At 38.6% G+C, this 576,716-nt stretch overlaps 1 protein-coding gene and 1 long non-coding RNA gene across 4 annotated transcripts; both read left to right on the forward strand.

The window, feature by feature from the left end:
* Positions 1-34,736: 34,736 nt before the first annotated feature.
* On the forward strand, positions 34,737-386,339 carry LOC134533336 (glutamate receptor-interacting protein 1). The gene is made up of 13 exons (XM_063370854.1): positions 34,737-34,816; positions 108,668-108,739; positions 118,608-118,749; positions 147,851-148,013; positions 173,631-173,927; positions 200,486-200,646; positions 213,428-213,538; positions 216,649-216,774; positions 265,674-265,829; positions 270,059-270,195; positions 297,646-297,795; positions 319,785-319,919; positions 386,082-386,339. The coding sequence occupies exons 3-13, from the start codon at positions 118,644-118,646 to the stop codon at positions 386,193-386,195; spliced, it is 1,656 nt and encodes a 551-aa protein (XP_063226924.1). The 5' UTR covers positions 34,737-34,816; positions 108,668-108,739; positions 118,608-118,643; the 3' UTR covers positions 386,196-386,339.
* Positions 386,340-480,879: 94,540 nt separating this feature from the next.
* LOC134533337 (uncharacterized) lies at positions 480,880-491,306 on the forward strand. Of its 3 annotated transcripts, none has more exons than XR_010075310.1 (5): positions 480,880-486,273; positions 488,096-488,302; positions 488,922-489,115; positions 489,712-489,797; positions 490,903-491,306. It is a non-coding gene; the product is annotated as an uncharacterized LOC134533337 (long non-coding RNA). The 3 variants fall into 3 exon arrangements; XR_010075311.1 differs by lacking the exon at positions 490,903-491,306 and having other exon boundaries at positions 480,880-482,117; positions 482,160-486,273; positions 489,712-490,417; XR_010075309.1 differs by lacking the exon at positions 490,903-491,306 and having other exon boundaries at positions 489,712-490,417.
* Positions 491,307-576,716: the final 85,410 nt, after the last annotated feature.

Genomic DNA, 576,716 nt, shown 5'->3' on the forward strand with positions numbered 1-576,716 from the left:
ATCGAACCCTGTCTGCAACAGTCCAAATCAAAACTGATTAGAACTGGTATACAGGCAGTCTATGGGGCAGAAAATGCCCGGAAAACAAATTTAAAGGGAAAAAGGAGGGTTCGCGAATTATCACTCACCAAAACAGAGGAGTTGCCCAGCACGCTGCAGTAGTGGAGTCAGCCAGGCTCGGGAGCTCGCGAGTTGCGCGGCAGGACGCGGATGATTTCTTCATAATAATAAATTTCAAAGAGAAAAATTTCTAAGGCAAATAACTAAACTATGCAGACAGACTAATCTACTAAAATGGACTTGAGGGATAGCATCCCTTATACAAGGCGACTACATATTCGTTAACGGTCGGATGAAATCTACCCGATTCGCCGATACTCGAAGGAGGTCTGTCTGCAGCCGCGACGCGAGTTGATCTGTGTGTCGCAGCAGTCCGCGTTTCGTAATTAAAAGAGCCGCCGGCGCTAACAGGTGGAAAGGGGGGGTGTCTGGGCCGCCGAAAAATACCGAACTTGCCCGAATACGGGCGAAAAAAAAAACTCTAGCAGGAGTCTTGAAGTTGGCCACACTGGGCGACCGTAGAGAACTCAATCGGAGGAGGCTGAGTTAAAAAGAATCGACTCGCGCCTGGCGTCCATATAACTCAAGGGAGAGCGGTGCTGCTCTCTGGTGCCTTAGAGGGTAGGCAAGCGGAGAAGTTCGCGACTTAGTCGCTAGGTAGTGTTTGCTGTCAGTTCTGGCGCCTTCGTTTTTGCGCGGCAGACCTAGAGAACGGTCACCGGTCCCCAGGGGGTTACGACCGGTCATTGGTCTTACTTGGAACTGAGAAGGGGGGAGGTGGGGGTAAAATGCAACGTTGGTGGGAAACTACGCCCCGTCGTGGCTACAGAGGGGCGAATATAACACTACGACGTGATGAAAAAGGCGAATCTCAGCTCGTCTCTGCGAACTGGTCGCCTGCAAGCTACAGGCTTGCTTAGGCAGTTAGGGTCACGAAGGGAAATAATATTACAGGCTTGCGGCGTGACTGAAGGCGGGGGAAATGGTAAGCGGTCTGCCAGTCAGTGATTAGGCCAGCAGAATATCCGATACGCCGATGGGAAAGGGGCTTCAGGGCACTGAGACAAAGTTTAACTCAGAGGAGTACACCGGATTAACATATTAAAATTACACTATAGTAGGGCAAATAAAATTTCTACACAAAAATTTAAAATCATAATAAAAATTTAAAATATATTGTGTCGAATTTACAAATTAACGGCACATACTCCCCCCCTGAAAGGCGGAGTCAGGGTGGCCCACTTGAGCCACCATGGACCTGGGTTCCAGAAACTTACCCTGTACCAGGATCTACTGTAGTAAACTACTTACATATAAAAAAAATATCTTGATCAAATCGAAGGTATATTATAATTAATTAATTAACACTTAACGATGAATGAAGTAATGAGGAAAGTTGATCTCAGAGGTTGGGAATGGTGTCACGTGACAAAACTCTAAAGCTGGGCGCTGTGAGGCGGGCCGAAAAGCACTGAGGCCAAAACAAGGGAAATGCGTCCCTGAGCACTCAGTGATTTATGGGGATTGGAACCCCTGTATATGGGTATGGTAACCCGTAACTTACAAAATATATTTGGGAATGGAACCCCTGTACAATTGTCTTTCCATAAAAAGCCGAAGGCATTGGGACTTTGCCCTGTACAATCAGGCCATGGAGAAGACGGTCAAATTTGCTGCTTCCCCGAAGGTAAAACAGATCCTCAGTCCCAGAGTGACACAGGGCCTAAGGGTAAGATTCCCTTGGCGGGTTTTTAAATTATTGGGGGTTGGAACCCTAAAAGATCAACAATCCGTATGAATGAATGAATTTAAAAAAATTAAATATTCGACAAATTTAGAAATTTTAGCGCATACCACTCTGATGTTCAATATAACTAACTAATATTTATTATTTAAAAGTTTTCTGCAAACAAAACAATAAATTAACGACTCTTCGCCCTCAAATTTAAATTATTTAAAGAAAGGTAAAATGCAATAAACCAACAATTATCAACCAAAAGGGTTATAAATTATCATGGAGCGGTTAGATCTTCCATGACTGCTGATAGGTTTCACACTGCCTGAGAGGGGGGTTTGAACATAGGCCGTCCAAAGGTGAGTGCTGGGGATCTAACCCAGTAACACTCTATGGTCATAGGATTTTTCTCCTAGAGGACCGAGTCTCGGCTCGTTGGCTCGTAGGACCCTTCTTTTGCGCTGCTCGTTGGCTAGCTTGACCTAGCTCCTATTTTAGAAAAACACATAAAAGAAACCAGTTTGCCGTCTGGAAGTCACGTAGCTCTTACTTAAATAAACCATATCATCGATAGCGATGTAAAAGAAATACTGCTTTAGGTGTAGAATGCAAAGGAAACAAAAAAAAATGGCTGGATGTGACAGCTTCTGTGCTCAGAATCTATGTACGTCGCTGTACATCACATTTACGTGCAAGGGAAAATAAAGAAATAAACATGTACAAGTATTAACGAAAAATCAGAACAAAAAACACTACAAACATTATTCTTGCTTAATTTACGAATTATGATTATTAAAAAAATTGAACTTAATCAAAAATTAAATATATTAAATCGTCGAACAAGATTCATGAAGATTCCAAAAAAAATATCAGAGAGGTATTTCTGAGTAAAAAAAAACATTAAAACTATTTACGTCAAGTAGCTTGTTAAAGACTGACATACTTATGTAAAAAAAAATTAAAAATAAAATATCTTAAATTACCTTGAATGTGCTAGCCTAGAAACGGATGTGTAAACATACACAAATTAATTTAATGGACCTCTCGTTGGAGGTTGAAAGGAATTCACCACTCTCGGTGATTAATATAAACATTACAATGAGGCTAGTCGCCTCGTAGGTACTTAATTTCGGGAAATACGTATTTTGATATGCTTGATTATATTATTATTATTTTATTACTATATTATGTTTTCAAGTATTATTAATTTAATAATGTAAGACGTGAAATTCTTATAAGGCAAAAGTCTTTCAGTATAGTTTGAAATCATTATTATGATGGGGGGGAGGCCTTGATATGTAAATTAAAATCTATATTTAAATATTATGTGCGTGTTTATTAGTAATGGCGTTAGTAGCCTAAAAAATACTCTTAACTTATAGTTATTTGTTCATATGTAAATTTAATAATTAAATTTAAACACATTTAGCTGACTACTGCGGGACAACAGTGGAAAACTATAAACTTATTTGACTCTCAGTCATAAAGTAACTACGGCGGGCGGAGATAAACAGAGCCCGGCGTCACGACAAAGACGTCAGCTGTGGTCACCCCTCGAAGATAAGTGGGCGGCAGAGGCCGCTCGTTGAAGGAGGGGGGGGGAGGGGGGAAACAAACATGACAGCTCCCATGTGGCTGTCGGGAAAAGGATGTGAGCGGAACAGTTGCTCACGTAAAAATTTGCTATGGTCCAGGATTAATTGGACAAACACAAAAAAAAAATATACGTCGCGGACATTCGTCTCGCGCTACTAGGAAAGTAAAGTTTGGACACCCCTACGAAGGTCGTACAGAGCGCACGGGGCGCTGAACTGAAGACGAAACCACGAACGTGCGCCGTGAGAGATAAGCAGCCTGTAGGGACGGGGGAGGGGTGTCTATGTCTGCGCCGTGGCAGGGACAACAGCTGTGGCCTGCTGTAAGACGTCTCGCACGCTACGCGCTAGCCTAAGTCCGCACGAGAATTTAAAACTCAATATAAATTTTAAAAATTTAATTCATTATAACTAGGGGGTGTACCAGCGATCAGTTTACAATATCATTACAAAATTGTTTTTATCAAAAATTAATTAAAAAAAATTTTTTGTACTTTTATTTTTAGTTTAGGTATGCTTATATTTTTCAGGTATGCCTATAGATCAAGGTAACCACGCTCTGCTACCAAGTTGTAACACCCCTCGTGCCTCAAAATAGAATTATTTGGAATTAATTAAAAGAGCCTTGGAAACAAGCTGGAAAAAAAAATACGTTAAATGAAATGATTTACCAGAGGCGACACGAGGTGGGAACAAACACAATTTAGGAACTTCCTGTAACAAGCAAAGGGGAAGTTGGGGGATCGTTATAATCAATAAAATAAAAACTACACGATTAACTTGATCTATAGTTTCCCTGTTTTATTTGCCCTGATGAATATCATGTTTCAATTATTTTAACATACCTACAAAAGATTTAACAATTTTCCAAGATTAACAAAAGGAACAAATTGGGGCTGGCCAGCGCTTACTTAAACTAATTTACATTCTTAGTTTGAAATATAAACATTTGCATTATGAGTGGATGGATCCGATGATTATATTCTTAATTAGTTCTATTCGTTTTACATTTTCTTGAGAAAAACACTGGTCGCTGGTGGGTTGGTCATCCGGTTGAGATAGTTCGTCGCTAGGTAAAGGGGAAATGTTGAAATTACATTACCACCCGGGGTCTTCAAACAATCACGTCGGGTAGTAGAAGCGTTTCTTCGAATGTGACCCATGGAACAGAAAAGGGGGGGGGGGGGGTGGTCACGAGATGAGACCAATCAATCTCTCCCCGTCATCGAACCCTGTCTGCAACAGTCCAAATCAAAACTGATTAGAACTGGTATACAGGCAGTCTATGGGGCAGAAAATGCCCGGAAAACAAATTTAAAGGGAAAAAGTAGGGTTCGCGAATTATCACTCACCAAAACAGAGGAGTTGCCCAGCACGCTGCAGTAGTGGAGTCAGCCAGGCTCGGGAGCTCGCGAGTTGCGCGGCAGGACGCGGATGATTTCTTCATAATAATAAATTTCAAAGAGAAAAATTTCTAAGGCAAATAACTAAACTATGCAGACAGACTAATCTACTAAAATGGACTTGAGGGATAGCATCCCTTATACAAGGCGACTACATATTCGTTAACGGTCGGATGAAATCTACCCGATTCGCCGATACTCGAAGGAGGTCTGTCTGCAGCCGCGACGCGAGTTGATCTCTGTGTCGCAGCAGTCCGCGTTTCGTAATTAAAAGAGCCGCCGGCGCTAACAGGTCAAAGGGGGGGTGTCTGGGCCGCCGAAAAATACCGAACTTGCCCGAATACGGGCGAAAAAAAAACTCTAGCAGGAGTCTTGAAGTTGGCCACACTGGGCAACCGTAGAGAACTCTATCGGAGGAGGCTGAGTTAAAAAGAATCGACTCGCGCCTGGCGTCCATATAACTCAAGGGAGAGCGGTGCTGCTCTCTGGTGCCTTAGAGGGTAGGCAAGCGGAGAAGTTCGCGACTTAGTCGCTAGGTAGTGTTTGCTGTCAGTTCTGGCGCCTTCATTTTTGCGCGGCAGACCTAGAGAACGGTCATCGGTCCCCAGGGGGTTACGACCGGTCATTGGTCTTACTTGGAACTGAGAAGGGGGGGAGGTGGGGGTAAAATGCAACGTTGGTGGGAAACTACGCCCCGTCGTGTCTACAGAGGGGCGAATATAACACTACGACGTGATGAAAAAGGCGAATCTCAGCTCGTCTCTGCGAACTGGTCGCCTGCAAGCTACAGGCTTGCTTAGGCAGTTAGGGTCACGAAGGGAAATAATATTACAGGCTTGCGGCGTGACTGAAGGCGGGGGAAATGGTAAGCGGTCTGCCAGTCAGTGATTAGGCCAGCAGAATATCCGATACGCCGATGGGAAAGGGGCTTCAGGGCACTGAGACAAAGTTTAACTCAGAGGAGTACACCGGATTAACATATTAAAATTACACTATAGTAGGGCAAATAAAATTTCTACACAAAAATTTAAAATCATAATAAAAATTTAAAATATACTGTGTCGAATTTACAAATTAACGGCACATACTCCCCCCCTGAAAGGCGGAGTCAGGGTGGCCCACTTGAGCCACCAAAGACCTGGGTTCCAGAAACTTACCCTGTACCAGGATCTACTGTAGTAAACTACTTACATATAAAAAAAATATCTTGATCAAATCGAAGGTATATTATAATTAATTAATTAACACTTAACGATGAATGAAGTAATGAGGAAAGTTGATCTCAGAGGTTGGGAATGGTGTCACGTGACAAAACTCTAAAGCTGGGCGCTGTGAGGCGGGCCGAAAAGCACTGAGGCCAAAACAAGGGAAATGCGTCCCTGAGCACTCAGTGATATATGGGATTGGAACCCCTGTATATGGGTATGGTAACCCGTAACTTACAAAATATATTTGGGAATGGAACCCCTGTACAATTGTCTTTCCATAAAAAGCCGAAGGCATTGGGACTTTGCCCTGTACAATCAGGCCATGGAGAAGACGGTCAAATTTGCTGCTTCCCCGAAGGTAAAACAGATCCTCAGTCCCAGAGTGACACAGGGCCTAAGGGTAAGATTCCCTTGGCGGGTTTTTAAATTATTGGGGGTTGGAACCCTAAAAGATCAACAATCCGTATGAATGAATGAATTTAAAAAAATTAAATATTCGACAAATTTAGAAATTTTAGCGCATACCACTCTGATGTTCAATATAACTAACTAATATTTATTATTTAAAAGTTTTCTGCAAACAAAACAATAAATTAACGACTCTTCGCCCTCAAATTTAAATTATTTAAAGAAAGGTAAAATGCAATAAACCAACAATTATCAACCAAAAGGGTTATAAATTATCATGGAGCGGTTAGATCTTCCATGACTGCTGATAGGTTTCACACTGCCTGAGAGGGGGGTTTGAACATAGGCCGTCCAAAGGTGAGTGCTGGGGATCTAACCCAGTAACACTCTATGGTCATAGGATTTTTCTCCTAGAGGACCGAGTCTCGGCTCGTTGGCTCGTAGGACCCTTCTTTTGCGCTGCTCGTTGGCTAGCTTGACCTAGCTCCTATTTTAGAAAAACACATAAAAGAAACCAGTTTGCCGTCTGGAAGTCACGTAGCTCTTACTTAAATAAACCATATCATCGATAGTGATGTAAAAGAAATACTGCTTTGGGTGTAGAATGCAAAGGAAACAAAAAAAAATGGCTGGATGTGACAGCTTCTGTGCTCAGAATCTATGTACGTCGCTGTACATCACATTTACGTGCAAGGGAAAATAAAGAAATAAACATGTACAAGTATTAACGAAAAATCAGAACAAAAAACACTACAAACATTATTCTTGCTTAATTTACGAATTATGATTATTAAAAAAATTGAACTTAATCAAAAATTAAATATATTAAATCGTCGAACAAGATTCATGAAGATTCAAAAAAAATATCAGAGAGGTATTTCTGAGTAAAAAAAAACATTAAAACTATTTACGTCAAGTAGCTTGTTAAAGACTGACATACTTATGTAAAAAAAATTAAAAATAAAATATCTTAAATTACCTCGAATGTGCTAGCCTAGAAACGGATGTGTAAACATACACAAATTAATTTAATGGACCTCTCGTTGGAGGTTGAAAGGATTTCACCACTCTCGGTGATTAATATAAACATTACAATGAGGCTAGTCGCCTCGTAGGTACTTAATTTCGGGAAATTCGTATTTTGATATGCTTGATTATATTATTATTATTTTATTACTATATTATGTTTTCAAGTATTATTAATTTAATAATGTAAGACGTGAAATTCTTATTAGGCAAAAGTCTTTCAGTATAGTTTGAAATCATTATTATGATGGGGGGGAGGCCTTGATATGTAAATTAAAATCTATATTTAAATATTATGTGCGTGTTTATTAGTAATGGCGTTAGTAGCCTAAAAAATACTCTTAACTTATAGTTATTTGTTCATATGTAAATTTAATAATTAAATTTAAACACATTTAGCTGACTACTGCGGGACAACAGTGGAAAACTATAAACTTATTTGACTCTCAGTCATAAAGTAACTACGGCGGGCGGAGATAAACAGAGCCCGGCGTCACGACAAAGACGTCAGCTGTGGTCACCCCTCGAAGATAAGTGGGCGGCAGAGGCCGCTCGAAGAAGGAGGGGGGGGGGGGGAAACAAACATGACAGCTCCCATGTGGCTGTCGGGAAAAGGATGTGAGCGGAACAGTTGCTCACGTAAAAATTTGCTATGGTCCAGGATTAATTGGACAAACACAAAAAAAAATATACGTCGCGGACATTCGTCTCGCGCTACTAGGAAAGTAAGGTTTGGACACCCCTACGAAGGTCGTACAGAGCGCACGGGGCGCTGAACTGAAGACGAAACCACGAACGTGCGCCGTGAGAGATAAGCAGCCTGTAGTGACGGGGGAGGGGTGTCTGTGTCTGCGCCGCGGCAGGGACAACAGCTGTGGCCTGCTGTAAGACGTCTCGCACGCTACGCGCTAGCCTAAGTCCGCACGGGAATTTAAAACTCAATATAAATTTTAAAAATTTAATTCATTATAACTAGGGGGTGTACCAGCGATCAGTTTACAATATCATTACAAAATTGTTTTTATCAAAAATTAATTAAAAAAAAATTTTTTTACTTTTATTTTTAGTTTAGGTATGCTTATATTTTTCAGGTATGCCTATAGATCAAGTTAACCACGCTCTGCTACCAAGTTGTAACACCCCTCGTGCCTCAAAATAGAATTATTTGGAATTAATTAAAAGAGCCTTGGAAACAAGCTGGAAAAAAAAATACGTTAAATGAAATGATTTACCAGAGGCGACACGAGGTGGGAACAAACACAATTTAGGAACTTCCTGTAACAAGCAAAGGGGAAGTTGGGGGATCGTTATAATCAATAAAATAAAAACTACACGATTAACTTGATCTATAGTTTCCCTGTTTTATTTGCCCTGATGAATATCATGTTTCAATTATTTTAACATACCTACAAAAGATTTAACAATTTTCCAAGATTAACAAAAGGAACACGAAATTGGGGCTGGCCAGCGCTTACTTAAACTAATTTACATTCTTAGTTTGAAATATAAACATTTGCATTATGAGTGGATGGATCCGATGATTATATTCTTAATTAGTTCTATTCGTTTTACATTTTCTTGAGAAAAACACTGGTCGCTGGTGGGTTGGTATTCCGGTTGAGATAGTTCGTCGCTAGGTAAAGGGGAAATGTTGAAATTACATTACCACCCGGGGTCTTCAAACAATCACGTCGGGTAGTAGAAGCGTTTCTTCGAATATGACCCACGGAACAGAAAAGGGGGGGGGGGGGTGGTCACGAGATGAGACCAATAAATCTCTCCCCGTCATCGAACCCTGTCTGCAACAGTCCAAATCAAAACTGATTAGAACTGGTATACAGGCAGTCTATGGGGCAGAAAATGCCCGGAAAACAAATTTAAAAGGTTAAAGGAGGGTTCACGAATTATCACTCACCAAAACAGGGGAGTTGCCCAGCACGCTGCAGTCGTGGAGTCAGCCAGGCTCGGGAGCTCGCGAGTTGCGCGGCAGGACGCGGATGATTTCTTCATAATAATAAATTTCAAAGAGAAAAATTTCTAAGGCAAATAACTAAACTATGCAGACAGACTAATCTACTAAAATGGACTTGAGGGATAGCATCCCTTATACAAGGCGACTACATATTCGTTAACGGTCGGATGAAATCTACCCGATTCGCCGATACTCGAAGGAGGTCTGTCTGCAGCCGCGACGCGAGTTGATCTGTGTGTCGCAGCAGTCCGCGTTTCGTAATTAAAAGAGCCGCCGGCGCTAACAGGTCAAAGGGGGGGTGTCTGGGCCGCCGAAAAATACCGAACTTGCCCGAATACGGGCGAAAAAAAAACTCTAGCAGGAGTCTTGAAGTTGGCCACACTGGGCAACCGTAGAGAACTCTATCGGAGGAGGCTGAGTTAAAAAGAATCGACTCGCGCCTGGCGTCCATATAACTCAAGGGAGAGCGGTGCTGCTCTCTGGTGCCTTAGAGGGTAGGCAAGCGGAGAAGTTCGCGACTTAGTCGCTAGGTAGTGTTTGCTGTCAGTTCTGGCGCCTTCATTTTTGCGCGGCAGACCTAGAGAACGGTCACCGGTCCCCAGGGGGTTACGACCGGTCATTGGTCTTACTTGGAACTGAGAAGGGGGGGAAGTGGGGGTAAAATGCAACTTTGGTGGGAAACTACGCCCCGTCGTGGCTACAGAGGGGCGAATATAACACTACGACGTGATGAAAAAGGCGAATCTCAGCTCGTCTCTGCGAACTGGTCGCCTGCAAGCTACAGGCTTGCTTAGGCAGTTAGGGTCACGAAGGGAAATAATATTACAGGCTTGAGGCGTGACTGAAGGTGGGGGAAATGGTAAGCGGTCTGCCAGTCAGTGATTAGGCCAGCAGAATATCCGATACGCCGATGGGAAAGGGGCTTCAGGGCACTGAGACAAAGTTTAACTCAGAGGAGTACACCGGATTAACATATTAAAATTACACTATAAAAGGGCAAATAAAATTTCTACACAAAAATTTAAAATCATAATAAAAATTTAAAATATATTGTGTCGAATTTACAAATTAACGGCACAAGGATTCTTGATGCATTTGCTCCGCTCATGTCTTCGTGCATCATGGGAAAATGCGAACGACGTATCACAGTAGCTGCAAGGATACCGCGGTGATGAAGACGAACCTTTCAGACTCGATCCAGATACTGACGTTGCCGCCGACGTACCATTTCCAGGCATGCTCTTATGCACATCGATGCATCGTTGTTGCACCGATACCTTTACTTTCTGCCGCGCAACAGGTCATTTGCTTGTCTCCAAGTGTTGCTGCAAATTAGTATTTCTTGTAAATTGCTTGCGACACTTAATACAGCCAAACAGTTTTCGATAAGGGTTCTTAGCACATTCTCTCTTCTCATGTCTGCGAGCATTTGAGGTGATAGTAAATGATGCGTCACAGTATTTGCACTGACGCAATGTACGCTCTTCATTAGTTGAAGAATCCATTGCTGATGATGAAACTTCGGATGAAGGTGGTATCACATCTGTTGAAATCTCCTCCAATGTTGACGTCGTCGTTGCCAACGGGATCTGCTCCTTCTCCATCGTAGCTGTCGTCAAGGTTCCCGTAGTCGACGGTACAACCTCCATCGAGTTCGACGTTAAAGACGGTAAAGATGCCATCGAGGCCTCAAGAACAGCTAATTGACATGACTTATGCCCCAGAAGAAACAAACTTGGTGACCCATACACCGCCGACGTCAGTAACAAACTGAGCGTCCTGCTGTCTAGGACTCGCTTATATACATGCACCGTATGGAATGATACGCTAATCAAATCAAGAACCATTTACAATAATACTAGAGTCAAATCTACAAATTAAAAAAGATCATTTGATCGAAAAAAAATTCGATCTCTCCAATATACGCCAGGCTCCAAGAGCTACAATTCACGTCATCAGATCCATCTACATTTTGCTCCTATGCTTCAATTGACCATTAGCTGCAAGTGATGCAACAGCTCCATCAGCTTCAACATGTAATGTACGCAATGTACGCGCAATAAAAGCAATTTACACGCAATAAATGTAATGATTACACAGTACACACAGGAAACAGAATGTACACACAGTACACACACACAGAAAACGGAACGTACACACAGTACACACAGGAAACGGAATGTACACACAGTACACACAGAAAACGGAACATACACACAGTACACACAGGAAACTAAACAGACACACAGTACACACAGGAAACGGAACATACACACAGTACACACAGGAAACTGAACGTACACACAGTACACACAGGAAACGGAACGTACACACAGTACACACAGGAAACTAAACATACACACAGTACACACAGGAAACGGAACGTACACACAGTACACACAGGAAACGGAACATACACACAGTACACACAGGAAACGGAACGTACACACAGTACACACAGGAAACGGAACGTACACACAGTACACACAGAAAACGGAACGTACACACAGTACACACAGAAAACGGAACGTACACACAGTACACACAGGAAACGGAACGTACACACAGTACACACAGGAAACGGAACGTACACACAGTACACACAGGAAACGTAATGATCGCACACATACAGTAGCGGAAACACACACAGGCTTAGTTGGAAATCAGAATACAAGAAATAAAAACATTAAATTTTTTAATTTACAATATTTAATTACTTCTCAACATTACACAAATACAAGTAAAAGAAGCCATTATTGTATGAAGCCAGCTTTCCTCAGTTCTTTGAGTATGAAGGATATTTCTTTGATGCACGGATAGTTTCCTGCACAAGGCTAGCCATGTAGAAGTCTTAGCCGGTCAACCAATAGGTTTGGATCTTTCCATGATGTGTAATCAATCTCTTCTACCACCATCTTACTTGCTTGTTTATTATAAATACTTTTAATATCACAATCGTCCCAGTGATCATAATAAGCATTATCAGATTTATTTTTATAACACGACGTTTCCATCTTTTCGGTCTCAGGACATCGCCACATTCTTCGATCTTGTCAGTTCTAGGTGCTTCATCACAGTCTATGCCTTTGTCAACAGCCTCAGAGTCACTGTAACAATCACTGTAGAAGACATCCTCTTCACCCAGATTACCGTATGAATTCGCTATCGATGATGTCGAAGTGTCTTCATAGTCTTCATGCTTCCTTTTTAGGAGTCCATCATTTTTAAAAAGAATGGAGGATCTACTAAATATAGGCTTGAATGTATTCTCACTTTTCACGGTGTTGATACTTCCATTAATTTCAGTCTTCCCGAAGCCATTAGCATCCTTCAATTTATGTTCTTCCTCACGATCGGGTGAGCTAATACCATCACGCTCAGGACAAGGAAAATTATTGTCATAATGCAGATCACTCTTCTTTAGTCTGGTGGATCCATCGGTGTCCTCTATGCCGTAAGTAGTCTTGACTTTACATGTTCTACCATGTCTTTTTAAGCTGTCAATTCGTGTTAACAACCTGCTACAACGATTACAGCTTAACATGTTGCGTAGTGGGTTTCTAGCACAATCATTCATCTCATGACGTCTAGCATTCCTTCTCATGACAAAATCCTTGCCACAGTATCTACAGCAGCTTCCTTCCGATTCAGCTATAGATAACAAACCACGATCCATGGTAGCTTCTGTGACTAATGTTAGATACAAACTGTCAGTTTTCTCCAATTGGAACCATTTCTTAAATAGAGTTTTTGAAATATTTCATCAACGAGAGTTAAGTTATCTAATGCAAAGCAAATTGATGCAAGTAGTTCTGGCTGTCGTCAACAGATGGCGCCACGTGTTGCTTGCAGGTAAATAATATATATTTCATTAATGTGGGATGCGGAACGCTCACTATCGATCGCAAATGGAGGTTGGCTTCGATAGTATCCAAGGAGAAAAAAGTTCGTCCTTCCTGCTAGTGCTTCTCAAATTTCTCACGGTCCGCCATCTTGGATTACGACGTCACGGCGGCCATCTTGGATGGGTGTGACCTTGACCTTTGACCGAAACCGCAGGAATTATCGCAAGCACACGGATTAACCATCAAAATATTGATAAGAATAATCAGGAGCACACGGAGAAAACCATCATAATATTGGCAAGAATAATCAGGAGCACACGGAGAAAACCATCATAATATTGGCAAGAATAATCAGGAGCACACGGAGAAAACCGCCACAAGTTTTCTTTGATATCATTAAAATACAAAAAAAATTAATAAAAAATCAAAAATAAAAACGAAAAAAAATCCAAACATTTTGGCTTGTACTAGAACTCTATCTTTGCTCAACAATGAGAAGTTCACAAGCTAGCAGACATTTGTAATTTTCTTGATGATATCAGACAGAACATAATCAATCAGCTTACTGATGACGTAGCAACAAACGGACCTTTGAAATATAACTTGTGGTTGGACTGTATATATGGAAAGCCATATCCGTTTGATGACAAAGAGAAGACGTGTGCATTCAAGACATCGGCAGCAGTAATTTACAGTTCGGACGATGTGAAGCAAACTGTTAAACACGGTATCCAGAAACTTTGTCAAGAAGAGTAGGACTATGTCAGTAAAGGTTCTGGTTGGTCTCTGTCTAGTATAAGCCGATTGGAGCTAAGAATTAGTCATTTCACACCGATGCAGAACTAATGATTATAAGATTGCTGGCTTTTGCAACTAATCCTGTAGTAGAATATAAATTATGTAATAAATATTATGTTTGTAAAAGACCTGGTGGTGTTTAATTCCTTGAACCTGACACTTTTCTGATATTTAAATTAAATTTTTTTTTTAGCTTCGTTCAGAGATCGAACCAAGGACTGGAATCGGTCAAATCAATATGTTACTTAATGAGTGAATTATTTAATGAATTTTAAATTGTTTTCATTAAAATCGGATAATAAATACAAATATCTAAGATTACGGTCGTACTGTCTTATAGGATGATGCCTGATTTGGAAACTATGCTTCTTTTAGGACTTTGATCATTATTTATTAAAATTATTATTTTTTACATAAAATCAAATGTTTTACATCGTCTAGAGATCGAACCAAGTACGTGAATCGATCGCATCAATCAGTATATTTATTGCCAATTTATTTAACGAATTTAGAAATTTTTCCCGCATTTCTAGCATTGAAATTATGGATTTTCAAGATGGCGGCCAATTTTCAAGATGGCGGGCACCTTAGTAATAAATGATTACTGCACTCTAGCGGGTAAGAATTAAACTAACATGTCATCAGCGCACTCTCGCCGACGAAAACAAGATGGTGGTCTCCGGCAACGAAGACAAGATGGCGGACATGATGTCATACTAGGTGACGATATATATGCTTTGAAAAAAAGTGGTGGGAGTCAGTCTGCCTGCATCCACCATTGGGGAAGGATTGGATGCCATTTTTATTTTTTTGCCCTCACCGGGTTCGAACCGAGGACTCCGAGCTTCGTGTCGTAAAAGTATAATTTTTTAATGTTTTTTATTAAAATTTTATTAAATGGATTTTTTAATAAATTTTAAAATTTTTTTCATTAAAATCGGATAGTAAATGAAGATTTTAAAGATGGCGACCGTAACGAAAATTGCAACGGTGACGTCTTTATTCAAAATGACATATTCCATGATGACGTCAGAGGCTTATCAGAGGCTGTAGACATGGATGCTTAAGCCTCTATATGGACATTTCTAGCCGCTGGGATTTTTAAGGACTAAAAACGGGAAATTTTCCCTCGAAACGGGAATTTTTCCCTCGAAAAGAGAAATTTTTAATTTGTGGAATTTTTTGAGAATTTTTGGCGGAATTTGTTTTACAGAAATGTAAATTTTGACGAATTTTGAGGAATTTTGGGCAATTTTTGCCCATTTTTGGCGAATTTTGAGGGTCAAAGGTCAAGGTCAAACTTGTCCCGTTACGCTATGTCCCGTTACACTCCTCCAAGATGGCCGCCGTGACGTCACAATCCAAGATGGTGGAAAACACCACAGACACCACAGCCTGAAGCCTGTGCCAGTTCCGGCTAACCTATACTACTATTTACTTTGTTGTTATGAAAATATATAAATAACAATATTGAACTGTCAGCATACACATTAATATAAAACAATTAAAATATGATTACAATCACCAAAACAAACAATAAAGAAATGTTAAAATACAATTAAAATTAGTTCCTGAATTAAAACAGAAAAACAAATGTGGCTTGGTGAGTTCCGCTTTAGAAATTGGGTTTCTAAGACCAGAAACTAAAATGCCATATTAAGGCTACACCAAATTTATATTTTGAGAAAATTTACATTTCCTTATATATATAAATCTTAATAATCTGTATGTTTTATAGATTTTTGACACTATAAATAAAGAATCCAAAGCTTATTTAGCTATAGAATATTTTTTTCTTAACGACAATTCCCCTGGGAGGATGAGACATAATATAATATATTTTGATTCAGATGTAAGTAAAATTAAAAAAGGAAATTATTTTTAATGTAATAAAGAAAAAAAAATTAGATAACATTTTTGATTGTTAATAGCAGCAAATTGAAAGTAAAAACCTGATAAAAAAACCTAATATTAATCATAATGAAAAGGCCTATATTGTAATAATACTGTTAATTTTTTTTATGTAAAAAGCAGTGCATTTAAGACATTAAACCATATTGGTAACATATTAAAAGTGCTGGAGCCCAGATTTTTGAAATTTTTGAATTTGTTACCTCTTCATTAGAAATTTTTGAATTATCGGAATAATGAATTTCAACACATTATTTGACGAGTTGCCGAGTAAATCCGAACAATAAATAGTTTTAATGGCAAAGATGATTAATTTTTGTATATTGATGCCTAGTCCAACTAGTTTCAACAAGTACAAAAAAATTTTTTTGTAGTCCTAGCAGAAAAAAAGAGAAGGCAAGGAAAACCTACACTGATAAAGTAAATTATTATTTTACAATTTCAATTTCTTATCCCAGTTGAATAAAACACGAATATATTTTATATAAGTCAGAATATATAAATGATAATAAGTTTGAAGTCAACACAAAATAACAGAAATAATTAGTTTATAACATTTAAAATTAAATACCTGTGATTTTCCTTATTACTGTAATACTAGTCGAGTGCCAGTTTTCTTTAAAATATTATTACATTTACCTTTTTATTTATTTAGGTTTATTATATCTTATTTACAAGTAAAGAATATTTCATTAATAAAGGTTTTTTAATTTTTATTTGTATACTTATAAATTACTTTCTAGCATGTGTTCTTAAAAATGAAACTAAAACTTTTAAAAAATTATATTTATACCTAGGTTTTATAACTGACTAAGCGAGACTTGCCTGTATTTTGAGCTTGAGGATGTGGCTTTCAACAATGCCAAGACTCTACTATTGCAAGTTAGCAGACGATACTATTTATAGGAGCGGAGATTTCTATGTAATTGCAGTAATAAAAAAACCAGTGTCTAAAGGTTATGGCACAAATAGCATTGAGATAAATGATAAAGGTCGTAAAAACAAGTAAAAAACGTACTAGCGGTCACTATTCTCCGAAACCAAGTTTTACCCGTACGCTTAATTTTTCTGTTTCCTAACTCATTTTCCTAAAAAAGCTGGGCATTTTGACTGAATATTGACGAATGTTTTGACTAAATATTGACGAATTCGCAAACAAAAGAACCAGCACTCGAATCCTGGGTCGAGCCAGCCTGATTTTTACATCCAGAAAATCATGAGTTGCTTTTACTTTTTGCTATGTTCCTTTGTTTCCCTTAAATAATCCTGCATTAACTTCGTCGCGTGTGGAAAAATCTGAATAAATTGTTTTTGGGGAGATGGAAGGCTATTATTTGTAATAATAACTACAATTGCTTCAATAGTAAAATAGTTTTAATGGCTAAAACTGAAATCATATAGCTTCTCATAACTAAATACTAACATGCATGCTTTTGTTTAAATATTCGGCTCTTCTCAATATTATTATTCTTAACACAATTATTCAGTCGTCATTATGGGCATATGCTTATATGTGTTTTTATTCATTATTACTTATCTTTTCCCTTAATTTTCTAGCCATTGCCGTTGGTTTTTATTACATTCTTAAGATCTAAATTGGCTTACAGGAAATACAATTTTTAAAATATTAACAAACATGTTTCATATTTAAATTTACAGGCATGTAGGTTATAAGTTAGTTATAATCTAATGAATAAGTGCCTTGCTACAGCAGAGCACTCTATTAGTGCTCATTTTATATGCTCCTATTCTTGAATACGTCACTTGTATGACTCAAACTAAAAGAAGAATAAACAATATTTTTAGTTTAAAACCTGCACATAACACCACAACAAAAATTGTTATAACCAAGGTACCTGAAATAAAATATAAATCAAGGATTCCCATTTTGAATTTAGTCGGTTTGAAAGTTCTTTAAACGCATGTATTTAACCAGACATGCCTTTTCAGTATGATAGCAAAGATGCCAACAAAAGTTCTGTATTTTAATCTGAAAGTGAATTTGGCATTAACAAAGTAGTAGCTATTTTCAGGAGACAAATCATCAAAAATATAATAATCATTCCAATGAGGCGAAGGAAGAATAATAAAACAAACTAATTTAAAAAAAATCCCTTTGAGGTACAAATGAAAAATTCCTGTAGAATGCGCGTGCCAATTTTCGCGGCCTTTGCCTCGCCGTCACAGTACTGCGCGAACTGATAGACAGAATAACTTATTTTATAATATAGGTAAACAAATTATATAATAAACTAACTTAAAACCCGCGGGTTCTAAATCGAAATTTTTGAGTTTTTGTTAAAATTTTACCATTGTAAAAATATATGTGATTATTTCAAAACATTTTTAATAAATAGATTCAATAAAATTATAAAGAGGAAAAAGTATTAAGTTAATAAAAAAAAAATTTAAAAATTATATTTTTTAAAGTGGATATGCCTAGGACTTTTTAATATTTAGTATAGAACAAATATCTGATTTTAAATTTCGGTTTCAATTCATTAGGTAGACGATAAAAAAAAATTTTTTTTAACACATACAAATTTCATTTTAACAATGTTTATGCTATCGTTTACACTTACACTTTTTTACTATGATTGAAGCTAAGATTGAATAATTAAATTCTTTCACCGTATTACTAATCATTCCCATTATTTAAGAATATTTGATACAATCACAACTTTATTTGAAATAATGAGTACATTGGTATATAAAGTTTATTATCAAACGCAAAAGTCGATTTTTAGTTTCCTTAATACAACTTAAATTAAATACTAATTTTTTTTACCCTTATTCTATGTCCCTACACGAAAGAAATTGAAAAATTTCGTTACTAACAAAATATGACAATATACCTTAAGCAAACAATACCCAAACTCATACAGTTTGCTTTTTTTTTTGACCACAAAAGTAAATACCAAAATTTTTATAGTAAACTTATATTTATATTAAGTTAAAATTTAACTTTCAAATACTGAGATAACTGTTATCATAATTATTTTAATCTTTGTAAGTAATATTAATTCCTGGTATAAATTTAAATGTGATATTTCGGAGAACGTTAAAGAAGAGAAGTTTGCTGAAGGTATGTTTAGTTCTTATTTACAATATCTTAAATTAGGTTTCATTTATTGATACGGTTATTATTTTTAATGTTAAAACTTTAATTATAATATTTATATTTAAAAAATTAGAACCTCAGCAAATGATAAAAAATTATTTGGTAGATTTTGCATGTTTATAAGTCATACCACATAACTTACTTTTTTTTTTATTAGCTTCAGAGATAGGAAATTTATAGAAAAAAAAATTGATCAACCCTTTCCCCTTATTCCTGTCGCATTTGGAAAAAGAGTAAAGGTTAAAAATGATATTAATCAGAATTTTGTACAGTATTCTTGCAAATTTTTTTACCTTCGTCTTAATTTTATTGGATATGTGGTATATAACTATAGCAAATAATGTGCCTGTGTTGGACTGTTTTCCGGTTGAATATCGAAAAATGGTAAAATAACCCTTTTTACATTACTTATGCCAAAATTTTACATTAAGTATTGTTTGCTAAGGATATATGAATATTTTTATGATAAAACAAACTTACTCCTTTTTGAAAAAGGTAATCGGTAAAGCATAAAAAATGTAATTTGTAATTCTATAGTTAATTGTTAACCCTAAGATCTGCTATATTCTGAAAAAGAAACTTGTTTTGTGTGAAGCCTACAGAACCCTGACACCTAGCCGCCTCGCCGAGGTGAGGGTGATGATCTGGCCACCGGCTAGCACTGCGTGGAGACCTAGGACTATCAGGTGTTGCGTCACCTCTGCCTTCAGGCGGTTAGCGCAGACACTGGCTAAATACTCCCAGGTGTCTAAGCCCCCCAGGAAGCTATTTTCATAACAAACACACAATAAAAGACCTCTTTCGCTGAATGCTTCTCTAATACCATGACTCACACAGAAACATCCTCCCGAGAAGAGACCCGTGCACCTAATCGATTGTCACGCGGGCTACAATCGACTCCGTGGTGGCGTCCGTTCGCTCGCCGCACTCCGCTGCACTCTCGCGCACTAGGGGCGTTGTTTGCTTATAAGTGCACACGCCCCGGGAGGCGACCTATGCGGAGTGTCGTCACTCATTCACACCCCCTAGGGACGAAAACCTTTCATAAGTTCATCTGTTTATTGTTTTTACCATAAATTTACATTCTATTTAATTAGTTTCAGGGATAAGATTTTTTAAAATAAATAAAAACTTTTCCCCCCATTAAGAGACAATTTGTCAAGTTTGTTAATGAGCAAAATCTGAAAAAAAGGGGTATAAATGGGGAAGGTTTTTTTTAAAAAAAACTGAAAAATCGCTCTCCCATAATATGGAAAACATCGCATCCGTTTGAATGTTTTATAACTCATAGGAGTAAAACCATAACATTTTTTTCTGAATCATGTTATGATACGACTCACCATAATTACAAGGGGTTAAAGAAATAAGGGTTGGCAGAAAAAAAAACTGTTATAAGGCACAATATCGAATTTTTATAAATTACATATTAAATTTATAGTTTACATCTAAAAAAATTGTTTGAAACAAGTTTTGATTAGACGAATATTTTCGCAAAGAGTGGAATAAATAAAAGTTAAATTTAAAAAAAATTATAACTCCCTTATTAGCTTTACTATTAAATACGTTCAAATTGATTGTAAATTTTATAAATTTAATTTAAAATATTAGTCTCAAACAATTTTTGATAATTCAAACCGTTACTGCAAAGGGTGGTAGTAAGAAGGCTATAAAAAAAACTAAATGTCAGTACTTTTTTAAATACATTTTCTTTCATTTTCATTATAATTAATTAAAAAACGCTTAAAATTTATCCAAAAACAGTGCAACCTAATTTTTATGTTCCTGGGATTAACGAATTATCGTAACTAACGTTTTTTTACTTGTATTGTAATTTTCCCTATAATATTAATGCATTATTTTCCCGTTTTATGCGAAAGCATTTCTCGCATATTACGTTGCAACAGCGCTGCATTTAATAGCAAACTTACCAGAAAAGCTTATACTAAACATAAATAAAACTTGAAAGTGAATAGTGTGAGGTTAATGTATCAAACGTTCCTGTGTTTGGTCAAATGCTACTTTGTTCGCTGTTTGTAAACAACCAACTTTTTTTTATGCCACGGTAAACCATACAGCCATGAACCAAAACATTGGTGCCGTGACAACAAAATCAAGTTCAGTTTTATATCTCTCTCTTTTTAACATCAATGTATTATGCATGAAATAAATGGTAAATATTTTTTTAACGTAAGCAGTAGATTACTGGGCCATTTTTGAAATAATTTTATGCAATTAACCATATTCATGAAAATAAGCGTCTTCGTGCATTTTCGGCAATTATCGTTTACATTTGAAATATTATTGAAACGGCAGTTCGCAGCACTGAATTTCCAAACATTTCAATGGAAACCACTGACCTTTTTACTTCTAGACGTAAACAATCTTTTGAAAGACTTTTTTTTGTTAAATATAATTGTTTCCAATAAACATCTGAAATAAATTAAATGTTAAATACGTGATTATACACACACAAAGTCCAAAAAAAAAAAAGGGAGAAAATATCAAAATAATAAGTGGACATTTTGTGTAGCTTCAAAATGCAGATCTCTTACTCAAGAACTGGAAAGTTTATGTTCAGCTTTTAATAGGCCTAATCATGAAGTATCGGAAGACTGAATGGATTAATTTTTTTACAGTGTGAATTATTATTTTTTTTACATATATAAATAACATAAGCATTCCTGACATTTTATTTAGTGTGATATATTTGCTTCTTATTGTTTCTATCATAGTGAGATAGTAAAAATTTTTTTTTAACAATTTCCTTTTTTTTTGCGTTTTTCCGGTTTTTACATATTTTTTTTCCGGTCTCTTGAAATATGTAAAAACAGGGTTCTGCTGTATCAGTAATGTAGGTAAGAAAACATTGTCTCTGGCTTGCCGGTGCCGGATATCCAAGTTTGGTAAGATCGGTTTTTGGAGCGAAGCTTATTATAATATTTAAAATATCTCATGGCCTGGAATTCGTTAATTAATTTTATTTTCAGTAAACTATTTCCTTATTCATTCAAATTAATTTAATAAAAAATGTCATAAGTTCTATTTATGATTACATATTTTATTAACAAAAACAACAGCCGATCTCCTTCCCACGAACTTCACATGAATGACACTTGTTCAACACGCATACGTGAAGTGTTGATCTTTTAGTCAATTAATTACACTATATATGTACTTACTCAAATATTGAAAATTGATGCATGTCTAATATTTATGTAAACAGTGTTTTGTTTCGTGTAATTAAGTTTTTTTTTCTTTTACAGCCAAGGTAGATTTGTCTCCGGATATATCCATGAATTATGATGTTGGGAGATATGTATGTCATCCTCCAAACAATGATAAGGAAAAACTAAGAGCATTAAAAGAACCTTGGATTCCACCGGATACATTAAAGTTTCCAGTCACTGGTAAAAAGAATCGGTCCTTTCAACGTCCTTTCAACGTAATTGGATTGCCAAATATTCGTGGCTTGTTTATTCAAATATCATGCAGGGAGCACTTTGCAAAGTATGGCAACTAAGTTACAAAATATGGGTTTGCATAAATGTGTTCGTCCTCCCTCAAAGAGACTTATCAATTCCGCCGCTGGAAGTGCCACGAGTCGCCTAGCACAGTGCCTACAGATGCACGACGTATATTCAACTTTATGTTTCTCCTAGTTTATCTGCCACTTTTATCCTTTCTGCACATTCCACACACTCTTATTTTACTTTCGCACTCATTTTACTTGTCTCCCTTATTCTCTTTCTCTCCCTCCACTAGCAGAGCAACATTTTGGAGGAGAAGTTTATGCCTTTTCAGCCTCGACTGGCCACCAATAAGTTGGGCTTACTTCAAATTGTTTGCGATCTATCCTAAATACATTATTTAAATTTTTAATTGGAGTGCAATATTGGTCATTTTCTGTGAAAGAAGATGAACAATTTATAAAAAAATTTATAATCAAGAAACTAAGAGAGTTTTTTAACAACATTTCCCTTCATAAATTTTTATAGACGTACTTTTTGCAAAGTATTTTTTTCTATAGCCACTAAAGTGTAAAGTGGAGTATAAATATTATTTCTTTAAAAATAAAAATTATTAGTAGGCTAGTCGTTTCATTGTTGGGTATAAATAGGTTGTATATTGAATTATATTTGAATTGTCTAGTACTATATGTATTTTATAATTAAACTATTTTTTATGATATATTTTGTCAGAATTTGTAGAGTGTGCTTAAATTATCAGAACTTCAAGTGACCGATATTTATGTTTTATTATTTTCGTTACCACGCTTAAAAATATTAATATCAGTTTAGGTCATATAACATTCGAAAGAAAATTTTTTAAGTGTTGATATCCATTTCTTATTTTTATTGCAGATAACATTCGGAAGAATATTTTTTAAGTGTTGATATACATTTCTTATTTTTATTGCTTGTAACCTTTTGGCACTACAAAGATAACTGCGATAGTTGACGGATGTCTACCAATATTTAAAAGCCTTGTGTCTAATCCGTAGCTGCAGTTTTACGACAGAGACTGCGGTGCTTACAACATAGTTATAAGCAAACACATCTCATTATAAACAGGCAAGTCTCGTTTTATAATTAATCACTAAGTTAAACCAAGTCAAAATTTATAATTTTTATTTAATTAATATAATTTCTTTATGTTTGGGCAGATTAATAGTAATATTTTGATAGTTCATAATTACATAATATATATTATTGTTCCGTCTTAGTTAATAGAAATAAATTAAAATACGATTAAATATTTCACTTTAAACACTAAGCTTTCTGTATTTTTGTACCGAGAAAAACTACAATTTAATTTAATTTATCCTCTTTTTTCCCCACCCCTTCTTGATGCCGTCAGTCTAGTTTTGAAAAAAAATTAAATTATTTAATTTAACATAAGTTTACAGAATTTTAGAAAGGTACATAATCACATTTTTATCCATAAAAAGCTCAGCGATTTAAAAATGTGCCTCATAAATTTATCTCGCTTAACGACTCTAACAATATTAAAGTATAAATTCTGAGGTATGGATTAGGAAACGAAAATATTTTTTTCGTGTCACTGATGTAAACAGATATGCCTAAAATATTTTTTTAAAGTCATTTATGTTGATTAATTTTCACAATTTAATCAGTATAAATGCTTTAAATATAAATACATAATTTGCATTTCCGGAAGTTAGAATAATGTCCACCATCTTTGAAATATTTATTTACTGACCTAGAAATTAAGGAAAAATTCCAACATTCACAGAAAAAATCACACAATACTTTACATATTGAATCGATACTTGGTTCAATCTCTGAACGAAGTTAAAATTAAAATTTAATTAAAATACCAGAAAAGTGTCATGTTCAACGAATTAAACACCTCAAGTTCTTTTACAAATTTAATATTTCTTACATTATTTCTATTCTACTACAGGTTCACTCACGAAAGCTAGCAATCTTATAAACATTTAGCGCTGCATAGACGTGAAATGACTAATTTTTAGTTACAATCGGTTTATACTAAACCGAGACCAACCAAAAACTTTACCGACATATACATCCTCTTCTTGACAGAGTTTCTGGATACCGTGTTTAACAGTTTGCTTCACATCGTCAGAACTGTAAATTACTGCAGCCGATGTCTTGAATGCACACTCTTTACTTTGTCATCGAATGGATATGTCTTTCTTATATACAGTTCAACCACAATTTATATTTCAAAGGTCCGTTTGTTGCTACATCATCAGTAAGCTGATTGATTATGTTCTGTCTGATATCGTCAAGAAAATTACAAATGTCTTTCGACTCACTAAGCGTATTTAGAAAATAGTAGTCATTCAATGTTCAACGAAATGCAGACTGCGCCAAGTAGAAGCCATTATTATTCACCTGTACAGCACCGACCACAGTCTTAGGTTTAGTTCCATGTCCAGATGCCATAGCAAATAGCAATATGTTGCTGCGTATCTGTTTTTTGCTTGTACACTTTCGTGCTTCCAATCTAAAGCGAGGAGTCGAAATTTTGGCAGATATTTCAGCAGTAGGCGCACGGACTTCACCTTTACAGTTTTTCGCATGTCATCGTAAATTATTAATTCGAGTAAACCATTCATGACACTAATCGCAGAGAAACTTCATGTGATATGGATTCTTCGTACATTTACTTCTCTCATGTCTCCGTACATCATGAGCAAATGCGAACGTCATATCACAGTAGCTGCAAGGATACCGGGGTGATGAGGACGAGCCTTTCAGGCCCGATCCAGATACTGACGTTGCCGCAGTTGCACCATCTCCAGGCATACTCTTATGAACATCAATACATCGTTGCTGTATAGAAACCTTTACTTTCTGCCAAACAGCAAGACCTATGCATATTTTCATGTGCGTTTTCATATTATCTTGCCTTGCAAATTGCTTGTGACATTTCTCACAGCCAAACATTTTGCGAGGAGGGTTCTTAGCACATTCTCTCTTCTCGTGTCGTCGAGCATTGCTGTTGTTTGAGAAAATCTTGTCGCAGTAACAGCACCGATGTTCATTAGTTGATGACAAATCATCACCCATTGAAGTCTCCATCGATGGCGGACCAGCGTTCGTCGAGTTTTCCTGTGCAGCCAGCACTACCGGCATTGAAGTCTCTTCTGCTGGCGATACCATGACTATTGAAGTCTCCCCTAATGTTGAGGTTGCCAATGGGATCTGCTCCATAACCATCGCCGCTGACGTCAGGGTTCCTGTAGACGATGGTACAACATCCATCGAATGCGACGTTAAAGACGGTAAAGATGCCACCGAGTTCACAAGAACAGGTAATTATGCGACTTATGCACCAGAAGAAACAAACAAGGTGATCCTTACACCGTCGATGTCAGTAACAAACTGAACGACCTGCTGTCTAGGACTCGCTTATATACATGCACCGTTAGGAATAATACGCTAGTAAAATCAAGAACCATTTACTATAATACTAGAGTAAAAACAAAATTAAAAATAGAAGCTAATTCAACGAAAAAGGCAGCACATTTTGGAAGCACCATCAACAAAAAGGCAGCACATTTTGGAAGCACCATCAACAATAAGGCAGCACATTTTGGAACCCCATCATCAAAAAGGCAGCACATTTGGAAGCATAATTAAAAAGGCAGCACATTTGAAAGTACATTGAACAAAAAGGAAGCACATTTCGGAAACACCGTCAATCCAAAGGAAGTACATTCTACAAAACGAAAGCTCATTTAACGAAAAGGAGGTACATTCTCACGTACATTCAACATGGTAGGATGCGATCGTCAATGTTAAATTATAATGTTTCCATCAGTCTATGAATCCATCAGTTTTTAGTTCCATAAGTCATTGGCTACAATACGCATTGGCTCCATCAGCTCCAACCGCTCCAAATCCTCAAAAGCTCCAACAGCTCCAAATGCTCCAACAGCACCAAATGCTTCAAATGCTCCAAAAGCTCCAAATGCTCCAAATGCTCCAAAAGCTCCAAATGCTCCAAATGCTCCAAATGCTTCAATGCTTCAAAAGCGCCAAATGCTCCAAATGCTCCAACAGCTTCAAATGTGCCAATAGCTCCAACAGCTCCAAATGCTTGTATGCTTATATGCTTGTATGCATCCACTAGCGAAAACGTTCCATGTGTTACAACTGATTGTCTTCAACACGCCGTATAATCAGGACTGCGATCATAGACATTAAATAATTTACTAATACCTTTAAGACTTGTTAGTCCCTTAATATAAGTGCTTAACAGAAAACGACATTTTGAAAAAAATTGAAAAATATAAATTAATTCGCACATTTGATTCTTTTTAACAAGCTTTTATTAGCTTCATACATATGTATGTTAGTATGTAACGGAAACTTTGAACATGATTTTGACCCCCTTCGAAACGTCGGATTAACTCGAAATTTGGCATACTTATCAAGGACCGATGAAAATAATATTTTAAACAGTTAGATCCGTTATCCTTACTAGGATAATCAGGATTAGCGATTTTTTGTTTACCTAAAACTGGTACCTAGTGTCTTTGCGCCAAGACCAAGGCGCGCCGATCACCTGTTTCTCGGATAAGTTACTGACTTAAAATAAACATCAACGTCTTCCCAATTTTATTGAAAATCATTGATTTTCATAGTAGGATATTAAAAATATTGTGTGCTATAGTTCTTCAACACGCTATATCGAATATATATTTTAAAAGCAGCCAATATTTACTCAAACTCACTTTAATAGTAAATTGATGTAATTAAGAAAACCCAACTAAAAAATGAAAAACAAATAATAGTTAAAAAACTAAAAAACGCTCTTTTATAGAAAATCAGAAACAAAATGTAAATTGTTAAATAATTTAAAAAAATAAAAAACACGCTTTTATAGAAAATCCAACAAAAAATTAAAAATAAATAATAGTTAAAAAAACTAAAAATACACGCTTTTATAGAAAAACCAACAAAAAAATAGAAAATATTTTTAATATATTTGAATTTAGAATAGTGTAAATAAGAAAAATATATATTTTATTGTAAAAAAAGCGTGGGGTGCATTGTGTCAATAGTTATAAATATTTTATGAACAGATATTAGTAAAAGGATTATCATTTTGATAATATCTTAAAAAGCACCCCACGTTTTTTTACAATAAAATAAATTATTTTTTCTTAATTTCACTATTCTTAATTCCATCTTAATAAACTTTTTGTTCTATTTTTTTAAGTTGAATTTTCTATAAAAGCGTGTTTTTTTTTTTAATTATAATTTATTTGCTCATGCGTTCCTTCCTGAGCCGCGCGACTAAAGAAAATCATAATTTGTGTTGTCAGGTTTGGGAAGAAAAACTAACAAAGAAAATGTTTGAGGCGATAGGTAAAGAGAAACAATTGGCAATTGAATGTGGTGACATTGATGAAGGTTATCCTTTAATAACTGTCGTCGTCAATGGTGGAAGGCCAAAACGATCGTATGGCCATGGATTCTCTTCCAATTGTGGGATGGTAAGCTTAGTCGATTTAGTTTAGGTTTGAACCCGCTCGCTGATTAGTTCAAATGTATATTATGGCTGACTGAAAGGTTTGTAGTAATTATATTTATGGCTTCTAGGGATCATGTCCTACGTAACAATTCTTTAAATTAATGACTGTGAATTTTCTGCGAAATATTTAAGCAGTACTTATCCGAAATTAAAATTTTGCAGCCACTTTAAAAAAAATTGTTTCCTATTTTAGTTGAATATCCCATGGCTATTTGAAACCAAAATATATACAGTACTATATGTACTATTTAGTGAAAATTCCATGGATTGGAATAACTAAAACCTAGTAAAATCAAAATTCTTAATTGTTATGCAAAGTCAGTGAACATAGAAGTTCAGTAAATTTTTGTCTGTGACGGAGACCGGTGAAAAATATAATTGTACAAATGGATTTAAATGTTCTGCCCGTTTTCATGAATTTAGAATGCAATGGCCAAGTTAAAAATTTGGTAAATAATATGACTGAAAGAGTAAAATTTTAATCATATCAACCATTGCATATACCTATACCTGTTTAAGTAAATTTCTCCTCACATGGATCACCGTTGAAAAAATATAGATTTTTTAAATTTTTATATATATATAAAAAAATTAATTTAACTTGGAAAATATTGTCCGAAAAGCTAAGTAAATGTACATTATAAATCTGGTGATTATCACTGTAGCTATAGATTACATATTTTAAACTTCCTTTCTTTATTTATAGTAAAATCCGTTTATTTAACAGCATAAAGTTTTTTTCTCCTTACGAAAATTTTTGTAATTCATTAACTTTTTGAAAATATAAAATGTATTTCCTAGAACGCCATACAACATGCACGGATTTTTTCGCTATACATTCTCAAATGTAGAATTTTTCGTAGCAGCTGAATTTAAGTTATACTCATGTGTTTGCTCACTCTCCTTTCTAACATGCAAAAGACTAAGCTCATATATTTATAGAACTCTAAGAGTATATTTTCAAGTCAACATGTTTGTGTCGTTAAATAAAATATATATAGAAAAGAAAAAAGTGTCATTGAAATATTGCATGATACATAAATACAATTTCGTACATAATACAAATTTTTTACATGATAGTTTTGAGATAAATTTAATTTCACAAAGGATAATTTTGAAGTACATTTGTTCATCCAGACGTCATAGTGACCGATGGCATATAAAAAATACTTGTGGTGTAGATATTTGTGGAGATTATTTAGACTTATTATTTATTTAAAAGAACAATGTTTAGAACAACATTATTAAGTTTCTTTGTTTACAGTCATGCATAATTGGCCAAAAAACAAATAAAGCCTTCTACTTGGGCATCAAAAACAAATTCTGCTACAAATGTGTAGTTGGCAATGGGACAGAGGAGATGGATAAACATGAATGCTATATCAATTATTCTGGTCCTGCTACATAAATGGAACAGTGTGTAATTATTGAAGGGCTTAACCATTTAATTAAATCTCATGGAGTGTGGGCGAAGATTCTGGTTGGTGATGGCGATCCAAGCGTTTACGCTCGTGTCCGTGAGAGGGATACATTCTATTGGAAAGTCACGAAGCTAGAATGTGTAAGAATATATATCTACAGCCTCCAAAGAGCCTCTGACGACATCTTGGATTGTGATGTAACTGTTTAATTTTTAGTTACGCTCCACCATCTTGAATTTCAGTATTTTCTATGCTAGAAAATCAGGAAACAATTTTAAAATTATAAAAAATTTCATTAAATAAAAATAATTCTACCATATTTGATTCCAGAGCATAGCACATTTCATTACGGCCACCATTTTGAAAATGTGTAATTATTTTCTTAGAAGATCGTGAAATTTTTTTAAATTGATTGAAAATTTAAGTTATCATTATTTATTTAATTGTAATTAAAAACATTATTGCAATTTTCGTTAAAAAAATTATAATTTTTAATGCTAGGAAATCGGGAAAAATTGAAAAATTTATAAAATATTTATAGAAATTTATAGAAATTACTCCTCCATTTTGGGTTACGACGTCACGTCCGCCATCTTGAAAAAAGGTAATTTTTATCAGATTTCAATGAGAAAATTTTCAAAATTTATAAAAAAAAATAATTAAAGAAATATTATTCAAAACACGGAATTAAGTCCTTGGTTCGAACCCGGCGAGAGTAAAAAAGAAGTCGACATATCCTTCCTCCTTGGAAGCCACCGACAGAATGACCTTCCACCACTAATGCCGAAGTAGGCTATATATCGACAGAAACTATGACCTCACATACGTCATATTGTTTCAGCTTGCTAGAGGTTACCATCTCGTTTTCGTTTTCTACAAAGCACTACCACCAAATAACTCTAATTTTTGTGCACTAGAACTTTGACCTCAACCTTGACCTTGGACCTTGACATTGACCTTTAACCTTGAAATTTAGATTTTACCATGAAATTTTACATTTCCTCGTCCTATAAACTTAATATTTGTCTTTGAAATAGTACTTTGACCTTGACTTTCAAAATTGACCTTCACCATGACCTTGAACTTGAAAATTGACATTGACATTGACCTTGAACTTAACATTGTCCTTGAACGTTATACTTCATCTTGAACTTTGACCCTGACCTTTAACCATGACTTTAACCTTTGTCCTTGACCTCGAACTTTAACCATGACCTGGTCTTTGACCTTGTTTATAGTATTTTACCTTGACCTTAACTTTGACCCTGGTAAAAATCTTGCATCCGCCATTTTTTTTTCAGTACTCGTTACCAGGAGCGCTAGATAACACACATGATTGGCTATATGACATCGCCGCCATTTTGTTTTCAATACTTGTTGCTGGAAGCGATAAGTGTCATGTAGTACACATGTCATTAAATAGAGTGGTATAGAATTGGGCCCGTTTGTTTAGTGAATTCGTGTCACTGTGTGGCCATAACTTTAAGCAGTATATTAATATCTTTTTTTAGTTTATGGTACGCATTTTTGTATTGGAGGACGAAACTGCGTAAATTTAAAGTTGCTAAATAGTATGCTTTACAGTGGATACATCGAAATTTTACTTCAAGCATAATGGATTAATAGTTATGACTCTTGATTTATTAAACAGCAAATACTCTGTCGCATTTATTTGTGCACACGGTCGAGGCTCCACGGCAAGCTAGTAGTGAAGTTCGTCGTGTTGGTTAATATACATATTTTTCTACGCAGCAAGACTATTTATCGTTAATCTAGTTGAAGTGATACACTTAATTATGAACCTATAACGTCCATGTTATTCCTCCGTATGGTTCATGACAGAGACTATAGGTATTTGGACGTATCAGGTTTTCGAAACAATTTTTTTTATTTAGAATATGCGTGACCAGCGAAGTGGAAGAAGCTATATGTAAGTCGGCGGGCCGCGAGCAGTGAGGCCGCGCGCGTCTGTAGCCTTTCATTAAACTGTATGAAGCCCATTCACTTTTTACATGCTTTATATTAGCTTCACCTGTATGTTTGTCTGTCCGTCTGTAACTCTGTCTGTCCGTCTGTAACTCTTTCGACTAAGAGTGAGTGACTCATCACAGTAAAATGTCCCACCCATTTCATTACGTTCGTTAGCCGAGCGGTCTAAGGCGCGCGACTTCTGTGACGTCAGCTTTCGGATTCAAAGATCGTGGGTTTTACTCCCGGCCACGCCGAAAAAAAAATGTTTTTTTTTTTTTTCCCCGGTAAATTCTAATATTATATCCATACATCTTACTGCAAATGATTCGTTGAGACTTTACCATTTCTTTGTGACGTTGCAACTCCAAATAGTTATCTCAGATGGTAATAGGTATTGTCGGTAAATCATTTCCCTATGATAGTTATACATAAATATAGTTTAAAAAACTAAAAAAACATGCTTTTAAAGAATATCAAACTAAAAAGTTAAAAATAAATATAGTTTAAAAAACTAAAGAAACATGCTTTTAAAGAATATCAAACTAAAAAGTTAAAAATAAATATAGTTAAAAAAACTAAAGAAACATGCTTTTAAAGATTATCAAACTAAAAAGTAAAAAATAATTTTAAAATTAAATTTATGACAATAGTATATAAGCAATACTAGTATAAATGAGAAAAAAGCATGGGGCGCTTAATATTCAAAAAATATGGCACAAAGCGCTTCAAGCTTTTTTCTCATTTATACTAGTATTGCTTATATACTATTGTCATAAATTTAATTTTAAACTTATTTTTTACTTTTTAGTTTGATAATCTTTAAAAGCATGTTTCTTTAGTTTTTTTAACTATATTTATTTCTGGTGTGTGTTGAGAAACTTTGCAATATCCACTTTAAATATTGAAGACAGTACAAGCGATGCATTACTCTGAGACCAATAGCGGCTTCAGGATGACTTTTCGGGAGGGGCTATCGCATAAAGAAAGGTTGTAGTTACAAAAACTGAAAGTGGTCAGATATTGGCCTTGTAATATTATTTACAAATTACAGGTTTCAAATACAGAACATTAGTATCTCCTTGAAAATTTTGATGAGATAAAAGTTTAACATATGAAATTAAATATTTAAGTAAACATAAATATACACTAATTAATAAAATTGGTCTCGGGAGGGGCTATCACCCCCACCGCCCCCCTTCTGGAGCCGCGCTTGTCTGAGACGTAAATGCATTCGAAAGATTTAACGAATTGTAGTCAGTGCATATTATGATTAGCACTTGTTAACTACAAGAAGAGACCTTTTTGCATATTTTCGCCCTTATATTTTAAAGTCTTTTAATAAATTTATTGTGCGGCGTTAAAAATAAAGACAGCTTCCTAATTAAGTATACACATATTTACATTAAATCGGTGGCGAAATTCATTTCAGTATATTTTTGTATACACTTGTATTCTTCCAATTATACTTTTGAGATATTTTTATTTAAATGTGAAAAGTAAAGCGCCGCACCTGTGTTTTCGTACCATGTGCGTCTCTGCCTGAGGACGGGAGCAGATAGCAGTTCCCGAAACGTCACTTGTTTCTGTTTTGGAAAATTATTGTGTTATTTTCGTCTTTTCGTTTTGTCGTGTTTTTGTCTCGTTTCAACTGTTGTACTGAATTTTTTTTTTGGGTTCAATATTTTTGTGCTGTCCTTATTTGTGGAGGTTTTTACGTTCTCTTCTGTTTTCGAAAAACTATTGTGTTTGTTTCGTCTTTTCGTTTTGTTGTGTTTTTGTCTCGTTTCAACTGTTGTGCTAAATTATTTTGGGTTCAATATTTTTGTGCTGTCATCATTCGTGGGTTTTTTTTCGTTCTGTTAGTCCATTTTTCTTTGTTTTTCTTTGTTTGTTGACCATATTCCTGTTATGTAATATTATGTGGTGTTTATATCCTATTGACAACAGCAATTTTTTGCTTAATTTGTGTTTTTGTTTTTGTCTTTTGGGTTTTTTGTAGTATTCTTCTACAGACATACATGAGCTTATCAATGGCGTATGTCCAAAAGCTTACATCAAGTCAGGCAAATACTCACCCACACTATTGTGTACTTATCATGATTATTTTAAATTTTTGGGCAATTTTACGCTGCAGCGTACTATTAAAGTTCAAACCTAACTTTAATTTTAAATGTTGTTGTTATCTATTGTTTACCCAACTCGAATTCATGCATATTCCATTGAATGTAGGCAGCTGTTTATATATTGCAATAAAAGAGATGTTTCATAAAGTTCTTTTTGGTACTTAATAATTAACGCCACCGCAGTTACAGATTTGGCGGTTTATAAGATTAACTACATTAAAACAACTTTCAAACGTTGTGGTCGGTTGGTTGGATTAGTATAGCTACATTAAAAATATTATAAAATATTTCTTATGGCTGCTTAGGAATTACGAATTTATGATGTAGCTATCCTAACCTAATCAACCGTTCACATTATTTCACATTTTTTTATCCTGATCACACTGTCTTAAATTACATCTCCAATACTGACGTTTACCAAAATAAAGTTTCATGTCATGGGAACTGGTACATTTTCGTTTCTTTGGTAATATATTTTGCTCTTGAAAAAAAGGTTGTTTTCTGTAAATTCGGTTTATGGACGATAATTTTAATTAAAAATGTCATAAGAAAACATTGATGAAAAATTGCATACTTTTTAATTTTCAAATATTATTTACAGTTTTTGCAAATTTAATTTAAATAATTTGTTTAAATATAATCACGAACAATTTGTTAAAAATCCCGCCTTCACCTATTTGATATTATATAAGATTTTTTCGCACGGTGGTTGGCCGGTTCTTGCACGCTTGGCTCAGGCGGAACGTGATAATGAGTCATGCCTTTTCGTGCGTGCAGCCGGCGTTCATCTATTTATAAGACGTTATCACGCGAACAATTAAGTTGCATCTTGTTCTGTTTTTTTGGCAATTCACAAATACGCAATTTCGTGGCACTAAAAATGGCGTCAAAGAGCAGAAAACAAGGCGCGTGCGAACAACAAGATTGCTCTTTGTTGGCGCATTGGCGCAACTTCTGCTGCGGTGGTGTTCATACGTAAGTACCTTCTCTCTACTATAGTTTGTTGAAATGCTTGAGGCGTGTAAGCCACGCTCGCGCCTCGAGACTGACAGCGCCGCTGCTGCTCCGAGCTGAAGACGCGAGGCAGCAGTCGTGCGCGCGACTGTACCTCGCCGGAATTAGCCGGCGGCGCGCAGTAGACACGCGGCAGTCGACACGCCCAGACCGCTCCTGGCGCCTCGCTTCTCTCGTGAGTACACCGCCGCCTCGCTCACTAGCTCCCTCGTCGAGTCAGGCTCGCCTTTTGCCGCTCCGTGAGTACACTCTCACCGAGATATGCATGTGCACTCTCGTCTCAGTACACTCGCACCTCGCTACCACTGGCACACAGACCCTCTCTTCGTGAGTTCACTGTCACCAGTGTCACCGCGGTCTACTGATGCGCTCTCGCCTCCCTCGATGGTTAACTATCGCTCTAAATGTACACTCTCAACCTCAACCAGTGCGCACACTCGCCTCGCTCCATCGTTACACGTACCCGCCGCGTTACCACTTTCGCCACATTCTGTATGTACACAATCGCCCCGCGCTCTGTGTCATTATTTCCACGACGCTCCATTAGTGCACTCTGTGGAATTTCATGTCTGTGTGCGATTATAATTTCCTCTTTCTCTGTGTGAGTTCACTGAACCTCGCTCACTTGGCTGTGTGAATACTGAAACAGCAGGTAGTAGTTGAGACAGTTTGACTTAAACAGCTGATGCAGTGCTTCAAGGACCAGGTGTCTCCGACGAAACACCCTTGTGAGTGACAAGTGTCAGAGTGCTTGTAATTAATGATAAATACGCCATATCGTGTCATGCGGTAATTTAATGGTTCATGGTCTCTGTATAGACAAAATTCGAATATAAAAGTTTAAAGACATGACCCACATGCTCATTAAAATAAAACAAGTTTTTAAAATGCGATAAACCTTAATAGGTAAATAGATTTTAGGATAAAGATGTTTAAACAAATATCAGAAAATAAAAGTTAAATTAATTTATGTACGAAAACTTTACATAATGATCATCGTAGTGCCAATATTTACGATTATGTTAAAACCCGCATCACTATATATCCTGTGGTCATCAAGGCAGCTAAGAAATTACTCCAGCTGTTCATATTTTACTTATCCAAGTTGACCCTCTGTTTGTCTCACCAGTCGCTCACTTTAAATCAGCATACTAACTGCATGATGAAACCTGAGTTTCATATAAAGTTATACGTAAACATAAATGTTAAGTTTAACAATAACTGCAGTTCAAAACTCACACTAGTTTCCTGTGGCGGCTAAAGGCATTACTAAGACAACTGAAATACAGTTCTAGTCGTGTGGGGACAGATGTCACTGTTTGGAAGCGAATATACTTCCTCATATAAACCCAAAAAAAATTATTATAAATAAATTACATTACCATAATCATACCAAATAAATATTAATCATACTAGTGGCTATCTTCTTTACATAAAGTAATTTAATATGTTTCCATTTTACTTTGAATTACATTGTATATAAACGTACCCAGGGGAAAAATTCCGTCCCCACAATAACGGTAGTTACCCGGGTCTTCTTTTTATAAAATATGTTTGGTGTGTATGCATGCAAAGTTGTAATTATGAGTATCCTAGAATAAAAACTATGATATTAGGACATCATACCATGAAATGTGTTTTAAAATACTAATATTTTCATCGCTGAATAAATACCCAAATACATAACATTCTTCTATATTTAAAATAAAAATACAAATAAGAAACAAAAATACATATGATATTAGGTGTAAATTTATATTAATGTAAACAAATTGGAATGATTCATCCAATTGAATTTGTTTTTTGTCACTCCAAGAGAAAATTTCTAAACTTCGAACGGCTACAATGACATTGTTTTGCTATACAGAATTAGTCTGAATTTGACCGACGAATTTTGGATGCAGCTTCATCACGACAAAATAAATTGGAAAAATATACGGTTTATGGTACAAAATGTTTACCTAAGGAGGTATGTATTTGTCTCTGTAGGAGCTGAACCAGATATTTATTCTCAATAATAAAAATATATTTAAGGTGTAACACTGAGCGTCTGAATTATGTTCAATGAACGGACTTTTAACACTAACGCGAATTTTGTCCTTTAGTAAAATCAACTCATTGAAATAATTTACAATAACACATTTGTTTTCTATATGATTTTGTTAAGTGTTGCAACCCCGAATTATTTGGATTGAATAATTATGCTACAGCGGTAAATTTAGCGAGAGCTGTAGAACTTCATTCAGTTAAATTCAATCAGACGCTTAGTGCTCTAACTTAAATACTTTCTTAATCATTTGTATTATATTGGTTCTTGAGCCGCATATTCAAAGACAGATAACAGCTTTGGGATAAATGATTTTAACCTGCTAATAACCATGCATTGTGAACGTTTCATAGGCACCATACTCTCAAGAATAAGGTAGATAAGCTCCTCATCAATTAACTGAGTTATGAATGTTTCACTATGGGTCAAATACAAAATATACTCGGTCAACTCTGTAATACGTTCACCGTGTCATTGAAGAATAAATATTTGTTGCCATATTTCCTCATTTGCGCTTTTTGAACAAAAATATTTCGAAATGTGTTTTTTTTATTTGGGTCAGAAAAAAACTGAACGAATTGTTTTTTTTGCCATGTAAATTGGGTTTTTGGTACATTAAATAGTCAGAAATACATTTTTCTGATGATGATAATAAGTAAAAATAGTATTGTTAATAATCTTTAAGTAGTATGTAAATGGGGCTCCGAGATCAGGCGCCAGGCGGTGGTGCTTGTTGCCGACTCCGCCATCTTGGATTGTGACGTCACGGCGGCCATCTTGGATTGTTGTGACCTTGACCTTTGACCTTGACCTTGAATTTGATCCTCAAAATCCGCCAAAATTGGGCAAAATTTGCCCCAAAATTCCTCAAAAATGCCAAAATTTCCATTTCTGTGGAAAAAAGTTCCGCCAAAAAATTTCAAAAAATTCCACAAATTAAAAATTTCTCATTTCGAGGGAAAAATTTCCCGTTTCGAGGGAAAAATTCCCGTTTTTAGTCCTTAAAAATCCCAGCGGCTGAAAATTCCTAAAACTGGCTTAAGCATCCTTAACTCAAGCCTCAGTTAAGCCATTTCTAGGAATAAGGATACCATGACCGCCATCTTGGATTATGTCGCCACCGTTGCAATTTTAGTTACGGTCGCCATCTTTAAAATCTTCATTTACTATCCGATTTTAATGAATTTTTTTTAAAAAATTATAAAAAAATTCAAATAATAAAATTTTAATAAAAAATATTTAAAAAGCATACATTAACGACACGGAGCTCGGAGTCCGCGGTTCGAACCCGGTGGGTGCAAAAAAAATTAAAAATGACGACAGATCCTTCCCCCTAGGTGGCTGCTGGCAGACTGACCCCCACCACTTTTACCAATGCACATATACCATCAGGTAGTATGACGTCATGTCCGCCATCTTGTCTTCGATGCTGGAAGCCAACATCATTGTATCGTCGGCTAGAGTGCGCTGACACCATGCTAGTTTAATTCTTACCCACTAGAGTGCAGTAATCATTTATTACTGTGACACCCGCCATCTTGTCATTTGGCCGCCATCTTGAAAATCCGTAATTATTTAGCTAGAAATTCGGGAAAAAATCCAAAATTCATTAAATAAATCACTCATAATTTACATATTGATTCGATCGATTCCCGTCCTCGGTTCGATACCCGATCGTTGCAATAATGTTTAATCTTATGTAAAAAAAATAATTTAAATAAACCATGTTCAACATTCGTAAAGAGACTCTAAATCCTCTACGACCACCATCCTATCAGACATCAAGACCACCATATTGGAAATGTGTAATTTTAATGCTAGAGATCCGGGAAAAAGTTCAGAAATCATTAAATAAATTTCCGATCAATATACTGATTAATTAGATCGACTAAGGTCCTTGGTACGATCTAGGATGATGCAAAAAAAATTAAATATAACATCAATTTAACATAAAAGTAACAGGTTCGAGGAATTAAACACCGCAAGTTCTTTTACAAACATAATATTTATTACATAATTTCTATTCTACTACAGGATCACTTACGAAAGACAGCAATCTTATAAACATTTAGTTCCGCAGCGGTGTGAAATGACTAATTCTTAGCTCCAATCGGTTTATACTAGACAGAGTCCAGCCAGAACCTTTACAGACATAGTCCACCTCTTCTTGACAGAGTTTCTGGATACCGTTTTTAACAGTTTGCTTCACATCGTTAGAACTGTAAATTACTGCAGCCGATGTCTTGAATGCACACTTCTTCACTTTGTCATCGAACGGATATGGCTTTCCATATATACAGTCCAACCACAAGTTATATTTCAAAGGTCCGTTTGTTGCTACATCATCAGTAAGCTGATTGATTATCTTCTGTCTGATATCGTCAAGAAAATTACAACTGTCCTTCGACTCACCGAACGTATTTAGATAATAGTAGTCTTTCAACGTTCCACGAAATGCAGACTGCGCCAAGTAGAAGCCATTTCGTTCACTTGTAATGCTCCGAACACAGTCTTAGGTTTAGTTCCATGTTCAGACGTCATAACAATCGGTTGCTGGGCATCTGTTTTTTTGGTTGTACACTTTCGTGTCTCCAATCTTAAGCGAGGAGTCGAAATGTCGGCAGGTAGTTCAGCAGTAGGAGCACAGACTCCACCTTTACATTTTTTCGCATGATGTCGCAAACTATCGATTCGAGTAAACCATTCATGACAATCATCACATCGAAACTTTATACGAGAAGGATTCTTTTTGCATTTGCTCCGCTCATGTCTTCGTGCATCATGGAAAAATGCGAACGACGTATCACAGTAGCTGCAAGGATACCGTGCTGATGTAGACGAACCTTTCAGACCCGATCCAGATATGGACGTTGCAACAGTAGTACCATTTCCAGGCATACTCTTATGAACATCGATGCATCGCTGTTGCACCGAAACCTTTACTTTCTGCCGCACAGCAGGACCTTTACATGCCTTCATGTGCGTTTTCATATTATCTTTTCTGGCAAACTGCTTATGACATTTCTCACAAACAAACATTTTACGATATAGGTTCTTGACGACATTCGCTCCTCTCGTGTCGCCGAGCATTGCTGTTGTTTGAGAAAATCTTGTCGCAGTAACAGCACCGATGTTCGCTAGTTGTCAAATCAGCATCCATTGAAGTCTCCATCGAGGTCGTATCGTCGATCGTCGTGGTTTCCTGCACATCCAGCTCAGTAGTTATTAAGCTATCTTCTGCTGGTGGTATCACATCTATTGAAATCTCCTCCAATGTTGACGTCGTCGTCGTTGCCAACGAGATCTGCTCCACCATTGTCGTCGCTTACGTCAAGGTTCCCGTAGACGATGGTACAACATCCATCGAGTTCGACGTTAAAGTCGGTAAAGATGCCATCGAGTTCTCAAGAACAGGTAATTACGCGACTTATGCACCAGATGAAATAATCTAGGTGATCCTTACACCGTCGACGACAGTAACAAACTGACCGACCTACTGTCTAGGACTCGCTTATATACATGCACCGGATGGAATAATACGCTAGTCAAATCAAGAATCATTTACAATAATACTAGAGTCAAAACAACATAAAAAATAGAAGGACCAACAACGAAAAGGCAGCACATTCGGAAGCACTGACAACGAAAAGGTAGCACATTTGGAAGCACCGACAACGAAAAGGCAGCACATTTGGAAGCACCGACAACGAAAAGGCAGCACATTTGGAAGCACCGACAACGAAAAGGCAGCACATTTGGAAGCACCGACAACGAAAAGGCAGCACATTTGGAAGCACCGACAACGAAAAGGCAGCACCGACAACGAAAAGGCAGCACCGACAACGAAAAGGCAGCACCGACAACGAAAAGGCAGCACCGACAACGAAAAGGCAGCACATTTGGAAGCACCGACAACGAAAAGGCAGCACATTTGGAAGCACCGACAAAGAAAAGGCAGCACATATGGAAGCACCGACAAAGAAAAGGCAGCACATTTGGAAGCACCGACAAAGAAAAGGCAGCACCGACAACGAAAAGGCAGCACATTTGGAAGCACCGACAACGAAAAGGCCGCACCGCCAACGAAAAGGCAGCACATTTGGAAGCACCGACAACGAAAAGGCAGCACCGACAACGAAAAGGCAGCACCGACAACGAAAAGGCAGCACCGACAACGAAAAGGCAGCACATTTGGAAGCACCGACAACGAAAAGGCAGCACATTTGGAAGCACCGACAACGAAAAGGCAGCACATTTGGAAGCACCGACAAAGAAAAGGCAGCACATTTGGAAGCACCGACAAAGAAAAGGCAGCACCGACAACGAAAAGGCAGCACATTTGGAAGCACCGACAACGAAAAGGCCGCACCGCCAACGAAAAGGAAGCACATTTGGAAGCACCGACAACGAAAAGGTCGCACCGCCAACGAAAAGGAAGCACATTTGGAAGCACCGACAACGAAAAGGCAGCACCATCGACGAAAAGGAAGCACATTAATTTGTCATTGACTCCAATATTCATTGGCTCCAATATTGGAGCTAATGAATATTGGAGCCAATGAATATTGGAGTCAGTGACAAATTAATGTGCTTCCTTTTCGTCGATGGTGCTGCCTTTTCGTTGTCGGTGCTTCCAAATGTGCTTCCTTTACGTTGGCGGTGCGACCTTTCGTTGTCGGTGCTTCCAAATGTGCTTCCTTTTCGTTGGCGGTGCGGCCTTTTCGTTGTCGGTGCTTCCAAATGTGCTGCCTTTTCGTTGTCGGTGCTGCCTTTTCTTTGTCGGTGCTTCCAAATGTGCTGCCTTTTCTTTGTCGGTGCTTCCAAATGTGCTGCCTTTTCGTTGTCGGTGCTTCCAAATGTGCTGCCTTTTCGTTGTCGGTGCTTCCAAATGTGCTGCCTTTTCGTTGTCGGTGCTGCCTTTTCGTTGTCGGTGCTGCCTTTACGTTGTCGGTGCTTCCAAATGTGCTGCCTTTTCGTTGGGGGTGCGGCCTTTTCGTTTTCGGTGCTTCCAAATGTGCTGCCTTTTCGTTGTCGGTGCTGCCTTTTCTTTGTCGGTGCTTCCAAATGTGCTGCCTTTTCTTTGTCGGTGCTTCCAAATGTGCTGCCTTTTCGTTGTCGGTGCTTCCAAATGTGCTGCCTTTTCGTTGTCGGTGCTTCCAAATGTGCTGCCTTTTCGTTGTCGGTGCTGCCTTTTCGTTGTCGGTGCTGCCTTTTCGTTGTCGGTGCTGCCTTTTCGTTGTCGGTGCTGCCTTTTCGTTGTCGGTGCTGCCTTTTCGTTGTCGGTGCTGCCTTTTCGTTGTCGGTGCTTCCAAATGTGCTGCCTTTTCGTTGTCGGTGCTTCCAAATGTGCTGCCTTTTCGTTGTCGGTGCTTCCAAATGTGCTGCCTTTTCGTTGTCGGTGCTTCCAAATGTGCTGCCTTTTCGTTGTCGGTGCTTCCAAATGTGCTGCCTTTTCGTTGTTGGTGCTTCCGAATGTGCTGCCTTTTCGTTGTTGGTCCTTCTATTTTTTATGTTGTTTTGACTCTAGTATTATTGTAAATGATTCTTGATTTGACTAGCGTATTATTCCATCCGGTGCATGTATATAAGCGAGTCCTAGACAGTAGGTCGGTCAGTTTGTTACTGTCGTCGACGGTGTAAGGATCACCTAGATTATTTCATCTGGTGCATAAGTCGCGTAATTACCTGTTCTTGAGAACTCGATGGCATCTTTACCGACTTTAACGTCGAACTCGATGGATGTTGTACCATCGTCTACGGGAACCTTGACGTAAGCGACGACAATGGTGGAGCAGATCTCGTTGGCAACGACGACGACGTCAACATTGGAGGAGATTTCAATAGATGTGATACCACCAGCAGAAGATAGCTTAATAACTACTGAGCTGGATGTGCAGGAAACCACGACGATCGACGATATGACCTCGATGGAGACTTCAATGGATGCTGATTTGACAACTAGCGAACATCGGTGCTGTTACTGCGACAAGATTTTCTCAAACAACAGCAATGCTCGGCGACACGAGAGGAGCGAATGTGTCAAGAACCTATATCGTAAAATGTTTGTTTGTGAGAAATGTCATAAGCAGTTTGCCAGAAAAGATAATATGAAAACGCACATGAAGGCATGTAAAGGTCCTGCTGTGCGGCAGAAAGTAAAGGTTTCGGTGCAACAGCGATGCATCGATGTTCATAAGAGTATGCCTGGAAATGGTACTACTGTTGCAACGTCCATATCTGGATCGGGTCTGAAAGGTTCGTCTACATCAGCACGGTATCCTTGCAGCTACTGTGATACGTCGTTCGCATTTTTCCATGATGCACGAAGACATGAGCGGAGCAAATGCAAAAAGAATCCTTCTCGTATAAAGTTTCGATGTGATGATTGTCATGAATGGTTTACTCGAATCGATAGTTTGCGACATCATGCGAAAAAATGTAAAGGTGGAGTCTGTGCTCCTACTGCTGAACTACCTGCCGACATTTCGACTCCTCGCTTTAGATTGGAGACACGAAAGTGTACAACCAAAAAAACAGATGCCCAGCAACCGATTGTTATGACGTCTGAACATGGAACTAAACCTAAGACTGTGTTCGGAGCATTACAAGTGAACGAAATGGCTTCTACTTGGCGCAGTCTGCATTTCGTGGAACGTTGAAAGACTACTATTATCTAAATACGTTCGGTGAGTCGAAGGACAGTTGTAATTTTCTTGACGATATCAGACAGAAGATAATCAATCAGCTTACTGATGATGTAGCAACAAACGGACCTATGAAATATAACTTGTGGTTGGACTGTATATATGGAAAGCCATATCCGTTCGATGACAAAGTGAAGAAGTGTGCATTCAAGACATCGGCTGCAGTAATTTACAGTTCTAACGATGTGAAGCAAACTGTTAAAAACGGTATCCAGAAACTCTGTCAAGAAGAGGTGGACTATGTCTGTAAAGGTTCTGGCTGGACTCTGTCTAGTATAAACCGATTGGAGCTAAGAATTAGTCATTTCACACCGCTGCGGAACTAAATGATTATAAGATTGCTGGCTTTCGTAAGTGATCATGTAGTAGAATAGAAATATGTAATAAATATTATGTTTGTAAAAGAACTTGCGGTGTTTAATTCCTCGAACCTGTTACTTTTATGTTAAATTGATGTTATATTTAATTTTTTTTGCATCATCCTAGATCGTACCAAGGACCTTAGTCGATCTAATTAATCAGTATATTGATCGGAAATTTATTTAATGATTTCTGAACTTTTTCCCGGATCTCTAGCATTAAAATTACACATTTCCAATATGGTGGTCTTGATGTCTGATAGGATGGTGGTCGTAGAGGATTTAGAGTCTCTTTACGAATGTTGAACATGGTTTATTTAAATTATTTTTTTTACATAAGATTAAACATTATTGCAACGATCGGGTATCGAACCGAGGACGGGAATCGATCGAATCAATATGTAAATTAATGAGTGATTTATTTAATGAATTTTGGAACTTTTCCCGAATTTCTAGCTAAATAATTACGGATTTTCAAGATGGCGGCCAAATGACAAGATGGCGGTTGTCACAGTAATAAATGATTACTGCACTCTAGTGGGTAAGAATTAAACTAGCATGGTGTCAGCGCACTCTAGCCGACGATACAATGATGTTGGCTTCCAGCATCGAAGACAAGATGGCGGACATGACGTCATACTACCTGATGGTATATGTGCATTGGTAAAAGTGGTGGGGGTCAGTCTGCCAGCAGCCACCTAGGGGGGAAGATCTGTCGTCATTTTTAATTTTTTTTGCACCCACCGGGTTCGAACCGCGGACTCCGAGCTCCGTGTCGTTAATGTATGCTTTTTAAATATTTTTTATTAAAATTTTATTATTTGAATTTTTTTATAATTTTTTAAAAAAAATTCATTAAAATTGGATAGTAAATGAAGATTTTAAAGATGGCGACCGTAACTAAAATTGCAACGGTGGCGACATAATCCAAGATGGCGGTCATGGTATCCTTATTCCTAGAAATGGCTTAACTGAGGCTTGAGTTAAGGATGCTTAAGCCAGTTTTAGGAATTTTCAGCCGCTGGGATTTTTAAGGACTAAAAACGGGAATTTTTCCCTCGAAACGGGAAATTTTTCCCTCAAAATGAGAAATTTTTAATTTGTGGAATTTTTTGAAATTTTTTGGCGGAACTTTTTTCCACAGAAATGGAAATTTTGGCGATTTTTGAGGAATTTTGGGGCAAATTTTGCCCAATTTTGGCGGATTTTGAGGATCAAATTCAAGGTCAAGGTCAAAGGTCAAGGTCACAACCATCCAAGATGGCCGCCGTGACGTCACAATCCAAGATGGCGGAGTCGGCACCAAGCACCACCGCCTGGCGCCTGATCTCGGAGCCCCATTTACATACTACTTCTTTAAAACTCCTTGCATGAATTGAAATAACTTGTTGGATTCCACGTAAAATAAAAATGAGGCACGCTTTTGAAAATCTCACTTAATTAAGAAACAAAATACTAGGTATTACGCTATTCAGTGTCAGAAACGAAAATAACTCGGTCCGTGGACGGGGGAGAAAAAAAAAAGATAAGGTATAAGTAGTATAAGTAAAAATGTATCTGCTGGCCCTGGCTTCCGGCTGTGGATTGTGGTATGTCGACGCCAACTTGGATTGTGACGTGACTGTGGCCTTTTTGAATTCAAAATTCCTTTATAAATTCCTCAAAATTACTACAAATGACACAAAACTTCTATAAATTCCCTTAATTTGAGGAAACAATTCCCGTTTTAGGGATTTTTCCCGTTTTATTCCTCAAAAATTCAATACTTGGAAATTTTCAAAAGAAATTTTAGAAAGAACCCAAGCTCTCCAAATTTGCTTAAATTCCCCGACCTTAACTATAAACTTGAAATTTTTAATTTTTGACCAAAAATTTCAAAATAATATATAAAAAATTACTTACACAAAATTTTTTGTTACTTAATCTATTTCGGTTCTAGGTTGGAATCCCGGAAAAAATGAAACATATTTTATTAATAATATACCTTTAAGAATTTTCTTAAAAATTTTAAAAGTAATAAAAATTTCTTACTTCACACACACTTTATTTAAATATAGAATCGTAGTTATTTTCGTAACGGTCACCATCTTCAAAATCCGTAATTATTTACAGAAAAATTCGGAAAAATTTAAAAAATTCTTAAAAATATTTTATTAATCAAATTTTAATGAAATAGTATATAAAACACCGTTGCACATTTCGTTACGTTCATCATCTTGGATTCTAGGAAACATTGCAAATTTGTTACGTCCACCATCTTGGATGTGTATTAAGTTATCGTTGTTATTATTTTACGGCTACCATCTTAGATTCTAGATCGTAACAATTTTATTAACTACCCCACATTAAAATACGTATATTTTAGGCTATAAAACCGGGAAAAATTATAATACATAAGTAGTTAGGTAATGCCGATCCAAGCGCAGTGGATTATGGATTCAAATTAGGATCTGTGACCTTTCACCTCTTACATCACTTCCGGCCACCATCTTTTATTACGTCAATTCCGGCCGCCATCTTGGATTACGTCACTTCCGACGGCAATCTTGGATTATGTCATTTCCTGCCGCTATATTGGATTACGTCATTTCCAGCCGCCATCTTCGATTACATCATTTCCAGGAATTCCCGTCGTTTTGGATTACATCATCACTAATGCGGCTTGTGGATTCGGATTTAGGATTTTCACTTTAACATTACGCAATCGTCATTTTGTTTTCTAGAACTTTCTACCATTATGAATTATGACATCACCACCGAAAAGACCTATGGCTTGAGGCTTCGGATTTAGGATTTTAACATTATCAATCGTATTTTTTTCTAGCATTTCCGCCATCTTGGGTTCTAGATATTTCCTACCATATTATATTACATCACCATCTTAAATATAATTTTTATGCTATAAGTTATTTGGTAGCCATCTTGAATTATATATCTTTAACATTTATTACTGATTTTTATAGAAATTTAATTTGTACATTATATACAAGAGTAAACTACTGTTGTACGCATTTATATAATAGTTTCAAAGTTTCCTCCTAGGAAGCGCAAGTGTTGAACATAAGTCCGAATATTCCATTCAATACTTACGATAGTATCGACCTTAATAACAAAATTTATACTTTAAAGTATTTTAGGAAGCACCATGGATCAAGTAGCAAAGACGCTAACCTCTAGACTACCTGAAATTTTATGTATAAGAACATTATTGTATTCTATATTTGACTATTTACCATCCTTAGTCATACAAATAACTTTTAGAATATAAAACCTACATATATTAATTTCATGTATCGGTACCATGGAACTATAACTACGAAATAACATACAACATGTTTGAACAATCACCAATTTTATTTATAGAGTAAACCAAAATTATATATACATGTATATACATCAATCCAAATTATTATTTTCGAAGCATATTTATCTCGACGAATATCATCTTGGAGATATTCCAGTTCTTCTCGAAGACTCCTGAGTTCATGAAGCACTGCAGTTATGTCCATGCTCCATGTGTCTTGCATGGCTATTCTTTCCGCAGCAACTTCTTCCCGAAAGACTCGTACCTCTTCAATGACATTTTGAAGAGTCGGCTCCTCTTGGGCAGCAACACCCTCCTCCTCTTCTGTAGGTTCCTCGTGCATGTCAGGCGATCCAAGCGTGTACTCGCTCCATGGCACAGGCGAAAGTACATCGTCTTCATCCTACCAGCAGCTTCTAAATGTGTAAGTTTTAGTGGGTGATGGAAGTATTTGGTCCTCATTTAATGTTGAATCCATTTGCGATGGTTGCTGACCAATTATTGATGAAATTTTCATTTCGATGACTGCGTCGAATACAGCATTCAGTAATGACTCAGAACTGCAGCTCCATGCATCCATGTTGATGTCTATGAGCATAATGAAGGTAGTTGAGGATCGTCCGTCTCTATTTATACCCAAAAGATAATGCTCGCATCAGAAGTAAACATGTCTACTGATAAGACTAGTCAGAACAAGTCAAGACCAACAGCATCCTGTTAACTACTTATCTGTGATGTCAGTTATAGGTATTCACGAATCGTGGCTTTTGTAAAAACCAAGCCAACGCACTAGAACTTCATATCCTTTACGTTTTTAAACTTTTTCCACGAGATATTTATGTGGAAACTTCATAGGCCGGATTTCTTCTGCATAAAATACACCACGAATAGGATTTTCCGCCATATCTTCGAGTTAGTACATTCGCGGCTTATAATGACGAATCTTGATAACTTTATAAATTTCCGTACTCCAGTTTGATGTGTAGCATTTAACAAAGATTCCTTTTTGTTTGAATATTCTAACATAGGACCATACTCCTGCTTTTTTTTTTTGCGAGTATACAGTACTTTCTCATTTTTTAATACTGTCTGAAGCAATGAATTATCTATAACACCCACCGGCCTCATTTCGTAGTTCGATGCATTGTGTGATTATACATATTTACAAGTCTAGGTAATGACTTGATGGAAGCTTTTGTACATGCACCATTGCTATGCACATGTATGTCTGTAGAAGAAAACTACAAAAACACAAAAGACAAAAATACCAATTAAGCAAAAATTGCTGTTGTCAGGATATAAAAACCACACAATACTCCACAACAGGAATATGGTTAACAAACAAAGAAAAGTAAAGAAAAATGGACTAACAAAACAAAAAAACCCACAAATGATGACAACATAAAAATATTGAACTCAAAATAATTCAGCACAACAGTTGAAACGAGACAAAAACACGACAAAACGAAAATACAATAGTTTTACCAAAACAGAAACAAGCGACGTTTCGGGAACTGCTATCTGCTCCCGTCCTCAGGCAGAGACGCACATGGTACGGAAACACAGGTGCGACTCTCTTAATCAAAGGGATCCACATATTTTTTAATTCAATGCTCTGCTGGCTGAAAATATTTTTATTGCTAATAATGAAAGCTGATTCTTTGATTTTCCTTTTTATTTGATCGGGTTCCTGTATGAGTGGTGTGGAGTCTTCCCAGAGAATTTTATGGCTATTTTCCCATGTATGTTCAGCAAGTCTGGATTTTAGGGTTTCACCCTTCTTGAAGTTGATTTTGTATTCTTTGAGCTCTATCCACCCTTTTCGTTTTTTCGTGTTTTTGTCTCGTTTTGACTGTTGTGCTGAATTTTTTTGGGTTCAATTTTATTGTGCTGTCATCATTTGTGGGGGTATCTTTCGTTCTAGTCTGTTTGTGGAAAACTATTGTGTTTTTTCGTCTTTTCGTTTTGCTGTGTTTTTGTCTCGTTTCAACTGTTTTGCTGAATTTTTTGGGTTCGGTATTTTTGTGTTGTTGTCATCATTTGTGGGATTTTTTCGTTTTGTTAGTCCATTTTTCTTGGTTTTTCTTTGTTTATTGACCATATTCCTGTTGTGGAGTATTTTGTGGGGTTTATATCCTGACAACAGAAATTTTTTGCTTAATTGGTGTTTTTGTCATTTGTGTTTTTCGTAGTTTTCTTCTACAGACATACATGTGCATAGCAATGGCGTATGTCCAAAAGCATACATAAAGTCATGCACTCCCATTGCACAAATCTTTGATACGCCCCTCGCACCCTAAACTTATATTATTTTAATTTAATAAAAAAAAAGCCCAGGAAATGGCTGAGCGAAATTATAAAGAAAAATACAAGTATTAACAGAGGTGGCACGAGGTGGTGAACAAGACAATTTTATACTCTCTGCACACAAGCAACTTGGGAGCTAGTGGATCATTTAAATAGATATAGGTAAATGATAAATAAATAAACACTACATAAGTAATTTTGTTTATAGGTTTCCTGTTTTATTTAAATATAATTTAATAAATCAGTTTTCTCTTTGTTTTGGTTTCACAATAACATGGTATTAATAAGTTACAAAAGGGAGGGCCGGCCCGATATGATTAACACACGTTATACTATCTTGTTAACAACAAAAAAAAGACATTTTTTAGCAGGTTAGGTTCATCCACTCATTACTGTAACAATTTCACATTTTCTTAATTGATAAGTTCTCTATGGCCCTGCTCGCTGGTATTCGTTTAAATAATTTGTTTTGTTGGCAGTAGGGAGAAGTTATATGTTAAATATCACCCGGGGCTTTAAAGTTGGACATTTGGCCGAGGGGAAGCTCTTCGTAAAGAGACTCGAAGCTCAAGGTCCTGGACAACATGATGGGTGCAATTTCGGCACCCAAACGTTGGACCATGTCTGAAACACAAGCCAAATTCCAACGAATTAGACCTGCTTCCAGACAGTGAAAAACAGTCGGCGTAAAAAGGTCAGCAAACGGGAATTCGGGGAGGGAAAATAGACCTAAGTACTCACCAAACAGGGTGTAGCTCCTGGACTCAGGAAATGTCTCGCGCAGACTTCCGAAAGGCGCGGACCGAGAATTGCGCGGATGACACAGCAGAAATCATCATTTAGAAAGATAAATAACCGACCAACTTTAAACTAAAACATGACTTGTTTTCTAATTACTACTACTGACTGGCTACTACTGAATTTTCAAGCTGGGATCACATCCCTTAACCAGCTGACTACATTCCTTAATCGAGCGAGTTCATCATTGCCGCGAAAAAGCCTCTTAACAGAGGGGACGCCGAGATGACGCGGTAAGTAGCCGAAGTCAGAGTGCCGCGATGGCAAACAAAACTCCTAATTAAAACGGGTGGTTGGCCCAAGGGAAAAAGAGGGGGAAGGTTCAGCTCTGGGCCGAAATTTTCCGGAGGTGACCGAGTTGAATGCAAAAACACCTTCAGTTTTTTTGTGCCGAAGTGCGACCGCCGCGCTCACTACCAGCGGACACAGAAAGCTACATAGGATCGACTTTTACAGGATGCGAGGAGGAAGCATAGGGTCTTATGGCGCATCTGTGCTGCTCTCGGGCAGACTAAAGGGGAAGGAAAGAAGGAGGTTAGCAAAATCGCCACTAGGTGTCGCGGGCGTTAGCTCCACTCACTGGCACCAAGAGCAAACGTTACTATTTCTGCCGCTAGATGTCGTAGGTTGTCCATCTTTGTATATATTGTTTTATGGCAAGTCGTCCTTGAAGTTGAGCACTGCCTGGCGGGGTTCACGTCTGGCCAATGATCCTGGGCTAAATTCTGAGAATCAAAGTGGGTAGCAGTGGGGGAGAGGGGGTACAAAGAACGCAACCGGGCTGGGAACGAGCCTCCTAACGTGACTTTCTAGGAGTGAACCTAAGACGTATGCGTAATGGTAAGCGCTGTTCTACACTCGTCTCTGAGAAGAGGTAACAACTCGCCCAGAGCTGTTGTAGGCAAATTTAGTCATTCAGGGAAATAATGTTACAGGCCAGGAACGTGACTGTAAGTGGGAGAAATGTCAAACGGGCTGCCAACGATGTCTTGGACTACCAAAATATCAGATTGGTCCCTGAGAAAAGGTGCCTCGGATCACTGGCACAAAGTTTAACTAAGTAGAGTACACCAGCCTAACAATGTGTAAATCACCCTTTTGTATCCAAATTATACATAAAATAAAATTTCCAAAAATAATTTAAAATTATAATAAAAATTTAAAAAAACGTGCTGAAATACCCGATTTCTGGTACATCTTTCAAAGATTAAGTCTAGGTAATGTTCCTACGCATTTATAATTTCCCTGAGACGAAAATTCGCGCCATATTATTCCTTTCAAAGTCCGAATGAAATGTTCAATTATACTAGCTTTGAGGTTGCTATGAGTCGAGTAATGATTAATTTTATGTTTCTTCATTAGTGTACTGAAGCAAGAGTTGTAGAATTCTTTACCCAAGTCATTTTGTAAGTTCTTAGGAGATAGTCCATCTTGCAAAATTGTACTCATTTCTTTGGTCACATCAGCAGCATTCTTTGTTTTCACTGGTACAGCTCACGCATACTTGCTAAAGCAATCTATAACAGTTAACATATTCTTGAATCCTTTATTTTCACGTGAATACGGAATCATCTCGAAGAGGTTTGCTTGGAATAAATCTCATAAACGTAAAACAGTTACTTTGCATCGTGGATAGTAACGCCTGGCAGGCTAGTGCAATTCAGCAGCTATATCCAAGCGGCTCATTGTATGTAAACTGCTTCCTTCAGTTCTTCAAGTATGGAACTGATTTCGTGTGTGTGTGAATTATTTCATGATCTTTGAGAGGCAACTAGCATACGCAATCTGTCAACAAGTTAATTTACATCATCCCAATAAACATAATCTACATTATGACCATTTTCGATTTTTTTCTGTAGTCCTCTACCAGATGGAGCATTACCACCAACATTCGGGAAAAACTGTGAAATAATATCGAACTTAACATGGTTCTCATACTTATATGCATTACTCGAGGAATCATTATTCTTCAAATGACCATTCGTGATTTTTAATAGACGTTTATACTACTTCAATGCTTCCTGGGAATATGTGTTCGGTTCCAATTTGAATAACAATTCATAAAGACCGGTAGCTGCTTGTACAACTTCATTACCAACCTGTACTACATCATTAGGGAGGAAAACAATTTCATTTTTTCCCAAAAGCCATTTTTTTATTTTTTTTACACACACCATAAGTTGTATCATGATACTGAGATGAATAAAAAGACAAATAACCACAGACAGATTCACTCCGAGTGTTAGCCCTAACCTTCTAAGGTTTTAATTCGGAAAAGGAATATCATCATCAGAATCACTTTATTATAAACGTCTGTTTCTTTCTTTTTAGTATCTCATCAGTAGGTTCCCCCTTTACATCCATGGGTATTAACCATGGTTTTAAATTTTCTCGTCGTGAAATAATTGGTCTAAAAGCTTCTTCATTGACCATATCACGCTGTAGTCGAGCATGCTTAGCTAACATATATTTTGCACGCACACTCTGAATGTTATTGTGCAAATAATTTGCCACTTCAGCCATTATACTAAATGCAAAAACAAAAACTAAATCATTTATATATTCTTTTCGTGATGATGTTCTTTGTTTGATACTTTCCCGCTATCCGACAAGACAATAACTGGATCGTTGATGTAATTTTTCACCATATCTCCTAGTTTCACTGAGTGATGTACTATTGCTTTCTGTACTTTTTCCCATATTTCATCAGTATTACGACAAATATCCTTAAAGTATTGTTTATTTTACTAACCAGCTCGTCTTCTATAATTTTAAGTATATCATCTAGTAATGTAATTGTTTTTGAGGAAATGGCGTCGATTTCATTGCTTAAAGATGTAATAATAACTTCCTTCATGATGATTTCAAAGCTAATAAAGCTGCAATCTCCTAATCAACATATGCCATGTTAACTACATCTTCCACATGTTTCGGTCTACCCACAGTTTTTAAACGTTTCCCATCAGCACTGCAGTTACCATCATCTGTAGGTATTAGACAAGTCTCTACTGTTGTTTCAAGCCATTATGGCCAAATTTAGATATGATATAGCTCATTTCTCACTGATGTATTACTATGAACTGATCAAATCCGTGATGGTACCGTCCATTGACTACGACCAGAAAACCATGGTCTATACCCCAGCTCAAGGAACATACATCTTTAAATTTTTCAAACGTCATGTCAGTATTAACATGATTGGAATAGATATGTCGAAGATTCATATAATCCATTTTGAACAAAACAATCATGTTTGCATTATCTCGAATTAGCTGTTTTGGAATGCGGGAGTATGTTTGACATAGGTTAAAACAGTCAACATTAACATGCCTTCCCATACTAAAGTAATATTAAATACACTGCTGCTTTTCACAAACAACATCATCGAAAACAAAAACAGAACTAGGCAAGCCATTTTTAGGCTACACAACTTCATTATCACTATAAGGAAATTATTTTAAACCATCTATGGACTGCAGAACATTTGCTAGGTGTTGATATTTTGGTTGTTGTAAAGACTTTGAGTAAAGGTAAACATTTTAAAATCATAGTCCATTGGGATCCTCCAACAAACTTAGTAATACACATGTTTTCACACAATTGGAAGGTCCTGCAATAATGCAATGCACAGTTGATGGAAGCAAACAGCCATGGCGTGATTCGCGTGCTAGTACCTCATCATCAACACTTACATGTACCAGTAGTTTTATATCTTGCTGAACTACTTGTTTATCGCTATATTGAAAAGAAGATACATCGTTACAAATCAAATACAGTGTAATTGGAGGAAGAGGTGGAGGAGGAGGAGATGGAGGAGGTGGTGGAGGAGGTGTAGGATGAGATGTAAGAGAATTAGTACATAGGCGAGTATGTCTTTTCAGGTTGTAACTGCGAGTAAATGCATTTTGACAAATTTCGCATTTATACTGTGTGTGGGAAGGCTTCATTACATCCAGCAGGTAGCAGAATATAATTTAAGATGTTCACTATTCAACAGCCAAAACACAACTGACAACAACTACATTATATCACCGTGTGAATAAAGTCGTGACATATTCAGCATGGTTAAGCCGGTAACCTATATATTGCTAACACTTGTATTATGTTTAGATCAGTGTGTAGTTATGCCTCGTAGAGTAAAGATCAAATCTGGGTGTGAAATAGTGAATACGCTTATAAACTAATTACCATTCGAACTTCATATTCCTGGATATTAATTCTGTGGGCCAGGCACTAAATTAGTTTGGCACGGGGTGACAAAGGTATAAATAATTTGGATATAATGTGTAGAGAACACGATATAGCATATAGCACCAGTAATAACTTGGAATACAGGCACCGTGCAGATAATATCTTGAACGAAAAAGCAAAAAAAAAAAATTGAAATCGCCAGATACTAAATTCGGTGAAAAAGTGGCAGCTTGGAGAGTTTCTAAAGTAATGAAAACTAAATTTAAGCGCGGAATGGGTATACAATTTAACAAGCAGCGTAGTAAAAGAAGTACACGGAAAAGTAAGAAGACAGGAGGTTTTCTCCCACTAGTTCTTCCTGCTCTCGGAGCACTTGGCGGGCTTATTGGAGCAACCAGCGGTATTTTGCGTGCAGTAAACTCATCAAAGAATCAAAACAAACAACTGGCAGAGGCATTAAGGCATAACAAGAACATGGAAGCTATTACCATGGGAGCAAAAAAACGGGAAAATACTGTACCTAAGACAGTATCCTGTAGGAGGAGGTCGAAGGAAGAAAAGAAAAAGAGGAGATCTTAAAATGTCTACCAAACCGTCCACTTACACTAGATGATATAAACAAATTTGCACACAAATTAAATATACCCCATTTCCATAATGTACATATGCGTGATGAACTACCTCGCAAACCAAAGTTGGGAGAGAGAGCACAATTATTAACTTAGATAGTAAACATGGACACGGCACACATTGGGTGGCATACCGAAAGACCGGCAATGTGGCAGAATACTATGTCAGTTTCGGAAATCTTAGACCACCGATGGAATTACGCAAGTATCTTCGCGACACTATATTAAAATATAATTATGAAGCAGAGCAATCACCTAAGCAGTGGAATTGTTGTCACTTATGACTTCGATTTTGGTCTAAATAAAAGGATGTGTAATAAGTCAAAAACAATCAGTCATGACGATAACTCTTATCCTGTCGGGTAAAACCGCGGAGCTTCGATCTACTTATTTTCCTGCCTTGAATTTGGAAGGCTCATGGAGTATTGCATTTTTGATTTTCAACTTATTTCTCCATCCCGAATGTCGATAGCGCAAACTGTAAATTACGATACATGAAAAATAATGATGTTGTAAAAGGAATATCTGTACCCATTGGATCATACGAGATCGAGGATATCGCATCATACATGATCAAGCATTACTACTAGATTATGTAGAGTTTTATCTTCGTGGTAACCCAAACAATTTGAGAAGCGAGATGATGTGTAGCATTAATGTTGACTTTAGGAAGCGGGATACTCTAGCAGCAATGCTGGGGTTTGAAAATAAAATTTACGAAAGTGGTAAATTACATGTATCAACACTACCGATTAATATTCTTCCTGTAAATGTTATAAGAGTAAACTGCAATTTGGTTAGCAGATAATATCTAAATTGTAGACCGAATCATACGCTACACGAGTTTAGCCTGCTAGTATCTCCTGGGTTCAAAGTTGTAGAAGTGCCTAAAGCACTCATTTACTCACCGGTCATTGGGAAGAGCGTACAGGAAATTGTTGTCCGCATTATTGACCGGGATGATAAGATGATAAATTTTGGAGAGGAAGAAATCACATTGCGCTTACACTTGAAGAGATATGGGTTTTAATTTAATATGAAAAAACAATAAACTAACTCACACTACCAAACCTACAGTCAGTATAACACAAACCTTGAGCTTGTTAACACGCACTTACATTCGTTTCTTGAATCAACTCGGCTATAAAGTGATTAGGAATGGATACGGAAATCCTAAATGTGGAAGATGCAGTTAGTTACCAAGATATTATTACAAAGACCGAAATTCACTCGTACTTACCTTATCATTCTGGACCATATGCTCTGTAGTCGGATATACGAATTTCTGTACAAAACCAAGATATATATATACGGTACCTAGCAAATCTTTTTTACAATTTAGAGCCACACTTTAGAAAGATAATGGTGATGTTCCTACAACCACCAAGATCGTATGTAATGGTATTCTTCACATGATCAGTAAATTATCTTACAAATTAAATGGTATCGAGCTCGACTAAACGCGAGATGTGGGAATTACTTGTACTTAAAAAAATACTTATCGCTAACCCATAATCAACTACCCGCGGCTAAAATCGTCGGATGGGGAATATAACCAGATTACAAGTTGTCATTATATGCAGGCGGAAGATTTGAAATTTGCGTTCCTCTTGCAATAATGGTCGGATATGCCGAAGATTACAAGCTCATCATAATTAATGCTAAGCAGGAGTTGGTAATACTTTTAGCCAATACCCAGGAAAATGCACTTTTCGATACAAGCAACCATACAGAAAATGTAACTTTATCCATACACACTATCGAGTGGCTTCTTCCTCACGTTCAAGTGAATACGGCAGAACGCATTAGGCTTATGACATTTGTCGAGAAAGGTACAAATATCGACGCTCCTTTTCGTTCTTGGAGTTCGGAAACCTACCCTAATCTTACCCAGTCTCAAAACATAAATTGGAATGTAAAATCTAGTTTTGCTGCAGAAAAGCAGCGATACATTATGGTAGCATTTCAAAATGATATAAGAGCAGACCACTCTAGATTTAAACATGTCAAGATAAAAAATATGAAAGTTTTGTTAAAATCTGAAAGTTACCTATATCTGGATATGAATGCGGACTTTGAAAATGGAAGATATTTTCTCGCTTACCGCATGTATGCACAATATCAGCAATCGTATAATGGTCAATTACCATCCCCGATATTGGACCCAAATGAATTTAAAAATATTGCCCCTCTCTTTGTATTTGACGTGAATAGACAAGACGATCGTATTAATACTGGAGTTATTGACTGCAAAATATAAATTACTGCTGCTGAAAACATGCCCGCAAACACCCAAGCTTATGCTCTTACTATACACATAAACTCGCCACATATAATGTTCGGGAAATGAAGTTCAAATATTAGTGTAGGCACGAAAATAGTTCAGTATTGTTTCAGCCACCAACATATTCTTTAATATCCAAGGATTCATGTCACAAGTAGGATTTATCATCAAGGAAATATGCATAGCTTATGCTGATGGCAGCACTATCTCTCGCCAATTTATACCACCATTCCCTTTGCATCTCCTCGACCACAAAAGCAAATCTACAAACTGGTGGCTAACTAATCAGAACCATGGACTAACATGGCAAGATGAAGACATGGAATACTATAAATTTATAGCTTTATTAAGGAAAGAGTTAAACATGAAATTGATAGGGTCTTCTTCGTAGCCGGTCCAGAAGGGAAATGGTTAAGCATTTACTGTAAAGATAATGTAATAATTTGTGACTTGCAAACAGAGTACGAGTGCCCATCTTTGGTAAAATTAAATATTATGTACAAAAACAAACTAAGCTACAGTTGTAGCATGTGTGAGCAGGATTGGACTTGTCCCCGCCGAAACGCATTGTTGTTGCGTATGTGGACTTTGGATGAGTCATCGTCTGAATGATGTCATCGCATCACGTGGATGAGTTGGAAAAGGAGGAGGATGAGTAGGAGGAGAAGGAGGAGGATCGCAGCATAAATAATTGTCAGTTGCAGCTAAGCTTTCGTCGAGGAAGGTTGTTTAAAAATGTGCTCCGTGTTCAAGCCTGAAGATGTCAGCAACTACGGCGATGTCACCATCGGATATCACAGAGTACACTTCAAGCCACCTATGATGCCGGAAATGGTGGAAAACTGCGATGGCCTGGAGCACTGGATTAGCACTAATTATGAAGATTTTTTTAAGTGTTAAACCTGTGCCCTGCAATTTCAGAACCTGTCCTGTTTTCTATCTGAGTCTGAATAGCCAGCTTCCATCTACTATTGAGGATATTATTATGCAAGCTGATCAAGAGACAATTTATTAAGTACACAAATTCAGCACGATATCCTACAAGCTGTGTCAGCCATCCTGCAGGAGCAATCTACGATGGATAGTATATTGCGATGGGTACAAGCACACCACGCTGTTAAATCATGGTAAAACAACTTGGTCAACCATGTGTTCGTCATTTATATGTGCTGTATTCTTATCATCTCCATCATATCGGCAGCAATTCTGAATAAATACTGATAAGAAGCCAGATAGAGCATCAGTCTTCAGCCATGTATCAACCCGGCGTGATCGAAGAGAGTTCCTCACGACTGTTTCATCATCGGCCTTCAAGATTTCGATCCAATTATTCTGTTTCAAACATCGGAGGATGAAGATAGTGATCCTGAAGAGCAGATATTACATCTGCGCCTAGACCCAAGAATGGAAGATACTGCTCCACGCATCTTGTTTGAATTTGGTGCATTTAATTATGACATAGTGCACTTTAGTCTACATTGTGTGAAATATACTTTCAGCTTTAAAGATGAACAAGAAGATATTGTAATCACAACATATTTTTTAATGTGTCTTGATGGTATTCATTTTCGCCTCTGCTGGAATATTTTATCACCTTACAAAACAGTTAAATTGTTAGCAGAATTCAACTGTGAAGATGAAAACTGTGTTATAAATCTCTGTCGGCCAGATACATACATGCTGTGTGAACTTGAAGACTTGAAGATGCGAGCAGCAGCAGGAATAGGGGATCCGGAATTTCAAGAAACATGCAATGGCAAGCAGCATTGTAGAAGTGTTAGTAAAGCACCATTGAACATGCCTTCTGTTGATTGTTTGTGCTGAGTGTATAGAAAAACATTAATGTAAGATGCAAAGTTTTCTCCTGCAAATATTTTGGACATGCAAACAAGTATATAAATTAACAACATGGATTCATGCAAGTTTTATTCTTAGTGCTACCACCAACATAGAAGCATACTAGAAAAAAAATGGAATCCAGCAGCAACAGTGCAACGATTGAGGGTGAAGTAATATGTCGAAGCAGATGTAAGTGTATGCAGGCTCTGTGTTACTTCATTCGGCAGATCTTGCTACTACTTGCAGAAAGACTTAAGTAAATAAGTGAGGTCATGCATGTATATATAAGACATCACCAGGCCTTCAATCCACCATTCGGCTATGAACTATCGAAGAAGGAAAACAATGGCTACGTTTCATCCATCCAACCTCTACATTTCGCCAAAGCCTGGCCTGAGCAGAGGTACATACAGCTACTGGAATGGAGGAAGATTACGTACATACACGGAAGAATGTGATGGAAATTACCATTCGCTCTATGTACATGACCCAACATCTTTCGAACGCTGTCAGGAAATCATACACTGTTCGTTTGTATGGGCAGTGTTATGTTCACTACATGAGAGAAGAAACCAAGCTGCCTTCCCTGCCAGAAGAAGAAATAGCACATGTAAAACGAAATGACAAGCCGAGTTTGCATGCACCAGACTGCTCCATCAGCCAGCAAAGTCAATATTTTACATCGCATTTTGCTTCCACCAGCATTCCAGATTCCAGTTCATCTAAATGCAAAAATGAAGACAAGGACTTAAGAGTACTGCATTCGATGCCGGACATTTCATTTGATTGTGTTCAAATGTGTTTTCAACTAACTCCAGTAAATTATGTTACAAAGAAGAGTATTCCTTTGGATATAGACACTGAAATAATTACTTTGTGTGTCAAAAATGAACAGAAGAAAGTTCTTACAGATATGCTGAATTGATTATAAATTTCAATTGATTGTGTGTGCTTTTGTGAAAAAAAAAAAAAAAAAAGGAATTTTACGAACTGATTTTTTCTTTTATAAAATAAATCCCTATTGTGCAATAACTACTTTTTCCATTAATTTGAAAATATAAATAGTACTATTTATCTAGTGTGTAAAAATATTTTGTTTTGTACTTACAATAATACAATGTAAGAATAATTACATACATTACTTGAAATCCTAGTAAAAATAATCATGGTATAAACTTAATACATTGATATCAAAATAATTAAGGCATACGAAAATATATATTAACCAGAATCTGTTGAATAAATGGCAGCTTGGATATATTAATTAAATACTGAAAAATAATTTTTGTAGCAAGTACAAGTATCTATTCGGATAGTGCATAGGTAGCCTGTCACAACTGGTCTTTAGAAATGCAACATGTGGCACCAATTGGGTTTTTGTCAGCAAGCAAGCTAACCGACCTCCAGAGTCACCATAACATGTTGCAACTAGCCATCAGCGATGCGACATGCTGGCGCCCATAGATAAGCCCCATCCCACTGATGGGTATTTACCAGATGAGCAGGCCAGCTCTATGAGTCACTCTAAGTTGTTTGTTTCAACTACTCTTTATCAGTACCTAGTGGGTTTTTCCCAGATAAAAAGACAAGCAAACTGGCCAGCTTCTATGAGTCACCAGGGCTTGTTGCAACCAGCCATCATCGATGCGACATGCTGGCGCCTATCATGTCGGGGGAGTCTTGGTAAACAGATAAGAGATCTGGCCCTGACTACCTCGTGACCTTTGCTCAAGTTGGTAAGAGGATAATGATGTTATACACTCCCCACAGAGTTATCTCAGCCAATCAGATGTTTGGATTTGCTGCATGCGCATATATGGATTAGTGAGTCAACAACCGCTGCTGGGACTATAAAAGCAGGCGCGCAAGACCGAATCGTTCATTCGCTGTTCATCTGCCGACCTGACTACAAGTTCTTTGCTGCTCGTGTGCTTCTGCCCATCGACTTCGAGAGCTTGTGGATTAGTGTTCCCAGTGACTTCGAGTTTACATCATTGCTGCTTCTTCAGTTAAATGTGGGTTTCGTCTTGCTGTCCGACTATTCTGTTTATATATTTTTTCAGTTGAAAGTATTTTTTGTAACCAATAATATATATAAGAACATTGTATATTTAGTTTGGGTATTGTGTGTTTCTAGGTTTCCTCCTCGTCTCTTTCAACGTAGAGCTGTCATCGCACGTTCCGTTGGAAGTTTCCTGTTAAGAATTCCTACATCATCTCCATTTCCATCATCATCATCGACATGGACAGCAAGGCATCCGGAGTTGCTTCTTCTTCTGCTGCTTCTTCTTCTGGGGTAGTCCAATGCTTCCTATAGGGTTACAGTGTGGATTCTGTAATAAGGTGTTCACTAATCGTTCCAATGGTTTGCGACACGAGTGTCAGTGTCCCCACAACCCATATAGAGATGACCAACATATTGGCGAGAAGTGTGGGGTATCCATCACTCGTAAAGATGATTTGGCCAAGCATTTGAGGCCGTGTACTGGCGAAATTGGCCAAGCAGCAACTGTGAGCTGCAAATACTGCAACCAATCATTCACAGAGCTGCAGAATGCAAGGCGCCATGAGAATGGCGTAATTTCAATTCTGATCACCAGCTTTTAAAATGTAATAAGTGCGAGGAGATTACCAGAGCAAATAGTTTAGCCAGACTTACTGACAAATGTAATGGTCCAGTTCCTACACCAGCCAAGAGAAGACGGGAAGCTTCGCCTCAGCCTGATCTGTCGACTGCTCCTCAACCCAAAACATCTCGGCCAAAGATAGTAATAGGAGCAGGATCAGTCTCACAGTTTGGATTAATGGAGGCTGAGACCGCATTTCGAGGCAACTTGAAGACCATGGTAGCTGAAAATACATCGGAATGTGGCAAAGATATATGTACTTATCTAGAAGGCATGAAAGCAAACATAACTGACCAGATCAAACAAGAAATAGAAGAAAGTGGAGCCATCAAGTTCAATTATTGGTTGGATTGTTTTTATGGAAAGCCTGAGCCTCATGAAGACCAAGAAGACCAGTGGGCATTTAAGACTAAGAAAATCCCACTCTACACAACCAATGGAATCGAAGAAGCAGTCACAACTAGCATAGAGAAGATACGCCAGGAAGAAGAAGAGTACCAGGGCAAAGGAAGTGGCTGGATCCTCATTTCTGTACATCGTCTGCAGCTAAGGATCAGTAAGCTAAATCCACTCCGTGCTTCCAGCTACATTGACTTACCAGCCCCCATCAAGGCTAGGGAAGCCATCATCAACCCAAAGAATGAAGACCAACAATGCTTCAAGTGGGCTATGCTGGCTAGATTCGTCGAAGGAAAGGACCCACAGTGCATGAACCAGAGATATAAAGACTTGGAAAACAAATTTAATTTTAGTGGTCTTAAATTCCCCATGCCTCTTCGCCAAATTAACGTATTCGAGAGAAACATTCCTGGAGTGACAGTTAATGTGTATGGAATCAACGAGGACACAAAAAATCATACAGCTACGTGTAGCAAAAGAAGAGAAAAGTCATCACTTTGATCTCTTGTATATATCCGAAGACGATAATGCACATTATGCATATATCAAGAATTTGTTAAGACTGGTTGGACATCAGGTGACTGCTCATGGACATCAAATCCATATTTGCAAGCAGTGTTTCACCGTCTTCCATGTGTCTGGGCTCACAGGGCAGCAGTGTTTAGAAGAGCATAAAAAGTTCTGCAATTTGTATGCACATGTGAGAGTTGAAATGCCTCAGGCAGGAAGTGATGGCAAGCCTACAGTTCTTAAATTCTAAAACTACCATCATGCAGACAAAATGCCTATTGTTGTATATGCTGATTTTGAGACAATGATAAAACCAGTTCAATCATGTCAGCCAAATCCAGACAAGTCTTATACTTCCAAGTACCAGAAACATGAGGCCTGCAGCTATTGCTTGTATGTGCAAGTAGACAATAGAGTGATTCCTACTTGTAAAACATCGAGTCTTCCTTTAAAGCCAATTCTGTACAGAAGAGAGGATGCTGGTGAAACGTTCATGCAGGACATTATTGATGTTGGAGAGCAAGTCAAGGATATTTATTCCATGACTGAACCAATGCAACCACTTACACCACTGGAAATGCTTATTTTTCAGCTTGCAGATGTCTTTTGATACTGCTCCTCTACCTTCACCAAATGCAATAAAAGTTCACGACCACTGCCACTTCACTGGGAAGTATCTAGGGCCTTCATGCAATGAATGCAGCAAACTTCGTCGTCGTTCGAAGAAACTTTCAGTCCTCTTCCACAATCTTGGTTACGATGAGCATTTCATTGTTAATAACTTGGGTTATGACGACAAAAACATCTTCATTATTCCTAACAGTGAAGAAAAGCTAATCACCTTTTCCAAAAAACTCGATGACAGATTTTCCATACAGATCATAGATACTTTCATATTCATGTCCGCTAGTCTTGCTTCTCTAGCCGAAATCCTTCCTGCTTCTGGATTCCAAAACACTTCTAAATATTTCTCTTCTGAAGAACTAGAGCTGGTTACCAGAAAATTAATTTTTCCTTATGATTATATCACAGATCATCAAAAACTTGACGAGCCTCAGTTACTTTCAGTAGATTCTTTCCACAACAGGCTGACAAACTCTGATATAACCAAAGAAGATTATGAGCATGCACAAGCTGTGTGGCAGAAATTCAACTGTACATCGTTGGGGGAGTACAGCGATATTTATTTGAAGACTGGTGTACTCCTGCTATCCAAAATCTTCGAGAATTACCGAAGACTGTGCTTAAGTTATGTGATTGCTCCAGTATTTTCTTTCGATGCGATGTTGAACAAAACCAAAGTTGAACTTGAATTGATCATAGACTATGACACATATGTGTTTCTTGAGGCAGGAATAAGGGGAGGAGTAGCCCAATGTATAAAGCGCCACTGCAAGGCGAGTAATAAGAACATACAAGAAAATTATGATGAAAGCCAGCCATCAACATATTTAGAGTATGTAGATGCCAATAATCTATATGGTTGGGCAATGTCGCAACCTCTGCCCCTACATGACTTCAAGTGGTCTGAAACAGATATCGACATAATGGCTGTACACGATCAAGATTCCAGTGGCTACATTCTAGAGTGTGATATTGAATATCCTACAGAACTTCATGATTCTCACAAAGACTTGCCATTTTTACCAATTAATGAGGGTTCTCCTGGTTCCGGACAACCAAAACTGATGACGACTTTGGAAGACAAGAAGAAGTATATTATACATTATAGAACCCTCAAACAGGCAATGGAACATGTACTAAAAGTGACCAATGTTCATAGGGTGCTTTAGTTCAAGCAGGAAGCGTGGTTAAAACCTTTTATTGATATGAATACCGAGAAGAGAACTGCCTCAACCATCGATTTCGAAAAAGATTTCTACAAATTAATGGATAATGCCACATTCGGTAAACTTATGCAGAATATGAGAAAAAGACAGAAGATGGAGCTGATGTATAAGGAGAGACGACTTAAGAAACTGGTAACAAAGTCTGTATTCAAGGACAGAACTGTATAAACCGAAAATTTATCTCTGGTGAAGCTGGAAAATGGGAAAAAAATTACTATTTGACAAACCTATATATGCAGGATTTGCTGTGCTCGACTTGTCAAGGAGCTTGATGTTTAGATTCCGTTACGATATAATGAAGAAAAGATACAACGATAATATTGAATTGGCATTTATGGATATAGACTCTTTCATTTACGAGATAAAGAAAGCCGACTTCTACATGGACCTGGCCTAGTACCCTGAATTCATAGCTGAATTCAATACAAGTACGTACTCCCATACTCATCCATGCTACTACATCACTAACAAAAAGGTGGCGGGGAAATTTTAAGATGAGTGTGGGGTCAATGTAATGACTGAGTTCGTTGGGCTGAGAGTAAAAATGTATTACTACAAGTCTGCAGGAAAGGAGACTAAGAGGGCAAATGGAGTCCAGAAATGCGTCATTGTAAATATAGTAACATTTATTGATTACAAGGAAGTTCTAATAAAACAGAAGATCATGAGAGTGCATGTGAATAATATAAGATCACATCACCATGAAGTATATACTGAAACAACAAACAAACTGGCACTTTCCTGGATGGACGACAAAAGGATGATCATGGATGTTGGCATACACACGCTCCCATATGGATACAATGGATGATTATGATGGCACTGACAATAATAATGGTGATGACTCTGGCAATGAATACACTGGCAAATGATAATGGCACAACACAGAATGAAAAACTAATGTTTTACGTATCTTTGTTTCGCGCAGGAAATGTAATGGACCTCTTAGGTCTCTGGGAGGAACCATTACTTTTCCTGACCGGAATAATTATACGAAATGTAGTAGCAGATGTAACTGTAACCACTGGAGGTAGTATTGGGCATACTATTTTCTTTCTCTTCATTTTTATTTCTTCCTTCTATCTTTGCTGTCGTCTTTTTTGTTGCTTAATTTTGTTCATACATTTGTGAGAATATAGTGTCTGTGCATTGTATTCTGACATTTTATTTTGTTTGTTGTTTACTAATTTGGGAAGTTTTAAGTTTCGGCGTTGTAATGTAGCCTGCGCATATTTTAATTTACGACATCACTTTATGGGTGGTGTCTATAAGTCAAAATTTGCATTGACGGTTCCAAGCCCGTGTAAATGCAGAGGACAGCGCCTACCCGAAACAAAAGTTTAAGAATTTTAGTTCCAGTAATGCTACACTTTCGCCGGTGCCCTGGAGCGAGTACACGTTTGGATCGCCTGACATGCACAAGGAACCTGAAGAGGAACATTGAAGAGGCACGAGTCTTTCGGGAAGAAGTTGCTGCGGAAAAAATAGCCTTACAAGATGCATGGAGCATGGACATAACTGCAGTGCTTCGTGAACTCAGGAGTTTTCGAGAAGAACTGGAATATCTCCAAGATGATATTCGTCAAGATAAATATGCTTCGAAAATAATAATTTGGATTGATGTATATACATGTTTATATAATTTTAGTATACTCTTGAATTATAGCTTCTGGAGTGTACAATGATTTGCTGTAGGCAGTAATGGAAACCACGTTGGTGAACACTCTGAGATATTACTACACAATACTGTGAATTATACCCTGAATAAATATGAATATTTATATGTACTGCTGTGTTATGAATAGGTTTTTGCATTGATCTACTCCTTATTATGGTTGTTTCTGGGCGCCACTCTTATGAAGACCTTAACTTCGTTACCAAAATAGAACCAATATAGTGGAATATATAAGAGAAAAAAAAATATAACACTTCAAATCTAATATCTGTACAAGAGTGAAAACATGTAGAGTTAGGGTTGTTGTAAAACATCTACACTATGAAATAATAATGAAATAAAAATAGAATTAAACAAATAATCTTTAATAAAATAAATAAATATATTATTGGCTTGGCCAGTGGTATACTCTTATGTTTCTCAAAACAAACAGGAGATATGTTGCACACATGACAAATACAACAAAAGTTCATAAATTCAAATTATCATGTCTGTTGCCCTCACTCTTAGATCGAATTAAGTGAATCAAAATATAATTTATTATCGTTGTCATTTAATTTAAATTAGTGTACCTCGGCTGAATTCAGTGTGTAGGGAAGGTAGAACATCATGAGAACTCCGTCTCATTTCTCCTCTGGGTTAGAACTAGGAATGTGTAAAACAGAATAGTAATTGGCTTTAAAATATTTGTCTCTGCAGGGCTTTACTTAGCTCGACACAAAAATCAATGTTTATATACGTGTTTGGCAGGATCAAATTACGTATTTAACATGGAAAACGGTCTTTTCAATGTAGCAAATGAGTCGATTTTACTCACGTTAATATCACACCTAAATACACATCATGTAGGATGTGCTCTATATAAATCGCATATAATTATGTTTAGATGGCGATTAAAAACATCCCTTCAACTGGATGATCTATTTAGCTAGTTGAATTATCGGATTTTCAAGGGGATTGCAACCCAGGCTGTCTAGTCAACGCCGTAGTCATTCCAAACTTTTTTTTTCTTAACTTTCTTAAGGACGCTTAACTTAAGCAACTCAGCCTCTCATTGGCCGAGACACAAAGATCGTTGACGTTACTAACACATCAAAACAAAATACAGAAATTCAACAATACACCTTAAAATACTAAAATGTCTCAAATTTAAAATGTTAATTTTCAACAATGAAAATTCTCTTATACATATTACGTGCAAAAAGTTCAATTTGCTGTTTAAGTCATTAGTTCCCTAGAGGGGTCTTGTCAATTGACGCTTCAATGTCACTCGGGCTACGCCATAGAGTGTAGCACTCGTAGATAGGGGAAAGTGGTGAAATACCGCACAGGTGGGCAATACCGCACAGCCCCTTTTTTGTGTTAACTGTAGGCTGAGCGCCGCCTTGTACGTGGCACGCTCTAGCGGGAGAGTGGGTGAACTAAATAGTAAGAGACTATTTTGGTAGTAGCCGTATGAGTGTCGCGACCTGCTCCGAAAGTTTTTTTAACATTTCCTTCTTATTTTGTTGTTTCTTATTTAAGAGGTAAGTACTATTTATATTCAATTTAAGTTTAATTCATATAACTGGTTGGATTCGGCATTTTTTTACGGTAGTCTGCTAAATATATCGTTTGAATAACGAAATTTGTTTCTTGTTTAGAGGAGCTAAAATGGCGGAACACATCGTGGGGTATTACCGCACAAGTAGGGTGGGTAATGGCGTCCACTGTGCGGTATTGCACCTTTGTTGTGGTTTATGGCTAAATATAATTTTTAAATCTATTTTTCCAGATAGAAAACTAATTTATCATAAAGAATTCCGTTAAAATTTTAAACAGTCATTTATTTAAAATAGACTAACAGAAATCATGTGTAGGTGCAAAACATTATTTTTAACCAACTTTGTGTTGCCTGTCAATAAAGGTGAATAATAAAATACAATACATGAACCATATTTTTGCTTATTTTTCATATATTTATGCAGCAAATTTTTTGATAAATTTGGTGTATAAATATTGTCAAGACCCTTGTAAAACTACCTGGCATGGTTTTATAAGCCAATTTGGTCGGTTCTTTTAGGGCAACTGTAAGGATTTGTTTTCATGCAGTTGTATGTTATGATACAATGTTAAATAGTGGATATGACTCCTACAAGTATTCTTTTAAAACTGTTTCCACAGATGGCGAGGAAGGGAGTAAGAACCACAAATAGAGGGAAATGGACTGCAGAGAGTATGAAGGAAGCATTGAATGCCATGGAAATGGGTCAAGGGCTTAGGGAAGTAGCAAGATCTTTTGGGATTCCTGTATCCACTCTAAAAGATCGGTACAAATCTGGACACTCACATGAAGCTAGCTTAGGTAGAAACTCCGTCTTCTCAGCAGCCCAAGAAAAGGAACTAACCAATCATATAATAACGATGGCTAGAATGTTTCATGGAATCACGCCTGTAGATTTGCGCCGAATTGCTTTCGAATTCGCTGAGAAAAATTCTATCCGGAATGTTTTTAATGCAAGTTCTCGAACAGCTGGAAAAGACTGGCTTCGAGGGTTTCTTAAGCGAAATCCACAAGTCAGCCTTCGCAAGCCAGAAGCAACAAGTTTGAATAGAGTTATTGGGTTCAGTGAAGCTGCTGTAAATGAGTTTTCTTCAAACCTTGAAACAGTGATGACGAAACACAAATTTCAGGGGTCAAGAATATTCAATATGGATGAGACAGGAATATCTGTTGTTAAGACTCCAAGTAAAATTTTGGCGCCCAAAGGCCAAAAACAAGTTGGATCACTAACAAGCCTGGAAAGAGGCAAAACATAACTTTCTGCATGGCTATGAGTGCAAGTGGGTCATACATACCACCGATGTTTGTTTTCCCAAGAGTGAGGATGAGTCCATCTTTGAAGAAGGGAGGTCCTGAAGGGACAATATATGACTGCACTAAGAATGGGTGGATCAACGAAGATCTTTTCATTAAATGGCTGGAGAATTTTGAAGCACATGCGAAGCCAACAAAAGAAGACCCAGTGCTGTTGATCACCGATAACCATAACTCTCACAAGACATTAAATGCATTCAATTTTTGTCGAGATCATGGTATTGTTATGATAACGATTCCTCCTCACACCTTGCATCGTCTCCAACCTCTGGACTTAACATTCTTTGGTCCCTTAAATGCCTACAACAGAGAGTGCGACTTGTTTATTAAGGTAAATGCATTTAAAAGGATAAATGCAGACGATGTTGCAATGTTGTTCAACAAAGCATTTATGAGGGTTGCGACTATTGAGAAAGGAGTTTCTGGATTCTCTGCTGCAGGAATTTATCCCATGAATCTTGATAAATTCACAAAGGATGATTTTACATTCCCTACCACTCAGATAAGTTCCAGGCGTACGTCTGACCTTGTAACTGTTTCTGATAATGTCGCAGAAAGAAGTTAAGTCGAGAATAGTCATGATCATATGGTTAGGCCTACAGTCAGTGAAAACAAAAACATTCAGGAAGAAAATGTTGTGAATGAATCGAGTGAAAACGCTGAATGTTACCAGCAAACTGTCATTAGGCCTACTGAAAAGGATTTATCTACTGCTACAACTTCCATTAGGTTTTCTGATGTAAATCCCATTCCTTGTCTTAGACCTACAGTTGGACCTTCAGAGGCAACACCTAGGCATCGGTCTAGGCAGCATTCGGTAATTTTCACTGCAACTCCAACTAAAGTCGTGCTTGAAGAAGCTATGAAGAAAAAACAAGCAAAGAACATAAAAAAAAACTAAAATCTAAGAAAAGAGAAGCGAATCCTGACAGGCGTATGAGCACCAGCAATAAGAAATTGAAGCTTGAGAAGACAGTAAAGAAAAGTAAGAAAATAAGCAAATTTGGTCCAAAGAAGAAACTTTTTGACACCGCCAGTTCCGATGAAGCAAGTGATGCAGATTCTTTTGCACATTTATGCGATGACAATGATATTGACAATCTTGACCAATTATTTAACCAAATTGCAACTACGCCTGCACCTGATTCAAGTGACACGTGCATGTTTTATAGGGAGTTTGGCAGAAATAAGGAGTTGTGGTTCAGATGTGTTCGGGATGGGTACATGCTGACTGTAGCGCATCTGACACAGCAGAAAATTTTGTGTGTGACTTTTGCAAAGCTAATTGATTTGGTGGACTGTGAGAAGAAAACATAAAAAAATTTATAATTACTTATTATGTAGAAATAATTCTAATGTGCAATTTTGTGGCTTGATATACATGTCTTAGTTTTATATTGTTCCCAAAGGTCTAAATGTAATACAAAGTTTAAATGGAGTGTGTAATTTATGCTACATAGTCGGTAGTTAGTTAATGATGTGGTGCTTGTACATAATAATATGGTGTGCGACATTGCCCCATGGTGTGTGCGGTATTGCCCCATGGGGTGGGGAATACCGCACAATTGCATCATTTTGTTTTGTTGTAAAATGTAAATAAACTTATTAGTTTTTTGCAGATTATATTATAGAGATGCAAAAGGTATAGATCAAGGTTCGTATAATTAGTCAGCATATTTTAAAATAAATAATAAATTTCAATTTATAGCACTTATTCCTTAAGTGTGCGGTATTTCCCCACTTTCCCCTACGTCCAATCAACAAAAATAGAGCATAAAATGAAAACGTAAACAAATAATTATAATAATATAAAAATGTTATTTATAATAAAAACAATTCACTTTTTGTGCATGGGACAGTCATGTAAGATCACACTCTACAAATAAATTTGGTGATTGTTCAAAAATGTATATTATTTCGTAGTTCTAGTTCCTTGGTACCGATACATAAAATTAATATATGTAAGTTTTATATTCTAAAAGTTATTTGTATGACTAAGGATGGTAACTAGTCAAATATAGAATACAATAATGTTCTTATACATGAAATTTCAGGTATTCTAGAGGTTAGCATCTTTGCTACCTGATCCATGGTGCTTCCTAAAATACTTTAAAGTTAAAATTTTGTTATTAAGGTCGATACTATCGTAAGTATTGAATGGAATATTCGGACTTATGTTCAACACTAGCGCTTGCTAGGAGGAAACTTTGAAACTATTATATAAATGCGTACAACAGTAGTTTACTCTTGTATATAATGTACAAATTAAATTTCTATGAAAATCAGTAATAAATTTTAAAGACATATAATTCAAGATGGCTACCAAATCATTTATAGCATAAAAATAATATTTGAGATGGTGATGTAATATAATATGGTAGGAAATATCTAGAACCCAAGATGGCGGAAATGCTAGAAAAAAATACGATTGCATAATGTTAAAATCCTAAATCCGAAGCCTCAAGCCATAGGTCTTTTCGGTGGTGATGTCATAATTCATAATGGTAGAAAGTTCTAGAAAACAAAATGACGATTGCGTAATGTTAAAGTGAAAATCCTAAATCCGAATCCACAAGCCGCATTAGTGATGATGTAATCCAATATGACAGGAATTCCTGGAAATGATGTAATCCAAGATGGCGGTTGGAATAAACGTAATCCAATATGGCGGCAGGAAATGATGTAATCCACGATTGCAGTCGGATGTGACGTAATCCAAGATGGCGGCCGGAAGTGATGTAATCCAAGATGGCGGCTGGAAGTGACGCAATCCAAAATGGCGGCCGGAATTGACATCACAGGTCAAAAGTCACAGATCCGAATCGGAATCCTTAATCCACTGCGATCGGATCGTCATAACCTAACTACTTACATATATAAAAAATTTATAAAGATGTCGATGCAAACACTCCATCATTTTGGATAATGAATTCTTGAGCGCCATCTTGAAGATCCTTAATTATTTGACTAAAAAATGGATAAAAATTTTAAGATATATTAAAAATATATGATTCAAATTTTAATAAAACAATAATAAAACACGCACATCATGGAGTCCTTGATTTGAACCTGATGAGGGCAAAAAAAAAAAAAACGACTGACACTTCTTCCACTGAAGCCGCTGGCTGACTGCCCTCCCACCAATATTCAAATATCGCCAGCTAGTATGACATCACGTCCGGCATATTGTTTTCATCTGCTGGAGGCTGCCATCTTCTTTCGTCTACTAGTGTGCGCTATCGCTATGTCAGTTTAATTCTTACCTACTAGAGTGCAGTTGTTATGTACTTATTATTGTGGCGCCCGCCATCTCGAAATTTGAACGATTTCTTGGAAATTCGTAATTATTTAGCTATAAATTCAAAAAAAAATCCAAAATTCAAAAAATAATGTCTCATTCATCGACTTATCAATTAAATCGATATACGTCCTTAGTTCGATACTTGACCAATGCAAAAAATATACATTTTTAAGTAAAAAATATTAATTTCAAAAATATGGTTGAAAGTCCTAAAATAAGCAACATTTCTTTACTACCAGCCTCCAGTAAGTCGATGATGACATTTGACTGCTATATAGGAAATTCATATTTATTGACCTAGAAGCTCGGGAAAAGTTCCCAATAAAAGATAAATAAAATGACTCTTTAATTTACTAATTTATTCCATCAATAGCCTTCCTTGGTCGATTTTTGATTAGTGCAAAAAAATGTCATTAAATATCAATTGACAGGTCGAAAAACATTTTTTAAAATTACAATTTATAACATAATTTATGTTCTAATACAGGAACATTTGCTAAAGTTAGCAATCTTATAAACATTTAGTTCTGCATTGGCTTGAAATGACTAACTTTTAGCTCTATTCGGTTTACTGAAGACAGAGACCAGCCATATCCATGCCTACATATTCTCTTTCTTCGAAACGGAGTTTCTCGATAAGATGTTTAACAGACTGCTTCACATCGTCTGAATAGTAAATGGGAGTATTCACTGTCTTAAATTATCGGTTCTTCAATTTGTCCTTAAATGGATATGGTTTTCCATATAAACAGTCCTAACACAAGTTATATTTTAAAGTTCCGTATGTAGTAGTTTTCATCAGTAAGCTGATTGATAATGTTCTTCCTGATATCGTCAAGAAAAGAATAAATTTATCTCGACTCATTAAACGTATATAGATGCTACACGTCTTTCAACGTTCTAAGAAATACCGATTTCTCCCAGTGGAATCCGTTATCATTTACCTGTAAAAACACAAAGAACAGTCTTAGGCTTAGATTCATGTCCCGGCCTCATCGCATTCGTTTGCCAAAAATGAGTTTTTGTGCTTGTACGCTTACGAGTCTCCAATGTAAAGCGAGGAGAGGAAATGTCTTCAGGTAGTTAATCAGTACGCACACGGACTACAACTTAATTTTTTTTTGCATGTCGTCGCAAACTGTCAATACGTGTAAACCAAACATGGCACTAATCGCAGCGAAACATCATACGAAATGGATTCTTAATGCATTTACTCTGCTCATGTCTTCGTGCACCATGGGAAAAATCGAACGACATATCACAGTAGCTGCAAGGATGCCTAGTTGACGAAGACGAACCTTTCACACTCTAACCGGATACTGATGTTAGTAGTGTCCGGGCACTGGTACCAGCCAGAGTTACCTGGTGCCGACCGCCATCTTGGATTGTGACGTCACGACTGCCATTTTGGAATTACAAATTGTTCAAAATAACTCTTAATAACTCAGAATTCCGTAAAAAAATTATATTTCGTGGAACTAATTCCCGTTTTAAGGGAAAATTTCCCGTTTTATTCCTCAAAAAAAATAGGAATACGAAAACCTTCAAAAGACTTTTGCCTTAGAAAGAACACAACTTCCTTAAAAAGGCTTAAGACCCCTAGAATAAATCCGCGATTAGCTACTATTATCAGAACCTTGATCTTCATCTTGGCAATAATTTTATTTATTTTTTTAATTTTTGACAAAAATCTGGAATAAACTCCAAAAAAAATATAAAATTTATTTTCCTACTTCAAATGTTTAGTTATTTAATGGATTAAGGACAATGGTAGAATTCTAGGCTAGGGTGAAAATTTAATTATAAATAATGTATTAAAAATAATTCTTAAAAATAAAAAACATAAATAAAATAATTATTTTACATCATAAAAACCATGTTCAATTTTGTCCTAACTGCTGCAATCATCGTTAAACCTGCCAACTTGAAAATCCATTATTATTATGTTTTTAAAGGAAAAAAAATAATTTATAATAAAATCAACTTATAAAATTGCAAGAAAAAAATATTTATGAAATGCACTTATGTTCTCGGTTAGAACCCGGTGAGGGCAATGATAAAAAATGGCGATATATCATTCCTCCACGGACACCACCGACAGACTGAACTCCCACCACTTCTGCCTAAGTGCGTGAATATATATATATATAGTCAACTAGCATGATGTCATGTTTGCTAACTGGTTTTAGTTTGTTGGAGGCCTCCATCTTATTTTGGTCTGCTAGAGTGAACTGCAGCCATGTTAGTTTAATTTTTACCCGATAGAGTGCAGTAATAATTTGACGCCGCTCTCAGTGCTCCCTCTGAGAGCACAGGCCGTTATGTGTCCTCAACACCTGATCAGTGCCGCGCCCCGAACGCGCCCGCGCGCGCAACGTAGTGCAGTGCCCCGAACGGCGTGACGTCAGTCACGGCCTCCTACGTGTGCAAAGCGCCCGGCCGGGTGTGGCACTGCGCAAGGGTATTGTTTCTCAGGCATTTTATAATATAAACAAAAACTAAGAAATCTAAACCATTCAATAATTAATGTTAATTAAATCATCATATGTTACAAGGGTATAATTCACAAAACTGGCCGAAGTCATCTTCCCGCGCTCCGCAGTTTTCCCGCGGAATTTCCCCCCTCCCTGGCCCCTGCGGCCAGGGAGGTTAGTCAGTCGCCATCCAGCACTCGCCCGGGCCGGCAGCCCACGCACGGGGAGCCTTCAATTTTCGCGCCAACGCCATGTAACTGCAATAGGTAAATATAGTCCAAACGTTTTATATCAGCTCCCCGGTCGGCCCAAATCGGCCGTTAGCAACCTCGCGCGGTCTTTTAATAACATGTGTATCCCATCAGGGATTTTTATATTTTACGTAAGCAATTAGGTGGCCCGTCGTGGCACCTGCGCCTCACGCTTGTACGTCCCACCTCGGGACATATTTCTTTGCCCACGCAGGGCGGCACTGCGCCGAACGCGACCAAAACTTTCGGGCGAGTATTCACCTGGGACGTGCCACGGCCACGTGTGTGATAGCGCTCCAGATTCCACCGTGTCCGTACCCAGCTTAACGTGGCCTTCGCCACACCGCGGACTATCCGCTCATACATATTCTACTGTGCGGGACTAATCGCAGTAATTCAGTGTAACGTGTTTTAATAAGTAAATCCTTCGCCTGTGCGGAACTAACCACAGTAATTTAGTGTCATGTGTTTTCTTAATTAGTTTACGGGACCGATCGTCCACCCACTCCACGCCACGTCCGTATACTCTCGCAGAGACCCTAGCAGGTTCAGGTGCGCGGAGCTTAGGTCGACGATGAAGCGGCCAGTCACGTGAGCGTGTGACCTGTAGAGTGTGCGACGTAATAAATAACCAAAAGAACTCGTGTGTTTCATTAATAAGGCGTCCTGGGAGGCCATAACAGCCCGGGGGGCCCTTTGTCGCCGCGTCCCTGCCTACCGCCACGAGGCCAGGAACCCCCTCCCCCTTGAGATTCAAAATTAACCTACCAGCTTAAATTTACGTAAATTCAGATTAGGCAACGGGGACGGCGTCAAATTATTATAGTTACTGTGGTACCCGCCATCTTGACATTTGGCATTATCTTGGAAAAACGTAATTATTTAGCAATAAATTCGGAAAAAATTACAAAATGCATTAAGACAAATCACACACTAATTTACTGACAGATTTGATCTATATCGGGCCTCGGTTCGATCCCTTTGATGATGCAAAAAATTTATTTTCATATAAAAATAACAATTTCAATAAATTATGTTCAAAATCATAAAATAGGCTTTATTTCCTCATATCAGCCTCCAGTAAGCAATCATGAACACCATCTTGAAAATTTGTATTCAGTGACCAAGAATTTAGGGGAATAATTCCAAACATTTATAAAAAAACTCATGGATTTATTAATTGATTCGATCGATATCCGTCCAAGGTTTGATACTTGATCGATGCAAAAATATATTGATGTAAAAATTGAAATAAAAATAAATATGGTGAATAATCCTAAATGCAGCTTAGATTACTTGTCACCCAGGCCTCCAGTAAGCTGTTATGACTACCATCTTAAAAATCTTAATTAATTAGTAGTAAATTTGGTTCAACAAATACAATTTATAACATAATATATATTTTACTTAACACTTGCTAAAGTTAGTAATCTTATAAACATTTGGTTTTGTATCTGCTTGAACTGGCTAATTCTTAGCTCTAATTGGTTTACTGAAATCAGAGACCAGCCAGATCAATGCCTACATAGTCTTTTTCTTCTCAACAGAGTTTATCGATACTATGTTTAACAGACTGTTTCACATAGTCGGAATTCTAAATGGGAGTATTCACTGTCTTGTATGCACAATTGTTCACTTTGTTCTCAAACGGATAAGGTTTGCCATATACACAGTCCAACCACAAGGTATAATTCAATGTTTCGTATGTAGCTAAGATTTGCGATATACACAGTCCAACCACATGTTATAGTTCAATGTTTCGTACGTAGCTACCTCATCCGTAAGCTGATTTATAATATTCTGCCTGATATGGTCAAAAAAAGTACAAATGTCCTTAGTCTCACTAAACGAATTTAGATAATAGTAATCTTTCAACATTCCACGAAATGCAGAGTTCGCCAAGTGGAATCCGTTATAATTTACCTTTAATGCACGGTATAGTCTTCGAACTGGACGTTCGGTTGCTGAACATCGGTTTTTGTGCTTGTACGCATTGGAGAATGGCGTATAAAATAACATACTAGTTGTAAAATCAGTTATAAAATATTTATTTACATTTAAATTTGAACAATTTATGCGATTGTATATTATTTTGTTCATGCTTAAAAACATTTTGTCCACCTTAGGCGGGTAAAATGACATACGTGGTTGTAGACAAAATGGCATACCATATTTGCACTGGAAATAATTCTTGAGTTATTTCGCTATGCAGAGTTCACAAATAAATATCTTCGTCTGTTTTGACACATCTGCACATTCGACTGAAAGTGCACCAACAGTTTATAAAATACAGCTTTTGTCATCCAACCTGATTCCTGTGCAATACCCAGACTACCGGTTGGAGCTTTATCGTGATTTAGATAAATTAAGCACGGCGGGATAAAATGGCTAATTTGCATTCATGCAACAAACAACTGTCACATGAGATCCCTTCTCAGCACTAGTTAAAGCCCCAACCTGCTTACGCCCAATAGTAGCAAACACTTTTTGGGGTCTCTGAACTGTTGATAAAGCAGACTCATCGACGTTGTAGAGACTAGGCGGGGAAATGTTTTTGCTCTGAATTATGTCTTAGTAGGTGTTATAAACAGTCTACTTGCGGCTTGTTGAAAACTTGGGCTCTCGCAGCTGAAGTAGCTTCTGGTTATCTTAAATATATGTTCGGGTGTATGCGTCGAAATCCAGCCAACTATTCTTTGCCTGCCATTTTGATTTTATCATAAAAATTATTAGGAATATTATTCACGTCTGCAAATGGGTAGGCTTGTTCCAGAACTTCCTTCCGTGTAGATCCAAAAACCTCGTTTCCAGTAGCTTAATATGTTCAACCAGCTCTTGTTCCATCTCATATGTGAATACACATTTGTACCTACCCATGCCTAAACAATTAAATGCGCTTTTATCTTGTTAACAAGCCATGAAAGTCTAGAAAATATTAAGTTGGTAGATGCCCATACATTTTGTTGTTGGAGCTAAGACTTTATTTTGTTCCAGTGCATGTCTTCTAAGAGTCGATTTTGGTACATTAAAAACTTTTGAAGCCTTTAACCAGCCCATCACATTTTTTAACCACAACTTCAATAGCCTTTTCAATGGAGGATTTATACCAAACCTGTCGGTCTGTCTTTCTAGAATAGTTGCGAGGCATGTTGTTCTATTATCTGGAAAAAGAAAAGAAATAGGTGGGTCAAACTACATACTATGGCATTTCACCCGAACAAGAGGTATGCCATTTTGTCCGTTTTATAACCTGAATAATTTGAAAATAATTAAAAAAAATGGTATATTAATTTTCAGATTTCAACCCATTTTTGGAGTTATGTAGGAAATTTACATTGAACTTAAGTCAATAAAAAGAAATGAATGTGAACAATACTTACTTTTACAGAGAAAAACAAAATCTATCTGAGTAAAACTCGCGCTGCAAAAATCGGTTGCATGTATAAAAGCGAGTCCACAGACGGCGGGATTTTCAGTTTGTTACTGTCGTTGAAGGTGTAAGGATCACCTAGTTCGTCTCATCTGGTGCATAATTACCTGTCGCGTAATTACCTGTTCTTGCAAACTCGATGGCATCTTTACCGTCCTTAACGACTAACTCTATGGAAGTTGTACCATCGACTATGGGAACCCTGACGTCAGCGACGATGATGATGGAGCAGATCCCGTTGGCAACGTCGACGCCGACACTGGAGGAGACTTTAACAGTCGTGGTATCACCAGCGGAAGATAGCTTAATGACTTCAGTGCTGGCTGCAGAGGAAACCACGATGAATGACGTTTCGTCCTCGATTCAGACTCCAATGGGTGGTGATTCGTCAACAAATAACGAACATCGATGCCGTTACTGCGACAAGATTTTCTCCAACAACAGTTATGTTAGACGACACGAGAAGAGAACATTTGTTAAGAATATTTCTCGTAAAATGTTTGAATGTTAAAAGTGTGGCAAGTACTTTGCAAGGCATGATAATATGAAAACGCACATGAAGACATGTAAAGGGCCTTCTGCGCTACAGAAAGTAAAGATTTCAGTTCACCAACGATGCGATGCATCGATTTGCACAAGAGTACACCGGGAATTGGTACAACTTCAGTAACATTAGCATATGATACGGGTTCGTCGTCATCAATTAGGTATCCTTGCGGCTACTGCGATATGATGTTTGCAATTGCTCATGGTGAACGAAGACATGAGAGGAGTAAATCTACGAAGAATCCTTCTCCCATGAAGTTTTGCTGTGATGAGTGCCATGAATAGTTAACTCGATTTGATCAATTGTGTCGACATTCGAAAAACTGTAAATGTTAGGTCTGTGTGCCTACTGTTGAATTACCTGAAGAAATTTGACTCCTCGTCTTAGGTTAAAGACTCGTGAGTGTACAAGCAAAAGAACATATATGCAGCAACCAACTGCTATGACATCTCAACATGAAACTAAACCTAATACTGTGTTCTGTGCATTACAGGTGAATGATAATGGGTTCTACTTGGCGTAGTCTGCATTTCGTGTAACACTGAAAGACTACTATTTTCTAAATACTTTTAGTTAGTCGAAATACATTTATAATTTTCTTGACGATATCAGGCAGAACATAATCAATCAGTTTACTGATGATGTAGCAACAAATGGTATTTTAAAATATAAACTGTGGCTTCATTGTATATATGAAAAGTCATATCCGTTCGATGACAAAGTGAAGAAGTGTGTAAAGACATCTGTTGCTGTTATATATATTTCTGACGACGTTAAGCAAACTGTTAAACATGGTGTCCATAAACTCTGTCAAAAATAGGAAAACGTTGTCTATAAAGTTTCTGGTTGGTCTCTGTCTAGTATAAACCGATTGGCGCTTAGATTTATTCAATTCACGCCGATGCAGGACTTAATGTTTATAAAGTTGTTAACTTTTGCAAACATTTTTGTCGTAGAATATAAATCATGTATTAAAATTTATGTTTTTAAAAGAACTTGTGTTATTATAATTTCGCGAACCAGTCACTTTTGTGGTATTTTTAAAAAAATTACTTCATTTTCTGCATTTCCCAAGTATTTAACCAAGTATCGATTCAATAAGTAAATTAATGAGTGATTTGTTTGATGAATTTTGGGATCCATCCCGAATTTCTTATGAAATAGTTATGGATTTCCAATATGGCGTCCAAATCTCAAGATGGTGGTCGATATGTTATAATCGGCTTACTAGATGCTTGTAGAAGTAGAACTTAAGCCTTCTTTAGCATTTTGAAAATTATTTATTAATGAGTATACTTTTTACATACAATTAAATTTTTTTGCATCAACCATGAATCGAACCATGACAGGAACCGACCAAATCAATTAGTATATTGAGTGCATTTTTATTTAGTGAATTTTGGAATGTTTCCCGAATATCTAGATAAATAATTACACACTGCCAAGATGGTATCTTATTTAAAAGTGGCGGACGTCTGAGTAATAATAATTGATTACTGTACTCTATTCACTTAATTGGTTACGGAGCAAATATTATGTTGATCGATAAAAAAAGGTATACTTAATTATACACAACATACATTTATAAAAGTTAAATTAAAGATAAAATTAAAGTATGGGCATTTGGATTTAGAGAAAATATAGAAACTAGTATCTCGGTCCATTGCGGGGGGAAAAAAAGACAAATTCTTCTTTGACTTTTCAATCAAAAACGTAGACTACACGGACTTCATGCTTTGTTTAAACATCGAAACGAAATTGGAGAAACAATTAGAAAATTTTCATGTAGAAAATAGTACACTAGCAAATTGATTAGAATAATATTTCCTAGAGAAGTTCAGCTTCAGTTGCCTGAGCCAGTGCCTAGTAATTCGGGTCAGCCAGACAACGCTGACCAGACAGAGCGGAAAACTGTTCCAGCCTATCAGGACACGCCATTGTTATTAACGCAACCTCGCGCGATATGAGCAGAAAAAGTTGAGGTCAAGCCGATATTTTGTAATGCGGAAAGTGCCCAGATCGGCGATTTTTCAGAGTTTAATATGCTGTTATCTTCTCAAACTATTAACAATGTACGGAATTACTTAAGTCTTCCAATGATGACATTAGCTCGTCGTTGAGCTGTCCACAGTAAACATGTCTGTGACATTCAGGGCTGGATAGCAAGCCAATGAAATTTTCCCTGACATGCCATCTGTCAGTTAGTAGTACAGGTGTCTCACTGTCCTTGGCTGTAATAGTACAGAGTTGAAAATTGATAATCACTCCGAATTGTGGCAGAAAATATATTACAATTATAAGAGGTTTAGCGTATCCCTTTACTACCAATGCAGTCACGACCTTGGGCTTACCCAAGCCTTCTACTGTCATGAGTACTTGTTTGTTCACTACATAACTGGCACGTGATGTCACACCCATTATTTTTTGGGCTGGAACAGGCAATTTAGGTAGAGGCTTCCTATCTTGCTCTAACAGCTGAACCAAATCTTCATTTATACAAGTCACCTCGGCACCACTATCGATAAGTGCCAACACATCCATTCCACACACTCTCAATGTTACTTCAGGACAAACAGTTCTGAAATGTGGAGTCAAATCTTCCATGTTTTCACTGTACAAAAATTCCCTCTCACTGTCTCTCAACATGACAGTACATACCAATCTGTGGTAACTAACTTGGCTGTACACTGGATTCTTAACTGTTGGTACCCCTAGCCCTGGATAGAGAGTCTCGGTTCGGGACCTATCAACCTGGACTCTTCATAGTTTAACGGGCGGTTGCTGTCACGGCTGTCTTGCTGGGCAGGCGAACAGGCATTGTTTCTCCAAGTTCCACTGTTATTAGTATTTGACACAGCAGCCTGAAACTCTGCGGCTACTGGGTTCAGTGGTTCATTTCTGCCGAAATATCCCAGCTGTTTACTGGTTGGTGTAGTCAGCGCAGGCGGCGGAAACGAATAGTCAAGTCTCTTGCTACAGGAAGCTTGGTCCACCTGAAGGTTGCTAACATTGGTGTCCCTTCCAGCTGAAAATCTAGGATGTGGAGGTCGGCTGCCTTCGTAGCGACCTAGGTACTGCCTCTCATTACTTCCCATGTTCCGCCTGGAGTATTCGCACTCTTCGTCAGACTGTGCTCTTCTTTGTTTTTCTTTGTAGGTTTGCACAAACCTCTGGTTAGGTGAATTGGCTCTCTGGTATATAGGCACCCTTGAGTCACCTGGTCTGGATGCTTCCTTTTCTTCATCGCTATGATAGAGACGCTTTTTTGCCTACCATGTGTTCTTATAGGGATGCACTCCCCCGTTATTATTTCCCTTCCATTTCCTGAACTGATTCCTGGACAAGTTGTTAGGCTGATGGGTACTTGGCTGTCGCTCCCAGCTGAGGGTGTGCACAGTAGCTGGGCGGTCTTCTCTCTGCTTGTTTTCTCGACCTTGCCAGTAGCCGTGCACTGGCACTTGCTCGTGTCCCTGGGGCTGGTTCCTGTCAGTTTTTTTCCTGGCTGACTGGTTCTTATTGAGCCTTTGTAGCTTATCCATAGTTAGTAGATGCTCTCGGAATTCAGTCACATCCCTATAGGAATGTCCTGCTAACTGAATCTGATAACTGACAGGGAAATGGGTCAATATAGTGGCCACAAACTCATCGTCAGACATGCACAAGTATAGGTATCTTGTGCGCTCGTACATGTTAGAGATATGAGCCTCCAGTTATGCTCCTTTCCTAGGGTCATACCTTTCGATATGCAGTTGTGCCCTAATGTTTCCCTGTATTTTCAGACTCCAGAAATTTTGTCTGAACAAAGCCTTGAACTACTCGTAGGTGAGGGTGGTGGCACAGAGCATTTCCCACCAATAATAGGCCGTGCTCTTAAGGGCAGTGCTCAGGCACTTCAGCTTCTCTGAATCACTAAGGCTGAATGTTACGGCATATTCATCAAATTTATTTAAGAATCTGATGGGATTCTCATAAGATTTGCCCGAGTAGGTAGGCATGGCCTCTGACCAATGCATAGCGGGGTGGTGGACTAGAGCTGCTGCGTCTAGCTTCAAGGCATTTACTGTGTTATGGCCAGATGGGCGTTCTGGTGTAGACAGGCTTGTCGTAGCCAAGGGTGCACTAATCCCTTCACTGTGAGTTGGGTGAGTAGGTGCATGAAGTTGTTGTCTGGTAGGCACACCAGGGCTCAGCTGTGCTACTAGCCCTTCAAGTACCCTAACTCGATCTTGAACGTGTTGGTCGACAGCAGATGAGTGAGAGCTGGCAGTCCTCTCTGCCAATCTCAAAGCTTCCGTCTCAATGTTGTCTACACGGCTGTGTAGAGCTGCTGTGGAGACTTCTACTTGTTCCAATCTGTTACCTAGCTGTTGGGTCCTGTTGATGATCTCCTCCTTTAACTTAGCCTGGTTTGTGGAGTACTGTTGTCGCATTTCCTGCCGTTCCTGGGCAGCAGTGAACAGTAGCGAATTGGTGTTCGTCTCTAACTCTTCAATTCTGGCCTGAATCTGAGCCACTCGCTCGGTCAGCTGTTCAATAGCTTTGCTCTGCTCGGTAAACTGTGCCTCTAACCTAGACTGCAGGTCTTCTAAGCCGGAACTAACCTTGCAAAAATCAGCAGTCACCTTCTTTACTCGGTGGTCTACTTGTTCTACTCTGTGGTCTACTTGTTCTACTCGGCTGTCCACTCGGTCTACTTTTGTACCTAACAGAGCAAACAGATGTTGCAACAGCAATACTGTGATAGGTGTTGTATTAGCAGGCATGGGTTGTACACCTAAACTGGTATGGGTGAACATAGTAGCAGGAACAGGAACAACTAAAGCGGGTTGTGGTGTAATCTCGCTAGCCACTGACATTTCTGGAGCTACTGGCCTCTCTAACCCTTCAGCCATACTACTTAGGGATGCCAGCAAATTACATGCATCAGCTGTTGCAGGAGAAATAGGTTCAGCATGTGCTGTTACTGTTTCGCTATCGGAAGTCAGTACATTAGAGTCCTCGTGCTCCTCTGTTACATACTCTGCCCTGTTTCTCAAAAAATATGTCGGGTGTCTAGACATGGTAACAAAACTGCAGCTCGAAATTACACACAAAAAAAAAATTTTTAATACATAAAAGGCAGGTAGAAACTCTTATTTATCCCCACAGGTCGAACATAGGGCTGTTCTATTCTCCTCGGGCCCCACGTTGGTGCTACAGTTTCTGTAAGGAATTACCTCACTCAGGTGTGTGTGTGCAAAAACAGATGAAGAAATATATATAAATATAATAATATAACATATAGTGTTATGTTGTGTTTTGGTATCTCTACAGTTAGCTCTATGCCAAAGTATAGCTCTGCACCTAGCTCTATGTCGATCAGCTGATCGGTCGCTCCACTGAAACGTCCGTATTCTTATAATTATGGGCGCCACTCTTAGGTGTATAATGTCAGGTGTTTCTAAAGAATAGATAGGACAATACACATAAGAGAAAATTTATAAAAGTTTCAAGACAAATAGTTAGACTTTCGAAACAAGGATAATTGGGATCTATTAACATACATAATACATACAATAAAGTACAAACGTGATTTCTAGGTCGTATTTAATAAAAAAATAAATATTCAAATTAATAACTTGATATGTGGCAACTAAATATGTGTTTTACCATGCTCAGGAATTAGGTTGCACACATGAATACATATACAAAAGTCCGTTTTTATCCCGTTTGTAAAGTTCGTCGTTTTCAGATTAGATGCGGCGAAAAATGAATAAATTATCGTTTATACTTTCAAAGTTTTCTTCAATTAAAATGTACCGCGGCGTAGTTCATTATATGTGCCGGAAAAACACCGTGAGATCCTGTCCCATTTAACCTCTGGGTAAGGAATAGGATAGTGTATTCAGAGTAAAATTAATTAAAACACGTCTGTTTTTAGTATGTTGACGTAATTTCACGTATTAATCTAATGTTTTACATTTGTAGGGAAACAGAAATGACGATTTTTTTTATTCGTAGACACGGTCTTTGCGATGGAGGAAATTGAGTCATATATTAGCCTACTCCTTACTTTCACTCCTAAGATCGCATCAGTTCTGATGCGCCCTATAATAATTACATATAATTAATGTAAACGTCATTTGGAAACATCCTTTTTCTTGGATGACCTAAATAGCTTCGTCGAATATCGGATTATCAAGGGAACCAAAACCCCGGCGATTTTTACCGTGTCGCCACAATTTTTATTATCTCCCACGCGCTCTTAAGCTGAAACATTATTCAAAGTCCTGGTAACAAGCTATCTGTGCCAAACCATACACAATTGGAAAGAAGCTAGCTGAGGAATATTCAATGTAAATGAATTATGTAGCATACCTCAGAAAACGATGAAGTGGAGCTGTGGAAGGTGATGTAGCATTGGTGGTAGAAATCGTTTTGACAGCAAAACTCACACTCGAACTAACTCAAACTCTAAGATCACAATGAAGCTCTGACAGCAAATCCTTCTCTTTTATAGTGGCGGATCTGCTTTTTTTGATAGAACAACCAATAGGAACAGAGTATTTCTAATGAACCCACCAATAGGAATGAAATATGAGAAGGGACAGGAATGTATCGGCAGAGTAGCAGCATCATCTTCAGAAAAACCCAGCATGACTCATGTGCAGGACGTGTCAAGTCTGTGAGGAGTGGGTGTACAAATGTATTAGCCTAACCACTCGCGAGTCGGGGGTCCGAGTGCAACCACTAATGACCTGGCGATTAGAGAGATAAGATCATGAAGCACTGCCTGCATCGTGACTCATCACTCAAGAATGTCTGAGAGCACGACAGCAGCAGGCTCAAAGTTACATCATAACTGTCTCACGAACATGCTACAACAGGCTCGCTGATTCCCGACATTGTGGCACCAAGAGGTACTTATAGAACAGACAGCTGTGCTGCATGAAAATAATTTACATGGTAAAGGTTATGTGAGAAAATGAATAAAATAAATCGGGTAGGTTTAATTCATTTATTTAAAAGTCAGAACACAATACAGAACTAATATAACACTTTTAAAATAAAATAAAAATTATTCTCCATTAATAATAGCCAACAAACTTTTTAATGTTTTTTCATTTCATTGCGTACAATCAGGCGAATATCCTCAGTATGCAAGGTCGTTGGTTCGAAACCGAAAAAAGTACTTGTTTTCAAATTGTTTTTAGCAGGTCTGCGAGGATTCTTTTCTTTCTGGTACATTTTTCGCTTGTTTGAAGTTTGTTCTTTCGTGTTTTGAATACCCACTTCCGTCGACTCGTAGTTATGGAGTTTGTTGCAGGATTGTAGAACTGAATAGTAGCATATTCAAGCGAATGAAGAGATAATCTTTCCTGATTCTTGGCGAACACAACTACTTGATCGATAGAACTCGGTAGCACTGTTTCCTCCCTCATATAATAAACAGGGCACTGTCCGTAGACTTGACAGCTAACAATATTTTGACAATGTTCGAATGAAGTTAGGTCATCGCAACTCAAAGAATGAAATAGTCCGTCACACGTTTCCGTATAGCTTTTTTAATCACCACCATGACTCTTTGCTTGAAAAAAAATATTCAAGTAGTCGACGAATACATTCGCAGAAACCATGGTAGTGGTGATGACAGTTACAATCACAATTAATATCGGTAGAACTTGTTTCTGTGTTAGTTTCTCTAGATTTACATTCAATATTTAAAGGATCAATATTAAAAACAGGAAATATTGAAGAATCACAAGTTTTCGTTTCAAATATTTTTATTAGGTACATATTTCTCTCCATGCAAATAGCTTACATGGCAATAATCATTACATTGTTCAGAGAACACAACATATCCATCAGAACTATAAGGAATGGTTTTATAGCCCTATAATAAAATAACATATTCTTTGTCCTCACTGTAGCGAAAAATTGTATAAACTGAAACATTATTAGGTAAAACACATTATTTAAACCAGTTCATGAAGTTTCTTGAACCACCCACTACTGTGTGGTGTTGAAGGTATGTCTTCATCAGGCCCCAAATTGGTGTAACACTTGGTGCACAGCAGACAATCCACTATGTCCGAATCATTTTTTAAGTTGGTCGGTAAGTAGTTGAATACCCACTTTATTTGATTGGCTGCATACACCAGCAAAAATTCTTTAGGTAAGAAGAGTAGTTCTTCTGTCTTGTTGAGTTAAGTAAGCATACCACACCTCCAAAATGCTAGAATGGCAGACATTGTTTTTTCGTAGCACATTTTTTGTCACTGCACAATCAGGTTAGTCTGACACATCCATGGAACTGTAGGAACTGTAATCGTCCTCATCACTGGGAACAGCCCAGCTTGGTTTATCGCCAAACCACTCGTTCAAAGCTTTCGAGTTGCACTCTGCACACTGCAACCTCCTTTTACGTCGGTGACATCATGTAATTTATTTGCATACTTCGCAAAAAGGTATTCAAGTGACGGACCGCAAAACTCGCTTTGCAGGTCGACAATTTTAACACTGTCTACAGTACTTCGATCAATTTTCTGTAGCCATAATTTCTGCTGACGGTCGGCGACGTAGATTGTTCCACTTAGTAGTTCTTTCGTAGCGATGCCGATCTTGCGGAATGGAAGTTCCCCTTGGTGCCAACGAAGTCCGTGTTGGGTGCAGGCGAGCCGAATGTTGGTATTCTTACACCGTTGATGAAGCTAGTTCCAGTCGTATGGTGGCTTGAATTTTTTCACTGTAGTCACTCCATCTTTATTCGTAAATGCAAGTTCTTTAAGAACGAAACCATTTTGTAAGTTCAGTCCTTACACGTTACACATCATTCTGATACTGACTCATCTCCACTGCATTCGCTTCCTTATATAGCTTCGGAACTATTTGTTTTGACACCATTTCCATAGAAGCCATGTATTCATCCGCGAGCTTGTTTCAACTGGCTAAAAGTATTTTTTTTTTGAAGTTGTGCAAGCGAGGGGCAGCCTAACTTATTCTGAATATCTATTATGTTAATTTCTTGTCTGCAATACTTATTTAACAATTGTTTTTGTTCAAGGCCAGCCACATACACATTATCTATCAAAAGCTCATTAAGATACTTTTCAATTTCTTCGTCTGGAATATTACCATCGCCCCACCTAAGACCATGTAAATTCTTTGTAAGCCATTTGTTTGTAGACTTCGATTTTTGTCCAAGTCATTCCATGCAAATGGAGGTTTGAATATGCAGGTAATTGATTTTTCGTTGTCGTAAGTGACACTAAATTCTTCCACAACAACACCAAACTGGGACTGGAAGGCTTTACTGTAACAGTACATGTTCGCTCGAGTGCTAAACCCTGACTGGTATAATTACACTAATATTTTAACCATTTTATCCCTCGAGTTATAGGTAAATAAGCGATCGTGGATTATGAGAGCATAAGCTTTAGTATCTCTGGGAATATTTTCAGAGGATGCAATTTCAATCCTACAGTCAATTATATTTCAGTTAATACGATCGTCTTGGGCAGATACATCAAAAACGAGAACTGGTGCCATGCTCTTATAATTTTCCGGGTCGAGTATAGCCGAAGCTTTTCGTCCAAAATAAGCTTGTTGAAATCTTGAATACATTTGATACACCATGAGAAACAAACCGTTATTAAAATTAGTGTGTAAATCCAAGTAAGGGTTTGCTTGAGAATTGAGAAACACTTGAACATTTTTTATATTAACATGATCAAAGAGAGATTTATCGGCTGTAATTGTGTTTTGTCTTTCTTTCCGGAAACCTAATATGATGAAACGGGACCTCTCTGATCCAAACGTGGATTTTACGGTCCAGTTTATACTTTGTGACTGAGGCAAACAAGGATAGCTTTCCAACGATCATTATCTAAAAGCTATTTCAATGTCTATACCTTTCTCTACAAACTTTAGCAGTCTTATTCGCTCTTGTATTTTAATCTCCAAATGCGTTATATCCACTCAATTGTTTATAAAGATAAAATCATAATTTCCGGATTTCCTTCAGCTGCTAGTACAGCATTATTCCATGTGTTTGCAAGAGAAATTACTAGTTCTTGTTTTGAGTTGATTAAGATATGTTTGTAGTCGTCTGCGAATCCTAGTATTGTAGCTAGCGGTATGCAAATTTCAAATTTACCACGGTCGTACACAGATACTTAAAATATTTCTTCAATACCCCAACCGGCCATCTTCGCTACAGGTAATTCATTCCTCGTAAGATTTAAATAATTCTTAATAGTATATGCAATTCCGGGATCTCTAACAGAGTCTAGTTCGATTCCATTTAAGTTACATGATATTGTAGAAAATAAATGTTGAACACCATTTCGATTAATTCGTGTAGTTGTCGGGTGTTGACCATTATTCTTTAAAAGCACGCCTCTTATTCGTATGAAAGACTGACTCGGAAGAGTATACACGTCTTCATTCTTAATAGTTATTATAATTTCGGAAGATTGTAAGTACGGACCTGAAATATAAGGAGAGTAGCTATGTACTTCCGACTTTGTGATTGAATCATCAAAGCTAACTCCCTCATGTTTTATCTTTTAATCAAAACTTTTATTATAAGCAATGTCGTGGGTTTAACAAAAATTGTCAAGTATATTTATACCTTTATCTCACCGCCGATGCCTCTTAGCTAATTTCGTGCCCGGACCACAGTAGTTGTAACCAGGGATATGTAATTAAAATGGTAATTTGTTTATCAGATTATTTACCAGTCCACCACTAAGTTTAGACATACTCTCACAATTCATTGGTACTAACTGAGGGTAACATATAAATACAGCTACTTATAAAGCTAAGTAGTTCAGTTGTAAACAGAACGTTGAAGTAGTAACATCGGTAAGTCACTAGATTCAGAATGTACTTATTACTTGTGTAAATACTGCAGGAAAAGTTTCAGCTTAAAACAGAATGCTTCCCGTCATTAAAAAAAGAAAGTAGTATATAATACGGGCTACTAGATCAGGCTCCAGGTGCTGGATTGTGATTGTCGGTCCGCCATCTTGGATTGTGACATCACGGCGGCCATCTTTGATGAGCGTAACGGTACACAACATAACGGGACACAGCGTAACGGAACACAGCGTAACGGGACACGGCGTAATGGGACACATCGTAACAGGACAAGTAGTTCACGGTGGCCATTTTGGATCCGCCATCTTGGATCCTCCATTTTGGATGACGTCATTTGGTTTTCTCAAAATTTCCGATGTTGTGTTATCCGCCATTTTGAAGTATGACATCACCGTTGCAATTATCGTTATGGCCGCCAACTTTAACTTTTTATTTATTATCCGATTTTAATGAAATTTTTTTTGAAAATTATAAAAAAAATTAAATAATAACATTTTAATAAAAAATCTAAAAAAAAACATTTACGACACGGAGCTCGGAGTCCTCGGTTCGAACCCGGTGAGGACAAAAAAAATAAAAATGGCAACCGATCCTTCCCCCGTGGTGGGTGCTCGCAGACTGACCCCCACCAATTTTTCCAAAGCATATATATCGCCAGTGAGCATGACGTCATGTCCGCCATCTTGAAAATCCGTAATTTTAATGCTAGAGATTCGGGAAAAATTTAAAAATCATTTAAAAATTAATCAACCGAATTAAATAATAAAAATCCTTAAAACCACCGTTGCACATTTCGTGACTGCCACCATCTTGAAAATCCGTAATTTTATTGCTACAGATTCGAGAAAAATTCCAAAATTCATCAAAAAAATGTACTTATTAGAATACTGATCGATTAGTTCCATTCCTGTCCTTGGTTCGAAACCACTAAGAGCAAAAAATAAAAAAAACATCAGATCCTTCCTCTACAGAAGCCACCTACAGACGAACCTACCACCACCAATAACAAGGTACATATCGTCAAATAGTATGACATCATGTCCGCCATCTTGTCTTCGTGTGCTGGAGACCACCATCTTGTTTACATCTGCTAGAATGTGCTAATGACATGTTAGTATAATTTTCTAATCACCATACCTTTAACCTCGAATGTTGGCATTAAACTTTGACCTTGAAATTTGACCTTGACCTTGAAATTTTACATTGACCTTGAAATTTGGTGTTGACCTTGTACTTTGACCTTGAACTTGAAATTTGACCTTGACCTTGAAATTTGACCTTGACCCTGACCTTGACGACCATCATGGATCCAACATTTTGCATTCAATACATGCTACCAGGAGCTACCACATTCTAGTGGTCATTGCCACCATCTTGTTTTCGTCTGCTGGAGGACACCATCTTGTGTGTGTACAAGTCTTACCATCATGCTAGTTTTATTCTAACCCGCTAGAGTGCAGTAAAAATTTATTATTTTTGCTGTGACACCCGCCATCTTGAAATTTGAACGCTATCTTGAAATCATGTAATTATTTAGCTAGAAATTCGGGAAAAATTCCAAAATTAATTAAATACATCACTCATTAGTTTACATATTGATTCGATCCGCTCCTGTTCTTGGTTCGATACTCGATCGATGAAATAATGTTTAATTTTATGTAAAAAATAATAATTTCAATAAACCATGTTCAACATTCTTAAAGAGACTTTAAATCCTCTACTACCATCATCCTATCAGACATCAAGACCAACATTTTTAAAAATTCGTTATGATTAACCTAGAAATTCAGGAAAAACTTCATAATTCATTAAATAAATTTGCAAACAATATACTGATTTATTAGGTCGACTAAGGTCCTTGGCACGATCCTGTACAAAGCTAAAAGAAATTTATTTAAATACTTGAAAAGTGTAAGGTTCGAGAAATAAAACACCACAAAGTCTTTTACAAACATAATATTTATTACACAATTTCTATCGTACTACAGGATCACTTGCGAAAGCCAGGAATCTTATAAATATTTAGCCCTGCATAGATGTGCAACAACTACTTCTTAGCTCCAAATGCTCCAAATGCTCCAAATCCTCCAAATCCTCCAAATTCTTCAACAGCTCTAAATGCTCCAACAGCTCCAACAACTCCAAATGCTCCAACTGCCTTTTCTTTCAACAGCTCCAATGATATTGGGCTACAATGCTACGAGACTAAGAGACTACGAGGCTACAATGCTACGAGTCTAAAAGCATCTAGCTGGTTACGAGTTATACATGGCTGCGAGACTGCATGACTAAAAGACCGCATGGTTACAAAACTACATGTCTATGAAGCTACAAGGATACAAGTCTACTCGGCTCCAAAAGCTCCAACAGCTCCAACACACAATGTACGCAATGTACGCGCAATACATGCAATTTACACGCAATAAATCTAATGATTACACAGTACACACAGAAAACGAATGAAGAAATAGTACACACACAGGAAAAAAACGGAATGTACACACAGTACACACAGAAAACGGACCGTACACACAGTACACACTGGAAACGGAACGTACACACAGAAAACGGAACGTAAACACAGTACACACAGGAAACGGAACGTACACACAGGAATCGCAACGTAAACACAGAAAACGGAACGTACACACAGTATACACATGAAACGGAACGTACACACAGAAAATGTAACGTACACACAGTACACACAGGAAACGTAACGTACACACAGAAAACGAAACGTACACACAGAAAACGGAACGTACACACAGTATATACAGGAAACGGAACGTACACACAGAAAACGGAACGTACACACAGTACACACAGGAAACCGAACGTACGCACATACAGTAGCGGAAACACAGGCTTAGTTGGAAATCAGAATACAAGAAATAAAAACATTAAAATTTTACTTTCAATATTTCATTTATTTCTCAACATTACACAAATTTAAGTAAAAAAAAAGCCATTTTTTTATGAAGCCAGCTTTCCTCGGTTCTTTGAATATGAAGGATATTTCTTTGATGCACGAATAGTTTCCTGTACAAAGCGAGCCATGTACAAGTCTTAGCCGGTCAACCAGAATGTTTGGATATTTCCATGATGTGTAATCAATCTCTTCTACCACCATATTACATGCTTGTTTATTATACATACTTTTAATATCACAATCGTTACAGTGATCATAATAAGCATTATCAGATTTATTTATTATAACACGTCGTTTCCATCGTTTCGGTCTCAGGACACCGCCACATTCTTCGATCTTGTCAGCTTTAGGTGCTTCATCACAGTCTATGCCTTTGTCAACAGCCTCAGAGTTACTGTAGAAGACATCTTCTTCACCGAGATTACCGTATGAATTCGATATCGATGATGTCGAAGTGTCTTCATCGTCTTCTTGATTCCTTTTTAGGAGTCCATCATTTTTACAATTATTGGAGGATCTACTGAATATAGGCTTGAATGTATTCTCACTTATCGCGGTGTTGATACTTCTATTAGTTTCTGTCTTTCCGAAGCCATCAGAATCCTTCAATTTATGTTCTTCGTCACGATCGGGTGAGCTAATACCATCACGCTCAGGACAAGGAAAATTATTGTCGTAATGCAGATCATTCTTCTTTAGTCTAGTGGATCCATCGATGTCCTCTATGCCGTGCGTAGGCTTGGCTTTAAATGTTCTATCATGTCTGTTTAAGCTGTCAATTCGTGTTAACAACGTGCTACACCGATTACAGCTTAACATTTTGCGTAGTAGGTTTTTAGCACAATCATTCCTCTCATGACGTCTAGCATTCCTTTTCATGACAAAATCCTTGCCACAGTATCTACAGCAGATAACTAACCATGATCCATGGTAGCTTCTGTGACTAATGTTAGAAAGAAACTGACAGTTTTCCAATTGGAACCATTTTTTTAAATATACTTTTTTAAATATTTCATCAGCGAGAGTTAAGTTATCTAATGCAAAGCAAATTGATGCAAGTAGTTCTGCTTGTCAAAAACATATGTCGACACATTTTTTCTTGCAGGTAAATATTATTTATTTTATGTGGTATGCGGGATGCTCACTAATGATCGCAAAAGAAGGAAGGCTTCGATAGACATCAAGGAGAAGGAAGTTCGTCCTTCGTGATAGTGTTTCTCTTCCGTCTTATCAGATGTTTTTGGACTGAGTAATGTTTATTTTTTATTTTTTGAAATCCACTTTATAAAAAAAATATCAGTTCTGATTTAGTACCAGATATTAACAATTTATTTGCATCACAGGATAAAATGACATTACTCATTAGGTAAGATCAATTTCTCATCTGTAAAAAGAAGCACTCGGAGAAAACCACCATAATATTGACAAGAATAATCAGGAGCACACGAAAAAAACCACCATAATATTGACAAGAATAATCAATAGAACACGGAAAAAAACCACCATAACATTGACAAGATAATACGGAAGCACACGGAGAAAACCGCCTAAAGTTTTCTTTAATTACATAAAATTACAGAAAAAAATTATAAAAAAATAAAAATAAAAACGAAAAAATACAAAGGATTCTGCTAGCATGTGAACTTCTCATTTTTGTGAAAAGTTAGAGTTCTAGTACAAGACAGAATTCTTTGTATTTTTTAGTTTATTTTTATTAATTTTTTCTGTAATTTAATGTAATTAAAGATAACTTCAGGCGGTTTTCTCCGTGTGCTTCCGATTACTCTTGTCTAAGTTATGGTGGTTTTCTCCGTGTGCTACTGATTATTCTTGTCAATATTATGGTGGTTTTCTCTGTGTGCTCCTGATTATTCTTGTCAATATTAAGGTGGTTTTCTCCGAGTGCTTCTGGTTACAGATGAGAAATTGATCTCTGCATGAAGGACATTTTACCTAATGAGTTATGTCATTTTATCCTGTGATGCAAATAAATTGTTAATATCTGGTACTAAATCAGATCTAATATTTTTTATAAGGTGGATTTCAAAAAATAAAAAAAACATTACTCAGTCCAAAAATATCTGATAAGACGGAAGAGAAACACTATCACGAAGGATGAACTTCCTTCTCCTTGATGTCTATCGAAGCCTTTCTTCTTTTGCGATCATTAGTGAGCATCCGGCATACCAGAAAAAATAAATAATATTTACCTGCAAGCAAAAATATGACGACATATATTTTTGACAAGCAGAACTACTTGCATCAATTTGCTTTGCATTAGATAACGTAACTCTCACTGATGAAGTATTTAAAAAAGTATATTAAAAAAAATGGTTCCAATTGGAAAAATGTCAGTTTCTATCTAACATTAGTCACAGAAGCTACCATGGATCATGGTTAGTTATCTGCTGTAGATACTGTGGCAAGGATTTTGTCATGAGAAGGAATGCTAGACGTCATGAGAGGAATGATTGTGCTAAAAACCCACTACGCAAAATGTTAAGCTGTAATCGGTGTAGCACGTTGTTAACACGAATTGACAGCTTAAACAGACATGATAGAACATGTAAAGCCAAGCCTACTAACGGCATAGAGGACATCGATGGATCCACTAGACTAAAGAAGAATGATCTGCATTACGACAATAATTTTCCTTGTCCTGAGCGTGATGGTATTAGCTCACCCGATCGTGACGAAGAACATAAATTGAAGGATGCTAATGGCTTCGGGAAGACTGAAACTAAACGAAGTATCAACACCGTGAAAAGTGAGAATACATTCATTCAGTAGATCCTTCAATCTTTGTAAAAATGATGGACTCCTATAAAGGAAGGAAGAAGACGATGAAGACACTTCGACATCATCGATATCGAATTCATACGGTAATCTGGGTGAAGACGATGCCTTCTATGTTGATTGCTACAGTGACTCTGAGGCTGTTGACAAAGGCATAGACTGTGATGAAGCACCTAAAGCTGACAAGATCGAAGAATGTGGCGGTGTCCCGAGACCGAAACGATGGAAACGACGTGTTATAAAAAATAAATCTGATAATGCATATTATGATCACTGGGACGATTGTGATATTAAAAGTATGTATAATAAACAAGCAAGTATGATGGTGGTAGAAGAGATTGATTACACATCATGGAAACATCCAAACATATTGGTTGACCGGCTAAGACTTCTACATGGCTCGCTTTGTGCAGGAAACTAATCGTGCATCAAAGAAATATCCTTTATACTCATAGAACTGAGGAAAGCTGGCTACATACAATAATGGCTACTTTTACTTGTATTTGTGTAATGTTGAGAAATAAATGAAATATTGAAAGTAAAATTTTAATGTTTTTATTTCTTGTATTCTGATTTCCAACTAAGCCTGTGTTTCCGCTACTGTATGTGCGTACGTTCCGTTTCCTGTGTATACTGTGTATACGTTCCGTTTTCTGTGTGAACGTTCCGTTTTCTCTGTGTTCTGTAAAATACTTTGTGGTGTTTTATTTCTCGAACATTACACTTTTCTGGTATTTAAATTAAATTAATGTTTCGTCCAGGATCGTGCCAATGACATTAGTCGACCTTATTAATCAGTATATTGTTTGGAAATTTATTTAATGAATTTCAAACTTTTTCCTGAATTTCTAGGTTAATTATTACGAATTTTCCAAGATGTTGGACTTGATGTCTGATAGGATGATGGTAGTAGAGGTTTTAAAGTCTCTTTAAGAATGTTGAACATGGTTTATTGAAATTATTATTTTTTTACATAAAATTAAACATTATTTCATCGATCGAGTATCGAACCAAGGACAGGAGCGGATCAAATCAATATGTAAATTAATGAGTGATTTATTTAATTAATTTTGGAATTTTTCCCGAATTTATAGCTAAATAATTACATGATTTCAAGATGGCGTCCAAATTTCAAGATTGCGGGTGTCACAGCAAAAAATATATATATTATTACTGCACTCTAGCGGGTTAGATTAAAACTAGCATGATGGTAAGATGTGTACACACACACAAGATGGTGTCCTCCAGCAGACGAAATCAAGATGGTGGCAATGACCACTAGCATGTGGTAGCTCCTGGTAGCATGTACTGGATGCAAAATGTCGGATCCATGATGGTCGTCAATGTCAAGGTTAAGGTCAAAGTACAAGGTCAACGTCATATTTCAAGGTAATGTCAAATTTTAAGGTCAAGGTCAAATTTCAAGGTCAATATCAAATTTCAAAATCAAGGTCAAATTTCAAGGTCAAAGTTTAATGCCAACAGTCGAGGTTAAAGGTATGGTGACCAGAAAATTATACTTACATGTCATTAGCACATTCTAGCAGATGTTAACAAGATGGTGGTCTCCAGCACACGAAGACAAGATCGCGGACATGATGTCATACTATTTGATGATATATACCTTGTTATTGGTGGTGGTAGGTTCGTCTGTAGGTGGCTTCTGTGGAGGAAGGATCTAATGTTTTTTTTTATTTTTTTTGCTCTTAGTGGTTTCGATCCAAGGACAGGTATCGAACAAATCGATCAGAATTCTAATAAGTACATTTTTTTGATGAATTTTGGAATTTTTCTCGAATCTGTAGCATTAAATCTACGGATTTTCAAGATGGTGGCAGTCACGAAATGTGCAACGGGGGTTTTAAGGATTTTTATTATTTAATTTGGTTGATTAATTTTTTTAATGATTTTTAAAAAAATTCCCGAATCTCTAGCATTAAAATTACGGATTTTCAAGATGGCGGACATGACATCATGCTCACTGGCGATATATATGCTTTGAAAAAAGTGGTGGGGGTCAGTCTGCCCGCACCCACCAAAGGGGAAGGATCGGTCGCCATTTTTTTTTGCCCTCATCGGATTCGAACCGAGGACTCCGAGCTCTGTGTCGTAAATGTTTTTTTTTTTTTAATATTTTTTATTAAAATCCTATTATTTAATTTTTTTATAATTTTAAACTTTTTTCATTAAAATCGGATAGTAATTAAAAAGTTAAAGATGGCGGCTATAACGATAATTTATTGCAATGGTGACGTCATACTTCAAAATGGCGGATAACACAACGTCGGAAAGTTCGAGAAAACAAAATGACGTCATCCAAAATCACGGATCAAAGATGGCGGATTTTAAATGGCCGCCGTGATCTACTTTTCCCGTTATGCTGTGTCCCGTTACGTTCATACAAGATGGCTGCCTTGACGTCACAATCCAAGATAGCGGACCGTCTATCACAATCCAGCGCCTGGAGCCTGATCTAGTAGCCCCTATTATATACTACTAATGAATATTTATAAACTTATTCCTTCCACATGTTTCGGTGTCTTAAATTCTCTTGAGAATTCAAGAGATTTCGTAACTTGCAAAGGCACATCATTACTTGTAAGACTAGTACGGATAAGGAAAATATTTCAAACAATAATCCGCATATTTAAAAAAAAAACTCAGTCTATTTTAAATACAGATATGCATATTTCAAACATAAATCCACATATTTCAAACAAAAATGAAAATATTTCAAACAAAAATCAACCTATTTCAAACAAAATCATATATTTCAAGCAAAAATGCATATACTTTTGAATAATAATTCAAACACCGATCAAGTAATAACTAAATCTTTAGGTTGTGGTATGAAAATTATTTAACCTGATTTACTTTTACCTGTGAAAATATCAGAAGTTGACAAAAAATATAGTTCTCTAGAATGTAGACAGGGAAGCTTACTACTGAATACTGTAAGATGTATAATTGCAGGCCCCTCTGGTTGGGGGAAAACGTGTGTGCTCATGAGCTTGCTCGAGCATCCGAATGGTTTACGTTTTGAAAACATATACATTTACTCGAAATCCTTACAACAGCCTAAATATGTACAACTTGAATACATACTAAAATGTATTGATGGTATGGGATACTATCCTTTTAGCGATAATGATTCAATCATACCTCCTGAAGAAGCTAAACATAATTCTGTGTTTATCTTCGATGATGTTGCAAGTAAAATACAGGGTAATATTCAAAGATATATTCGATGGGCTGGCATTCATACGTGGATTGTATATACTTGTGTCAAACCTACTCAAGAATACCTAAAATATTTTACGGGATAATGCTTATGATATTATTTTATTCAAAATGGATGACCTAAATCTTAAACTTGCAAACGAAGACCATAATTCGAGCGATATGACATTTAACGAGTTTAAACTAATGTGTTCCATATGTTGGAAAGATATGTTCGGTTTTATATCGATATTCAAAGATTTTCCACTATATCATGGACGTTTCGGAAGGCAGTTGGATCAGTATATCGCTAGAGATGACTGACTCCATAAGTAAGTTCGGGCATAGTGCCTTGAAACTTGTGCGTGGAAAAAGTAATATTATAGAAGTGCGTGATGGGAACTTGTCGGCAAATGGAAATTTTTTACATAATCTAAGTCAGCCTATGCATTCTACAGATGCCAGCACAAAACAGTATGTGCAGGAAATAAACCCGCACACATTACAAGGCCTGAAACTAGTTGTGGACTCTATAAGAGAAAAACAAAATTAAAATTTTGAACGTTTATTTACTAACATAACAAATGTGTTTGATGAAATTGTAAACAATAAACTAAAAATTGTAATGGATGATGTTAATGAGAAAATTATGTATCTGAGTCATGATGAGAAATTTTTAGACATTGTGAACACATACGCGAATCTTTACTATAACAAAGTGAGGAAATTAAACTAGTTGTTGAAATTTTTTTTACTAATTTACATAAACAGTTCATGAGTGAAACGAATGCTCGCATGGATAGGTTGGAAGAATATATGGTTATTAAACCATTACAATAATCCAAAACATTACCTCAAAAAGGCCGAAAGCCGGTTTCACAAAGGTATATAAAGCGAGATGAATGATTTAAAGGTCATTTTAAAATCATGTCTGAATCAGCGAAAGAGCTGCATGACATAATGAAAAGTATTCGTGATAAGTATTTACTTGCAAGAAGGAAAATTTAGGCTGTGACATTGTCAACGATAGAATATTCGAACCAATAACTTCACGCCTAGATAATTTAAAACATTAATATATTTCTCCTACACTTGTTAAAAGCGAAAACGTTTCTCCTAAAGTTGAAGAAAAACTGCCTGTTAAAACCTACCGTAGAAAGCGTCGTATCATACATGTAAACGAAGAAGATGTTTCTGTTTCATATTTAGTACAGCATAAAAAATTGCGTTCATTAGAAGTTCAACCGGAAACTCTTGTTGCATCATACTTAACTTCATATACATTGTACAAAGGAGATCCTATTTATGGTGTTTTTAAAATGTAGTAAAAACTGGTATATGGGTAAATTGGAAGTACATATTTTACCCAACGTTAATATTCAAGTAGGAGGATTTACTACGACTAGGACACCTGTACTATATGATTTGTTATTTCTTAAAGATCCTTGGCGATATACTAACGAAGATTTAGATCGATATAATAAAATGTTAAAAACTACATAGGCTCATTACAAAAACATCTATTCGAAAACTAATACGTTTAAAGACGAGAATCATTTAAAATACGATGTCATATCTAAAATGTTTCCTGAAGTAGTTGCTGTGACAGGATCTGGGTTAGTTAGTAAATTTATTAATTATAAAAGGCTGTCATACATATACTGGAATGATCCTAGTGAGCATGTAGATCGGCTTCGCTTGCTGTTAGCTTCTGCTGAAGCAGGGAATACTTCGCATCAAAACTAAATAATTTCCTTACTTGAAGAACTGCAGGAAGAATGAGTCGACGAGCTATAGCAAAAGAGCTTCATAAGCCTGCAAGGGGTACTTTTCCTAGACGAAGTGTTCTGACATTAGGGCTTTTGGACTTATTTCAGGTGGATTTGGTTGAAATGATTCCTTATTCTAAAGTGAATAGCGGGTACAAGTATCTGCTTACTGTTATAGATGTTTATTCTAAACGTGCGTGGGCAGAACCTGTAAAAAGTAAAAACTCTAATGATGTGACTGTAGCCATCGAACATGTTTTTAAATTAAGTTCAACACCTTAGAACTTGCAGACTGATAGTGGGAAAGAATTTTACTATAGTGATTTACAGGCTCTAATGAAAAAAAATTGAATAAACCATTATTCTACCTTCACCGAGATAAAAATTGGTGTGGTCGAACGATTTAATCGTACTCTAAAGGAAGCCATGTGGAGGGAGTTCACAGCAAAAGGAAGTTATAAGTGGATTGATATGTTACCACCATTATTAAATGACTATAATAACAGAAAACATCGGACAATTGACGTTTTTACCTGTTAATGTAAAAGACAACTCGCTCCTGATAACTGTTTATTCTAATTCAAATAAAATAGATGTAAAAAACCAAAAGCACAAGTTGGGGATTTTGTACAAATTTCAAAATATAAACTGACTTTTCAAAAAGGATATACATCTAATTAGTCGACAGAAATATTTTGTGTTGTTAAAATACGTAATTACCATCCGAGATGTTACTACTTGGAAGGTTTACGAGGCTCGGCGATACGGGACGGATTCTACGAGGAAGAAATTCAGCCTAGCAAGTACTCCAACGATTATTTAGTAGGGAGAGTGTTAAGGCGAAAATATGAACTTTTATTTGTACAGTGGATAGGATTTGATAAATACGAAAACAGTTGGATCAAAACTACTGATATTGTATAAATTATAATATTGTACATTTTTATGTATTGTAATATAGTGTAAAAATTTATTTTAATAAATAAATGTCTTAAACTAAATTGTTTTTATTTATTCCTGTACTGCTTGAAAATGTCATGTTGTGCCTCGGCTAGGATGCCCGTCGAAGGTCCTTAGGAGGTTGGAGCGAGTGGCGACAGGCTCGGGCTATTAGGGTCGGGGTGGGCAGGGGTGTATGGGGTAGGTGCGTCACAGGTTGTACGTCAGGGGGAAGCGCGCGCTTGGACACGGTTGTCAAGGAGGGGAGTGGGGGGAAGGGATAGCATAAATACCGTAGACGGCTGGAAGCATGCTTCAATTTGTTGCAGGATACTGAAAAATATATATTTTTTAAATGCTATGTCTTTCTGTGAAAGCGACTTCGCGTATGGCTGGTCGAGTACAGAGGAGGGTGAAATAATCACCATCTCTAGTGACGGGGGGAGGACTACGGCGCCATACGCGAGGAGACTATCTCCACAACTGGTCGGGGATCGAGCGGTGTCGGCACCAAGGCCGTCGCTGGACGCGGGAGGATCAGTGGGGCTGGGCTCCTGAGCGGGACCGCTCGCCGCTGGACCTCTCGTCGACGTGGACGGTGCAGCAGGTTTTTGGGACGTGCGGACCACCACCACCACCCATCCCCATTAATGCTGTCCGGCATCAGTCTACTACAAGTCGGACTGTAGCACGCGGACCACCACCGCCCCTCATCCCGATTGTCGTTGGGCGGCAGACGCCTCCTGCGGATGGGACAGCTCCGTCGGCTTCACCACGCCTGGATGGGTGGCTGACGCCGCTGATGGAGCTTGCGGGTCACCGCACGCCACCGACATCAGCGGTGTCAACACCGCCGCCATCACCACTGCCTACACCCAGTTCGGCTGCACCCCCTACCCCACTGTCGCAGTGTGGGTGGGACACACCATCGGAGGGGGACCGCAGGCAAGTGTGTGGGTGTGCCGGGCTGGGCAGGAGACTACGAATGTTGGAAGAGGGCTTCAACCCTCGGTACGACAGCCTAGAGTATGTGCTCGGTGGGTTGAGTGTTGAGGTGCGGCTCCTGAACACGTTTTTACGTGGTCGATTTTGTGGCTGATGATGTAAATATTTTGAGTGGTTTTGTTGATTATGTCTTTTTTTTGTTGTTAATAAATGATCTTTTTTAATTTAGTTCTTTGAATTTATGTTTCAAGGTAACTGGCTATAGTTTCGAAGGTATTTTTACATGGAAGAGTTAGTGAGAATATGTACGCAAACATTAAAATATCTGCTTCCATGCAGCTTTAAAACACGAGTACGCAAACACGGACTTGTTAGGACTCTGAAAAATTTCTGGTCCGCTAAGATGGAGTAATAAATTTATTATTATTAAAAGCATCGCATCCACAACGATAGTATGGATGACATATATTTTAGTTAAATCCTATAAATTGTATGACTTTAAGAAAAAATGGTGGTCACAGCAATTAAATGACTGTGGATTTTGTGAATTTTTTGGTTTATTAGAGTCAGAACAACACTGGTAGAAAATATAAACTCGACCTTACATATACTAACATAATTTAGAAACCTACAACCGATAACGACATCCATCAGATGAAATCAAGATGACGGTCTCCACTAAACAAGATGGCTGCTTCCAGCAGACTATATTGGTATGATTTTTTTATTTTTATAATAAATTTATTTTTAAGATGACGAAGTAACGAAAATTGCAATGGGTAGTAGTATGGAGGTTGATGATGATGGCATCGTAACGAAAAGTGCAATGCACAGGAGTGAGGAGCTCGATGACCAAGTAATAAAGTTTTTAAATTAAAATTTTATTAATATTTTTTATAAATTTTTTAACCCTATTTTCTAAGTTAATATTTGAGGATTTTCAAGATGGTGGACGTGAGGTCATAATTCCGTGGAATGTTCTAGAAAACAAAATGTCACAATCCAAACTGGCCGCCGGCGTCAAAGGTCAAATTCAAATCCAAGATGGCCGCCAGAAGTGACGTCATCCAAGGTGGCCGCCGGAAGTGACGTCATCCAAGATGGCTGCCGCGGATACCCTAGATCCCGACCCCTCACCCTTGCCCCATAACATACTATAATTATCTACTCACACATCATCGAAAATAAACACGGAATTGGCTCTTGCTTCACTAGGAAACACCACATATACATTATCAATAAATAGAAACTACTCCAGGCCATCCACTGATTGTTGAACCATGGCCTTGCACAAATAATTCAGTAGTAGCAACGATTTGGATTGTAGGTACACGTTTTTGAACCTAAGAAAGATTAGTTCCTCTAATAAACTCAGTATTAACTATGTTTTGCCACAGTTGGACGGACCTGCCATTATGCAACGTACAGTAGAAGACAACAGTAAGCCATGACGCAAATAGTGTGCACAAGCTTCGTCGTCTCGTGTTATGCGCATTTTGTATAAAAAAAGCTTATTTATAGTTTTCGGCTCAGTTGCGCGTAATGTTTCGAAGAGGTATGAACAAAAAAAAACACATAGGTGCAGGACTCGAAAACTTGCTGATAAACAATCTGCCTATTGAGTAACACATTCCAGGCTACAGGTTCTGTGGCCCTGGCAATAAACTAACAAAGAAGGTTAGTTCGAGGCGACAAGTGCAAGCAGAAAGATATAGCCTATTCCCGAAGCAAAGATTGGGATTCTAGACACGCAGCCAGCGCGATACTAGTTAAAGGGCCCGAAGATATGAGTTAATCTTCGAACGCAGAACTAGGAGAAAAAAATCGTGGTTTGGGGTGTATCCAAAATTACGAAGGCAAAGACGAAATTAGAACTGGGCGCTCGTCGAGCTAGCTGTAACAAATAAAAGACTTATTCACGCAAAACCAAACGCAATACTGATGCAGGCGTGCAAAAATCCAAGCAAAAATTACAGACTCTTGACAAGAAGATTATTGAAGGATTTCTTCCTTTGTTTTTGCCTGCATTGGGTGCTTTCGGCAGCCTCATCGGTGCGACGAGCGGTAAAGTGCGGGCAGTCAACACTTCGAAGAATGAGCGCAAGCAGTTAAAAGAAGCACAACGACACAACGCCAGCATAGAAGCCATTGCCATGGGTAAAAAAAAACGGCGCAGGACTCTATTTGTAACATCACATATGTGCCATTGCAGCATTCAGCTGGGCGTACACTCGTTTTTGTTTAACTATTTGTGTGTTGTTTTTTTTGTTTCGGCAAACTGAACGCTGGTTTATTTTTTTTTAAGAATTTCTGTTATGGGGGTAATTTATTTGTAATTTTGTCTTCAAGTGAAGGTATGTTTTGTTCTAACCATTTGTATTGTATTTTATTATCACATAATTATTATCCAATTTAAGTGCATCAAGAATCAAAGAAAAGAACTCTGAACAAATTTAATTATTTTAAAGTTTAATTAATTATATTTTCGTCAAGGCAGTGTGCTATTCAGTTTTCGGAACTATTCTTTAAATTGTGCATTTGTAACTATGTTTGGCTAACTGTGTTATGCCATCTATGGTCACTTCCTTTTTCTTGGTGACCATCATGTGAAAAACTGTATTAATTTTCTGCTCTTTATTTATCCACCGCATCCATGCGGTAGTTTCAAGTTTGGGTAGCCGCCTATTGGGTGAGTTTTCGCAGATTTCTCTGGAAATCATGCTGGACATTTATTTTTAAATATTTCACCATGTAATTAGTCTTTTGAAATGTTTTTATAGCGGCCCACGAGTCATGGATCTGGAGTGCTTCCCTATGCCGGCCATGCTATGAACTACTTGTAACCCTTTGTTTGGAGTAGAGGATGTTCTCCTCTCTTTTCTGACGGCTACGGGATTCACTCACTCATGAATTCAGGAAAGTGATTCTTCGTTTTCATACTTCGCATGAAGCTTGTGTTCGGCAGTAAATGTGGACAACCTACCTAAATTCATTTTATAAATTTTTCATCGTTTGTTTTTATTTTGTTTTGCTAACATAAATTTATGAATTAAAGTAACGTTAATAATTTATTTATTGTCTTGGGGCCCCATATTTTTTCTTTTTTTAATTTAAGTAACAAATGTAACAAGTAACAAATGTAACAAGTGATATTCTATTTATTGTTTATGAAGATTTATAAATAACTAAGTAATACTGTAATACTCATAAAGTTTTTTTTATATCAAATATAACTGATGGTCTGAAAATGAGTTAGTTTCTATTTTTAAATATTACCCCCAAGTTAATCTAAAAGAAAATATATTCTCATGTCTCTATTGTAATTTATACTAATCCTTTGGTTAATACATAATAGCATAGTACAGCAAATGTAAACGATCCGACATATCTGAAACTTTCATGTGTTATAGTGTCCTTGGGTAACTTCCAATGCCACACATTGAGGTTATGTGGGATGCTATAGCAGATGAATACCTTTCAGTCAAAACTAAATATGTCACACATATTACGTCGAGGCATGAGAAAGAAACGTGTGTTTTAAAAATCTTAAGTTCTCTGCCGAAGCATCCGCTCACCAATGTAGATTTAATCAGGTATGCTCAAAAACTGAAAATACCAAATTTCCGAGACGTGTTTATGAAAAACACTTTACCTATCAAGCTAAGGAATCGTGAGCGTACCATTATTAATTAAGTGGCTGCGTCAGGTCGTGGCACGCACAGGTTGCGTAAATAAAGTTAGGGAAAATGGCCGATTATTGGTAATTTAAGACCACCGTCAGAACTTAGGCATGACCTGAGCCGTACCACTACATTGCTCTACTATTACGAAGCCAAACAGTCACCTAATCAAACAAATTCCGGAAATTTGTGCCTTCACTTTTTAACTAAAAAATCTGCTACTTAAAGACAGTGCAGTTTTGAAAGTTTATTAGTCATGTCGATAAAACTTACCTTGACAGGTCACGCATCAAAGCTGCGGGCGGTCCATTTCCCGCTCTTGGATTTAGCCGTGAATGGTGTATCGGACTTGTCGATTTTCAAACGTATAATGCCATTCCAAATATAGACGATGAAAATTGCAAGATCTACTTCCTGTAAAATGAGGGGAGCGCGTATGAAATACAGTTACTTGTTGGCTCGTACGAAATTGATGGCACTGCAAATTAGATCAGAGATAAGTTACCACAGGATTTATAGACTTTGAACTGAGTGAAAATCCAAACACCCAAAAAAGCATTCTTACATCCAGTGAAAATGTCGACATTACGAAACCGGGGACAATAGGTACGATGCTTGGATTCGAACCAAAGTTGTATTATACAGGAAGAACGTACGAATCTACGCGTGCTGTAAACATACTGCCTATGATTGTCATAAGAATAAACTATAGTTTGGCAAGTGGAACGTATCTCAACGGGAGACTAAGCAACATGGTGCATGAATTTTCGCCAATGGTCCCGCCCGGACGTAAACTGGTCGAAGTACCGCAAAGTATCATTTACGTTCTAGTCGTCGTGAAGTGCGCACATGAAGTCTTCGTCAGAATCGATGACCAGCGAGGAAGCTTGGAAAATTTTCAAGACGAAGAAGTTACATGACGTCTGCATTTGAAACGTTGGGCATAAAGTTTGTGACATAAAACAGTTGTCTAGGTATAAAATAAATCGCATTGATGTGAATAAGATCAGTTATCTACCATAAATCGATTCATTTACACCGGACAGCATAAAGTTTCCTCTTAGTATTGGACCAGTACCGAATTAATATTGAAAACTGAATCCTCAACGCGGAAGACCCAGTCATTTTTGATGTCAGCTCGGGCCGTACGCACTACCTTCAGAAGAACGCATTGCTCTACAGCTCCAGGATATCTGTACTTTACCTTCGCAGTCGTTTCTACGTATTAGAGGCCAGTGTTAGGACTTACATTCCTATATAACTCACGTTTTCCTTAATATCAGAAAATCACAGAAAGTAATATAATAAAATAAAAAAACAAATAAAAAATAACAAAGGATAAGTTTACAATGCTGACAGAATCTGTTTTTGTAATTTTTTTATTATTTTATTATTATTCCTTTTATATAAATTTATTATTTTATATATTTATATGTAAGTGTATTTATTAATGTTGAAATTTACTGCGTGTAAATTTGAATTAAAATAATTACAGAATAAAATTAATTTATTAATTTTTTAACATACTCTATTTTTTGTAATGCAAAAAAAAACGACAGGTAACAAGCAATTTTGTTATTAGGTTATGTCTGCAATACATATTTTGTCTCGTTTGTAGGTATTTTTTTTAACAATAATGCTGCTGGCAGTTTTTGCTAACATATTTTTTGTCTCTTTATGGTATGTGCATTCTTAAAAAATATATAACGGGAATTGGATTTTTTATGGCAATTAGATATTTATGGAAATTGGACATGCAAAGATATTGGATTTTGTATTTGTTTTTGCATAAGTGTTAAGCATATATATTGTGTGCGTGTGTGGTGAAGTTAGTTAACTGCTGGTACAGGTAATAACGTAGTATTAGAGCAAAATTGAAAGGAACTTGTTTTTTTAGTTATTATTTCTGTGAATAATTTTTTACTTCTCGAAATATAACTAATAGACCTCTGGGCATTTTATGGCCTTAATCTTACCTGACATATATCATTGAACACAACGGTGTCGATAATAAAAATTGAAATGTTAACCAATCATCCAAACTTGTGAATAAGCTTGTGACCTGGATGGACTGTTTCAGTAGGGTTCTGAAAACTTGGTAAGCAATTTTTCGTTCTAGTTACTCACACCTTCACATCTGCTTACTAAAAATAAATTTGGACACATGATAAAATGTATATTGGCAAGTGGCTTGTTATAAATATTTGCTGATTATAATTTTCAGAGTGTTGACTTTCACAGTATGGTACGTGGGTTTGACTTCTCTAGAATGTAAATGTACTAAAATATTTTTTTTTGGTTTGCAAGTTATAAATTCGTAGGATTATTTTTTTGCTTTTATTCCGCGTTTCGTACTTTGATCCGATTCCGTGAAGTACTTCCATGAGCTTGATTATGATTTAGGCCATGTTTTTTACGTAATGGCGTGATTGCTATTCTGCCGTGGCGTTCTATTGGCTTGCGAGTGTCACCCGCACTTTGAGGGTGTAATGTTCATTTGCAGGTAGGTTCCTGCAGACGTGTCTCGTTCGCCAGTCGCTGCCTCGAGCAACGAGAATTTTTAATTTTCTTTGAGGTAAGCGAACTTTTATTTCGGTACTTTGACTAGTCATATGTGAATAATTTTACTTTAATTCAAATGGAAGTTATGTTCCTATATTATCTAAGAAAAATAAAAAGTTGCTTTAATACCTGAGGTATGAATCGAACACATTGTTTTTACCCTATGAGTTACTAGCATTTGCCATGTGCCCAATCTTCTCTGACCCTCTTTTGCTTTGTGATAAAGATGAGACATGTTTGTTTTCAGAAAATATGGTTAAAAATTCTTGGGAAAAGAGCCCTTTGTAGAAAATACTAAGTGACGTATTCATTTTAGATGATCTGATAGTTTAATAAAATACGTAAAGAATCGAAAAGGTTTTTTTTTTGTTTAAAGTGTGAAAAAATTCATTCACAGAATTTATTTGTGTTTGGAACTGGTAGTTCACGACATATCTTTAAGAACACTACCTTGTCTACAATGAAAGACTATTGTGCTCAAGAAAATATTCTATATGAAGAAAGGAGGATAAGGTTCCTAAGATTAGATGAATTTTTATTTGTTGTTTTTCCTTTATAAATAGCTGATTAACTGTGTTTGGGATGTTGGGTTGAATGATTAAATAATATTACTGGAAACACAAGCTTTTACAGAAATTGAAAACAATATAGGTAGTATAATGTGAAACTCTCAAGATCGAAGATTGTGGTAATCCTCTGAAAAAAAGATATATAGAAACGATATGATAAAATAAACGATATTGAACGGCTCTTGGTAATATTGCTGATAGCAACGATGATTTTTACTTTGAGACTGTGATAGTGACATACCCTCGGAGATATTAAGAATATTAATAACACATATGTAAATAAGTTGGAAGCAGTCGCGCACAAGACACATTGTATATCAAGAGACCATCAGAATCATTGTTGAATAGGCTTTAACTTCTACATGGTTCACAAAATGCTGAAAAAATTTACATAATCACAAGAACATGTGCTTAGAAGTAAAGGGTTTATAGAAAAAAAACTATTTTGTTAGTAAAATTTATATTTTTTCATATGTAATAAATTTGACTTTTATTTAATATCAAAATTACACACGTACTTTAAAAATTCTGAAGCGTACAGTGTTCTTAGAGTATATAAAACGTTATCATACCTGGTTCTTCGAATTAACATGTAAAGTTTACATTTTAAATTTGATTTGGTGAAAGGTCGGTGAATGAAATGATGCGTGTTATCAAAGATTAGTGTAACTGTTTTGAATTAAAAGAATGTAAGTTAATGAAAATAGTATGACCAATAGGATTTTATTGTATGACATTGTTTGGATACTCCACTTCAATTAAATTAATTTAAACATTAACTTTGTAACACGATTAGTTACCTGCAAGTAGGTGCATTCCATGCCCCTTTCTTTTGCTTCCAAATAAACTTTGTTTTTTGAGCGTCCTTCATTTATGAATATTTTTTTGGCTAATGTATTATAGTACATCATTCTTGTTTAGACTAGCATATTATTTGACTGGTTGCAGGGATATCAGCGATTCCCAAGACGGCGGGAATTGTTGTTTGTTACTGGCTGCAGTTGTGTAAAGATCACCTAGTTTGTCTCTTCTGGCGCGTAAGTCTCATTATTACTTGTTCTGGTAAACTCGATGTCATCTTTACCGTCTTAAACGTCAAACTCGGTGCAAGTTGTACCATCATTTACGGGAACCCGGACGTCGCCGACGACCATGGGTACGCAGATCCCATTGGCATCGAGAATTCACCACTAGAGGAGACTTTTACTGAACTGGTACTACCAGCAGACCAGAGCTTAATGACTACAGTGCTGGCTGCAGAGGAAACTTCGATTATTAAATTCTCGACGTTGATAGAGACTTAAATGGTTGGAGATTCAACAACCACTATTGAGCATCGATGCCGATAGTCTGACAGGATTTTCTCAAACAACAGTAATGCTCGACGACACGAGAAGAGAGGATGTGCTAAGAATCTATCTCGCAAAATGTTTGACTGTCACCATTGTCGCAAGCAATTTAAAATATATGATAAGTTGAAAGAAAATTGAAGACATGCAAAGGTTATTTGAAGATACATAAAGTAAAGGCTTCGCTAAAATAGCGATTGATTGATTCACTTAAGAGAACACCAGGAATTGGTACAAATACAGCGAAATCAGTAACCGATACTATTGAAAGGTTTGTATTCATCAACTAGGCATCCTTACAGCTATTGTGATATGTCGTTCGCATTTTCCCAAGATGCTCGAAGATATGTACGGTGTAAATGCATTAAGAATCCATCTTGTATGAATTTTCATTTTAATGAGTGCCATGTTTGGTTTACACATATTGACATTTTGCGACGGCATACAAAAATGTAAAGGGGAAATCTGTGTGTCTACTGATGAATTAACTGGATACATTTCTAGTCCTCGCTTTATATTAGAGACCCATATGCGTACAAGCACCAAACCAGATGTTAAGCACCTAACGTGATGAAGCCTGTACACGAAACTTAGCCTCAGACTGTGCTCAATGCATTAAAGGTAAATGATAACGTGTTTCACTTGGCTAAATCTGAATTTTGTGAAAAGTTGAAATATTACTTTTATCTAAATACGTTTAGTGAGTCAAAATACATTTGTACATTTCTTGACAATATTAGGCAGAACATCATCAATCAGCTTACTGATGAAGTAACTGCATACGGACATTTAATAGAACTTGTGATGGGACTGTGTATATCGCCATTCATATCAGTTTGAGAATAAAGTGAAGAAGTGTTCATACAAGGCATTTAATACTACCATTTACAATTAAAACGATGTTAAGCAGTCTGTTAAACACAGTGTCGAAAGAACATTTCGGGAAGAAAAAGACTATGTAGGCAAAGGATCTATCTGGTCCCTGTCTTCAGTAAACCGATTGGAGCTAAGAATAAGTCAGTTCAAGCTAATGCAGAACAAAATATTAATAATATTTTTAACATTAGCAAGTGTTCCTGAAGTTGAATATAAATAATCGAATATATTTTATTTAATTTTATTTCCACTCTGACACATTTATGTTAAGTTGATGTGATATAAAATTAATTTTTTTTTTTTGCATTGACTAAGGATCGAACTAAGAATGGATATTGATCGAATAAATTAGTATATAAATGAGTGATTGTTTTAGTAAATTTTGGAATTTTTTCCGAAATTCTAGGTTAATTATAACAAATTTTCAAGATGACGGTCAATATTTCTACTGCTTGGTTGGCTAGGAAACTACGATGATGTTAAGACTTTAACTTATTTTTTTTAAATTTAATATTATTTTTTTTGCAACGATCAAGAATCGAACAAAGGGGAGGAATAGTTCGATTCAATCAGTAAGTATATTAATTGTAGATTTTTTAATGAATTATGACATTTTCCTGAATTTCTAGACAAATAATTATGGATTGTTAAGATGGCATCCCAATGTCCTGCGCCACAGTAATAATAAATAATTACTACACTCTAATGGGTAAAATTCAAACTAATATGGTGGTAGCGATCCAATTTAGGGTAAATAATTATCTGGGTGCAAAAAATATTTGCCCCTATCACCATTGATTTTAGAAAAAATGTATGTTAAAACAATAATTTCTTTTATTAAATCATTTAAACAATTTTAACTTTTTAAAGTTTATGGGGCGAAATACGAAACAAAAATAATTTAATCATTTTGGATGAAAAGCTCTGTGTCGTTAACACACTTAAATTACAAAAAATAATAAACGAAAACAGCCGTTGTACGAGTTACACTACAACTTCCTTGTTAACACTAGAACTACCAAGGGGGTCATTTTGACCCCTTACGATATTTATAAATGATGCCAAATCTATATATCTGATTCAAATTAACAGACCTTTCGTGACTTTTCCTAAAATTACGTTGTTAACAATTTTTGAACATCGATTTACTCAGGTTTTATGCAGAAACTATTTAATTACAATATTTTTGTCCAATTTTACCTAGAACAACCGACAGGGGTCAAACTGACCTCTGCAGAAAAGTATTCAGTTTGTGATTAATAAATGCCACATAAGTATATATTAGTAAATAAGTATTTTTAGTAATGTCTTGTTAAGAAAAAAATACTCTTTTTATGGATGAATAATGTGTCGAAAGGATATTTGGTGTGGATTATCTGCGAAGGAAACAATTGCTCTCTCAGTACATGGTCATGCAGCATCATTCCGTAGGGCCTGTGATATTTTTATCTGACTCCGCCTTTCCTCTCACTGGTGAGACATATTATATACAAAGATAATTATCATATCGTCTTACAGTGTGTTGCGGTTTTCTGACATTACAAAGCAATTAGTTATCTTCCTCTATCTACAGTTTCTGTGTTACTAGTTTCCAGTTACTCCTCCGCTTGAGATTTGTTATATTTTTTCATCAATTTTGGAGGACGGGTCGTGAAATGTTTTTGATTTTAGTCTGTTACATTTGCAGTGGAGAGAGAGTTGATTATTGTCTTAGGTAATTGTTTTTTGGTAATCTCTATGTCATTGTACAATCGTTCCAGTGTATGATGGATCGTCGCCAAAGACCAACTACAGATCAGGCACTCCGATATTTTCAAGACATTTGTGAAACAAACTCAGGCAGTGAAAATAGTGATAATGATTTGTCTAGTGGTGAAGAATATGTACCTCAGAACAGCGATAGTGACAGACATTCTGATGAAGAGGTGGAATCGGAAATCCTACAAGACGCCGATGTCCGTAAAACATCACGGGCTACTACTCCTTCAGTAACACAAGGAAAAAAGAACAGGTAGCTGAGCAGCAACCTTCTCAAATGGAAGTGGAAGATGTTGAATTCGCCCCACAAGATGATCATGCTCAGGTATTGTGTAGTAGTCAATGGGCTAACCGCAGTAGAAGTAGCAGTATGTGCAAAACAATTCAACGTGTGAAACCAACAAAGTGTTCTTCACTGAAAAAGATGCCACCTGAATCGGCGACTGTATTGAGAGGTACCGGGACAGAATCGTTACTCGTTCAAGGGATGCAGCCTGAAGGTTCTGTGCCGTGTGTACATGTAGGGCCTGCTGTCGGTCACATTGAGGTTTCTAGGGATGGAACAGAGTGGGAGGTGATTGACTTTGGGAACATCCTTCCTGGTAGACGGGGAGCTCAAAATGTAGTAAAAGAAAATAATGGTCCTACACTTCATGCTAAGCGACAGATCAAGAATAATTCTCCGCTAAGTGCGTGGAGACTGTTGCTGACTCTAGACATCCTTCTACATATCAAGACATCTACTGAGAATGAAGCCTGCAGAAAATTACATGATAATACATGGACCATCACACTCGTAGAACTTGAAGCTTTCATATCAATAATTTATGCTCGAGAAGCTTATGCAGCAAAAGGTCTGGAGCTATCTGCACTATGGTCAAGCATCTGGGGACCAACATTCTTTACGCAAACCATGTCGCGAAATAGATTTTGCGAAATAATGCGATTTCTCCGCTTTGATGATCGAGTTACACGTAGTGAACGTTTACGGACTGATAAGTATGCACTAGTGTCACATGTGTGGAATGGCTTTATACAAAATAGCATTGCATGCTACAAGCCTGGTATAAATATCACAGTGGATGAGCAGCTTTTCCCAACAAAAGCTAGGTGCCCATTCACGCAATACATGGCCAATAAGCCCGATAAATTTGGGATCAAATTCTGGCTGGCATCAGATGTCGACTCTAAATATCTAGTCAACGGGTTCCCGTATCTTGGAAAAGAAGATGACCGACCCCGTGATCAGCTACTGGGCACCTACGTAGTTCTACGCCTATTGGAACCATATTTGCTGAGCGGCAGAAATGTAACGACGGACAACTTCTTCACTTCTCTAGAACTCTGCCATGCACTGAAGGACAAGAAAACCAGTTTAGTCGGCACTGTAAATCGCTCTAGGAAGGAGGTGCCACCTACTGCTAAAAATTGCAAACAACAGTTGCATACAACATATGTGTACAGGAACAAGGACACAACTCTTACAGTGTATCAGGGGAAAGTCAGTAAAAATTTGATCCTCATGAGCTCACTCCATCCAAATGTGAGCATTGCTGACAATGAAAAGAAGACTCCTGAAACCATCCAATACTACAATGACACTAAATTTGGCGTTGATGTTCTGGACCAAATGGCGCGGAAATATTCTGTCAAATCAGGATGAAGATGTTGGCCGGTTCATGTTTTTTTCAATGTGTTATATTTGGCGTGTATCAATGCATGGATCCTGTACAAAGAAGTAACTGGAAGGAAAATCAAAAGAAGAAAATTTATCCTGGAGCTGTGCGAAGAGCTACGAGCGGCTTACCTGGCTAACAAGAATACCAAGCCACATATTGTTAGCAACGGCGATGAAGAAACAGAAAAATCGCGAAAGAAGTGTGGCAACTGCAGAAAGAACAAAACAATGGTAAATTGTGCTGCATGCAGAAAACCAGTGTGTGGAAAATGTGTTGGGAGTAAACGCCTCATCTGTGTAAAATGTAAATAGTATTTTATATGATATTAAGTTTTGCTGAAAATAGTAGTGTTATGGTTTTTTTTTACTGGTAATGTTTAGGCTGAATAATAACATTGCTATTACGTTTTTATTTAATGTTGTTGAACAATAGTATTGCCATTTTTGGTACAATAATGCATTGCTGCAGAAGGAAAAAAACAATGACTAGTGTCGCAGCAATGTATAAAAACATTGTGTGGTTATGATAGTACTAGGAGTAAACATTTCATGTGGCGAATTATATGTCATGTTAGTGACTGAACAATAGTGGTTATACTGTTCCTGCAGAAATAACACATAAAAAGAAAATATTGCAGGATGTACGAAACCTGGGTGTGGTTAATAAATTTCAAGTAAATATCACATATGTGTAAATGTATCCAGGATTTAGTACCTTGTCAAATTGTAGGTGAATAAAACCAGTGCATTAATTTGGTTTTGTAATTTTTTTAGATAAGAAATTCTTAAATCAGTACAATATTTCTTGGCTCTGCAATAAAGTTGTCACAACTATTTAGGAATTTATTATTTAAAGATAAAAATTAAAAAGAGTCAAATTGACCCCTCGTGGTAGTTCTAGATAGTCAGCTGGTGCCGGTAGTCCTAGTGTTAAGGCATTGGAAACTTTCAAAGTCCGTGATGGAAGAGAAAGACCGTGAGATAAATTACTGATTCAGACGTAACGGAGGTCACACCGAGCAGATAGAGTTGAAGTCTGGACAGTCAAAAGAAAGCCGCATTTTCGGCCACACGAGTCATGCTAAAATATGAAGTCAGCCTGAACATCTGCTTTCCGAAAGAGCAGGAAAATCCATTTTGCCCACACTTATACAAATCCAAAGTATTAATTATATAAACGGGAAATACCCCTGCACGATTATAATAGTAGTCATAAAGAGTAATAAACATCTATGTAATGACATAGAAAAAATAAGTATGTATCAAAAGAAAATCGTTTGTTTTTGTTATATAGTTAAAAAATATGAAAATAAGTTGTACCTTCAAACAATTAAAATAATTAAAGTATCAAAAACTATAATTTTAAAAATATTTTTAAAATACAACAAAATACCCATACAAATAAATTATGTTCACCCTTCAATTAACGAAAGTTACGTATGATCGAATCAAGTGGCCTAATCACGAAGGCTCTGATTCAAATTCTGTTCCATCAATCTTGATCTTTTACTCCAAGGTTTTTCTAAATGACACCGCGTATGACCTCCCTGACACGTTGGAACCGGCTGTCTGGCTAAATATTTACTGCATTCCCAGTAAAAATACTTGTGCAGTATTGTTCAGAAATTTAAGAGGAAAATAGCACCTCTATTACTTTTGTGTCAAGTAAATTTTTTTTTTAAATTTTTTTTTTAATTTTTGTCGTTAGTAATACCTAAAATGTGAAAAAGAAGTTGTAACAAGTGTACTCTGTGTCTGAACATTAAAAGTTATTTTTTCTCCAAATATTATGCTTTCGCACTCAAAGTTTTGACGTGTACTTTACATACTTAAGGTAGTATGTATGTTCTCAAGAAACTAAGTTTATCACTACTTTTAATAATAATATTTTATTTTAATATATAAATGACACTAATGCTACTACGAAGGAGAATGTCTTATGACGCAAAAACAAGAGAGATTTTAAAGTTAATTTAATAAAAATATTTTTATTTCGGTTTAACGTCTTGTCAACAGTGAGGTCATAAACACGGAAAAGTTATATTTAAAAAAAATTATATTAAGTCAAACAAAAAATTTAGGCCAATGTACATAGAGTTAAATAATATTATTTGTTATAATTAGTACACAAACAAAAAAAAACTGTTTTCACTAAAATAAATTTCAAGTTATCCATGAAAAACCGGAATCAACAAATGTCTCGAACGGATCTGGCTGGCAAACCATTACCTGATCTTCATCTAGCTATGTGTGGAACTGACAGCGCCACCTATACCGTGGGATACAAACTAAACGCGTAAGTTACTATTTCGCCACAAGAGTGCAGATCTGAATGCAGGGAGAGTACAAAAAATATTTTATCGCTACAGCCCATTCAAATTACTTACGCTTTCTCAACAAAAATTCTAAGTTGTGTGTTTCAGCGTTGCGTGTTTCTAAGTTACGTGTTTCTAATTATGATAGCTCTAAGTTGTGTGTTTCTAAGTTGTGATAGTTCTTAGTTATTACTTTCTAAGTTATGACATTTCAAAGTAGTGTGCTTCTACGTTGCGTGTTTCTTAGTTAAGCCTGTTCTAAGTTGTGACAGTTCTAAGTTGTGATAGTTCTAAGTTATGATTTTCTTAGTTGTGACAGTTCTAAGTTGTGATAGTTCTAAGTTATGATTTTCTTTGTTACGACATTTCTAAGTTATGACGTTTCAAAGTTGTGTTGTTTTAAGTTGCGTTTTTCTAAGTTATGTTTTTCTAAGTTATGACAGTTATATAATGCGTGTTTCTAAGTTGTGATGGTTCTAAGTTATGACTTTATAAGTTATGAAGTTTCTAAGTTGTATGTTTCTACATTGTGTGTTTCTAAGTTATGTGTTTCAAAGTTATGATCGTTATAACTTATTACAGTTCTAAGTTATGTGTATTTTTTGAGGTTTCTAAGTTATGACTGTTCTAAATTGTGTGTTTGTAAGTTATGTGTGGTTCCCCTCCATAAAATAATGGACAACAGTGTTTTTAAATAATATTTAAATACAATTTTATCATTTAATTTTTTATGAAATAAGAATTTTTCCCGAGTTTCTAATATATTTTTACCGATTTTCAATATGACAGGCATGAAGATATTTGCAACGGTAATGCAACACTTCAATATGGTGGTCATTGAAATCAGCGGCTTGAAGAGGCTTGTCCATTCGGAATTTAAGCCACTTTGAGGAATTCACAAGCCATTGGTATCTTTGAGGACTAAAACGGGAATTTTCCCTCGAAAAAGGGAAATTATTAGGAATTTTGGTAAATTTTGAGTCACTTTAGAGCAATTTTGAGGATAGTTCGACACAAAAATGGCTGCCGTGACGTCAGAGCAATCTGTAATTGCCCCATCCACAACCCACAGCCAGAAGCCAGGCGCCAGCTATACTTATCGGGTCTGGTAATCTAACAGGACATGCCTGGTTAATCGAGTGTCACGTGGACATGCCCTGTAAAGACATGGAACAACTTGCTTCATACTATTAGAAGGTTGTTGAAATCAAGTAACTCCAGTAAATAGTTTGAAGTAGAGTAGAAATGATAGAATAGATTGTTTGTAATGTTGTTGAACCTGTGACTTGTATGATGAATTGAAGTGATATGATCGAGCCGAGGGGGATGTTGGCAGGACTGGAGGAGCGGTTCGCCAGGTGGAGGGGACGGCATGTTCTCGCTGAGGCTGCCTCGCCTGAGGGTGCGCCACAAGCGACGCAGCTGCGGCTCAGCGCTGCAGCCCGGCGGCGGCGAGCAGGCCCTGGGCTCCAACTCGCGTGAGTCCTGCATACCTTCCCACACTATCAGTGCCACGCGACCTCACCAGTTACTTACTCGGCTGGAATCACCTTCATTTCTGGAGTTTCTAACATTTCATGTTGCTTTTAAAAATCTGTTTTGACGTGATAAAGTCTTATAAATCGATGAACGCCAGCTGCACGTACGAAATATTGTCACGTTCCACCTGAGCCGAGCGTGCAAGAACCGGCCAACCACCGTGCGAGAAAATCTTCTGTAATATCAAACATATTAAGGGGGGCTTTTTAACTCATTGTTCGTGATTATATTTAAAAAGTGAATTAAAATTAATTTGCTAAATCTGTAAATGGTATTTGAAAATAAAAATAATATGCAATTATTCATAAATATTGTTTATGACGTTATTATGTAAAATTATCGTCCGTAAACCAACTTTTCAGACAAAACCCATTTTAAAAAATTAAATGGTTTAGAAAAATATGTGTTTTCTACATATATTAAAACATTTGTACTGACATTACAAAGCATTCAAATTAATTTAATAAAAAAATTAATCTCTAGTAGTGTGTAATAGCCGGTCCAGAAACTGGCTTCTGGCTGTGGAGCCCGAGCCACCATCTTGGATTGTGACGTCGGCGGCCATCTTGGATGAGCGTAACGAGACACAGCGTAATGGGACAAGTATATCATGTTGGCCATCTTGGATGACCATTACCGTGAACTTTGACCTTGACCTTGACACCAGCGGCCATTTCTGATCCGCCATCTTGGATCCGCCATTTTGTATGACGTCATTTTTTTCTAGAACTTTCCGGCATTTTGTTTTCCGCCAATTTGAATTATGACGTCGCCGTTGCAATTTCCGTTATGCCCACCATCTTTAACTTTTTTATTTATTATATGATATTAATGAAACAAATTAAAAATTTATAAAAAATTGAAGTAATAAAATATTAATAAGTGTTTTTTTAAAAAAACAATCATTTACGACACGGAGCTTGGAGTCCTCGGTTCGAAACCGACGAGTGCAAAAAAAATTGGCGACCACTCCTTCCCTCACTGTGTCTGCAGGCAGACTGACCCCACCACTTTTTACCATGCTTATATATCAACAGGTAGTATGACATCATGCCCGCCATCTTGAAAATCCGTAATTTTTATGTTAGAAAATCGGGAAAAAATTTAAAAATCATTAAAAAAATTAATCTACTGAATTAAATAATAAAAGTCTCTAAAACACCGTTGCAATTTTCGTTAGGGCTACCATCGTGAAAATCTGTAATTTCAATGCTACAGATTCGGGAAAAATTCCAAAATTCATCAAAAAAATCGCTCGTTAAGGAAATTATTGATTCCTGTCCTTGGTTCTATCCCTGGGTTAAACAAAACAAATTTAAATTTAAAAAATATCACAAAAGTTACAGGTTTTAGAAAATAAAAAAACCGCAAGAACTTTTAAATTTATTTATTACATAAATTCTAACCTACGACAAGAACAAAAAAACACAGACAAAGTCTTGTGGATTTCTCAATTTCTGCATCTGCCACCCACGAATTAAAGCGGGAGGAAAGCCCCATCACTTGACGTTGGACCGTCAATTTCTTCGTTTTATAATCTTCTCCACCAAGTACGTATCGGGATACAACGTAGGCTGAATCTCTTCAGCATAGAAGCCGCCACAGATAGGTTTGTGGTCCAAATCTTCGAGGTAGTAAGTGCTAGGCTCTGATTCACGAACATGTGTCACACGGAAAAGTTCGGGACTCCAGTTCGCAGTGAAACCTTTCTCGAAAATACCTTTCTGCTTGGAGATTTGCACAATGTCACCGACATTAGCTTTAAGCTTTCGTGGATCTTTCTTCTTTGTGTTTGTAAACACTAATCAAAGCAGACGATTGTCCTTTACATCCTTTGGCTTCATTTTCGTGGTAGAATGTACCGTATGATTATACTTGCTTATTAGATTCGCAATATGTCAAGCCACTTGTAATTTCCGTTAGCCGTGAACTGTCTCCACATCTTGGAACCCAAAGTTCTGTTAAACCTTTCGACAATGGAGGCTTTAACGTAAATAAATGTAGAATAGTGTTTGATGTCATACTTCTTCATCAAGGCCTTGAAGGTTGCATTGTAGAATTCTTTCCCAAGGTCCGTTTGCAGGTGTGTCGGTACACGACCATCACACAAAATACTGTCCATCACCTTGGCTACTTCAGTTGCAGTCTTTAATTTGACAGGTTTAGCCCAAGCGAACTTGCTATAAACATCGATGACTGTCAACATGTACTTGAAACCTTTATTCAATCGTGAATACGGTATCATCTCAATAAGGTCTGCCTGGAATAAATCATCAAATCCAAAAACTATAACCTTGCGATGAAGGTATTTTCGTCTAGCAGGAGCATGAAGTTCGTGAGCGATTCCGGTTTGACTCATTGTATGTAGCCGGCTTCCCTCAGTTCTTCGAGTATAGAGACTATTTCGTTTATGTGCGAATAGTTTCCTACACTAAGCGAAGCATGTAGAATTCTAAGTCGATCAATTAATTCATTGGGGTCGTCCCAATATACATAGTCAAATATCTGATCACTTTCTAGCTTTTTTAAACCTTCACCATGTATTGTTAGTTCACTGAAGAGATTAGCGAGAATGTCAATTTTTTCATGATCTTCGTCTTTATATACACCACTATCTGGATCGTTATCGCGAAAATGTGCATTGGTTAGCTGTAGCAGTTTGTTGTATTCTTGTAAGTCTTTGTGAGAATATCCTCTAGGCTCCCTGCGAAACAGCAATTCGTACAGACCCAGAGTCCCACGGGTTTTGAACTCTTCTGGGCGCACGATATTTCCTGGTAGAAAGTCTATTTCTTTAACACCGAGGAACCACTTATTATGTTTTCTGTACACTCCGTAGGTCGTGACATTATTCCGACTCATAAACGATATAAGGTATGGCCAGACCATTGCATGAATTTGGTGTCCCTTTTTCGGTATTTTTTCTTGTGCATGGACTCTTCTTCTCGATCTGGTTCATACTTTCTCTTCTTTACAGTTGGCATTTCATCTTCAACTTCTGTCTTCACAATGATGGCTGGTTCATCTTTATTTTTAAGTTCGTCGAGTCGACTAGTGATCGGCTTAAATATCTCTTCATTTTCCATCTCACTTGCAAGTCTGGTTCGTCTAGCAAGTAGATATTTTTCACGAACAGACTGTATAGCTCGATGAAGGTCACTGGCCAGGTCTGACATTGTACTGGCTGAAAACATATTGCAAGTCCTCCTTTATACGTTTTTATTCGTTCGCAGAAACTTCTTTCCGAATTTGTTGTCAAGTGAGATAGTGTTGCTTACAGACTACTTTGTAAAGTCCTCAAATCGTCACGTCTTTGCACATTCGATACTTCGACCATGTCGAGAATTCGTGAATCTGAGAATTCCACATGCTGATCGATGGCAACGATTTACTCTATTATTTCATCTTTTGCGCGTTTTATTTCTTCGCCGAGTAGCAAAATGTATTTACGTATTCAAGCATCGTGGTTAACGGCGCATATCTGGGTACTTGGAGCTCGACTGCTAAGACCAAATTTAGAAATGCCACGATTCATGTTTGACGATAAACTAATCGAAACCTCGTCTGTACCTGCCCTTATATAGAGGCCAGTCCTTTACGATGACTATTAATCCATGCTCATCTTTCCAACACAAGGACCACATTTCTTTGAATTCCTGAAACATTATGTCGGTGTTTACATGGTCGTCGTAGGCGTGTCGTAAATTAAGTTCGTCCATGCGAAACAAACTTAAAACATTCGCATTATCTCGTAGGAGATGTTTTGGAATACGACTGTACGTCTGACACAGGTAAATGCAGTCTACCTTGGCGTGTATGTCCATAGAAAATACTCTTGTATAATACCTTGCTTCTCGCACATTACATCGTCGGAAAAAAAAACATGGAATTAGGCTTTGCTTCGTCGGTAGTCAGCACATCAGTATTATCATTAAACGGAAAATACTCGAGAGCATCCACCGATTGTAGAACAGTGGTCAAGCGCTGGTACTTTGGCTGTTGAAACGACTTGGAATAGAGGTAAACGTTCTCAAAACCGAAGGCCATTTTGCTCCTCTAATAAACTCAGTAGAACGCACGTTTTGCCGTAGTAGGACGGACCCGCCATTATGCATCATACGGCAGAAGCCAACAGTAATCCATGTCGTGACTCACGACCGCTAGTTTCATCGTCCTGCGTAATGCGCATGGACAAATATACTTCTTGCTTGACGACTTGCATTGTACTGACAAACATTCTATAAGAACAATCGTATTTATTGATTTTAGGTCAGTTGCACGCAATGTCTCGAAGAGATAGGAACAAAAAACACATCGGTGCAGGACTCTTAAACTCGCTGATAAACAATCTGCCATTCGAGCTACACATTCTTGGCTACAGATTCTGCGGCCCCGGCACTAAACTAGCGAAACTGTTAGCTTGAGGTGACGATGGCATTAATTCTCTCGACGAAAAGTGCAAGCAGCACGATATTGCATATTCATTAAGAATGATCTGGAATCCAGACACCGGGCCGACGAGATATTTGCACAGGAAGCTGAAGAAATAAGCGAATGGTCGAACGCGGGACTAGGAGAGAAAATCGCGGCCTGGGCCGTATCTATAATCATGAAGGCAAAGACCAAATTAGGAATGGGTGATCGTTTAACCAGCTCCACCAAGTCAAAGACTAACTCACGCAAGACTAAACGCAAACTGTAGCAGGCGTACAAAAAGCCAAGCAAAAATTACAGACTCTCGACAAGAAGATTATAAGAGGATTTCTTCCTTTGCTTTTGCCTGCATTGGTTGCTCTCGGTGGCCTCATCGGTGCAACGAGCGGTATAGTGCGGGCAGTCAACACTTTGAAGAATGAGTGCAAGCAGTTAAAAGAAGCACAACGACACAATGCCAGCATGGAAGCCATTGCCAAGGGTAAAAAAACGGCGCAGGAATGTACTTATGTCCTCACAAATCAGGCCTAGGCATGAGAAAGAAACAAATGAAAAAATCATAAGTTCTCTGCCGAAACGTCCGCTCACCAACGAAGATTTAATAAAGTTCGCATGCAAACTGAAAATACCAAATTTCCGCGGCGTGTTTATGCGAGACACTTTGCCCAGCAAACCAAAAACCAACCAACATGCCATAATTAATTTATACACGGCAGCAGGTCGCAGCAAGCTCTGGGTGGCGTACATAAAGTCTGGAAAAATGGCCCAGTACTACGATAGTTTTGGAAATTTACGGCCTCCGCCAGAACTTAGGCAGTACCTGGGCCGGACCACTACATTGTTCTACAATTATGAAACGGAACAGAAGTCTAATCAAACAAACTGCGGTCACTTGTGTCTTCGCTTTTTAACTAAAAAAATTTAGCTGACAAAAGCAATTACTACTTGAATGTTGTGCAGTGATGATATATTTTTAGTCATTTCGATAACATTTACCTTGACAGTCATGCATCTGAGCTTCGGGCTGTTCATTTTCCGCCTCTGGATTTAGACGGAGAATGGTGTATCGGACTCGTAGATTTTCAAACGTATAATGCCATACCGAATATCGACGAAGAAAATTGCAAGATCTGCTTCCTGAAAAGCGATGGGACCGCTCATGAAATACAGTTACTTGTTGGCTCTTACGAAATTGATGACATTGCAAATTACAACAGGGATATGTTACCACAGATTGTAGACTTTCAACTGCGTGGAAATCCAAACACTCAAAAAAGCATTCTAACATGCAGTGAAATTGTAGACTTTACGAAACCTGGGACCATAAGTTCTATGCTCGGATTCGAATCAAAACTGTATGATGCAGGAAGAACGTACGAATCTACACGCGCAGTAAACATTTTGCCTATGAATGTCATAAGAATAAACTGTAATTTGGCAAGTGGAACATATCTCAACGGAAGACTAAGCAACATGCTGCACGAGTTTTCGCTGATGGTCCTGCCAGGATATAAACTGGTGGAAGTACCGCATAGTATCATTCATGTTTCAGTCGTCATAAAGTGCACACACGAAGTCGTCATCAGAATCGTTGACCAGCGAGGACGATTGATGAATTTTCAAGACGAAGAAATTACATTACGTCTGCACTTGAAGCGATGGTCATAAAGTTAGTAAAACCGAACAGTTATAAAAGAAATCTCAATGGCGTGAACAAGAAAAGTTCTCTGCCAGACATCAGTGCATTAACTCCTGGCACCATAAAGTATCTTCTTAGTATTGGACAAGTGCCGAATAAATATGGATGACGAAATCCTCAACGTGGAAGATCCGGCAATTTTTGATGACACCATTACAAAAATGGAATTGCACGAGTACCAGCCTTTCCTGCTCGGACCGTACGCACTGCCATCAGAAGTACGCATTGCTGTACAGCACCAATATACTTGTATTTTACCTTCGGAGTCATTTCTACGTATAAGAGGCACGCTGACAAAAGTTTATGGTACGCATCCGACAACAACGTAAATATCCTGCAATGGTATTCTTCACCTAATCGAGCACATTACATATGTACTCAATGGCATTGAGGTAGACCAGACGAGAGATGTAGGCATAGCATCTGCTATGAAAATTTACCTTTCGCTCTCGCCAAATAAACAGTATGCTGCAAAGATTGCCGGTCGGGCTCTCGAGGTTGAATATAAGCTTCCACTTTATGCCGAAGGGAAGTTCGAGGTTTGTGTTCCTTTGTCCATGCTTCTTGGATTCGCTGAGGACTACAAGCATATAATCATTAATTCGTAACAAGAGCTCGTACTGTTTCTAGCCAACACACACATTAATGCATTTGTCGCCGCTGCAGAAAACCCTCAAGATGTGTCGCTACCACTACAGTCTATCGAGTGGATGCTGCCCCACATCCAAGTGAGCACGGTTGAACGAGACAAGATGTTGAAGAACATAGAAAATGGCAAGAACTTCGATGTGCCATTCCGATCCTGCAGCCTGGAAACTCATCCTGGCTTGCCTCATAGTCAACGTATCAATTGGATAGTAAAGTCCAGCTTCGCTACGGAAAAACCATGATACATCATCGTCAGGCTTCAGACCAGAAGACAGCTCAATGCAGGAGTAAGTCGCTTCTTATTTGATAACTGTAAAATACGTAATGTAAAAATATTTTTAAACAGCGAAAGTTATCCGTACGTTGATATGAACAGGTACTTTGAAAGTGGATGATTTGTTCTCGCATATCAAATGTATGCCAAGTTTTAGCAAGCTTGCTATGGGCGGAGACAGTCACCGATACTGAGTCCCGACAGTTTCAAGAACACGGCTCCATTAATGGTGTTTGACGTTTCCAAACAGGATGATCGATTAAATTCAAACATCATCGACTGTAGGATCTAGATAACGACTAGCGAAAATATTCCACCAAACACCTATGCTTTTTGTTTGATACTTCACGATCGGCTTGAATTGTACAATTGTTGAGACAAACTTCTGAAAATTTTTACTTAAAAAGTGATTCGTTTGCGATAATAATTCATTTACGACCGAGCATTGCTAGCGACAATATGTACTGCAACCTGCAAGGTTTCCAGAGCCAAAACGGCTTTGTTCTCAATGAAATTAGCTTCACCTCCGGAGAAAAGACTCGAACTCGCAGCTTCCGACCTCCGTATTCTTGGAAACTACTAGACGAAAAAAGTAAACCTATAATGAATGGTTATGTAAATACTATCACGGAATAGAGTGGGACGAAGGAAAAATCCCATACCACCAATTGAAAAACACACTGCAAGATTTACTAGTTCAAAACGAAACAATATACGTGCAGCCATGTGACAAGTTTGAACGGGTCTGTGCCTGTACAAACTCGCAGTTAATGCAGAAATGGCACACACAGTGTTAGTAGGAGCCTGCATGTATAAATGTCACACATCTGTTCGTGCCTTCAGTTGTCGTTCGACCTGCAAGAAGATGTTTACGTTTCATCCTGCTAACGTGTACGTGAGCGTACGACCTAGCTTCAGCAGTGTCGAGTACAGCTACTAGGAAGGTGGGTATCTACATACATATACAGAAACCTGTGATGGAGTCGCTCAGCATTGGTGCTTTGCGCACTTTCCTGTGTCCTACGAACCGACTCAGACACTATTCGATTGTTGCGAACCTGGAAACTGTGCCTTCTATCACATGAGTCCACACACAATCCTTCCTGCTAACATCGCTGAGGTAGTCGACTCGTCTGCACGTGCAACATCAAACATGAGCGTGTTGCAACCTGATGCGACCTGTGATGCTTCTATGCAGACGTCCAAATGACGTGCGTCTCATCGTCGAAGTTCAGGCAGTGAATCTGTCCCAACTAGCACTGCAGTAAAGCCCAGGCGCAGACGTGGTCACAGATGCCATCGACCATGTATCGCTAGAGATAACGACATCGCAGAAGATGACCAGTTGGCTACCTGTGTTCCTGATCCCGTGACCTGCGAACCAGTTGGAACCGGAGTCGACGAGGAAGTTCGTGCGGCATTAAAGACTCTGCTTGCGAAAATGCTTAATTCCTTAACATAACATGCATTTTTGTATTTTTTATAAATAATTGTGTAAAACTTGAACTTGTGTGTTTTTTAATTTCTATAATCTTTTGGTACCTAAAAAAAATTAATTTTAAATACAGACAATATTTTGACTCATGTAGTATTCTAGTAGACCGAGGGTATATAAGCGAGGTTCATACGAGTGGTCCCGCAGTTCACCTCTGGCCGCGGTGCAGTACGGACCTGCTCTCTTCAGATAGTTTCACGAGATTTAGTTACTGCTCCATTTTCGACCGGGATAGACTGTTTACCGTCAGCGGCGGGGACCTCGATTACAGCAACGATGATGGAGTCGGAGATTCCGATACCGGCTGCAGAGGAGACCACGACAGCGGAGAGCTCAATGGCTGTGGTGTCGACAGCTGCGGAGATCCCGATACCGGCTGCAGAGGAGACTTCAATTAATGAAGAGCATTCATTGCATCAGTGCAAATACTGTGGTGCATCATTTTCTATCACTTCAAGCGCGCGCAGACATGAAAGAAGCATTTGTCTGAATAATTTACTGAAACGAATACAATTTCAGTGCAATAAGTGCGGTAAACTAATTTCATGTCTCGATAGCTTACATCGTCACTATATAAAATGCTCCGAGACAGTTAAGTGCAAGTATAATGAACATGGTTATTGTTTTGACTCATGAGTTGAACCAGCTAATTAGAATATATAAGTGAGACCCTGGTGATATGAACTTCAGTCCGTATCTGGCTGCGGTGATGAACGGATCGTATAGTCAGACTTGACTATCGTATTAGACCAGTATCTAGCTATTCTTGAGAACTCGATGACATCATTACCAGTATCAACACCGACCTGGATCGAAGGTCTATTATCATCAGTGCAGAGCCCGATGACAACGACGTCTACAGCTTTACCTGCTCCCTCAGCACAGCAGGAGATTTCGACGTGTGCAACATCTTCCGCAGAGCAGACCTCAAATGCTTCAGAAGTTAACATGTCCGCAGTGTTACAATGGTTGTCAACAGTTCCAGTGTCATTGATGAAGGAAGGAGCATCCAACGGTGTTCCATCGCCCAACTGTTCATACTGTGAGAAGATCAAAAACTTGAAATTACATTATTTTGTAATACACAATCGTAGTAATAACTCTGAACGCATTAAATATCAGTTCAACAGGTGTTTAAGCAAGTTTATACACTATGGAGGTTTAAAACGTCACCTCAGGAAATGTGTTAGACTGGGTGTACATTCATCAGAATCAAGCTGTATATTTTGTAACAAATTATTAGCAACTATTCAAAGTGCAAAACAACATGAAATATATCACTGTCCTTTTAATGAAGTCGATAATTCGGCTTTGTGTGAAAATTGTGGTGTACCAATATGTCGACCTGATAGACTGAACAGATATTTCGAGTCATGTAAAGGGCTTAGTCCATACAATAAGAAGACTTTTTGAATCGAGAAATCCACAAGACTTTAGTACTTTGTCTGTGTTTTTTTGTACTTGTTGTAGGTTAGAATTTGTGTAATTTTTTTTTAAAGTACTTGCGGCGTTTTTTTAATTTTCTTAAACCTGTCACTTTTGTGGTATTTTTTAAAATTAAATTTGTTTTGTATCACCCAGGGATCGAACCAAGGACAGGAATCAATAATTTCCTTAACGAGCGAATTTTTTTATGAATTTTGGATTTTTCCCGAATCTGTAGCATTGAAATTATGGGTTTTCAAGATGGTAGCCGTAACGAAAAGTGCAACAGTGTTTTTAAAGATTTTTATTAGTTAATTTGGTTGATTAATTTTTTTAATGATTTCAAATTTTATTCCCGATTTTCTAACATAAAAATTATGGATTTTCAAATGGCGGGCATGACATCATACTACCTGTTGATATATTAGCATGGTAAAAAGTGGTGGGGGTCAGTCTGCCTGCAGCCACAGTGAGGGAAGGATTGGTCGCCATTTTTATTGTTTTTGCACTCGTCGGGTTCGAACCGAGGACTCCGAGCTCCGTGTCGTAAATAACTGGTTTTTTAAGAATTTTTATTAAAATTTTATTACTTGAATTTTTTTATAAATTTTAAAAAAAAATTCATTAAAAATGGATAATAAATAAAAATATTAAAGATGGCGGGCAAAACAGAAATTGCAACGGTGACATCATAATTCAAAATGGCGGAAAACAAACTGCCGGAAAGTTCGAGAAAAAAGTTATGTCATCAAAAATGGTGGATCCAAATGGCGGATCCAAAATGGCCACCGGGGTCAAGGTCTAGGTCAAAGGTCACGGTCATGGTCATCCAAGATGGCCACCGTTATATACTTGTCCCATTACGCTGTGTCTTGTTATGCTCATCCATGATGGCCGCAATGACGTTTCAATCCAAGATGGTGGCTCGGCTCCGGCTCCACAGCCAGAAGCCAGTTTCCGGACCGGCTATTACACACTGCTATCTCTACATGAAATAAATTATTCAAACCTTAATAATTTCAATGCACAAATATTTAATACAGGTATTCATTTTTTCTAGCAGACTATGGAGTAAATAAAGATAAAACAGCCGTAAGAAAAACTACTTTTTTAGCTTTCTATTAATACATCTATGAGCCATAATTGAAAGCTATTTGTGTGATATATATTAAATTGCCTATTTTGTTAGGTTCTCTCTAGGCTATATTATCTTGTTGCCTACCAGAATTATAGATGGTAATCATTGTTCAGCCATTGAGACAACAATGAGATAAAAGGATTTGTGAAGCACTAGTGGCCATATTGTTATATGGTAAAATGCATGTTGTAAGATGCAGGTATTTCAGGTTTTGGATGTTAAATAGGTAGTATAAATAAAGAAATCTGTGAAATGGTTTTTACCAATCACTTTGCTTTTAATTTTATAGAGAATATTAAAAAAATTTCATGATAAAAATTTGAATTATATATTCTGTTGTTTAATAAGTGATATTAAAAGAATATATATATATTTAATAAATTGATTGTTATTGATTTTATTCCATATATAGATGATCGGTTACGGTGACTTATCCCGGGCAGAGGGGAGGAGCAGGAGCGGTCCCCGAACAGGGGTCGCTGCCCAAGAGCAGGGGAAGATCGGCAAGAAGAGTCTAGCGACAGCAATGCTACCTTCCTGCAACTGGCCGCAATTCCCGCACCGCTTACGCTCGTTCCGGGGCCGGCGGCACGATCATATATGCCATCTGAAACTTCCAATTATCAAATATGGCCTCGTGGCTGAGCGCTCAGCGGCGCAATCATCTAAATGTAAGGTTGACGGTACGAATCCCGGCAGGTACGAACTTTTTTTTGTACTTGTAAAAATAAATACGATCACGTAACATTTCAAAAGTAATAAATATATTTGAAGAATGAATGCAAATAAAAGTATATTTATTAATTAAATTGTAATTTTCAGGTAAGGACATGATAACTAATGGTCAATTAGGTTAGGTTAGCTACATTATAAATACTTTAAAACTTTGTGGACGGTTTATTTGGTTAGGATAGCTACATTAAAGATACTGTGAAATCATGTAAACTGTTTCCTAGCGCTGGATAGCTACATATTAAAAAGTTATTTGCTAAGCAACCATAAAATGATTTTACAGTAATTTTAATGTAGCTATACTTACCTAATATAACCAACCATCCACTAAACAGTCTATGTGGCATTTTTATACTGGAGAGAAAAAACGTGCGCTTAAAAATAAAAAAAAACCAGGGGGTAGGCTAACTTCGGAAAGGATCGGCATTTGCGGCCAGCTGCAGGAAGGTACCATTGCTGTCGCTAGACTCTTGTGATCGGCAGAGGGGAGGAGCGGGAGCGGTCCCCAAGCAGGGGTCGCTGCCCAAGAGCAGGGAGAGATCAGGCAGAGGGGGGGGGGGATAGAGAGCTGGGAGCGGTCCCCGGGCAGGGGTCGCTGCCCAAGAGCAGGGAGAGGTAGGAAGGAGGAGCGGTCCTCCAGAGAGGTCGCTGCCTAAATAAAACTGCTCAAGTATTCTGTCACTTTTATTAACCCAGAAAAAACTGGGAAGCGCATTCTTGCCTGGCTTAGCTCAGCCAGAGTAAATATGCAATGTATGTACATATTCATCAGGGAGGGCACATCTGTACCCTTCCTGTGTATACATATTCGAATTACAATACTATTTACATTCACTTGTACAATTTAAAGGCTTCTTGATACAACACTGGGTATTTACATATTTGTCCTGAATTAGGCTGGGCAGGTAGACAAAGTTTCCTTAATTTACATTCCCCTTTGTCTGCCATCTAAGGGCGGGTGGCGAACTAACTTTCCTCCCCATAGATTATGTAGGATGGGTGGCGCACTTGGGGCTTGTGCTATCATACCAGCCGAGGCCAAACTGGTGGACATGACAATTCGCCCCCCTCCCTCTGTGGCCTTGGCTGGGATCGTTGCACATGCCAGGAGTCAGCACGCTGGGCTTCAGTCCCAGGGCTGGCTCCTCTACACTGGCCACTACACTTCGCGGAGGTTAGTCGGTAGCGGGCTGGTCTGCCCAGCCGTTCCCATGGTCGTAGGGGCCTGGAGGTAGTTGTCCTGGTAGAGAGGGGCTAGTAGGTTCCTGGGGTTCGGGGTTTTTGGACAGATCTGTTTTCCGTCTCCATGGCTGCAGGTGAATCCTGTTCTGGGGAAACCATATTCCTCGGTCTGGAAAAGGCTCTTTCTTCCAGTGGCATCTTGCCTTTGAGAGGGCGCCGCTCAGCGGCTGTCTCCATGACTGCATGGTCGATTTCCCCTTTGGGGTTCCTCCTTTCTGGCACCACTGAAAACCACTGCCCGAGTTATTTTGGCTTAGCTTGGTTGTGGCAGAGCGAAGGGAAGGAGTTTCTTGAGGTCTCTGGTCCCCTTGTGTCAACACAACCATAGGTTGGTCTCCGTGTTGTTCAGTGCAGATTCCAGGATTAGGGTTAACACCACTTTGATTAGGGGCATTCAGGTCACCCATTCCTTTGGTGCCCCAGTTAAGAGTCCGGCGGGACGTTCGTCCGAAGTGTATAGTTTGATCTTCAAAGTCCAATATCGCCTGCTGCTGCGTGAGCCAATCTTGGCCCAGCACAAGTTCTTCTCGAAGATCCTTTGCGACTAGACATGGGATCTCCATCTCCACATCGGCTATGCAGCATTGTACCACAGCATTGCCCAGTAAGGTCATGGTGGATCCCTGGGTGGCAAGCTGTGCCATTTGGGGTTGGGAAGTAATAGGGGTCCCTATTATCTGCACAACACTCTCGCGCTCATAATTAGTGGTGGCGGCTGAGTCGATAAGAGCCTGAATGGGCTGTGAGTCCAGTTGCACCTTGACTCTTGGCAGTTCTTGTTGTGGGTGGTGCTGTACGCACATAAGGCTCGGGGTCGGTCTACCTTCGAGCCGAGCATGGGAGTTGAGGTCTTCTACCTTCGGTGTAGGGGTAGGGCTCGTTGGCACCACTCTTTCCCTCCAGGGGTCTACTGTGTTGAGGCTGTTCCTTTCAGACTGTTTGCAGCGGAGCACTGGGCAGTCTTTGTGAAAGTGTTGTTCAGGGCAGTGCCAACACTTCGGCAACCTTTTGTTGGGGGTAGCATATTCTTGTACCAGGGTTGGTGGTGAACAAGGTTTACTTGTTACAGTGCCCCTAGTTTCGAGACAGTCTCGCTGCACGGCAGTGGCTCGAACCATAAGTTCGGATAAATTCTCGGGAGGCGGATGCCGTAGAAATGGCCGTAGGTTGGGCCGCACCAGCTCCAACAAGGTAGGAAGAAATTCATTTGGGTCTCTCCCTGGGTGTAGCCTCTTATAAAGTTTCATTTTCTGTAGTAAGAAACTTTCGACATCCTCTCCTTCCTTTTGTTTGGTACCATATAATTGGGCAGTAAGCTTTGCCAGTCTTGATTGGTTTCCAAAATGGTTCAGGAAGCCCCCTGTGAACTCTTCCCAGGTGTCATACAGCCCTTCATGGTTATTCCACCATCTAGAGGCTTCCCCAAGTAGTAATGGACCTATCTGGTCCACCCATTCGGTGGGGTGGATTGCATGCGCCCGTAGGGCTTGCTCCCATTGGTGGACAGATTGCACAGGGTCCTCATGATCCTGCCCTCTAAAGGGCCGAGGTACACTTGCAGATCCTGTACTTGAAGGTAAAGTGGTATTTACTCTACACTGGGCGCAGGTAAACGACATCCCAGCAAGGTCCAGTGGTGTATCTTCCCAGCCTAGACAGGCGAGATGGTAGTCGCGATGGCAGGCCTGGCAGGTGACGAAGACTAGGGCTGTCCGTGGGCAGTCTTGGGCGAAGCATCGGTGTGGTACAACTGACGTTGGCTTCTGGTCCTGCAATTGTTCTCGGCAGGTTTGGCATATGTGGATGAAGTCTTGGGGATCGATGTCTCGATTATTGTGTCCCAGACACTGCAAATGGAATAATGTCCTGCAACACACGCCGGGGGTTTGGGGTCCATCCTGGGTATGGCAATCTGGGGCAGCACACGGTGTAGTCTCCATTGCGGTATTTCTGTTGGGCGCCACCAGGTGTTGTCTTCACTCCTGGAAGTGGATGTTTGCTCCGGCTGTGCTGATAGCTCTCGTAGAGGCAGGGCGTGGTCCTCAGGTTATCCAAGCTGACTGGCCCCACGTTGGGCGCCAAATTGACATATCCCGGGCAGAGGGGAGGAGCAGGAGCGGTCCCCGAACAGGGGTCGCTGCCCAAGAGCAGGGGAAGATCGGCAGAGGGGAGGAGCGGGAGCGGTCCCCAAGCAGGGGTCGCTGCCCAAGAGCAGGGAGAGATCGGGCAGAGGGGGGGGGGACAGAGAGCTGGGAGTGGTCCCCGAGCAGGGGTCGCTGCCCAAGAGCAGGGAGAGGTAGGAAGGAGGAGCGGTCCTCCAGAGAGGTCGCTGCCTAAATAATACTGCTCAAGTATTCTGTCACTTTTATTAACCCAGAAAATACTGGGAATTGCATTCTTGCCTGGCTTAGCTCAGCCAGAGTAAATATGCAATGTATGTACATATTCATCAGGGAGGGCACATCTGTACCCTTCCTTTGTATACATATTCGAATTACAATACTATTTACATTCACTTGTACAATTTAAAGGCTTCTTGATACAACACTGGGTATTTACATATTTGTCCTGAATTAGGCTGGGCAGGTAGACAAAGTTTCCTTAATTTACATTCCCCTTTGTCTGCCATCTAGGGGCGGGTGGCGAACTAACTTTCCTCCCCATAGATTATGTAGGATGGGTGGCGCACTTGGGGCTTGTGCTATCATACCAGCCGAGTCCAAACTGGTGGATATGACAACGGACAACAATTTTCTGGCATTTACATTGATAGCAAAATTGAATTTGTAGCCTGTAAAAGTGTTGATAGTAATTTTCTCCGTCAACATGAAAAATAATTAAACGTGTCATAGAATTCAACAGATTCAAAGTGAGATCATTCCTGCTTTGAGAGTCGTGAACAATATATATTTATGCATATTGAAGCTACACTTTAATAAATGCTAAAATAGCATATATAGTTCGACTTTTCAAAACATCATGTGATAGGAGTGTTCCACATATTTTAATACTGTATTACTTACGTGTTTAATACCAATACTAGTGATCCGAAGTAAATACCTTTTGCAATACCAATTGTGTTAACCGTGCATTATAAAGTTTGTTTTCCCTGAGATCTTATTGAAAATTCAGCTATATCATTATAATAAGTGTTGCGCATAAGTTAATGGATATTAGACATAAATTACGTGCTATTTATATGGACAACATTAATTGAAAGGAGTAATGATTTACAAAATTTCGTGATATGGGGGGATTATTGGTACTAAAAGCATTATTTCGTTTTACCATTACAAATAATGTTTATTAGTCATTTATTACACTCAATCTCCCATGGTCTTCGTTATATTACCAAAAGGTATATTAATACTCAATAGAGATGTAAAATTATTGCACTCAAATATCGCACAACATATGTGTTATATATTTATCTTAGTTATGTTTACATTCGGAAATGGATGTTAACGGAAAATTACAGAAAGGCGACCAACTAGTGGGGCTTTCTAGAAGTATTTTTTTTACTCTGTGTGTATAAAATTATTCTTTAAAATGGAAACAAAGGCAGTGAGTATGTTTACAAGTTAGAGTCACCATAGAAACAGTGGCACAGACTCTGCACCTCCAAGTGATGTAGGATCAGTCGCATCGACATGCCACTCACCTCACGGTTCATACTTGATTCACCACCTCTTCTATCAAGTTTACGGCCACACAACATGCCTAGTGTCTGAATGTATAGTTACTGAGAGTTCGGTCTCTTGGCTCTAGGAATAACCGGAAGATCTGTTTGCTGCACTGACTGCAATGGTTTTCTTTCAAGGCGACACAGCATTGTGTGGTCTAGTGACTATGAAACAGAACATGTTTCAAGAACTAAAAAACTACTATACAAGAGACAAAAACTAGCCTACAAGAAGATATGCGAGAACAAAAATCATTACCTAGAAAATAGGCTTCAAGCATCAGACGCTCAACTACAACAGGACCTGCCGGATGTCAAAACTAGTGCGGCTTTAGTATCTGATTGAATTGCAGCACATGACGCCCACACTGAGGAGCAACTAAAAACCATGCATCACCAATGTCAGGAATCCGCACAGATACTGGAGACAGAGCTGGCCAGACGGCTTATCCAGATATATCAGGTGGCTGAACGAACTAAACAAAACCGAAGTGGCTCAAATCAACTACAAGTTACATATGGTCGTTGCAGGTCACCCTCTGGTTTAGGCTGTCCCAGTACTGGGAATCTGGGTACTGCGAATCACCCCCTTGTATGAGCGGTCCCATTGCTGTGCATCTGGGTACTTTGAGTCATATCCTTTTGAGGGTAGTCCCAGTGCTTGGTATCTGGTTACCTGGATCCTTCCCTACTATTGGCAGTCCCCGTGTAGGTTATCAGGTAAATTTGGTTCACCTCCTGGTAAAGTCAGTCCCTGTGCTTGGCGTTATTCGCTGCCGAGCATCCCCTTGTATGTTTAGTCCCAGAAAGGTGCTTCTGGTCACTTCATGTCACCTCCTTTGAGGGCATTCACAATACTGGGCATCTGTCATTGCATTTCACACTATGTGAATTCCAAACCCAATCATGGGTATCTGGTCGCTGCGGACCACCCTCTGGTAAGGGCAGTAATTATGCTGGGAATCTGGTCGCTGCTTGTCACACCCTGGTGTGAGTATTTTTAGTGCTTTGCATCTCTTCACTTTTGGTCACCTTCTGGTAAGGGCAGTACCAAGCTGAGGATCTGGTCACTGCATTTCACCTACTGGTATGAGCAGTCACAGTGCTGTGAATCAGGTCACTGTGGTCAATCCCTTGTAAGGGTAGTGCCAATGCTGGGCATCTTGTCGCTGCAAGTCACCCCTTGGTAAGGGCAGGCCCAATGCTGGGAATCTGGTCACCTCGAATCACCTGTTCCACTGGATTTCCTTGTGCTGATCATTGATCACTGGGTCACATCCTTCTAAGGTCAGTCCCAGTTCTAGGCATCTGGTCACTGCGAGTCGCCCTCTGGTAAGATCAGTCCCAGTGAAAGGGCATCTGGTCATTGTAGGTCACACACTAGACAGGGCAATTCCTATGCTCTGCATCTTTACGCTGTGTGTCACCCAATACTACGTGCAGTCCCAGTGTTGGGATTCTGGTACATGCGGGTCACCTTCTTGTACGGGCAATCCCAATATTGGGCATCTGGTCGCTGTTGTTCACCTCCTACTACGGCCAGCCCCAGTGCTGGGCATCTGATCGCTGTGGTTCACTCCCTTTTCAAAGCAGTATATTTGCTGGGAATATGATAATTTTGAGTCACCCTTGTGTAAGGGCAGTACTTTTCTGTGCTTTTAGTCCCTGTGGATAACCCCCTGTTAAGGTCAGTTCCCGTGCTTGGATTTATTTGCTGGTGAACACTTCCTGGCATGGGCAGTCCCAGTGCTGTGCATCTGGTCACATCATGTCACCCTCTGTTAGCGCAGTTCCGATTTGGGCCTCTGGTCACTGCGTGTCACCCCTTAGTACGGGCAAACCCAGTGCTGGGCATCTTGTCACTATGAGACACCTCTTGGTAAAGGCAGTCCAAGTGCCATGAATCTGGTCTCTGTGGGTAACTGGTTACTATGGGAAGTTCCTATTGCTAGGCATGTAGTCTCTGCGGGACACTCCTTGGTAAGGGCAATTTCTTTGCTACATTTGTAATGAATTGAGTAATTTTTTTTAGGGAGTATGATTAATTTACTCATCAAACGGTAATGGTAAAGGGATGTTTAAAACATATATATTTTATGTTTTAATTACTCTTAGTACAGTCCACGATTCTAACCAAGGATGGATATCCATCTAATAAATAATTACACCAGTATGTGATTTTTTTATTAAATTTAGAATTTTTAATCAATTAATTAGAAAAAAACTAGAGTATTATTAAAACAAAAAATGGCTGAATCCTAGATGGTGGAAAGATCAAGAAAATGAAAGGTGGTGTGGGTCAAGGTCATCAAAGAGGATGACTGCAGTAGAGGTCTATCCATGACGATGGCCGAATCCCGAATCCCGAGCCTGGAGCTTGTGTCTCATGATAAATGTGACTAACTACTGCCACACAGTAAATATTTAGATATTCTGCAGTCTTTGTTTGCATGTCTTCTTATGTAAAAGACATATATAACATTTTTATGCAAGCATGTTGTTAGTATTTAAATAAATCAAAATATGTGTGTTAAGAGTATTATTATTATTTTATAAAAAAAATTTAAGTAGTTTCTTGTAGCTACTAAAAGAACTTCAGTAAACATCTTAATTTCTGAAAACAGCACTACACATTGTCTTGGTTGGTTGAGATATATTATGGGAATCTAATGTGTTCTGGACCTTTTAAGGTAAAATGACCTTCCCCTTTATTAGTTTTTTTTTTCAATATCCCTTCATTGTTCTCGCCCATCCTCGACTAGTATCCTCTCTACACCTTCACTCCAGTAGTATGGTAGAGGGGCTCCGAGCCCAGGGTCCAAGGTGTAGTTGTGTCGGTGTCTGCTGCCTTGAGGACCTACATCATTGATGTCATCATGGTGGCTACCTTGGATGACTTTGACCTTGACCTTATCCGTTGAACTTGACCTTTACCTCTGACCTTGAAGTTTGACCATTGACCTTTGACTTTTAACTTTTATATTTATGTTTGACCTTAATTTAAACATTGACCCTGACCTTTGACCCCAGTCACTATCCCGGATTTCGTCAACTTGACACCGAGTGCCCCAATTCCCGAACATTGTAATTTTAGTTATTGTCACTATCTTGAATTGAAATAAGTCCGCCATCTTGGATCTCATTTCACAACTACTTATTTAGATTCTTAAGTCAGGTCCGCCAAATTTTCTTCTTCTGCTGGAGGCCGCCATCATGGATGATGTCACTGACGCCATTCTGTATTTTTTGTTCTGCTGGAGGCCACCATCTTAGATTCTATCATCCTTGTTTTTTTGGTGTTTGTTCCTAGAGTGCCAGCACCGCTCTGTCTCATGCACATAAGGTCGATGTTCCATTACCTACCAGTGCCTTTATGGTCCTTATCGACATACTAAATTTATATTTTTATGCCAATTACATTGGAAGCACTGTGGTTCAAACCACCACAGCTGAGATCTCTGAGTTGGAAAACAAATACCTTTAACCACACGGCCATCAAGACAATTATCAGACTGACAAATAAATAAGGTATATAAATATAACATACATATTCGGACTTATATTTTTTTAATTTGAAGAGATAATAAATATCGTTACATGTTCGAGTCAGAACCGCCATATTTATTTTTTCAATACATGCTAACAGGATCACAAGTTACCACACATCACCTGCTAAAGAGTTTTTTTTTTTTAGTAATCGTTACAAGGAGAGCTAGTGTCACATAGTACCCATGCAATCTGCTAGAGTTGGTTGCCTATATATTAGTTTAATTCTTAGTCGCTAGAGTGAATTATTTTTTATTATAAGACATGTTAATGTCACGATATCCACCATTTTGTCTGAGGTCTTGGCCGTCATTATGAAAATCTGTAATTATGTAGCTAGAAATTCTGAATATTTACCAAAATTTATTAAAAAATCACTTATTGATTCAATTAATTTCTGTCTACAGTACGATCACTGGAATATTCAAAAAGGTAATTTAAGGCGATTATATATTTATTTAATTAAATATGGCGAACAATACTAAAAGCAGCTTAGGTATCTAGTCCATCAGCTGCCAGTAGTCCGACGATGACAGTTTGGCTTTCATCTTGGAATTTCGTAATAATTAATGTAGAAATTTGTAAAAAAATCTAATAACCATCAAAAAATACTCTCTTAATGTAAGATTGATGGCATCGATTTACATCAGAGCCGAATATTCTACATAAGCATTGTAAGCAGTGCTTACAGTTTGAAAATGTCCTACATATGTGGTAATGCATTCCGAAGTAGCATCTATCAATGATAAATGCTTGAATAGCTATCACACAGCCTGTTATCATACCGCCTCATTGACTCCTCGCTGTTTGAAATTGTTAGACAGTTGACACCCCTCCCTAACCACACGTCATCCCTACAGGGTGGCTGAAGCCTGCCGAGCTGCCTACTCGCCCTTTTCCTTCTGCGGCAGCGCGACACCCCTCTGTAAGCACTTCTCCTCTTGAATACAGGCAGCTGTGAACTCTTATTGGCCAGACCGCCACCCCCTCCCTCGAATGTGCGTGCCAGAGGGAGGGTGGAGGTCCGCTCAGCTGGGCATCCCGTTACCATCCGCCTATAAGTTGACAACCCAGCCGTGCACGCTGTAAGCAGATTGTTTCCTGCTTGCAGCCACTATCAGCCGACTGGGAATTCAGACACCACTTCGCTTATCGAAGCGTGTAAAGGAGAAACTCTCCTCTACGACGATCTTAGCGCATGATTGGCCTGACAACAGCTTTCTGTTTCAATCATGTAACGTACAGCGATTATCAATAATTTAAAAGTGTTTAAAGTGCGAGATATTATAAACGCATCAGGAACAATGTTTAGAAAAATGTTTATTTTAATTGGTGTTAAAAATGCATTGAAAGGGTAGCACAATTTCAGCAATATCTTGAGAAACTACGTGACAGTTTCGATGATTTCTGGTGGAAAATTGAGGATCAATTTGGTAGCTTGACAGAAGATAGCCAGCCCAAAAAAAAAGACAATGGATAGACTTGTTACAGACGATTATATTTACAATCATAGAAATATTTAAAGAAAAAATAAGTCAAAGATTTGGTGATAATGGCACTCTCTTCTTCATTGGTTTGCTCAATTTCATTGAGTTTTCTGTTTATTCACGATCATTTCCCGAAAAACTATTCCAGTCCTTAAAATTTTCTTATGGACAATAATTCTATTTTGCCAGACTGAGAAGCGAACTTTCCGTGGTTTATTCTTCAAAAGAATTTCACAAGAACAGCATGGCCAAGTTACATAAATATTTGTACTTGAATGATTTGCACGAAACTCTTCCCGAAGCATGGAAACTTATTTGTTTGGTGTTGACGATTCCGACCACTAGTTCATCTGCAGAACGATCCTTCTCTGTCCTGAAGAGAATAAAAAGATATCTTCGTAACTCTCAAGGACATTCGCGGGTCCTAGCACTGTCTTTGTTATCAATTGAAAAAAAAAGGTATTGCAATAACTAACAAAAAGTAATTCGTTTTACAACGATGTGATCAACATGTTTCCGAAGCAGGGCCGTCGAATTCAGCTTATGTATAAGTAGTGACTGAACACTTGGGTAACATTTGGTATTTTTTATAATTTAAAACATTAGTACACAGCTTTCCTTTCATGACACAGAGAATTAAGTTCATGAGCGTCGTCCATCTTGGCGGAGCGAGTCACCACCAGTACCAGGCTCATAAAATCTGAGGGTGAGTTTACATCTACTAAGGCAGGGATTTACATCCACTCGTGATAAATTAGTATATAAACATTGTCAACTTTTTGCTAAAACAAAATTCTTTATTCCTTATGCACATTAGTTTTCTGAACTGTCTCCTAGTAGTAAGTTCGTAATGTTTTAGTAATTTAAGTTAAAATGGTTTAATGCATTGCTTACACATGCAATCAACCCACGCCTCGCCACTGATTTACATACCTTGACTAATTCTCTGTCAGTGATAAGAGTAACGGAAGCTTAAAATATAATTTAAATTCTGTTTCCCACTATCTTTCGTGGAGTTTATTAATCTTTCAATTTACGAAACAATACTTCATACAAAATAAATATCCGACGAAATAAATATGTTGTCGCTGTGCCTACAATGAAGTATAATTTTTCGATACTTAAAATACCTTCCAGCCATGTTATTTAAAAAAAATTAGGCGTATAGACCAAAACATCTCCAAATAAACGGGTATTTTTCGACGAAACTCAACCAACATTCTAAACAGGTCAGGCCCAATGTCATGTTTTTGCACCAGTTATCTCCATACCACGAGATCAAGCATGGCCTCACTACAGTCTTGTGGATGAACATTTAATATAAGAAGAACATTTTATAAAGAAAGAACATATTCGTGAAACAGGAAGCACATAATAATTAAGCACAAATTAATGAAAATGACAAACATTTGAAAGAAGATTCAACTATATATGATACGATTTCATCACAGGGATACGATCTCGTCACAGGGATATGATCTCATCACAGGGATATGGTCTCACAACAGGGATAAGATATTATCACAAGGAAAAGACCTCATCACGGGGATTCAATATCATCATCATCATCGCAGGGATACAGCACATTGATACGATCTGGTCACAGGGATACGATCTGGTCACAGAGGTATGGTCTCGTAGCAGGGGACAGGAAAACTATCTTGTTACAGGTATACTATCTGGTTACATGGATACAATCTTGTCGCTGAGATAAGGCACAGGGATACGATCTCGCCACAGGGATACGATTTGTTTACAGAGATACGATCCCATGGCAGGTATAATGCACAGAAATACAATATCATTGCAGGCATATGATCTCATCAGAGGGATATGACTTTATCACAGGAATACGACTGATCGAAAACGACTGGTCGGATACTACGAGTACTCAGTTATAAATCATTACGAGGAATAATTTTTTTTTTTTCGTTCTCTAAGTACATTTTCCTTTGTTTTTCTTTGTTTGTTGACCATATTCCTGTTTCGGAATATTTTGTGGTGTTCCTATCCTTGTTGACAACAGCAATTGTTTGCTTAATTTTGTGTGTTTTTCGTCTTTTTTGGGTATTTTTATTTATTTTATTTATTAGTTTTTCTTCAACAGAAAAAGTTCTTAGCAATGGCGTATGTCCAAAAACTTACATCAAGTCATGCACTCCCATTGCACAACTCTTTTAAAGATAACACGAGGAATAAAACAATAAATTTTGAAATCTTACCAATCGATTTATTTATCAATTTTATACACAAGCAGTAAATAAGTCATTATTGTGTGTAACAAGCTTCTCACAGTTGTTTGAGTATCAAGGCTACTTCGTTGAGGTGCGAGCAGTTTCCTGCCATAAGCGAAGTCACTAATATTCTCAGACGATCGATCATTATTTTATGATCTTTCCATGATGTGTAATCGATTTTTTTCTCCTGTCATCTTAATAGAGTGTTTGTTATTAATATTTTTAAGATCTCTGAAGTCTTCCGTTTTAGCACCAGCCTCGAATTCACTTTTATCATTGTTCCAGTTACCATCATAAGCTTAATCAGAAATATTAATTATCGTTTATATCGTTTTGCCTCAATGCATAATCATTGCCAGCTTAAAATTGGTCTTATTTGTTAATATTTTCTGTAAATCTCTTGTTGCTCCCATGGTTTCCAGAAGTATTATTTCATCCTTACCCTTGAGTAAAAGTTAATCCATCAGAGAATTCAGTAGGAAGATAAAATCATTCATGACTCATTTAAAAAAAAAACTTTTCATCATTTTCTTCCTGTAGTTGAGAACGAAACAAGCCGGTAACGAGACCAGATGCGAATAAGTCAATCAGGGCATGAAGTTAGGCCAAGAACGAGACTAGCTGTTAACGAGGTAAGAAGAAGCTCATGGTAAGCCAAGAACAAGTCCAGCCGAGAACAACTCAAACCAAGAACAAGTCAAGCCGAGAACAAGTCAAGCCGAGAACAAGTCAAGCCGAGAACAAGTCAAGCCGAGAACAAGTCAAGCCGAGAACAAGTCAAGCCGAGAACAAGTCAAGCTTAGAACAAGTCAAGCTCAGAAGAAGCTAAGCTCAGAAGAAGCTAAGTTTTGAACGAGGCCAGCTGAGAACGAGGCAAGCCGGGAGTGAGGCAAGCTGGGCACAATGCAAGAAGGTCACAATATCTATTAATATTATTTTTAAAAAAATCTTTCTGGTTTAAAATTCTAGACCGTGAACTTAATGGTCTAAGTTCATTTTTAAAATAACTTATTATGATTTTTAATAAAAAATTTATGTTTTATGTATATTCATTATTTAGGTGTTAAAGTTCACCTTATATGACAAATTACAAATGAGGTAGAGGTCCAGATCCAGCGGATGGAGTATTATCATTTGTATAACCATGTTAGAAGTCCTCAAAACCAGTTGTCCTGGTAGCCATGCAACCAGTGGTGCTTGAAAGCTGAGGATGATTAGTTTGAATCCATATACCTGCGAAAAAATTTCTTCGTCAAAAATATTTATGAACTTTCATTTGATTAGTATGCAAATTTTCCTCCATGGCCAGGGTTTAGGGTGTGGTGCTGTGTGTACGGCATCCATCTTGGATTGTGACGTCATGACGGCCATCTTGGAAAACCTTGACCTTTGACCTTCAAAATTGCCAAAATTAGCCAAAATTTACCCAAAGTTCGCCAAAATTCACAAAAGTTCCATTTAAAAAAAAAATCCAGCCAAAAATTCTCAAAAAATTTGACAAATCGAAAATTGGGATTTCGAAAAACCTGAACAGTGATTTTGCCTTAGAAATAACACAAATTCATAAAAACCTCCTTAAGCATCCATGTCTACAGCCTCCGATAAGCCGTTTCTAGGAATAAGGATGCCATGACCGCCATCTTGGATTATGACGTCACCGTTGCAGTTTCCGTTACGGCCTCCATTTTGAAAATCTTTATTTATTATCCGATTTGAATGAAAAATATTCAAGTTTTACAGAAAAGTTCAATTTAAAAAAAATAATAAATTTCTTTAAAAAACATAACTTACGCCATGGAGCTTGGAGTCCTCGGTTCAAAGACAGCGAGGACAAAAATAAAAAAAATTATTTAAGGTCCTACCTCCACAGAAGCCACCAGCAGACTGACCTCCCACCACCAATACCAAGGTATATATCGTCAGCTGGTATGACATCATGTCCGTCATCTTGTCTTCGTCCATCTCGTTTTCGTCTGCTAGAGTGCCCTAAAGCCATGTTAGTTTAAGTGTTACCCGCTAGAGTGCAGTAATCATTTATTATTACTGTGACACCCGCCAGCTTGACACTTGGGTGCCGTTTTGGAATTGTGTAATTATTTAGCTACAAATTCGGGAAAATATCCAAAATTCACCAAAAAAAATTACAATCCATTTAAAAATTGATTCGATCAGTTCCTGTCCTTGGTTAGATACTTGATCGATGCAATAATGTTTAATTTTATGTAAAAGTTAATAATTTCAGTAAATCATGTTCAAAATCCTAAAAAAGGCCTAAAATCCTCTACTACCAGCATTCCGTAAGCCATTATGACCGCCATCTTCGAAATTTGTATTTATTTGCCTATGAATTCGGCAAAAATTCCAAAAGTCACCGAAAAAATCACTTATTAATTTACATATTAAATCGATGGATTCCTGTCCTCGGTTAGATTCTTGACCAGTGGCAAGTGTTATTTAAATATAATAAATGTTATATTCGGTTTTCCATTAACTCTCGTGGAATTTATTAACCATTTACTCTACGAAAATCATCATAATACAATATACCTGTCCGACGAATTAAATACATTGTCGCATAACCTATCATATAAGTCTAGTTTATCAATATTTAGAATAATCTCTAAACCGTTCATGTACAAAGACATCCATACATATAGACCAAGCATTTTCGGACCGCGAGACCGGGTCATAAACAATGGCAGAAATATATACCAGTCTTATTCGAACCTCATGACCTTCCTCGATGTCAGTTAATTATTAAATTAAACGAACATAACATTTTTTACTCTTACAAGAACACCAAAAATCCCTGAAAAATTATTTATCATGACAAAGAGCTTTTGGACTAGTAAATATTCTGTGATACTACAGATTTGAATACGCACAATCAACAAAAATGAAGCATATTTGAAAGCACATGCAATGAAAAAGGAAGCACAATCATAGAAAAGGACGCACAATCGGAAGCACAATCATAGAAAAGGACGTACAATCGGAAGCACAATCATCGAAAAGGACACGCAATCGGAAGCACAATCATAGAACAGGACGCATAATTGGAAGCACAATCAACAAAAGGAGCACATTTGGAAGCAAAATCAACAAATGAAACACAATCGGAAGCACAATCAACATAATCACTTTTGACAAAAAGGAAGTACATTTGAAAGCACAATAAACGAAGAGGTAGCAGTATTACACGAGATCTCTGTCTTAGAAATCAGTTTACAAGAAATAAAACATACTTTTTTAAATCTAAATAATTCATTTATTATTCAATAATATACACATGGCAGTTAAACAAGTGATTTATTGTATGTAGCCAGCTTTCCGCAGTTATTTAAGTATGGGCGATACATCGTCAATGTGCGAGTAGTTTCCTCTACGAACAGATGCCACCAACAGTATCAGGCGATCAACTTATATGTTAGGATCTTCACATGACATATATAATCAATCTCTTCTGTTACGTTCATTTCATAAATAAGAAAATTTCCTTGTCGTGTTTACGAAATTCCTACTGTAAAATTTGCAGGTTCTTAAATAATTTAAATATAAGATAAGTAAAAGAGTTATTTTGACCAATATCTCATAAAAATAATTTCAAAGCGAAAATATCACTAAAATTTAAGTGGGATGTGTGCAGAAGTGAGGGCGTCACACATCACAACCACCTTACAATAGAAACTGAATGAGCAAACATCTGCATTTAATTTTGATTTTATTTTAGAATTTTTTAGTTAAATATTTTCTTAAGCAGGATATGACAACAAGTTTGAGTTATTTATTTTATTATTACGTATTTTAAAAGACGGCCAAGAAAAACTAACCACACTATTAATAATTAAGTATTTTATACATTGTGAAATCAATTTTACAGCTAGTTTAAAATTGAAAAAAAAAACTTCCTGGAAATGAATATGTTTTTTAGACTCAAAATGATTTTTATACAAAATATTAATGTTTTAATAATTTAAGTTTTGGGTGGGTCATGAGCCTACAATGCGACACACACGACGCTAACGAAGACAATGTATTCCTAAGTCAGAGGAACACTCGTTCTTCAACAGTCATAACACTATTAGATGTACCACGATATTATTATCCAAACAAATGACCAGCTCTTTGGAATAAGAGTATAAATTGATATTGCACGTGTTTTTCACTAGAAGCAAGAAATGTGATGCAAGCATTCGGTTTTCTGTGAAGTCTGTTCCTGCTAGGGGCCAGAGTGACGAATGAAAAGGTATTGAATGCAGCAGTTGTATAACACACATATGAAGAAAAACTTGTATAAAAACTTAATATCACAGTATTGCCGCAAATGTTTTACCACAGTTCTAAACCAATAGCTTTGGAAGTATTTGTGATAGTAGAGGAATTGAGGACTAGTGCCCACTGTCTATATCCGTTCCTGCTACTAGTGAAAGTCATTTAACAAAAAAACAATATCTAACTTATTCAGAAAACCTGTTTCAAACCAAGGAAATAATATAAACGAAACCATAGACAGATCTCTAAATTTAGAATACCATTTACAGATTACATATTATATATGTCATTAGAATTCAGCCTTTGAGTATTTAAGCTAATTTTGGGGGGAAACATTTTTATGCCAAAATATTATTAAAAAATATCCAATGAGACAATTTCACAATGTTTGTACCTATTCGTTTGATGTCACATTGACACTATGTTTCCTCAGATTTTTCTGTTTACTGCGTTAACAATTTCCAGCCCACTATTTTGTGTGAAATCAGGGATTTCCATAGTAATAGTGTCACTTGGATCATTAGTGCCCCTGTTGATTGGGATAGCCCAGCAACAATGTAATTCAAGCATGTACAGAAAAATTATTGCATGGATGTTCCGGGATTTGATCCCGAACATCATAGTGAGAAGATAATAATGCCTTTTGATAGCCATACAGGTTACCTGGGTTATAGTGTGTGCATAATAAAGACGAAAAATACATTTTAACTGCAATTGTTATTCCTTTAGCATGTGAAACATCTGATGGGGTGCTGAAAAAGGTCATCCAAGTGACACTTCAGCAAGAAGATGGTAGTTTTGGGTTCGCCTTTCGAGGTGGAGTACATGCCGACCCCAGATTTTCCCGGCCTTTCGTCGTCACATACGTTCGGCCGGGTGGACCTGCGGACAGGTAAGAACATAACTCACATTTATTTATTGTTTCGTTTATTAGCCATAGTGAATCATAACAAGGTCTAAAAAACATTACACAACAAAATGTCTACAAAGTTATCATTATTAAAAAAAATGTACGTAACTATAAAGACAATTTGTCATAAAGAACCAAAACATGACAATACACATAAATTTACTAAGTTTTAAAATAATAACACAATCATAATATTTTTTAAAATTTATGTCATTGATACTGCAATGTAATATGAGGGCATCGAAAAAGGATTAAAGTCTTTACATTGACTATTTAATCTAATAGACATTTATCATTAAAAAATTAGAAGCTTGTTTCAAAATTTTAGAAGTTTTAATAGTAGTATGTATTGGCCGGTCTTGAAATTGGCGCCGGCGTGTGGAGCCGGAGCCGAGCCACATATCTGATTCTGACGTCACGGAGACCATCTTGGATGAACGTAACGGGACACTGCGTAAAGGGACACTGCGTAACGAGACAAGTAGATCACGGCGGTCATCTAAGATCCGCCATATTTAAATCGAGTGCCCCACTCATTATGATAAAAATTTTCGTCACTGTAGCCATATTCATTTTTCTGTTCCGCTGGAGGCCGCCATCTTAGAAACCATCGACTTTGTTTCTGTTGTTTGTTCCTAGATAGCGACAGCATCGCTCTTGATTTTTTTCTGTTCCACTGGAGGCCACCATCTAGGATACCTTCGAGTTTGTTTCTGCTGTTTTTTCATAGAGATCGCCATTGTCGCTCTGTCAAATCACATAAGGTCAATGTTCCATTACCTACCAGAGCTATTATGGTCCTTATCGTCATATTAAATTTAATTTTTTATGCAAAATACATTGGAAGCGCTGTGATTCGAACCAGCTCAGCTCTGATCTCTAGGTTGGAAAACATACGCCTTTAACCGCTCGGCCATCGAGACATTTACCAGTCTGAGAATTAAATAAGATATATAAAAATATAACATGCATATCATGACTGAAAATTATTTTAAAATTTTAAGTAATAATAGCACTACCTGTTCGTGACAGAACCACCATCTTGTATTAAGTCGTAACTGTTGCAATTATCGTTACGCACGCAATCTTTAAAATCTGCAATTTTTATGTTAAAAAATCGGGAAAATTTTTAAATATCATAAAGAATTAAATAATTGAATTAAATAATAATAACAATCTTAAAAACCACTGTTGCCCTTATCGTTACGGTCGCCATCTTGGATTATATAAATATTACATGTTTCGTTATGCCCGCCATCTTAGTTGAGTACTATGTCATCGTTACACTTTATGTTACGACCGTCATAATGGATCCTATTAATATTGCAATTACTGTTATAGTCACCATCTTGAAATTTAGACGCCATCTTGGAAATATGTAATTTTTATGTTAAAAAAACCAGGAAAAAATCCAAAAATCATTAAAAAATAAACTTATTATAATTATGATTGATTAGATCGATTTCCATCCTTGGTTCAAAACCGCTAAGAGAAAAAAAAAATCAGATCCTTCCTCCACAGAAGCCACCTACAGACTGACCTACCTCCACCAATAAGAAGGTATTTACCATCAGCTTGTATGACGTCATGTCCGCCATCATGTCATCGTCCGCTGGAGACCACCATCTGGTTTTCGTCTGCTAGAGTGTGCAGGTGACATGTTAGTATAATTTTCTGTTCACCATACCTTTAACCTCGACTGTTGGCATTGAACTTTGTCATTGACCTTGAACTTTATCCTTGACCTTGACCTTAGACCTTGGCCTTGAACTTTTACCTTGACCTTGATCTTTGACTTTGACCTTGATGCCCATCATTGATCCGTCATTTTATGTTCAGTACATGCTACCAGGAGCTACCACCTGCTAGTGGTCATTGACACCATCATGATTTCGTCTGCTGGAGGACACCATATTGTGTGTACTCGTCTTAACATCATGCTAGTTTTATTCTAAACTGCTACAGTGCAGTAATAATTATAACTGAGGTGCCCGCCATCTTGAAATTTGGGCACCATCTTGAAATCATGTAATTATTTAGATAAAAATGCGGGAAAAATTCCAAAAGTCTCCGCATAAACCAATTATTAATATACATATTGAATCGATGGATTCTTGACCAGTGACAGTTGTAACTAATTAAAAAATAAATTTTAGGTTCTGTTTTCCATAACCTTTCGCGGAGTTTATTAATCATTAACTCTACGAAAAACAACTCAAGTCAATATACCTGACCAACGAATAAAATACAGTCCCGATTAGCCTAACATGAAAGTCAAATATTTCAAAAATCAGAATAACATATAAGCCTTTCATGTACAAAGCCACACATACAGGCCAATTGTCTTCGGACCGCAAGACCGGGTCATGCCAATATCAGATATATAGACCATGAACTCAGTACACACACGAAAATGGAATGTACACGCAGGAAAACGGAACGTACACACAGGAAAATGGAATGTACACACAGGAAAACGGAATATGCACACAGGAAAACAGAATTTACACACAGGAAAAAGGAATGTACACGCAGAAAAACGGAATGTACACACAGGAAAACAGAATTTACGCACAGGAATACGGAATGTACACGCATGAAAACGGAATGTACACACAGGAAAACGGAATTTACAAGCAGGAAAATGGAACGTACTCACAGGAAAACGGAATGTACACACAGGAAAACGAAACGTACACACAGGAAATGGAATGATCACACATACAATAGCGGAGACGCATACTTAATTGGAAATCAGAATACAAGAAATAAAACATACAATTTTTTAAATATAAATAATTTATTTATTTGTCAATAGTACACACATGGCAGTTAAACAAATTATTATAGTATGTAGCCATTTATCCGCAGTTCTTTAAGTATGGACGAGACTTCCTCGATATGCGAGTAGTTTCCTCTACGAACAGATGCCACCAACAGTCTTAGCCGGTCAACCAATATGTTTTGATCGTTCCATGATGTGTAATCAATCTCTTCTGTATCCATCTTCCTTGCACGTTTATAATAAATATTATGATTTCTGGTGTCTTCCGTTTTAACACCTCAGCGTAAATTTCATCATCGAGCCAGTGATCATCACAAGCTTGATCAGATTTATTTATTATAACACGTCGTTTCCATCGTTTCGGTCTCAGTACACCATCAGATGTTTCGATCTTGCCTGCTTTAGGTGCTTCAGCACAGTCTTCGATCTCGTCACCAGCTTCAGAGTCACTGTAGCAATCACCGTAGAAGGCATCGTCTTTACCCAGATTACCGTAAGAACTCTATATCGTGGATGTCGAAGTGTCTTCATCGTATTCATGCTTCCTTTTTAAGAGTCCATCATTTTTACAAAGTATGGAGGATCTACTGAATATAGGCTTGAATGTATTCTCACTTTTTACGGTGTTGATAATTCCATTAGTTTCAGTCTTCGCGAAGCCATCAGCATCCTTCTTCGTCAGGATCGGGTGAGCTAATACCATCACGCTCAGGACAAGGAAAATTATTGTCGTAATGCAGATCACTCTTATTTAGTCTAGTAGTTCCATCGAAGTCCTCTTTTCCGTAAGTGGGCTTTGCTTTACATGTTCTACCATGTCTTTTTAAGCTGTCAATTCGTGTTAATAACCTGCTACACCGATTAAAGCTTAACATTTTGCGTAGTGGGTTTTTAGCACAATCATTGTTCTCATGACGTCTAGCATTTCTTCTCATGACATAATCCTTGCCACAATATCTACAGCGGCTTCCTTCCGATTCAGCTGCAGATAACAAACCATGATCCATGGTAGCTTCTGTGAATAATGTTAGATACAAAATGACAGCTTTCTAATTGGATACATTACTTTAATAGATTTTTTTAATATTTCATCTGTGAGAGTTAAGTTATCTAATGCAAAACAAATTGATGCAAGTAGTTCCGCTTTTCAACATCAGATGTCGCCACGTGTTGCTTGCAGGTAAATAATATTTATTTCTGTTATGCGTGATGCGGAATGATAACTATCCATCGCATAAGAAGGAAATCTTCGCTAGACATCAAGGAGAAGGAAGTTCGTCCTTCGTGATAGTGTTTCTCGTCCGTCTTATCAGAAATATTTGGACTGAGTAATTTTTTTTTAAATCCACCTTATAAAAATAATGTCAGTTCTGATTTAGTACCAGAAATTAACAATTTAATTGCATCACAGTATAAAATGACATTACTCATTAGGTAAAAAGTCCTTCATGCGGAGATCAATTTCTCATCTGTAAGCAAAAGCACTCTGAGAAAACCATCATATGTCTAGTCAGGAACAATGAGAAGCACTTAAAGAGAACCACCATAATATTGACAAAAATAATCGGAAGCACACGGAGGAAACCACCATAATATTAACAAGAATAATCGGAAGCACATGGAGAAAACCACCATAATATTGACAAGAATAATCGGAAGCACACTGTAATATTGATAAGAATAATCAGGAATACACGGAGTAAACCACCATAATATTGACAAGAATAATCGGAAGCACATGGAGAAAACCACCATAATATTGACAAGAATAATCGGAAGCACACGGTAATATTGATAAGAATAATCAGGAATACACGGAGAAAACGACAATAATATTGACAAGAAAAATCGGACGCACACGGAGAAAACCACCATATGTTGACAAGAATAATAAGGAGCATACGGAGAAAACCACCATAATATTGACAAGAATAATCGGAAGCACACGGAGAAAACCGCCACAAGTTTTCTTTGATAACATGAAATTACAGAAAAAAATTACAAAAAAATTAAAAATAAAAACGAAAAAATACAAAAAATTCTGGCTTCTACTAGAACTCTAACTTTGCACAACAATAATAAGTTCACAAGCTAGCAGAAGGTTTTGTATTTTTTAGTTTTATTTTTATTTTTTATTTATTTTTTTCTGTAATTTCATATTATCAAAGAAAACATGTGGCGGTTTTTTCTGTGTTCTTCCGATTATTCTTGTCATTATTATGGTGGTTTTCTCCGTGTGCTTCCAATTATTCTTGTCAACATATGGTGGTTTTCTCCGTGTGCTTCCGATTATTCTTGTCAATATTATAGTGGTTTTCTCCGTGTATTCCTGATTATTTTTGTCAATATTACCGTGTGCTTCCGATTATTCTTGTCAATATTATGGTGGTTTTCTCCGTGTGCTTACGATTATTCTTGTCAATATTATAGTGGTTTCCTCCGGTGCTTCCGTTTATTCCTGTCAATATTATGGTGGTTCTCTTTTAGTGCTTCTCATTATTCCTGACTAGACATCTGATGGTTTTCTCAGAGTGCTTTTGCTTACAGATGAGAAATTGATTTCCGCATGAAGGACTTTTTACCTAATGAGTAATGTCATTTTATACTGTGATGCAAATTAATTGTTAATTTCTGGTACTAAAACAGAACTGACATTATTTTTATAAGGTGGATTTTAAAAAGAAATTACTCAGTCCAAATATATCTGATAAGACGGACGAGAAACACTATCACGAAGGACGAACTTCCTTCTCCTTGATGTCTAGCGAAGCCTTCCTTCTTATGCGATGGATAGTTATCATTCCGCATCACGCATAACAGAAATAAATATTATTTACCTGCAAGAAACACGTGGTGACATCTGATGTTGAAAAGCGGAACTACATGCATCAATATCTTTGCATTACATAACTTAACTTTCGCTGATGAAATATTTAAAAAATCTATTTAATAATTGATCCAATTGGAAAACTGTCATTTTGTATCTAACATTAGTCACAGAAGCTACCATTGATCATTGTTTGTTATCTGCAGCTGAATCGGAAGGAAGCCGCTGTAGATATTGTGGCAAGGATTTTGTCATGAGAAGGAATGATTGTGCTAAAAACCCACTACGCAAAATGTTAAGCTGTAATCGGTGTAGCAGGTTATTAACACGAATTGACAGCTTAAAAAGACATGGTAGAACATGTAAAGCAAAGCCCACTTACGGCAAAGAGGACTTCGATGGAACTACTAGACTAAAAAAGAGTGATCTGCATTACGACAATAATTTTCCTTGTCCTGAGCGTGATGGTATTAGCTCACCCGATCCTGACGAAGAAGGATGCTGATGGCTTCGCGAAGACTGAAACTAATGGAATTATCAACACCGTAAAAAGTGAGAATACATTCAAGCCTATATTCAGTAGATCCTCCATACTTTGTAAAAATGATGGACTCTTAAAAAGGAAGCATGAATACGATGAAGACACTTCGACATCCACGATATAGAGTTCTTACGGTAATCTGGGTAAAGACGATGCCTTCTACGGTGATTGCTACAGTGACTCTAAAGCTGGTGACGAGATCGAAGACTGTGCTGAAGCACCTAAAGCAGGCAAGATCGAAACATCTGATGGTGTACTGAGACCGAAACGATGGAAACGACGTGTTATAATAAATAAATCTGATCAAGCTTGTGATGATCACTGGCTCGATGATGAAATTTACGCTGAGGTGTTAAAACGGAAGACACCAGAAATCATAATATTTATTATAAACGTGCAAGGAAGATGGATACAGAAGAGATTGATTACACATCATGGAACGATCAAAACATATTGGTTGACCGGCTAAGACTGTTGGTGGCATCTGTTCGTAGAGGAAACTACTCGCATATCGAGGAAGTCTCGTCCATACTTAAAGAACTGCGGATAAATGGCTACATACTATAATAATTTGTTTAACTGCCATGTGTGTACTATTGACAAATAAATAAATTATTTATATTTAAAAAATTGTATGTTTTATTTCTTGTATTCTGATTTCCAATTAAGTATGCGTCTCCGCTATTGTATGTGTGATCATTCCATTTCCTGTGTGTACGTTTCGTTTTCCTGCGTGTACATTCCGTTTTCCTGTGAGTACGTTCCATTTTCCTGCTTGTACATTCCGTTTTCCTGTGTGTAAATTCCGTTTTCCTGTGTGTACATTCCGTTTTCCTGCGTTTACATTCCGTATTCCTGTGCGTAAATTCTGTTTTCCTGTGTGTACATTCCGTTTTTCTGCGTGTACATTCCTTTTTCCTGTGTGTAAATTCTGTTTTCCTGTGTGCATATTCCGTTTTCCTGTGTGTACATTCCATTTTCCTGTGTGTACGTTCCGTTTTCCTGCGTGTACATTCCATTTTCGTGTGTGTACTGAGTTCATGGTCTATATATCTGATATTGGCATGACCCGGTCTTGTGGTCCGAAGACAATTGGCCTGTATGTGTGGCTTTGTACATGAAAGGCTTATATGTTATTCTGATTTTTGAAATATTTGACTTTCATGTTAGGCTAATCGGGACTGTATTTTATTCGTTGGTCAGGTATATTGACTTGAGTTGTTTTTCGTAGAGTTAATGATTAATAAACTCCGCGAAAGGTTATGGAAAACATAACCTTAAATTTATCTAATAATAAGTTACCACTGTCAGTGGTCAATAATCTAACCGTTGACAAGAATCCATCGATTCAATTTGTATATTAATAATTGTATTTTTCGGGAACTTTTGGAATTTTTCCCGCATTTTTAGCTAAATAATTGCATGATTTTAAGATGGCGCCCAAATTTCAAGATGGCTGGTACCTCAGTAATAATAATTACTGCACTGTAGCAGTTTAGAATAAAACTAGCATGATGGTAAGACGAGTACACACAATATGGTGTCCTCCAATAGACGAAAACATGATGGTGGCAATGACCACTAGCAGGTGGTAGCTCCAGGTAGCATGTACTGAACATAAAATGACGGATCCATGATGGGCATCAAGGTCAAAGTCAAAGATCAAGGTCAAGGTAAAAGTTCAAGGTTAAGGTCTAAGGTAAAGGTCAAGGTCAAAGTTCAAAGTCAAGGTCAAAGTTTAAGGTCAAGGATAAAGTTCAAGGTCAATGACATAGTTCATGGTCAATGACAAAGTTCAATGCCAACAGTCGAGGTTAAAGGTATGGTGAACAGAAAATTATCCTAACATGTCGCCTGCACACTCTAGCAGACGAAAACCAGATGGTGGTCTCCAGCGGACGATGACAAGATGGCGGGCATGACGTCATACAAGCTGATGGTAAATACCTTGTTATTGGTGGAGGTAGGTCAGTCTGAAGGTGGCTTCTGTGGAGGAAGGATCTGATTTTTTTTTTCTTAGCAGTTTCGAACCAAGGATGGAAATCGTTCTAATCAATCATATTTCTAATAAGTTTATTTTTTAATGAATTTTGGATTTTTTCCCGATTTGCTAACATAAAAATTACATATTTCCAAGATGGCGTCTAATTTTCAAGATGGTGACTATAACGGTAATTGCAATATTAATAGGATCCAATATGACAGTCGTAACATAAAGTGTAACGATGACATAGTACTCAACCAAGATGGCAGGCATAACGAAACATGTAATATTTATATAATCCAAGATGGCGACCGTAACGATAAGGGCAACAGTGGTTTTTAAGATGTTTATTATTTAATTCAATTATTTAATTTTTTATGATATTTAAAAATTTTCCCGATTTTCTAACATAAAAATTGCAGATTTTAAAGATTGCGGGCGTAACGATAATTGCAACAGTTACGACTTAATACAAGATGGTGGTTCTGTCACGAACAGGTAGTGCTATTATTACTTAAAATTTTAAAATAATTTTCAGTCATGATATGCATGTTATATTTTTATATATCTTATTTAATTCTCAGACTGGTAATTGTCTCGATGGCCGAGCGGTTAAAGGTGTATGTTTTCCAACCTAGAGATCAGAGCTGAGCTGGTTCGAATCACAGCGCTTCCAATGTATTTTGAATAAAAAATTAAATTTAATATGACGATAAGGACCATAATAGCTCTGGTAGGTAATGGAACATCGACCTTATGTGGTTAGACAGAGCGACAATGGCGCTCTCTTTTAACAAACAGCAGAAACAAACTCGACGGTATCCAAGATGGCGGTCTCCAGTGGAACATAAAAAATCAAGAGAGCCAGTGGCACTATCTAGGAACAAACAACAGAAACAAAGTCGACGGTATCCAAGATGGTGGCCTCCAGCGAAACAGGTTTCGAGGATCTCTACTCCAACCTATTTTTGATAACCCAGCCTTCATATCCTATAAGGATGTCCAGGCTGGGGCCCCCCTGGGCATGGATGCAGATACACCGCATACGCAACCAGGAGGGCGTTAGAGCCATTAGCTATACACAGAGGCTGAGGCTACCCATCTTAGCTTATGCACCACCTCCAGCCCCCTACCCCACTCAGCTTACCAGCGAGTTGGATGCTCCCTTAGTCCTTTGGAGTTGTCATCACTTCTGGCTCCTACCCCAGTCGCCCGCATCACACTGGGACTCCTCAATCACCCAGCGAACCCGCGGGAAGGGTGGAGGCCTACCCAACCTCTCCAGCTGTCCAGGCTGGTAACCGGAGCTGTCCTCGTCGCTCACAACGTCAGCACGTCAAAGGGCTAGGGAACCCTGATACCTACCCCTAAAGCACTCGGGGCACCACTCCAAAGTACGAGTCCTTCCCAACAAGAATCCTGGGCCTTTGAGGAAACCTCAGCAGGACACCATTCAAACATGGTGGATTCTCCCCGTACTACTACTAACTTTTGGTCTACTCGGTAGACTGTTCGCCGTTAGCATGACCAGACCATCACGCTTCAGAGTGCAGCCACGGGGCGTCCTCGTCGCCTCGGAATACCCTCCGACCCGCCGTACCTCGGCCCGACGGGTTTACAGCCGGTTAAGGCCCGGATGCGACTACACTCGTCCGGCGACGACCGCCGTCTGCCCCAGCTAGAAAATGGCAACTACAGTGCCCGGGCAGGAGGCACCTGGGGGTCCTCCAGCGGAACAGAAAAAATCAATATGGCGACAGAGACGAAATTTCATCATAATGAGTGGGGCGCTCGATTTAAAGATGGCGGATCCAAAATGACCACCGTGATCTACTTGTCCCTTTACGCTGTGTCCCGTTACGCTCATCCAAGATGGCCGCCGTGACGTCAGAATCAGAGATGTGGCTCGGCTCCGGCTCCACGCGCCGGCGCCAGTTTCAGGACCAGCCAATACATACTACTTTTAATGTATTTTCCAGCGGTCTGCTCCACCGCCACACCCGGAACCCAGAGCTCGGAGCCCCTCTTCTACACCACCGTTATTTATCATATTGAAGCTATCTAAAACTAATATAGCCTATTTTATATTATATTCCATCGACGACATGAACACACAACTCAATCAAGGAATAATTCCACCGCCTGTATATACGTGTTTCAAAAACTATAGTCCCATATAAAAATTCCGGATCTAACTTATCAGTGAATTTTCACTTCTGGCGAGCGTAGAGGACACGAGCCCATGGTTTTTAAATTATTTATAATTTGATTGTCTGTTTAGGTTCCATATCGCAAAAGAATCAATCATATATCGGTTTCACTATAACAGAAGACAGGTTGAGGTGGTAAATTGTCTGTTTTCCATAGAAAATAGATTGCCGGAGGCATAGCAGCTGAATTGATCACAAATATTTTACAATATTAGAACAAAATTATTCAAATTTTAACTAAACCCATGAATTTAAACTTTTTTGGCTGTTATTTTCGAGACAAATATTTATCATAATTCCTTTAAATTTCGCTGGGAAAGTTTCTGGTCACTCAAACTCACTCCACAGCACTGTGACCTAGACATTGAACCCATCGCCATTTGACATGCTGATGATGTATTTAAAAATCATGCAATAATATGTGTATACAACTAATAAGTATACTGACCTCAAAGGATTTTCTATATTTTAGTTTATTTTGTTTTGTTAATTAAGTTCAGATTGGTTTTCAGTGACTGTACAATTAAAATAAAATAATAGTACGTAAATATAACTAATATTATGTTTATTTTTGTCATATCCAAGTTAAATTGTTAATTTTAAAATGCAAAATTAAATCTAATTATTTTGGGAAAATAATTTTTAAAATCTAAAATCTTACAGTTAAGTTAAGAGTAAAATTGTTTTCGTCTATGAAATTTTTGATGCTTAATTTGATTCTAGAGGAATTGTTAGTTATGTAAGTAATTTCATTAATTAGTTCTTTATAGTGGTCAATTTTTTTAACGATTTGTCTTTTACATTAAGACCAAAAATAAAACACATATAATACCAAACTTTTTTAGTTATGGATAGGTAGATAGGCTGTACCATAAACTATCAATTTTTTGGTAAAAAGTTTATATTTTACTAATAAAGGTAAGTTTTACTTTTTTATGAATTAAATTTTCACAAAAATATTGATTGGTGAGATTACAAAGTCCATTACTTCTGCCTTAAAAAAAGTTATGTCGTTTGTTGGCCAAAAACTTCCCAACACTTGTTTTATATTAAAAAGTTAGTGAAAATAACCAAATTCTATTTCATTTCTATCTCGTTATTTGATGTGTTACAATTAAATATTTTATATTAATATAATTTAATGGTTTTTATTAGAAAAAAAGGCATTATGTGTTTATTAACTATATTATAAAATTTATAAACATTTTTTAAAAACCTTAATTTAAAATTTTATTTCTTATGTTAATTCGTAAAGGGTGTAAGTAAATTAATATTATTCATTGTGTATTTATGGTGGTTTAAGCCTATTGTAAGACCTATAAGTCTACGATAATGTGTCTGGTTTATTTATGAATTGTATTAAGTAATAAACCCTTTAATATCTCCTCCCCTTCTCCTCTCCTAATTAGACCACTTTTTTTCTCCTCAAAATACAACGGAACGTCTAGCACTCTCTTCCTTCCACATTGGCATGCCTTTCCGCTCTCCCCACCTCCCCATTATAGTTTTGGTCCAGCACCCATCCGGGTGGCTGACTGCCCCTTCCCATTACAAACCCTTCCCTATCATAGTTCCGCAGGTTGGTGCTAGGTGCTACAAGAGCTGTCGGCTATTTCTAATGAGGTCTTGGATGATACAATATTTCGCTGGATAGTCGTTGGATTTTTTTAAAAATATTTTAAACACCTTTATAAAATCCTGAGTGCTGTGAGTTCGTTTCTAACCATGATCAGAGTTGGTGATCCCGACGTCCAACAGCAATCACGTTGGCCATTCAACAAAACGCATTATGGGAGGGTAGGTATTCAGTAATGAATAAAATATATTATATGAATATTAATTTTTTTCCTGGACTGTTATGTTCTATACTGGGAATGTTGTCAGTAGTTACAGGGATGCACACTGTTATGCCCTAGGGATAAAATGCTACAATTATAATATGCCATTCCGACCTCCCAATCTGCCCAACTATTCCCAAAATAATCCATTATTGTCGAATATGACATAATGAAAAGCACCGTAGTTCGAAATTCACACCTCCAACTTGATGGAAAATTTATATACATATATGTATATGTATTACATTCTACCAATAGAAAGCTGTTACTGCCAGAGCACAAAACTGTGGCCATCTTTAAGTCCAGAGTGGCCTACTGAAGTGTGACACATATTAAAGACATCAAATAAGCTACATGGAAGCACCATCATCAAAAAGAACTTCCTCACAATATTAATACCGGACGACATATTGCATTAATGAAAAGGCACTGTAGTAAATATTTACAGCGAAAGGGGTAGGGCGCTAGCATCGATAATCCGAAGGCATATAAATGTTAACATAATGCGCCACAGTCGACACAACAAATCATTTCATTTCATTCATTTTTTGCACGCATAATAACTAGCAATATTTCATGTATGAGCATACCATAATTTTATAGTTATTGGTACTTCAATCAGAACGTTGCCTTTTTTAGGAACAAAAAAATATGATAAAGAATCTGCGATTCTAAGAGAGCAAAAACTTTTATAAAGCCTACTATATTTTCTGGCCATCCCTCGTAGTTGTTTCAACTCCATGTTGACAACAATGAGACACAGGACAGACAGTATTGAAAATTTTTTAAAGCTTAATAGTATTAGTTAAATACATGAATTTACATAAATAAGTAAAATATTCGTTAAATAAAATCGTTAGTAGTATAGGAATGTATGTCCGAGGTCTGGGTCCTGGGTGTGGATTGAAGATTGTTTACATTCTGACGTCACGGCGGCTATCTTGGATGAGCGTAACGGGACACACCGTAATGGGACACAGCGTAATGGGACAAGTAGATCAAGGTGGCCATTTTGGATGACGTCATTTTGCTTTCTCGAACATTCCGAAGTTGTGTTTTCCGCCATATTGGATGATGACGTCACCGTTGAAATTTTCGTTACGGCAGCCATCTTTAAAATCTTTATTTCTTATCCGATTTTAATGAAAAATTTTTTATAATTTATAAAAAAAATTAATTTATAAATTTTAATAAATTATTTATAAAAAATGTACTTTTACGACACGGAGTTCGGAGTCCTCGGTTCGAACCCAGTGAGGGCAAAAAAATAAAAATGGCGACCGAACCTTCCCCCCGTGGTGGCTGCTGGCAGACTGACTCCCACCACTTTTTTTCAAAGCATATATATCACCAGTGAGCATAACGTCATGTCCGCTATCTTGAAAATACGTAATTTTAATGCTAGAGATTCGGGAAAAAATTTAAAAATCATAAAAAAAATTAATCAACCTAATTAATTAATAAAAAAATCCTTAAAACCACCGTTGCACTTTTCGTGACGGCCGCCATCTTGAAATCACCCACTGGAGATCCCTATCTTGTTATCGTCCGCTAGAGTGTGCTGATACCAGGTTAGTATAATTATCTGGTCACGACACCTTTGACCTTGACCTTGAAATTTGACCTTGACCTTGAACTTGAACATTGACCTTGAAATTAGACCTTGACCTTGAATTTTGACCTTGACCTTGAAATTTGACCTTGACATTGAAATTTTACCTTGACCTTGAAATTTTACCTTGGCCTTGAACTTTGACCTTGACATTGAACTTTGACCTTGAACTTGAAATTTGACTTTGTCCTTGTCGACCATCATGGATCCGACATCTTATGTTCAGTACATGCTACCAGGAGCTACCACCTGCTGGAGTACACCATCTTGTGTGTGTACCCGTATTAAAGATTACATTTCCATCTGGATAATTTTATTCTAACCTGCTACAGTGCAGTAATCATTTATTACCGAGGTGCCCCCGCCATCTTGAAATTTGGGCGCCATCTTTAAATCATGTAATAACCTAGCTAGAAAATCGGGAAAAAATCCAAAATTCATCAAAAAAATCACTCATTAACTTACATATTGATTCCATCCACTCCAGTCCTTGGTTCGATACTCGATCGATGCAATAATGTTTAATTTTATGAAAAAAATAATAATTTCAATAAACCACGTTTAACATTCTTAAGAGGCCACTCCAGTGTTTCAGGGGCACTACGCAACCCGCGTTAACCTCATAAGATTCAATACTATTTCCATTTTGCTTATAACTAATAAACTAATATAGATTTCTAAATGATGCTTGCTTGATATATAAGACAACGATGCTCTTATCAAAGCCCCTTTCTTCAAAAACGTGCTTAAATTATGGTTTTATACTAATCTTTACTAATATGCATAAGTGTAATGTCTAGGTTTGAACAATATTTTATGCACGTTTTTGAAGAAAGGGGCTTTAACAAGAGCATCGTTGTCTTACATATCAAGCAAGCATCATTTCGAAATCTATATTAGTTAATAAGTTATAAGCAAAATGAAAATAGCATTGAATCTTATGAGGTTAACGCGGGTTGCGTAGTGCCCCTGAAACACTGGAGTGGCCTCTTAAAGAGACTTTAAATCCTCTACTACCATCATCCTATCAGACATGAAGACCAATATCTTGGAATATTCGTAATAATTAACCAAGAAATTCAGGAAAAAATTAAAAATTCATTAAATAAATTTGCAAACAATATACTGATTCATTAGGCCGACTAAGGTCCTTGGCACGATCCTGGACGAAGCTAAAATAAATTTAATTTAAATACCAGAAAAGTGTAAGGTTCAAGAAATAAAAGACCACAAAGTCTTTTACAAACATAATATTTATTACACAATTTCTATCCTACTACAGGATCACTTGCGAAAGCCAGCAATCTTATAAACATTTAGCCCTGCATAGACGTGCAACGACTACTTCTTAGCTCCAACAGCTCCAAATGCTCCAACAGTTCAAAATGCTCCAACTGCCTTTTCTTTCAACAGCTCCAATGATATTGGGCTACAAAACTACGAGTCTAAGAGACTACGAGGCTACAAGGCTACGAGTCTAAAAGGATCTAGCTGGTTGCGAGTTATACATGGCTGCGAGACTGCATGACTAAAAGACCGCATGGCTACGAAACTACATGTCTATGAAGCTACATGGAAACAAGTCTATGCGGATCCAACACGCAATGTTCACACAGTACACGCAGGAAACTAAACGTACACGCAGTTCACACAGGAAACGGAACGTATACACACAGTTCACACAGGAAACGGAACGTACACAGAGTACACACAGGAAACGGAACGTACACTAAGTACACACAGGAAACGGGTCGTATACACACAGTACACACAGGAAACGGAACGTACATACAGTACACACAGGAAACGAAACGTACATACAGTACACACAGGAAACGGAACGTACACAGAGTACACACAGGAAACGGAACGTACACACAGTACACACAGGAAACGGAACGTACACACAGTACACACAGGAAACGGAACGTACACACAGGAAACGGAATGATCACACATACAGTAGCGGAAACACACAGGCTTAGTTGGAAATCAGAATACAAGAAATAAAAACATTAAATTTTTACTTTCAATATTTAATTACTTCTCAACACTACACAAATACAAGTAAAAGAAGCCATTATTGTATATAGCCAGCTTTCCTCAGTTCTTTGAGAATGAAGGATATTTCTTTGATGCACGAATAGTTTCCTGCACAAAGCGTACCATGTAGAAGTCTTAGCCGGTCAACCAATATGTTTGGATCTTTCCATGATGTGTAATCAATATCTTCTACCACAATCTTACTTACTTGTTTATTATAAATACTGTTAATATCACAATCGTCCCAGTGATCGTAATAAGCATTATCAGTTTTATAACATGACGTTTCCATCGCTTCGGTCTCAGGACATCGCCACATTCTTCGATCGTGTCAGCTCTAGGTGCTTTATCACAGTCTATGCCTTTGTCAACAGCCTTAGAGTCACTGTAACAATCACTGTAGGAGACATCCTCTTCACCCAGATTACCGTATGAATTCGCTATCGATGATGTCGAAGTGTCTTCATCGTCTTCATGCTTCCTTTTTAGGAGTCCATCATTTTTACAACGAATGGAGGACCTACTGAATATAGGCTTGAATGTATTCTCACTTTTCATGTTGTTGATACTTCCATTAGTTTCAGTCTTCCCGAAGCCATTAGCATCCTTCAATTTATTTTCTTCCTCACAATCGGGTGAGCTAATACCATCACGCTCAGGACAAGGAAAATTATTGTCGTAATACAGATCATTCTTCTTTAGCCTAGTGGATTCATTGGTGTCCTCTATGCCATAAGTAGTCTTGACTTTACATGTTCTACCATTTCTTTTAAGCTGTCAATTCGTGTTAACAAACTGCTACACCGATTACAGCTTAACATGTTGCGTAGTGGGTTTCTAGCACAATCATTGCTCTCATGAAAAAATCCTTGCCACAGTATCTACAGTGGCTTCCTTCCGATTCAGCTGCAGATAACAAACCATGATCCATGGTAGCTTCTGTGACTAATGTTGATACAAAGTATCAGTTTTCTCCAATTGGAACCATTTCTTAAATAGAATTTTTTAAATATTTCATCAGCGAGAGTTAAGTTATCTAATGCAAAGCAAATTGATGCAAGTAGTTCTGGCTGTCATCAACAGATGTCACCACGTGTTGCTTGCAGGAAAATAATATCTATTTCATTAATGCGGGATGCGGAATGCTCACTATCGATCGCAAAGGAAGGTTGGCTTTGCTAGACTTCAAGGAGAAGGAAGTTCGTCCTTCCTGTTAGTGCTTCTTAGATTTCTCAGTGATTATTATTATTCGACAGAGTAATGATTTTTTTTCCACCTGATAAAAATATTACAAATGATGATTAAGTAGCAGAAGTTCACTAATTAAATGCAACCTTGATAATTTGACATGCCTCATTAAGTAAAAAAATCCTTCATGCAGAGATTAATTGCTAATCAGTAACCAGAAGCACTCGGAGAAAACTATCAGATGTCTAGTCAAGAATAATCCGAAGCACCTAGAGAAAACCATCAAAATATTGTCGAGAATAATCAGGAGCACACGGAAAAAACCACCATAATATTGTCAAGAATAATCGGAAGCACACGGAGAAAACCCTTCAAAATATTGACAAGAATGATCAGGAGCACCCGGAGGAAACTACCATAATATTTTCAAGAATAATCGGAAGCACACGGAGAAAACCATCAAAATATTGACAATAATAATCAGGAGCACACGAAGAAAACCACCATAATATTGACAAGAATTATCAGGAGCACCCGGAGAAAACTACCATAATATTGACAAGAATAATCAGGAGCACACGGAGAAATCCACCATAATATTGTCAAGAATAAACGGGAGCACACGGAGAAAACCACCATAATATTGACAAGAATAATCAGAAGCACACGGAGAAAACCGCCACAAGTTTTCTTTGATATCATGTAATTACAAAAAAAAAATTATTAAATATTTGAAAAAAAAACGAAAAAAATTCAAAAACTGATTTTGGCTTGTACTAGAACTCTAACTTTGCACATCAAAGAGAAGTTCACAAGCTAGCAGAATGTTTTTTTTTTCTTTTTAATTTTTTATTAATTTTTTTTTGGTAATTTTATGATATCATAGAAAACTTTTGGTTGTTTTCTCCGTGTGCTTCCGATTATTCTTGTCAATATTATGGTGGTTTTCTCCGTGTGCTCCTGATTATTCTTGACAATATTTTGATGTTTTTTTCTGGGTGCTTCTGATTATTTCTTACTAGACATCTGAGGGTTTTCTCCGAGTGCTTCTGGTTACTGATGAGGAATTGATCTTTGCATTAAGGATTTTTTTTACTTACTGAAGCATGTCATATTTATTCAAGGTTGCATTTAATTAGTGAACTTCTGCTACTTAATCATCACTAGTAATATTTAATCAGGTGGAAATTTTAAAGAAAAATCATTACTCAGTCGAATAATAATAATCTTTGAGAAATCTAAGAAGCACTAACAGGAAGGACGAACTTCCTTCTCCTTGGAGTCTAGCGAAGCCAACCTTATTTTGCGATCGATAGTGAGCATTCCGCATCCCGCATTAATGAAATAGATATTATTTACCTGCAAGCAACACGTGGCGACATCTGTTGATGAGAGCCAGAACTACTTGCATCAATTTGCTTTGCATTAGATAACTTAACTCTCGCTGATGAAATATTTAAAAAATTCTATTTAAGAAATGGTTCCAATTGGAGAAAACTGATAGTTTGTATCTAACATAAGTCACAGAAGCTACCATGGATCATGGTTTGTTATCTGCAGCTGAATTGGAAGGAAGCCGCTGTAGATACTGTAGCAAGGATTTTGTCATGAGAAGAATTATTATGCTAGAAACCCACTACGCAACATGTTAAGCTGTAATCGTTGTAGCAGGTTGTTAACACGAATTGACAGCTTAAAAAGACATGGTAGAACATGTAACGGCATAGAGGACACCGATGGATCCACTAGACTAAAGAAGAGTGATCTGCATTACGACAATAATTTTCCTTGTCCTGAGCGTGATGGTATAAGCTCACCCGATCGTGAGGAAGAACATAAATTGAAGGATGCTAATGGCTGCGGGAAGACTGAAACTAATGGAAGTATCAACAACGTGAAAAGTGAGAATACATTCAACCCTATATTCAGTAGATCCTCCATTCTTTGTAAAAATGATGGACTCCTAAAAAGAAAGCATCAAGACGATGAAAACACTTTGACATCATCGATAGCAAATTCATACGGTAATCTGGTTAAGAGTATGTCTTCTACAGTGATTGTTATGTGCCGTGTATTAGGGATTTAGGCACGTTTTATTTAAAATTTTGTAATGTTAAATATTTTTGGAAATATTTTTTTTCTCTCATCTTATTTTCTTTACAGCCAGGCCCTCAGCCTTTGTTCTCAGAGACGAGCTGATTTTCTTTCCCAGCCTCATGCTAGGCTAGCATTCTGGCTAATATTTCTCCCGCCTCCAGGCACGTCGAGGGCCGGTAACTTTATTTCTTCGCGTGACCACTTTTGCCTAGAGCAGCTTGTGAAGCAGTGCTGAGCCCTGCTAACTCTGTCACGAATCGGTATAAGGTTCACTAGCAGCAAGACACGACAGGAGGATCCCGTGGGCCTTGCGTCCCACAGACCATGCATTTTTTGAAGCCATCCCCCTCCTGCTCACCCACCCTTTCTTCTCAGAAGTGAAGCTAGGAGCGACGACCGCACGGGTACGTTAACCGAAGTCAAGGCCATCTCAGGCTTGACAGCCGCAGTTACGATTCTGGACTTTAACGACATCTAGCGACGGCTGTGGTCACTAACGCCACTTGTGGGCGTCGGCAGCGCCGACACCAGCGCTCGCGCGGAGGTAACGTCAACCTCTCTCCCCCTTATGTCTCAAGCCGCTAGGTGGCACCTATGGTTACTCCATTACCCCCTAGCTTGACACTCGTCGGTTACTAGTCGATTTATTAGTACTTCTTCTCGCCACCAAAAGAAAGCGCCTCAGTCGCGCAGTCACTCCAGTAAGATCTAATTTTTTTTATGCCGGACACCTTCGGGTGGACTCGGTAATTTTCGGCTCAGAGCACACCCCCCCTCCCATTCTCTAGAGACCCTGCGCTTCTGGTGATATCCCGCAATGAACTTACTTCGGTGCGCGCCTCCTGACTGACTGGTACCATTAATATCTGCGATCTTCGGCGAATCATCGACATCGCAACGTATATTATGTAGTCTTCTCAGACTAGAGGGATGAAGTCCCTATCTAAAATTAATATTAACCTGTCAGTAGTTTAGTTGAAAGTAGAGAACCTTGGTTTTTTTTTTTTAAATTATAGATATACATAATTTTTTAACTCATGATGACTTCCGTGTCTACCGCGCATCGTGGTTCGGGTTTTCGGAGACGAGACGCCCTCTCCTGAGCGCCAGGACCAACACTCTGTTTTGGTAAGACTTGACGTCATCCCCCCCTTTAATTTTCCTTCTATTGGCCTTTTGCGCCATTTAAGTATACTGTCTGGAAACAGGTCTAATTCTTTCGAATTTGGACTTCTGTTTCAGACAGGGTTCCAAGTTTGGGGCAGCCAAAATCCTCTGCCAGGACCCACTGGAGTCGGTTCCTGAGCATAATCCACCATCTTTAGACCTACTACCTCTATCACCGTCTACCTACAGCCCCGGGTGATACCCGCATAATTCTATTATTCTATTCACGAACTCAAAAAAAAAATAGTGTAACCCAGTTAAGACAGCGGACAGTAAAAGCAAGTCGAGGATAAGACATTTATATTATGTTTTGCAAGGACTATATGTACAACCCTTAAAGTTACCAATGTTGATTTCATTAATGTTCTTAAGTATTGTTATTTTTGTAAAACATTCAGGGCCGGCCCGATAGTAAATAAGTTCAAAGAATATAATATAATAAGAGTAATTGTGAGGAATTTAAGTAAGATCACTTATCAATGAAAAACAGATGTTACTAAGGAAAATTTAATCCATAAAAAAAAGAAAGAACAATGTTTAATAAAATAAGGAAGTCTATAGATGTAACAGTTGTTTTTATTTACTTAATATATAATAACGATCCTTTTTCTCCCAAGTGTTCGTAGGGAGTCTCTAAATTTTCTTTATTTACTCCTAGTGTCGCCTCTGTTGTTGACTTTTATAGCTATCAATTAAGGCCCCAGCATTCAGAGTTTCCAAATCTTTTTATCTAATTACCTAATTATTCTTTAAGACACTTGGGGTATTACAGTTACAGTGACTCTGAGGCTGTTGACAAAGGCATATAATGTTATGAAGCACCTAGAGCTGACAAGATCGAAGAATGTGGCAATGTCCTGAGACCGAAGCGATGGAAACGTCGTGTTATAATAAATAAATCTGATAATGCTTATTATGATCACTGGGACGATTGTGATATTAAAAGTATTTATGATAAACAAGCAAGTAAGATGGTGGTAGAAGAGATTGATTACACATCATGGAAAGATCCAAACATATTGGTTGACCGGCTAAGACTTCTACATGGCTCGTTTTGTGCAGGAAATTATTCGTGCATCAAAGAAATATTCTTCATACTCAAAGAACTGAGAAAAGCTGGCTACATACAGTAATGGCTTCTTTTACTTGTATTTGTGTAATGTTGAGAAGTAATTAAATATTGAAAGTAAAAATTAAATTTGTTATGTCTTGTATTCTGATTTCGAAATAAGCCTGTGTGTTTCCGCTACTGTAAGTGTGATCATTCCGTTTCCTGTGTGTACTGTGTGTACGTTCTGTTTCCTGTGTGTACTGTGTGTACGTTCCGTTTCCTGTGTGTACGTTCCGTTTCATGTGTGTACTGTTTGTACGTTCTGTTTCCTGTGTGTACTGTGTGTATATGTTCCGTTTCCTGTGTGTACTGTGTGTACGTTCCGTTTCCTGTGTGTACTCTGTATACATTGCATGTTGGAGCCGAGTAGACTTGTATCCATGTAGATTCATAGACATGTAGTTTCGCAGCCATGCGGTCTTTTAGTCATGCAGTCTCGCAGCCATGTATAACTCGGAACCAGCTAGAACATTTTAGACTTGTAGCCTTGTAGCCTCGTAGTCTCTTAGACTCGTAGCGTTGTAGCCCAATATCATTGGAGCTGTTGAAAGCAAAGGCAATTGTAGGAGCTGTTGGAGCTGTTGGAGCATTTGGAGCATTTGGAGCTGTTGGAGCTAAGAAGTAGTCGTTTCACGTCTATGCAGTGCTAAATGTTTATAAGATTGCTGGATTTCGCAAGTGATCCTGTAGTAGGATAGAAATTGTGTAATAAATATTATGTTTGTAAAAGACTTTGTGGTGTTTTATTTCTCGAACCTTACACTTTCCTGGTATTTAAATTAAATTTATTTTAGCTTCGTCCAGGATCGTGCCAAGGACCTTAGTCGACATAATTAATCAGTATATTGTTTACAAATTTATTTAATAAATTTTTAACTTTTTCCTGAATTTCTTGGTTAATTATTACGAATATTCCAAGATGTTGGTCTTGATGTCTGATAGGATGATGGTAGTAGAGGATTTAAAGTCTCTTTAAGAATGTTGAATGTGGTTTATTGAAATTATTATTTTTTTCATAAAATTAAACATTATTGCATCGATCGATTATCGAACCAAGGACTGGAGCGGATCGAATCAATATTTAAGTTAATGAGTGATTTTTTTTGATGAATTTTGGATTTTTTCCCGAATTTATAGCTAAATTATTACATGATTTCCAAATGGCTCCCAAATTTCAAGATGGCGGGTCACATCGGTAATAAATATTAACTGCACTGTAGCGGGTTAGAATAAAATTATCCAGATGGAAATGTTCTCTATAATACGAGTACATACACAAGATGGTGTACTCCAGCAGGTGGTAGCTTCTGGTAGCATGTACTGAACATAAAATGTCGGAACCATGATGGTCGACAAGGACAAAGTCAAATTTCAAGGTCAAGGTCAAATTTCAAGGTCAAGGTCAAAGGTGTGGTGACCAGATAATTATACTAACATGGTATCAGCACACTCTAGTGGACGAAAACAAGATGGTGATCTCCAGCGGGTGATTTCAAGATGGCCACCGTCACGAAAAGTGCAATGGTTGTTTTAAGGATTTTTTTATTATTTAATTAGGTTGATTAATTTTTTTAATGATTTTTAAATTTTTTCCTGAATCTCTAGCATTAAAATTACGGATTTTCAAGATGGCGGACATGACGTCATGCTCACTGGCGATATATTTGCTTTGAAAAAAAGTGGTGGGAGTCAGTCTGCTAGCAGCCACAACGGGGGGAAGGTTCGGTTGCCATTTTTATTTTTTTTGCCCCCACCGGGTTCGAACCGAGGACGCCGAACTCCGTGTCGTAAATGTACATTTTTATAAATAATTTATTAAAATTTATTAAATGAATTTTTTTATAAATTTGTAAGTTTTTTTCTTTAAAATCGGATAATAAATAGAAAAGTTAAAGATGGCGACTGTAACGAAAATTGCAACAGTGACGTCATCATCCAATATGGCGGTAAACACAACGTCGGAATGTTCGAGAAAACAAAATGGCGGTCCAAAATTGCTGCTGTGATCTACTTGTCCTGTTACGCTGTGTCCCGTTACACTGTGTCCCGTTACACTGTGTCCCGTTACTCTCACCCAAGATGGCCACCGTGACGTCAGAATGTAAACAATCTTCAATCCACACCCAGGACCCAGACCTCGGACATACATTCCTATACTACTATCGTTAAATAATAATTATAAAATATATATTTTTTTTCTGTCCATCTCTCATACAAAACATAACCTCTACTTACGATTTGTGGATACATTTTTTTGTCAATAAACAATTTAATTGGTAACAGTTAATGTTTCACGCGTGACCGCGGTTCTCGTTGGCTAGTATAGAGTTGTTCCTCTCGCTTCCGGCAGATGGCGCGGTTGCTGGCACACGGCTAACCGTTAAAAAAACTCTTTTCTCGCGGTTGCGGGTATGAAACTGACGCGAAGAATAGATAGAAACCATCTTTGAAGCAGGTAATATCGTGTCAAAATTTGAGCTCAATCGGTGCAGAACTTTTTAAGTTTTTGAAGCTCACACAAACCAACTTAACATTTTTATATAGATAGGTTGCCTATAACCCAGACTACAATTTTAGTCTTTCCCGATAAATAAACATGCTATTACAAATAATTATAATTTAATTTTAAGAAACATAAAATTACAGCAAAAAAAAAAAAAGGAAACCTTATTATGCATCTCGTTTGTGCATGATAAGGAACACATCCTTAGGTGCACTATAACTACACATTTTAATCCAAAGTGGCAACTTTTTTGACTTCAATATGGATGGAGTGCTTAAGAGCTTTCTTGGTGCAGCTTAACAGGTAAAGCAGTTAAAAGAGTTAATCCTTGGGAATGTCGTGCTTAAAGCTATTTAACATGTGTGATTTATTTAATCCATATGGTGAGTGTTGTAGGGTATGGAAACTTTCCACGTGCACAATAATTTGTATGTAAAAAAACGAGTCCTGTTTAAAATATGGCTGATATGGATGCTTTCTACCAGCCACTTTTTGAAATTTAAACATGGCACCCTTAAGGAAATATTTTTAAATTTTAAGATGGCACTCCCTAGCGGAAAATCTTTGTGCTTTAACTTGTCACAATTAATGGCAACAGCTACTACTTTATATGGCTCTCTCTTCCAGAAAAAATTTAAAATTAAAGATGGCACCCTGTAGCAAACGACACTGCTACTATAGCAACCCAAAGGCGTAACATAATTTGAGACAATATATATTTGTTTATTTTCCTACTGACTTCCTAGCCGATTGGCTATTCTCTCCGCAATCTAACCTCAACATGATGTGCGCCCCTCGTTTCGGTCCCGTACCTCTGGAGGATTTTTGTATAAAATAACAATAAAAAAAATCCCCTCGCTTTTGGAAATAAAGATGGCCATTGGCAGCAGACGACAAACATAATTATGACATGGTGTGCCAAAACAACCAGGGTGTTCCATAAATACAAGATGTTTCTCACTTAGTTATAGTAGGTGTACATTAATTTTGTACCATGATTATCAGCATTTCGTATAAACGAGTCAGGTCTCTATTGCTCTCCGTACTCACTGGCGGTGCTTAATGTTAATTGCAGATGTGACAGCTGGTGCTTTATGTCACAGGGTACACATCCGTTGTAGTACCATTTGGCGGTAGTGGACGATGTGGAGCTGTGTGGTGACTTTGCAGGAGGTAGAGGCGTCGCTCAGTATTGAGTACAGGTGATAGTCCAGTGCCCTCGGTCACAGGAAACATCATTTGCATCACAAAGCTTCCATGGGCTTTAAAAACTAAATTAATGTAAAGTTGTTTTTAACTACACAAGGGTTGTAACAATATGAAGGAGAACATTGGGGAATATTAGGGTGGATGAGGTGGATCTGGATACTCTTAAATTGGGTTGCCTATGAGGTGAGAGAGGTGGAGTGGTGGATGGCAAGTGTGCATGATTGGATACACTTTGTGTGGGAAACATTTAACCCATAAACCCTACACCCCATGTTCATAAATGCATGTGGTATTTCACTTTAGATTTTCATCATATTCATACACAATATGCATAACCAAGTGTATTTTAAATTCTTTTCTAATTCAGCACATCAATACAACATCTATTCCTTGCCCAAGTGAAATAAAAACAGAAGCTGTTAACTGTTCGTGAAGAAGACTTGTGCGCTGCTCAGTGTCAATGGTTACATGTTGTTTGTTGAAGGGAGGGTACACTTCGTCCCGGAGACCTGCTGATGGCGGTGGATGGCATGCCACTCTCTGGAGCAACTCTGGAGGAGGCGCAGACACTGCTCAATGGCTCCGCCAGAACTGTGACCACGCTGGTCGTGCAGTACAACGTGAGCGTGCTTGCTGCGGTGCTGCAGGCTACAGGCCCGCTCTACGTGGAGGTTGAGCGACCTCTGAACCACGAGCTCGGAGTCAAGCTGCGGGTGGAGTCAGGCAGTTTGAGCGACACCATCGTCATAGAGTCGGTGCGGCCGGGCAGCACCGCAGACAGGTACCCCGTCCAGTTACTACTGTTTCCTTTTCCTTTATAAGTGGATGAGACTCATATTTTTATCTACTTGTTTATATGCAGTAATTTTAGTTATCTTTAAATGATCCTGTGAATAACTTTTTGAATTCCATAATCGTTTTATTTTAGGGCATCTTTATTCATAATTTGGACAGGCAGACAACTTTATCATTACGAAAATTGTGGATCCTTTTGTGAACACATTTTATGTAGGTACTTATATTTATTTTACTTTTATGATTATTAAGATTTTTGAATGAGAAAGCTATAACTGACAGCATTAAGGACTTTTGTGTAAGTTTCATGTGGATAAATAGGGGTATTAATATTTAATTCAGAACAATAAAATTGCTGCATACTCTCTAAGAAATTTGCATATAAAGTACCTTTATCAAAAATATAATTTTTTGACTTTAGCTGAGAATGTTTATATTTTCTATAATTAAATATTTTTTAAATTATTATATGAGTTATACATCAAAGGCTTTATTTAAAACCCTGATTATAGTTACATCTTTCATAGTGTTAAGTATGTGGTCCTGAGAGGACTGTTATACTCCACTGTATTGCACTCAACGATCCTTTAGATCTTTCTGACTGCCTGTCAAAACAAATTGTACATGATGTTTTAAAATATTGTAGTAAATGAAAACAAATATATTCATTCATTGGCCTTATATTAGGCTAGAAAAATCTATAATAAGAACATTGCAATGATTAGAAGTCTTTCTGGTCTGCTATTTTCGACAAACAATCCTTATTAAGGAATAGATGTTGCATTGATGTGCTGAATAAGAAAAACATTAAAAATACACTTGGTTATGCATATTGTGTACGAATATGATGACAATCTAAAGTGCAATATCACATGCCTTTAAAAACAGGGGAAATGTAGGGTTTATGGGCTCAATTTTTCCCACACAAAGTGTATCCAATCATGCACACTTGTTATCCACCACTCCACCTCTCTCTCCTCATAGGCAACCCACATTAAGAGTATTCAGCTCCACCTCATCTATTCCAACATTCTCCTTCACCTTGTTACAGCTGCTTTAAGGGGGGGGGGAACACATAACCATATACTCAGTAGTTACACAAGAGTGAAACATAAACAAAAGGAATTTAATTTCCATAATAGGAAGTAGAAAATGGATTGTATGTAAAGTAATAAATAAAAAAAGTAGTTTGCTTAAAGCTTACCCTTTTTTGTTAGTAATTGTTTCAATTATTTTATTTTGATATTTTCAGGAGTTTAGAATTACAAAGATCATAATAAATGGGGTGGGGGTTGTTTGGTTTACAGCCATTAGAAATTATCAATTACTAAAAGGTTGCAACTGGCACAAATTAAACAATCTTATTTGTACAAAAAAAATATAACATCAATGAATAATATAGTTGCTAGCCCAACAAATGCGGGATCATAAACAATTTGATTTAACAATATCTGATTGTTGACTGTTCACGGCCGGTGACTAGAAGCGGGGAGACTCGTGGAATTCATTCAAGAGGGAAAGGCATTAATGTAGTAGACTTCAGGGATGGACTTGAGCCGGAGAAAACCCTGCGCTCTTGCACTAATTCTTTCACTAATTCTTGCACTAATTATTGCACCCCAATGGAACCAAAAAATGTATCCAGTGGTCGAGAATAAAAAATTAGGCAAGAAGTTAGGGCAAAAAGTTAAATGGGGTGGCAACTTTAGCCAAAAGGGTTTTTGAATTTGCCACTGACCAGTCTGGGGTGGAATGAAGAGGCTCACTCCCTCGGAAGAGACAGCACGAGTGCTCGCGGTAGTCCGGCGCGAGACATGGCACGAGATTAGCCTAGTTACTAGTCCGAGCTTATGTCGTCTAGCCAACTAGGAAATAAAAAAGTAAAAAACTTAGGAAACACTCCCGAAATTAAGGGATCACAACCTATTAATTTAGTCACGGCGAGAACGCTGTCAGATAAAGTCGCGGGCAAAAAGCTCCGGCGAGATGCGACCGCGGTGACTGCAGGAGGACGAATCTCTCAATCTATAGGGATGCATGTAGTTAAAACTTGGGCCATAGGCCTGAGGCTTATGGAGTGAGGAAACTGGCCTTTGATTGGCTAGAAAAAGCGCGTGGAGGGCTCGCTCCACTGACCAAAAGAAAAAATAAAGAAGGTGGAAGGTAGCCTAACTAACGGTGATCACGCCCGCTCCGTCGGTGCGCCGGTGAACCATACTGGTGGTTAGTTCACCAAAGTCCCGCCAGGGGGCCAGTGTTAGCCAGGCCTTAAGGGACCAACTGGTGCGCGTTCTGTCAGGCAATAAGGGAACTAGGTAGAGGAGAGGTAGGGGCGGCTAGAATTCACTAAATGTAAGTGGTTGTAGTTTTCATCGCGAGGTGGTGATGGCAGGCATTTCACTAGCCAGTGAGAAGAGCTTGATTTAGGCTCGCCGGGAGCTGAGGTTAATGGCCCCAGTCAGTGGTCGGCTGTTGTTCGTGGAAAATAGGGAAGTGGGGATCTTCTGGCTCGTGAGAAAAGTCTTTGGTTGAGCACCGATATGTGCTTGACAGCCCTGGAACATTATAATGGGGCATGACTGGTGCTGCTAGTCTAAGCTGAGCTCTGGGGATTTGAATGCCCTGTTAGGATGCTTAGAAAAGAGCTCTCGGATTCGAAGTCGGACACTGTTACTAGTCGCGTTATTGGTCCAAGGTAGGGAGAAAAATGAGAGCTCATACTAGCATTGGTGAAATCACATTGGGGTATCAGTTGAGGCATTGATAAAATGTCGTGGGACTCTAGTAGGAATTATTTGATCAGGGTGAAAAATGAGTTAACAAAGTTTAACTTAGAGGATTTAGGTGAAAATAAAATTTGTGGCAAAACCTCCTTTACAACAATCTCCCCTTCTCCCTCACCCTTACTGTCACACACTGCCACAACCTCCAAATCACCTCACAATCCACTTAACTCTCCACCTCACCTGAACCTCGCTCTTCACCTCTACTTCACCCACCACCTCTCTCCTATATTTCTGCCCCAAATACCCCTCACCTCGTCAGCTGTGCTTGGCCATTTTGTTGTGTGTGTGCAATATCGAATCCAATGTTCACTGGTGGTCACCACTACTGCCGATTGCTGATGGCGATCACCTTGGATGACGTCACTGATGGTTTCAGAGTACGTTTATAAATCGAACCAAAGTCACTGCACATTATTTATTCATGGTTTCGTAAAAAACTGACTGTTGTGTGTTGGTTTAGAACTGCGAAGACAGTGGATGATCTCGAAGTTCAAAAGCAAATGTGAAAGGTATTTAGCAAAATGAAAATTGAGGTGAAGATATTAAAATAAGTTAAATAAAGAACAATCAAATATTCATAACATTTGTTAAATATACGTTGCTTGCCACCATTAAACACATATAGCAGCTAGGGATGAGCAAAATGGTTATTTTCCAATAGCAGTTATGACAGTTATCATTCCTATTGAATAGTTGGTTATTAGATGGTTAACACTATCACTTATTGGGCATTCAGTTCTGTATTAAATCATTTACTATTCCAATTGCAAACAGTGGTTAAATATCATTGCAGCCAACAATATTATGGCGTAATTACGTGTTTTTTTTTATTCAAAAGAAAAATACATTTCTTCATGGTAGCACATGCAATAATATATCATTTTATCCAGGCACCTTAATTATTTTTATAACAAAGAAATTTATACTTTCTCAATGAATGACACATTTTATTAAATTTAGCTCATATTCCGGTTAATGTGAACGTGCATAAGTTATATGTAGATTATTGACACACATATGAAACAACCTTATAATGTTAATGTGTGAAATCCAATTAATTACAAAATAATTAATATCTGCCACTTTCTGATAGTTGTATAATAACCGATAGTTGTTTAAAAAATCGAATGCATGCACAAAAGGTTTTATGTCGGTCGAGAGCAGGGAACTGTTTACGTTGATTGTGGAAAAAAAATTTATGTTGATTAAGAGCTCAGAACTGTTTCTGTCAATCGCGAGCATAGGACTCTGGTATAAACCGTTACTTTGAAAATGTGCAATTACTCGAAGAACTTAAAAACTGCTTAAATACTTGAAGAACTTAACAGGTGTTGAAAGATTATTTTAAAACCGAAAACCGTATGAAAGTAAATCACAGTTTAGAGAGTTTCGTTCAGAAATTAGTTATTGCTCTTTGAGAATCGATACTATCTAACGCAAGACCTGGTCTTTCGTTAAGGAAATGCATTATCGCGATACCTAAGAGCAGTGAAAGAGTTGAAATTGTAGTATATGCGCTCGCTCTGTTTGGCGATGTGCGCTACCCCACAGTTAAAAATTAGATAACCTATCTTTCTTCTATAACCGGATATCGGAGATCCAGCAATGTTATTGTTTCATAAGCGTTTTATATACCGATAATCGTCAACACCGCTCATCATTGATAAGAGCACGAAACCACAGAAAATTTAAATATATTATAACAGATCCGGTAAAATCATGGCTTAGGAACTGATTTTCGACAAGGAATTTTTTTAATTACTACTTTTAGTAGTGTGTAAATGGGGCTCTGAGGACAGGCTTCCAGGCTGTGGAGTCAGAGCCGGGTCAATGGCCGACCTATTTGACGCCTCGGCGGTCATTTTGGACTCAAAAATGACTCAAAATTCCTGAAAAATGACTTAATTTCCAAAAATTATCAGCTTTGCGGGGAAAATTCCTGTTTCGAAGGAAAATTTCCCGTATTTTTCCCTTCAAAATGTCAGCGGCTTGAAATGTTAATATTGAGACTTAATCATCCATATCTACAGCATATCTACGATACCGTTAAAATTACCGGAATGGCCGCCATGTTGTAAATCTTTGTGTATTAACCGAGATATAAGAAAAAAAATTATAACATATATAGATTATAAATTTTTTATAAAAATATTTAAAAAGAGCGTTGTACATTTCGTTACCGTTATTCACTCTAAATTCTATAAAAGTTGCATATTTCGTTACATCTGTCAATTAGGACATTTATGACAAAATAGTGGCGTATATCCTTACGGACACCATTCTAAATCAATGCAATTTTCGTTATGGTTGCCATAACGAATTTCCGTGATTTTTATGCTAGAAATATAGAAAAAAATTTAAATTCATAAAAAAATAAATAAATTTTATTAAAATGTTGTTAAAACCGCACTTATGTTACCGGTTCCAATCCGGCGAGAACCAAAATTATAAAGAAGACAGATCCTTCCTCCATGGAAGCCAACGCCAGACTGACCTCTCACCACAAAGGTCAAAGTATATTTATCGCCAGGTAGCATGTTGTTAATCGTACCTCTTGTTTTCAGTAATCGAAATCAGTTCGCTAGTGTCATGTAGTACACATGACATCTGATAAAGTGCATTACCAAAATATTAGTTTAATTTTTATCCAATAGAGTGAAGTTATCATTTATTATTACTGTAGGATCCGCCATATTGAAATGTGGCCGCCATATTGGAAATCTTTAATAATTAACCAAGAAATTCGGGAAAAAATTCAAAAGTCATCAAAAAATCATTCATTTATTTACTGATTGATTCGATTAGATCCTGTCCTTCTTTCGATATTCAAACAGTATTTTAAATAAATAATATAAGTTTCGAAAATAAAATACATCAAGATGTTTTACAAACATAATTTAATAACATAATTTCTATTCTAATACTGAGAGACTTGTGAAAGTAAGCAATCTAATAAACATTTAGAACAACATCGACACGAAATGACTAATTGTCAGCCAGCCAGCCAGACCCTTTACTGACATAATTTTCCTTTCTTGACAGATTTTCTGGACACAATGTTTAACAACTTCTTCACATCGTCAGAACTGTAAATTATAGCAGCAGCAGCAGCAGCAGCAGCAGCAGCAGCAGCCGAAGTCTTGAAAGCACTCTTCGTCAATTTGTCCTCGAACGAATACAGCTTACCATATACACAATCCAATCACAAGTTATATTTCAAAGAAGAGTTTGTTGCTACATCATCAGTAAGTTAATTTGATAATGTTCCGTCTAATATCGTCGAGAAAAGTACAAATGTATTTGGCTCCAACAGACTTAACTCCAAAGATCAATGCACCAAGCTTTAATTGTTCTAATTTTTCCAAGAGCTCCAATGTTTCAATGCTCCAATTGATACACTAAGCCAACAGCTCCAAGTGCTTCAAAGTTCGAACTACAGCAATAGCCATTGGCTCCCAAAAATGCTCCGATGCTCCAAAATTCCAACACATCCAAAAACTACAAAACTCAGAGTCTCCAATTGCTCCACAAGTTCTAACAGCTCCAATTTCTACAACTGCTCCAATGCTCCAATTCCTCCAACTACTCCAACTGCTCTAATTGGCTCCAACAGCTCGAAAGTTCCAACAGCTTCAATTGCTCCAAGTACTGCAACTGCTCCATCTACATTAAGTTCCAACTTATTTCAATTACATTTTTTGTTCGAGCTACGCTTGATTGCTGGAATGAATGAAAAATTAAAAAAACAGGTTCTGAGAGCTTATGAACTTTTTTTTTTTTTGTAATTTTTCCTTAATTTTATTTTATTTTTGCAATTTTCTAATATGAAGGAAAAAGTGCTTTAGTTTTCTCCGTCTGCTCCTGATAATTCCTGTGGATACTCAAAGCGCTTCTGGTCATTCCTGTGGTTTCTCCAAATGCTTCTGGTTATTTCTGAGGAGTCCATCTCTGCATAAATATTTTTTTTTACTTAATTAGACACGCAAATTTATTTTGAGTTACAATTAAATTTTCAATTTATGGTTCCAAATTATCACTAAAAAAGTATTTTATCAAGTAGAAATTAAACAAAAAAAATATTTATTACATAGTTAAAATATATGCTTTGATACATCTGAGAAGCACTAACATGCAAGACGAACTTCCTTCTCCTTGGTGTCTAGCGATGCCTACATTCTTGCGATCGTAAGTGAGCATGCCGCATTCCGCGTAAAATAAAAATAAAAATTTATCTACATGCAACGTGTGGCACCATCTATTGTTGAAAAGCAGAACTACAAGGAACAAGTTTTATGTATGAGATAAATAACTCACGCCGATAAAAAAATTAACAAATTCTATTTAAGTTATTAATTCAATTGAAAGATTTAAATTTGAATCTGTCAGTCGTTGAAGCTTACATGTATCATGGTTCTTTATCTGTACCTTTATCAAAACGACATTGCTGTAAATACTGCAGCAAGGAGTTTACCTTGAGAAAAAATGCTAAACGATATGAGAGAAACGAGTGTATTTTGGGCCATGGGCAAAAAACCATTCAGTTGCAGTTAGTATCAGAAACCCTTAGGTAGAAGGTTTTTTTTTGAATAGACCTTGCAAAACCTGTACAACTAAGGTGATTGAAGATAACAAAGACTGGGCTACAACGCCGGGGAATAGGAACGATGGCAAAATATTAGATGACTATAAGATTGCGTATAATGTAAAAATGCTATTGCTAAAAATTCTATCATATATCACAATAATAATTTGAAATATAAAACTAACGAAGAAAGTAGCAAATATATGAGAAATGAAAATATATTTACAATAAATTCTAGTCGTTTCCATGGAAATGCGAACAACGGAGAACGATCTGAAGCTGACAAGGACGAAGACTATGATGAAACATTTGAAGCTGACATGATTGAAGACTATGATGACACTTCTGAGGCTGACATGTTCGAGGACTGTGTTGACGTACCTGAAGCTCACAAGTTCGAAGACTGTGAAGAAGCAATGAGACCAAAACACTGGAAACGTGTTAAAATAGATTATTCTGACCAAGCTTGCGATGATCATAATGTCGTTGACGAAAGTGACCAAGAGGCTGGTGATAAAATGGAAAAGTCCAGAGATTTTAATAAAATTTATTATAAACATGCAAGTAAGATGACATCAAAAGAGATTAATTACGCATCATGGGAAAATCCTAACATATTGGTTGACAGTTAAGACTTCTACAAGCTTCGCTTTGTGCAGGTAACATTTTGTAAATCAAAGAAGTATCCATCATACTCAAAGAAATAAAAAAATACACTCTACTTATCATAATGACATATTTTATCTGCTTGTGTACATAAATGAAAAGTAAATAAATTATTTGTTTCCAAATATTATCGTTCATTCTCGTAATCTGATTTCTACCTAATTCCGAGTTTTCGTTTAACATTTTCGAAATTAAAGGTGTAAAAATCGTAACCACTGAAAGCCATTAATAATAGCCATAATAGCAATCAAGCCAAATTCGATAAAAATATGTAATTGAAATAATCTGGAACTCAGTGTAGATGGATCAGTTGCAGTACTTGGAAAATTGGAGCACTTGATGTAATTTAAACTTTTCGAACTTTTGAGCTATTGGAACTTTGGAGAAGTTTGACCCCATTAGAGCAGTTGGAACCCATTAGAGCAGTGGGAGCAATTGAAGCGGTTGTAGCTTTGGAGCTCTAAGAACTGTTGGCCAATTGGAGAAATTGATGCTCTTTGAACTTTGGAGCAGTTGGAGCACTTTAGTGCATTGGAGCAGTTGGAGCATATTAGAGCATTGGGCAAGTGGGAACGATTGGAGCTGTTGGTACTTTGAAACTGTTGGAGCCCATTAAAGCATTGGAGCTGATGTAACTTTGGAGCAATTCTAACTTTGGAGCACTTGAAGCTGTTAGCCAATTAGAACAATTGAACATTGGATCTCTTGTAACAATTGACCTTTGGATTCAATGCCTGTTAAACCAATGGCTGCTGGAGCAGTTGGAACTTGGGAGAAGTTAAAACTGTTGATCAATTCGTGCATTGGAGCAATAGGAGTTGATGGTACTTTGGAGACGTTGGAGCACATTAAAACATTAGAGCGATTGGAACATTGAAGCAGTTAGAGAACATTAGAACATTTAAGTGATTGGAACATTGGAGAAGTTCGAGCAATTGAAGCTGTTGGAACTTTGGAGCATTGGAGCATTTTCGGGCGCCAATGCCTGTTGGTGTAATTGGAGCGTTGAAGCCCTTGTAGCTGTTGGCTTATTGGATCAATTGGAGCATTGGAGCTCTTGGAAAAATTAGAACAATTAAAGCTTGGTGCATTGATCTTTCGAGTTAAGGCTGTTGGAGCCAAAGACATTTGTACTCTTCTTGACTATATTAGACAGAACATTATCAAATTAACTTACTGATGATGTAGCAACAAACTGTTCTTTGAAATATAACTTTTGGTTGGATTGTGTATATGGTAAGCTGTATCCGTTCAAGGACAAAGTGACGAAGAGTGCTTTCAAGACTTCGGCTGCTGCTGCTGCTGCTGCTATAATTTACAGTTCTGAATATGTGAATAAGTCTGTTAAACATAGTGTCCAGAATCTCTGTCAAGAAGAGAAAGATTATATCAGTAAATTATCTGCGTGGTCTCTGTCTAGTATTAACCGATTGGAGATGAATATTAGTCTATTCACATCGACGCAGAACAAAATGATTGTTAGATTGTTTACTTTCGCAAGTGTTTCTGTAGTAGAATAGAAATTATGTAATAAAATTATGTTTGTAAATTTCCCTGGCGGTGCTTTATTTTCGAACCTGACATTTTGTATTTACTTTATTGACAAAGTATTCAACCAAGAAAAATAACGTATTGAATTAATCAGAAAATTAATTAGGTAATTATTTTTAGAATTTTAACTTTTTCCGGAATTTTTAGGTTGATATTTAAAAATTTCCAAGATGGCATTCAAATTTCAAGATGGCGGATTCCATATTAATAATAAATATTTACTTCACTCTATTCGACAAAAATTTAACTGACGTGATGGTAATGCACTCTATCAGATGTTATGTGTACTACATGACACTAGCGATCTGATTTCGATTACTGAAAACAAGAGGTCGGATTAACAACATGCTAGCTGGCGATGTAAATATACCTTGGCATAAGATGTGTGAGGTCAGTGTGTTTGTGGCTTTCATAGATAAAGGATCTGTCACTATTTTTATTTATTTTTTCTCACTGGTTTCGAACGGGGGATATAAGTGCGTTTTTTAAACAAACCCTTAATAAAATTTGATTATTTGATTTTATTATAATTTTTTTTTAATTTTGTCCAAATTTCTGGTATAAAAAATACGGAAAATCCAGATGGATGCCGTAACGTAAATTGCAACGATCTAGAATCCAAGATGGTGTCTATAACTATGCGCGCACTTATGCCATACATGTCTAGGATGACGAACTTAATGAATTGTCCAATGTTTCTAGAATTCAAGATGTGACTGTAATGAAATGTGCAAAGGTGGTTTTAAATATTTTTTATTAAAATTTTATTAAATAATTTTTTTATAAAATTATTTTTTTCATAAAAATATAATAATAAATAAAGCTTTTCAAGATGGCGGCCACTAACCCGGCTCCGGCTCCACAGCCTAGAAGTCTGTCCCCAAAGTCCCAGTTACACATTACTAACTATGTTGTTATAATTCACTAAATCGTTAATACTTTATAGTTTCCAAAAAAAAATATAGAAGTTATACTTCTTAGGTATTATTAAAATATTAACCTGGACATTAAAATACCAATTTTTACACTAAGTTTTTTTAAGTTTTTTTATAAACTAATTATGCCTAAACGACTTAAATAAATAAGTCAGTAAATACTTCAGACAAACAAACCTTCACCTTGTTGAGATGATTCAACATTATTATTACTTAATATTATATTACAAAGTTATTAATTTAGTAAAAAAACTATTATTAAAGATATTAGAAACACATTCCTGAAATTATTAGACGCTTGCTCTACCGCTACTTTATTAAACTAATAAACATGTAATATGGTCATTATAATTATGGGTTATTTAAAATTTCAACTTATTTTTAATATGATTACTTCATTTTATTAAATTTTATTCCAGGGTAGTTAAACTATCATACTGTTTCATTTGCCACACATATCCGTTTGGTATCCATCCTATTCTGTATACGAAAATAACTATATATATATATATATATATATATATATATATATATATATATATATATATATATATTGCTAAATGTGGGTCCACCAATTTCTCTCACATTTCCATTCATTGACTTTTTTCCATTTTCTAAAAATTATTCTCATCAAATGCTATATACAAGAGCTATGATGTTTACACGTCAATATTAAATAGGATCCACAACAAATTCATCCGATGACAATAGACGATCCATTTTTGAGTTGAACATATTATATACCAAATGCCTTTAACCGTAGACTTTAGCATTTGTAAACACGTTTCCTTAGGTGGGGCAGTAAGCCGGTTCTGGATCAATGTAAACATTCCGCAATGTAAAAACTGTGCCAGAACCCCCTGGGGGCTGCCATCTTGTGTTAGTCTGCTGGAGGCCGCCATCTTAGTTCAACCTTTGGTTACCAGAGTGCGGCACCGTAGCCGCCACTGGGGGCCGCCATATTGTTTTCGTCTGCTGGAGGCCGCCATCTTAGTTCAACCTTTGGTTACCGGAGCACGCCACCGTCGCTTCGAAGGCAGGAGTTGTATACAAAAAACCTTGGGTGGCGGGGCTTCGATCCGTGGGACCCAAACAATGTCCAGGTTTGAAGGCAGACACCTTACCAACCAGACCACTAAACCAGTTGGGAAGTGGAGAATTAAATAAGGAATATATGCTTACATTCTCAAAAAGGTGCCATACTAGCTATGTTTAAATTCCCAAAAGAATAAGTATGCTTAAATAAAATGCTGCCATGTTTAAATTTCCAAAAATAACAAGTATGCCTTAATAAAATGCCACCATGTTTAAAATTTGAAAAAACAAGTATGCTTGAATAAAATGCTGCCATGTTTAATTTTTCCAAAAAGAACAAGTATGCTTAAATAAAATGCCGCCATGTTTAAATTTCTAAAAAAAACAAGTATGCTTAAATAAAATCTCACCAGGTTTAATTTTTCCAAAAGAACAAGTGTGCTTAAATAAAATGCCGCCATGTTTTAATTTCGAAAAAAAAAACAGTATTCTTAGAACAATTGCCGCCATGTTTAAATTTCCAAAAGAATAAATATGCTTAAATAAAATGCCGCCATGTTTAATTTTCCAAAAAGTACAAATATGTTTAAAGCAAACCCCACCACCAGTATGCTTAAATAATGCAGCCATACTAGCTATGTTTATAAATCCCACCCCTACTTTGAGTATGCTTAAAGCAAAACCCCACCACTCCACAATTGCCACTTTGTTTAAAAACACCCCAAGTATGCTTAAAACAAATGCTGCCAACTCCCCCACCCCAAGTATGCCTAAAACAAATGCCGCCATACTAGCTATGACTAAATGGAGCACCACATACTTACGCCGCCATATTTAATGCCACAGAGGAGAGCGTGGTTTTGCCTGCTGAGACTCCACGCACACAATGCGTAATTATAATTTCCCAAATCATATTATATATATTTAAAATAAAATAAATTTTAAATAAGCATTGTACAAATACCATGTAAGGGGAAGAGAGCTGGAAGCTTTCCCATATAGTAAGAACAAATAGCACTGGTTCTCTGCCAATGTGGCAGGCTAAATAAGCATAAATATAAATTTAAATAAATGTTGTACAAACAACGTGTAGGAAAGAGAGCTGGAAACCCGCTCGGGCGCCGGCGACCAGGAAGTTTTTGACATCCGCAAGCCGTCAGTGAAAATGTTTACCACAGCGAACACAAGGTCAGGCTATGGCCCGAGGGGAATGATGGAGAAAGTTGTTATTGTCACCAGTCCGCCTCGGCCACCGCCTCCAACGGTCAAGAGACATTACAGGCATTAATTCACATCTTTATCGACACAGGAAACTCCTTCCACGACACTAGGAAACGTATGCCACACTTTTTGTGAATTTTTTTCACTAAATAAGTGTCAGGGTACGCAGTTATTTTAATCTCAGGACCATAAAAGCCACCTTTAATTTCATTACCACCCAAATCACTCAAATGAAACACACGTGGAAAACTATGTGTAACTTTGACTACTCTCAAAAATTGTCTTGTGTTTTGATGTACGTATGTAGGAACCCACCCGAGCCTTTGACCACCTAGGATCGACTTTCTTAACATACCTGTAAACTGTTTGTAGCAAAGAGTTATCCCTCACAGCATTCGGAGCCATGCCTATAGTGCGGTGGAATCTATTATTGTAGACAGAAAGTGTTTTCGGTAAAAGTGTAAGCAACTTATAGTTTCCTTGTGCTATATCTAGAGTAATGATTAATTGCATACTTTTGCATTAAGGCTCAAAAATGTTTATAGTAAAATTCCGCTCCAGCGTCGCTTTGAATATTCTTAAAACACCCCGCCTCTTTTAAAATACTTTTCATGGCCGTGGTGACTAATATTCCTGTCTTTCGTTTAACTGGAACCGCATAACCACATTTGCTATAAACATCTATAGCAGTAAGGATGTACTTGAAACCGTTATTTATCCTGCTGTACAGAATCATCTCCACCAAATCAAACAGTAATAAATCACAAAGCCCATAGGTCAAAACAGGTCTACGAGGAAAATTCTACAAACTCCGCGATGCAGTTCATTAGCAATCCCATGTTGTGCGACACTCATTTCGCAATATATCCCGCTTCCTTCAACTCTTCAAGAATAGATATCACTTCGTTGCTATGTCCGGTATGGCCAAATTCTTGCGAGGCCATTAGTAATCTGAGGCGAGCAACAATCTGGTTCGGATTATCCCAATTAACCAATTTCTTTGTGCATTGCAAATCCATTGTTTTCTGTAACAAAGTATTTCCTCGCTGAGGTGAGCCAATATTCGGAAACAATCTTTTAATGATATCAAACTTTGCATGCGTTTCACTTTTATAACATTTTGTCAAAGGATCATTTCTTTTATAGTAAGCATTTGTAATATCTAGTAAATGTCCATATTGTTTTAAGACGGACTCTGAGTAGGTGTGCGGCTCTCGGCGGAACAATAATTCGAATAAGCCAAGAGCAGGCTGTATCAATTCTTTGTTGATGCGAATTAAATTATTATCGTGAAAAAATACTTCCGTATCCCCTAAGAACCAACGGTTGTTGCGTTTATAGAGACCATAGGTTCCATCACCCGAGCGAAGGTTGTAGCTCCGTAAGTAATTCTGTACTTCACCCAATGAATTGCTCATAACATCGCGACGTATACTAGTGTCAGAATCATAACCATCACTCATTACCGGATCTGGCTTCACCTCCGAATACTCTTGTTTCAGAACAATATGATGTTTCAGGATAGACTGCACGAGCGACGAGACTTGTCCAAGCTTATCCAAACGCGAATTAACAGACTTGAACATTTCCTGATTAAACGCATCCCTCTCCAATCACGCTCGCTTAGCCAAAATAAATTTGGCACGTATATGTTCTGTATGACATTATCTAAAGCTTTTGCCTTGGCAGACATGACTGAAGATAACCATACAGCATAAAGCTTTTTTATATACAGAACTACAAACATCTAGAGCTAGAAATTTTTCAAAGTCGCAGGAGGCGGTCTCGGAGGTGTGGGTCGCTTGGCAACAGTCCTCACAGTCGATGCAGAAATCAACCCATCAACACCATTCTTAACACCAATAGTACGAGCCAATTGAGAAACCCATTGCGATATGTCAGCACTACTAGCTTTAAGTTTCAATATCAGTTCCGCCAAGGTATTGTTTACAACATCCTTTACCTTATCTATAATCGTATTCTTAAATAGGTCAAGTTTATTCTCCAACAAATTAACATACATATCACCCAACTTTGTTGGCAGTACCGACAGACGAGAATTGATTTGATCCACAGATCGCTGTTCCCTCACCACCATATTCCGTAAAAACTCGATAATACCAACCTGCACATCCCGTACATTGATTAACGATGCTTTGAGCTCCGTAAACCGATGCTACAGCTCCTCTGTCACCGTGCGAGTGATTACACTCAACACCGAGTCAATATAATGTTTACTCGTGCCATCCCCAGAATCCTTAGGCATACCCACACGCTTTAAAAGTTTTCCACCTAAATCACAATTCCCATCAAGATCGCGAGATATACACGAGTCAAGCTGACGTTTCAGAGGACCACCTCCAAACTTGGATTCGCTGTAGGACATCCTTCAATGACTTGCTACAGTAAAATGATCAAAACCACAACGATACCTGCCATTAAGTAAAGGATAATCCTTTATGATAACATGAAAACCATGTTCATTTTTCCAACACAAGAATCACATATCCTTAAACGTACAAAATCTCATATCACTGTTTACATTATCATCGTAGACATGTCGCCAATTAAGAAAATACATGCGGAAAAGCACGATAACATTCGCATTATCCCGAAGCAAATGTTTAGGTATCCTGCCATAAGTTTGACCTAGGTAAAAACAATCAACATGTGCATGTCTACCCATGGAAAAATACTGCTGTATGATTCCTTGTTTCTCACACATTATATCGTCAAATACAAACACTGAATTGGCCCTAGCCTCGCTAGGAGGTATCACATCAACATTTTCCGTATACAGGAAAAATCCCAAACCTTTCACAGCTATAAGAACCGTAGCCAACCGTTGATACTTTGGTTGTTGCAGCGATTTTTAATATAGATACAGATTCTTGAACCGAAGACCGTTCTGTTCCTCGAGTAAACTCAGTAGGACACACGTTTTTCCGCATTCGGACGGACCAACAATCAATCATCTTACCATCGAAGGTAATAAAGATCCATGCCACGACTCGCGAGCACTGGCTTCATTAGCCTGTGTAATCCGCACAGGCAGCGACTCGCGCTGTGGCACTACTTCCATCACACAACTAAACAGAAAACTATAAAAACAGCATACTTATACCAACTGGAATTAGTAAAGTGTTATGCATTGTACACGAAAGAAGGTACAAAGAGGTGGAGGAATAATAAACTCTGTTATTAACAAGGTGCCAGTAGAATTACATCTGCCAGGATATAATTTCTGCGGTCCGGGAACGAAACTCGACAAGAGGCTAGCACGCGGTGATACAGGTGTCAACTTCCTTGACGAGGCGTGTCGTCTCCAAGATATAAGCTATTCTAAAAGTAATAACCTAAGTGACAGACACATAGCCGACGATATACTAGCGAACCAAGCCACACAAATAGCAAAGAATCCCGCAACGAAATTCGGTGAAAAGATCGCAGTGTGGGGAATCAATAAGATAATGAGAATAAAACGTAAGATTGGTGGCGGCATCTCAACAAAGAAAAACCACGCGAAAAAAGGTGGACTATTACCTTTCATCTTCCCAGCGCTGGCAGCGCTAGGCAGTTTGATAGGTGGAGCGGCGGGTATAGCCAAGACCATGAACACGGCTAAACACCAGGCAGAAACGTTAAGCCAGAATGCACAGCACTTTAGTAAATTGCAGGCGATTGCAAAAAACAGTTCAGGTCTATACCTGGGGGAGGGGTCAAGCGGAGAAGAAAGAAGAGGGGCGGGAAAAGGAAATGAGGATACTGAATAACCTGCCAAAGTGACCCCTTACTACCACAGATCTAAAGACAGCAATTAGAAAATTAAAAATTCCATATTTTAGAAATGTGTTTATGAAGGATTAATACCCTCAAAACCATACCACAATGTGAGAGTGGTATTATTAATTTAGATACGGTTAAGGGACCCGGAATGCATTGGGTAGCATACGCCAAGACCAGTCGTACGGCTCGGTATTATGATAGTTTTGGAGATCTGGCACCCCCTTTAGAAATGCAGCGATACCTGAGCGGCTGCAAAATAACATATAATTAAGATAGACAGAAAAAGTTTAACTCATTCAACTGCGGTCACTTATGTATAAAGTTTCTCATCTCCGTATATAAGAAACACTAACCATAGCACAGTACATGCAGTCGAACCTCTATTGTGCTTCGAAACTATCCTGAACATGTCCATCATGCTAATACTAAGTGGAAACACATCGGAACTGTGTTCAACACACTTCCCTCCGATCGACGTAAGTGATGGGTTATTGCAGCTCGCTCTCGTGGATTTTACCATACAAAATTCTATCCCGAACGTGGATGTGAGCAACCGGATATTCAGGTACAAGCTGAAGAATGAAGAGATGACGCGAGAGATTAAATTACCTATAGGTTCCTACGAAGTCTTAGACATTGAACGGTATATTATATAACACCTAACCACAGACATAACGTTTTCATTGAAAGATAATCCAAACCCTCTACAATGCATATTGCAAAGCAATGCACAAATCGACTGCACTGGCGACTGCTCCCTAGCCTCGATGTTTGGTTACGAACCGGAAATCTACAAGGCGAATAAAATTCACGAGTCGACCCAGCCTGTAAACGTGATGCCGGTAAATGTTATTAGAATCACGGCGAATATCATTGGCCACAGCTTCCTTAATGGAAAACCAAACAGTACGATACACGAATTTTCCCCGAACGTTCCTCCAGGAATTAAGTTCAGTGATAAGCCTCAAACACTCATTTACAGTCTGGTTACCGTGCAACAAATACGAGAGTTGGTTATTAGAGTGGTAGACCAGAACGGTAAATTAATCAACTTTAGAAATGAGGTGATTACACTACGCTTACATTTGTAAAAAGTATGGGGGTAAGATACTTTGGTTTGCATAAAGGGGCAAGGGTGAGCAAACATAGAGCCGGTACGAAAGCAAACATCAAGCAGTTAACACATGTCAACGTGAGGTTCCTAGAAAAACTAGGTTTCAAGGTATTTCCAAATGGAATATAGTATACTCGATGTTCAACAGTCACCGCAGTTTGACGATGCAGTCTCAAAATGTGAAATGCACACGTACAAACCATACATTGCAGGACCGTACGAGCCAAGTTCCGAGATAGTTATAGCAATACAAAACTCTGACGTGTATACGCACATTGCTAAATTGTTTTTGCGAATTCGCTGTGCATTCACGAAACCAAACAGGCAAAAACCAGACAATGCAAAAATCGTTAACAATGGTATATTACATACGATAAACCGAATATCATTCGAACTTAACGGTGTGACAGTCGACGAGGTACGCGAAGTTGAAATTGTGACAACAGTGAAAAACTATTTATCGTGCACACGTGATGAAAAAGCCGTAAGTAAGATTGCAGGATGGTGTCCGGATGGCGATTACTGTTTACCACTTACAGCGCAAGGCGAGTTTGAAATATGCGTCCCACTGAACCAGCTGCTAGGCTTTGCAGAAGAATACAAACAAATATTAATAAATTTTAAACAAACGATCGTTATAATCACCGCAAACAGTTATATTAATGCTATAATGGACACAAGCGATCAGCCACAGCAAGTGACATTAATTTTGCAATCTATCGACCAGCTTGTTCCACATGTAAAGGTAAGCCCCGCCCAGCGCACATGACTGTTGAAAATGGTTGAAAAAGGCTGCGATATAGACATTGCTTTCAGATCGTGGGGAGTAGAAGTTACTCGAGTTTACCACCATCACAGAGTGTCAGTTGGGCTCTAATATCTAGCTTCTCCAGCGAACGCCCTCGTTATATAATAGTGACATTTCAACCCGGCAGGCATAATGTTCTAGCCGCAAACAAATCTAATTTCATTCATTGTAATTTACAAAATAGCAAGGTCTATCTTTATTCTGAGGCGTATCCATATTCGGACCAAGCAATAAACTTTAAGAATGTTTACTACCTACTTCCATATAATATGTACTCAGACTTCCAAGCGAGCTACTATGGTATACTAAATACACCTCTACTTGACCCGGAGGGATTTAAAGATAAAGCCCCTCTTTTTGTATTTGACATGTCACATCAAAACGAAAAACTAACCTCATCTGTCATAGATTGTAAAATAGACATTACCACAGCAAACAATATACCGCCACTAACACAGGCATATGCAATTATTCTATACGATAGATTAGTATCGTACAACCCAAGGGATCAAAGTATTAAAATAATGAGCTATACACGATGTATGTTCAGTCGTGTCTCAGCTGCCATGGCGAAGTGTGTTAACCTTCAAGGCTTATTCTCGCAGTATGGGTTTATCGTTAAGGAAGTTAGCATTGCAATTTGATTATGCGATCGTTTCAACCACCATTTGCGTGGGAACATTTAATTAGAAAGCATCAACGAACAAATACATGGATCACTAACAACTTCCACAATCTGAAATGGGAAGACGGAATATTTCCCTACACAAGTCTGCCAACCATATTGGCGGCGCACCTGAGTGAAACTATAATGGTCACCAGAGTCCAACAGAAATGTTGGCTAGCTAAACATTGTTGTAAACATGTTCGCATGGTGGATGTTCAAAGTGAATATGGCTGCACATCATTAAAGATATTAGATAAACAGTACAGCAACAACAGCAGAGGTACAAGACCGGTACCATCGCGTCACAACGCAGCACTGCTCAGAGACTGGATGGTTGAAAACATTGTCGGGAACAATGAGAAAGCGGAAATGTCAGAGGAGGAAGAGGAGGAGGGGTAGGTGGAGATGTGGAATCAAAGTCGCAGTTAGGCTCCAAGGTCGCAGCAAGCGTCGAGAGCGTAAAAAACAATAACCGGGGATGATGAGATGTCGGTATAAATATACCTCGGTGGTCCAGAGCTAACCAGTCAACAGGTTATCTACACCCGTAGGTAACGACACCGATAACGTTCGACCCAACAGCACACTACCTGGAGGTAATGCAGGGCTTCCGCCGCGTGCACTGTGTCACCCCGGACTGTGGAGGGAGGCGAGAGTGAGAAATTTCATTTTACAACCCACTCAGCCACGGTACTACTCTCTGATGAGGTAGGGGAAATCTATTATTCAGTATTCATTCCGGAAGTCAATAGGAATGTTAGTGATGTCGCTGCTCGTGGCAGTGGGTGGGCTCTACAGCGATTGATTAACATGGATGTACATGCTCCAAGCTATAGATCTTTCACTGTTGGCATGCCGCACACGAAATTACCGATGTTTTTGTCCAATAGGAAAGCTTGTGTCAATATTGATTGTTCCGAACAGCATTGCTTTCTGTAAGCCATTATGACATGTGTGATGACTGCGGAAGGCAATGTTAGCCAAGCCAGTTCGTATCCGGATCCACTTGTGGCTTTCAATGCATCTGGTTTGAGTTTCCCGTCTACTCTCCATCAGATTAAAACATTCGAGAGGAACAATAATATTTCCGTTAACGTTTATGCATGCGTAGACAGTAAGGGGGATATTGTTGATGAATGTTTTAGCGGCAAATCTGAATCCTCTATCCAGCCTCTTCGCATATCCTCTGAGTGAAAAGTAAGGCATGCAAATATTTTTGCAATTCATTCTAGTGGCGCGATAGAGCACCTACAATTTGTAACAATTAAGAGTCTGTCCAGATTATTATCTTCCAACTGTAAAAGTCTACTAATAAGAAATGGATTTGTAGGACTGTCTTCAATACTTCTCAAATTAAGATAGGTTAACTTCACACACTGTTCTCTGCAGCCAGCATCAAGCAGTGCATTCCTGTTTCCCTACAGAGGAGAACAAATATTTACAATTTACAAATATTGCAGAATAGGATCGCCTCGGCTTTATTGCGTACTGTGACAACGAGTCATACCTTAAGCCGATATCCACCTGTTTACCCGGTGATGAGACATGTAATACCACACGGGTAAATGAACATGTACCATACACATGTAGCATTCTGTTAGTGTGTGGGTACAATAGCTCTTTGACCAAGTATGTGCAATTCGAGGGTGTAAATTGTACTGCTGAAATGGTCGCAGAATTGGTTTCAATAACAAAGTGGGTATGTGATATTTATTCAAAGAACATTCCTGTTAAGACGCCGACTCCAGCCATCTCTGCAAGGCTTGTGAGTCAAACACATTGCCATATCTGTAAGAAGGTATTGGCTGGGCAGAAGGTGCTCGATCACTGCCATTTGACTGGTGAAATACATGGTTATGCCCATTCGAAATGCAACCTAACTTTCAGGATGCAAAAGAAACATCTTGTCGCGGATTTTCATAATTTGCAAAATTATGATGCCCAATTTTTAATGAAGCACTTAGTTTCGCAGCGGATTGCACAGCCGGACAGCTCCTTTGTTGTGGAGAATCCCGGTGAGGTCAAAGTCCCAGACGTAACTCTAGAGAGTTACAAATGTATTACTAAATACATACCTGTCTCAGGTAATGTGCAAGAAGGCATGCGCACTGTGAGTCTTAGATTTATTGATTCACTTAACTTTTTAAATTCATCTCTGGAATCTCTCGCTGGTAATCTCATGCCGGATCAGTTGAAACCCACCCGTTCAATGTTTACGGACGATGCACAGTTTCAGTTAGCTACGCGTTAAGGTGTGTTTTCCTATGATTTTGTTAAATCTAGTGAACATATGCAGACTGCCTCGCTACCACTAAAGGAAGCATTCCATAACTTATTGAGTGGCATGGACGTGAGTGATCTGGACTATACTCATGCTCAAAAGGCTTGGGATGTTTTTCATTGTGCCACATTGAAAGAGTACGCACTTAGTTACCTTAAGGTGGATACTTGTTTGCTGGCCAACATATTCAAGTCATTTCGTTTCGTTTGCTTACAGTATTATTTGCTTAATCCTGCCCATTACATTACCACTCCCTCGCTCGCATGGGATGCACTTTTAATTAAAACTGGTGCGCGTCTTGAGCTTGTAACCGACCCGGACATATACCTCTTCCTAGAGTCTGCAGTTCGTGGAGGTATTACTAATTTATGTAGACGTCACACGAAAGCTAATAATGTTTACATGTCCAATCATGACCATAGCCTTCCATCTTCTTACATCTGCTATTTCGATGTAAATGCTCTGTATGCTCACACAATGTTGGGTAAGCTTCCTGTGGGCAAATTTGAGTGGGTTCCCAGGGATGAGTATGTGAGTTGGGATTTCAACACCATTGACATCGATGGTGATACATCTTATTTCACGGAAGTATATTTGACCTTTCCCGATGATTGTAACGATCGCCTATCAGATCTGCCTCTGGCCCCTGTGAATGGCGTACTGCCAAACAGGCGTATGAGTAAATTACTGTTAACTCTCGTGTCGTGTACTAAATATGTTGTCCATGCTAAAACACTGTGGAACTACGTTCAGTATGGGGCGGTCATCGGCCAGGTTCACCGCGTGCTGCGGTTTGATCAGGCGGCCTGGATGAGAGATTACATAGCCTTTAATGCTGAGCATCGTGCCCAGGCTGCGAACCCCTTCAAGAAATCGTTCTTTTAATTACGGTCAAACTCTGTGTACGGGAAGATTTTAGAGAATACACGAAAGCATAAGGATATACGCATCGCTTCTGGATATGATTCTCTTTATGGGGTGGCTGAGCTGATTGGTCGTCCGACATTCAAGGCATGGCAAATCATCGATGAGAATTTATACCTCATAGAGTTGCAGAAAGGGTCGATTTCCTTTGATAGACCATTGTACACAGGTGTCGTCATTTTAGATTTACCAAATTTGGTTCTATACGATTTTCACTATAATTATATGCAAAAGAAATTCCCTCCACAGTCTCTGCATCTCTTATACTCGGATATGGAGTATTTAATTTACTATGTTGTGTGTGACAATATTTATGATTTGATTCGCCCCGATTTAGCTTCACGTTTTGACATTTAAAATTATGCACCAGGTAATAAGCAACGCTTCCCCTTGGTCAATAAGTGTGTAACATCGGTGATGAAGGATGAGGCCGCTGGTAATATCATCATAGAGTTTGTTGGTCTTCGCCCGAAGCTTTACGTGTTTAAGATGGAGGATGGCTCTTCTACACGTAAAGCTAAGGGAATCAAGGCCAGCGCACTGCGTTCACTCCTGTTTCCTCAATACCTGGATTGCTTGCTTCGAAATTCATGGGTTCTCGCGACCCAATACAATTTCCGATCGCGAGGCCACACTGTGTTTACGGAGCATGTGACCAAGGTAGCATTGTCTTCAGGAGATGATAAGTGTTGGCTTTCTGAAGACGGTGTCAGCACTCTACCTTGGGGACATAAAGAAGTACGCCTTTCCCCGGACCATGATTAACTATTCCGTTACGTTACGTTCAGCTATGCTTCTGTGTGCTGTCATTCCCAAGGAAGGGTTGCCTAGCACTCTGATCCTTCCACCCCTTGGTCGAGTTTCAACCCACACCATTGCACGTGGAGAATAACCTATTGGTATGTCACTGTATATTTGTTCAGGGTGGATTGCTTTTAAAATGTTAACATAATTTATTTTCTCTTTTAAACATGTTTACGTAATTTATTTTCTCATTTACAAACGTTTACGTAATTTACTTTCATGCCTTTCATATATATATATATATATTCTCTTTTAAACACGTTTACATAATTAATTTTCTTTTACACACTTATACATAATAAAATTTCATGCAATTTACATATACATATTTACATATATTAATTTTCTTTTACAAATGTTAACTTAATTTATATTCTCTTTTACACATGTTTATGTAATGTAATTTTTTTTAAAGAACATGAACGTAATTTAATTTCAGGTTAGGTTATGCTGTAGCGACTGCGTATGTTTGAACTATGTATTGTTCTGCAGGTCTCCCTACAACAAGATGAAGGTGTCCACAACCAATGGAACAGAAGAAATTATACCACTAGATATAGCTGTGCTCTTCTTCACGGATGAGGTTGTTGAGGGGACCCCACATCCACCGTATATCGCGGGGCTCCCCGCGGTGTTCACAACCAATGGTTCAGAAGAAATTATACCGCCAGATATAGTTGTGCTCTTCTTCACGGAGGAGATTGTTGAGGGGACTCCACATCCTCCTCGGGGCGTTCAGGGATGTATCCCTGGGGTCGTCCGCCAACCGTGAATGAACAATTTGGATATTATATAACAAATTAATTAAATAAAACCAAGATTCGTTTTTACCCTTGTGCTGTATACATTATTTATATTTTCTACCTCTGTATGCTCCTTATGCTTGCTCATTTACTGTATGCAGCGATGTCCTGACCTTGTGTTCGCTGTGGTAAACACTTTCACTGTCACCCAGCAGGTAAACAAGTTCCTGGTCGCCGGCGCGCGAGCGATCTTCCAGCTCTCTTTCCTACACGGCGTTTGTACAACATTTATTTAAATTTATATTTATGCTTATTATATATGTCACATTGGCAGAGAACCAGTGCTATTTGTTCTTACTATATGGGCAAGCTTCCAGCTCTCTTCCCTACACAGCATTTTTACAATGCTTATTTAAAATTTATTTTATTTTAAAAATATATAATAGGAAAAAGGAAATTATAATCATGCATTGTGTGCGGGGAGTCTCAGCAGGCAACACCACGCTCTCTGTGGCATTAAAGATGGCGGCGTGAGTATTTGGCGCTTCATTTAGTCATAGCTAGTATGGTGGCATTTGTTTTAGGCATACTTGTGGTGGGGGGTTGATGGTGTTTGTTTTAAGCATACTTGGGGTGGGGGTTGACGGTTTTCTTTAAGTATACTCGGAGTGGGGGTAGGATTTATAAACATAGCTAGTATGGCTGCATTATTTAAGCATACTGGTGGTGAGGTTTGTTTTAAACATTTGTTCTTTTTGGAAAATCAAAAATAGCAGCATTTTATTTTGGAATATTTATTATTTTGGAAATTTAAATGTCAGTAATTGTTTTAAGCATAATTGTTTTTTTTTTAAATTTAAAAATGGCGGCATTTGATTAAAGCATACTTGTTCTTTTGGAAAAATTCAACCTGATGGGATTTTATTTAAGCATACTTTTTTTTCGAAATTTAAACATGGCAGCATTTTATTTAAGCATACTTGTTTTTTTTTCGAAATTTAAACATGGGGGCATTTGATTTAAGCATACTTGATTTTATTAGATTTTTAATCCTGGCAGGATTTTATTTAAGCATACTTATTCTTTTGGTAAAGTACACATGGTGGCATTTTATTTAAGCAAACTTGTTCTTTTTGGAAATTTAAACATGTTTTTTTTTAATTTAAGCATACTTGTTTTTTTCGAATTTTAAACATGGCGGCATTATTATTTAAGCATACTTGTTCTTTTGGGAATTAAAACATGGCGGTATTTGATTTAGGCATACTTATTCTTTTAGAAAATTAAATATGGCGGTATTTGATTTAAGCATACTTATTTCTTTTGTAAATTTAAACATGGTGGCATTTTATTTAAGCATGCTTATTCTTTTGGAAATTTAAACATAGCTAGTATGGTGCCTCTTTGAGAATGTAAGCATATATTCCTTATTTAATTTTCCACTTCCCAACTGGTCTCGTGGTCTGGTTGGTAAGGTGTCTGCCTTCTAACCTCGACATTGTTTGCGTCCCACGGATCGAAGCCCCGCCGCCCAAGGTTTTTTTGTATACAACTCCTGCCTTCGAAGCGACGGTGGTGCGCTCCAGTAACCAAAGGTTGAACTAAGGTGGCGGCCTCCAGCAGACGAAAACAATATGGCGGCCCCCAGTGGCGGCTATGGTGGTGTGTTCTGGTAACCAAAGGTTGAACTAAGATGGTGGCCTCCAGCAGACAAACACAAGATGGCGGCCGCCATCACATTGCAGAATGTTTACATTGATCCAGAACCGGCTTACTGCCCCTACTTTTCTTAAACATGTTCACCTGAAGTAGTTGAGCGGCCTGCTGTCCGGCTGGAAAGATTATTCCACCCCACAGCTGGGAAACTATGGTTGGTACAGACTCGGCGGAAAAGTCGTGCGCGCATCGCACAATCACATCGCTTCCACGGCCCATCCTGTAGTCTTTATTGTCGGCCTTAAGGTTTAAACTTGCACAAAAACGTAATCCTTATTAAAGTGTATCATAATAAATTATGACATTTTTTCACTTAATTGATAAAATTTTTCACAATATAACAAAGAACCAATTTTGTTGCTAAATAATTGGAGGAACGAAATGAAACATGGAATTAGTAATAGCAGCACCCTCCCCTGTCCAACAGCCCACCTGCACAAATGGTTGCGGTGTAAGTGTCATGGACATGGAGGCCATCAGAACAAAATTTAGAATTCTAATATTTTCGATAAAGTGAAGGAAAAACAATTTAAAAAAAAAAACCAGTTAAAAATCAAAAGCGCCTACTAGGTTATAAAAAGGTTGTAAAATTAAAACTACAAAAATAATTCACATTTTACTTGAATCTAAATAAAACTGAGAACTTCTAGAGGCAAAGCATTCAAAGAAATTACGGCGCTAATTAGTATCTATGTCATTGAAAATTAAAAAATGTATTTGAAATATTTCAAATAAAGTTAACAAAATCAATAATCATCTGAAGATTATGATTTTGGGAGGTAACGAATAGATAAAATATGTAACTTCACCAATAATTAAAAAATTTACTTTTAATAGTATAGTAAAAAAAATTAAATAATAGGCTTACTCCAAAAATATGAAATATATGTAAGAGTGGCATGCAAAATGTGTGTGAACTCGGCAGGTGCGGTGCGCTGCACGTCGGGGACACACTGCTAGCTGTGGGAGACACGTCTCTGGAGGACAACAAGCTGACAGCAGGCGAGCTCACGGTGCTGCTGCACGCTTCCAGCCTCATCACACTCCACATACTGCCGTACACCTGCCAGCCCTGCCAGCCGGCAGGTGCGTGTAAACACTTCAAGCTTCAGTTGTATCACACTCGACATACTCTTGTGCACTGGCCAGAAAATGAATGTACGTATTTAAATTAATGTATAACTTTAACAGTAAATATTTCATAAATTTGTGCACTTCTGTACACTTCGAACCTCAAAACACTGCACATACAGATGCACGCCTACCTCCGAACAAGTTAGTGCGACCTCTTCAATGCATGTAAATACTTAGGCTTCAGTTATTCATTAACTGCTGTACACTTCCAACCTCTTCACACTCAACATAGTGCTGTACACCTGCCAGCCAAACAGTGCATCTGCCTCTTCATATGCATGTTTACCTGAAAACAATAAACATTTTAGTTATACATGTACTTCAATACACTTTCAACATCATCACTAGTAGCATGTAATGTATTTTCTGGGGCTTGGTTATGGGTGTGATGCTGTGGTATGGGTCTACCATATTGGATTGTGATGTCATGGCAGCCATCTTGGATGACCTTAACCTTGGTGGCCACTTTGGATCCGCCATTTTGAATTATGTCACCATTTAAATTTCCGTTACGGCCGGCATTTTGGAAATCCATAAATTTTTGCTATAAAATCGGAAACATATTTTAAAATTCATGAAATATTTCCGTAATCAAAATTAATCAATAAAAAATATAATTTAAAAATATTTTAATAAAAAACGCACTTACTCCATGGAGATAGGAATCATCGGTTCGAACCCAGCGAGATAAAAAAAAGATGGCGACAGGTCCTTCCTCCATGGAAGCCACCGGCAGACTGAACTCCCACCACTTATGCCAAGGTATGTATATATCACCGACTAGTATGACATCATGTCCACCATCTTCAAAATCTGTAATTATTATTCGACTTTTTTTTAAATTAATTTAATTAATAAATAAAAATATATGAAAATTTAATAAAATATTATTTAAAAAAATTGTTACACATTTTTTTGGTCATCATCACGGATTCTAAAAATGTGGCAAATTTAGTTATGCCTGTCATCTTAGACATGTATTAAACATAATCGTTGAGCGTTTCGTTATGGACACCATCTTAAACTCTAAAGTGTTGCATTTTGTGTTTTACTCCGCCATCTTTAAAATCCGTAACTTTAATGCTAAAAAATCGAAAATAATTGAAATTTATAAAAAATTAAATAATTAAAATATTATTTAATATTATATGAAACACACACTTATGTCCTCGGTTCAAACCTGGTGAGGAAAAAAATTATAAATGAAAAATGGCGATAGGTATTTCATCCACGAATGCCGCCAGCATATTCACCTCCCACCACTAATGCCAAGGTATATATTATATCAAAGGCTGGTATAATTTCTTGTCAGTAGTATGTAAATGGGGTTCCGGCGCCAGGGTCCAGGGTGAGGATTGAGGAGTGTGCCGACCGCCATCTTGGATTGTGACGTCAGGGCGGCCATGTTGGATGGTTGTGACCTTGACCTTTGACCTTGACCTTGACCCCGACGGCCATTTTGGAACCGCCATATTAGATGACGTCATTTTGTTCTCGAACATTCCGGCATTGTGTTATCCGCCATATTGGATGATGACGTCACCGTTGCAGTTTCCGTTATGGCCGCCATCTTTAAAATCTTTATTTACTATCCGATTTTAATGAAAAAATTTTTAAAATTTATTAAATATCCATTTAATAAAATTTTAATAAAAAATATTTAAAAAATATACTTTTACGACATGGAGTTCAGAGTCCTCGGTTCGAACCCGGTGCTAGCAGACTGACTCCCACCACTTTTTTTCAAAGCATATATATCGTCATCTAGTATGACGTCATGTCCGCCATCTTGTCTTTGGTGCTGGAAGCCATCATCAATGTATCGTCGGCGAGAGTGCGCTGACGCCATGCTAGTTTAGTTCTTATCGGCTAGAGTGCAGGAATCATTTATTACTGTGACACCCGCCATCTTGAAATTTGGCCGCCATCTGGAAAATCCGTAATTATTTAGCTAGAAATTCGGGAAAAGTTCAAAAATTCATTAAATAAATCACTCATTAATTTACATATTGATTCGATCGATTCCCGTCCTCGGTTCGATACCCGATCGATGCAATAATGTTTAAATTTATGAAAAAATAATAATTTTAATAAACCATGTTAAACTTTCGTAAAGAGACTTTAAATCCTCTACTACCATCATCCTATCAGACGTCAAGACTACCATATTGGAAATTCGTAAATTTAATGCTAGAGATTCGGAAAAAGTTCAAAATTCATTAAATAAATTTGTAATCTATATACTGATTGATTGGATCGACTTAGGTCCTTGGTTCGATCCCTTGTCAATACAAAACAACATTATTATTTTAAAAAAGTACCACTAAAGTGTAAGGTTTGAGAAAATAAAAAACACCGCAATTTCTTTTAAAAAAACGTTTATTACATACATACTACACTACTACAAGTACAAAAAAATACACAGACAAATTACTTAAGTTCGATTGAAACAGTCTTTTTATTGTACGGACTAAGCCTTTTACATGACTTTAATGTCTATCCGATCCAGTCATCACCGCAGCCAGAGACGGACTGAAGTTAATATCACTTATATAGTCTCATTAGCCGGTACAACACATGAGTCGAAACAATAACCATGTTCATTAAACGTAAACTAAACTTTCTCGGAGCATTTTTTATAATGATGATGTAAGCTGTCGAGACGTGAAATTAGTTTATTACATTTTATACACTGAAATAGTATTCTTTGAGCATTATTCTGACAGCTGCTTCTTTCATGTCTGCGCGCATTTGAAGTTCTAGTAAATAATGCGTCACAATATTTGCATTGATGCGATGCACGCTGTTCATGAATTGAAGTCTGGAATGCAGATGGTGAAACTTCAGCTGATGATGGAACAGCACGTATCGTTGTCTCCTCTGCAGTCGGTATCGGGATCTCCACCGCTGTCGTGGTCTCCTCTGCAACCGGTATCGGAATCTCCGACTCCATCATCGTTGCTGTCATCGAGGTCCCTGCTGCTGTCGGTAAACAGTCTATCCCGGTCGACATAACTAAATCTCACGAAATTTAATGGAGGGAGCACGTCCGTACTGCACCGCGGCCAGAGGTGAACTGCGGGTCCAGTCGTCTGAACCTCGCTTATATACCCGTGGTCTTCTGGTATACTACATGAGTCAAAATATTGTCTGTATTTAAATTTTTTTTATTAGGTACCAAAAATTGTAGAAATAAAAACACACGAGTTCAAGTTTTACACATTTATTTATAAATAGTACACAAATACATATTAGGTTAAGGAATCAAGCATTTTCACAAGCAAAGTATTTAATGCCGCACGAACTGACTCGTCGACTCCGGTTCCAACTGGTTCGTTGACTCCGGTTCCAACTGGTTCGCCGGTCACGCAATCAGTAACACAGGTTTCCAGCTGGTCATCTTCTGCGACGTCGACAACTCCGACAAGACATGGTCGGTGACGTCTGTGACCACGTCTACGCCTGGGCTTAGGCTCAGTGCTAGTTGGGACAGATTCACTGCCTGAACTGCGACGACGAGATGCACGCCGTTTGGAAATCTGAGTAGAAGCATCACAGGTCGCAACAGGTTGCAACACGTCCATGTTTGGTGTTGCACATGCAGACGAGGCGACTACCTCAGCGATGCTAGCAGGAAGGATTGTGTGTGGTCTCATGTGATAGACGGCACAGTTTCCAGGTTCGCAACAATCTACCAGCTGCTGAGTCGGTTCGTAGGACACAGGAAAGTGCGCAAACCGCCAATGCTGAGCGCCTGCATCACAGGTTTCTGTATATGTACGTAGATACCCGGAATCCCAGTAGCTGTATCCGACACTGCTAAAGCTAGGTCTTGCGCTCACGTACACGTTAGCAGGATGAAACGTAAACATCTTCCTGCAGGTTGAACGTCAACTGAAGGCACGTACGGATGTACATCATTTATATATGCAGGTTCCTACTAACACTGTGTGTGCCATTTCTGCATTAACTGCGAGTTTGTACAGGCACAGACACGATCAAACTTGTCACGTGACTGCACGTCATATATTGCACTAAGCTTGCGCAGGGAAGAACAGCCGTAGTCGGTCTGTAGGTTTACAATTACAACTGACGCATCACACAACTTGCTCAGCCATTTCTTCTGTTCAGGTCCGACAACGTAGATTATTTCGTTTTGAACTAGTAAATCTTCAATAGTGTTTTTCACTTAATGGTACGGAATTTTACGTTCGTCCCACTCTAGTCCGTGATAATATTTACATAGCCATTCATTCGACCGTTTACTTTTTTCGTCTAGTAGTTTCCACGGATACGGAGGTCAGAAGTTGCGGGTTCGAGTCTTGTCTCCGGAGGTGACGCTAATTTCCTTGAGCACGAAACCATTTTGACTCTGGAAACCTTGCAGGTTGCAGTACATCTTGTCTCTAGCAACGGTTGGTCGTAACTAAATTAATATCGAAAACGAAACGGTATTTTTGTCAGAATTTTCACAAGTTTGTCTCTACAATTGTACGATGCAAGCCGATCGTGAAGTACCAGACAAAACGAATAGGTGTTTTGTGGAATATTTCCGCTAGTCGTTATCTCGATCCTACAGTCGATTATGTTTGAATTTATTCGATCATCCTGTTTGGAAACGTCAAACACCATTAACGGAGCCTTGTTCTTGAAACTGTCAGGACTCAGTATCGGTGACTGTCTCCGCTCATAGTAAGCTTGCTGAAACTTGGCGTACATTTGATATGCTAGAAGATATCTTCCACTTTCAAAATCCATGTTTAATTCAACGTACGGATAACTTTCTCTGTTTAAAAATATTTTTACATTGCGTATTTGACAGTTATCGAATACGGAGCGACTTACTCCTGCATTGAACTGTCTTCCGGTCTGAAGCCCAACGATTATGTATCTTAGTTTTTGCGTAGCGAAGCTGGACTTTACTATCCAATTGATACGCTGACTATGAGGCAAGCCAGGATAAGTTTCCAGGCTCCAGGATCGGAATGGCACATCGAAGTTCTTGCCATTTTCTATGTTCTTCAACATCTTGTCTCGTTCAACCGTGCTCACTTGGATGTGGGGCAGCATCCACTCGATAGACTGTAGTGGTAGCGACACATCTTAAGGGTTTTCTGCAGCGGCGACAATTGCATTAATGTGTGTGTTGGCTAGAAACAGTACGAGCTCTTGTTACGAATTAATGATTATATGCTTGTAGTCCTCAGCGAATCCGAGAAGCATGGACAGAGGAACACAAACTTCGAACTTTCCTTCGGCATAAACCGGAAGCTTATATGCAACCTCGAGAGCCCAACCGGCCATCTTTGCAGCAGACAGTTCATTTGGCGTGAGCGAAAGGTAATTTTTCATAGCATATGTTATGCCTACATCTCTCGTCTGGTCTACCTCTACGCCATTGAGTACATATGTAATGCGCTCGATTAGGTGAAGAATACCATTGCAGGATATTGATGTCGTTGTCGGGTGCGTACCATCCGCTTTTGTAAGCGTGCCTCTTATACGTAGAAATGACTGCGAAGGTAAAGTACAAATATCTTGGTGATGTACTGCAATGCGTACTTGCGATGGTAGTGCTTACGGTCCGAGCAGGAAAGGCTGGTACTCGTGCAATTCCATTTTCGTAATGCTGTCTTCAAAATTGACCGGATCTTCCACGTTGAGGATTTCGTCTTCCATATTTATTCGGCACTTGCCCAATACTGAGAAGATACTTTATTTTGTCAGGTGTTAATGCACCGATGTCTGGTAGAGAACTGTTCTTATTCACGTCAATACGATTTCTTTTATAACTGTTCGGTGTTACGAACTTTATGCCCATCATTTCAAGTGCAGACGTAATGTAATTTCTTCGTCTTGAAAATTCACCAATCGTCCTCGCTGGTCAACGATTCGGACGACGACTTCGTGTGCGCACTTCACGACGACTGGAACGTAAATGATACTTTGCGGTACTTCTACCAGTTTATATCCTGGCGGGACCATCGGCGAAAACTCGTGCAGCATGTTGCTTAGTCTTCCGTTGAGATACGTTCCACTTGCCAAATTACAGTTTATTCTTATGACATTCACAGGCAAAATGTTTACTGCGCGCGTAGATTCGTACGTTCTTCCTGTATCATACACTTTTGATTCGAATCCGAGCATAGAACTTATGGTCCCAGGTTTCGTAAAGTCGACATTTTCACTGCATGTTAGAATACTTTTTTGAGTGTTTGGATTTCCACGCAGTTGAAAGTCTACATCCTGTTGTAACATATCCCTAATGTAATTTGCAATGTCGTCAATAATTTCATAAGAGCAAACAGGTAACCGTATTTCATTAGCGGACCCACCGCTTTTCAGGAAGCAAATCTTGCAGTTTTCCTCGTTGATATTAGGTATGGCATTATACGTTTGAAAGTCTACGAGTCCGATACGCCATTCTCCGTCTAAATCCAGAGGCGGGAAATTAACCGCCCGCAGTTCAGATGCGTGACCTGTCAAGGTAAGTGTTATCGACATGACTAATAAATTAACATCACTGCACAACCTTTAAGTAGCAATTTATATTTGTCAGCTAATTTTTGTTTGTTAAAAAGCGAAGACACAAGTGTCCGCAGTTTTTTTGATTAGGCCTCTGTTCCGTTTCGTAATTGTAAAACAACGTAGTGGACCGGCCCAGGTACTGTCGCAGTTCAGGCGGAGGCCGTAAATTTCCAAAAATGTCGTAGTAAGTAGCTTTTTTTTCGGACTTTATGTACGCCACCCAGTGCGTGCCTCGACCCGACGACGTGTCTAAATTAATTATGGCGCGCTCACGTGTCTTTGGCTTGCTGGGCAAAGTATCTCGCATAACCATGCCGTGGAAATTAGGTATTTTCAGTTTGCGTGTGTACTTTATTAAATCTTTATTGGTGAGCGGACGTTTCGGCAATGAACTTAGGATTTTTTCATTCGTTTCTACCTCATGCCTCGTCCTGTCTTGTGAGGTTGCAAGTAGACTCCTGCGCCGTTTTTTTTACCGATGGCAATGGGTTCCATGCTGGCATTGTATCGCTGTGCTTATTTTAACTGCCTGCGCTCATTCTTCGAAGTGTTGACTGCCCGCACTATACCGCTCGTTGCACCGATGAGGCCGCCGAGAGCACCCAATGCAGGCAAAAGCAAAGGAAGAAATCCTCCTATAATCTTCTTGTCGAGAGTCTGTAATTTTTGCTTGGCTTTTTGCAAGCCTGCACCAGTCTTGCGCTTCTTGGTCTTGCGTGAGTTAGTCTTTGACTTGATGGAGCTGGCTTGACGAGCACCCAGTCCTAATTTCGTCTTTGCCTTCATGATCTTAGATACGCCCCACGCTGCGATTTTCTCTCCGAGTCCCGCGTTTGACGATTTACTTATATCTTCGGCTTCCTGTGCCAATATAACGTCGGCCCGGTGTCTGGATTCCAGATCCTTGCTTAATGAATATGCGATATCGTGCTGCTTGCACTTTTCGTCGAGTGAATTAATGCCCACGTCACCGCGAGCTAACCTTTTCGCTAGTTTAGTGCCGGGGCCGCAGAATCTGTAGCCGGGAATGTGTAGCTCGAATGGTAAGTTGTTTATCAGCGAGTTCACGAGTCCCGCGCCGACGTATTTTTTGTTCTTACCTCTTCGAGTCATTACGCACAACTGACCAGAAAGTATAAATTTGTTTGATTTTATACAATTACTTTAGTACAATGCAGGTCATCAAGCAAGACGTGTGTTTGCCCGTACGCATTACACAAGATGATGTATTAAGTGCGCGTGAATCACGACATGACTTACTGTTACCTTCCGCCGTACGTTGCATAATGGCGGGTCCGTCAAACTGCGGCAAGACGTGTGTTTTACTGAGTTTACTGGAGGAGCCAAACGGTCTTCGGTTCAAGAACGTTTACTTGTATTCCAAGTCGTTGCAACAGCAAAAGTACCAGCGCCTAGCAACTGTTCTACGCTCGGTGGATGGTCTGGAGTAATTTCCGTTTAGCGATAATACCGATGTTGTACCTCCAAGCGAAGCAAAAGCCAATTCCGTGTTTGTTTTCGACGATGTAATGTGCGAGAAACAAGGCATAATACAAGAGTACTTTTCCATGGGCAGACATGCCAAGGTAGACTGCGTTTACCTGTGTCAGACGTACAGTAGAATACCAAAACATCTCCTACGAGACAACGCGAATGTCATAGTACTTTTTCGCATGGACGAACTTAATTTACGCCACGCTTATGACGATCACGTAAACACCGACATGACTTTCCAGGAATTCAAAGACATGTGCTCCTTGTGTTGGAAACACGAGCACGGATTTCTAGTCATTGTAAAGGACTGGCCGCTATATAAGGGCAGGTACAGACGAGGTTTCGATCAGTTTATCGCCAAACATGAGTCATAGCATTTCTAAATTTGGACGCAGCAGTCGAGACTTACGTACTGCTCTCAAGTCTCATGACAGCGATATCCGCAAATACATTTCGCTACTGGCTCAAAAAGTGGAAAGTGTGAAAAACGAATTACTAGAGTATCTCGTTGCCATCGACCAGCGTGTGGAAGCCTCGGATTCTCGCATTCGCGACATGATCGAAGTATCGAATGCACAAAGACGTGACGATCTGAGAACTTTTCAAAGTAGTCTGAAAGCATCACTATCTCACTTGCCAACAAATTCAGATTTAGCCAAACACAAGAAAGAAGTTTCTGCGATCGAATAAAAAAGTATATAAGGAGGTCTTGCAATAGGTTTTCAGCCAGTACAATGTCGGACCTGGCCAGTGGCCTTCATCGAGCTATACAGTCTGTTCGTGAAAAATTATTACTTGCTAGACGAACCAGACTTGCACGTGAGATGGAAAATGAGGAGATATTTAAACCAATCACTAGTCGCCTCGACGAACTTAAAAACCAAGAAGAACCAGCAATCATTGTTAAGACAGAAGTTGAAGATGAAATGCCGACTGTAAAGAAGAGAAAGTATGAACCGGATCGAGAAGATGACTTAACAAGTACAGAGTCCATGCACAAGAAAAAAATACCGAAAAAGGGACATCAAGTTAATGCAATGGTCCGACCATACCTGATATCGTTTACGAGCCGGAATAATGACACGACCTACGGAGTGTACAGAAAATATAATAAGTGGTAAATCGGTGCTAAAGAAATAGTCTTTCTACCAGGAAACATCGTATGCGTAGCAGAGTACAAAACGCGTGGTACTCCGGGTCTGTACGAATTGCTGTTTCGCAGGCAGCCTAAAGGATATTCTCACAAAGACTTACAAGAGTACAAAAAACTGCTAGAGCTAACCAATGCACATTTTCACGATAACGATCCAGATAGTGGTGTATATAAAGACGTAGATCATGAAAAAATCGACATTCTCGCTAATCTCTTCAGTGAACTAACAATACATGGCGAAGGTTTAAAAAAGCTAGAAAGTGGTCAGATATTTTATTATGTATATTGGGACGACCCTAATGAATTAGTTGATCGCCTTAGAATTCTACAAGCTTCGCTTAGCGTAGAAAACTATTCGCACATCAACGAAATAGTCTCCATACTTGAAGAACTGAGGGAAGCCGGCTACATACAATGAGTCGAACCGGAATCGCTCGCGAACTTCATGCTCCTGCTAGACGGAAATACCTTCGTCGCAAAGTCATAGTTCGTGGAATTGACGATTTATTCCAGACGGACCTTGTTGAGATGATACCGTATTCCCGATTGAATAAAGGTTTCAAGTAAATGTTGACAGTCATCGATGTTTACAGCAAGTTCGCTTGGGCTAGACCAGTCAAATCAAAGACTGCAACTGACGTAGCCATGGCCATGAACAATATTTTGCATGATGGACGTGTACCGTCGCACCTGCAAACGGACCTCGGGAAAGAATTGTACAATGCAACCTTCAAGGCTTTGTTGAAGAAGTATGGCATCAAACACTACTCTACATTTAGTAATGTCAAAGCCTCCGTTGTCGAAAGGTTTAACAGAACTTTGCATTCCAAGATGTGGCGGCAGTTCACGGCTAACGGAAATTACAATTGGCTTGACATCTTGCCGAAACTAATAAGCGAGTATAATTCCACGGTGCATTCTACCACGAAAATGAAGCCAAAGGACGTAACACACAATCGCTTGTTTCAAACAGTGTTTTCCAACACGAAGAAGAAAGATCCACGAAAGCGTAAAGCTAACGTCGGTGACATTGTGCGAATCTCCAAGCAGAAAGGTATCTTCGAGAAAGGTTTCACTGCAAACTGCAGTCCCGAACTTTTCCGTGTGACACATGTTCGTGAATCAGAGCCTAGGACCTACTACCTCGAAGATTTGGACCACAAACCTATCCATGGAGGCTTCTATGCCAAAGAGATTCATCCTACGTTGTATCCCGATACGTACTTGGTGGAGAAGATTATAAAACGAAGAAATGGACGGTCCTACGTCAAGTGGTGGGGCTTTACACCTCGCTTTAATTCGTGGGTGGCTGATGCGGAAATCGAGAAATCCACAAAACTTTAGTAATTTGTCTGTGTATTTTTTTGTACTTGTAGTAGTGTAGTATGTATTTAATAAAAGTTTTTTTAAAAGAACTTGCGGTGTTTTTTATTGTCTCAAACCTTACTCCTTAGTGGTACTTTTTTAAAATATTAATGTCGTTTTGTATCGACAAGGGATCGAACCAAGGACCTTAGTCGATCCAATCAATCAGTATATAGATTACAAATTTATTTAATGAATTTTGAACTTTTTCCCGAATCTCTAGCATTAAAATTACGAATTTCCAATATGGTAGTCTTGACGTCTGATAGGATGATGGTAGTAGAGGATTTAAAGTCTCTTTAAGAAAGTTTAACATGGTTTATTGAAATTATTATTTTTTCATAAAATTAAACATTATTGCATCGATCGGGTATCGAACCGAGGACGGGAATCGATCGAATCAATATGTAAATTAATAAGTGATTTATTTAATGAATTTTGGAACTTTTCCAGAATTTCTAGCTAAATAATTACGGATTTTCCAGATGGCGGCCAAATTTCAAGATGGCGGGTGTCACAGTAATAAATTATTACTGCACTCTAGCGGATAAGAACTAAACTAACATTGCGTCAGCACACTCTCGCCGACGATACATTGATGATGGCTTTCAGCATCAAAGACAAGATGGCGGACATGACGTCATACTAGATGACGATATATATGCTTTGAAAAAAAGTGGTGGGAGTCAGTCTGCTAGCACCCACCACGGGGGAAGGATCGGTCACCATTTTTAATTTTTTTTTTGCCCTCACCGGGTTCGAACCGAGGACTCCGAACTCCGTGTCGTAAAAGTATGTTTTTTAAATATTTTTTATTAAAATTTTATTAAATGGATTTTTTAATAAATTTTAAAAAATTTTTCATAAAAATCGGATAGTAAATGAAGATTTTAAAGATGGCGGCCGTAATGGAAACTGCAACGGTGACGTCATCATCCAATATGGCGGATAACACAATGCCGGAATGTTCGAGAACACAATGACGTCATCTAATATGGCGGATCCAAAATGGCCGTCGGGGTCAAGGTCAAGGTCAAAGGTCAAGGTCACAACCATCCAAGATGGCCGCCGTGACGTCACAATCCAAGATGGCGGTCGGCACACTCCTCAATCCTCACCCTGGACCCTGGCGCCGGAACCCCATTTACATACTACTCTTGTCCGCTATGTTGTTTTAGTCTGCTGCATGCCACCATTTTATTTTCATCTACTGGAGTACACTACCACCATGTTAGTTTAATTTTTACCTGGCAGAGTACTCTATTCGTTTATTATTACTGAAGCACCCGCCATCATGAAATTTGGATGCCATCTTAAAAAATTGTATTTATTGACCTGGAAATTCGGGAAAGTTCCAAAATCCATCGAAAAAATCACTCATTAATTTACTGATTCAATTAATACTCGGTTCGATACTTGGTTAATGCCAAAAAAAGGTAATTTAATTAAAAATATCACAAAAGTAACAGGTTCTAGAAATAAAACACCACAAGTTCTTTTACAAACACAAAAATTTATTACGTTAATTCTACACTGCTACAAGTAAAAATAAAACAAAAACGAACTACTAAAGTCGTGAAAATTTTTTGATTTCTGCATCTGCCACCAAAAAATGAAGCGAGTCATTGACATATCTGTAAATGACATCAGTTTATCAGGCAACGTGATGGGGTACGATGTGTGGCCTGTCCCAATGGCAAGATCTAACCCAGTTCCTCCAAAGTGCATGGCATACGAAATTCATTTTTTATAAACTTACAAGATTAGTTTTATCAAATACTGTTTTGAGTTATTAGCTAAAAATGGAAATAAGGTGTCAAATCACACCCTAGTTATCGTATTTCAGTTACATTTTATGGTCATTCGTATCCAAATTTGCGATCGTAATTTCATAATCCAGTATATCGGTCACTCTTTGACCTGCTAGGCCTTAATACTGCATCAGACTCCCCTATTTCCTACTACTATGCACTAATGGTGGGATATTTTCTTTGCGTGGTTATAAAGTGTGTGCTGTGTGAAACTACATGAGTATTTTCCTAAAATAAATTCCCATATTGTCTGATTTTTCAGCAGAACTAGTCGATCAGTTTTGTCTTTCAAGGCTGGTTTGCTTCTAAAATTCTTAACGGATGGCTTCCAATGTTAGAAGAAGCCAGCGTAGAGAGGCGGTCAGCTGTACGCTGGTTGCAGGTTTGCTCCAGTGCGACAGTCCCAGCCTCACCTCGTCAGGTGTGAGCACAATCAGCCCGCCTCCGGAGCCAGCGCAGAACAGTGCCTTCCACAGGCACCAGCCTGAAGGAGGTGAGCCTCTTGCCGTCCAGTGTTGGTAAACCCGGACAATGTTCACAGCGATGCATGTTGGCATGCACAAAACTCGTCTGTGTATCTAGCAAAGGGTTTTATTTGTTTTGTTACCTTTCTGAAGGGGCATGCTGCGGTCCAAATTGCCCTTAGTGATGACTGATTAAAAATATCGGTAGAGTAGTGATGTTATAATTTCTTTCATACCATACCAGAATTACGAATGTCGTCTGCTTTCAGCGGCCATCTTGGTTTCCAAGCTTGGGGCAGGTGTTGCCATGTGGTATTTCTTGATACAAAAACACTACGCTGCTTATAAACAAACTGACAGTTGCAGATCATGTCGAGAGAATAAATTATAAAATATAGCTAGGGTATCAGTTGAAAAATAAAGAAATAATTAAGGAAAATATGCTTACATATTTGACCCTATGTTATGAAGTTATATCATATTGTCACGGTCTGAAAATTTCATTACTTTTTTTTTCTTAAATTTAGTTTACTTTTGTTAACGTGTTGGTGTACGTGCGCGTTTCCAGGCTCGGCCGGTTGATTTCGACACGCGGGTATGGGAATATAGGTTACTGCGATAGAAGTTTGCAAGCGCCGCGGGCATTTGCGAGGCTGCGTGGGTTGCTAATTCTCGTGGGTCGCTGGCCAGGGCCTGCTGAGAGGTTGCAACACGCCGTTCCAGAAAAACCTGCTGCGCTACGCTAGTCTCTTGTTTGTCGCGCGAGGCTTTTGTGTTCTCGTTTCGAGGACTCTGTCCTGATTAGTGATGCCATCTTGCGTCCAAGTTTGGAAACGTAGACGGAAAATTAACAATCGAGCAGCGCAAGAGGGAGAGGGGGAAACTCGCTCGCGCCTGCGCAGAAGGAATAGCTGTCTTCACTTGTTTTTCATTTTTTTTTTCCTTGTGGGAAGGGAGGGGACCGCGAGTTGCCTTGTGGATAAGTTTTCCCGGTGTTCGTGTTTTTTTTTTTTTTGTTTTTCCGGCATGGCCTAGTTTTGTAGTTAAAACCTCCTTCCAGGGAGGGGCCGAGGCTTTTTGCCTGGGGACCTCTCTGGAAGCAGGGTCCGCGTCGGTTTGAAACTACTTTGCTTCGCCTCAAGTCAGAGGGTAAGTGGTTGGCCATGGCTCGTTCGCAACGATCATTTCTTGGACGATCTTCGTCTTAATCTTTTAAGTAATAATGTAGTATTGTTCCACCTCTATTATTTATTATTTGGTTTTTTGGGAAAAATCGACGTCTGGTTATAAGCATGTATGTAGTGGTAACTGGGAAGTGTACTGTTCCTCAGCGGAGCTGCGACGACGGCCATGTTGTGGTAGAGATAATTGTTTGCCGGCTGACGTCACTTTAATGTGTATTTAATGTATTTATTTATTCGTTAATCCCATCCCATTGTTAAATGATTTATTATTAATTTGTTGATCAAATATTTGTTTGATTATTATTATTATTATTTTTATTTATTATCCTAGTGAATAAAATCTGTGCTTGAATGAACTAATCATGTTTCTTTTCAGTACATAAATTATACCCTACACTTCCTGTATAGGGAGAAGACTTGATCTCGAGTACCATGCTTACCAATAGCTACCACCCCCCAAATGTTATAGGTTCTTTATTATTTTGTGTATAGGTGTATGCAGGACGTCTGACGGAGTCACGTCACAATATACTAAGGTCGCCATATTTAGTTCCAGGTATAACTAACAAAGTGCACTATCTTAAGTGGCAGTGGTCACCACTATATTGTGCCAGAATATAGTAGGTAATAGTTTATCTCTCTGATGAACCATGTAAAAACTCCAAAATAAATGCCTAAATGCACGATATTTAATTTTTAAAAATTAACTTTGGAGAGAGCATACCTGTAGCCATATTTAATACAACAGTCGTCTGCTATAAGGCACCATGAAGGATGAACCTGCTGGTAAGATCATCACAGAGTATGTGGGTCATTTTCCAAAGCTTGTAACATCCCTCGTGTTCGCATAAGAGTATCATTCATTAGTTCCTGAAAAGCCAGGTAAGATACTTGTGCAAGAAAGTGAGTACAATTAAACCCGAGACGAGCACGATGGGAAACGTTAAAATTATTTAATTACTATCAAAAAGAAAAAGAATAAATTGAACCGAGAAGTAATTCTGTTAAAAAAAAAGTCATGGTTGCTTATTTCAAAGCTTACCCGGTTTTTTGGCATAGTAGTTTTCCATTATTTTATTTTCATAATGGGTTGGTACATGTTCCTTTTTTTACTTAACAGTGTTAATTACATGAGATCGTAAATGGAACATTATAATTTAACAGTATTAGAAAACCAACCACTAATTAAATAACAAATGGGACCTCATCAGTTTTGAGAATTACAATTTTACACAGAGAAAGTTTACTAGGTCCACGGCCATCAAAACTATTGATAACAAATTGATTATTAATGGTGTGCCGGAAATAATGTATTTCGGCACGGGAGCCACATTATAAGAAGGTTGCATTTCAAACAGATATATTTTCAAATGACTGGCAATGGAACACTTTGCTTGCACCCTTGTGTATTTCAAGTACTATCTTCCATTGGCTAGTCTTTTTTTTTAAAAAAAATCCTGTAATTATTTTTATATAGCCAGCTTAAGTCAATTTTTCAATAATAGACAGTACCCTCTTGTGTGGCTCGTAGTTGTCATTAATAATCACAAATTATTGCAAAATTAATTCACAGAATCTAAAATATATATATTTTTTTCTCTTCTGCGATCTTAAATAAAGTTTTTTAACTGAGCCGTTGCCTTTATATGTAACAAGGACAAAGTTCTTTAATATAGCCGAATTTCTCATAATCAATGTTTTAATAGTGATTGGATGTGGCTTCGTTCTTTTTTTAAACACGCATTTATAGACTCAAGCAAGCAGTGGTACTGGCGCAACTAAGCTTCGGAATACACCTTAGGTTCTCTTAAAGTATGTATTGGCAAGTCATCAACTCTCTGTCTCTTCAGGAACTTACAGATGTATGGCACTATTCCACTAATACGTATGACCTTTGTCTTGAGCATCTCCCCTTGTAAAGCCAGCCCAGTAGGAAGTGTGAGTGGTTGTTCCAGAGCCAGCCTGCCTCAGCACAGTGGTTCTGACTGTGGAGTTGCGCAGGGACGGAGGTCCACTGGGCCTCACCATCACAGGCTCCGAGGAGCCCTTCGAGCCCATCGTCATATCAGGCCTGAAGCCAGGTGGGTGGCTCCCTGCACCGTGCGTGGTCACAGGACTGCGTCGTGCAAGCAGTCTGTCCAAGTGGGCGTGGCACCTCGTGGTCGACCCACGAGGCGAGAGTTGTTGTCGTCGTCTGCTGTATATGTAACAGGCGGCCTCATTGGTTCGTTTTTACTGGTGTGAAATACAGGTTATAGTTTCATGAATTAAAAACCTTTTTATCGTGATGACCGTGCCCCAAACCCGTGTACGCTGATCGGCAGTCAGAGATGCTAGCCATTAAATCAGAGCATCTGTTGAGGGAGAAAAATTGAGTAAGTGCTATATCGCTTTCAGTTGGGTGGCAGTACACACAGGGACACGGAATGTTTAAACGTATAGTCATTAGTGCCTAATTCAAAAAAATATAATAATATGTGGTAGGCATCCAACTTTATTATTGGCACCAAGTTTATTACTTACTAGTGTAATATTTAAAAAAATATAATTGTTTGCAGTCGGCTGCCATCTTTTTTATGGTCATGTAAAATGTAAAAATTAGAGTTAGCTGCTAGGGACCGCTCTTTTTTTACAGTGTCACCAACTTTAATAATTTAATCATCTGCTGTAGGCACCTTTCTTTTATACTGGTGCCACATTCAAAAATACTCAAGGGTTTGACATTATAATAGTGATTATGCAGAGTTGCACGACATTTTAAAAGACTTCCATCTTTTCATAGTCATTTGTGCAACATTAAAATTATTTATGGGTGCACCATATTTCAAAAGACTGCCATTTTTATTAATGGTGCCTAAATTGTCTGCTGTGGGCCACCATTTATTTTACTACTGGCACAAAGTTTAAACTTAAGAGTATTAGTTACCCGGTATGTTTAAAATTCTAAAGTCGGCCTTTTTAATTAGTGCTAGGTGATGGTGGGATACTCAAAATTTAAAAAAAAAAGTTTTCTAAAGATATCATTTTGGATTTACATATGTGCTAACTACCAATATAACAGCGCTATAGGCATATTTATTGGAAATATGCTTATAATGGTAGCTCACACCCATTTATTATTTTTTTTGTGTAGAATTCCATTATATGTAGTTATATTTCTGTATATGTATTTAATATATATATAAAGTTATTCTCTTAAAGTATTCCACTTATTAGGTATTTATACCTTTAGTAATATAGGTCATCATATCTTTTATACTTCTTAATGTGCAATGTGTTTGGTTTTAAGTCTTTATTGTGTGTTAAATTGTGGTATATTATAGGCATGTGTTAGTAGGAGTGACGAAGGGGTACTGGACCAATGTAAACATAGAAATGTAAACACAGCGCCAGTACCCCCATGGGTGCCGCCATCTTGTCACGTGGGGGCCGCCATTGTTGTTGACATTGGCTACCAGGGCGCGCCACCGTCGCCGCCACTGGGCGCCGCCATTGTTGTTGACATTGGTTACCAGGGCGCGCCACCGTCTGCTGGAGGCCGCCATCTTAGTTCAGCCTTTAGTTACCGGAGCGCGCCACCGTCGCTCCGAAGGCGGGAATTGTATACAAAAAAACCTGGGCACTGGGTGGATTCGATCCCGGGGACGCACCAACGTTGTGGTTAGGAGGCGTGCGCCTTGACCACTAGACCACGGGACCAGATGAAGTCACACACCCCAAGTATGCCTAAAAGAAACCCCCGCCATACTAGCTATGCCCAAACTGCCAAATTTAAATTTCCAACAGCCATATTTAAATTTGGAAAAGAAATAAAATACCGCCATGTTTAAATATCGAAAAGCAAATACCGCAACCCCACCACCCAGTGTATGTTTAAAAGAAACACCACCATAATAGCTATGACTAAATACCTGAGAGAAACATAACCTCAAAAAAGCACCACAATAGCTATGTCTACCCCACCCCCACCACCAGTATGCGTAAAACAAACACCACCATACTAGCTATGTCTAAATACCCGGAGCAACATAACCTCAAAAATGGCACCATACTAACTATGTCTACCCCACTCCCACCACCAGTATGCGTAAAAGCCCCGCCATACCAGCTATGACTAAAGAAACATAACCTCAAAAATCCCGCGCAGAGAGAGCGAGATGTTGTCCAATTGTGCTTACTTTCATATACAATGCTTGGGGTGTAATAGAATTTTCTGCTTCATTGGGGTTAGTATTGAATGTGTACTTTGATAAATATGTTTTGAATTTTTGTGTCTTGTATAGTACTTATCTATCATTCATGCATATATTCGTGTGTCATTGTATCTCGGTGAACTTATATTTTGTGGAATATGAGTGTTAAGTTGACTAGTGCGATTTCTTACATTGTGTGTATTTAAGGTTTAGGAATAGCTAATATTATGTTACCAAGTTGTGTTCCGGCCTGAGTAGGTATATAAAGTATGTATGAGGGCACCGAAGGAGGGAGGGGGATCCGGGGATCCGATCCAGCTACCTTAAGGCTTCGCTTCATCAGCCATGTTGGATTACATCACTTCCGACAGCCATGCACTCACGAAAAAGTGTCCCGTTACGTTCATTAACCATGTACGCACGAAAAAGTGTCCCGTTACGTTCATCAGCCATGTACGCACGAAAAAATGTCCCGTTACGAGTAGTTGGAAATAGGGGGTTCAAGCACAGGCGGAGGATCGAGGATCCGACCTTGACCTTGAACCTTGACCTTGACCTTGAAATTTGACCTTGACCTTTAACATTGACCTTGACCTTTGACCTTGACCTTGAAATTTGACCTTGACCTTTAACATTGACCTTGACATTTGACCTTGACCTTTTACATTGACCTTGACATTTGACCTTGACCTTGAAATTTGGCCCTGACATTGAAATTCGACCCTGACCTTAAGCCTTGCGACTCTCGATGTTGCCAGCCTCTTGGATGACGTCATCTAATCCGTATGCTAATCCATGCTAATCTATGCCAATCTATGCTAATCCATGCCAATCTATGTTAATCCGTATGCAATCTATGCTAATACATCCGCCATTTGGTTTTCTAAAAAAAAACCTACGCATCGAACACCCCACTCCTCTACATTACGAATAAACCATCTAGCATCCCGCTCCTCTGTTACAATGACATCGTCATCAAACACCCCACTCATCACTGTTACAATTTTTCGTTACACTGCATTCTTTAAAATAATTTATTATCAAAAAAAAAAAATATATATATATATACCATCGTCTGCCAGAGGCAGCCATCTTATTTAGTGGAGACCACCATCTTGATTTCAGCTGATGGTATCATCAAGTGTAGGTTTTTAAAGTACGCTAGTGTATGTAAAGTCGAGTTCCTATCCCGTACCAGCATTATTATGACCCTTATAGTCAAAAATCCACAAAATCCACAGTCATTTTGCTGTTGTAACCACCATGTTTTCTTATAGGTTTTAACTAAAATATATGTTATCAATACCATCGTTGTGGATGCGATAGTTAAAGTAATGATAATTAAAAAAAAAAAAACCTTTATTACTACATCTTAGCGGACCAGAAATTTTTTCAGAGACCTAACTCACAAGTAATATTCTCTTCTCATGTTTGCATACTCGTATTTAAAAAGCTGCATGGAAGCAGATATTTTTATTGTCTGCGTATAATTACATTTTACCATTCTCTAAGACATTTATAAGTATCAGTACCTTAGGGTATATAGGTTATAACAATTAAAAAATAATAAGTAATATGTAGGTAAAATCTTATTTATTAAATTAAGTACATAAACTGAAACAGAAAATATACAACAAAAACAGAAACTAGGTATACAACAAAAACTAAAACTATACAACAAAATGAAAACTATAAAAAAGGAAACTATACAACGAATGGAAACAACAACCAAACTGCCAAACTATTTACAACAAAAACTATTTACAAAAAAAATATTATTCATCGCCTCCTATATAGCCGTGGGGGACCGTGCGGATACCGTCTTCACAGATTAAACGTTTGTCGTCCTCCCACGTTATGGCTAGCTTATTGCTGTATTCGCTGTACAGCACATGCTCTCTCGACCGTATGGCTCTAACACCTACCCTCCTTGTGTGGTGGTCTTGCAGGGCATCCAGGTAATCACCGAATGTGATGTGGTTTTTGACCACACAATGCTGGATGCCCTTAGCCTTCTTCTCGACCTTGCCACCGCACCTGTATGCATAGAGTTTGGCCCGCAGACTGACAAACTCGCTCATTACTTCTCCCCCACATTCATCTTTGAATTTGCCAACAACTTTCTTGTTGATGGGGGAGAAGCATGGGTGGTCAGGAGGGTAGCAGCTGGTGTCGAATTCAGACATGAACTTAGGGTCGGCTCTTAGATCATGGTAGAAGTCCTGTGTCTGAATCTCATACACAAAGCTGTCTGTATCCATATATGCCAGATGAATATTTTCCTGGTATTTCGGTTTCATATTATTATAGTGGAAGTCGTACATGAGTGTTTTTGATAGATCAAGTACTGCGAGTCCGGCATAGATCGGCTTGTCGAAAACGATGGTCTCATGGTTCAGGTGGACAAGACTCAAGTTTGGCTCATACATCGTGCGGTCCTTGAAGGACGGACGGCACACCAACTTCTTAAATCTCTTCTCAGAACACACCAACTCCATTTTGAGCCTCCGCCTCTTGTTTTCCATCAGTTTGCCAAATGTCGAGTTCACAGCGAGCTTGAAGAACTCCTTCTCGAACTCGTTGGCTGCTGCTTTGCGCTTGTTGGTGTTCAGCCGAATATAGGGCTCCAACCATGCCGACTGCTCAAACTGAAGAACTTTATGTATACTTATGATTTTTAGACCATGCGATACTGCTTGCTGTAGGTTTTTGTAGTGAACGATGTAGTGCTCTTTATTTTCCAGCGTTGTCATCAGCTTTGATTGCTTTGAGCCGGGCGGACACTGATTTACGAGAAGAAATGGCAGGTCTTTGTGACTTTCGTGGAGTTCGAGAGGGTACTCCACATCACACTCGATAATGTAGCCTGTGGGTGAATTTTCCGGAATAGACATGACATCAATTGATGTGTCTGTCCATTGGAAATGACGAATGGGGAGCGGCAGAGACATCGCCCACCCGTACAAGTTGTTTGCATCAATGTACTCCAGGAATGTGGATGGCTTGGAAGCATCATGTGTTTCTGGTACGTATGCGTTATTGGCTACGCAATGACGTTTAATGCTTTGCGCTACACCACCACGAATACCAGCCTCCACAAACATATACATGTCATAATCTGTGAGTAGCTCTAGCTGTACACCTGTGGTTCGAAGCATCGCGTCGAAAGCGAACCCAGGACAAGAAATGTAGTGAGACGGATCTAAACTATATGTTTCCAAGCAAAGACTGCGGAAATTCTCGAATACGTCCGCCAAAATCAGAACATCCGTCTTCAGGTATAAGTCAGCGTACTCCCCTAAGGTAGCACACTGAAACTTGTCCCAGACATTTTGTGCGTGAGCGTAATCCGCCTCGGAAATACCAGAATCAGTCAGAATATTAAAGAACTCATCGATGGATGGAAGACTAGTATCGTCTAGTCGAGCAAAAGAATCAACGAAGTCGTAGGGGAAGACTCCCTTGCGGGTAACCAACTCCAACTCATCAGGAGCGAAAAACTCAGCAGTACTTATAAACTTGTCTGCAGGCAAGAACTCGGCGAGCGAAGCAAGACCCCGACTCATAAAACGGAACGTATCGACAAACTGAATGCTGAACTTATCATGTAACTTTTTGGAAAAAGTTATCAGCTTCTCCTCTGAATTCGGAATGATGAAGATGTCTTTACTATCATACCCCAACTTCCTGATAATGAAGTTCTGGTCGTATGCCAGGTTGTGGAAGAACACAATCAACTTTTTTGGTCTGCGCCTGAGAAGGTTGCAGTCATTACATGCAGACCCAATAAATTCGCCGGTGAAGTGATTGTGGTCACGAACTTTCTTTACAGCCCCTCCAAACTTTCCCCCACAGTAGCAACAACACCTTGCTTGCAGAAAAGCAGTGTTTTGTGCATGTGTGAGCGGAGTCATAGGAACATATGTAGAAAATATTTTCTGTACATCATGTCCAATCTCCACAATGCGGGATATGAATTTATCTTCTGCGTCACACCCCCTGTATATTTCAGGCTGTGAAGGAAGTGCAGAAGTGAGGTGTGCTGGAATGACTGTATCATCTGCTTTCACATAAATGCAGTAGCTGTATGCTTTATGCTTTTGGTACTGCAGTGTGTATGGCTCATCAGGATTCAGGTGACAGGTATGGATTTTCTCCAGAATAGCTTCAAAGTCACAATATACCACGATGGGCATCTTGTCACTGTGATGGAAGTTTTTGAACTTCAGAACAGGTGGCTGGCCGTTTTCATCAAGCTGTGGCATCTGCATCCTAACAGCAGCATGTTGTTTGCAGAGCTCACTGTGTTTTACCAAACACTGAAGACCAGTGAGCCCGCTAACCCTATCCTGATCATCATAATGCTTGAAGCATCTTTTACAAACATGAATAGCCTCAGTGTGTGTAGTGAGTTGGGACCGAACCAGAGCAGAAAATTTTTTAATGAATGTGAAATGGGACGAATTGTCATTGACCAAGAGCAGCAGATCGAAATGATGTTCTTTCTCTTCAGGAGCGACTCGTGCAGGAACAACATTCAGATTTTCGTCGATACTGTAAATGTTGATGGAGACTCCGGGGTTCTGTTTTTCAAACAGAGGTATTTGCTTGATTGGAGTAGGGAAGTCAATGTTGTTGAAGTTGAATTTATCTTCCAAGTCGTGGTAGCGCTGGTTGACACGTTCAGGATTCCATCCTTCCACGTACTTGACAAGAATTGACCACTTAAAGCACATGTGATCATCCAGGTTTTGCGGATTGATCACTGCGAATTTGTCTTTGATGGAAGTAGGTAGCTCGATGTAGGAGCTGGCACAGAGCGGATCGAGCTTGTTTATTCGTAGTTGAAGTCGCTTAACGGCCGACAAAGTCCATCCGGACCCCTTCCCCATGTAGTCTTCCTCCTCCTTGCAGATCTTAGAGATGGACTCGGTAACTACCTCCTCCACCTCATGAACTGCGTAGAGGGGAACATTAATGGTTTTGAAGGCCCTTATGTCTTCACTGGCATCCGTAGGTTTTTCGTAGTCGCACTCGAGCACGATATTGAATTTGAGAGGTCCGTTCTCTTCAATCTCCTCCACAAGTTGGTTTATTATTTTGTTCTTGATGGAGTCCATGTACGTACAAATGTCCTTGGCAGAACTTGACATATTAACAGCAATGTAAGTCTTCAAATTACCCTTGAATCCTACTTCAGCGGTGATGAAGCCATGGGTATTGACCAAACCCGCGCCGGTCACCACCTTTGTTCGGCTGGTCGATGGTTTAGGCAGTACTGCAGGCTTAACTGCTGCCATCCTCTGCTTCTTTGTCGGAGGCGGAGCAGACCCCTTGCACACCTTGATGTGGGCTTTCAATTTGTCAGCCCTGACGAACTCCTTGGCACAGTTGTCGCAGGTATGTGCTATGCGGTTAGGGTTGAGACCACAAGCAGACTTCTCATGACGTCTAGCAAAATCAGCACGAGCGAAGACCTTATAGCAGAAACTGCACCGCATGCCTGATGTCGTGGCGACAGCTCCAGCACATGTTGACAGGTGCTGCTGCATCTTGTCGCTGCGTGCGACCATCTTGCCACACAGATGACACTGCTGGAAGTCACGCTGCATGTTGTCAGCACACTGACGTTCGTGACGGTAGCGGTTGTTGCCTGCCGTGAAGGTAGCAGGGCAGAAACGACATTTCTGCACGGTAGATGCCATCACAGCAATCGGTAGTCCGGTCTCAACGTACAGAACACGCGAAGGAAGCTCGACGTACGGAGAACTATAACAGAAGAATTAAGAATACAATGTAGCTAGCCATTACACGAAAACAAACATAACCTCAAAACTCTAGCCCTCAGGCTAACTAACCCAAACTGTTAGCAATGTTACTAAATAAAAAAGTTGCAAACATAACCTCAAAACTCTAGCCCTCAAGCTTACTAACCTAAACTCTTAGCAATGTTACTAAATATAAAAGATGCAAAAATAACCTCAAAACTCTAGCCCTCAAGCTTACTAACCTAAACTGCTAGCAATGTAACTAAATAAAAGAATTGCAAACATAACATCTAAACTCTAGACCTCACAGCTTACTAACCGAAACTGTTAGCAATTTTACAAAATAAAAATAGTTACACACATACCCTCAAAGCTGTTCCTTCATGTACAGTCCTATAAATGGTAGAATATTTAAAGTACTGATACAAGTTAAAGCTGAAAAAATATTCAATGTTAACTAAAAATTATTGATTACATAACCTCAAAACTACTCTAATGCACAACCTAAAAATGCTATAATATTTAAAGTACTGTTAAATGTTTAAGCTGAACAATTCCTGGTTATCCACACATATGTGTACAGAGAAAAAAACTAGCTATCTGATAACCTACGAAAAAGCTGAGAAACATAAAAATATTAACGAAACATATAGCATACCTCAGAAAACGTTGAAGTGGAGCTGCAGAAGATGATGTAGCGTTGTCGGTAGGAATCGTGGTAGCAGCGAAACTCACTCACGAACTAACTCACTCAAACTCTAAGAACACACTGAAGCTCCGACAGCTAATCCCGGCCTTTTGTAGCCTCGGAACTCATTTTTTAGTGTAGCCAATAGGAACAGAGTATTTCTGTTGTATCCACCAATAGGAACGTAGTACATGGAAGGGTAGGAATGTGGGGGAGTACCATTGTCTTCGGAAAAACCCAGCATGACTCGAGCACAGGTCGTAGCAGGCCTGTGAGGGGTGGGGGGATAGAAATTTAACCCTGTAGCCTATGTATTCCGATCTTCACCCCACTTCATTTTAGAGTATGATGGGTGTATTCATACTGTTTATAAAGCTATGTTATTATGTAGCATGCAGGATGTATACTTGGTGTTCGCAAGAGAAGTAAGGATTCGATATGTCTCAAGGGCAAGAAAATCAAATTTGTGTTGTCCTCGTAACATGCTATCATTTCCTACATGTAACAAATTATCGAATTTTAATCGAGTGTAATCATTATTTTCATTTGTTTGACCTAACAGAAATTCTCAGCACTTAACCAGTCACATGTAGAAATAATCTGGCTATGATGGATTATTACCCCAGAATTCACTGAAAAATGCTATGTGAGAATCAATTTTATTTCTAAGATAAGGTCCCATTCGCCAGTTCTAAGAGTGAACATTATGAAGGATGTATACTTGGTGTTCACAAGAGAAGTAAGGATTCGATAGGACTCAAGAGAAAATCATCAAATTATTGTCAGGTAAAAAGCAGAAGCACATGAAAAAAAAAAAAAATTCTGACACAGTAAAGTTGAAGCAAATGAAGAAATCCATCGAAATTTCACATGAAAAAATAGAAGCACTCAGAGAAAACCATCAGGGAGGATGTCGTTTATAAACATCATAAATTTCAAATTTTTTTACAAAAGTCCAAATTTAATCCTGCTTAAGCAAAGAGTTCACAAGCCCGCTTGAGCTAGAACTCTCATGTTGCTTAAGCAAAGAGTTCACAAGCCCGCTTGTGCTAGAACTCTCATGTTGCTTAAGCAAAGAGTTCACAAGCCCGCTTGTGCTAGAACTCTCATGTTGCTTAAGCAAAGAGTTCACAAGCCCGCTTGTGCTAGAACTCTCATGTTGCTTAAGCAAAGAGTTCACAAGCCCGCTTGTGCTAGAACTCTCATGTTGCTTAAGCAGGATTAAATTTGGACTTTTGTAAAAAAATTTGAAATTTATGATGTTTATAAACGACATCCTCCCTGATGGTTTTCTCTGAGTGCTTCTATTTTTTCATGTGAAATTTCGATGGATTTCTTCATTTGCTTCAACTTTACTGTGTCAGAATTTTTTTTTTTTTTCATGTGCTTCTGCTTTTTACCTGACAATAATTTGATGATTTTCTCTTGAGTCCTATCGAATCCTTACTTCTCTTGTGAACACCAAGTATACATCCTTCATAATGTTCACTCTTAGAACTGGCGAATGGGACCTTATCTTAGAAATAAAATTGATTCTCACATAGCATTTTTCAGTGAATTCTGGGGTAATAATCCATCATAGCCAGATTATTTCTACATGTGACTGGTTAAGTGCTGAGAATTTCTGTTAGGTCAAACAAATGAAAATAATGATTACACTCGATTAAAATTCGATAATTTGTTACATGTAGGAAATGATAGCATGTTACGAGGACAACACAAATTTGATTTTCTTGCCCTTGAGACATATCGAATCCTTACTTCTCTTGCGAACACCAAGTATACATCCTGCATGCTACATAATAACATAGCTTTATAAACAGTATGAATACACCCATCATACTCTAAAATGAAGTGGGGTGAAGATCGGAATACATAGGCTACAGGGTTAAATTTCTATCCCCCCACCCCTCACAGGCCTGCTACGACCTGTGCTCGAGTCATGCTGGGTTTTTCCGAAGACAATGGTACTCCCCCACATTCCTACCCTTCCATGTACTACGTTCCTATTGGTGGATACAACAGAAATACTCTGTTCCTATTGGCTACACTAAAAAATGAGTTCCGAGGCTACAAAAGGCCGGGATTAGCTGTCGGAGCTTCAGTGTGTTCTTAGAGTTTGAGTGAGTTAGTTCGTGAGTGAGTTTCGCTGCTACCACGATTCCTACCGACAACGCTACATCATCTTCTGCAGCTCCACTTCAACGTTTTCTGAGGTATGCTATATGTTTCGTTAATATTTTTATGTTTCTCAGCTTTTTCGTAGGTTATCAGATAGCTAGTTTTTTTCTCTGTACACATATGTGTGGATAACCAGGAATTGTTCAGCTTAAACATTTAACAGTACTTTAAATATTATAGCATTTTTAGGTTGTGCATTAGAGTAGTTTTGAGGTTATGTAATCAATAATTTTTAGTTAACATTGAATATTTTTTCAGCTTTAACTTGTATCAGTACTTTAAATATTCTACCATTTTTAGGACTGTACATGAAGGAACAGCTTTGAGGGTATGTGTGTAACTATTTTTATTTTGTAACATTGCTAACAGTTTCGGTTAGTAAGCTGTGAGGTCTAGAGTTTAGATGTTATGTTTGCAATTCTTTTATTTAGTTACATTGCTAGCAGTTTAGGTTAGTAAGCTTGAGGGCTAGAGTTTTGAGGTTATTTTTGCATCTTTTATATTTAGTAACATTGCTAAGAGTTTAGGTTAGTAAGCTTGAGGGCTAGAGTTTTGAGGTTATGTTTGCAACTTTTTTATTTAGTAACATTGCTAACAGTTTGGGTTAGTTAGCCTGAGGGCTAGAGTTTTGAGGTTATGTTTGTTTTCGTGTAATGGCTAGCTACATTGTATTCTTAATTCTTCTGTTATAGTTCTCCGTACGTCGAGCTTCCTTCGCGTGTTCTGTACGTTGAGACCGGACTACCGATTGCTGTGATGGCATCTACCGTGCAGAAATGTCGTTTCTGCCCTGCTACCTTCACGGCAGGCAACAACCGCTACCGTCACGAACGTCAGTGTGCTGACAACATGCAGCGTGACTTCCAGCAGTGTCATCTGTGTGGCAAGATGGTCGCACGCAGCGACAAGATGCAGCAGCACCTGTCAACATGTGCTGGAGCTGTCGCCACGACATCAGGCATGCGGTGCAGTTTCTGCTATAAGGTCTTCGCTCGTGCTGATTTTGCTAGACGTCATGAGAAGTCTGCTTGTGGTCTCAACCCTAACCGCATTGCACATACCTGCGACAACTGTGCCAAGGAGTTCGTCAGGGCTGACAAATTGAAAGCCCACATCAAGGTGTGCAAGGGGTCTGCTCCGCCTCCGACAAAGAAGCAGAGGATGGCAGCAGTTAAGCCTGCAGTACTGCCTAAACCATCGACCAGCCGAACAAAGGTGGTGACCGGCGCGGGTTTGGTCAATACCCATGGCTTCATCACCGCTGAAGTAGGATTCAAGGGTAATTTGAAGACTTACATTGCTGTTAATATGTCAAGTTCTGCCAAGGACATTTGTACGTACATGGACTCCATCAAGAACAAAATAATAAACCAACTTGTGGAGGAGATTGAAGAGAACGGACCTCTCAAATTCAATATCGTGCTCGAGTGCGACTACGAAAAACCTACGGATGCCAGTGAAGACATAAGGGCCTTCAAAACCATTAATGTTCCCCTCTACGCAGTTCATGAGGTGGAGGAGGTAGTTACCGAGTCCATCTCTAAGATCTGCAAGGAGGAGGAAGACTATATGGGGAAGGGGTCCGGATGGACTTTGTCGGCCGTTAAGCGACTTCAACTACGAATAAACAAGCTCGATCCGCTCTGTGCCAGCTCCTACATCGAGCTACCTACTTCCATCAAAGACAAATTCGCAGTGATCAATCCGCAAAACCTGGATGATCACATGTGCTTTAAGTGGTCAATTCTTGTCAAGTACGTGGAAGGATGGAATCCTGAACGTGTCAACCAGCGCTACCACGACTTGGAAGATAAATTCAACTTCAACAACATTGACTTCCCTACTCCAATCAAGCAAATACCTCTGTTTGAAAAACAGAACCCCGGAGTCTCCATCAACATTTACAGTATCGACGAAAATCTGAATGTTGTTCCTGCACGAGTCGCTCCTGAAGAGAAAGAACATCATTTCGATCTGCTGCTCTTGGTCAATGACAATTCGTCCCATTTCACATTCATTAAAAAATTTTCTGCTCTGGTTCGGTCCTAACTCACTACACACACTGAGGCTATTCATGTTTGTAAAAGATGCTTCAAGCATTATGATGATCAGGATAGGGTTAGCGGGCTCACTGGTCTTCAGTGTTTGGTAAAACACAGTGAGCTCTGCAAACAACATGCTGCTGTTAGGATGCAGATGCCACAGCTTGATGAAAACGGCCAGCCACCTGTTCTGAAGTTCAAAAACTTCCATCACAGTGACAAGATGCCCATCGTGGTATATTGTGACTTTGAAGCTATTCTGGAGAAAATCCATACCTGTCACCTGAATCCTGATGAGCCATACACACTGCAGTACCAAAAGCATAAAGCATACAGCTACTGCATTTATGTGAAAGCAGATGATACAGTCATTCCAGCACACCTCACTTCTGCACTTCCTTCACAGCCTGAAATATACAGGGGGTGTGACGCAGAAGATAAATTCATATCCCGCATTGTGGAGATTGGACATGATGTACAGAAAATATTTTCTACATATGTTCCTATGACTCCGCTCACACATGCACAAAACACTGCTTTTCTGCAAGCAAGGTGTTGTTGCTACTGTGGGGGAAAGTTTGGAGGGGCTGTAAAGAAAGTTCGTGACCACAATCACTTCACCGGCGAATTTATTGGGTCTGCATGTAATGACTGCAACCTTCTCAGGCGCAGACCAAAAAAGTTGATTGTGTTCTTCCACAACCTGGCATACGACCAGAACTTCATTATCAGGAAGTTGGGGTATGATAGTAAAGACATCTTCATCATTCCGAATTCAGAGGAGAAGCTGATAACTTTTTCCAAAAAGTTACATGATAAGTTCAGCATTCAGTTTGTCGATACGTTCCGTTTTATGAGTCGGGGTCTTGCTTCGCTCGCCGAGTTCTTGCCTGCAGACAAGTTTATAAGTACTGCTGAGTTTTTCGCTCCTGATGAGTTGGAGTTGGTTACCCGCAAGGGAGTCTTCCCCTACGACTTCGTTGATTCTTTTGCTCGACTAGACGATACTAGTCTTCCATCCATCGATGAGTTCTTTAATATTCTGACTGATTCTGGTATTTCCGAGGCGGATTACGCTCACGCACAAAATGTCTGGGACAAGTTTCAGTGTGCTACCTTAGGGGAGTACGCTGACTTATACCTGAAGACGGATGTTCTGATTTTGGCGGACGTATTCGAGAATTTCCGCAGTCTTTGCTTGGAAACATATAGTTTAGATCCGTCTCACTACATTTCTTGTCCTGGGTTCGCTTTCGACGCGATGCTTCGAACCACAGGTGTACAGCTAGAGCTACTCACAGATTATGACATGTATATGTTTGTGGAGGCTGGTATTCGTGGTGGTGTAGCGCAAAGCATTAAACGTCATTGCGTAGCCAATAACGCATACGTACCAGAAACACATGATGCTTCCAAGCCATCCACATTCCTGGAGTACATTGATGCAAACAACTTGTACGGGTGGGCGATGTCTCTGCCGCTCCCCATTCGTCATTTCCAATGGACAGACACATCAATTGATGTCATGTCTATTCCGGAAAATTCACCCACAGGCTACATTATCGAGTGTGATGTGGAGTACCCTCTCGAACTCCACGAAAGTCACAAAGACCTGCCATTTCTTCCCGTAAATCAGTGTCCGCCCGGCTCAAAGCAATCAAAGCTGATGACAACGCTGGAAAATAAAGAGCACTACATCGTTCACTACAAAAACCTACAGCAAGCAGTATCGCATGGTCTAAAAATCATAAGTATACATAAAGTTCTTCAGTTTGAGCAGTCGGCATGGTTGGAGCCCTATATTCGGCTGAACACCAACAAGCGCAAAGCAGCAGCCAACGAGTTCGAGAAGGAGTTCTTCAAGCTCGCTGTGAACTCGACATTTGGCAAACTGATGGAAAACAAGAGGCGGAGGCTCAAAATGGAGTTGGTGTGTTCTGAGAAGAGATTTAAGAAGTTGGTGTGCCGTCCGTCCTTCAAGGACCGCACGATGTATGAGCCAAACTTGAGTCTTGTCCACCTGAACCATGAGACCATCGTTTTCGACAAGCCGATCTATGCCGGACTCGCAGTACTTGATCTATCAAAAACACTCATGTACGACTTCCACTATAATAATATGAAACCGAAATACCAGGAAAATATTCATCTGGCATATATGGATACAGAAAGCTTTGTGTATGAGATTCAGACACAGGACTTCTACCATGATCTAAGAGCCGACCCTAAGTTCATGTCTGAATTCGACACCAGCTGCTACCCTCCTGACCACCCATGCTTCTCCCCCATCAACAAGAAAGTTGTTGGCAAATTCAAAGATGAATGTGGGGGAGAAGTAATGAGCGAGTTTGTCAGTCTGCGGGCCAAACTCTATGCATACAGGTGCGGTGGCAAGGTCGAGAAGAAGGCTAAGGGCATCCAGCGTTGTGTGGTCAAAAACCACATCACATTCGGTGATTACCTGGATGCCCTGCAAGACCACCACACAAGGAGGGTAGGTGTTAGAGCCATACGGTCGAGAGAGCATGTGCTGTACAGCGAATACAGCAATAAGCTAGCCATAACGTGGGAGGACGACAAACGTTTAATCTGTGAAGACGGTATCCGCACGGTCCCCCACGGCTATATAGGAGGCGATGAATAATATTTTTTTTGTAAATAGTTTTTGTTGTAAATAGTTTGGCAGTTTGGTTGTTGTTTCCATTCGTTGTATAGTTTCCTTTTTTATAGTTTTCATTTTGTTGTATAGTTTTAGTTTTTGTTGTATACCTAGTTTCTGTTTTTGTTGTATATTTTCTGTTTCAGTTTATGTTCTTAATTTAATAAATAAGATTTTACCTACATATTACTTATTATTTTTTAATTGTTATAACCTATATACCCTAAGGTACTGATACTTATAAATGTCTTAGAGAATGGTAAAATGTAATTATACGCAGACAATAAAAATATCTGCTTCCATGCAGCTTTTTAAATACGAGTATGCAAACATGAGAAGAGAATATTACTTGTGAGTTAGGTCTCTGAAAAAATTTCTGGTCCGCTAAGATGTAGTAATAAAGGTTTTTTTTTTTTAATTATCATTACTTTAACTATCGCATCCACAACGATGGTATTGATAACATATATTTTAGTTAAAACCTATAAGAAAACATGGTGGTTACAACAGCAAAATGACTGTGGATTTTGTGGATTTTTGACTATAAGGGTCATAATAATGCTGGTACGGGATAGGAACTCGACTTTACATACACTAGCGTACTTTAAAAACCTACACTTGATGATACCATCAGCTGAAATCAAGATGGTGGTCTCCACTAAATAAGATGGCTGCCTCTGGCAGACGATGGTATATATATATATATTTTTTTTTTTTGATAATAAATTATTTTAAAGAATGCAGTGTAACGAAAAATTGTAACAGTGATGAGTGGGGTGTTTGATGACGATGTCATTGTAACAGAGGAGCGGGATGCTAGATGGTTTATTCGTAATGTAGAGGAGTGGGGTGTTCGATGCGTAGGTTTTTTTTTAGAAAACCAAATGGCGGATGTATTAGCATAGATTGCATACGGATTAACATAGATTGGCATGGATTAGCATAGATTGGCATAGATTAGCATGGATTAGCATACGGATTAGATGACGTCATCCAAGAGGCTGGCAACATCGAGAGTCGCAAGGCTTAAGGTCAGGGTCGAATTTCAATGTCAGGGCCAAATTTCAAGGTCAAGGTCAAATGTCAAGGTCAATGTAAAAGGTCAAGGTCAAATGTCAAGGTCAATGTTAAAGGTCAAGGTCAAATTTCAAGGTCAAGGTCAAAGGTCAAGGTCAATGTTAAAGGTCAAGGTCAAATTTCAAGGTCAAGGTCAAGGTTCAAGGTCAAGGTCGGATCCTCGATCCTCCGCCTGTGCTTGAACCCCCTATTTCCAACTACTGGCCTGTTTTCACTTAAACTATGAAAAAGCTAGCCTGTATGAACGTCCATGTTTGATTTTTTTTTTAAGTTGAGACTTTTACAATAATTACATATTGGTTGCGCACTGGCAGCCCCTTTTGTCTGTGAAGGACACGTCTGGCAACTCATGCTGGGTTGCGGTGGACGGCAGAGTTTAAGGTCTTTATATCGATACTTTTTTCTTGGCTGCTTCATTTTTATTTCACGGATGGGTTTGTGAAAGTGATGGAGAATATTCTATTAAGTGTGTTGTGTTTAGCTACTATCAGTGCTGTTGTTTATATATTACAGTTCTCGTTGTTTATCAATGTAAATTTAAATTTAAAATAAGTATAAAGGTTCCAAACATGATCGTGGAAACATCCTGGAAATCGTGTGTGTGTTACGATCTAACCCTGTGTTTCGATACGTATGTGGGACAATGTGTGCTACTGCAATGATTATCATCCTTTATCCGCGAAGGAATTGGTCTTTGAAGCTTCATCTTACTGATCTATTTGCGTTTTTTCACCTTTCTGTGTTTGTAATGTCTGAACTTTGTTTACTTTTTTTGAAGTGATTCCATATTAATGGTAATTTGGTTTGCTTTTTAATTGTATATTTATAACTATATGCTTCTGGATAACCTAAGTCATTATTAAGTGCATATTTTTGTAATATTTCTGTTTGTAACCAGTGGATGTGTTATTATTACTTCATTATGTGTACAGGCAACTACTGGTGACAGTATGGTTCTAGATATACGACATACCCGAGGATTTTTTTTTATATGTTTCGTATTTAAATTGTTATAATTGTATGGTTGGTATCTAAATATACATAATTCCGTATTTATCGTTTCTTGTCACTACATAGCACTTGAGCAAACATCAAATTTCTTACACTAATCCATTTTTTCTTGACTTGTGTGCGAACATACATAATTAAAATGATTTGTGCGAACAAGGTGGGTCTCTAGAGTTCGCAATTCCTTTCAATGTACTTAATTATAATGCGGAATCTCTCTTCCATATGTGTTTTTGAACTTTGGTTTCGTTTAGGTGAACAAAGAGTATTTTCTTTTAGATGATGAATTTAATTTATTTGGGATGTGACATTTAGCACAGGAAACGTGTTTTGTCGCAAACGTATATGTGGCTTCATTATATTAATTTAGCTTAGTCCTTTAACTTTTACACGTCTTTAACGAGTGGTTGTCTCTTTAAAGTCGGTGTCTAACAATTTCTATTTCCCATGTATGTTATTATGGGTACCATTGAACATTTTGCGAGGGGAATTGATGTCTGGTCTTTCTGAATGCGTTTTTCTTATGCTAGGTAATGTAATTTTTTTAAATATATATTTCTACTTAATTGTACTCTCATGTGTATACGTCAATATTTACCTAATTATCTGTTTAGTTTAGGCTTTTGAAATTGCTCTTTTAGTTCATTCTCCTGTTTTGTGTTTTTTAAAGCTGTGGTATTAATGTATTGTTTCTTTAATATATAATACTTTCATTTATGGCGGTTACACCTGTTCTCATTGGCATATTCGTGTCTTTTTAGTACAGCATCTGTAGTATGTGGAATGTAATTTCTCCTAGCCATCTCAGTGGGTTTATGAAGTGTCTGGGTTTGCGTCTTGTGCTCGTTTCGATGTAGGTTGCAATATGCCTGTAGGCGTTGTTTGGTTTTTTCAAGTTGACTTGTTATTTCTGATAACTATATTACGGTAATATTAACGAATTATATATGTTGGGGTATACAGTTTTGTTTGTGTACACGCTTCAGTTACTTCAATACTTATTTATTTTAATGTAAAGATAGAAATAAATTGGTTATTTTATGTCTGGTAATAAATGGATTAGCACTAGTAGGTAGTACATAGTTGGTGGGCTTATAATATGATGTGGGGATTATAATTGCGCAGTTTACGAGTGACGCTCCAGCGGGCAACATCTCGCTCTCTCTGCGCGGGATTTTTGAGGTTATGTTTGTTTTAGTCATAGCTAATATGGCGGGTGGGGCTTTTAAGCATACTGAAACATGGCTGTTGGAAATTAAACATTGCGGTTTGCTTTTCGAAAGTTAACTGTTTAGGCATAGCTAGTATGGCGGTATTTTTTTTTAAATTTAAATATAGCGGTATTTTATTTCTTTTCGAAATATAAATATGGCGCTTAAGCATACTCGGAGTGGAGGGTTTTCGTCATAGCTAATATAGGGGTGGGGTTTTATAGACATAGCTAGAATGACTGTATTATTTTAGCATAGCGATATTTTATTTATTTTCGAATTTTTACAACATGGCGGGTTAAGCATATTTTTTTAAAGACATGGCGGTTGTGGAGTGGTGGGGGTCTATAGGCATATTTTTCTAAATTTAATCATGGCGGCGATTGTGGAGTGGTGGGGTCTATAGGCATAGCTAGTATGGTTGCATTTTTTAAGACATGGCGGTTAGGCATAATGGCGGGGGTTTTAGGCATACTTGGGGTGGGGGGTTTACTTTTCGAAATTTTAAAGACATAGCTTCTTTTAGGCATAGCTTCTTTAAAACATATGTTCGTTATTTAATTCCCCATACTTCATCTGGTCCCGTGGTCTAGTGGTCAAGGCGCACGCCTCCTAACCACAACGTTGGTGCGTCCCCGGGATCGAATCCACCCAGTGCCCAGGTTTTTTTGTATACAATTCCCGCCTTCGGAGCGACGGTGGCGCGCTCCGGTAACTAAAGGCTGAACTAAGATGGCGGCCTCCAGCAGACGGTGGCGCGCCCTGGTAACCAATGTCAACAACAATGGCGGCGCCCAGTGGCGGCGACGGTGGCGCGCCCTGGTAGCCAATGTCAACAACAATGGCGGCCCCCACGTGACAAGATGGCGGCGCCCATGGGGGTACTGGCGCTGTGTTTACATTTCTATGTTTACATTGGTCCAGTACCCCTTCGTCACTCCTATTTGTGTTGTTCAGTATGTTATAGGCATATGTTAAATATATTATTTAGGTTTTTAAATGCATATTCATATTGTGGGTAAGTAGTAATAAAATTATGTATTTTTAAGCATTAAATTATTTTTATAAAATAATAAGAATTCATTCGTTGATAAAACAACAATTTATATAGCTTAATATAGAAGCTCTATAGTGTTAAATTCATACCCAGATATCTACTAAGATATCACTTTATTTATAATCATAAGACTTTATCTGCATCCCGAAACGTCTTCCTGAATCTACAACTGGCACTAGGTGTGTCTCTCTTAGGAAGCGAGCTCTCCCATGATTGCTGCCCGCGCAAGACATTCCTCGTTCGCTGCCACGGCACACTATTAACTGAGGGTGGGTTCATATTGAAAGAACTTGGTTTAAAAATCAACATCATTTCGATTCACCTAAGTCATTATTGATTCTGGAAATCCTATCTAACTCACTAGAAAATATGTCAGAAGTCTCATGTGTATTTTATTAATCAAATAAGTATCTGGATATTTTGTTACTTGAAGATCTTCCAAATAAAATCCTCCTTTGAGTTCGTTACTATCTAAATCCATCAAATACATGGTTCAAGGATAAATGTCACGTACCTTCGCAATCTTGAAAATCTCATGAGTCCAGTTCACAATATATATGTTAGAAACAAATTCTTATTTCTTGAGATCTATACATGGTCACAGACATGAGTCTTAGTTCTCCTGGTATAAATTTTTTTCACATAACCGTAAACTGTTTTAAGAAGAGAATAATCTTTTACCTGGTCAGGGCTTGCAAAAGCATCAGCCAATTGTAATTTCCCTGAGCAGACATTTTGGTAAACAAAAGTGATTTTACACTTCCAATACACTTTGAACAAAAGGTGACTTCAGGTTAAGCTCACTGTTAGTAGAAAAATGGTTAGTTATATGTTTTTTTTTGTTAATGCCTGAAACGGTTTATGATAAAATTCCATACCTCTGTCAGACTGCACTTGCTTGAATGTACCAGAGCATTTAAAATACATTTCATAGCTTGAGTCACAAGCTCTGCCGTCTTCTTCTTGACTGGAATGGCATAATCATGTTTCGAGTAAACATTAATGGCCATTAAAATAAATCTGTAACCTTTTTTCACACTACAATAAGGTTGCATTTCAACCAGATATATTTTCAAATGATTGGCAAGGGAACTTGTTGCGTGCATCCTTAAGGAGTTCAAGTGCAATCTTCCATTGGCTAGTCTTTTTTTTTTAAGTTGTAATTATTTTTATATAGCCAGCTTCAGTCAATTCTTCAATAATATATAGTATCTTGTGGTGTGGCTCGTATTTGCCATTAATAATCTCCAATTATTGCCAAATTAATTTACAGAATCTAAAAAAAAAGTTCTCTTCTGCGATTTATATAAAGTTTTTAAACTGAGCCCTTGTATGTATGTGTAACGAGGACAAATGTAGATAATTTTTCATAATCAAAGTTTTTATAGCGATTGGATGAGGATTCGTTCTTTTTTTAAAACACGCATTTATAGACTCAAGCAAGCATTTGTACTGGCGCAACGCAGCTTCGGAATACACCTCAGGTTCTCTCAAAAACAATAGTTCGTATAAGCCAGGAGCAGTCTGATAATTTCGATATTTATTAGAATTAAATTACTAGGCAGGAAAAAAAAACCGTTTTTCCTAAGAACCAGCCATGATTGCATTTGCAAATTACAAAGGTCAAATAATAATTTCAAAATTGAAACCAACGAATGTTTAGGGGAGGGTTTCGCGTGAGGAATTTTAACCTCAATGTTAAAATTGGAATTCTCTGATATTTAAATGGGCTTGAATTGGGAAATTTCCTCAGAAAACTAAATTTTTCTCTCATTATAATAAAATTTTTAGTAATTTTGGAAATTTTGATTAATTTTTAAAGAATTTTAAAGTAATTTGACACCAAAAATGGCCTTCGTGGTGATACAATCAAAGATGGCGGCGATAATCCAAAATCCACACTTAAACTTCAGCGTCCGGAGCGGTGTCCTATATATATATGTATATATATACATATATGTGTATATATATTTGTGTGTATATACATGTATATATATACCGCAAAAATCTTTGAATACTGGTATTATAACAATAATGATACCTACATAGTTTCCTTCTAATACTCTGTAAAGCTTTGTAGCGAAATGGTTATAATGTGTGGTTGATTACTTAAAGGAACATGGTTGAAAAATCGGTATGGGAATGTTTTTTTTTTTTACTTTTTTTTACATTGTACATTACTGTATTATATGAATTATACCCTAGGTATTTATATGAAACTATTTTATATGTTTATCGTGTTTCTATAATTTTATTAATGCATTGGTCTGTCTGTTGGATTATTTTAAAATTTTTTCAACTCTTTTCGTTTTACTCACAGTTTAGCCTTTTCTCTCAAATCGAATGGTTCGACAGGCGACGTAGTCGCACCGTGTAGCGAATTCTAGCGGGGATGCAGAACTACGTGTGAGTCGCACTGACCAATTAAATAATTGATATTGAATACTGGTCTTTACAATTTTAAAACATTTATAAATTATTAATATTAGTGATATATATACTGTTTATAAAATATTTTGTGTTTATAAGTGAAGTCATGTTCCAGAATGTATAATTTATTCTGTTATTATTTATTAAATTATAAGGTAGGTTGCGGTTTTAAGGCCCACCAGGAAATAAGGCCCAGTTGTTTTTTAAAATATATCCCGCCAAAAATCTTGCACGCTGAGAGTGCCGTCATGAAGCTACTAGTAGTGCTATCTAACGACAAACTCATCAACTTCGTAGTCTTCGTTGTGTTCAGTATACATCACGTCAAAGAAACGGGAGGTGAGTGTTTGCTTTATTTTATAACATTTCTACAGAAAAAAAGCTCTACATTTTAATCAATATATTAATAATAAGTTAAGGTAAGATAGAGTGTATTAGTGTACTTTATTAACAATGCAATCATGCATTAAAATTTAGGTTAAGACTATTCCTCTTTTTTGTGTTGAATAAAACAAAAATGGCGTGCTAACAGGAAATAAAGCCCAGTGTTATTCGAGGTGGGCCTTATTACCTGCCATTGGTTTTAAAAAATGTTACACATTACGCACATGAATTTCAATTCTAAAATAACTTTTTACTATTGTTAAGTAAAGTTTTAATGAATGTGATTAGTGTAAATTTTAAAGAAATCTTTTTAATAAAATATAATTTCAACAAAACATGTTAATCTCTGTCCAGATATATTAATTTTAATATTTCAAAATCTAGAATTTAAAGAAAATATGACAGTTACTGCTGCCATGCTTCGATTTTTATTTTAAAAATGAATTTCAAATAAATACTTAATCACTAGCCGCAAGAAAATTCGTTTCTTGTTAGTGGCCACACATTTTTCTATCTACAACATGCATAGAAAATAACTTATAACCAACACTTATTGTTTGATATAACAGAAATAAAATTGTTGTTCCAGATTATTGAACAATGGGCAAAGTGGGACCAATCTACGATGCAAGAAGCTCTGTGGTTACTATCACAGGGGAAATCGCAAAGGTATGTGGAAAATAAGTTGGGTATACCACGCAGAACCCTGAGGAATCACATAAAATCAGGGTCATCTGAGCGTAAGCTGGGGAAACGATGCATTCTAACAATTGATCAAGAATGTGACCTAGAGAACAGAATAATACGCTTCTGTGAAATTGGATTCCCATTCACAGCGGTAATTCTACGCAGGTGTGTTTACAAATTTGTTGAAAAGCACGGTATTCCACACCCATTCAACAAAGAGGAGCAGCTAGCAGGTAGGGAATGGTACAGTTCATTCATGCGCCGTCATCCACGTCTTGCAAACAGAAAAGCACAATCATTAAATACAGCTAGAGCACAGAAACTGAATCGTGTGATTGTTGGCGATTATTTCACTAAGCTTGCCACACTATTGATACTCTGGATTTAAAAAGTCAGCCGCAAAACATTTTTAACATGGACAAGAAATGGGTTAGACTTACGTTACATCATCAACAGTCAGTATTGGCACAAAAAGGAGCAAAGCGAGTGCATCTTGTAGCTAAAGAACATGCGGAAAACGTTACTGTTGTAGCATGTGTGAGTGCTTTAGGCCAAGTGATACCGCCAATGATTTTGTTGAAGGGTGTAAGGTACAAACAAAGTTTTAGGTATGTATTGCCGCCTGGCTCAGCTGTGGAAATGACAGGAAAAGGCAGTATGACAACCCAAGTGTTTGTTAAATGGTTAGAACATTTTAGTAAATTCAAACCTCCCGGCCCTACACTGCTCATTCTTGATGGAGCAAAATGTCACCTTAACATTTAAATTGTCGATAAAGCTGAATAAAATGAGATTACTCTGTTTTGCTTGCCGTCCAACACGACTCACGAGCTTCAGCCTTTGGATAAGGCAGTGTTCCGGTCTTTTGAACACTACTGGGACCAGCAGCTCCTGTTGTTTTGGGAAGAAGATCCCGAGGAGCCAAATAGGAAGCTTACTAAGAAGACTTTTTCTCATGTATTCACTCCTGTTTGGAGTAAATGTATGACACTAACAAACATTGCCAGTGGTTTTAAAGCAACAGGCATTTGGCCATTTAACAGTGCTGCGATACCTGATGAAGCTTTTGCGCCCAGTCTTGTATCACACCAAGATGCATCAGACGATGACATGCCTCTTTCTCAAAGATTGGAAAAGCTTAGCAATTCACAATTTCAAGAACTTATGGGTACACCTAACATAAAACCTAAATGTAGCAAAGTCCCACGAAAAAAGGCTGTCAACTACAAAGCTCTAACATTGAAAAGAAACCTTTTTGAAAAACATTCCACCCAATCGTTGCAGCAAAATGATTCTACAACCATGGCTCAACCGTCCACTTCAAGTGCTGATGCTGATGAAGGGGCTGCCCAAGAGCAATGGCTGTGTGGTGTCTGCCAAAAAGATTTTATTGCAGACATGCGAGCATGTCGTTCCTGCAATACTTGGGTCCACGAGGACTGTGTTGGGCTCACATTGATGATGATGATTTCATTTGTTTTGATTGTAATGAGTAACTTATGGAATTTATTGATGTTAGCTTGTGTTTTTTAACTTACCATAACTGTGTTACATGTTGTCTTTATTTCTCAGTTTGTATTATGGTTTAAGCTTATGGTGTCGATGGTTAATTTTTTAAGGTTTTTTCTTAAGTTCAGTATCCTTTACTCCCAAGTTAGATGTTAAGATCAGATTAAATTCATTAATGCGCACATAGATACACATTTTTTCCACTATGAGTTTTATTTGAGTATTCCAGATTTATTATTTTTATCCTCATGTTAACATTTTGTTTGTCAAACCAAATTAACTATTTACAAATATTTCTGCACTTTATAAGTTTTCATTCTGATGTTATACATGCGGGCCTTATTATATGCTGTTACAGGTAATTTGGCCCAGTTACACTTATCTACATTTCTTTTTACATAATTTCCATTATCTACGTTATAGTAAATTTTGTACAACCCTCATGTAGCAATATAATCTGCGAACGTTTTTTATAAAAAATATTTTTTTAAATATCCAATATTAAAATAATTACAAGCAATTATTTTGTAAGTGGGCCTTATTTGCCCCTCTTACCTTAGTTAAGTAAATAATAAATTAGAAAAAATGGTTTTTATTTTTAATATTATTTTAATTTTATTTCGAATATTTTACTAAATTAAAAAAGGGGGTTGTCTGTAAATTTCGGTTTATAGACGATAATTTTTATGTGATAACATCATAAGAAAACATTAATGAAAATGGGGTTTGTCTGTAAAGTCGGTTTATGGACGATAATTTTACGTAATAACGTCATAATAAAACATTGATGAAAAATTGAACCTATTAAATTTTTAAATGTTATTTACAATTTTTGCAAATTTAATTTAAATAATTTGTTTAAATATAATCACGAACAATTAGTTAAAAAGCCCGCCTTAACCTGTTTGATATTATTGAAGATTATCTCTCACGGAGGTTGGTCAGTTCTTTCACGCTCAGCTCAGGCGGAACGTGACAATTTTTCGTGAATACAGCCGGCATTCATAGATTTATAAGACGTTATCACGTCAATAAATTTGTACCCATGTTTATATTATTTTTGATTAATGATAAAATTTAAAATTCAATTTTGTTACAATAAATTTCAAAATAACTCAGTGTTTTAAATAAAAAAGAAGTGTAACTTCTAACGCGCGTGCATAAGTACACAGCCTGCAGGATAACTTGAACATCTTAAGTTTGTAAAATGTTGGCTTCAGCATGTCTTCAGTATATGAAATTGTGTTTTCTCGTAGCCATTTTTTCATGTCATTTTTTGTTGACGAAGATGTTGGCGGTTGGTTTACGCTGACATTGTGATAGGATGCATTATCCAATACGACGCTGTTTGTTGGCATGTTCGGTAAGAGTTTTTCCCTAATCCACTTCTCGTAACTAGTCTTGTTCATTTGGTGGTGGAATCACCAGTAGCTTGATATGATTTCCACATAACGAGGGCATTTGGCACGAATCCATCTTTACCGCCAGCATGTATCATAATTATGGGTTGCCATTTCGCAACTGGCCGAAGAAACACCATTTAATGTTTTATCTGTCCAGATTTTATGTTGCACATGCGAGGATAACAGTAGTATAGTTTGGCCGGTCCGGGGACAGGATGCAAGATGTGGATTGTTATTGTCGGTCCGCCATCTTGGATTCTGACGTCACGGCGGCCATCTTGGATTGTGACGTCACGGTGGCCATCTTGGATAAGCGAAACGGGACACAGCGTAACGGGACACAGTGTAACGGGACACATCGTAACGGGACAAGTAGATCACGGCGGCCATTTTGGATCCACCATCTTGGATCCGCCATTTTAGATGACCTAATTGTGTGTTCTAGAAAATTCCGGTGATGTGTTTTCCGCCATTTTGAACTATGACGTCACCGTTGCAATTTTCGTTACGGCCGCCATCTTTAACTTTTATATTTATTATCCGATTTTAACGAAAAAATTTTAAAATTTAAAAAAAAATTCACTTAGTTAAATTTTAATAAATTATTAATAAAAAAATAACTTTTTCGACACGGAGCTCAGAGTCCTCGGTTCGAACCCGACAAAGGCAAAAAAAATGAAAATGGCAACCGATCCAACCCTCACAGTGGATGCAGGCAGACTGACCCCAACACTTATGTCAATGCACATATACCATCAGGTAGTATGACATCATGTCCGCCATCTTAAAATTTGGACGCCATCTTGAAAATATTTATTTATTATCCGATTTTAATGAAAAAAATTCCAAAATTCATCAAAAAATTAATGTATTTTAATTCTGTTTGATTATATCTATGTACGCCCTTGGTTCGATTCCCAGTGAGAGTAAATGCTCGATCCTTCCTCCATGAAAGCTACCTAGACTGATCTACCACCACCAGTACCAAGGTATATATCATCAACTGGTATGACATCATGTCCGCCATCTTGTCTTCATCCGCTGGAGACCACCATCTTGTTTTCGTCTGCTAGAGTGTGCCGATACCATGTAGTATAATTATCTGGTCACCATACTCTTGTCCTCAACTGTCGACATTGAACATTTACCTTGGCCTTTGACCTTGAAATTATACCTTGACCTTGAAATATGACCTTAACCTTGAAATTTGACCGTGACCTTGAAATTTGATCTTGACCTTGAAATTTGACCTCAACCTTGAACTTTGACCTTGACCTTGAAATATGACCTTGACCTTCCAATTTGACTTTGACCTTGACCTTGAAAATTTGACCTTGACCTTGAAATTTGACCTTGACCTTAAAATATGACCTTGACCTTGAAATTTGACCTCGACCTTGAAGTTTGACCTCGACCTTGAAATTAGACCTTGACCTTTAAATTTGACTTTGACCTTGAAATTTGACTTTGTCCTTGTCGACCATCATGGATCCGACATTTTATGTTCAGTACATGCTACCAGGAGCGACCACCTGCTGGAGTACACCATCTTGTGCGTGTAATCGTATTATAGAGTACATTTCCATCTGGTTAATTTTATTCTAACCCGCTACAGTGCAGTAATCATTTATTACCGAGGTGCCCATGCCATCTTGAAATTCGTCCACCAGTTTGAAATCATGTAATAATGTAGCTAGAAAAGCTGGAAAAAATCCAAAATTCATCAAAAAAATCACTCATTAACTTACATATCGATTCGATCCGCTCCAGTCCTTGGTTCGATCCTCGATCGTTGCAATAATGTTTAATTTTATGAAAAAAATAATAACTTCAATAAACCATGTTCAACATTCATAAAGAGACTTTAAATCCTCTACTACCATCATCCTATCAGACATCAAGACCACCATATTGAAAATTCGTAATTGTAATGCTAGAGATTCGGGAAAAAGTTCAAAATTCATTAAATAAATTTGTAATCTATATACTGATTGATTAGATCAACTAAGATCCTTGGTTTGATCCCTGGCCGATACAAAACAACTTTAATTTTAAAAAAAGTACCAGAAAAGTGTAAGGTTCGAGAAATAAAACACCACAAAGTCTTTTACAAACATAATATTTATTACACAATTTCTATCCTACTACAGAATCACTTGCGAAAGCCAGCAAGCTTATAAACATTTAGCCCTGCATAGACATGCAACGACTACTTCTTAGCTCCAACAGCTCCAAATGCTCCAAATAACTCCAAATGCTCCAAACGGCCTCAAAATGGCTCCAACAGCTCCAACAGCTCCAAATGCGCCAACTACCTTTTCTTTCAACAGCTCCAATGATATTGGGCTACAATGCTACGAGTCTAAGAGACTACGAGGCTACAAGGCTACGAGTCTAAAAGGATCTAGCTGGTTCCGAGTTATACATGGCTGAGAGACTGCATGACTAATCGACCGCATGGCTACGAAACTACATGTCTATGAAGCTACATGGATACAAGTCTACTCGGCTCCAACACGCAATGTACACACAGTACACACAGGAAAACGTAATGTACACACAGGAAAACGGAATTTACACACAGGAAAAAGAAAAGTACACACAGGAAAACGAAATGTACACACAGGAAATCGGAACGTACACACAGGAAACGGAACGTACACACAGGAAAACGGAACGTACACACACAGTACACACAGGAAACGGGACGTACACACAGAAAAACGAAATGTACACACAGGAAAACGAAATGTACAAACAGGAAAACTAAATGTACAAACAGGAAAACGAAATGTACAAACAGGAAAACGAAATGTACACACAGGAAAACGAAATGTACACACAGGAAAACGAAAAGTACACACAGGAAAACTAAATGAAGACACAGGAAAACGAAATGTACAAACAGGAAAACGAAATGTACAAACAGGAAAACGAAATGTACACACAGGAAAACGAAATGTACACACAGGAAAACGAAAAGTACACACAGGAAAACGAAATTTACACACAGGAAATCGGAACGTACACACAGTACACACAGGAAACGGAATGATCACACATACAGTAGCGGAAACACAGACTTATTTGGAAATCAGGATACAAGAAATAAATCATACTTTTTAAAATATAAATAATTCATTTTATTTTTCATTAGTACACACATGACAGTTAATCAAATGATTATTGTATGTGGCCAGCGTTCCGAAGTTCTTTAAGTATGGTCGATACTTCCACGATATGCGAGTAGTTTCCTCTACGAACAGATGCCACCATCAGTCTTAGCCGGTCAACCAATATGTTTGGATCTTTCCATGATGTGGAATCAATCTCTTCTGCCACCATCTTCATTGCTTGTTTATTATAAATATGATGATCTCTGGTGTCTTCCGTTTTAACACCAACCTCAGGGTTACTTTCATCATCTAGCCAGCGATCATCACAAGCTTGATCAGATTTATTATAACACGACGTTTCCATCGCTTCGGTCTCAGGACACCACCACATTCTTCGATCTTGTCAGCTTTAGGTTCTGCATCACAGTCTATGCCTTTGTAAACAGCCTCAGAGTCACTGTAGCAATCACCGTAGAAGACAACGTCTTCACCCAGATTACTGCAAGAACTCAATATCGTTGATGTCGAAGTGTCTTCATCGCCTGTATGCTTCCTTTTCAGGAGTCCACCATTTATACAAAGTATGGAGGATCTGCTAAATATAGGCTTGAATGTATTCCCACTTTTCACAGTGTTGATACCTTCATTAGTTTCAGTCTTCCCGATACCATCAACATCCTTCAATATTTGTTTCTCGTCACGATCGGCGTGCTAAGGCTTCCATCTTTTCTATATTTATAATATTATTTGTCTTAAAATCTACGCGTCTGTGTCACTATCACAGATTTAATCATCATCATAGCTGTCATCAATATTATCATGAGTTGCATCAATATCACTCATTTTATGATATCGTTTCCTCATTTCAGTTGTCAGAGATGTACCACAATCTATGATCTTGTGAGCTCCATTCTCATTTTCTGTAAAAGCCTATGAGTCCAGGTTTAATATTTAATTCTTCAAACCATCATCACAAACTCAATTAAATAATTGTAGTATATAGAAAAAAAAATCATCAAAGTTCCTTTTATTTAATCTTGGGAACCGCATCATCCTTTCCACCTATAGTGTAGTTTCTTGAGCCCAAGAGTCTTTCATTATATATACCATGCAGTGTTCTTCAAGGAATGTGATATACTTCTAGTTCTACATACAAATCCATCCTATCAATGATTTGTTTACACATTAGAAAAACCTTCACGCTATTTTTACGTGTTTTATTAAAATATCACTTCGACTAAAATAATTACCACACATAGTAATTTCTACAAAGGACACTTTGTCCAAGACATTTTAACCATCATCTCTCTGAAAACAACCATGTTCCATCTATATCACAAAGTAAAAGAGGGTTAGTGGAGATAGGTCAAACAAGTGCTAGTCACTCATAGGGTAAGAACCATGTGTTCGATACCTATCTCAGGCATTGTAGCATCTATGTATTTTTCTTACCTCATGTAGAAAAATATGTTCCAATGCATACGAATTTAAACTTATTCACGTGCGACTAGTCAAAAGTACATAAATTTAAGCATGTCAACCTCAAAAAAAAAATTCTCAAGGATAGAGGCAGAGACTTCTCGATCGAGACACACCTACCATCACCTGCAAATGAACATTGACCCCCTCGCGCGGGAATCGCAAGCTTGCAGAATGCTGGGACACTCATATGTTTTGCTCAAGACATGCATTCATCACATCGCTAGCCTTCCAACTCAGTACACGTAAAACTCCAGTGAAATCGTAATCCAGCATACGTAAAGTACTTGCTGGAACCACTTCAAAGTATGCATCACTGAACCAGAGCAGAAAATCAGCTTACGAATGTATATCTTGCTACCTACAAAAATAAATGTATAGCACATATACGAGAGGAGTCGATTTCTACATACCATACTCAATACTCTGATAATTTTAAGCGTCAAAATATTTTAAATAAAGACCTTAGCCAGGATACATTTTTTTTTTCATGTTGTAAAAATTCATGTTAGTAATCAGCAACGAAGGAGTGAGTAACTTGGACGAAGAACCGCTTACCAAGTATCCAGAATCTTACAGATACAGCCCATCCAGTGCACCAGCTTACTCCGAAGTGTGGTCAATTGATTAACATTCTTTAATTTTTTAATATCACCACCATAGTGTACACCAATATATGACAGGTTACGATTTAGGACCATAAATTTCCCACAAGTCTTTTAGTTTTATTTCGGGAAGTAATAAATTATTTCTCAGAAATAATAAATCAAGTTCCTAGTCAGATTTGCTCTAATGTTACGGTATTACCTGTACCAGCACTTTACCAAAACATCTACCATAAAAAATCTTAAGAATGCAGATGACATACACAGTCAAAAATAATTTTAGCAAAAAAAACTGTCTTCATCATTATTGGTAAAACAAAATAATACACACAAACAAGACAAAACGGACATTACAAACCCGACCTAAATTACGTGTCACGTGTAGTTTATTACATTAAGATAAACGATGTAGGTTAGAGAAAAATAAATAAAAAATTCTTTAATTCTATAGTTTAATTAAAATTGTACATTTATACACAATAAAATCTGACACTGTATATATTTTTTTACATTTCTCAGTCTATGCGACATTCAATATTATTAAAAGAAATTATTATAGTTCGTATTAAGAGTGACAAAATACAAATAATTCATACAGATCACGATACATCAGTTCAGGAGTTTAACACCTTAGAGGGCCAGAAATTATGCTAGAGACCTTCCTTTACAAAATTTATAATGTTTTTTCAAGTAAAATTTTCGTGTAACCTGTATACCACACTTCTCACACAGAAATTTTACACGGTCAAGATTTCTTCTGCAGCCATGCTTTTCATGGATGCGTGTACTTCGTAGTCGTTCAAATCGTTTACCACAGTAGCAGCACTGATACAGATACTCATCGCAATTACCATCGCTTCCCCGATGTACAACCTGCAAATGAACTTTGCTTTTACAATGCCTAATCAAATTACTTTTGTTTGTGAAATGTACACCACACGGGTCACACAGAAATGTCACACGATTAGCGTTTCTTCTACAGATATGATTTTCATGTCTTCTTGCATGTTGACGGTATTTAAAACTTTTGTCACAGTACGTACACAGATGTTTCGTCGTTATACCTTGAGTCACCGACGGCTCGGAAAGTATCTTACTTTCAATGTGCACTGCTGTTGTAGGCGACGAAGTCCCGTATGTTGCATGAGCTGGAGATTTCCCAGTCGACATTGACAGATCATCTGTACTGGATGCCAAAGAATCTGATGTGTACACGACTGATGCAGAAGCTGGGAATTGCTCACAAAATGTTGTATTTACCAAATGCGATGTAGTTGCAGGTATCGGAGTCTCATCTGCGTTCGATAATGCACACATTAAAGTCTCTTGGAGTGAAGAGACAGTAGATACAGCCATCATCGGGGTCTCTGGAGATGGTAGCCTCGTTACCATCGGAATCTCTGGAGCTGCTCTCATCGTTGTCATCGAGATCTGCTTCGTCATCATCGCCTCCATCGTCAGGGACCTCGGTGAAGACGCGAGACCCTCCGTCAAGATCTATGCAGTCGTTGACCCCGCCACCATTGGGATTTGTACCGATGTCAACGTTGCTACCATTGAGTTCGGATACACATCAATATTCATATACAAGACTTATATGCAGACAAGCCAAATCATCAGATCTGCACTGCACCACTACAAGAGGTGGACTGAGGGGCCTGCTGTCTAAGTCTCGCTTAAATAACCATGTTCGCTTGTATAATACGCAAGTCAATACATCCTCCATTGTTATTACTTAAAAAAATTAGGAATTTCAAGGAATGTGAATTTAAATTATATATACAATCAACTAATCACACATCCTACATACACGGTTAATTTAGACTTAATAGAGGAGCAAGAGTCTGTAATCAATGGAACTTTCACAACCCAAACATAATTTAAAGTAGGCACCCAAATTTAAATATTATTATGTAGAGCTACACATACCATCCAACTGACTCCAAATGACTACAACACATGACTAAAATAATTTATACGATACCAGGCTAGGTCCAAAGTCAATTTTTTTTTGTACCTCTCATCTACAGTTCAGAGGACCTTCAGTGTTGATATAGCTACAGCCAAGACATGTCCAGTACCATACATCTTCAAAGCCTTCAAAGTCGATCCTTGTTAAGCCTTACGACAAAAGTCTCCGAAACAAGAGACCTACTCTACAAGTTTACTGGACATTTTAAGCTTGTCATAGCACACATCGATAAAAATCTTCGTAAATAATCCAAAATATTATCAGACCACTAGCATTCGATTTATGCACATACAGTAGGTCACCAACATATTCGTCAACACATGACCATTCTACATTAAGCTCCTCACTTACTTATATCAGCCTAATCGACTACACTCAGCACACATAAACTAAAAGAAGTCAAATAACAATCTATTATTTATTTACATTCGAATATTTAACAGCATGCCGTCTGCTAATTAAATAAGCCTGACAGTGAACATGTTAGCAAAGTTTACTTTTATATAGGACCAGGAATCCATTGAACCTTCAGAACCTAGCTACACATGCACAGTTCTGGATGCACTCATTAGCCATCACTGACACTCACATTCATAATCTAATCTCAATTCAGCACTCATTTTCCATCATCGACACTCAATTCAACACTCACTTTCCATCATCGACACTCAATTCAACACTCACTTTCCATCATCGAAACTCAAATCAACACTCACTTTCCATCATCGGCACTCAGTTTCCATATTATACACTCAATTCAACACTAATTTTCCATAGTCGACACTCAGTTTCCATCATCGTCACTCATTTCCCATAACCGACACTCAATTCTACACTCATTTTCCATAATCGACACTCAATTCGTCACTCATTTTCCATCATCGACACTCAATTCGACACTCAATTTCCATCACCGACACCCAATTCGACACTCAATTTCAATCATCGACACTCATTTTCCATCAACGACACTCAATTCAACACTCATTTTCCGTCATCGATACTTAATTCTACATACTCTTTCCTTCTTCGACACTCATTTTCCATCATCTACATACAGTAAAATGGAAACTTTCCATCAGCCACACATACACACACACACACACAGATACATATATAAATATATTCATACTCAACTCAAGTCTTTAAAGTAGCAAACACATGAACTTTATTAGGGCATGAATAACGGCACATTTTAATAACAATTTTTAAAATTATATTTATATCAAAAATACATAGTATAAAATTTCATCAGTCAATACACATTACTAAATTATTATATATACCCTGAAATTCTAAGTTCATCAAGAAAAGTCCACGTTTCTTTGATAACTGATACAATTTCGTCATCTTGCGAAACAAGTAAAAGTCGCAACCTGTTCGTTAACACGTTCGGGTCTTTCCACGATGTATAATCAATTTCACTTGATGCCACCATCTTCTTCGAATGTTTGCTGAACATGTTCTGAAAATCGTTGTAATAATGATTATGATAATTTGTATCATCATCATCGGTGCTGTCCACATCTTTATCAAACACACTGACATCTTAATCTTGCATATCCCAGTATTTCGAATTTTTTTGACATTGGAGTACCATCATTGGCATCAAGCTTACGTGCTAATTTTCCAAAAAAATATTCCAAAGTCCGTAGAAGTCCACTATAAGACGACTTGTCACTTTTTCTGGAGATGTTACTTTCATTATCTTCTACCTTACTTATATCTTCAACACCAGTTAAGCTATTTCCTTCCTCAAGACCTGGAGATATTTTAACACAATCGCTTTTAAGGCAAGGTAGATCAATTTCATTGTAAGACATACTGTCCCCGAGCATAGCGTCTCCATCTACGTACTTTATCTCCTGCGCGAGCTTGGCTTTACAAGTTTAATCGTGTCTTTTTAAATTATCTCTTCGTGTCAACCATCTACCACACTTGTCACAAATTAGTATTTGACGGAATGGGCTTTTAACACAATCGGTCTTTTCATGTCTACGAGCATTATAGCTGTTATCAAAGTATTTGCTACAGTATGTACAATGTCCACCAGATCGAGATCTATATTTGTGTATCATACCTTCACTAGACTGTACGTACTCCATAATGGTTGAATAGCAACTAAAAGTATTTTTTAGGTACTTCGTATTTTTATGTATGAACATTCATCAATTATTTACCAAAAATTTTATTTTTTTTCTCATTTTGACTAAAAAAAAAAAATCATGTTCCACGTAGTTTTACTACCCTCCTTTATATTTCCTCATATGTTATGTTGTAAAAGCAACCAAAGTTGGTTGTTGGTTATGGAATGCTCACTCAAGATCTCTTGAAAAAGGTGTGCCTCCCTAGATCTCAAAAGGAAGAACATTAACCTTATTTAAAAATTAGTGAATAATATCATGGCCTAGCAAGAATCACAAGATAATCTATTCTCATATTAGCAACCATCATGTATCAGTTGTCTGTATAAGCAGTCAATGTTCTGTGTGGGATGCTAGCTTGTGAACTTCTCATTGTTGAGCAAAGATATAGTTCTAGTACAAGCCAGAATTTTATGTATTTTTTGTATTTTATTTTGTCATTTAAATTATTTTATTAATTTATTTGTTATTTATTAAATATTTTTTCTGTATTTTTATATTAAAGAAAACTTGTGGTGGTTTTCTCCGTGTGCTTCCGATTATTCTTGTCAATATTATGGTGGTTTTCTCCGTGTGCTTCCGATTATTATTTTTAATATTATGATGGTTTTCTCCGTGTGCTTCTGATTATTTTTGACAATATTATGGTGGTTTTCTCTGTGTGCTCCTGATTATTTGTGAGAAATCTAGCTCTGCATGAAGAATTTTTTACTTAATGAGTCATGTCATTTCTATTCAGAGTTACATTTAATTAGTTAAAATATGTCAATAAATCAGCACTTACAATATTTTTATCAGGTGGATTTAAAAAATAATAACCTTACTCAGACAAATAATATGCTTTGAGACAGCTGAGAAGCATTAACATGAAGGACAAACTGCATTGTCCTTGGTGTCTAAGACAGGTAATTTTATTCAGAGTTTCGTATAAATTTCCGAAGTCATATTGTCAAATCAACACTTAAAAAAGAATTTTAACATGTGGAAATCAGGCAAAAACGAAAGTTCATTAATCATACGATTACTACGTCATGAAACAACTGAGAAACGCTATCACACACGAATATTTCCCTTCCCCTTGAGTTATAGCGAAGCCCTCCTTCTGTTGCGATCGTTAGGTAGCATCCTGCATCCCACACAGAACATTGACTGCTTATACAGACAACTGATACATGATGGTTGCTAATATGAGAATAGATTATCTTGTGATTCTTGCTAGGCCATGATATTATTCACTAATTTTTAAATAAGGTTAATGTTCTTCCTTTTGAGATCTAGGGAGGCACACCTTTTTCAAGAGATCTTGAGTGAGCATTCCATAACCAACAACCAACTTTGGTTGCTTTTACAACATAACATATGAGGAAATATGAAGGAGGGTAGTAAAACTACGTGGAACATGATTTTTTTTTTAAGTCAAAATGAGAAAAAAAAATATTTTTTCGTAAATAATTGATGAATGTTCATACATAAAAATACGAAGTACCTAAAAAATACTTTTAGTTGCTATTCAACCATTATGGAGTACGTACAGTCTAGTGAAGGTATGATACACAAATATAGATCTCGATCTGGTGGACATTGTACATACTGTAGCAAATACTTTGATAACAGCTATAATGCTCGTAGACATGAAAAGACCGATTGTGTTAAAAGCCCATTCAGTCAAATACTAATTTGTGACAAGTGTGGTAGATGGTTGACACGAAGAGATAATTTAAAAAGACACGATTAAACTTGTAAAGCCAAGCTCGCGCAGGAGATAAAGTACGTAGATGGAGACGCTATGCTCGGGGACAGTATGTCTTACAATGAAATTGATCTACCTTGCCTTAAAAGCGATTGTGTTAAAATATCTCCAGGTCTTGAGGAAGGAAATAGCTTAACTGGTGTTGAAGATATAAGTAAGGTAGAAGATAATGAAAGTAACATCTCCAGAAAAAGTGACAAGTCGTCTTATAGTGGACTTCTACGGACTTTGGAATATTTTTTTGGAAAATTAGCAAGTAAGCTTGATTCCAATGATGGTACTCCAATGTCAAAAAAATTCGAAATAAAGGGATATGCAAGATTAAGATGTCAGTGTGTTTGATAAAGATGTGGACAGCACCGATGATGATGATACAAATTATCATAATCATTATTACAACGATTTTCAGAATATGTTCAGCAAACATTCGAAGAAGATGGTGGCATCAAGTGAAATTGATTATACATCGTGGAAAGACCCGAACGTGTTAACGAACAGGTTGCGACTTTTACTTGTTTCGCAAGATGACGAAATTGTATCAGTTATCAAAGAAACGTGGACTTTTCTTGATGAACTTAGAATTTCAGGGTATATATAATAATTTAGTAATGTGTATTGACTGATGAAATTTTATACTATGTATTTTTGATATAAATATAATTTTAAAAATTGTTATTAAAATGTGCCGTTATTCATGCCCTAATAAAGTTCATGTGTTTGCTACTTTAAAGACTTGAGTTGAGTATGAATATATTTATATATGTATCTGTGTGTGTGTGTGTGTATGTGTGGCTGATGGAAAGTTTCCATTTTACTGTATGTAGATGATGGAAAATGAGTGTCGAAGAAGGAAAGAGTATGTAGAATTAAGTATCGATGACGGAAAATGAGTGTTGAATTGAGTGTCGTTGATGGAAAATGAGTGTCGATGATGGAAATTGAGTGTCGAATTGGGTGTCGGTGATGGAAATTGAGTGTCGAATTGAGTGTCGATGATGGAAAATGAGTGACGAATTGAGTGTCGATTATGAAAAATGAGTGTAGAATTGAGTGTCGGTTATGGGAAATGAGTGACGATGATGGAAACTGAGTGTCGACTATGAAAAATTAGTGTTGAATTGAGTGTCGAATATGGAAACTGAGTGCCGATGATGGAAAGTGAGTGTTGATTTGAGTTTAGATGATGGAAAGTGAGTGTTGAATTGAGTGTCGATGATGGAAAGTGAGTGTTGAATTGAGTGTCGATGATGGAAAATGAGTGCTGAATTGAGATTAGATTATGAATGTGAGTGTCAGTGATGGCTAATGAGTGTAGAATTCCTTGCATCCAGCACTGTGTATGTGTAGCTAGGTTCTGAAGGTTCAATGGATTCCTGGTCCTATATAAAAGTAAACTTTGCTAACATGTTCACTGTCAGGCTTATTTAATTAGCAGACGGCATGCTGTTAAATATTCGAATGTAAATAAATAATAGGATGTTATTTGACTTCTTTTAGTTTATGTGTGCTGAGTGTAGTCGATTAGGCTGATATAAGTAAGTGAGGAGCTTAATGTAGAATGGTCATGTGTTGACGAATATGTTGGTGACCTACTGTATGTGCATAAATCGAATGCTAGTGGTCTGATAATATTTTGGATTATTTACGAAGATTTTTATCGATGTGTGCTATGACAAGCTTAAAATGTCCAGTAAACTTGTAGAGTAGGTCTCTTGTTTCGGAGACTTTTGTCGTAAGGCTTAACAAGGATCGACTTTGAAGGCTTTGAAGATGTATGGTACTGGACATGTCTTGGCTGTAGCTATATCAACACTGAAGGTCCTCTGAACTGTAGATGAGAGGTACAAAAAAAATTGACTTTGGACCTAGCCTGGTATCGTATAAATTATTTTAGTCATGTGTTGTAGTCATTTGGAGTCAGTTGGATGGTATGTGTAGCTCTACATAATAATATTTAAATTTGGGTGCCTACTTTAAATTATGTTTGGGTTGTGAAAGTTCCATTGATTACAGACTCTTGCTCCTCTATTAAGTCTAAATTAACCGTGAATGTAGGATGTGTGATTAGTTGATTGTATATATAATTAAATTCACATTCCTTGAAATTCCTAATTTTTTTAAGTAATAACAATGGATAATGTATTGACTTGCGTATTATACAAGCGAACATGGTTATTTAAGCGAGACTTAGACAGAAGGCCCCTCAGTCCACCTCTTGTAGTGGTGCAGTGCAGATCTGATGATTTGGCTTGTCTGCATATAAGTCTTGTATATGAATATTGATGTGTATCCGAACTCAATGGTAGCAACGTCGACATCGGTACAAATCCCAATGGTGGCGGGGTCAACGACTGCATAGATCTTGACGGAGGGTCTCGCGTCCTCACCGGGGTCCCTGACGATACACGTGACACGTAATTTAGGTCGGGATTGTAATATCCGTTTTGTCTTGTTTGTGTGTATTATTTTGTTTTACCAATAATGATGAAGACAGTTTTTTTTGCTAAAATTATTTTTGACTGTGTTTGTCATCTGCATTCTTAAGATTTTTTATGGGAGATGTTTTGGTAAAGTGCTGGTACAGGTAATACCGTAACATTAGAGCAAATCTGACTAGGAACTTGGTTTATTATTTCTGAGAAATAATTTATTACTTCCCGAAATAAAACTAAAAGACTTGTGGGAAATTTATGGTCCTAAATCGTAACCTGTCATATATTGGTGTACACTATGGTGGTGATATTAAAAAATTAAAGAATGTTAATCAATTGACCACACTTCGGAGTAAGCTGGTGCACTGGATGGGCTGTATCTGTAAGATTCTGGATACTTGGTAAGCGGTTCTTCGTCCAAGTTACTCACTCCTTCGTTGCTGATTACTAACATGAATTTTTACAACATGAAAAAAAAATGTATACTGGCTAAGGTCTTGATTTAAAATATTTTGACGCTTATAATTATCAGAGTATTGAGTATGGTATGTAGGAATCGACTCCTCTCGTATATGTGCTATACATTTATTGTGGAAGGTAGCAAGATATACATTTGTAAGCTGATTTTCTGCTCTGGTTCAGTGATGCATACTTTGAAGTGGTTCCAGCAAGTACTTTACGTATGCTGGATTACGATTTCACTGGAGTTTTACGTGTACTGAGTTGGAAGGCTAGCGATGTGATGAATGCATGTCTTGAGCAAAACATATGAGTGTCCCAGCATTCTGCAAGCTTGCGATTCCCGCGCGAGGGGGTCAATGTTCATTTGCAGGTGATGGTAGGTGTGTCTCGATCGAGAAGTCTCTGCCTCTATCCTTGAGAATTTTTTTTTTGAGGTTGACATGCTTAAATTTATGTACTTTTGACTAGTCGCACGTGAATAAGTTTAAATTCGTATGCATTGGAACATATTTTTCTACATGAGGTAAGAAAAATACATAGATGCTACAATGCCTGAGATAGGTATCGAACACATGGTTCTTACCCTATGAGTGACTAGCACTTGTTTGACCTATCTCCACTAACCCTCTTTTACTTTGTGATATAGATGGAACATGGTTGTTTTCAGAGAGATGATGGTTAAAATGTCTTGGACAAAGTGTCCTTTGTAGAAATTACTATGTGTGGTAATTATTTTAGTCGAAGTGATACTTTAATAAAACACGTAAAAATAGCGTGAAGGTTTTTCTAATGTGTAAACAAATCATTGATAGGATGGATTTGTATGTAGAACTAGAAGTATATCACATCTCTTGAAGAACACTGCATGGTATATATAATGAAAGACTCTTGGGCTCAAGAAACTACACTATAGGTGGAAAGGATGATGCGGTTCCCAAGATTAAATGAAAGGAACTTTGATGATTTTTTTTTTCTATGCACTACAATTATTTAATTGAGTTTGTGATGATGGTTTGAAGAATTAAATATTAAAACTGGACTCATAGGCTTTTACAGAAAATGAGAATGGAGCTCACAAGATAATAGATTGTGGTACATTTCTGACAACTGAAATGAGGAAACGATATCATAAAATGAGTGATATTGATGCAACTCATGATAATATTGATGACAGCTATGATGATGATTTACATCTGTGATAGTGACACGGACGCGTAGATTTTAAGACAAATAATATTATAAATATAGAAAAGATGGAAGCCTTAGCACGCCGATCGTGACGAGAAACAAATATTGAAGGATGTTGATGGTATCGGAGACTGAAACTAATGAAGGTATCAACACTGTGAAAAGTGGGAATACATTCAAGCCTATATTTAGCAGATCCTCCATACTTTGTATAAATGGTGGACTCCTGAAAAGGAAGCATACAGGCGATGAAGACACTTCGACATCAACGATATTGAGTTCTTGCAGTAATCTGGGTGAAGACGTTGTCTTCTACGGTGATTGCTACAGTGACTCTGAGGCTGTTTACAAAGGCATAGACTGTGATGCAGAACCTAAAGCTGACAAGATCGAAGAATGTGGTGGTGTCCTGAGACCGAAGCGATGGAAACGTCGTGTTATAATAAATCTGATCAAGCTTGTGATGATCGCTGGCTAGATGATGAAAGTAACCCTGAGGTTGGTGTTAAAACGGAAGACACCAGAGATCATCATATTTATAATAAACAAGCAATGAAGATGGTGGCAGAAGAGATTGATTCCACATCATGGAAAGATCCAAACATATTGGTTGACCGGCTAAGACTGATGGTGGCATCTGTTCGTAGAGGAAACTACTCGCATATCGTGGAAGTATCGACCATACTTAAAGAACTTCGGAACGCTGGCCACATACAATAATCATTTTATTAACTGTCATGTGTGTACTAATGAAAAATAAAATGAATTATTTATATTTAAAAAAAGTATGATTTATTTCTTGTATCCTGATTTCCAAATAAGTCTGTGTTTCCGCTACTGTATGTGTGATCATTCCGTTTCCTGTGTGTACTGTGTGTACGTTCTGATTTCCTGTGTGTAAATTTCGTTTTCCTGTGTGTACTTTTCGTTTTCCTGTGTGTACATTTCGTTTTCCTGTGTGTACATTTCGTTTTCCTGTTTGTACATTTCGTTTTTCTGTTTGTACATTTAGTTTTCCTGTTTGTACATTTCGTTTTCCTGTGTCTACATTTCGTTTTCCTGTGTGTACTTTTTGTTTTCCTGTGTGTACATTTCGTTTTCCTGTGTGTACATTTCGTTTTCATGTTTGTACATTTCGTTTTCCTGTTTGTACATTTAGTTTTCCTGTTTGTACATTTCGTTTTCCTGTGTGTACATTTCGTTTTCCTGTGTGTACGTCCCGTTTTCTGTGTGTACTGTGTGTGTACGTTCCGTTTTCCTGTGTGTACGTTCCGTTTCCTGTGTGTACGTTCCGATTTCCTGTGTGTACATTTCGTTTTCCTGTGTGTACTTTTCGTTTTCCTGTGTGTAAATTCCGTTTTTCTGTGTGTACATTACGTTTTCCTGTGTGTACTGTGTGTACATTGCGTGTTGGAGCCGAGTAGACTTGTATCCATGTAGCTTCATAGACATGTAGTTTCGTAGCCATGCTGTCGATTAGTCATGCAGTCTCTCAGCCATGTATAACTCGGAACCAGCTAGATCCTTTTAAACTCGTAGCCTTGTAGCCTCGTAGTCTCTTAGACTCGTAGCATTGTAGCCCAATATCATTGGAGCTGTTGAAAGAAAAGGTAGTTGGCGCATTTGGAGCTGTTGGAGCTGTTGGAGCCATTTTGAGGCCGTTTGGAGCATTTGGAGCCATTTGGAGCATTTGGAGCTGTTGGAGCTAAGAAGTAGTCGTTGCATGTCTATGCAGGGCTAAATGTTTATAAGCTTGCTGGCTTTCGCAAGTGATTCTGTAGTAGGATAGAAATTGTGTAATAAATATTATGTTTGTAAAAGACTTTGTGGTGTTTTATTTCTCGAACCTTACACTTTTCTGGTACTTTTTTTAAAATTAAAGTTGTTTTGTATCGGCCAGGGATCAAACCAAGGATCTTAGTTGATCTAATCAATCAGTATATAGATTACAAATTTATTTAATGAATTTTGAACTTTTTCCCGAATCTCTAGCATTAGAATTACGAATTTTCAATATGGTGGTCTTGATTTTTGATAGGATGATGGTAGTAGAGGATTTAAAGTCTCTTTATGAATGTTGAACATGGGTTATTGAAGTTATTATTTTTTTCATAAAATTAAACATTATTGCAACGATCGAGGATCGAACCAAGGACTGGAGCGGATCGAATCGATATGTAAGTTAATGAGTGATTTTTTTGATGAATTTTGGATTTTTTCCAGCTTTTCTAGCTACATTATTACATGATTTCAAGATGGTGGACGAATTTCAAGATGGCGGGTCACCTCGGTCATAAATGATTACTGCACTGTAACGGGTTAGAATAAAATTAACCAGATGGAAATGTACTCTATAATACGAGTACATGTACAAGATGGTGTACTCCAGCAGGTGGTCGCTCCTGGTAGCATGTACTGAACATAAAATGTCGGATCCATTATGGTCGACAAGGACAAAGTCAAATTTCAAGTTCAAGGTCAAAGTTCAATGTCGAGGTCAAAGTTCAAGGCCAAGGTAAAATTTCAAGGTCAAGGTAAAATTCCAAGGTCAAGGTCAAATTTCAAGGTCAAGGTCAAAGTTCAAGGTCAAGGTCAAATTTCATGGTCAGGGTCAAATTTCAAGGTCAAGGTCAAATTTCAAGGTCAAGGTCATATTTCAAGGTCAAGGTATAATTTCAAGGTCAAAGGCCAAGGTAAATGTTCAATGTCGACAGTTGAGGACAAGAGTATGGTAACCAGATAATTATACTACATGGTATCGGCACACTCTAGCAGACGAAAACAAGATGGTGGTCTCCAGCGGATGAAGACAAGATGTCGGACATGATGTCATACCAGTTGATGATATATACCTTGGTACTGGTGGTGGTAGATCAGTCTAGGTAGCTTTCATGGAGGAAGGATCGAGCGTTTACTCTCGCTGGGAATCGAACCAAGGGCGTACATCGATATAATCAAACAGAATTCAAATACATTAATTTTTTGATGAATTTTGGAATTTTTTTCATTAAAATCGGATAATAAATAAAGATTTTCAAGATGGCGTCCAAATTTTAAGATGGCGGACATGATGTCATACTACCTGATGGTATATGTGCATTGACATAAGTGGTGTGGGTCAGTCTGCCTGCGTCCACTGTGAGGGTTGGATCGGTCGCCAATTTTATTTTTTTTGCCTTTGTCGTGTTCGAACCGAGGACTCTGAGCTCCGTGTCGAAAAAGTCATTTTTTATTAATAATTTATTAAAATTCAATTAAGTGAATTTTTTTTTTAAATTTTAAATTTTTTTTCGTTAAAATCGGATAATAAATAAAAAAGTTAAAGATGGCGGCCGTAACGAAAATTGCAACGGTGACATCATAGTTCAAAATGGCGGAAAACACATCACCGGAATTTTCTAGAACACACAATTACGTCATACAAAATGGCGGATCCAAGATGGTGGATCCAAAATGGCCGCCGTGATCTACTTGTCCCGTTACGATGTGTCCCGTTACGCTGCGTCCCGTTACGCTGCGTCCCGTTACGCTTATCCAAGATGGCCGCCGTGACGTCACAATCCAAGATGGCCGCCGTGACGTCAGAATCCAAGATGGCGGACCGACAATCACAATCCACATCCTGCATCCTGTCCCCGGACCGGCCAAACTATACTACTGATATCTCATACGATTATCTAGACAGATTATATTCCTGTTTTTATTTCTGAAACGCATAATGCTCTGTATATAGTTAATTCTTTTCTGCTTCATATCAAGCTTTACTATAAGAACAAGGAGGAGAGATTTATTTTTACGCCACTGAAAGCCTAACTGTTTCATAATTTTACGAAGGGTGCTATCGCAATCTTGAAATCCTATCGCCATCTTCAATTTCTTCCAAAGCTTTGGCACTGTCGGCACACATTTTTCTGTGATATAAAAGTTATAAATTATCTTTTTAACTACACCTTCGTCAAACCCATCCAGTTCGTATTTTGAAGATGTTTTTCTTTTCTTGTTAGGCGTCTCAAACGATCCTTTACCATCTTCGTTAATGTGTTGACCTTCTTTCTTAATATGTTGTACAGTAGCACGAGAAACTCCCGTTGCTTGCACCGTTTAAGTTTCACTTGTTCAAGAGGAATAGATAACGACATGACACCATACCGATCTTCATTTTCCATATAATTTTACACATTAAACACCAGCTCTCGCGCCTGCGAATGAAGCTTTTCTGTTCAATTTTAGATAATTATATAACGTAGATGTCACTTTTATATTCAGCACATGCGTATTAAACGTCGCGAGAGAACACTTTACAATTAATAAGAAGTATTATATAAATCAGAAGAAGAAACCACTACAGCGAACTTGTTGAGAGCTTACGTTTAATACTGATTCAGTTTACTGTTCTCTGGTTAGCTATAAACATGAAACACGTCACGGTTGCACGTAGTGGACTGGTAAATTTTTTTCAGTCAGGGTGGTTTGCGAAGTAAAAGTCTCGGAATACACTCTCTGCGCATGCGCGCTGGGCTTCCCTCCCTACCCCTCCCTCACTTCCTTTATCAACAATGTCCAGGCTACCGTAACGGTCACTCAGGCATCTTCTTATACTGCGGGCGGTTTTTAACATTCAACTTTTTAATTTTATGATTTTCCAATTCTCATATTCTTCTTAAAGATAAAAAGGTATATTTTTTGGAGTATCCAGTGTATTTATGTAGATTCATTACTAATTGTAAAACTGTAATTTTCTTTGCGCACGAACTCTGAACTGTATATAGTCATTTACCCAACATACTAGTAAAATATTTGTATTAAACGGTTTGATTACTAGTAGCAGACTTGAATTAGGAATTTGGGTTATAAGAATGTTTCATAACCAGTTCCAGAAGTATAGAATGGAAATTGTGGCTATTAAAAAGTACAAATGAACAGGGGTGAGTGACATATTCTAAACCTTTCCATTTCTTGCTCTAGTCCTCTCAATTGTACCAGTACAGTGAAAGTGCTAAGATACTATGAATACTTAGAAACGATTCTCACATGACATGACAAAATGTTGTCATTTAATCCTAGTTACCTGGGATTCTTCATTTTAGGTAACATAACAGTGCCGCTAATTAGTGTATACTTGGGCACTAAAATAGCATCAATTTTGATTTTTTATGGTCTTTAAAAAATTGTTCCTACTATCCCATTTTATATTTACTCCTTTTTTGTGTTAATTTTCCTGTGGGAATTTTAGACTAATGATAATTCTTCCTCAAATCACATGAAGATTGGAGTTTATCAACCATTTAAAGTAATAAAAATTATTTGAAAATCTATTCCTTTTATTTTTATATTTAGATCCCTATGAACATCTTAAAATTACATTTATACTTCAATTTAACTTCATATTAATGCTTTTAATCTTTGAGTTTGGAGTCTTTGCATAACCACTATTTGTAAGTAAGGCTTGAGTTTTGGCTATTTTAAGGATTTTAAGCCTCGGCGAGGAAATTTAAGCCTTTCAGATGAAAACTAAGCCTCCGAATTTTTTCGAGGGATAGAATGGGGAATTTTCCTCAAAAATGGAAATTGTTTCTTCGAAAGAGGTTAATTTATAGGAAATTTGTGGATATTTTGGACACCAAGATGGCCACCATGATGTCACAATCAAAGATGGTGGTCAGCACCACGCCACCACCCTCTGAACTCTGTTCCCGGACGTAAATTTCAATACTAATTCTCATCTTAAAGATAAAAAATGTGAAAGAATAGTATTTCACTTAAATTTTTTATTTTAATTTTATGAAGCTAAAATATGTAACAATAGTGTTTCACTTAATATGTTTAGTTAAATTTTATCCAGTCGTTTATTATAACATCTTCGTAGTTAAAATAAACGATGAGAGTTTAGTGTTATTTTGAGATAAAATGAAATTTATAATATCTTTTTTTGTGTAATTTCTTTGCTATGCATATTTTGTGATACTCTGTAGGAGTGTTTTTTTAGGGCTTTAATAAACTTTTGGTATTTGTAAACATATTTTTATAAATAAAATAATAAAAATTAAGAAGTTAAAAATTTTGTGTAAGGAAAAGATCTCAAAAATCGACACAGCGTGACATGCATTCGCGTAAATCCACAGACATATCCACAGGAAAGTGATCTCATAAGTGTTTATTTTCCTTAAGAACCAGGCTTGAAACAATTGTTTCGCACTAAACCAATGGATGAAAATTGAAACTTTAACACCCTAAACATTCAATCAACCTGTTTCATATTGTTAATTGCAGTGCGTAACACTTACGTCTAACACTTAAGCTAAAACAAAAACTAAAAAAAAATGGTGTATTCCCATTTTGCCTTTTACCTTTTCCAAAATAATAAAATCTATCGGACTACAAAAATAATTATTTCTAGTTTTAGCCACTATCCTTAACACAATCACATTTAATGCTGGCAAGAATTAACATAATTGGATAAAATAAAAAAATCGTGTTAAATTTGTTTATTTTCTCCCATAAAACATTTTACATAAATGTTTACTTAAAAAAAATTGGTTGTCTGTAAAGTCGGTTTACGGATGATAGTTTAACGTGTCAACGTCATAACAAAACATTGATGAAATTATTGATCCAGAAGAAAAGGAAATATCATATTCGGCCTGAGACTGAGCCGTAATAGGTTTTTGCAACCAAACCATTTAGACATTAAAAATATTATATTCTTTGAGGAAGATTTTTTTTTTAATTTTTCTATCTTTTGTATGATCAAATCTACCTCTGTATACTTTTATGAATAAAATTGAATCAATTTTATTGAATTATCACTATTTTGTATGGATACGAAGGAGTGAAATGAAATGTACAATTTAATTAATAAATTTACTTTTATTTGCATTCATTAATTCAAATATAATTATTACTTTTGAAATGTTGCGTGTGACGTATTTATTTTTAAAAATGAACAAAAATATTCGCAGCTGCCGAGATTCGTACCGATAACCTTCGGATTGGAAGTCATCCACGCTAACCACACTAGCACGAGTCCATCTTGAGAATATTCGTGTCAGATGGTCTAAATTAAGAATATTCCATGCACGATATTTGTTTGAATTTCTTTTAACTAGCATATTCTCTGTTGGACTCGAAATATTTACACACTCGTGGGCTCATAATTGTAATACGGTGTGTGATTTAGTTGATCAAATAATAACTCATGACAAATAATTACCAATTTCAAACTAAAGCGTGAAAAGTATCATACCAGCAATAAATATTTAGTTACACAGCTAAAACAATACTCATACAACACTTTTTAAATAAACTGATTTACACTAGTAATTAAAATAATACGTACTTGTAAGAACGCCATTTCCTTGCGAATATACTCCCGTAGCGCGGTGCACAACAATAACCTCGAACCAGTACGCCACCACGTGCCGGTCGAGTTCTCTGTACCGTCCGCAACTTACCAGAGAGATGCCACGCGTGTAGTGGTATCCTGCATCTGGGAAACTATAACTTGAGTGGGCACATAATTGCATGCTCTCTTGCAGGGGGTGTCGCTGACATGTGCAGTAGCTTGCAGCTAGGAGACCAGCTGCTTGCTGTAAATGGAATATCTGTCCAAGGGAAGCCTTTGTCTGAGGCTGTTTTGCTGCTTCAGAACTTTGCCGATAAAGTTACCCTGAATATTTCAAGGACATTGCGAAGTAAGTATTTTAATACAGGTTTGGTTTATAAAGTAATGCAAGTGAATTTATTTTGAAGAGACAATTTGATGCAGCGTATTAGGATTGCTTGAGCTGGATGAGGTGTAAGCTTGGTTTAACAACACGCAATCAAATATTGGGCCAAACTCGGCTAAATTTATACCGGGTACTCTGCTCCATCACCTTCGCAATTTTTTTAGTTTTTGAAGAAATATAAGTAAGGCCGGGAAGAGGTGACCGAAAACCCCTGCTCTGGACGGCCTTCAACCAGCCACGCAGACGAATGTGACTCGTGTGCGTGATTTTTTGAACTCTGACCATAGAATGAGTGTTAGGATGATTGCACAGACACTGAACCTTCAAATAGCCTCTGTGCCAACCTGGCTGTTCGCAGGCACACCGCTCCGCACGTCCGGGCCACTCTGCCGCAGCCCCTCACAGAACAACCCTTGGCAGACTTACTTTTGTCTTCAGGACTAAGACCACCCCTGTAAGACACTGAGGCGATCCGAGCCGCAGTGACGACGTCTCTGAACAAGGTTCCCGTCGTAGCCTTCTAGGGCGCCTATCATGCCTGGGAACATCGCCGGCAAAAATGTGTAGATGCACGAGAGAAATTCTTCAAAGAATACTAAATATTCCGAACATTATCTTAAATAAATTTTATTTACATTACTTGCATTTCTTTATAAACACAGCTTGTATGAGTTAGTTTTTACTAAGGGCTTGTCAATATAACTACATTTTGATGAAATATTTAACAGTTTTTAAAAGGTTGTAATGATATTCTGTCATAGCAAAAGTATGAATCACATATACTTTATGAGTAATGATTAAAATTACGTAAATTAAAAAACTAGATTTAATTTTTTTGTTCACTTATCCCAAGGTAATTAAAAACGATTACATAGCATGGATATTTTATATGGAATCATTACTGTAATTATTGTATTAGACTGCATTCAAAATTTATGAAAACATTTTTTAAATAATTCTTTTAAACATTATAATAACTGTCCCGAGTACTGTTCTGACCATCCTTTTTCCCGATTTCACTGGTATCCAAAAGTCCTTAACAGGCAAATGTCGAGATGATTACTGACTATGTGCCGTGGCGATGGATTTCCTAATATTCCTTATCTGTGTTTCGCAAAGTGTCACAGTCTCGACCGATGTCGTTGATGAGTCGGTACACAAGTAGTTCATAACTCAGATAAATCTTCTCTTAAATGTCTGTTTATATCCAAGCGATGTTAACTTTATCAAAATTATTAAGACAAAACTACTTTGTTCTTTAAAGGCTTTGTAAAAGGCCGTAAAGTGTTCATAACCAATCATTTGCATGACATTTTACACCTGGCTAATATCAAATCCTGACATTGTATTGACAAAACCATATACAAAAAATGGTACCAAAATTTTTATTACTAAAATTTGATTAATTAAATTTAATAAATAAAACTTTGTCATCATGTGCGCCTGTGCCTTTTCTTATCGGCCGCTATGGCCGGAAGTTTTATTCTTTGTAAGTACACGTCTCAGTTGGAATAGTACACCAGATGAAGCTGTTCGATTTGTTTACGAAGTATTCTACTAACTACAGTCCCTCGTAGTTGCACAAGTCAGAGCTGCACTGGTGTCTTACCACGTGAAACTCTCCTCGTGGGAGTTTAGTACTACGGGTGAAACTGCAAGTTGAATTATAAAGTATATCCGGGGTTCCTGTCTGATATTGGCAAGAAAGAACATTATTGTTTTATGCAGTATACATATCAACACATTTTAAATAAAAACGTCACAAACTGTTAGCGGTCTTTATTTAACACATGTATTTTATGAGAATAACGATATGTGACGCTATGGGCCTTCCCGCGCGTCAGACCAGGACTTACCTGGTTTCTTGACATTGTCAGTAGCCAAGCTGCGTACTGGAGGAACTTTTGTTTACCAACATGGTATTGCTTTGTGGCCTATCATTCTCACTCTCCAAAATTGATGTAGGATTGGAATGGTTGACTTTAGTTGTAGTCTTGTGGTATTTTTGAACTCTTTCCTAAGTGTTGGGCATCCTAAGTGTTGAGATATTTGGAAAATTGGCATTTTCTGTGCCAGGCACAAAGGACTGGTTTCTGAGGTAAAGGTACTTAGCGAAAATTGTTTTCTATGCCCAAGTCTTAAGCTTTGGTCAGAGTGCCTAGTTGTGTTGGCAAAGGCGACATCTACATGTTTATTCTTAACCGTTTGCTCGGATGCCAGCAGAATTGTTGCAGGCAGATGCATAGTGTAAATAAGCATGGCACATGTGGCAAAGGTTGCAGGTATGGATGTTGAAAACCGTGCAAAAACTCACAAGACTCCATGGTGCATGGTTTCTTGCCCAGTTTAAAAGTTATATTAGCATGATTGCAGTGTCACGTGTCACGTGATAAATAAAATCGGGGATGTATTGTAGCTAATACCACAGTATCTATAGCTTCATTTATTATTGATATTGTGTTTTACATCGCAAGTTAATGCACAGAGGCCTAAGACGGTATGACCACAAAGATTGCAGTCTTCCAAATATGTGACCGACTTGGTTCTCAGAAAATGGAGTAGCGTCGGGAATTTGGCACTAAAGCAATTGAAACTGCAAAAATGCAAATCAAACAACATTTTGTATTTGCGGTAAGAAACACATTTAGGTAGTATAAAATAGTTCCTCCGAACCGTCGTGCCAACCGCAATCTTGGGTTATCTATAACCTTTAAAAGTCTCTTACAATTTCCCATTTTTGATAGAAAATTTTTCTTTTTGAGGAATCATTTCTCGTTTTAGTCCATGGAAATGTGTGTGGCTTCAGTTCTCTCTTTCCCTCCTTTATCCAGCAACCAGTAAGCTTCTAATGTATAGTTTGGTTTAAAAATACAAAAAAAAATAATGTTTTAATTATTATTAAAAAAGGTATTTTATTAACTTTTTATTTAAGATTGTAATAAAGTATTTTATAAAATTGCACCAATGCCATCGTGTTTAGTGCCCCCATGTTCAAAATAATGAGGTCAACTTAAACAATAAATAATACGATTAAAAAGTTTAATTTGTAAAAACTTTACATATGTACATTAAATTATTTTTCCATAACTTTGGAGTTACTTTCTTCGATTCCTGATGTATGCACTTGTAACATTTTTCACATTCTTACTCCACAGTATTAGCCACGCAAATGACCCCTGCCACCTATACAAAGTCATAAAGTACGCTCTCAAATGTGACTTTATGACCGCACATTAGCTGCATTTAGGATTAGCTTTTTTCATCTGCTAGTGTATGCTACGGTCATTTTGTATTTACAGAAATATTTTAATCTGGCGCAGGTTAAAACATTTCATTTAAGTTATTAATGTAAAATTTAATTGAAAACAAAATTTCAGGGAGAGTATTTATCACTTAATATTGGGAACATTAAAGTTATAATAACATAGATTTTACTATTTGTTTTAATAATACGTATAGAGACTGATATTGAAGAATATTTTTAGACAACTCAGTAGTGAGTTAAAATGCCTATAAGTTTTCTTTTTAAATTTCTATATTCATTGGATTTTACTTAGTATTCTGCATACTTAGTTTTGTTGCTTGATTGGCGGAAAAAATTATTAATGTTATTGTAATATGTCTTAAGTATCATTAAATTCATATTATAGTGGCATAAAATTAACTATAATAAATTCAAAGAAACTACAAAGTAATTTGTTATTTATATATATATATATATATATAGTAAAATTAACTTATATTAACAATTTCTTTTATTAAAGGCAATTAAAAATTAAATTTGTTTTAAATACATTTTGTTAGCATATTCATGAGTTAGATTCCTGTGTTAAAATTTATATAATGTATCTCTATACGTATATGTGCACAAGTCTGTTTTTACTAAAACAAATACTTCGTTATCAGTACGGCCCTTCGAGCGTTATAAAAAAAACGTTCCACAGTTGTTTAGACTTTTAGAAATATTTACGTCAATGCCTAGCTTTGTTTATTTTAAAAATTCTCATTTCAACACATAGCCTTCAGTAACCATGAAAAAAAAGTCATGTAAGATAAGGATCCAAGAAAGGCGTCACAAATATGCAACCAGAAATGCCCACCTATGCTTAGAATATGTTTGCATATCTACTTACCAAGCTGTAAGTAACGCTCAGTTAAGTTTACATGGCACTGAGGATGTGTGGTGTGCGCAGGCAGCATGCAGGGCGAAGACCGGCCTTGTCTCCAGCCATCGCCCGGAGCCCCGACACTGTGTCAGCAAGCCGTCACCAGGCTGCTGAGAGAGTCGAGCCGGCCGCACTCTCGCCTGCAGCAAGTCGAGCTGCACCAGGTAACAGCTGCTCTTCTTTCTGTAGCAGGACCAAATGTGCATAGTATATGCTGCTAGAGTAGTATATAATAATATTTCTTGAGACACCTTTACCTTTGACCTTGAATTGGGCAATCTTGATATCGAGCGCCCCAATCCCTGAATTTCGCAATTTTCGTAAAGGTCGTCATCTTTAATAGTGACTTCATTTCTGCCATATTGTTTTCATCTGCTAGTGGTAGCCATCTTGGTTGACGACACGTCCGCCATCTTTGTTTCTTCTGTTCCGCTGGAGGCCACCATCTTGGATTCCATAATCTTTATTTCTGCTATTCGTTCCTAAAGAGTGACAGCAACGCACTTTCTCATACGCTAAAGGTCAATGTTCCCTTACGTGCTAATGTTGTTGTGGTCCTTACCAGCAATTTAATTTTTTTTTACAAAATATATTGGATGCGCTGTGATTCGAACATGACAGCTCGGACCTCTGGGTAGGAAAATATATGTCTTTGACCGCACGGCCAATAAGTCTTTTTCCAGGTTGAGTATTAATTAAGGTACTTATAATTAGAAAGTAGCACACATTCAGAATTATAATTGGTTTAATTTGGAGGAATAATAGCATCAACTGCTCGAGACCGAACCGTCATATTTATTTATTTTCTTACGTGTTATCAGGAGCGCTAGTTAACACACATCGCCTGTTAGATGGAATCGCCACCATTTTGTTTTCAATCATTTATACCAAGAATTTTTGCATACGCAACATTCGCCAGAGTGCGTTGCCGCCATATTAATTAATTTTTTGTCCACTAGACTAAATTAATAATTTATAACTGTGAAGTCTGCCATATTGTCATTCAGGATCCTATTTGGAAATTTGTATTTATTTAACAATGAATTCGGAAAAAAATACAAAATTCATCAAAAAAACTACTAATTTATTTATTAATTGAATCAATGGAATTTTTCCTTGTTTCGATACTTATTAATTGATCTAGAAAATCGGAAATATTCCAAAAATCATAAAAAAACTCATATTAAAATAATGATTGACGTGATAGGTTACCATATTTGGTTTGATTTTCGACCAGTGATAAGGATAACTAAAGCTTAAATTAAATTTTTTAATTCTGTTTCCTGTTACCTATCGTGGAGTTTATTAATCATTCACTCTACTAAAAACAACACTAGAAAAGTTAACTATCCAACGAATTAAATATGTCATCCTGCTGCCTTAGATGGAAGTCTATTTTTTATGCATGAAATACATTCAAACTTGTTCAGGTACAATACTATACGAATAGGCCTAGTGTCTACGCACCACGAGACCAGGTAATGAACAATGTCAGACGTATAGACCTGACATTTCCGAACTTCAAGACCTTCTTCCTCGACAGATATTATAAGATATTTCAAGCAGTGAAAACAATCTTCAAACTGCCAGAACTGAAGTGTTGATAAAATAAAGTTCAAGATTTTATACCAATAAAACATGTTTTAATCTTACAAAAAAACCAATGATTCCTTAAAAAAATGTTTTATTAAGACGATCGGTTTTGAACAAGTAAATATTCAGTGTTACTACAAAATTGAAAATTCATATTTAATGAAACAACATACATTCAACAAAAGAAAAGAACACTCAACACACACACTTCATGCACAGTACACACAAAGCACACACAGTACACTGTAGCCGCATCTACTGGAACACAACTAAAAAAAAATAACAGGAGTCTTTCCGGTAAGACTAACGGCAGAAATTTGCTGGTGCTGAAAAAAAAGCAAAGTCCATATACCAATTAACAAGCAGTGTAATTTATTTGTAACAAATGTAGCATACAATTCACATAAAATTTATGGGTTCTGAGCGAAATATCCCGCGGGAATCATACATACAAAACAAGTTAAAACAATGTTGCGATAAATGGGGCTAACTGACGACGCGTTTGACATAGCACAAAACATATGGGCCCCTACGCAACAACAAGAAAGAAAGAAAGAGATTACATTTACAATTACATACAATTACTATTACCGTTACGATGCGGCTTGACAGGAAGTGTCCAAAGCCATCGTGGCGTGCCCATATACAGCCGCAGAAAAACACTGTTACATAAGCTACCGGTAGTACTTGGCATGAGCAAGAGAAACTAAGGCAAAGAATCCAATTAAGCACTGACCTGAAGGGTCCAAGAGAAATTACGAACAATACTAAACATGGCAAAAATCCAAAAGTGAAAGCGCGGCCATGACGCGCAAGCAAGAACAAGAAATCATACTAATTACTAAAAATTACAGACGTTAAGTTTCACAGCCGAGTAAATACCAACGCGACGCCAGCCCCAAGTGGCAGCCCTCGTGTCAAACGACCAGAAGACTGCGGCAAATAGCCCGGGTGCCAAGGCTATATAGGCCAGGAACAATACACGGCAGAGTGCGCTGGTGGGAAGGGATGAAGAGGGGGGGTAGGAAGGTAAGGTTGGTGAGGAAGGGGAAAGGAGGAGTGGGGAGGGGAAAGGAGGGGAAGGAACGCTCAGCAGTGCCCGCACTGCTTCAACACCCCTCCCTAAAGTGTCTTTGCCCAGAGAGCATGTGGATCCACACGATGAAGAAAGTTCATGATGTTGACATCGGAGACTGTAGACTGGAGACTGGAGACAGCATCAAACAGCAATCTTCAGGATCACCACGGCGATCAACGAGACGGCTTCGGACGTAGGCACATGCTACGCAGGTCTTCGGAACAGCGGTAGACAGCAGCCAGCGGCTGATACGGAGTACGGAGTAAGAAGTTCAGATATGAAGTAGATGTTCAGCCAAGAACAAGGGCTCGGAGCAGGGTGGTCCTGCGAGTCGCAACCACCCAGGCATGGGAGGGGACTCCAGGAGGCAGCACCAAATCACAGTGCCTTAGCAGGCTGACGAAGGGGTCACCTACGATGTCCAGAGCCCGTCCAGCAAGGGCTAGGGGCAGCCATGGACTCACGGCGGAGCGGGAAGCACTCAGCCGGAATCAACACTGTCGCTCTCCAAGACCCAGAAGCGGCAAGACAGCATCGAGCAACCACACGACGAGGAAGCCGCCAGGCAAGTTCATGGTAGGACGATGGGCAGAAGCACGATGGGCTCTCACACGCAGGTAACACCAGTAGGGAGGAGGCGACGAACGGAAGATTCCACGGAGACGTCTCTCGGAGAGGTGAAGCTGAAGATCTCTGGCGGAAGTCGGGCACAGCAAGCAAGGGTAACAGGGAAAAATTATGGCGTGCCAAACTAAAAAAAAGAAGAAGAAAGGGAGCCGCAACACCACGCACAAATCCAACAAATAGAAAACAAATGCAGATACAAATTTCAATTTTCAAACACAAGTTCCTAGGAACACGAACACGTAACAACAGGCCAATAGGCTAATCTCATAAATAATTCTCATCTCATAAGAACAATAACAAATAATTGGATTAACAACAAAGATATAAATATATATAATACTGTAACTGGATATAATACTGCAAAAAACTTACAACAAACCCATAAAAAAAATTACTTAACGAAATGTTTTACCTGGGTTACGTGAGCTTTTCGAAATTTAAATTTGCGCTTACAGCACTTTAACAGATGGTATTGGCACCCAAAAACTTGTCGATACAATAAGGTCCTTCATAAGGAGGAAGTAACTTTACATTCAATTGATCAGCCAACTTAGGCAATTTAAATGCTCTACAAACTAAATCCCCAATATTATAACCATGAGGAGCTCTAGCCTTGTTGTACTTGTCAGAAACGACCTTACGGGCCTTATGAATGTTACAGGAAACCGTGTCGAGTAAACGTTCCAATGCCTGGGCGTCCAGGCTGGTTTCCAGGGATGGCAAGCCCTACTGGTTCAGTAAGGGAATGGTAAGCTCACGGCCTAGTAACGGGTTTGAAGGTGGAAAACCAGTAGCTGAATGAAGAGCCGAATTAAGTCCGACGTTAATGTACTCCAAATCTGAATCCCAAAGAGTCTGATCAGACTGGTAGAAGGAATTCAGGATGCTTTTAAGAAGCTTATTTTGTCGTTCTACCATGTTGCCCTGCGGAAAATAAGCTGATCTATAAATAGGTTAAACAGCCCATTCAAAAATAAAATTCTTATAGATAGTAGACTGAAAATACCGGGCATTGTCAGGAGGACCAAACAACTTGAAAACCTGTTCCTTAAGTACCTTAACAATAGTAGCAGCTTTCATGTTTCGAAGAGGTAATAAAATAACAAATTTTGTGAAAATATCCAGAACAACAAGCAAACATACATTACCCTTCTTAGAACGTGTCAGAGGACCAAAAAAATATATATGTAAGACATGCCAGGGAGCTACAGGAGGATCAGCAGCATACAAACCCACCAAAGAATTATGCGGCGGCTTAGAAATCTGGCATTCGAGACAGGATCGAACAAAGCTCCGAACATCAGCATGAAGCTCAGGCCAAAACAGGTGCGCTGAAATTATGCGAAAAGTTTTATCTATTTCTAGATGACCACCTAAGAGAGATGCATGAAAATAGGTTAACACCATAGGCCTCAAGACAGCTGGAACAACAGCCTTTCGGGCTCTGCCAGAATTTCCTGTAAAATACAACATGCCACTCTCCTCAACATAAGAAACAGCCTTCTTATCGTGAGTATCTCTAAGTACCTGCTGGCAGAGGGGGTCCTGAGTCTGACATTCCTTAATATTAAAATAGGATTCAGGAAAAATTTTAAAGGCAGTAATAAATTTAGTAGCGTCAGAAGAGCGAGGTTCCAAAGGCACGAATTCATCGGTGCAAAACATGCGAGATGGAAAGTCAGCTATAACATTATCTTTACCTGGAATATGATGAATGACAAACTGAAACCGTGATAACCTCAAAATCCAGCGACCCTGCTTACCCAGCTGATGAGGATGATTAAACAGCCAACTAAGGGCTCGGTTGTCGGTATATAAATCAAACTCCTGGGCATCCAGATAACTTTCAAATTTTTCTAGGCCGAACAGGCAAGCCAGGGCTTCCTTCTCATAGACACCTAATCGCTGCTCAGACTCTGATAGTGAGCGACTAGCATAGGCAATGCGCATAATCTGGCCTTCCTCCAGGTGTCCTAGGATGGCTCCAAGCATCAACCTGAACGGCAAACCGCTTACTAAAAACGGGTAGAATGAGCACTGGGGGCGAAGCCATACACGACTTCAGCGCCTGAAAAGATTTCTCTTGTTCAGGGCCCCACTCAAAAACTGTATCCTTCTTATGCAAAATATTTAAAGGAGCAATTAAAGAAGCAAAATTAGAAATAAATCTGGAAAAATAACCTTACATACCTAAAAAATGCTGAACTCCCTTTAAATTGACAGGCCTAGGAAACTGGACGATAGGGGCGATCTTGTCAGGATCCATTAGGAGAATACCTTGTGAAATAACATAACCTAAAAATTTAACAGATGTTTTTCCTAATGTAACCTTTTTCGGGTTAACAGTGAGATTGGCCCCTCGTAAACGAGAAAGGACTTCAGTCAGGTGAGTAATGTGATCCTCAAAGGTGTTACAGTAAACAATGATGTCATCGACATGATTAAACACATAATCATACTTAAGATAAGATAGAACATGATCCAAGATCCGGCTCATAGCCTGACTGCCAAAACTAACACCCATAGGCACACGGTTAAATTCAAAATGGCCAAAAGGAGTTGAAAAAGCTGTATACTTGTAGCAACTAGGATCCAGCAGGCACTGGTGAAAACTTTAATTCAAATCAATAACTGAAAAATATCTAGCCTGACCTAGATGCTGAATGGCAGACTCGACAGTATGGAGTGGATAAACATCGTCTTTAGCAATTTAATGGTTCAAAGGAATGTAATTGTGCGACATGCGCCAGCTCGCACCGTCTTTTTTACGCACTAAAAAGGTAGGAGTGCAAAAATCAGATGTAGAAGGTGAAATTACACCAGCGGCTAAGAGCTTATCCACGATGTCGCGCATGGCCTGAAGTTTAGGGGGTGAAACCTTGAGATATTTAGCGTGGCAGGAACTTCATCCTTTAAATATAATTTATAGGGCAAAATGTCACAACGTCCTAATTAAGAGGTGATAACATCGGAAAAGGCATTAACTAGGTCGGCAATAGCCTGCCCTTGAGCAATAATATCATCATCATGGCACTCAAAAATAACAGAATTATTAGGCTGCGATTGTAAGGGAACTTTCACAGAAGGGGCGAAATCAAAACGGAGCTCACACTGGCCCACATCCAGAACACTGCGAGTCTTGCTAAAAAATCTAAGCCCAAAATAAAATTAGGTGAAAGACCAGGAACAAGTAACTTCCAATTCCAGGAAAAATGTTTAATCTTAAAGTGAATAACCACGAAGGTATTTGCGCGAAGGCACTCGCCATTCGCCACACAAATATTAATCTGGTTTTCAGAAAATACACGAAAAGAAAATTTAGGAAATGTTTTGATTAAGGTCTGGAGAAACATCACTATTAGCCGAGAATGTAGCACCGGTATCAACGAGAGCCGAAAAGAAACGCTAGTGAATACACACGGGCAAGAAATTCAGAGAAACAGAGCCAGAGGCTTTCCTATAGAAGCGACAGAGACGACCTCTCTTCCATCCTGTCAATGACCGTTTCCCGGACAATTACTCCGCTAATGACCCATTTTCCTACAGGATAAACATTTACGCGCCTTAACATCAACGCGTGCCTGATCACAGTCCTGAGTTACGTGTCCAAACACGCAACAATTTGCGCAGTGAGCGCGAGAGAATGTTGGAACACCCTGTGCCGGCTGCATAGAAGTGGCAACCCCGCCGCCAGTCAAACGCCGGCCCGGCTGGGAAGTGTCATGAGTCGGGGCAGACGGGCAGCCAGGGGGAGGGATTACACTATCTGCGCCGCCGGCGGGGAAGCATGCATGCGACCCCCTGTCAAATCTACGTGAAGGCGAACGCCGCGCACGTGAACTCTCATGAAGGCGAGGCACAAAGGAGGAATGTTGATAACTTATTTTCATGCGTGCATAAAACACGAGTGTCAGCATCGTGTGCGTCACTGCCACGAAAATCTGACGTAACCTGTAGGCTGTGAAATCCCCTGTCACGAACACGTGACACGGACGTAGACCTAGCGGGAGGCGAAAACTCAGCCTCATATTTAGACACCGCTAATAAAAGCGCCTCTACCTCACTACCCCAGGCACGCAAAGCATCGAAGGTGGTAGGTGGAGCTAACATGCCACAGTGGGTAAGCACATGGGGCGCAAAGTTGCCTAAAATAAGCTGTACTAACTCAGGCTCAGCGATGTCAATTTCCAAAACATCGGCATAGGAAACAACCTCATCAATGTAATGAGTCACAGACTCATTAGGACGCTGAAACCTGAAAATCAAAATGCGCTTACACGCGTCCATGACGTGCGGCGGACACACAGCACGAAGTACCAACGTCTTAAAAGTATGAAAATCGACCTTTTGTACGATAGCCTCTGTTAGCCTAGACACATAAACGCCAGTACACTTACTAAGCAGAGCTTTCATAAAGGCGCCAGCTGACACTAAATTCAATTTAGCAAAGCGCTCAGCCTGTTGAAAAAAATCTAGAATAGGCCTAGGCTCACTACCACTCAACACAGGACAGGATTTAAGAACAGAGAAAAATAGTTTTTGAGAAAAGGAATTATCGGGAGCCGGACTTAATTCCAGTGTGGGCTGCGCCGTCGGAACACCAGACGAGACGTCACTGATCTCGCGTATGAATTGAACGAGCCGGGCGCGCAAGTCAGCCACGGTGTCGCTCGCTGCGGAAGGCAGCTGGTTCTCCTCGAGATACCGTATCAGCTCGTCGCGGTGAAGCTGGTAGATCCAGCTGACTCCAGAGCCGCTCATGGTCATGAAAGAAAACAAGCAAAAACACAGCAAAACCACTGCCGAAGCAGAGTAGCGCAGAAGTTGTAGCCGCACCTACTGGAATACACATAAAAAAAAAAACAGGAGTCTTTAAGGTAAGACTAACGGCAGAAATTTGCTGGTGCTGCAAAAAAAGCAAAGTCCAAATACCAATTAACAAGCTGTGTAATTTATTTGTAACAAATGTAGCATACAATGCACATAACATTTATGGATTCTGAGTGAAACATCCTGCGGGAATCATACATACAAAACAAGTTAAAACAATGTTGCGATAAATGGGGCTAACTGACGACGCATTTGACATAGCACAAAACATATGGGCCGCTAGGCAACAACAAGAAAGAAAGAAAGAGATTACATTAACAATTACATACAATTACTATTACCGTTACGACGTAGCTTGACAGGAAGTTTCCAAAGCCATCGTTGCGTGCCCATATACAGCAGCAGAAAAACACTGTTACATAAACTACCGGTAGTACTCGGCATGAGCAAGAGAAACTAAGGCAAAGAATCCAATTAAGCACTGACCTGAAGGGTCCAAGAGAAATTACGAACATTACTAAACATGGCAAAAATCCAAAAGTGAAAGCGCGGCCACGACGCGCAAGCAAGAACAAGAAATGATACTAATTACTAAAAATTACAGACGTTAAGTTTCACAGCCGAGTAAATACCAACGCGACGCCAGCCCCAAGTGGCAGCCCTCGTGTCAAACGACTGGAATACTGCGGCAAATAGCCCGGGTGCCGAGGTTATATAGGCCGGGAACAATACACGACAGAGTGCGCTGGAGGCGCGGCGGGGAAGGGATGAAGAGGGGGGTAGGAAGGGGAAAGGAGGAGAGGGGAGGGGAAAGGAGGGGAAGGAACGCTCAGCAGTGCCCGCACTGCTTCAACACACTGGGCACACAGTACACAAATTACACACACTACACATACTGGAGACACAATACACTTACTGGACACACATTACACACATACTAGACTCATAGTACACACACAGTACCCACACTAGACACACAATACACAGTATACACTGGATGGACGCACAGTATACACAGTACACACACAGAACACAGACTAGACCGCAATGGAAACACAGTACACACACTGGACACACAATGGGCATGCAATGGACCCTCTTACGCAATGAACACACACATCACACTCATACAGGACACACATTTAACTAAAATACAGCTTATTTGGAGCACATTTAAAGAAAAGGATGCGCAACCAACATATAGTTAGCACAATTGGAAGCACAATCAACATATAGTTAGCACAATTGGAAGCACAATCAACATATAGTTAGCACAATTGGAAGCACAATCAACGAAAATAAAGCACAATAAACGGAAAGGAGGCATAATTGGAAGAACAATCAACGAAAAGGATGCACAATCGTAAGCACATTCGACAAAGAGGAAACACATCATCAAAAAGGAATCTAAATTGGAAGCTCAATCAACGAAAAAGAAAGCACAATTATCGAAAAGAAACACAATTGTACGAACAATCAACGAAAAGAAACCACAATTTGATGCTCAGTAAAGGAAGAAGATACATTCTCAGCAGTATCATTAGATAATATAGTCTTGACTACGTACATATAACGAAGAGGACGTACAATTTCACGTACATTCGATTCAGTAGGATCTAACTACCAATCATTCGCTTCAGCAGTCTTTTAGCTCTAAAAGTCATTGGCTCCAACATTCAATGGCTACAACAGTCATTGGCACCGTATTTTGCTCCAGCAGTCTTTGACCTAAAAAAAAGTCTTCGGTACAAAGTTATTTGGCTCCAAAAAAAAATATTTTGACTCCAACTAGGAGCATCCTAAAAATATTTGCAATTAATTTCCTTATTGTGAATGTTTCGATGAAATTTATTTCCTGCTGTTGGCCCACAATGTACAAATTTGTTAGGAACTTAATATCTATTTTTCACAGATTTGTTTGCTTCAATCCACAAGAGCCTGCAAAAGTTACAGCATCACAATACTTGACAATTGTTCACAAAAATTTAATCATACCGCACTTAATATCCTACCCCTACTGCAGGATAATCCAAAGAACTATAGTTATCAAATACTCCCACCCGAAAAAAGGGAGAGCTGAATTAATTGCCTGTTTATTGTTCTTGACGTCATATTCCCTAGAGACTGGTAACCTTTCTTTTTCAAAAGAAGGATGAATTTAACTTTCAAAAGCCATTTGTATACTTTTTCCTACATGTGTAATTCCACAGTGTCTCGCTTAAAACTTCCTTGACTTCTTATTCCTTATTAGCAACATAAGAGCCTGCCCCGCTATCTCTCTCTGTTACTCTCTCGCTCTCTCTCTCTCTCTCTCTCTCTCTCTCTCTCTCTCTCTCTCTCTCTCTCTGTGTGTGTGTGTGTCAGTAGGTAAAACTGCAACAAGTACCTGCCACTTGAACTCATTGTACTACTATGAGAATTTTACCAAATTACCCCAGTGATGGAAATTCTAAATGCTAAAACGCTCACATTTTTAGCATGTTGAATTTCACAACTTATCGACTGCTAGCCCCGCATTCTTGCAGACAAAAACAAGATTGCGGACATTACATCATACTAGTTGATATGTATTAAATGGTAGTAGTGGTCCAGTCAGCCTGCCGGTGGCGTCCGTGGAGGTAATATCGGTCACCCTTGTTTATTTTTCCCTCACCAGGTTTAAACCGAGGACGTAAAAGTGTTTTTTTTTTAATTTTTTTTATAAAATTTTGAACAATAAATTTTTTTATACATATAAAATTTTTCTCGATTTGCTTGCATAAAAATAACGTATATTAAAGATGGAGGCCGTAACGGAAATTGTAACGATCTAGAATCCAAGATGATGTCTCTAACGAAACGGACAACGATTACACAGGTCTGCGATGAAAAAGTTTTTTTAATAAATTTATTACAAATATGTAGATTTTGGTCTGAATATAGCAAATATTAACTTTGTTTTAACGTATCACGTCAGATTCTTTTTGCATATAGATAAATACATAATTGTTCGTTAGATCGGTAAATTCGTTTTTTTTTTAACAAAATTAATTCCATGATATATATTTTTCTATTAGTAGTATAGGATAGCCGGAGCTGGGACACAGGTTCCGGGTGTGGATTGTGTGATTGTTTACATTGTGACGTCACGGCGACCATCTTGGATGAGCGTAACGGGACACTACGTACGGGACAAGTAGTACCGTGAACTTGACCTTTGACCTTGACCCCGGCAGCAATCTTGGATCCGCCATCTTGGATCCGCCATATTTAATTTGAATGCCCCACTCATTATGATGACATTTTCGTCTCTGTCGCCATATTGATTTTTTTATGTTCTGCTGGAGGCTGCCATCTTGGATACCGTCGACTTTGTTTCTGCTGTTTGTTCATATATTGCGCGAGCGTCGCTCTTGATTTTTTTTCTGTTCTACTGGAGGCCGCCATCTTCGATACCGTAGAGTTAGTTTCTGCTGTTTGTTCATAGAGAGCGCCAGCATCGCTCTGTCTCATCACATAAAGTCGATGTTCCATTACCTACCATAGATATTATGGTCCTTATCGACATATTTATTTAATTTTTTTTTACAAAATTAATTGAAAGTGCTATTCGAACCATCGCAGCTCTGATCTCTAGGTTGGAAAACATACGCCTTTAACCACTCGGCCATCGAGACATTTACCAGACTGAGAATTAAATAAGGTATATATAAAAATAACATGCATATTCGGACATGTAATTTTTTTAATTTAAAGTAATAATACCATCACCTGTTCGAGACAGAAACACCATCTTGTATAAAAGACGTAACTATTGCAATTATCGTTACGGTCGCCATCTTGAAAATTCATAATTTTTATGCTAGAAATTCCAAAAAAATTCTAAAAAATAATTTTAAAATTGCCTACTTTAAATGTTTAGTTATTTAAACGATTTCGGTCCTCGGTTCGATTTCCGGCGAGAGTAAACCAGTAACTTATTAATATATTTAAAAAATTCTCAATAAAAAAATTATTAAAATATCTTCCGTCACACCCGTCATTTTGAATTATGTCACCACTGTATAAATTATCGTTATAAACGCCATCTTGAAAATCTTTATTATCCGATTTTAATGAATTAATACCAAAAATTCATCAAAAATTTACTTATTAGAATACTGATAGATAAAATCGATTCCCGTCCTTATTTCTAAACCGGTAAAAGCAAATAAAAACAACAGATACTTCCTCCACAGAAGCCACCTACAGACTGATTTACCACCACTAATACCAAGGTATACAGGTATACACCATCAGCTGGTATGACGACATGTCGGCCATCTTGTCTTCATCCGCTAGAGACCACCATCTTGTTTTCGTCTGCTAGAGTGTGCTAATACAATCTTGTGTGTGTACTCGTCTTTCTATCAGTACCATCATGACAGTTTTATACTAACCCGCAAGAGTGCAGTAATCATTTATTACAACTGATGTGCCCAAATCTATAAATTTGGTCACAGTCTTGTATTCGTGTAATTATTTAGCTAGATATTGAGGAAAAAAATCCAAAATTCATTAAATACATCACTCATTAATTTACATATTGAATCGATGGATTCCTGTCCTCAGTTCGATTCTTCACCAGTGATAGGTCTAACTAAGTATTAAATATATTTAATTTTTTTTATTACCTTTCGTGGAATTTATTAATCATTCAATCTACGAAAAACAACTAAAGATAATATACCTGACCATCGAATTAAATACACTACCGCTATGCCTTACATGAAAGTATAATTTTTCGATAATCTGAATAACCTATAAAGCGTTCATGTATAAAGGCACACATACAGGCCAAGTGTCTCCAGACCATGAGACTGAGTCATGACAATATCAGATGTATAGGCTAGTCATTATAGGACCGCATGACCTTCTACGTCTTTAGTTAATTACAGTCAATTAGACCATCGTGAAATTTTTATACATACTAAAGGTCCAAGTGACCTTGAAAAATATTTTAGTAAACCAAGAGGTTTTGAAATAGTAAATATTCAGTCACTACAGATTTTACTACACGCAATCAACAAAACGAAAGCACCATCAACAAAAAGGCAGCACATTTGGAAGCACCATCAACAAAAAGGCAGCACATTTAAAAGCACCATCAACAAAAAGGAAGCACAATTTGGAAGCACAATCAAAAAAGGCAGCACATTTGGAAGCACAATAAAAAATGGCAGCACATTTGGAAGCACAATCAACAAAAAGGATGAACATTTGGAAGCACCATCAACAAAAGGTACGCACATTTGGAAGCACAATCAAAAAATACAGCACATTTGGAAGCACCATCAACAAAAAAGGCCGCACATTTGGTAGCACAAGTTACGAGAACAAAGTCTAAGTTAGAAATTTGAATACAAGAAATAAAAACATTACATTTTTACTTTCAATATTTAATTTATTTCTCAACATTATACAAATGCTTGTAAAACAAGGCATTATTGTAGGTAGCCAGTTTTCCTTAGTTCTTTGAGTATGAAGGATATTTCTTTGTTGCGCGAATAGTTTCCTGCACAAAGCAAGCCTTGTATAAGTCTTAGTCAGATAACCAATATGTTTGGATCTTTCAATGAGTTGTAATCAATCTCTTCTACAACCATCTTACTTGCTTGTTTAATATAAATACTATTAATATCGCAATCGTCCCAGTGATCAGAATAAGCTTTATCTGATTTATTTATTATAACATGTCGTTTCCATCGTTTGGGTCTCAGGTTTTTCCACAATCTTCGATCTTGTCAGATTTAGGTGCTTCATCACAGTCTATGCCTTTGTCATCAGCCTCAGAGTCACTGTAGTAATCACCATAGAAGGCATCGTCTTCACCCAGATTACCGTAATAATTCGATGTCGATGATGTCGAAGTGGCTTCATCGTCTTCATGCTCCTTTTTTAGGAGTCCATCATTTTTACAAAGTAGGAAAGATCTATTTGAATTCGGCTGGAATGTATTCTAACTTTTCACATTAAGGATTCTTCCATTGTCTTCATTCTTACATAAATCATCAATTTCCTTCAATTGAAGTTCTTTGTCAGATCGGAAGAGCCACGAACATAATCTCTCCCAAGACAAGTATTGTCGTAATGCAGATCACTCTTCCTTAGTCTAGTAGATCCGTCGTTGTCCTCTAGCTTGTATGCAAGCTTGGCGTTACAAGTTCTGTCATGTCTTTTTAAGCTCTCTCTCCGCATAAACGACTTGCTACTTCGAACACAACTTATCATATTGCATAGTGTATTTTTAACACAGTCATTCTTCTTGTGTTGTCTTCCATTCTTTCTCAAGATAAATTCTTTGCTGCAAAACTTACACCTGTGTCCTTTCGATATAACGTCAGACACCGAATCAGGATTCATATTAGTTACTGAGACTGATGCCAGATGCAAAACTGAGTGTTTTAAATTAGATCGATTACTTAAATAGAAATTTTTTCTTATTTCATCAGCGAGAATTAAGTTACCTCATACAAAAGAGATTTTTAAAAGTAGTTCCGATTATTAGCACGAGATGACGCCACATGTTGTATTGAGTCTTTATTTATTTAGTTCTTTTATGTGGGATGCGGGATGCTCACTAACGATCGCAAAAGAAGGGTGGCTTCGCTAGACACCATGGAGAAGGAAGTTCGTCTTGTATGTTACTGTTTCACAGATGTCTCATGGTATATTATTTGACTGTGTAATGTTTTTTTTTTTAATTCACTCTGATATAAAAATATTGCAAACGATGATTTAGTAGCAGAAATTCACTAATTAAATGTAACCTTAAATAAAATGACATGTCTCATTAAGAGTAAAACTTCTTTATGGAGAGATCGGTTGCTCAGAAATAACCAGAAGCACTTGGAGAAACCGCAGAAATATCGCAAGCACAAGGAAAAACTATCAAAATATTTCCAAGAATAATCACGAGAACACGGAGAAAACCATCATAATATTGACAAGAATAATCAGGAGCACACGGAGAAAAACCATCATAATATTGACATGGATATTCGGGAGCACACAGAGAAAACCGCCAAACATTTTCTTTGATAACATAAATTTACAAAAAAAAATTTAAATAAATAAATTACAAAAATACAAAAACTGATTCTGGCTTGGACTAGAACTCTATCTTTACTCAACAATGAGAAGAACACAAACTAGCAGAATCAGTTTTTGTATTTTTTTTATTTTTTTTTTAATTTTATTTTTTTTTTGGAAATTTATGTTATCAAAGAAAATGTGTGGCGGTTTTCTCCGTGTGCTCCCGATTATACATGTCAATATTATGATGGTTTTCTCCGTGTGCACCTAATTAATCTTGTCAATATTTTGATGGCTTTTTCCGTGTGCTTGCGATCATTCCTGTGGTTTCTCCAAGTGCTTCTGGTTATTTCTGAGCAACCAATCTCTCCATGAAGAAGTTTTACTCTTAATGAGACATGTCATTTTATTTAAGGTTACATTTAATTAGTGAATTTCTGCTACTAAATCATCGTTTACAATATTTTTATATCAGGTGGAATTTAAAAAAAAAAAACATTACTGAGTCAAATAATATACCATGAGACATCTGTGAAGCACTAACGTACAAGACGAACGTCCTTCTCCATGGTGTCTAGCGAAGCCACCCTTCTTTTGCGATCGTTAGTGAGCATCCCGCATCCCACATAAAAAAAAAAATAAATTATGACTCAATACAACATGTGGCGACATCTCGTGCTAATAATCGGAACTACTTTTAACAAGTTCTTTTGTATGAGGTAACTTAATTCTCTTTGATGAAATATGAAAAAAATTCTATTTAATTAATGGATCTAATTTAAAACACTCAGTTTTGCATCTGGCATTAGTCTCAGTAACTAATATGAATCCTGATTCGATGTCTGACGTTATATCGAAAGGACACAGGTGTAAGTTTTGCAGCAAAGAATTTATCTTGAGAAAGAATGGAAGACAACACAAGAAGAATGACTGTGTTAAAAATCCACTACGCAATATGATAAGTTGTGTTCGATGTAGCAAGTCGTTTACGCGGAGAGAGAGCTTAAAAAGACATGACAGAACTTGTAACGCCAAGCTTGCATACAAGCTAGAGGACAACGACGGATCTACTAGACTAAGGAAGAGTGATATGCATTACGACAATCCTTGTCTTGGGAGAGATTATGTTCGTGGCTCTTCCGATCTGACAAAGAACTTCAATTGAAGGAAATTGATGATTTATGTAAGAATGAAGACAATGGAAGAATCCTTAATGTGAAAAGTTAGAATACATTCCAGCCGAATTCAAGTAGATCTTTCCTACTTTGTAAAAATGATGGACTCCTAAAAAAGGAGCATGAAGACGATGAAGCCACTTCGACATCATCGACATCGAATTATTACGGTAATCTGGGTGAAGACGATGCCTTCTATGGTTATTACTACAGTGACTCTGAGGCTGATGACAAAGGCATAGACTGTGATGAAGCACCTAAATCTGACAAGATCGAAGATTGTGGAAAAACCTGAGACCCAAACGATGGAAACGACATGTTATAATAAATAAATCAGATAAAGCTTATTCTGATCACTGGGACGATTGCGATATTAATAGAATTTATAATAAACAAGCAAGTAATATGTTTGTAGAAGAGATTGATTACAACTCATGGAAAGATCCAAACATATTGAACCGACTAAGACTTATACATGGCTCGCTTTGTGCAGGAAACTATTCGCGCAACAAAGAAATATCCTTTATACTCAAAGAACTAAGGAAAACTGGCTACCTACAATAATGCCTTGTTTTACAAGCATTTGTATAATGTTGAGAAATAAATTCAATATTGAAAGTAAAAATGTAATGATTTTATTTCTTGTATTCAAATTTCTAACTAAGACTTAGTTCTCGTAACTTGTGCTTCCAAATGTGCGGCCTTTTTTGTTGATGGTGCTTCCAAATGTGCTGTCTTTTTTTATTGTGCTTCCAAATGTGCGGCATTTTTGTTGATGGTGCTCCTAAATGTGCCCATTTTTGCTGATTGTGCTTCCTAATGTGCTGCCTTTTTGTTGATGGTGCTTCCAAATGTGCTGGCTTTTTTGATTGTGCTTCCAAATGTGCTGCCTTTTTGTTGAGTGTGCTTCCAAATGTGCTGCCTTTTTGTTGATGGTGCTTCCAAATGTTCTTCTTTTTTGTTGATGGTGCTTCCAAATGTTCTTCCTTTTTGTGGATGGTGCTTCCAAATGTGCTGCCATTTTTTATTGTGCTTCCAATTGTGCTGCCTTTTTTGATTGTGCTTCCAAATTGTGCTTCCTTTTTGTTGATGGTGATTCCAAATGTGCTGTATTTTTGTTTGATGGTTCTTCCAAATGTGCTGCCTTTTTGTTGATGGTGCTTCCAAATGTGCTGCCTTTTTGTTGATGGTGCTTCCGTTTTGTTGATTGCGTGTAGTAAAATCTGTAGTGACTGAATATTTACTATTTCAAAACCTCTTGGTTTACTAAAATATTTTTCAATGTCACTTGGACCTTTAGTATGTATAAAAATTTCACGATGGTCTAATTGACTGTAATTAACTAAAGAGAAGAAGGTCATGCGGTCCTGAAATGACTAGCCTATACATCTGATATTGTCATGATTCAATCTCATGGTCTGGAGATACTTGGCCTGTATGTGTGGCTTTGTACATGAACGATTTATAGGTTATTCATATTATCGAAAAAATTATACTTTCATGTAAGGCATAGCGGTAGTGTATTTAATTCGATGGTCAGGTATATTATCCAGAATTGTTTTTCGTAGATTGAATGATTAATAAATTCCACGAAAGGTAATAAAAAAAATTAAATATATTTAATACTTAGTTACACCTATCACTGGTGAAGAATCGAACTGAGGACAGGAATCCATCGATTCAATATGTAAATTAATGAGTGATGTATTTAATGAATTTTGGATTTTTTTTCCTCAATATCTAGCTAAATAATTACACGAATACAAGATTGTGACCAAATCTCAAGATGGTGGGCACCTCAGTAGTAATAAATTATTACCGCACTCTAGCGGGTTAGTATAAAACTATCATGATGGTAATGATAGAATGACGAGTACACACACAAGATGGTATCAGCACACTCTAGCAGACGAAAACAATATGTCGGTCTCCAGCGGATGAATACAAGATGGCGGACATGTCGTCATACCAGCTGATGGTTTATACCTGTATACCTTGGTATTGGTGGCGGTAGATCAGTCTGTAGGTGGCTTCTGTGGAGGAAGTATCTTTTTTTTTTTTGCTCTTACCGGTTTAGAACCAAGAATGGGAATCGATCTAATCAATCAGTATTCTAATAAATAAATTTTTTGATGAATTTGGGATTTTTTTTCATTAAAATCGGATAATAAAGATTTTCAAGATGGCGTTTATAACGATAATTTATACAGTGGTTACATAATTCAAAATGACGGGTGTGATGTAAGATGTTTTAATACTTTTTTTATTGCGAATTTTTTAAATATATTAATAAGTTACTGGTTTACTCTCGCCGGAAATCGAACCGAGGACCGAAATCGTTTAAATAACTAAACATTTAAAGTAGGCTATTTTTAAATTATTTTTTTGGAATTTTTTCGGAATTTCTAGCATAAAAATTATGAATTTTAAAGATGGTGACCGTAACGATAATTGCAACAGTTACGTCTTAATACAAGATGGTGGTTCTGTCTCGAACAGGTGATGATATAATTACTTTCAATTCAAAAAAATTACATGTCCGAATATGCATGTTATTTTTATATATACCTTATTTAATTCTCAGTCTGGTAAATGTCTCGATGGCCGAGCGGTTAAAGGCGTATGAGATCAGAGCTGCGATGGTTCGAATCACAATACTTCCAATGTATTTTGTATAAAAATTTTAATTTAATATGTCGATAAGGACCATAATAGCTATGGTAGGTAATAGAACATCGACCATATGTGATGAGACAGAGCGATGCTGGCGCTCTCTATGAACAAACATCAGAGACAAACTCTACGGTATCCAATGTGGCGGCCTCCAGTAGAACAGAAAAAAAAATCAAGAGTGACGCTGGTGCTATCTATGAACAAACAGCAGAAACAAAGTCAACGGCATCCAAGATGGCAGCCTCCAGCAGAACATAAAAAAGTCAATATGGCGACAGAGACGATAATTTCATCATATTGAGTGGTGCGTTCGATTTAAATATGGCGGGTCCATGATGGCGGATCCAAGATGGCCGCCGGGGTCAAGGTCAAAGGTCAAGTTCACGGTACTACTTGTCCCGTACGTAGTGTCCCGTTACGCTCATCCAAGATGGCCGCCGTGACGTCACAATGTAAACAATCACACCATCCACACCCAGAACCCGTGTCCCAGCTCCGGCTATCCTATACTACTTCTATTCTATACTCTATGAACGTCCATCATATAGTCTATTATTACTAAACTGCCTTTCCCCTGTGAGTAAAAGTATCAAAAAAAGTGTTATGTAGTCTTTGATTAATCATAGTGGTTTAAACTGCAAAAAGAAAACGTGTAATGAATGATTGTTTTATTACTACTGTAACTATGGCTCCTCGGAGATGCAAACACAATCCAAATGTATTTTGCTATATTTTCGAACATTATACAATAGTTAAGCAAAGGTTAAAAAAACAGGTTTTTGTAAACAATGCTTATTATGCTTACTTCGGAATGAGGTTATGTTACCAAGAGAAACAGTGGATTCCACATATAGTATGTCAGCTATGTGTTGAAGTGTTAAGACAGTGGACTTACGGTAAATCAAAATCATTGTCATTCGGTATTCCTATGTTGTGGCGGGAACAAAATGTCACCTCTGCCCATTGTTCCAAGCAGAGATGACGACTTGCCCGCTCCCTACTGGGTACTACGTGTCGTGATGCAAAATCCACAAACTCCCAAGTAAATATAAATTTTGATGGGCCATATAAAAAAGACATATCTATACACTTGTTTACCACCGGAGCAGGCGTAACACAATTAATACCAAAAACTTAAATTTGCAGCATTACCAAAAATGAAGAAGGCAAACGCATTTTGAGATAACTCTATAATTAAATAGAAACCCTCTACACTATACGCCGCTACATTCAATATCACTTATAAAAAGAACAACAACTTCAAAATTCCACTTTAACAGTTACCAAATTCATGTGCGGTAATTCAAAGTTCAAATCCTCGCACTTTTATTGCAATGATAATTATTACAAAATACTGATAATATATAAACACACTTCTTTACAACTTTCATATAACTAATTACCTATGGTTTCTACCATAATACTGCAACGGTTAATATTTATATATAATAACGTATATCTATACGCCCCAACCTATATAAAAATATAAAATATGTACTGAGTTGCTTTATGAGTAATTATACATAAATCATAATCAAAACAAACTTACATAAAATACAATTAAGCCTAACCCTAAATTTTTATAACTCTAATATATTTAATGGGAGCTCCCTGTGCGAAATACGTAAATCACATCTAAAACTTTATTTAAATATACATTTAAAAGGTTTTTTATTAAAGTTATATTTTTAACGCTGTAGTGTGTTATTGTTTCTTTAGGGCCACAGCTTGATTAATTTAAAAAGAAAAAGAAAAAAAAAACATTTCTAGGTGTGTTCGAACGGGTGGCAAGTAAATAACGCCACAGTTTCTCGCTCGGAAAGTTTACCTACTCAAATTTTCAAATCATCATTCTCGCCCACACACAAATTTTCACGCTCGCAGTATCGTAAAATTTGTGCTAACTTCTTTACGGGCACGCAGTATCGTAAAAATTATGTCAATTTCCAGCACGTATTTTGCGGTCCCTCTTGCAAGCTATAAATAAGGAAAATATACGACTCACTTCAATTCTTCTCTTCAGTGCAGACAAGGCCAACCCAGCAGGGCTCGAGCCCTCGCACAGCCCAGCACGAGGCACTGCAGGATGGGCCCGCACTCTTCCACGCCCCTACCAGGCGCGGTGCCGCCAACAGCCAAGGAAATGCAGACCATGATTCATCAGTAAAGTCCAGCACATATATCTCAATACATCTTCGTGCCTTTGATTTTCCCACGCGTCCCAAAAGGCCAAAGCCCGCTGCACTCCCCGCGCGCACCTGTCGCCTTTCACTCCCAGCTCGCAACTCCCCTGATCGGCACTCCCTCAGCGCCCGTTCATTACGCGGCCATCCGCGGAACTACGGCTGTAAGTTCAGAAGTTTTCAGTAAAAATAATTACACACTTTTTGTTGAATAAATTTAACGTCTTTTTTAAAGCCTATATTTACATCCAAAAATTATCTTTTTAATTCCAACAAAAACATATACTTATTAAAACGTTCTTTCTCCTGAAATGTTTATAGTTCTTGGAGCTTCTCGAATATTAGCGACCTTCGGCATGCCTCTGACGGCCAATTTTGAGATGCATAATCTAAACTCAATTAAAAAGGCAAACAACTATAAAAGGCTAAAATAAAATAAATAAGTGAGTTAACAAAATTATCTCTAAAAAATATTAAATAAATCTATGGCGTTTAGACGATACAAAAATAACAGCAATAACAAAAATTTATAAAGAAAAACAAAAAATAGTGGCACATGCCACAAAAAAAAATTACAGATGATTGTTATTTTTGTTTGACCAATGTTACAGGATATAATTCTAAAAACCGCGCCAAACTTGTGTATCCTAATGTTTCGTCTGTAACAAAGCCATTTCCACATGGACCCGAATTACCCATACCAGTTCCTACTAACACTAACAGCTTCGAAACGCCTTTATCACAAAACTCAGAACAAAGTGATCATCTACAAAGCAGTGGTGAAATTTTTCACCCTACAAATGACCCTCGATCTTAAAAACAGCAAGAATTCAATGATTTGGTACGGGATCTTGGATTGCCTAAGGACGCTGCAGAACTTCTCCGTTCTCGACTAAAAGAAAACCATTTATTAGATGCTGCAACTATATTTTACTGGTATCGGAGCAGAGAACAAGAATTTGTGGAGTATTTTAAGAAAGGGGATAGTTTAGTATTTTGCTGTGAAATTGGTGGATTAATACAAAAATTCAATATCGAACACAATACTCAATAATGGCGACTCTTTATAGATTTTTCAAAAAGAAGCTTAAAGGATGTCCTTTTGCATATAGGCAATAAATTTGCATCTATACCTGTAGCTCATTCAGTTTATCTTAAAGAAACTTACGAAAAGTTGAAAAAAAGTTTTGGAGAAAATAAATTACAACGAACACAAATGGTAAGTTTGCGGTGACTTAAAAATCACATGCATGCTTCTTGGTCAACAGTAAGGCAACACAAAATGTCCCTGTTATATTTGTGAATGGGACAGTAGAGCATGAAATTTATATTTTAAAAAAACTGATTGGAAAATTAGAATGGAATTGAAAGTTGGAGTAAAAAATGTCATCAATCCGAGCTTGATGGATCCTGAAAAAATATTGCTTCCACCACTTCACATCAAACTTGGTTTGATCAAACAGTTCGTAAAGGCGTTACCGCTTATCTGATACGAAGTTGAAATAGGGAATATTTACGGACCTGATATCAGGAAACTGATTAGGGATACAGAATTTGGAAAAGTGATGACAACCTAGGAACGAAATGCCTGGCATGGCTTTAAAAATGTCTAGGCAACACAAAAGATCCTGCGTATAAAAATATTGTCCAGGAAATGTTAAACGCCAATAAAAATTTAGGCTGTAATATGAGTCTGAAAATTCATTTTTTGAAGTCTCACATTGATTGTTTCCCAAAACATCTAAGTGACTACAGTGAAGAACAAGGTGAACGGTTTCATCAGGACATAAAAGAGATCGAAAGAAGATATCAAGGCCGTGAGGACGTTAATATGATGGCGGACTATTGCTGGATGATACACAGAGATGAAATAAATAATCATAAACGAAAACTAACAAAACGCAGCTTTTTTAAAAATAAAACATTATTAAATGTTTTCTTCATGTTTACCTTTAATGTTGTATTTTAATAGCTATAGACTCAATAAAACTTTATAAAATATTCTAAAATGGTTCTTATTCATTTGATTAAATTTTTGTTTTGTTTTTTTTCATATTGAAATACTATATCATCTTAATCTGATAAATTTGTCGTGATATATATCATATGAATACCGTTTTATATTACTTTTAAGACAATTAAATAAATATTAACCATTTAACAAAAAATCGTTTCAAAAAGGTTTTGCAGACCTGTGTTATATAATACAGTCCAAGATGGCGGGTTTAACGAAATTTGCAACATTTCTAGAATGCAAGTTGGCGACCGTAACGGTATGTGCAATTGTGATTTTAAATTATTTTTTTTATTAAAATTTAATTAATTATATTTTTTTCCTTTCTTATTTTTTTATTAAAATCGGATAGTAAATAAAGATGTACAAGATGGCTTCTGTAACGGAAATTGCAACGGTGACTTCATAATCCAAGATGTCGTGAGAGGCTTATCGGAGGCTGTAGATATGGATGCTTAAGCCTCAATAAGGTCATTTCAAGCCGCTGGCATTTTTAATGTCAAAAACGGGAAATTTCCCTGAAAACGGAAATTTTCCCCGCGAAAATGGGTTATTTTTTTTTTAGGAATTTTGTGTTATTTGAGTTAATTTCGAGGAATTTTGAATATTTTTTTTAGTTCAAAATGGCCTCTGTGACGTCATAAATGTCGGTCATTGACACGGCCCCACAACCTAGAAGCCTGGCCCAGTAGCCCCATTTACACACTAATATCCACCATTCTCAGATTTTTATAAAATAAACAATAATTTCCAGTGACTGTAGAGCTACCTACATTTTAACTTTCAAAATAACTGTGATATCAATCATTATGGCCGACATCAACACACCAGCAACACCTAATTCGAAATTTCAGAAAGACATAAAAAAATATTATGGGAAAGATAATAGGGTGATGTTGTAGAGAGAGAGGGCGGATTACGCCTGTGACATTTCACAATCAATCATAAGAGAAAATTGAATTACAAAAATTAGCAATAATGATTAAGTAGTGCGGACACTGGGATAAGCGGGAAGGGCTTAGCCCTTAGGAAGGGGAGGGGAAAGAACAATGAAATAAGTTTGATTGTTTAGGAGGACGAGGAGGAGTTGGCAGTGATTGATTACCCTAACTTACATATCATTTGTGTGCTTCAGAACCAGAATGCTCCCCTTACCATTGTATGACATAATTTCTTAATACTGAAATAAAAGGACACATAAAATTGGATGTCATTCAAAAATTAGTATACCACTTACAGAGAAATGTTTGATTAGCAGTAAAATATTTACCTTAAAATAAAGCTTTTTAATTTATTTCTATAAGTATTTATTTAAACTTGTAGATAAATTAAATGGTTTTTTTTAAATATTTTAGTATTAAGTATGCTTGTTTTGGTTAATTCGATTATTTGTTGTGTTTAATCGGGTTTAGTGAAAGCAAATAACTACACTACTGTACATAAGTGAAAAATTTTAGCACCGTAATTGGTTGTACTTCCCATAAATTTGCATAATTTTAAATGACAGTATACATAAAAATATTAATTAAAATAAATTATTTTTCACTATATGGAAGTAAATTTCAAATTTTAAAAAACCCTTAAAAATATCATAGATCTTCTAAAAAGCGTAGAAGAAAATAACATTGGACGTGCTTATGTTAAAACAGATTAATCAGATATTTCCTGGTCATTTTATGTGAAATTTTCTCATACAATTTTGTGTCAGCTATAATTTTTAATTCTCCAGAAGTTATCTTCTAAAGAGCTCTAATCAATTTCTCAATATGTATTTTTTTTTGCATGGTGAAAAGGGCCAACTTCAAGTGGCTAGAACATGACACAAAACAATTAAAATAAGATAATATTATGATAAAAAAATATGTAAATATAAAAATTCATGACGGTGCATAGGCTGGAAAGTTATCCCATCCAATGGTTTTGAGGCTGCAGTAGGACTTTGGCTCTTTGTTCTGGAGTGTCAATGTTGAAAGCTTTGGTTGATGTCTGCTGTTTTCAATTTGCTGGCTTGTCTGAAACTTTTTTTGCATTTAAAATATTTGGTTTTCTACTTCTTGTTGTTAATGTTTTATTAAATTTTGACTCATAAGTTCACACTCTAAAGCAACTTTCCAATTATCTCAGTACTTTTTATGTCTGCTTGACAGATTTAACAGTTAAAAGGGTATATTCGTTTAAATTAAACATAAAATGGCTCCCTCAGAAGAAAGAGAGGAAAGAAGCTACTACTATACGTAAATTTCTGACTGTGGAACTTCGGATGGTGCCCAATAAAGAAAGGTAAATGGTTATATTCTCTGAAATGAATAATACCCAAAAATACATTAATATGTTAAAGAAGCTAGTCAGTTGACGGTTGGTTGCAGTATGTCGAATCGTCACAGCCTGCCCGAAGGGGAGGGGGTGGTGTGGGGATTGTCTATATTAGTTTGAATTGCTTGTGGTAGGGCTTTTTTCTTGTGTGTTTTTTTAGTTTCTGTATCTGGAATTACATCAAACAATATCTTAGGCGTGAGGTTGCGTTTTTTTTTATTGTGTACATTCTATATCAGAAAAGTGTTACCTGTTTTCTCTCTCAGTATTTTATATGGAAGAGTTGAATCTGCTTTCATTATATTGTGATACCTAATGCTCTGAACTTATTTTTATATCTAGCACCACATTTGTTTTCCTCTTGATTGTTCTTATTTATGAGTACCCATGTTAATGTAATTAATTACTAATTTATTGATACATATACATTTTCTTTTGTGTCACATTTTAATTCCTTGTTCTTCAATAGCTTGGTGCTCTCATGATATAGTAATGCGTATTTCTTGAGGTTAGAATTGTATTTATACTTTGTAATATTATTCCTTTGTGAGTTTTTTCGTAGTGTATAACATATTTTCTATTCTCCGCATACCTACTACTATTAAGTGTCTTACCCTCTACCGCACTTTCCTCCTCATTTATGCCTTTGTTTTTGTAATATCCCACTGTCTTATGTTTCTTTCCGATCCCTCATTTCTGTGACTCATAGTTCTTGCTTTTATTTTATTGAACATGTATGACTATTTGTTTGCATGTCATATTGATTTCTTTTTAAATTTAAATATGGTTTTCTATTTCTTCTCGTCGGACTTATTCACAGCGAAAAGGAAAATAAAATATCTAATACGAATAGTTTAATGCCCACATCTGTTTTTGTTTATGACAAATAAGGTTTTCAAAATAATTTGATAATTTGAAAACAAAATTGTCAGTTTTCCCATAAATTCTAAATACATAATAAATATTTACTTAATAATTTAAAATATCAAGTAAAATAAAGAAAAATTAGATCTTTCAATGTATTCATGCTTTAAATGCATGATCTGGAGCAATCGGTATGAATGCTATGTATAGCACTATTTTCCTAGATATATTATTGCAATTATTGACAGCATTACGTTTAGTTGGGTAAATATAACTAAAAAATAACAGTAATGATCATTACAAGGCACTGTCTAAATAATTTAGACAGATGGTTGTATGAATAGAATTATTCAGTACTGATTCTCCCCTCCCCCATATAAGCTACTTTGAAATTATATCACGATTGTTTCGTATTCTCAGAACAATTGATGTAATTAAAAATGGCTGACAGTAGTGTGCTCCACCCGAAAATTATGGCATAAACGGTGATGGTTGAAAGAGTGTGAGTAATGAATAACTCGCACTTTCTAAAAAGTAAATATTACATCCTACAGTGGAACCTAGCAGACGATACTACAATCTAAGTCAGAAAACTCTACAAGTTAATTTGACAAGTCCTAGTGATTAATATTCAATATGACTTCCCAATGGCGTAACATACACTGACAATAATACCACAGTCCTAAATCATACAACTCCCTCTAAGACAACTGGAAAAACTATCTTAGTGTCATGTGTCTAAAGTGTGGGAAAAGGGTAGTGTGGGAAATGGGTGTGCCCAGTCTGGTATCTTTTAAAGTAGAACAACATTCTCCATATGTATGTAAGAAACAATGGGAGGGTGGATCCTACTGCTGTAAAATAATATATCATCCCCTGCTTCCCTTAATCCTAGTGTACTTACTTTAAATAAAAACTAACAAACTACATTTGCACTGCTAATACAAAACTCAAGAACAATTTTACAGGCTTTGGAAAATTTGTACAAATACAGAGCTTCTGTAAACAAAATTCTTGAAAGAAAGAAGCATAATATTATTGTGTTGTGAGTAATATATATGCTTAAGTGAGTTATTGTTCACGTCAATAAAAAATGAAATGAAGCAAAACATTATCTGTACAATATTAATTATTTGCAGGCAAACCCTAACCTCAAACTTGATTTATATAACCAATTAATTGGAAGAATTGTGTTAATATATATATTTCAGATTATACTGTACAAAGATCCAGTGTACGAAGACTTCGGGTTCAGCGTGTCGGATGGCCTGTATGAACGAGGCGTGTTCATCAACAGGATAAGAAAGGGTGGACCTGCAGACATCACCAACAACCTGAAGCCTTATGACAGGATAATTCAGGTAAGTCTTATCAGCTGCTTTTATGCTGGGGCAGCACTGTTGCATGACTCTGTCACATCTTTTCATCAACTCTTGTACACATCGTGTTTGAAGACTCAACGAATAAGGTGACATATTTTTTAAATTTTTATTTTATCAGTTTATCATTATCCTTAGTCAAATAGTGGTTGATGTAAAATGGTGAAACTGCTACTATATCATAAATACAGGACCAGAAATGATGCAAAAACTAGTATCAAAACACGAGTCTCAAACATTTGGACAAATTTCATAAGAAAAGAAAATGCATGGAAAAAATGCAGTGAGCTGGGTCTCTAATATGGCTCTAAATTACGTAACTTTTAAACAACTATGTTAAAATGATTCAGGATGAAAGTAATGCCATGACCTCTATAGAGCCAATTGTCAGGCAAAATTTCACACATTAGTGGTTTGGTGTGTGAAGTTAGCTGAGTAATAACAAAATGGGATTGAGGCAGATGGTGGGCCTCGAGATTAAGTTTTGAAGGCTAGTAAGGTGAATTATTGTATAAATAATAAGATATATAATGTAACCACCTTTGTAGATTTTCTCGGAGTATTTCATATTTTTCCTGGTGCTTCACAGAGTATTCTGAGACTTAGAATATAGACAGCATTTAGACAAAACTTAGTTCTGTCAAAAGTTACGAATCTTGATTTGAGTTGTGTACAGTGCTTATGAAATAAAGAACAAGTAAGAAGTCATACATACCACTGCCACACCATATCTTAGTGGTATAGGGTGGTAATGAAGGTCAGTTACCAATCTCTTAGTAGTGACTGCAATAATTCAATATGGTGGATTTCCAGTCACAGCTATGTGTGTGATTGATGGATGTATAGCTGCGTTGACTAGAGTCACAGCCTATGGTCAAGTTAGTACACTTGACCAGGAAAGTGGAGTTGACAGTATGTAAATATGGGGAGCCTGAAGCCATGTTGTATAAAAGTACCATATCTGAATTGAATGAGTCTGGAAATAACTTGCCTGGAGAGATATTCTGAAAGGTGAAGAAGGGCCGGGTGTATAAGTCTAATAAATGAAGGTGATCCAGATTAGAAGAAACTCGGAAATCAAGTTTTGTTCGAGACAGTTCTAGAAGAAAACATGACATGGACACCAGGATCAAGATGGCAGCGAGGAACGTTGGTAATACTGCTTCCGCCACAAAGGATAATGGGAAGCCTAGGTGTAAGTACAAGCCCTTAAAAGGTAAGTCCGATGATGGAGGGCTATCTACCAAAGATTCCAGTCAGGATTAGGACCCAGAGACTACCGAAGAGCCATCCATTAAGAAAGCACTAGAAACACCACAATAAAATATAGCAGTGGTTGAGAGCCCATGTAATCTGAGCCAGATGGCACTAATTACCAAGTTAGTGATGAAGTTAAACGGCATCTCCATTAACAAGGAAATGGTCGCACAATTGTTGGCTATGGACATATGGCAGAGCATAGATAATCTTCATATGATAATACACTGAACGGTGCATACCAACCTATTCCTGGCAGGTTACTTTGAAGGAAATCATGAGCATTAGTTAAGCATTCCAGTGGAGCAGTGAACTCTGTATAGAAAGGTAGCACAGGAGTTGGAGAGAAAGTGTTCTAATAATGTCCAAGTGGGAAAGACACCGTCGATATATCTTCCCATAAACTAGTCAGAAAGGTGATAGTAGTAATTTACCTAATGGATATCCTGGCTCCCAGTACCATGACTAAGGCAACCTTAGTAAAAGGGCAAAGAAAAAACACCAAAGAATTCAATATTAAGGGACAGAGACCAGTTATTAAGTGTGGAGTGGTGGTTCAATCAGGGGCTGAACACATCATGAAAGAAAGACAATATACACACCAAGAATCTATGAAAGTCCAAGTACACAATCCATGAAAGTTGCTATTCTCTGCCATTTTATAAGTGTCTAATAATCCTGACAAAAGAGTGGTAGTTGGTCATATATTTGAAAATAATTCGTTTGCATTGAATAAATTTGGATGAATTAAGATAAAAATGCATAATCAGATCAACAATTATGAACATTAAAAAGATGTTCAATTGGTGATACAATGCAATGATAAGGCAAGGTATTTGTTAACTGGTCCTGGCAGTGTGTATCTGGGTTATACATCCTTATGAGTTACTGAAAAGGTGCTATAAATGTCAGAGATATGTAAATCGAACTGAAATCGGCAAAATGTTACAAACCTCCTGACTTTGGGGTGTAAAGGGCTTGTAACACCAGAAGCAATGTCTACTGTGCTAACTGTAAAAGATAAGGCCTGAAGGTAGAGGAACACGAGGTGACTATGTGAATCTGCCCCATATTGGCAACGATAAATGCTATGGAGTTTTCGTGCAGTGATTATGGTTTAGTATGTACAACTCAATCTGTAGAGGTCTGCCGATTGTGGTCTGGACAGAGCTAAATGCTATTTGCTGCGAAAGCGAAATAGATATCACACTGGTACAGGAACCCTACTATATGCAAGGACAACTTCCTGGGTTGATATGATGTAAGGCTGCCTTCGATTATCACCCTATGGCAGCATTTTTTGTTTGCAATGACTCCCTGGATCTACTGGTGTGTGGTCACCTTTCCAGCCCACATCATATGGTGCTTCAGATGTCAGGTGCAGAAAATGAGGATGATTATCTAGTTTCTTCATATTTTCAGTTTGTTGATGAGATAAGTGTGCATCTTGGGCACTGGGAAAGTATATTGAGGGAAATCGGATACTACAGAATGGTCTTCTGTATAGATATTAATGGAAAGTCAAAGATATATCATTCACCCATTATAGATGCTAAGAGTTAAGAAGTAAACAGATTTTTGTTGATCTGTGATCTATATCTCGAACCAGCCAGGGAAACTCCCTGTATTTGTGTAGATAGCACAGGGAAGTGAGTCGCAATTTGATGTGACCTTGAACACAAAAAATGGAAATGGACTAGTTCGTGACTGGGTTATGATCAAACAGTCAGTTTTATATTGGTATCATGAGGGTGAAGAATCATAAATTAATGACAAGTGTACTGAACTTGTTACATCCACAAGAGAACAGACTAGAGGATGTTTGATGAAAAACTTCAAAAAACTATTGTGGAGCAATGGTTATGGTTAGTGAATGGTTCTAAGGGTGAAAGAGTACAAGCAATTATGGAGGTGATTCAGAAGATGCTTGTATCTGGGCTCAGAAAACATAAACCGGTCAGCGGAGGCAATGACTGGTAGGCAGATAAACAATATAGTACTTGAAAGTGACTTGGGGTGTACCAACACCAACATTCCTCCATACAAAATCTCGACTGAGAAGAGGGGGTGAAATATATTGGTGGAACTGCCGGGAATGTTACAGAAGGTTTTGAGAAGTCATACTTCAGTCATGGAGGAACTTAGTAGAAACTGAGGGTAACAATGGAACATGAAAACTTGTTTCTGTATTGATATAGTGGAAGGTTTGGTTGAGCTGTTGAGAGTGTTCCATCCTAATGATTCTCTTGTTGGAGAGGAACCTCAGCATTAAAACACATGGGCACAAGTGAGTATTGCTTACAGTAAAGAGAATGATCAAACCTTCCATAAGGAGGATATTAAAAACATTGTGTATAAACTTAAGAACAAGAAAGCTCCTGGGCATGATGCATTATTACTTCTCGGTTGCTGAAAAGTGCATTTCCTGGAATTTTAGATTATTTGTTGCTGTTGTCCATAATGCTATAGATAAAAGCATATTTATTTATGTCGTGAGAGAGTGTTTAGTGTTAACCCTGTAGAACAAAGAGAGAGGAGGAATTATGACGAATTAAGGCATAATGGTCCCTTACTCTTCTGCCAGTCCTTGGTAAGGTACTGGAGAATGTAATAAATTGACAGCTCATTCATTATTTGGAAGCAAACAGTTAGTCTCATGTCCATCAGTATGACTTCCAGTCGAGGCTCGGTACTCAAATAGTGAAACTGCCTCTCGTACTACTAATAAAAATAAATGCCCCAAGTGGCTGTAAAACAAACAGAAGTGTGTGAGTAAAAGGAGAGCTAAGTAAATAACAAAAATAATATCAGAGGGAGCAACGAGAGGTCAGACCAACTAATTAAGATTTTCCCCTAAAACAAGTGGGGGGAAAGAGGATCGTTATTTGTTTTAAATAAAAACTGCAAAAATGTATATTAGCATACTTCGTTTATTAAAAAAAGGAATCTTCTTTAGTTATGATGTTACTCTAGATGCATATCATAGTGGTGGGAAATAAAAAAAATTCACATAGATAGGTTAAGTAGCGCTGTTACATATAATATTACTTGAACGACGTGAGTAAATTATGTCTGTTAAATTAGAAAGAATTTGTAGAAATAAGAATACAAAGTCTTGTGATTCAAATTCATATGTTAACTCAAGGTCATTAGTTGAAATAATGAAATGCATCTAGTGACCGATAATCACAATTCACTGACAACCGACGGTTAAGTAAGTAAAATATTTCATGTTTTATATCATATGTCTAAAATGCCACGACAAATTGTTACCATCAGGTTATAGCCATTATATAACTGGATATGTTTCCTTTCTAATAAACGTGTGTAATTTAAATCAAAGTGTTACTAGCATTTGTGATTCGGAGAATCTATAAAATGCCTAAATAGATAGATGTATACATATATAGGGGCCTTGCGACCAGCAAAAATTTGCTATAAACCATATACAACCGAATACCATGTTTCCCACTACAATATATGTGCTCATAGCCACTGCCACAACCAAGATGGTAAGCACGATATCGGGTCACTCGTCCATTTCCTGTGAGCTGATATGTGCCAACTCCAAAAATGTGGTCACCTGGGAAGATGAATTTGAAGTACTCTAGCACTACATGATCCAGGAAGGCGGGAACTTTATCTGGTATACCTCATACAGTTTCCTTTAGAGTGAGTTCTACCACTTCTAACCTCCGCTGCTAAGACTCTGGATTCAACTATTATTCACTAAAGCCATAATGCCATTAAACCAACCACACCAATGGAACTGAAAGCTCTCTAAGCAAAGCATTCCGAACTGTTCCTGTGGCCATTACCAAGTGACGCTACATTTTACCTTAAATATGGGTGCCCATCTAGCAATTTGTACAACTACATGAATTTACGCTCATGGAGTAGGGATGCAGACTATGTGCCAGACAATGCTTACAATAAAAGAAGAAATGAAGAAGACAACTATACGGCTCGATATACCCTACCTCCAAGCTCTTCCGTTTAAGAAAGGCAAGCACGATTATTATTCGATGTATCATAAGAATGCATTGCATATAATACATAATATGATTTCATGAAATGGACAAATCATATATCCCTAAAAATGTATACAGAGGTGTCGTGAAAATGTGCACTTTCGTCTAAAGTGGAGTCCTTAAGATTCTTATATATATATATGTTACCCTCCTCATGGCATTTCAGTATGAATATAAAGATTGCGTAATTAATTTATCGCATTTTTGCGCCAAATTTACCTGTAATATACCTGTACTAAAGGTGAGCTTCATTGCCACTAAAATAATGTTTTATGCAGAGTGGTGTACAGGAACAAAGCATTTTAGGTGCAACCTGAAAACAAATGTGCAATGGACTCGACCTAACAACAAACTGTAACACTGTAACAGCCATCTACTTTCTCTAGCATGTACGTAAAAGTTACGAAATGCTGACTTTTCCATTGCTAATCATATCAATGGCCTTTGCGGCCATCTATAAATAAGTGGAAATACTTAACGTTAAAGGAGAGTCATGAACTATTGTTATAAGTGTGAATGCATATGTAATTCCTTAAAAAGAATTTTATTTCAATAAATTATTTTATTTTTAAAAACTAATATATTTAATGTTTGGACATTATTGTATGAGACATCCCTGTGTGGAATCTGAGATGTTAGTCTGTCTTAACTGTGGTAAAGGATAAACCTTACCCAATGAACTAGTTTTCATCCTTCTAATCAGCTCTATACCAGCATCGCACCAGGTCTCAGCTGCATACAGTATATGATTGTGAACCAGGGTGTCTTAACAAACTTTTCTGAAAGTTGTGATGGAATTTTTTGTAATCTAGAAACAATTAACCTAACTTACAATGATAACCTTCTTGAGATTATTGCTTGTCCTGGGTACAAAAAGGAATGCATACATAACATATGAAACAATATGCCCCTGCTGGCTCATGAGGAAGAAGTTTGTCACCATTCAATAAAAACATCTGCAAAATGTATCCAGACAGCTGCTGACTACATCAGCCCAGAGTCACCACAAGTTACAACTAACGATGTGAAGCCTGGCCGCCCTAGACATGAGCAGAGGAGGAGAACTGTACCTTCTCATGCCTCGCGCAAGGCCCAAAGACCTGACCCCGTTCATCTTTGTGCTGCTGTGAGTCAAGATTGTGCTGACAACGACAGCTTCCCGCGAGGAATAAATCAGCAGCACAATCTCCGTGATACTGAACAAGTGAAGTTTTAACTAACCCATGTAGCAGTACAGATCATTCTGCTAGACAAAACTTAGAAGAGTATTGAATTAAAAATTTAGAATTGTTTGTAAAATGGTTTCCTCTGTAAATTAATATTTTTAAGTAGTATGTGAATGTATTTTCTGGCGCAGGCATCAGGCGGTGGTGCCTGGTACCGAGCCACCATCTTGGATTGTGAAGTCACGGCGGCCATCTTGGATGAACATAACGGGACACAGCATAATGGGACAAGTAGTACCTTGACCTTTTTTCATTTCAATTTAATCATTTCAATTTAATTTGGTGCCTTCGTGCGCAAGTTTGTAAGGTGGTGTGTCCCGTACCCACCACACTGCTAACTAGTAAATATTTAAGTGTGTTTTTCACTTGGTGGTATGGCATTTTCCCTTCGTCCCACTCCAGGCCATGGTAGTGTTTACATAACCATTCATTCGTAGGTTTACTTTTTTCGTCTAGTAGTTTCCAAGGATACGGAGGTCGGAAGCTGCGAGTTCGATTCTTGTCTCCGGAGGTGACGCGAATTACTTTGAGAACAAAGCTGTTTTGGCTCTGGAAACCTTGCAGGGTGAAGTACATCTTGTCGCTAGCAATGCTCGAACTTAACTGAATTATTATCGCAAACGAAACAGTATTTATGTCAGGATTTTCACAAGTTTGTCTCGACAATTGTACGATGCAAGCCGATCGTGAAGTATCATACAAAAAGCATAGGTGCTTGGTGGAATATTTCCGCTAGTCGTTATCTCGATCCTACAGTCGATGATGTTTGAATTTATTCGATCAACCTGTTGGAAACGTCAAACACCATTAACAGAGCCTTGTTCTTGAAACTGTCGGGACTTAGTATCGGTGACTGTCTCCGCCCATAGTAAGCTTGCTAAAACTTGGCATACATTTGATATGCGAGAAGAAATCTTCCACTTTCAAAGTCCATGTTCATGTCAACGTACGGATAGCTTTCGCTGTTTTAAAATATTTTTACATTACGTATTTTACAGTTATCGAATAAGCAGTGACTTTCTCCTGCATTGAGCTGTCTTCCGGTCTGAAGACCGACTATGATGTATCATGGTTTTTCCGTAGCGAAGATGGACTTTACTATCCAATTGATACGCTGACTATGATGCAAGCCAGGATAAGTTTCCAGGCTCTAGGATCGGAATGGCACATCGAAGTTCTTGCCATTTTTTATGTTCTTCAACATCTTGAATCGTTCAATGGTGCTCACTTGGATGTGGGGCCCCATCCACTCGATAGACTGTAGTGTTAGCGGCACATCTTGAGGGTTTTCTGCAGCGGCGACAATTGCATTAATGTGCGTGTTGGCAAGAAGCAGTACGAGCTCTTGTTTCGAATTAATGATTATATGCTTGTAGTCCTCAGCGAATCCAAGAATCATGGACGGAGGAACATCAACCTCGAACTTTCCTTCGGCATAAACCGGAAGCTAATATTCATCCTCGAGAGCCCAACCGGCCATCTTTGCAGCAGACAGTTCATTTGGCGTGAGCGAAAGTTAACTTTTCATAGCAGATGTTAAGCCTACATCTCTCGTCTGGTCTACCTTGACACCATTGTGTACATATGTAATGCGCTCGATTAGGTGAAGAATACTGTTGCAGGATATTGACGTCGTTGTCGGATGCGTACCATCAGCTTTGTCAGCATGCCTCTTATACGTAGAAATGACTGCGAAGGTAAAGTACAAATATATTGGTGCTATACGTCAATGCGTACTTCTGATAGTAGTGCGTACGGTCCGAGCAGGAAAGGCTGGTACTTGTGCAATTCCATTTTCGTTATGCTGTCATCAAAAATAACCGGATCTTCCACGTTGAGGATTTTGTCTTCCATATTTATTCGGCACTTGTCCAATACTAAGATGATACTTTATGCTGTCAGGCGTTAATGCACCGATGTCTGGTAGAGAACTGTTCTTATTCACGTCAATGCGAATTCTTTTATAACTGTTCGGTTTTACGAACTTTATGCCCATCGCTTCAAGTGCAGACGTAATGTAATTTCTTCGTCATGAAAATTCACCAATCGTCCTCGCTGGTCAAAGATTCTGACTACGACATCTTGTGCGCACTTTACGACGACTGGAACGTAAATGATACTATGCGGTACTTCGACCAGTTTAAATCCAGGTGGGACCATCGGCGAAAACTCGTGCAGCATGTTGCTTAGTCTTCCGTTGAGATACGTTCTACTTGCCAAATTACAGTTTATTCTTATGACATTCATAGGCAAAATGTTTACTGCGCGTGTAGATTCGTACGTTCTGCCTGTATCATACACCTTTGATTCGAATCCGAGCATCGAACCTATGGTCCCAGGTTTTGTAAAGTCTACAATTTTACTGCATGTTAGAATGCTTTTTTGAGTGTTTGGATTTCCACGCAGTTGAAAGTCTACATCCTGTGGTAACATATCCCTGTTGTAATTTGCAATGTCGTCAATTTCGTAAGAGCCAACAGGTAACTGTATTTCATGAGCGGTCCCATCGCTTTTCAGGAAGCAGATCTTGCAATTTTCATCGTCGATATTCGGTATGGCATTATACGTGTGAAAATCTACGAGTCCCATACACCATTCTCCGTCTAAATCCAGAGGAGGAAAATGAACCGCCCGAAGCTCAGATGCGTGACCTGTCAAGGTAAGTTTTTTCGACATGACTAATAATATATCATCGCTGCACAACCTTTAGTAGCAATTGTTTTTGTCAGCTAAATGTTTTTAGTTAAGAAGCGAAGACACAAGTGTCTGCAGTTTGTTTGTTAGGCTTCTGTTCCGTCTCATAATTGAAGAACAATGTAGTGGTCTGGCCCAGGTACTGACGCAGTTCAGGCGGAGGTCTCAAATTACCAAAACTGTCGTTATACTCGGCCATTTTTCCAGTCTTTACATAAGCCACCCAGTGCGTGCCACGACCTGCCGACGTGTCTAAATTAATGATGGCGAATTCGTTTGATTTTGGTTTGCTGGGCAAAGTGTCTCGCGTAAACACACCGCGGAAATTTGGTATTTTCAGTTTCGTGCGTACTTTATTAAATCTATATTGGTGAGCGGACGTTTCGGCAGAGAACTTAGGATTTTTTTATTAGTTTCTTTCTCATGCCTTGACCTGCCTTGTGAGGACATAAGTCATGGGCGTGCGCAGGACTTCAGTATTGGTGGTGCCAGATTACACAACAGCCCTGTCATTCATGGACCCCGAGCCTAAAGCGGGGGGTCCGGGGGTCCTCCCCCGGAAAAATTTGGATTTGAAAGCGCAAAATGGTGCTATTTAAGGTGTTTCCGAACAAAAACATTAAATAAATACACAGATGTAAAAATTTTAACATTTTTTATGACAAATTATGGCTTTGAACGTTATAATCATCAGGATAACTACTAAACTTTTTACAGTTTTAAGCTTTGTTGAGCCATAAAGTAAATTGCACAAATTGTTTGCACGGAATTCATGCTGGTGGCTTTGAAAAACCGTACTTACATGTTTTCTGAAGACGCCAAATAAATGCTAGAATAAACATTCTCAAATGTTAAGTTTTAAAATCAACAAATCCAGGGAGTTTTTGTAACATACCTTAAATATGTAAAATATTAAAATAATAAAAATACACAAATAAGAGTGGGCAAATGTTTTAACTTTTGGAATACAACAAAAATGTTTTGTCGGCGACTGCATATAAGTAATCGAGTAAAGCCTATCCTTTTAACTGACTAAACTCTCTCTCTTTTTTTAAATAAACCCTGGCGGACGGCGGCTATTATTCCGTGCGCCTCCCGAGTGGAGTGAACAGTGGACACCGAGCGTGCATTCTATGTAATTCGAGGAGAACTATGAGAAATATTTACATTTCAGAAGTTTTGTAGCCGCGGCCCGCGTGTACAACACAAGTAATTGCAACTGGCTTGTTTCCGTGTGTATAGTTGGTTCGATTGATAATTGATATACTGATAGTGTTATGAGCACATATCTGTAACTCGACACGATTGGAAAACATATTTTTTTTTTGGAAATAATACGGATTTTTGTAAGTATGTATTATTTATGCTTGTAAAAAACAAAATAACGTTAACCCTAATGGTGGTGCCAAGGCAACTGTGGCACCTACCGTGCGCACGCCTATGACATAAGTACAGTCCTGCGCCGTTTTTTTTTTACCCATGGCAATGGCTTCCATGCTTGCATTATATCACTGTGTTTCTTTTAACTGCTTGCGCTCATTATTAGAAGTGTTGACTGCCCGCACTATACCGCTCGTTGCACCGATGAGTCCGCCAAGAGCAACTAATGCAGGCATAAGCATAGGAAGAAATGCTCCTATAATCTTCTTGTCGAGAATCTGTAATTTTGCTTGGCTTTTTGTATGCCTGCACCAGTCTTGCGTGAGTTAGTCTTATACTTGATGGAGCTGGCTCGAGGAGCACCCATTCCTAATTTTGTCTTTGCCTTCATGATGTTGGAAATGCCGCAGGCCGTGATTTATTCGCCTAGTCCCGCGTTTGACGATTTGCTTATATATTCGGCTTCCTGTGCCAATATATGATCTGCTATGTGCCTAGATTCCAGATCCTTGCTAAGCGAGTAGGCGATATCGTGCTGCTTGCACTTTTCGTCGAGAGAATTAATGCCATCGTCACCGCGAGCTAACCTTTTTGGTAGTTATGTGCCGGGGCCGCAGAATCTGTAGCCGGGAATGTGTAGCTCGAATGGGAGATTGTTTATTAGCGAGTTTACGAGTCCTGCACCGCTGTGTTTTTTGTTCCTACCTCTTCGAATCATTGCGCACAACTGACCAGAAAGTATAAATACGCTTCTTTTATACAATGTTTTGTCAGTACAATGCAAGTCGTCAAGCAAGAAGTGTGTTTGCCCAGCGCATTACGCAAAACGATGAAACTAGCGGTCGTGAATCACGACATGGTTTACTGTTGCCTTCTGCCGTAAATGCATAATGGGGGGTCCGTCCAACTGCGGTAAAACGTGCGTTCTACTGAGTTTACTGGAGGAACCAAACGGTCTTCGGTTCGAGAACGTTTACTTGTATTCCAAGTCGTTGCAACAGCCAAAATATAAGTGACTAGCTACAGTTCTACAATCGGTGGATGGTCTGGAGTATTTTCCGTTTAGCGATAATACTGATGTGGTGACTACCGACGAAGCAAAGCCTAATTCCGTGTTTGTTTTCGACGATGTATTGTGCGAGAAGCAAGGCATAATACAAGAGTACTTTTCAATGGGCAGACACTGCAAGTAGACTGCGTTTACCTGTGTCAGACGTACAGTCGTATTCCAAAACATCTCCTACGAGATAATGCGAATGTTATAGTTTTGTTTCGCATGGACGAACTGAATTTACGACACTTTTATGACGATCACAATGTGATCACAATGTCATAAACACCGACATGACATTCCAGGAATTCAAAAACATGTACTCCTTGGGTTGGAAAGACGAAAACGGATTCATAGTCATCGTAAAGGACTGGCCGCTATATAAGGGCAGGTAAAGACGAGGTTTCGACCAGTTTATCGTCAAACATGAATAATAGCATTTCAAAGTTTGGTAGTAGCAGTCGAGCTCCAAGAACCCAGCTATGCGCCGTGAACCACGATGCTGAAATACGCAAATACATTTCGCTACTCGGCCAAGAAATAAAACGCGCAAAAAACGAAATAATAGAGTATCTCGTTGCCATCGACCAGCGTGCGGAAGCCTCGGATTCACGATTTATCGACATTTACGAAGTATCGAATGCACAAAGACATGACGATTTGAGGACTTCACAAAGTAGTCTGAGAGCATCACTATCGCACATGACAACTAATTCAGATTTTGCCACACACAAGAAATAAGTTTCTGCGAATGAATAATATAGTATAAAAGGAGGACTTTCAATATGTTTTCAGCCAGTACAATGCCGAAGAAGAGGACTTAACGAGTACAGAGTCCATGCACAAGAAAAAAATATTGAAAAAGGGACACCAAGTTAATTCAATGGTCCAGCCATACCTGATATCGTTTACGAGTCGTAATAATGACACGACCTACGGAGTGTACAGAAAAAAATTATAAGTGGTTCCTCGGAGCTAAAGAAATATATTTTCTACCAGGAAATATCGTGCGCGTAGAAGAGTTCAAAACTAACGGAACTCCAAGTCTGTACGAATTGCTGTTGTGCAGGGAGCCTAAAGGATATTCTCACAAAGACTTACAAGGGTACAAAAAACTGCTAGAGCTAACCAATGCACATTTTCGCGATAACGATCCAGATAGTGGTGTATATAAAGACGAAGATAATGAAAAAAATCGACAATCTCGCTAATATTTTCAGTGAACTAACAATACATGGTCAAGGTTTAAAAAGCTAGAAAGTGGTCAGATATTTTACTATGTATATTGGGACGACCCCAATGAATTAGTTGATCGCCTTAGAATTCTACATGCTTCGCTTAGTGTAGGAAACTATTCGCACATCAACGAAATAATCTCCATACTTGAAGAACTGAGGGAAGCCGGCTACATACAATGAGTCGAACCGGAATCGCTCACGAACTTCATGCTCCTGCTAGACGAAAATACCTTCATCGTAAGGTTATAGTTCGTGGAATTGATGATTTATTCCAGGCGGACCTTGTTAAGATGATATCATATTCCCGTTTGAATAAAGGTTTCAAGTACATGTTGACAGTTATCGATGTTTATAGCAAGTTCGCTTGGGCTAGATCTGTCAAATCAAAGACTGCAACTGAAGTAGCCAAGGCCATGGACAGTATTTTGCGTGATGGTCGTGTACCATCGCACCTGCAAACGGACCTCGGGAAAGAACTCTACAATGCAATCTTCAAGGCTCTGATGAAGAAGTATGGCATCAAACACTATTCTACATTTAGTAATGTCAAAGCCTCCGTTGTCGAAAGGTTTAACAGAACTTTGCGTTCCAAGATGTGGCGACAGTTTATGGCTAATGGAAATTACAAGTGGCTTGACATATTGCCGAAATTAATAACCGAGTATAATTCCATAGTGCATTCTACCGCGAAAATGAAGCCAAAGGACTTAAAGGACAATCACCTACTTCGAACAGTGTTTTCCAACACGAAGAAGAAAGATCCACGAAAGCTTTAACACTAGGACTACCGGCACCAGCTGACTATCTAGAACTACCACGAGGGGTCAATTTGACCCTTTTTAATTTATATCTTTAAAAAATAAATTCCTAAATAGTTGTGACAACTTTATTGCAGAGCCAAGAAATATTGTACTGAATTAAGTTTTTCTTATCTAAAAAAATTACAAAACCAAATTAATGCACTGGTTTTATTCACCTACAATTTGACAAGACACTAAATCCTGGATACATTTACACATATGTGATATTTACTTGAAATTTATTAACCACACCCAGGTTTCGTACATCCTGCAATATTTGCTTTTTATGTGTTATTTCTGCAGGAACAGTATAACCACTATTGTTCAGTCACTAATATGACATATAATTCGCCACATGAAATGTTTACTCCTAGTACTATCATAACCACACAATATTTTTATACATTGCTGCGACACTAGTCATTGTTTTTTTCCTTCTGCAGCAATGCATTATTGTACCAAAAATGGCAATACTATTGTTCAACAACATTAAATAAAAATGTAATAGCAACATTATTATTCAGCCTAGACATTACCAGTAAAAAACCATAACACTACTATTTTCAACAAAACTTGACATCATATAAAATCCTATTTACATTTTACACAGAAGAGGCGTTTACTCCCAACTCATTTACCACACACTGGTTTTCTGCATGCAGCACAATTTGCCATTGTTTTGTTCTTTCTGCAGTTGCCACACTTCTTTCGCGATTTTTCTGTTTCTTCATCGCCGTTGCTAACAATATGTGGCTTGGTATTCTTGTTAGCCAGGTAAGCCGCTCGTAGCTCTTCGCACAGCTCCAGGATAAATTTTCTTCTTTTGATTTTCCTTCCAGTTACTTCTTTGTACAGGATCCATGCATTGATACACGCCAAATCTAACACATTGAAAAAAACATGAACCGGCCAACGTCTTGATCCTTATTTGACAGAATATTTCCGCGCCATTTGGTCCAGAACATCAACGCCAAATTTAGTGGCATTGTAGTATTCGATGGTTTCAGGAGTCTTCTTTGCATTTTCAGCAATGCTCACATTTGGATGGAGTGAGCTCATGAGGATCACATTTTTACTGACTTTCCCCTAATACACTGTAAGAGTTGTGTCCTTGTTCCTGTACACATATGTTGTATGCAACTGTTGTTTGCAATTTTTAGCAGTAGGTGGCACCTCCTTCCTAGAGCGATTTACAGTGCCAACTAAACTGGTTTTCTTGTCCTTCAGTGCATGGCAGAGTTCTAGAGAAGTGAAGAAGTTGTCCGTCGTTACATTTCTGCCGCTCAGAAAATATGGTTCCAATAGGTGTAGAACTACATAGGTGCCCAGTAGCTGATCACGGGGTTGGTCATCTTCTTTTCCAAGATACGGGAACCCGTTGACTAGATATTTAGAGTCGACATCTGATGCCAGCCAGAATTTGATCCCAAATTTGTTGGGCTTATTGGCCATGTATTGCGTGAATGGGCACCTAGCTTTTGTTGGGAAAAGCTGCTCATCCACTGTGATATTTATACCAGGCTTGTAGCATGCAATGCTATTTTGTATAAAGCCATTCCACACATGTGACACTAGTGCATACTTATCAGTCCGTAAACGTTCACTACGTGTACCTCGATCATCAAAGTGGAGAAATCGCATTATATCGCAAAATCTATTTCGCGACAATGTTTGCGTAAAGAATGTTGGTCCCCATATGCTTGACCAGAGTGCAGATAGCTCCAGACCTTTTGCTGCATAAGCCCCTCGAGCATAAATTATTGATATGAAAGCTTCAAGTTCTACGAGTGTAATGGTCCATGCATTATCGTGTAATTTTCTGCAGGCTTCATTCTCAGTAGATGTCTTGATATGTAGAAGGATGTCTAGAGTCAGCAACAGTCTCCACGCACTTAGCGGAGAATTATTCTTGATCTGTCGCTTAGCATGAAGTGTAGGACCATTATTTTCTTTTACTACATTTTGAGCTCCCCGTCTACCAGGAAGGATGTTCCCAAAGTCAATCACCTCCCACTCTGTTCCATCCCTAGAAACCTCAATGTGACCGACAGCAGGCCCTACATGTACACACGGCACAGAACTTTCAGGCTGCATCCCTCGAACGAGTAACGATTCTGTCCCGGTACCTCTCAATACAGTCGCCGATTCAGGTGGCATCTTTTTCAGTGAAGAACACTTTGTTGGTTTCACACGTTGAATTGTTTTGTACATACTGCTACTTCTACTGCGGTTAGCCCATTGACTACTACACAATACCTGAGCATGATCATCTTGTGGGGCGAATTCAACATCTTCCACTTCCATTTGAGAAGGTTGCTGCTCAGCTACCTGTTCTTTTTCCTTGTGTTACTGAAGGAGTAGTAGCCCGTGATGTTTTACGGACATCGGCGTCTTGTAGGATTTCCGATTCCACCTCTTCATCAGAATGTCTGTCACTATCGCTGTTCTGAGGTACATATTCTTCACCACTAGACAAATCATTATCACTATTTTCACTGCCTGAGTTTGTTTCACAAATGTCTTGAAAATATCGGAGTGCCTGATCTGTAGTTAGTCTTTGGCGACGATCCATCATACACTGGAACGATTGTACAATGACATAGATATTACCAAAAAACAATTACCTAAGACAACAATCAACTCTCTCTCCACTGCAAATGTAACAGACTAAAACGAAAAACATTTCACGACCGGTCCTCCAAAATTGATGAAAAAATATAACAAATCTCAAGCGGAGGAGTAACTGGAAACTAGTAACACAGAAACTGTAGATAGAGGAAGATAACTAATTGCTTTGTAATGTCAGAAAACCGCAACACACTGTAAGACGATATGATAATTATTATCTTTGTATATAATATGTCTCACTAGTGAGAGGAAAGGCGGAGTCATATAACAATATCACAGGCCCTACGGAATGATGCTGCATGACCATGTACTGTGAGAGCAATTGTTTCCTTCGCAGATAATCCACACCAAATATCCTTTGGACACATTATTCATCCATAAAAAGAGTATTTTTTCTTAACAAGACATTACTACAAATACATATTTACTAATATATATTTCTGTGGCATTTATTAATCACAAACTGAATACTTTTCTGCAGAGGTCAGTTTGACCCCTGTCGGTTGTTCTAGGTAAAATTGGACAAAAATATTGTAATTAAATAGTTTCTGCATAAAACCTGAGTAAATCGAAGTTCAAAAATTGTTAACAACATATTTTAGGAAAAGTCACGAAAGGTCTGTTAATTTGAATCAGATATATAGATTTGGCATCATTTAAAAATATCGTAAGGGGTCAAAATGACCCCCTTGGTAGTTCTAGTGTTAAGCTAACGTCGGTGACATTGTGCGAATCTCCAAGCAGAAAGGTATCTTTGAGAAAGGTTTCACTGCGAACTGGAGTCCCAAACTTTTCCGGGTGACACATGTTCGTGAATCAGAGCCAAGGACCTACTACCTCGAAGATTTGGACCACAAACCTATCCATGGCGGCTTATATGCCGAAGAGATTCAGCCTACAATGTATCCCGATATGTACTTGGCGGAGAAGATTATAAAACGAAGAAATGGACGGTCCTACGTCAAGTTGTGGGGCTTTCCAGCTCGCTGTAATTCGGGGGTGGCAGATGCAGACATCGAGAAATCGACAAGACTTTAGTACTTTGTTTTTTTTGTACTTCTAGTAGGTTATAATTTATGTAATTAAAGTTTTTAAAAGTACTGGCGGTGTTTTTTATTTTCTCAAACCAGTCACTTTTTTGGTATTTTTTATTAAATAATTTCCTTAATGAGTACATTTTTTGATGAATTTTGGGATTATTCCCGAATCTCTAGCATTAAAATTACGAATTTTCAAGATGGCGACCGTAACAGAAAGTGAAAGGGTAGTTTTAAAGATTTTTATTATTTAATTCGGTTGGAAATTTTTTAATGATTTTTAAATTTTTTCCCGATTTTCTAAAATAAAAATTACGGATTTTCAAGATGACGGACATGATGTCATACTACCTGATGATATATAAGCATGGTAAAAAGTGGTGGGGGTCAGTCTGCCTGCAGCCACAGTGAGGGAAGGATTGGTCGCCATTTTAAATTTTTTTTGCACTCGGGTTCGATCCGAGGACTCCCAGCTCTGTGCCGTAAATATATGTTTTTTTTAAATTTTTTTATTAAATTTTTATTAATTGAACTTTTTATAAATTTTAGAATTTTTTCATTAAAATCGGATAATAAAAAATTTAAAGATGGTGGCCATAACAGAAATTGCAACGGTGATGTCATAATTCAAAATGGCGGAAAACAAATTGGCGGAAAATTCTAGAAAACTAATTGACATCATCCAAAATGTGGATCCAAAATAGCCACTGGGGTTAAGGTCAAAGGTGTAGGTCACGGTACTTTTTGTCCCGTTACGCTGTGTCCCGTTACGCTCATCCAAGATGGCCGTCATGACGTCACAATCCAATATGGTGGCTCGGCACCAGGCACCACCACCTGACGCCTGTGCCAGAAAATACATTCACATACTACTTGTTTGTACTGAAACACAAATCAATGTACCCAAATAAATATATTTTTTAAATATATAATTCATTATATGTCTGTAATTGCTTTACACCTCTGGACATGCGCACATGCGTGGTAGGATCTACAAGTTAACTTTTGTTAACAAAACTGTGTGTCAAATGAATATGTTACATGGTATTTTAATAATATTAATAATTTAATTATATTTATTATGTAATTATATTTCATTATATTTATGACTGCTCCCTTTATAGCTTAAATGAAACAAGTTTAGAACTTATTGAATTTGAGCACGGAGTTTGCTTCATGGTGAGTCATGCATGTGGTAGCTATTGAAATCAATATGTCACATGTTAACCACATTTGATCGGCGAGCTTCGCATGATGAGTCATGAGGGCTGCTTAAAATTAATTGGTTTAATATGCATTTGCCAGCCGAGTGCGAGTCTGACAGCTCTGCTCTTGGACTCATGCAGAGGGCACGTAAACCACCACATGTCCACCACATAAATTGGACAAATTTCCAGCGAGCGGTATGTTAATTTGAAGGGTGATAGTTTCTATTCAATGCGTAAACCGACCAAACAACCCCTTTCTAGCGCTGCATGGCAAGGGAGAGCAAGTGCAGTTTTAAGAAAAGAAAATAATTATAAATAACCTCTGTTTCCATACAGAGATCAAATCTGCGTGAGTTCCGAACAAAACACTTAGTGGTAAACTAGTTCGATACCATAAATTCAAGAAGAAAATACATGTTCTTACATTAATAAAATATAAGTATATATATATATATATATAAATGTAAGATAATCAGTTATACACGCCCTTAGGCAAGTCGCAATGGACAGTACACATGACATTACAATATGATCCTATTATCTTTAGAGGTATAACATACATAAATGTGTTTATAAATATAGATATAAAGCAAATATGTTCTGCTTGCTACAACGTTAAAGAATTACAAATGAAGCAAACATGATCGTAGAACATCTAATCAATTAGGCAATGCATGCCTCAAAATAGTGCTAAAGCAATAAGACTCTACAATAATACAGCTTTCATTTAACTTCATCGGGCTTACCCAATGTAAAGGGGCCATACTAAATACAAATGTGTGTAACTCATTTACATGTTTCTAACATTAATTCTGGATTAAATAAAGAATCATGCATTTACGAAAACAACCGACCATTGCAATAGACATGCAAATAAACTAAAACAAACTAGGATCAGAAAGGTTTCCTAGCCATTCAGGGTCCTCAAAATCACCCCTCCCCCTCCGGGGACAAAACCCCAAAATTTCGAAAATTTCAGGAATTTCAAATGTCTATTCTTTCGAAATGGAGTGTTCCGAACCATTTGAGGTCCTGAACATCCACCCCCCCCCCTTTTCCCAGAAAAAGTGAAATCCCCAAAACTTCGAAAAATTGGAGGAAATTGTATTACAATTAAGTCATTATGAACTAAAGTGTCCGGGGAATTGTGGAAATTTTACTCAAAGACGTCTTTTTCATCAAAATGAGGGTATATACTTTTTTTTCGATTTGGAGTGTTTCCTAGCCATTCGGGGTCCTCAAACTAACCCCCCCCCCCAACCCCCACAAGGAGTCAAAGCCACAAAATTTTGAAGTTTCAAAAATTTTACAATAATATTATCTTTAGATTTTAAGTGTTTCCGAGCCATTCAGGGTCCTCAACATACCCCCTCCTCTAGGGAAAAAGCCCCAAAATTTCGAAATTTTCAGATGTAGATGTAGATGTAGATAGAGATAAATATAGATATATAGATATATATTTAGAGAAATGGATAGATGATTTGTATATGTGTAACTACTTTAAACATATTACAAAACAAAACTGAATGAGGCATTGCAATGCATGCCGAGCATTAGCTAGATTATGGAATGTTTTCAATATTAGTAATCTTTTATTTTTAAGCTTTTTCTATAGTGCTTTATATAGTCTAGATTACATACAGACCACCAATTTTAAGATATATACTGGTAAATAACTATACACTGGCAGAACCACGTCTGTCAGGATCTGAAAATGATATAAATTATTTTGCACACTTGACATTTCGAAAAAGGTCCCCCTCACCCTGTGTTTAGCCCTGGCAACGCCGGGTACTGCAGCTAGTATCCTATAAATCCACATTTATTGAACAAGATCGGGTTCAATCTCACCTGAAACAAATAAAAAATTTTAATAATTTATTCTGTGTAATAGAATGGCAAAACAGCTCCATGATTCTTTACCCTACACTTCTATAAAGTATGCCTTGTTTTTCTCCATTCTTGTTTTAGACTGGATTATGCCAAACTGTAGTGACAAAAATATTTTGTATCTTTTTTTTAAACCACACCCCTAGCCAAGCGGTTCTCTGCTTCAGAAAGAACAACTCGATTTAAATATTCGCAATTGTAATGTTTCACTAAACAAAGCAACACTTTGTACATAAAGTGCCTACTTACTCGTGAAGGTGAATGAAGAGAGCCCTTACACAATCAATTCTAATATGGCCTCTCTCTCTCAAAGCTAAAGTTGGCGTGGTCAATGCTTAGGGTAGGTCTTCAGATTTGTCGGCAGCAGCAACGAACAGTGATCTCTTCAGACACCAGACAGGGAAATCACCCTTGGACGCCTCATAAAAGGAGTGGGAGAGACCAGTAAGTATGTTGGCTGAGAAGTAACGAGGTGAGGGTGTGGGCCACGTCACAGGCCAACATGCAGCACCAGCGCCGTGTGGGCCTCCCAGTTGGGGACCGCACCGCATGTGTTCGTGGCCGGCCAGTTGCGGCAAGGCTCGCATAGCACTCAACAGTCTGTGGCGCAAAGTTAGAGGCCGTTTCTTGAAGAGAAATATGCACTGCAAGCCGTATGCTTACTAAACTCCTAAATATGAGTGGGTGGCCAGCCATGCAAATACATTTCTTTAACAGCCATATTCTGCACAAGTGTGGCTTCACACAAAAACCCTGAAAACACATTTAATCTATATGCCTGTTTTTTTAACTTCACCGAATACATATTGCACACCCTTGTAACTATTTTGTTTTCGTTTCTTGATCTCTGCTCTTTATCTATCACATGTAATATAAATTACCGAAACAAAGTGCTTCACCGAAAATATAATTTTTGTTAAACAAGCGTGGTTAGTACAACTGGTATTAATACTTACGGTTAGTTAAAATATTATTTATTTTATCCAATCAACAATATTATATTAGTTATTTAAACTCTAATCTCTAAAGGGTATTTTTCAAAGCTCTGAAATTTATGATTTTACTAATATCTTTATTTATATGGTTACAATTTATTTCCACGTTTATCTGGATGAGTTGAAATAAGTCTGGAAACTATTTGTTTAAGTAACAGTTTACTCTTAATATATATGTGTGTGTGTAGATGTGTGTTTGTAGGTGTAGGTGTGTGTGTGTGTGTGCGCGCACGCGCGCAAGTGTGTGTCAAAAATGCTGTTTTCCCCCAGCGGTTTTAATTTATAAAACTAAAAAAATTCTGCCACTATTAATAAATTTCTCATTCGTAGATAAACCAGTGTGGCCCAAAACTCGTGAACACAGAATATTGAGTAAGTGGTCAGAAGTAGAAATTAGCTTATACTGCACTAATTAACACAGTTTAAGTGTGAAAACCAAAGAGCAAACTATGTCTTGATTACTTAATTTTATAGATAACTATGAATCAAGTAAAAAGCAGGTGTGAGATGCTGGGTTATGCTATGTTCCTGTGTAGGTGAATGATTCCCAGACCTTGGACTACGATTGTTGTATGACCGTGCCACTGATAGCGTCTGCAGGAGACAAGCTCAATCTCGTTATCACGCGTCGACTCGACTCGCACACTGAAGAGTCTGAAAGTGATCAGCAGGTAAGATGATCACAACTCTGCTGTCAGTCTTCTATATATTTGCAGAGTTTTTAAAGTAATTTTAATTATATATAAGTATATATAATTATATATAATAATATTTTTTCGAATTATATATTTTTAATTTACTTTAACATACACAACAGTTAATTAAATTACACAACTGTTTCTTTCTAGTTTTTTACTCTGACAAAATACTACTATGTTATGTTTCAGAAACACATTATATTGTTTTTATTTTATCAACACCTTTTTGAAAGACACATTTATTTTATAGTATATTTTTACTATCTGTTGTACCCATGGTTGATGGGTGTGATTGCCGTTTTGCCACAAAGTATTCTGATGGACTCAGTACTGTTTATATATGTGTCACCATGAAAATAACTGCCCGCCAATGTGCAATCCTCATAGCGGCACGCAAAAATATTATTTTACACATTTGTTAATTTAATAAAAATAATAATACAAGCAATTATTTTTGAAACTTCATACATAGCGACCAGAGTGCACATATAAATTAATCAATACATGTTCACTACACGCTCGCTATTGTGGACCATATAATTCTAAGTTGTATTTATAAATGGATTTTAATTCTATTCTCTAGCTAACCATGATTTTTACAGTATGGCAAGTACTTACATTTAGCGATTATATAGGCCTATAGTATGCATATGTATAAAATTAAAGATATTCTAAGCACGTAAATGTTACAAATATCAATGCATTTTAAATCTTATATAAATATGCTCAGCATGTAAAGAATCCTTTAGATTAAATAAAAAACTAAAAAGATATACTAAGCATATGTATTATATTCAATATACATAAGAAGTATATAATAGCCGATACGATACGATTAGAGGAGCATTAGGTGCCGATCACCATATTGAATTATGATGTCATTATATGACCTTGACCTTTTGTTCTTTCACCTTGAAATTTGAACTTGGTCGCCATCTTGAACCCCACCAACAAAAATTCTGCCAACTTTATTTAGAGTGATCCACTCTCCGAATGTTGCACTTTTCGTTATGGTTACCATCTTAAATTCCGCTATTTTGAATTCGGCCATCTTGACATTGAGCATCACACCCCAATAACCTTGAACTTTTTACGGTCGCCATCTTTAACCTGCAAATTTTATTAAACATTACATCATCTTGTTGCCGTCTGCTGGAGGCCATCATCTTGGATTTTGTCACTGTCGCCATCTTTTGTTTTTGTGTTCTGCTGGATGCCACCCTCTTTGTTTCTGCGGTTTGTTCATAGATAGAGAAGGCATCGCTTTGTTTCACGCACGCAATGTCGATTTTCCATTACCTACAGATGTTGTTATGACCCTTATAGACTTATTATAAAAAAATTTTATATAAAATATTTTGGAAGCACAGTCATACGAGTCTGACAGCTTGGAACTCTGGGCTGGAAAATATACGCCTTTAACCCCACGGCCATTGAGGCATTTACCAGACTAAGAATTAAATAAAGTACATATAAAACACACCTATTTGGAGTTACAGTTTTTTTTCCATTATGCAGATATAATATCATCACCTTCTAGAGGATGTTGCCACCATATTTATTTTCAATACATGGTACCAGAAGCACTAGTGAACCATCGTTTACTAGAGGCCATCGTCTACTGTAGCAATCATAGTTTTCAGTAATCAATACAAGAAGTGCTAATGTCAGGCAGTACACACATCATCTGCTGAATATCACTGCAACCATTCTAGTTTAATTTTTACCTGCTTGCTAGAGTGTAGTAGTATTTATTACCGTGGCATATGTCATCGTTTGGGCAATCTGGACTGCCATATCGAAATTCGTGATTATTAAACTATATTTTCATAAAAAATTCCCAAAATTCTTTAAATAATCATATATTACTTTACTGGCTTAATTGATTCATTCTAGTTTTTGGTTCGATCCTTGATCAATACAAAATGAGTATTTTAATTAAAGAATAGGTACTATAAAAGTGACAGCTTGAAGAAAAACAACATAACAAATGAAATACTTATTACATAACTTCTACAAGCACAAAAACAAGCAAACTACAAGTGTTTCTCGAGATCTACATCAGCTAACTCAATTTAAAGCGAGATGGGAAGCCCCACCTCTTGATGCAGGTTCGTCCATTTCTTTGTTTGACAATTTTCTCCACCAAGTACGTATCAAAATACAGTGTAGACTGAATCTTTTCGCCATAGAAACCACTGCAAATAAGCTTGTGACCCATATCAGTAGTATGTATTGGCTGGTCCGGTTACAGGCGCCTGACGCTGGAGCTGTGAGCCGGGTCAATGACCGATTGCTCTGACGTTATGGCGGCCATCTTGGTCTCAAAAATTCCTCAAAATTCTTCGAAAATGACTCAAAATGACTCAAAAATTCCCTTTTTCAAAGGAAAAATTCCCGTTTCGAGGGGAAATGTACCTTTTTAGTCCTTAAAAACATCAGCGGTAATAAATATCCATATTGAGGCTTAAACATCCATGTCTACCGCCTACGATAAGCCTCTGGTGTCATCATGGAATATGTCATCATGGAATATGATGTCACCATTGCAATTTCCGTTACGCCAGCCATCTTGGAAATCATTATTTACTATCTGATTTTAATGATACAAATTAAAAATTTATAAAAAAAATTCAATTAATAAAATTATTAATAAAAATATTTTAAAAACCATACACCTACCATATGGAACTTTGTAGTCCTCAGTTCGAACCTGGTAGGGCAAAAAAATGGCTACCGATCCTTCCCTTATGGTGGCTGCTGGCAAACTGATCCCCACCACTTTGTTCGTAAGCATATATATCGTCAGCTAGTATGATGTCATGTCCGCCATCTTGAAAATCCGTAATATTAATACTAGAAATTTGGGAAAAATTTATAAATCTATAAAAAAAAATATTAAATAAATTTTAATAAAAAATCTTTCAAAACACAGTTGCAAATGTAACGGCCTTCACCTTCGATTCTATAAATGTTGCATGTTTCGTTACTCCCATCATGGTCGTTGAGCATGATGTTATTGTTTCACTTTTCGTTATGCCTACCATATTAGATTCAAGAGTGTTGCACTTTTCGTTACGGCCACAATCTTGAAAAACCGTAATTGTTATGCTAGAAATTCTGTAAAAATTTCACAAATTATCAAATTATTAAATAAAATATAATCAAATACAATTTAAAAATTCACTTAGGCCTTGACAGCCTCGGTTAGATCCCTGGACAATGCAAAATAAATAAATTTTATATAAAAAATATTTATTTATATATCATGATCAAAATTCATAAACAGGCTAAAAATTCCATACTACCAGCCTACAGTATGCCATTATGACCACCATCTTAGAAATTTGTATTTAATGACCGATAAATTTATAAAAAAATTCCATTTATAAAAAAAATCACACATTAATTTACATATTAAATGGCTTCTTGGTTCGATCTATGGACGAAGCTGAAAATGAATTTTATTAAAACACCAGAAAAGGGTTAGGTTAAAGAAATAAAACACCGCAAGTTCTTTAACAAAAATAATATTTAATACCTAATTTATATTTTACTTCACGAACACTTGCAAAAGCCAGCAATCTTAAAAACATTTATCCCTGTATAGGCGTGAAATGACTAATTCTTATCTCCAATCGGTTTATACTAAACAGAGACCAACCAGAAACATTACCGACATATTCATCCTCTTCTTGACAAAGTTTCTGGATACAGTGTTTAACAGTTTGCTTCACATCGTCAGAACTGTAAATTACTGCAGCCGATGTCTTGAATGCACACTTCTTCACTTTGTCATCGAACGGATATGGCTTTCCATATATACAGTCCAACCAAATGTTATACTTTAAAGATCCGTTTGTTGCTACGTCATCAGTAAGCTGATTGATTATGTTCTGTCTGATATCGTTAAGAAAAATAGAAATGTATTTCGACTCACTAAACGTATTTAGATAATAGTAGTCTTTCAATGTTACACGAAATGCAGACTGCACTAAGTAAAAGCCATTATCATTCACCTGTAGAGCACCGATAACAGTCTTAGGATTAGTTTCATGTCCAGACGTCATACCAAATGTTTGTTTATCATCTTTTTTTTTTGCCTTTACGCTCACGAGTCGTCAACCTAAACCGAGGAGTCAAAATTTCTGGAGGAAGTTCACCAGTAGCCTCACGGACTCCACCTTTACAGTTTTTCGCATGTCGACGCGAATTATTAATTGGAGTAAACCATTCATGACACTCATCACAGCGAAACTTCTTGCAAGAAGGATTCTTCGTAAATTTACTCCTCTCATGTATCCGTACAGCATGAGCAAATGTAAATGTCATATCATAGTAGCTGCAAGGATACCATGGTGATGAAGACGAACCCGAACCAGATGTCGATGTTACTGCAGTTGTACCATTTCCAAGCAAACACTTATGTACATCAATCATTCGCTGTTGCACCGAAACCTTTACTTTCTACTGCGCAGCAAGACATTTGCATGTTTCCAAGTGTTGCTTCTAATTAGCATTTCTTGTAAATTGCTTGCGACACTTTTTACAGCCACACATTTTACAATTAAAGTTATTAGCACATTCTCTCTTACCGGGTCGCCGAGTATAGCGGATGTTTGAGAAAATCCTGTCGCAGTAACGACATCGATGTTCGTTAGTTGTTGAAGAATCACCATACATTGAAGTCTCCATCGAGGGCGAAACCGGACCATTGCATTAACTTGGGTTACGTGTTTCCGTAATTTTTTTCTTGTACATAGATTCTACACTCATAATTGCTCTTCTTCTGTTGCTGGATCATATTTCCTCTTCTTTGCAGTAGGCATCACATCGTCAACTTCTGTCTTCACGTGTATGATTGGTTCTTCCATATATTGATGTTCGTGAAGACGACTCGTGATTGGTTTAAATATCTCTTTATTTCCCACTTCATGTGCAAGTATGGCTCTTCTATAAAGTAGATAATTTTCACGAACGGATTGTATAGCACGATAAAGGTCACTTGCCAAGTATCACATTGTTCTGGCTGAAAAACGATTGCAAGACATCCTTTTATAATTTTTTTTTGTTTGCAGAAACTTCTTTCATGCACGAATTAATCATATATTATCTGTGGTTAGCAAGATCTGTTTTCGTTGCGAAATGATTTAGTAATGCATTCAGGCTACTGTACCGGAAATTAGGTATTTCGACACTTTTTTTTTGTTATTATAATTTTTAATTAATTTTGGAAATTTTATTTTTCTTTATAATTTAGTTACAATTGGGTGTTTTTCACTTTGTTAGGCTGGTGTACTCTCCTTAGTTAAACTTTGTGCCAGTAAACTGAAGCACATTTCTCAGAGACCTATCTGATATTTTGCAAATATAAGACTTCGTTGGCAGCCCGTTTGACATTTCCCTCGCTTGTAGTCACGTCCCAGGCCTGTAACATTACTTCACTTCATGACTAAAACTGCATACAACAGCTCTGGACGAGTTGTTACCATTTCTCAGAGTCGAGCTTACCATAGCCTTTCCCGTCATGCATACGTCTTAGGTTCTCTCCTCGAAAGTCACATCATGGACAGTCGTTCCCAGCGTCGTTGCATTTTTGTCCACCCCCTCCCCTCTCGGTTTTAAGAATTTAGCCCAGGACCATTGATCGGTCGTGAACCCCGCCAAGCGTTGGCCGGCGTCAAGGACATTTTGTCATAGAAAAAATATGTGCAAAGATGGACCACACACAACATCTAGCGGCGGACATAGTAACTTCTTCTCGTGTCACGAGCCCGTGGAGCGGACCCTCGCGACATCTGGTACTAACTTGCTAACCTCCCAGCTACCTTCCCCTGTAGGCCGCCAGAGTACAGCACCAGACTGCGCCATTAGCCCCAGGTTAAAGCAGATGTCTTGGGCGAGTCGATTCTTTTTTATTTCAGACACCCCTCAACAGGTAGCGCTAAAGTCGGCCAGTGCTACCAACTTCGAGACATCAAAGTCAGAGTTTTTTATGATGCCCACTCGGGGAACTTCGGAACCTTTCGGTCCGGACGTCCCAGTCTCCCCCTCCACTTTTGATTGAACATTTACTTTTATTACGAGACGCGGTTCTTCGCAAGAGACTTCGCGTCGCGACTGCAGACGGACCGTTTGTGATTATCGCCTGTTCGACGAGACACACTACTATCCTTCCATCCGGCCGCAACCGACGATGTAGTCGCTTAAATAAGGCATGCTATCCCTGTAATCTTCTTTAAGAAGTTTAGTCCGTCTGCATAGTACAAAAAATAGAAGTTATTTACTTTTAAATAATATTTTTTTGAAATAATGAAAACGTCTGCGCCAGCCGCCTATTCGCGGGCTCCAGATACGGACTGGCGACGCATCAGAATACAAGCCAACTTCCCTGTCTGGTGAGTTACGATCCGCGACATTCCCCAACCTCCCCTTAACTTTTGCGGGCATTTTCTGCCCAGTTTTCTGTCTGTGTACTAGTTCTGATCAGTTTTGATTTGGACTGTTCGCAGACAGGGTCCGAGAGCCGGACACTGTATTGGCATTTTCACCACCCTTCCTCAACAATACTCAGGCGCCCTGGCAGCATGTTCCCGATTGATCTCCGGGAAACGAAGCCCCGACCTCCGGTGCTACTGTATCATTTAACCTTTTTCAGAACTTTCTTAAATTACGCCGTCAGACGAAGTTCATCAGATAAACATAATTTCTGGACTTTTAGAATATATACTGGGATGGTTTAAACAAATTTGTATTTTTATTGGTTTATGTATTTTTTTAATGAAAGCTTTTATAATTTAATTTAGGGCCGGCCCATATTTTTCTTCTTTTCTGAATATACCTGAGAGCTGTTTAAGTATGTAATTGATATTGTATGTTAATATTTTTTTTAAATATATGTTATAAGTTTCCTCATGTAACGAAACATTATTACAGATGAACTTTTTGCATTGGTTTTGTGAATCGATATATATTTAGTTTTCAATGCCATGTTTGTTTGATATATTGAAGTATGTGCTATGGTATTGGAATTTTGATATTGTATGTACATTACTCTATGCTTAGGAAGGAGTTTTAAAAATGAATGAAAGAATTGATATCCTCGAAAAGGAAATAATTAAAAATAAATACGAAGGCCGTGTTTTTTCCTTTTGAAATGATAATCGTATAAGATTATATTTTATGAGTGAAGAAATTAACTAAATACAATCGAGTCTGTCGACTAATACTGAGTACTCGTCGGAATTTCAGAAGTCCAAAGGTATGAATTTCGTTCTCTACCATTGACAACAGTTGGCCGGGATTTATTATTAAAACATTATAATATAAACTATATCGTGGTGTGCATTAATGTTGGAACCCAATTTTAATATTGACAATAACTTTTGTTTTTTTTAAATGATGTGCCCAACCTAACTTCCAGTCATTTAACAAACATTTGAGCTGACACAAATGGTTTATTTGTTCTTAATTTTACATCCTTAATTATAATTTTCCATATACCATCACAGATTCAAGCTAACCATATTGTTCGAGCTTTATTTGTTGTGTAGAATCTGTATTCCAGTATTGAGGATTAGTCTATAAGTAATTTTTTTTATTTTTATTTTGTAATTATAACACAGAATATTATACATGCACACACACTCACAGAGAAAATTTTTATTCACAATGAAGCTCCTAACGTTAGTATTAGAGAAAATGGCGCCCAACGTGGGGCACGAATGTACGACGAGTGCTTTGTTTAGTTATTTAGTATTTTTTTTAGTTTGTTATTGAAAATATTGGGCATCTTACTACCTACTCCATACACCATGTCTAGAGGTAGTGCGTCAGTTTACAGTCTCCGTAATAGAACTGAGACTACCTACAATGAGTCAAACGAAGTTGATGTTATTAACTCAGGTAGTGACACGCTAACAGCTTCGTCCGAGGACATGGGTTCACAGGAAAGGGTAGTTAAAGTGGACAGTTCGGTTACATCGCTTACCAGAGAATGTGAATGTTTGGAGCGGCCGTTGGTCCCTGCTCAGATGCCTTCAAGGTGTGACACCTCCAGAACCTCAGTGTTACCAGCTGCAGCTGCTGTAATTGAACAGATTCAGGAACCTTTTAATGTAGCTTTGGATAGGATATCAGCGGATGCAGTAGTAACAGAACCTATACAAACAGCTGTCTTGGGCCATGTGTCTATTCCATCACCAGAAGTCTTCGATCTGGATCGTTTAGGCCAGATGTTACTCAACTTGCAGGTCAACATAAGTAGTATACAGTCGGACATTAGCAGCGTGCGTACAGACCTACAGTCGGACGTTAGCAGCGTGCGTACAGACCTACAGTCGGACATTAGCAGCGTGCGTACAGACCTACAGTCGGACATTAGTAGCGTGCGTACAGACCTACAGTCGGACATTAGCAGCGTGCGTACAGACCTACAGTCGGACATTATCAGCGTGCGTACAGAATTACAGTCGGGACTGTTTAACATAGAGACCTGTCTAAGAACCGATCTCAATATATTAGAGGGGCGATTGGAGTCAAAGTTCAGGGAACAACACAAGACCTTGGAACAGCTGGCTGATCGAGTTTCACAAGGACAGTCCCAGGTCGAACAGCTGGAGTCACGCACGAAGGCGCTTCTCGTCACTGCTACACAAGAACGCCAAGAGCTTAAGAGGCAGTGTTCTAATAACCACTCTGCCATAAGGGAAGAGACCTTGCACCTATCCGAAAGATTAGATCACATAGAAGAGGCAACATCCATATTAAGCAATCGAGTCGATGCGATCGGCGGTGACGTTATGCAAGTTGCGGAGAAGGCTGTTGAGGCTAAAACATTCTCCCTGAGTCAGCGTGTTGAACAACACCATCACCAAGTAGAAGCCCATGTACAATCATTGGAGCGACGAGTACATGAACTAGGATCAGCGCTTATTACCAACCATATTCCCAGAACAGAAATCGAAAATAGCAGTCCATTAAAGGAGAGTAGGAGTCAGGATACTGCGCCAGACATGCCAGTAGTTGACAGACAGATCCTGAACAGGCCTGCCAACATTACCAGCCTAGACCCGGCTGCACTTATTCATCACCCTGCTCGCCAATGGTCGGAGTCTATGCCGACGTTTTCTGGCAAGTCATCCGAGAATCCTGTAAGATTCTTAAACAAATTTGAAGAGTATGTAAAAACCTTTGGCTTATCCGATACAGAGAAACTGAGATGTTTGAGCACGGCTCTAAAGAGTCATGCATTTTACTGGTGGGAAATACAGCTTAACACCACCCACTCGTATGAACATTTCAAGGAGAAGTTTCGACAACAGTATTGGAATCTCAGGATCCAAGGGAACTTACGCGCACAACTTCACACTGAACGGTACGATCCGAAGCGCGGAGCATCGCTGGAAGCACATATTTCCAGTATGTATGAAAGAACTAGATACCTGGACCTGGCTATGACAGATGAAGAGTTCATTGCTACCGTGTCAACACAGCTTCCTTTAAAGTACCAAATGCAACTGAGTGGCAGAAGCTATAAAGATGTTACCGACTTCCGGGAACAGCTGTTTTTACTGGACAAGTTGGAAAGGCTCCACAAGTCACAATTCAGCAAAGAAGAGTCTGAAACGAAAGTGACATACCCAAAGCATCAGCCGGTACATAATTATTGGCAGTCGCGTGACAGTAAGCAGCGAGAAGACAGACAAGCGGTCGTAAACCTGCTAGGATGGGAGAGTGAAGAGAATCCACGACGCAATCAGCAAGGCCACAGAAGAAAAGGTGGCTACCACAGCCAACATTCCAGTTGTCCACCCAGACATTCAGGTCCATACAGGAGCAAGACCTGGTGGTCAAGTAACCAAAAGTACCACAGTGACAATGAAGACAGTCAAATGTACCGAGATGAACCTCGACGAGGTAACAGAAGTCGGCGTTCCATATCACCGGAGGAGCGGCCACCCAAGAAATCTACGTCAGGACGACGCAAGTCTCATTCAGACGAAGAGTACGAGGATGCAAAGGGATATCGCAAGTCTTTCGACAGTCGATACACCAACAAGACCGAAGAGGACCGACTGTCATCACACCAAGTCAACACTGTTTCAGGGAACAGCAGCATAGTTCAGGACAGTAAGCAAGCATTATCGTCTTTTCAGAAAGCATTCTCACCACCAGGAACTACGCAGCAGTTAGGGTACTTCGCACGCAACGAGCCATTGAATCCTGCGGCGGAGGCATTTCAGGTGGCCCTAGCCAACTCCACGAATGGAAGAGTCTAGATCGGTCTTTGACGATAAACCCTGCATATTTACCCAAATATGACATACCACCAACAGAAGACAATCTACCCAGTGGAGAAGAAGTTAGTAAACTAGTACATGCTAAGCTGGTATCAGAGTCTGCAGTCAGAGGTCAGCGAAAACCAGCATCCAAGCATCGGAGCTTCTGCATAGGAGATCTAGTATTGCGGAAAACTGCACCCATAAGCAAGAGTGGGAGTACGTAACTAAGAAGCTATTCCTACTCTATACAGGTCCCTATGTCGTCACGGAAGTCGTGAACTCGAATTGCTACACATTAAAGGATTTGAAGACTAATCCAGTCATAGGCAGATACAACCTAACACAACTGCGAGAGTACAAAACGCCCATCACTCAAGTATAATGTAGACATGGAGTCCAGAAGCTTTCTAACGAAAGGCTAAAATAGTCAAGCAGTCAGCTTATAAAATGAAATTTTATTTAATTCTTAGTCTGGGGTTTAGAGACGTATTGTTTACACATTGTGTGTAGTGAGGTGATAATCCAGTTTGCAGTATACCGAGGAGTCGCACTAATGTGAGCTTGGCATCGTGTATGTCGACTGAAATTGTATATCAGTCGATCGTCCTGCGAAGAGGTGAAGAGATATGCCACCCTCGCCGGGATATAGATACTGCAGTGTCTATGGACATTTAGCCGAAGAGCTATTGCTGCAGGTGGGCAGTCAAACATAGTGTTTGACGTATTATGTCAAAGTCATACGGTGAAACTATTCGGAAGCAACCTGATAGAAACCTACTGTTTTAAGGAATTTTTAGTAATTGGCATTAATTGATTACACGAAAACCAGCTGATTTGCTTAGTTTTAGTCATAGTTAACAATGGTATTCGGCATACTCCATGTGTTGACTTAAAAGTTGTGACTTGAACTAAAATGCCTATGGTGTTACTGTATGTAGTAGTATGTACATGACAGCATTGAGAGTTTATAGTTATTCAAACAAATACAAAGCACATGCATATACTAGTAGTCAGTTATATTATATATGATGAATCCCATGTATGTTTAGAACACATTACTACTTTAAAATAATACAATTTTTCTCAATTTGATTTAAACATATACACCTTCTATTATATCCAGGAGATAACCGAACGTGAGTATGGGATACTCCAAAAGTATCCAAATTAGGAAAGTACACCCACCATTGTGTACAATTCCCTAACCAAGATTAATTAATGATAGTTAATATGACACATATTGTACATAAGGAAATGACTAATCATGACTAAAACAAAATTGTAAATCCTAACAAATTTATCTATTGTGTTATTGAGATATTATAAAGTTTAACACGTGTTTTAATGTTCAAACAGTTATTGTTAACGAAGGTTAGCATTACAATTATTACTTAAGTTAGTATTGAATATTTTCGTAATTTATGAAAATTTAAATGTAATTTGAAACTAGTTAAGTTTTGGGTTATTTAAGTAGTTCAATTAAACCTGCTGTGTCAGCAACAGCAAAAACAGAAGTGAGGGTAGGTGATTAACTTACATTTGCAAGCATGTAAGTGGCACATAATTAAGCTTAGTGAAGTGAGATTATGCTGGGACACCTATACTTCAAGTGCGAAAGCTAAATGTGTAACAATGATAATGTACCTAAAGGGAAAAACTGGACTTGAAGCATCCACGTCGTGTATGATGTGACAGTATCACGTCACCACATCAGCAATTACAGCAGGTCGTAGTGACGACCCCTGCCACTGCCGCGGACCACAAAACGCTGTCCGAATGCTGGAGCGGCACCATGGAAGCGGGATGTCTTCCGTCTCGCATCCAGTAGGCCTTTCTTCCTGGACGCTGTTCGGGAACCTCATCGCTAAGGCACCCTTCTAATGGAGTCATGTTGCAGTAACAGGAGTGCCGGGGTGAGATGCATTAACTTTCTCCCAATCGCTCGAAAACTGTTATATCAAAGTCTGCATCAGCCGCCACCAACAAGGATTCTCTTCTGGTTATCCGCTGTCTGCTGAATCGTTGGGGAAAATCGCCATCCGGACAATGTCAAACTGCTCCCTTAAAACCATCCTATTGTTCTCATTAAATCAGTGGTCAAGTCTTGCGAGATTTGTTATATATATAGTCAAAAAGTTTGATTAAAAACCTATGTTGTGCAAGTTGCGATGTTTGTAACTGTTGTGTAAAAGAAAAACTCGGACACGTGATACAATATAACAGCGACTTTTTTATATACACAACAGGGAGCGGCAATCTGTAACGAAACATTATTACAGATGAACTTTTTGCATTGGTTTTGTGAATCGATATATATTTAGTTTTCAGTGCCATGTTTGTTTGATATATTGAAGTATGTGCTATGGTATTGGAATTGTGATATTGTATGTACATTACTCTATGCTTAGGAAGGAGTTTTAAAAATGAATGAAAGAATTGATATCCTCGAAAAGGAAATAATTAAAAAGAAATACGAAGGCCGTGTTTTTTCCTTTTGAAATGATAATCGTATAAGATTATATTTTATGAGTGAAGAAATTAACTAAATACAATCGAGTCTGTCGACTAATACTGAGTACTCGTCGGAATTTCAGAAGTCCAAAGGTATGAATTTAGTTCTCTACCATTGACAACAGTTGGCCGGGATTTATTATTAAAACATTATAATATAAACTATATCGTGGTGTGCATTAATGTTGGAACCCAATTTTAATATTGACAATAACTTTTGTTTTTTTTAAATGATGTGCCCAACCTAACTTCCAGTCATTTAACAAACATTTGAGCTGACACAAATGGTTTATTTGTTCTTAATTTTACATCCTTAATTATAATTTTCCATATACCATCACAGATTCAAGCTAACCATATTGTTCGAGCTTTATTTGTTGTGTAGAATCTGTATTCCAGTATTGAGGATTAGTCTATAAGTAATTTTTTTTTTATTTTGTAATTATAACACAGAATATTATACATGCACACACACTCACAGAGAAAATTTTTATTCACAATGAAGCTCCTAACGTTAGTATTAGACTCAGTATGGAGTAATTATATTCAGACGGAATCACACCTTGTTTTTGTTCATTTCTCATATCCTTGTGAAACCTTAAAGATCCCCAGCACACTACTTTGAAAAGCTCTCAAATCGTCATGTCTTTGTGCATTCGATGCTTTGATCAACTCGTGAATACGTTAATAAGGAGCCTCTACTGCTTATCGATGGCTAGCAGGTACTCTAGTAATTTATTTTCGTACTTTCTACTTTTTTGAGCCATTAGTGAAGGGTATTATCCTGATATCGAAATTTTTAGGCTCGATAACAGTATGTAGTTCGAGAGCACGACTACTACGATCGAATTTTGAAATGCTATGAATTATATTTGACGATAAGCTGGTCGAAACCTTGTCTGTACCTGCCTTTATATAGAGGCCAGTCAATGCTCATATTTTCAGGATAAGGAGCACATGTCTTTTAAGTCATTAAAAGTCATATCGCTGTATACGTGGTCATTATAAGCGTGATGTAAATTAAGTTCGCTCACATGGAAAATAACTATGACATTCGAATTGCCACATAGCAAATATTTCGGTATTCGGCCGTATGTTTGATACAGTTAAATGCAGTCTACTTTTGTGTTCCTTCCCATGGAAAAGTACTCTTGTACTATGTCTTGCCTTTCACACACAAAATCGTCGAAATCTATTACGGAAATGGCTCTTACTTCACTAGTAATCACCACTTTGCATTTTAAAAAACGGAAAAAATATACCAGGTCGTCTAATTATTGTATAATTGCGTCCATGTGCAGATACTTAAGCTGTTGCAATGACTTGGAATAGAAGTTAATGTTCTCGGACCGAAGACCATTTGATTTCTCCGAAACTCAGTAGAACGCACATTTTCCCAAAATTGGACGGGCCTGTCATAATGCTTTGCATGGAAGAAGATAATAATGAGCCACCTCACGATTCGGGCGCACTGTCTTCGTTGTATTTCATTAAGCGCGTGAGCAAAAAAGTAAACACATTAATACTTTCGGCTCAGTTGCTCATAATGCTTTGAAGAAGTAAGAACAAAAACACGTCGGTGCAGAATTCGTAAGCTCGCAGGACTAGAATAAAAAAATTGTGGCGTGAGGCATATCGAAAATACCGAAGGCCCAGACTAAAATTGGAATGGGTACTGGTTTAGCCAGGACTCGCCACACCTAGGCTAAATTATGCGAGACTGGTGCCGGAATGCAAAAGACCATGAGAAAAAACAGACTCTCGTCAAAAAAGGATTACTGGCAGATTTCTACCTTGGCTTTTGCTAGCATTGGGAATCCTTGGAGGCCTCACGGTGCTACGATTTGTATAGTGCTGGCAGTCAACACTCAAAGAACGAGTGCAAGCAATTAAAGGAAGCATGAAGACACAATGTAAATATGGAAGCCATTGCCAAGTGTAAAAAACACACAGTAATCTACTTACGACCCCAAAAAACAAGTCAAGGCATGGTAATAAGATAAGTTGAAAAATCCTAAGTTCTTTGCTGACACATACACTCACCAATATAGATTTAACAAAGTACGCTCGAAAACTTAAAAAACCTAATTTCCTAGGCATTTTTATGCAAGACAGTTCACCTAGCAAGGCAATGACTCGGGAGTGTGCTGTTATTAATTTATATGTGTTGACAGGTCGTGGCATGTAATAAGTCTGGAAAAAAGGACGAATACCACGATAGTTAGGGTGACTTGAGACCTCCGCTAGAACGTAGGCTGTACCTGTGTAGGACAATGTTTTGCTACAATTTTGTTTTGCATTACAGACTGTACAGTTATGAAAATAAATCAGACATGTCGAGAACACTTATTTCGACAGTGTTGCACTTTGGAGTTTAGAGTTGGAAGAAAAATTATGTATTGGACGTGTAAATTTTCAAATGTCCATTGCTATACCAAATATCGACAAACATAACTGCAAGATCTGCTTCCTGAAAATGGATGGGACCACTCAAGAAATACAAGTACCTGTTGAACCTTACTAAATTGACGATATTGCAAAATACGTAAAGGAATAGTTACCACCAGATGTAAACTTAAAACTGCATGGATATCCAAACATATAAAAATCATTCTAACATGCATTGTTTATTTTACGAAACCTGGGGCCATAAGTACGATGCTCGGATTCAAACCAAATTTGTAAGTTGCAGGAAAAAAACATACGAATATGCACGCACTGTAAACATATTGGCCATGAATGTCATATGAATAAACTGAAATTTGGCAAGTGGAACACATCTCTCTCAATGGATTAATAAACAACACTACACTAGATATCATCCATAATCTTACCAGAATGTAAACTGGTTCAAATCCTGCTAAGTATCATACACGTTCCAGTCGTCATGAAGTGGATACAATAAATCGTCGGCAGAATCGTTGGCAAGCAAGGATGATTAGTGAATTTTCAACACAAACAAATTATATTATGTCAGCACTTGAAGCGATGAGCGTAAAGTTTGTGACACCACACTGTTATAAAAGAAGTCGCATTGGCGTGCAAACAACCAATTCTCTACCAGACATTAGTGCATTAACACCTGACAGCGTAATGTCTCTACGCAGGTTTGGAAAAGTGCCAAATAAATATATAAGACGAAATTCTCAATATGGAAATCCCAGTCATTTTTAATGACAACATTACGAAAATGGAACTGCGCGAGAATTAGCCTTTCCTGCTTGGACCATATGCACTACCTTCTGAAGTACACATCGCTGTATAGCATCAAAATATCTGTACTTTGCCGTCGCACTCGGTTTTTCGGATAAGATGTGCTGTATTGTAAAAAAAGGCAGATGACATGCATCCGACCACAACGACAGTATCCTGCAATGGTTTTCTTCACCTAATAGAAAACCAAATATGTAATATGTTTTCAAATGTGTCGAGTTAGACCAAATGAGAGATATGGGCATAACCACCTCAATGAATATTACCTTTCGCTCATGCCGAATAAACTTCCTGCTGCAAACGTGGCTGGTTGGGGCCTGGAGGATGATTACAAGCTACCTGATAATGCCGAAGGAAAATTCTAAGTTTGTGTTTATCTGTCCATGCTTCTTAAATTCCCTGAAGACTACGAGCATACAAACATTAATTAGAAACAAGAGCTCGTAATGCTTCTAGCTAACATGCATATTAATGCAAATGTCGCTGCTGCAGAAAATCCAAAGGATATCTTTCTAACTCTACAGTCTATCGAGTGGATGCTGCCTCAAGTCCAAGTCGGCACTTTCGAACAAATCAAGATGCTGAAGAATGTAAAAAATGGCAAGAACATTATTGTACCATTCACATCTTGGGGCTTGGAAATATATCCTATTCTACCTCAAGTCAGTGTATCAATTGGCTCGTGAAGTCAAGCTTTGCTACGTAAAAAACGAAATACTTCATCGTCGGGCTTCAGGCTGGAAAACAGCTCAATGCAAGAGTTAACCCCTCTGTGTTCGATAACCGATTACATATGTGCAAAAATGGTGATTTTAAGTTATATTTTTTATTTAAATATTATTTATAGAATTTTTTATCAATTTTAAATTTTTTCATTAAAATCGGATTATAAATAAATATTTTCTAGATGGCGGCCGTAACCTAAATTGCAACGGTGACGAAATGATGATGTCAGCGGCTTAGAGCGGCTAGCTCTTTGGACTTTTAAGCCACTTCCATGATTTTGAGTTCTTTCTTAAGGAAAAAGACAGTTGAGATTTTTCGAAATCGTAATTTTTAAATTTTTGTGGATGAAAACGAGAACTTTTTCCTCAAAATGGGGAATTTTGAGTCATTATGAGTCATTTTTAAGACATTTGTGTGTAATTTTTGAGTAATTTTGAGGAATTTTTGAGTCCAAGATGGCTCCCATGACGTCATGATTTAGGTCGGTCATTGACTCCACCACACACAACAGCCTGAAGCCTTGTCCGGACTGACTAGTCTACACTACTCTAAAGCAAGATGCAATTGGAGCAAATGGAGCAATTTAGAGTTATATTGCCATTTAGAGAATGTGTAGCCAGTTGGAGCAATTGGAGGAAGCTATCATAGCCAGATGGTACCGGATCCCATAAAATCCTATCTAACATATCCTATCATATTGTGAAGATCGTATTATATGTATCTTATCGTATCCCACAGATATGATTTTATTATATCCCACAGATCATTATCCTACCGATTCTTTCCTTCTTATTGTATCCTACCAATCGCATCATATCGACATATCGTATCTTGCTGATTTTATTCTACCATATCCCTTTATGTTTCCTATCGTACGCTACAGAGTTGAATATGTGTCCATTTTGTTAAATGTGAACCCTTTTTTTGTTAAATGTGGTTATTCTTTTAATAAATGTGTGTAGCCCAGTCTGAAGCCATAACTGAAGATTTAAAGTTTCAGAACCTTATTGTCTTGTAGTATGCATAAAACATATTTCGGGGACACTGTATCCCATAGTCTGCATAAATAATTTTTAATTAGATGGTCTATATTGTAAAATGGGATTTCTCCAAATATTATGTCTCATTAAAAATTAATATAAATAATTTAAATAAAATAAATAATTTAAATTTTACAATGAGTTTTGTTTAATTTATAAGGGTGAAAAATTGTTACTCGGAGAACATGTTCGCTAAGGCTAGCAAGAAGTTTATTTTTGTAGTTACAACTAACTTAATAAAGTACTTTTAATTCTAGGATCGAATTGGTGAGGTTCACGATCCCATACGGGATCTGGTGAGAGTTTAATAAATCGAGATACTTATAAATAACAACACCGATTCATAACCAACTAACATTTAGTTTCTAAATGCTATCAATTAAAGTCAGTTCCTCAAATAGGTAGTCTTTACAGAATATAAGTTAAATTACAATTGTCATTCACAACTATCTTTCACTAATGACTCACATAATTAACTACTGAAAGACTATAAAAGAGAGAGAGAGAGAGAGAGAGCTTCATCAAACTCTTCGCGAATTCTTTCCGAGTAATTAACTTAAGAACATCTAAAACCAAAAGTTACTATTAGAACTACGAAAAGATAGTTTCTAAAAGAGCTGAACATTTCTTGTGCCAACACTTTAAAACAAAAATTGGGGTCTCCTGTACCCTTGAAAACCTGAACGAAATTTACATGGTCTATTCCGATCTAATCAGTTATCAGTTATCATTACAGGAGTGAGCCCACACAAAGACCATAAAAGAAACTTTCAGAAACTCGTTACTATGGGGGAGAGGCATTGCCGGCCCCCAAATGAGCCCTAAAAAGGATAACATCACTAATCTCGAACTCGTTTTATCCGAGGGGCATAGCCTCCGCCCGAGTGAGCCCCGATTATCCACTCGCAGTGGCCTGATTCCACCCGCGCACCGCCGCGCTTACCAGAACAATCCGTGGTTGTTGAAACCAAAACTCATAAACAACTAACCAGGACAGCTGAGCAAGCTACCCCCTCCACCCAGATGTGCGGCCTCACCAAACGGCCTGTTGCAGCAGTTCACTCCAGTAACCGCGGCCAGAGACTGCGTAAGGCGCGCGGCTGAACAAACAGTTGCAACCTGCATGCCAGCAGCGCACCGCGCCAGCCACGTGCCCCAATTAGCGGTCGTGCCACCCACGCCGCGAGTGAAAATAAAAGAGCAGCCGGCCCAAAGTCGCTTTAGTATAGTCCAAAAATGTAATTTTATGAACCATTGAAAATTTCGACCCGTGACGTTACCCTCCCCTCTCGGAGCTCGAGCTCCATCGATCTACTCCCCACCTAAAAATTAAATTTTCTCAACCTTGATTTCCTTATTTATCGAAAAATACAATTTCATTTGTCTTAGTTACAACCAATGTAAATTATTCGTGTGGTTTTTAAAACATACATGATTTGTCAAGGAGAAGAAAAATGTATTACATGATTATGTGTTGTCTCTTACAGAATAAACTCAAATTTTTATCTGGTATAGTTCTTATATGTAACTCAATAAGGCTGAAGGTTCCAACAAAAATATTTCTCATGTTAGTCAGGATCGTTTTACATTATAATTTAAATTTTGGCATTTATTCATTTATAGTTCTTTTCCATTATTTCAATGCCTTATAAAAATTGATTTATATACCACAAGAATTTATCCATATGCTTTAGTTTCTTACAAATTTTAAAATAGTGTTTAAAAAATAACAATTAAAACTGTTATCACATGAAGGCCGGTGGAACCTCTCGAAGTCGGTCTGTCGAGAAAAGCAGCTCCTTGGACAGACCATGAATGAACATTCACCAAAACTACAAACTGCAACAGCTACTGGACTGGCTTCCAGGGCAAATCACATATTTTTCAACATCCGCTTCGATTTTTGATCCATCCCCACATCATCTGCTTACAATTCTGAAACAATATCAACAGGCATTTATTACTACTAGCGTAACAAACAAATAAAACTCATTTTCTTGATTACTTAACATTTATTTTATTATTTTGAAAAAATTCAAGAAAATTCTTTATTTAATAAAAATGTAATTTACACTATTTCTGTTTACCAACAACTAACATGAAAGAAAGGTTAAGAATTCCTACAAACAAAAACAAAACACAAAGTCAAGTTATTACAGGAAATCATCAATTAAATCACCCACCTTCAAAACAGTCTAAGCACGGAAACCATATTACTGGAATGCACAGTAAAATATTTAGGAAGGGAACATGACATCCGATGAATTTTCCTAACTTTTGATTTTGGAAGAGTTCTCTGTACAACATCACCAAAACATAGTAACAAAGTCACTGGGTTAATGGTCAACACACACAACCCACACAAAATCTCAACTTATACTTATATTCTTCTGGTAGCAGCCACACTGCCCACAACATCAATCTGTGGTGCTGGTCCAGCTATCCCATGAGAGGAAACGATAGAGTCAATAGAGGTTGAGGGGGAAACATCACTCTCTGGCTTTTCGAACAAAACAAATTCAGATTCTGCTTCATCAGCTTCTGAACATCTCAACCTCTTCCAAACAAATACGATATGATTATCATCAGCACTTCTTGAAAACAAAGCATTTAAACTGATAACCAAGTGTGACGGCCTAGATCCATTTTAGTATACTGCTGCTTATCAATACCTAGTCCAGTTCATAATAACTTCAATGTAAAACTTCCAGACTACTCATTCCTCTTGAAAAATGTAAGGTTTGTTAGTAGTGGTAGGTCATGTGAGGAAGGTTATAGGAAAGAAGTGGCCACCTCCCACTCCATCACCAGCCTAGGCCATGCCCAAACAAAAATTAAAATTAAAAAAATAATTATCAGTAGTATAGGAATGACGGACCTGCGGCAGGCTTCAGGCTGTGGATTGTGCGGATTGTGATTGTCTGTCCGCCATCTTGGATTGTGACGTCACGGCGGCCATCTTGGATGACCTTGACCTTGACCTTTGACCTTTACCTTGACCCCGGCGGCCATTTTGGATCCGCCATCTTGGATCCGCCATTTTGGATGACGTCATTTTGTTTTCTCGAACTTTCCGCCATTTTGTTTTCCGCCATTTTGAATTATGACGTCACCATTGCAATTTACGTTATGGCCGCCATCTTTAACTTTTTTATTTATTATCCGATTTTAATGAAAAAAATTTTAAAAATTATAAAAAAATTAAATTAAAAAAATTTTAATAAAATATTTATAAAAAACGTACGTTTTAGACACGGAGTTCGGAGTCCTCGGTTCGAATCCGGCGAGTGCAAAAAAATTAAAAATGGCGACCGATTCAACCCTCACAGTGGACGCAGGCAGACTGACTCCCACCACTTTTTACCATATATATCGTCACCTAGTATGACGTCATTTCCGCCATCTTGTCTTCGATGCTGGAGACCACCATCTTGTTTTCGGCTGCTAGAGTGCACTGATGACATGTTAGTTTAATTCTTACCCGCTAGAGTGCAGTAATCATTTATTATTACTAAGGTGCCCGCCATCTTGAAATTTGGCCGCCATCTTGAAAATCCGTAATTATTTAGCTAGAAATTCGGAAAAAGTTCCAAAATTCATTAAATAAATCACTCATTAACTTACATATTGATTAGATCCGCTCCTGTCTTCGGTTCGATACCCGATCGATGAAATAATGTTTAATTTTATGTAGAAAATAATGATTTCAATAAACCATGTTCAACATTCGTAAAGAGACTCTAAATCCTCTACTACCATCATCCTATCAGATGTCAAGACCACCATATTGTAAATTCATATAATTAATGCTAGAGATTCGGGAAAAAGTTCAAAATTCATTAAATAATTCACTGATTAAAGTAATGATTGATTGGATCGACTAAGGTCCTTGGTTCAATCCCTGGCCGATACCAAACAACTTTAATTTAAAAAAATACTAAAAAAATGACAGGTTTGATAAAATAAAAACACCGCAAGTTCTTTTAAAAAAACTTTTATTACATACATACTACACTACTACAAGTACAAAAAAATACACAGACAAATTACTAAAGTTTTGCTTAAGATTTATTTCCGCATTTAATATTGTGCTGTTCAAGACACTGTATAGCTGTGAGTCCTGATTTTCGAGGTCGATTAGCGAAATACTTAAAGCACATCTTACACATATAAATCTTATGTTGATGTTTTGTAACCTGGGGTCTCACAAGTCGGGAGATGTTTTTGATGTAGCAGTAGTGTGCAGCACCGCTTTCATTTGTCACAAGCAACAAATCGAAATGATTTTTTTCTTTCTTGTTTGGTTACCCAAATCGGACACACCTTATTATCCTCATTTAGCGCATACACATTAACTGATACTTCAGGGTTATTTTTCTCAAAAACCTTTATCTGATTTAATGGTGGTGGATAGCACAGTCCAGCGAAGTTGTACTTATTTTCCAAAGCATAATACCTCTTATCAACACGGTTTTGATGACTTCCCTCGACAAATTGTGCCAAAATACTCCATTTAAAACAAAACTGGTCCTTCAAGTTTTGGCAATTCACAACTGCTCTTTTGTTGACTATCGCCTCAGGTAAGGAAATAAATGATGATGTCTGATGGTATGGAAGCATACTATCACTTGATTCGTTTCCTATGCACATGATCTTGTCACTGTCCAGACTGTTACAATGCGAAAAAACCTTATCGCATTTGTCGCACTTATATTTCTCTCGAGAGATTGTCAGAGACCTACTGCAGGTTATTGATGCACCACAATATTTGCATTGATGCGATGTATGCTCTTCATTAATTGATGTCTGGAATGCGGATGGTGAAACATCAGCTGATGGTGGAACAGCACGTATCGTTGTCTCCTCCGCAGCAGGTATCGGGATCTTCACAGCTGTCGACACCTCAGCCATTGAGCTCTCCGCTGCCGTGGTCTCCTCTGCAGTCGGTATCGGGATCTCCGTCTCCATAATCGTTGCTGCCATCGAGGTCCCCGCTGCTGTCGGTAAACATTCTATTCCGGTCGTCATACCTAAATCTCACGAAACTTAATGGAGAGAACACGTCCGTACTGCACCGCGGCCAGAGGCGAACTGCGGGTCCAGTCGTCTGAACCTCGATTATATACCCGCGGTCTACTGGTATGCTACATGAGTCAAAATAATGTCTGTATTTAAAATTATTTTTTTATTATGTACCTAAAAATTATAGAAATAAAAACACACACAAGTTCAAGTTTTACACATTTATTTATAAAACATACACAAATACACATTAGGTTAAGGAATCAAGCATTTTCACAAGCAAAGTCTTTAATGCCGCACGAACTGACTCGTCGACTCCGGTTCCAACTGGATCGTTGACTCCGGTTCCAACTGGTTCGCCGGTCACGCGATCAGGAACACAGGTTTCCAGCTGGTCATCTTCTGCGACGTCGTCATCTCGAGCGAGACATGGTCGATGACGTCTGTGACCACGTCTGCGCCTGGGCTTTAGCTCAGTGCTAGTTGGAACAGATCCACTGACTGAACTTCGACGACGAGACGCACACCGTTTGGACGTCTGCGTAGAAGCATCACAGGTAGCAACAGGTTGCAACACGTCCATTTTTGGTGTTGCACGTGAAGACGAGGCGACTACCTCAGCGATACTAGCAGGAAGGATTGTGTGTGGTCTCATGTGATAGACGGCACAGTTTGCAGGTTCACAACAATCTACCAGCTGCTGAGTCGGTTCGTAGGACACAGGAAAGTGCGCAAACCGCCAATAATGAGCGCCTCCATCACAGGTTTCTGTATATGTACGATGATACCCGGAATCCCAGTAGCTGTACTCGACACTGCTGAAACTAGGTCTTGCGCTCACGTACATGTTAGCAGGATGAAACGTAAACATCTTCTTGCGGGTAGAACGTCAACTGAAGGCACGTACGTATGTACGCCATTTATATATATATGCAGGATCCTACTAACATTGAGTGTGCCATTTCTGCATTAACTGCGAGTTTGTACAGGCACAGACACGTTCAAACTTGTCACGTGGCTGCACGTCGTATATTGCACTAAGCTTGCGCAGGGAAGGACAGCCGTAGTCGGTCTGTAGGTCTACAATTACAGCTGCTCCGTCGTCACACAACTTGCTCAGCCATTTTTTCTGTACAGGTCCGACAACGTAGATTATTTCGTTTTGAACTAGTAAATATTCAATAGTGTTTTTCACTTAATGGTACGGAATCTTTCCTTCGTCCCACTTCAGGCCATGGTAGTATTTACATAGCCATTCATTCGACCGTTTACTTTTTTCGTCTAGTAGTTTCCAAGGATACGGAGGTCGGAAAGTGCGTGTTCGAGTCTTGTCTCCGGAGGTGACGCTAATTTCCTTGAGCACGAACCCATTTTGGCTCTGGAAACCTTGCAGGGTGAAGTACATCTTGTCGCTAGCAATGCTCGAACTTAACTGAATTATTATCGCAAACGAAACAGTATTTATGTCAGGATTTTCACAAGTTTGTCTCGACAATTGTACGATGCAAGCCGATCGTGAAGTATCAGACAAAAAGCATAGGTATTTGGCGGAATATTTCCGCTAGTCGTTATCTCGATCCTACAGTCGATGATGTTTGAATTTATACGATCATCCTGTTTGGAAACGTCAAACACCATTAACGGAGCCTTGTTCTTGAAAGTGTCGGGACTTAGTATCGGTGACTGTCTCCGCCCGTAGTAAGCTTGCTGAAACATGGAGTACATTTGATATGCTAGAAGAAATCTTCCACTTTCAAAATCCATGTTCATGTCAACATACGGATAGCTTTCGCTGTTTAAAAATATTTTTACATTACGTATTTGACAGTTATCGAATACGGAGCGACTTACTTCTGCATTGAGCTGTCTTCCGGTCTGAAGCCCGACGATGATGTATCTTGGTTTTTCGGAAGGGAAGCTGGACTTTACTACCCAATTGATACGCTGACTATGAGGCAAGCCAGGATAAGTTTCCAGGCTCCAGGATCGGAATGGCACATCGAAGTTCTTGCCATTTTCTATGTTCTTCAACATCTTGACTCGTTCAACGGTGACCACTTGGATGTGGAGCAGCATCCACTCGATAGACTGTAGTGTTAGCGAGACATCTTGAGGGTTTTCTGCAGCGGCGACAATTGCATTAATGTGCGTGTTGGCTAGAAGCAGTACGAGCTCTTGTTTCGAATTAATGATTATATGATTGTAGTCCTCAGCGAAGCCAAGAAGCATGGACAGAGGAACACAAACTTCGAACTTCCCTTCGGCATAAACCGGAAGCTTATATTCATCCTCGAGAGCCCAACCGGCCATCTTTGCAGCAGACAGTTCATTTGGCGTGAGCGAAAGGTAATTTTTCATAGCAGATGTTAAGCCTACATCTCTCGTCTGGTCTACCTCGACGCCATTCAGTACATATGTAATGCGCTCAATTAGGTGAAGAATACCATTGCAGGAAATTTATGTCGTTGTCGGGTGCGTACCATCCGCTTTTGTCGGCGTGCCTCTTATACGTAGAAATGACTGCGAAGGTAAAGTACAAATATCTTGGTTCTGTACAGCAATGCGTACTTCCGATGGTAGTGCGTACGGACCGAGCAGGAAAGGCTGGTACTCGTGCAATTCCATTTTCGTAATGCTGACTTCAAAAATGACCGGATCTTCCACGTTGAGGATTTCGTCTTCCATATTTATTCGTTACTTGTCCAATACTGAGAAGATACTTAATGTTGTCGGGTGTTAACGCACCGATGTCTGGTAGAGAACTGTTCTTATTCACGGCAATACGATTTCTTTTATAATTGTTCGGTGTTACGAACTTTGTGCCCATCGCTTCAAGTGCAGACGTAATGTAATTTATTCGTCTTGAAAATTTACGAATCGTCCTCGCTGGTCAACGATCCGGATGACGACTTCGTGTGCGCACTTCACGACGACTGGAACGTAAATGATACTTTGCGGTACTTCTACCAGTTTATATCCTGGCGGGACCATCGGTGAAAACTCGTGCAGCATGTTGCTTAGTCTTCCGTTGAGATACGTTCCACTTGCCAAATTACAGTTTATTCTTATGACATTCACAGGCAAAATGTTTACTGCGCGCGTAGATTCGTACGTTCTTCCTGTATCATACACCTGTGATTCGAATCCGAGCATCGTACCTATGGTGCCAGGTTTCGTAAAGTCCACATTTTCACTGCATGTTAGAATGCTTTTTTCAGTGTTTGGATTTCCACGCAGTTGAAAGTCTACATCCTGTGGTAACATATCCCTGATGTACTTTGCATAGTCATCAATTTCGTAAGAGCCAAAAGGTAACTGTATATCATGAGCGGACCCATCGCTTTTCAGGAAGCAGATCTTGCAATTTTCTTCGTCAATTTTCGGTATGGCATTATACGTTTGAAAATCTACTAGTCCAATACACCATTCTCCGTCTAAATCCAGAGGCGGGAAATGAACCGCCCGCACCTCAGATGCGTGACCTGTCAATGTAAGTGTTATCGACATGACTAATAAATTATCGTCACCGCACAACCTTTAAGTAGCAATTTTTATTTGTCAGCTATTTTTGTTTGTTAAAAAGCGAAGACAGAAGTGTCCGCAGTTTGTTTGATTAGGCCTCTGTTCCGTTTCGTAATTGTAAAACAACGTAGTGGACCATCCCAGGTAATGTCGCAGTTCTGGCGGAGGCCGTAAATTTCCAAAACTATCGTAGTACTCGGCCATTTTTCCAGACTTTACATAGGCCACCCAGTGCGTGCTGCGACCCGCCGACGTGTCTAAATTAATTATAGCGCTCTCGCGTGTTTTCGGCTTGCTGGGCAAAGCGTCTCGCATAAACAGACCGCGAAAGTTTGGTATTTTAAGTTTGCGTGCGTACTTTATTATATCTATATTGGTGAGCGGACGTTTCGGCAAAGAACTTAGGATTTTTTCATTCGTTTCTTTTTCATGCCTCGACCTACCTTGTTAGGTTGCAAGTAGAGTCCTGCGCCGTTTTTTTTACCCATGGCAATGGCTTCCATGCTGGCATTGTGTCGCTGTGCTTCATATAACTGCTTGTGTTCATTCTTCGAAGTGTTGACTGCCCGCACTATACCGCTCGTTGCACCGATGAGGCCACCGAGAGCACCCAATGCAGGCAAAAGCAAAGGAAGAAAACCTCCCATAATCTTCTTGTCGAGAGTCTGTAATTTTTGCTTGGCTTTTTGCACGCCTGCACCAGTCTTGCGTTTGGTCTTGCGTTAGTCTTTGACTTGATGGAGTTGGCTTGACGAGCACCCAGTCCTAATTTCGTCTTTGCCTTCATGATTTTGGAAACGCCCCACGCTGCGATTTTCTCTCCTAGTCCCGCGTTCGACGATTTACTTATATATTCGGCTTCCTGTGCCAATATCTGATCTGCTCTGTGCCTAGATTCCAGATCCTTGCTTAATGAATATGCGATATCGTGCTGCTTGCACTTTTCGTCGAGAGAATTAATTCCCACGTCACCTCGAGCTAACCTTTTCGCTAGTTTAGTGCCGGGGCCGCAAAATCTGTAGCCGGGAATGTGTAGCTCGAATGGTAGATTGTTTATCAGCGAGTTTACGAGTCCTGCACCGATGTGTTTATTGTTCTTACCTCTTTGAGGCATTACATACAACTGACCTAAAATCAATAAATATGATTGTTCTTATAGGATGTTCGTCAGTAGCAATGGAGGTAGTCAAGCACGAAGTGTGTTTGCCCGTGCGCATTACGCAAGACGATGAAACTAGCGGTCGTGAATCGCGACATGGTGTATTATTACCGTCCACCGTCCGTTGCATCATAGCAGGACCGTCCAACTGTGGCAAGACGTGAGTTCTACTAAGTTTACTGGAGGAACCAAACGGTCTTCGGTTCGAGAACGTTTACTTGTATTCCAAGTCGTTGCAACAGCCAAAGTACCAGCGCCTAGCTACTGTTCTACAATCTGTGGATGGTCTGGAGTATTTTCCGTTTAGCGATAATACCGATGTTGTACCTCCAAACGAAGCAAAGTCTAATTCCGTGTTTGTTTTCGATTATGTAATGTGCGAGAAACAAGGCATAATACAAGAGTACTTTTCCATGGGCAGACATGCCAAGGTAGACTGCGTTTACCTGTGTCAGACGTACAGTCGTATTCCAAAACATCTCCTACGAGACAACGCAAATGTCATAGTTTTATTTCGCATGGACGAACTAAATTTACGTCACGCTTATGACGATCACGTAAACACCGACATGACATTCCAGGAATTCAAATACATGTGCTCCTTGTGTTGGAAAGAAGAACACGGATTCCTAGTCATAGTCAAAGACTGGCCTCTATATAAGGGCAGGTACAGACGAGGTTTCGATCAGTTTATTGCCAAACATGAGTCATAGCATTTCAAAATTCGGTCGTAGCAGTCGAGACTTACGTACTGCTCTCAAGTCTTATGACGGCGATATCCGCAAATACATTTCGCTACTGGCTCAAAAAGTAGACAGTGTGAAAAAGGAATTACTAGAGTATCTCGTTGCCATCGACCAGCGTGTGGAAGCCTTGGATTCTCGCATTCGCGACATGATTGAAGTATCGAATGCACAAAGACGGGACGATCTGAGGACTTTTCAAAGTAGTCTGAAAGCATCACTATCTCACTTGTCAACAAATTTAGATTCAGCCAAACACAAGAAAGAAGTTTCTGCGAACGAATAAAAAAGTATAAAAGGAGGACTTGCAATAAGTTTTCAGCCAGTACAATGTCAGACCTGGCAAGTGACCTTCATCGAGCTATACAGTCTGTTCGTGAAAAATATCTACTTGCTAGACGAACCAGACTTGCACGTGAGATGGCAAATGAGGAGATATTTAAACCAATCACTAGTTGTCTCGACGAACTTAAAAACAAGGAAGAACCGGCCATCAATGTGAAGACAGAAGTTGAAGATGAAATGCCAACTGTAAAGAAGAGAAAGTATGAACCAGATCGAGAAGAAGAGGACTTAACAAGTACAGAGTCCATGCACAAGAAAAAAATACCGAAAAAGGGACATCAAATTAATGCAATGGTCCGACCATACCTGATATCGTTTACGAGACGGAATAATGACACGACCTACGGAGTGTACAGAAAACATAATAAATGGTTCCTCGGTGCTAAAGAAACAGACTTTCTACCAGGAAATATCGTGCCCATAGAAGAGTTCAATACGCGCGGGACTCCGGGTCTGTACGAATTGCTGTTTCGCAGGGAACCTAAAGGATATTCTCACAACGACTTACAAGAGTACAAAAAACTGCTAGAGCTAACCAATGCTTATTTTCGCGATAACGATCCAGATAGTGGTGTATATAAAGACGTAAATCATGAAAAAATGGACATTCTCGCTAATCTCTTCAGTGAACTAACAATACATGGAGAAGGTTTAAAAAAGCTAGAAAGTGGTCAGATATTTGACTATGTATATTGGGACGACCCCAATGAATTAGTTGATCGCCTTAGAATTCTACATGCTTCGCTTAGTGTAGGAAACTATTCGCACATCAACGAAATAGTCTCCATACTTGAAGAACTGAGGGAAGCCGGCTACATACAATGAGTCGAACCGGAATCGCTCACGAACTTCATGCTCCTGCTAGACGAAAATACCTTCGTCGCAAAGTCATAGTTCGTGGAATTGATGATTTATTCCAGGCGGACCTTGTTGAGATGATACCATATTCCCGATTGAATAAAGGTTTCAAGTACATGTTAACAGTCAACTATGTTTATAGCAAGTTCGCTTGGGCTAGACCTGTCAAATCAAAGACTGCAACTGACATAGCCAAGGCCATGAACAATATTTTGCGTGATAGACGTGTACCGTCGCACCTGCAAACGGACCTCGGGAAAGAATTCTACAATGCAACCTTCAAGACTTTTATGAAGAAGTATGACATCAAACACTACTCTACATTTAGTAACGTCAAGGCCTCCGTTGTCGAAAGGTTTAACAGAACTTTGCGTTCCAAGATGTGGCGGCAGTTCACGGCTAACGGAAATTACAAGTGGCTTGACATCTTGCCGAAACTAATAAGCGAGTATAATTCCACGGTGCATTTTACCACGAAAATGAAGCCAAAGGACGTAACGAACAATCGCCTGCTTCAAACAGTGTTTTCCAACACGAAGAAGAAAGATCCACGAAAGCGTAAAGCTGACGTCGGTGACATTGTGCGAATCTCCAAGCAGAAAGGTATCTTCGAGAAAGGTTTCACTGCGAACTGGAGTTCCGAAATTTCCGTGTGACACATGTTCGTGAATCAGAGCCTAGGACCTACTACCTCGAAGATTTGGACCACAAACCTATCCGTGGCGGCTTCTATGCCGAAGAGATTCAGCCTACGTTGTATCCCGATACGTACTTGGTGGAGAAGATTATAAAACGAAGAAATGGACTGTCCTACGTCAAGTGGTGGGGCTTTCCACCTCGCTTTAATTCGTGGGTGGCAGATGCAGACATCGAGAAATCCACAAAACTTTAGTAATTTGTCTGAGTATTTTTTTGTACTTGTAGTAGTGTAGTATGTATGTAATAATAGTTTTTTTAAAGAACTTGCGGTGTTTTTATTTTCTCAAACCTGTCACTTTTTTAGTATTTTTTTAAATTAAAGTTGTTTGGTATCGGCCAGGGATTGAACCAAGGACGTTAGTCGATCAAATCAATCATTACTTTAATGAGTGAATTATTTAATGAATTTTGAACTTTTTCCCGAATCTCTAGCATTAATTTTATGAATTTCCAATATGGTGGTCTTGACGTCTGATACGATGATGGTAGTAAAGGATTTAGAGTCTCTTTACGAATGTTTAACATGGTTTATTGAAATTATTATTTTTTACATAAAATTAAACATTATTGCATCGATCGGGTATCGAACCGAGGACAGGAGCGGATCTAATCAATATGTAAGTTAATGAGTGATTTTTTAATGAATTTTGGAACTTTTCCCGAATTTATAGCTAAATAATTACGTATTTTCAAGATGGCGGCCAAATTTCAAGATGGTGGGCACCTTAGTAATAATAAATGATTACTGCACTCTAGCGGGTGAGAATTAAACTAACATGTCATCAGCGCACTCTAGCGGCCAAAAACAAGATGGTGGTCTCCAGCATCGAAGACAAGATGGCGGAAATGACGTCATACTAGGTGACGATATATATGGTAAAAAGTGGTGGGAGTCAGTCTGCCTGCGTCCACTGTGAGGGTTGGATCGGTCGCCATTTTTAATATTTTTGCATCGCCGGGTTCGAACCGAGGACTCCGAACTCCGTGTCTAAAAAGTACGTTTTTATAAATATTTTATTAAAATTTTATTAATTTAATTTTTTTATAAATTTCAAAATTTTTTTCATTAAAATCGGATAATAAATAAAAAAGTTAAAGATGGCGGCCGTAACGTAAATTGCAACGGTGACGTCATAATTCAAAATGGCGGAAAACAAAATGGCGGAAAGTTCGAGAAAACAAAATGACGTCATCCAAAATGGCGGATCCAAGATGGCGGATCCAAAATGGCCGCCGGGGTCAAGGTCAAGGTCAAAGGTCAAGGTCAAGGTCATCCAAAATCGCCGCCGTGACGTCACAATCCAAGATGGCGGACAGACAATCACAATCCGCACAATCCACAGCCTGAAGCCTGCCGCAGGTCCGTCATTCCTATACTACTATTATCCCATAAAAATCAAATTTTAATTTTTTTTTAATTATTATTCAAACCATAAAAGAAAATTAAAACTCCAAATGGAAATTTTAGTTCAAGGTAACCCTCTCATACCTTTAACAATAAGCATTATTTTCTGTGTTAGTTATTAAATTAACAGAACTATTCACTTACATGAACAACAATAACATTAATTCAAAGGGAAAACAAACACTAATGTTTCTCTTCATTTACTATCTCAGAAAATCTAATGTTTCTCTTCATTGACTACCCCAGATAAACTAATGGATGCACAAAATAAATAACTAAAACATTATCATATGTATAATCGCACCACAAACCTATCTGCACTGAAAAAACAAAATAATTATTACACTCTCATCTTAGCCATTGCCAAACTTTTAGTTCCTTTTTTTTCTAGGTACTTTAAACCCTGTTCATAACAAATCTAAGTAAACATTTAAGCTTACTGTCGAAAAATTAAAGTCATCGTAGACTTTTTTTTTCTTAGCACAAAGAAATGGAATTAGAAATTAATGATTTTACAATAATTGTTAACACAACACTTCTTGTGGTCATGGTTCCACACCACTCAATCTAGAAAAGCTAGAAAACATGCCATAAGTTTTGCTTCACTAAAAAGCAAAAATTGTTAGCCTCTTAACATTAATAAATCATCTTCTCTGCTTCTTTAATAATATATTTAGTCTGGAATAAAAGTTATTAATTCGGTCTATCATCAAATACCACTAACTACAAAAACAAAACACATCACCGGTATTTTCGTGCCCTGAAATTTGTATCATTACAACTGAGTTCCTTTTGGACTTGCCACAGGCACACAGCTATTAACTCGTCTACTTGACCAAGTGTTTGGTGATTTAAAATTTAAATTTGTATTTAATTACCTCGACGATGTTGTAGTGTATTCTGAATCTTATGAAGAACATATAGCTTATTTGTCTGAAGTTCTCACCCGACTGCGTAAAGCAGGGCTAACAGTCAATACAAAAAAGGTTAAGTTTGCAGTTTCTGAAATTTCTGTTCTGAGACATATAATTTCCAGTAGAGTAGTAACAATTTATCCAAGCCATACACAGGCCATAGCATTTTTCCAACAACTAAAGATCCAAAATGATTTTCAAGTTTTATTGGAATGGCTAATTCTTTAGCTAAATTTATACCTAATTTTGCAGAACACTCAGCCACGTTAAATGCACTTCGAAAGATAAACAAATCATTCATTCGGGGTCCTTTACAAGACAAAGCTTTTAATATTTTAAAACAAGCCATATCCAGCCCACCTGTTCTTCGAATGGCGGACATCACTTAATAATTAATCCTTCAGACAGACGTATCGAGTGTCGCCATTGATGCCGTTATATCACAAGAGTTCGATGGCCACAGGAAACCAATAGCTTTCGCCTCTCGCACTCTAACTCATTAAGAAAGTAAATCGTCCTCTATTTATGAACTCTATCCTTGTTCTACAAATGAGAAGTTCACAAGCTGACAGAAGCTGTTTTTTTTTGTATTTTTTTTTGTTTTTATTTTTTGTAATTTTTTATTATTTTAAATTTTTTTCTGTGATTTTATGATAACAAAGAAATATGTATGACGGTTTTCTTTTGTGCTTCCGAATATTCTTGTAAATATTAAGATGGGTTATCCGTGTGCTTCCGATTATTCTTGTCAATATTATTATGGTGTTCTCCGTGTGCTCCCGATTATTTTTTGTCAATATTATGATGGTTTTCTCCGTGTGCTCCTGATTATTCCCGTGGTTTCTCCAAGTACTTCTGGTTATTTCTGAGAAACAGATCTCTGCATCAAGGATTGTTTACCTACTCAGACATTCCATTTTATCCAGAGTTGCAATTAAAATGTGAATTTCTACTACTAAATCAGCACTTGTAATATTTTTATCAGGTGGAATTAAAAAAAATGATTACTCAGTCCACTAATATGTGATAAGACGTATGAGAAACACTATTACGAAGGACAAACTTCACTGTCCTTGGTGTCTAGCGTAGCCATCCTTCTTTAGCAAACGTCAGTGAGCATCCTGCATCCCACATAAAATAAATTATGACTCAACATAACAAGTGACGATATCTCATGCCAATATTCGGGACTACTTGTAACAAGTTATTTTGCATGAGATAACTTTACTCTTACCGCTTACTGGAGCTATTGTAGTCAGTTAGAGCCAAGTAGTCTCGTAGCCACGTAGCCTTGTGTGTCCTGGATGCCTCGTAGTCCTGTAGCCTCGCAATCACGTAACCTTGTGTTCTGGAAGCTTCGTAGTACTGTAGCCTCGTAGTCTCGTAACCTTGTAGACTCGTAGTCGCGTAGTCTCGTAACCTCATGGCTCGTGGTCGTTTAGTCATGATGCCTTGGAGCCTCGTAGATTTCTAGCTTTGTAACCAAGTAGTCTTTTAATATTATAACATAATGCTGTTGGAGCAGTTGGAGCCAAAGAGAAAATTCCGTCAAAGACAGATGCGGCAATAAGGGGCTTTTAGACTTGTAGCTTTTAAGTCAAGTACTCATGTATACAAGCAGTTCTGTAGAATCGTAGCTTCGTAGTCTCTTGATCTTGTAGGCAAATAGCGCCCGGCCTTAGACTATTTGGAGTCAAATACTTTTGACATTATTCATTGTTGTAGCTACAGACAGTTGGAGCATTTGTAGCATATGGAATTTGGAACTTTGATACTATTGGAGCTTAGGTGCTTTGGAGAATTTGATGCTGTTGAAGCATTTGGAGCTGTTGGAGAATTGTAGCATTGGAGCTGTTGGAGCTGTTGAAGCTTTGGAGCTATGGAGCTTTGGAACATTTCGAGCTTTTGGAGCATTGCAGCTTTGGAGTTGTGGGTGATTTGGAGCTGTTAGAGCATTTTAGCATTAGAGCATTATAGATTTTGGAGGTGTTGGAGTTTTTGAGCTGTTGGATCATTTGGAGCTGTTGGAGCTCTTTGAAGCTTTGGAGAATTTGGAGCTGTTGGAACATTTTGAGCATTGGAGCTTTGGAGCTGTTTGACTCTTGGAGCTCTGAAGCTGTTTGAGCTCTTGGAGCTCTGAATCTTTGGAGCTGTTGGAGCTGTTGGAGCTTTGTATATGTTGGAGCTTTGGAGCTGTTGCAGTTTTTGGAGCTTTGGAGCTGTTGGAACTTTAGATCTGTTGGAGTTTTATAGCATTTGGAGTTTTGTAGTTGATGGAGCATTTGGAGCTTTGGAGTTGTTGGAGATTGGGAGCTGTTGGAGATTTGGAGATGTTGGAGATTGGGAGCTGTTGGTGCTGTTGGAGTATTGGAGCATTGGAGTATTTGGAGATGCTGTATCTCTGGAGCTGTTGAAGCCCTTGTAGCAATGGAGCATTGGAGCTTTGGAGCTTTAGACCTATTGGAGATTTGTAGTTTTGTATTTTTGGAGTTGTTGGAGCTCTGAAGTTTGAAGCTGTTTTAGCTGTTGGAACTTTGGAGCTTTAGAGTTTTTGGAGATTTGGAGCTGTTGGAGCTGTTGGAGCATTTAAGCTTTGGAGCATTTGGAGCTGCTGGGGCTTTGGAACTATTGGAGCATTTGGAGCATTGGAGCTTTGGAGCTTTAGAGTTGTTGGAGCATTGTAGCTTTGGATTTTTGGAGCTGTTGGAGCCTAGCGTATATTGGTTGGATCGAATTCATGAGACGAGAACATATCACATAGCATCGAATTTTTTCGATCATTTGTTCCTCTTTTTTTAATGACATTTTGACTCGTGTATTTTAGTAAATGGTTCTTGATTTGACTAGCGTATTATTTCGTCGGGTGCATGTATATAAGCGAGTCCTAGACAGCAGACAGCTCAGTTTGTTACTGACATCGACGGTGTAAGGATCACCTAGTTTGTTTCTTTTGGTGCTTAAGCAATGTAATTACCTATTCTTGTGAACTTCATGGAATCTTTACTGTCTTTAACAGCGAAGTCGATGGACGTTGTACCATCGTCTACGGGAACCCTGACGTCAGTGGCGACGAAGAAGGAGTAGATCCCGTTCGAAACGACGACGTCAAAATTAGAGGAGACTCCAACAGTAGTGGTATCGCCAGCAGAAGAGAGCTTACTGACTACAGAGCTGGCTGCGCAGGAAACCTCGACGGAGACTTCAATGGCTGGTGACTCGACAACAACTAACGAACATCGGTGCTGTTACTGCGAAAATATTTTCTCAAACAGCAATGCTCGATGACACGAGAAGAGAGAACGTGCCAAGAACTTTTATGGTAGAATGTTTGTTTGTGAGAAATGTCATAAGCAGGTTCTTATAAAATATAATATAAAAACGCACATGAAGACATACAAAGGTCCTGCTGCGAGGCAGGAATTAAAGGTTTCTATACAACAACGATGCATCGATGTGCATAAGAGTATTCCTGGAAATGATACAATTGCAGTAACATCGACATATGGATCTGGTCTGAAAGGCTCGTCTTCATCAGCACTGTATCCTTGCAGTTACTGCGATGTCGTTCGCATTTTCCCATGCCGCACGAAGACATTAACGAAGTTAATGCAAGAACAATCCTTCTCGTATAAAGGTTAGCTGCGATGAGTGTCATGTTTGGTTTACACATATTGATAATTTGCGACGACATGCGAAAAAATGCAACGGTAAAGTCCGTGTGCCTACTGATGAACTACGTGCAAAAAATTCGACTCTTCGGTTTAGGTTGAAGATTTGTGAGCGTACAGGCAAAAAACATATGATTATGAGTAGCAACTGTTTGTTATGACTTCTGGACATGAAACTAAACCTAAGACTGTTATCGGTGCTCTACAGATGAATGATAATGGCTTCTACTTGCAACAGTCTGCATTACGTGGAACATTGAAAGACTACTATTATCTAAATATGTTTAGTGAGTTATAAGAATTTGTAATTTTCTTGACGATATCAGAAAGAACATAATCAATCAGCTTACTGATGTAGCAAGAAACGGACCTTTGAAATATAACGTGTGGTTGAACTGTATATAAGAAAGCCATATCCATTCGATGACAAAGTGAAGAGTGTGCATTCAAGACATCGGCTGCAGTAATTTACAGTTCTGACGATGTGAAGCAAACTGTTAAACACGGTATCCAGAAACTCTGTCAAGAAGAGGATGTATATGTCGGTAAAGTTTCTGGTTGGTCTCGGTTTAGTATAAACCGATTGTAACAAAGAATTAGTCATTTCACGTCTATGCAGCGCTAAATGTTTATAAGATTGCTAGCATTTGTGAGTGAACCTGTAGTAGAATAGAAATAATTTAAGAAATATTAAATTTGTAAAAGAACTTGTGGTGTTTTATTCCTTAAACCTGACACTTATCTGGTATTTAAATTAAATTTATTATTAGCTTCGTCCAGAGTTGTAACCGAAGACTGGGACTGATCGGATCAATAGTAGATTGATTGTATATTTTTTTGGGGAATTTTGTTTTTTTTTTCCCGAATATCTATCTAAATAATAACACAATTCCAAGATGGCGCCCAAATGTCAAGATGGCGGGTGCGACGGTAATAATAAATTATTACTGCACTCTAGTGGGTAAAAATTACACTATCATGGCGTCAGCGCACTCTAATAGCTGAAAACAAGATGGTGGCTTCCAGCAGACGAAAACAAGATGATGAGCACGACGTCATACCAGCTGATGATATATACCTTGGTATTGGTGGTGGGAGGCCAGTCAACAGGTGGCTTCCATGGAAGAAGGATCTATCGACATGTTTTTTTTTCTCTTACCAGGTTCGAACCAAGGACTTCAAGGCGTAAGTACGTTTTTAAATTGTATTTTATTTTAAAAATTTGATTATTAAAATTTCTTTACAATTTTTGAATTTTTTTCCAAATTCCTACTAATTAAAATTATGGTTTCAAAGATGGCGGCCGTAACAAAAAGTGCAACAAAGTTTAAAATATTTTTTATTTAAATTAAGTTAATATTTTTTTATTAATTTTTTAATAATTCCCAATTTTCTAGCTTTAAAATTAAGATTTTCAAGATGGCGGACATGACGTCATACTAGATGACGATATATATCTTTACTTAAGTGGTGGGAGGTCAGTCTGCCGGTATCTTCCATGGAGGAAGGAGGTTGTGTAATTTTTTTTATTTTTGACCTCGTCGGGTTTGAACCGAGGACTTCAAGCTCCATTACAAAAGTGTATGTTTAATATTTTTAAATAATTTTTTTTATCAATTTTTAAATTTTTTTTATAACTTTTAAAATTTTTCCCGATTTTCTAACATAAAAATTACGCTTATCAAGATGGTGGCCGTAACGGAAATTGCAACAGTGACATCATAATCCAAGACGGAGGTCATGGCATTCTAATTTTCAAGGTCATGAGCTAAGCGGCTTAAAGCAGCTAACTCTTAGGGCTTTTAAGCCGCTTTTAGGATTTTGTGTTCTTTCTAAGGCAAAAAGACTTTTATAGTTATTCGAAATACTAATTTTTGAATTATCAAATTTTTTAAGATTTTTTTGCATTTTTTTTTTTTCCAAAAAAAAAGGAATTTATAGCGAATTTTGGGTTAATTTTGGAAAATATTAAAGATCAAAAGTCAAGGTCGAGGTCATCCAAGATGGCCGCCGTGACGTCAGAGCAATCGGTCATTGACCCGGCACCGGCACCACAGTCTTAAAGCCTGTGCCAGGACATACTATTATATACTACTTAGGTCATAATTATAAGTAATTAAAATCCATTGTACTAGTTTGTAAGAGTCTGCAAATGTTTTATACTAATAATGTTCTAGTTTAAGATGTTTAGTTTAAGTGGTACCACTTGGGTCGTAAGGTTGTGTGTACAGCATGAATAATTATGTCACTTAGTTCATAGGTTGTTTTATATGATTATGTTACCTAGTAAGTTCATCATTTATTGAAGTACTTTATCTCAGTCGGTTCTGGTACAGGGTTTGTCAGCCAGGTCTCAAACTTCACCTGCTCAGTGTTAATTGCTTACACTGGCTCGAGCTTGCAGTGGAGGAGTATGTGCTGCCAATTAGTATCTTTTGGCACAATCCTAAATTCGATTTTTGAAAACATTTTGCGAGTTATTTTTTGTTGCTAAAACTTAAACTTTTTCCGCCTCCTATAAACTCCCATTTAATCTTTTTTCAGGCCAGTCTACCCAAATCTGTTTACAGGACTAGGTCTGATTTTTGCCGAGCACTTGCAAGTCAGCCAGTGTCTCGCCTTTTCTCCGCTAGGAGGCACGGCCATCACCTGTCATTCTCCTCCGAGCCGCGATCAGGACGGCTTAACTCGATGTTATCCCAGGGCATTGTTTTCTCGGAGATCTCCTGAGGCAAGCACCGAGAGGCACACTTGCGGGTCATTTAAACCATCGCCCTGGTATGTCTCAGGCCTCTGTCGAGAGAGTTTCCCACCGCCCACGCACATTTTACTAACACCCCCCCCCCCCTCTACCACATTTCCAGAGAACCATGCCCAGTTCACTGACCAGTTAACAACACCAGTCCGCCTCAAGGTCTTAACACTATTCTGCGAATATACCGCTTCTGTCCTCTAGCAGCGGAATGCGAGTCATTTCCCCTGGATGTTAGAACACCCGCTAAACCCCTGCCCCTGGCACCTCACGCAACAAGCAGTGCCCCGTAGCTCGTTTCCAAGCCACCAGAGCACTGCACTAGTCCCCTGCATACGCTCTATGTGTCTTGTGCGAGAGATGCACAAGTAGATCTTTTCTTGTTTCGGACACCCCTCAGTAGGTTGCGCTGACATCGGCCACCACCACCAACTTCGAGATATCGAAGTCAGCATATCTCGACCAACCCCTCGGTAATCTTTGGAACCTTTGGTCTCCCCACTTTCTTTCGAAATCCATCGGCTGTTTTAAATTACGAGTTATTCCCGACCAGAAATACTTCGCACCGCAAGAGCAGACTGACCAAATTGTATCCTTGGCTAGCCACACAACAAGACTTCAGTCCGGACGTCGTTCAAATATGTAGTCAGCTAGCCAAGGTATGTTGTCACTATAACTCATTTCTTAATCAGTAATTAGTCATTATGCGTGCCTCATAGAAATAGTCATACTTCGCTTAATTTAATTTATTTTTTTAATTATGGAAACATCCGCGACTACCGCGTGTTCGTGAGTTTCGCATCCTGGCAGGCTACTTTGCTGACACTAGTAGCCACCTCCCTGTCTGGTGAGTTTTTGTCTAACTTTTATTCCCAACACATCACAGTTTTTAGTGGGCATTTTCTGCCATTTTACAAACTGTCTGTGAACCAGTTCTGATCATGTCCGATTTGGGCTTGTTCACAGACAGGGTCCAAGGGCCAGATTTGGACTTAAATACACCACCCTCGACTCCTTCCTCCAGCTAACAGGACGGCTAAGGCACTCTGATACTATGTAACAGCTCACCTTTGGGCAGCGAATGTCAAATATCCAGTACTCCAGTTTTTTTTGTTATATCTACAGCATAACCATTAGATCAATACGTTCAAAATATTGGAAAATCCAAAAATTTTCTTTACTGGAGTTTAATTACTCTAAACGCTAACTCTGGGATTGTTTATGTTATCCTTTATTTTTTTTAATTTTGTGTACCTATGCCAAATCAAATATAAGGTTAATTTTCGAATTCGGGCTGGCCCATACTTTAAATGATGTAATTTAAATATATTTTTATATAATTTAATTAATTTTATATATATATTATTTGACCAAATCATTTAAGGTTATAATTTTAATATATTTGTCAATACATATAGTACATACATTAAGTAATCTTTTTAGACTGTTTGTGGAATTCATTTTTTGTTCTCAAAAATAGCAGTTACGTAGCGTCTTTCATACATATCTATACTATCGAAAAAAAAATAGTTATAGTGCGAACCAACATACAGGTATAACCAAAAGCTCTAATAGTCTCGAATGTGTGATTTTGTGGTTTAAGTCATATAAGTTATTTTTTTAACCTACTTTGCGAAATTTAATAGGAAGTACGTAGCGTAATAGGGACATGTCTGTTGTATTGATAAAAATTAATTTCATAAATCACACTTTCGGACATATTTAACCAATGGCTCGTATAGCCTCGAATGTGTGATTTTTATAGTCACTGTTACATAATTTTTTTTTATTAACCTAATTTGAGGAATGGAATCATGTCAGCCAAGTTCAAACGGAATGCAAAATGCCCGCTGAATATTAATCACAGAACCTCCATTACGAATATACTCCACAACAAACGCTCGATGCTCACCAGGCCACGCAACTGCACCTACTGACAATGGCACGTATACCGCTATTGATCGATACCTCTCCACTGCTGTATCCCCACCACAACTCACACAGCACTCTTTCCAAATACGGGAGGTATTTTTGCCGGACCCTGTGGAGTTTGGCTGCGTGATGCAGTCAGAAGTTTAAAAATTAAAAATATGTTAGTACCTTGGCAATATGGGAAATGTTTAAAGTAAGTAAATGTTGTACAGACCCAAGAGTGATGGGCTGTAGTGTTGTATGTATTGTTGTGGGGTAGGATACCCCAGTATGTGTAATATTTTTGGGGTAAATGACCCCTAGGAGAATGAGAACATAGTGTGATGTGTTCAGTTGTGTAGTAGTGGCTTCCATTGTAATAGGCATGAGTAGTATATAATAGAGCATACTGCGCCTGGCTTCTGGATGTGGATTGTGGGGATTGTGAAGTCACGGCGGCCATGTTGGATTGTGACATCACGGCGGCCATCTTGAATGGTCGTGACCTATACCTTTGACCTTGACCTTGACCCCGGTGGCCATTTTGGTCCGCCATATTGGATTTGGGCGACATTTAGTTTTATGACATCATCGCTGCCATGTTTTACGATCCCAGCCATTTTGTATTCTGGAACATTCCGCCATTTTGATTTATGATGTCACCACTGCAAATTCCGTTATACCCACCATCTTAAACATTTTTTATTATCCGATTTTAATGAAAAATAAGTTAAAAATTTATAAAAAAATTTAATTAATAAAATTTTGATAAATATTTTTCAAAAAACAAACATTTACGACACGGAGTTCGGAGTCCCCGGTTCGAACCCGGTGAGGGCAAAAAATAAATAAAAAATGGCGACCGATCCTTCCCTCACAGTGGACGCTGACAGACAGACGCCCCCCACCACTAATACCGATGTATATATCGTCAGGTAAAATGACGTCATGTACGACATCTTTAAAATCCGTAATTTTTGTTAGAAAAGCGGAAAAATTTTAAAAAGTATAAAACATATTTATTAATTGAATTAAAAAATAAAAATCCTAAAAAACATCGTTGCACTTTACGCTACGGCCGCCAACTTGAAAATCCGTACTTTTAATGCTAGAGATTCGAGAAAAATTCAAAAAATAAAAAAAAATACTTATTAGAATACTGATTGATTTGTTCGATTCCCGTCCTTGGTTCTAAACCGCTAAGAGCAAAAAAACAACAGATCCTTCCTCCAAGGAAGCCACCCACAGACTGACCTACCACCAATACAAAGGTATATATAAACTAGTACGACGACATGTCCGCCATCTTTTCTTCATCCGATGGAGACCACCATCTTATTTATGTCTGCTAGAGTGTGCTGATAAAATGTTAGTATAATTTTCTGGTCACCATACCTTTGTCCTCAACTGTTGGCATTGAACTTTGACCTTGACCTTGCCCTTTGACCTTGAACTTTGACTTTGACCTTGAATTATGACCTTGAACTTGAACTTTGACCTTGACCTTGAACTTTGACCTTGACCTTGAACTTTGACCTTGACCTTGAACTTTGACCTTGACCTTGAACTTTGACCTTAACCTTGAACCTTGACTTTGAAATTTGTCCAATAAATTTGACCTTTACCTTGACATTTGACCTTGACCTTGAAATTTGACCTTGACCTTGAAATTTGACCTCGACTTGAAATTAGACCTTGGCCTTGAAATTTGACCTTGACCTTAAAAATTATACCTTGTCCTTGAAATTTTACATTTACCTTGAAATTTGACTTTGTCCTTGTCGACCATCATGGATCTAACAATTTATGTTCAGTAAATGCTATTAGGAGCTACCAAATGCTGGAGGATATTGCTACCATCTTTTTTTCGTCTGCTGGATGACACTATCTTGTGAGTGTGCTCGTCTTATAGAGTGCATTACCATCATGCTAGTTTTATTCTAACCCGCTAGAGTGCAGTAATCATTTAATATTACTGAGGATACCGCCATCCGGAAATTTGGATGTCATCTTGGAATCGTGTAATTATTTAGCTGGAGATTCGGAAAAAAATACAAAAATCATCAAAACATTCACTCATTAATTAAATAATTGATTCGAGTAGTATAGGAATGACGGTCCGGAATCAGGATTCAGGATGTGGAGCCGGAGCCGGTGTTCGCCATCTTGGATTGTACGTCACGGGCGGCAAAAATTCCTCAAAATTCCTCAAAAATGACTCAAAATTACTCAAAAATTCCCGTTTTAAGGAAAAAATTCCCGTTTCGAGAGAAAATTTCCCGTTTTATTCCGTAAAAATCCCAGCGGCTAGAAAAGTCCTAAAAGTGGCTTAAGCATCCTTAACTCAAGCCACTGTTAAGCCACTATCAGGACTTGACCTTGACCTTGACCCCGGCGGCCATTTTGGATCCGCCATTTTGGATGACGTAATTGTGTGTTCTCGAACATTCCGGCGATGTGTTTTCCGCCATATTGGATGATGACGTCACCGTTGCATTTTCCGTTACGCCCGCCATCTTTAACTTTTGTATTTATTATCCGATTTTAATAAAAAAAATTTAAAATTTTTAACAAAATTAAATAATACAATTTTAATAAATTATTTATAAAAAATATACTTTTACGACACGGAGTTCGTAGTCCTCGGTTCGAACCCGGTGAGTGCAGAAAAAACTAAAAATGGCGACCAATCCTTCCCTTGTGGTGGCTGCAGGCAGACTGACTCCCACCACTTTATTTTTTCAAAGTATATTTAACGTCATCTAGTATGACGTCATGACCGCCATCTTGTCTTCGATGCTGGAAGCCATCATCATTATATCGTCGGCTAGAGTGCACTGACGCCATGTTAGTATAATTCTTACCCTCTAGAGTGCAGTAATCATTTATTACTGTGACACCCGCCATCTGGAAATTTGGCCGCCATCTTGAAAATCCGTAATTATTTAGCTAGAAAATCGGGGTGAATTCCAAAATTCATTAAATAAATCACTCATTAATTTACATACTGATTCGACCGATTCCTGCCCTCGGTTTGATACTTGATCAATTAAATAATGTTTAATTTTATGTAAAAATAAATAATAATTTCAATAAACCATGTTCAACATTCTTAAAGAGACATTAAATCCTCTACTACCATCATCCTATCAGACATAAAGACCACCATATTGTAAATCCGTAATTTTAATGCTAGAGATTCCGGAAAAAGCTCAAAATTCATTAAATAAATAAATTTGTAATCTATATAATGATTGATTAGATCGACTAAGGTCCTTGGTTCGATTTCTGGCCGATACAAAAAAAAATTAAATATAACATGAATTTAACATAATAGTAACAGGTTTGAGGAATGAAACACCGCAAGTTCTTTTACAAACATAATATTTATTACATAATCTCTATTCTACTACAGGATCACTTACGAAAGCTAGCAAATTTATAATCAATCATTTAGTTCCGCATCGGTGTGAAATGACTAATTCTTAGCTCCAATCGGTTTATACTAGACAGAGTCCAACCAGAACCTTTACTGACATAGTTCTCCTCTTCTTGACAGAGTTTCCGGACACCGTGTTTAACAGTTTGCTTCACATCGTTAGAACTGTAAATTACTGCAGGCGATGTCTTGAATGCACACTTTTTCACTTTGTCATCGAACGGATGAGGCTTTCCATATAGACAGTCCAACCACAAGTTATATTTTAATGAACCGTTTGTTACTACGTCATCAGTAAGCTGATTGATTATGTCCTGTCTGATATCATCAAGAAAAGTACAAATGTCCTTCGACTCACCGAACGTATTTAGATAGTAGTAGTCCTTTAATGTTCCACGAAACGCAGTCTGCACCAAGTAGAAGCCATAATCGTTCACTTGTAATGCTCCGAACACAGTCTTAGGTTTATTTTCATGTTCAGACGTCATAGCAATCGGTTGCTGCACATCTGTTTTTTTGCTTGTACGCTCACGAGCCTTCAATCTAAAGCGAGGAGTCGAAATTTCTGCAGGTAGTTCAGCAGTAGGCGCACGGACTTCACCTTTACAGTTTTTCGCATGTCGGCGCAAACTATCGATTCGAGTAAACCATTCATGACAATCATCACATCGAAACTTTATACGAGAAGGATTCTTTTTGCATTTGCTCCGCTCATGTCTTCGTGCATCATGGAAAAATGCGAACGACGTATCACAGTAGCTGCAAGGATACCGTGCTGATGTAGACAAACCTTTCAGACCCGATCCAGATATGGACGTTGCAACAGTAGTACCATTTCCAGGCATACTCTTATGAACATCGATACATCGCTGTTGCACCGAAAACTTTACTTTCTGCCACACAGCAGGACCTTTACATGTCTTCATGTGCGTTTTCGTATTATCTTTTCTGGCAAACTGCTTATGACATATCTCACAAACAAACATTTTACGATATAGGTTCTTGACACATTCTCTCTTCTCATGCCGTTGAGCATTGCTGCTGTTTGAGAAAATCTTGTCACAGTAACAGCACCGATGTTCGTTAGTTGCTGTCGATTCGGCATCCATTGAAGTCTCCATCGAGGGCGAAACGAAGTTCGTCAAGTTTTCCTGCACAACCAACACTACCGGCATTAAAGTCTCTTCTGCTGGTGGCATCGCGTCTGAAGAAGTCTCCTCCAGCGTTGTCGCCGTGGTTGTCAACGGAATCTGCTCCTTCTCCGTCGTAGCTGTCGTCAAGGTTCCCGTAGACGATGGTACAACCTCCATCGAGTTCGTCGTTAAAGTCGGTAAAGATGCCATCGAGTTCGCAAGAACAGGTAATTACGTGATTAATGCACCAGAAGAAACAAACTAGGTGATCCTTACACCTCCGACGTCAGTAACAAACTGAGCGTCCTGCGGTCTAGGACTCGCTTACATACTTGCACCGTATGGAATAATACGCTAGTCAAATCAAGAACCATTTACAATAATACTAGAGTCAAAAAAACATTAAAAATAGAAGCACCGACAACGAAAAGGCAGCTTATTTGAAAGCACCGACAATGAAAAGGCAGCACATTTGGAAGCACCGACAACGAAAAGGCAGCACATTTGGAAGCACCGACAACGAAAAGGCAGCACATTTGGAAGCACCGACAACGAAAAGGCAGCACATTTGAAAGCACCGACGACGAAAAGGCAGCACATTTGGAAGCACCGACAATGAAAAGGCAGCACATTTGGAAACACCGACAACGAAAAGGCAGCACATTTGGAAGCACCGACGACGAAAAGGCAGCGCATTTGGAAGCACCGACAACGAAAAGGCAGCACCATCATCAAAAAGGCCGCACATTTGTCATTGGTTCCAATATTCGACAACGAAAAGGCAGCACATTTGGAAGCACCGACAACGAAAAGGCAGCACATTTGGAAGCGCGGACGACGAAAAGGCAGCGCATTTGGAAGAACCGACAACGAAAAGGCAGCACCATCATCAAAAAGGCCGCACATTTGTCATTGGTTCCAATATTCATCGGCTCCAATATTCATTGGCTCCATTATTCATTAATTCCATCAGTCTATTGGTTCCATCAGTCTATTGAATCTATCAGTCTAGTGACTCCATCAGTCATTGGCTCCTACAGTCATTGGCTCCAACTGTATTTTGTCTCACCAACTCCAAATATATTTGTCTAGAATTCTACGAGTCTAAGAGACTATGAGGCCACAAGACTACGAGTCTTAAAGGATCTAGCTGGTTACGAGTTATACATAGCTACGAGATTGCATGGCTAAGAGACCGCATGGCTAAGAGACCGCGTGGCTACGAAACTACATTTCTTTGAAGCTACAAGAATACAAGTCTACTCGGTCCAACTACTCCAGCAGCATTATGTTATTATATTCCATGACTACTTGTTTACGTACCTACAAGTCTACGAGGCTACTTGGCTACATAGCTACAATTATACGAGGTCCCAAGACATCATGACTACGCGACAACGAGCCATGAGGTTACGAGACTACACGACTACGTATCTTCAAGTTTACGAGGCTGCGAGGCTACAGAGCTACGAAGCTTCTAGAACATAAGTTTACGAGACTGCGAGGATACAGGACTACAAGTCTACACGAGTACTTGACTACGAAGCTACAAGTCTAAAAGGCTCCAATTGCGGCATCTGTCTTCGTCTGAATTTTCTCTTTGGCTCCAATTGCTACAGCAGCATTATGTTATAATAGTACAAGGCTACTTGACTACGAAGCTACAAGCCTATATGGCACCAATTGCGGCATCTGTCTTCGACTGAATTTTCTCTTTGGCTCCAACTGCTACAGCAGCATTATGTTATAATATTACAAGGCTACTTGGTTACGAAGCTACACATCTACAAGGCTCCAATTATCGCATCTGTCTTCGTCGGCATTTTCTCTTTTGCTCCCACTGCTCCAACAGCATTATGTTATATGATTCCATGGATACTTTGTTACGTAGCTACAGGTCTACGAGGTTCCAATGCATCATGTTTACGAAGCTTCCAGAACACAAGGTTACGAGACTGCGAGGCTACAGGACTACGAAGCTTCCAGGACACGAGGCTACATGGCTACAAGAGTACATGACTCTAACTGATTACAATAGCACCATTCAGTGGTGAGAGTTAGGTTATCTAATGCAAAGCAAATTGATGCATAGAGTTCTGGCTGTCATAAACAGATGTAGCCACGTGTTTCTTGCAGGTAAATATTAATTAGTTATTTTATGTGGGATGCGGGATGCTCACTAACGATCGCAAAAGAAGGAGGGCTTCGCTAGACATCAAGGAGAAAGAAGTTCGTCTTACATGTTAATGCTTGGCTGATATCTCATGGCATATTATTTGACTGAGTAATGGTTGTTTATTTCTTTAATTCCACCTGGTAAAATTATTGCTAGTGTCAATTTATTAGCAGAAATTCACTAACTAAATGTAACTCTGAATAAAATAACATGACTCATTAAGTAAATATCTTTCATAGAGAGATCGATTTCTCACAAATAATCAGCAGCACTCGGAGAAAATTATTAGATGTCTAGCCAGGAATAACCATTAGCACTTGGAGAAAACCATCAAATTATTAACAAGAATAATCAGGAGCACACGGAGAAAACCAAACACATATTGAAAACAATATTAATGAGCAAACTTAATGACAAGAATAATCGGGAGCACACGGAGAAAACCACCACACGTTTTCTTTGATATCATAAAATTACAGGAAAAAAATAATTTATAAATAGCAAATAAATAATAAAAAATTTGAAATGTAAAAAAATTACAAAAATGCATATGCAGATTCTGCTAGCTTGTGAACTTCTCATTGTTGAGCAAAGATAGAGTTCTAGTACAAGCCAGAACTTCTTTCTCCTTGATGTCTAGCGAAGCCCTCCTTCTTTTGCGATCGTTAGTGAGCATCCCGCATCCCACATAAAATAACTAATTAATATTTACCTGCAAGAAACACGTGGCTACATCTGTTGATGACAGCCAGAACTCTATGCATCAATTTGCTTTGCATTAGATAACCTAACTCTCACCACTGAATGGTGCTATTGTAATCAGTTAGAGTCATGTACTCTTGTAGCCATGTAGCCTCGTGTCCTGGAAGCTTCGTAGTCCTGTAGCCTCGCAGTCTCGTAACCTTGTGTTCTGGAAGCTTCGTAAACATGATGCATTGGAACCTCGTAGACCTGTAGCTACGTAACAAAGTATCCATGGAATCATATAACATAATGCTGTTGGAGCAGTGGGAGCAAAAGAGAAAATGCCGACGAAGACAGATGCGATAATTGGAGCCTTGTAGATGTGTAGCTTCGTAACCAAGTAGCCTTGTAATATTATAACATAATGCTGCTGTAGCAGTTGGAGCCAAAGAGAAAATTCAGTCGAAGACAGATGCCGCAATTGGTGCCATATAGGCTTGTAGCTTCGTAGTCAAGTAGCCTTGTACTATTATAACATAATGCTGCTGTAGCAATTGGAGCCAAAGAGAAAATTCAGACGAAGACAGATGCCGCAATTGGAGCCTTTTAGACTTGTAGCTTCGTAGTCAAGTACTCGTGTAGACTTGTAGTCCTGTATCCTCGCAGTCTCGTAAACTTATGTTCTAGAAGCTTCGTAGCTCTGTAGCCTCGCAGCCTCGTAAACTTGAAGATACGTAGTCGTGTAGTCTCGTAACCTCATGGCTCGTTGTCGCGTAGTCATGATGTCTTGGGACCTCGTATAATTGTAGCTATGTAGCCAAGTAGCCTCGTAGACTTGTAGGTACGTAAACAAGTAGTCATGGAATATAATAACATAATGCTGCTGGAGTAGTTGGACCGAGTAGACTTGTATTCTTGTAGCTTCAAAGAAATGTAGTTTCGTAGCCACGCGGTCTCTTAGCCATGCGGTCTCTTAGCCATGCAGTCTCGTAGCTATGTATAACTCGTAACCAGCTAGATCCTTTAAGACTCGTAGTCTTGTGGCCTCATAGTCTCTTAGACTCGTAGAATTCTAGACAAATAAATTTGGAGTTGGTAAGACAAAAGACAGTTGGAGCCAATGACTGTAGGAGCCAATGACTGATGGAGTCACTAGACTGATGGAATCAATAGACTGATGGAACCAATAGACTGATAGAACCAATGAATAATGGAGCCAATGAATATTGGAGCCAATTAATATTGGAACCAATGACAAATGTGCGGCCTTTTTGATGATGGTGCTGCCTTTTCGTTGTCGGTGCTTCCAAATGCGCTGCCTTTTCGTCGTTGGTGCTTCCAAATGTGCTGCCTTTTCGTTGTCGGTGCTACCAAATGTGCTGCATTTTCGTTGTCGAATATTGGAACCAATGACAAATGTGCGGCCTTTTTGATGATGGTGCTGCCTTTTCGTTGTCGGTACTTCCAAATGCGCTGCCTTTTCGTCGTCGGTGCTTCCAAATGTGCTGCCTTTTCGTTGTCGGTGCTTCCAAATGTGCTGCCTTTTCGTTGTCGGTGCTTCCAAATGTGCTGCCTTTTCGTTGTAGGTGCTTCCAAATGTGCTACCTTTTCGTTGTCGGTGCTTCCAAATGTGCTGCCTTTTCGTTGTCGGTGCTTCCAAATGTGCTGCCTTTTCGTTGTCGGTGCTTCCAAATGTGCTGCCTTTTCGTTGTCGCTGCTTCCAAATATGCTGCCTTTTCGTTGTCGGTGCTTTCAAATGTGCTGCGTTTTCGTTGTCGGTGCTTCCATATGTGCTGCCTTTTCGTTGTCGGTGCTTCTTTTTTTAATGTTGTTTTGACTCTAGTATTATTGTAAATGGTTCTTGATTTGACTAGCGTATTATTCCATACGGTGCAAGTATGTAAGCGAGTCCTAGACCGCAGGACGCTCAGTTTGTTACTGACGTCGGAGGTGTAAGGATCACCTAGTTTGTTTCTTCTGGTGCATTAATCACGTAATTACCTGTTCTTGCGAACTCGATGGCATCTTTACCGACTTTAACGACGAACTCGATGGAGGTTGTACCTTCGTCTACGGGAACCTTGACGACAGCTACGACGGAGAAGGAGCAGATTCCGTTGACAACCACGGCGACAACACTGGAGGAGACTTCTTCAGACGCGATACCACCAGCAGAAGAGACTTTAATGCCGGTAGTGTTGGTTGTGCAGGAAAACTCGACGAACTTCGTTTCGCCCTCGATGGAGACTTCAATGGATACCGAATCGACAACAACTAACGAACATCGGTGCTGTAACTGTGTCAAGATTTTCTCAAACAGCAGCAATGCTCGACGGCATGAGAATAGAGATAGTGTCAAGAACCTATATCGTAAAATGTTTGTTTGTGAGAAATGTCATAAGCAGTTTGCCAGAAAAGATAATACGAAAACGGACATGAAGACATGTAAAGGTCCTGCTGTGTGGCAGAAAGTAAAGTTTTCGGTGCAACAGCGATGCATCGATGTTCATTAGAGTATGCCTGGAAATGGTACTACTGTTGCAACGTCCATATCTGGATCGGGTCTGAAAGGTTTGTCTACATCAGCATGGTATCCTTGCAGCTACTGTGATACGTCGTTCGCATTTTTCCATGATGCACGAAGACATGAGCGGAGCAAATGCAAAAATAATCCTTGTATAAAGATTCGATGTGATGATTGTCATGAATGGTTTACTCGAATGGATAGTTTGCGCCTACATGTGAAAAAATGTAAAGGTGAAGTCCGTGCGCCTACTGTTGAACTACCTGCAGACATTTCGACTCCTCGCTTTAGATTGAAGGCTCGTGAGCGTACAAGCAAAAAAACAGATGTGCAGCAACCGATTGCTATGACGTCTGAACATGAAAATAAACCTAAGACTGTGTTCGGAGCATTACAAGTGAACGATTATGGCTTCTACTTGGTGCAGACTGCGTTTCGTGGAACATTAAAGGACTACTACTATCTAAATACGTTCGGTGAGTCGAAGGACATTTGTACTTTTCTTGATGATATCAGACAGGACATAATCAATCAGCTTACTGATGACGTAGTAACAAACGGTTCATTAAAATATAACTTGTGGTTGGACTGTCTATATGGAAAGCCTCATCCGTTCGATGACAAAGTGAAAAAGTGTGCATTCAAGACATCGCCTGCAGTAATTTACAGTTCTAACGATGTGAAGCAAACTGTTAAACACGGTGTCCGGAAACTCTGTCAAGAAGAGGAGAACTATGTCAGTAAAGGTTCTGGTTGGACTCTGTCTAGTATAAACCGATTGGAGCTAAGAATTAGTCATTTCACACCGATGCGGAACTAAATGATTGATTATAAATTTGCTAGCTTTCGTAAGTGATCCTGTAGTAGAATAGAGATTATGTAATAAATATTATGTTTGTAAAAGAACTTGCGGTGTTTCATTCCTCGAACCTGTTACTATTATGTTAAATTCATGTTATATTTATTTTTTTTTGTATCGGCCAGAAATCGAACCAAGGACCTTAGTCGATCTAATCAATCATTATATAGATTACAAATTTATTTATTTAATGAATTTTGAGCTTTTTCCGGAATCTCTAGCATTAAAATTACGGATTTCCAATATGGTGGTATTTATGTCTGATAGGATGATGGTAGTAGAGGATTTAAAGTCTCTTTAAGAATGTTGAACATGGTTTATTGAAATTATTATTTCTTTTTACATAAAATTAAACATTATTGAATCGTCAAGTATCGAACCGAGGACAGGAATCGGTCGAATCAGTATGTAAATTAATGAGTGATTTATTTAATGAATTTTGCAATTCACCCCGATTTTCTAGCTAAATAATTACGGATTTTCAAGATGGTGGCCACATTTCAAGATGGCAGGTGTCACAGTAATAAATGATTACTGCACTCTAGAGGGTAAAAATTAAACTAACATGGCGTCAGCGCACTCTAGCCGACGATACAATGATGATGGCTTCCAGCATCGAAGACAAGATGGCGGTCATGACGTCATACTAGATGACGTTAAATATACTTTGAAAAAATAAAGTGGTGTTAGTCAGTCTGCCTGCAGCCACCACGAGGGAAGGATTGGTCGCCGTTTTTAGTTTTTTCTGCACTCACCGGGTTCGAACCGAGGACTCCAAACTCCGTGTCGTAAAAGTATATTTTTTATAAATAATTTATTAACATTTTATTATTTAATTTTGTTATAAATTTTAAAATTTTTTTTATTAAAATTGGATAATAAATACAACAGTTAAAGATGGCGGGCATAACGGAAAATGCAACGGTGATCTAATCATCCAATATGGCGTAAAACACATCGCCGGAATGTTCGAGAACACACAATTACGTCATCCAAAATGGCGGATCCAAAATGGCCGCCGGGGTCAAGGTCAAGGTCAAGTCCTGATAGCGGCTTAACAGTGGCTTGAGTTAAGGATGCTTAAGCCACTTTTAGGACTTTTCTGGTCGCTGGGATTTTTACGGAATAAAACGGGAAATTTTCCCTCGAAACGGGAATTTTTCCCTTGAAAACGGGAAATTTTTTTTAAAACGGGAATTTTTGAGTCATTTTGAGTAATTTTTGAGGAATTTTGAGTAATTTTTGCCGCCCGTGACGTCACAATCCAAGATGGCGGACACCAGCTCCGGCTCCACATCCTGAATCCTGTTTCTGGACCGTCATTCCTATACTACTGATTCGAATTTTGGTTCGATCCCTGGACGATACAGAATTAATATAACATATATTTAGCATAACAGAGACAGGTTCGAAAATAACAACAGCAAATGTTTATTTTCAAAATTCATTTTAAAACATATCTTCTATTCTACTACAGAAACGTTTGCGAAAGTTAACAATTTCATAAACATTTACTTCCGCATCAATGGGAAATGACTAATTCTAAGCTTAAATCGGTTTATACTAGACAGAGAACAAACCAGAACCTTTATAGAAATAGGTTTGGTCTTCTTGAGAGAGTTTATGGATACTGTGTTTAACAGATTGCTTCACATAATTTTAAATTTAAATTGTAACAGCCTATGTCTTGAAAGGACATCTTCTCTAGGTCCTCGAACCGATACAATTTACCATAAACCGTCCAGCCACAAGATATATTTTAAAGGTCCGTACGTTGTTACTTCAGCAGTAAGGTGATTGATTAAGTTGTGCCTGATATCCTCAAAAGAAAAATGTCTTTGGCTCCAAATGCTCAATCGGCTCCAAATACTGAATCAACTCCATTGCTCAATCGGCTCCCCATGCTAAATCATCTCCAAATGCTCCAACAGCTCCAAATTCTGAATCAGCTCCAACGGCTCTAAAGCTCCAAATCTCCAACAGCTTCAACAGCTCCAAATAAGCCCAAAGCTCCAACAGCTCCAACAGCTCCAAATGTGCTCAAATCTCCAACAGCTCCAAGAGCTCCAAAACTCCAAAAGCTCCAAATCTTTAACAGCTCCAAAATATCCAAAGCTCTAAAAGCTCCAAAGCTCCAAATGCTGAATCAGCTCCCAATTCTCCAACAGCTCCAAGGCTCCAAAGTTCTAACAGCTATAAATATCCAACAGCTCTAATGTTCCAACAGCTCCAAAGCCTCAACAGCTCCAACAGCTCCAAAGCTCCAACAGCTCCAAATATCCAACAGCTCCAAATGCTCCAACAGCTCAAAAGCTCCAACAGCTATAAAGCTCCAAGAGGTCAAAAGCTCTAACAGATCTAACATTTACAAAGCTCCAACAGCTCCAAAGCTCCAAAGTTCCAAAAGCTTCAACAGCTCCAACAGCTCCAAGTATGCCCAAAGATCTAAAGCTCCAACAGCTCCAAATATCCAACAGCTCCAAATGCTCCAAATCTCCAAAACTGTTTAAGCTCCAAATGCTCCAACAGCTCCAAATGTGCCCAAAGCTCCAAGAACTCCAACAGCTCTAAAGCTCCAAAATCTTCAACAGCTCCAAATGCGCCCAAAGCTGAAAAAGCTACAGAGATCTGAATGCTTCAAAGCTCCAATGCTCCAAAGTTTAATAAACATTGGCTCTATCAATCTATGACTCTAACAGTCTTTTGGCTCCAAAGCTTCAATTGCTCAAAGAGCTCCAAAGTTACAATTGTTCAAAGTGCTCCATCTGCTCAATCTTGATTTGGCTCCAAATGATTTCAATTACTTTTTTTATCGAACTTGACATGATTACATGCATAACTTTATCACTATACATTTTGGCTGTCAGTGGTGGTGTTGTTTACACCTTTAAGTTATAAGTGTTATTTAGAAATCAGATTTAGAGAAATGATAGAATCCATTTTGAAAAAATATTAATTTATCTTCTAGTTTATACACAAGTAGGTATATATTGTTCAGATGGGAACAGAGGAGGAGGGAGGGGGATTCGGGGATTACGTCACTTACTGCGACCATCTAGTAGATGGAAAATACCGATTCAAGGACAGGCGCAGGATCCAGGATCCGGCGGCCATCTTGGATGACGTCATATAATCCATGCTAATCCGTATGCTAATCCATGCTAATCCGTATGCCAATCAATGCCAATCTATGCTAATCCATGTGCCTTTCTATGCTAATCCGTATGCCAATCTATTTGCCTATCCATGCTAATTCATTTGCCAATCCATTCCAATCTATGCTAATCCATATTCTTATCCATGCCAATCTATGCTAATCCATATGCCAATCTATGCTAATTCGTATGCCTATCCATGCCAATCTATGCTAATCCGTATGCCAATCTATGCTAATCCATGCTAATCCATCCGCCATTTTATATTTCTAGAAATTTCCACCAAATTCTAATCGTGACATCACCGTTGTACTTTTCGTCACGGCCACCATCTTGGATTAGAATTTTTTTTCGAATTAAACTTTTCAAAATTCGATGTAAACATCAGCCGCCATCTTGTTTCGTCTGCTGGTGGGCGCCATCTTGTTTTCGTCTGCTGGAGACAGCCATCTTGTGACATCATATAGTTCTGTTGGTCGCCACCAGGTAGCAGCAGGGATTATTTTATTTTTTTTCTATAATTAAATATTTTCAGTGCCCAGGCTGGGATTCGATCCATGGGACGTGAAAACGTCGAGGACGTGGAGGTTAGTAAGCAGGCACCTTACCAACCAGACCACGAGACCAGTTGGGATATAGTGGAATAAATAATCTATATATGCTACATACTGACGGAATGTTTATGTTAAATGGGGGAAGGGGGGTTTTGCCTTCCTTAATGCATACCTAAGGCGCCACATTTGAAATTCAAATTATTATATAGCCGCCATGTTTAATTTCAGCACAGACTACCAGATGGCGCCAAATTCTAATATTAGTTAGGGAGTCGGCAGACAGTGTCTCACGCTGCCATCTTGGTTCTCAAGTAGGCTGGTAGATGTCGCTAGTATCGCGCGCCGAATTCAAAAATTAGTTGCCAAAGGCGCCGCCATCTTGGTTCTCAAGTTGGCTTGTAGATGTCGCTAGTATCGCGCGGCAAACTCAAAAATTAGTTGCCAGAGGCGCCGCCATCTTGGTTCTCAAGTTGGCTGGTAGATGTCGCTAGTAACGCGCGCCAAATTCAAAAATTAGTTGGCAGAGGCGCAGCCATCTTGGTTCTCAAGTTGGCTGGTAGATGGCACCACCGTCGCCATCTTTTAGTTCATATAATCGATACCAGATGACACCACCGCTCCATCTTTAAGTCCTAGTGTTGCTACCAAAGTGTGCCACCATCGCCATCTTTAATTCTTATAGTTACCGCCAGAGCGCGCTAAATTCAAATTCAAAAACCTAGTAGATAGCGTCACTAGCAACCATATTGGCCGGAAAGGTGTGGCATGATGCGTCAAAGTATACGTACCCTTATGCGCATCAGACTCACACACGAGCATTTTCATTGTCAAAGTCCCTGAATGTATTCTTATAGGGGATTACTCGTTTAACTGTATATACCTATTAAGTAAATAACGAGTCGAGACAAGTCTAGACGGAGTAAGTCTAGACAGTCGAGACAAGTCGGGAGGACAATAAGAGACAAGTCGGTAGCCTGTACTCACCAAGTTCTCCGTTGCCGTCACTGCCACCCGGGTATCTGACAAGTCCTAATTAATATACTTATACACACCCTACCTCTATGACTTCTACAAACAGACTGATTGTCTGCGTATAATTTCATTTTACCATTCTCTAAGACATTTATAAGTATCAGTACCTTGGGGGATATAGGTTATAAGAATTAAAAAATAATAAGTAATATGTAGGTAAAATCTTATTTATTAAATTAAGCACATAAACTGAAACAGAAACTATAGAACCAAAACAGAAACTATACAACAAAAAAAGAAACTATACGACAAAAACAGAAACTATTAAAACAAAAAAACAGAAACTTTACACCAAAAACGGAAACTATACACCAAAATGGAAACTATACAACAAAATAAAAATTATAAAAAAATGGAAACACTATGACGAATGGAAACAACAACCAAACTACCAAACTTTTTACAACAAAAACTATTTACAGAAAAAAATTATTCATCGTCTCCGATATAGCCGTGGGGAACCGTTCGGATACCGTCTTCACAGATTAAACGTTTGTCGTCCTCCCACGTTATGGCTAGCTTATTGCTGTATTCGCTGTACAGCACATGCTCTCTCGACCGTATGGCTCTAACACCTGCCCTCCTTGTGTGGTGGTCTTGCAGGGCATCCAGGTAATCACCGAATGTGATGTGGTTTTTGACCACACAACGCTGGATGCCCTTAGCCTTCTTCTCGACCTTGCCACTGCACCTGTATGCATAGTTTCGCCCGCAGACTGACAAACTCGCTCATTACTTCTCCCCCACATTCATCTTTGAATTTGCCAACAACTTTCTTGTTGATGGGGGAGAATCATGGGTGGTCATGAGGGTAGCAGCTGGTGTCTAATTCAGACATGAACTTAGGGTCGGCTCTTAGATCATGGTAGAAGTCCTGTGTACTCAACGAATGTGGATGGCTTGGAAGCATCATGTGTTTCTGGTACGTAGGCATTATTGGCTACGCAATGACGTTTAATGCTTTGCGCTACACCACCGCGAATACCAGCCTCCACAAACATATACATGTCATAATCTGTGAGTAGCTCTAGCTGTACACCTGTGGTTCGAAGCATCGCGTCGAAAGCGAACCCAGGACAAGAAATGTAGTGAGACGGATCTAAACTATATGTTTCCAAGCAAAGACTGCGAAAAATCTCGAATACGTCCGCCAAAATCAGAACATCCGTCTTTAGGTACAAGTCAGCGTACTCCCCCAAAGTAGCACACTGAAACTTGTCCCAGACATTTTGTGCGTGAGCGTAATCTTCCTCAGAAATACCAGAATAAGTCAGAATATTAAAGAACTCATCGATGGATGGAAGTCTAGTATCGTCTAGTCGAGCAAAAGAATCAACGAAGTCGTAGGGGAAGACTCCCTTGCGGGTAACCAACTCCAACTCATCAGGAGTGAAAAACTCAGCAGTACTTATAAACTTGTCTGCAGGCAAGAACTCAGCGAGCGAAGCAAGACCCCGACTCATGAAACGGAAAGTATCAACAAACTGAATGCTGAACTTATCATGTAACTTCTTGGAAAAAGTTATCAGCTTCTCTTCCGAATTAGGAATGATGAAGATGTCTTAAGTGTCGTACCCCAATTTCCTGATAATGAAGTTCTGATCGTACGCCAGGTTGTGGAAGAACACAATCATCTTTTTCGGTCTGCGCCTGAGAAGGTTGCAGTCATTACATGCAGGTCCAATAAATTCGCCGGTGAAGTGATTATGATCACAAACTTTCTTTACGACCCCTCCAAACTTTCCTCCACAGTAGCAACAACACCTTGCTTGCAGATAAGCAGTGTTCTGTGCATGTGTGAGCGGAGTCATAGGAACAGACGTGGAAAATATTTTCTTAGGTCATGTCCAATCTCCACAATGCGGGATTTGAATTTATCTTTTGCATCACACCCCTTGTATATTTCAGGCTGTGAAGGAAGTGAAGAAGTGAGGTGTGCAGGAATGACAGAGTTATCCGCTTTCACGTAAATGCAGTAGCTGTATGCCATATGCTTTTGGTACTGCAGTGTGTATGCTTCATCAGGATTCGGGTTACACGTATGGATTTTCTCCAGAATAGCTTTAAAGTATATTGACCAGTGAGCCCGCTAACCCTATTCTGATCATCATAATGCTGAAGCATATTTTGCAAACATGAATAGCATCATGATGTGTAGTGATTTGGGACCGAACCAGAGCAGAAAAATTAGTGATGTAGGTGAAATGGGACGAATTGTCATAACAGAGAACATTTCACTGTCCCTTGGGATTTCCGATAGTGAGACAGCTTACGTAAAAAGATGCAATGTTGCTACACCTGAAAAGATACCGCAAAACATTTCGTCGAAAGATTTAACACCCAGTAAAATGTTGTGTGATATTTCTCCAGTGCCCTTGGTAACGAAAGCTAAATTAATACGATGAAGTGGTAAACCAGCACATCTAGCCAAAATTCTCAACTCTCCTGAAAACGTAGCAGTGTTAAAGGAGAAGAAAAAAAACACGAAAAGAAGAGCAAGAATAGAAATTGAACAAAAGAGCGGAACGAGAAAAATGCAAACAAGTAAAAGAACAAAAACAAAAAGAGAACAAAAACAGGCCAAATTTAACATCAGGAGGACACATCATGCAAAAGAAGAAGAAAATCAATTTTTCTACGAGAAGAGGAAGAAGAAATAAAGGAAATTCAAGTCTGCCTCATTCATCGGAAAGTGAAGACTCTCCAGTTCAAAATGATGAAAGTGACGATGGTCTACCAGAAGAGTGGAATGAAAATGAATGTGTTGGTTGCAGAGAAGATTATAACGAAACACAAAAGTGCGACGAGTGGTTTCAGTGTGTAATGTGTCATTATTGGCTTCATGAAGGCTGCAGTCAATATGAAAATGTGTGTCACGAATGTGGAAAAAAATTAATAAAAGGAAGACGTAGGGCAGAGTGAATATTTAATTTGGAAACACAATATTTTAATATTTAGATTTTAGTTTGATTGATAGTTAACTGTAATTTTTAATGCCGTTTTCCTTTTCAGCTGAAATTAGTTACTAAAATAATATTTTTACTATTGTTTTAAAATCATATTTAATATTTTGTTACTGTCCCTAGCAATGCCTTTATTGTATTAAAAAGTTAAACAAGTGAAATGTTGTATTTAGCAAACTGTAATTTTCTAATAAAATTTTATAATTCCTGGTCCATCTATCCCATACCATGTGGACCATCTCACCCATAGGACTGTGGGATAGATGGACCATGCAACCTTTTTTTTAAAAGCGTGAAAGTTATACAAAATATTCAGATTCAACATATGTATGTCCCAAAACGTAAAGGAAACTTCACTGCGCTTCATTTGGACTAATAATATATGTCGTTGAACACAAATATTCAGAATAATGTTTAAAACAAAAAACAAGGTCCATCTCTCCCGGAACTACCCTACTATTTTTTTTTGTTTTTGTTGTAATAATAATTTTTTGTCTGTATTTTGTGCGGCATTGCTGATTACATGCCCGGGACTTTTACAGAATTGACAATATGTCTTCTGTTCCTGATGATGGCTATATCCACTGTGGTGATTATTGTAACCATTTTGATTTGGTTTGAAATTGGTGTTCATGTTTTCCTTTATGTGTTGAGGTTGTGACACTGAAAGAATGGGGTTTCTAACAGGGAAACTCGGGTACCGGTTCCTGTGGTAGTCGGCGAATTCTACATTTGTGGCATGAATACACAATCAGTCAAGCTCGGCAAAAGTTTGTGGTCGGGTCTGAAAAACTGCTCGCGATCGCTTTGCAGAACTAATTCCATCCAGGATGTTTTAAACAGCTTCACACTCTGAAGCTCCTAGGCGAGGACTGGAGCGGACTCCTTAATGTAAAAAAATTATTTATTCAATGGTTTGTCTTTCTGTGTGAGGCGGTTAGAAGCAAAGGGATGCAAGTGACAAAATATTAATAATGAGTAAATGAGGTTAAAATTTAGGACCAAATATAAAATTCCTTGAAAATTTATAAAAATATTTACATTATGAATTATGTGTACCTATTGGATGCTAATGAAGCTAATTATTCTATAATAATGTATCCAGAGCAATATTTTGTGGTCAGTAATGTTTTTTTTTTTTTTTTATATTTTGTTAGCACTTACAACCTTCTGTCACCAAATGTGTCATACTTTTGACTGTAAATAAGGTCAGGTTTAGAATAAAGTACAACTAGTCAACTCCCGATAATCCGGTGGCCATTTGGAAAACATATTTGTTTTTAATTTGTTGAAACAATTTTTTTATGGTTTTCGATTATCCGCGATTTTGGATTATTCGCCGCATCGGTCCCCTCCATTAGCATGGATAATCAAGAGTCTACTGTATTTCATTCAATTTTTATGTCCAATATTCTAATATTAATGAAATAAACAATATGTATCATACATTGTTCATATTCAAAGTAACATTATAGCATATTTACTCAGAACCAACAACAGCACAAAAACAACAGTCCAAGAACGACAATATTATTTTCATGGCCCAATTATTGTTATTTAAATATTTTGTTTATCTCAAACACAATACATTATCATTTACACAAATGGATAAGACAATGAAACATTTTTTCCAAAACGTTATTATTAGTTTACAGACAAAATAGTCTCCTTTACTTTCCTCCTCAGAAAACATTAATCTGACTCCCACATATCATCCTCAGAAGACACCACTTCATTAGCATGTGCAGTGCATGGTGTTCTACTTCCTGTAGATTTGCTGTGCAAGGCAGAAGCTGATTTTTTTGATTTGTGGTTGAGATTTGTGTAAAGTGGATGGTAAATTGGGGGCACAAATGGAAGTAACTGCTGCAGATTCTGATATTTCTCTGTTGTTATGGCAGGTGGGGAAGAAAAGAGTTCAGCCAACTGTATTCCTGAACTTGGGCACCTGGTTTGGCTCGTCTTAAATCAATGGAATCAAACTGCATGTCTTCGTTGAGGGTGGATTTATAAAACAGCTTGTATGGACTATCTTTTTCAAAATGAAGCCACTGAAATGTGCGAATACCTGTGAATTTGTCTTTGACTTCTCTATCCATAGATTCTATAGAGGAAGTCATTGTTTGGCATCCGTACTACTTGGAATTTACGACTTGCATGTGCCACAACCTGCATCCAGTCATCGGGAACAAAAATATACGGGTGATGTTTCTTGCTTTTTTCAATGAGACCAACATCTTGGTCGCACTCCATATATGAGTGGCTCAAAATCAGGAATTTGTGGTCAATGGTCTCGAGAGAGGTGTGTTTTATGATGTACATCCAGAACTTAATGATGTTTTTGTTCTTGTTCTGTCCCCCTGCATTGTCACTGTAAGCAATGAGATTCTTCACAGTTGGAGGTAGTTGCTGCACATACTTAAGCAAACATGAACCAATTTTGTGAGCCCCTTGTTGCCTGACCTTCATGCCACGTGTACATTATAGCATGTCCAATAGCAAGATCATGTACAGCAAAGTTGTATGTCCGTAGTTGCCCAGAGAGTATACTTTATTGCAGGATAAAACTGGGCTAGGCAAAGTTTTTTGAAGATCAAAGCATATTGCTTTGTTGTGGTAGGACTATCTTTTGCCAGCTGTTTAGCATCACTCTTTACTGACCTTGCTTTTTCTGCCCTACGCAAATGAAGTTCCTTGTTAAGTATGCTGCTATTAACTATGTCAGGATCCACACTATGTGTAATCTTACTGTCAAGTACATCGCATGTAGAACACGTGTCTGTGTGAGGATGTTTGAAACTAAGATTAAAGTGTGCGTTAAAACGGTTTGGAGCCAAAGAGATGTATGTGCACTTGTATCCCTTTGCCTCCACAGAGAAATCACATCTTGCTAAGTAGTACATCCAACAGTCACTAGAAGGCAGCATCAGTCAGCCCGCACACCTATATCCCTTTGCCACCAAATAAATAGGATATTATACTACAATGTGATGCACTTATGTCCAAATATTTGATTTTGTCACTTACACCCCTTTGCTTCTAACCACCTCTGTTGAAGTCTGTTGTACCAACGAAGCCTCAGGTTTGTGAGCATGCAGGTTGTACTATCGCAGAATGGTGTTGAGACCTAGAGGCGGACCGGGGTTGGTGACCTGTCATTAAACTGGGCATGGTTCCTTGGAAAGACAGTATATGGGGGGGGGGGGAAACTCTCTCAACAGAGGCCTGAGATGTGTCGGGGCGGTGGTTAAGACGACTCGCGGGTGTACCTCTCGGTGCTTGCCTTAGGAGATCTCCGAGAAAACAGTGCCCTGGGAGAATGCCGAGATATACTGTCTTAATCACAGCTCGAAGGAGAATTACAGGTGATGGCCGTGCCTCCTAGCGGAGAAAAGGCGAGACACTGGCTGACTTGCAAAGGCTCGGCAAAAATAAGACCTAGTGCTGAGAAAAGATTTGGGTAGATTTGCCTGACAGTGATTAAATAGGAGTGTACAGGTAGCGGAAAAAGTTTAAGTTTTAGAAGCAAAAATGACTGGCAAAATTATTTTTCTAAAATCAAATTTAGAATTGTGCCGAAAATGGTAATTGGTGGCACAAATATAAATAAATTATCCGGCGTTGGTGGGCGTTATGTTAATTAGCCGTGACTTAAGATGATAAACCGATGGTGACATGTTTTTCCATGGCAAGACCTGTAATGGTTCGTCGTATTGAGAATTAACTCATCTCGACTCTGTGACACTGAGCATGTCCGAAGAATTAGGCAAGTCTGCTTGACCTTCGTCTTGCAATCTAGGAGTTGCTGCTATGTTTCATAACAGACAGGGATTAACATAACTTGTGTGTTCAGAATTAACTACTATTTCCCTTAAGAGCTCCAATTCTAATACTTAGGTTTTCTCAGTATAAACCGAAAGAGGATTTTAAGATTGGTTCCCTTAATTGTTGTTTATTTTTAGGGAATATTAATGGTCTGCTAATATGTGCATTCTCAATTAAGTTAAATGACTGAAACCTTCTTAGTTAATAGTTTTTTCGCCTAATAATATATGTTATTTGCTACAATGTTTGAGGGTATTTTATATATAACATGTATTGCTTTGTAGTGTGGCCATTGACCGAGTGCGAGTCTTAGTGAGCAGGACTCTGCTGTTTTTGAATCTATTATGAGAAATAACATCTAAAAAGAAGGTAACTTTAGAAGTCAATTCCCCAAAGACATACAGTATCATTTCAAGTTTAAAGACATTTAAGGTTAACGGTTATAGCATATCCATGAAAACCAGTCGTTCTTGTTAGTCGGAAATGAAGGCTTATATTCAACACCAAACTACACTATAGCTACAAAATAAACACCAAAAAAAAAATTTGTAGTAATGTTAATAAACTTATGTTTGTATATTGCTATGAATGTCCTAGGACCAACTGTTTAAGAGGAACACAAAATAAACAGAAAAAATTATAATGTTTCTTGTCACTGCATCTAGAATTCACCATTGTTTATCAGGACGTTTGTATAATTCCTCGCTAGACACCTCTAAGAAAGCGAAACATGTTTAAAACTATAGAATTTATTTTAAAAAATATTTTTTGACTGCGGTAATGTCATATACATATTTGTTTCAATAATTAGGTTTGAATATACTGGCCTAAACGTTTGCCTATTCAATTTGGCTATTGATTGGTTTTCTAGTGGTAATGACAATGAAAACCTCACAAATAAAATAAATTTAATCTGAGATAATCAGGACATTCCTAAAAAGCTAAGCACACTCCCATAAATATCACAAGAAGCGAAAGGAAATCACTTAATTAAAGTAGTAAAATAAAATTAATTAAGTCCTAAGAGCTGGCCGAAAACCTCAACACTGAATGCCATAAATACAAGAATTTTCATTTAACTACCATAATCAGGTTTGGGTCTAATGCAACCTTCCGCAATCCTCTCACACAGATTAAACCAAAGACATTCAATCAAAACTTTTATAAGACATAAAAAAAAATCATATTTCCAAATACAATATAACACTCTCATTCTATAGACTACCAAAAATCCTCTAGTCAGATATTCCACTTCACTCAACAGTCTGAGAAATAGGCTCCCAACACATCTCTTAGCCAGATATGAAATCAAATTTATTAGCACTAATTGTACAAAAATAATGTACTACATCGATCATTCAGTAGGTTTCAAAATAACCTGAAAAATCTCTCTGTGTTAGAAGATAATATTCTTAACTGTTTCGGTCTAGTTTCACTGTTACCAAAGTTGCTGTCACATAAAAGTTTATATTTTTAAATAACACGTAAACCGAGCCAAATTAACCACGAAATTTTTATCTATAAATAAACCAGCCCCTTGGGATCACCACTGTCTCCACTATTGCAAATACAACCATACCCAACCTGGGAGATAAAGCGATTTATTCCAGCTCATTTAAATAAAAGTGTTATTACAGTTATGTGGACAAAACATTTGTTGTATGTATCCACATTTCTTAGACAACCTCAACACCTTTAACTCCAAAATAAAGTTTCATTTAGAATTGCAAAATAATGTCAACTACCTTTCCTGAATGTGCTGGTATAAATAGCAATATAACGAATAACTTGGTCAGTGGGTGTTTCGTAAAACCATATATCACCCGATATGTATATATATATAAGAAACAATTCAAATTTCTTCTGCACAGAAAAAAAATCAGTTATTTTAAACTCCTAACAACAGAGCAAACTAAATCCTCGAATTGTCATATATTATCAACACAAAACTTCTCGCCAATTAACACATAAAGAAAGAGATACAGCTACCCATTAAATTTCTTGGCATATTTAGTGCCACAGGGGTGTTCCAGACCGCTCTACTAACTTTAAGAGATAAAACTCCTCTCGAACAGCTTTCTGTAGCCTGGTTTACATAAGACAGTCAGAAAGAAGCTTTACTTAACAGATCAAGGAACATTTTCGGAACTACAAACAAGAGAACAATAAATGGGCTATAGCTAATCATTCATAAATGTTACCAACACATGTGTTACCCTCTCGTCCAAGAAATTAAAAACCATAGCAAAAAAAGATATTTAAAATTACAGGTCACTCAGAATAGCCACATAAATGTACAAAAACTCAAACAACATCAAAATAGAAGATGGCTTTAAACTGAGTAAAATTAGGCAACACTTGTGTAAAAGCAGAACCGAACACCAGCAGAAAGCAAGTTGAGGAAGGCTACTCAGGGGCTTACTCCTATTTGCCAACGACAACAGCTAATGAAACAAAGCCATACATTATTTGGCCGATGGAGAAGCCAACATCAGGAGATGGTTCCTCTACACAACTTACTAACCAAAACTTCTCATAGAAATCCTTTGAATAGTTTTTGATTTGTGCTGAAACAAGCAAACAAACATGCAACACACATTGACTTTGATATTTATATAATTATATATAGCCTAGTAGCAATTTTCTTATACCTCCATTAAGTTTATATAATTTAATGCTTATGCATACATATAGACCATCCTCCTCCCCCTAACCCACTTTCTATGAAAATATGTTTGTGCCTGTTCCTGCTAAATTATTTCGAAATTGTATGTGTATTTACTTAAAATTCTCTGTTTGGTCATTTTTAAAATGATTTGTGTCTAAATAATTCTGAGATCTCTAAAACTACAAATTGTCTCATTTGATAATTCATTATTTCATATGAAAATTCATAAACATATTTAAGGCTTATTAAGCAGGCATTTACTCTTTTGTTATTGTTTGTTTTTGTTGAGCTGAAGGTTTTTAAATATAAAACAAGCATTAACATTGGTATAATGATGCACTTTCTTTTTCAGGAAAAAAACAAATGTCTGCCCTGGTTACAAGAAGAGTTTGATGAGAACATTGTTTACACAGACGACAAATTATATCATGTATACTCTTCTGACATTGTTACTCAACCTGTATGATCAAAATATTTGTTTTAGGCATGTTAACGAAATGTATAGTACATTTAAAAGGAATGAAACTTATTCAGAAGTATAGAAACAAGAGTGAATGAACGTACCTACCTCAAATTGTAATTAATTTATAAATAAAAACTATGTCTTTGATATTTTTAGTCTCTGTGTGTTGAAAATTGTTTTGTAATACCCCAAGTGTCTTAAAGAATAATTACGTAATTAGATAAAAAGATTTGGAAACTCTGAATACTGGGGCCCTCAATTGATAGCGATAAAAGTCAACAACAGAGGCGACACTAGGAGTAAACAAAGAAAATTTAGAGACTCCCTACGAACACTTGGGAGGAAAAGGATCGTTATTATATATTAAATAAATAAAAACAACTGTTACGTCTATAGACTTCCTTATTTTATTAAACATTTTTCTTTCTTTTTTTATAGATTAAATTTTCCTTAGTAACATCTGTTTTTCATTGATAAGTGATCTTACTTAAATTCCTCACAATTACTCTTATTATATTATATTCTTTGAACTAATTTACTATTGGGCCGGCCCTGAATGTTTAACAAAAACAACAATACTTAAGAACATTAATGAAATCAACATTGGTAACTTTAAGGGTTGTACATATAGACCTTGCAAAACATAATATAAATTTCTTCTCCTCGACTTGCTTTTACTGTCCGCTGTCTTAACTGGGTTACACTATTTTTTTTTTTGAGTTCGTGAATAGAATAATAGAATTATTCGGGTATCACCCGGGGCTGTAGGTAGACGGTGATCGAGGTAGTAGGTCTAAAGATGGTGGATTCTGCTCAGGAACCGACTCCAGAGGTTCTGGCAGAGGATTTTGGCTGCCCCAAACTTGGAACCCTGTCTGAAAAAGAGGTCCAAATTCCAAAGAATTAGACCTGTTTCCAGACAGTATACTTAAATGGCGCAAAAGGCCAATAGAAGGAAAATAAAGGAGGGGATGACGTCAAGACTTACCAAAACAGGGTGTTGGTCCTGGCGCTCAGGAGAGGGCGTCTCGTCTCCGAAAACTCGAACCACGATTCGCGGTAGACACGGAACTCATCATGATTAAAAAAAAAATAAGTATATATAATTTAAAAAAACTAAGGTTCTCTACTTTCAACAAAACTAATGACTGGTTAATAATAATTTTAGATAGGGACTTCATCCCTCTAGTCTGAAAAGACTACATAATAAACGATGCGATGTCGATGATTCGCCGAAGATCGCAGTTATTAACGGTACCAGTCAGTCATCAGGCGCGCACCGAAGTAAGTTCAGAGCGGGATATCACCAGAATATCATAAGCGCGGGGTCTCTAGAGAATGGGAGAGGGGGTGGGGGTAGGCTCGGAGCCAAAAATTACCGAGTCCACCCGAAGGTGTCCGGCATAAAAAAATTAGATCTTACTGGAGTGACTGCACGACTAAGGTGCTATCTTTTGGTGGCAAGCAGAAGTACTAATAAATCGACTTGTGGCCGACGAGTGTGTCAAGCTAGGGGGTAATGGAGTAACCAGTGGTGCCACCTAGCGGCCTGAGACATAAGGGGGAGAGAGGTTGTCGTTACCTCCGCGCGAGCGCTGGTGTCGGCGCTGCCGACGCCCACAAGTGGCGTTAGTGACCACAGCCGTCACTAGATGTCGTTAAAGTCCAGAATCGTAACTGCGGCTGTCAAGCCTGAGATGGCCTTGACTTCGGTTAACGTACCCGTGCGGTCGTCGCTCCTGGCTTCTCTTCTGAGAAGAAAGGGTGGGTGAGCAGGAGGGGGATGGCTTCAAAAAACGCATGGTCTGTGGGACACAAGGCCCACGGGATCCTCCTGTCGTGTCTTGCTGCTAGTGAACCTTATACCGATTCGTGACAGAGTTAGCAGGGCTCAGCACTGCTTCACACGCTGCTCTAGGCAAAAGTGGTCACGCGAAGAAATAAAGTTACCGGCCCTCGACGTGCCTGGAGGCAGGAGAAATATTAGCCAGAATGCTAGCCTAGCATGAGGCTGGGAAAGAAAATCAGCTCGCCTCTGAGAACAGAGGCTGAGGGCATGGCCGTAAAGAAAATAAGATGAGAGAAAAAAAAATATTTCCAAAAATATTTAAGATTACAAAATTTTAAATAAAACGTGCCTAAATCCCAAATAAACGGCACAGTTTACTTAATTACAATGCATATTAAAATATTCGAAATATATTTAACTTTTTAAATACATAACAAATTTTTTGTTACAATCATTACCATTCTCCCCTTTAATTTTAAGGCTAATATATTGTACCTACTTGTTATAATTCTAATTCGCCACCAGCTTTTAAACTTGTCAGCTGACTTCATTTACATTTGAAGGAAAACATGAGTATTAGGTGAGCATTCCAGTGGAGCAGGGAACTCTGTATGGAAAGGCAGCGCAGGAGTTGGACAGAAAGTATTCTAATAATGCCCAAGTGGGAAAGACACAATCGAGATATCTTCCCATAAAACAAGGCAGAAAGGTGCTATTAATAATTTACCTAATGTACATCCTGGCTCCCAGTAGCATGACTAAGGCAACCTTTGTAAAAGTGCAAAAAAAGAACGCTAAAGGCACAGAGACCAGTTATTAAGGGTGGAGTGGTGGTTCAATCAGGGGATGAAAACATCATGAAAGAAAGAGAATATGCACACCAATAATCTATGGAAGTGCAAGTGCACAACCCAAGTGTTGTTGCTATTCTCTGCCATGTCATAAGTGCCTCATAATCCAGACAAAAGAGTGGTGGTTCAGGTAAGTGCACCGAATATGGCCTAGCTAAGATTTGGATGTGCCTACACACAAAACCAATAACTAAATAGGTGAATAATTTTTGTGTGTTGTAGAGAAGTATATTGTGTACTCAAAAATTGTTATTAGATGTGTTTTGCAATGTGTATATTTTTTAATAATTTCATTTTGTGCGAATCTGTATTGTGGACATAATATGGCCTAGTGCTCCTTATATGGCCTATTAGACACACAATCGTGATTTAAGCAGATAAAATATTATTAAAGTTTTACTTAGCTGTAAAAAATATTATTCACTTAAATAAATATATAATGGATTGAAACATTTTAATTTTATATATTGGAATATTGCTTCTAGTGATGTTAAATGTTATTTCTATAATTTTTACTTAAATTTAATAAGAATTTCAACCATAATAACAGATAACATTCATTATTTTTGTAGCCTACACAAATTTTTTTGCTTTAAAATATGTAGAAATATACCTATTTCTTTACTTAAAATTTTAAAAAAAATTCTAAACTGCATGATTCAAGAATAATATACAGGAATAGGTAATGACATTAGAGATTGTCACAAATTGTTTAACATTAATTATTGTCAACAACTGCTATAAAATAAAATTAACTGGCAAACCATTGATTAATTTAAAATATAAGTGTTCATGACATTATTATGGATGTTTAAAATTAAGTCTAATTTTATTTTTCACAATATGGACAAATAAACTCATCAGTGTCATCAGCCGTAAGTCCTACACATTCTTCATGGAGATATTTCTCACAAACCTTACATTTTCGCATGTCAATAACTCTCTCTTCTTTGCACAAAGCACAGTACCATGACTCTTGTATTTGGTCGGCGACAGATGTTGAAGCTTTGGGCAATCTGTCTGTGCGTCTTCCAGCATCAAGCTTTCGCCCACCTGGCCTTGAGACATTTGCCTTCGTGAGAGAAGTTTTCCTTTTTGCACCAGGAGCTTCCTTTGACTGCTCTGTACTTGGTCTTGAAAATAGAGATTTTTTTCAGATGAATGGCCTTGCAGTTTAGAGATGATTTCCTCTTTGTTGCTCTTGAAATTTCTTTTTGAGGTGTTGGCAAGAAAGTTTTGAATGAATCACTTGTGCTGTTAACAGAGCTGCCTTCGATGTTATGACTCCTCAGTACTTCCTGGACCCATTCCTCTTCTTCATCACATGGTAAAATAGGCACTCCTGAACACTCAGGTTGCTGGTTGGAGTTTTCTCGCTGTAACTCTACATGTGTAGGCCCACTTTTAAGAAGGCTAGTTTTTTCAGTGACAGAGCTGGGTGCATTTGATTCATCAGGCAGAATGTCAGGATTAAATGGGTAAATCCCTGTAGCTCTGAAGCCTGACTTAATGTTGGACGGATTCATGCATTTGCCCCACACTCCAGTGAACAATGATCCAAAGCGATGTTTTGTAACATTTTATCTCCCGGTATAAGGCACTTGGTGGAAGTAATTTCGTGAATGGAACGGAAGTCACATGGAACAGAAATGTGTAACCACAGTGCTGCCATATGTACCGTATGGCGATAACCAAAGTTCACAAACTTTATAAGGTAAGTGCACCGAATATGGCCTAGCTGTCACCATGATGACTCCAATATAACAACACAGCTTCATCCCAATAGTGCTCAAAAGCTCTGAACACCGACTTATCCAGAGGCTGGAGTTCATGTATCGTATTTTCTGGAAGGCAGAAAAGAGTTATTTGGAACTGATCAGCCACATCAACAATTTCATAATCCAGATGGCTTTTAGCACCATCGAATATAATGGTGCATGGCCCTGGTGTTTTAAATCTACTGAAATGATGTATCCAGCTTACAAATGCATTCGTTGTCATACTACCTCGTGGTGTCATCTGGCAGACAGAGCTGGGAGGTAAATTATCTACATATTCTGGCTTCATACGGACACCTTTGAACAGTATCATGGGGGACACAGCAGAGCCCAATGCGTTCACACAAGAAACAATGGAAACACTTTCTCCATGCTCTTTAGCAACAATGTGTACCCGTTTACTTCCTGTTTTGGCATACTTGGAAGGTTGTTTGTGCAGACTTAACCTACACCCCTTTTCGTCAACGTTATATAATATAATATAGATTAATAGTTATTTCAGTTTCTTGTTATAGTCTGACATAATAAACTTGTTGACCTTTTGTGGTCTTGCTGGTTGAAGTTTTGAGCCGTACGTTTAGAAATATTTTTATTTCTTTCCAGAAACCCCTTGAGCCATTTCCGTCCAGCAAGGCCTTTTTGAATAGAAAACATATCCTTGATATTGTTGGTTATACAGTATCGGTAAACACAAAGTCTGATAGCTGTTGCTGTTAAAGGATATCCAGTGTTTGCCAATTTTATTATACGTTCACACAAATCTTGATCTTTTTCATGGGTAAGAATGCTTCTTCTACCAAGTTTTGATTTAAATGTTTTACCTTCATCGATATATCGGCGTAAAGTCCGACGTGGAACAGCAAATCTTTCTGATGCGACATATGTTGATAGTGTGTTCGACTTGACCGCTTCAACAGCATGTTGCAAGTCTTTCTCTGTGCACTGAGCACGTTTAAGACGAGGACCCATCGTCTAAAACATAGAAAAATTCATACATTTAAAAAATCGAAACACAGATTTTATGTTCCTAATATGGCCTACATTACCCTAATATGGCCTTCACAGGCCATATTAGGACACTTTACATTTAATTAAATAACCACGTTGAAGTTATGTTTTTAGTAAAATGAAAGCATATTTCATTATACCATCTTAAAGAGTATAAAATTCTTAACATTTTAAAGTAAAGTTACATATTGTATGATGTACGTGTAAGAAACAATTTATTCTTTCATTACATTAGTAAATAAGATGGCTTCGTCAACCAAATTCTAAAAACACAATAAGAACGTCCTTTAGCGAGTCATTGTGCCCGTGGCGCTTTCTCTTGCCATTAGTTGGAAGAATTCGATACTATCTGCTGTACAATGGTGCTACCTGCTGGATTTTTCTGAACTAAGTATTTTTTCTGTAAATAGGCCATATTAGGGAAACAGGCCATATTCGGTGCACTTACCTTATGTCGATAAGGGTCATAACCTCATTAGTAGGTAATGGAACATCGAACTTATGTACATGAGACAGAGAGTAGCTGACACATTAGGAAAAAATAGCAGAAACAAAAATGGTAGACATTACATAATCCAAGATGGCGACTTCCAGTAGAAGAAATTAAAGCAAGATGACAACTTCCGGCAGATAAAAACAAGATGATGGAAAAACCAGATTGCGGCCGTAAGGTAAAGTGCAACGTTCGAGATTGGGGTATTTGATTTTAAGATGGTGGAAAGTTCCAGAAACAAAAATGGTGGATTACAATATGGTGGCAAGATCATAGTCAAGGTCATTCAAGATGGCTGCCGTGATGTCACAATCCAAGATGGCGGATCCCAAACACACCACGCACCGACTTCACTTTCCCGACATACATTTATACACTTCTCATACAGAATGTTAGAAAAAAAGTTTATTTTGAATGCATATTGGCATGAACTTCTTATTCATTATAAATAATTTTTTTTGTTCAGAATTCTTTAAAAATATATCAAAAGGAGTTTTGTGTTTCAAGGGAAAGGACCTAGTAAATTTTAGCTGCAAAAAAAAATAAAATAAAATATGACAAAACAACACAAGTGAATATGTTCAAATAACTAGTTAATGGAGTGTAGCACTATGAGGCAAAACGCCACAGACTAATATAGTGTAGGTCTACACATAACATAACCAACCACAGACATTCAATTAACTAATTGTGTCAGCATTTTTCTCAAGAAAACAATTAGTTTACTTATTTGTTAATAATACCTCTCCACTCACCTACTCGCACTTGGCAATGAATTAGCGAAAGTGTTAATTCAAAGTCGAGTAATTAGTTATCTGGTTGTAAGCAATAAAGTTTAAAATTTTCGTCCAAATCACCTTAGGGAGAGTGGGGGAAATCCGCCACCTGGGGGAAATCCGCCACCCATAGAATCAGACGAGGTGCGCGTGCTGGAGTGAAGTGAATTGGTGCGAGATCTAGTGGAAGGAGTTTGAAACATGTTGTGTTAGCGTCCGGTGCAGTTCTGGCTGCGTGGTTTTTTCATCGACAATAAATAGTTTTTTCTGTATTTTCATATAATTTCTGGACTCAATTTGTAGCAAGGTAAGTGGAGTTAAATATTAACTGACACATGTAGTTATATTATAATGTTAAATACTTATTGTTAGTAAGTAATTTAACATATTTGTTTGTGTTCATAGTTATTTAGGTTATGTGCAAAAATGGCGCAAAACGATTGATACAAAATGGGGCAATACCGCCACTCCTGCACGGGGCAATGGCACCATGGTGGCGATATTACCCCTATACAATTTTGCAAGTAACATATCCTTTATTATTATTTTTCAGATGCCACGGACTAGGAAAAGGAGAACTGAAAAAGCAAAATGGTCAGAGGAAAGTTTGAAGGAAGCTATTGATGCTGTGAAGAAGGGTAAGTCAGTGAAAAGTACTGCAAACCAGTATAACATTCCCAGGTCAACATTAAGAGACCGATTGAAAACATACTTAACAGAAAAACCAACCCTGGGAAGAAAGCCACTATTTACAGCGGAACAAGAAAAAGAAATAGCTGATCATGTTTTATTGCTATCAAGGTTGTTTTTCGGTATTTCTATTACTGAACTTCGACGTTTGGCGTTTGATATAGCAGAGGCAAAATGGCATGCAACACACCTTCAATAAGGAAACTAAATTAGCTGGCCCAGATTGGGTGTATGGTTACTTGAACCGAAACCCGCCAATCAGTCTGCGAAAACCGGAACCTACCAGCCTAAATAGAATTTCAGGATTCAACAAGGTTGAAGTAGATATTTTCTTCAAAAATATGGAAATACTGGAAATAACATTCCACCCATGTTAATTTTTCCACGCCCGCAAATGTCACCACAGTTACAGAAAGGGGGACCATGTGATGCAATTTATGCATGTTCCAAGAATGGGTGGATCAATGAAGATCTATTTATGGATTGGCTACAGCACTTCCAAAAGCACACTCGACCAACTATCGAAGATCCTGTCTTACTTATTCTTGACAACCACTCCAGCCACAAATCGTACAGGGTGTATTCATTTTGCAGAAAGAATTATATATATATTGTGTCACTTCCATCCCATTCGTCTCATCGACTACAACCCTTGGACATCTGTTTTATGGCCATCTTAAGAACGCTTTTAACAAGGAATGTTAACTCTACATGAAAACTCACAGCAGCGAAAACCTAAAAATCACACCATACGAACTGGCAGAAATTTTTAAGCGAGCCTACATTCGTGTTGATACACTGGAGAAAGGGGTCACTGGATTTTTAACAGCAGGAATCTATCCATTGAATCCCAAAAAATTTGGAGAAGATGATTTCATTGCTACACGTGAAGTTAATTCGACATTTTGCATTCAAGATGATGAAGAGCAGCAAATTTCATCTAGTCCTATTCCTACGGCTACATCACATCAACCTCCAGTGCCAGAATCAACATGCCAACATAACACAGATATGGAGACGGAGCCTCGACCTTCCACATCTGGAGGAAAAAATGAAGTAAGTCAACCTCCTTTATTGCACCACACTGTGGGCCTAGGTAAAAAAATCTCTCCAATTCCGAAACCATGTTCATCAAAATCAGTTGGTATAAGGGCCTCAAGAAAGCAGCACTCTGAGATCATCACTTCGAGTCCAATGAAGGCCTACTTTGACGAAATCACTAAGAAGAAATTGATAAAAAAAGAAGATAAATGTCACAGATGAGAGGAAAAAAAGGAAGTCATCCAGGAAACACTCAGGAAAGAAGGTCATGAAGACATGCAGAAGAGGGCTTATGTTGGAATCATCATCGTCTTTAAACGAGGAAGACATAGATGAAAAAAATTGTGTGACGACAATGAAGATGATGATATAGACCCAATGCAGTTTGGTGATGATTTCAACGTGTGCGTTATATGCAACGAATTCGGAAAAAATAATGAATTATGGTTCCGCTGTACACTTTGTTCCAGATGGGCCCATTCAGAATGCAGTGGCTATGAATCAGCTAAAGACTATATATGTGACTTTTGTTAATTTCTCTATTATATCCTAATGGGTGGCTATGGATCAACTAAAGCATGAGTAGATTTACTTTTGTTCTTTGTCGTAGTGTATCCTTGTAAGTGTAAATGTAAGTTATAGCTTAAACACTTCAATGTTTTAATAAATAATGTCTTCTTTACAAACAGTATAAATATCTAAAATGCGTGGCGGAATTACCCCGAGTAGCGGGGTAATACCGCCATTTGCAGAATCGTAATTACATACAAATTACACATAGAAGACTTATTTCTAAGCTCTTGAACTGTTAGCGTTGTGTACTTAGATCCCCAACAGTCAGGTATAACTGTTTATTTCCAGCCTATCGTCATTAGGTTGATGGCTATCTTAAGTTTTCCTTAAGGTGGCGCCATTCCCCCATCTTCCCCCTACACAGTTCTTACTTTTAGAGTAAAGTAAATAAGAAAAGGGAAGTTTATTCATATAACCATTAAAATACATAAAATTAAATTTTTAAGTTTATTGTGCGAAATACGAAATCAAATCATTAATCATTAATTGATGAAAACCCGTATATTGTTATAACTTTACTATAAAAAAATGGGGGGGGGGGAACTGCCGTAGTACGTACATTACAACTTATTTACTAAGACATTGGAAACTTAAAAGTCTGTAGACATAATACGCTGCAATCTTACGTGATGGAAGAGAAAGTCCGCGAGATATAGCAACATTTCTATTTAGACGTAGGGCATAACGCAGGTCACACCGAGCAGATCGACCCGCATTTTCAGCCACAGAGTCACGCTGAAATATGAACTCGATTGAAACTTCTACGAGCCGAAGAAAAGAAACAGCAATTTTTCTTAAACTGTTACTAATTCAAAGTAAAGATAAATATATAAACGGAAAATACCCCTGCAAAATTTTTTTAATATTAGTCAAACATACTTATAAATAACTACGGGTAACTCATTCAAAGATATTAATAGGTATATTAAACGAAAATAGTTATCGAATTTTATTTTAAAACTATAACAATAGGTTACGCAAACAATAAATTAATCAAAGTAACAAAGAAATTTTTTTTAATAAAATATATACTTTTAAATTAAAAACCTAATTCCCGTAAAAATACTTCATTATCTCACATAAAGTAATGAGAGTTACTCGGAAATACACTACGTAAAATACGAGGTAGCGTAAACGCGAAAGCTCAGGTTCGAAATAATTTCATGAATCTTGATTTTTTTACCACCTCTCCAATGACCTAGCCGTCATGTTGGAACCAGCTGTCTGGCCAAACGTTTTCAGCATCCGCAGTAAACATTGCTTGTGCAGTATTTCCCCGGAAATCAACTGGAAAATAGTACCTTAATATGAATTTTATGAAATGAAAAAATTAAATTTTTATGTTCCTCATATATAAAATTTGCAACGCTTTTTATCTAAAAATGTTTTAAAAAGATTTAATAACTACCCTGCGTCTGAACATTAATGTTTCTGCTTTCTCTACATTACGTGATTTCTCACTTATTAAAGTTTTAACTATTATTTTACATACATTATGTATTTATATTCTAAAGATTATATTTAATGCTACATTTTAAAAAATGTAATAATTATATATTAAATAAATGGCACTAATTTAACCTTCGAGAGAAGAATACCTAATGACGCTACAACAAAAGTACTTCAGATAATACAAGTTTAATTTATATTTATTTATTTATTTAGTTTTACATTTCCGTCAACAGTGACTTAATAGAAACGGGGAAAATTAATTAAATTTTTCTTCTTCTTTGTTTTACTTGTAGTTATTTAAACACTTGAATTTAGCCCAACGCTCATTATGTAATCAACTTAATTTATTATAGCTATACAAACAAAACAAACTGTTTTACTAACACAAATTAAATCTTAATCATTGAAAACAGGAATAAAATGAATGTGTCGTTCAGATGTGGCGAGCAAACCATTAGCTGAAGTCAATTTAGCTATGTGTGGAACTAACAGCGCCATCTACACAGAGAGAACCAAACTAAACGCGAAAGTAAATATTTAGCCATAAGAGTGCAGCTCTGAATGCAGGGAGTGCAAACAAAAATATTTCTCACTACAGTCCTTTCAAAATATTTATGCCTTCTCATTTAAATTCTAAGTAACATGATTCGGCGTTATGTGTTTCTAAATTACGTGTTTCTAAGTTATGATCGTTCTTAGTCATGATCGTTCTAAGTTGTGTGTTTCTAACTTGTGATAGTTCTAAGTTATGACGTTTCTAAGTTGTGTGGTTCTGCGTTGCGTGTTTCTAAGTTACATGTTTCTAAGTTATGACAGTTCTAAGTCGTGTGTTTCTAAGTTGTGGTCGTTCTAAGTTGTGACTTTCTACATTACAGCATTTCTATGTTTTGTGGTTCTGCATTGTGTGTTTCTGAGTTGTGATAGTTCTAAGTTATGACTTTCTATGTTACTAGGTTTCTATGTTGTGTGGTTCTAAGTTACATGTTTATAAGTTATGATCGTTCTAAGTTGTGATAGTTCTAAGTTGTGCGATTCTGCATTGCGTGTTTCTAAGTTGTGATAGTTCTAAGTTATGACTTTATATGTTATGACTTTTCTAAGTTGTGTAGTGCTACATTGAGTGTTTTTAGTTACGTGTTTCTAAGTTATGACAGTTCTTAGTTGTGTGTTTCTAAGTTATGATTTTCTACATTATGACGTTTCTAAGTTGTGTGTTTTAAGTTGTGTGGATTTTTCAAAGTTTTCTAAGTTATGACAGTTCTAAGTTGTGACTTTCTAAGTTATGTGTGGTTCCCCGGAGTGGTCGTTTGATCAGGTGGACAAATACAGTTGCAATTACACTTATATTACACTTGCAGGGCGCACAAGGAATTACCTACCCTACAAAAATACACTTGGTTAAAAATAGTGCTCTGACGCACTGTCCCTAGTTTAAGCCCTCACTCCAGCCTTGGTTAGGGGGGGGGGGGTTGTTTGATTTGAGACGGCCAATCCCGAAAGTTGCTAATTTTACGGCGTCCGTGTTAACCTGTGTGAGTCGCGGCCCGCAGTTATATTAGATAAAAAGTTTTTTACACGTAGCTGTCGTCGGCGCCCGTGCACTCGACATTGAGTAAAAGTACGTTGGTAGCGGGAGTCGGCCCGTTCCGTAAGGTGAACTACCCCGCGTGATGGCTCGTGCGGGGAGTTTAAAGTTAAGTGGTTGGGTTAGGCCCTACACCGTAGAAGAACCGGGGACGCATGAGGAGTTTACGTAAAAAGAATAAAACAGGTTTAGGTTGATGACTTATAATTACCAGAAATACTGCTCAGCGTAGAACAAAGGATGATGGTTCCCCGTGGAACACAAGTCCTCCCCGGTCTGCGAGTCGCTCGATACTAGCGTCTGGCCTTGGCGCGAGGAAGGTCTCGGCGTTCTCTCGTGCCAAAGTTGCTTAAGCTCTGTTATTCGGAATTTATTTTAATATTAATATTCTGAGAGCAGCTCTAAATTCATACATTAATTATTTTAATTAATCTGATTGGCAGATGGCCTTTAATAATTACGGTTAATTAATTTGTGTAAATTAAGTTCCAATGTTCAGAGTCACACCAGAGACTGTTCGTTGCTTGCTGACCGCTCGTCACACATAAAAAACGGGGAGGTAATGTTTACGTTAACACAACACTATAATTAATTAAGGCTGAAGACTGCAAAGGAGACACTCACAAACTTATTATGGCAAGTTCACACGTGAGTGACTCGGGCACTCCTGCGTCGCACTTTCCCTGGGCGGGGTTTTTAATTAATATTGAAGTTACTCTTAAATTATGTTATATTGTTAATGAACGGGGGTCGAGGTGTTTAATTAATAAGACACGGCTCTTGGTTCTATGTTGGTATCGGAGACTCGCCTGACTCGGGTGGGCCATAGCTAGGGGTTCGTTCCGTTAGCGGGGCCGGATACTGTTGGGTGCAGGTCGGGCTTTGGGTGGTCTTCGTCTGGACGACGTCAAATGCCCCCCCCCCCCCCCCCTCGAGAAGCCCGACCTTGCGCTGCTAGTGGTTCCGCCACTTGGGGGCACCCCTAGCTTCGGCAGCAGCTCCATCCTGGCAATTTTAACCAATACTGTTTTAACTCACTTAACCCGCAATTGTTCCTGGGACCACGTACGCAACGCGATGTTACATATGTTCAATGGTAGCTGTTCGGGCCGCAGGGCCTTGTATGTTTCCCCACTAATAACAGAAAAACTTTCTCTTGTATCTATTTCCATGCATTGTTTGTTGCCATCCAACCAAACGTCCATGACAAAGGGTGCCTTACTTTTCAATGCTCGAAGGTTATACAAACTGTACATTGCTTCATTCTGTTCTCCCTCTTGCTCCCTAACTGTATCTAACAACATGTGAGTTTGTCCAGAGGTAGACTTATTCCCCGTATTTCCCTGTCGAGTCCCACAAGTAAGCCTACCTTGTTTTTTTTCTTGTAATACAGGCTTTCTCTATGTGGCCTCTTTGGAACAAAACCGGCACACAGTTGTCACATGCCGACACTCTTCCGCAACATGATTCCCCGCACATAGCCAACACTGTTGTTTCCATTTGTTCTCCTGTGGGCCCAACATTTGTTTACGTATTCCCGTGTCCATGTTTGCCTGAATATCGTCCGGACGTCTGCCGATATGGCTTCTGTCTGCCACCGCATGCACCGTTTGTTCGTCAACACGTGTTGGACTTACCTCGTCTGCTTTTCCATGTGAGTCCAATATGTTCTTCCCTGTTGCGTCAGCCGCCCTCCATTGTCTCTTTGAAACTCAGTGGATCCCTAGACAGCAATGCATGCTGAACCGACCTATCCCGCACACCACACACCAGTCTGTCTCTCAACATCCTCTTCTTCGTCATTTTCAATTTTATTGGCTGTGGCCGGCAGGGCCACATTTTTACTTGTAATTTATTTTTGTTGCTGGTCTCTAGTTTTATATTGTTTTTTATTTCACGTATTTTTACGCCTTTTTTAATTAATGTTAATTTATCTGTAAATTTTTTTTAAATTATATTTGTTTCTGTTAATTAGTTATACGCCTTTTGGTAGCTATCGATTATGAGTTTAAGAACATCGATTGTGTTTCACGTAAATACCACTTGGCGAGCGCCCGGCGGTTGGCTGATGACGTCAGACATTCGGCTTGCCGGGAAGAAAAAATCAGCTGGGGCCGGGAGGAGAGTTTGTGCCGAGCGACCGTCGAGGACAGAGCCATGTGACGGCGCGGACTGGTGTGCCGGACGGCAACGGGCGACGAAGAGTATTGGGATGGAGGCTCCACGCTGGGTGACAGGGCAATGGATTGCCCTGTGATACTGAACTTATCAAGGTAAAGAGAGGCCGCAATTTTGATTTTTACCCTCGTGGTGCTGCAGTGGTTTATGGCAAACCTAGTGAACTGTGTATTTTCCCATACTAAATTTTATTTGGACGGAACTTTTATTAGCCAGTTTGGTGAAGAGGCCCATTTGTTTTCACACGTTGTTCCAGTGTGGGATTTTTTTAAAAAAAGGTCGCCCGTTTGCCTGTAGTTGCAATAAAAGTATAAGTTTGGAAGAAACGAACATTTTGCAATTTGTTTTTGAGACTTTGTCATCGGAATTTGCATACGTAAAGTTGGCATTTAGCTAATATATCAGCTTGTGCAGTATTATTAAATGTATGCGATCGGTATTGGACTACATGCGCAGCCTGATGTTGGTTGGTGCGGCCATTCTACGTTTTAATAAAATCATTGGCAAGTTAATAAAGAAGTAAGACTTTGTTTGAAGCTGATGATAAATACTTCTGTGGTAACATGGTTATGTTACGTGAAGAGTTTTTGCTACATTTCCCTTAAAAATAAGATAATTTTTTTTTGGTCATCGTTCACGCCTTTGTGAATTCGTACCTATGGCCCGGCGTGGCATTAGACTCTGGAGTTGGTGAGGAAGGTCAGGAAGCCAGCGCACGCCTAGGATATTAACTTTGTTTTTTTTGGCAAGTCTTTAGCAACGAACATCTGAAGAAAGACTAAACCGTTGATTGAGAGTTTAAGAACTTTATTTAAATAATTTGTTTGTACTTCAGTATTATTTTTGTAGATTTTTTATATATTTGTATTGATTGTCTTGTTTGATTTTTTGGTATTAGGGCAGTCAGTAAATTTTGATATTTTATAGTGGCCACGCCTCACGCCCTTATATATTTTTATACTTGTTGTTATCAGTATTTATATTTTTACGATTTTTTAAAGGTTATTGTTAGTATCGCAAATGGGGATAAGATGCTGCCATTATTAACGTCAGCTTTTGTAACTAAGCTTGTATGGTTATGTATAGTAAAAATTATTTTTGCAAATTTCTATTTTTTAATAACATACGTCCAAAGTCTTGCCTCTTGTTTGTTTAATGGGTACTCTGCTATTATAGCCTTTGAATTTTTTGGCCTGACCCCTGGGCAGTGGTGTGGGGAATTTATATTGTTTAGCTTTTTATGCCTGGTTTTAATATTTATTTTTTCCCTTCGCGCCCAGAGTGAGTCGGGGACGCAACCCCTCTTCCAATTAAGGAGGAAGAAGGGTTACAACCTGCGCCACTCTGCTAGGCAGAGACTTTGGACTTTTGCGATTTTGCTGACTTTTTTGATTTTTTTAATAATGGCAGTTTCTTGGATTTATAAACTTCCCAAAGAACAGGTTTACGCTAATTTGCAAGCTGCGGGAGCAGGATCAGCACCAGGAATTTTAGTGGTCTTTTAGATTTCCAGTGATGGTTTTGATTTTTTTCCTGTGAGGTTATAGTTTTTATAGTTCTTTGCTTTAGTTTGCAACCTTTAGTTATTGATAATTTTGAGAGAGAAGGTTTTGTCTAATACGTTTCGGTCTTGACTTTGGAGCTTGTTTGTTTTGTTTTGGCATACTTAGATCCCGTTTGTTCGGTTTGTGAGTTTAGTTTGTCTTTTCCGTTACTTGTTGGAAAATCCTTCTCTTGTTTTTTTTTTTTTTTTGAGCGTTGAAATTTTGACTGAGGCTTTGGAGGCAAGTTTTCCTTGTTGCAGGTTTGTTTGTTTGAGTTTGGGCTGGTTTGTTGGATTAGAAGTTTTTGAGAATACTTTGTCTCCAAGTCCAAGGTTTTTTTTTTACGTTTTAGTTTTTTAAGGTTGCTGTTTAAATTTTTTTTTGTTCAAGGCGGAGGTTGTGGCCGGCAGGGCCACATTTTTACTTGTAATTTATTTTTGTTGCTGGTCTCTAGTTTTATATTGTTTTTTATTTCACGTATTTTTACGCCTTTTTTAATTAATGTTAATTTATCTGTAAATTTTTTTAAATTATATTTGTTTCTGTTAATTAGTTATACGCCTTTTGGTAGCTATCGATTATGAGTTTAAGAACATCGATTGTGTTTCACGTAAATACCACTTGGCGAGCGCCCGGCGGTTGGCTGATGACGTCAGACATTCGGCTTGCCGGGAAGAAAAAATCAGCTGGGGCCGGGAGGAGAGTTTGTGCCGAGCGACCGTCGAGGACAGAGCCATGTGACGGCGCGGACTGGTGTGCCGGACGGCAACGGGCGACGAAGAGTATTGGGATGGAGGCTCCACGCTGGGTGACAGGGCAATGGATTGCCCTGTGATACTGAACTTATCAAGGTAAAGAGAGGCCGCAATTTTGATTTTTACCCTCGTGGTGCTGCAGTGGTTTTTGGCAAACCTAGTGAACTGTGTATTTTCCCATACTAAATTTTATTTGGACGGAACTTTTATTAGCCAGTTTGGTGAAGAGGCCCATTTGTTTTCACACGTTGTTCCAGTGTGGGATTTTTTTAAAAAAAGGTCGCCCGTTTGCCTGTAGTTGCAATAAAAGTATAAGTTTGGAAGAAACGAACATTTTGCAATTTGTTTTTGAGACTTTGTCATCGGAATTTGCATACGTAAAGTTGGCATTTAGCTAATATATCAGCTTGTGCAGTATTATTAAATGTATGCGATCGGTATTGGACTACATGCGCAGCCTGATGTTGGTTGGTGCGGCCATTCTACGTTTTAATAAAATCATTGGCAAGTTAATAAAGAAGTAAGACTTTGTTTGAAGCTGATGATAAATACTTCTGTGGTAACATGGTTATGTTACGTGAAGAGTTTTTGCTACATTTCCCTTAAAAATAAGATAATTTTTTTTTTGGTCATCGTTCACGCCTTTGTGAATTCGTACCTATGGCCCGGCGTGGCATTAGACTCTGGAGTTGGTGAGGAAGGTCAGGAAGCCAGCGCACGCCTAGGATATTAACTTTGTTTTTTTTGGCAAGTCTTTAGCAACGAACATCTGAAGAAAGACTAAACCGTTGATTGAGAGTTTAAGAACTTTATTTAAATAATTTGTTTGTACTTCAGTATTATTTTTGTAGATTTTTTATATATTTGTATTGATTGTCTTGTTTGATTTTTTGGTATTAGGGCAGTCAGTAAATTTTGATATTTTATAGTGGCCACGCCTCACGCCCTTATATATTTTTATACTTGTTGTTATCAGTATTTATATTTTTACGATTTTTTAAAGGTTATTGTTAGTATCGCAAATGGGGATAAGATGCTGCCATTATTAACGTCAGCTTTTGTAACTAAGCTTGTATGGTTATGTATAGTAAAAATTATTTTTGCAAATTTCTATTTTTTAATAACATACGTCCAAAGTCTTGCCTCTTGTTTGTTTAATGGTTACTCTGCTATTATATCCTTTAAATTTTTTGGCCTGACCCCTGGGCAGTGGTGTGGGGAATTTATATTGTTTAGCTTTTTATGCCTGGTTTTAATATTTATTTTTTCCCTTCGCGCCCAGAGTGAGTCGGGGACGCAACCCCTCTTCCAATTAAGGAGGAAGAAGGGTTACATGGCTAAAAATAAAACTGCATCCTTTCGCGGTAACTTTTCCACGTGTCCTGACACAGCACAAACTCTTACATAACCCCAATTGCTGTCATCATCCCCCACACACCACTCCACGCGCACGAACCTATCCGGAATTTCTCGTCGCCACTTTTATGTAGGTACCTGTTACACGCACTGCGTGTGCATTACGTGATACATTGGTTACACAGGTTATCTGATGAGCTGTCCACCATGATGCCAGCTGCTGACTAACGAACTATAGACAATACTACACTCTCAGCCTTACCAACCGAGCTGACAGTACATAACACTTTCCTTTTATTTTTTATTTTGGCACAGTTTCAATGTAACCTCTTAATTCTGGTTTTGTGCTTAGGCTTTTTTAAAAATTTTGAGAACATTGTCCACCATTGTTTACATTTGTACTTGTCTCATTGGCCACTGCACTGACACTGATACCCCTCTGTTAATTAGTTCTAGTCATTTCCATTGAATACATATTACTAAGTCTACCTCTTCCATGGTTTACATTACTTTCATTAATACCCATTCCACCATTATTCACAAAAAACCTCTTGTATGGTATGCTGGGTCAGGATGCAGTGCTGCCTGCATCTTCTGTACCCAACTCAAATGCATGTAATTATCAAATTTGCAGGTTTTTCTGCACTGGACTGCAATTGATCCCTCCATATTCCCGGTTTCCACTTCACTTTCTCAAAATTTCTTGAATTTATTTTAGTCCACCCATTAGGTATAATTTTGGTGCAAAAGGTTGAGGAGTTTTGAAACTTGGCAGGATTGTAGACTTGGGAGCCTGAAATATAACCTTAAGTTTGCGACCTTGGGCGACCGCCGCGACCACCGCCATCTTGAAAAAATGGCGCCCAAAATAGGTTTTTTGCAAATAACTTAGTTCCTGAATGTTTTACAGAAACATGTTTCAAATATAAAATGTAGAAGATAAAATTATATACAAAATTGCTTCTATGTGTTTTTTTCGTCAGACCTAAATTTTTCGAGTTACAGGGCTGAAAACTAAGGCAAATATTTTAAAATTGCATTATAACCGCATTAGCAAGTTACTTTGGGCCGATTATCTGCCCATTAGCTTACTAAAAGTTGTTTTAAGCAATAAAGTAATAAAAGTTTATCATTCAATCAACTCGTTTCCACACCACCCATGAGGTAGAGTTGAGCGGCGCGTTTTTTTTAATGTGGTATCCCTCGTAGGCCTAATCCACGCTCAAAACAGTCCTTGCTCAAAACAATCCTTGCTCAAAGCTTACATGTATGTTTTCTGTCGTTTTGTACTAAACGATGTCCCTGGTTCACTATGCTCACAATCTTTAGAGTCTTGCTCGTATCCATCCTCCTCCAACACCCTCTCCAAAGAATCGAGGACGTCATCAACCTCGAATGTGTCTTTTGCGTCGGAATCCGCTACTAAATCGGGAATGTTTTCACATGCTGTCCCATTGCAGTAAAGACACATCACCGAGCACTTTAAGCCAATTTTCCGACATCCACATGCTCCTGCACAGCCTTTTTTACATTTACAGGATATCGATTTTAAAATGATGTCGGGGGCTGGTTCTGACGTAGTGCGAATAGCATCGAGCCCATGTTTCGTTTTCTGCCAGCCATATTTCTCAGGATCTTTTTCACTATCACACCACATCGTGACTTGGTGGTATGTTCGCACACAGTGTTGTCTTGCAGCATCTCTTGTGGGTGGAAGGGATGCAAGATTAAATTTGTTCTTGGACACAGATTTCACAAAAGTTTTGAAGCGTAGTGAATCCAATGTGTCCTCTGCAGACGATCCACCATACAGTGCCAATAAGAATGTTTCACCAGCTGCGGCGAGAGCCTCTACATCTGCTTCTATGTCTTTGAAGGTTGCTGCAGTGTGAAGCAACGATTCGTTTTTTCCCAAGAGACTGAGGAACTTCAATTTACCTTGATTAAATAGAGCAGAGGTGGTATCGCAACCACTGATTGCATGTAAAAACAAAATATTCTTAGCCACATCTTCGTTATATTTCAGGCTTCGTGTCGAATAAAGTGTTTCTACACTTTTGCCAATTGCCGGTTTCAGCAAAAAAAATATTTGAATGATTTCTCGCCTTTGCAGTTAAGAGAACCAACAAATCTATATCTGCTCCGACAACAAAAACACGTGTAAATGTTGACGACATGTCGATGGCGGTCTGAATGATGAGCACATCCGCATCTTCTACTGCCTGCTTCACTGTGAAATTATTTTCTTCAAACTTTGTAACCAACATTGAAATTAAATTCCTTTTGTTAGCATCGCTCGCCAAAAATTTTTCTTGCGAAACAGGCAGAATCATATCTTCACCAAAAATTATATCAGTAGACATATGTGCTCTGGAGCATCGACATCTTTCTGCACTCTTTGTATTACGGCTAGCAGCGTTCGCTGGATAACCGTCAAAGAATACAACTGTACTAGGACCAAAGTGTCTTTGGACATATTGCACGTAGTACATGCATATTGTGCCATACGAATCGTTGCGATGCCATACTACTCGATGCAACAAGAAGCTGCCATCCAAAACATGCAAGCTGTCATTCAGTTTTCGCATACCATCCTCATTAAATAATGATAGAGGGAATGGTGCAAGTTCATATTTGAAATAATTTTTCAATTCTTCATCACTTTTTTTGGCGATACAGATTCTTTGAAACAACAGCAGTGGATTGATGAAAATAGGAATGTTATCTACTTTGATACTGCTATTTGCTGCTCCCAACGAAAGTACTACATCTTTACGCTTGAATTTTAAGGAGCCAAAATTGTTGCCAACAGTCTTTGTGACAGCCACAGCACCAATTTCTCGGGCCATATGGCAATTTAATGTTCCAACACCAACGATGCCACTGTTTATGGAGAGTAAACTGTCGACTTGCGGAAACGGATTATGTTGTGACAACCATTCTGTAATCTTTATCACATCGTTCCTGTCACGTTGCATACGTGTTAGGCGCATATCAACATGCTGCTCTGTTGTTCCTGTTCGGATGTTGCAGAATTCTTATATTTCTTCACAGACATTATGCAGATAGCGCATCCCTAGTGTCCACATGGTTAAGACACTGTCCGTCATACCGCGTCCATGTGTCAGACAACCAATGCTCTTCATGGTGCGCATTAGTGTCTGTTCTATGGTCATATCCGACCAAATTCCGGACCAAAATTTATCTGACCGCCTGATGGTGAAATGGCCTTTCTTTGTAAAGAGCTCGTATTCAGCCGGATCCATTTTTTCTTCCAGTGTGAACATATCCTGCAAGTACAGATGACTTGACTTTGCATAAAGGAAGTGGTCGCAAGCATGGAAGTAAGGCAGCATTTGTTGCATAGTCTCTAAATGAAGCTGCCAATTTCCCATACGTTCCGCTTCAATGAACTGTTTTAGTAATGAAACCATGTGTAAGTATTGCACCCAAAGCTTTGCCGTTGGTCCATTGGCCTCAAGTTGTGCTAAACGATGTTTAAATTTTTGTGAGACCGATTTGTAGCACTCATTGTTATCCATCGCCAGTACAGCAGCTTTATCATTTTTTTTGAGTAGCAACATCATTCCAGTTTCTTCCTCCTCTGATAGGTCTACATCATGCCAAACTATATTAGCTATCGCCTGATGACATAAAATATGAGCCCTGATCGCCCTTGCATAGGCATGTCCGCTCAGCATTTTCTCTACAGTGCGTTCAGCGTATATGGTGGACAATAGTTCCTTCAAACCACTGCCATTCATTACATAACCAATACATCCCATGAATGACATTACACAGTGAAAACCACCAAGTCTGAGAGCAACATGATTTAATTCTGGACCAGGGTGACTGGCAATAATATATCTAGCTTTGATATAAAGTGGTTGATCGAAAGTGATGAAACATGTTTTCTGCTTCAAACTTCTGCATTTTTCTGCAGCTGACAGAAGAGCAGTGAATATTGTATCATGGTTGTTTGGCGGGGCATTGATGAAAGGCAAGCACAGTACTTGTGATCTTTTGAAGGGTTTGTCCTGTGTAGCTTCCTCCATGAAACCATTCCAACTTGGAATTGACAGCATATTCGCACTTTTACCATACAGCCACAGCAAATCTCAACTCGAAGGTAATACATCATTCTTACATGGATGTACTGTCTCAAGATCTTGAATGACAATTTCTTGCAGCCCCGACAGGTTATTCCTTCTAAAAATCTGTGTGGGCACATTTCCAAACTGTCCGACGACTTTAGCTGAAGGCATCGTTTCTCTACGAAGAATAGCTTGGTCTGGAGCAATAGCATCCTTAGGTGTCACACAGTGGATTCCTCCCATGGCGTGGAAAGTATTCAAGCCATCTAAAGTATTTGTATTGAAGTCAGCATTGTCAAAGACAAACTGCGAGAATGCTCCTGCGAGGATTCCGATTGGTGGACGCATAATAGTTGATATTTCAAACAAAACACATTCCCTGTACGATGCTGAAAATCCCAAAGATGACAAAACGTCTAGTAGCTGCTGCAAGCCAAATTTCTTGTACAAATAAGTACCAACACCGATTTGCAATGCAGAAAAAAATGACCATGGTCTGGCATTTGCGATTGTTGCATGGGCACATTTAACAAGCCATTTGTCAGTATTGCCACATTTATGTTTGACAATCACTTGTTCGAGAAAACAGAGCAATGTTTTCGGTATTACTGTGTCAACATCTTCGAGAAACTGATCTGAAGGTGGATATTCCTTTGTTTCGTAAACTTGGGAGCGAATATCTTCCAAAATAATATTCGCTGCTGCTTGCACAACTCTTAAGCGTTCCTCCACCGCATCAGTTTCCTTCGAAGCATACCATGATTCTGTTAATATTTTAAAACCAGTGTTTCTGAAGCATATTAGAGTTCCTTTGTGTGTCACAACAATCGATATATCCTCGCCATATTTTTTCAATAACCGAGCTTTCACAGTTCTTCGATCTGGCCGGTAATCTCCTTCGATTACATGCATCAATTCATCCATGGAGAACTGACATTCTTCACCGTTACTTTCTAAATACAAGTAAATCTCTTCCATGGCTTCGTCAACGTTTGAAGCCGGTCGGTAGCCTCTTTTCTTTTCCGATTGTACCGGACTGTACAATTTCTTCAAGCACTTACTGTGGTAGCGCGCCTCTACTGCAACCAAATCCTGTACATTGCATATGCGTTCAGAGATGGCTTTACCCCAGTCATCATGCCGGTTTTGGGCGCACATTAAAATGTTTTCTTTCATTGTCAGACTTCTTACTTCATATATTGTATCTCGGTCGCTTATTCGGGTTTTCTTCAAATTTATCAAATATTCTTCACTCATTTATAAATTGCATAAGAAACAAAACATTTTAAAGTCAAATGCTGGTGCAGTAGATCGTCGCGATGATGACGGTGCATCTTGTAACACAGTGTCGCTTTGCCCACGTCGTTTTGCTGCTGCGATAAGTTTTTCATTAATGTACTGTTTACGGCATGCATCATGCACAGTAACAGACTGTCGATTCACCAAAAACGTAGAACTCTTACCATCGTCTCGTTTTATGCTACTTTCACGAAATTTATCCATGCCTTTTTGTTTCACCTCAATTGTGGTTGCCTCGCTCAAGGTTCTTTCACAAATAGAGCACAAATACTCATTACTGTTCGCCATGGCCTGTGTGAGAAGCAACCACTGAACAACAAAGCACACTGGCCACTTTCTGCTGACTGCTGGTATTTGTCGTAGAAACAGGGGGGCCTGCAACAGATGCTGACGACCAGGTACGCCTATGTCCTTCTCTTCATATACAGGCTTCCCACCTCATGGCCGGTTGTCATAAACCTGAGAGAAATTTATTTATAGAAGGATCTTCCATAGGTTCATGGGACAATTTGAGAACCCTTACAGGAACAAAAATGCAAAATGAAATGGTAGACACGATAGTGACAGGAGCCAAGATGGCGGCGGTTACATTCTTCAAGACGTCAGGAATGATCTAGAGATCCGAAGCCACCAATAACGTGCATCAGGATCCGCTATTTATCTCGGTTCAGGAAGGTGAACAAAACGTATTAATCATATTTATCAGATATTAAATATAAAATGCTTCAACTATCTGTACTGTGTGCATTATTTATATCGCATAAATGTGTTAATTTCAACAACTGAATGCCAGCAAACAAAAAAAAAGTTAATATACACTTTGCTGTGTTTTTAATACATGTAAAACGTTTACAATTATAGCCAACGAGTTCCAGAAAAATATATTATAGACCACACATACGAGTAAATGATAATCACATTTTTAAACAATGCATCTGCATAAGATCCACATAGTCCTGTTAAGAGACCAAATAGCCACATAACACATAAGTATTAGTCATATGGCCCCCATTACAAAGAATACCTAGTCTGAAGAACTTTGTATACTGCAAATAAGTAAAATTAAATGATCTGTAAATAACAAATTACTAGCAAAGAAATACTTTGTTTCGTTTAACATACAGTATTCATAGGCAGGCATGAAATTTTCCCTGGAAATCACTATTATAAGCTTAAATAATACATTTTCACATTTTAAAAAAGTAATATCTCTTTACCTTTCTTATATTTAGCTGTATTTTTCTTAAAACCACGTGTAAATACTACCGCACGCATTGTCTGCAGGTCAAGTGAATCTTGTTTTCAACAATGGAAGTCCGAAGCAATGGTGCGCGGAGTTAATGCGCATTAAAATACGCGGAACTCAACTCGTGCTGGGGTGGGGTGGAAAAGAGTTGGTAGAAGTAAGAGGTTTTTTATTTCTTTATTGCATGAAACGTTTTTTCGTACGCTATTGGGCGGGAAATTGGTGAAACGTAGCTTGTAAATACTGATTTTCTACAGTTTATAACCACTCACTTGAAGTTTTGGCCCTGTAACTCGGAAACTTTAGGTCTGACGAAAAAAACGCTTAGGAGTAATTTTGTAGAAAATGTTATCTTCTTCATTTTTATCTGAAACATTTTATATAAAATCTCCAGGAAATAAGTTATTTGCAAAAAAGCTAATTTGGGCACCATTTTTTCAAGATGGCGGCGGACGCGGCGGTCGTTCAAGGTCGCAAACTTAAGGTTATATACAGGACACCCAAGTCTTCAATCCTGCCAATTTTCAAAACTCCTCAACCTTTTGCACCAGAATACCTTTTTATATGTCTATAATGAGTGGACTATTTCTCATATGTACATTTTTAGAAACTGTTTTTTCTGCATGAACTTATTGAATTTCCCGTTCATTTACATAAATGCCCCTCCCATTATCATTTCTCTTCCCATGCAGTTCCGTGATTTCGTTTTGGTTCCTACATATGTCATTCTGGGCTGATTGTATTGCTCCTGTAAATTTGAAATTTCCTGTTTGTTTTCTTGTACACCCTGGCCAATGAGTTCAGTGTTATTTCTTAAAAAGCTAAGATCCTTTTCGCAAGTTTCTGAACCAGCTTTATCCCTGCAATTTGCGATTCACATGCTTCTATCCTTTGGGCACAGGTGGTGGCAATTTATCCCTCTACTATTGTTTGTAAATATGTATTTTATTTTATACCTTTACCAATTCCTGTTGTAGTTGAGTTATAATTTCTGAACTAATCTGTCTAATTTCATGTTGCCCTTGTGTAATATGAATCATGTCAGGCCTTATTGCATCAATGTACCGTGTAATGCCCTGCATCATTTGCAATAATGATGTAATAATTAACTGATTTTAAACTTCGGACTCCCCTATAACCTCAACTGGGTTACTAGTTGCAGGATGTTTCATGTTGTCTCTGTCTTGACTGTCTTGAATGTCTTGACTCATCTTTAAAAACGATGTAATAAAAGACTTTACTGTCAAAAACTTGCAAAAAAATGTAAACAAACAAATTCTATTACAAAATGTAAACAATAATAATTGTGTCCTATTTAGACTTGCTGTTTACTGCTATTCGTCCCTCGTCCATCCGGTGGATGTCGTCATAGTCTTGATTCCGCCCAGCGGAAGTCGTTGGCGCCTGGATTCCTAAAAGCATTGAAATTTTTCTTGGTCATAATATATAATATTTATATGTGTAGACTCATTATATTATATATCAATCTAACCATCACTTCTTTATGGATGCAATGACATTTATTTTTAAGTTATTATACTTTTCTGTTTAATAGTATGGTACTTAGTAAATTAACAATGTTTTTTCTATCAACTTATTTTTTTTGCCACCATCCTATACCTTATACCATTGAGAACCAGAAATGTTTCAAGAGTTCTCACTCACAAGTAAAATGTTATTAATGTATCTTCTAATCAAGTACATGTTTGTGTATGTGGGTTTAAAATATACACAGAAGCAGATATTTTAATGTTCTTGTGTATTAACAGTTCCATCTTCTAAGTTGAACATGTTTGCTTATGCATGTTTAAAAGCTGCATGGAACCAGTTTCAGAAATTTAAGTAAGTCATATTTCTATTTATATCTTCTCCGAGACTAATTTCAATATGGTAACTGTATATTTACAAGTATGAATGTATTTTATAATCAGGATAATGTACAAGTATGTTTGTGTATGTGTTCAAAAACTTCTTGGAAGAAGATACTTTAATTGTTGCGTGTATATTTACATTTCCAAAAATGTTTTTTGAAGAAAGAAAAGAGTAGTCTTAATCATGTTCGATAATATAACTTTACAAACAAATATGACTGTGTGCTCCATCCTGTGATACAATATGCCCCAGCAATGTTACCTCATGCTGGAACAAGAAGCACTTCTTAGGACTTAACTTAAGTTGGGCATGGCCAACCAAGCATGTCGAATACATCTGGCGATTTTGCAAGTGCTCCTTCACTGTATTTCCCGCTACAATAATATCGTCCAGGTATACTAGGCATGTTTTCCAAGTAGAGCCATGCAGGATAATTTTCATCAATCTCTCAAAAGTTGCAGGAGCATTACATAACCCGAATGATAACACAGTGATCTGGAACAACCCAATACCTGACTTGGAAGCAGTCTTCTCCTTATCCTCGGGGTGCAGCTCCACTTGCCAGTAAACACTCTTCAGGTCCAGTGTAGAGAACCATCTGGTGCCAGAGTGTGTACCAAATGTGTCATCGATATATGGGAGGGGATAGTGCCATTTTTTGGTGATGTCATTCAGCTTCCGATAGTCCACACAGAACGTCAGTTGGCCATCCTTATTCACCGCTAAAACAACTTGTGAAACCCAAGGACTCGCCGATGGTTCTATTACACCACCCTCCATCATAACCACAATCAACTTCTCTGCTTCCTGTTTTGTTAGAGGCAGCTGCTGTGGTGCTTGTCGGGTTGGCTCTGCATCACCTGTGTTGATGCGATGGTAGACCTGGTATTTTTAATTGAAGTAGCTGTTTGAAGCTTTTTAATAGGTAACTGTATTTCAAGTATCTGTTTCAAGTAAACATTTTATACCTATATGTTTGTGAATTGTGACATACTGATGTAAATAAATTTAATTAGAATGTGTTTTAACACTCTTACATGTTATGACAATGTGTGGAGTAACAGTGTTCATGTTCTTGTAATTATAACTATTGTAATGCTTGTCTGGTTGACAACATAATTTTTTTTTTAAAGTATTCATTCTTCCGTGCGATTTTTTAGCGGTTGGGGTTCTGAGAATGGCAACTGAATTAAACGGTGTATATAAAACGAATTTCAATGTTATTTGAAAATTGACCTGGACATTTAAAAAAATTTTTTTTTATTTGTGATAATTAGTTTAAATATCTTGCTATAAACATGATATTATAAATTTATTGTAATTTTAAATAATTGTCCGCTGTCTTTGAGTTTAAAATGAGAAGCAGCGAGAAGTTGCCTGTGGGGGTTAAAAAATGGTGGCTGCGGGCGCACCCTCTGGCGAAGGAAGGGGGGAGCGGAGAGGGTGCTCGCCATGCTGATGGCATAAAAAAAAATTAAAAATAATTTTGGAATGCTTGCACTGGTGGCCATTTTGAATGGTCATTTTTCTATAAACATGATAGAGACGAGGAATGAACAGTCTCTTAGCCGCCGGCCAGCCTGTCTGCCTGCTTCCTGCTGCTGCCTAACTGAATTCGAAGCCTTCCATTCTCATGTTAAGTAAGCTACCTACCACAATGTGTTCTTAAATAAAATATAATATTTTAATTAATATTTTTTTTTAATGGAAATATTATTAATCTGAAAAATAAAGTATTCTGCGGTCCGCATTAACTTAAAAAATCTTTTTTATGTCTCGTGTATTAATACAACTTTCCGACTTGCAATACTATTGTTTCATCATATAGTTTTTTGAAATACTTCATTTGTTTCACATTTCTAGCACATTTTATTTTAAAAATTATTAACTTGCTTCTAAACTAACTATTGTCACGTGGTTTTAAATGGTAGTTTTTTTTCTATTCTTGGAGTCTAAATTCAATACTTTTAAATGTTTTACTTATGCATTACTTTTAAATAATAACTCCTAGAACATACCAGGCAGCAAAGGCTCAGATCAGTGTTTATGCTGACAACACAGTCTACATCACATGTGCTGCAGACTTATTACATCATCATAGCCAATGCGAGACACCAGGTCCGAAGCTCAGTTGTGGTTCGGATCTGGGGCTCACCAAGAGTCCCAGGCCGCGAAATGCCACCCATAACCTCTGGTGTTCAGTTGGGTCTGTTTAGGTTTGGCTTGTTTTATTGAAATAAGGGTGGTTGCTGGTTTCTGGTTTCTGGTTTTTCTGGTAGGCACATGGGGTGCGAGGAAGGAGTGCCTGTGTGCCAAGGAGGCCGCGAGTTTTTTTATATAATCTATTTATGTTCAAGATAGCGGGGGAGATGGGCTGGCTAGCCAGAGCCCCTGGAGGGTCCAGCATGGGCCCAGGGCACTGTCGGAGGACACACTGTTGTGGTTGGTCTGAAACTGGGGACAGTGGAGTCATTCTAGTCGTCGGCAGTTTGAGCCTCTAGCACCGCACCGAGTGCTGTTGCTCCTTGGGTGTTCCTTTGATGGTGGGAGGGGAGTTGCCTCGCGACGGGCGGCGCTGTCCCCAATCGAGAAGGGGTGGCAGCACATCCGGTGGTTGTTTTCCGGGCTGATCTGTCCCGCAACAGGGGGGGCCACTCAGGCCGCAATGATTTGTCACTGCCCGCATCGGTTACAGCCCAGTCGCGTGTCATACGCCCGCCCTGCCCCTCAGAGGACTTCGCATGGAGGATGTACGTGGACGAATTGCACTTTATGGGTGTGTATCGCCTAGCCTTGTGAGTGTGAGCATGGTGTTGGCCAATTTGTCGGTTTTATGGCCGCGCCTTGACCGGCTTTGTGCATGTCCACTGCTTTACCTGACAGTGGCTGCTTCCCCTTCGTGGCTGCCATCGTGTGGACAGAGCTGAGACTTGGTCCCCTAGGGAACAGGAATGCAGCCCGCCCCCCTTCGAAGGCCCACTCCCTGGCGGAGTGTCGTGGCTTGAGCCCCAGGCAGCACACTGATGGCTCGTAGATTGTGGCACTGTCCCACAGGTATGGTTTTTGGTCTGTGTTTACCTTTGTGGAATCATTATTCAGATATTCTGGGTTATCTGTAGCTGGTGACCTCCGGGTTGTTCCACCCCAGCTCCCGAATCAGGGCATTCCAGTGGGCTCTAGCTGCTTTGTAGAAGCAGATATTGCTTGCTAGGATCGCGTGTGGCACGAGGGGGAAACGGGTCAATAGGTGCAGGGTCCTGATACGTGTGTACTGTCTAAACCAGTGACTATCTGTAGGACCCTGTTCTGCGCCACCTGTAGTGGGTGAAGCACTCCTGCCGCCGCATAGTCCCACAATTCAACCACGTAGAGCATGGCCAGCATGATGATGGCTAGGTATAATTGTAGTTTCATTTGATGAGGAAGGGGGCCCTCTTTTAACCGGAGGATAGATTGCTCCCACCATTTTCCTGCATTCGAGCACTCTATCTGCTATGTTGGTGGTACCAAAGCAGTTGGGAATCCAGTTTCAGGCCCAGGTATTTGACAGTCTGTGTGAGTGGGATTGGTGTCTGAAAGAGGTGGAGAGGCTCTGGGGGCTGTGGTCTGCGACGAGCGAACATAATGGTGGAATACTTTTCGGTGTTGGCCTAGATGCACCATTGCTCCAGCCATTCTGCCAGGGTCCTGAGATATTCTTGGACCCTGTTGTGAAGCTGGGTCACGGCCTGTCACAGCCCAGTGGCAAATATGGCAGTGTAATCGCGAACATGACTGAGGGATTGCTCCCTTTTTATTTGTTAACACAGCCCTCTTAGTCGCTAGGCCCTGCCGGCCTGGGCCCCCCACAAGCATGGATACGAATACACAGTATATGCGTAACAGGAGAGGTGTTAGAGATCCAGTTATTTCCAGAGACTGAGGCTACCCATCCCAGCATAGACAACACTGTCACCCCCTGCCTCACTCAGATAACCAGACAATTGGCTGCGTCCTTAGCTCTTAGACGTTATCAGCATTTCTGGTGCCTACCCCATTCTCCCACATCTCACTGGGAACCCTCAATTACCCAGTGAACCCGTGGTCCGGTGGAGACCTATCTAACCAACCTCTGCTAGTTGTCCAGGCTAGTCACTGGAGCTGTGTCGTCGCTCACAACGTCGACACCACATCGGGCTAGGGAACCCTTGGAGTCTGCTCCAAACGATCGTAGTGTCACTACCAAGTACGAGTCTTACCCTAAATGAATCCAGGGCCTTGGAGGAAACCTCAGTGGGATACCATTCAATCTTTCATGGATTCTTCCCGTACTACTACCAACTTGTCGATTCGGCAGACCGTTTGCCAACAGCTAACCGACTGCCACTCTTCAGAATTACCCCACTGGATGTCCTTGTCTTCTCAGATTACCCTCCGACCTGCCGTACCTTAGCCCGAAGGATTTAGAGCCGATTAAGGCCCGGAGGTGCCTGAACTCAGCTGGCGGAGATCGCAGGAAGAACTGGCTAGAAATGACAAACCAACTGTGTGTATGCTGGAGGGCCTTGGGGTTGCCTTGGTACCTTCCCCGACCACTGGACTAGGGGAACTTATCACACCTAGTCGAGCAGTTTACAGCTCTTATTTAAGCCCGGGTGCACCCGAACACAGCATCGCCTTTCTCGGTCAATCCGTTACCATTGGCCTGATCCATTCACTATGAGGGCCTTTGGGTCCGAATCGCTGAGGCTCGGCAGTCAACCCCCCAGAAAGGTTTCAAACGCATCTGCCGCTGCCCGCAGATTCAGCCAATTCACCATTTCTGGTCCCACACATGCAATTGAGAATGCAGCTGTACCTGGAGGGCCGGTGCAGTCGGTATGTCCGACATGTTGAGGGCGTAGAGTAATGGGCTGAGCCGCACTCCCTGTGGCACGCAGCTCGTAATGGGGCACAGCTCAGAGAGGGCCCCGTCGACTTTGACCCGGAAGGTCAGCCCTCCAGGAAGCTGGAGACCAACAGCACGTACCTGGGCGGAAGTGCAGCTGGTTCATCTTGTGGAGAAGGCCCTTGTGTCAGACCTTGTCGAAGGCCTTCTCCACATCTTGGAACACCGCCAATGTATGCTCCCAGTTGTTGAATCCTCTTGTGGCCATTTAGGTCAGTTGTGCCAGTGCGTGGGAAGTAGAGTTCGCCTCTCTGAAGCCGAAATGGAAGTCTGGGAGAACCCCCAGTTCCTCGGCTTGCTCTCTCAAGCGGCTCAGTATGACCTTTTCTGCCAGTCTGTTAAGAGCGCTGAGGAGACTGATCGGACGTTTATTCTGGGGCAAGATAGGGTCTTTCCTTGGGTTTGGTGGTTTTGGTATGATGATTATGTGCGCCTGCTTCCAAGCCTAGGGGAAGGACCCGTCCTCAGTACTCCTGTCAGGAGTTGAGCCAGGAAGTCAACAGCACGCTGGGGGAGCCTCTTAAGCATGGTGTTGGATATGTGATCTGCCCCCGGAGCTTTGCGGGTCGGTAGGTCTCTTCAAGCCCGCACCACCTCGGCCGCTGTGATGTGCTCAAGGGGGGAAAAGTCGGGTGCAGTGAGCCCCCTGAGGTGCCTAGTCACAGATTCATTTACCTCTTCAGTGAAACCTTCATCTTGGGGATCTTCATTCGGCGAGAACTGGCGCTCCAGGACTTCTGCTATTGCCTCTGCCTTTTCAGGGGCAGTGTAGGCCATCCCGCGCAGGCAATGTATCGCCGGAGTGGTAGGCGGGAGCTTCCCCCCCCCCCCCTGGTCGAAGACCGGCCTGCCTCTCGGACATGGTTCTTCCATTGGGCCACTTTGAGTTTCTGTGTTGTGCGGACAGTCTTGCCTTGAGCCGCTGCTGTGCGAGTGCACTGGTACTCTTACTGCACTGATTTTTTATGCGCCACCAGGACTTCCACCTCAGGGTGCTCTGGCCGCAGAAGTTCCCTCTGTGTGAATGGTTGAGTGGATGCCCTTTATGCTTCGCGAAGCGCAGTGGTGAGGCAGTCCACTGCCAGTTCCACATCATTAGGGTTCATAAACTGTGTGCCTGGGTAGTATATGTCGTCTAAAAAGAGTGTCTACTCTTCCCAGTTCCTCAGTGTGTGTGGTCTGTTCGCCCTGGGGTGGTAGGCAGCTGCCATCTGCATTTAGCAGAGGACTGGGTTGTGGTCACTGTCGAGCTCGCATAGCGATGTTAGTTCAAAGGTGTGATGTGTGTCGTTTGTTAAAACTATGTCCAGGACATATCTGGGCCCGCCCCCATATGAGTAGTGAGTGGGCGTCTCCGGGGCTCGAATCAGGTAGCCTTGGTCCATCGCGTAAATCGCAAGTCGGTTACCTACTGGATAGGTGCACCGGGAATGCCAGTCAGGGTGCTTTGCGTTGAGGTCCCCTGCCAAGAAGAAGTTAAGGCAGCGACCCACGACCACAGAATGTTCGTCTTAGTGAAATTGTTCGCAGGGAGAGTGGTAGACCGCAACCAACAGTAGCTCGCCCGCTGGTGTAGGGAGCACCACTGCCTGCGCGTTTTGTGTTTCCAAATCTGAAAAATTAGTCGGTTAGTGGGAGATGCCATGTTTAATGACCACAGCTGTCATTGTGGTAGATTGTGTAACCTAGAATGCTCAGGCACTGAGTGGGGGAAAGGACTGTTTCATTTACTAGCGCGATTGAGTTTCCATAAGTAGTGAGCGCCTGACTGAATTCCCGCAGTTGATTTCGCAGGTCGTTCGCATTCCAGTACAGTACGTTAAATTGTGAGTCATGGTACGTGTCAGGTTGTCTGGCCATCTATGAGACGTCTGTGGGGGCGGGCTTTCTGCCAGTAGGTCTGTCAGGTGATCTGTCGGAGTTGTCCACCATGTCACTGGAGTATTTCACTGAGTGCCTCTTGGAGTATCAGCAATTGTTCCTGCGGGTATGGTGTGCTTCGCAGTCGTGGGAGGTAGCATGATAGTACTGCCAGCAGTCGGGGAATGTTTATTGCTGAGGAAAGTTACGAGGTTCCCCAGCAACGTCCCTGTGTTTTGCTCTGCGCTCGGGCTTGTAGAAGTCACAGCCTGTGCGTCGCAGTGCTGTTCCCGCGCGGCCTGACTCCCCCCGCCATCACCCGCCATCAACTTCCTCAAGGACCAAGGCCGCTTGCCCTCCCCATGGAGCGATTTTTTGCGCGCGAGTCATAAAGGAGGGGCCTCCTGCGCCCGTGCCAGGAGGGGTGGAAAGCAGTCCCAGGCAGCAAACCTGGGCTTCCTGATTGTGTGACAGTAGCGATTCACATAGCCTCGAGGAAAGAGGGAAAGGCGTGGCTTGTGGACCAGCTCAGCATGGCTATGGACAACTGTCGAACGAATGAGTGGAGAGAGCACCCATAGAGCACAAGATAGTGTCAGCAGAAAACAGTTCTATTCACATTCAACATTTGTGTTTGATATACAACATAATATTTATTTTTAATGCGGAAAACACGTCTGTTAGTATGTTCTAATATTTATTTGAATCAAATTTTATATGATCTCAATGTTTTTAAATTACTTCCACCCACTATTGTGCTTTTTATCAGGACCCACACAATATTTCCCACTGTTATCGTAACATTTTATGGTATATTCCTGTCTCTCTTCTTGAACGAGCAGTTGGGCTCCAGTGGAGCACTAGTCACATGCATACGTTTCACGTCATGCAGTCTAAGACATGCACACATCATTACATATTTATTCACTAAATAAAATTAAATTAAATTACACTCTGTGTTCTATAAGCCTTTACGTAATTATACTAGATAGTATTATTTTGTCTTTTTAGAATTGTCTGCACTGCTGAAAGTAATTCCCCTCTATCCCTCTCTCATTCTCTCTCTTTTTTCTCTCTCTCTCACTATGTCTTCACTTTCATCTTCACCCCCTGAGACAAAGTGGGCCCATATTATTTAAATTGAGGCTTCCGCCTTGGACTTTTGAAATGACGCGCAGGAGTTGGGGGCGGAATCAGATGAGTCCAACGCTTGTACCTCCTCTGCAGGGTGTTACCTTGGACACAGCATTTGCTAATAGTATTGTGAAATTTCCAATCGGAAATGTTGAGAGTACTGTCGTTCTGGATTTAGACCGATTTATACAGAGATATAGAGTTCCTTTTCTGGCCTTAACTTCCGAATTAATTTGCCCCTTCGAAGTTTACGTTTCACCCTTAGCTTCATTTGCTAGGAAACTGGAGGTAAACGAGAGATACATTTTAATTCACTACTCACTCAACTGTGGTACTGCTCCCTGATGAAATAGGAGAAATCTATGATTCAGTATTCTGTACCTTAATGCTCCTGGAAGTTGCTGGGCTCTAAAGTGATTAACATGGATGTACATTGTGTCAACCGTTAGGGCTTAAACAGTTGGCACGCTCTACACGAAATTGCCAGCATTTTTTGTCTGCCAAGTAGGCTTGTGTTAACATTGAGGGACCTGAGCAGCATTGTTTCCTGTGTACACTCATGGCAGGTGTGATGAATGCAGAAAGGAACGTGAGCCGAGCCACTTCGTATTCAAATCCACTCGTGTATTTTAGTACGAATGGCTGGACTTTTTTCCCTCCACTCTGCATCATATTAAAACATTCGAGGGTAATAATATTTCAGTAAATGTCTACCTTGTGTGAATGGGAATGAAAATATTTTTGATAAATGTTTTAATGGCAAATCTAAGTCCTCTATCCAGTCTCTTCGCCTATTCTATGAGGGCATAGAAATACATATAAAAATTTTGGCAATTCGTTCGAGTGACAACAGATTTTAACATTTCATATGTATTGTTACGAATGCAAACAGGACCGCGACACGCGCCAGGTTCGGAACTGGCTGGCAGCCCTTCCAGGTAACTAGCCGTATGCACACATCACGTGACCGCCACTGGCATAAGACATGCCACGTGTGCCTGGCAGGATTACAAGGGTCGTCGCTACCCATTCTGCTCCCCGTGCGGCACCATGCCTCAGCGCTGTTATCTATCGCCAAGCAGCCTTGGGAATTCGCGGGCCGCCGCAGCGAATAGATGCTATTTTTCTGGAATGTTCGGACGTCGGGTCGGCCTGGGATGACGTGACTCATTAAAACTGTTCTCGTCGTTTCTGGAAAGGGTGCCACACAATTTTTAAGCTGTGACACCGGACTCCGTGGCAGTTCCGAGTGGATGACAAGCGAAGGGAAGTGCGACGTCGGCGACCGAGTGCAGTGAGAGTCCCGCAACAGTTTTGTTGGCGAGAGTGCCGCGAGTGCGGCGAAGTGTTCGATGACAGAGTCCTGCGACGGTGAATGACGTGAGTGCCGCGGCTAGAGTTCGGCAACAAAGTTCCGCAGGGTGTGCTGCGAAAGTTCTGCGAGGAGTGCGTCCCAGTGAGAAGCGCAGTCTGTAAGAACTTTACAGACACTGAGTGACTGAGAATAAGTGTGATTAATTGGTGATTAAGCATTTTTAAGTAATATTATTTATTATTGATGTAAATTTTATTAATCAATAAAATTTAGTAATAAAACTTAATTGGGCTATCCCTTACGAACCCAGTTATCCCCACATAATAAATCGTAACATTTTAGTGTCAGAAGTGGGATAGCCCTAATACAATAAATGACGAATGGTTAATAGAGCATTAATAAAATTAGAATTTAGTTTTTTTGGTATTAAAATTAGTGTTAGTAACTGTACTTACTTTTGAGTGTAGTTGTAGAGATATTAGTTAAATATTTTATTAGCTCGTTGGTTAAATTACAGTGTAGTTCATAGGACAGTAGTGTTATAGTGACAGGCTGGTAGTGTATGTGGACAAAAAAGATGGTGGCCGACGAACTTAAGAATGTAATAGCATTCTTGGCCGAAATGAAGAATTAAACGAAGAGTAATCAGGAGAAAATGGAGAGTAGGCTGGATGAAGAGAAGCCAGGAAGAAATGAAGAATGAAATGAAGAGTGGCCAGGAAGAAATGAAGAATGAAATGAAGAGGGGCCAGGAAGAAATGAAGAATGAAACGAAGAGTGGCTAGGAATAAATGAAGAATGAAATGAAGAGTGGCTAAGTAGAACTTAAGAATGAAATTAATAGGAGACAGAATGAAATGAAGAGTGAAATGAAGAACTTCCAAGAAGAGATGAAGAATACCAGGAAGACCGAGATCGAAAACAGCAAGAAAAACCACAAAGAGATGCGAAACAATATAGTTGCTGCACAAGAAGAAATGAAGAAGAAAATCGATGAAACCAGCATCCAGTTGGAAGGAAAAGTGCAGTGTTTGGTAGCAACACCTAGAAAAACATGAACTGATTAACACAACAGCTAGGTCATCTTGAGCTGGCCATGGAACAGCGAGTAAGAGCCTTAACTGAAGAGTACAAACATATTATCAAGGAAGCTACAGCTTCTACGATATGGAGTAATTCTTCTGGAGATGTGAAGGTTGAAGGCGCAACTGGTCACCCATAATTCAAGCCACCCACCATTCATGGCCAATCATCCTGGGCTGTCTACAGACGACAGTTCGAGGCAGCTGTGGAAGTGAATGGTTGAGACGAAGACGAAAAGGCTACAGCACTCGTCTTGGCCCTGCGAGGATCTCCACTAGAGCTGCCGCAGACCATAACAGTTCCAGACCAGAAAGACTAAGGAGTGTTAGTAGAGGCCCTCGAGCTGAGGTATGGCGACCGACACATGGGCTAGGTGTATAGAACGGCCCTGAAGACACATCAACAGAGATCTTCAGAAACCCTCCAATAATTCGAAGCCGACATCGAGCGACTCGTGCACCTCGTTTACCCAGAAGCACCAACAGAGTTCCGCCAGCAGCTAGCCACCAGTGCTTTTATAGACGGACTCAGAGATGGGGCGGTTCAACAAACTCTTTGTTTGGCCCGGCATAAGAAGAGCTGCGAGACCTTGATCCATGTTCCGGAAATAGAGACAGTACACAGTGTCTCAAGGTACACAGGCATCTGGACAAGGAGAGCTGGACTGGAGCCCTACAATACAGCAACTGCCAGAAATACCACTAATGAAGTAGATACTCTCAGGGCATTGAAGAACCTGCTGAATGATACTCCAGGTAACCAGATAAGAAGATCAGGAGAATGCATGTGGTGCTTTGTCTGCAATGAACCACGACACGTCCAGTGGGACTGTCTGACACATAGTAAGACATCGCAGCAGTGAGAGAAACCAGAAGATTGACAGGGAAACAAGCAATGGCTGGTGTGAGGGAGCGCACACCAGCTCTACAGGGAATGGTAGCCCCTAGAGTTTTTCCTGTAACTGTATTTCGTAGAGGCCATGACAGTTTGTTGTTTAACAGATGTATCAATGGCAGAAAGTGTTTACTTACTATTGACAAATGGGGTTTCGGCATCTATAATTTGCCCAGATATTGTAAGTGGAGAAAATCTGAAGAGAACACCTATCCCATATAGACTTAAAACAGCAACCAGAGATGCTTCACCTGTGCATGGACAGCTGAATTTGGAGGTAAGAATTGTAACTTGGATATTATCACAAAACTTTCTTGTTGCTGAAATCACCGATGAGGTAATTTTAAGAGTGGAAATCATGTTTCAATACAGATTCGTTTATCAAATAGGACAGTAATTGTATATTAAAATTGAACATATGGCCTTGTTTACCTCCAATCAATTAGAAGTTCCTGTAATGCAAGTGATAGCGAATCTGTTTCAATTCCAGCAAATCATGAGCAGATAATAGCAGCTGGGATTATGGGAGACCCTAGGGGCAACATGAGCTACCTGATAGAGCTTGATGACTTTAGAATTGAAGACACTCCTGGTCATTTGGTTTGGCGAGGTTAAACCAATCACGGTGGCTAACCTTGATTCTTGAATAAGGGGTTTTTTAATAGGGAGACCCAATAGCTATCTGAGAACCAGTCTATTGGGTAGGCCAGTGTGAGTCTTCCTCACCTATTAGGCACGACACACAACCACTGAACCCAAATCTAGAACATCTACTAAGGCAATGCCGAAATAACCTAACAGGTAGAGAAATAGAAGAAGTCACATCTTTTTTGGTAAGCAACCAGGAGTTGTGTTATGTCGTGACGAGACGGGCCATGCGCGGGTATTATCTTGGATATACATTTTATTTAATCCTCTCATTGATGAACATCCAAGCTCTATCTGCTCGTCTTCAATCTTAACATGTTTGTTGCAATATTTTGCAAGCCACCTTTTTTGCTCGATACCTGCCAACATTACCATTCCGTAATGTGTGCAGCCAGGATGTTTAGCAACGAAGTATACAGAAACAACCCGTCTTTCCAGTGAATGCCGTGGAAGAGTTTAGTTAAGCACTAATTGGTTTTCTGGTCTTTTACTCTGAGATATGCGAATGTCTGACCGTCGTTAGCTAAGCTCATCCTGCTGAGAGTAGCTTCCATAGAGATTAGCATACAGTATGACATCCTAGAGAAGACTGATACAAAACTAACTTTACATGAGAATTTTAATTGATTTGTATCTTGGATTATAAGCAGGCGTGTAGTAACCGGGGGGGGGGGGGGGGCAAAGTGATGGTTTTGCCCGGCCATTTCATCAGATGAACACGAGGCATTGTCTTCATTGCAATGCTAAGTGGTTTTGTGGGATTTTCTTGTCTGTGCGCTACTTTATTCTTAAAATAAATTAAGACTTTTCGATAAGTGTACAGGCACAATAAATACGGCAACTGTTCTTGTTTTCTTCTAAATATTCACGTTTCACAGTCTGATAGCAGAAATATTATTGTGGGATACAAGACCAGTAAATGTTTCCGCTCGTTGCAGTAGCTTACGCTCCATTTTTGTCCACCCTTGTCTACCTGACCTTCAGACCCTTGCATTCGCCCCACCTGGTTTCTACCTAACGGTAACGACCAGACGTGCAGAGCGCTTTCCACATCAGTCATCATTCAACAGCTGTACGTCTTGCTTTTAAGTCCAAGAAACTTTGTGAGCCGTACTACAGAACTGTGGAATGGCAGTGATCAAAAACATTTAGGGTTAAAGGAGAACATTTATAACAGTTTTTAAATTTTTGCGGCGTACAATGACTCAGAAAAGCATCAACTTTTTCTTCAACAACCGTTCTGCACAGTCCTGCAGTTCATCACAACCACCGCCTAAAAAGCAGTGCACATTTGGCTGTAATGCCTGTGAAGACAAATATCCTAAAGAAGAGTTGGATTCATTTAACTCGGGTATTACGTTTGATCAGTTTAGACTCAGACGAATTTTTACATGATCCCGAAAACCATATCTAATATACCTATTTAACATTAAAGTTTAGTATGTTTTTTTCCGCTCGTCGCTCGTGATTATTCCATCGAGTAATAAAAAAAATTCTTTGAATCTACAAATCATTGAACAAGAATTTATCAAGCAGATTTGCAGTTATTTTTAAGCATTTTCACTCGCCTATTCTGTGGGGTTCGCGTTTTAAACTTATTCTTAAGGGGAGTCTGACAGTAAAAAAATTAAAATATTGACTTTTTTTTAATTTTTAATACCAAAATAAAATTTCGACTTTCCTGAATAAAATGATATGAGTGTTATTGCGAAAAGCTTTTTTCCATCTTTAATTTCAATCTTTGACTTTTCTACAGCTCTAGATATCTTGATGATATCTGGGGACTACATTTGAAGGTGCTTGTATTTTATGTACTCTGTGCAGTGGGAAAATTCAACAAAAAAGTTTAGAAATGTCACTAAGACTGGTCAAAAGAAAACATATTCATTATTTCTGTGTTTTCCTCCAGTAAGTTGTGCCGCCTATCTGTCACAACTGTACCATAGGAAGAAAAACACCTCTCGCTGTCAACGTTCGAACATGGCAGCCAAACAGCTCTCAGTGCAGCACCAACAAAAGCAGAAAAGTCAAGCTTTATGGAAAGAAGCATTTCTACAACATCAGGCCGTTTCTTTTCTGCCTCTACTTTAACGATTTCCTTAAATCATGTGTAACCACAAGCAATGTCGGATGGTGTCAAGACAGTAAGTTTCATGGCAGGAAGGGTTTGAAATGATGTGACCAAGCTGCTGTTCACGTCATTGAGGACAACACTAGAAGGGCTGAACAGCAGTAAAGTAGCAGTTTCAGATTCAAAAATCCCATTCTACGAGGCGAAAACGGAAAAGTGAACACTGTTTTGTGATGCCGAGCCTTAAGTAAATTTGTTATAAAAAAAAGTTAAAATTTCTGCTAGTAGTACATTCTATTTTTATGTACGAAAGATGCTTAAATAGCACCATTTTGCTCCTTAGAATACAATTTTTTTTTCTACCGGGGGAGAGCCCCCAGACACCCCCTTTGTTAAATCCACCACTTATAATGATACTCTCCTTTGCCCCCCCATTAAATATTTGCTTCCTACGCGCCTGATTATAAGAAACTAATCTGTCATGCAGAATTATGTCAAATGCTTGCATGTTGACGGAAATATTATTTGTTGTAGTAATTTTTATTTTAAAGTCGACAACTCATCCGATTATCTTATCATTTTCTTTCGAAACGTCAAACACAAACAGAGGTGCCATTTACTTAAATGTCTCTAGTTCAAGAAGTAGTGATGACCATAATACGATTCTTGAAAATCCGCATACATATTAAAGGCAAGCAAGTATCTACCTTTCGGAAAATTACTATCCACGTTTGTTTGTATAAAGGTTACTTTCAGAATTAAAAAAAAAAAAAAAAACCTACAACTTCTTAATTTCAACATTATCAAACATTGATTTATCACCAGCGGCAAAATTTTGTCTACCCGTTTGAAATACCACTATTATATCTATGCTTTTCCATATTGAATGATGTTTCTACGAACCAGTGGACAGATTGAGGATCCAGCAAAGCCGGAGAAGTTTCAAGGCTCCAGGAGCGGAATGCAATGTATATTTTTGCCTTTTTCAATGAGCTATATAAAAAGAATCCTCTGTGCGGTGGAAACTGTTACATGTGGCATTAGCCAATCGATGATTGTGTCAGTCTCACAGGCAATGGCTGTACCAACGTGTCTAACAGCAAATTTTTCATAAAGTTTGACAAATTAACCTCAGCTTTTGTAGGGTGTTAACTAAAACATGTTTATAATTTTCAGTAGTGTAGGAAAGTATGTCTGGGGACAGGCGCAGGCACGAGGTGCCTGTGCCGGTCCGCCATCTTGGATTTGTGATGTCACGGTGGCCATCTTGGATGAACTTGACCTTTGACCTTGGGGGCCATATTGGATCCGCCATCTTTAAATCGAGCGCCCCACTCACTCATGATGAAATTTTCGTCGCAGCCGCCATATTGATTTATTTTCTGTTCCGCTGGAGGCCGCCATCTTGGATTCCGTCGACTTTGTTTCTGCTGTTTTTTCCTAGAGAGCACCACCATCGCTATGTCTCATCACATAAGGTCGATGTTCCATTAACTACCAGGGCTATCATGGTCCTTATTGACATTCATTTTATTTGTTTAATGCAAAATACATTGGAAGCACTGTGAATCGAATCACCGCAGCTCTGACCTCTAGGTTTGAAAACATACGCTTTTGACTGCACGGCCATAAAGACATTTACCAGACAGAATTAAATAAGGTATGTATAAAAATAACATGCACATTCGGACTTGTATTTTTTTTTAATTTGAAGTAATAATAGCATCGCCTGTTCGAGACAGAACCACCAGAAGCTTCTATCAGCTTGTGAACTTCTCCATTGCTGAGCAAGGATAGAGTTCTAAGCACATGCTAGAATTTTTTGTAATTTGTTTCATTTTTCTTATTTATAATTATTTTGCAATTTTAATTGTATTATTTTGTCTTGTAATTTTCTGTTATTAAGGAAAACGATTGATGGTTTTTGCCATGTGCTCCCGATTATTCTTGTCAATATTTTCATGGTTTTCTCCGTGTGCTCCTGATTATTCCTGTGGTTTCTCCAAGTGATTCTGGTTATTTCTGAGAAACCGATCTCTGCATGAAAGATTTTTTTTACTTAATGAGACATGTAATTTTATTCAGAGTTACATTTAATTAGTGATTTTCTGTTATCAAACCTTCACTTGCAGTATTTTCATCAGATGGAATTTAAAAAATATCATTACTTAGTCCAATAATATGCGATAAGACGGATGAGAAACACTATCACGGTGTCTAGCAAAGCCTTCCTTCTTTTGCGATCGTTAGTGAGCATCCCGCATCCCACATAAAATAAATAGATTTTGACTCAACACAACTCGTGACGACATTTCATGCCAATAATTGGGACTACTTGCAACAAGTTCTTTCGCATGAGATAAATTAACTCTCGCTGCTGAATGGAACTATTGTAACCAGTTGGAACCATGAATCCTCGAAGCCTCGAAGCCTTGTGTTGTGTCTTACAATATTTTTTATCATTTGCAATTAAAAATGAAACATCCATTACTTAGTCAAATATTATTCCATTAAACATCTGAGAAACACTAACATGCAAGACGAACTTCATTCTCCTGGTTGTCTAGCGAAGCCTTCCTTCTTTTGCGATCGTTAGTGAGCATTCTATATCCCACATGAAAGAACTTATATTTACCTGGAAGCAACACGTGGCATCATCTGTTGACAATAATCGGGATTACTTGCAACAAGTTCCTTTGCATGTGATAAATTAACTCTCGCAGCTGAATGGAGTCCAAGACAGAGCCAAGTAGGCACGTAGCCTCGCAATCATGTAACCTTGTGTTCTGGATGCTTCGTAGACCTGTAGCCTCGCAGTCTCGTAACCTCGTATACTTGTACTCGCGTAGTCTCGTAACCTCATGGTTCGTTGTCGAGTAGTCATGATGCATTGGAGCCGTGTATCCTTGTAGCTACGTAACTAAGTAGCCTAATAATCTAATAACATAATGCTGCTGGAGCAGTTGGAGCCAAAGAGAAAATTCAGCCGAAGACAGATGTAGCAATTGGAGCCTTGTAGACTTGTAGCTTGGTAGTCAAGTACTCATGTAGACAAGCAGTCCTGTAGTCTCGTATCTTCGTAGCCTCCTAGTCTCTGAGCCAAATGACTGTTGGAATCTGAGCGTTGGAGCCACTGACTGCCGGAGTCAGTGATTGTTGGAGCCAATATATGTTGGAGGCATTGTATCCTAACATAAAATTAACGAACTTAACCTGCTGAGTTAGGATGTTCGTGAAAATGTGCTTCCTTTTCGATGATTGTGCTTCCAAATGTGCTTCTTTTCGTTGATTGTTTCCCTTTCGATGATTTTGCTTCCAAATGTGCTTCATTTTCATTGACTGTGCTTCCTTTTAGTATTTGTGCATCCAAATGTTCTTCCTTTTCATTGACTGTGCTTCCTTTTCGTGATTGTGTTTCTAAATGCACTTCCTTTTTGTTGATTGGGTTTCCGATTGTACTTTCTATTGTTGATTGTGCTTCCAAATGTGCTACCTTTATGTTGATTGTGCATCCGATTGTGCTTCCAAATGTGATTCCTTTTCGATGATTGTGCTTTGATTGTGCTTCTTTTTCTATGATTGTGCTTCCTCTTTATCGAATGTGCTTCCGATTGTGATTCCGTTTCGTTGATTGTGCGCAGTAAAATATGTAGTGACTGAATATTTACTAGTTTAAAACCTCTTGGTCTTGGTAAAACATTTTTCAAGGTCTCTTGGTCCTCTTGTAAGCATAAAAAATGTTACATTGGTTTAATTGACTGTAATTAGCTGACGTCGAAGAAGGTGTTGAGTTTCGGAAATGTCTAGCCTAGATGTCGGACATTGTTCATGACCCGGGCTCGTGGTCGGAAGATGCTTGGTCAATATGTATGTACATGAACAGTTTAGAGGTTGACTTCCATGTCAGGCTGATCGGCAAAATAATTAATTTGTCGGACAGGTATATCGTCTTAAGTTGTTTTTCGTAGAGTGATTGATTAATAAACTCCACGAAAGGGAACATGAAACAGAATATAAAATATATTTAATATTTAGTTATGCTCCGCCTCGTCACTCTACCTGATGACTGAGGGTAACGAGTGGATCTTTTAGTTCCAGAAGGTGAACAATGATTTTTTCCAGGTGTTGGTTTCTCGGTTTTTATTTTACTTTTGGTTAACTGTCATAATATAGAGTTACAACATGTGATTTTATTAACAGAAAGCATAAACAACATGGAATTGAGATTATATGAATACAAGAATGGTTACAAGAATGGTTACAAGAATGGGTACAAGAATGGTTACAAGAATGGGCCTGCCCTTATTAGTGAATTAGCATAAGTAGATTTAACAATTTTTGATTCAAGCTCTTAACAAGTAAACACATTAATTTTTCGTAGTGATGTTGCTGATTTCAGGTCGAAGGAAAGTCGTGGTTAGATGTTAGTCCGAAAAGGTTTAAAAAATTGAAAAGCTGGCATTTTGTATATGTTGGCTGTAATGGGAGAGCTGACGAGACGTCAGAGGGCCTGGGTCACCTGCCCCGATGGAGGCTGACCACTCCTCGGAAAAGTACCCGGGTTCGGTACTCGGTGCCTGGGTCCAGCACTAGTACGGTGTTACTTGGTCCCTGTCTGTGAACAGATCCCAACATATATGTTTAGGACTGAGTCACAGACAGTAGGTGAAATAGGCAGAAAATGCCTTCTAGTTACGATGACAGGTGGGGGAGTGGTGGTGCTAAAAACTCACCAAACAGGGCCTGCCCGATGGTTAAGCAGTCGAGCGCGACGCCGATGATCCATGATTCACAAAAAAAATCTACGATAACTAATCTAATACTGTAATATATTACTTATGTAGCTAGAATTACATGGACTAACGCCTAAACACTTCTATGTTGGGAAACATCCCTTGGCTAATCTGATCACATCTTAAGAGAAATGGTGAGTCGTCCCGATGACATTTCGTTCTATGCAGTCAGTTCTGAATTGCGGCGCGCAGTGCAGTAAGTTGGAGACGGCTGAGACTCGTAATTAAAAGCGTCGTTAACGGAAGAAAGGGGTGTGGCTTCGGCTCTTGAACCGAAAGGTTCCAAACATTACCGAGGTGCCTGTCGAGGAAAGCAGACTTCGATACCTCGAAGTTGTTGGTACTGTCCGATGTCAGCATGACCTACCGAGGTGTGGCTGATCTAAGTAGAGATCGGCTCGCGCGGGTCAGCTGGTAACAGTATTGGGCTTATGGGACAGACTAAGCCAGCGCTCTGGTGGCCTAAGAACTAACTACGCGAACTGGTTCCTGCGGGAGAAGCCAGAGGGCAGGCGTTCCGCAGGCGTTCAAACTCTCAGGGGAGGGATTCGCAAAACTGCCACTAGATGGCATAAGTATGTACTTCATGTACTACAGTCGTGGCCTTGGGGACAGGCCGACCCTGGCCAGGGTTGCTGGCCGGTCAAAGACACGGGGCGGTGTTCCCAGGAAAACCTTTAAGGGGGGGGGGGGGTTAAAACTGCGGTGCCAGTGGGAAATCTGGTCTACAAGACACGTAGACATGACTATACTTTGGCGAAGATGATTCGCGATCATGCCATGGAGTGCTGGCATCAGGCGAGGTCTAGGAACTGTACGGTATTGAGAGTTAGCAGGCCTTAGCAGTTCTCGTCACGAATCGGGGACGAATTACAGGAGACGTCGGTGCTCCAAGGCGGGATTAATGGGGTCGTCCTGCTGGCTCATTGAATAGCAGCAGCTGGGAAAATTTGGGGAGACGAGTCTAACAAAGGTTGGATGGGAGTGTACAGGAGGAGGAACAAGTTTAAGTTCATGCAGCAGAGGAATGATTGGAGACATTATTTTAGTTGAAAAAAAAATTCAAATTTAGGAATTGTACCAAAACTACTAGTTGGCGGCACAGACACTTGTCAATGACCGAGAATAAAACCAAGGACATGAATCCATCGATTGAAACAATATATTAATTGCAGATTTATATGATGAATTTTGTAAATTTTCCCGAATTTCTACAAAATTTCAAGATTATGTCCAAATTTCAAGATGGCGGGCGCCTCAGTAATAATAAATTTTATTAAAATTTGATTTATTAAATTTATTTGATTAAAATCGGATAATAAGAGATTTTCAAGATGGCAACTGTAACGAAAATTGCAACGATCTAGAATCCAAGATGGTGTCTCTAGCGAAACGTGTTAAATTGTCATACACATCCAATATGGTGGACATAAAAAAAATTTCAACATTTCTAGAACCCAAGATGGCGATCGTAACCTAATGTGCAACAGTGTTTTGTGACTTATATTTTTTTCCATTAAAATCGGATAATAAAGATTTTCAAGATGGCGTCCATAACGATAGTTGATACAGTTGGTAATAATTCAAAATGTCGGGTGTGGCATAAGACATTTTTATTACTTTTTATTGAGAATTTTTAAAATATATTTATAAATTACTGATTTACTCTCGCTGGGAATCGAACCGAGGACCAAAATCGTTTAAGTAACTAATCATTTGAAGTAATAATTATTAAAAATATTGTTTTTTTTTTTTTTTTTTTTTCGGAAATTCTAGCAACTGTGCTGTGAGAGTAGAACGTTTTATTAACACGAAATAACGTAAGCGAACAACAAACATGTTAATACGATACGCTCAAGTTGTCTTCGAATATTAATATTCGTTCTTCGACTAGTCCCGCTTCAATATATCAGCTGGCAATCAACACAAAAATAAGACATATTTCAACAATTGGCAAAATACATAAAATGACAGCATTTTTAATTGTTACAAAATAACTTGAAACCTTTATAAAGTTCATAAGCTCGCATTACTCTAGGTATGTTGCATATATATATATATATATATATATATATATATATATATATATATATATATATGTATATATATATATATATTTCTTGTGTGCGTGTGTATGTCACTGAACTCCTCCTAGACGGCTGGACCGATTTTGATGAAATTTTTTTGTGTGAGTTCACGGGGATTCGAGGATGGTTTAGATTCACAATTGGATATTTTATCTAGAATCTGAGTTAAGAAAAAACTAAAAAAACACGCTTTTAAAGCAAAAAAACTAAGCATTGTTGATAATTAGCCTCCATGGCAACGGGCTTTTGCATTGTTGTTGCCTTCTGCGTAAACATGGGAATGGTTTTGGTAACGGCAGTGGCGTGCCCAAGAGGAGGGGTATGTATAATGAGAAGATACAAAATGTCCAGCGTAGAAATACTTACCGCCATATGTACATTTGGGCAGGACAATGTCTGTCGGGTCTGCTAGAAAGATATATAGAGATATATATGTAGAAATATATATAGAGATATAGATATAAATAGAAAGATAGAGAGAGTTATAGATATATACATAGAGAGATAGATAATTAGAGAGATAAAGAGAGATGCTTAGTATACGTTTAAAAAATTGATTGAGGCATTGCAACGCATGCCGGGAATTATCTAGTATATATATATATATATATATATATATATATATATATATATATATATATATGAAAAATTACAAGAGAATATTGTATCTTAAGTTGTTATGGCAAATAGTATTATGTGTTACAGTCTCAAGTTCAAGGCTGCCTTGTGGCTTAAAAAATTTACATGTAATAGTCCCCTCGTGTTATCGGGACCAATATGGCCGGATACTCACCTCAACACTCGATGTGAATAGTGTGTAATAGTTTTTCCGGAAACAGGCATCAGGCTGTGGATTGTGATTGTCGGTCCGCCATCTTGGAGTGTGACGTCACGGCGGCCATCTTGGATGTTCGTGACCTTGACCTTTGACCTTCAAAATTAGCCAAAATTTCCATTTTTTGGAAAAAAATTCCACCAAAAAATCTCAAAATATTTGATAACTTAAAAATAAGGATTTCGAAAACCTCAAAAGTAGTTTTGCCTTAGAAAAAACTGAAAATCCTAAAAACGGCTTAAGCATCCATGTTGACAGCCTCCGATAAGCCATTTCTAGGAATAAGGATACCATGACCGCCATCTTGGATTATGACGTCACTGTTGCAATTTCCATTACGGCCGCCTTCTTAAAAATATTTATTTACTATCCGATGTTAATGGAGAAAAAAAATAAAATTTATAAAAAATTCTATTAATAAAGTTTTAATAAAAAATATTTAAAAAACAAACTTTTATGGCACGGAGCTCGGAGTCCTCGGTTCGAACCCGGTGAGGTCAAAAAAATAAAAATGGCGACAGGCTCCTTCCTTAATGGTGGCTGAAGGCAGACTCCCCACTTATGTCAAAGTATATATATCGTCACCTAGTATGATGTCATTTCCGCCATCTTGAAAATCCGTGATTTGTATGTTAGAAAAAAGGGAAAATTTTTAAAAATTATTTAAAAAATTAATTTATCGAATTGAATAATAAAAATTTAATAAAATATTACTTAAAAACCATTGTTGCACTTATCAGTGTGGTCGCCATCGTGGATTATATAAATGTTTCATAATTCGTTATGCCCACCATCTTGGTTGAGTACGATGTCATTGTTAAACATGTAATTGTGACCGCCATATTGGATCCTATTAATGTTGCATGTTTCGTTACGGTCGCCATCTTGGAATCGTGTAATTATTGAGCTAGAAATTCGGGAAAAATTCCACCGAAAAAATCACACATTACTTTGCATATTGAATCGATACTTGTTTCGATCTCTGAACGAAACTAAATAAAATTTAATTTAAATACCAGAAAAGTGTCAGGTTTGAGGAATAAAACGCCGCAAGTTCTATCACAAACATAATATTTAGCCCTGCATAGGCGTGAAATAACTAATTCTTAGCTCCAATCGGTTTATACTAGACAGAGACCAACCAGAAACTTTTCTCCGTGTGCTCCTGATTATTCCTGTGGTTTGTTCAAGTGCTTCTGTCTATTCTGAGAAACCGCTCTCTGCGTGAAGAATTTTTTACCTAATGAGACATGACATTTTATTTGAAGTTACATTTAATTCGTGAATTTCTGCTACTAAATCAGCACTTGCAATTTTTTTTACCAGGTGGAATTAAAAAAAAAACATTACTCAGTCAAATAATATACCATGAGACATCTGAGAAGCACTAACATGCAAGACGAACTTCCATATCCTTGGAGTCTAGCGAAGCCATCCTTCTTTTGCGATCGTTAGTGATTATTCCGCATCCCGCATAAAAGAACTAAATATTATTTACCTGTAAGCAACTTGTGGTGTCATCTGTTGACAATAATCGTCACTACTTTAAACAGGTTATTTTGCATGAGATAACTTAACTCTCACCACTGAATGGTGCTATTGTAGTCAGTTAGAGTAATGTAGGCTCGTAGTCATGTAGCCTCGTGACCTGGAAGCTTCGTAGTCCTGTAGCCTCGCAGTCTCGTAACCTTGTGTTCTGGAAACTTCGTAGTCCCCAGGAATAAATAAAAGAATGCAAAAGGCATAGTTACATCAAAAATTAAAAAAATAGTTTCAAATATTTTTCAATGTCGAGCACTGCATTTTTGTGTGGATAGTATAGCTTAATGTAATCACAAAAAATTTATAAAACAACTTGCAAATAAATACCAACAATAAAAAAGTATTAACCACTTGGGGCAACATGACGAGTCTTCAACTTGCCCCAATCTACTTTCCCCTGTCGGCAATTTTATAAGTCTTCGTTTTTTTTCAATGGTACTAACAAAAATAAATCTAAGGTAATATAAAATAGCTTTTGCCGATATTATCCGAGTATGTGTAGTTATTCCTGAGAAAAATATCCCTGCATTTAATTTTTATCGTAATTAGGCAAGCATATTTATTCGAAATTTAGTTTAATTATTGAATTTTACTACCAATTAATCACTAATAATATTTCTTATGAGGTGGAATTTAGACAAAAAATATTTATCACTGAGGCTATTACTATCTATCTAGAGACAACTGAGAAACACTGACATGCAAGACAAACTTCCTTCTCCTTGATGTCTAGCGAAGCCCTCCTATTGCGATCGTGAGTGAGCATCCCGCATCCCACATAAAAAATAATTAATATTTATGTCAACACAACACATGAAATCTGTTGGCAAGAATCGGGACTACTTGCAACAACTTCTTATGCATGGGACAAATTAACTCTCGCAGCTGAATGGATCCAAAGACAGAGCCAAGAAGTCTCTTAGCCTTGTAGACTTGTAGCTTCTTAGCCAAGTAGCCTTTGTTGCCATGTAGTCTTGCAGTCTTGTAGTACTGTAGTCTCGTAGTCTTGTAGTTTGTATTCTAGTCGCCTTGTAGCCAAATGTTGCTGGAACAGTTAGGAATAAGCCATCTGGAGCCAAAGAAAGGTAAAGTCAAAGAAGGTTGGAGGCATTGTAGTCTAACTTAAATTGGCGATCACATCATTCTATGTTGAATGTTCGTGAAAATGTACGTACTTTTCTTTAAATGTATGTAGTTAAGTCTGTATTATCGTATCGTACTTATGAGATCGTATCCCTGTGACGAGAACATATCCCTGTGACGAGAACATATCCATCTGACGAGAACATATCCCTCTGACGAGAACGTATCCTTCTGATGAGTTCGTATCCATCCAATGCCTGTGTATCCCTCTTACAAAAACGTATCCCAGCGATGAGATCATATCCCTCTGTCGATAATCTATCCCCATGATGAGCTCGTATCCCTCTGATGAGATCGTAACTCTGCTATTAGATCGTATCCCTGTGGCTACAACGTATCCCTGCGACGAGATCGTACCCTACCAATTTGAATTTTCCTACAAATGTGTGTCCTTTTTGTTAAATGTGCTTCCTTTTTATTGGGCTTCCTTTTTTGAATATGCTTCCAAATGTACTTCCTTTTTATTTGACATATGTACTTGCTTTTCTTGAATGTGCTTCCAATTGTGGTGCCTTTTTTTTATCGAATATGCTTCCGATTGTGCTACCTTTTCGTTGATTGTTCTCCCGATTTAAATGTGCTTCTTTTATGTTTAGCTTTCAAATTTTCTTCCTTTTATAATTGTTTTCCTTCTTTGATTGTGAATCCGGCCACATAGGGTTGGACCTGGGAAACACTAGCTTTAACAGACTCTAACAAAAGAGTATTAGGTGCTAACAATCTATGTATACCATAAGGCCCCTCAAATGGTGCCAAAACTTTTATGTTAAGCTGAGCTGAAAGACTTGGAAGGACATACGATCTACACAAAACGAAGTCACCCACCTTATAATCATGGGCCACCCTGTTTATATTGTATGTATTAACAACACACTGTCTAGCCTTAGCGAGGTTACACGCAACAGATTCAAGGACCCGCTCTAGCCCGGACACGTCCAGGCGGGAGTCTAAAGGCGGCAAACCCCACTGGTTCAATAAAGGATGATTGAGCTCTCGGCCGAAAAAAGGAATGGATGTAGGGTGGCTGGAAGCGGAGTAACAGGCGGAATTAAGGCCAACATTTATAAAGTCTATGTCAGAATCCCACAGGATCTGGTCGGAGCGCTAAAAGTACTGACCTTTTCAGACTGATTGCCCTGGGGAAAATAGGTTGAACTGTAGATAGGCTTTATTGCCTACTCAAAGCACATATCTCTATAGACGTCTGACTGAAAATAACGAGCATTGTCTGAAACTATCAAGCAGGGTGGGCCGAACAACTTACAGACCTGCTCCTTCAGGTCCTTTACAATGGAGGTGTCCTTCATATTATTCAGTGGTTGCAACACCATGAACTTCGTAAATATGTCTAACACCACCAATAGACAAACGTTGCCCTTTCGGGAGCGCATTATTGGACCAAAAGGTCGATATGACGAACATGCAAGGGAGCCACAGGGGGATAGGCAGCATAGAATCCTACCTTAGTGTTTACGAGGGGGTTTGGCGATCTGACAGTCATGACACCTGCGTACAAAGTTCCGAACGTCCTCTCGTAATTCAGGCCAGAAAAGTTGAGCAGAAATTATGCGAAATGTCTTGTCTATCCCCAAGTCTCCTCCAATCAGTGACGAGTGGAAGTATGCCAGCACCATGGCTCTCAAAGAGGAAGGCACAACGGCCTTGCGCGTCCTACCCGATGTACCAGTAAAAAACACCGATTCATGCTCGAGTAAATGGGACAGGATTTTTGGCGATCAAGTCTTTGCGAATCTGCGCACAAAAGGGGTCGTGACTCTGACTATCCCTAATATTTCCATGAGATTCTGGAAAAATCTTACAGGTGGATAAAAAATCTACAGGAACAGGAGGCGGCTCCTCGGAGATTCCAAACTCCTCGGGGCAATACATACGCGAAAGTGTGTTGGCGACCATGTTGTCAGTGCCCTTGACATGATGAATGACGAAACGAAAATGGGACAGTCTGAGGACCCAGCGCCCGAGCTTCCCTAGCTGGTGGGGATGGTTACAAAGTCGACTAAGTGCCCGGTTGTCAGTGAATAGATCAAATTCATGGCAGTCTAAATAACTCGAACTTTTCGAACACAAATAGGCAGGCTAGGGCCTATTTCTCTTAGAATCCTAGATGCTGCTCAGAATCTGACAGGAAACGGCTCGCAAAGGCAATAGGCCTAAGTTTGCCATTTTCAATGTGACCCAGGATGGCACATAATGTAATAAACGACACATTAACATGACGAGCGAACCGCCTGTCGAAATCAGGGAGAATGAGTACAGGTGGGGAGGCCACAAAGGATTTCAAAGCCTGAATGTTTTTTTTCTGATCCTCGCCCCACACGAAAGGCACATTCTTATTACGAAGTGAATTCAAGAGTGCACTCAGAATTGCAAAGTATGAAATAAATCTAGCGATATAACCAAGCATTCTAAGGAATCTTTGGACTCCCTTAAAATTTACAGGTCTCGGGAAACTGACAATGAGCGCAATCTTATCGGGATCCATTAGGAGGCTTCCCTGTGAAATAACAAAGCCCAATAATTTTACAAAAGTTTTGCCAAAATAATTTTGTCAGGTTTCACTGTCAAACAAGAGGCTCTTAAACGAATAAAGACTTCATACAAATGACTCAAGTGCTCCTCGAAAGAAATTACTGTATACGATGATGCCATCGTCATAATTTAAGACATAATCGTATTTAAGGTCACACAGGATGTGGTCAAGGACACGGCTCAGAGCTTCACTTCCAAAGCTGATGCCCATGAGTACTCTGTTGTACTTAAAATGGCCAGAGGGAGTAGAGAAGGCGATAAATTTACGACAGCTGGGATACAACAAGCATTGATGAAAACACTGGTTTAAGTCAATGGCAGATAAATATTTAGCCTTTCCAAGGTGCTGTAAGGGGGTTTCTACCATCGTAAGTGGCCACAAATCCTCCATAGGTATATTATATTATGATTCAAGGGAATATAATTATGTACCATGTGCCTGTTCACGCCATCCTTCTTACGAACCAGTAAAGTCGAAGTGTTCAAGTCAGATGTGGAGGGCGAGATTACATCAGCTGCTAACAGATGTTAATAATGCTACACATAGCCTGCAACTTGGGTGGGGACATCTTGTGGTACTTTCTTCGCACCGGTGTTTCATCCTTCAGGTAAATAAAATTTATTAGGCATGATGTCACACTTTCCCAATTTGGTAGTAATGACATCGAGGAACGAGTCAACGAGCCTAGACATAGCCTGTCTATGCGTGGACTCGTCGCTGTCACTATAGCTCAGGACAATGGGGTTCCGAGACTCAAACTTCAAGGGGACAGTAACAGAAGGATAAAAATCGAAGCGGAGCTCGTGACGAGCCATGTTAAAAACACGATATTTACTTAAAAAATCAAGCCTTATGATGGAATTAGGTGAAATACATGGGACCACCACGAACTTCCAATCCCAAATAAAGTGCTTGATTTTGAAATGCAAGACTACATATTTATCTGCACGCAGGAACTCGCCATTAGCGAAGCAGATATTGACGATGTCATCATTCCTGACTCGTTGAGAAATATCGGGGAATTTCTCCACGAGGCTTTGTAGACAATTGTCACTAATCATGGAATGACCGGACCTAGTATCCACTAAGGTGGGGTTAAAGCACTCGCGAATCTAGATGAGCGCGTAGTGCAAATACACAGGGACAGAGGGATTTTTTTAGAAAGCGGCGAAGGCGACCTCTTTTGCACTCCGTCACTTCCCATTTCCCGGGTAATTAGCCCTTTAGTGCTCTAATCCCTTACATTTGAAACACTGCCTGTCATTGAACTAAATGCGTGGCTTGACACAATCAGCGGTGCCATGGCCAAAGGCACAAAAATTCGCGCAGCACCCGCGCCTGTATTCCGAGTCAGGCTATACTTGGCATGTAACCTTGCTGAAGGTCGCACGCAGCGCAAGAGGCGGATCAGTTACATTTGCCGCACCGTGGGCCACATCGGGTGGGCGGAAGAGACTGAGTGATGTGTTGGCTTGTTGCAAGAGAATCCTCACGCGGACTGCCACGAGTGTCCCGGCTCTAAATTACAAGCCGGCCTACCTAACCTGGCCTTCCAGTCTCCATATGAGACAGCAGAGACATGGCTGTCAGACTTGATGTCAGTTTTTGGACATACGCCATTGCTAAGAACTTTTTCTGTTGAAGAAAAACTAATAAATAAAATAAATAAATAAAAATACCCAAAAAAGACAAAAAACACACAAAATTAAGCAAACAATTGCTGTTGTCAACAAGGATATGAACACCACAAAATATTCCGAAACAGGAATATGGTCAACAAAAAAAGAAAAACAAAGGAAAATGTACTAAGAGAACAAAAAAAAACACAAATGATGACAACACAAAAATATTGAACCCAAAATAATTCAGCACAACAGTTGAAACGAGACAAAAACACGACAAAACGAAAAGACAAACAAATACAATAGTTTTACCAAAACAGAAACAAGCGACGTTTCGGTAACTGCTATCTGCTCCCGTCCTCAGGCAGAGACGCACATGGTATGAGTCGCACAGAAAAAAAATATTTAAAAATAAAAATAAATTAATAAAAAATTTTAAATGACAAAATAAAAAATTTAAAAAAAAATTCTGGCTTGTACTAGAACTATATCTTTGCTCAACAATGAGAAGTTCACAAGCTAGCAGAATCTGTTTATTTTTAAATATTTTTAAGTAAGGTAGAAGATAATAAAAGTAACATCTCCAGAAAAAGTGACAAGACGACTTATAGTAGACTTCTACGGACTTTGGAATATTTTTTTGGAAAATTAGCAAGTAAGCTTGATGCTAATGACGGTACTCCAATGTCAAACAATTCGAAATACTGGGATATGCAAGATGAAGATGTCAGTGTGTTTGATAAAGATGTGGACAGCAGCGATGATGATGATACAAATTATCATAATCATTATTACAACGATTTTCAGAATATGTTCAGCAAACAATCGAAGAAGATGGTGTCATCAAGTGAAATTGATTATATATCGTGGAAAGACCCGAACGTGTTGGTGAACAGGTTGCGACTTTTACTTGTTTCGCAAGATGACGAAATTTTATCAGTTATCAAAGAAACGTGGGCTATTCTTGATGAACTTAGAATTTCAGGGTATATATATAATAAGTTAGTAATGTTTAATGACTGACGAAATTTTATACTTTTGTATTTTTGATATAAATATAATTTTAAAAAAATTGTTATTAAAATGTGTCGTTATTCATGCCCTAATAAAGTTCATGTGTTTATCTACTTTAAAGAATTGAGTTGAGTATGAATATATTAATATTTATCTGTGTGTGTGGAAAGTTTCCATTTTACTGTATGTAGATGATGGAAAATGAGTGTCGAAGAAGGAAGGAGTATGTAGAATTAAGTATCGATGACGGAAAATGAGCGTTGAATTGAGTGTCATCGATGGAAAATGAGTGTCGAATTGAGTTTCGATGATGGAAATTGAGTGTCGCATTGAGTGTCGATTATGGAAATTGAGTGTCGATTATGGAAAATGAGTATCGAATTGAGTGTAGTTGATGGAAAATGAGTGTCGAATTGAGTGTAGTTGATGGAAAATGAGTGTCGAATTGAGTGTCGATGATGGAAAATGAGTGAGGAATTGAGTGTCGACTATGGAAAATGAGTGTTGAATTAAGTGTTGAATATGGAAACTGAGTGCTGATGATGGAAAGTGAGTGTTGAATTGAGTGTCGATGATGGAAAGTGAGTGTTTAATTGAGTGTCGATGTTGGAAAATGAGTGCCGAATTGAGTTTAAATTATGGAAAGTGAGTGTTGAATTGAGTGTCGATGGTGGTTAATTTGCATTTGTGTGAATGTTAATGATGGAAAATGAGTGTTGACTCAAGTGCCTATGATGTTATATGAGTGTCAGTGATGACAAATGAGTGTAGAATTCCTTGCATCCAGCACTGTGTATGTGTAGCTAGGTTCTGAAGGTTCAATGGATTCCTGGTCTTATATAAACGTAAACTTTGCTAACATGTTCACTGTCAGGCTTATTTAATTAGCAGTCGGCATGCTGTTAAATATTCGAATGTAAATAAATAATAGGATGTTATTTGACTTCTATTAGTTTATGTGTGCTGAGTGTAGTCGAGTAGGCTGATATAAGTAAATGAGGAGCTTAATGTAGAATGGTCATGTGTTGACGAATATGTTGGTGACCTACTGTATGTGCATAAATCGAATGCTAGTGGTCTGATAATATTTTGGGTTATTTACGAAGATTTTTATCGATGTGTGCTATGACAAGCTTAAAATGTCTAGTAAACTTGTAGAGTAGGTCTCTTGTTTCGGAGACTTTTGTCGTAAGGCTTAACAAGGATCGACTTTGAAGGCTTTGAAGATGTATGGTACTGGACATGTCTTGGCTGTAGCTATATCAACACTGAAGGTCCTCTGAACTGTAGATGAGAGGTAGAAAAAAAATTGACTTTGGACCTAGCCTGGTATCGTATAAATTATTTTAGTCATGTGTTGTAGTCATTTGGAGTCAGTTGGATGTTATGTGTAGCTCTACATAATAATATTTAAATTTGGGTACCTACTTTAAATTTTGTTTGGGTTGTGAAAGTTCCATTGATTACAGACTCTTGCTCCTCTATTAAGTCTAAATTAACCGTGTATGTAGGATGTGTGATTAGTTGATTGTATATATAATTTAAATTCTCATTCCTTGAAATTCCTAATTTTTTTAAGTAATAACAATGGATGATGTATTGACTTGCGTATTATACAAGCGAACATGGTTATTTAAGCGAGACTTAGACAGCAGGTCCCTCAGTCCACCTCTTGTAGTGGTGCAGTGCAGATCTGATGGATTGGCTCGTCTGCATATAAGTCTTGTATATGAATATTGATGTGTATCCGAACTCAATGGTAGCAACGTCGACATCGGTACAAATCCCAATGGTGGCGGGGTCAACGACTGCATAGATCTTGACGGAGGGTCTCGCGTCTTCACCGGGGTCCCTGACGACGGAGGTGATGATGACGAAGCAGATCTCGATGACAACGATGAAGGCAGCTCCAGAGATTCCGATGGTAACGAGGCTACCATCTCCAAAGATCCCGATGATGGCTGTATCTACTGTCTCTTCACTCCAAGAGACTTTAATGTGTGCATTATCGAACGCAGAGGAGACTCCGATACCTGCAACTACATCGCATTTGGTAAATACAACATTTTGTGAGCAATTCCCAGCTTCTGCATCAGTCGTGTATACATCAGATTCTTTGGCATCCAGTACAGATGATCTGTCAATGTCGACTGGGAAATCTCCAGCTCATGCAACATACGGGACTTCGTCGCCTACAACAGCAGTGCACATTGAAAGTAAGATACTTTCCGAGCCGTCGGTGACTCAATGTCTAACGACGAGACATCTGTGTACGTACTGTGACAAAGGTTTTAAATACCGTCAACATGCAAGAAGGCATGAAAATCATGTCTGTAGAAGAAACGCTAATCGTGTGACATTTCCGTGTGACCCGTGTGGTGTACATTTCACAAACAAAAGTAATTTGATTAGGCATTGTAAAAGCAAAGTTCATTTGCAGGTTGTACATCGGGGAAGCGATGGTAATTGCGGTGAGTATCTGTATCAGTGCTGCTACTGTGGTAAACGATTTGAACGACTACGAAGTACACGCATCTATGAAAAACATGGATGCAGAAGAAATATTGACCGTGTAAAATTTCTGTGTGAGAAGTGCGGTATACAGGTTACACAAAAATTTTACTTGAAAAAACATTATAAATTTTGAAAAGGAAGGTCTCTAGCATAATTTATGGCCCTCTAAGGTGTTACACTCCTGAACTGATGTATCGTGATGTGTATGAATTATTTGTATTTTGTCACTCTTAATACGAACTATAATAATTTATTTTAATAATATTGAATGTCACATGGACTGAGAAATGTAAAAAATATATACAGTGTCAGATTTTATTGTGTATAAATGTACAATTTTAAATAAATTATAGAATTAAAGAATTTTTTTTTTATTTTTCCCTAACCTACATCGTTTATCTTAATGTATTAAACTACATGTGACACGTAATTTAGGTCGGGTTTGTAATGTCCGTTTTGTCTTGATTGTGTGCATTATTTTGTTTTATCAATAATGATGAAGACACTTTTTTTTGCTAAAATTATTTTTGACTGTGTATGTCATCTGCATTCTTAAGATTTTTTATGGGAGATGTTTTGGTAAAGTGCTGGTACAGGTAATACCGTAACATTAGAGCAAATCTGACTAGGAACTTGATTTATTATTTCTGAGAAATAATTTATTACTTCCCGAAATAAAACTAAAAGACTTGTGGGAAATGTATGGTCTTAAATCGTATCCTGTCATATGTTGGTGTTCACTATGGTGGTGATATTAAAAAATTAAAGAATGTTAATCAATTGACCACAGTAGTATATAATAGGGCATCCGGAAACTGGGTTCCGGGTGTGGTGCCGGTGCCGGCTCCGCCATCTTGGATTGTGTGGTCACGACGACCATCTTGGATGGTTGTGACCTTGACCTTTGACCTCGATCTTGACCCCGGCGGCCATTTTGGATCCGCCATCAAGGATCCGCCATTTTGGATGACGTAATTGTGTTCTAGAAAATTCCGACAATGTGTTTTCCGCCATATTGGATGATGACGTCACCGTTGCAATTTCCGTTACGGCCGCCATCTTTAACTTTTTTATTTATTATCCGAATTTAATGAAATTTTTTTTTAAATTATAAAAAAATCCATTTCATAAAATTTTAATAAAAAATATTTAAAAATCATACAATAACGACACGGAGCTCGGAGTCCGCGGTTCGATTCCGACGAGTGCAAAAAAAAATTAAAAATGGCGACCGATCCTTCCCCCTAGGTGACTGCAGGCAGACTGACTCCCACCACTTATGTCAATGCACATATATCGTCACCTAGTATGACGTCATGTCCGCCATCTTGTCTTCGATGCTGGAGACCACCATCTTGTTTTCGGCCGCTAGAGTACGCTGACGCCATGTTAGTTTAACTCTTACCCGCTAGAGTGCAGTAATCATTTATTATTGCTGTGACACCCGCCATCTTGTCATTTGGCCGCCATCTTGAAAATCCGTAATTATTTAGCTAGAAATTCGGGAAAAGTTCCAAAATTCATTAAATAAATCACTCATTAATTTACACATTGATTCGATGGATTCCTGTCCTCGGTTCGATACCCGATCGATGCAATAATGTTTAATTTTATGAAAAAAAAACAATAACCTCAATAAACCATGTTCAACATTCTTAAAGAGACTTTAAATCCTCTACTACCATCATCCTATAAGCCATTAAGACCAACATATTGGAAATTCGTTATTTTAATGCTAGAGATTCGGGAAAAAGTTCACAATTCATTAAATAAATTTGTAATCTATATACTGACTGATTAGATCGACTAAGCTCCTTGGTTCGAACCCTGGATGATACAAAACAACTTTAATTTTAAAAAAATACTAAAAAAGTGTTAGGTGTGAGAAAATAAAAACACCGCAAGTTCTTTAAAAAAACTTTTATTACATACATACTACACTACTACAAGTACAAAAAAAAAATACACAGACAAATTACTAAAGTCTTGTGGATTTCTCGACGTCTGCATCTGCCACCCACGAATTGAAGCGAGGTGGAAAGCCCCACCACTTGACGTAGGATAGTCCATTTCTTCGTTTTATAATCTTCTCCACCAAGTACGTATCGAGATACAACGTAGGCTGAATCTCTTCGGCATAGAAGCCGCCATGGATAGGTTTGTGGTCCAAATCTTCGAGGTAGTAGGTCCTAGGCTCTGATTCACGAACATGTGTCACACGGAAAAGTTCGGGACTCCAGTTCGCAGTGAAACCTTTCTCGAAGATACCTTTCTGCTTGGAGATTCGCACAATGTCGCCGACGTTAGCTTTACGCTTTCGTGGATCTTTCTTCTTCGTGTTGGGAAAAACTGTTTGAAGCAGGCGATTATCCTTTACGTCCTTTGGCTTCATTTTCGTGGTAGAATGCACAGTGGAATTATACTCGCTTATTAGTTTCGGCAAGATGTCAAGCCACTTGTAATTTCCGTTAGCCGTGAACTGCAGCCACATCTTGGAACGCAAAGTTCTGTTAAACCTTTTGACAACGGAGGCTTTGACGTTACTAAATGTAGAGTAGTGTTTGATGCCATACTTCTTCATCAAAGCCTTGAAGGTCGCATTGTAGAATTCTTTCCCGAGGTCCGTTTGCAGGTGCGACGGTACACGTCCATCACGCAAAATATTGTTCATGGCCTTGGCTACGTCAGTTGCAGTCTTTGATTTGACAGGTCTAGCCCAAGCGAACTTGCTATAAACATCGATGACTGTCAACTTGTACTTGAAACCTTTATTCAATCGGGAATACGGTATCATCTCAACAAGGTCCGCCTGGAATAAATCATCAATTCCACGAACTATGACTTTGCGACGAAGGTATTTCCGTCTAGCAGGAGCATGAAGTTCGCGAGCGATTCCGGTTCGACTCATTGTATGTAGCCGGCTTCCTTCAGTTCTTCAAGTATGGAGACTATTTCGTTGATGTGCGAATAGTTTCCTACACTAAGCGATGCATGTAGAATTCTAAGGCGATCAACTAATTCATTAGGGTCGTCCCAATATACATAGTCAAATGTCTGACCACTTTCTAGCTTTTTTAAACCTTCGCCATGTATTGTTAGTTCACTGAAGAGATTAGCGAGAATGTCGATTTTTTCATGATCTACGTCTTTATATACACCACTATCTAGATCGTTATCGCGAAAATGTGCATTGGTTAGCTCTAGCAGTTTTTTGTACTCTTGTAAGTCGTTGTGAGAATATCCTTTAGGCTCCCTGCGAAACAGCAATTCGTACAGACCCGGAGTCCCGCGCGTTTTGAACTCTGCTACGCGCACGATATTTCCTGGTAGAAAGTCTATTTCTTTAGCACCGAGGAACCATTTATTATGTTTTCTGTACACTCCGTAGGTCGTGTCATTATTCCGGCTCGTAAACTATATCAGGTATGGTCGGACCATTGCATTAACTTGATGTCCCTTTTTCGGTATTTTTTTCTTGTGCATGGACTCTGTACTTGTTAAGTCCTCTTCTTCTCGATCTGGTTCATACTTTCTCTTCTTTACAGTCGGCATTTCATCTTCAACTTCTGTCTTCACAATGAAGGCTGGTTCTTCCTTGTTTTTAAGTTCGTCGAGGCGACTAGTGATTGGTTTAAATATCTCCTCATTTTCCATCTCACGTGCAAGTCTGGTTCGTCTAGCAAGTAAAAATTTTTCGCGAACAGACTGTATAGCTCGATGAAGGTCACTGGCCAGGTCCGACATTGTACTGACTGAAAACTTATTGCAAGACCTCCTTTTATACTTTTTTATTCGATCGCAGAAACTTCTTTCTTGTGTTTGGCCAAATCTGAATTTGTTGACGATTGAGATAGTGATGCTTTCAGACTACTTTGAAAAGTCCTCAGATCGTCCCGTCTTTGTGCATTCGAAACTTCGATCATGTCGCGAATGCGAGAATCCGAGGCTTCCACACGCTGGTCGATGGCAACGAGGTACTCAAGTAATTCCTTTTTCACCCCGTCTATTTTTTGAGCCAGTAGCGAAATGTATTTGCGGATAACGTCGTCATGAGACTTGAGAGCAGTACGTAAGTCTCGACTGCTACGACCGAATTTCGAAATGCTATGACTCATGTTTGGTGATAAACTGATCGAAACCTCGTCTGTATCTGCCCTTATATAGAGGCCAGTCTTTGACTATAACTAGGAATCCGTGTTCTTCTTTCCAACACAAGGAGCACATGTCTTTGAATTCCTGGATTGTCATGTCGGTGTTTACGTGATCATCATAAGCGTGGCGTAAATTAAGTTCGTCCATGTGAAACAAAACTATGACATTTGCGTTGTCTCGTAGGAGATGTTTTGGAATACGACTGTACGTCTGACACAGGTAAACGCAGTCTACCTTGGCGTGTCTGCCCATGGAAAAGTACTCTTGTATTATGCCTTGTTTCTCACACATTACATCGTCGAAAACAAACACGGAATTGGCTTTTGCTTCGCTTGGAGGTACAACATCGGTATTATCGCTAAACGGAAAATACTCCAGACCATCCACAGATCGTAGAACAGTTGCTAGGCGCTGGTACTTTGGCTGTTGCAACGACTTGGAATACAAGTAAACGTTCTCGAACCGAAGACCATTTGGTTCCTCCAGTAAACTCAGTAAAACACACGTCTTGCCACAGTTTGACGGGCCCGCCATTATGCATCGTACGGCAGAAGGCAACAGTAAGCCATGTCGTGATTCACATGCACTAAATACATCGTCTTGCGTAATGCGCACGGGCAAACACACGTCTTGCTTGACGACCTGCATTGTACTAACGTAATTGTATAAAAGAAGCGTATTTATACTTTCTGGTCAGTTGTGCGTAATGACTCGAAGAGGTAAGAACAAAAAACACATCGGCACGGGACTCGTAAACTCGCTGATAAACAAACTACCATTCGAGCTACACATTCCCGGCTACAGATTTTGCGGCCCCGGCACGAAACTAGCGAAAAGGTTAGCTCGTGGTGACGTGGGCATTAATTCTCTCGACGAAAAGTGCAAGCAGCACGATATCGCATATTCATTAAGCAAGGATCTGGAATCCAGGCACCGGGCCGACGAGATATTGGCACAGGAAGCCGAAGATATAAGCAAATCGTCGAACGCGGGACTAGGAGAGAAAATCGCAGCGTGGGGCGTATCTAAGATCATGAAGGCAAAGACGAAATTAGGACTGGGTGCTCGTCGAGCCAGCTCCATCAAGTCAAAGACTAACTCACGCAAGACCAAACGCAAGATCGGTGCAGGCGTGCAAAAAGCCAAGCAAAAACTACAGACTCTCGACAAGAAGATTATAGGAGGATTTCTTCCTTTGCTTTTGCCTGCATTGGGTGCTCTCGGCGGCCTCATCGGTGCAACGAGCGGTATAGTGCGGGCAGTCAACACTTCGAAGAATGAACGCAAGCAGTTAAAAGAAGCACAGCGACACAATGCCAGCATGGAAGCCATTGCCATCGGTAAAAAAAACGGCGCAGGACTGTACTTGCATCCTCACAAGACAGGACGAGGCATGAGAAAGAAACGAATGAAAAAATCCTAAGTTCATTGCCGAAACGTCCGCTCACAAATATAGATTTAATAAAGTACGCACGCAAATTGAAAATACCAAATTTCCGCGGCGTGTTTATGCGAGACACTTTGCCCAGCAAGCCAAAGACACGTGAGTGCGCCATAATTAATTTAGACACGTCGGCGGGTCGCGGCACGCACTGGGTGGCGTACATAAAGTCTGAAAAAAAAGCTACATACTACGACAGTTTTGGAAATTTACGCCCTCCGCCCGAACTGCGACAGTACCTGGGCCGGTCCACTACGTTGTTTTACAATTACGAAACGGAACAGAAGCCTAATCAAACAAACTGCGGACACTTGTGTCTTCGCTTTTTAACAAACAAAAATTAGCTGACAAATAAAAATTGCTACTTAAAGGTTGTGCAGTGATGTTAATTTATTAGTCATGTCGATAACACTTACCCTGACAGGTCACGCATCTGAGCTGCGGGCGGTTCATTTCCCGCCTCTGGATTTAGACGGAGAATGGTGCATCGGACTCGTAGATTTTCAAACGTATAATGCCATACCTAATATCGACGAAGAAAATTGCAAGATATGCTTCCTGAAAAGTGATGGGACCGCTCATGAAATACGGTTACCTGTTGGCTCTTACGAAATTGACGACATTGCAAATTACATCAGGGATATGTTACCACAGGATGTAGACTTTCAACTGCGTGGAAATCCAAACACTCAAAAAAGCATTCTAACATGCAGTGAAAATGTCGACTTTACGAAACCTGACACCATAGGTACGATGCTCGGATTCGAATCAAAGGTTTATGATACGGGAAGAACGTACGAATCTACACGCGCAGTAAACATTTTGCCTGTGAATGTCATAAGAATAAACTGTAATTTGGCAAGTGGAACGTATCTCAACGGAAGACTAAGCAACATGCTGCACGAGTTTTCGCCGATGGTCCCGCCAGGATATAAACTGGTCGAAGTACCGCAAAGTATCATTTACGTTCCAGTCGTCGTGAAGTGCGCACACGAAGTCGTCGTCCGAATCGTTGACCAGCGAGGACGATTGGTGAATTTTCAAGACGAAGAAATTACATTACGTCTGCACTTGAAGCGATGGGCATAAAGTTCGTAACACCGAACAGTTATAAAAGAAATCGTATTGGCGTGAACAAGAACAGTTCTCTACCAGACATCGGTGCATTAACACCTGACAACATAAAGTATCTTCTCAGTATTAGACAAGTGCCGAATAAATATGGAAGATGAAATCCTCAACGTGGAAGATCCAGTCATTTTTGATGACAGCATTACGAAAATGGAATTGCACGAGTACCAGCCTTTCCTGCTCGGACCGTACGCACTACCATCGGAAGTACGCATTGCAGTACAGCACCAAGAAACTTTGTACTTTACCTTCGCAGTCATTTCTACGTATTAGAGGCACGCTTACAAAAGCGGATGGTACGCATCCGACAACGACGTCAATATCCTGCAATGGTATTCTTCACCTAATCGAGCGCATTACTTATGTACTCAATGGTGTCGATGTAGACCAGACGAGAGATGTAGGCATAACATCTGCTATGAAAAATTACCTTTCGCTCACGCCAAATGAACTGTCTGCTGCAAAGATGGCCGGTTGGGCTCTCGAGGATGAATATAAGCTTCCGGTTTATGCCGAAGGGAAGTTCGAAGTTTGTGTTCCTCTGTCCATGCTTCTTGGATTCGCTGAGGACTACAAGCATATAATCATTAATGCGAAACAAGAGCTCGTACTGCTTCTAGCCAACACGCACATTAATGCAATTGTCGCCGCTGCAGAAAACCCTCAAGATGTCTCGCTAACACTACAGTCTATCGAGTGGATGCTGCCCCACATCCGAGTGAGCACCGTTGAACGAGTCAAGATGTTGAAGAACATAGAAAATGGCAAGAATTTCGATGTGCCATTCCGATCCTGGAGCCTGGAAACTTACCCTGGCTTGCCTCATAGTCAGCGTATCAATTGGATAGTAAAGTCCAGCTTCGCTACGGAAAAACCAAGATACATCATCGTCGGGCTTCAGACCGGAAGACAGCTCAATGCAGGAGTAAGTCGCTCCGTATTTGATAACTGTCAAATACGTAATGTAAAAATATTTTTAAACAGCGAAAGTTATCCGTACGTTGACATGAACATGGACTTTGAAAGTGGAAGATTCCTTCTAGCATATCAAATGTATGCCAAGTTTCAGCAAGCTTACTATGGGCGGAGACAGTCACCGATACTGAGTCCCGACAGTTTCAAGAACAAGGCACCGTTAATGGTGTTTGACGTTTCCAAACAGGATGATCGAATAAATTCAAACATCATCGACTGTAGGATCGAGATAACGACTAGCGGAAATATTCCACCAAACACCTATGCTTTTTGTCTGATACTTCACGATCGGCTTGCTTCGTACAATTGTCGAGACAAACTTGTGAAAATTCTGACATAAATACTGTTTCGTTTTCGATAATAATTTAGTTACGACCGAGCATTGCTAGCGACAAGATGTACTGCAACCTGCAAGGTTTCCAGAGTCAAAATGGATTCGTGCTCAAGGAAATTAGCGTCACCTCTGGAGACAAGACTCGAACCCGCAGCCTCCGACCTCCGTATCCGTGGAAACTACTAGACGAAAAAAGTAAACGGTCGAACGAATGGCTATGTAAATATTATCACGGACTAGAGTGGGACGAAGGAAAAATTCCGTACCACCAAGTCAAAAACACACTTCAAGATTTACTACTGCAAAATCCGCGTGGTATAATCTATGTTGCCGGACCTGAACAGAAGAAATGGCTACGAGAACTGTGCGACGTTGGAGCAGCTGAAATCGTAGATATACAGACCGACTACGGCTGTCCTTCCCTGCGCAAGCTTAGTGCAATATACGACATGCAGCCATGTGACAAGTTTGAACGTGTCTCTGCCTGTACAAACTCGCAGCTAATGCAGAAATGGCACACACAATGTTAGTAGGAGCCTGCATATATAAATGGCGTACATACGTACGTGCCTTCAGTTGACGTTCGACCTGCAAGAAGATGTTTACGTTTCATCCTGCTAACGTGTACGTGAGCGCAAGACCTAGCTTCAGCAGTGTCGAGTACAGCTACTGGGATTCCGGATATCTACGTACATATACAGAAACCTGTGATGGAGGTGCTCAGCATTGGCGGTTTGCGCACTTTCCTGTGTCCTACGAACCGACTCAGCAGCTGGTAGCTTGTTGCGAACCTGGAAACTGTGCCGTCTATCACATGAGACCACACACAATCCTTCCTGCTAGCATCGTTGAGGTAGTCGCCTCGTCTGCATGTGCAACACCAAACATGAGCGTGTTGCAACCTGTTGCGACCTGTGATGCTTCTATGCAGACGCCCAAACGGTGTGTGTCTCGTCGTCGCAGTTCAGGCAGTGAATCTGTCCCAACTAGCACTGAGCCAAAGCCCAGGCGTAGACGTGGTCACAGACGTCATCGACCATGTCTTGTCGGAGTTGTCAACGTCACAGAAGATGACCAGCTGGAAACCTGTGTTCCTGATCCTGTGGCCTGCGAACCAGTTGGAACCGGAGTCAACGAACCAGTTGGAACCGGAGTCAACGAACCAGTTGGGACCGGAGTCGACGTGTCAGTTCGTGCGGCATTAAAGACTTTGCTTGTGAAAATGCTTGATTCCTTAACCTAATATGTATTTGTGTAATTTTTATAAATAAATGTGTAGAACTTGAATTCGTATGCTTTTTATTTCTACAATTTTTAGGTACCTAATAGGAAAAAAAAAATAATTTTAAATACAGACATTATTTTGACTCATGAGGTATACCAGTAGACCACGGGTATATAAGCGAGGTTCAGACGACTGGACCCGCAGTTCACCTCTGGTTGCGGTGCAGTACGGACGTGCTCTCTCCATTAAGTTTCGTGAGATTTAGTTATGTCGACCGGAATAGAATGTTTACCGACAGCAGCTGGGACCTCGGTGGCAGCAACGATGATGGAGTCGGAGATCCCGATACCGACTGCAGAGGAGACCACGGCGGCGGTGGAGATCCCGATACCTGCTGCAGAGGAGACAACGATACGTGCAGTTCCACCATCAGCTGACGTTTCATCATCTGCATTCCAGACATCAAGTAATGAAGAGCATACATCGCATCAATGCAAATATTGTGACGCATCTTTTACTTTCACTTCAAATGCGCGCAGACATGAAAGAAGCAGCTGTCAGAATAATGCTCAAAGAATACTGTTTCAGTGCAAAAAGTGCAATAAACTAATTTCACGTCTCGATAACTTACATCGTCATTATAAAAAATGCTCCGAGACGTATAATGAACATGGTTATTGATTTGACTCATGTGTTGTACCGGCTAATGAGACTATATAAGTGAGACCCCAGGTGATATGGACTTCAGTCCGTCTCTGGCTGCGGTGATGAACGGCTCGGATAGTTAGACTTGTATAACATAATGGACCAGTATCTATCTATTCTTGAGAACTCGATGGCATCATTACCAGTATCAACACCAACCTGGATCGAAGGTCTACCATCATCAGTGCAGAGCCCGATGACAACGATGTCTACAGCTACACCTGCTCTCTCACCACAGCGGGAGATTTCGACGTGTGCAACATCTTCTGCAGAGCAGACCTCAACGGCTTCAGAAGTTAACATGTCAGCAGTGTTACAATGGTTGTCAACAGTTCCAGTGGCATTGATGAAGGAAGGTGCATCCAACGGTGTTCCATCATCCGGCTGCACTTACTGCGAGAAGATCAAAAACTTGAAATTACGTGATTATGTAATACACAATTGTAGTAATAACTCTGAACGCATTAAATATCAGTGCAACAGATGTTTAAGCAAGTTTGTACAATATGGAAGATTAAAACGGCACCTCAGGAATTGTGATAGACTGGCTGTACATTCATCGGAATCAAGCTGTATATTTTGTAACAAAACATTGGTAAATATTCAAAGTGCACAACGACACGAAATATATCACTGTCCTTTTAATGAAGTCGATAATTCGGCTTTGTGTGAAAATTGTGGTGTACCAATATGTCGACCTGATAAACTGAATAGACATTTAAAGTCATGTAAAGGACTTAGTCCGTATAGTAAGAAGACTGTTTCAATCGAGAAATCTACAAGACTTTTGTAATTTGTCTGTGTATTTTTTTTTGTACTTGTAGTAGTGTAGTATGTATGTAATAAAAGTTTTTTTAAAGAACTTGCGGTGTTTTTATTTTCTCACACCTAACACTTTTTTAGTATTTTTTTAAAATTAAAGTTGTTTTGTATCATCCAGGGATCGAACCAAGGAGCTTAGTCGATCTAATCAGTCAGTATATAGATTACAAATTTATTTAATGAATTTTGAACTTTTTCCCGAATCTCTAGCATTAAAATAACGAATTTCCAATATGTTGGTCTTAATGGCTTATAGGATGATGGTAGTAGAGGATTTAAAGTCTCTTTAAGAATGTTGAACATGGTTTATTGAGGTTATTGTTTTTTTTTCATAAAATTAAACATTATTGCATCGATCGGGTATCGAACCGAGGACAGGAATCCATCGAATCAATGTGTAAATTAATGAGTGATTTATTTAATGAATTTTGGAACTTTTCCCGAATTTCTAGCTAAATAATTACGGATTTTCAAGATGGCGGCCAAATGACAAGATGGCGGGTGTCACAGCAATAATAAATGATTACTGCACTCTAGCGGGTAAGAGTTAAACTAACATGGCGTCAGCGTATTCTAGCGGCCGAAAACAAGATGGTGGTCTCCAGCATAGAAGACAAGATGGCGGACATGACGTCATACTAGGTGACGATATATGTGCATTGACATAAGTGGTGGGAGTCAGTCTGCCTGCAGTCACCTAGGGGGAAGGATCGGTCGCCATTTTTAATTTTTTTTTGCACTCGTCGGGTTCGAACCGCGGACTCCGAGCTCCGTGTCGTTATTGTATGATTTTTAAATATTTTTTATTAAAATTTTATTAAATGAATTTTTTTATAATTTAAAAAAAATTTCATTAAATTCGGATAATAAATAAAAAAGTTAAAGATGGCGGCCGTAACGGAAATTGCAACGGTGACGTCATCATCCAATATGGCGGAAAACACATTGTCGGAATTTTCTAGAACACAATTACGTCATCCAAAATGGCGGATCCAAGATGGCGGATCCAAAATGGCCGCCGGGGTCAAGGTCGAGGTCAAAGGTCAAGGTCACAACCATCCAAGATGGTCGTCGTGACGTCACAATCCAAGATGGCGGAGCCGGCACCGGCACCACACCCAGAACCCAGTTTCCGGATGCCCTATTATATACTACTGACCACACTTCGGAGTAAGCTGGTGCACTGGATGGGCTGTATCTGTAAGATTCTGGATACTTGGTAAGCGGTTCTTCGTCCAAGTTACTCACTCCTTCGTTGCTGATTACTAACATGAATTTTTACAACATGAAAAAAAAATTTATACTGGCTAAGGTCTTGATTTAAAATATTTTGACGCTTATAATTATCAGAGTATTGAGTATGGTATGTAGGAATCGACTCCTCTCGTATATGTGCTATACATTTATTTTTGTAGGTAGCAAGATATACATTCGTAAGCTGATTTTCTGCTCTAATTCATTGATGCATACTTTGAAGTGGTTCCAGCAAGTACTTTACGTATGCTGGATTACGATTTCACTGGAGTTTTACGTGTACTGAGTTGGAAGGCTAGCGATGTGATGTATGCATGTCTTGAGCAAAACATATGAGTGTCGCAGCATTCTGCAAGCTTGCGATTCCCGCGCGAGGGGGTCAATGTTCATTTGCAGGTGATGGTAGGCGTGTCTCGATCGAGAAGTCTCTGCCTCTATCCTTGAGAATTTTTTTTTGAGGTTGACGTGCTTGAATTTATGTACTTTTGACTAGTCGCACGTGAATAAGTTTAAATTCGTATGCATTGGAATATATTTTTCTACATGAGGTAAGAAAAATACATATATGCTACAATGCCTGAGATAGGTATCGAACACATGGTTCTTACCCTATGAGTGACTAGCACTTGTTTGCCCTATCTCCACTAACCCTCGTTTACTTTGTGATATAGATGGAACATGGTTGTTTTCAGAGAGATGATGGTTAAAATGTCGTGGACAAAGTGTCCTTTGTAGAAATTACTATGTGTGGTAATTATTTTAGTCGAAGTGATAATTTAATAAAACATGTAAAAATTAACATGAAGGTTTTTCTAATGTATAAACAAATCATTGATAGGATGGATTTGTATGTGGAACTAGAAGTATATCACATCTCTTGAAGAACACTGCATGGTATATATATAATGAAAGACTCTTGGACTCAAGAAACTATACTATAGGTGGAAAGGATGATGCGGTTCCCAAGATTAAATGAAAGGAACTTTGATGATTTTTTTTCTATATACTACAATTATTTAATTGAGTTTGTGATGATGGGTTGAAGGATTAAATAATAAAAATGGACTCATAGGCTTTTACAGAAAATGAGAATGGAGCTCACAATATCATAGATTGTGGTACATCTCTGACAACTGAAATGAGGAAACGATATCATAAAATGAGTGATATTGATGCAACTCATGATAATATTGATGACAGCTATGATGATGATTTACATCTGTGATAGTGACACGGACGCGGAGATTTTAAGACAAATAATATTATTAATATAGAAATGATGGAAGCCTTAGCACGCCGATCGTGACGAGAAACAAATATTGAGGGATGTTGATGGTGTCGGGAAGACTGAAAATAATGGAAGTATCAACATCTTGAAAAGTGAAAATATACTCAAGCCTATATTTAGCAGATCCTCCATACTTTGTAAAAATAATGGACTTCTGAAAAGGAAGCATACAGGCGGTGAAGACACTGCGACATCAACGATATTGAGTTCTTGCAGTAATCTGGGTGAAGACGTTGTCTTCTACGGTGATTGCTACAGTGACTCTGAGGCTGTTTACAAAGGCATAGACTGTGATGCAGAACCTAAAGATGACAAGATCGAAGAATGTGGTGGTGTCCTGAGACCGAAGCGATGGAAACGTCGCGTTATAATAAATCTGATCAAGCTTGTGATGATCGCTGGCTAGATGATGAAAGTAACCCTGAGGTTGGTGTTAAAACGGAAGACACCAGAGATCATAATATTTATAATAAACAAGCAATGAAGATGGTGGCAGAAGAGATTGATTCCACATCATGGAAAGATCCAAACATATTGGTTGACCTGCTAAGACTAATGGTGGCATCTGTTCGTAGAGGAAACTACTCGCATATCGTGGAAGTATCGACCATACTTAAAGAACTTCGGAACGCTGGCTACATACAATAATCATTTGATTAACTGTAATGTGTGTACTTATGAAAAATAAAATGAATTATTTATATTTTAAAAAAGTATGATTTATTTATTGTATCCTGATTTCCAAATAAGTCTGTGTTTCCGCTACTGTATGTGTGATCATTCCGTTTCCTGTGTGTACTGTGTGTACGTTCCGATTTCCTGTGTGTACATTCCGTTTTCCTGTGTGTACATTTCGTTTTCCTGTTTGTACATTTCGTTTTCCTGTTTGTACATTTCGTTTTCCTGTTTGTACATTTCGTTTTCCTGTGTAAACATTTCGTTTTCCTGTGTGTACATTTCGTTTTCCTGTTTGTACATTTCGTTTTCCTGTTTGTACATTTCGTTTTTCTGTTTGTACATTTCGTTTTCCTGTGTGTACTGTGTGTACATTGCGTGTTGGAGCCGAGTAGACTTGTATCCATGTAGCTTCATAGACATGTGGTCTTTTAGTCATGCAGTCTCTCAGCCATGTATAACTCGGAACCAGCTAGATCCTTTTAGACTCGTAGCCTTGTAGCCTCGTAGTCTCTTAGACTCGTAGCATTGTAGCCCAATATCATTGGAGCTGTTGAAAGAAAAGGTAGTTGGAGCATTTGGAGCTGTTGGAGCCATTTGGAGGCTGTTGGAGCATTTGGAGGCTGTTGGAACATTTGGAGCTGTTGGAGCATTTGGAGCTGTTGGAGCATTTGGAGCTGTTGGAGCTAAGAAGTAGTCGTTGCACGTCTATGCAAAGCTAAATGTTTATAAGATTGCTGGCTTTCGCAAGTGATCCTGTAGTAGGATAGAAATTGTGTAATAAATATTATGTTTGTAAAAGACTTTGTGGAGTTTTATTTCTCGAACCTTACACTTTCCTGGTACTTTTTTAAAATAAAAGTTGTTTTGTATCAGCCAGGGATCGAACAAAGGACAATAGTCGATCTAATCAATCAGTATATAGATTACAAATTTATTTAATGAATTTATAACTTTTTCCCGAATCTCTAGCATTACAATTACGAATTTTCAATATGTTGGTCTTGATGGCTTATAGGATGATGGTAGTAGAGGTTTTAAAGTCTCTTTAAGAATGTTGAACATGGCTTATTGAAGTTGTTTTTTTTTCATAAAATAAAACATTATTGCAACGATCGAGGATCGAACCAAGGACTGGAGCGGATCGAATCGATGTGTAAATTAATGAGTGATTTTTTTGATGAATTTTGGATTTTTTCCCGCTTTTCTAGCTACATTATTACATGATTTCAAGATGGCGTCCGAATTTCAAGATGGCGGGGTTCACCTCCGTAATAAATGATTACTACACTGTAGTGGGTTAGAATAAAATTATCCCGATGGAAATGTACTCTATAATACAAGTACACACACAAGATGGCGTACTCCAGCAGGTGGTAGCTCCTGGTAGCATGTAATGAACATAAAATGTCGGATCCATGATGGTCGACAAGGACAAAGTCAAATTTCAAGGACAAAGTCAAATTTCAAGGTCAAGGTCAAATTTCAATGTCAAGGTCAAATTTCAAGGTCAAGGTCAAATTTCAAGGTCAGGGTCAAATTTAAAGGTCAAGGTCAAAGTTCAAGGTCAAGGTCAAATTTCAAGGTCAGGTCAAATTTCAAGGTCAAGGTCAAATTTCAAGTTTAAGGTCAAATTTCAAGGTCAAGGTCAAAGGCCAATGTCAAGGTCAAAGGCCAAGGTCAAGGTCAAAGGTCAAGGTCAAAGGCCAAGGTCAAGGTCAAAGGCCAAGGTCAAAGGCCAAGGTAAATGTTCAATGTCGATAGTTGAGGACAAGAGTATGGTGACCAGATAATTATACTACATGGTATCGGCACACTCTAGCAGACGAATACAAGATGGTGGTCTCCAGTGGATGAAGAAAAGATGGCGGAAATGATGTCATACCAGTTGATGATATATACCTTGGTACTGGTGGTGGTATATCAGTCTAGGTAGCTTTCATGAAGGAAGGATCGAGCGTTTACTCTCGCCGGGAATCGAACCAAGGACGTACATCGATATAATCAAACAGAATTCAAATACGTTAATTTTTTGATTAATTTTGGAATTTTTTTCATTAAAATTGGATAATAAATAAAGATTTTCAAGATGGCGTCCAAATTTCAAGATGGCGGACATGATGTCATACTACCTGATGGTATATATGCTTTGAAAAAAAAGTGGTAGGAGTCAGTCTGCCTGCATCCACCATTGAGGAAGGAGCCTGTCGCCATTTTTAGTTTTTTTTGCACTCACCGGGTTCGAACCGAGGACGGTGATCGATATAATCAATCAGAATTCGAATAAGTTAATTTTTTGATGAATTTTGGAATTTTTTTCATTAAAATCGGATAATATTTAAAGATTTTCAAGATGGCGTCCAAATTTCAAGATGGCGACCGTAACAAAAATTGCAACGGTGACGTCATCATTCAAAATGGCGGAAAACACAACGTCGGAATGTTCGAGAACACACACAATGACGTCATCCAAAATGGCGGATCCAAGATGGCGGATCCAAAATTGCCGCCGTGATCTACTTGTCCCGTTACGTTATGTCCCGTTACGTTGTGTCCCGTTACGCTGTGTCCCGTTACGCTTATCCAAGATGGCCGCCGTGACGTCACAATCCAAGATGGCCGCCGTGACGTCACAATCCAAGATGGCGGACCGACAATCTTCAATCCACCGCCTGGCGCCTGATCCAGTAGCCCCATTTAGATACTACTGTTCTGTATGTACTGTATTGATAATAATATAATCATACACCAGAACGGCTCATGATTGCAATTACATCACTTTCTTTAGGGTAGTTCGTAATGAATGTTTTTTCAATGCTAACATTAAATATGTGTTAATTTACCTATATGAGATGGGGACAGTGTTATGGCGCAACTCACAAAAGCCCAGCCTTATGGACCAGAATTCACCATAACCAAAATTGAATGTTCTAATCACATACTCAGAAATTACCTTCGGCGAAAAAGAGACATAAGCACGAAATTTAAGAATGCTATTGGGCAAGTTCCACTGAGTGCAAGAAAAGCTATTACTGTTGATAGGCAACTTCGTTTGCGGTCTGCTGTGACAGGTGCTATGAAGTACAGGGCTGGTCAAGCAGACTTAACTTTACAAGAAAAGATTAATGAACCGAAGGATATACAAAATGGCCCATTCCATGTTTTTGGAGACCACAGCATGTGTCAGGAACGAGGGTATTTCCGGACAGGTCCAAAGCAAGATGAGGATATTATAGTTCCAGATTTGAAAGCAGTTGGTATTTGGGATGAGATTTTAGCAGCCAGAAATAGTGTTGCTTCCCACGCAGCTAGCCTCATTCACAATGTTTCAACAAACATGGCAGAGTCCTTCAATTCCATTATTTGCAAATATGTAGGTGGATAGAGAGTGAATCATTGTCTTTGTGGAGGATACAATATAAGGTGTGATTTTTCAATAATAAATGTAAATAGCGATGGCAGAACACAGGCTATAGGTAATTCACAAGAGTTTAACAAGACACAGCCCAGGGAAAATTTGCAAACAAAACATCTTAAGTAAAAAAAATTCAGTTTCAAAGCGGCGTAAAAGACGCGATCAGAAACCTAGAATACGAAGAAGAAAACGTCTGGTAATGAGTGGCCCAGACTGTCATTACGGCCTTGAATCTAACATCCCTGACTTGAGTTATTCTGAGTTCCAGAAGAAGAAAAACACCTTTTTAAAATCACTTGTTCTTACTGACGAAGAAAGGAATTCATTGCAGAATAGTACGACTGCCCAAATGAACAGTCATTTGTGGAGAACATAACGACACAAACGACTAACAGCCTCATCATTTAGCAGAGTATGCAAAATGAGAAATTCTACTCCTCGAGCCAAAACTGTTATCTCCTTACTGTACAGTAACTTTCGAGGAACTAAAGTTACAAGATATGGCAAAGAAAAAGAGCCAATCGCGATTGAAAGCCTAGAAGCATTTCTCGGCAAGAGGGTGAAAGAAGCTAGTTTGTGTGTAGACCAAGATCTCCCGTGGCTGGCAGCTACTCCTAACGGTCTAATAGAAGATGATGCAATCGTTGAGGTAAAATGTCCCGCCAGTGCAGAGAATCTTAGTCCACACGCGCTGCTATTGCTGAAAAGATCACATGCTGCACAATAGAAGATGGTAAACTTAAACTGAAAGAAAATCACGAGTATATGTTCCAGATTCAGGGTCAGTTGCACATTGCAAGAAAAGACTTTTGCAGTTTTGTCATTTGGACTCCACATGGAATGCGAGGAATGATAACTTCTGGGAGACCAGGATGGAAAGCCATCAAACGAAATTTTATATGGAATATTAACTTCCCGAAATTTTAGATCCTCGTCATCCAAGGACTTTACCAATACGAAAAAATGATGAGGCGGTTTCTGGTTGCGTGAAGGATTGAAGCAGACTGAACCTGAACAAAATGTTTGCTGTTAACTCTATAGATTTTGTACTGCATACATAATGTTAGGTAGGCAGTAAATGACAAACAAACAGTCCACTATTAGTCGATGGACGACATTAAATTGATCCTTTAAACAATAAAGCAATAAATAGTTTTATATAATATCACCTGTATAATTTTAGTAAACAATTTAGGATAGAATCACTTAGTGTTTTAGTTGTGTAATATAGGTTTTTTAGGATATTGTACGGTTAGAAAATATTAAAATGAATTGACTGACTTGAGGAACAAGTATCTCATTTTCTGGTCTTTTTAAACAACTCGTGGTATGCGTTTTGTTTTACACGTGTTAGTTTTTTGGCCTTATGGTATAAATATAGCACCTATTTATTTTAATTATATTTTTCTGTAGTTCTACGTTTTAGTGGTCGGTTAATAACATGAAGTTTCTTTAAAATCTTAGCTGGAAAAAAAGGTATCTATTCACTAAATAATAATAATTATTATTATGTATGATAAATAATAACCGACTTATTAAAAATTTATTTGCATAAAATGTTTGGTGAGAATTGTGAACATCAAAATGCCACGTACCAGTATGTGTATCTTGCTGTTTCCTTTTCACCACGTCATCTCATAATATTATCGTAGATTACCCATAGTCGGAAAATCTTCATTGTGTTTATTTTATTTGTTGCTTGTCTGTAACTATAGATCCATTAATGCATAGTAAACATGTTCTTATTTAAAACACAAAGGTTAATAATATATTATAACTCATTGTAAGAATAAAAAATAATAATAGGAAAGTATGTCATAACTCAACGGAATGTCTTCATGATTTTCAATTAATATCTTTTTCGAACATAATTATTTTTGGTGCGTGAATATGTTAAAACACCAATTTGTCGGCACATCTTATATCTATCATGTTCATATAAATAAATGATATTGTTTATACTATTTAGTGTCATATGTTATATATATTATGTTCATATAAATATAGCATATTGTTTAAAAGAATTACAGTGTCATATGTATAGTATCGATTGTTTTAGTGTCATGAAAATGTAAATCTATATCTATACTTAATATTATAAAGCTGTAGAGTTTGTTTGTTTGTTTGTTTGAACGCGCTAATCTCAGGAACCACTGGTCCGATTTGAAAAATTCTTTCAGTGTTGGATAGTACACTTATCGAGGAAGGCTATAGGCCATATTATATTATCAATAACATTAGGGATCCTTACTAAAAAAACAATTTAGAATCAAATGCGTTGGAGGGGGTTAGATACAACATGCAGTACACGTACGAAGTGTGTGTTGACAATGCCGCTGGCGCATAGAAGTTTATTTCCTATTGTCTATTAACATTGTTGCCACACACTAGATGCCTTATTCTTAATTTTCCCATACAAGTAAAAAACACCCGTGTGATATTAACAACGAAGCAATCAGTACCTTCATAAGAGTTCAATTAGTATTTGAATACTTTTTATCACTTTACATCGTAAACCTAAACTATTGTTTTTTTTCCTCTCTCTGTGTTTAATTTTTTTACAGAATTATTTTTATTATTTTTAATTAATTTTCATTTTTCGGACCATCAATAATTTTCCTCTCCCGTTACAATTCTGACTAGGACTTCTATATATATATATATACACACACACTTATATATATATTTTACAGACTTGAAACTTCACAGTAATGTTCCTTATGTTACGCAGGATGACATTTTCCGAAAATTAGATCTCATGGGTGGTTAAAACCAGGCAACAGTGGGTACTTTGTCAGCATGAGAACAGGATTTTGCATTGTTCACGCCTTCTGCGTCTCCATGGCAACGGGCATCGCGCGGCAGTGGCGTACCCACAAGGAGGGGCATGTATAATGAGCGGCGCAAGAGTGATCTGCCTGTAGACTGCCGTAGCGAAGTACGGGTACATCAGTTGTACGTTGCGTGCACGAGTCGGGAAACCATCGGTGCTATTCATTTTCTATCTGGTACATTATACAGCATTGTAATAAATTTTCACTGAATTTTTATTTTATTTACCATTACTGTAAATGGGACATGTGGCTTAATTTTTTTTCCCATTATTATAGTCGTGCGAAGCCGGGTCGGGCAGCTAGTAAGTAATATTTATGCTTTGTGTATGTGATTAGCTAGTAATTAATTGTTATAATATTTCTTTTTCTGGCCATTTTATGAATGTAATGTAATTGTTCTTATTTTGTCGCATGAATTACATATTTAAGTTATGTAATAAATTTTAGTCTGTCAATAATTCAAAATTATGCTACTTTAGTTGTAACACTGCAGAGTTTTAAAGAAATGTCACGATATGTTACTGAATCTTCAAAAATATCCTAATTTCTTATGATTATCATAAAATCTCTTTGAAAATTAAAGTAAAATATGTTTTCTTTAAAAAAAATTACATTTTTTTATAAACTTAGCTTTTTAACTGGTGTGCAGACTTATCAAATGTACCTACTAATTAAGAATCTAAAGGAACAATCAAGCCCAGGAAACTACACTTGCATCAATTGGTGACGAAAATCATGTGGTGGAAGATTTCTCATGTAATTATTAGGGATATTAGATACTCATATTTTCCTGAATGTATAAAAAATATTTCATTGATTTGTTGTAACGATGGTATAAGCCCCAGCATAAGCAAGGATTATTTTGCTTGAGAGCTAAAGTTTAATACAAATTTTGGATATATTTAGGGCTAAATGTGTCCGTCACTGAGATGAACAGACAGATTTATGGATCTAGCCCCTTTGTTAGTCACCAGTCCTTCATGCAAATTAGGTCGGTGGTCGTCTCTCGGGGCGCGCGCATCTCTCTCGCGGGCTGTTGACTGGGAGTTCCCTGCGCCCTATTGGGTAACCGAAGGCTGGCAGTGCGTGTGGGATTTGTGTGCGTGCTGGGGGCGGCCTAGCAGCGCCATCTGCTACCGACCGCGTCCCGCGGGTGGCGGATACGGGAGCCCAGCTCGAGAGTTGCAATCTCGCTGGGGTGGCTGCGAATAACCAATAGCAGTCCGCGGACCAATGGCCGGCCTGTGGAGTCGTTATTACGGCTATCGGGGTGAAAGGTAGCCTGAATGTAGCTCGGCGCGTGGCAGGAAGTAGCTTCGTCGGCGAAGGCACCGCAGGGGAGCTCGATGTGCCCTGGATGCGAAGTGTAGACGAACTGCGGGCTGGAACTTGCGGATCTGTGAACTGCTGCGCGCGCAACGGAATTGAAATGCATCGGAACTCTGAAGGAAGACATCAGGAACCTTCAGCTAGGGCTACTGTAGCTGTGGCAGCAGTAGCCTCGAGCGGCGCGACCTTCAACCGTCTCGGGGATTTTGGGTGGCGAGGTTGGTTCCCTCCCCCACCCTGGCTTGAAAAGTACTGCTGTTAACCTGAAGAAGAAAGATGAAGATGGCGCAACGTCAGGCTGCCTTTCGCTCCGTGCGCCCGCAGTTCGAGCCGGTTTACTGGCTCGTATGCCCACTTCTGTTTTAACTGTGGCTGCCTGGGCAGCTGTGGCTGGGCTGACGAGTGAATTCGCCCGCCCCTGGGGGCGCATGCGCCCCTGGCTAATAATAACCCAGGAGTTCCCAAACTTTAAATGCGGGCCGCAAGACCCAAGCACCCAACTCCAGCATGGTTGATTTTTCAGCCCCTCCTACTCTTCTTACCTGGACCCTTCTTCCCTCTTGTCCAGTAGTTACCTGCAAGCTTAATGCATGATATTTGATCCCCGCATGAACCGGCCCAGGGTTTTCCCTGTGTCTATGCAGGTTTTACCTGGGTCACATTAGCTAGCTTTTAAGCTAGGCGACCAATGGGGCGTCAGTCATGGCGCCAATCGCAGCCATGGCTGGCCAGTAAACCCCAATAAGCAGACGATGCACGCGCCCTTGTCATGCATGGTTCAAAACCCGCATGGTAGAGTGTATAGGCTTCGGCCTGAGACACACTTAGGTCCTCCCCTAACCTGGACCCTCCCCTACACACTTAGAATTAACTTAGGCTAGGAAAAAAAATAAAAAATCATTAATTAGTCAAGTATAGTAGTGCAAAACATCTGTAAGCTGTGAAGTGGTCATGAACATCAGTGTAACAGAGATACTGAAAATGAAAGGTGTATTGAAAATTTGAATTTTTACTACCAACGTAATTAATTGTGACGCTGGTGACAATACACATTTACACAGACATGCCCATTTACATTGCATACGAAAATAATGAAAACATGACACGTGATTATCATTCACAATTATTCCAGATCAATATAGCTCATCATTATTTCATTGATGATATTCGTAATATTTTAGTTTGGTAGTTTGTTTATGTTAGATTTCAAACCAACGATGATTATAACTTCCTTTAATTATTTGGTAATTTACCAACTAAAAACATAAGTTGCTCTTGAAATGCATCTTTTTCTTTCAATAACAAAAAAAAACTTTAAACTTTCGGTACTCAGTCGAAGAGCAAGAGTTATAGGAACCTCTGGTCTTAGAACTGATAGTAGCATACAAACTCAGTTTACAATTGGAGAGTGTCCATTTATATTATTACATTTATGAATAGAATTATTGGATTGAACTTATGACATTTCAAATCTGTGCTATAACACTTAATTCACCATAGTTTCTTTTAAACAAATTTAACTCTAATTATTTGTGGGTCAAAATAATAAAACAATTATAAATCTTGTGACTGTTCAGTATCAAGGGTTAACACGAACTTTACGCAGTTTGGGATACCTTTGGGTGGGGAAACAAACCTCGTCGAACTGCTACACGATTTGGACTGCTCTGGAAAACCTTTCAAACTCCGTGGCTTCCTTCCTGTGCTGCCGGCTCTGCAGCTGCCGAAGTCGAATGTTAGGTTACTCCTCCGGTCCTCTCCCTCTGAACCTGACGTCGGTAAGATTGGAGTCGTCGTAGTGGATGCTGCCTCGGATCCCGTCGTCCGCGATGTCTCCTCTAGTAGACCGACATCCTGCCTTCGCGGCGTGGGTCGGCATCTCTTATTTCTTGCTTCACTGACATATTTGATTTTCTGGTGTCAAGCTAATTAACGTTGCCTGTACCAATCGACGGTCTTGATGTCATGCTCCATAATTGGTCACTACTTCTTCTAATACTTAGTAGTACCGGTTTTCTTGAAATATATCAATATTATTCCTGGTTTTCGTCGTTCATTAATTGCTACTAAAACTTTACACGTGTTCTTTGATTCTATAATCTCAAATTACATGGAACTTATTAACGATGTATCTAACTCCCTTGGCCGTCGAACGAACAATCCAAATTAAGCTTCCAAATTAAAAAAAAAAAATAAATAAACATTTTAAGTTTCCTTGTTCCGAGCTCATCGATATATCGCTCGAAATCGCAAATATAGTTTAAACGGAATATTAATCGTGCCCTAGCCTCCGATAAATAATAATCTCTTAGTGTTATCTCTCAGGAAGAATACATAAATATAGTAACACCGAATTTAATGGGAAAATATCAAATAAAGCATAATAATTATTTTAATCAAGAAACATACTTATAGAAAGTAATAAAATTAACGTCTATGCTAGAGTGAAATATTTATAGAGAACAAAAATTTGAAATAATTTTCAATACAAGGCAAAGATAAAATCACACAGAGAATAAAATAAAGACATTTAAAAACAAATGTTATACTTCTATGAGTGTTTCACTAAGTACCTCTACAAATGTTTTACTACCTACCAATATTGTGTTTGAGCGTGTTAATTTAAGGGAACTATTAGCTATTTTGTGTTATGAAGCATCTGTACAAGGTGTGATTTGTCAGTAATAAATGTGAATATCGATGACAAAAAACAGGGTATAATTCACAAGAGTTTAACAAGGCACAGCCCACGGAAAATTTGCAAACAAAACATCCTACGTAAACAAAATTCAGTTTCAAAGCGGCGTAAAAGACGCGATCAGAAACATAGAATACGAAGAAGAAAACGTTTGGTAATGAGTGGCCCAGACTGTCATTACGGCATTTTTTGTGTTTCTTTATTTTCGTACAGACCATACAATGAGCTCAGCTTACACAAAAGTTATTGATAATTTTATTTATGGATAATGTTTTTTTTTACTAATTTATTAGTTTCCATACTATTTTGTTTTATTAGCTTAAGCAAGCATCTTTCAAATAAAATTTTTTTGTAGCTTCCAAACACTTTTTGTATATATTATTCTAATGATTATTGTAATTTAGTGAGTTTGGATTATTGTTATGTCTTTCCTGGTATGTTAGGTCTTTTAAGATCCAGGCGACGTTTTTACACCTTGAGTAATTGCTCTTGTGTTTCTGGTAGTGCATGTTTCACAGTTTTCAATGAACATCTTCTACAAAATGTAAACAAAGCTGAAAATGGAAATCGGTAAACATAATTTCCATAGAATCATTATGATTTTGTGTTTTCCGTACTGTATTTTACAGAAGGCTGTTAAAATGAATATGATTATGTGTATTAAAATTAGTGTACTTATGTACTGTCTAGTTATGCTGCTATGTCATAATTAGCAACTGCGTAGTATTGTCACTGATACAATTTTCTATGGCATCAATAGAAAACAAATATTCATCTAGATTTTTAGAACAGCAAGTTACTATTGTGGGAACATTAAAATAATTTTTATTATTATAAACTCTGTACACATGAAGTGCATTTTTTATAATCGATAATATATAGAAGTGACAAAAATTAGCTCCTCCGCATACTTATTTTGTAGCCACGAAGATTTTTAGCTGGGATTTCTATGTTTTCCAGCCAATGCTCTGTCAGACAGGTTTATCATACTTACATAATATCTAGATACATAGTTAGGCCGTTTAACTTATTTTAGGCACTATATTTTTTAACGAATTAAAGAAAATAGTTTGTAATGATTAGAACAACCACTAATATCCTGTTGCTTGTATTTCTTGCAATCGGTTGTTTTCAATATCATATTTATAGATACTCATTTTTTGAAAACTTATCTAAATTTATAATCCAAGCATCAGTATATTAACTATTGCAAATATTCACATATTATACAAAATTAAATGATACAAAAAAAAACCAAAGAAGCCATAAACATAAAACAAAAATTGTTTGGCGTAAACATGTTAATTTTTCCCCACCATATATTCTTTAGAATATTAGCAAAGTTGTATTTCTCACACAGTAAAGCTGTGACATTAATCGTCAAAAATATGTTCGTTGGGAAAAAACTTATATTTTCTGTCAAATCTAATTACACGAACGCTTACTAAGTGTCCATCATAGCGCGTAAATCAGTTCAGGAAACAAAGGTTTCAACCTCGAAAAAATTTGTCCAAAGCTGAATTTTTGCACAGTGGTAGAGTAAACTATGCTTAATAAAATACCGAAAGTTTACCGCTGTAGTTATTGTGCATATCACGGAAAAATTGCAGTTAAGTCCTAGATGACAGCGACTTGCAGCAGTCCATTAAAATACATTCCATTCTATAGTTTTAAACGTAGACTCTCCGTAAAATCATCAAAATAATCTGGAAATGCTATTACACACATTCACGTTGAAATAATTTCAGAAAGGTAATATGAAAGGTGTTATATAAATATATTAATTAATTTAATGAGTTTTTATCTCAATCAAGGACATAATAAACTGATTATAATATGAACGAATGGTCTGACGTAATAACAACTTAATTGAAAATTTTTACGAATTACTTAAGCTTTAAAATGACATACTTTGCAAAACGCTAGCATAAATTATTACAATGCTCGAGCGTTCTGAGCGAAATAATGTTGCGTGGGTACGGTGCTACAGTCGCAAGAGCAGGAACGAATTTCGCTCTTACGAAATCGAGTTTTCTGGAATATTTTACCCACACAGAAATTAAGTAAAGTGGTAATATCATTCCTTTTTAATAACATGTAAGGGTTACCCCGTAATCCTTGTGCGTCACACCGAAAACGTGCAATAAAGTCCTAAATAATATTTTTTTTGAGCGTTTCACAATATTGCACACCGTAGACTTCATTATTATATAAAACCATATTAAAATAACAAAATTCCACATTATAAACCTAATTGAAAAACATCTCTTTATGTTTTTCTAAACGTGCAATATTATAATAATATTAGGAAAAAGGATTTTTCATTAAAATTTAGGTATAAGGAATGAAATTATATATTACATAAACCTGCAGACTTTGACGTAAAAATAGTTTAAAAGACATGGTTGTATATTTCGTAAACTCTGAATTGGCATATTCTGTAAGATACTGGTACAACTGGCATGACCGCAGAAGCGTTCCGAGCGTGGTGTGCGCACCGCACTGTGGCGGTGCTAAAATCGCACGGACTGGGACGTTTTTCATTGTTAGGAAACAAAGGTTTTTAATGTATGGAAGATTATCCCAAATCTGAAATTTGGTACAGAAGCAGTAAAAAGTATTCTTAGTAACATATAAAACGTTCGCCGCCGTTAACCATATGCGTTACACCAACAACGTGCAGTTAAATTCTAAATGATATTTTCTGAAACGATCCAAAAAAAAATGCATTTCATAAATGTAATATAGATAGTTAACTCTCAGTATGGACACCAAAATAATCGAAAAACATTTCCATACATAATGTCAGTGATAAAAATCACAAAGTTGTAACATCTTATCATTAATAGACAATTAAAATCATTGAAATTAAGAAAACATATTTTAGTCAATTTTATGGAAATATAAATACAAATTACATAAATATGAAGAGCCCGACGTAAAAATTTATTAAATAAACGTTGTTGCGTATTTCATAAGCGTAAAATTGGTATATATTTGATGAGTCTGGTATGATTTTTTCTGACTGGTGGAGCGGTCTGAGCTGCGTAGTGTGCCCAGCGCGAGCGACTCATAGCATCGCTGCAGTGCGGTACACTACGCTGCTCAGAACACTTCAGTGGCCAGATAAATTGTACTAGACTCTAAACTAATACACTCATTTAAAGCCAAACAAGTATGCAACAACGTTTATAAAAGCGTTTTTTTTTCATTGAGCTCATAATATTTAAAATTTGTGTTTATTTTTCCATTAAATAGTGTAATTCTGGTTTTATTAACTTTAACGAATTTAGTTGTCTATCGATAAAAAGATCTAAGAATTGTGTAATTTTTATCACTATAACAACGTAGAGCAATGTCTTTAAATTATTTTGTTGTTCATGTTGAGAGTACACTACAAAAAATTGCATTTATGAAATGCAATTTTTTAGATCATTGTAATATAATACTATTTTGGGCTTAAATGCACTTTTTGGTGTGACGTTCAAGGTTTGCGGCGGTAAACTTTTAATATGTTACTAAGATGTGTTTATTCTTCCACTGTACAAAATTTCAGCTTTGTAATAATTTTTCAATGCATTAAAAAGCTTCAATTCATAGGAACGAAAATCGTCCCGGCCCGAGCGACTTCAACATCACCGCAGTACAAAGCACACTACCACACTCAGAACACTTCTGCAGTCAATCAATTATACAACCATCTTAACAAATATACCAATTTAAAGCTTAAGAAATACATAAAATGTATTCATGTTAATTTTCATGTCAGTCAATTTATTTAACTGTAATAAATAATTCCATTCTTCATATATTTGGATAAAAATCTTTTCCTAAAATTATTAAAGAATTGCATGTGTAGTAAAACATATACAAACTTTTAACTTTTAATTTTATTACGTAAAAATATGTTTTAATTATGGCTTTTTTACCGAATGCCTACAATAGTAATAACGTTTACGGGTTGAAAATATTGTGGAGCGTTCAAGAAGCTATTATTTAGGACTTAACTGCATGTTCTTGGTGATACGCACAAGGTCTGCAGTGGTAAACTTTCGGTAAGTTATGTTATTAAGCATAGTATAATCTACCACTGTACAAAAATTCGGCTTTTGAAAAAGTATTGAGGATGAATACTTTATTTCCTGGTCTAATTATAGATATTTAACGAAGGCTGCTAGCCAGTACACAATTCAACTTAAAATAGCTTAATCATTTATGCTAAATATTTTACAATAGACCCCTTGATTTATTTATTTTCGATAAAATAATTTAATTATAGTAATGATATAATAAAAGAGAAAAAACCTGACTTTGTAGGTACTTGACGATTTATATTTTCGTACTTTTTATGAAGCATCAAACTAATTTTTTAAGATTTCAAAATCTTAACACATTTTCGGATAAACGCTTGGTTAAAAATCTTGCATTGTCTGGTTGAGAATAAAATGATGAATTAGGATTATAAACAATAATTAATTGGTATTTATATAATTTTAAATTTAAATACTATTTTTTAATATAATATCTACCAACGGATAGGAATCAAAGGTCTCTTAGTGTTTTCGACTGAAACATTTCTAACAGAAATCATTTCAGAGTTGATTTTTATATTGTATAAAGACTCATTCATAAAGGAAAACAAAAGAAGTATATATCTATATACATATAAATTAATATAAAATAGATAAATAAGACCAAGTGTAATTAGTGACGCTATGTCGCGCTGGCTGTGAGAGTTACAACTGCCGCGCCACAGAACGATACACGCTGCGACACTCGAGCCTCTCTAGAACGCAAACTTATTAACCTAGACTCTTTATAAAAACACTAACTTAAAGAGAAAAGAATACGCAAAAACATTTATAGGGAAATGTTTCGCATTAGGCTTTTCAGCTTTGTGTAAATCATATTTTTATCAGGTGACATATAAAAAAAGTATTTAATGATTTAATCGATGCATATCTTATCTTTAATATTATACTTTGGTATATTTATAACACGAATGTATAAATAGCGTTTCAAGATTATTTTGATAAGTTTACGGAGAGTCTACGTTGCAAAGTGTATGAAAAAGAAGTATTTTAATGGATTGCTGCAAATCGCTGTCATCTAGAACTTAAATGAACTTTTTCGGTGATACGCACAAGGTCTAATGCGGTAAACTTTCGGTATGTTGTTAAGCATAGTCAACTCTACCACTGTGCAAAAATTCAGTTTTGGACAAATTTTTTCGATGTTTGTGCCTTGTTTCCTGGACTAAATGCCTTGGGGTAGCAGACAGGCGAACTCCAGCCGTGGACCGCTACGCTGGCCACCAGTTTTTGTTATTCCCTTGCCCCTTTCCTTTCGCAGTATGGAACGAAGGTCGTGTACGGCTGGAGAAGAGGGATAAGCCGAGTCACCCCCACCCCTCCTGTTGTTGTAAAATACGGAAGAACACAGCAGGGCAAGGAGGGGGTGGGCAACTGGAATGTTTCTTCGAAACACCACGGCACTTGGTGGCAGAAACACAATTTTTGAGCGCGGCAGGGCATTTCAAGGCTATGTAGGCTGGCCCCTTAAGCCATAATTAATACTGCCGTCACCCGGTCTGAGGGATGGCAACAGAGGTCATTTCTAGGCCAGTGTGCAACTTACTGTACGAAAGTATTTTGACTGATTAATAGATTATTATGGACATAAACCATTGCTAGTTTAACTGTATGTGATAGAGAAATCACAAGAATGAACAAGAACGATGAATACACAGAGAATACAGAGAGAATGTCGTGGGAGGAATCAGCCGGATAACCAGTGGGCTGGCAACAACCTGACATTGTTACAAGAATATAAAACACAACGGACAGTGTCGGACAACAGTGACAACAGACGTACCCAACGACGACACAGATCAGATAATCCGGACAATACAACGACGACACAGATCAGATAATCCGGACAACACAACGATGACACGGATCAGATAATCCGGACAACACAACGACGACACAGATCAGATAATCCGGACAACACAACGACGACACAGATCAGATAATCCGGACAACACAACGACAACACAGATCAGATAATCCGGACAACACAACGACGACACAGATCAGATAATCCGGACAACACAAAGACGACACAGATCAGATAATCCGGACAACACAACGACGACACAGATCAGATAATCCGGACAACACAATGACGACACAGATCAGATAATCCGGACAACACATCGACGACAGCATAGGCAAACACAGTTGGCTTTTCAAGACAAACCATTTAGCACAAATTTGTTTACGAACAATTATTTTCACTAAAATACATATATTTTTATTAAAAAAATTTTGACACTTTTGCAGTGTAATGTGGAGGTGAAGAAGAGAGTCATTCCACCTTCCCCTGTACCTTTTCCCCTCGAAACCATCTTCCCTCTCCTCTCCACATCTCTTCCCCCACCCTCAATCCTCCACCCTTAGTCGCCTCACTCTCATTTCCCCTCCACTCTCCACTAATATTTACACCCTCCTTCCTCCATGCTCCGATTCCTCCACCAGCTCCATCAATGCTCCATCCTGATGAGATAAACAGTCCTAATTGAACAAATACTCCTAAAAATTACCTTACCAAGAGTGGGGAATACAATTATTGTTATACGGGAGGGTATATAGGAGGACTTAAGGCATCCACACACCTCACCCCCATCCCCCTTGACTTAAGACAACCAATAAAGAGGGTCCTACATGTTTGAAGGGGCAGAATATTTTTAGGGGAGCGAAGGAGATCAACTATATCCTTCCTGTGGGAAGAAATTTGTATCTTATATGCTCATGCTATCTCTGCTAGTACAATAAACCTTAATTATCACAGTACCTAAGTATACAATTTTTCAGGAATACATCAGAGTGTACCTCAGTAATTTACGAATACGGGTGCAAACGTACATAAAATTATTTTTTCACATTATATTTTTATTTTCTTAATTTATTTCTAAGACGAAGGTTTATACATTGTTTAGTTTTTCTAATATTTTTAAATAATAATCATTCCACGATCTGTTCTGTTACTTAAATTGTCACCCTTGCAGTTTTTACGATATAAACCAAATTATAAATTCTATCGTTGCAACATAAATGGGTTGAAGAAAGGAAAAAATAAATAATTGAGTGGCCTAATGCGTAGTTAGCAAGACTCAGAACAATGGAATGACGTTCTTTGTTTGCTTATTTATTGAACATTGAGAATCCCAGTTAATGACTCGCGATTGTCTCCAGCGGCTCTTGTTTGCTCGAGAGATCTCCATGCACTGCGTTCATTCATTATCTAATACCCTCTCACCTCAGGGGAATTATCATGGCTACTATTCCAGTGTTAAGAAACACACTATTATCTTAATCCCGAGTTACAGTATGAACGAAATTTTGTCTTGCTACATTTAAAATTTTATAAATTTTCAAAGAAAACACAATTTCTTTTTGCTTAGCACAATTAAAAAAAAAAATACATTTTAACACAATTGAATAAAAACCACAGAAAAATATCTACGCAGCCTAGAAATGTCAACATAGTCCATAGCAGTCAAATTGCCACTAAAAATGACAAAACAAACACAAAATTCAGGGACATAACGCTAAACATAAATTATAGATTTAAATTTTTTTTTTCATTAAAGTTGCAACAAAGTAAGGTTAAATTAACACAACTAATGTTGATTATTGTCGGAAACAATATGCAAACCCATATTAATAATGAAAAAAAGGAAACACTGAATGTAACACTATGCAAATCCAAAGAGAGCACCAGAAAAGTAAACAACGAAGCAAGCAATATAAAAGACAATACAAGACTTCACGGAATTTTCCTGGTTCTAGGATCTGTACTCTTCTTCTGTCTAGACCTTGGATGGAAGGAAAAATCGCAAAACTTAATACTTACATATTTTGTTTAAATAATTTTTTAGCTCTCGGTGAACTCGTCATGCAACACGCACTACATCACGTGACGATGCTGGCGGCAGGGTCTGGTCTGTCGTGAAAACATCACGGTCACATTATGTGCTTGTGTAGGTGTCTCTGGTGTTCTGTTGAAAATGATATTCTTACAAATAAGTAGAGGCCTACGTAACACACGTTAAAATCTTTTATTTTTTCTGGTATTTTATTTGTTTTGTTCTATACTCAAATAAAATACATGATTTACATATTCACTTATGAATACATTCTTCAATACGCATGATCGTAAATTTGTATTGTCAGGTTATTTATTTTAAAAATTCGTACCTACTTTATTTTCCTGGCAAGTATTACTTCCTCTTGGGTACCGAAGTTTATTATGTCATTAATAAAACATTACACTATTTAGATAAATTTACTACAGCAGAAAGTATTTATACAATCATTAAATTCTCCATTTTATTTTTCTTAATCGCCTGAAAATTGTCTCACCTACTCAATTATTAACACAAATTATCTAAAGTTAGCAGTCACTCAGATTTACACAACTCATTTCGGGAATAAAAGCTATCTACTGCGATAACGGAGATTGATACAGTCGTCACATATATGATACCTCATATCTTATGTAATCAAGTGATGTGATAATGTATGTTAGTAGCTATACAATTTATATGAGTAACTCGAGAGTCACTGAATAAACTGTACTGAGCTTTACAAATTATAGAAATACTAACTTGTCCCGCCAAATTTTATACAGCATGTCCACAAAAGAATGTCCCAGTTTAATTGTATGTTATAAGTGTTTATTTTATACTATTTATAACAAATCATTGGTAAACTAATTAAATGTAAACTAACCTTTTATTAAATGTTCAATATGGGCACATTTAGTTATTCGGCACACATCCAATCTACACTATAAAGTACGGAGTAATGTAAGTAATAATAGCCTTTTCACTTCTGTGTCTCAACTCTGGCAAAATCATTAGGTAGCGGTGGAACGTAAACACGATCTCTTACAAAGCCCCAAAGGAAAACAATCGCATGGCGTTATGTCAGGTGAACGTGGAGGCCAGCGGAAAAGAGCTCTGTCGTTTCGACCAATGGTTAGGGACTTGCATGTTCAATCACTATCGTATAAAGAAATTCAAATAGGGAGAGCTGAAAAAACAGATTCACTCTTAGTAAATTGCAGAACACAGAACGCTTTACGCTCAGGAGTCGCCAAGCGAGAAAACAGAAGCATGCGCTTATCTAAAACTGTTTCAGTTACTCTATAATTGTGACCTTGAACCAAAACTCCCCAATGCTTACAACTGATACTATAAAGATTTTTAACTGGGACAATATTTTATGGCTGTACATTATTTTTAGTTTAAGTGCTCATAAACAAAGTTTAGAACACTAACATGCAAGAAAACATATTAAGGATACTAACCAGCAAGTAAGATTAGTTTTAAAACAGAAAATATGAAAAATATTCATTTGTAGACAAATCATAAATAAAAGTGTTATTTTTTAACATTCAAACAGAAAATGCGAGGTCATCCATAGTAACGATGTTATAATGCTATGGAATGTATTTCAAATGAATTTCAGCAAAGATACATCGTTTATTTAACTGTGATACTCACTGACTGACCTTTCGACAAGTACTCGCTGCTCATCGATGTTAACACCATAGTACAGAAAAATGTACCCAAATCTACCAAATAAACAACAACAAAATTTATACATTCATGAAATATTAGCAATATCTTAAGTCGTGGTAGTAAGAATCAATATCTGCAGGGTCCACCGTTTGGTTGGTTTGAAAAGGAAGGGGAGTAGTGCAAATTAAATTTCATATTTCTCAAGGTGGAGTATTGTAGAGTCTCACCCACGAAAGTGTATATTTAAACCCTACAAGTGAGAAGTAGCTGTGTAAGTAAACTATATGTCTCCGATTAGGTTAGTTAGTAGGGGAAATTACGTTGTCGTCATAAGACATTAGTGTTAGAATTGTAGTATATGTGGACAAGAAAGATGGCTGCCGACGAGCATAAGAATTTAATGGCATTCCTGGCTGAAATGAAGGAAGAAATGAAGAATGAACTGAACAATAATCATGAGAAAATGGAGAATAGGCTGGACGAGATGAAGAGTAGCCAGGAAGAAATGAAGAATGAAATGAAGAGTGGCCAGGAATAAATGAATAGTAAAATTGATAACTGCCAAGAGGAGATGAAAAATGCTACGAAGACAAAGATAGAGAACGTCAAGAAAAACCAAGAAGAAATGAAAAAGAAGATCGATGAAACCAGCAACCAGTTGGAAGGCAAAGTACAGTGTTTGGATCAACATGTAGCAGAACATGAAGAACTAGTAGCGAAACAGCTGGCCCAACTCGAGCACACCACATAACAGCAAATGGCGCAACAGTTAGCTCAAATCTAGCAGGCCACTGAACAGTGAGTATCAGTGGTAACCGAAGAGTAGCGTCGGATGCTCAAGGAAGCTACATCTGCTACGAAACGGAGCAGTTATTCTGGAGATGTGAAGGGGGAAGGCGCAACTGGTCTCCCAAAATTCAAGCCACCCACCTTTGATGGCCAATCGTCATGGGCTGTCTACAGGCGACAGTTTGAGGCAGCTGCTGAAGTAAATGGGTGGAACTATGGAGTCAGCTAGTGTCAAAAATGAATTTTTTTAATTTATTTAACAGTTTCTGCTACTCTAGCCTATCTCTCACAGTATTAAGAGTTGTATTAAGAAGCTTGTGTGTGAAAGTCAAGTTAAGGTGTTTCAAAAGTATGTTAAATACTAATATTGTGAATAGACCTTAGAATAAAGTGTAATCAAATCCAAATGTACTGTTTATATTTATGTGCAGTGCTTGTGACGACGGTGACAATACACTTTGACATGCACCAAAATACATTTAATAGAAAATTTAACTTAAAGCTAACTTATACTAAACTACAGATGGAATTTGATATGACTGTCAACTTCAAACATCTAACAATTATTTTCACTTGAGTGAATTATTTTTAATATCAAATGTTAATTATGGAAAGTTATTTATTTCTAACTTACTTCAGTACGGTAGAGCTTGGACCACTGGGTACATTTCTTGCAGTACTAGTCAACAAAAAATAGTAATACGTTATTACAATACCAAATTCCATCCAAACCAAATTATACTATCTTGATCGGGATCGCGATTTCGGAATTTGATTTTTAAAATCTAAGGATCAACAAGTTAATAGGTTTTCTTTACAGGGAATATTCAATATAGTATTAATAGTCTAGATCGGTGAAAATATGTTCGTTTTCCTTAAATTGTAATTCATTCGGGAGAATGCGAGTCTTCGGTTGATGGGGAAGGGACCACACCTTGCTGCAGGATACCCACGAGACATGTAGGTTCTCGGAGACTCCTTGGTTCGACTCGTCAAGGACTGCGATAGTTGGGTTGCTCCTCCGTCCTCTAGCGTGCAGCAGGAATATACACGCCGTAACGACTCCATCCTATGGGCTGCGACTGGGCTGGATTGTGAGACGTTCATCCTTCCCGGGCTCGAACTGTGACTTTTCATTTTCAACAGGATTCTTCTTTCTTCTTATTTACAAACGATATTCAATCTTCGTAGTTTTCAAAGCATATCAAAGTCATTTGGCGCTCTCTTGAATACGTATTTATGACGACTTCTCTTCTTAAAGAATTATTTAAAATCTTGATATCTGAGTAGAATCTTCGTAGATTAAAATTATTATTTTCTTCTAAACTCAGCTAATATTTGCATTAATGACCATTTCCAATCTTCTATAAAATATTCAATTATAAATCAATTTCAGAATCGTTGCGTTTTAGCTGTTGTCTTCCTCAAGTCTTAATTCGTTCTAAAAGAATATTTTAACGGCACTAGTAAACGATTTTCTTTAGTTTTGTTGTTAAAACAAAAGGTAGTAAAATAACTGGCCATTTCTGACGTGTTCATCTTTAAATTAATAGTTAATTCAAAAAAATACTGCTATGCTAGCTTTGACAATATTTAAAATTAAAATAATAGAGTAATACATCGACAAACGATAACGAAAGAAATTTACAGTCTGGGTTAATCATAGAGTACAAATAAACATACGGAATAAAATATAATTAAATTAAATAGATATTAAAGGAAATTAAATATTTACTTTCTATAAAGTGTAAATATTGCCTTTATAGAACGATGAAGAAAAGGCTACGGTACTCGTCTTGGCCCTGCGAGGATCTCCACTAGAGCTGCTGCAGACCATGCCAGTTACAGACTAGAAATACTAGAGAGTATTGGTAAAGACCCTCGAGCTGAGGTATGGCGACCGACACATGGGCTAGGTGTATAGAACAGCCCTGAAGACATGTCAGCGATCTTCTGAAACACTCCAAGAATTCGAAGTCGACATTGAGCGACTCGTCCACCTCGCCTACCAAGAAGCACCAACGGAGTTCCGCCAGCAGCTAGCCACCAGTGGTTTTATAGACGGGCTAAGAGATGTGGAGCTTCAGCAAACTCTTAGGTTGGCCCGCCACAAAAACATTCGCGATGATCTTGTTCACGCCCTGGAAATCGAAGGTGCCTGCATTGCCACAAGTTTAAACATATTTATTCTTAGAAAGCAAACTACTGTAAACTAACTAATTTAACATTGTTACATGCGTTTTTACATATAAGGCATGTTATTAAAGGCTTGGTTTGTTGAAAATTACAATTAATAGTTAACTAACATAACTAATTCAGAGTTGGTGTTTTTATAAACAATAATCGCAAACAAATTTTCCTCCTTCAAAGTTCGAGCAGTCCTCATGCCACCATATGTGGCATTTGCAACACTCGATCCAATCTTCTGATGGAGGGTCGACATAAATCTCATCACACGCAAGACACTGCACTTCGGATATTTGAGCTGAAGTCATGCCTGGCGAAAGTTGGAGCTTCTTGGATTTTTCTCGAGAATCGAACTTCAGTTTCTTAGTAACAGTTCTTTTTTTGCATCTCAAGACTCATGTCTTTATTGCTTCAAACGTTCTTGTTCTATCCTCTGAGCTTTGCTCTGAACCAGCATCGCTTTCATAGGTGAGCTTGTGATGACACTTGCACATTGCTTATGACTTATCCTTTTTCTCACATATGATCTTTCTTTAGGCAATGGTTTGAAATCGAAAACACTTCGGCACAGTTTTGGCTCAACAGGAGTAGCATTTCTTATAGGCCCTATCTTAATGAGAGTAGCATTTCTTGAAAGTCCTGGCTCAACGGGAGTAGAATTTCTTGAAGGTCCTGGCTCAATGGAAGCTGCGGGAGAAGTATTTATTGAAGGTCCTGGCTCAATCGGAGAAATATTTCTTGAAGATCCTGGTTTAATGGAAATGTCATTTCTTGAAGGTCCTGGCTCAATGGGAGTAGCATTTCTTAATGGTCCTGGCTCAATGGAATTAGCATTTCTTGAAGGTCCTGGTTCTTCAGTTTTCTCTGCCTGATGTTCATTAACTGCTTTTTCCATAGCAAGATCATGATCGGTGGGGTTCGCTGCAGCTAAATCATGCTCGGCAAACACAAGGGGATCATAAGGTTCGATTCCACATTCTCGGAACCCATTGACTGCATTACCGACTGTAGCTGCTTTTAAATAAGCAGTGCTTAGTAGCTCACCAATTTTTTTGTCAGTTATGGCTTGCCCTGGATTAGTGACCATTAAGTTGTCACAAGCTTGACTGTAATAGGTTTTTAATGGCCCAAAAAAAGGAAACATCCAGCATTTGAAGACGATGGGTAGTTTGGGGTGTAAATCTGACCATAACGATGTGCTTTCCCCGCAAAAGTTTATAGCCTCCAGTGTTACGTGTGTTTTATGGTTGTCAACAAGCAACAGCACGTGAAATTCACTGGTTGGTTTCACATGTAGTTCGAAATGTTTCAAAAACAACACAAATATTTCTCCATTGCTCCAACCATTATCACTGCAATGTCCAACGGTTCCCGGAGGGGCTCTTTCCACAAGTTCAGGTCGCATCCGTTTTCTTGCGAAAACCAAAAAAGGGGGCAGGTAATATCCGCAAGCATTAATGCAACAAATAATAGTAACATTTCTTCCTCTCTCTGCCGAAACGATCTTGGAAACACTCTTACTTCCTGTGGGTGAAATAACCTTTGGTAGCCTATTAGATACAGTGGAAAGTGCAGATTCATCTGCATTATAAATGGCAGAAGCTGGAAATCTATGTTTTTCCCGCACTTATTTCAAAATTAAGAAAAACTTGTCAACATTTGGTTTGTTAAAGCCCATTGCTCTGGCAATGGATGTTTCCTCTGGTCTCCGAAAACTGAACTAACATTTTTTCATAAAACTAGCCAACCAATCCTCACCTGCCATCCTGGTCTCCACATTGAACGGATGCGAAATTCCACTATATCCTGCAAAGTAAAACACAAGTTTTCTACATTGCTGCTTTGTCATCCCAAAAAACATGTTATCCATTGCTGTCGAGTAGTTCCTTAAATATTCTAGCTGCTCTTCAGTGAAAACTTCTCTAAATCTTCCACCATGAATAGGCATTTCCTAGGAAGAAAATACAATTAGGTAGGCTAAATACTTTTTAATTTGAATTTTTGTTTAATGAAAGCCTGTAGGGCATGAACAATTAAAAAACAACTGTAAAAAAGCACTTGGGGCAAGATGACGAGTCGTCATCTTGCCCCAGTCAACTTGCCCCGATCAGCAATGTTATTAGTATTGGATTTTTTCGCTAGGAAATAATATAAAAGGTTAACAATATATAGTGGTTAAGAAAAGTATATTGTCTAAGGTAATAATGTGTGGCATTGAATAACCAAATATCTTACCTGTTTGTCCATGAGATATTACTTCGAAGTTCTTGAAAATTACAATACGTCAGACCAAATGTACGAACATCATCTAACAAACAACTAAATGGTGGCAGCGGCTTCACTGTACGATTATTTAGTGCCCACCAGTGTGGAGCGCTAGTAGTGTCTGTTAGGTGGTGCTATCTAATAACATGACGTGGAACTGTCATTCGTCGTTTTGCCCCGCTCGTAAACTTGCCCCGTCCTCCCCTACATCATATAGGAAAATTTGTAAATATTATGCTAGAAATTCGGGAAAAGGCCCAAAATTAATCAAATAATTTGTATATTTTAATAAAAAATGATAGGTTCGAAAAAATAAAACACGGCAATTACAAAACAGACACACAGTACATACAACAACACACATTACACACAAACAGCTCACTACAAATAGTCCACACAAACACACACAGAACACACAGGACAAACTGTTAACATAGAACAAACAGTACATACAAATGACACACTTACACTCAAATTGCACACAATACACACAGTACAAAGGGAGCACAGGCAGTATAAAAGCCAGCACAGACAGAACAGACAGTATAAAAGATAGCACAGGCAGCACAAAAGGCAGCACAGGTAGAATAAACTGCAGCACAGGCAGCACAAGCAGCACAAACGGCTACACACACAGCACTACCGGCAGCACAGGCAGCACAGTCATCACAAACAGCAGCAGTGGCAGCACAAAGAACGCTCAGGTACACTCCAGGCAAACTCAACGGATGCTCAGGAACACTCAAAGGACGCTCAGATACACTCAGAGCAAACTCAACTGACGTTCAGGAACACTCAAAGTACACTCAAAGGACGCTCAGGTACACTAAAAGTGCGCTCAACGGTTGCTCACAGGAACACTCAATTATGCTCAAAGGACGCTCAGGTACATTCCAAGCACACTCAATGGGCGCTCAGGAACACTCAAAGTACGCTGAAAGGACGTTCACGTTAACTCCAAGCACACTCAATGAGTGCTCAGGAACGCTCACAGTATGCTTAACAGATGCTCAGGTACTCTCCAAGCACACTCAACGGACGCTCAGGTACACTGCAAGCACACTTTACGGACGTTCAGAGAACACTCAAAGTATGCTCAGGAACACCCAAAGTGCACTCAACGATTGCTCAGGAACACTCAAAGTGCACTCAACGGATGCTCAGGAACACACAAAGTACACTCAAAGGACGCACAGATACACACAAAGTACACATAAAGGACACACAAAGGACACGCAGCTTTAAAATTTCCAATAGCTTGCATAGGTCTAACTGCCCAAGTACTCCAACTGCCCAAGTGCTCTAACTGCGACATAATTTGACTACCAAATTATGCAACTTCGAGACAGCGCCACGAAGATACGAAACTTCGAGGCTGATTTCCACGTAACGCTGTGACAACGAGATTTACGATCACGAAGTTACGCGACTATGAGATGTATAGGATCTCGCTGCTACCTAGCTACAAAATTTAGAAACTATATGGCCACGATACTTCGTCGTTGCAAGACTACGAGTCTGCAAGGCTCCGACTGGAGCCAGGTCTACAGGGACACAAGGCTACATGATTAGGTGGATACATGGCTACGAAATTTCTTGGCTACATGGTTACTTGGCTACCTAGCTACGTGATTATAAGACTTAGGATAGCGAAGCTAAGCGACTACGAGACTTCGGGTGGCTTCAAGAGTCGTTCCGAGAATTCTCCGAGTGTGAGTGGAGTTTGAGCCGAGGAATTTTCATTGCACAGTCGAGAACGGAGTAAAAACGAAGTAATACCCGAATGAAACCGAGTAAACCGAGTAAAAACGAAGGAATATTGGAGTGTACGCGCAGCTACACTCCGAGGGCCCTCGGAGTGCCCTCGGAGTGAAATATGGAAAAAAAATTCAATATGGCTGCGTTTTTAGAACCAATTGTTGTGGAATTTCTTGATTTAATTGATGAAGTATTTCTAGAAAATGAAGAAAGAAACGTTGTCAGGGACCCACGTCGGTATTTGAGGGATTTTAAAAATCCACTGGAGTGGTTTAGTGACGTGCAGTTCAAACGACGATATCGTTTTACCAAGGATGTTGTTAGGCATCACATTCTGCCTTTGCTAGTGTTTGAAGAACCACGGAGTCGTCGAGGATTACCGCTACCGCCTGTCCTGCAGCTGCTAAATGCCTTGCGATTTTACGCAACAGGCAGTTTCCAGGTAAGCAGTCAGAAATCAATACCTTTTGTTTACAGTAATACCATCTCTCACTCTTTGCCTAGGTTAGCCTATTGTGCACTTCAGTATGTGGTGTTTAATTTGTGGTTTGCATAGGCACATATCGGTGCAATGTGAAATACTATTTACGGATGATGACAGGCGGTAGCGAGTCCACAGTTTCCCGAATTAACAGACGTATCTCTGTCGGTTTAGCGCAACATACACGACATCTTATACGGTTTCCCACTGGCGATGAATTTCGATTGAACAAGCTACGATAACACTTTCCCGGTGTTACAGGAGTGACTGCACCCACATTAAAATCAAAAGCTCCGGCGGTGCTCGGGGAGAAGTATACAGGTACGTAGGTAAACATTGTTAAGGCATGTTGAAACATGTTCCGTGACAGACCTTAATATGAAATGTGAACTGTGAGATAAATTGTGATAATTTGTCTAGTTTGTATTTATTTCGATATTAAATACAAAATTCATTTCAGCACATAGTTCTTTCATGTAGGTAGCTTGATTGTAATGTATTTCAATTTGTCAAGAGCATTTTCTTGAATCTGGTAATTCTAAAAGCCACCCTTTATTCTGTAAAATTAAAATCCTTAAATTATTGTGTCAATTTCCTAACATTATTGTATTATCGAATTAAATATATACCTTAAGTAGCTTTGAGTATTTTATAGCTTTTACAATTTGTAAGGATGTGTGTATGATATTAAGAAAAAGGTCTGTTTTGCAAGGTTAGGTACATGTAAATAACCTGGAAATAGTGTTATGGGTTAGGTCACCAACATGGTAATTATTCCATATCACCTTACCAAGTTCATTCCTTGGCTCTGAATTCATCATGTGGTACATAATGTTGTTTTAAATTACTATGTCAAAAGATCCTTGACATTAAACCTAGAATTTTGCTATACAAACAAATTATGTCTCTGGTCTAGTGGAAATGCCTTTTTTGTGTGTGTTGATACATACATACATACATGTATACACACACACATATATATTAGATCATAATTAATTGTTACATGACAAGTGTTTTTTTTTGTCCATTACCTAGTGACACAGTAATTGAAAACAGCAAACTTCAATTATCTGGGGATCAATTTATACAGGATCCTGCCATCTGTATCAAAGGAAAAACTTGGATATGTGATACAGAACTTAAACCTCATACTATCCATTCTTTCTAATGTATAGCATTGATAACATAGCTAACCAACTGTTCACTTGTATTCATGATTTGTTGACATGGTCAATGTAACCAACTCATCTCACCATTTACACTAATATTTGTGTAGGTACAAAAGGTGTAATAGTATGTTCTGAAAGTATGATTTTAAGGAAATGTAAATGTGAGGAAATATTTAAAAACAAAGTGGAATTGTGTGTTTTTCCACTGAAAACAGACTGTTCTTCAGAATAACATCAAAATGGTAGACAGGTGTGACATTCGCTCCAATCTTCGCTCAGAGAAGCATAATGTGCCTTACCCAAATTATTTCAGTAGTGGGAGTGGCACTTTCTGGTATATGTTTAGACTTTATACACATATATAAATAGATGTCACAATTGTATGTACTACTAGTAACTAGAAAAACATGGTTAGTTTGAAACAATTTGTGTTTATAATATTCTTGAAATGTTCTCTAGCTTATTCCTTGAGTTCCTTTATTGCATTTAATTTACTTACAAAGTGAATAATATCAAAGAATTTGTAATTTGTTATTTTTCTATTCAAAACATAATTATTGATATTAGTGTGTTTCACAGAGGTCTACATTTTGCCCCTGTAATGTGTGCATCTAAATTATGCATCCGTCCTAGTTAAAATGCTTTCACTATGATCCAGTGTTAACTTTGTACAGTACACAACATTCAATCGATAAATTAAACGCAAAGAAATACGCAACTTGTGATGAAAATAAAAACTTTTGTCAAAAATATTAACATTCTTAAAAAAATTACATAATACAATAGTAAAAATTAATGTTTTTTGATAGATTTTATAATTGTCCAAATCAAATCAGGGAATGAATGAAAAAACTATAAAGAACACTTTGAGATTTTAAATAAATATTTTGAATAAATATTTTAGTGTTTGCTACTTGACTTTAATGTATGTAATGAAATAAACTGTCTGTTTTTTAAACATGTTTTTGGAATAGAAAAGGATAGCGCAAGTTGTTGCTGGGGCTTCCATGGAAATATTCGATATCGTGTGTCGCTGGCCTGGCAGCGCACATGATAGTCGAATATTTAACAGCAGTGGGCTGAAAGTCAAATTTGAAGATGGGCGTGTGCAGGGACTGCTGCTGGGAGACGGTGGTTACCCACAGTTGCAATACCTGTTCACGTACAGATGCAGAGCAGAGGTATGACATATTTCATAATAACATTAACAGCATTTTTAAAGCTGCTAGTGTGATTAAATTAAATAATGTGAAATACATATAATATATTGTTTGCAAATGTGTCATAACTGGAATAATCTCCATATAACTCTTAAAGCTCGCTACAAAATTTGTTGCTCCAACACTTCAGCTTTACTCATTTCTAAACTTCAAAGTAATTGTTTTGGCAAAGTGAAATATGGTGCAAATAGACTACAGCAAAGTTTTGTAGTGCAAACATCTATTATTGTAAAACCACCAAGCAAGGGAGAAACATTTTCTTCTACAGCCAGATAGTTATTGTTATTAACATATTTTCAATTATTGTTAAATAAATATTACATTTTGGAAATTAGATAAATAATCTATACATACAAATATATGTCTACACACACACATATACATATGGTATTGATACATTCTTTGAAAGTTATTTGCTTTAGGGAAGATTAAATTAAAACTTTTGTGACATTCACCATTGCTGGTATACACTGTGATATTAAGGTTGTCTCTATTGAATACAGTGTGAACCAGCATGTTCTACATGTGTATAATGTACATATTATGTGTAGTAATGATACACATTGAAGTAATCACACAGGTACAACATGGCTCATGCTCGGACGAGGAATCTGGTGGAAAGGATGTTCGGTGTTTGGAAGCAGCGCTTTCCCTGCTTGCAGCTTACTTTTACGAAACAAGCTGCAGACAACAGCAGCTATCATAGTTGCCTGTGCCATATGTCACAACATTGGTATCAGGCACATTGATTATGTGGAAGAAGCTGAGCTGCAGGTGAGAAGTGTTTTGTTATATATTATTCATTAATATTGGCGACACCTGGGTTTTCTTCCCTGTAACTTAGTGTATTATTTGCAAATGAATTGTATAGTACAAATACTTGTTCAGTTTGTGAATTGCAATGATGATTATTACATATTACTTCCTCTTTGAAAATACAAATGTTTTTGTACCTATACATGTGATATATAAACAGCTATAAAATAGGAACACTAAACCAGTATTTAAACAGGCAATGGCAATGAACATTGAAGCAAACTAGATATCTTGGCAGCCAAGGTCAACTGGCAAAATCCACCTGAAGAAATATGCACATGAGAGGCTCGACTGGTACTACATTACAGAAAGTGGCAAACCATAGCATTCCAGATGAAAGCTTTTTGCTGTATTTTTCTGATGGTGTCTTCTGTTGTTTATACACAACTTGCGTGTTTATATATGTGTGTGTGAGAGTGTGTGCGTGTTTGTAAAACAAACATATTTTATAATTGAAACAAAACTAAGGTAGAGACGATTTACACTACAGTAATGATAATCTACCTATAAACAATAATTGCCTGAATTCTAATATATAGATTGGTTTGTTACAGGCAACAATGATGTGCAAATCCCACCAGTTCCTCCCCGACCTGGGCGCGCATGGCCATCAGGAACGAGTTCATCATCCGGCATTTCAGTTAGCTGCTTTGAAATGATTTTTACACACATTGTTTCATGTGGGTTTTTGAAATCCGTGACCTTGATCGTACCGTTTAATAATAGTTTTGTTTGGCTGGAATTAATATTTTATGATTTTTGCACTCAGTGTTATGGCTACTAATGAATAATTCAATGATATCTTCATTTGTTGCTAAGCCATTCCATTGCAGTTTCTTTAATCCTTCACATACCTACAGGCTCTGGCATGTTGTTTCCAACTTGTAAACAAATATCAATTAAATGAAGAAATTTTACATGAACTTTCTAATAATGCAGCCTTCTACAAATGTCTGAGTAAAGAGGTACATTTGTTTATATTTTTCCTTTTCGATTCTTTTGTATTATAACTTGATAAAATAAGGTAAGTGCACCGAATATGGCCTGTTTCCCTAATATGGCCTATTTACAGAAAAAATACTTAGTTCAGAAAAATCCAGCAGGTAGCACCACTGTACAGCAGATAGTATCGAATGCTTCCAACTAACGGCAAGAGAAAGCGCCAAGGGCACAATGACTCGCTACAGGACGTTCTTATTGTGTTTTTAGAAGTTGGTTTACTAAGCCATCTTATTTACTAATGAAATGAAAAAATAAATTGTTTCTTACATGTAAGTCATACAATATTTAACTTTACTTTAAAATGTTAAGAATTTTATACTCTTTAAGATGGTATAATGAAATATGCTTTCATTTTACTAAAAACCTAACTTCAATGTGGTTATTTAATTAAATTAATTGTTAAAAGTATTATTGTGCAAACATATTAATGTTGTCTCAAGTTTCATTTTGTTCACTTACCAATGATATAGGATTGTACTGCAGGATCTTATTTCATTTTACTTTTGTTTATTCAAAATGGTTTATATCTTAAGAATGAAAAGTAATAAAAACAAATTATTTAAAAACATTTAGATATACAGGTGTGTTGAATATAGGTAGGAAACTGTGAATTCAACTATGTATTATGCAAAAACATTGGGGAATCAGTTGGTAAAAACTGGTTTCATTATTGAAATACACTCAATGTGTTGGGTAAGAAAGTTTCCAAATGTAACATTGAAAATTAGTTGATTGTTTTGCAGTTCCTGTTGCTGCCGCCAGTCGTGGCTCCACTCAAGTGCTCGGTGCTGCCCCTCAGTGGCAACGTGCAGTTGCTGTGTGTGCAGAGCAGTGTCATCATCCTCGGTGGGCATGACCAGGAACATTCATACATGCAGGAATTACATCATATTGAAGATAATTTATATTTTAATGATTTTGCATGTTATTTAGACAAACACATTTCAGGGAAATTGTGGGCAAACTTTGCCTAGGCTTATAGTAAGCACTCATGTGGTTTACCACTGAACTACCCTTGTTTGTTTAAAAGAATAACAATATTCTTCTACAATGTTTTTATTTTTGACAAGAAGGGTAAAGTTATGAAAATACAAAAGTACAGCTACAAATCTTTTAAATGAAATACCAAAAGCAAAGATTTTACATTTTAAAATTTTCCTTGTTACAGTTGTTTTAATTGTTTAATAATCATGCATTAATACATAACAAGATAATATCAAGAAATATTGTTATGAAACCTATTGAACTATAACATTTTAATATATATATATAATTGATTGTGTAGTGTACGTTATTTCTTGTGGCAAAAATTTTTAAGTTGTTAATTTTATTCCCGATAGTATTTCAATACTATTAACACAAATCACAACATAGTACACAATGTTAAAAGCCCTTCATAATTCTTGTACATTTCTGTCTGATGTTTCTCTGGAGACCTTTAGCCATATCTGTTTGAGATCTGATATTGACTGCTACTATATATGTATTTCATGTATTTATAATATGGTTACACAATACATAATACTTTATGGTCACCTTTGCATGTTATTATTTATTTAAATTGTTACTTTTATTTAAACGCTCTGCCCCACACATTAATTTATATTGCATGCCGTATGTAATTTCCATCAGCTAAAACATTTCATGTACACATACATGTACATTACATACATATTTCACATACCGCTACTTTATGTTTATTACTTTCAGTATGCATCTGAAAATGTTCAATTTCTGTGAGTTGATGTTTTTGGATTTTGAATTACGGGATGAATTTTTAATGTGTGTTTCTTGACATGACTTTGGAAGAAACCTCGTCATGTGCTTCGTACCCCTTTGACTAAACCTGTAATGTTATTGTAACTCATTCTGGCTCATTCGTTTTGTGATTCAGTACACCCTGTTTTATTATAATTATATATATATATATCTTATATATAAAATTCTCGTGTCACAGTTTTCGTTGCCATACTCCTCCGAAACGGCTTGACCGATTTTGATGAAATTTTTTGTGCTTATCCGGTATCTATGAGAATCGGCCAACATCTATTTTTCATCCCCCTAAATGTTAGGGGTAGTCCACCCCTAAATTTTTTTTTATTTCCAGTTTTTGGTCGGAAATCACCATGGCAACGGCTGTAGCATTGTTGATGCTTCATTCGTCTCCATGGCAACGACTATTTCATTGTTAGTGCAGTCCTCATCACCGTTGAAATTTTGCGGGTACTTTAAATATCAAAAATTGCCCTTTTTTTTTTCAAGTATATATATTTTACAGACTTGAAACTTCACAGTAATGTTCCTTATGTTACGCAGGATGACATTTTCCGAAAATTAGATCCCATGGGTGGTTAAAACCAGGCAACAGTGGGTACTTTGTCTGCATGAGAACAGGATTTTCAATTGTTCATGCCTTCTGCGTCTCCATGGCAACGGGCATCGCGCGGCAGTGGCGTACCCACAAGGAGGGGCATGTATAATGAGCGGCGCAAGAGTGATCTGCCTGTAGACTGCCGTAGCGAAGTACGGGTACATCAGTTTTATGTTGCGTGCACGAGTCGGGAAACCATCGGTACATTATACAGCATTGTAATAAATTTTCACGGAATTTTTTATTATTTACCATTACTGTAAATGGGAGATATGGCTAAATTTTTTTCCATTAGTATAGCCGTGCGAAGTAAATACCTTTGTCTCTTATTAAGGGCCACTTCAAAGTCCTTTCTTTTTCATAAGTGCTGTGGTCCAAGTGAAAAACCTTTATGTATAACATAACTGTCCAATTCATTGTTCATTTTGTTGACCTTTAAATTCAAAAGGGCAAATTTTGCGTTCTTACTTTGAACCTATTAGTAAATGTAAGTGGTGGTTTAAGTAAACAACAGGGCTACAAATTTTAGATATACACAATGCTCATACTTGATGTGTGGTATCAGATAATTCTGTACAATTGGGGTTAATCACTGAAATAACTTGGAACGAGATTTCACTTTGAAATTTGATAACACTAAAATATCAGTAGATACATTTAACGAAAACAAAATACATAAATGTACAAATGGATGGAAAAGTTAATTATGTTTCCCAAGTGAAGATTGACTTATTGGTCTCAATTTTCTCTTAATGGTGTTAACATTGTTGCATGTATTTAACAACGCTCCATTCAACAACTTTACGTAAAGTGAAACATTATTATTGCCACTGGGTAGGTAAGTTGATGACTCATGAGTGTGTGATGAAAAATAATATATGAAAAATACTACATCTGCTACGAATAAGTTGTTGGGTTTTAATTACCACAGTTAATACAAACATGAAATTCTTTAAGCAACAATACAATTGTCTGCTTTGTATGTAATATATTACTTAATAATAATATACCTATGTTATTTGACATGCAATTGACTATTGAAAATTATACACCCAAATACAAAATAAAGGTTTTGTGTGAATTAGCAGCTGTAGTAGAGCATCGAGGCTGAAGAGTAGGAGCAACATCCTCACAAGAACTGTCTGAAGCTGGGTCTTCTGAAATATTCAAAGAATGCAAATTTGTTTAGTGAGGATGAGAAACAAAATATAATCATCTGCTGTGAGATTAATGTTTAACAAATTTGCCTCTAAATTAAGAAGTTTATTGAGATATGCTAATTAGTATTCACGTTTATAAAAAAATTTTACAGATATGTTTCAGAAATATAACTTTTGAAACATTGTAACATGTTTGAAACATTTCGCAACCTACCTGAAACATCTCGGATATATTTCAGAAACGTCAAAATGTCCGCCCTGTGAAATATTTCAATGAAACCTCCCTGCAACATCAAATGGTAATGTTTCTGAAATGTTTCCACTAATGTCCCATCAATATTTCTGAAACATTTAACCGAAATATTTCCATAAATGTTCTGAAATACGTATAAAATGTATCATGTGACCTAAAATACCTCTGGAAATTAGGATGACTGAGGGTATAAGTAGGTATATATAGTAGGTTCTGGGACAGGGGCTGGGGGCTGGGGATCCGGGGATCAGCGGCCGCCATCTTGGATTACGTCACTTCCGGCCGCCATCTTGGATTACGTCACTTCCGGCCACCATCTTGGATTACGTCACATCCGGCCGCCATCTTGGATTACGTCACATCCGGTCGCCATCTTGGATTACGTCACTTCCTGTCGCCATCTTGGATTACATCACTTCCGGTAGCCATCTTGGATTTGACTTTAACCTTTGACCCCGACGACCATTTTGTTTTCTAGAACATTCCACCTTATTATGACATCATGTCCTCCATCTTGAAAATCCTTATTTATTATCCGATTTTAATTTTAAAAAATAAAAATTAATAATTTAATTTTAATTAAATGTTACAATTATCTAGCACCACACTCCTATACATTACGTTTACATCATCGAGCGCCCCACTCTTCTACATTACGATTACATCATCGAACACCCCACTCATCCCTGTCGCAATTTTTCGTAACACTACCATCTTTAAAATAAATTTATTACAAAAACAATAATCTAAACCATTATCGTCTGCTGAAGGCAGCCATCCTGGATTCCGCCATATTGATTTCATCCGATGATGTCATCACCATCCTAATGCACCTTAATGTATGTAAGGCCGACTCTCTATCCCGTACCAATGTTGTTATGATCCTTATAGACCATAAAATCCTCAGTCAATTTGTTGTTGTGACATCCATTTATTCTTAAAGGCATAATCATTTACTGGTTTTAACTAACATATATGTTATTATTTCATTGCTGCGGATGCGATAGTTAAAGTAATTATGATAAAAAAAACATTTATTAACCCATCTTAGCGGACCAGAAATTTTTCAGAATCCGTGTTTGCGTACTCGTGTTTAAAAGCTGCACGGAAGCAGGTATTTTTAATGTCTGCAAATAATTACATTCCTAGACAAGTTAATGTTTGCGTACACATGTTTAAAAACTGCATGGAAGCAGATATTTTTAATGTCTGTCTACATGTTTTCACAACAGACACTATACATCAAAAAATGGAAACTATATACAACAAAGTCTCAGCGTTGCGGATGCGATGGTTATAGTAATAATACTTAAAAACTTTTTCTTCCATAAAATTTAATTAATTACTACTTCATAGTCGTCACAGGAACCAGAAATTTTTCAGAGTCCTAACCCACAAGTAGATAAGTATCTCTTCTAAGTAGGAACATGTTTGCGTACACATGTTTAAAGAGCTGCACGGAAGCAGATATTTTAAATGTTTGGGTATATATCCACCCCCCCCCCCTAAAATTTTTAATGAAAGAAAAAAATACACGCAGCTTTAATCGTTCATGTGAATATAATGTTACAAACAAAAATACCGATTCACATTTGTACAGTATTAGATGTTCCCCTATCTTCACGAGAGAGACCACATCCGACACATAACATTTTACGTTTCAACTTAATGTCTGATCACTATAGTGTATATGATGCAGTTACAACACTCACCTCAGCCATTACCCACTGTCGCTAAGAGCAAAGCCATTACCTACTGCCACTACGAGATGCACTTCAAATCAAATGAAAATAGTATTTTTTTAAGTCGTGGCAAGAAGTCGAAGTAAATAAAATATTTAAAAAAAATATTAAACACTATTTAATAAAAAACACACACACTCCTTCACACCATCTTCTCCCCCCCCCCCCTCCCCGCTGTTAACACAATACCATTCAGAAGGCGTTACCGACCCCCTTCACAACACCCCGCCCCGCAGTACTTTCCATACTAGCCATCAATTACTCTGTCCACACAACTATACAAGCATCACGCAGCTCCAAAGTCGATATCCCCCCTTCCCTTCACAGCAGCAATATACTCCACAGTCAGAGTGGAGGTGTTCACAGGTACATCTGCGATGTCTTCCCTGGACTCTTCGTCTTCATCAATCGCAAGAGCTTCTTCCTGGCCGCTAGCCTCCTGACAGCACGCATATAACTCATCCTCAACAATCTTCTCATAGGTGGCCCGACACATCTTACTAGCTCTGTTGATAACTACGAATGATACATCCTGAGGCTGCAATTGTTCAACTGTCCCCACCCCTCTACCCTTTCTATTGCAGTCCTGTTCGTGCGTGCCAAGCACACACGTCACTGATGCACGGCCTTTGACGTCAGCAGACCTACCCCCTCCCCCCTCCCCCTGAACCATCCACACCCCAAATAGCTGCGTCATTTAGACCTGTCGCCACGCGTCCCCAGCCTCTTAATACCATTTTAAGCACCTTCGACGAACATCCCGACCTCTGGTAACTAGTGAAAAGTTTCAAACAGCACATTAATAAATACATTTATTTATTTATTTTAGACTTGCATTTATTAATATAAAAATTTTACAACATTTCAAAACATTAAAATTTATATGGCATCAGTCGATTTTATTCAACTGATTTTCACATTTATCGAATCCTAGCCACTTCACAAACAAGACATCATCTTTCTAATCTATCAATTTTTCTACTTAATAATCGCTTGAGTACTTGGTAGGCTGAATTTCTTCCCCATAGAATCCGACACATATCACCGAACCTCGTAAATCTTCCAAGTAGTAACATCTCGGATGGTAATTACGTATTTTAACAACACGGAATATTTATGTCAACCATTTATAAATACATACAAAATATTCAATTTTAGCTCTTAGTTTTATTACCCCTAGTTTATTTGCATCAAAATAAACAGTTTCGAGGAGTGAGTTATCTTTTACATTAACAGGCACCATGCCAGTTTTTCTGTATTTTCTGTAACATATAAATCCACATATAACTCCCTTTTGCTGCGAACTCCCTTCACATGACTTCCTTCAGAGCAGGAATAAATCATTCATCCACCGATCCTTTATCTCGGTGAACATAGTTGAATTATTTATTTCGAACAAGGCTACAAGACTTCTTGGCTACAAAGCTACAAGCTACAAGGTTCCAATCGGCTACGTGTCTACAATACTACAAGGCTACAAGACCACGAGAGTAGTATATAATAGGGCATACTGAAACTGGGTCCGGGGCGAGGATTGAAGATTGTTTACATTGTGACGTCACGGCGGCCATCTTGGAGGAGTGTAACGGGACAAGTTTGACCTTGACCTTTGACCCTCAAAATTGGGCAAAAATTGACCAAAATTCCTCAAAATTCGTCAAAATTTACATTTCTGTGAAAAAAATTCCGCCAAAAATTCTCAAAAAATTCCACAATCCAAAAATTAGAATTTCGAAAAATCCACAAAAGTCGTTTTGCCCTAGAAAGAACCCAAATTCCTAAAAGCGGCTTATAACTCCTAAGTGCTAGCCGCTCTAAGCCGCCAAGGTCATGACCTTGAAAACTAGGATGCCATGACAGCTATATTGGATGATGACGCCACCGTTGCAGTTTCCGTTACGGCCGCCATCATTAAAATTTTTATTTATTATCCGATTTTAATGATTTTTTTTAAATTTATAAAAAAATTTAAATAATAAAATTTTAATAAAAATTATTTAAAAATCATACATTAACGACACGGAGCTCGGAGTCCTCGGTTCGAACCCGACGAGTGCAAAAAAAATTAAAAATGGCGATCGATCCTTCCCCCTAGGTGGGTGCTAGCAGACTGACTCCCACCACTTTTCTTAAAGCATATATATCGTCACCTAGTATGATGTCATGTCCGCCATCTTGTCTTCGTTGCTGGAGACCACCATCTTGTTTTCGTCGGCGAGAGTTTGCTGACGCCATGTTAGTTTAGTTCGTATCCGCTAGAGTGCAGTAATCATTTAGTACTGTGACACCCACCATCTTGAAATTTGGCCGCCATCTTGAAAATCCGTAATTATTTAGCTAGAAATTCGGGAAAAGTTCCAAAATTCATTAAATAAATCACTCATTAACTTACATATTGATTCGATCGATTCCTGTCCTCGGTTCGATACCCGATCGATGCAATAATGTTTAATTTTATGTAAAAAATAATAATTTCAATAAACCATGTTCAACATTCGTAAAGAGACTTTAAATCATCTACTACCATCATCCTATCAGACAAAAAGACCACCATATTGGAAATTCGTAATTGTAATGCTAGAGATTCGGGAAAAAGTTCAAAATTCATTAAATAAATTTGTAATCCATATAATGATTGATTGGATCGACTTAGGTCCTTGGTTCGATCCCTGGCCGATACAAAACAACTTTAATTTAAAAAAATACTAAAAAAGTGTTAGGTTTGAGAAAATAAAAACACCACAAGTTCTTTTAAAAAAAATTTATTACATAAATTCAATACACTACTACAAGTACAAAAAAAACACTGACAAATTACTAAAGCCTTTTGGATTCCTCGATTCAAACAGTCTTCTTATTGTACGGACTAAGCCTTTTACATGACTTTAAATGTCTATCCGATCCGGTCATCACCGCAGCCAGAGACGGACTGAAGTTCATATCACTTATATAGTCTCATTAGCCGGTACAACACATGAGTCAAATTAATAACCAGGTTCATTATACGTCTCAGAGCATTTTTTATAATGACGATGTAAGCTATCGAGACGTGAAATTAGTTTATTGCACTTATTGCACTGAAATTGTATTCTTTGAACATTATTAGAACAACCGCTTCTTTCATGTCTGCGAGCATTTGAGGTGATAGTAAATGATGCACCACAGTATTTGCACTGATGCGAAGTATGCTCTTCATTAATTGAAGTATTCAATGCTGATGAAACTTCAGCTGATGGTGGAACAGCACATATCGAAATCACGTCCAGTGTTGTCAGAGGCATTGCCAACGGGATCTGCTCCAACATCGTCGGCACTGACGTCATGGTTCCCGTAGTCGATGGTACATCCTCCATCGAGTTCGACGTTAAAGTCGGTAAAGATGTCATCGAAGTCTCAAGAACAGGCAATTACACGACTTATGCACCAGAAGAAACAAACTAGGTGATCCGTACACAGTCGATGGCAGTAACAAACTGAGCGTCCTGCTGTCTAGGACTCGTTTATATACATTAACCGGTTTGATCAATACGCTAGTCAAATCAAGAACAATTTACTAAAATACTAGAGTCAAAACAACATTAAAAAAATAGAAGCACCATCAACAAAAAAGGAAGCACATTTGAAAGCACCATCAAAAAAAGGAAAAACAATAGGATGCACCGTCAACGAAAACGCAGCACATTTGGAAGCACCGACAACGAAAAGATAGCACCGCCATCGAAAAGGCAGCACATTCGGAAGCACCGACTACGAAAAGGCAGCACATATGGAAGCACCGACTACGAAAAGGCAGCACATTTGGAAGCACCGACAACGAAATGGCAGCACATTTGGAAGCACCGACTACGAAAAGTCAGCACATTTGGTAGCACCGACTACGAAAAGGCAGCACATTTGGAAGCACCGTCATCGAAAAGGCAGCACATTTGGAAGCACCGACTACGAAAAGGCAGCACATTTGACAGCACCGTCAACGAAAAGGCAGCACATTTGGCAGCACCGACAATGAAAAGGCAGCACATTTGGAAGCACCGACAACGAAAAGGCAGCACATTTGGAAGCACTGAAAACGAAAAGGCAGCACATTTGGAAGCTCCGACTACGAAAAGGCAGCACATTTGGAAGCACTGTCATCGAAAATGCAGCACATTTGGAAGCACCGACTACGAAAAGGCAGCACATTTGGCAGCTCCGACAACGAAAAGGCAGCACATTTGGAAGCACCGACTACGAAAAGGCAGCACATTTGGAAGCTCCATCAACAAAAAAAAGGCAAAAAGGAAGCACAAGTTACGAGATCTAAGTCTTAGTTAGAAATCAGAATACAAGAAAAAAAAACATTAAATTCTTATAATTTTAATTATTTATTTTATTGCTTTACATTATACAAATGCAAGTAAAACAAGCCATTATTGTATGTAACCAGCATTCCTCAGTTCCTTGAGTATGAAGGATATTTCTTTGATGCACGAATAGTTTTCTGCACAAAGCGAACCATGTAGAAGTCTTAGCCGGTCAACCAATATGTTTGGATCTTTCCATGATGTGTAATCATTCTCTTCTACCACCATCTTCCTTGCACCTTTATAATAAATATTATGATCTCTAGTGTCTTCCGTTTTACCACCAACCTCAGGGTAACTTTCATGTTTGAGACGGTGATCATCACAAGCTTGATCAGATTTATTTAATATATCACGTCGTTTCCATCGTTTCGGTCTCAGGACACCGCAACGTTCTTCGATCTTGGCAGCTTTAGGTGCTTCATCATAGTCTGTGTCTTTGTCAACAGCCTCAGAGTCACTGTAACAATCACCGTAGAAGGAATCGTCTTCACCCAATTTACCGTAATAATTCGATGTTGATGATGTTGTAGTGTCTTCATCGTCTTCATGCTTCCTTTTTAGGAGTCCATCATTTTTACAAAATAGGATAGATCTACTTGAATTCGACTGGAATATATTCCCACTTTTCACGTTAAGGATTCTTCCATTGTCTTCATTCTTCCGTAAATCATCAACCTCCTTCAATTTAAGTTCTTTGTCGAGATCGGAAGAGCCAAGAAAATTATTGTCGTAATGCAGATCACTCTTCCTTAGGCTAGTAGATTCATCGTTGTCCTCTAGCTTGTACGCAGGCTTGGCGCTATAAGTTCTGCCATGTCTTTTAAGGCTCTCTCTCCGCGTAAACGACTTGCTACATCGAACACAACTTATCATATTGCGCAGTGGATTATTAACACAGTCATTCTTCTCGAGTTGTCTTTTATTCTTTCTCAAGATAAACTCTTTACTGCAAAACTTACACCTATGTTCTTTCGATACAGCGTCAGATCCCAAATCGGAATTCATATTAGTTACTGAGACTAATGCCAGATACCAATTGAGTGATTTAAATTAGATCCAATACTTAAATAGAAATTTTTTCATATTTCATCAGCGAGAATTAATATATCTCATGCAAAAGTACTTTATGCATGTAGTTCTGCTTTTCAACAACAGATGTCGCCACATGTTGCTTGCAGGTAAATAATATTTAGTTCTTTTATGCGGGATGCGGGATGCTCACTAACGATCGCAAAAGAAGGATGGCTTCGCTAGACTCCAAGGAAAAGGAAGTTCGTCTTGCATGTTGGTGCTCCACAGATGTCTCATGGCGTAATATTAATTTGACTGAGTAATGATATTTTTTAATTCCACCTGATAAAAATATTGCAAGTTTTGATTTAGTAGCAAAAATTATCGAATTAAATGTAACTCCAAATAAAATGACATGTCTCATTAGACAAAAAAAAAATCCATGCAGAGAACGGTTTCTCAGAATAGTCAGAAACACTTGAAGAAACCACAGGAATGATTACAAGAACACGGGAAAAACCATCAAAATATAGACAAGAATAATCAGGAGCACACAGAGAAACCCTTCATAATATTGGCAAGAATAATCAGGAGCACACGGAGAAAACCATCATAATATTGACCAGATTAATCAGAAGTACTCGGAGAAAACCACCACATGTTTTCTTTGATATCATAAAATTACAGGAAAAAATATTTAAAAATAAAAATAAATTAATAATAAAAAAAAATGCATAAACAGTTTCTGATAGCTTGAAAACTTATCATTGTTGAGCAAAGATAGAGTTCTTGTACAAGCCAGAAATTTATGCATTTTTTTATTTTTTTTTCTTAATTTATTTTTATTTTTAAATATTTTTTCCTGTAATTTTATGATATTAAAGAAAACATGTGGTGGTTTTCTCCGAGTACTTCTGATTAATCTGGTCAATATTATGATGGTTTTCTCCGTGTGCTCCTGATTATTCTTGACAATATTATGATGGTTTTCTCCGTGTGCTCCTGATTATTCTTGTCTATATTTTGATGGTTTTTCCCGTGTTCTTGCAATCATTCCTGTGGCTTCTTCATGTGTTTCTGACTATTCTGAGAAACCGTTCTCTGCATGGATTTTTTTTTTGTCTAATGAGACATGTCATTTTATTTGGAGTTACATTTAATTCGATAATTTTTGCTACTAAATCAAAACTTGCAATATTTTTATCAGGTGGAATTAAAAAATATCATTACTCAGTCAAATTAATATTACGCCATGAGACATCTGTGGAGCACCAACATGCAAGACGAACTTCCTTTTCCTTGGAGTCTAGCGAAGCCATCCTTCTTTTGCGATCGTTAGTGAGCATCCCGCATCCCGCATAAAAGAACTAAATATTATTTACCTGCAAGCAACATGTGGCGACATCTGTTGTTGAAAAGCAGAACTACATGCATAAAGTACTTTTGCATGAGATATATTAATTCTCGCTGATGAAATATGAAAAAATTTCTATTTAAGTATTGGATCTAATTTAAATCACTCAATTGGTATCTGGCATTAGTCTCAGTAACTAATATGAATTCCGATTTGGGATCTGACGCTGTATCGAAAGAACATAGGTGTAAGTTTTGCAGTAAAGAGTTTATCTTGAGATAGAATAAAAGACAACACGAGAAGAATGACTGTGTTAAAAATCCACTGCGCAATATGATAAGTTGTGTTCGATGTAGCAAGTCGTTTACGCGGAGAGAGAGCCTAAAATGACATGGCAGAACTTGTAGCGCCAAGCCTGCGTACAAGCTAGAGGACAACGATGAATCTACTAGCCTAAGGAAGAGTGATCTGCATTACGACAATAATTTTCTTGGCTCTTCCGATCTCGAAAAAGAACTTAAATTGAAGGAGGTTGATGATTTACGGAAGAATGAAGACAATGGAAGAATCCTTAACGTGAAAAGTGGGAATATATTCCAGTCGAATTCAAGTAGATCTTTCCTATTTTGTAAAAATGATGGACTCCTAAAAAGGAAGCATGAAGACGATGAAGACACTTCAACATCATCAACATCGAATTATTACGGTAAATTGGGTGAAGACGATTCCTTCTACGGTGATTGTTACAGTGACTCTGAGGCTGTTGACAAAGACACAGACTATGATAAAGCACCTAAAGCTGCCAAGATCGAATAATGTTGCGGTGTCCTGAGACCGAAACGATGGAAACGACGTGATATATTAAATAAATCTGATCAAGCTTGTGATGATCACCGTCTCAAACATGAAAGTTACCCTGAGGTTGGTGGTAAAACGGAAGACACCAGAGATCATAATATTTATTATAAAGGTGCAAGGAAGATGGTGGTAGAAGAGAATGATTACACATCATGGAAAGATCCAAACATATTGGTTGACCGGCTAAGACTTCTACATGGTTCGCTTAGTGCAGGAAACTATTCGTGCATTAAAGAAATATCCTTCATACTCAAGGAACTGAGGAATGCTGGCTACATACAATAATGGCTTGTTTAACTTGCATTTGTATAATGTAAAGCAATAAAATAAATAATTAAAATTATAAGAATTTAATGTTTTTTTTTCTTGTATTCTGATTTCTAACTAAGACTTAGATCTCGTAACTTGTGCTTCCTTTTTGCCTTTTTTTTTGTTGATGGAGCTTCCAAATGTGCTGCCTTTTCGATGATGGTGCTTCCAAATGTGCTGCCTTTTCGTAGTCGGTGCTTCCAAATGTGCTGCCTTTTCGTTGTCGGAGCTGCCAAATGTGCTGCCTTTTCGTAGTCGGTGCTTCCAAATGTGCTGCCTTTTCGATGACGGTGCTTCCAAATGTGCTGCCTTTTCGTAGTCGGTGCTTCCAAATGTGCTGCCTTTTCGTTTTCAGTGCTTCCAAATGTGCTGCCTTTTCGTTGTCGGTGCTTCCAAATGTGCTGCCTTTTCGTTGTCGGTGCTGCCAAATGTGTTGCCTTTTCGTTGACGGTGCTGTCAAATGTGCTGCCTTTTCGTAGTCGGTACTTCCAAATGTGCTGCCTTTTCGTAGTCGGTGCTTCCAAATGTGCTGACTTTTCGTAGTCGGTGCTTCCAAATGTGCTGCCATTTCGTTGTCGGTGCTTTCAAATGTGCTGCCTTTTCGTAGTCGGTGCTTCCAAATGTGCTGCCTTTTCGTAGTCGGTGCTTCCGAATGTGCTGCCTTTTCGATGGCGGTGCTATCTTTTCGTTGTCGGTGCTTCCAAATGTGCTGCGTTTTCGTTGTCGGAGCTGCCAAATGTGCTGCCTTTTCGTAGTCGGTGCTTCCAAATGTGCTGCCTTTTCGATGACGGTGCTTCCAAATGTGCTGCCTTTTCGTAGTCGGTGCTTCCAAATGTGCTGCCTTTTCGTTTTCAGTGCTTCCAAATGTGCTGCCTTTTCGTTGTCGGTGCTTCCAAATGTGCTGCCTTTTCGTTGTCGGTGCTGCCAAATGTGTTGCCTTTTCGTTGACGGTGCTGTCAAATGTGCTGCCTTTTCGTAGTCGGTACTTCCAAATGTGCTGCCTTTTCGTAGTCGGTGCTTCCAAATGTGCTGACTTTTCGTAGTCGGTGCTTCCAAATGTGCTGCCATTTCGTTGTCGGTGCTTTCAAATGTGCTGCCTTTTCGTAGTCGGTGCTTCCAAATGTGCTGCCTTTTCGTAGTCGGTGCTTCCGAATGTGCTGCCTTTTCGATGGCGGTGCTATCTTTTCGTTGTCGGTGCTTCCAAATGTGCTGCGTTTTCGTTGACGGTGCTTCCTATTGTTTTTCCTTTTTTTGATGGTGCTTCCAAATGTGCTTCCTTTTTTGTTGATGGTGCTTCTATTTTTTTAATGTTGTTTTGACTCTAGTATTTTAGTAAATTGTTCTTGATTTGACTAGCGTATTGATCAAACCGGTTAATGTATATAAACGAGTCCTAGACAGCAGGACGCTCAATTTGTTACTGCCGTCGACGGTGTACGGATCACCTAGTTTGTTTCTTCTGGTGCATAAGTCGTGTAATTGCCTGTTCTTGAGACTTCGATGGCATCTTTACCGACTTTAACGTCGAACTCGATGGAGGATGTACCATCGACTACGGGAACCATGACGTCAGTGCCGACGATGTTGGAGCAGATCCCGTTGGCAACGCCTCTGACAACACTGGAGGAGACTTCGATATGTGCTGTTCCACCATCAGCTGAAGTTTCATCAGCATTGAATACTTCAATTAATGAAGAGCATACTTCGCATCAGTGCAAATACTGTGGTGCATCATTTACTATCACCTCAAATGCTCGCAGACATGAAAGAAGCGGTTGTTCTAATAATGTTCAAAGAATACAATTTCAGTGCAATAAGTGCAATAAACTAATTTCACGTCTCGATAGCTTACATCGTCATTATAAAAAATGCTCTGAGACGTATAATGAACCTGGTTATTGATTTGACTCATGTGTTGTACCGGCTAATGAGACTATATAAGTGATATGAACTTCAGTCCGTCTCTGGCTGCGGTGATGACCGGATCGGATAGACATTTAAAGTCATGTAAAAGGCTTAGTCCGTACAATAAGAAGACTGTATGAATCGAGGAATCCAAAAGGCTTTAGTAATTTGTCAGTGTTTTTTTTGTACTTGTAGTAGTGTATTGAATTTATGTAATAAATTTTTTTTAAAAGAACTTGTGGTGTTTTTATTTTCTCAAACCTAACACTTTTTTAGTATTTTTTTAAATTAAAGTTGTTTTGTATCGGCCAGGGATCGAACCAAGGACCTAAGTCGATCCAATCAATCATTATATGGATTACAAATTTATTTAATGAATTTTGAACTTTTTCCCGAATCTCTAGCATTACAATTACGAATTTCCAATATGGTGGTCTTGTTGTCTGATAGGATGATGGTAGTAGATGATTTAAAGTCTCTTTACGAATGTTGAACATGGTTTATTGAAATTATTATTTTTTACATAAAATTAAACATTATTGCATCGATCGGGTATCGAACCGAGGACAGGAATCGATCGAATCAATATGTAAGTTAATGAGTGATTTATTTAATGAATTTTGGAACTTTTCCCGAATTTCTAGCTAAATAATTACGGATTTTCAAGATGGCGGCCAAATTTCAAGATGGTGGGTGTCACAGTACTAAATGATTACTGCACTCTAGCGGATACGAACTAAACTAACATGGCGTCAGCGCACTCTCGCCGACGAAAACAAGATGGTGGTCTCCAGCAACGAAGACAAGATGGCGGACATGACGTCATACTAGGTGACGATATATATGCTTTAAGAAAAGTGGTGGGAGTCAGTCTGCTAGCACCCACCTAGGGGGAAGGATCGGTCGCCATTTTTAATTTTTTTTGCACTCGTCGGGTTCGAACCGAGGACTCCGAGCTCCGTGTCGTTAATGTATGATTTTTAAATATTTTTTATTAAAATTTTATTATTTAAATTTTTTTATAAATTTAAAAAAAAATCATTAAAATCGGATAATAAATAAAGATTTTAAAGATGGCGGCCGTAATGGAAACTGCAATGGTGGCGTCATCATCCAATATGGCTGTCATGGCATCCTAGTTTTCAAGGTCATGACCTCGGCGGCTTAGAGCGGCTAGCACTTAGGAGTTATAAGCCGCTTTTAGGAATTTGGGTTCTTTCTAGGGCAAAACGACTTTTGTGGTTTTTTTGAAATTCTAATTTTTGGATTGTGGAATTTTTTGAGAATTTTTGGCGGAATTTTTTTCACAGAAATGTAAATTTTGACGAATTTTGAGGAATTTTGGTCAATTTTTGCCCAATTTTGATGGTCAAAGGTCAAGGTCAAACTTGTCCCATTACGCTATGTCCCGTTACACTCCTCCAAGATGGCCGCCGTGACGTCACAATGTAAACAATCTTCAATCCTCGCCCCGGACCCAGTTTCAGTATGCCCTATTATATACTACTCACGAGGCTACAAGGATACATCAAACACATAGAAAAAAATCTGGGTATAAAAATACCAACTCAGCAAATTTAAAGCTTACTGTAGAGCCGAAACATCCCTGAAATATGTATTTTATGCTTCCTACAAGACCAAGGGGTATTGAATCATTAAATATTCAGCCCTGGCTACAGACTTGACAACAAACATTCAATGAAACGGACACACATTTGGATAAAACATTCAACACAGTAGGATACGATATCTAGGATACATTAGTTAAAATACTAAACGAAACGATAGAATCCGGCTCAAGCCGGCTACAATGCTTCCATCCACATTTGGCTCCAAATGATTTAAGTTACAATGTAGCACGTACCCGCCAAAATTGCCGGAAAGGCGTTATTATGACTCTCCATTTTGTTAGTCATTTATTACGAATTTTACATCTTTAAGTTAGAAGTTGTACTACGAGAACCCAACCTTAGCTAGAAATTAGATTACAATAAATAAAACAAACTTTTTTATCCAAAGTATAATTTGGTTTTTCACTTTTATACACATGCAGACAAAACAAGTTATTATTGTATGTAGCATACATTACTTATTTCACGAAGTATAGAGCATATTTGTTTGGTATTGGGTAAATTTTCTTCATTTTTGCGAGGAAAGTAGAAGTCTTAACCTATCTACCAATAAGTTAGAATATTTCCATGTGGCATAATAAATATCTTCGGCTTCTAACATCTTACGTAAATTTTCATTACTAATACTTTTAAGACCTCTAAAGTTCCGTTTTTAATACCAGCCTCAAAGCCATTAAAATTGTAATCACCCCACTGACCATCATAGGCCTAATCTGAATAATTTAGTTTAATAAGTCGTTTCCATCATTTTGGTCTCAACACTTTATCACAGTATTCGATCTTGTGAGTTTCAAGTTCTTAATCATAGTCTTAGTTCTTGTTTAACTTTTAGTTCCAAATAATTAACAAGAGCTGGGATAGTACTATTAGAATCATCATCTTCACATTTATCGTGATCATTATAGTCGTCTAATATTTTGCTACCATTTCACTTCCTTGCTTTTATAGACACACAATTCTTAACATTAACCAGCCTTGTTTAACCAGACCTCAAGGAGGGAAAGAATCATGTTACAAACGAGTGTTTCTCGGCTGTACTTAGCCTATTTAACGAATGAGTAATGGATATTTTTATTCAAGTACCACTTGATTAAAATGCGGAAATTTCTTATTTGGTGTCAGGAATTCACAATACAAACGAAGATCTCTCAATATATTCCAAGATCCACACAATTCACAAAAACCGCATATTTCAAGACCAAGAACATAAGTTTGAAGTGATGTTCTTTTCTCTTCTAGAGCGACACGTGATGTTACAATCATCTGGTTTTCGTCGATGAAAATATTTTTCGCAATTATTTTCTGGTATAAAGCATAAGCCCCATTCTTTAGTGGCTTCTATTCACCACATTTAATGTATCCGAAGCTAACCCTGTGATTAGTCGTTACAATTAATGGGTTCTAAATTTAATGCAGTGGAGAAAATGCTTGTTGGAATGCAGAACGGCGTCAGTTGCTTCAGCCACTTCGATTTGATTCCAACCTGAAAGCTGAGTAGCTTTATAATACCTTATCTTGAATTGTTTCACTAGCCACTGGCACATCGATTGTAATCAAGCAAGTGTGCCACTATACGCCTGCTGCTGACGATTTATGATATCTCTACAAATTATTCTAACACGTGGATATAACATGCTATTAAAGAAATACTTTCTTATTCTTATTCTGTAGATTTTTTGTTCAGTTAAACATGATTTTATATAAGCTTATATTAAGATAATGTTAAAATTATTATTACACCATACTGGTTTTAAAATTTGTTTATGTGGCATATACAAATTTGCACCATTTTTATAGCCTATATTAAATTTATATGTAGAATTCTTTTTTTTTAAGTTTTTTTTTTCTTAAAATTTTTGGCATGTGTTAAACGATCAAAAGCGGATGTGTTCTGGAGTAGTTTCCTATTATTGTCATTAGTAATTTTTTTTTGTTTATTCTTCAAAGTATTTACTCAACCATCATCTGAATTTTTGTTGCAACAACTTTGAATAAACCACCTTTTCCTCAATACAATTAATGTTTCTGTTAGCTGGCTGCCTCACCGTTCGAAAGATTTTATACACACCATAAAAGTAACGACGATGCCTGAACACAAACTGCTGCTATCTAGCGGGTATACCAGAATGCCAGGTGTGCTAGAGTACGTGTCCGATTTCAAGTGTTTAGTTGATGTTCTCGCTCATGGATGGTGCGCTGGTCCAAAACTAAAACCTGGCTATCAGTTCAACAGTCTATCAGTTTAACATGGATGGACAGTTGAACTGTTCGCCGAAGTTTCCGGGTTGTTTTTTGCCCTTGCCTTAGGCACTTCTTCCCCGGACTACTTGAGGGCATGCATCCTTGATGAAGTCATTTTCATTGGCTGAAAATCTGAATTCCCGCCCTATAATATATATCCCCCTAAAACTCTATTGGCTCACCAGAAAAGTACCGCATTGAAGAAGGGCTGTCTCTGTCTCTATTGGCTCGGTAGAAAAGTAGGAGTACTGGCGATCACTTGAACAGTCTACCAGTTGATACCGGCCCGCCTGAGGACGGAGCAGATAGCAGTTCCCGAAATGTCGCTTGTTTCTGTTTTAGAAAACTATTGAGTTTGTTTCGTCTTTTCGTTTGGTCGTGTTTTTGTCTCGTTTAAACTGTTTTGCTAAATTTTTTTTTGGGTTCAATATTTTTGTGCTGTCATCATTTGTAGTTTTTTTTTCGTTCTCTTCTGTTATTTTTTTTTGGAAAACTATTGTATTTGTTTCGTCTTTTCGTTTTGCTGTGTTTTTGTCTCGTTTCAACTGTTGTGCTGAAATTTTTTGGGTTCAATATTTTTGTGCTATCATCATTTCTGGGGGCTTTTTTCGTTCTGTTATTCCATTTTCTTTGTTTTTCTTTGTTTGTGACGATATTCCTGTTATGGAATATTATGTGGTGTTTATATCCTGTTGACAACAGCAATTTTTTGCTTAATTTGTGTTTTTGTCTTTTGTGTTCTTTGTAGTTTTCTTCTACAGACATACATGTGCTTTAGCAATGGCTAGAGACCTGTAAAATTCGCGGATTCATTTCGCGATAGGATAGAGTCCAAATATTTTTGACATTATTTTGCTTCAGTGATTGGGCCACAGTTTATATGAAGGACTATGGGCCAATGAAAAATCTTTAACAGAAGAATTAGCGAATCACGATCATTCCAGTCAACAGGTGTTGACGTCGTCCGGCCGGAGGCCGATTCAAGCCCGACTTGCAACCGCCCGCCAGTAAACCCACCTCTTTCCGGAACAGACCCTTGTCTGAAAGACATTGTACATGTCTCCGACCTGGTGCTTCTATGGAATGTTAGTTCAGCCAGCGCCCATAGATGGCAACTATAATTTATACACATACAGACTAAACAATGGTGTGTCTTGGCCTCTATTAAACTGTGGCACCAATTAGCATTCATGTGTAATATAGTAATGTTGTAAAGTATTTGTTAAATTAGGGAAGTGTGCCGAGATCTTATGGGTAACTGTATTTTGCCACTGTATGCCACTGACCATTGTACCAGGCTGGGGGATATATTACTCCAGCAATGTTGGCCTGGCGGGATCCTTACCCCAGAGAAATCTGGGGAAATACAGTAGTAATATTGGATTGGTGTTTTTTTACTGCTCTCCTCTCCCTTCTCTCTCTCTCTCTCTCTCTCTCTCCTCTTCCTCCGGAGCGGCCTTCGGGATCACACTCTGGAATCCTTTGCTGGAGCAGCCTTCGGGATTACGCTCTAGCATCCTTCCTCCCCTGGAGCGGCCTTCGGGATTACGCTCTAGACTCCCTCCCCCCCTTGGAGCGGCCCTTCGGGGATTTCGCTCTAGGCTCCTGTTCCACCCCCCTCTCCCCTATCTTCGCTCATGCCCAGCAAGAGGGCAGGCAGACGACATGCCAGGCAGGGCAATCACCAGCCGGACAAGAAGGAACTCTTCGGTAGCACCTGAACCCGCTACACCTCGGGGGTTTTCAACCCCACCTTAAAACCCTCCATCACCTATGGTCTCTGGCTGGGACACGTCAGTACTGGATAACTAGCTCTACGAAAACCCCTCTTAAATTCAATCACAGCCGAAGGCCTAGTGGGCCACGCCGGGGCAGAAAGTATCCACGCCCAAAACCATTGGTTAGCGACTGTGCTAGCCTGGCGCCCACCGGAACATACCCACACACCACCACTTCCCACTAGGCCCCACCCAGGTCTCGAAGCCAAGACCGCGGGTGACGGCATTTGGCGCCCTCGGCGTGGGGCAGAAAACGGAACATTTTAGCAAATATTTTTTAAAAGAAAAAAAAAGGAAAAATCAAATTTTCACGGTCAGGGAAGAAACGAGCACGAGGCAGCCATTTTGTGAAGTGGAAGTCATTAGGAGCCAGAGAGACGGGCGCGCGAGGGCTGGGCGAACAAAGGAGTCACCCTCCACCCCCCCCCCCAGACACTCCGGCGAGCGCGCGACGCGGGGCTCGACCACGCTTGTCGACACAGGGGAACTGCAGACGTTAACGCGGAAAGCCACGCACGACAACACCATGCAGCCACAACCAGCTAGTGATGTGTGCGCACAATGCCATTTCTCTAGGAAAATGGACCTGTTGACTGGTGCATTACCATGGTACCGTACATGCCAATGCCACGCGCATCGTGACGACGGCCAGCTGGCCGACAAGACCCAACACTACACGTGGGCGAAACTGCAACACGAACCAAAACCGGAAGTGGCCTACGGGCATCCCCCATGTCAGTGGCCACACACCGACACCACCTTCACACCCACTAAAATGGAACCCGCAATCAGCACCACGCTCGTCGATACAAAGACAACCACGCGCCATACGTGCGCGCAAGCTGCACAAGATAAGACCCAGACCCGAGGACCGACACCACCTACCTACCCAAGTGAGGGGGCGTTCTCCCACCCGATATGGAACCCGGGTAAATTGGTCCTCCCCAAGTTCAGCGGGGCTGTACACGAAGACCCAAGCACGTTTCTGCGGCACTGTGAGGCGCGACTAACCAGGTCCGGGACGCCAACCGATGAGTGGTCAGGGCGCACCAGCGAACAGCTGAGAGGCGCAGCCCGCCGATGGTGGGAGTTATGGGGGCAGTTCGGCATGCCATGGGAAGAGTTCGCGGCGACCCTCACAAACCGCTTTGACACCGAACAGACGCTGGTTCAATGCACGTCCAGGTTCTACGGCGAGCACCAACGCGACAACGAGCCCGTTGAATAGTTTGTGGCGCAAAAAATGCAATTGTTCAGGCGCGTGTCACCACACATAAGACCAACTGCCGCACTGACGACAGTGACGTCGCTGCTACGGAACGAGTTACAGCCCTTCCTCCGGTGCACTCGACACGACTCCGTGGAAAGTTATGTTCGTCAGGCCGTGGACACCGAACACAACCTACAGGGCCTTTGGCGCCGCAACCCACCGAGTGGCGACCGAGGGCGCAGCAACCCGATGCCTAGTCACGGTCTACCCATCACAAACACGCCGGAGGCGTTCAGAGACCCACCACACATACGGCGACGCGCCATCGAAGACGCCCCGCCGTCCCACACGCCGGCCGTGCCAGAGCGACGCGACAATGCGACAGGACGAGGGGATGACCAACTGCCACTGTGTCGGCGCGGATGCCCCACCGGGACACGCCACTGGCACGCCAGCTGCCCCCTACAACACCGCCAACAACCGGGGCCAGCGAACGCTTCGGGAAAGGAACCCCGGGGGCGGGACACTAGGATCCGCGCCTCCGACGACTGCGAGACGAGACACGCGTGACGGGGGAGACCCACCACCGGTCCTCAACCAATTGTCCCATCACCGGGATAGCCTAATCCGCATTCCTGTCGAAGTCAACGGACGTTCGGCAGCTGCCCTGGTGGATACGGGCGCGAGCCACGTCTTCGTGGCACCACACCTCGTACCGCCCGGCATGCTGCGACCACACTGGATGGAGCTACGATTGGCAACCAGCACCCAACCAGCGGTGACGGTGGGCCAGGCGGAACTAAGGGTAAGCCTTCGAGACCTGTCGACCACCGTAAATGCCCTGGTCGTCAAGGACCTACACGAAAAACTCGAGCTACGGCAACCGTGGCTAGCAGAGCAGAACGTGGTAATCGAAATGAAGCCCAACCGGGTTTACATCGGTACCCAAGAGCGCATCACTGTGTACGCATTGGGTTATGCCCCCAAGGCCCCCGCGGAGTGTGTAACCCTAGACCAGCTGCGGCACAACGTCCCCCCGGAGTACCACGCAGCTGTGGACCGAGTACTAGCAGAGAGGCAGGACGTGTTCGCTATAGCCGACCCTCTCAGATGCACCACAGTAACGGAACACCACATCCCGACCACTCACAACGAGCCCGTCTACGAATCCCCGAGACCATATGGCTTCCGCGAACAGCGCACCATTAGAGAGCAAGTGTCGGAGATGCTAAGGGACGGGGTCATCGAACCCTCAAATAGCCACTACAATGCCTGCATAGTGTTGGCACCGAAGAAGGACGGCTCCCTGCATTTTTGCGTAGATTTTCGCCCTCTGAATAAGATCACCATCGGCTCCCCCCACCACAGATTAGCGTCGATGACGCGGTAGCCGGGCTAGGACAAGCCAGGGTCTTCAGCACCCTCGACTTGAAGGCGGGCTACTGGCAGGTGCCGATACGGCTGGAGGATAGGGTGAAGACCGCTTTTACGATCCCAGACGGGCGAACATTCCAGTTCAGGGCAATGCCGTTCGGGCTGAAGTGCGCGCCAGCAACCTTCCAGGGTATGATGACCAGGGTTCTGGAGGGGTACGTCGGCCAATTCGCACTCGCATACCTGGACGGTGTTATAGTGTTCTCGGAGATGTGGGAGGACCATGTCAGACACTTGGCGCTTGTCTTGGAACGCTTAGCCACACACCAGCTGACCGCGACACATCATAAATGCCACATAGGGACACAAGAGGTCGAATTCCTCGGGCACCTGGTGAATGCGGAGGGTAACCGCCCCCAACCTGGCCACTTAGAAAAGATCGCTGAAGCGGAAGCCCCATGGACCAGAAAACAGCTGCAACGCTTCATCGGCCTCATTAACTGGCTACGGGGCTACGTTCCCGAGTTCTCCCAGACAATAGCCCCACTGACAGACCTCCTGTCGCCCCAGTTTCGCTACCGATGGAATGACTCAGCCCAACACGCTTTCGAGGAGGTCAAAGCCGCGTTCACCAGGTGCCACACGCTCACGCGCGTGGACCCTGAACGCCATCTTTACCTGCAATCGGACGCGAGCGCCCTCGGGGTGGGGGCAGTACTATACCACATGAGCCAGGACGGCCACAGAGAAGTCGTGGACTGCGCCAGCGCCAAGTTCGGCCTGGCCGAACGCTGGTACCATAACAACGAGCAAGAGTGCCTGGCCGTGGTCTGGGCTATAAAGAAATACCGTCCCCACCTCGAAGGGAAGAAATTCACACTAAGGACCGACAACCAGTGTCTCACGTGGTTGCATACGATGCAGGGGAGGAAAGGAAAGCTGATTCGGTGGGCGCTCTTCCTCCAGTCGTTCGACTTTGATGTGGAACACGTCCCGGGCACCGAAAACCAACTTCCCGCCATGCTATCGCGGGAACCCGACACGCACATCGAGATCACTGACAAAGACGACTGGGAGGGGATGCTACCCCCCGGGCCATACGGGAGACCGGCACTCTCGGACTCGACATGTGCCCGCATCACTTCCGGCATCCCAGGGGACGAAGTACCACCCAACACCGTCGCTGACGTCCACCGCCGGGTGCGCCAAGCGCAAGGAACATCGCAAGACGCCGACCGACGTCGACGACAGGCCACCACCGGGGAACACGAGGCGTGGTGCGTACAACATGGAGTGGTGATGACCCGGACACCCGGGGGAAACCGCGACTGGAAAACCTACGTCCCACCCGAGGCATGGGAGGCGACCTTGAGGTTTTTCCATGACCATGACCTCGCCGGGCACCCGGGAACAGACCAGACGCGATGGGCGATAGGTCAACACTGCCACTGGCCTGGCATCACCCACGATGTGCGGGAGTACGTCCGGGAATGCGAAGTCTGCCAAGTACGAAAAGCCAGGAGACGGGACGGAGAGGAGCAACAGCGGCCAAGGGACCCCACCACCGCCTTCCAGACTATAGCGCTGGATGTGATGGGCCCTTACCCCCGCACCCCGCGCGGAAAACGTTTCCTACTGGTAATAACGGACTTAATCACACGGTGGACAGAAGCATACCCTTGTGGTAACGTAAGGACCCCCACAATCACCAACATCCTACTGAGGGAGTTCCTCCCACACTTGGGCTACCCCCAGTCCATCCTGACGGATAACGGCAGTCAGTTCCTGGGTCGTCACTGGAAGACCTGGTGCACCGAGCACCAGATTGAACACCACACGATGCCCGCCTACCACCCCAGGGCCAACCCGACAGAACGTCGTAACCAGGAACTGAAGGCCCAACTGCGCATCCGACTGGGGGAGGACCACACACTTAATGGGACCTGCATGTAGCCGACGCATTGTTCTGCGTCCGACGGCGCACCAACGTGGCAACCGGCCTCACGCCGGCGGAGATGATACAGGGGCACAACCTGTCCCTACCGGGCCAGTGGGCCACCCACAGTACCCCGCATCCGACAGAAGACACAGAGGAGCGCAACCGGCGCCGTGCAGCCGCGCAGGAGGAAGCACGATGCCGACAGAGGGCGTACGCCGAGGGTATCACCCCCGTAACCAACCACCCACCACCCGTCGTGCAGGTGGGCGAACAAGTGTTCGCCCGGGTACACCCCCTCTCGGCGGCACCCCACAATTACTGCACTGGGCTGGCACCACGATGGGGAGGGCCCTACACCGTCCAGAAACGCCTAGGGAGGACCACCTACCTGGTGCGTCTAGGCGGACGACGAGTAAAAAAGATACATTGGGATGACCTACGCCTCGCCAATCTACCTGGGGAAAGCCTTCCTGAGGAACGCACCCCACCTAACCCAGCCAGAAAACTGACGCAGGAGGAGGCGGAGGACCCCGACCGGACCCCAGCACGACGCTGCCCCGAGCCACCTCATGCCGGCACACTCGCCGACACAGCGCCGCCCATTGACTTGGAGTACGGGGATGAGCCGAGGACGCAATCGCACCGCCATCAACGACCACCGCGCCACCTAGAGGACTACGTTCTGGTCAACCCACAGCAGGAGACCGCCAGCACACCCACGGACTACCTCTCACGCGGCCTGGGGATGGGAGACACGGAGGAATCGCGGTCGACAGGAGGGTTGAACGCAAGCACGTTCACAGACACGGCGCCGCTCGTCGACCTGGAGTACGAGGATGAGCCGGGAGCACGACCTCACCGCCACCGACAGCCGCTGCGCTACCCAGAGGACCACAGCCTGGCCAGCCCACAGCGAGGACCAGCAGGCACACCCACGGGCGACCTCTCACGTGGCCTAAGAGCAGTCACGGCACCAGATATCGACATCGCCAGGACGATAGCGGATATCGCAGAACACAACCAGACCCCGACACGGCACCACCTCGGACCGCCCCACTCGACTTCGTTCGCCGACGCAGCGTCGCCCGGACACGCGGAGTCGGAGGACGAGACGAGGACATGGCCACACCGACGGCGACACCCGCCGCGTTACCTGGAGGACTACGTGCTGAACACACCGCCAGGGGAGACGGCAGATACATCCGCGAGCTGCCTACCAAATGACCAGGGCACGGAACAGGACGAGCCACAGCCGACGGTGGAGTTGGTGGACGAGGACCCGAGCCCTGAGGGCGCCCCACTCTGATGCCATCCCTGCGGCGACGACCCAGGGACCGTAACCATTACCGAGTTGCCCTACAGTCCTGGCGACCCCAGGATGGACAGGGACCCGGGAACGATCCCACTGGTAACGGAGCCAGAGGAGGAGGATGCGGAGAACCACGAGTCGCCTCGCAACAGCCCACCCGGCATCCCGGAACGAGAGAGGCAACCATACCATTCGGCAACCCAACCAATAGAAAAGAGGGAGACCGTCACACATGGAACCCATACCATAAATCGCGACCCGGGTAACCCCGCCGGCGAGCGACCACGACGGACCCGCCGAGTCCCAGGGTACCTCGCGGCCTACGACCTGGGTGACGCTTAGAGTAAGCGGGTTAATAACCCTGTCCCCGAAAGGTCTGAAACACTCCACCATGCGCCGTGCCGCCGCACCGGCCCAGCTGCCTCCGCAGTCGACCGGGCGGCGTGCGCCGCGCCACCCTTCCATGCGCCGTGCCGCCGCCCCCGGCCCAGCTACCTCCGCAGTCGACCGGGCGGCGTGCGCCGCGCCACCCTTCCATGCGCCGTGCCGCCGCCCCCGGCCCAGCTGCATCCGCAGTCGACCGGGCGACGTACGCCGCGCCACCCTTACATGCGCCGTGCCGCCGCCCCCGGCCCAGCTGCCTCCGCAGTCGACCGGGCGGCGTGCGCCGCGCCACCCTTCCATGCGCCGTGCCACCGCCCCCGGTCCACCTGCCTCCGCAGTCGACAGTTGGGGCTAGGAGTGCCAACACGTGGCGGGACCAATAGCGGTGCAATGTCGGGCTTCTCCGAGAGGGGGCGTTTGACGTCGTCCGGCCGGAGGCCGATTCAAGCCCGACTTGCAACCGCCCGCCAGTAAACCCACCTCTTTCCGGAACAGACCCTTGTCTGAAAGACATTGTACATGTCTCCGACCTGGTGCTTCTATGGAATGTTAGTTCAGCCAGCGCCCATAGATGGCAACTATAATTTATACACATACAGACTAAACAATGGTGTGTCTTGGCCTCTATTAAACTGTGGCACCAATTAGCATTCATGTGTAATATAGTAATGTTGTAAAGTATTTGTTAAATTAGGGAAGTGTGCCGAGATCTTATGGGTAACTGTATTTTGCCACTGTATGCCACTGACCATTGTACCAGGCTGGGGGATATATTACTCCAGCAATGTTGGCCTGGTGGGATCCTTACCCCAGAGAAATCTGGGGAAATACAGTAGTAATATTGGATTGGTGTTTTTTTACTGCTCTCCTCTCCCTTCTCTCTCTCTCTCTCCTCTTCCTCCGGAGCGGCCTTCGGGATCACACTCTGGAATCCTTTGCTGGAGCGGCCTTCGGGATTATGCTCTAGCATCCTTCCTCCCCTGGAGCGGCCTTCGGGATTATGCTCTAGACTCCCTCCCCCCCTTGGAGCGGCCCTTCGGGGATTTCGCTCTAGGCTCCTGTTCCCCCCCCCCTCTCCTATATCTTCGCTCATTCCCAGCAAGAGGGCAGGCAGACGACATGCCAGGCAGGGCAATCACCAGCCGGACAAGAAGGAACTCTTCGGTAGCGCCTGAACCCGCTACACCTCGGGGGTTTTCAACCCCACCTTAAAACCCTCCATCACCTATGGTCTCTGGCTGGGACACGTCAGTACTGGATAACTAGCTCTACGAAAACCCCTCTTAAATTCAATCACAGCCGAAGGCCTAGTGGGCCACGCCGGGGCAGAAAGTATCCACGCCCAAAACCATTGGTTAGCGACTGTGCTAGCCTGGCACCCACCAGAACATACCCACACACCACCACTTCCCACTAGGCCCCGCCCAGGTCTCGAAGCCAAGACCGCGGGTGACGGCAGTGTTACGAGTCGGTAACCAATCAGCAGATGTAATTTGCACGAGTGCATAGAGGATCATTGAGTCTATCCTTTAGGGATTTGAAATCGCGAATTTTACAGGTCTCTAGCAATGGCGTATGTCCAAAAGCTTACATCAAATCAGCGTACATACACTCCGAGCACCGTAGCTCGCCACTCTCCCTCCCTCCACCTAAACCCCGCGCCCAGCGGTTTAACGGTAACCGGCCCAGTGTGCACAATCTGGGACCGCGTCGCCAGTGCCCCGGGCAGCGGAAGGGCCCCCCCCCCCCCATCATCTTCCATTCTGAAGGCCACAGGCGGATCACGAAACCGCTCCATGGAGCTGTGACGTGGCCCGCCGACCCCCCTTCATCACTCATCGACCAACCCACCTGTACAGCACTCCCGTCTCCCCCTTCGCAGTACAGATGCCGGCGCGCTGTAATCGTGGCCCGCGAACCCCCCTCCCACGAACACGGAGAAGGCCGCACGGACTCCTAGAGCTTCGCGGCTTCTCCGCCAGATGTGCCACCATCCAGAGAGCGGGCGCCCGGCCGCAGCGACAGTGCTGCCGCCTGCCGCCTGCTGCTACACCACCTGCAGCGGCTCCTGTCCCCAAATATTCCATGGAAAATGCCATAATGAGGCAGCCATGTTGGTAAGAGCCATGATGAGGCCATCCATCTCCTCCCTGCATCTTAAATGCACCCATAAATGGCACTAGGCCGAATGCTATCTCCCACATTGGTCACTTTCTCTCTCAGTAAATTGTGGGGTTCTCTCGGGGCTCTCCTGTTTCCCACTTGCGTCCCCCCTAAGCACTAATGAACCCCCGGAGCAAACTCTATTTGGCAAACAAAAGAGTCTCCGTAATTAAATTGGTAATTTATAAGTCGGAACTACGAGTCTCCCGACATAGTTAGGAAACCTAGTAAATAAATTATGCGAGACATCCTGAGCTAGTAGCGTTTCCCGCGGACATAGCTGATCCAATTTGAACCCCTCCTGAAACACAGTCCTCACTATACCGGCACACACAAAACACACAAAAAAAAACATCCCCAGGGTGAGGCTCTTCCCTTGCACTTCGGGCGCATAATTTATGGTAGTCGGGACTGCTACGCCATTTTTGGACCATCACGGATTTTAATTAAAACAAAAAAATATCAAGCAAACAATCAAGTTTCCAGTGATATATTTACCATTTTTGTACAACTTATAAAACTCTAGAAATTATTTTTAGAACATTAATATAGTATTAACATCTGGACTGAAGCCTGCCTGGGACCCCTCCAAGAACCATTGTTCTCGGTGTACGCCTTTAAGGAGGTCAGGGATTTCAAAACAAACACCCGCCTCACCTCAGTGCAACGACGAACTCACAACACCCAAGTGCAGTGCCGACAATAAGAACTCCAGCCAAGCAGTAGGGGCCTAACTTAAATTTCATCTGATTATCACAAAATTTCACACACAGATAAAGGAATTTAAATTAAATTTATTCCATTTTGAACTTTTTCCCTAAAACAAAAATTTAAGAAGATACGATCAAAAAGTTACTAACTTTTAAAAGGGCTAACTGCACACACCAAACCATCTCCAAAAGTTTCCCCAACAAACGAAGTCAGGATTTTCAAAAGGGGCAAAAAATCGAGCACTTTTCGCTAAAATCAATAGTTTCTGAGATATAAGCATATTTAGACCCTGCGGACATAAATTTAGAAATTAAAGGAAAATTCAGAAGAAAAACATTAAAACTGAAAAATATGACTTCATAACATAAAAACTATCATAAAAACCAACGACATTACATAAGGGCATAACTACAAAACTCAAGATTTCACCTCGGGAAAAATTTCAACATATTGATAATTAAAAACTAAACATATTTGGGCCCTATATAATATTTGATAAATTCAATAACTTTAAAGATAAAAAATAAAACAAAAATCATGAACGGCATTTACTCACTATAAAAGGTCATAATTTCAACATTCAGAAGAAGTAATCATGAAATCAACAAACAAACACCACCAACATAAGAAAACTTGTAACCTAACACAAAATCTACAAAGAACAAAGAAACGCACAAAGAATTAAAAACTAATTGAACGAAAAAAATTAGAGAACCAAAATAAAACACACATTGCAAGTAAAGACCCAGTAAGTATGTACGAAGACTTTGAATTGAAACTCCAAGCATCCTGACTAGTAAGCCAAGACAACCTTTCCACTGCAATCTAATATGTTATACTAAATACAACTGATTCTGGACCTAACATTCTACTACCACACTCACAATATGTCCTCAAACGAAAGCTTAGAAGTAACAACCTGCCAGTCGAAGTAAATGAACTAAAAGACCTCATCAACAAATCTGTACAACTTCGAGGAATTCAAAATATAAATTGGCAAAAAGAAACCAAATACTTAATAGGCCCTACAGAAATATGGCAGAATAACCCTACATTACAACACAACAACAAAGAAATGGGAAAAGGCAATCACAAGAAACTGAAACAGAAAAAACCACTTTTTTTTTTATGATGATAGGTGGGCACTCACTCATATAGGTAGAAGAAGAGGAACCTCCCTTCTCCTCAGCCAGGCGCCACTAGGGAGCGAGCCTGCTGCACAGTGTGCTGGTTATACAGAAGTAGAGTTGTAGTAGCGGTAGAGTAGAGGAGTAGAGTAGCGAAGTAGGAGTAGAGAAGAAAACAGAAAATGTCAAAAACACCGGAAGTTTCGCCATTTGCACGGAGTTCAAGAATTCCACGAACACCACCAAAAAGTAGACCAGAAGGAAGAGAGAAGAGAGGAGCGGAGGAAGAAGGAAGATAGAAGAGAGGAGGAGAAGAAGCCAGAAGAGAGAAGAAAGCAGCCGAGGAGAAAATGGAAACTCAAGAAGAACAGAAGAGAAAAGATTAGAAGACGACACAACAAAAGACTAAAGATCAAAATTAGTAGTAGAATCCGAATTCGTAGAATCAATCTCAAGAATAAAAAAATAATTACTAAACAGATCGAAGCATTTCATAGGGACTCGAAAATATCAATTGTCACAAAATCAAAAATTTTTGAAATTATAAATGGTTTACAGGACATAGTTTTAGAACAGGAATTTGAAATTATTAAACTCAAAACACAATTGGAAGAAAATCAAAAACAAAAAACAACACAGCAACTCTCATATGCCAAAGTTGTCCTCCACACTTGCCAACTTTTAAGATTTTTTTCGTAAATTGTGTGAAAAACGAGCAATTTTACGATTTTAATAAATATTTTACAGATTTATTCCCGAAACTCACAGAATGAATTATTAAAATATCGATTATATCGATATACATCATAGTATTGATTAGGTATTGCATTTTATAACTATCGATTTATCGAGCATATGGGTTTGGCTACACTATCATTATCCTTGCCAGTTTTACCGCCATATTGTGTGTTAGTAAACGTTTTTGCTTCGTGGTGGTTTTTAGTTACGAGTTTTTCTTTCTCTGTTCAATGTGTATTTAGCTAACTTACGGAATGAGTGACGTTAAAAGACACTGTTACTGGCAGTGTTTCCGTAAAGAGTACTATAAAGAAAATTTCCATTTATTTTAAAGTCTGACAAAGGACTGAAATATGCTTTCTGCACTGTTTGCAGGTGTGATCTAAATATTTCTCATGGCAGTAGTAGTGACATATTAGTTCATATGAAATCAAATAAACATGCGAGCAATATTCAAATCAAATAGAACAGCGGGAAAATCAATACGTTTTTCACAAGCAATGCAAGTGAAGATAGCGTCACACGAGCCGAATGTCTGTTCACTTTTATTTCAAATTGAACACAATATTCCGTTAAGTGCAGCTGACCACGCGGGCTCTTTATTTCGGAAGACGTTTCCTAAGTCAGCCGATGGTCGTGACGTATTTTGATAGGGATGTGTAAAATATAGTGTCTTGCGTTCCGTCTCTACCAGACTTGCAGGGAGAATCTACTGGCCAAAACATTGGAAATCTAATATTAAATGAACTGGAAAGTTTCAACATTCCTGTGAAAAATATGATTGCGTCATGATGGTTCTGAAAATTGTTTTGTTGCAGTATTAAAAAACAAACAAGAAAATATTTTTGTAATGGGTTGTCTTTGCCACCTCATTAATTTAGCTGCCGAGAAGGGGACTGCCTGTCTGCCAATGAAACTTGAAGTTGCTTTGATGGACATTTTTTACTAGGTTTCTTGAAAAAAGTAGTAAACGTAAACATAATCTTAAAAAATTCAAAGACTTACATGGGTGTGAAACTAGAAAAATTTTGAAGCATGTCTGTACTAGATGGTATGTAAGTCGTGAAGAAAAGTTGTTTCTGTTTTAATAATCATCTGTGAACAAAGCATTTTGCTTGTTTTTACTTAATGTAATTCCTACATTTGATAAGTTCAACACTATTTTGCAGTCATCGCATACACAAATTCATGTTTTGGGGAGTTGCTTTGTGATTTGTTTAAAGATTTGTTGCTCAGATTTGTCAAGCCAGGTGCTTTCAAAAGTTCAGCATTACTTGACTTAAACTATCATCTGGCTGATAATCAACGGCAAGACAGTGATTTGATAGTTGGTACTACAACATCAGAATTTGTCAACACATTAAGTGATAAAGATTGGAAACTGTTTTTCTCGTCTGTCAGACGCCTCGTGTGATTATATTGTGAACAAATTTCCTATCAAAAATGAACTTGTTAGCAAAGCACGAGTTGCAAATGTAGAGACCATAGAAAATGCCAGCTTTTCTGATGTGAAATTTTTCATTGACTTATTTTCCTTCCTGCTACCTGTTCATGATAATGAAACCAGAGAACAAGCAATGGATGTACTTCACAACCAGTTTACCTGTCTTCAGCTTGAAACAGTAGACTCACTAGTCAACAAAGAAGACACCATAGTACAGAAATGGGTTAAAATATCATACATGAGAAATGTTTGTGGGCAGTGGAAGTTCGACAGGCTCAGCTCTGTGATGTTTGCTGTTTTGACTTTACCACACAGCAATGCAGAGTGCGAGCGTGTGTTTAGTGTAGTGAAAAAGAACAGATCCCAGTTAAGGTCTTTGTTGTCAACCAGAGTATTGGAGAACATTTCCGTTATAAAAAGTAAACAATTAGGCAAGTGTTTTGCACACCTTCAGTGAACAATTTCTAAAAAAAAGGCAAAGAAAGCCACAGCTGCATACCTAACAAATTAGCTGCAAAAAGTAATTTAGTAGTAGTATACAGGAGACTTTTTTCTATTGTGAACTTAATTTTCAAGAGTTTTTAAAAATATTTTTGGCTTCATATTAAACTGCAAGAGTTTTTTTAACATGCTTGTTCGTGATTGAGTACAGTGCTACAAGTTTTTGAACTACTACACAACATGTAATTAATTTTAATGAGTTTTTTTTTGTAGATCTGTGTGTTGTACCTTTGTCTCTGTAAAAGCGCAGTACTTTCAGTTTATTTCAATTTTTAAGGAAAACATATTTACTGCTTGAACCACGGCCATTACATTGTATGGTATGCATTTTTTAAACACAGTTTCTGAAATACACTGCCAGAGATTTCACTTGCTATAAAAGGCTTAAAATGTATTTTTCTAAATGCTGTAACTTGTTAATTTATTGTGATTTTGAGGTACCAATAACTTAGGCCTATTGTTACAACCAAATATGTATACCTACTACATAAAGTAATATTTAAAATTGCTGTGTGCTCTTTACGCAAAAAAAAATTAATGTTTTACTATTTAGAAATGTTAAAAGTTGGCAAGTATGGTCTTCCCAAAATTAAACCAAAACAAACAGGAACCAGTAAAATTAATAATTGAACCAAAGTTCAGGGAAAAAAGATGGCAGTAGTGAAACAACAAAAAATCAAATAAGAGGAAACACAAATCCCAATCAGGAAAAAATTCATATAATAAAATAACTAAAACTAACTCACAGGCAATCATTCTAGAGGTGCCCACACAAGCACAAGCCGAAAAAATAACACAGGCGCAAGAAATAAAGCGTACTATTAAAAAAATTGGTTGTCTGTAAAGTCGGTTTACGGACGATAGTTTAACGTGACAACTTCATAACAAAACATTGATGAAATGATTGCATACTTTTATGAATAAAATTGAATCATTTTTATTGAATTATCACTATTTTGTATGGATACAAAGGAGGAGTGAAATGAAATCTACAATTTAATTGATACATTTACTTTTATTTGCACTCATTAATTCAAATATGTTTATTACTTTAACGAAGAGATTATTTTAACTATAACTTTTATGCATGTTTGCTATTTAACTTCTTCCAATCTGTGTTATTATGTTAACGATAGGACAGTAGTATGTAAATGGGCGTCCTGCGCCAGGGGTTCAGGGTGAGGCGCCTGAGGTGCCGACCGCCATATTGGATTGTGACGTCAAGGCGGCCATCTTGGATGAGCGTAACGGGACAAGTAGATCACGGCCGCCATATTGGATCCGCCATTTTGGATGACGTAATAAAATTGTGTTCTCGAAAATTGTGTTTTCTCGAACATTCTGGCATTGTTATCCGCCATTTTTAATTATGACGTCACCGTTGAAATTTCCATTACGCCCGCCATCTTTAACTTTTTATTTATTATCAGATTTTAATGAAAAAAATTTAAAATTTATGAAAAAAATTAATTAATAAAATTTTAATAATTTTTTTATAAAAAAATGTACTTTACTGACACGGAGTTCGGAGTCCTCGGTTCGAACCCGGTGGCTGCTGGCAGACTGACCTCCACCACTTATGTCAAAGTATATATATAACGTCATCTAGTATAACGTCATGTCCGCCATCTTGTCTTCTTTGCTAGAAGCCATCATCATTGTATCGTCGGCTAGAGTGCGCCGATGCCATGTTAGTTTAATTCTTACCCGCTAGAGTGTAGTAATAATTTATTATTACTAAGGTACCCACCATCTTGAAATTTTAGCGCCATCTTGGAAATCCGTAATTTTAATGCTAGAGATGCGGGAAAAATTTCAAAATACATTAAATAAATTTGCAACCAATAAAATGATTAATTAGATCGACTTAGGTCTTTGGTACGATTCGGAATGAAGATGAAAAAAAATAAACATAATATAATAGTGGCAGGTTTGAGAAAATAAAAACACCACAAGTTCTCTTAAAAAAAATTTTATTACAAAAATACTACACTACTACAAGTACAAAAAAATACACAGACAAATTACTAAAGCCTTTTGGATTCCTCGATGTCTGCATCTGCCACCCACGAATTAAAGTGAGGAGGAAAGCCCCACCACTTAATGTAGGACCGTCCATTTCTTCGTTTTATAATCTTCTCCACCAAGTACGTATCGGGATACATCGTAGGCTGAATCTCTTCGGCATAGAAGCCGCCACGGATAGGTTTGTGGTCCAAATCTTCAAGGTAGTAGGTTCTAGGCTCTGATTCACGAACATGTATCACACGGAAAAGTTCGGGACTCCAGTTCGCAGTGAAACCTTTCTCGAAGATACCTTTCTGCTTGGAGATTCGCACAATTTCACCGACGTTAGCTATACACTTTCGTGGATCTTTCTTCTTCGTGTTGGAAAACACTGTTTGAAGCAGGTGATAGTCCGTTACATCCTTTGGCTTCATTTTCGTGGTAGAATGCACCGTGGAATTATACTCGCTTATTAGTTTCGGCAAGATGTCAAGCCACTTGTAATTTCCGTTAGCCGTGAGCTGTCGCCACATCTTGGAACGCAAAGTTCTATTAAACCTTTCGACAATGGAGGCGTTGACGTTACTAAATGTAGAGTAGTGTTTGATGCCATACTTCTTCATCAAAGCCTTGAAGGTTGCATTGTAGAATTCTTTCCCGAGGTCCGTTTGCAGGTACGACGGTACACGTCCATCACTCAAAATATTGTTCATGGCCTTGGCTACTTCAGTTGCAGTCTTTGATTTGACAGGTCTAGCCCAAGCGAACTTGCTATAAACATCGATGACTGTCAACATGTACTTGAAACCTTTATTCAATCGGGAATACAGTATCATCTCAACAAGGTCCGCCTGGAATAAATCATCAATTCCACGAACTATGACTTTGCGACGAAGGTATTTCCGTCTAGCAGAAGCATGAAGTTCGCGAGCGATTCCGGTTCGACTCATTGTATGTAGCCGGCTTCCCTCAGTTCTTCAAGTATGGAGACTATTTCGTTGATGTGCGAATAGTTTCCTACACTAAGCGAAGCATGCAGAAATCTAAGACGATCAACTAATTCATTGGGATCATCCCAATATACATAGTCAAATAACTGACCATTTTCTAGCGTTTTTAAACCTTCTCCATGTATTGTTAGTTCACTGAAGAGATTAGCGAGAATGTCCATTTTTTTCATGATCTTCGTCTTTATATACACCACTATCTGGATCGTTATCGCGAAAATGTGTATTGGTTAGCTCTAGTAGTTTTTTGTACTCTTGTAAGTCTTTGTGAGAATATCCTTTAGGCTCCCTGCGAAACAACAATTCGTACAGACCCGGAGTCCCGCGCGTTTTGAACGCTTCTACGCGCACGATATTTCCTGGTAGAAAGTCTATTTCTTTAGCACCGAGGAACCACTTATTATGTTTTCTGTACACTCCTTAGGTCGTGTCATTATTCCGGCTCGTAAACGATATCAGGTATGGTTGGACCATTGCATTAACCTGATGTCCCTTTTTCGGTATTTTCTTCTTGTGCATGGACTCTGTACTTGTTAAGTCCTCTTCTTCTCGATCTGGTTCATACTTTCTCTTCTTTACAGTTGGCATTTCATCTTCAACTTCTGTCTTCACAATGTTGGCTGGTTATTCCTTGTTTTTAAGTTCGTCGAGGCAACTAGTGATTGGTTTAAATATCTCCTCATTTTCCATCTCACGTGCAAGTCTGGTTCGTCTAGCAAGTAAATATATTTTCACGAACAGACTGCATAGCTCGATGAAGGTCACTGGCCAGGTCCGACATTGTACTGGCTGAAAACATATTGCAAGACCTCCTTTTATACTTTTTTATTCGTTCGCAGAAACTTCTTTCTTATGTTTGGCCAAATCCGAATTTGTTGACAAGTGAGATAGTGATGCTTTCAGACTACTTTGAAAAGTTCTCAAATCGGCATGTCTTTGTGCATACGATACTTCGATCATGTCGCGAATGCGAGAATCCGAGGCTTCCACACGCTGGTCGATGGCAACGAGATAATCTAGTAATTCGTTTTTCACACTTTCTACTTTTTGAGCTAGAAGCGAAATGTATTTGCGGATAACGTCGTCATGAGACTTGAGAGCAGTACCTAAGTCTTGACTGCTACGACCGAATTTCGAAATGCTATGACTCATGTTTGGCGATAAACTGATTGAAACCTTGTCTGTACCTGCCCTTATATAGAGGCCAGTCCTTTACGATGACTAGAAATCCGTGTTCTTCTTTCCAACACAAGGAGCACATGTCTTTGAATTCCTGGAATGTCATGTCTGTGTTTACGTGATCATCATAAGCGTGACGTAAATTAAGTTCGTCCATGCGAAAAAGTACTATGACATTTGCGTTGTCTCGCAGGAGATGTCTTGGAATACGACTGTACGTCTGACACAGGTAAACACAGTCAACCTTGGAGTGTCTGCCCATGGAAGAGTACTCTTGTATTATGCCTTGTTTCTCGCACATTACATCGTCGAAAACAAACACGGAATTGGCTTTTGTTTCGCTTGGAGGTACCACATCCGCATTATCATTAAATAGAAAATACTCCAGACCATCCACCGAGCGTAGAACAGTAGCTAGGCGCTGGTACTTTGGTTGTTGCAACGACTTGAAATACAAGTAAACGTTCTCGAACCTAAGACCATTTGGCTCCTCCAGTAAACTCAGTAAAACAAACGTTTTGCCGCAGTTGGACGGTCCTGCTATGATGCAACGTAGGGCAGAAGGCAACAGTAAGCCATGCCGTGATTCACGCGCACTAAATAAATCGTCTTGCTTAATGTGCACGGGCAAACACACTTCTTGCTTGACGACCTGCAGTGTACTGAAGAAATTGTATAAAATTAAACACATTTATACTTTCTGGTCAGTTGTGCGTAATGACTCGAAGAGGTAAGAACAAAAAACACATCGGTGCAGAACTCGTGAACTCGCTGATAAACAATCTGCCATTCGAGCTACACATTCCCAGCTACCGATTCTGCAGCCCCGGCACTGAAATAGAGAAAATGTTAGCTCGCGGTGACGTGGGCATTAATTCTCTCGACGAAAAGTGCAAGCAGCACGATATCGCATATTCATTAAGAGAGGATCTGGAATCCAGGCACCGGGCCGACGAGATATTGGCACAGGAAGCCGAAGATATAAGTAAATCGTCGAATGCGGGACTAGGAGAAAAAATCGCAGTGTGGGGCGTATCTAAGATCATGAAGGCAAAGACGAAATTAGGACTGGGTGCTCGTCAAGCCAGCTCCATCAAGTCAAAGACGCAAGACCAAACGCAAGACTGGTGCAGGCGTGCAAAAAGCCAAGCAAAAATTACAGACTCTCGACAAGAAGATTATAGGAGGTTTTCTTCCTTTGCTTTTGACTGCATTGGGTGCTCTCGGCGGCCTCATCGGTGCAACGAGCGGTATAGTGCGGGCAGTCAACACTTCGAAGAATGAGCGCAAGCAGTTAAAAGAAGCACAGCGGCACAATGCCAGCATGGAAGCCATTGCCATGGGTAAAAAAAACGGTGTAGGACTCTACTTGCAACCTCACAAATCAGGTCGAGGCATGAAAAAGAAAAGGGTAAAGAGAAAATCCTAAGTTCTTTGCCGAAACATCTGCTCACCAACGTAGATTTAATAAAGTACGCACGCAAACTTAAAATACCAAATTTCCGCGGCTTGTTTATGCGAGACACTTTGCCCAGCAAGCCAAAAACGCACGAACGTGCCATAATTAATTTAGACTCGTCGGCGGGTCGTGGCACGCACTGGGTGGCCTATGTAAAGTCTGGAAAAATGGCCGAGTACTACAATAGTTTTGGAAATTTACGGCCTCCGCCAGAACTGCGACAGTACCTGGGCCGGTCCACTACGATGTTTTACAATTTCGAAACGTAACAGAGGCCTAATCAAACAAACTGCGGACACTTGTGTCTTCGCTTTTTAACAAACAAAAATTAGCTGACAAATAAAAATTGCTACTTAAAGGTTGTGCAGTGATAATAATTTATTAGTCATGTCGATACCACTTACCTTTACAGGTCACGCATCTTAGCTGCGGGCGGTTCTTTTCCCGCCTCTGGATTTAGACGGAGAATGGTATATCGGGCTTGTAGATTTTCAAACGTATAATGCCATACCGAATATCGACGAAGAAAATTGCAAGATCTTTCTTCCTGAAATCGATGGAACCTCTAATGTAATACGGTTACCTGTTGGCTCTTACGAAATTGACGACATTGCACATTACATACGGGATATGTTACCACAGGATGTAGACTTTCAACTGCGTGGAAATCCAAACACTCAAAAAAGCATTCTAACATGTAGTGAAAATGTCGACTTTACGAAACCTGGGACCATAGGTAAAATGCTCCGATTCTAATCAAAGGTGTATGATACAGGAAGAACGTACGAATCTACGCGCGCAGTAAACATTTTGCCTGTGAATGTCATAAGAATAAACTGTAATTTGGCAAGTAAACGTATCTCAACGCTAGACTAAGCAACATGCTGCACGAGTTTTCGCCGATGGTCCCGCCAGGATATAAACTGGTCGAAGTACCGCAAAGTATCATTTGCGTTCCAGTCGTCGTGAAGTGCGCACACGAAGTCGTCGTCAGAATCGTTGACCAGCGAGGACGATTGGTGAATTTTCAAGACGAAGAAATTACATTACGTCTGCACTTGAAGCGATGGGCATAAAGTTCGTAACACCGAACAGTTATAAAAGAAATCGTATTGCCGTGAATAAGAACAGTTCTCTACCAGACATCGGTGCGTTAACATTTGACAACATAAAGCATCTTCTTAGTATTGGACAAGTGCCGATTAAATATGGAAGACGAAATCCTCAACGTGGAAGATCCGGTCATTTTTGATGACAGCATTACGAAAATGGAATTGCACGAGTACCAGCCTTTCTTGCTCGGACCCTACGCACTACCATCGGAAGTACGCATTGCTGTACAGCACCAATATATTTGTACTTTTTGCCTTCACAGTCATTTCTCTGTATAAGAGGCATGCTTACAAAAGCGGATGGTACGCATCCGACAACGACATCAATATCCTGCAATGGTATTCTTCACCTAATCGAGCGCATTACTTATGTACTCAATGGCATCGAGGTAGACCAGACGAGAGATGTAGGCATAACATCTGCTATGAAAAATTACCTTTCGCTCACGCCAAATGAACTGTCTGCTGCAAAGATGGCCGGTTGGGATCTCGAGGATGAATATAAGCTTCCGGTTTATGCCGAAGGAAAGTTCGAAGTTTGTGTTCCTCTGCGCATGCTTCTTGGATTCGCTGACGACTACAAGCATATAATCATTAATTCAAAACAAGAGCTCGTACTGCTTCTAGCCAACACGCACATTAATGCAATTGTCACCGCTGCAGAAAACCCTCAAGATGTCTCGCTAACACTACAGTCTATCGAGTGGATGCTGCCCCAAATCCAAGTGAGCACCATTGAACGAGTCAAGATGTTGAAGAACATAGAAAATGGCAAGAACTTCGATGTGCCATTCCGATCCTGGAGCCTGGAAACTTATCCTGGCTTGCCTCATAGTCAGCGTATCAATTGGATAGTAAAGTCCAGCTTCGCTACGGAAAAACCAAGATACATCATCGTCGGGCTTCAGACCGAAAGACAGCTCAATGCAGGAGTAAGTCGCTCCGTATTCGTTAACTGTCAAATACGCAATGTAAAAATATTTTTTAACAGCGAAAGTTATCCGTATGTTGACATGAACATGGATTTTGAAAGTGGAAGATTTCTTCCAGCATATCAAATGTATGCCAAGTTTCAGCAAGCTTACTATGGGCGGAGACAGTTACTGATACTGAGTCCCGACAGTTTCAAGAACAAGGCTTGTTAATGGTGTTTGACGTTTCCAAACAGGATGATCGAATAAATTCAAACATCATCGACTGTAGGATCGATAGAACGACAATCGGAAATATTCCACCAAACACCTATGCTTTTTGTCTGATACTTCACGATCGGCTTGCATCGTACAATTGTCGAGACAAACTTGTAAAAATTCTGACTTAAATACTGTTTCGTTTTCGATAATAATTTAGTTACGACCGAGCATTGCTAGCGAGAAGATGTACTGCAACCTGCAAGGTTTCCAGAGCCAAAATGGATTCGTGCTCAAGGAAATTAGCGTCACCTCCGGAGACAAGACTCGAACTCGCACATTCCGACCTCCGTATCCTTGGAAACTACTAGACGAAAAAAGGAAACGGTCGAATGAATGGCTATGTAAATATTATCACGGGCTAGAGTGGGACGAAGGAAAAATCCCATACCACCAAGTGAAAACCACTATTGAAGATTTACTAGTCCAAAACGAAATAATCTACGTTGCCAGACCTAAACAGAAGAAATGACTGAGCAAGTTGTGTGATGCGTCAGTTGTAATTGTAGACCTACAGACCGACTACGGCTGTCCTTCCCTGCGCAAGCTTAGTGCAATATACGACGTGCAGCCACGTGACAAGTTTGATCGTGTCTGTGCCTGTACAAACTCGCAGTTAATGCAGAAATGGCACACACAATGTTAGTAGGAGCCTGCATATATAATTGGCATACATACGTACATGCCTTCATTTGTCGTTCTACCCGCAAGAAGATGTTTACTTTTCATCCTGCTAACGTGTACGTGAACGCAAGACCTAGCTTCAGCAGTGTCGAGTACAGCTACTGGGATGCCGCGTATTTATGTACATATACAGAAACCTGTGATGGAGGCGCTCAGCATTAACGGTTTGCGCACTTTCCTGTGTCCTACGAACCGACTCAGCAGCTAGTAGATTGTTGCGAAACTGGAAACTGTGCCGTCTATCACATGAGACCGCACACAATCCTTCCTGCTAGCATCGCTGAGGTAGTCGCCTCGTCTGCACGTGCAACACCAAATATGGACGTGTTGCAAAATGTTGCGACCTGTGATGCTTCTACGCAGACGTCCAAACGGTGTGCGTCTCGTCGCAGTTCAGGCAGTGAATCTGTCCCAACTAGCACTGAGCCTAAGCCCAGGCGTAGACGTGGTCAAAGACGTCACCGACCATGTCTTGTCGGACGGAGTTGTCGACATCGCAGAAGATGACCAGCTGGAAACCTGTGTTCCTGATCCCGTGACCGGCGAACCAGTTGGAACCGGAGTCGACGAGTCAGTTCGTGCGGCATTAAAGACTTTGCTTGTGAAAATGCTTGATTCCTTAACCTAATATGTATTTGTGTACTTTTTATAAATAAATGTGTAAAACTTGAACTTGTGTGTTTTTTATTTCTACAATTTTTATATACCTAATAAAAATTAATTTTAAATACAGACAATATTTTGACTAATGTAGTATATCAGTAGACCACGGGTATATAAGCGAGGTTCAGACGACTGGACCCACAGTTCACCTCTGGTCGCGGTGCAGTATGGACCTGCTCTCTTCAGTAAGTTTCGTGAGATTTAGTTACTGCTCCAAAATCGACCGGGATAGACTGTTTACCGACAGCAGCGGGGATATCGATGGCATCCACGATGATGGAGTCGGAGATCCCGATACCGACTGCAGAGGAGACCACGGCAGCGGAGAGCTCAATGGCTGCGGTGTCGACAGCTGTGGAGATCCCGATACCGACTGCAGAGGAGACTTCATTTAATGAAGAGCGTACTTCGCATCAATGCAAATACTGTGGCGCATCATTTACTATCACTTCAAGCGCGCGCAGACATGAAATAAGCAGTTGTCCGAATAATTTACTGAAAATAATACATTTTCAGTGCAATAAGTGCGGTAAACTAATTTCACGTCTCGATAGCTTACATCGACATTATATAAAATGCTCCGAGAAAGATAAGTGCAAGTATAATGAACATGGTTATTGTTTTGACTCATGTGTTGAACCAGTTAATGAGAATATATAAGTGAGACCATGGTGATATGAACTTCAGTCCGTCTCTGACTGCGGTGATGAACGGATCGGGTAGTTAGACTTGATTAATAGACCAGTATCTAGCCATTCTTGAGAACTCGATGACATCATTACCGGTATCAACACTAACCTGGATCGAAGGTCTACCATAATCAGTGCAGAACACGATGACAACGTCGTCTACAGTTACACCTACTCTCTCAGCACAGCAGGAGATTTCGATGGTGCAACATCTTCCACAGAGCAGACCTCAAAGGCTTCAGATGTTAACATGTCAGCAGTGTTACAATGGTTGTCAACAGTTCCAGTGTCATTGATGAAGGAAGGAGCATCCAACGGTGTTCCATCGCCCAACTGCACGTACTGTGAGAAGATCAAAAACTTGAAATTACGTGATTATGTAATACACAATTGTAGTAATAACTCTGAACGCATTAAATATCAGTGCAACAGGTGTTTAAGCAAGTTTAAACACTATGGAAGATTAAAACATCACCTCAGGAATTGTGATAGACTGGCTGTACATTCATCAGAATAAAGCTGTATATTTTGTAACAAATCATTAGCAACTATTCAAATTGCAAAACAACATGCAATATATCACTGTCCTTTTAATGAAGTTGATAATACGGTTTTGTGTGAAAATTGTGGTGTACCATTATGTCGACCTGATAGACTAAATATACATTTAAAGTCGTGTAAAGGGCTTAGTCCGTACAATAAGAAGACTGATTGATTCGAGAAATCCACAAGACTTTAGTAATTTGTCTGTGTTTTTTTTTTTGTACTTGTAGTAGTGTAGAATTTATGTAATAAAAGTTGTTTAAAAGAACTTGCGGTGTTTTTATTTTCTCAAACCTGCCACTATTATATTATGTTTATTTTTTTTCATCTTCATTCCGAATCGTACCAAAGACCTAAGTCGATCTAATTAATCATTTTATTGGTTGCAAATTTATTTAATGAATTTTGAAATTTTTCCCGCATTTCTAGCATTAAAATTACGGATTTCCAAGATGGCGCCCAAATTTCAAGATGGCGGGCACCTTAGTAATAATAAATTATTACTGCACTCTAGCAGGTAAGAATTAAACTAACATGGCGTCGGCGCACTCTAGCCGACGATACAATGATGATGGCTTCCAGCAACGAAGACAAGATGGCGGACATGACGTCATACTAGATGACATTATATATACTTTGACATAAGTGGTGGGGGTCAGTCTGCCAGCAGCCACCATTGAGGAAGGAGCCTGTCGCCATTTTTATTTTTTTGCCCTCACCGGGTTCGAACCGAGGACTCCGAACTCCGTGTCAGTAAAGTACATTTTTTATAAAAAAATTATTAAAATTTTATTAATTAATTTTTTTTATAAATTTTTAATTTTTTTCATTAAAATCTGATAATAAATAAAAAGTTAAAGATGGCGGGCATAATGGAAATTGCAACGGTGATGTCATAATTAAAAATGGCGGATAACACAACGCCAGAATGTTCGAGAAAACACAATTTTCGAGAACACACAATTACGTCATCCAAAATGGCGGATCCAATATGGCGGCCGTGATCTACTTGTCCCGTTACGCTGTGTCCCGTAACGCTCATCCAAGATGGCCGCCTTGACGTCACAATCCAATATGGCGGTCGGCACCTCAGGTGCCTCACCCTGAACCCTGGCGCAGGACGCCCATTTACATACTACTTAGGACGATGATAGGAAAATGTAAACGAATGGGAGTGTTTCAAGTTTAATGTGCCTCGAAAAAGTCAAATCGATGGTTGTTCCAATCGAGTGGAAGAGAGATAGATGCGGCGCAAGCGTGTAATGAGCGTAACGGGGCACAGTGTAACGGGACAATGTGCGTAACGGGACACATTTACGTGCGTGCAGCCGGCGTTCATCGATTTATTAGACGTTGTCACGTCAAAAATGAAGCCGCGAAAAGCTCCCGGGAATGACGGCATACAAGCTGTTGTTCTCAAGCAACTCCCGAACGAAACACTAGAATATCTAGCCGAGTGCATAAATGCAATGTTTAGGTTCAATATTTTCCCCTCACAATGGAAAAAGGTTAGAGTTATAGCCTTCCACAAGCCAGGCAAAAACAAAACACTGCCCCAGAATTACAGACCTATAAGTCTGCTAAGTACTGTATCTAAAGTCGTAGAGAGTATCATACTACACCGACTTAACGTACACATCCACGAAAATAACATACTGCGGAATGAACAGTTCGGCTTTCGCATTCGACAGTGCATCAGATAGTGCGCCTGACAGAGGAAATCACAAGTGCATTTAACGTACAAGACTACGTAGTTGCTACGTTTATAGATGTAGGAAAAGCCTTCGACAGAGTATTTCATGCGGGGCTAATCTAAAAACTCTACCAAACAGGATTCCCGGACTGCTATATCAAGCTAGTCGCGTCATACTTAGCAGACAGAACCTTTAGAGTATTTACTGAAGGAGCTCTATCTGACCTAAAACAAATAAGGGCAGGTGTTCCACAGGGAAGCATCATAGGCCCTGTACTCTTCAATGTACATGTCAGTGACATGCCACGCCCTGCACACCGCCTAGTAAAGCTGGGCTGCTATGCAGATGACACAGTGCTGTATAGCAGGTCCCACAACCTCCGGCTAGCTACAAACAGATTGCAAGACGCGCTCACTGAGTTCGAACGATGGTGCACGACTTGGCGTATCAAAGTAAACACAACCAAGTCAGAGGGCAGTGTGTTTACCCGCAAAAATATCCCGCCTGCAGAACACAGGCCGTAAATACGTTTGTTTGACGAACAAATACCGCATGAGGATGTAGTTAAGTATCTAGGCGTACACATGGATAGGAAACTACTCTGGCGCAATCACGTTGAAAATAAGCGAATGCAAGCACAGGCTAGGATTAGTGCAATATACCCAGTAATGAGTAGGCGATGCGGCAGCAAATTTAAAACCGGCCTACTGCTGTACAAAGCTCTAATTCGCCCCATAATCACGTATGCAGCCCCTGTCTGGGCAACAGCTGCCCCTACACACTTACTAAAATTACAGCGAATTCAGAACAGGTGTATTCGAATCGCTACTGACGCCCCACGCTACTGTCCTGTAGAAGCTTTGCATCGGGAAACCGAGTCGGAATCTTTGCAAGACTTTTACATTCGCACAACGCAAACTTTCTACGATAAATGCGAAAACAGCTTAAATCCGCATGTTTCCTCACTCGGAAATTATGATCCCGACATAACACAACAATACAAACGCCCGAAATCCATCCTGGCGCACCGACCACCGTAGTGGCCAGTGATTGGCTGGAAGCTCCGGCCAATCACAGCGCACCTGCGCAGCCGAGGCCAGACCCCAACACTGCGGTTGCAGACTGGCGAGAAAATTCTGCCTAAGCTGTAGAACCGCGCAGATTGACACTTGTATTTCTGGCAGCTCAGATTTGGTATTTAGCATATTATTATTAAGTTATAACACTAAGTATTGTTTAATAGGATTCTGACCATGTGCCTGACCACGTCTTGCGGTAAAAGTAAGTAACATTGGACTAGCCAATGATTGACATGCCCAGGCTGGCAGCACAATGTGTCGGACATACATGGCCGCGGCGATTGGGGCCATATACCTAATATTGATCTTCAACTAATTTGGCCAGCAGCCTGGCGGGAAACGACGGCATACAAGCTGTTGTTCTCAAACAACTCCCAAACGAAACACTAGAATATCTAGCGGAATGTATAAATGCAATGCTTAGACTAGGTATTTTCCCCTTCTAATTGAAGAAAGCGCAAGTCAACTGTCTTTCACAAGCCGGGTAAAGATAAAAAATTACTCCAAAACTACCGACCAATCAGCCTCTTAAGCACTGTATCTAAAGTCGCCGAGAATATTTTGCTACACCGACTCAACGTACACATCCACGAAAATAACATACTGCCGAATGAACAGTTCGGATTTCGCAGTACACACTCGACAGTACACCAATTCATGCGTCTTACCGAAGAAATAACGAGCGCATTTAATGTAAAAGACTACGTAGTCGCAACATTTATAGATGTAGAAAAAAGCATTCGACAGAGTATTTCGTTAGGGCCTAATTTACAAACTATATAAGATAGGTTTCCCAGACTGATACATCAAGCTAGTCGCGTCGTACCTAAGAGACAGAACTTTCAGAGTATCTGCTGAAGGGGCTCTATCTAACATCAAACAAATAAGAGCAGGAGTACCACAAGGTAGCATCCTAGGCCCTGTCCTATTTAATATATACGTAAGCGATATGCCACGCCCCACACACCGCCTCGTCAAGCTAGGCTGCTATGCAGACGACACTGTGCTGTACAGCAGGTACCACAATCTACAACTAGCCACAGACAGACTACAAGTCGCACTCACCGAGTTCCAACACTGGTGCACTACCTGGCGAATCAAAGTTAATACAACAAAGTCCGAAGCAATTGTGTTTACCCTAAAACGCATTACATCTGTCGACAACAGGCCACACATTAGTTTTTTCGACGAAAACATCCCTCACAAAGACGTAGTCAAATATTTAGGCGTACATATGGACAGTAAATTTCTATGGCGCAATCACATAGACGCCGAACGAACACAAGCGCAGGCTAGAATCAGCTCCCTATACCCAGTCATGAGCAGGCGATGCGGCAGCACTGTCAAAAACGCTTGCTGCTTTACAAAGCTCTTATCCGCCCCATCATAACATATGCAGCCCCTGTCTGGGCAACCGCAGCTCGCACACACTTGCAGAAACTACAACGAATTCAAAACAAATGTATTCGAATCGCTACAGACGCCCCTGTATACTGTCCTGAAGAAGCTTTGCATCGTGAAAAGGAATCGGAAACTTTGCAAGACTTTTACATTCGTACAACAAAAACATTCTACGATAAATGCGTAAACATTTTGAAATCCGCATGTTTCCTCACTCGGAAATTATGATCCCGACATAATACAAAAATACAAACGCCCGAAATCAATCCTCGCGCATCGCCCCCCATAGCGATGCCCGATTGGCCAGGCAGCCGGCCAATCACAGCCACCTGCGACGGCCGAGGTAGGAACCAAACCACGTGGTTGTGGACTGGCGGGCAATACTCACACACACACACTCGTATTGCTGGCAGTTCGTCATAAATATATTAAGTATTTCGCTGTTATCATACAAAAAATTTCGCGTTAAACATGCGAAACTCCTTCCCACAACCCCCAAAATAAACACAATCGCCATAAACAAACCATAGTGCAAGATTCAAAATAGTGCGAAGCAAGCAGGTGTAGGAATTGACCCCCTCGGGTTCTCTGCCTGTCGTGTTAGGGCTCGTACACACCGGGCAAACCAATGCCAACCAAGGCCAACGAAGACTTCCAACGCATTCGTTGGCGTTGGTTCAGGTTCCGTCGCCCGGCGGCACATCAAAGAGCGTTCGTTTCAACCTCTTGGTTATCGTGTGCGGTCTGTATGCGTATTCCAGCGTTGGTTGAATCCGTACGTCGCATATCGCTCGTGGTTTACTCAGGCTAATTACTGCAAGTCTGTGATTTGTAATATTGTGTTCTTCATATTGCGGTGTTATTAATAATGGAGTGGAACAACACGGCATCGTTGCAACTTATTGAACTTTATAAGGAAAGAGAGTGCTTATGGAACAAAAGGGACGGCGATTACAAGTGTGAACTCAAAAGATTGGATGCTTGGAACGAGATCGCAGAAATCATGCATCGTGAGGCTGGGGATATACGGAAGAAAATGGAATCGTTAATGACGTCCTTCAGACGAGAATGACAAAAGGAAGAAAATAAAACAGGAAGTGGCGGCGACGATGTGTATAAATCAAAGTGGTTCGCTTTCAAAAACATGGAATTTTCATTGGATGGATTTACTCCAAGATACACTAACAATACATTGGTAAGTAGGTACAGCCAAAATTGAATATATTTACTGTAACATTTAAAGTAATAAATATAATTAAGTTAAGTAAATGTAATGTTTTCTGTTACATTTGATATAGTATAATCAATAGAATACATGATGCTAATAGTAATGTCAAGATGTGCTTTAAGATCTTAGTTGCCTGAACGTTACGAGACATGGGCATATGTTAGTAAAACAAGTATTGCAAATAAAATAAATGTGCGCCAACGTGTCCCGGTCTCCTTTGAATTATCGGAGTTTATATACGCGAACAAAAATAAATGGGATGTAAGGTTATGCGCATTGGTTTTGCCACTCCACACTGCCTTCAGCTGAAAAATAATATGTGAATTCTTGTCGTATAGTCTCACACTTAACTGCAGTTTTTCGAGCTGTTTTTTTCAATGGCTGGAAAACCCCTATGTCTATCTGTTTGGTCCCCATGCCTATCTGTTTGGTCCCCATGCCTATCTGTTTGGTCCCCATGCCTATCTGTTTGGTCCCCATGCCTATCTGTTTGGTCCCCATGCCTATCTGTTTGGCCCCCATGCCTATCTGTTTGGCCCCCATGCCTATCTGTTTGGTCCCCATGCCTATCTGTTTGGCCCCCATGCCTATCTGTTTGGTCCCCATGCCTATCTGTTTGGTCCCCATGCCGCCAAATGGCAGCAGTCGCATGTCCCTCAATGTCATCAAGACTACCTGGAGGTGTGTATATGTTACGTGACCGTTTACTTTTTCGCAGGAAATTATGTAAGTACACGCATGCAAGCTACAAGTTTAGCCGTCTCAGGCTTCAGCAACACATGTTTCTGTAACACTCTAAATATTGATGACATGATGTCAAAAACGTTCTCAATAATACGCCGTGTTCCTCATAAGCGATAATTAAATAAACGTTTATTGGACCCCTTTTGTTCGACTGGATAAGGTTTCATCAAATGCTCATGGAGACTGAATGCATCGTCCCCCACAAACACGTATGGAATTGGCATTTCCCTGTGTGGTAGTGGCACTACAGTAGGGATATTAAGTTCGTTCTGAATTACCTGCTTCCATAAGAAACTGTGTTTTAACACACGCCCCCCCCCCCCTCCCCCAAAAGAAATACTCCCCTGGCAACCTACATCAGTGAACAGAAAACAATAATCTGCATCTGCTACACCTAGCAACACAATGCTAAAATACTGTTTATAATTATAATATTCGCTGCCACTGTTTGGCGGACACTGTACTGCGCAATGGCGACCATAAATTGCGCCAAGACAGTGCGGAGACAGCCATTTCTCCTCAAAATGCTGAGCAACTTGCAACCATTCTTTTGCAGAAGAAGGTATCTGTGAAAAGCAAAATACAAACGGTATAATACTTACCCGACGTTCTGTCGAAAGTTCTATGTACAATATATCAGGCGAGGTACTAAATGGAATTTTGTAGACTTAATGTCGGAACCTCAAATAGTTTATACACACTACAACAAGATTATGTGTACTTGATTAATTTACTGTTAAGTATTTGTACAAATATTAATGAAAACTATTTATATCGCAGCAACAAAAATAACAATTACAAGTAAAAACATAATGCTGATTCGGAAAACTATTGATAGCACAAAGCAAACAGTTTGTACACTTTACAAATATTTTCGATATTGACCAAAATATTTCCTGTTCAGTAATATTTGAAGAACATAAATATTTTATTCTGCAATTTCTAAAGTTTCCTGAAGTTGCTCTATTATTTTCCTTCAGCTGCAGTTAATTTTTGTTACTGTAATTTAGACAGTTTTCACAATTTGTACGGACAGGAAGCAGTAGAATTGCGAATTGTACATATTCTCGCCTGTAAAATACGAAATTTAAAATAAAACAGATATAATTATCTGTGGGAAATAACTTAGTTGATGGCTTAAAGCTACGCTCTACGATTCTGTGCATTTCCACTGTTTCCTTTCTAGAGTGATTAGTACACTCCCTTAATGTAGTTAAAGAAACACCTCAAACAAAACATAAAAAAATAATGATTAAATTGTTGCGGGAGAGGTGCCTTCGCCAAATGACGATAGCCTTCCTGAAAGTCTAATAGAATTAACGGAAGAGACAAACACCAACGCCGGTGATGAAGAACGAAGCAGTGATGTCAGTGTCGGAGAACTGTCTTCTCCAACACCATCTTACCAAGGAAGAAAACGTTTTCAATATCCCAAGCCTAATATTATTAAAAGAAAACTTGAATCTTCGAAAAGAGCAGACGAAGCCTACAAGATAAAGAAAGACGCAGCTGCAAACCGAATTGTACGCGATGAAAGTACAATTTTATTAATGGAGAGCATGTTACATCTCACCATCGGAGGTACAGTGCACATACAAAAAGCGTCGTTGAGCATTTAATTGGAGACACACTTTTCCGAGCTGATATGGGTCTCTATGATAAACCACATAACGTGGTTTCGGGTTGCTCTCGCTCCTTATCACCTGGACCAACACATTCAAGCATGTATGCCAACCCCACACAACATCGACATGACAGTGTTATGACAGTGTTAACACAGTGAGCATGCCATTATCTCCGCTCGCATGGATACCCTCCTCCGCGAAACGGCTCTCTACATACCTATACATCACGGTGCACAGATCAGAGCACCGAATCTCCAATTGTGCAGTTCATACAAGAATGTTCCACATAAAGTCGGGACGATTTTGAAAGTTTATAATTTCTTTATGTTTGTATGCTTTATAGTTTGGTACTATTGTAATCCATCTATGGTACGTTTTTGATATATATGTGTTCTTTCCAGTTTCTGAGTGGCCATTTAGCATTTTAATATTGGTTATGTTATGGTATACAGCGACACTGTTGCAAATCATTACTTATTGAGCTTAATACACAATCAGAAAGCTATGTTAAAACAGAAATCGGACACATCCATACATTTCTACATATCACTGCGACTGGTAAGGAAGTTCCCAGTAGCATGTTTAGCTTCTTCGTGTTCCTTGTTGGTGTTTTTTTTTTGTAGCACACGTCACTGTACGATTTACTTTTCACTTTCTCTACCATCAGAGCGCCTAAAGTAGAAGTTGATAGAGATGCTCTATATTCAGTTTGATAGCGGCAGACATTGCTGAATATTCTTTCTGTTGATGCGTTGCTGTGTGGGACTGTCAACAGGGCTAACATAATTTTAGGGAGAGTTTTGTACTTTGGTTGGCCACTTTCACTTTTAATATTTGAGATTTTGTACCAGACAACATCCATTCTTTTTTCCTCTAGGATATCACTTGAGAAACTATCACATTGATACTCAACAAATTCTTGTTCCAGAATATCCAATTTTGAAAGATTTATAAGTCTTGGAAATCTCTCGACAAAATACAGAACAGAGGAATAAGATGCAGTTGTTCTCAATGAAATATCACACACTTCAACATGCTGCAGAAACTCATCATGTAAAGGAAATTCGTCTAAAATGTAAGGGTGAGTGAGATTGTGGGGGCGCGTCGGCAGCTAAGGCCATTAGCACTCACAGATTTGTATACTGTAAGCAGAACAAAGTACGACAGTTAAAATTGCCCCACAGGGGAAATGACAACGACCAGGTAAACAGATAAAAACTAGTAAAAATTGCCCACAGGGGGAAATGACAAAGACCAGGTAAACAGATAAAAACTGGTAAAAATTCCCCACAGGGGAATAAACAACTTCAAATAAAAACAGTTAAAAAGACCCAAGAGGGGAAAGACGGTCAAATACAAAAGGCTAAAAAGACCCGACAGGGGTAAGAACAACAATCAAATAAAAACCTTAAAATGCCCCCACAGAGGGAGTAACAACGACCAATTAAAAGGTTAAAAAAAAATGTCACCACAGTTAAATAGCTCGATAAAATAAAACCAGTTAAAAGACCCCACAGAGGAAATGTCTACAAAAACGTTAGAACAGAGTAACCTTTCCCACAGGGGAAAAGCAACAATCAAGAAAAAACAATTAAAAACCGAGACATAGCTACACAAGCTGTATGTTCAGAATAAAAGGTGACTAGAAGTAAAATGACATGGACATCACAACACATTAAAAAGGCACACAGTACATAAGAAGTGGAGTACACCGCTCAATGGTGAGATCCTCTTACAGAGCAATCCTGAAAGCGTAACAGGAAGGTTAAAAGTAGAGCGGGCCTGGTGATAATGCGGGCACTCCAGAAGGATGTGGCGTACAGTCAGGGGAATGCAGCAATGGTCATACTCTGGCGGTGGTTCCCCCTGCAGTAGGTACCGGTGAGTAAGGCTGGTGTGGCCTATGCGCAGTCTTGTCATGATCGTGTCCTCCTTGCGAGTGAGACGGTCGGCGAAGCAATGGCGGCGTGGTGTCTCGCAAACGGAGCGGAGCTTGTTGTTCAGAGGGAGGGAATGCCACTCCCTCTGCCAGGCAGTCCAAACAATCTCCCGGGACGCCAGCAAAACATCGCATACAGGGACACGGTGTATGCTAGGTGGAAGTCCACAAGCTTCCTTTGCTGCTGGATCTGCGGCTTCGTTGCCAGGTATGCTTACATGCCCAGGTACCTAAAGGAACTTAACTCAAGTACCCCTGAGTTCCACGTCGCGCAGTTTCTGGCGAATCAGGGGAAGAGCAGGGTGCGAAGTCGAGCCAGACTGGAGGGCCGACAGTGCGCTCATAGAGTCGGAGCACACCAGATACCGACGGTGTGTGCCTCCACCGATATAACCCAGGGCCTTTAAAATGGTGTAGAGTTCGGAAGTGAAGACACTACAAATAGGGTGTAGCCCAAACAAATTACCCTCCTGGCCATAAATAAAAGAAAACCCGACATTTCGATCCGAGCTGGACCCGTCTGTGTACAGGCAGGAAAATCCACAGAATTTGTCACACATAAGGTCTTGAAAAATTGCTCTGTACACAAAGGGTGGTGTAGACGGCTTTGCCCATCTCGCCAGGTCAAGGTGTATCACAGGCTCATGTTGCACCCAGATTTTTTCATGTTGGACAGGTGGTAGCATGTTATGCGGAAGCGCTGAGTTTTCCCAAGCGGCGTGTGCTCGAACACACGCCCGCCTCGTAACACGCGGTTTCGCTGCATACAGTTCTAAACAAGGGGGGTGCAGAAACGACATATTGTGGGGATGGGAGGGGTCTGAACGGACACGTGCTCCATACGAGAGTAGCCGGAGGTCTCACCTATACTGCAGTGGCAGTTCACAAGCTTCCGCATGGAGGCTCACGACCGGGCTGGTACGGAATGCACCGGTAGCGATGCGGATACCAGCATGGTGAACGCTCACCAACTGCTTTAACACAGACGGCCGAGCCGAAGAGAATGCCACACATCCGTAGTCGATCTTACTCCGGATCAGAGCGTGATAGAAACGAAGCAGGGTCATTCGGTCCGCGCCCCAATCTCGACTACTCACCAATTTAAGGAGGTTGAGCCCTTTGCCTCAACGAACTTTCGGGTCTTTAATGTGAGGCAACTAAGTCTGTTTATGATCAAACATGAGTCCCAGAAATTGTACCGTATTAGGGACTGGTAGTATGGCTCCATATAGTTGAATCACAGGGGCAGGGAAGAGATTGCGCTTTCGGGAGAAATGCATCACCTGAGTCTTGGCATGGGAAAACATGTAGCCTTTAGAGTCCGCCCAGCTCTCCAGCCGCCGCACCGCAAGCTGGCGAACGTGGCTGAGCGGCAAAAGATGGCCAAATCATCCACGTACAAAGCGCATTGCACTGGAGGACGGACGGCAGATACAATGCTGTTGATGGCCACTGCAAAGAGGGTGATGCTCAGTACACTTCCCTGTGGGACACCATTCTCCTGTACATACACACGGGAGAGAGTAGTGCCATTACGAACCTGAAAGAAACGATGTTGCATAAAATGTGAGATAAAAAGAGGGAGATAGCCATGAAGGCCCCTGAATTGCTCCACCGCCATGTCCACATCTGAATTGAGGGTGGTGGGCACATAGAGGTTATCGCGGAATTTTTCCCAGTCCGCTTTCTTAATCACCCATCGAGACGGAAGGTGTGGTGAGTGATTCGTCAGGTTCTCCAGAAAGATTGGGTAGTGATCACTTCCACAGAGGTCGTGGTGAACAGACCAATCAAAATGGGCGATTAAAGCAGGACTACAGAAGGACAAGTCAATGCAGGAGCAAGAGCCAGTGTGAGAGGTAAAATGAGTAGCAGAACCGGTGTTTAACAGGCCCAGTTTGCTACCTGTCAAGATTCCCTCGATCACACGGCCTCTGCCGTCCCTACACGAGGAGCCCCACAGCTCATTGTGTGCATTGAAATCACCAACAACAATGAACAGTGGTGGTAGGTGCGAGAGAAGATCTTCAAATTCAGCACGACGTAAGCTTGTATGTATGTACACGCAGCACACTGTGATCAAGGTGCCGATGTAGCTGCGAACTGCCACTGCCTGAATTGGGGAACGGAGAGGAATTGCTTCATGAAATGTTGTGTCCCGTGCAATGATACTCACGCCACCGCATGCTTGGTCAGCCTGCAGGTAGTCCACACGATAGAATTTTTGCCCTCTAATAGAGGGTGAGTCATTAGGATGGAAATGAGTCTCCTGCAAGCATGTAAGCAAGGGTGTGCGCGAGGCGAGAAGCAGGTGCAGTTCAGCGAGGTTGCAGAAGTACCCTCTGCAGTTCCATTGGAGAAGAGTCATAAACGTATTGAAAGGGGGTTGGAGGTTACTTATTTGATTTCATTTTCCCCTTATGTCGGTTGAGTACTGGTTTAAATGCATTTTATTCAGTGTCTGTCTCCTCAAAAGGGATGTCGTCAGATACCATCGCCATCTCAAATTCAGCAGTCGAAGGGGTAGGTTGGCGGGATGGCGAGCAGCGGGTCGTCTCCCGTTCACCTGCACTGGTACCGGCTGAAGTGGGAGGAGTTGGAACCTTTGCATTTCCAACCCGCTTCGGTTGAGACTTTCCTGTTGTAGGCTTTGTGTTGGTCCACTTTTCCTGATTAGTAGACAGGTCGCACTGTGTGCTGACTGTTGCTGTCCTGGCGTTCGGGGGAGGAGTAGTCTTTGGTGAAACTGTCAGTGGATCGGTCTGTGTTCCCACGCTGGAAGTCTGCGTGAACGCGTCTTTCGTCAGTGGGCGGGAGGCCACTACCTTGTTAAACGGCACTGATGGCCGGGGGCCACGATGTGACTGAAACTTCTGATGCGCATCGAAAAAAGTGATCTTTTCTTCCACTCGCAGCTTTTGGATGGCCTGTTCGTCTTGGAAGACTGGGCATTCCTTAGACCATAATGGGTGTCCTTGATGGCAATTGACACAACTCAGTGGTTTGCAGCATTGAGGCGAGTCAGAAGGATGCTGTGGTTCAGAGCACTTCGGGCAAACTGCAGGGTTCTTGCAATGGGCGGAAGAGTGACCGTATTTCTGGTAGTTGTAGCAGCGGAGCAGAGACGGAACAAACTGTTTAACCCTTACATTCAGGTAGCCTACCTTTAAGGTAGGAGGGAGGTCCTGGATACCAAATGTAAGGATAAGAGTAGCAGTAGGGGACAGAACACCATCAGTTTTTTAAAAACTCTGCGAACATGGACTACATACTGGGGTGTCAATTCGTTCAATAGTTCTGTATCAGGCACATCGAGCAGGTCGGGATACCAAATGACGCCCTTGCACCTGTTCAGCAACACGTGGGGCTTGACCTCAACGGGGAACTTGACGGTCGCCCCGTTGAACATTTTCATCGCAAGCAGCCCACGCTTCTGGGTGGAATTTGATGTCTCCAACAGGATGTCCTTTCGGTGATTAATTTGTTTGCAGTCTTTGACGGAACCACCAGCTGCACCATCAACCACTCTCTGCAGTTCAAAGGGGGACACCTTTTGAAAGGTGTGCCCTTCGAGACCCTGGATAACCAAAAAACGAGGGGGGGGGGGGTAGCTTCACAGCGGTCGAGGTGGATTTGCCCGTGTCGCTGTCCGAAGAATCGCTTGTGTCGGCTTTCCTTAATCTTTTGTTGTGGCTGTTTAGGGTGCCACCTTGAGTGCTTTTAGAAGCCATGGTGAGAGTCCGCCCTAATAGGACTGTCGGCGTCAGCCTGCCATTCGGGGGGAAGAAGAATAGAAGCCAACAGTTGGAATACCCCACGGTTTGTGCCGTTGGGAGGGGTACCAACCTCCCACAGGCCTAAGCTGTACATAGGAGCAGCTACCCTTCACCGCTATTCACTGTGAATCACTGGCCCAGTAGCACATTAGCATGTGCACCGGGCCAAACCAGGGACAAGTCGTACATCCGGGGCAAGGCCGGTTTTATTCCCCTACCTGGGAAAACCTCCCAGGCTCCCCACTATTGAGGTCACCCTAGGTGCCACTTCAGGGGACTTGTGGTTGATTACACCGGCCTCCCCTGCACAGCGGTAACATGTCGCCCCAGCAGGTATGGCTGTGGGGGCAGGTCGGCCCCACAGACCCCCCCGCCAGGCCGGCACCAGTGGTGCTACGTGGGTGTACATGTGCATGGATACGGGCTCCGCACCTAAACTTGCCTGCTGGGACAGTGAGAATGGTTCACTAAACCGTCACTAGCAAAGGCACCACGTGTGGTCACACAAGTTGGAGACAGCACTCAATTGCGAGGAGAGGCCCTGATCAGGAAGGAATACATCGCCCTGGCCTGAGACGATGCCGAGGAAAGAAAAGGTACGACGGGACCTGGTGAGGTGAAAAGAGAAAGATGACGAGATAGAGAAGAAGAAAAAGGAAACATGAGGTGAAGGTCCGAATACATTGCAGGTCCCGAACGCATTCCGATTAGTCGCCTCGTACGACAAGCACGGGTCTGCTGTGGTGATATTCTAATCGGTACACCACACGGGGAGTCTAAAATGTAACTACTTGATGAAACATAAAAGGCCGGCACAGAAGAATAAAATGTCTGGCTATCAGACTGGCTTGTTGAAGCTTTTAATTCTGCTCTACACTTGGCGCCAATAACTATATCGGTATCATCTTTCTGGAATTTCCTTTTCTTAAAGTTAAGATCAGTGATTGATGTGGAGCCTAACAGCAAAGCTAATGGCTTAACAACTCTGACCAGTAAATCTCTAAGAACATCTTGCAATTTACGTCTTTGGATGTGAATGGTAGGAGCCTATTGTTGTAAAAAAACATTAACAGCATTGAAAACAGAAACAGTGTTTTCAAGAAACATACAGTAGAGTTTGGTTAAAGGATTTTCCATCAGTGACTTGATGCTTTCAAACTGAGAAGTGGAAACAGTAAGTTTACTGTCTGGTTCACAAAATAACAGTTTGAGAGGCTCCCACTGTTCCAAAACTCTTATGACACTTTCTAGAAGTGAAAGCCACCTGGTGTTTACACACTTTAAAATTCTATGTGGTTTATTCCCACTGAGTTCTTGTTGCAATTTCAAGATGTTCTGTCTCTTACTACTTTTGTCCAAAAAATAGAACACCTGAACCAAAAACTGTTCGATGTTTATACTGAGCTGGGTAAAAGTCTGTGCTGCCAAATGAATTAAATAGCAAGAACAGCGCTGAAGAATTATGGAATACCCTTTTGTTGGATCCTATCATTGTGTTTGCATTGTCTGCACAAAAGGCAACACAGTTTTCCCAACTTATATCCAAGAAAGTTATTTCATTATCTAGGACAGAAAAAATTCCTTCGCTGGTATTATCCGTGCATTCAAGCAGCGACAACAGAAGAGTGCAAACCTTACCTAATTTTTCATTAAAAAATGAAACTACGACAGGGTACAATTTAACTGCATTCTGGTCAGTGCTACCATCAGTAGAAAGAGAAAATGATGACATTTTAAACACAGAGGCAATCTCTTCCTTTGTTTGACTATACATATACTGGACTAATGCAGAAGTTTTAGTCCTTGCACAACAATATTTTTTTGCTATTTACGAGTCTGGGAACATAGCCCGGAACAGATAACCAGCATAGTCAGAAACTGCCAACAGAATATTGTGTTCCACAAGAAACGAAGTGAATAACAATTGAGTTTTCGTAGTTTCATTTACACCGCTCTTTACAAAAAAAAAGATGAAATGATTTATGAACACTTTGTACTTTACCATAATCTTTTTGCTTTTTACACTCCACGTGGCGTCGTCCCCCATGCGAGATAACAACATCGCAGCTGCACACGTTACAAAACACATGGTTCTCAGTTTTTTTACGCAATAAGGCGTGGCCATTCTTTTGTATAACTACGACGAAACTTTTGCAAAACCTTCTTGCTAGCTAATGCACACGAATCCGACACAAGCTTCATATTTTGTTCATCTACACAATGGCGTACATCATACATGTACACGCATACAAGTGTACGACACTTCGTTTTCCTGCAACAGTGGACAGTGCTGCCAAGTCTTCCTCACATATTCTACGACATTTACTGGAAAAAACAGAATTTAACGTGCCGCTTTTCGGGGTGATGCCGAAATTTTTGACATACTGGTATGCGGGCATTGTTAAGATACCAAGTTATCCTCACAGTATTTACTGCTCTTTATACCATATTTATCGCACTGCTGAGCTATGAGATTTATCGTACAGAAAACAACGCATCGTATTGTAGATCATACGATTCCAAATAAAATTAAATTCCATTTCCGTAATAAACAATGACGTCTCCGTAATTCTGTAGCTAGAGGTTAAAATCCGTAATAATTACGGAAAATCCGTAATACTTGGCAGCACTGAATCTGTAATATGTTTGGACTGAAAAATTTGTAACTTAGTGATTTTTTTTTTTATGTATTCCTAGGTTTCAGACTGATATACCAGAGAACAATATTTTTTCACACTTATTACATGTCGTGCCAACTTTTTCTTTGTAGTATTATATCTATTTTTTCTTTTTTTTTTTTCTAGTTTGTGTTTGAGTTATGTAGCATAGGAATTTGTATCCCGCCTTCATGGTATTTAAAAAGTAAATGCATATGAAAGCCTGCAGAAAATTTGTACTCTCGCGCCGCTTTTACAATGCCTCCAAAACAACTGTATTAAAATAAACTACGCCTTGCTACAATATTTATATGAGATCGATTCTGAGTGTCTGTGAAGACTATAATGTAATTAAGTGTAAGTGTAGGCGGCTCGAATCGGACGACGCCACTGCCATCATGAGCAGTCTAGCCGCGCGGCTGTAAGCGGCTGTAGCGTTTTCATTGTTGACGTGCTTTGTGTTGAGGTGAAAATTATTGCTCCAAAATGGATGATGCGGTATTGATTGAGTTAGTGCGAGGACACCCAAGCTTGTACAACCCACAACATGAACTGTTCAAAAATGCAAATGTGAGGGATAATGTATGGGTTCTAATTGCAACGTCTCTGAAAGTAACAGGTATGTATAATATTACATTTATGATGAGCTATTACTACTGCGTGTAATATATACGGTTAATTTTGTATTTTTATTACTAAAATGTTATATTTAGAGTAAATATCGTAGTAGAACTGTTTTATGAATGTGATACAATTATATTATGTAATTGATGGCTAGTCATTGTTGTAACAACACTTGTTGGTTTTCATTCTTGCCGATCAGTTCTCGTTACTTGATTCGTTTGCCACGGTACCGACCCAGAATTACCACTGAAGTAGTCGGTAAAACGTTCCCTTACTGCAAATCCTTCAAGATTTCCATAGCCATCCCTATCCACTAAAGGTCTTAAATTTTCTGTTCGTCTTTTCTCTACGCTTGAAAGGGGAAAATAACTTATGTTGTTTTCTTCAAGGAAAGCATCTCGGAGCATGTTATGAAGACAACAAGCAGTCATTACTAAATTATTGGTAACCTTCGGATCAACAGCTATTGGTGTATAGAATATACGTAAAACTTGACACAGGAGAGCAAATGCATTTTCTGAGACCCTTCTTGCACGTGATAGCCGATAGTTGAAAATAGCTTTCTTGTTGTCTCCGTGAGCATCACGTCTTGAAAAAGGTTTCATTATGTGTGTTGACAGCTTGAACGCTTCATCTCCTACAACAACATGTGGTAAAACACAGTTTTCCCCAATGGTCCGTGGAGGAGGAAAAAATGAGTCATCTATATTCATCTTTCCTATGTCAGATTTTTCAATGATACCACCATCACCTTCTTTGCCATACGAACCAATATCAACCATAACAAATTTGTAGTTTGCATCCACAAATGCGAGTAATAATATAGGAAAAAAATCTTTATAGTTATAATATAGAGAACCACTTCTTCCAGGGCAAAATATCCTAACGTGTTTGCCATCCGCAGCCAAAATACAATTTGGAAAATTCCACTTTTCTTTGAATTCCTTGGCAGTTGCAAGAAGACGTTCTTCGGTTGGAGTAGGCATGAAAACTGATGGAAGTCTTTCACTGCATACTGTGGACACTTCTTTCACAATTCGACTTATGTAGCTTGGTGAGATGCGAAATGCAAATTCCAAAGACGCGTAGCTTTCACCGTTTGATAGGAACCTAAAACAAAAAAAAATAAATTTACAGGTTGTCGTTGAAATACTTTAACTAACTTCGAGGGTGGGTTCCATACGCCAAAACAAGGGGAAAAAAATAAATGTAAACATAGGTTCGACAATTCTTAGCTTTTGAGTTAATAATGAAAACGTAATTATCTTACATTAATTTAATCACTGGTGACGAAACTAAGTCCTGGCAGTACATTGAACTAATGTTTCAATGATACCGCAAAAAGTAAGGATTTTTGGACCTACGCTTATATGGTATTTTGACCTTGTTTTTGAGTAAAGAACCCACAGTTGTATAAAATATTTCTCTAACATATTGAACAACTGAAATGTTGTAATTACGTGAAAAATTATGTACGGTACATTAGTAAAATATTTTGTTCAAATTATAAAACATACTATTTAGTATATATTACATCGTATATGCATATTTTTATGTATGTTTCAGTTGAAGAGTTTAAAAGCCGCTGGAAAAATATTCGAGATACGTTTATGAGGCGTAAAAGGAGTAAAAAAACTGCCCACAGGATCCGCCGCATCAAAAAAACTGAAAAAAAAATGATACCTGGAAAAATACCTTACATTATTACTTCACGTGGAAAGCGAAAGAGAGTAAGAAAAGTTACAAATACAAATATTTTCTACTACAATTTACACTATGTATGTGCCAGTTATCACACAATTCAAACTGACAGTGGCATTACTTTTGTAGTCTGCAATTTTACATAATGAGGTGAAAAAACTATTATTTCACTGACCTGTTTCTTTTACACAAATATTACTATTATACGTAGTTTACTTATGGGGAAAGGGTCTGTCAAAAACCACACCAACTGTGGTGAAGACACTGCTGCCACATACATTTGTGTAAAACCACACAATTTGTTGTACATAATATTAAAGTACCAGTAGATATTTTGTACGTATCATTGCTGTTTTCTTTCAGAACGATAACAAATTGTGTGACAAGAGAAAGCCAGGAATCTGAAGATATAGGGGTTGAACAAATCCCGGATGATTTAGCAAGTGGGACTAAAACCTGCACTGAAACCTGTATAACTGATGCTACCGATCCTGACATTGCTAAAAATGTCATCAAACAGCAGACCAAAGAGAACAACGAAACAAGAATACAATCGGCCTATAAACGGAAATATTCAACCAGACAAGTATCGGACAATACAGTCGAAATATTAAAAAAAAATTCTGAGAAGAGAGCTACATTGTTGAGCACAATCCTTGCAAAACAAACAGAAAAACAGCATCCTATTGATACATTTTTCAAAAGCATAGCGGAATTTCTAAAGAAATGGTCGCCAGAAAACCAAATTCGTGCCAAAATGCACATTTGTCAGATACCTAGTTGGTCAACTTGAGTTGAATGAAATCTCGTCCCGACCTTCCTTAGCTTCGGTGCCAAACAACTTTGATGTAGTTGCATCCGCACCAACTTCAAGTGCAAGTACATCTGCTCATGCTACCTCGCCGACTTCCATTGTTGACGATGAAGTTCTGAACTACATGACAAAAGTGTCTGGCAAGAATTTTTTTAATGAATGTAAAAAATGACTTTGGTAATTTGCCATACTTTGCAATAATTATTATGTATTATTTTATATGTCTAGCCATTTAATTTGTGTTTGTGGTTAATGTGATTAATATTCGTTAGGTACCTGAGAGTTACTCCGAATGTTTCTGCAGGGCTTATAGGTTCTTTCACTTTACCACGAGACTATTTTATAGTTCACTTTAAATTAGTGACAGAAGGTAATTAAATTGGCAAATAGTCAAACGGAAAAATTTTCTAAACACTGAGTCGTCCTTCAACAGGTGTCTCTGGATGAGAATACTTTGAAATCCCTCTGTGTTTCTGGCCAAATACATCGTATTAGGCCCACTTCTTCTTAATTGACTTAACACATTTAACATTTCTTCTTCCTCCTGTTCCTCAAGAACCTGCAATAGCAGCAGCGATGTTGTCTCCATGACGTTCACGTAGCTACTGAAGTCACGAGGATTGGAATTAGCACACACAGCTTGGATCGTAAGACTCCAGCCGCGCGGCTGGAGTCGTTTGAGTCGCCGCATAGGAATTATACCTTAACGTGTGGATACGAGCAATACTGTAGTGCCTAAAATTTTAAAATGGCCGCGTGAGTATTAAAATGGCGGGTTCACTCGTGTCAGTTTGAAAGAATACAAATTTAATAATTGATTAAGGCAGTCCTTTAAAAGTGTTTGTTGCTAGTACTTAATGCCAGTACACGACGTTAATTGAGACATGTTATAAAAAAAGAATTTTATTGCATCAAATCCATTTTTCATACATTTTTGCGTTAAGAAGATGCAAAATAATTAATATTTATTTCCTTGATTAGGTACCCAGTTTCTTTAGTGTTCATGTAGCTAAAAATTAAGACAAGTTTTGTTATACAAATATTAAATTATTCTTATAATTCTAGAAAAATAGATGTTTTAACACAAAGGAAACATTTATAATATGATTAAAATATATTTTAATAAGGTTTACATTATTTGTTTTAACATATGTTAAAATCTATTTTCATTAGATACCTACTTTTTTTTTTGTGATTACGGAATAAGTTTCATAACATGCCCATAGCATCAGTTTATATTCAATAAATAAACTAAATAATAAATAAATTTATATCACATTTATACACTGCAACTAAGGTTTCTTGGGTAACAGAAGATAAGATGGAAATGCCTCTTACAAAAATTGTAACACTCAGTAGTTCATAGTAAGCTAGAAATGCTGGGAAGTCTCAAGTACATAATTAAATCTAAGGCTCTGTTTTCTTCCCCTAGAAACATAACTTTATCTTTCAAGATTTTCAGCCAGCTAGACTGGCATCAGGTTCTTGAGTTTCCCCCTCCCTAATATTTTCTATTTCATGGGCTCAACCTCTGTAATGCTTGTTGGAAATGAGTTATGAAGGTAATTAAATTTACTATGTAAGTTGTGAAAAGGCATCAGCATGATTTATTATGAACTTATTTAATAAGTAAACATAAAACAATTTTATTCATGAATGTAAATTTTGTGTGCAGACTTTTTAGTTAACCAAATGTGAATACTTATTAATACTAATTCTTTGTAATAGCATAGCATTAACCCATGTAGATCGAAATAGGTATATTGTAAATTTATAACTAGGTGTTCTTGAAGGAAATACTTAAGGATGATTGACTATACCTACTTATTGAAATGCATGAGGTAAACTGGAGCAATGCATACCATCCTACACTAGTAACAGATACTACAGTGGAGGAAAAACTTAAACAGAATTCATGACGATTCAGTATGACTCTGCTATGCATAATGACAAAACATTTATTATTGTTTACAGGAAATAAAGGAACACCTGTTACTGGGTAATTCTCTGATGGTGCGGCTGGGGCACCATGGTATGGGTCACGCCTACCATGGGAAAGAAATGGTGAGTGAAAACTGCACGCATATACTATTGAAGCAAAAGTAGTGTACAATTGGAATGAATACAGTTTTTTTTTTTCAGCAAGTGGCAAAGGAATGTTAGGTTTTGCAGTTTCGGGAAGCAAAATTTTCAATAATATCAAGACAGTAAAAAGGCGGCAGCAAGAATTAAGTGGACGACAAGTGCTCCTGTTAACAGGACAAATGATGTGATGGTGAGTAGAGAGATTGAATCACAGATTATATTTCTTTACAGTTATCAAAACGGCTCCATTATATGGAACATCAGCAAAACTGACAGCAAAAAACTTGAAAACGTTCAAACAAAATTAACAAACTTCATTAATCAAAATAAAAGTTGTACTCATATTGTAGATTAACACTCCTTTCTTGGCTCTTTGTCGTCTCGAAGAGACATATTTGATGCATTGTATGTAAAAAAAACTCGTATGAAAATAAAATAATTTGCCGCTATCTTCTAGAAAACACAGGTATCAAAATCCCATCCTTCAACAGTCGACATCCTCCCTTGGTTTGTACTCTAAATAAATCAAATGACATAATATACCTATTTCATTAATAAAAAATGTAATAAATACAATAACTTAATTCCTTTACTTAACACTAAACTAAACGTTAAGAAAATTTTATCTTGCCTTAATCCATTATCTTAGTCATTTTGATATCTTTGATTTCTTTGTTCACGTCCATTATTTCACATTGATCTATTGTTTATTTTATGTTGTATGTTTGTTTTTCATATTCTTGTTTTTGTTGTTTATTGTTTTGTCAGTGTTTATTTTTTATGTGTTAAGTATTTTCTTTCCTGTATTTCTTGTTTGTATGTATTACGTGTGGTGTATACCACCTTGGCTCTTTGCTGTAGATAGACATCTTACAAATTATAAGTAAATAAAAAAAATAGTATTGATGTGTAATCAATTATTAGTCATGCGCTGTTACAAGATCAGTCCATTTTTGTTTCTTATATCACAGAAAAAATACTTTATGTATTTCGTGGCAGTTTGCAGTCATACACAATGTTTCGTCGAAGTGCCGCCATGCTCGAAGAATGATATTATTCATTATGCATTATGTTTTCTTTGCAGGCCAGCAACAAGTACAAGTGGATGTACCTGAACCTGAACAAACTAGTAAATTTTTTAATGGACATGGACTGTGAGGTGGTGCTCCTGACATTGCCACCCATACCTGTTCTTAAGGAAGGAGATGATAGGAAAGCTCTCCTGCTTAAGTTCAATGTACTTATCAGGAACTAGCAGGTATGTCTTTAGTGTAGCCCCTGATGACACACATCTGTATTGTTAACACTGTTGTTCACAGTGCATGTGAAAGCTGTACTCGTGCAGTTATTAATTTTGCTTCGTCTGGATTGCTGTGACATGGTATACAATGACAAGGCAGATGAACTGAAAGAAAGACTCCAAAAAATTCAAAATATTTGTGTTCGCTTGATGTACTTAACCTTAAATTGCGTGATCACTAGCACTCTTACTATAAAAAACAAGGCTGGCTTAAACTTCATCACCAAAGCTCACTAAACCCTAGTAGCACATACAGTTGGGCCAATGTTGGCATATTGAAAATGTCCACCGTTGGACAACGGTATAATTGGCACACTTGCCTACTGTTGTCCAACTGGCTCATCCCAAATGAAGGGCCAACGGTTTTCTAGCAAGCATTAACACCACCTGGCCAACAATTTTATTCTGATGGCCCTACCAAATATATTTGCAATGCCAACAATTTTCTATGTGTGGCCCAACCAAATGTATCTGCAATGCCTACGATTTACCAATGTCTTTTTGCAAATGACCCATCCAAATATTCCCACTTTCCCAACTACAGGGCAAACGTGTCACATTGTATTCCCTTCAAATTGAAGTTCTAATAGGCAGCAATTCAGTTCATATGAAAAGGTTTACAGTAAACTACATGTGAATGGCAAAACCATTTTTTTCGTTTGCATAATGAATTACTTTATGCAACACACACACTAGGTACTTTAAAAACAAATAAAGGCTTCAGAAATAAAAGCATCACTAGACACTTGAAGTGCTGTAATAAAATTGCACTCAATTGTTAGAACTGCATATTGAATGCTCATGCAATATATATTCTAGAAAATTAATAGGGGGACAAAACAGGAATAATGCTGGTAGTCCAGCTCTTAACAAGAATAGAGAGATAAAGGCTGAATGTTCTGAGCCAATATAATAGTTATTCTATCACAAAGTCAACTATTTCAGAGCTAACCCCTATTGAAAAGGCTTTAACTTTCCCTGCACCCAAACATTTTTAAATGAAGTAAAATTCAATAGATAATGCTTGTTAAAATACTGTACTGCAAAGTAAATTAAAAGAGCCTATAATATTATATACACAATTTCAAAATGTTAAGAAAACTATCACTGTCGTATAAAGTGAAATTAGCCTGTCGCTTCAAAAACTTAAGGCAGCCTCAACATATACACAACCTCAAATATAGCAGTCTTATCCTATTACCAATTGATTGATATGATTAATTTGGAACAATTAAATTACTTTCAAATGTCAGTTACCATGATTTACATTTTTTAACCTAAGCAACACAATAATAGTTTATAATAAATTTCGTTAAACAAGCAGTTTATGTGTATGCAAATAACAACAAACATTTTTGAAAAAAATACTTTTATTACAATACATAACTTACAAGCTAACAAAAAAAAAAGATGCATGGTTAAATTATTGCTGCACAAGATTCAGCTGTAATAGTGTGTAAGGAACATTATTATTACCTACTTTCCTGCATAGGTATTAAAAAATAAAATAATAATTGTAATCGCAGAGTAATTTTGACCCTGGAACTGCAATAAAGAATTTTTTAAAAACACTGGAGCTGAAGTAATATAAACTATACAAAACATCAAGTAAGAAAAAACAAAAACATACATTTATTTTAACTTCCAAGCCAGTAAATAACACATGATTGAACTGTGGGGTTTGTGATAAAACAAATGCTTCCAGGATGTCAATGAAGTACATTTATATTTGCTTAGAGGACAACTTCAATAAAATACATCCATATTACAATATGGTATACACAAAAAACACGCATTATCATTGAAATCCGGTAAAAGAACACACTTACGATATAACTGTGTAGTGTATAACTTCCTGTATTTTACAAGATTATCCACTAAGTAAATTTTTAAAGTACTGCTTTTTAAAGGATACTTATTGTAATCAGTTTTACTCTCAAAGCGACTACATTCAAGACTGTAAATTCCTGGAGAGAGTGCCTTTTTAATTCCATTTACTACAATTACTTCACCGTTCACAGTCATGAAACAACTATCTGAATAATTTGTGCCTATTACATATTTATTATGATCTCCAAACACAACATACCTTATTGAACCATCAACATTTTTGACAACAGATGACTGTTTTGTTGTTTTTAAACAACACGACGCATCTTCACCTAATCGCTTCACTACTTGTTGCAATGGATTGTTTGGTGCACGAACCATGTTTTTAATTTTTTTCATGAAGTTTTCAAAGGGGAAAGCAGAGAAGTGATCAAGTTTACCAAAATTGGCTACATCATCTGTTAGGTGTAACAAATTATGAAAATTGTAAACAAGTACTTCCTTTCCATACAATGCAGGTATTTCTTTGACAAAAACATGCATCAAATCATTTGCATACTTTCTCCATGAGTTTTGTTCACCGATGTCACTTGCCAAAACATAAACAGCCGTATGAAGTAACATGAAATGCTCAAATAAACTCCTGGGCAAAACTTTAACTAAAACAACTGGTCCAAAATACAATAAAAAAGATCTGAATTCAGCACCTTTCCAAAATTTAAACAATTTCACGGGTCTTGGTTTGCGAGAAAATTCTTTAGGAGTATGCTTTCTCAATATCTGCATTCTGTTAGAAAGAGTATCAATGCTTTTTGAACTTAACTTCCCTTTCCTAAGGCCAGTATCACACCATATGCGTATCAATCGTTTCATTACCCTCAAGCAAATTAAATGTAAATAGTCCAATGGAACCTGAGACACAAGTCCTAATCGCAAACTAGATAACACTGATATTGATTTCTGATGGTATGACTCATCAGACCTCAGTGAACAATCAATTTTGTACGGCCATGTTGTTCTACCATAGTATTTCCCTTTTTGAACACACTTCTCACATCCATTTAGTGAATTATGGCCAACTACAGATTTCACAAATGACCTTGCTGGTGCATCAGCAATTACACAACTGACACAAAACTTATAGTGCTTGTTCGTTATATTTATTCCATTTCTTTCAAGGAACACACATTCATTTACAAATGGCTGAAGAAATTCTGTAGCATCTGAAGGCTTTGATGCACCATAATATACTGCAACTACAAAAGGACACCTGTCAACAGCCTGGTCAAGTATACCCAACAAAACCCAGAATGATTTATTTGAACTGGAAAATAATGGTAGTCCATCAACATTAACAGAAATTGTCACCATATTTTCTGAACTATAGTCCCTGTAAATGTTTCTTAGCAATGGATAGTGACAAGGTTTTAATCCAGTTAGGGCTCTTTTCACTAGATTTTTTTCTACACCAAAGTATTTGAAAAGGCCTGATGTATGTGTGTCCACTACTGAGCACCTTGGAGTGTGAAGCAAAGAGCGTGAATCAAGGGGCAGACCTGACATATGTGGTTTTAAAATGTGCAACAAAGCTGTTGCTGCATTATGTGGTATGTTATAACTGTACATCCAATCAACTAATTTTTGTTCAACAGGAACAATGTTAGCACTAAGTTCAGAATTTTCAATTTCTTCAACTGAAGAATCATCATCAGTACTACTTATACTACTAATACTGCTGCACATGTAATCATTATTATTTGTAGAAATAACTGCATTGTTTGAATCAGCACCATGATTGTTAGTGTGTGTGTTTACAGTAACATTTATATAATTGTGCTGGAATTCATTACATAATTCTTGACAAATTTCTTTTGAACGAAATACCACTTTTCGCAAATTAGTTCTCTTTGAACTTCCACTGTAGACACTTTTCTGATGTCTTTTTCTATTTAGCTGACTGTCTTCTGCTGTCTCGACCTCCATCCTGTCCTTTGCGAAACGGAACCAGTTCCGTAAAATGTTATTCACATCATCATCACAGATGTTGCTAGTGTATTTATTTCTTCTAACAGCAGCTAAAATGAAAATAAATATTAAGAATTTAACTAACTTTTTTATTCTAACATTACAGATACAATTCTGCACTATGGTATGTTTAATGCTCAATCAGTACATGTAAAGAAATGAAACTAACAATTAATTTTATTGTCAAAAACTACTCAAATTAGAATAATTTTATTCATAAATAATGCTCATAATTTTGTAATAAGTTAGCCTATAATATAAATGTTAAAAAATATTTACTGGAAACACGGAACATGCATTATATATATGTTATAGTACAGTATCAAAAGCACCCACCATATTGAATTGTAACAGGGGCCACAATTGGTGTATCAACAAGAATACGAGCCTCCCACCAAAACAATCCGGGTTATATTGCTGGCAGGGTTAACCATAACTTTTGCATTGTGGGAATAATGCTGGATAATGCAGCCGTTGGCATGTGGGTTTTCTCTGGATATACCCATTTCCCTCACCCTTACATTCTGGTGCTGCTCCACTCACCTTGTTCGCCTTCATCGGCTTTGAAAACTTACATGATAATATCAATGCTAATACTCTCATTCACATGTTAAAAATCCCAATTTCTGAATTAAAATATTTTCCTATTAAATTTCATACAATAGAAAAATTAATAAATAAATTTTTAGTCATAATATACAACTCTACATTACTAACTTTTTGTAGTTCATCTGCTATACTTTGTCTCGATTTTCTGTTTTGGTAATTAAAAGTTAGAATATGTAGTGAATTTCTGTTCTATACTTATAATGTACACACACATATATGTGTGTGTGTGTTTTTTTTTGTTTTATCACTCTTACTCATACTTGTTTTCACCAAAAATGAATGTTACAAAAATAATTCATTAACATAACATTTCATGATAATAGTCTGTTACATCTGTTAATTTGTTCGTTATTTTGTATTAAAACTTTGAAGCAATACTAGCAGAAACACACAGTTGAATTTGGATGTATGTAATGGTAATACAATTTTTTTTTAACAATCAAAATGTAACCACTCTAAGACAGTTCTATAGTAAAATCATTACTTAAAATGCCAAACATACCTAAGTTACTGTATAAACTAACAATTCTGTACGACTAAACATAGTAAAATAAAATAGTATTCTATGTTTTGACTCACCAGGTATAATCTTCATGAGCTGCAGATTTTTTAATGCTATCTTCTGGTTTTTTCCTGTCCAATTGTATTTCAATGCCAATCTATTTGTGAATAGTCTCTCTAGTATATGGCGCACATGATTAGCTTTTCTCCCTCCAACGGTAGCAATTGTGGTTTCCTATGTATGGAAAACAGTAAAATATGTTTTACATGCCACTCTAAACTCAATATGAAAAAGCACACTGACAAATGCTACCACAATAAATTTTATTTGCAGTAGGTATACTGAAAGCTGAAGTCTTACTCTCAATTAATTTGTGTATCCTTGTGAACTTTGTGCCAGAAAGTTACAGCGAAAGGTACAGCAATACAAGGTAAAATCAGTGCAAAGCAACAGCAATAGTTATTTTAGAATGAACATAGATTATTTAACTTATATACTGTTCACAAGAATTAATTTTATGACTACAGGAAGATTCAGATATTAATTTTTGTTTTAAGCTTCATAAAACTATTCATCACAAACAAATAAAATCCAATCAGAAAATGCTGTGACTCCACCCTTTCAGCTCAAGTGGTCAAATTATTTTTCAATTGCTGGGTACTAATCAGCAACGCTCAACTTTATTGTACTGTTGAGAATGTTTAAAAGGTGGCCAAAAACACTCTTTCTTTCTTGGTGTTAGCCAGTTAGAGTGGATAGTTCCAACCCCTCCTCCACTAGCAGCATTGAACTCCACTACTTGATACATGAAGGATAAATAAAACTGCCTGATTTCACCAAGACAATTTAGCCTGCATGAAAACAACAAACTGTACATGAAATCAATTTTCCACTAACATTAACATACTTAATACAATGTTGCTATTGCACATTTTCTGATAAAAGTTTTTGTTAGGATACGCTATGTAAGTTTCAAACAAAAAAAAAGAAGATTTTGATTTCCATGTAATGTAGTCCATCGCAAATAATTTGCTAAAAAAACATTTACTGGTGGGTCAAATACTATTTAAGCTTAGCAACTTCTGTGAAGTAGCAAACAAACAAAGTATTTAATGATAAGTGCTAATATTTCAGCATTTTTTAATGACTTGGCATACATTCCTAACAAATGTGTAGTGGTGTGGGTCACAAACCAGAAATTGCAACGTTAACATGTCTTAAGGCCGGAATGACGATGATTTCACGTTTACGTTTCAAGTTAATAAGTTTTGTTGGCAACCTACACACTCATTTATTGTAGTTCAATAAGATACATAATTACGACGGTTTCACATACGTTAAATGCACATTCACATAGGCTAGGTAACGAAAACACCCGTTCATGTAACATGTTAAGAAAACATTATCAAACCCAATAGCTTTTGCATGATACGTTATACACGACTCTGTAACACGTGACTGAGTACTCATCAGAATAGACAAAGTAACATATTTACTATGTGCATACATTTGCATAACATCTTTGTTGTATTATATTTGGTTCTTGTGGTTTATTTTTTCTACCAGTTTAACCTACAAACACATTGTTCTTGTTTAAAAAAATCACTAACATAAAATATAAATTATGCTAAATCCTTAATAGTCTGAAGTTGAGGTTAAAAAGTTTTTTTGTTGCAAGAAAAATAAACCCACTGCACATGCATCCTAATACGATAGTTTATCTAATTGTACAGTGGAGCACATTGTTCAACAACGAATCTCTTTTTTTGAAATGAATAAAGGCATGCTGAGTGTTTTCATGTAACCATTAGCAAAAAAAAAAATGTGTCTGAGACACTAGGTTAGCATTTTCAAGCAGAATGATTTAAATTCCCGGTATTTAATCGCACATACCCTGCGATATGCATGCAAAATATATCGGTATGTATAGGATAGATTTTGTTCAACTTCAGCCACATTTTCAGGTTATGGAAGGCTAACTAGCAAAACCCCCCCTGGTTCAATAAAATTTAATTAAACGCGAAACAAAACCGTACCAAACATTATTCTATATAATTATTATATAGACATATTATGTCAAATCAGTAATACAATTGCACAATCATACCATTGATTTTATAAGTTTTAAAATGAAAAGCTACGAACGTTTAACGAAATCAGGTTTATGTGATGTAGCCCATTAAATTTTTTTTATAATTAAATCTTACCTTACAAAGTATAATGGCAACAGAAATTATATACGTTTATCCATCTTATATCCTGATAGAAAAATATCTAAATATTCCACATTTCAAAACATTACAATCGGAAACAACCATGACCAACGTGACTAAAATAATCATGTACCGGTAATCATTGATGTAATTCATGCTGTTCAGTTGCGCAACTAAAATAGCAATAAAAGAGATAAATACAAATACAATACACTGAAAACCGTTATGAGTTAAGTTGTCATTTAACAGTTATAATGAAATTTATAAAGAATTTTTTTTCTTTATTTCTATTTTAATAAAATAATAAAATATATGTTTATTTTTATTTTTTATGAACGCAAAATTAATAAAATCATAATCTGCATGAATAAACCAAAGAATAAACACGCGGTAATAAATTATGTCACGGTAGGTGCTATTAAAAACATTACTGTCGGGCCAGCGATGCACAACATAGTAGGGCCAACTGTACTAATTCACTGCTGGGCCAATAGCAAAACTTGAATGGAAAATAACAATCAGTGACCCAACCGATAGCATTGTAGGGCCAACAGCTAAATTTAACTATAAAATAACCATCGTAAACCCAACAATAGAAAGGTAGGGCCAACAGAAAATTGTGGTTGGCTATCCAACAAACCACACAGCCAACTGTTTGCCAACAGTGCCAACCATATCCCAACATTGGCCCAACAAAGTGTGCTACTAGGGAATGCTCTACTTATGGTATAAAAAACTTAAAAGCCGATACTCCTCAATATTTATGCCGGTGGTTTACGTTTATAAGTTGAGATCACACACTGGGCCCGTTCAAAATCAAACCGTGAATACTTAATACCAATGCATAAAACAAAAACAATGTCGAAAACCTTCACTGTTACAACATTTCGTCTCTGCATCAGCCTCCGCCAGGATGATTGACATATACGGTCTACAAAGGTCTTTCAAAACATATTTAAAAAAAAACAGACTATCTTCATTCCCAACACGTAACCAAGGTATCCGAATGAATGTACGTGTGTGTATGAGAGTATGACAGTCTAATGCTAAAAACTTTATTTTTTAAAAAAATATATATCTGTTTAAAGCAATCTTAAAAATGATTTTGGTTAGTAATTACTTATATTTTAATTTCTTTGATTTTAAACAAACATTCTGTATGATTTATACTAATACTTAACTTAGGTGTTAAATCATTATTGGTTTTATTTTCTAGTTAGTACTATGTTTGATTCTTAGATGTAACATGTAGTTTATAATTTTATGTTTGGTTCGTAGATGTATAATGTTCATGTCTCAAGTTTCAGAGTAGGAGAAGGCATACATGACTGAACTACGCCAAACATAAGCCAAAATAAATACCTAATTATATAAGATTGACAATACAGGAAATGCATCCATATGTAATAGATGTTATGTGTTATTGATCAAATTATTGGAAGATATTATACACGTATTTTATGCAATGTAACATTTCTAATTTCCATACACATTTTATTAAACTTTAAAAAAAACTGTTTGTTTCAATTGTTAAGTTACGTAATAATACATTTATGAACATAGTGCATGAAAGAACCTAATCCTTTCACCATGCATCACTTGTTCTCCAATTTAATGCCATTTTTATTTGTGATATTAAGTATGTATTGAGTAATTAGTTAACTTTATGTAGCAGTAATTTATGTAATGTGGATGTGTAAGGTGGCAAGGCTTAACAGAACTGAGTTTGCCCTCGGTGGCACTCATTTGAATTGGGATAACATGTGAAAATGGTAACATGTGAAAGGAGAAAGTGTAGATGAAAAGTGTGTCTTGAGCTCTTCCAATAATGGCTTTCATTTATCACTGGGCTTATGTTCCTTTAAAAGTTTCGTAACATGGGCGAAAATATATTTCAGAAGATTTAAGCTTTTTAGTGCTATGTGCCATAATGGTTGCACTGTATGTTACACAAAATCTAAAATATAAGGAATGTTATAAGAAACATGAAGAACCAAAATCAGCTTATTTCAAAAATTGGAAATATAAAAAGCATTCACCAATCATGTTTAAGAAATTTCCAAGAAAATTATTAACACACATATGGCCACAGTAAGCTAATGATGATGAGACAGTAGCAACGAGAACATTAAATAAAGGTTTAAAAAAATCTTTAATAGCACAGTTACAGATTAACCCAAGGCCGATGCTAGAGATATATGACACAGTTTTCTTGAATTGGTTATGAATGTAAACTTTTTCAATTAATGTTAGTCATGCTTCTCATAAGATTTTTAATTTATGATACACAGTAGAGTTTTCATTCCATGAACATTCCAGCATGTCATTATAAGTAATTCGAAATTGCCAATTATCCGTTCTGTTATGAAATGTTTTGTGTCATTTAACAAATATTTTGTGTAATATGTTATTTTATAATAATAAACTGCTTTAGAGTACTTACATGAGCATGCATAATTTATTTCAGAGAACAAAGGTCTATGCCTGATAGACATTTACACGGTTTTTATGGATGGGCCAGTCATCAATGAAAAGATGTACCTACTTAATGTACCTCTTGTTGAGTAATGGTTCCAACTAAATATTGGAAGTGATAATTCCAAGCCTTATGAATTGAGAAACCAAAAACTGTTGAGATAATAGTAAGCATTTTGAGATAAGTCGTATGTATGACAGAATTTTAGGATGTATTAGAATGGTGCATACTATTCTCGTGCTATGGGTTTTTTACATTTGTTATAAAAATTTTCAATGTTACTTTATATGCTAAAAAATTATTTGTTACAAGGAAAGCAAGCTTCCCCATTTAGACTTCAATGTGGACCAGATTTTTTTTTTTTAGCAAGAGCTGTTTATTTAGGAGAGGAAAGAGTGCACTTTGGTAACAGTCTCTGGCATTTAAGTACTGTTTATTGAACCTTCAGAAATGGTGGAGAAGACCAACCAACATTGCAGTAGACAATGAAAAAGTCATCTGGAACTTAAGTATTTGCTTTGATTACACAAACAGCTATGTTAATGCATGCGTCCAGTCCCTACAGTTATTTGTGAAATGTGACTTGAAAAGTGTTTTACCAGAATGTAACACTCTAGGTTTCCAACTAACAAGATGTACATATGCATGTGATTACATTAATTTGTGTCTCCGAGTGAAAGAGAAATGTTAACATTTTAGGCAAATGTAAGTGTATTTTTGTTTCTTTTTCTTTTTTTGTTTTAAAGTTTTACTATCGCTGTAAGATTTACAAATTACATTGGAATTTAATGGGCATGGAAAAGATCATCCATAAAATCGAGACCGAATTGTGAAGACTTATTGTAAGTAACTATTGAAATATATTCTTGTTCAGCAACTTACATTTTGTAAACACTTTTTAATTGTTTGTGTGACTATTTTCAACTGATAGCTAACTAGCATTATCAGTAAAGTTTAATGCTTGTCCTATTGTAATGATTTAATGCCAACATCATCTGTTTTGTGTTTCAGGACATTCCTCATTGACGATGCCCTTAGCTGAAGAGAATGGGTTGGGTGATATTATTCAAATTATTAGGATTTCGTTTTTTTTAATTTTCTTATTTAAAATTACTTGCATGCAGACGAAGGCCCCACAGCCTTATTCCTATGTTACATAATGTACAGGAAGTCTTAAAATTTTAACGATGCCTATGGCTAAATGAAATAAGTATTGTGACACTATTCAGCATTTGCTGGGCATATGCTCAATATCATATCGGTTTGTTTTGTTTTGTTTTTAAAGGCAAACTGAAGAGCTGCTTAGTTTTTTATAATTTATATTTACTAATATATTTCTTACTGTAGACAAAATAATATAACTGTTATGGTGGATTGTTTGTAATCTTTTGCTTTATCATATATGAAATTTGTGATGTATTTCTGAACTTACAATATTGTAACGAATTATTAAACGGTAATTATTTAATGTATTTCTTTGTAAGGCATTATGCCATAGGTATATAGGAACACATCTTTCGTTTTGCACTGTTCTATACAGTGGTGACTCTTTGGTCACCTCTAAATTCCCAGCAATTTGCTGTCTCTGCCTTCATGTCGTGGCAGCCATAATAAACATCTTTTAGTTGTAGCTTTTACTCTATCGCAAAATTATGGAGTAATTCAAGTGCATCTAACCGCCTGAAGGGGTGAGATATTTCACGATTCCTTTTAGTATCGTGTTTGAAGTATTATTTTCATGATCCATTTATTATTTATGGACTTGCCATCTGTTGTTTAGCGGTGGGCGTCCTGGTGTGACCGAGCCGTGTCTGAAATGAATATCTGATTATCTACTAGGAGTGTATTTCCCTCCTTTCTCCTACGGCCTCAGGATGTGCACCAGATAAGATTTACTCTTGTGTTCTCCGCATGCAGCATGCATTCTTCGGACAATTAAATTTCTCTTTTGATCCATTAACCTGCCAAAAGTAAAATTCGGATACAACATAAATGTTTAAATGGCTGTGTTCGAGGAACATACAGCTAAATACTTATTATAGATATGTAAGGAAATAAATAAAAAATTAATCGGGTAAGTTTAATACATTTATTAAAAGTAAGAACACATACACGCATTTTACAAACAAAAATTTATTCTACATTAGATATCTCTAATATTATTTTTAATATCTTTTGCATTTCATTGCATACAATCAGGTGAATATCTGCAGTATGCAGGGGTGTTGGTTCGAAACCGTAGAAAGTACTTGTAGTTTTCAAATTGTTTTTAGCAGGCTTGCGAGGATTTTTTTCTTTCTGGTACACTTTTCGCACGTTGGAAGTTTGATTTTTCATGGTTTGAATACCCACTTCGCTCGTAGTAATACAGTTTGTTCCAGGATTGTAGAATTGTATAGTAGCACATTCGGCGAATAAAGAGCCAGTCTTTCTTGATTCTTTGCGAACTCAATTACTTGATCAATAGAATTAGGTAGCACTGTTTCTTCCCTCATGTAAAACACAGGGAACTGTCCGTAAATTTGACAGCTAACAAAATTTTGACAATGTTCGTATGAGGTTACGTCATCGGAAACCAAAGTATTAAATAAACCATCACATGTTTATAGCTTTTTAAATCACCGCCACTCCAATAAGAATAGCTTACCTGGGATAAAGCCTGTTTCACACTAACATACGGATTAGCAGTGTTTTATTTCTTAATTATTCACTATTGCTTACAAGACATAATAACACGTTCCAGTTATGATCTATTAAAGGTCCGCCATTACATGAATACTGCTCGCCTTCATGTCTGCCAACTTCTAATCACAACACCATCCCCTAACGAATAATGCACTGTCACAACATTTGACAAACTAGTCTCTCAATCTTGCGGGAAATCTGATTTCCCGACCACTCTTTGTGCGCACCGGACACCCCACAATTGCACCCTTGATCTCACGCTCACTCACAGCAGCCTCTCCCTGCTGGCTGACTTTTTCTTGTCCTCCGCTCGATGGCTCCACAGCAGCATCTCCCTGCTGGCTGACTTTTCCTTGTCCTCCGGTTGACTGCTCTTCTTCCTGGCCCCTTGCTACTTCTTCTGGTGTAAACCCTCTGAAGTTGAAGTCTAGGCTGGACCGTCTACCATTTTTCTCCACAGGCAAAGCCGACGGTCTCAGATGTACAGAGTTTCTTCTGATCTGCCGACCCTCTTGATCCCTGACCACATACGACCTTGGTGTCCCCGCTTCTCGCACTACTTCTGCAGGTTCCCATTGTCTGTCTCTATATAGCAACACTCGGTCCTGCTGGTTGAACCCTCTTTTTATTTTCGCCCTTTGATCGTGCCACTGCTTGCTTTTATTTTGCCTGTCTTGTAACGCCTTAGTTACTTTGGTGTGTACTTGAGGTTTTAACAGATTCTTGCTGACTGGCAACTTGGTCCGCACACACCGGCTCATGAGTAGCTGTGCTGGTGACACTCCCACTCCCGACAGGGGAGTATTTCTATACTGAAGTAGCATGACTGTCAAGTCATTTTTCAGATCCAGGCATCTTCTGAGCATGTTCTTTGCAACTTGCCTCGCCCACTATGCTTGCCTATTAGACCTCGGGTAACCTGGGCTTGTTGTCACAACTTCAAAATCCCAACATGCTGCTAATTGCTTGTACTTGTATGAATTAAACGGCACGTTGTCAGACACGATCACTTTAGGGACACCGTGTGTTGCAAACACGGTCAACAGTGCTGTCGTTACACCCCCAACTTGTTTGTTTTCAACTAGTACCACTTCCATCCACTTGGAAAAGTAGTCCACCAAGACCAAGTAACTCTTCCCTCCAAAGTCACACAAATCAACACCAACTTTTTCAAATGGTAGCATTGGTACCTCATAACTAATTAGTGGCTCTGATGTGTTCCTGTTTCTGAACTTCTGACACACAAAACACCTAGCAACCGTTGCTTCGATATTCACTGACATGTTCGGCCAGTACAACAGCTGTCTGGCACGAGCATTGGCTCTCTCGATGCCAAGGTGTCCTTCGTCCAGACGGAGTAGCATTTGCCGATGCAGCATTCCTGGTACCACTACACGGTCATTTAGAAATAGGAGACCGTTGTCGGCATGCAAGTTATGTCTCTGAACAAAATATGCTTATGCCTGTTGACTGACACGATTTTTATGTTCTGGCCACTCTATTTGACAGTATTGCATCACCTCACTTAGTACTTCATGACCTGTTGTTGCCTGTCCGAACTCAGCCTTTCGCTCTTCTGACATCTGAACACTGTCACACACACCGACAGTGTGAACCATCTCGTTGGTCAGCTCAGCCTCTCCATCGCCACACTCTTGTATATAAGACCGTGACAACAGATCCGCTACATGCATCAGTTTGCCCGGAATGTACTCCACTGACAGTATGTAACGCAGCAACTTAAGTTTCATACGCTGCAGTCGTACTGAGTAGACCTCTCCCACATTTTTCTTGAATACAGGCACAAGAGGTTTGTGATCTGTGTACACAGTGATGTTACTCCCATATATGAATTGATGAAATTTTCGTGCCGCAAACACTATACTTAGCATTTCCTTCTCTACCTGTGCGTTGTTTTTCTCTGCTGGAAACAAACTCCGAGCCGCATAGGCAATGGGTTGATCCCCGCACATCAAACAACACCCCAGGCCATCCTTGGACGCATCACACTGCATCGACAGCGGCTTGTTGGTGTCGAACAGACCTAACACTGGAGTCGTCCTGACCAACTCTTTGACGTGCCTCCATGCTTCGTCGTGTACCGGCAGCCATTGCCACTCAACACTAGTTTTCAGTAATTCATGCAGGGGTGCAATGATGGTGGCTAGGCTAGGCAAAAATTTTCGTAGATAGCTTATGAAACCCAGTACGCGTTGGAGTTCTACCTTGTTGGTGGGTGCCTGTAGTGCGAGCACTGCCTGCACCTGTTCTGGATCTGGTTGCATACCGTTCTTGGAAAAGACATGTCCAAAATACTTCACTTCAGGTTGTTTGAACTGAATCTTGGCTTTGTTGAATTTTACATTAAGATCCTTAGCTCTCTGTGCTACCTGCAATAAGATCTTGTCATGTTCCTGCTCATCAGCTGCTGCAATCAACAAATCATCAAAATATACTATTACCACTGGAATGTGACCAAAGTTCTCCACATTCACACGTTAAAATATATCTGGTGCACTGGATAAACCAAATGGGAGTCTTCTAAACCTGTAGCACCCACATGGCGTGCTAAACGTGCAGTAATGACTTGACTGTTCATCTAGCTCAATTTGATAGAAACCGTCTTTCAGATCCAACACCATGAAGACTGCCTTATTGCTTAGTTGACAACTTAATTCTTCCAGCATTAGTATCATATGATATTCCCTTCTGATTGTTGTGTTTAATTCCACTGGGTCTAAACACAGCCGAAGTGACTTATCTGTCTTCTCCACGATCGTTAATTGACTGACCCACCCAGAAGGCTGATCGACCTTTGCAATGATCCCTACGTTTACCAGGAACTCCAACTTCTGCTTCAGCCTGTGCTAGCACCTGACAATATTGCTGTAATACTCATGTTTACAACTAACTGGCTAATAAATTTACATGCATCTGTTTATATACTTTTTTACACGAGAAAAGTTTTACCTGTAAAGTTTTCAAAGTATCACAGCTCGCTAGGAAAGAAAGTATGTGCAAGCAAACTGCGGTTGCAGAAAGTCGTTAGAGAGGTCGTTAAATGTTCCAAGCCTCCTGGCGTGTCACAGCTCGTCGGGGAACGAGTGCGTATTTCGTGCACGTCAGTGCCGAGGAATGCGTACCCCATTTTGCGGAGACATGTCATTAGTGGTGCGGATGTTTCACGTCAGGTTTGGCGACGACACATTGGTGATTGTCTGTGACTGCTACCAGAAATATTTCACGAATATTTCAACAGAAATATTAAACATAGTTTTCCATATTTTTCCACTGTTTTCAGAGTTAAAGTTTTTTTCCCTATTGTAATTGTATGATATTTTTGCACCTTTTAAATAAATTACAAGTTCTCTTGGAGGCTTTAAATCTCCGAAACTATCAAAGTAAATAACTGTTTTACCTCGTTTCACATATGCTGTCCAGTGAGTACCACTATTACTTTTACTATCTAAATTAACAATTAAAGATTCGGTAACATTATGTATTTCTGGCATTCCATCTCTCATAAACACTCCTCTTAAGTTCTTCCGTGTTTGATATTGCTCGAGTCGGTATTGAGTGCATAACTTCTTGTTTTTTCGTTGTTTTGTCTTTATTTTTCCGCCTCCTTTTGCATATGGACGTAGAAACATTCCATTTCCGTTTTTTGAACTTATAGCTAGTGCCTCCATTTTCTCGTTGTGACGTCTGGCTTTTTACAAGTTTTTTTATTGGTCTTTGCCTAATTAATTGCCCTAACTACACTGCTTCCTGCCCCGACCAATTCTGCTAGTGCGGCAATAGGCGGTAGAAGTGCAAAGAATCCACCCTTCTTGACTCGTTTCTTTATAGTTTTCTTGATTTTACATTTTTTCTTAAGCCTCATACCTAATTTCACTTTTGAATTCATGATTTTTGAAACGGCAAATGAAGCTAGCTTTTCACATAGTTTAGTACCTCCCGCCTTGTACAAGTTTTGCGCTGCCTGCGATAGGATTTTGTAATCCACATGTCGGTCTTTCAGATCTGCGCTTTTACTATAAGCAACGTCGTGGTTTTTACAAAAATTATCACGTTTGTTTATACCTTTATCTCCCCGCCTAAGTCTCTTAGCTAATTTCGTGCCCGGACCACAGTAGTTATAACCAGGAATATGTAATTCGAATTGCCATTTGTTTATCAAACTATTTACTAATCCGTAACCGTATTTGGACTGCTCTCACAAGTCATTGAAGCTTACTGAGGGAGACATGTAAATACAGCTCCTTATATAGCTAAGTACCTCAGTTGTGAACTGAACGTTGAAGTAGTAGCGTCGATAGTTCGCTTGAGACAGAATGTTTTACTTGTGTAAATACTGTGGTAAAGGTTTCAGTTTAAAACATAATGCTGCACATCAATGAAGAAAACGAGTGTTTAAAGACTTATTCCTACCGCTTGTTTCGCTGTCTTAAATGTCCTCGAGAATTCAAGAGAGTAGGTAACTTGCAAAGGCACATCATTACTTGTAGTACGGATAGGGAAAATATTTCAAACAATAGTAAACATATTTTAAAAAAAAATCCACATATTTCTAACAAAACTCAGCCTATTTCAAACATAGATATGCATATTTCAAACAAAAATTCAAACTTGTTGAATGATGATTCAAACACCGATTATGTAATAAATAATAGTTTAGGTTGTGGTATGAAAATTATAAAACCTGATTTAACTTTACCTGTGAAAATATCAGAAGTGGACAAAAAATATAGTTCTCTAGAATGTAGACACGGAAGCTTACTACCGAATACAGTAAGATGTGTCATTGCAGGGCCATCTGGGTGTGGGAGCTTGCTCGAGCATCCGAAAGGTTTACGTTTTGAAAACAAATACATTTACTCGAAATCCTTACAACAGCCTAAATATGTACGACTTGAATACATACTAAAATGTACTGATGGTATAGGATACTATCCTTTTAGCGATAACGATGTAGTCATACCTCCATAATAAGCTAAACATAATTCTACAATTATTTTAGATGACGTCGCTAACGAAATACAGGGTAATATTCAATGATATTTTTCGATGGGTCGACACTCATATGTGGATTGCATATACTTATGTCAAACATGCTCGAGAATACCGAAACATCTTGTACGTGATAATGCAAATGTTATTTTTTTATTCAAAATGGATGACCTAAATCTTAAACATGCATACGAAGACCATATTTCGAGCGATATGACATTTAACGAGTTTAAACAAATGTGTTCCGTGTGTTAGAACGATAGGTTCGGTTTCATCTCGATTTTTAAAGATTTTCCGCTATATAATGACCGTTTCAGAAGGCAGTTGGATCAGTATATCGTTAGAGATGACTGACTCCATAAGTAAGTTCGGGCATAGTGCCTTGAAACGTGCGTGAAAAAAGCAATATTACAGAAATGCGTGATGGGAACTTGTCGGTAAATGGAAAAATTTTACGTAATTTAGGACAGCCTAGCACAAAGCAGTATGCGCAGGAAATAAACTCGCAAACATTACAAAGTCTGAAACTAGTTGTGGACTCTGTAAGTGAAAAACAAAATGAAAATTTTGAACGTTTATTTACTAACATAATAAATGTGTTTGATGAAATTCTTAACAGCAAACTAGCAATTGTGTTGGATGATATGAATGAGAAAAGTTTGTCTCTGAGTCAGGATGATGAGTTATTTAGGCATTGTGAACACATACGCGAATCTTTGCTAAAACAAAGTTAGGGCATTAAACTGGTAGTTGAAAAAAGTTTTACTAATTTACATAAACAGTTCCTGACCTAAACGAATGCTCGCATGGATATATTAGAAGAACATATAGTTATTAAACCTTTACAAGATCCTAAAACTTAACCGCAAAAGGGGAGAAAGTATGTCTCATAAAGGTACATAAATACATGATGATAGAGTTAACCGTCATTTTATTAACATCTCTGAATCAGCGAAAGAGCTGCATGACATAATCAAAAGTATTCGTGATAAATACTTACTCGCGAAGAAGCAAAAGTTAGGGTGTGATATTGTCAACGAAAGAATATTCGAACCAATTACTTCACGTCTAGATAATTTAAAACATGAAAATGTTTCTCCTACATTTGTTAAAACTGGAAATGTTTCTTCTGAAGCGAAAGAAAATAATCCTGCTAAATCCTACTGTAGAAAGCTTCGTATCATACATGTAAACGAAGATGTACCGATTTCATATTTACTACAGCATAATAAAATGCGTTCCTCAGAAGTTGAGCCGGAAATTCTTGCTTCTACTTACTTGTCTTCATACTCGTCACGCAAAGGAGATCCTATTTATGGTGTTTTTTAACGTAGCAAAAAGTGGTACATGGATAAATTGGAAGAAAATTTTATACCTGGTGATGTCATACAAGTAGGTGGATTTACCACGACTGGGACACCTGGTATTTATGATTTGTTGTTTCTTAGAGATCCTCAGCGATATACAAATACGGATTTAGAACAATATAAGATAATGTTAAAAACTACAAGTGCTCATTATAAAAACAAATGTTCAAAAACTAACTTGTTTAAAGATGAGCATCATATAAAGTATGAAATTAAATCTAAACTGTTCTCTGAAGTAGGCGTTTCAACAGGATCCGGTTTAGTTAGTAAATTATTTCATAATTAAAGACTGTCGTACAGATACTGGAATGATCCTGATGAACTTGTAGATCGGCTTCGCTTGCTGCTTGCTTCTAAAGAAGCAGGAAATACTTCACATCAAAACGAAATAATATCCATACTTGAAGAATTTATTACAGGAAGACAGATACATCTCGAAATGAGTCGTTGAGTTATTGCAAAATAATTACATAAGCCAGCGAGACGTACTTTTCCTAGACGAAGTGTTCTGACATTAGGGCTTTTAGATTATTTCAGGCGGATTTGGTTGAAATGATCCCTTATTCTAAAGTGAATGGTGGGTTCAAGTATCTTCTTACTGTTATAGACGTCTATTCTAAACAAGCATGGGCAGAGCCTGTTCAGAGTAAAAATGCTAATGATGTGGCTGTAGCGATGGAACATGTTTTTTTAATTAAGTTCATCACCTAAGAATATAATGACGGACGCAGGAAAATAATTCTATAATAGTACCTTCCAGGCTCTTATGAAAAAAAACATA

This window comes from Bacillus rossius, chromosome 6 (genome assembly GCF_032445375.1).
Source record: "Bacillus rossius redtenbacheri isolate Brsri chromosome 6, Brsri_v3, whole genome shotgun sequence".
NCBI lineage: Eukaryota > Metazoa > Arthropoda > Insecta > Phasmatodea > Bacillidae > Bacillus > Bacillus rossius.

What these genes read in the sequence shown, in the direction of transcription:
- LOC134533336 (XM_063370854.1), top strand. Translation starts at nt 118,644, where the DNA reads ATGTTCTCGCTGAGGCTGCCTCGCCTGAGGGTGCGCCACAAGCGACGC. An exon ending in CATATCAGGCCTGAAGCCAG is followed by an intron (nt 216,775 to 265,673) that starts GTGGGTGGCTCC and finishes GCTCTCTTGCAG; the next exon opens with GGGGTGTCGCTGACATGTGC. An exon ending in CTTATGACAGGATAATTCAG is followed by an intron (nt 297,796 to 319,784) that starts GTAAGTCTTATC and finishes GTTCCTGTGTAG; the next exon opens with GTGAATGATTCCCAGACCTT.